This window comes from Schistocerca serialis, chromosome 9, assembly GCF_023864345.2.
Source record: "Schistocerca serialis cubense isolate TAMUIC-IGC-003099 chromosome 9, iqSchSeri2.2, whole genome shotgun sequence".
In the NCBI taxonomy this organism is placed as follows: Eukaryota; Metazoa; Arthropoda; class Insecta; order Orthoptera; family Acrididae; genus Schistocerca; species Schistocerca serialis.
Genome location: NC_064646.1, coordinates 144,288,499 through 144,865,214, shown reverse-complemented (window position 1 = coordinate 144,865,214; position 576,716 = coordinate 144,288,499). Strand labels below are relative to the sequence as shown.

Below are 576,716 nucleotides of genomic sequence, written 5' to 3'. Positions count from 1 at the left end.
AAAAAATTAATTTAACTGGACCTGCATTAACAATGACAGTCTGGACTTACATACCTGGTATATATTGTAAAGACATCTTGAGAAATACTTGGATATTTTTTGGTTATTAGTTTGGTCATGGTCTTTTAATTATATTTGTATATTTACAGAGACCACTGCCTCCAAAATTTGAAATTAACACATATGATTGCTTGAATACTTCAAACTATTCAACTGAAGAGGTAATTGAGCAATTATAAGATACTTGCCAATCTGCATAGAGATTATAGGGTCTTTTGACAATCTTTTATCTTGATGTCCAAGTGATTTGTCAATGGAGATGCATTTGGAAGCAATACATCTCATTACCTAATGAAGATCTAGGAATCACTCTGATGCTTCTATCAAAGATGACATAATTAAATTATCTGATGCAACATCTCATATTTCTTGTTGTTGTGGGTTGGCAGGAGAGCCAACACCGTATTACTAGTGAAGCCGAAAGGCACGCGTTTTAGCTCACGCAGGCTGGTGTGAGGTCTGAAACAGGACAAGGAAATTAGAATTTAGAAAAAATGGACATAGCTGGTGGAATACTTAACTTTAATTCATTAATGGTGAACGTCGCTTTTGACAGTACATTATTCATAATATCAATAGTAACTGGTAATGGCGCCTTGCTAGGTCGTAGGAAATGATGTAGCTGAAGGCTATGCTAACTATCGTCTCGGCAAATGAGAGCGTATTTTGTCAGTGAACCATTGCTAGCAAAGTCGGTTGTACAACTGGGGTGAGTGCTAGGAAGTCTCTCTAGACCTGCCGTGTGGCAGCGCTCGGTCTGCAATCACTGATAGTGGCGACACGCGGGTCCGACGTATACTAACGGACCGCGGCCGATTTAAAGGCTACCCCATAGCAAGTGTGGTGTCTGGCGGTGACACCACACTTGTCATCCCACCATTGACATTGATTCCTCAGTACCAGGAACTGTTATCAGTTTGGAAGTCAGATGCTGTTGTGACTGAAAAAGAACTGTGTAAATGCATATCAACAACACTTTTGTTCATAATTAAGATAGATAAATGGCTTTCAAATTACCCTGGTAAGGGATGGTCATAGTGTCTGTCAGCTGCTCTTGTAAGGGAAAATAGGTATTTAAGATAGTTTGGGTTGATCATTGAAGCCAACACATAGTACAAATCTTAACCATGTTTTAGATTAGAAAAGAAAACAACGTGACAGTCACTGTATCAAGGTGAGTCATCCCTTTCAGACAAGAAATAAAGTTACTCTTTCACCTACTATCATTTTTTCACAGATTCAAATCAGCAAAGAACTTCCTCTCATGTCTCCATACCCAACAATAAAGCAGTTGAAATAGGTTGTCCAGGAATTCTTATTTCAACAGTATTATTAGTGCTTTCTCCTCTATACATTGCAAACAAAATTGCTTCTGGTACAATTTGAAAAGGATGAAAGCACTGTCAGTTTCTTTTGGAGACTGCAAATAGTGAGCAGTATATTTAGAAAACAATTTGACTTCTCCACTATCTCTCAAAACAACTACTGAATTACTCATTTCAGACACAATACCATTGACAACAAGTCCTACATCCTGTGCCTGTTTGATGATACCATCCAGCAAATCCTAAGTCATTATAGTGCAAAGTTATACACTGAAACGCCAAAGAAACTAGTATAGGCACATGTACTCAAATACAGAGATATGTAAACAGGCAGAATATGGCATTGGAGTCGGTAACACCTATATAAGACAGCTAGTGTCTGGTGCAGTTGTTATATCAGTTAGTGTTGCTACAATGGCAGGTTCTTAAGATTTAAGTGAGTTTGAACATGGTGTTATAATGTGGCGCATGAGCAATGGGCCACAGCATCTCCAAGGTAGCAATGAAGTGGGGATTTTCTCATATGACCATTTCACAAGTGTACCATGAATATCAGGAGTCCTGTAAAACATCAAATCTCCAACATTGCTGCAGCCGGAAAAGGTCCTTCAAGAACAGGACCAATGACAACTGAAGAGAATCATTTAGCATGACAGAATTGCAACTGTTCTGCAGATTTCAATGCTGAGCAATCATCAAGTGTCAATGTGTGAACCATTCAATGAAACATCATTGATATTTGCTTTCTGAGCCAAAGGACCATTCATGTACCCTTCTTGAGTGCACAACACAAAGCTTTACTCCTCCCCTGGGCCCATCAACACTGACATTGGACTGTTGATGACTGGAAACTTGTTGCCTGGTCAGATGAGTCTCATTTCAAACTGTATTGAGCGGATGGACTTGTACGGGTATGAAGGCATCCTCATGAATCCATGGATCCTGCTTGTCAGCAGGGGTCTGTTCAAGCTGGTGGAGCCACTGTAATGGTTTAGGGCATGTGCAGTTGGATATATCTAGATATGATTCTGACAAATGACATGTACATAAGCATCCTGTCTGATCGCCTGCATCCATTTGTGTCCATTATGCATTCCAACAGACTTAGGAAATTCCAGCAGGACAATGCAACACGCCACATGTCCAGAATTGCCACAGAGTGGCTCCAGGAATTCTCTTTTGAGTTTAAACACTTCCACTGGCAATCAAACTCCCTGATACACAACATTATTGTGCATATCTGGGCTGCCTTGCAACAAGCTCTTCATGAGATCCCTACCCACTCGTACTCTTAAGAATTTATGGACAGTCCTCCAGGATTCATGGTGTCACTTCCCTCCAGCACTACTACAGACATTTGTTGAGACCATACCACATCATGCTGTGGCACATCAGCATGCTTGCAGGAGCCCTACATGATATTAGGCAGGTGTGCCAGTTTCTTTGGCTCTTCAGAGTAGTATACAAGCTACTTTCCAGTTTCTACATAAACATTGTGCCATAACAAACTGTGCCTGATTATGTGGTCTGTATATGGTGTTCATTGCTTGGTCATAGCATATATATAACTGTCCACACCCATTTAGTCAAATTTTAATGCATATAGCTTCTATGCTTCACTAAAACTTGATACATGCTCTGCTCATTAGGTGCAATTTCTCAGTTGAAATCCCATGATCTCAATGGAAAGACTTGTGTATGTCTTTTTAAAGCTGAAAATTCTGAAAACTCTATGCTTATTATGTTTCTTGCATAAATATATATGTTTTCCATGACAAAGACCAAAAAAGCAAGTATCTCAATGCCAATGGAAACTCTTCTTGGATTTGGCAGGACACTTCCACCAAGAACTTCTTGTAAAATCTTCCTTGGCAGGAAGTTAAATAATTCAGCATAGGGATCCTGTTGAGTAATTATTCTGTTTGAAATGTTATTGTCATCACTTCTTGTGCTCAGCTTCCACTCACCACTTCTCTGGAACTCCCAAAACTTATAATAGGTACATTTTTTTTTTTTTTTATGTAGTTTTCACACAAAGCCACAGCACAGTTTGGAATTATTAATGCCAAACAAGAAAAAGCTCTATAGAAGAAAAATAATGAGCTACAACATGAAACAGTCACTTCAGTAAGTATGAGTGTATGCAAAACCAAGCTGAGCACCTAGAAGTGATGTAAGTGCAGCACTAACAAAAATCTAGATTAAATGCATGCATATTAGGTCACCCTTGACAGAACTGCATCACATGATGGTCATTACTTAAATAAACATGTGGTACTGAGTGATACATTTAAGATATTTTACATTATACATATTCTTTCTGTTACATTCGGTTTACATGATATAACAAATGGTTCTGTATTTGCAGAATGTTTAGCTATACGTTTTGAAGATAAAGAATTTTGATTCATATTTTGGATAGAGCTGTGACTCTAAGAAAGGGTCACAACTTCATTTAGTAATGTTTATATTATGTTAACAAAATATAAAAATGGAAACTCATTGCTACATATTATCACCTCCTTGCCAGGGGACACTGCTCTATCATAGCACTGTATGTGCAGGCAGAGAGGCTGTGTGTTCATGAGAAGCTGAGGGCTATGCCAGTGATAGCATAGCTACTGACAGGGTCTTTCAAGCTGGACAGGTTTCAGCAGATGAGCCAAAATATGTCCCACAATACCCCATCTCTCTCCACATCCCTTTCCATAGTCCTTTTACTCAACATCCTTGTCCGCAGCTCGTGGTCGTGCGGTAGTGTTCTCGCTTCCCGCGCCCGGGTTCCCGGGTTCGATTCCCAGCAGGGTCAGGGATTTTCTCTGCCTCGTGATGACTGGGTGTTGTGTGCTGTCCTTAGGTTAGTTAGGTTTAAGTAGTTCTAAGTTCTAGGGGACTGATGACCATAGATGTTAAGTCTCATAGTGCTCAGAGCCATTTGAACCATTTTTCAACATTCTTGGCTCAGTGGCAAAACGGACGGAAGAGGAACATCTCACACCTGAGATTCCCGGTGGTCATTGAGGCAAACAATGTCATGGCAGATGAACTGGCTGTAAAGATGCTGCTCTACATTCCTTGAGCTCATGCCAGTTCATTTCCATTCTGGTGTCTGAAATCACATGTCTCATACCCATGAACCATGATGAATGGCTCCAGAATCATAGTGAGTGGGTAACTTCCTCACAAGTTGAGATCCACCTTAAACAGTCACATGAATGGCAATTTCTTCTGCCATTTTCCTTAAAGTTCAGTTGCAACGGGATAAGGGCAGTGGTAGCAAGCTTGAGTGAGGCTGGAAGCTACTAGTCTGGACTTGCACACGGGTGGCAGATGTGTGATGGTCACCTTCCTGAGAACTCATGTGACCTCCAGGGATCCAGAACTGCATCTGTGACTGAGTAATCCTATTTACGATAATCACTGCCCACCCTGAATGGAGAAGGCCCTACAAAAAGTGGGTTAAACATTGGTAGTCACACTTGCACCTGCCTGGGTATCTGCACCCAAAAGGTCACACCTAATTTGTGGACAAAAATCAAGAAAGAACAATATGACTATGACGCTCTACTCAGGACTCTTCTGGACTTAAATGGTAACAGACCAGAAAGAAGAACAGTTCTCATCACCCACAAGGCAGCTAGATTAGATTTAGATCTTGCTACCTTAAGTGAAACCAGACTATCAGGCAAATGACACATCAATGAGGCTAGCTCAGGGTTCATCATTTTTTGGAAAGGAAAGGATGCAGGAAAACCACATACTTATGGTGTATAATTTGCAATAAAAACTAAAATAGTGGAACAACACTGAGTAACACTTATTGCTGTCAGTGAAAGGATTTTGACTCCTTAAATTCCACTCACTGGAAATAGTTTTTCACTCTTGGCTCTCTCTAAGCACAGAATCAGTTCTACCATGAACTGAACAATGTTCTCACCAAGATACCAACTAAAAAAAGTGTTGTTACTAGGTGACCTCAATACTAGAGTGGGAAGAGAGAATCATTTTTGGGGAAACATCATTGGTAATCAAGGTGTTGGGAACTACGATGCAAATGGGCTGCTACTTCTAGGTCTCTGTGTTGAGCATGAGCTTTTTAACACCAACATGCATGCAGTTCTGCTCACCTAATCATTATAAGACCACATGGATACATCCAAGCTCCATACACTGGCATCTGATTGACTGTGTCATCATTCGACAGTGTGACAAAAAGATGTCCTGATCACAAAAACAGTTCAAAACATTGACAATAGCTGGACTGACCACAAACTGCTGATTAACCATATGAGGCTCCTTGGTTGTGAGCCATCACCCTACTTCCAAATCCTTCCAGGAAAAAAAGTCAACATCAATGGCCTGCAGAATGAAACTGTTCACTCTCTCTTGCAAGACACTCTTTTGGATCACTTTAGCAATACACCATTTAACATATGCAGTAGTTTGGTCCTCAGGTTTAAAAGAATGGAGCAAGTGCTGGAGTGTTAGTCAACTCAGCTCACTCTGAAGATGGCTGGATGGTATTCAGCTAAAATATTAGAAGAAGAAGCTGAATGTATGTGGCTGCATGCCCAAAATTTTATGGAACAGTGAAGTGATCTCATAAGTATCAAGCAGGAAGCTTACCTATCTCTTGCTCAAGATTCATCTTCTGTGGAAAGAAAAACACATTTTCAAGAGCTCAAGCTGAAATGTCAAACTTAAATGAATCTAGAACTGTCACAGCAGAATCAAATGGCTGGTAAAGACATCCAACAGTTAACTTGGTTTCACCTTGACCTGTTGTATATGACTATGTAACTTCACTGTCACACTCAGCTTTAACCTCAATAGTGATATTATTTTTGCCAATGCAATGAATGCTCCCTCTCCTATGGCATCTCATATGTCTTTTGATATACATTCCATGACTCACTAAATATCTCAGAGCTCTCTACTTCAGATTTCATCCAGCTCTCAGTTCCAATAATAATTTCAGCATAAGAACTTTCCTGGAGGGCAGTAAATTCAGGATCATTGTTACAAATACTTTGAAAACTTACTTAAAAAATTTTGACAGTCAGAGATTCTTTACTCTGAACATGGCTTGACTTCTCTTTCTGTGTATCAAATGGTGAGTGTTGAAGTATGGTATTCCGGCTGAGACACAAAGTTGAAATATGATCACTATTTTTATTTACTTAAATTTGGCATATTTTCGTTCTACCAACTTTATTTCTTCATTTGTTGTCCTCAGTGTTGACATACTGAGTTGCTACACTGGCTGAAAAATTGGGTTTGTAATTTGGACACTGACTACAGTAAATAATGTAGCCGACATATACTCAGTTGCGTTTCACTTCTATTACTTTCACTTTTCACAACCACCCCCATATACATACTTAATATGGCCAGTGCACTATTGTTTAACTTTCTATAAGCCTCATTAATAGTAAGCCAGTAAACCTCCACATACTGCTACAATAGTTTATTGTTCAACATCTACGAGCAGTAAAAACATAACCAAAAAGTTCACAATTCTTGAACATTAATCAGGTACTTATGGAGCAGACACTGTCACTGTTTTGACACACAGCCTAATTGTTCAACACTTATTACACTGTTAATTTGAAGCATTGTTGTTGTTATAACCAGCACAGGTTACTCGTCTGAAACTCAGCCATGGACTGACTGTCTCATGACCAAAAATAGGGCCGTTATATATCATCACAATAATAGGTACTGAAACTACACATTGTTTAAAGTTAAATTTACCGAAATTACAATTAAAACTTAACTCATTAAATTAACTGGATACATCAAAGCATTGTTTCTTTTTAACAGTTTCCTCTACTGCAAGAGTTGGGATGCATCATGAAATTAACAAATATAGTTATGTAAACAATACTTTGGACAAAACTGTTAATTACTTTGGAATTAATTAAGGGCTGGCTTTTCTAACATGTTTTCGAATAGAGCCAAATAGATACTTTAAGGTTACTAGCATTTCATCTTCCAAATTTTTATGATTAGTACAGAATATATATTTGTTTGTACATCAACAATATAATTTAAGTTATGAAACAATTACTGATTTTATCTTATAACAAAAGATACTAATTATGAATAGTTGAAATAAATTAGAAAATTAAGCACAAAATTAGATCTGGTGTTGTATTCTTTAAAACTGAGGGCCAATCTTTCTCTTTTATGAAAAAGCAGATTATATTCACATATTCTAATGGTAACTAGTTAAAAGTAACAAAACAAATTTAAGGAGGCAGGTGGAAAAACAAGAGGGGAATTAAAATTATCCCAGCTTCCTTTATCACATCACCCCCTCCTTGGACTGATCAGATAAATGTTGGAAATAGCCAACTGGGCGATTCACTGACCACAAGTAACACCAGAAATTGGGTTTAACAATGTACATACAAAAAAATTATTACTTAAAAAATCTTATAAAAAACTAAAGGAAATACATTTTTTAAAATTTATACTTATGTGAACTGGCCATACGAAAGTCGCCATACAAAGTAATTACATACAGTGTATTGTTGAACAACGTTATAAAATATCCTAACATTATACTTTTAACAAAAATTACACATCTGCATAATAAGTAACGTCCTTTTTTTACCAAGCAAAGATTACATTTTAAAATATGTATCACTTTGTATAAGTCTTGTCTTGCTAAACAAAATAAATCCTGATGGGTTGAAAAAAATACTAAATTATACTGTGCATTTCAGTTCACTTCATTTTTAGATAGAAAATTTCACTTACTCAATGTTCAGTATTTTTCACAGGCACTTTCACTTTTTCAATGAGCTTTAACACTCTTTCTCACCCAGATGTCCACGTCTTCAACAGGTCCAAGTGGCAGTTATCAAGAAAATGAACTGTGATTAGTTTTCTTGGAGGTGGTTCTCCTCCACCACAGTACATGAAAAAATGAGACTACGGAACTAAAAAGTAACAAAAGTCCTGATTTTGTTATCTATGTAAAAGATCACAAAAATATTTTTAAAAAAGTTGTAAAGATTGCCGAAGAACTGGCAAATAATAGATTTATATTGGATAGTGAAAACAAATCAAAGGCATTATGGTCAATGATCAAAGCTGAAACAGGTGTCCCAGGTAGAGGCCATGATATTTCTGAAATCAAGATAGAGGATAAACTATTCTAAATCCTGCTCAGATTTCTGAATTGTTTAATGGATTCTTTATAAATGTAAACAAATCCAATGTCAATGTAGCAGAGTATCCAGACATGGTAAATTTTTTTCAACAGTGAGCAACTTGATGTTGGATTTTTCAGTACATTTACAAAAACTACTGTAAAAGATATAGAAAATGTGACATTGTCACTAAAAAGTAAAACATTGACAGGATGGGATGGGATACCAACAAAAGTGTTAAAAACAGTCTCTAAAATAATAGCACAGCCACTAACTACAATAGTCAACAGTCCCTTCAAGAAGGGTATTTTCCAGGCACACTGATGTATGTGGTAGTTAAGCCACCATTCAAAGAATTCACAAAAGAACACATGGGAAACTATTGTCCAGTCTCTCTTCTTCCATCACTGTCAAAAATATTTGAGAAGGTAGTCACCATACAAATTCAAAATTTCATAGAAAAATTGAAAATAATCTCAAAAAATCAGTATGGATATCAAAAAGGCAAAACCACAATATCTGCTATAAATAATTTTGTTGATAAAATTAGTTTGTCTCTAGACAACTCACTACATCCCACAGGATTTTTTTTTTTTTTTTTTTTTTTTTTTTTTTTTTTTTTTGACCTATCAAAGGGCTTTGATAGTGTGAATCACTGCTTGCTACTCTGTAAACTGGAAAAGTATAGAATTAGGGGCACAATATTAGAATGCTGTGGTTTAAATCCTATCCAACCAACCAAAGACAAAGAGTGGCTATTACACCAGAGAAAGGAACTTATACTTCAAAATGGAAAACCATTTGACATGGAGTACCCCAAGGTTCTGTCTTAGGTCTCATTCTGTTTTTGTTTTACATAAATGATCTGCCACTTAATGTTTAGTGTCACTCAGTTTTATTTGCAGATGACAGATCTTTAATCATTGAAAGTAACATTACTGATCAGATTCCACAAACTGTATTAAATACTTTAGAAAACTTAGATATCTGGTTTGATTTGAATGGGTTAAAATTAAACACAGAAAAGACTCAGTTAATGCAATTTAAAGCAAAACAAGCAAAATTAAATGCTATTCAGGTCAGTCACAGAAACCAGGATTTGCAGTGCAAAATTCCTAGGAATGCAACTAGATAAAAATGTATCATGGGGTCACAAATATGGTACCTTGCAAAATAAATTAAATAGCCTAGCATATGCAATGAGAATATTGTACAATGCTACCAGTATGGGCATTAGAAAAGTAGTATATCACAGCTATTTTCAGTCAGTAATAAGATATGGAATTGTATTTTGGGGTAACTCAAACAAATTTATTGAATACTAAAACTTCAGAAAACTATCATCAGAAATATGTACAATGTACGGTGAAGAATTAATAGAGGTATATTAAGTGTTCCCTCACTATACATATATGAGCTGATTATCTTTATACACAGTAACCCTTGTTTATTTGTAGCAAATCATTTTTAACATGATTACAACACCAGAAATCAAAATAATTTTATGCTGCCCATTCACCATTTAAAACTTTATGCTCAAACTCCACACTATATGGGTATGAAAATTTATAACAAAGTAAAAGGAAGAGAACTGCTCAGTGTAAATTATGAAACACTGAAAAAATCCTTACATGAGAAACTAGTGCAGAAATGTTACTATTCAGTAGAAGAATTCATAAATGACAACCTGAAAATTTGGGCAGGAGATAGCGAGTACTTAGGACTGTTAATCTTAAAAGTTTGTTACTTCTGAAGAGAAATTATTAATCACTTAATTAAGTAATTATTGAGTATTGCATATTATGTTACTGGTATTATAAGGAAAACAGCTACCTTGACAACTAGACAGACAGAAGCCAGGTTGGGTAGTAGATCGAGAAATGCAAGATCGCCAAAGAACAGGAACACTTTTAGTGCCTGGATCCAGAACTTACGTAAGTGAACCAACTCAGTGCATTTTAAAGGAAGATAATCAGAGTGACCAGTTAAAAATACCACTAAGGCTCATGCACCTAAACATACAGTACCTTAGAAATAAGCTTAATATATTACAGGTTTTTGTAAGTGAACAGTCACCTCATATAGTAGTGTTAACTGAGCATGGATTAAAATCTGATGAAATTATTTACTGTAAACTAGAGGGCTACTCCTTAGCAAATAGTTATTGTAGACAGCAACATAAGGGTGGTGGTGTGGCAGTTTACATTAGTGAGAATCTCGAGTACAAGAAAATAAACTATCTAGACCAGTACAACAAAGAAGGCTTGACTGAAGTGACAGGCATTGAAGTCCACACCAAAGAGTGTAGAGAGGTTATGAGAAAACATAAAGTTATTGGGATTTACCATCCACCAAAGGCTGATGTAGTTAGCTTCATAGACATATTCAGTAGAGTAGTGGGACGTTGTGATCCCAGTGACCTAACTATACTTGGTGATTTGAATATTGAGGTTAATAGGTACTCTTAACTCAAATAATCTCATAAATGTAGTAAATAGTGATACCAGGGTAACAAAGTACACATCTACGTTATACTATGTAAATATATTAAAGACAGTGTTAGGTGCTGGAATATGGATTTTCACTACTCTGACCGCAAATGCCAGCTTGTAGAGTATGTAAACACAAGCATCCCAAAAATGACAAAAGTTAACGAAAATAAAAGAATCCTAAAAGAGGGTAACATCCTTGCCCTAAGAAATAAATTAGCTATAGAGGACTGGGATCTAGTTTACCAGACTGAAGGATCTGAAAACAAATGGGCCAAATTCTATGATACTATGCTAAGACACTTTGACAGATGCTACCCTGTTAAGAAAATACAAAGAGTGTTCACCCATAACCAAAGTGCAAAAACCAACAGACTGATACTTCCAGCAAATATGATAAAACTCAGGCAAAACATCCAGGACCTGGATGTGTTACACAAGTCAACAAACCTGCAGGTTTTTAAGGCCAAGTACAACGAAGCCAAGAAAATCTTTAAGAAAGAGCTTTCAAATCTAAGAAAACAGATATACAGCAGTGAAATAGCTCAATCAGACAATATAGCCAAGACCTCATGGAGAATTGTAAATCAATTTTGCAAAGCCACACCGAAGCCAGAAACTGAAATTTTAATTATAAGACATGAAGGAAACACAATTAAAGATCCTAATAAAGTCTGCAATGTTTTCAATAAATACTTTATATCTGCAGCTGTTAGTCCAATTAATAACACAGTTGTGAGTAGTGAGGTAAAGCTCTGCCCCTTTGAAGAGCCACCTTTTGAATTCAAACAAGTAAGTGAAAAAGAAATAGGCAGGATAATAAATAACCTAATGAATAAGTTCTCATCTGGATGGGATGGTTTGAGTAGTATCATGACTAAAAAATGTAATAAGGAATTAGTTAAAATAATCACCCACCTGGTAAACTGCAGTATCAGAGAACAGACATTTCCAAATGTATTGAAATGGAGCACAGTTAAACCAGTGCATAAAAAAGGATCCAAGGAAGAGGTTTCAAATTTCAGGCCCATATCATTAATACCTGTCTTCAGCAAAGTATTTGAAGTTGTGCTGCTGACACAACTTAGTGACTATTTCTTGAAAAATAAGTTCCTAACAGAGACACAACACGGATTCCGAAAAGATCATAGTACTATCACAGCAATTATGGAATTTCTTCACAAAACGTATGGTGCCCTTGATCAAGGAATGCAAACAGCTGGCATATTTCTAGACCTTACTAAAGCCTTTGACTCGGTAAACCATGAGTTACTTTTAAGTAAACTTGAGTCATACAATGTAAATGCTGCATCCATGCAATTGCTGGCTACATATTTATTTAACCGCATGCAGTGTACAAAGCTGATTTACAAAATCAATAATCAGATCATTAATTTCCAGTCCAAATATGAGACTGTCACACAAGGTGTACCCCAGGGCTCAATTTTGGGCCCTTTCCTTTTCCTAGTGTACATAAATGATATAGAGCAACCTTTCAACTCCCAATTGGTAACCTATGCAGACAATACCTCACTGTTATTTCTTGGTAAACAAAATGATGAGTTAACGTTGGTAACAACTGAGGAACTACAGCAAATAACTACTTATTTCCAAGATCAAGGTTTGAAAGTTAATATCAGTAAATCTCAGTTATTGCCATTTAAACTTACAAACTCACACCAAACCTCTATCAGTAACACAGGTGTAATTAAAGTAGTGGGCTCAGAAGGCTGCAGATTTCTAGGTATTCACCTAGATGAAAATCTAAGATGGGTAAACCATATCAAATTTTTATGCAATAAAATCAGCAGTTCATTACATCTAATCAGCCAGTTATCAAAAGTAGTTCCACATCAGACATTAAAAACAATTTATTATGAAACCATTTTTGCACAGATTAATTACGGGATAGAGATATGGGGTTGTGCTGCCGACATACATATGAACAGAATATTAACCCTACAGAAAAGAGCAATCAGAATTATCCATGGATTAGGGTATAGAGATACATGCAGGGAAATCTTTGTTCATCATAAATACCTCACAGTCTAGTCACTGTATCTTTACAAATTAATTATATTTTTTGTGACACATCAAAAGAATGAAACAAAGTGCTCTGATATGCATGCCTATAATACAAGAAATAAAGACTGCTACTACAGACAAAGAACAAAATTAAAAACAACAGACCATAGTCCATGCATTAGTGGTCAAATATGGTGCAACAGATTACCGAGCTCTATAAGGTGCCACAAAGGGAACTTATTCAAAGTGAAACTGAAACATTTCTTGATTGACAAGTGTTTATACTCTTTAAGGGAATATTAATATTAAACTAAAATAAATTATTGTATATGGCACATCGATAGACACACAAACAAACACAAATATACACACAAAATTCTAGCTTTTGCAACCAATGGTTACTTCATCAGGGAAGAGGGAAGGAGAGGGAAAGACGAAAGGATGTGGGTTTTAAAGGTGAGGGTAAGGAGTCATTCCAATCCCGGGAGCAGAAAGACTTACCTTAGGGGGAAAAAAGGATGGGTATACACTCGCACACACACACACACACACATATCCATCCACACATATACAGATACAAGCACAAAGATGATGTGACTTACCAAACCAAAGCGCTGGCAGGTCGATAGACACACAAACATACACACAAAATTCAAGCTTTTGCAACAAACTGTTGCCTCATCAGGAAAGAGGGAAGGAGAGGGAAAGACGAAAGGATGTGGGTTTTAAGGGAGAGGGTAAGGAGTCATTCCAATCCCGGAAGCGGAAAGACTTACCTTAGGGGGAAAAAAGGACGGGTATACGCTTGCACACACACACATATCCATCCACACACATACAGACACAAGCAGACATATTTAAAGACAAAAACTCTTTGTCTTTAAATATGTCTGCTTGTGTCTGTATATGTGTGGATGGATATGTGTGTGTGTGCGAGCGTATACCCATCCTTTTTTCCCCCTAAGGTAAGTCTTTCCACTCCCGGGATTGGAATGACTCCTTACCCTCTCCCTTAAAACCCACATCCTTTCGTCTTTCCCTCTCCTTCCCTCTTTCCTGACGAAGCAACCATTGGTTGTGAAAGCTAGAATTTTGTGTGTATGTATGTGTTTGTTTGTGTTTCTATATATATTGTACTAAACTTGTAAAAAATGCTATGATGTTTGCAAAAGACACCAGTTGGTGTCTCCATGCAAAAAAATACAATAAATAAATAAATAAAATAAATAAATTACCTTATGAATTATTCAAGCCAAATTAAGAGATGGAAGTTGTACAAAATCATTGCCTTATTTCTCTACTCAACTCCGAGCACTACTCTCATTCAACCAGAAAATTAAATCCTCAAAAAACCACTAAACGTTAGCAAGTAGTTGACCTGTCAGAATATACACATCAGTCTATCAATCATAGTTATCAGCTAATCAGCAAACTTATTGTTCTTACCACTTTGACTTCAAAATTCCTCAGAACACAAATATGATTTTTTCAGATAACTTACATATCCTATGATGCAGCATTATATGACTTGTACCTCACTAAAATATTGCTGTTTCTGTTAAGCTCTTATTCCCAGCAGCAGTGTCATGAATTGCACAATATATCCAGTACCCAATGTTGCCGAGTTCACAATTTTATATCATCGATGGAGTTACACAACATTAGTTTGTATGCAGTCAGCTTTTCCATTAATCATGTCTGTCAACACATTACTTACTTACATTTTTTTATCGTGTTCGCTAGTTGAGTGCATTCTCTAAAAATGTCCCTCCTGCAGAGACAGGCTCCCTGACCATTAAGACCCTAACATTATTCATTACTTTATTATTTCATTATTGTTTCATTATCTAATAAATAAACTCCTGCTCTGCTTATCTAATGCAAAATTAAGTCTACTGAAAAACACTCCACAGTAACAAATGCTAAAGCAAACTTAACTCTCATTACCGATCAGACAAAATCATCACCCAGAAAAACTAATACTTCACTGTATTCCATCAAATTGCTCAATATTCTAGCCTGAAGGGCTATATAAAAACAAACCATGCTTTTTCTTTCCACACACATTACTCCTGGCAACTAGGTCTAAAGTTGTAATTCCTTAATGTTAGAAAAGGCTACATCACAATTAATATTAAATTCTGGTATTCAAGGTGGTTTTTACTGTGTATTGCCTCTGCTGCTGCATCAATGAGCTGATTACTTCAGGTGTTAATTACCCTCCACATATGCTGACACCTTTCATTTTCTGTTTAACTCACCTCTTTGACAGAAATTCTTTAATCATGGTACCAATTTACTTTCTTCCATCCTCTTACTATTCATTACTTACAACTAACACAACATAATATAAATAGATATATAGATAACACTGAAGAAAACTTTTATAATATATTTCTATACTAAAGTATGCTATGGTACAAAATTACATGGAAGTCAAAGATAGAATTGTTCTGATTTACTTATGGACTACAGATAGGATAGGAGAAGAGTTTGACTGCCTCAGGAAACATGAAATATGAGACAGACAGCTGGGGTAAGCATTATTGCCACATAAGGAATCCAACACAGATTGTTGAACCCCCTACTTGCTATTTACACAAGAAATTGGTCCCAAATATTTCATCAATGCTGAGATTTTGAATCACCAACAAATTGTATTTCAACAGCTGTCCTGCCAATTCCACATTTAATAGTACCTCTTGTTTCACACTCTTTGACAGCTTACCAGTAGTATCAATAATTTTTATTTCAGAAACATGCATCACCACTATACCCTCAGTGTTCTTAATAGATTCATAAAATGCCTGTGAAATGCCATTCAAGTCACCACCACTGTCCAGTAAACACTTAACATGTATACCTTGTACACTTGCTATTATTGCAGGGTGACCCACTTCCTTTTTACTTACCATGTGATCTTGTCCATACAACAAATCCTCATTAATTTTTGCTTTACTTAACACATTGCCCTCATTATTAATTACAGATTCAAATACCCCATTCTCATCACTACTAGATTTGTCATTGCTACCATCATTACAACTACAGTCAGACTTCAACACACTTCCACTTACACTATGCTTTAGATTTTGTACCTCTTCCATGTTATCTCCATTTCTGTCAATTTTCCTTTACTTTTACTAGTTATTCCTCTACCACTACTGCACACTTGGTTTCTACTTCAGTTTCTGAATCATTTTTAATCCGATCAATTTGTTTCTCGAGTTTAGCCCTATGTTTAGCACATTGTTTCTCGAAAACTTCCACCTACATACTATTGTCACCATAAAGTTTCTCTCTTCTACACATTTACTACTCAATGTTAATTTCTCATTAGTATTATCACAATCTTTAATTACCACATCAAATGTCTTATTTAATTCTGAAAGATTAGCATGAACTACCTTAATTTCCTTTTTAATTTCTTGCTTCATTTCATCTTTTAAGGTAATCATGTCAGTTCTGTTGCTACCAGTTTTGTTTTCCACCCTGATAATGTCTTTTTTCGTACTACTAATGTTATTTTCCACCCTACTAATGTCTTCTTTCATACTCATATTACTCAAAATACTCATAATTTGCCTTAACATCACTTCCACTTTTCCATTACCACTATTGTCCTGCAACTCAGTCCCCATTAACTCTTTCTGTTTATTTAACAACTTAACCTCTACAGCTTTGTTCTCAGTTACACTGTTTTGTTTGTTAAGGTCACTCATTCATTATCATCATCATTATCATCTCAGTCTTTTCCCATGTCATGTGTTGTCAGTGTTGCTTTGCTGGATCTTTGCATAAATGCTATCCAGTGCTTCTTCTCTGAGCCATCCTTTCTCCCGTAGGTCCCCTGTTACCTTGTCTTTCCATCTCAGTTTTGGTCTTCCTCTTCTCCTTGATCCTTCAGTTTGTAGGTCTTTAACTCTTCTCCCTCCATAGTACTCCTCTCTTCTCTGCACATGTCCATGCTATCTTAGCCTACGTTCTTGGAACTTTCTTTCCTATGGGTCCCACTTTCACTGTTCCTCTGATGTACTCATTCCTTAGTCTATCCTTTCATGTCACCCCACTCGTCCACCTTAACATTCTCAGTTCTGCCATTTCCATCTTTTTCTCTTGGGCTTTTGTAATTGGCCAAGTTTCTGCACTATAAAGTATCACAGGCCTCACCACAGACAGGAAAAAAAATTGTTAACTGTATGATCAGGCTTGTAAAGCTTTCCTTTAATTCTGCAGCTAACCTCCTTATCACACAGTACTCTGCTCAGTTTCCTCCAGTTCACCCAACCACTATTTATCCTGTGCTGTATTTCAGCCTCCAGTCCTCCATCACTTTGCATCTAAGAGCATAAGTATTTAAATTTTTTGACCTACTTCAGTTGTTCTCCTTGCAGGCTAATATATAGATCTTTGGCATCCTTTGTACACATATACTCTGTTTTCACTCTATTAATGCTCACTCCCCTTTCCTCTAGAGCTTTTCTCCAGTGTTCAAGCTTGTCTTGACGTGCCTCCTGGGTGGGTTCACAGATTACAACATCATGGGCAAACATCATGCTCCAACGTACCTCTTTTTTCACACCTTTGACTAGTACATCTATGACAAGGTCAAAGAGATATGGGATGAGAGCAGATCCCTGATGTAGTCCTACTCTCACTGGAAATGCCTTTGTTGCACCAGCACTGCTCCTGAGTTGTGTCATTGCACTTTCATACATGTCTTCTACCACCATGATATTTGTCTCTGGCAGGCATTTACTTCTCAGACATCTCCATATCTCTTGGCTCAGCACTCTGTCGTATGCCTTCTCAAGATCGATAAAGGCCATATGCAGTTCGGCTTGTACTTCTCTGTGCCTCTCCATCAGTTGCCTTAGTGTGAATATTGCATTGGTCGTTCTTCTTCCCGGCATAAATCCAAATTGTTCTTCACGTACTTCAGTTTCTAGGTGCAATCTCTTCTCAATTATCCTTTCCCAGATCTTCACTGTGTGGGTCATCAGTTTCATTCTTCTATAATTGCCACAGTTTTGGATATTCCCTTTCCCCGTATATATGGGAACCAGTATACCGCTCCACACATGTTACATTCTTTCTCCTTTCCAGATCTTCTGCATTATATTCCAGAGAATATCAGTTTCCTGTTCTCACAACTTTTCCATGCTTCTGTTGGGATTTGGTCTGCCCCTAGGGCCTTCCCATTTTTTGTTAGTTAAGATGCCTTAGGGGTCAGTGCAGGAGCCACTACTGTTTCATATATAAATGATATGCCTTCTAATATGACAGGAGGTTCTAAAATTTTCTGTTTTCTGATGACATTAGCTTGGTAGTGAAAGATGTTGAATGCAAAATAGGCAGTGTATCAAATAATACAATTCAAGACATAAGATCTTGGCTTGTAGAAAATAAATTTATGCTAGATCACAGTAACATTTCTAACATAAAATTCAACTAAAACTGTAATTTTTATTACACAGGATAGGCATATGATTAGTGAGACTGAACATTCCAAATTCACTAATGTTCAGATAGATGGTAAGGTCACATGTAAGGCCCAAGTTCAGTAATTTGTTCAAAAACTTAATGATGCTATACTTACTGTTAGAACAGTATCTGTAATAAATGATACTCCAACACAAAATTTAGTTTGTTTTGCTTCTTTTCATTTTCTTATGATGTAAGGTGCAATATTCTGGGGCAACTACACCCATTCACCAAGGGTATTTCTGACTCAGAAATGGCAGTTTAAGCAATATGTGAAGTAAGTTCATGAGCCACTTCTTGATCCCTGTTCAGGAATCTGGGAATACTGACACTGGCCTCCCAATACATAATTTCTTTAATGTCATTTATTGTTAACAATATGAGCTTATTCCCAGGAATTAGCAGCTTTCATTCACTTAATACAAGACAGAAATCCAATCACTATTTGGATCACACCTCCTTGACTCTTGTGCAGGAAGGCATGAAGATTTCTGCTGCATCCATTTTCAATGAGCTACCAAAATAATTTTAAAAAATCTTAGTGTTAATCCTCACACTTTCAAGTCCAAACTGAAGAATTTCCTCATGGCTCACTCCTTCTAGTCTTTTCTATTTTATTTGGAGTTCCTGGGAAAAAATTAAGCTAATTATCATTTTATCAATTTTGCTATGATATACATTCAGCTTGTTGTCTGCATAGTATTCATGGAAATTTTAATTTTAACTATTATTAATTTACCTGTTGTCTATTTTATGTGCTGACTCATTCCTTGAACATGGAGATTTACTTCGCAGTTTGGTGCTACAGACCTTAAATTTAAAAAAAGGACCACTGATTGTGACAGACTCTCCTCCATGTATGGAGTTTATCTTCATAACAGAAAATAGATGATCATATTGATAGACTCTGTCACAGACATGGAACTAACTACAGAGTGAGAGGCATAGTATGTGGGTTTGCACAGAGATTGGTAGTATGTCTGCTTGTCTCTTTAACCTGCATGTTTGATGTTTCAACAATGTTAATAGACAGTTCATAAACTGTAATGTTTTCTGATGACACAGCATACTAATGAAGGGTCTTAACTCAGCCTTGATGGACAACAGATCATATTTCAGTTGAACAAGACTGTAACTGGGTCTGGGCTAAGAGTTTCAGTTTTAATCTCACAAATTCATGTTTTGCAGTTTCAAACAAGTAAATACGACCTGAGAACACCATATATGGACATTAATGGTCACACATTAAATGAAAAACTCACATGAAGTTCCTAAGGAGTCATGCAGATAGTAAGTTAAAGAAGGAGACCTTCTGTGAATCTGGGAGATGAGTTATTGGCAGAAATAAAGCTGTGAGGATGGGCTGTGAGTCATGCTTGGGGTAGCTCACTTGCCCATGAAAAGCAAAAGTCATTAGTTGGTGAGTTAGGAATCTTGATCTGGCACACAGTTTTAGTCTACCATGAAATTTCATGTCAGTGCACACTCAGCTGCAGAGTGAAAATTTCATTCTGGAAGTTAAGATGTTGTTAACACATAGAACAACTAAACAAAAAGCTCATTCCAGTAGGTTTTTCCTTAGAAGCGTCTATCACTGTGTCATCCTAAAGGCAAAAGAGTTGGTTTATTTTGCTAATTTTCACACCTTCTTCTTCCATGGAATTATTTTATATACACCTAAGGTAAATAAGAGCTATAAGAATACTTGGTAAAGTAGATAGCTATAAATCTTTCAGAAGTTTTTTTCAAATATCTTGGTATTCTTACACTCATTTCCCAATAGAGTTGCATCTTAATGCTTATCGTTGCTGACAATAAAAATCAGTTTCACATGAAATATAATCCATACAATCAGAACACAAGATATAAAATTAATTTTCATATAAACTTAGCTTCTTTCTCCAGATTTCAGAGTAAAGCTATGTTCTGCAGTTCAAAGGTTTTCATTAAGCTTCCATCTAATGTAAAACATGACATTTGAAATTCTGAAAAATTCAAAAGAAAATTAAAAATTGTCTCATTAGGCAATCTTTTAACAAATTATCTGAATAATCTGTATTCAGCATTTGGAAAGATCTGTAAGTTACATGGCACAGAGAAGTGTTTACCGTAAAACAATATAACTAATTGTAATGTAGCTCAACAGATCTTTGTATTTACACATGAAGATGATTATTACATTTAAAAATACCAATGTAATCAAGTAACTAGGAATCTAAAACAGTAGCTGTTTAATCAATTTATTTATTTAGCACCCGTATTATCACATTCATGATATTGGACTTATCAAAGTACAGAACAATATGAAATATTACATGTTTACATCATGTACAAAATCTTATCATTGGTATCAACACATCTTTATAACAAAAACATTATTCTGCTTACGTACATACAGATAGAATAAATGCTTGTGAAACCCATTTGTCCATTTTACTAAAACTATTATATACCAGGACTTCAGTTAACTAGGCGTAGAAACATACAGCACAAAAGCTAGGTGCATAATTACATACATACATTGATGGAAGAAGTTTGGTTTTATCTAGGAATGGTTGATAAATAAAAATTTTTGTTTAGAGAGTAATGGCTGGTTCAAATGGCTCTGAGCACTATGGGGCTTAACATCTTAGGTCATCAGTCCCCTAGAACTTAGAACTACTTAAACCTGACTAACCTAAGGACATCACACACATCCATGCCTGAGGCAGGATTCGAACCTGCAACCGTAGCAGTCCCGCGGTTCTGGACTGCAGCGCCTAGACTGCACGGCCACTGCGGCCGGCAGAGAGTAATGAAGCAGACCTACAGACCTGAGCAAAATTCGTTAATGCTGTAGAAGCTGTTGTTTATTAGTAGATATTTTAGTTCTTTTTTGAATGTATTACTGTTTGGTATTTTTTATGCTATCTGGCAATGCACTGTACAGAGTTTTTGGTTTGTAAACAGCACTTTCCTGATATATTGTTTTCTATGCACATCCCTATGACAGTCATCCCTGTTCCTTGTTTGATAATTGTGGATCTCACTATTCAAAACTGAAGTTTGATGGTTTTTACCTAAACATATGCTTTCAAATATAAATATGGATGGTAAAGTGATGATTTTTAGTTTCTTAAAGATACCTCTACATGGTGTTCTGTAAGCAACATCACTTATTAATCTTACAGCTTTCTTTTGGAGCTTAAAAGACTGTTTTGCAAAAGAGGTATTTACCCAGAACACTATTCCATACTTCAGTAGACTTATGCATGTATGTGTAATAAACACTTAACCCTGTTTCAGTATTGCAGCAATCTTTAAGCACTCTTAGTAACCGTACTTGCTTAATTTTTTGTTAAGCATGTCTACATGTTTTTCACATCTTAGATGATCATCCACTCATACTCCTAAAAGTTTTATGTGGCTATTTGAAAATGTGAATTTTACATTGGTCCTATTTTTGTTCCTTATATGGTTGGAGTTCATCTATACAGTTTACTTGTCATTGACAACCAGACAGTTATCTTTAAACCATTTTTCTGCCACTTTGCCTCTTTTGACAATTTTTTGGTGCACCTCATAATCATTCTCCCCTTTTATAATGAAGCTGGTATCATCAGCAAATAATATGGTATCAGCTGTTGAAAACTGCTGTGGTAGGTCATCAGTAAAAATCAAGAATAACAATGGTCCTAATACCAAGCTCTGAGGCACCCCATAATTAACTTTTTTATATTCAGAATGGTACACATTTTTCATCCTGAGAAATTTGTACTCTTTGTTTTGCATCAGTTAAATATGGTTTGAACCACTCATAGGAAATACCATGGACATCATAATTATACAGTTTTAACAGCAGTAGATTATGATTTATAAGATCAGATGCTTTGGAAAGCTCCAAAAACAACCCACAGACCAGTTCCTTGTTCTCAATAGCTTTGTAAACAATTTGTAGGAAACTGAAGAGAGCTGTTTGTGTAGATTTGACTTTTCTGAAACAAGCTGTAACTGACTGAGCATCAACTTTCTTCCAAATTTACTTGGTTAAATTTAGCTGCTGTAAGTGTAAATAGTATTAAGCAGAATAGTGATGGATTGCTATTAATGCAGTGAATAAATTTAGCTTCTAGAATCTACTTGTTTTCTGGTAACATATTCATTGACTTATATAATTGCATAGGCTTCAATAGCCAGAGTCAGTTGACATAACATGTTTCTGAGAATCATACCACATCATAATGTAAAAAATTTACTGGAGAAACCAAAGTTTCAACCACAATTCCAGTGGCCTTCTTCTTATTTTATTGACATGCTTGAGCTATAAGGAGTCTCTTATAGTTTTTCATTGCTGCTCACTGAGAATGACACTATGTCATAATTCGGAAAGCCTGTAGTTGTGATTGGTCACTTGAGGCAGATGGATCATGAACTTTATTACAAATGGTTGCTACAGTGGGTGGAGTGGGGACCTGCTGTTGTATATTGCTTCTTGCATTGTTTCTTATGATTAGTTCTCTTCAGCGAATGAAGTGTGGATCCTGTTTTACTTGTGCTGGAGATTATGACATGGTACGATGCTCAGAAAAATTTTATGTCAACTGTATACATTCACTTTCTCCACATCCCTGAACTTTGTCCTATTTGATGAGATGTATGACATATGATTAATGAATGAATGATCAAAGTATGGAATCTACAAATTGAGGTGAATGGGTGAATGAATATTTATATCTTATAACATATTACCATAATGTAAATACACCAAATATGTTATAAAGACCTCTACAATGTATCAAATTAATCACTCCACAGTTTATTATTATAGTAGTTATAACAGTATTTGTCCTTGAATTACTTACAAATATTAATATTACATTGGATTATGAACAGGGTACCTTCAAGATTAATTTTTGTTTTATTTAGTGATCAGTGTAATGAACTATGTGGACATTACTACCTAGAGTAACTCATCATTGCATCCACTCCACCTCTATCATCATAAAAATTTTACATTTGGTATGCCATTAATTTTCTGAACTATGATTCAAATTCAAGAGCTGAAGTCTTTTTTATGTGCCTAGAATAGCACAAGTTCATTTTTGTAGCGTCTGAACTACACATCTTTAGAACTAATACATTTATTTTGTTGTTATCTTGGTTCTTTCTCTTGCTGCAGCTCTGGAACCTCCAATAGCAATATTTACACCAGTCTCAAGACTGAATATTTTTGCGTGGATGGTTAACATCTTAAGACATCTTCAATATTGATGAAGACTAAGAAATTAAATGACAGTAAATACTACCATAAACTGGGGTCACTAGAAACTCAGGTGTGAATAGGGACAGCTTTTCAGGAAAAAGTGTTGTGTTACTAACGCAACGAAAAATCATTTGTCTATGGTGTGATATGATGTCCGAAACAACTTACGAGTTTGTTTCTCTGAAATACTTGGTTACTATCATCTTTGACGTATTTCATAAGTTGTCAGCCTTGTTCAAAATCATCATCTGTTTGTGTTTTTTTTGTTTTGGTAGTCAAACTTCAGCTGTACATGCTACATACTTTTGAGGAATCTTTTCAAAAATTTCCGGGTAAATATTATCACTATACACAAGGGAAATGCTCAGAGATTTATGATACAATCATGTTTTTGTAGAAACTGTAATATATTTTCTCTTATGTGGTAACTTTTTTTAACTTTCAGAAGTGAATAGGGACAGCATGGTTAGGAAATATCAGCATGATCCTAGAGGTCATCGCCTCAAACATGTTACACAAGAGGACCTGGAAAGGGCCATAGAAGCCATTAGAAAAGAGATCTCACTCCAAAATACTTCAGAAAATTTTAAAATTGTGAAATCTGTATTGCAAAGGTACAGCAAAATGTATGAGCAGGAAATTGAAAACAGAAATAAGAAGGGAGGACAAACAGCTCTTGGTGTGCCAACTGAAGTGAGGAGTGAAGATTGTGGAAAGTGTTGTTACTTGTAGAAAATGGGGTTATTCTCTAAGCATGTTTGCTGTATGATGTTTTGTGAAGTACTGTTTGGACAGAGAAGGAAGAATAATAAAGCAATTTAAAAACAATCTTCCACCGAGAGGCACAAAGTTATTTCTTCACGAATATGTCAAAATATATCCCAAAGCAGGGCTAAAGTTACCTCACAGGATATTGTTTGCTATTCTGAAGAGTTGAAAATAACTCTTAATGATGTTCCCCCAGAGCAAATATTAAATTATGATGAGACAAACCTGGCGGACAACCCTGGAAGGAAAAAACTTCTCTACAAAAGAGGCTGCAAATATCTTGACAGGGTTATGAATCAAACAAAATCCAATGTAAGCATGATGTTTGTTGCTACAGGCAATGGCACACTATTGCCACCTTACATGATATATAAAGCTAAACACGTATACGATCTGTGGAGTGAAGGTGGTCCTGCTGGGGCAATGTTTAACAGAAGTAAATCAGGTGGGATGGATGGCAGCTGTTTCTTAGTTTGGTTTAAATCTATAGTGATACCTTATTTTCATTGTTTTGAGGGAAGAAAAGTCATTATTGGTGACAACTTGAGCTCTCATCTCTCTCCAGCTGTTATTGATTTGTGCAAAAAACATGACATTGAGTGTGATTTCTTACCACCGAGCTCAGCTCATCTTACACAACCTCTAAATGTTGCAATGTTTAGGCCATTGAAACAGGCTTGGTGAAAGGTTCTGGAGAATTGAAAAGGCAGAACTAACAACAAGTGTTCAGAAATTGATAAGAAGTACTTTCCTCAACTATTGAAAGAAACCTTTGACATGTTATCACCAACCACAGAAAGAAATATTTGTTCAGGTTTCAAGAGGACTGGTATTTATCCTTTCAATGAAGACCAAGTTCTTGGAATGTTGCCATCTGAAGAAAGTCGAGAAGGCAGCAATGGCACTGTTAATGACAGCCTGGTTGAATTCTTAAAGCATCATAGGTGGCCTGATGATAATTTGCCAAAACCAGGTAGAAAAAGTAAACTGAACATACCACCTGGCAGGAGTGTTCATGCACATGACTTGTCGAATTCAGTGAATGAATCAGAAGAAGATAATGATGGTGACAACAGTGATCACAATTATGAAGGGAGAGAAGACTCCACACCTACTCAGAAACCAGGAGAACTGTCTACTGATAGGATGTCACACGTTGGGGATTGTGTGAAAATAAAATTTGAGAGCATGAAGGGGGCTGCAAAATAATTTATTGGTAGAAGTACTGAAGTTGTGCTTAAAGTAAAAACATATGTGATATCATTTTTGAGACAAAACTCCCAAGACAATAGTGTTTATGCTTTCCCAGTTGTAGAAGATGTATCTGAATTTGATTCTATTCAAGTCATGAAAGAACCATTAATAAGACTAGGCAGACATATGTTTAAATGATGTTTTAATTTCTAAAGTATTATAGGTTAATTTGTATTTTTAAAAACCATTTTTGTGTCCCTTTTGACCCCTGTGCCTGTTGCAATAGGGTTCTGTGAGTTATGTTTATCACTGTCCCTATTGACCCCTACCAAGGGGTAGATAGGGACACTTTATAATTGCTAATTACTACAAATTATATTAAGTAATACCAAATATACCTAGTTTCAAGGTTGAATGACTATCTGCTATACCATCTTCCACTTTAATGATTAAAAACTCATATTTGGATTGTACTTCTGGATTTATTATTTAAAAACCTGAAATTCTGTCCCTATTCACCCCAGTTTATGGTATTCATATAGCTCTCCATTATGATTTAAGCATTATATCAGCATCTTTTAGAGAAAACTGTATTTGTATTCGATGCACAAGCTTTTTCAGTTAAGTGTTATGGCTTCCTCAATCAAAAACTTTTGAATGAGAATAGAAAATTAGCTGTACTTCGCAGAATAGAAGACTGCTGGCATACCAGACTGCAGACACCTAATGCAGCAGTCAGAAGTGAGTGTCTGAGGGGAGGGAAGTGGAATGCAGGAATCAGTCCCACTATCTTGTCTCAGGGCTAGCAGTCTACATCCATGTTCGGTACTCCTGCAGAAGCAGAACTAACATGAAGGCCACAGGGATTGCATGAACCCTGTGTCCTTGTGACGATTCTACTCAAACACCATGATGGACCATAATTAGCTTCTTCATTCATTTAAAAATAAGGAAAGAAAACAGTGAGTGACACACAACACAAAACAAATTTTAATACACAAAGTGTTTAGTAATGGCTACACAGAAGTTGTTTACTGAGGTTGACAGTGTTGTAATCAATGTAGTTTAGGTCCCTCCTCCATTGGTATCTTAAATAACCAGAGATCAAAATGAGAACCCCCCCTGCCCCGCCCCTTCCTCACACACACACACACACACACACATACACACACACACACACACACACACACACACACACACACACACACACACATAAAACTGCAATGTTAAAGTGTCCATATAACACTTGTAGTTACTTTCTTACTAATTATTTTTTACCTTTCCCCTTTCATCTTTCTTTACTTGGTGTCATGAACTAAAGAGTGAGAGAAAAGCCTATGAATAAATAACACATACAAATCTGAATTTCATTTTTTGATTAATTTTCAGATGATATAATCTCATTACATTTACTCTGAAATGTTAAATTTTTTATTCAACTTTTCTCATTCAAATTATCAGAATATCTTAGCATAAATGTTTCACTTACTTCTGCCAAAACATCTTATACATTCCAGGTCTGGTTCTCAGTTGCTGGTTGCTACCTTTTTTCTGCAGTGTTCTGGTCATTACTGACATATAAAAGCCACTGTAGAAGCATTATACAAGAAACTCTAAAATTCATACTTGTTGGCTATGGAAATCTAGCACAGTCTTCATCACAGAAGTTCTTTGCTGCAGCATGTGCTATTTTCTCTCTTGTTATTGTCACCATTTTTCAGGTGAGTCACATACTAATAATGGAACAGTCTTTATAGCACCTTTACTTTAACATCTTGTTGTAATGAGAATCCAGTAGTGAAATTTATTTACTTATTTATTTTCAGTAAAGAAGAATATCTTATTCCATATGGAAGTTTTGTGATAATGTGCATCCTGAGTAGTCGTCCTTTGTAAATGTCAGCAAAAAATGCCCAACAGGATACTATTTGTACTTGGGTACTAATGCCATAGGTCTTGTAATGCAGAACTCATATCATGACCAAAGCACACTGCCAGCTTTTACACCACAAATGCAGCATCCAGTAAAAATGAAACTGGTGTCAAATGAACTATGTGCATGATATGCATATGAGTAGCTTTTCAGTGCAGTCACACAAATTAGATGGGAGTAACGCCACCTATATTCTTTATATAATGAAAGTGCTGGCAGGTCGACAGACACACAAACAAACAAAACGCAGAAAGAGAAAATAAGACGACAGGAAAGATTTCGAGATGCAACAGCGACAATAATAAACGTAATTGTTGGGTTCAAATTAATGATATGGTTATAATAGAGGGAAACATTCCACGTAGGAAATATATATCTAGTCACATCATCTTTGTTTTTAGATATATATTTCCTACGTGGAATGTTTCCCTCTATTATAACCATATCATTATATAATGAAAGATTATGCAGGGAGTTTCTCATTCAGAAATCACATTTGAATGTTGGCTATTTGGCAGCAGAAGGAGAAACATCTCCCAACATGAGTTGGGATTTGTCGCAGTAGGATCATAGGCTCTTGAAGCTGAGGTTTCTACAACATTATCAGATTTGATACCATGTGGAACAGATGTGCTCAGTGACTGAGCTCATTTAAAGTTGAGAAATATGCAGGAATCAGTCACTAATAATGTGTTTATTGCAGAAATATATTTAAACTACAGTGTGGCCATCGTTAGTGCTAAAATGTATAAGAATACATTACAATAAGACATAAACCATCAAACACTTGCTAATAATAGCTTGCATACACTGACTACTGACCTACTATTGATATAAACATGTCCAGGCAATAGTAGCATTGCCTGCCAAGAAATGACCGCTAATCAGACATACACACAGTGCATGAAGTCTCAGTGAGCATGCTGTCCTTTGTGTAGAATGGGGAAGGCAGGTAATCATCTGAGTTTTACCGAGGGCAGATTCTGATGGCCCAGAGGCTCGGAACAAACATTTTGGAAACTTCATGACTTATTGTATGTTTGAGGAGTGCTGTGGCGAGTGTCTTCAGCACTACCTACTGTGTGAATGATGGATGTATGGAAAGCAGATGGAAGTCTTAAGTCTGTAAATAGTGGAAGTTTAATTTTAAATCTTGTACATAATTTGACTGTTCTTAACTGAGGATCATTGAAATGAATAATTTACTTTAATTTTTGAGAATACTTTATTGTAATAGCCAAGTAACTAGCTATTGTGTGAATTATGGATTTAATGGAAGCAGATGTAAGTATTAAACCTGTAAATATTAGAAGTTTAATTTTAAATCCTGTACATAATTTAACTGTTTATTGACTGGGGATCATTACAATTAATGAAACTCAAGTTTTTCTAACTACATTTTTGTAATGTGTTTATCTGACATGTTCCACACGCAGGAGGATCCCCCCTATTGTGGGTCTATGGAATGAATAATTAATCTAATCTAATTTATTTAAGCAATACCATAGCAATTACTGCTGAAAAATTACAGAGCCATTAATTTTTTTAGTATGTCACTTTCTCCACATGATGAATGACATCATTATTCCACATGACAGATAATATAAATAACTGTCTGTGAAAACCTGCAATACTTTGTGGCAGAAGAAGGCAGCCCCTTGTGACACAGCAAGCTGCAGCAACTTCACTTGTAATGACTGCACTACTTATGATTAATAATTTTTCTTCCCAGTAATTATGCAAATTATTATACATTTGTAACATTCACCTAAATACTTGAAAACCCGAATTAGACTTTGCTCCACCTAAATTTATTAATTAGAAATTTACTTTCATTATGCTGACTACAGTAGTATAAATAGTGTTTGCTTAAGACATGTTAATTAGAAAATATGCTAATGAAACTTCTCACTATAATATGAATTTCCAACATTATTTGAGCTAATGTACACTTGTAAAAGCAGTAAGATCATTCATTATAAATACTGGCATCCCAGCTTCACAATAGCATATTTTATTTTTCAAGCAACTAGGTATATCACTCAAATTGAGGAAACTGCACCCAGTCCCAACTGAATTAACAAGCAGATAAAACCAATGCTCTCAGTTTTTACTCATGCTGTAGTTATGGACAGTTTGTTTGGGGAAATGCATACACTGCATGCACAAAAATTTAATAATACTGTTGTACAATAACTTTCAAGTTTTTTTCGCAATTCAAGTTAATAAATATTTTGAGTGAATTGTGTCATAATTGGTAGAAGGCATGGATTATCATTGTCACATGAATGAGGTACTGTTGAACTTTGTGACTCTTAATTAATGAGTGGAGTGAGTCATTGTATTGTGCTTTCATCCAATAGATTTCTACAACACAATACTCTCTGTCAACTCTTTGTGTAAATATGGACAGTGTTTTGTGCCACATTTAATTACTTTGTTCAGTGAGTTGTTGGTACTATATCTGATCATTTTTCAGTACTTCATTTATGTGTGTTTTAATAACTTTGGAATTCTTGTAAATAATTCTGTCACTGTACCTATTAGTTATTTGTGAGTACTGACCTGATAGTAGGTGCTAATACTCTCATGATTATCATGTCATTGTCCAAACAATATAGGATGCTTTTCAGTGTGGTGCCCATGCAGGTGAGGATCACAGTGTAGTAGAAGTCTTGTGTAATTAACATACATTGTGTGGAACAGTCGTAGGCTTTGTAGGCTGAGGGACAATAAAATTTCTGAATTTGTAGATAGGTAAAATGTGATATCAAAAAGTATGAACTGTAGGTTACAATGGCAGAATATAGCAAAATCATTTCCTGGGGCACAGGTGGAATGAACTATGGATGGGACAGTGATTTTATGTGGATGACAGAATTAGAATCAGTTATGACACAGTATTGATGAAAATTAATGTACACTGCAATGGGGAGAGAAATTCAGCCAATCAGGGACAAGAAGGATGGTGCCATTATGGAAAGCAGTCTATGAGAAACCAGCAGGATGGAGGTACAAAATGTAAATATTGCAGGTAATGACCTGATGTAGAAATTATGAGCAGAAGCAAGTGACAGATATGGGGTACAGCAGCAACTGATGCTCGAGTAATTTGAAAGCAAAATGTTTTCATTGTCAGTTTTAGTTAACTGTTTGCCAAAGTGAATGATGAGGGAAGAAAAGCAATGTTGTGGACAGTGAGGGCAGATAGTAAGCAATAGGAGTGAAATTAATGATGATAATGCATTTGAAGATAGGGAAGAAAATCTAAAATGTGTATAGCAGAAAAATTTAGTAATTTAAACAGAACTTTACATTGACAACTTTCAATGAAAAAGTAAGTGACTGTCAAATTATATAAATTGTCAAGGCTTCAGCCACTGAGTATTGCAATTGAAGGAGGAAGATAACATTTCTCAGTTGATGGGATAATTCAGTGTTGAAAAGGAATTTTTTGAGGAAAAACAAGGTGAGCTAGAAAAATATGGGCTCAATGACATTCGCTTAATACTGAGTGAAAATATGGTCAAAAATAGTAGCAACATTAAAAAATGCAACAGTAGTGTAAAACTAGAACTGAAAAATCATATTGGTAATTTAAAGTCAGATTTAGAAAAACAAACAGAATCAGTGAAAACTAGTTTTGAAAAAAATTAGAAAAAGCAGCTAAATATATGTATATATAAAAATGAAGACTGTTAGCAAGGATTATGAAGCTAAAACAGTTAGAATTATACAAAGTGTCAGACATCATGTTTGTGCTGTGTCTAATGGAGCTTCTTTTGTTAGTTGCTTAAAATTGTAATTTTAAACTATATGGCAGGGTACATCTACTTGATTTTATCAGAGGATTTAATGATTTGTCTGAGAATTGGAGCGATAGGGAGAAAATATCTTTTGTGAGGGGTTTCTTGAGAGTAGATTATTATGGTTGGGTAGCTGAAGTTATAGAGCCATGTAATTCATAAGGAGAGTTTGCAAAATTATTTTTGGATGTATGTTGGTCTAAAGATGGACAATAAAGGATTTAGAGTCAATTGTGGAGTGGTGGCTGATGTGATTCAAGGAGAAGTACTATTGAAAGTTTTTGCCAGTATTAAATTAACAGATGTATGTACTTGGACTAAGGGCTAGGCAGTGAATCTTAATCGTGGAACTGGAAAACAAAACTTTCACAGAGAATTAGGAAATTGCTGTTGTCCTGTTCCCTGGAGTAATATTAGTGTTTTTCTGAACTATGTTGGAAAAGCACTAAAGGTCAAAATCACAGTAAAAGACAATGTGAGAAATTTTTTGGATGGTAACAAAATGAGGGAGGCTTCCATGTGAATAGAAAGAATAGAGCACATTCTGGAAAGAGTAAAGGAGGTCCTAGGAATAACATGGTTGCAAATTGTGAATGGCCACTATGGACTCAATCCACAAAACTGAAATTTGCTCTAGTTGGGACTTGCACTTGAGCAAGACATAAAAAAGAGTCATGTGTAAATAAATTTGTATCAGTTTCCAGTAAAACTACTGTGAATAGATATATAGGGGAGAGTAGAAAACTTAAATCATGTCTAGTATTAAGTAAAACTGTTTCCAGTGTGGAGGATTCTAAAGTAGGCCTGATGACTGAGTAAATTGATGGAACTAAAAGTTTTTCTACTGTTTAGTGTAAAGAATACTATCAAAGAGGTTTCCAAGAAACTATGACATGTAACCAATTGTAAAAAACTAAACAGCATAAGTGTCTTGTGTCAGCCAAGGATTTGAAAATAATGACAATGACACCAACAGAATTTCACATAGACAGACCAGAGATTTCCTTGAGTGTAACTGGAACCTGAAGTGCCACAATTCACATCAAACACCACCATTCCATTTTACTAGTCATTGCTCTAGAGAATAGAAGGAATGCTGTGTCTTAATACTTTTTCTTTGTTGTTGAATGGATTCACATCTGTGTTCCGTATAGAGTGCTGATTCCATGTGATGTGTTTGATAGGTGTTTTTCATTAACACAAACATAAGATGATTCAACTTGGAGCAAAGGTGGACTTTCTCCTACATAAATTCAGCATTATGCACCACAATGTTCATCACAATTCTCTTTCAAGTGGGACAATGGCAGCTGTTCCTACTGAGGTACCAGTCTATGAGAGTTGCTTTACAATACACCAAATAGCCATTCAGAGTTTCTGGCTTCTAATCATTGAGAATACCTAAGATGGACATCCGGTTTGCATATGGTTCAAAGAGGATTCACATCTGTAGATTCTTGGAAACTCCTCAACAGAATTGTTTCCTGTTTCCCACATTCTCTCATTATTACACAACATAGCCTCCTCATATTGTTGTAACTGTTCACAGGGATCACTTGTCAATGTTTTGACAACATCAGTACATGATCATGGCATAAAAACAGTAGAAGACCTTCTTCAGTCTGGGATTCCTATTGTAGTAAACAGCACGAGCAGACTTCACGTATTCATGGTAAGTGTTGTTGTTGTCTATCCTGCACAAGTTTCTACATCTCTTCTTAACTATGCAACTTACATCCATCTGAACCTGCTTACTACAGTCCAGCTTTGGTTTCCCACTACAGTTTTTACCCCATACACTTCCCTCCAATTCCTTGTAGCTGCAGGATGTGTCCTATCAACTACTACTATTTTAAGGTGACATTGTGCCATAATTTTTTCCACAATTTGGTATATCACATCTTCATTTGTTATCTGGTCTAATCATCAAATCATCTGCATTTTTCTGTAGCACATTTCAAAAGCTTCTATTTTCTTCTCTGTTTATCAGCCATGTTTCACTTCTGTACAAGGCTGCACTCCAGGAAAGTACCTTCACAAATTACTTAAAAACACTTAAATTTATATTTGAGGTCAACAGGTATCTCTTTTCCTGATAAGCTTTCCTTGCTATTGGCAGTCTGTGTATCTTATCCTCTCTACTACACTCATTATCTCTCTCTCTCTCTCTCTCTCTCTCTCTCTCTCTCTCTCTCTCTCTCTCTCTCCCCCTCTCCCCCTCCCTTCCTCCCTCCCTCCATCTCTCCCTCCCACCCTTTCCCTCTCTAGCACCAATGGCAAAATTAATCTACTACTTTTAGTGCCTCATTTCTGAATCCAATTCCTTTACCATCAATTGACTTGATTTGACGAAGTTCCATTACACTTGTTTTACTTTTGTTAATATTTATCTTATAACCTCTTTTCAAAACCATCCATTCCATTTAACTTATCTCCCTAGTCCTTTGCTATCAATGACAGGACAACAATATCATCAGAAAACCTCAAGATTTTTATTTTTATTTTTTCATTTGAACTTTAATTCCCTTTCCAAAGTTCTCTTCAGTTTCCTTTACTACTTGCTCACTGTACAAATGGAATAACACTGAGGATAAGCTATTACCATGTGTCACACCCATCTTAACTAGAACTTCCCTTTTATGTCCGACTATTATGACTGCAGTCTGGTTTCTGTACAAGTAGAAGATAACCTATTGATTCCTATACTCCATTTGTGTTACCTTCAGAATTTCGAAGAGAACATTCCAATCAAAATTGTCTATAAATCCATAAATTATGTAAACAAGGTTTAACCTTTTTTCTTTCTATTTATTAACATAAGCTGTAGGATCAGTATTGCCTTATGCATTCCTTGTAATCTCCTCCCTCCTTCCTACTTCCATCTATTGTCCAAATTAAACAATTTGCAGTCCAAGCATGTAACAAGCAAAGTCTTTTATGAAGATTTGAGAGGAGCAAAGGTTACAATAAATTTTCCAGTTAGCTTGTCATGTTGAGTTGGCTCCAGTTCTTTTCGTCTAGGGGTATGATTCTTAAAGCTGAAAATGTCTCATGAGGTCCTCATGGTTGGTTTGAAGTAAATAAATCTGAAGATTGTTGTTGCAGCATTTTTTTACATAAATATATCTTCTCGCATTTTAGTATCTCGTATAGTATTTTGATTTTTCACATTAACAAAGCCAAAATCACATTGTTCACACAAAAATACAAAAATATGTCTTATCACATCAGATGCATGCTTACAAATCCTACTCGCTGCAGGAATAACAATATTCCAAAGAGTTTACAATTTTTCTTAGTATGTGAATTTCTACTAGTTTCTGTTACATTATCAATGTTGATTATTATTTCATAAGTGAATCCAGAAATAAATATAGTAAACAGTACAGGACTTTTTTCTAAAAAAATAATTTTAACTGTACTGAATGATTATAACTTTGAAATTAAAATATTTTATAAAGTAATTCCTTTTTATAAACTTTAGCTTGAAATATAACATACTATGTATAAAATTATAAGAAAGTTTTCAGGAAAGTGACTGAGATAATACTGACCTGTCCAAAATTCAAAAAATATTACTGGTTTTGACAACTACTGTCGAGGAAAGATACCTACAGAATGAAGTCCATGATGTACTGACATAAAAATTCTGTGTTTAATATACACATGTGTTCCGTGTGCACATATGACATTTCAAGATACTACTCCTAATATTTACAGTACACGTGAGTAAAACCAGCCTTCACTCAATTTACCACAACACACATGACTTGACCACAAAAGAGTTCCTGACAATTAAATTAAATCACTTTCTGCAGAGTACACAAGAATAATAACAATATTTAACACTAATAGCATTCTAAAATCGGAACTAATCACTGAGCAATGTGACGCAGTGGTTAGCACACTGGACTCGTATTCGGGAGGACGACAGTTCAAACCAGCGTCCAGCCATCCTGATTTAGGTTTTCCATGATTTTCCTAAATCACTTCAGGCAAATGCCGGGATGGTTTCTTTGAAAGGGCATGGCCGACTTCTTCCCTAATCCAATGGGACTGATGACCTCGCTGTATGGTTCTGTGATATTGCAAAATCCAAACAACTTCTTAGATTTAGGATACACAAGTCTGTATACATTAGGATGTGGTTTTTTAACAATTTCGAATGCTCTTAGATAAATATCAAGGAATTTCTTTATCTCAGATTCCAACACTTTAGACTTCTCTTTGCCTTTCACCAACACAGGATCTCCTACCTCAGATATAGAAAATCTGCCTTTACCACCATGTCTCTGCTTTCTCCTATCCCCTTGAGTTTTCATCTCCTGGACACTCTCTTCTGTCTTTGGGGTGACAGAATTTTGCTCAGTGGAAACTCAACATTCTCAGAAATAAAGTTAGCTAGTCTGCAATTAAACATGATTTCAAATGGTGAAAAACCTGTTGAAGAATGTTGTAAGTTGTTCATAACATCCTCAAAATCACTGACACAATGTATCCAACTAGTATGATTCTTAGTACAATATGTTCTAATCAGTCTTCCAATTTCTCTCATAAATTTTTCTGCAGGATTACTTGATAGATGGTGTACAGATGTTAGAATATGCTTTATTTATGCATGATCAACAAAATCTTACAAAGCTTGTGATTTAAACTGAGAACCATTGTCAGATAAAATTATTTTAGGTATGCCCACCTGATAAAATATGTGTTTTCAAACTTAGAAATGATTTGCTAACTAGTAGCTTTCTTATTTATGAACTTTTGAAAATATATCAGCCACCACAAAAATATAACAAAATCCATTCTTAGACTTGGGAAAGATCCAAAGTTGTCCACAGACATGAGGTCTAGGTTACTATTAGGCAGTATGTTTTGCATTTGACCTCTTCTTGTTTGCTTATTTACCTTCACCCTCTGATATCTGTCACAGCTTGCATTCTTCTTCTTGACTCTCCTTCCTATGTTATAAAAACAGATATTTTCCTGAATCTTTTGTGTACATTTTGTTGATCTACAATGATCAAAATTCTCTTGTGCATAAGTAATTAAAATTTCAATATGTGTTCTGGCCAACATAGTTCCCAGTCCTCTGAGCCAGTCTTAGGTCTCCTGAATAAAACACCCATGTATATCTTATAATATTGTTCATTCTTTTCTCTTCCTTAATTACCCAACATACTCTTAACCAATTTCCTATTTTGATCATGATTTTCATACCTGTGGATGTCTTTGCAAATTTTCAAGATCTCTTTTTCCTCTTTCACAGCTCTCAAGTACATAATTTTAAACTCTTTCTCTCCTTCTCCAAAGCTGTTAGATGATTCACTCCCTAAAGTCAGCCTAAACAAAGCACCAGCAACTACATTGTCGCCGTGCGGTTCTAGGCGCTGCAGTCTGGAACCACGAGACTCCTATGGTCACAGGTTCGAATCCTGCCTCGGGCATGGATGTGTGTGATGTCCTTAGGTTAGTTAGGTTTAACTAGTTCTAACTTCTAGGGGACTAATGACCTCAGAAGTTGAGTCCCATAGTGCTCAAAGCCATTTGAACCATATTTGAACTACATTGTCTCTGCCCTTCATGCATCTGATTTCATAATTGAACTGCTGCAAAACAAGGCCCAAGGAGTAATTCTGTTATGGTACAGCTTACACTACTGGAGATAGTGTAATGCTTTGTGATTGGTATAGATGATGACTTTGTGACCTATCAAATAATTTTTAAACTTCTTAAATGCCCAATGTAAAGCCAAAAGTTGTTTTCAGTTAAGTGTATGTCTTTTCATTTTCATGCTTCTGCAATACTCTACTAGCAAATGCAAGAGATTTATGTTCAATAACACCTTCAACTTCAACCTCCCAAAATAAATAAGCACCTCAAACCAACATCACTACTCTCTGTCATAATACAAGAAGGAAGAGACAAACCCAGTTTGAGCAGCATCTGACTTGACACAACTGTCCTTTGATCTCATCAAAAGCATCCTGACATTTTTGATTCCATTCCCAAACAGTATTCTTCTTCAAAAGTTCACACAAGCATGAAGCATTCAAAGCTTGGTTGTCAAAAAACTTTCTATAACGTCCACTTAACCCAAAAAATGTTTTAAGCTGTTTTTTGTTGCAAGGAGTAGGAAAATTAGCAATAGCATGAAGTTTCTCCTTATCAGGTGCAATTCTTTTCTCAGATATAATATGTCCTAAAATTATAACTTCTTCCACACCAAAGTTACACTTATCTATTTTCAAAGTCATGCCTCCTGATTCCAATTTTGAAAATACATCTCTTAACAGATCCAAATGTTGTTCCCAAGCCTTTTCAGTGACCAAAATGTCATCAATATACACAATTAATGTTTAACTCACTTCATTTCCCAAGATAGAATCCAGAGCTCTTATGAATTCAGCTACAGATACATTTAGCCCAAATGTCACAACACAGTACTGAAAGCACTTACTTCCATACAAAAATGCTTTACACTTTCTAGAATGAATTTAAAATGGAATCTGGTGAAATCCAGAGGTCAACTCCAAACTACTCATGTATTTTACATAGTCAAATTTGTGTAACAGCTCATCCATGTTCTGTGGATGGTCATTCTCTCTGATAAGAAATTTATTAAGATGTCTAGAGTCCAAAACAATTCTCACTTCACCATTTCTCTTGCTTACTACAACTAAAGGATCATTGTAAACACTCATGATTCTCTCAATTGCGCCCCACATTTCCATTCTCTGAGCTTCTCCCTCTACATTTATCCTTTATGAAAATGGCATATTATATGGCTTGAGAAAGAAAGTTTGATGACCTCTATGGTAAAGCATGCACTGATAGCCTTTCACTTTTCCTGGTTTTTCACTAAACACATTTCTAAACTCCAATAACAAATTCCTAAGTTGGTCCTTTTGTAGGTCATTGAGAGTCATAGCTTCCCTTGCTTTAGACTCTACTACACTTCCAAAATAATGATCCTCAGTCTCATCAAAATCTATATCATCATCAAACACCTGGTACTCATCTTGGATCACAATGTTTTGCAAGTAGTTACAACTTTTCCCACAGTTTAAAATACGGAAATTAGTTTTCACATGAGTATTACTTTTAGGTTCCCAAAATAAACAATTCTTTAGCATTCCATTCCATCTCGATCAAAATCACTTACCTCACCTACATTCATTTGCAATAAGCCACCAGTCTCATACTTACCACCCAAAGTTACTTCACAGCTCTTATTCACATCTACATCAAAAGTACCACCTAGTTCAGATCCAATAAAGTCATCACTTGATGAAGAAATCATTAGTAAATGCTACACCAGAATTCTCACTACTCTCACATTCTGGTTTGTGATTAGCACTTATATCACCAAATTTAAACATAGTGTCCCAAAACTTTTGACCAAAACATAAATGTGAAATCTGATATTCCTTCTGTTCAATTTGAGATACATGTGTTGTTTTCACTATAATTTATTCTCTCACATTTTTCTATATCACACTGTCTTTTGAATTTTCACATTAATAAAGCCGAAATTACATGTTCTTCCAAAATACAAAAACAAGTCTTGTGACATCAGAAGCATACTCTGCAGTAATAACAATATTCCAGAGGGTTTATAAAAGACCTCGTGTATAAAATTATATGAAATTTTTTTATAAAACTCCTGAGATAATGTTAACCTGCTCAAAACTTGAAAATATTCCTGTTATCTTCTACTTCTGTTGAGGAAAAGTAATACTAGAGGAGGGTGTCCCTTTACACCTTCCTTGTACTGCCCTATCCAGCCTGCCAACATATCGTAAAAACTGTTCAAGACAATCATCAAGTCCATGTACCAAATCCTACTGCAATCTTTCTGGTAATCTCCTTTTAAGTGCATCAATCAAGGTCATTTTGTTGAATGGTTTGACAAAATATGCTAATAATTTGCTATCATTGTCTGGTCTTATTTCACTAAATGTGCTATTTTTATCTGACTTCATTTCCTCTAGTTTTTCCAAAATTAACAGCAAAACATCAGTCTTTACTGTTGCTTTACTGTCTGTGATTTCACTCAGCTCAAACATGTCCTGACTGGATCCTGAAGCTTTCATTTCTACCTCACTTTTCCTTTTGTCCCTATTCATTTTATTAGCAAGTACACGAGTTCACAAACAAATTAACTTCTCAAATAATTTGTAGTTTTCTTTCCTTTTTTATGCCCCTGGTTATAGTTGTAAAGTCCTCTTCACTTTCATTCAGTCTGATCTATCATTATTGGTAGTACCCTGTCACTGTTGGTATAAAGATCCTTTGTTCGGCAGCCTTCAGTTTTGCTCCATGTGATCAAAAATTTATTTGTACGAAAATTTCAAACATCAATGAAATAAAACAATTTCTGCAACATACAAAACCTCATTGTTAGTCAATTAATCACAGGTGGTGCTCACACTTGTAATCTCCCCCCTCCACCACCTATTGTCCACATTAAACAATGTCTAATCCAAGTATTTAATAAGCAAAGTCTTTTATGAAGATCTGAGAGGAGTGAAGATTACAATAAACTCTTCAGTTTACCTAGCTTGTCATGTTCAGTTGATTCCAGTTCATCTTGTCTAGGGGTCTGATTCTTAAAGCTGAAAACATTGCATCAGGTCCTCATGGTTGGTTTGAACTAAATAAATCTGATGATTGTTGTTGCAGCATTTATTTTTTTTACATAAATATATTTTCTCATATTTTAGTATATCATACAGCATTTTGATTTTTCACATTAACGAAGCTAAAATTACATTGTTCACACAAAAATACAAAAATATGTCTGATCACATCAGAGGCATTCTTACGACTTCTAGTCACTGCGGGAATAACAATATTCCAAAAGTTTTACAGCTTTTCTTAACAAGTGCATTTCCACTAGTTTCTGTTACATTACCAATTTTTATTATTATTTCATAAATGAATCCAGAAATAAATATAACAAACAGTACAGGATTGCGTAATTAATAATAGAAAACTGAAGTGTGCCAATAATTCATAATTACAAATGCTTCTAAAAAAAATTAGGAACTAGTACCGAACAATTATAACATCAAAACTATAATATTTTACAATGACAAGGGAATGACAGGAAAAGAACAGGAATGAGTGGATCACATTTCAACAATGAACAACAAGCCACTGATTCATCCATTATAAGACCCTTATTTCACCTTTGCCTTCTCATTAAGAGAAGGCTATCATTCCTTAATTATGGACAGGCATGCAGCTATGTAGTGTTTCAAACGTTGACCAAGCAAAGAAAATATTGCAGCACGGACAACAGAGAGAATAGCTAAAGATGAACATGGCAATAGTCCCTAGGCATAATTAAGCATGCTACTAGTCTACTAAATCATAAGAAACCACCAAGAAAATTTCCAATGCCCAAAGAAGGCCACAAGTATTAGCAACAAGCTCACACAGAGACACTGTCATGGAACAGCTTTACGTCATCACTGAGAGCTGTCAGATAGAAGCAGTTGCGGTTTTAGTTCCAAAAACAAAAAGGAATGCATACTGGACACTGTGTTTAGTAGGAGTTTCTAGAAATAACTGCAACCAGATACCTTTTGTGATGCTTCAATTCTTATTTACCATGTTTCAGACCACCTAGTGATTCATCATCAGATGGTACTCACTTTCAATGAATGTTTAGAGCATATTGGGGAACATGTAGCTTGACAAAATTGCAAAATTAAAGAAGTAAGCACAGAAATTGCCAACAGGGTGATTTTCTTTGCTTGGTTCCAGCAGGGTGGAACTCGGTTGATCACATATTGCTTCCTCATTCGATAAGCCTTTATAACAGACAAACTGAGCTGTTGTTGAAAGGTTATTCCCAGAAAGGTAGTTCAATGTTCTTTTTTGGGCTACCTCCTAAATTACATTGAGAACATGGGAGGGACGGAGCTGTGTCAATAATTAGAGATCACTTTATCTCCAGATCTGGAAGTATTATAGGGCCACTGTTGTTTTCTACATACATAAATGATCTGGCAGACAGGGTAAGCAGCAGTCTGCTGCTGTTTGCTGAGGAGATTAAAGGAAGATATTGAAGCGATTCAGGGACGAGCTGCTAGATTTTTTACCAGCACATTCAAACAAAATGTAAGTATTACAGAGATGATGGGAACTCAAATGCAAATCACTGCAGTGAAATTTGATGATCATTTAGAGAAACACTATTCAGAAAATTTGGAGAACCAGTATTTGAAGACGACTGCAGAATAATTCTGCTGCTGCCAACATACATTTCACATAAAGACTACAAAGAAAAAATAGGAGAAATTATGGTGTATGGAGTTGTATAGACAGTCACTTTCCCTTGCTCTATTTGCAAGTGAAACAGGAAAGGAAATGACTAGTAGTGTTACAAGGTACCCTCCACCACCCACCATACAGTGGCTTGTGCAGTATGTATGTAGATGTAGATGTGCAAGTACAAATAATTTTATAAATGGCTGTTACTAAAGCATGTTTCAGTCTGTTAGAAAATTTATCTTGAATTGTCAACTGATAGCAAAGGTAACTTGGGGGAGCACACTCAAGTCATCACAAGAATTCAGCACTTCATTGAAAGGACATCATTACCATGTATGTATGTCAAGGGTTTTGTGTTTGTTATTGCAGTTTCAACAAATATGCTTTTGGAACCACAAATTATTAGTATTATGTCATAGCATAGTTGTTGTTGTTGTTGTGGTCTTCAGTCCAGAGATTGGTTTGATGCAGCTCTCCATGCTACTCTATTCTGTGCAAGCTTCTTCATCTCCCAGTACCTACTGCAGCCTACATCCTTCTGAATCTACTTAGTATATTCATTTCTTGGCCTCCCTTTATGATTTTTACCCTCCATGGTTCACTCCAATACTAAATTGGTGAGCCCTTGATGCCTCAAAATGTGTCCTACCAACTGATCCCTTCTTCTAGTCAAGATGTGCCACAAATTCTTCTTCTACCCAATTCTATTCATGCCCCCTCATTACTTATGTAATATAATCATCTAATCTTCAGCATTCTTCTGTAGCACCACATTTTGAAAGTTTCTATTCTCTTGTTGTCTAAACTATTTATTGTCCATGTTTCACTTCCATACATGCCTACACTCCATACAAATACTTTCAGAAAAGACTTCCTGACACTTCAACCTAAGCTCGATGTTAATAAATTTTTCTCCTTCAGAAACACTTTCCTTGTCATAGCCAGTCTATATTTTATATCCTATCTACTTTAACCATCATCAGTTATTTTGCTCCCCAAATAGCAAAACTCATCTTTGTTTCCTGACATAAGAAAAAATTTACTTTTTAATATTTTCTTTGCAGAATTTATGCTGTTGTGACCTCAAAGGATGGTAGGATTTTTTGTAAAATTTTATTTTATTTTTTACAACTTTTTTCACTCCTGGTACTCAGAAGTACCATCAGACTCCATGGTCAGAATCACAACATGCACAGAAAAATGCTCCAATTTTTATAACTTGTACTTTATTCCACATAAATATTAAATACTTTTACATTAGAAAATTAATTAACAAAATATATTTCTGATTTTTTTTTTTAATTTCACATAAATTTACCTTCTATAGCAACTTCACAATACATAGTAACTTAGCTATACATTTTTGACAGTATATGCATATCACATATTTAGTGATACCTCATGAAATTGTAGGAAACTTCTTTTTCTCTTTGCAGCACAAATATACTTTACATGTACTACATTATGAATGTGGTCTCGAATGAATTTTATTTTTCGCACACATTTCGCATCATCCTCTTTTATAACTGAACACTACAAAATGGTTTCCTCAGTTGCCAAGACGTACATCCTTAGGAACAGAAAAGCTATCTTTTCTTATCTTTGGGGGAGTTATTTCATCTTTACCAGAGTTTCTCTTTTTGAGATTTGGCACTTGCTGTTCATTCATTAGCCCTAGTGCCACAACACGCCTCAATTCCAGTAGTGGCAGTGCCCCATGTAGATCACTGAAAATGATGTAATCATTGACAAAAGCAATTTCTATTACTCCCCGGAAGTGACAGTGCTACCATTTCTTTGATCGCCTGTCAAGACCATAAGTTGAACATAATCTTTCTGCATGATCCACACCACCCTGTTTTTATTGGAATCACATACAATAACTTGACATGGTATAGTCATACTAGTTCCATCTTTCTGTTTTCTTGACACTATGCTCTGTTCAGTGCCATGGAAGTTTGATGCAAAATACACTACTTTATTGCCCCTCCATTGAAATACTGTTAGGTCTAAAGATGACACTCTGTGATTTGATTCCCCACGCTTTAGCCATTTTTCTTTAGGTAAATTTGCTGGCAAACCTTTCCTGCTTGTTCTAATTGTTCCACAGGCAAATGTATTTACGGATTTTAATTTCTCCAGAAGTGGAACAGAAGTAAAAAAATTGTCAAAGTACAATTTTCTGTACTGACCCCAATATGGTTTAGACAGTTTCAGTACTACTCTCTCCCCTAAACCGTACCCTTCAAAGTCCTTCTCCAGTGTCTCATTTCTACCTTGATACACTTCAAAATTGAGTGTGTATCCTTTTTGATCACAAATTGCCCATAGTTTCTAGCCTCTTTTGATTGGTTGTAATGGATTATATTGCTTTATGCTACTTCTTCCCTTGAAGACAATCATTGATTCATCAATACTGAGTTCTCTAGTGCCCCTATATATGGACATAAATTGCTTATTCAAAGCAGTCAGAAGCGGGCATATTTTATACAATTTATCAGTGTTTCTTTCTGGAATTTTTGTGTTATCATTAAGATGTAAATTACTCAAAATAAAATCAAACCTGTCCCTACTCATGCATCGCCCTACAGTAGAAATACCAAGATCACCACATGCAGACCAGTAGTTTTTCCATGATGGTAGCTTGTGGTAAACCATAAATAAATTAATTCCCAAAAAATCAGACAGCTCATGTTCCTTCAGATTTAAAATTTTTACCTTCTGTGTTGCGTAAAGATTGCTCTGGAAAATTGTCTTCTACAATTGGCTTCAAAATGAAAATAAAAAATCAGTAGCTGTGTGGCAATCCTGAAATAATTCTTCCATAGGCCCTGCAAAACGAATACACGAATGCAAATAGTACTGCAGTTGTCACAGACGGAACAGGATTCTACTGTAATTTGTGAAATGAAAAAGAAGAAATTGACTAGTGCTGAAAAAGAATTTATGATAATCTAAGTGAAAGAAGATACGTTCACTATATCTGTATTCACAGTTCCATGGCAAAGAACTCTCTGAGGCATTATTATCCAAACAAGTGGAGTTTGTTTCACAATCTGCCTCTTGCAAATTGCACGAAAAAGCTTTGTCAAAATTATTAACATTTTCGTCATAATCTCCAATGTCAGTATCCTCTGCAATATCCTCATACAAAATTACTTCAATCTCTGCATAACTCAAAGGTCGAAAGTAGCCACCAGTTTTATGATTTTCATCCATCTGTGTGAGAAAAAGTGGACAGAACAACTAGTGAGAGGTAACGCATTGTTGCTACAGTAAAGTGTTCGCACAACCTGACGGTACTAACAAGTCCGCTTTATATTTTCCACTTTATCTCATTCACTTGTAACGTAATGCTTCAAACTATTATAAAAAAATAAAGAAGGTAAGTACTTACAATGGAAAACTCAACGGAAGTTTCAATAAATTGCGCACAAATTCAGGCAACACCATGGAAACAAGCACATACAATATTCTGTTTTCACAGCAGCGCGCGAAAAACAATTTCAAGCTCTGACCGCCAGAGAGGTGTATGTATTGCACAATAACATATATGAAACAGTAGAGCAGAGTTACTGTTACGTACCGACAGACTCTCAGATCACGAAACTGTACTACGAGAAAATAATGAGAGTCAAAACTTACTGGTACTTTTAAGTACTGTCAGGCAACAAAGGGTTAAGTGTCTCATTTCCTTATATAATTCCCTCAGCATCACCTGATTTAATTTGACCACATACCATTATCCTTATTTTGCTTTTGATTATATTCATCTTATATCCTCCTTTCAAGACACTGTCCATTCCATTCAACTGCTCTTCCATGTCCTTTACTGTCTCTGACAGAATTACAATGTTGGCAGCAAACCTCAAAGTTTTTATTTCTTCTCCATGGATTTTAAATCCTACTCCAAATTTTCCTTTTGTTTCATTTACTGCTTGTTCAATATACAGATTGAATAACATCGGGGATAAGCTACAACCCTGTCTCACTCCCTTCTTAAACACTGCTTGCCTTTTGTGCCCCTCGACTCATATAACTGCCATCTGGTTTCTGTACAAATTGTAAATAGCCTTTCACACCCTGTATTTTACCCCTGCCACCTTCAGAATTTGAAAGAGAGTATTCCAGTCAACATTATCAAAAGTTTTCTCTAAGTCTACAAATACTAAAAATGTAGGTTTGCCTTTCCTTTTAAGGTAAGTCATGGTGTCAGTATTGCCCTGAGTGTTCCAACATTTCTGCAGAATGCAAACTGATCTTCCCCAAGGTCGGCTTCTACCAGTTTTTCCATTCATCTATAAGGAATTCATGTTAGTATTTTGCAACCATGACTTATTAAACTGATAGTTCGGTAATTTTCACAGCTGACAACACCTGCTTTCTTTGGGATTGGAATTATTATGTTCTTCTTGAAGTCTGAGGGTATTTTTTATGTCTCATACATTTGCTCACCAGATGGAAGAGTTTTGTCATGGCTGGCTCTCCCAAGGCTATCGGTAGCTCTAATGGAATGTTGTCTACTCCCAGGGTCTTGTTTCAACTTAGATCTTTCAGTGCTCTGTCAAATTCTTCATTCAGTATCATATCTCCCATTTCATCTTCATCTATGTCCTCTTTCATTTCTATAATATTGCCCTCAAGTACATCGCCCTTGTATAGGCCCTCTATATACTCTATCCACCTTTCTGCTTTACTGTCTTTGCTTAGGACTGGTTTTCCGTCTGAGCTCTTGATATTCATACAGTTGGTTCTCTTTTTTCCAAAGGTCTCTGTAATTTTCCTGTAGGCAGTATCTATCTTACCTCTAGTGATATATGCTTCAACATCCTTACATTTGTCCTCTAGCCATCCATCCTTAGCCATTTTGCTCTTCCTGTCGGTCTCATTTATTAGACATTTGTATTCCTTGTCTTCTGTTTCATTTACTGAATTTTTATATTTTCTCCTTTCATCAGTTACATTCAACATCTCTTTTGTTACCCAATGATTTCTACTAGCCCTTATCTTTTTACATACTTGAACCTCTGCTGCCTTCATATTTCATCTCTCAAAACTACCCATTCTTCTTCAACTGTATTTCTTTGCCCTGTTCTTGTCAATCATTCTCTAATGCTCTCTCTGAAAATCTCTACAACATCTGGTTCATTCAGTTTATTCAAGTTCAAATCAAATGTGTGTGAAATTTTATGGGACTTAACTGCTAAGGTCATCAGTCCCTAAGGTTACACACCACTTAACTTAAATTATCCTAAGGACAAACACACACACCCATGCCTGAGGGAGGACTCAAACCTCCGCCAGGACCAGCTGCACAGTCCATGACTGCAGCACCTTAGACTGCTCGGTTATCCAAATCCCATCTCCTTAAATTCCTATCTTTTTGTAGTTCCTTCAGTTTTTCTCTACAGTTTATAAACAACAAATTGTGGTCAGAGTTCGTATCTGACCCTGGAAATGTCTTACAATTTAAAACCTGATTCCTAAATCTCTGTCTTACCATTATTTAATCTATCTGAAACCTTCCAATGTCTCAAGGCCTCTTTCATGATTCTTAAATCAAGTGTTAGCTATGATTAAGTTATGCTCTGATAGCAGAGACATAAGCTATAAATAATGGTATCTTGTTGGGTTATGTCGCACTTATAACAATGGAAAAAAGTATCTTCACCACTGACATAAGCAACAAAATTACTTAATTTGTACTTTTCTCAAGCTGTGTTTCGACCTGCTACATTCACTTCAATATGTCATCAGCATACCCAGAACATTATAGCCAGGAAGATATTACGCTGAGAATCTCAGAGTTTTGAAATGCTAGTTCTATGCCAGTAATACTCTAATTTTGAAATTTCTTAATTGATATAATATGACATACTCTCTTTAGATTCATAAGAGAAGTGTGTGAATGTGCCATCTGTTTCTTAAGCAATGTAGGACAAATAATGTAAGATGAGGTAGGCCACAGAAAAAGCATGTCAGATTTTCCAAAATAAATCAAGAAATGTGTTCTTTCTCCACCAGATACCGTGATTTTTCTACAATATGTAAAAATTGCTACTGCATGTGGTACTTGTAAGTGTCATTGTTATTCCAGAAGTTTCTTTTCTGATGAGCCCTCAGCATGCATTAGATTAACGAAATATGTAGAAAATAGTTTTTCATGTTTCTGCTAAACATTGACTTTACTAATGCATTATGTATATACAATGAGTCACCTTTTTGCTACTGTGTCATTTTCACGTGATCTTGCATTATTAATGATGATAATATTTTTTGTATAAAACTTTATATACGGTTATATGTTGGATGGCATATGACTATATTGGTAATTATTTGCCATACACGTTAGATGTTGCTATATGGCATTCTGGAGTGATTTTCTGAGATTATTTTTCAGTTTTTGTGCTGTTGGAAATGCAAAAAAGAATTTGCCATTATTGCAGGATTATTTGAAAATGGCATAATAGACAAAGTTTTTGTGTGATGTCACGTGTGCTGGGCTACTGTCGAAACTGCTCGTAAATATTTTATAAAGTTTTAGTCCTCAGTTACTTATTTTAAATTTTATTTGTGTTAATATTTGCTGTAAAAGTAACTTATTAGTGGATTTTCATTAATCTCAGTCTTTCTTCCTGTGTTATTGACTCGAGTGGTCTGTTATTTGTGAGAGTGCTTATGTTGTTCGTCTAAGCCTCACGCTTCAGTCATGTGTTCACATTTTGTGGCATGCAGTGCAGCTGTAGCAGTGATAAAGCTAATTACTGACAAACTTATTTGTGCACTGTTATACAGTTATTAAATTTAATAGTTTTCAGCAATGTTTTGTGTTGTTTGTGGCGAAATAACAATTTAATAAACTTTTGGAAACATTTGCTTGCTGTTTTTTTTAGAATTTTCTGTGTGCTGAAGTCATTTAGTAAATTTTGTGCTGTAGTTTTCAGCTGACATTTCTTATTGTTTGTACTGAAATATTTGAGTAAAATTATCATTCAATCTTTTAACTTCATTGAGTGTTTCAGTGGCCATTTGAAATTTTGGGTTTAGCTAGTAATTTTGTGAAGTACTGTTGGTACTGGTATTAGCTGTGGTGTAGTAGTACTGATACTAGTAGTTGCTATCTTAGTAGACAGAGCATTTTGAGATTGCTATTGTTAGTTCTATAAATAGTTCCACTGATGTGACTAACTTTGGTAACGTAAACATATAGTTTTTTTCAGTAACTGCAAAATTTTACCATGAGTGAGAAGTGTGGGCTCTGTCATAGGTTTGTGAGTAGTGGGTTATGGTGTGGGATTTGTTTGAAGTATTTTCATTGGGGGGAATGTAGTGGGGAAGCCAGTGGGCATTCTAGCGAGATCCTCTCCTGGGAATGCAGAATCTGTAGTAGAAATAAGTTGATAGAGAAGCAGGAACGTAAGATCTGTGTCCTTCAGGTGCAGTTACCATGTGCAAAGGAGGAACTAGATAGGTTGAGGAGGGTGAAGGGTGGTGGGAATGGGAACTGGCAGTTGTCAAGAAGGCAGCTAGGAATAGGAGGTATTCAGATAGTTATACTTCACATATATGCGATAGATTTGACTAACTGTCAGAGTTGAGTGGAGAGGAGCCTTGTGTAGTTGTAGATGTAGGGAACATGCAGCAGTCCTCAGCAGTTAGGAGGCCTAGGTCAGTTGCAAAGTCTAACAGAAAGAAGAAGGTTCTTCTGCTAGGTAGTTTGCACAGTAGGTGTGTGGGCCAGCAGTTGCAGGAAGTGTTGGGGGGTGAGTACAAGGTCACCAGCATTGCGAAGCCTAGTGCAGGGTTCGCACAAGTTGCTGACAGCATAGGAGAGTCATGTAGGAACTTTACGATGGAAGATCAGGTAGTCATAGTGGGTTGAGCAGGGAACAGTATTGATAGGGATGGAGAATATGATGTAGGTGGTGACCTGGTAAAGATAGATATTCAAACTGGTGGCACTAACATGCATTTTGTGCAACTGTTTCAGTGTCTTGATATGGCTGTTAGGCGTGTTAAACATGGGACTGGGGAGGGCGCTGATGGCAGAGGGCATGGGTCACATCTCAGTGGTGCCAGTTGGGTCTATCAGTAGATCGGGATTCACTAGGCATGGCATGCACCTCAATAGGTATGAGAATGGGAAGCTGTCAAAGCTTATAGGTGACAGTGAATGTTGTGCATTGGTGGTGGTGGTAATGGTGGTGGTGGTGGTGGTGGTGGGGGTGGGGGTGGTGGTGGTGGTGGTGGTGGGATCACTCATGGAAAAATTCCAGTAGTAGTTGGTGTTAGAACTGCACCTTTTTTAAACTGAAGTCAGCTGATAGGTATACCTGCTTAAAGGAAGTCCCTCTAACTAAGGGCTCACCTTCCAAGGATGTAATGTTCCCAAGTAGTGAAGGAATTAGCCGGCCGGTGTGGCCGTGCTGTTCTAGGCGCTTCAGTCTGGAACCGCATGACCGCTACAGTCGCAGGTTCGAATCCTGCCTCGGGCATGGATGTGTGTGATGTCCTTAGGTTAGTTAGGTTTAAGTAGTTCTAAGTTCTAGGGAACTGATGGCCTCAGATGTTAAGTCCTATAGTGCTCAGAGCCATTTGAACCATTTTTGAAGGAATTAGCATATTTCATCAAAATATAAGAGGTATTACAGACAAAGTTAGTGAACTGCTTATAGATGTTGACTCTGAAATTATTGGTATATCAGAACACCACTTAAATAATTTGACAATTCAGAGGCTTCCTTTACTGGGATACAGATTAGCTGGCTGTTTTTCAAGGAGTTCCTTGCGGGGTGGGGAAGTAGCTATGTATGCAAAAAAACAGTATTCCATTTGAGCCCATAGATGTGTCACAGCACTGCACTGAACAGATATTTAAATGTTGAGCAGAGGCATTTGAATTTCACGAAACTAAACTTCTAACTGTTGTTGTTTATAGGTCTTCTAACTCTGACTTCAGAGCATTTCTGCTGAAGCTGGAGAGGGTTCTTGATTCACTTTGTAGGAAGTACCAGAAATTAATTATATGTGGTGACTTCAAAATAAATTTTGTATTGATGGTGCAAGAAAAAGAATGTTGGTAGGTCTCATAAATTCATATGATCTGATGCAGCCTGTGTTTTTCTGACTAGGGCGCAGGGGAACAGTAGCACAGCCACAGACAATATATTAATTCATTCTTCATTATTAGATGGGCATTCTGTTAGTAAAAGGGTGAATGGCCTTTCAGACCATGATGCACATATTTTAACATTAAAAGACTTAAGTACTCAAACAAATGTCACATCTAATTACAACCTATTTAGGAAAGTTAATCCAACAGCAGGTTTTTTTAAACCTTGTCAAGGAACAAGAGTGGCAGGATGTTAATAGTGCTGATAACATAGATGATAAATATAATGCTTTCCTTAGCACATTTCTCATGCTCTTTGGAACTTGCTTTCCATTAGAATGTTCTGAATGGGGTACTAAAGTGCGCGTCATATATGTTGGCGGCCGAGTTTACGTTTGTTCTGCACATCTGACATCACAAAACACAGTCAGCCAATGAACAGAGAACGACGTTGCCAGATCTCGACTGCAGTGCAGAGCATGGACGAGTGTATTCAGTTTTAGAACGTTCAGTCATAAAGAAAGTAATTGAACAAAAGCAATGTCTTGATAGCAGACTTTCTTTTATAGAAAGTTTGGAAAAAGCATTCTTTATACCAACTGCTTCATACTCTATTAATTAAGTAAACCAAACAAGCAATAAGTCTTCTAATTCAGGCGATAGCAAGGAAAGGTGTTTGTATCAATCTCACGAACCGCTTTTTCGCAATAAAGAACAGCGGTAATTGTTTTTGCTATTGTACTTCAACGAAGTATGAGTAATTCATAATCATACCAACAGTGTTTGTCAGTATTTTGCGTGACCTGTGAGATACCTTGTGGTGTTACATTGTAGGACGTGTTGCGGTAGCGTAACGGTTAAGGCGTTGGGTTGGCGATAGGTGTAGAGTTCAAACCTTGTGCAGTGCTTATTGTTTTCTTTATTTAAAAACAATATCGAAGTGTCTTACTTCATGAGTTTTATTCGTTTGAATGCAATTTTTTGAAATTTCTAGTGCTTTGTCTCTTCATTAAATCTTTTGCTGGTCCAGACACGTGCTCCCCGCATTCCGCGCTGTGCGCGATTTTGTCATCACTGCACTGCTCGCCTGTGCAGACACATGGTGTTCTCACTGCTTTGACACACTTATCATTCAATTTCACAAAAACTATTTGGCCCAAAAATTAGATTTTTACACATCTTCTTGACTGATACCTTCCCCCCATAAATGACTTAATTTTGTTTCGATGTTCAACCCAGTTATTGTGTAGCAATAAATATAGTAAACCATTGCACGAAATTTTGAAGAGTTTGCAGAGGTAAATGACCATAGAGTATACTTTCCGTATGGTCGATTTTAGTTGCCACAATGTTGAGAATGAAATGTGAACAAGATACCTAAATTTCATATAAAATTTACTGTGTAACAATATCTCATTTAATTTAAGTACCACATAGGTGTCGTATGTAATATTGAGAAATATTTCATCTTTCGCGACTGCAACAAAAGTGTGTCTGCACAGGCGAGCAGTGCAGTGACAAAATCGCGCACAGCGCGGAATGCGGGGAGCACGTCTCTGTAGCAGCGAAAGGCTTAATGCGGCCATGGTAGCATTACTTCATGAACTGCGTGCTCCCCCCTAAACGTAAGCTTGCGAACTATGCTATACTATGGTGCTGCTTCTCTTGGCGCGTGCGTCGTGTGCAACTGGCAACGCAGCAATCTCCCGCATCTGGGCGGGCATGCGTGAGCCGCCAAGATAAAAGAATTGAACTATAGCAGTAATAGGCAGCCTGGGTGGCTGACTAGTGGGATAAGGATATTATGTAGAACCAAGTGGGAATTATATCAAAATGTTAAAAGTAGTCACAATCAAGCTACAGTAGCCCATTACAGATAGTATTGTAAGATGCTTAAAAAAGTTATTAGGAAAGCAAAAAGTATGTGGTATGCAAATAGAATAGCTAATTCACAGGATAAAATTAAAACCGTATGGTCAGTTGTGAAGCGAGTGTCTGGTCAGCATCACAAGGTTGATGACATAAAGTCAATTCGTAGTAAAAATATTTCTGTTACTGATAAATCAGATACATGTACAGTATTTAACAGACATTTTCTGAGCATTGCTGGTGAACTAAATAAAAATTTAGTTTCTACAGGTAATCATATAACTTCCTTGACAAATGTCTTTCTGAGATTGATGTCTGAAATACTCCTCTGAGATGCAGGCAAGGGGGAGATTGAGTCAATAACTACATCACTGAAGAGTAAGGACTCTCATTGATATGATGGAGTGCTTAGCAAAATATGAAAGTACTGTGCTGCACATGTTAGCCTTGTACTTAGCCATATTTGTAATTTTTCCCTTAGGAATGGTCAGTTTCCTCATCGGTTAAAGTACTCAGTAGTAAAGCCTCTACATAAAAAGGGAGAAAGGGATAATGTAGATAACTTTAGACCTATTTCTATGCCATCAGTATTTCCTAAAGCTATTGAAAAGGCTGTGTATGTAAGGATAATTGATCATTCTGTATCACACAATTTGCTATCAAATGTACAGTTCAGCTTTAGAAGACGTTTGATTAAAAATGCTATATTCTCTTTTCTCTGTGAGGTACTGGATGGGTTAAACAAAAGGTTTCGAATGCTGGGCATATTTTTTGATTAACTATGGCATTTGATTGTGTTGATCACAAAATATTGCTCCAGAAGTTGGCCCATTACAGAATACAGGGAGTAGCTCACAATTGGTTCACCTCTGACTTTAGCAACAGACAGCAAAAGGTCATTATTCACAATGTTGAGAATGGCTGTGATGTGGGGACTGAATGGAGTATGGGCAAGTGGGGGGTGCCCCAGGGATCAGTGTTGGGGCCACTCCTGTTCCTTATTTATATAAATGATACATCCTCTAGTATTACGGGTAATTCTAAAATATTTCTGTTTGCTGATGACACTATTTTGGTAGTAAAAGATTTTGTGTGCAACATTGGCTCAGTTTCTAATAGTGCAGTTCATGACCTAAGTTCATGGCTTGTGGAAAATAAACTAACGCTAAATCACAGTAAGACTCAGTTTTTGCAGTTTCTGACACACAATTCAACAAAACCTGACATTTTAATTTCACAGAATGGGCATATGATTAGTGAAACTGAATAGATAGTAAGCTGTCATGGAAAGCCCACATTCAGGATCTTGTTCAGAGGCTTAATGGTGCCATTTTTACAATTCGAACATTATCTGAAGTGAGTGATCGTTTGACACTAAAATCTGTCTACTTTGCTTATTTTTATTTATGTCATATGGTGTTATATTTTGATGTAACTCTTCTCATTCTAAAAGAATATTTTTGGCTCAGATATGGGTGGTTCAGACAATAAGCGATGTAAGTACATGAACCTCTTGTCGAGCCCTGTTCACGAGTCTGGGTATTTTGACATGGGCCTCTCAATATATATAGTCCTTACTGTCATTTCTTGTTAACAATGTTAAGTTATCCCCAAGATTAAGCAGCTTTCACTCAGTTAATACTCAGCAGAAATCAAACCTGCATTTGCATCGGACTTCCTTAACTCTTGTGCAGAAAGGTGTGCAGTATACTGCTGCATCCATTTTCAACAAGCTACCACTTGAATTCAAAAATCTTAGCGGTAATTCACGCACTTTCAAATTGAAACTGAAGAGTTTCCTCATGGGGCACTCCTATTCTGTCAAGGAGTTTCTCGAAAAATTAAGCTCATTCTTGCTGTATTGTTATTGTGTTTACTTAAACTTATGGACTGACTTTCTTTGGGTTCATAAACATTTATTGTTATCTGTTATTACTTTTATGTTGTAATTTCATGTACTGACATGTTTCATGACTTGGAAATTTGCTCCTTAATTTGGTCCTACAGAACTTGACATGCAAATAAATAAAAAAAATAAACACAATTAATTAATAAAGTTGTTGTGCAGCAGAAACTTTTAAAACTATATACTCTGATTCACATAGAAAAAATTGCAATTTGGCTATTATTTTAAATAAAAATTGTTGTTAAACAGCATTTGAAACCATTATATGGTTATATTAGCAAGTTTATGTATTCTGATATACATTTTTCTCTTTTAGAGGACTGCAGAAGAATCACCAGTAATAGAAGAACTATATAAACGTATGAAGTTAGCAGATTCATTGAGTCTGACAAAGGGGCTCTTAGAAAGAACACAAGCAGTTATAATGTCTGATTCAAGTGTTAAAACATTAAAAAAATATAACCCACACAAGGCAAATAAACTGTATACAGTAAGGGGCATTCAGATTACTGTGCCTCTGGCATATGTGGTTCGCATTGATTGTCCAATAAAAGAGCAGGTAAAATCATATATGTTTTATTTCTTCTGTATAGCAGTGAATTTCATTGGCATGGTAATATACCTCTTTATATGTCTTTATTCAATGTAGTTTATATGCCTTCATTCTGACTCATGCCGCAACTTCTCATGTCTGTGCTCTGTAATTGGAGGCCTATATTGTCCCAACATGCAGGCCATTAGTGTTTTGGTTTTGTGGCCTACAGAACTTCCCCCAAAATGTTGAGGAAGTCCTCAAAAATTTGACTGTTCAGTTAATATTCCAAATTTTAAGGAGTAATTTGTGGAGCAATGAAGATTGAACAACCACTTAAAACTTACAGAAAATGGTCAGAGCAGGGCTCAATATGTGCACGTCCGTTTGAATTGTATCCCATATGGCCTCATTAGGTGTGAGATCAAGTGTATCCAGGAGCAATGTAATTAGTCCTACATTCACAAAGCGTTTATGATGCCATTATAAAACAATTACAGTGCAGTGGAGTGAGATACTCATATTTTATTGGTGTTTGCATAGGTTGCAGCAACACTTTTTATTTTTGCTCATTGCTTTCCTATCTCAGTAAGTTCAGCAAATCTGCTATCTAGTTTAGGACAACAAACAGTTTGACTCTTTCTAGGAAATCTAAAGAACTGGAATGTGTTGTGTATGTCCCAAAACTGCTCTTTGTTGTCTGTTAATCTGCTGTAAGCATGTTCTACACTTCAGGTCTAGACTTGCTAGCTAAATGAGGTAAGCTGTTTGATAAGTAACTGTTCTATGTTTTCATACTGAAGAGTCACAAATACTCCCACTAAGTCTATACTAAACAATGAGCACACTTTTTACTGCATATTTCTCAGTTCAAGTCAATGTTTATCAATTTCTTTCACTATCACTTAACTCAAACTACACACACTTATTAACAGTCAGCATCCATATTGAACCACAACCAAAATCAGTCTGCTAATAGTAAAATGTTCACACCGTATTTAATGATTGTGTTTGTTCACCAAAATATTGGGTTGGCACATAAGTTCATAGCATTTTGTAATAAGTTTAATAAACAGAACAGATACACATAACAGAGACTTTAGTCACCAATAATTATTCTGCTTCACTATTTACAACACTATGCCAACAACAGGTAACTTTTCAATTCCACAGCTGTAGAAATCATGTGATTTTTCAGGCAAAGAACTTGTCGAACCATGTTTGGAGTGCATCTTCACTCAGAAAGGAAGTTCCTTGAAGGTCATTCAGTAGAGAGCAGAAAAGGTGAAAAATCTGAGGGCACAAGAGCAGGTGAATAAGATGGATGCATAGTGACTTCCAGACACAACTTCTGTATAGTGCTTTTTGTCAGTCTAGCAGAAAGTAGGTGGGCATTATCATGGAATAGCATCACTTCACTCAGTCTTCCTAGTCACTGTTCTTCTACTGCATCTGCAAGACTTCTCAGTTGTTGACAATAATTGTCAGTACCATTGGTTAAATCTTGCAGAAGCAATTCATAGTACATCACATAATCACTGTTCCAACAGATGCGTTACATCATCTTTTCTAGATGCACACTGGTTTTTGTACAAGGAACTTGTACTGCTTTGAGGATTTCCACGTAAATTCTAGAACCACTTGACCTTCAGCCACCTCAAACACATGATGTTTCAAAGATAAGTTTGAGAGAGCCTATTTACTGTACAACACATGTCTGTGTGTGCAGGATTGATGTTTTTCATGGGAGGACAGGAGCTGCGTCAGATGAGCAGCACCGACAAGAGTTTGCCGGTCATGCCTTGGAAGGTGTATTAAAAGGACAAGGAGTGTTAGTATAAAATCCCATGGTGTATGGTACTGTGATAATTGTTAAAGAGACAGATGAAGCACGGATTGAATAGAGACTTGTACTTACTTCATGTATGGGACTCGCTAGAGGTGAGACATGTTAATAATTTGTGGTGGTTATTAAACCAACCATGATATAAATGTATATTATTAGAGTCTAATGTCTGATGACTATGTTGGCATAATAGAGTTTAAATGTTTATACAAGAAATGGCAAAGTGGTTTCCGGTTGAAGTGAAAACATAACATGATTGAACTGAAAGTTTTCTAAGAGTACCCAATTATTTCAAAAGTAGAGTCCTTTTATTTTCTATATCCAGTGATAGTCTTCGGAGAAGAAGCTTTTGCGAGATTGATGTAGCTGATTATCCAGAGAAGAGGATCGGCTAGACCTGTCACTTAAGTCAACTGATGAGAGAGAGGTGTAAATTGTGAACGCAATCCAGTTTCGCACTGCTCCTCGTGTTGTCAAAACATTAGAACGTGTCAACCTAAGTGACAGGACTTGAAGAAAACAGGAATTTTAAGATGGAATTGGAAAGAAGATATTTTGAATTGCCATAGCAACCAGGCATGACAAGATAAGAGAACTGTTTCAAGTAATTGGATTGGGTCCAAGAAATGGATGACAGTTGCAGATGCAACACAGTAAATGTCATAAGAAAGTAATAACATCAGAAAACAGATAGCAGACCTCAACATTTTAGACTAAGAAGAGTTACGCCGAGAATACTTCGACTAAGAAGATTCGGTGTGGAAAGTACACAGTTCTCACACACATCACAACTGATGACAACACAGTAACCAGCTTTACATCTGACAATGCCCGAGCCAGTGCTGCTCACCGGTGCTGACTCCACATCTGCTCGCCGATGCTGAAACCAACATTCTATGCTGCCAGCACCAGTGTTGTTCAGCGGCACTGAATACACATCCACTCACCAACGCAGCTAGATTCTACACCGGGTGAGCATAAAACAATAATTGTTTGAGTATAAAGTTGAAGGAACTGTTGAAATAGACTTTAATATTGTAGTCATTATAAGTAAGTAGAATTTTTTTAATGCTCACAAGGTCTAAAACATGTAAAGTTATCGATCAATAACAGCAACTAGGAGAAACTTCAGAACCAGCCACGGCTATTAAAGTGAGTAGGGAAATGCCAAACTGGTCTGAAGTAGTGAATTTAATCAAAGCTCAAAATGTCCAAATTATTACTTTAAGTAAAAATTAGGAGCACAGAGTGCAATTTTAAAAGCTCAAAGTCTTAAGTTGGACTCAGTAAATACTCAATTGAATGCAAAGTTGGATGACCAGATTCAGCAACTCTAACTGAAAAGCTCGATGCCCAGAGCACTAATTTAAGTAGAGAAATAGACACAGTGAATACTCAAGTAAATAATAAATTGGACATTCAGAATAAAACTTTAGGATTGTTAAGTGCAAAACTAGATGAACAAAATAAGGACTTTAGCCCATTGTGTGAAGGCATGGGAAATTTGAAGACTGAATTTGACATTTTAACCACTAAAGTGGAAAACTGTAAAATAGATTTGAAAGGTGAATTAACTATTTCTTTAAGTAATCATGGCCAGCCCGTGTGGCCGAGCGGTTCTAGGCACTTCAGTCTGGAACTGCGCGACCGCTACAGTCGCAGGTTCGAATGCTGACTCAGGCATGGATGTGTGTGTTGTCCTTAGGTTAGTTAGGTTTAAGTAGTTCTAAGTTCTAGGGAACTGATGACCTCAGAAGTTAAGTCCCATAGTGCTCAGAGCCATTTTAAGTAGTCGCGTCAATCAGCTGTTCACTGACTTTAATCAGACATAGAGTAACCAATTCCAAGATTTAGAAAAGAAGTTAGAATTCAATATTGAAAATAAATTTAATAGTGTAGAGTCTGAATTTAGCAAAAAATTAGGATCATTTCAGTGTGTATGTAATGTTACATTTGATGCTGTAAAACAAAGATTACACACTTTAAGAGTAACCTCCAGAAACGTTATGACTATTGCTTCTTCCAAACTTAATAACACCAGCAAGGTTATAGGCAAATTGCGGAAAGGATTCAAATTTATCCAGGACAGAGTATAGAACAGAATAACTTTACCTGATGTTGTGTTACCTAGTAAAGTGGTGCTTGTTTTGCCATGGGGAAACTTTCACACAAAATTTAACGAGAAGTACTGATCTGCACTTGCTCAAGTGAAGTTAGTATCAGATCCATGGGATCCGGGTGGGGTCACATATATCTCCCAGGAAAGTTAACATTCTTTGTTAATATACCAGTGAGGAACTGTGATTATGCCACCCAAAACTGCTCCTGGTATGTGACTGAGTCATCAGTTGTTATAGGATTGTGCCCACTAAGTATTTGGATCAAGTCATCTTCAGTGTTTGAGGGTATAGAGTTGTGCCCACTAGGAAATTTTATGTCATCCTTGGTTATTCCAGGGGTGCCCCTGCCTGTCTTCATGACTTGTCCCATGTTATCCCAACTTATTTTGACTTGCTAGGTGGTGACACGAGATGGGAATGGGTGCGCACATTATCCCTGAGGTAAGATAGACTAAATCTGCCTAGCTAGCCAGTCTCTCCTGCAATACACGTATAGCTAGGTCTTATTTTTGCCTAGCCAGGCAGTCTTCCCAGCCATCCATGTATAGTTAGGTCTTATTTTTGCCTAGCCAGCCAGACCCCCCGCCCTCCACCAGCCACATAAAGTTAGGTCTTATTTTTGCCTAAGCTATTCTTTGAAGGTAATCTCTTCTCCATCTTGCCCTGCAAATCTGTGTATAGAGATCTAAAGGGAATCGACATCATTAATGGAGTATGTTCTATCCATATGAGATGACGTTATAGAGACTAACAATGAATTTCTTGAAAGTTGTCTTGTAAACCCTTATTTTGCCACATGTTTCTGGGTGGATAAGGAGAACTATAGCTATCACATAACTTTTAAAATAATTTCAAAATTTATAAGATTACTAGTTTCATACTGAAGGTAATATGTTCAAGTAAAAATTAAAATTTATAATTTTTGGAGCACATTCATTTTGATAAACTGAAAAAGCTATTAAGTTAACATGAGATATAATATTGTGCAAATAATTAAATAATGCTGATAATATGATACATGATTTGGTACTAAATACAGAATATTTTTTACCTTTTATGAGATGTAATGTAGATGGGAGGGTTTGTTCGATTTTCAAAGGGGTGGGTAGTATAGGTACAAGCATTACTAACACAAAACAAACATCACACCTTTCAAACGACCCTTGCAAACAAGTGTGAATGATTCTTCATCATTTGCCATTCCATAGGGGTTGTTAAGATTTTTCTTCGGGGACCTCAAGGGTGAAGGTGAGAATGTTTATGCTGTAGGAGACGATTAACACCATACCTCCTCCGACTTCTTACTCAAGTATCGGTGAGATAGGGATCCTGGGGAAAGGGGGTGCAAAGGGTTTCCTGTCTTTGGGGCTATCTTCTTCCACTTCTTCAATCTTCACAACCATTTCTACTTTTTCCTTTCTTACTTCTCATTTGAGTAACTATCTTTCCCTCTTTCCATATTCAACTACTTCTATTGCAGAAGTCCTTCCTAATTTCCATGGTTTCCAATAACCTAAAACCTATTTCATATAAGTAGGCTGAAGAATCAAGCTACACAAACACACTTACATTTACACACGAAGAAATACAAGTACACAAACAATGAGGTTACACACCAAAAAGGGGAGAATCATCAGGTGTTGTAGGGGGAAAGGAATGTATACATCGGAAAAGGATGTTTAAATTGTTGTTTACTGTGATGGTTCTACATCGCACACATGGTTATATAGAAACACTTTAGGGAAATATGCACACATTGTCATTTACTGTAATGGTTCTATGTCTCATATTCCACGTGGGAAAAATATATCTAAAAACAAAGATGATGTGACTTACCAAACAAAAGTGCTGGCATGTTGATAGACACACAAACAAACACAAACATACACACAAAATTCAAGCTTTCACAACCAATGGTTGCTTCATCAGGAAAAAGGGAAGGAGAGGGAAAGACGAAAGAATGTGGGTTTTAAGGGAGAGGGTAAGGAGTCATTCCAATCCCGGGAGCGGAAAGACTTACCTTAGGGGGAAAAAAGGACAGGTATACACTCGCACACACACACATATCCATCTGCACATACACAGACACAAGCAGACATTTGTAAAGGCAAAGAGTTTGGGCAGTGTCAGTCGAGGCAAAAGTAAAGAGGCAAAGATGTTGTTGAATGACAGGTTAGGTATGAGTGGCGGCAACTTGAAATTAGTGGAGGTTGAGGCCTGGTGGGTAACGAGAAGAAAGGATATACTGAAGGGCAAGTTCCCATCTCCAGAGAACTGACAGGTTGGTGTTAGTGGGAAGTATCCAGATAACCCGGATGGTGTAACACTGTGCCAAGATGTGCTGGCCGTGCACCAAGGCATGTTTAGCCACAGGGTGATCCTCATTACCAACAAACACTGTCTGCCTGTGTCCATTCATGCGAATGGACAGTTTGTTGCTGGTCATTCCCACATAGAAAGCTTCACAGTGTAGGCAGGTCAGTTGGTAAATTATGTGGGTGCTTTCACACGTGGCTCTGCCTTTGATCGTGTACACTTTCCAGGTTACAGGACTGGAGTAGGTGGTGGTGGGAGGGTGCATGGGACACATTTTACACCGGGGGCAGTTACAAGGGTAGGAGCCAGAGGGTAGGGAAGGTGGTTTGGGGATTTCATAGGTATGAACCAAGAGGTTACGAAGGTTAGGTGGACGGCAGAAAGACACTCTTGGTGGATTGGGGAGGATTTCATGAAGGATGGATCTCATTTCAGGGCAGGATTTGAGGAAGTCATATCCCAGCTGGAGAGCCACATTCAGAGTCTGATCCAGTCCTGGAAAGTATCCTGTCACAAGTGGGACACTTTTGTGGTTCTGCTTATTTGCTTCTGTACTAGGTCGGGAGGGTAGTTGTGGGATGCGAAAGCTGTTTTCAGGTTGTTGGTGTAATGGTTCAGGGATTCCGGACTGGAGCAGATTCATTTGCCACAAAGACCTAGGCTGTAGGGAAGGGACTGTTTGATGTGGAATGGGTGGCAGCTGTCATAATGGAGGTACTGTTGCTTGTTGGTGGGTTTGATGTGGACGGACGTGTGAAGCTGGCCATTGGACAGATGGAGGTCAACGTCAAGGAAAGTGGCATGGGATTTGGAGTAGGACAAGGTGAATCTGATGGAACCAAAGGAGTTGAGGTTGGAGAGGAAATTCTGGAGTTCTTCTTCACAGTGAGTCCAGATCATGAAGATGTCATCAATAAATCTGTACCAAACTTTGGGTTGGCAGGCCTGGGTAACCAAGAAGGCTTCCTCTAAGCGACCCATGAATAGGTTGGCGTACGAGGGGGCCATCCTGGTACCCATGGCTGTTCCCTTTAATTGTTGGTATGTCTGGCCTTCAAAAGTGAAGAAGTTGTGGGTCAGGATGAAGCTGGCTAAGGTAATGAGGAAAGAGGTTTTAGGTAGGGTGGCAGGTGATCGGCATGAAAAGAAGTGCTCCATCGCAGCAAGGCCCTGGACATGCGGAATATTTGTGTATAAGGAAGTGGCATCAATGGTTACAAGGATGGTTTCCGGGGGTAACAGACTGGGTAAGGATTCCAGGCATTCGAGAAAGTGGTTGGTGTCTTTGATGAAGGATGGGAGACTGCATGTAATGGGTTGAAGGTGTTGATCTATGTAGGCAGAGATACGTTCTGTGGGGGCTTAGTAACCAGCTACAATGGGACGGCTGGGATGATTGGGTTTGTGAATTTTAGGAAGAAGGTAGAAGGTAGGGGTGCGGGGTGTCGGTGGGGTCAGGAGGTTGATGGAGTCAGGTGAAAGGTTTTGTAGGGGGCCTAAGGTTCTGAGGATTCCTTGAAGCTCCGCCTGGACATCAGGAATGGGATTACCTTGGCAAACTTTGTATGTGGTGTTGTCTGAAAGCTGACGCATTCCCTCAGTCACATACTCCAGACGATCAAGTACCACGGTCGTGGAACCCTTGTCCGCTGGAAGAATGCTGATGGAACGGTCAGCCTTCAGATCACGGATAGCTTGGGCTTCAGCAGTGGTGATGTTGGGACTAGGATTAAGGTTTATTAAGAAGGATTGAGAGGCAAGGCTGGAAGTCAGAAATTCCTGGAAGGTTTGGAGAGGGTGATTTTGAGGAAGAGGAGATGGGTGCCGCTGTGACGGAGGACGGAACTGTTCCAGGCAGGGTTAAATTTGGATAGTGTCTTGGGGAGTTGAACCACAAAAGTGCCCCACTTGTGACAGGATACTTTCCGGGACTGGATCAGACTCTGAATGTGGCTCTCCAGCAGGGATACGACTTCCTCAAATCCTGCCCTGAAATGAGATCCATCCTTCATCCTCCCCACTCCACTAAGAGTGTCTTTCCGCCATCCACCTAACCTTTGTAACCTCTTAGTTCATCCCTATGAAATCTCCAAACCAGCTTACCTACCCTCTGGCTCCTACCCTTGTAACCGCCCCCGGTGTAAAACCTGTCCCATGCACCCTCCCACCACCACATACTCCAGCCCTGTAACACGGAAGGTGTACACGATCAAAGGCATAGCCACGTGTGAAAGCACCCATGTGATTTACCAACTGACCTGCCTACACTGTGAAGCTTTCTATGTGGGAATGACCAGCAACAAACTGTCCATTCGCATGAATGGACACAGGCAGACAGTGTTTGTTGGTAATGAGGATCACCCTGTGGCTAAACATGCCTTGGTGCACGGCCAGCACATCTTGGCACAGTGTTACACCATCCGGGTTATCTGGATACTTCCCACTAACACCAACCTGTCAGAACTCCGGAGATGGGAACTTGCCCTTCAGTATATCCTCTCTTCTCGTTACCTGCCAGGCCTCAACCTCCACTAATTTCAAGTTGCCGCCACTCATGCCTCACCTGTCATTCAACAACATCTTTGCCTTTGTACTTCCGCCTCAACTGACATCTCTGCCCAAACTCTTTGCCTTTACAAATGTCTGCTTGTGTCTGTGTATTTGCGGATGGATATGTGTGTGTATGCGAGTGTATACCTGTCCTTTTTTCCCCCTGAGGTAAGTCTTTCCATTCCCGGGATTGGAATGACTCCTTACCCTCTCCCTTAAAATCCACATCCTTTCGTCTTTCCCTCTCCTTCCCTCTTTCCTGATGAAGCAACCATTGGTTGCGAAAGCTTGAATTTTGTGTGTATGTTTGTGTTTGTTTGTGTATCTATCAACCTGCCAGCACTTTCGTTTGGTAAGTCACATCTTATGATGATTCCATATCACATATGTGCAGAAGTGTAGAAGAACTTTGATAATTGCATAAGTATATAAGACTAGAATGATTCCAAATCAAGTATGCATATGAAGGATGTGTGAATAAGGAAAGAGGACATAAGCCAGAGAGGAAAGCATCGAAGAAGGTTAACCTAACAAGTAATCTGATGAGTGGTAGGATAGTGAGACTCTTATAGCTTAAGTAAAATATACTGAATAATGTATGAAGGCATGGTGTACGCTGGAAGCGTAGAAGTTGGTGAGTAAAGGAGGTCTCTAGGGTATGAAATGAAGTTTTTTTTTTTTATGTTCCAGAGAATATTTAATTATAGTGTACATAAAGATATATACTAGGGCAATGAACCATAAGACCTACTCAGGAAGAATAAGGGGGCACATCCAGCATTTATTGGATATAAAAGGCAGATAGGCAGACCTCAGAAAGGCTGACCTATGCTATGCAGACAGGGACACCAAGAAGGGGATTGACCTGTACCGTGGGAGAATAGGAATTAAAAGGGGCTTACCCACCAAAACGGAAGGAGAAAGTGCACTCATAGGGTCAACCCATATGTAAGGTATAGATACTGTTCCTAAAGAGAAAAGGGCAGTATCAAGACGGAAGTCACACATTTGGTAGGAATTATACTGGTAAGTTTGGATTCTATATACCACTAGCGTTATTAGGTTTTATGAACGTTGGAAAGAACTCGTTCATTTTTCCCAGAGTCCCTCCAGATTGCAGACAGCGATAAATAATGATACTAGTCAGTCCTGAGAAAAAAATAGTACAAAAAATTAGAATAAAGGATGAAATATATGTGTCCATGACACCTGGAATTTGTGATTGGAGCTGAAGAGAAAATCCTCACCATTCATAAGTAAGAGTATTTATTTATTTATTTGTCCATATAAATCTCCTTTAAGAACATATATTGTACACAAGATATTGGACAGAAAACCTTTTTAGCTATTGGATTTTCAAATGTCAAACATACATTTTATAAATTTTTATGACAAATTGGATCTATACAGTTAATAATTACAAAATTTTGAAATACTGTATATTTTTAACTTATTTCTACAATTAAAGATACAAATTACATTTTTTCTTGCATAAGATACTGTGAGATTGAATAGTAGCAGTTTTCCAGAAGGTAGGATGTCACAGACTTTTTAAAGCTTTGTAGTTCAGTAAGAGATTTTATATGTCTTGGTAATCTGTTGTCAAGTTTTGTTCTTGCATGATATACACCTTTTTGGCATAATGTCGTGTTACAATGATTAACATGTATGTCACTGTCTGACCTGGTACTGTAATCATGGACACTTTTGTTTTGAGGAAAAAGGTTTTCTTTTCTCAGTATGCTTTTTTTGACATGCGTGACTACTTCCAGTATATAAATGCAGGGAAGGGGTAGGATCTTTAGATCTTTAAAGAAAGGTTTGCATGATTTTCTGCTGCTCACTTGTTTCATTATTCTTATAATTGCCTTTTGTTTCCTGAAAACTGTTATGGCCTGATGCACATTTCCCCAGAAAATGATATCGTACTTCAGTATTGAATGTACACGAGCAAAGTATACAGCCCTAACTGTTTCTGCACTAGTACTGTAGCAGAGAATTCTTACCACATAGCTCATTTTTGCTAGTTTTGAATTTAGGGCTGTGATATGAGAGTTCCATTTAAGATTTTCCTGGATGTGGAATGATATCATAAGTAGAGGCTTACATTATAAGAAACAAAGTAGAGTAAAGAATTAGTGAAAAGACAAAAATCAGAAGCCTGCTCTATGGAGTACAAGGATTTATGAAAAAAATTGTGATTATAAACTTATGTAGTAAATGATTACTTTTAAAATGTGGATTGTTACTAGGTATGATAATAATGTACATAATGATTATGTATAAAATATCGCATGTTCAATCTAAAGAGGGGGATATGTAGTGATTCAAGAATTTCCACATAAATTCTGGAACCACTTGACCTTCTGCCACATCAAACATGTGATGTTTTATTAATAAGTGTGAGAGAACCTGTTTACTGCGAAACAAATGTCTGTGTGCAGGATTGACATTTGTCATGGGAGGACAGGAACTGCGTCAGATGAGCGGCACCAACAAGCGTTTGCCGGTCGTGCCTTGGAAGCTGTATTAAAAGGACAAGGAGTCTTTGTGTAATATTCCATGGTTTATGGTACTGTGATCATTGTTAAAGGGACAGATGAAGCATGAATTGAATAGAGACTTTTACTTACTTCATGTATAGGACTCGCTAGAGGCGAGACATGTTAATAATTTGTGGTGGTTATTAAACCAACCATGATATAAATACATGTCAATAGAATCTAATGTTTGATGACTCATTTGGCTTAATAGAGTTTAAATGTTTATACAAGAAATGGTAAAGCGGTTTCCTGTTGAAGAGAAAATACACCATGACTGAACTGAAAGTTTTCTATGAGTATCCAATTATTTCAAAAGTAGAGTCTTTTAAATTTCTATATCCAGTGATAGTCTTTGGAGAAGAAGCATTTGGGAGATCAATGTAGCTGATTACCCAGAGAAGAGGATTGGCTAGACCCATCACTTCAGTCAGCTGATGAGAGAGAGGTGTAAATTGTGCAATCCAGTATCGCACCGCTCCTCGTGTCGTCAAAATGTTAGAAGCTCCTGCTTTGTTTGGGCTCAGCCATTTCCTTCTTTTCTTTATATTCATATATAAAGACACCATTTCTCATCACCAGTAATGATACAGTATGGGAACTGTTAGTGTTGTTCAGAGCTGAGATGCACATATGGCCAGCAGCTGATTTTTGTGACTTTGGCTAAGAGTCTGTATAATCCATACATCTGATTTTTGAACCTTCCCCATTGCATGTAAATGTTGCATGCTTGTGGAATGATCCCAGTTAATCACTTTTGTAAGCTCTCAAGTACACCAACATGGATTATTTTGTATTAATGTGTTTAAACGATCTTCATCAAGCCCCGAAGGTCTTCCTGAATGTGGAGAGTTGCTATTGTCATAACAATCCTCCTTAAAATGAGAAAACCATTTTCTTACCATGCACTGTCCAATGACATTATCCTCATACATGGCAGAAATGTTCCTGGCTGCCTCCATTTCTATCACCCCTCTAGTGAGCTCAAACAGAAGAATATGTTGGAAATATTCTGATTTCTCCACTTGGTACTCTATTTTCCAGCACCCACAGCTCCACTCACTATCTCCAAAAGACAAAATGACAATATGTAAACTCAAACAGCATCTGTGAACTACAAATAAAAAATGACAAATGATAATAAACCCACATCAACCAGAATGCCAACATGCAAAACAAAACCGCTATGAACTTATGCACAAACCTAATATTGCACAGTTCCTAATTCTCAAGAAGCTAGTGTTGCTACGTAAAGACTATATAATATGTTATACTATATTCTGATTTGTTGTAAGAAAGCCAGTTTTCAATCTAGCCAACAAAACTCATCAAAAGATTATCCAAATCTGATATTAATTATATGTATGCTTATATTACCGTCTACAGCATTTTCACTCACCTAAATATAGGTTTAATCACTTTCCCAATCTGCTGCCTTCAGAATGAGGCACTACACTTGTAATGTAGCAGACTAGGGCAGTATTTAATGGAAAGTATGATTCCAGTGATAATATAGTATGTGATACTAGGTAGCAAAGTTTACTTGAATTTATGTAAATGAAAGAGGTTGTACTGTAACATTATTGGATTACTGTAGTAATGAAAGTAAGTCAACTTGAGACCACTTAAATTGAACTGCAGTTAATTTATAAGGATAATGAACTACAAACTGAAAGTACAAGGTCTGTTCAAAAATTCCACAACTTTGGTAATTTCACGCCAATGGTGTGTTGGAGTGAAATGTGGTGTGTACGGTGTAACTGCGAGAAGTTTCATTGTTATATGTCTGTTAGTTATTTTTCAATGCTGTATTAAGTAGAATGTTGCATCACACAGTTTGCGAATTGTGAGATGGCAGAGTTAGAGGAACAGTGCTTCTACATTAAATTTCACATCAAATTCAAGAAAACCTTCACAGAGACACATTAAATGATGCAGGAAGCCTACAGTACAAGATCTTAAGCCTTACTCATTGTTACAAATGGTTCACATGGTTTGAAAATGGCTGGACAGGAGTTAAAGATGAGCCTCGTTCAGGGCACCCTTTGACGTCTACTGACAACGCTCATGTCACAAACATCAACAAAATTCATGCCACGGAGACAAACTGTTAATTGATGGTACTATCAGGACATGTTGTGACATGTATGAAAAAATGTGAGAAGGAAATGGCCTGAAATGCGGTGAGACAATTCATGGCTCCTGCATCAGGAAAACATACCCACATGTTCATTCCTGTTGGTGCATGACTATTGCACAAAAAATGAAATCACTGTGATGCCTCATCCTCCATACTCTCCAGACATAGGCCCTGCAGACTTTTTATTATTTCCAAAGCTAAAAACAAAGATTTGTAAGGATAGAGGAGATGAAAGAAAATTCGCAGATGGTACTTCATGTGATCCAGCAAGAAGCGTACCAAGATTGGTTCTGGAAGTGGAAATGGCATTGGGAGCAGTGTATCAATTGTGGAGAGAGCATTTTGAAGGAGACCATGCACAATAAGTAAAAGGTACGCACAGACAAATTTTGTGGACAGTTGATTAATGGCTAAAAGCTGTTTCTATCTGGTTACACTAGATAAATTTCCATTGGCACTGTTCCTCATCTGCTCTTTGAAGAATCATCTTATTTAATACAATGACCATAGTACAATACAGCAATAGAACTTGGTAGTTTGATGCATAACATTGTGATCTACCACTTACTTTCAGGGCTGATAATGAAAATGAAATTATAAGTTGAAAATTAAAGAGGCAAATTTTTTACTGAAAATACTCATCCGCAGTTCACTGTCTGGAGTAATCTTATGTGTCAGTTGGTTCTCTAGATAATGTAGACAACATCAGGCTTATAACTAAATATTTGACATTTATTACACTTCACTTCTTTTGCACAAAATAGAGTGAAATGAAAATTGGCAAAATTTTGACAATATCACATGTAGTGGCACGAGCCCTAACTAAATTTTGATCCATGTAGTAGTACAGTTGACTCTACAATTCCATCTTTTATACATTTCAAAAATTGTAAAGATCTGTTCTTGAATAAGTTAACTTACAATTAACTAATCTTATTTTTCATTACTTTTCTAACATCATTTGATTACAGATACATCTGCAAGCATGTATATTGTTTTTTTATCATGAAATGGAAGTTTTATTTACATGAACATTGATCTTTACAATTCATTTCATAACATAAAAAAATATGATTAATCATCTTGTTGATTACAGTACACTTTTTGTTGCTAACATTTACACAGCTTACTGTTCTAGGGTAAATTAAACTGTATAGTTAATTTTTAATACAATTTGAAATCAAGGACAACTTGAGTATAGGAGTTTGATACAACTTAATTTTTGAACTTGGCTATGTTGACTATACATCCTACTGAGTTTTACAGTTATTGGTGATTTTATACTACACAGTATACTTTGGAAAAGAAATCATGTAATCTACATTCCAGGAAAATGCTAAATCTAGTATCATGACAGTTCTTAATAACCAGTTTTGCTCACTTCATAATGTCCATCTTGGTTCACTGTATAACAACATGAAGAATGGTCCCTTTATGTTAAATGTATGCACGTCTTTGACATTAATAAATGACTTCAGCTTGATAATGTAGGTAGCTCTGAACTGTTCAGAGTGCAAAGTAGAATGATTGTCTTTTTCTCTCTTTTTTTTCAATACAGTCATTGGCTGTCATCTACCCTTCAAGATCTCCTTCCACATAGTTATTGCAATTTTCTGATGTCAGCAGTAGTATTTAGCTCAGATGAGGAAAACATGGAGTTTCTGTAGCACAATATGAAGAACATTATAGGGCTTGTCTAGATATGTATGTGAAATGCATGAGGATTACATATGGTAAATATATTATGCAGTGGTGTACAAAACTTAAGGACAACAGTAGCTTTCACATGTTGTGTCACTACCAAGTAACACGGCTCAATGGAACTTGGACCATACATAGAAGAACTGTTACGGCATAGTACAAGAGGTAACTGAGAGAAATATGTAATGAGATGAACAGAAATGACACTTTTATTCAAAGACAATAATGACATTGAAGTCACCATTATTCGTCATAATGCCCTGGACATTACAAAAGCTGGGACATGATTCTTAATAGTGTGTGTGACCTCCATGGAAGGCAATACAAGCTCTGCAATGTGCTCCCATGCTGGCCACAAGGTTGAAAATGAGTTCTTGTGGCGGGGAATTCCATTCCTCTATCAGTGCATTAGACAATTGGTCATTGTTCATTGGTGCATCTTGATAGGCTGCAATAAATCTCCTCAATGCACCCATACAAGTGCTTGATAGGATTTTAAGTCAGCAGAATGGGCAGGTCAGTCCAGCTGCCAACTGTCCTCTGTTTCCAAGAGCTGCTCTACCTGTGCTGTCTGACATGATCAGGCATTTTTATCCATAAAAATGAAGTTGGACTGTGAATGTACCCTTGAAAATATGCATCTAAGGAAGGAGTACAGTGCCACAGAAACATTGACTGATGAGTGCACTGTATTCAAATATTTGGAGGCCAACTTTCTTATCCAACAATGTGCCTCCCCATACCATAACATCTAGACCACCAAAACAATTAAGATCAACAATGTTCCTGCTTGAATTACATGTTCCCACATATCACCATATTAATGTATATACAGAATGACTACACAGACTGAATCTGCTTTCATCCGAAAAGAGATCATGACCCCATTGCTTGTTGGTCCAATCTCTATGCCCTTGGTATCATCACAAATGGTGCAAATGACATGTGAGTGTCAACAGAACATTATACACTAGTCATCAGACAAAGAGACCCCCCTCCAGTCACTTTGGCACTGTAGAGTGTGAGATTGCAGTCCTATTAAATGTGGTTGCAACTGCACTCACTGTGTGATGCTGGTCCCTTCTTGCCGTTTGCACAATATAACAGTCATCTGCTGCTGTCGCTGACTATGGTCAACCTCCTCCTGTCTTTCTGGCAGCAGTTCCTGTAGTTCAGAATGCTCCACATACATGTGAAATAATGCTGTGAGCAATACCAAATTCCTGGGCTACATTCATCACACTCCATCCATCTTCTAGTTTTACGATGTTTCTTCCCCCTGTAAAGTCATCCAAATGTTATCTTCATGCCATTTTGTAATGATAAACACCACCACAGTGCACTATAACTGCTCATTGATTGACACACACTGTCTTTTCCCATTCCTTCAACTCCCTCATGTTGCAGGGTCGGCAATATTTGGTGCTACTGTCACAATGACCTTAACGTATGTGACATCCTGCTTTCCATGCACAACTGGGAGAACTTTAGCAACAAGCTCACACACTGTTATTCACTTCCACAAAGTAGTTAATGTTATAGTACTTTAACTATCTCCACTTCAAGTTCTGCTGAGCAGTGTCTATTTAATACAAAAATTAAGAAGTTAATCTAAAATCACTTACACCTTCATCACAGATTCAGGTGTAATCATGACCTTGCTGACAAACTTAATATGCTGGAAAGTTCTTAGTGGAGCACAAGATATGGAAGAACTAAATGTAACCTCTGACTGTATACTGTAACTTGACAGTTTCTGTGACTTCTCTCTTGTAAATTTGTGGAATGTAGTTGTTGGTCTGAAAGTGCAGTTTTTATGGGAGGAGAGGAAAGGGTTGTTCAAGCACTTGTAAGCAGGATGTAGACAGAACAATTTCCTTACTTTCATAATACATATTGACACTGCCAAAAGCTTCAAAGTTTTGGCAACTTGCAATTGCCACAATCACTTCGATTAAGAAAAGCATACCAGATCTATCAGATTATGCCATACTGCAAGACAGAGCTGCAAGGCATGCAAATAATTACACAGGTGGGAACAGTTAGAAGTGTGTGCAAAGCCTTATGGTGGTGGTGTCACAGTGGCAGGTAATAACATGACAATGGCCATGATTCGATGCAAGAAACAACCTGGTCAAAGGGTTAATCTGATTTTGGAGTGTAATATAAAAAGTTTTTTAACATAGAAATTTGCATTTGTCAGTTTTACTTGGTAGCTGTGCTGCCCTTTAACTGTTTTCCCTATGTTGCCTTGTACACAATAGATGACACCAGATGAGATTACAGGACTTGATGTGAGAGACTCCTAAACAGCAAGATTCTTAGAGCGCTTGAAGCATCAGGCAGTCAGTAGGCACATAGACAAAACTTAACATGTTGCTCAACATTCCAATAATGTTCTTCTTCAGAGTTAATTATATATATAATTATAAACTAGCTTAGTGCCCACTACTTCTCTCATGTTTGCATGGTCTTTTCCAAATGTACTTCTGAGCAAAAACTGATTCTCATAAGTGGTGTTAACAGTTTTTGTTAATCATACCTTTTGTATTCTTGTGGTGATATTTCTATAGAAACATTCCCCCTAACACAGATTTCTTTACATCTAAAAAGAAGAGAAATGCCAGTTTTCATGCATTTAATTAAAAAAAAATAACAAAATATTTTCTTAGAAATTTTCATTCCCTATTTCACCCCCTCTGGTGCTGAATTTCCAAAAACAGTGAAATATGTATTTTTTATTTCTAATTGAGAAGCCAAATTCCAATTTTCATAGATGTAGGTTTAAAATGGTTTAGTAATTTTTTAGTAATGATATATTTTCAAGAACACTTTCACCCACTACCTTAATTCTTATTGGTTGAATTTCCAAAACTGAAGAAACACATTTCTTTTAATTGTGACTGATAAACCAAATACCAATTTTCATAGTCCTTGCTTCATAATAGTCTTGGCAGCAATTTAGTTTCAAAAACACTTTCATCTCCTATTTCACCCCTTTATCAGAGAAATCTCAAACAATCCATTCTTAAATGACACATTCATTACAAGACCAACATCATCTCCAAATTGTAGTGAGTCAGGGTTTTGTGACAATAAATATTGAGCATCAGTGACAGAGGGGAGCAAAGATCATTATTTTGTCTGGATGACAGGAGGGTAATCAACACTTTGTGGGTGGTGGAATAGGTTCTTCCCTTGGCTTAGTGGGTGAGGTGTGAATGAAACATTGGTGGTTCCACTATCAGTCATTTATTCACATGTAAGACCATTAAACAAACAGAGTAATACATTGTGTTTAAACTCACTCAATTTCTCATGGCAGCAGTGCAGCACGGAGGCACAGCATGCAGATCCCAGTGACTGGCTTGTATTGCATCAGAGTGCCAGTTGGCATATTCTTCCATTCAGTACCGTACCCATGATTCACTGTGGTGGTGGAAGGGTCTTCTCCTTGTGAATTCACTCACTGCATTATAACAAGTGGGTACGGAGTGGCACAAAGTGCTCCATCCCAGAATGGAACCAGCGAACTCAGGTTCAGCATCTTCAGGTGGAACCTCTAGGTTCATGGGTGACCCATTTGATGAGGCCACAGTCCCTTCATCCTCACCAGCTATCTGAGTAAGTATCACACAAACTTCTTTCTGGTAACATCTGGGATGGCATCTTCTGCATTGACCTATTGGCCTGGTACCGACATCTTCTGTTGAGCAGCATAGTGGCTCAGTTGTTGCAGAAAAGTATGACATCCACTGACTAACTATCAGTTTGTCCATCCAGGTGAAGTTTCTTCATTTCTTCTCTGTCTCCTCAAAGGATCCCCTTATACACATTTGTCAGAAGTATTTATTCGGTGTTTTCACCAATGTTGTGAAGTTTCTAGGGTGCTGACTGACTCTTCGGTCATTGATCTGTGCTTTTCACATTGGGCAGCAATGTGACCAATGTCAGTTGACACATGTGCTGAATTTCCTTATTTTACTTCTATGGTGGTGTGGTCAGGCATTGCCTTGTCATTCTCCTCTGCATCATCAGATACATCACACATGTGAGTTCAGTATGATGACAGTTCCTGGAGCATTGACTGCTGATGTGCAAACTGCTCTGACCGTTGTTCTCCTTGGAAGCATTACCCCACTGCTCAGTCATTGGTCTATCTGTGCTGGCTGCTGTTGCACAAACTCTGCTGGTCATCGGCCTCCTTGTTTGACTGATGCCACTTCCAAATATTGTGGCTTAATGTGTCAGTCTCTAAAATGTTCACTTAACCTATTGTAAGTCTTTATGTATTTTTCTGTTGGATCTCTGCTTTGAACAATCATAAAGAACATACAATTAATATACTCAACTGTAAATAACATATAATTATTATACACCCTATATTCCTCCCACCATCTGGAAAAATTCATCCATGAATTTTCTCCATGTCCATCTATAAATGACTAATAAACAAGAAACAAAGACAACATGGAAATCTTAGTCTGTCAGGAAAATTATATAATACATTCATTCCATAATAGCTTGAAATACATCAGCATTAAGAAAACTTCTGAAAGTAGTGTTAGAAATATGGTAGAATGAACTAGCAAGCAACAATTATCTCTACACACATTTTAGTAGTACACGTGTATGCTCAGGATTTTTTGTAGCCATTCAACTGGAATTTGATGCAGTTATATGTTATTGTTTGTCTTGAGTTTTCATCTGATACACATGAAAGCAGTATAATTATGAACAAGAAGGTTCCAGAAATACTTGCACTCAATATCATAATTCACATTTTATGCTCCTCTTTCAACCGCCTTGTTCTGCAGTGATAAGAACATCTAATGACTGTAGGATGGAGGAATCAAGGGAGTTGTTTAGGTAAGGCAAATTTTGAGGAGCCAATAGTTGCATACGTGTTTTTGGCCAGTAAATTAGTGGATATGATGAGGTGACAGTGGTCAAACTGGTTATGATTGCAGGTAAGTGAAATTTCACACCTAAAAGAGAACATAATGTGCCATTAACTATCAGTCCACTAGCAAGGAGTTCAACACGCTTACTTGTAGTAGTGGCACCACGAATAATAGTTGTTTTTGTGGGTAACTGGAACTTGTCATTAACCAGTGATGTGATTTCAACTTGGTAAGGACCCTGGTAATTTGTCACAAAGTTTTTCATCTTTCCTTTAGCAACATTGGGAGTGGATAGAAATACCCATTGTTCAGTTTTGAAATCTGGATATTTAACATGTACATTGCTTATTTCTCTTGCCGTCCTAATGCTCTGGTATTTGCTTTCTGTACTTTTTTCCATGTGTCCTTAATGATTTGAGCAAATTTCCTAACTGCTTCTCCATTTTTCCTTCTTTGGGCTTAATAGCATTGAATGGTGATGGCATCTCCCTTCCATAAATAACTTCATAAGGTGAGGTGCTTATTCCTTTGTGTGTTTTGGTATTGTAAGCACTTACACAGTATTGAACAATGATATCCCAATTGTTGTGTTGGTCATTGATAAAATAACTAAGCATCTTCCCGATAGTGTTGTGAACCCTTTCTGTCTGTCTGTTTGCCTGTGAGTGTAATGGGGTGGTGTGTAATTTACGTACTTTCAGCAAACAACAGAGTTTTTTCATGAGGTCAGACATGAAGTTACTATCTTCGTTGGTTACAAGTGCTTCTCGTATGCCAAATTTTAAAATCAAATAATTGACCATAGCCTAGCAATGGTGTTTGTCTGTTGATCAGGGAACTTTTTCATCTGGTGTTTTATTGAAGGGACCATAAATGTCCATTCCTACTGTTTGAAATGGGTGTGATGCTTCCAGGAGGCTTTGTAACAGTGTATGTTAATGGCAATAGTCTGCTCGCTGAGTGCACTGTAAGCAATTGCGCACATATTGTGCTACATCATGCTTTCTTGTCTCCCACCACAAATGTTCCGCAATGCATCTTTCAGTAGTTCTTTGATCACCATGACCTGAAAGAATGTGATCATGGGCCTCTTGCATGACTTCCTGTCAGAGGTATTTGGGAGCCACAATTCTTGTTCTGAGTCTAGTTGTTTGACACAGGACCCATCCTGTATGCAAAACTGCTGATGTTTGCACATCTTCAGCAATTTGCATCTGAAGCCTGTGCTTTTTGCCGTTCTCCTGCATTGTGACCTACTGCTTCTAACACTGCTACCTTTCTATTTAGACAATCTGTATTGGAATGTTTCTTCCTTGGTTTATGAATGACTTTAAAGTCCATTTCAGAGAGGCATAGGGACCAGTGTGTCAAGCAACTTGATGGGTCTTTTAGCCCAAGTAACCACTTGAGAGCAGCGTGGTCCATAATCATATTGAATTTATTTCCATACAGTTAGCACCTGAAATGTTTTGTACCATAAATGGCACTCAGTAACTCCTTTTCCATTGTTGTGCAATTCTTTTCTCCTGTATTTAATCATCTGGACATGTAGGCTACTGGATTTTCTGCATCATTAATGTTTTGGCCCAAAACTGCTCCAATAGTATGTCCAGATGCATCGCAGGACTGCATGAATTCTTCATTGAAATCTGGATAGATTAATACAGGAGAGAGCTGCATCAAACCAGTTTCAGGACTGAAGACCACAACAACAACAACATGTGTTAATTTGTATTTCATTGTTTCAAATGCTGTGTTGCATTCTGTTGTCCAGTGAAATTTAGTGCTGTTTTTCAATAACTGCATGAGAGGTCACGCTATTTCTGCATAATCTTTTACAAATTTTCGAAAATAATTTGATAGGTCTAGAACTTGCTGCACTTCCTTGATAGAGTGCAGTGTTGAAATATCTTTAACTGTGGTTGTTAGCCATGGATAGGTTTTGATTCAGTGTTCACTGGCAACATGACCTAAATAAATTACTTCCTTCAGTGCAAAGTGACACTTTACAAATTTAATGTTAATTTAGCATCCCTGAGGCATTGGAAAACTTCTAGTAAGTGAATCGCATGTTCCTTGATGTCTTTTGAAAATACAATTATGTCAGTGAGATATATTCTGCATTGTCGAGGTTTTAACACACATAACATGCCATCTAGCAATCTTTGGAATTTTATGAGCACATTTTTCAGTCCAGAAGGCATCCTTAAGAATTGTCATTGACCTGAAGGGGTGATGAAAGGAGTTAGTTTTGAACTGTTGTGCAACTTCTATTTGATGGTACTCGCTCTTCAACTTAATTGTGGAGAAATATTTACTGTTGCCAAGATGGTCAATGGTATCTATGATATCCGGTAATGAATACACATCCAAAATTGTTTTGCTATTTAAATCCTTATAATCACAACAGAATCTAAAATGTTTTGCACAATCAACAGATTTCTTTGGCACAACTGCATTATTTGCACTGTATGGTGAGTACTAATTCTCTATTATACCACCCTCTAATTGTTCATCTATCATAACTGGTGAGGAACTCTGTATGGTCTCCTGCAAATTGAGGTGTTATCTCTAGTTAGAATACTGTGTTGTGTGATGTTTCTTTTAATAGCGATCCCTGTGAACTAAACAGATCCTGAAACTCATCAAACACTGTTTCTATATATTCTGTTTGTTTCTTTTTAAGTGTGATACCTTCTGGCACAATGCAGGTTTGCATGCAGCTGGTTTGTCACTATTACCTACGGCTGACCAATCAACATCATCTTCGTCTAAGGCACTTGAGTTAACTACTAACATTCCCTTTTGTAACTCCTTGTCTTCTGTCCCAAAATCATCTATATGCACCAGTACCTGCTGTACTCCATCAATTGTTGTAGCACAAACTATACCCCTGTGCACAAAACAATGTGCTGTGTCTGATTCATCATTTTCCACTAACGGTTCCACTATGCATAGTGTGTTTGTGGGTAAAACAGCATTAATGTCCACTCAAAGTAGCTTTCCTGTTCCGAATGGTATTTTATCCAGTGACTCTACCTTCAAGCACATTTCTCACAGTTTAGTTGATTCCTCTTTCCTGGGAGAGGGATCTTGCGGCAGAGCTTCCTTGACAGCTGTGCCACCTAATCGAAACAATACCCTGCTAAGCTCTACTGTTTGCTGCCCAAGGCTGATTATGGTGTGATGTTTATTCAAGAAATATAACCCTAGTATGACATCATATTCATTGCTTACCCTTGATATGACTTCCACAATCTCCTGGAATCTTACACCCTCAATGCAAAAGATCAGTGACATGCAGCTTACTGAACATATGTCATCTCCGCCTACATCACTTAACTTATATCTTGGAGGGCCATATCTCCTAATTTCAGTGCACTGCTTACTTATGACTGACATGTGAGCCCCTGTGTCAACTAAGAGTCTACATGCTTTACCCTTAATAGTGCCTGGTAACCAGCACTCTGCCTTTGCATGCACTCTAATAGCATAGAATTTTAATGGAACACTTGGCAGTGGTTCCAGGGTTCCCATTCTTGTTTAACAGACCCCTATTTGCAAATTTCCCTGTATTGCTACTCTCATGATATGTATGACCCACCCTTGGACAATTTGTATACTGTGGTTGCTGACAGTTTTTCGCAATGTGCCCTGCTGATTGCACCTGAAACAACAAAAACCTGTGGAAAATACATTTTTTCTTTCCTTGTACCTCATCATGGCATCTATTTCCTCTAGTGCTGTAGCAATGTTGACTGCATCAGTTAAATTCTTCGAAATTCTGCCCTAACAAAGTATGATGGTTCAGATGGCAGTCATCACAAAACAGTATCTAAGGTCCTATTCTCTACTTCTTGTGGAATAGACTTATTGGTTTCATCACTGGCTGACAATTGGCAAGTGTTACTATTAACATTTTGTATTCTATCCACAAAGCTTTCTATTGTTTCATTACATCTTTGGGACATGTCGTTCAACTGCTCTCCATAAAAGTGGCAACCATTCTGCTTTTTAAGCCTTTTGAGCAAACCTTGTTTCTATTCTTCAAAAGTTATTGCATTTCATAACTCCTTGTGATATAGTACATGTGCCTGAGCTTCCCCAATTAATCATAGCTCTGTTTTACCTCTATGCTGGTGCGGTCAGGCATTGCCATGTCACTCTCCTCTACATCGTCACAACGTGTCAGTCACATGAGTTCAGTATGATGACAGTTCCTGGAGCATTGACTGCTGATGTGCAAACTGCACTGGTTGTTGTTCTTCTTGGAAATATTGCCCTCTGCTCAGTTGATTTCTCAAAGGGCTAACTGTAGTTTCCCAAACTCCGCTGGTCATCAGCCTGATTGTTTGACTGCTGCTGCTTCCAAATATTGTGGCTTAACATGTCAAAGTCTCTAAAATGTACACTTGACCTATATTAAGTCTTTATGTATTTTTCTGCCAGATCTCTGCTTTTAATAACTATTAATAACACATTATTATTATACACAACCATAAATAACACATAATTATTATACATCCTCAAAATTTCAAGTTTCTATCCTCAGCAGTTTGGGCTAGGCAGTGATGAGCCAGTGAATCAGTCTGGCCTTGTTCTACCACATTAGAGGTTAAATTTCCAAAACCAGTGAAACACGTTTTCTAATTGAGAAGCTGAATTCAAATTTTAACAGATTTAGCTATAAAAATTCTTTCGAAATGAAAAAATTGAAACTCAGGGTAGGAATATCAACAATGTAGGAAAAGACAGATTGCTACTTAGTATAAAGAAGACACATTAAGTTGCAGGAAGGCACATTTAAAACACACTTACCTAAAGCTTTCAGCCACAGCTTTCATTAGCAAAAGAGAAACATACAGCATTCATATACATAAGCAAGCACACCTCATGCACATATGACCACTAGCTCTAGCATCTCAGGCTGGATTGCAACTATCACATGAGATTCAAATAGCAGTCTGGACATGGCAGGTAAGGGGAAGGGATAGTTAGTTAGTTAGTTACATGTTCCATTGATCAATAGCACAGAAGAACTGTTATGATGTGTGATGTGTTGGCAAATGTGCCAACACCTTGTAGATACAGGAGGCCGAAATGCACGCTATCTAACGCAGACGGGTGTGAATTCTGGAACAGGATAAGTAGTGAATTCTAATAAGAAAAGTATGCAGCTCCTCGAATACTTAACTTTTAATTCTTGTTGTATACATCGTTCTTCTTGCTGAGACATTTCATACGATAACTATCAAACTATGTAAGGCTAATGGCGCCTTGCTAGGTCGTAGCCATGGACTTAGCTGAAGGCTATTCTAACTGTCTCTCGGCAAATGAGAGAAAGGCTTCGTCAGTGTAGTCGCTAGCAAAGTCGTCGTACAACTGGGGCGAGTGCTAGTCAGTAACTCGAGACCTGCCTTGTGGTGGCGCTCGGTCTGCGATCAAACAGTGGCGACACGCGGGTCCGACATGTACTAAATGGACCGCGGCCGATTTAAGCTACCACCTAGCAAGTGTGGTGTCTGGCGGTGACACCACAATGTGGAACATGTCAAATGCACAGGAAATGCGCACAGGAAACAATTTTTTTTTACATTATAGTATTATACCTAAATATTTCTATTATCTATCTCATTCTGTTAAATGGCATAAAATGCATATATTATATCCCCAGATTTATTTACTCATATTCAAGAATTCTTCTATGGTATAGAAGGAGTTGTCAAGGAGGTATGATTTAAATTTGTTTTTGAAACTATTACTGCTGTCTGTCAGACATTTTGTTTCATCTGGTAATTTATCAAAAAGTCTGCATATTTTACCCCTTTCTGTGCCAAAGATAGGTTAAGTAAAGAATAGTGTAGGTCTTTCTTTTTTCTGGTATTGTAATCATGTATGTCGCTGTTGATTTTAAACAGGTCAATGCTGTTGAGAAAAAATTTCATTACAGAGTAAATGTACTGTGAAGCAGTTGTAAGACTTCCTAACCTTTTAAACAGACACCTACAAGATGTGCAACTATGAACCCCACACATTACTCTAACTACTTTCTTTTGAGCAGTGAATACCTTTTGCTTAAGTGTTGAGTGGCCCCAGAATCTTATTCCGTATGACATCAGAGAGTGGAAGTATGCAAAGTATGTTAGCTTACTAATTTGTACATCCGCAAAATTGGCAATTACTCTGATTGCAAAAGTTGCTGAACCCAGTTGCTTTAGGAGATAAAAAATATGACTTTTCCAATTAAGATTCTCATCTATATGTACACCCAAAAACTTAGTATGCTCTACCCTGGCTACTGACTTCTTTTGATGTGTTATATTTATTGAAGGAATTATACTTTTTGCAGCAGAAAATTGGATGTAATGTGTTTTTTCAAAGTTCGGAGCAAGTCCCTTCGCAGAAAACCAATTAATAACTTTTCCAAAGACCTTATTTGTATCATTTTCTATCAGACTTTCTTTTACTGGATTAATAATTATGCTTGCATCATCAGCAAACAGTATCAGTTCGGCATCTTGTTTTACATAAGAAGGGAGGTCATTCACATATATCAAAAACAGGAGGGGACCCATGATCGAACCTTGTGGAACACCTAATGTAATTTCACCCCAGTTAGATGAAGTGGCAAACTCCTTTCAATCACTTGAAACATATAAAGAGACTTTTTGCTTCCTGTTCTGTAGATATGATTTAAACAACTCATATGTTGTTCCATTTATACCATAAAACTGTAATTTCTCTAACATAATGTCATGGTTCATACACTCAAATGCTTTAGATAAGTCACAGAATATTCCTATTGGTGACATTTTACTACTTAAAGACTCTATTACGTGGACAGTGAAATTATATATTGCTGTTTCAGCAGAACAGCATTTCTGACATCCGAACTGCGATTTACTAAGTATCCCATTACTGTTGAGATGGCTAACCACTCTTGAGTACATTATTTTCTCAAAGATTTTTGAAAATGCTGTAACCAAGGATACTGGCCAGTAATTATTGACATCTGTGGTTTCCCCCTTTTTGTAGAGAGGCCTGACAATGGCATATTTTATTTAACCTGTCTGGAAAAATACCATGAGTCAGAGATGCATTACGCATGTGACTCAAAACATCAGCTGTAATTGTTCCACATTGTTTTAATAGCTTGTTAGACATGTAATCTACTCCAACAGAACATTTATTTTTCAAAGCTTTAATAATTTTCCTTATTTCACAAGAGGTTGTTAGATGAAACTTAATCTGACTAAAATTTTTCAAAACTGACTCTTCCATGTACTGCCTGGCTTTTTCTTTTGAACTATTCTCACCAATTTTTTCTCATACACTTAAGAAGTGATTATTAAATACATTGGATACCTGTGTACTGTTGTTTAAGATGGTCTCATTCTCTTTATCAGTAATACTACCTAGCCCAGTGGTTACTTTTCCTGTCTCCCTTCTAACAACATTCCATATTGATTTGATTTTATTGCTGGAGTTGTTAATTTCTTCTCTAACATACATATTTCTTGATTTCCTCACAACTTTTCTCAGTATGTTACAATAATTTTTATAGTGTAAAAATACTTCTGGATCTTTACTAGTTCTTGCTGTCTCAAACTGTTTTCTTTTTCTTTCTGAAGACACTTTAATACCTGTAGTAATCCAAGGTTTCTTTGAAAAGTTTGTGGGTGTTACATTTAGTAATTTTCTTTAGAAAACAATGTTCAAAAAGAGATATAAATTTATCAAGAAATATGCTGCATTTATCATTAGCATTTGGCTCATTATATACATCTTCCCAGTTTACATTTCCTAAACTTTCTCTGAAGTGATCTATAGGTACTGGGTTGAGCACCCTCACACTTTTACTTAATGGTTTCTGAAGTGTACACCCTGTTAGGTTTTGTAAGTTAATCAGTTGTGCATCATGGTCAGATAATCTACGAGGTGTGGGTAGAAAAAAAAACGGACTAGTACTGGTGAAACAATAAAACGAATGCAATAAGGCTGAAAGTCGCGTGGCCTGTCACGTGACTCTCGCTCCACCTACTGCTTGAGTTTCACCTGCCTCCTGCACTCAGTCTGCCCGTGGCGTCTGTTTTAAGTAGTTGACGTTTTGTCTGTGCGTCGGAAAATGTTGAGTGTACAGAAAGAACAGCGTGTTAACATCAAATTTTGTTTCAAACTAGGAAAATCTGCAAGTGAAACGTTTGTAATGTTACAACAAGTAGACGGTGATGATTGTTTATCGCGAACACAAGTGTTTGAGTGGTTTAAACGATTTAAAGATGGCCACGAAGACACCAGTGATGACACTCGCACTGGCAGACCATTGTCAGCAAAAACTGATGCAAACATTGAAAAAATCGGTAAACTTGTTCGACAAGATCGCCGTTTAGCAATCAGAGCAGTGTCTGAGTTAACAGGAGTTGACAAGGAAAGTGTTAGGCAGATTCTTCATGAAAGTTTCAACATGAACAAAGTGTGTTCAAAAATGGTTCCAAAGTGTCTCACAATTGAACAGAAGGAACGCCGAAGAATGATTTGTTCTGACATCCTGGAAAACATTGAAAGTGATCCCACCTTCTTACAAAATGTTATTACTTGCGATGAATTGTGGTTTTTTACTTACGATCCCGAAACTAAACGCCAATCGATGCATTGGAAAACTCCTGGTTCTCCACGACAAAAAAAAGCACGAATGTCAAAATCGAAATTCAAGGCAATGATGATTGTTTTTTTTTGACATCAAAGGGATTGTGCACATTGATTGGGTACCAGAGGGACAAACAGTGAATCAGCATTACTACATTAGCGTCCTGGCTACCCTACGTGAGCGAGTACGGAGAAAACGGAACGATTTGTGGAGAAAAAAGTCATGAATCCTTCACCAAGACAATGCCCCAGCTCACCTGATTTGGCCCCCTGTGACTTTTTTCTTTTCCCTAAAGTCAAGTCAGCTTTGAAAGGAACTAGATTTGAGACTGTTGAAGCAGTAAAAGAAAAAGCGACGGAAGTAATGTATGGACTTACCGAAAATGATCTGCAGCATTGCTATGAACAGTGGAAAATTCGTATGGAGCGGTGTAGAGACCGAGGAGGAGAGTACATTGAAGGAGATAACATGAAATTGTAAATAATTGTAAATAAATGTTTTTTACAGCATCAGTCCGGTTTTTTTCTAGCCGCACCTCGTATTTACCACAGGGAAAGCATGTGTTCGTTCTACATCCTCTTGCTGTACAAATACATTATCTATTATAGTACTACAGTCCTGAGCTATACATGTAGGGAAATTGATCACTGATTCTAAGTTATATGTTGTTAACAACACTTCTAGTTCACTTTTCCTATCAGAATTGCTTAGGAAGTTATCATTGAGATCACCATAGAAAATACTTCTTTTTGTCTGACAGACAGCATAATAGGGAGTCAAACTTTTTTATGAATAGCCCCCAATCTCCTAGTGGAGATCTGTACACTGTTGCTAATGTCAACACAACATTATCTAGCTGAAGTTCACATGCACAAACTTCAAAGTGCTGATCAACACAAAATTTGCTTACTCCAACATTTATACCATTGTTTTATGAAAATGGCAACACCTCCTTTATCCATACTAGATCTACAAGTGTAAGATGCTGAATTATACCCATTTATACTGGCATTTTCCATCCCCACAGTTACGTGGTGTTCAGACAGACAAAGTTTATCAAACTTATTCTTATTTTGAGATCATCTAAGCACATTATCAGCTCATCTACTTTATTGTACAGGTGGGGTGATAGAGATGAAAGCTATCTGGTGGAGTGTGCAGGGAAAAGAATGCCAACAGCTGCAGCATCAGGAGGTTGTGGGGCAGTGAGGTAGAGAAAATAGGAGCAAAAAAGGAAGAGAGCGGGAAAAGATGGACAGGTGCATTGGCAAAGGGTGGCAAATAAACAGGGTGGGTGATGAGAATTTAGGGAGGAGATGGTAGGACAAACAGGATGAAAACTGTTTGGTGTTGAGCGTGGAGAGAGTATGTTACTAAAGGTTCAGGCCAGGATAATTATGGGAGCCGAGAGTTCGGAAAAGCTGGTGGTGGAGAGAATGATTCAGGTGGTGTGAGTAGTGAAGTAGCCACATGTGGCCCACCCCTGATGGGGTAGGATAAACTTGTAACAGGTGTGAGATAGTAAGTACTGGGTGGATGTATTGGGCAAGTCTTACACCTGGGTCTTCCACAGGGATATGATCCTTGTGACAAGGGATTTGGTTTGGGAGTGACATACAGATGGAGTAGGATCTTGAGAAGGTTGGGTGGGCAATAGAACACCATTTTAGGAGGGGTGGAAGGTACCTTGAGTAGGATATTCCTCATTTCAGGGCATGATGATAGGTAATCAAAGCCCTGGTGAAGGATGTGGTTGACTTGTTCCAGTCTGGTGTGGTGCTGAGTGACAAAGGGGACACTCCTTTGTGGCTAGTTCTTGGGTGAGGAGGAAGGATTGGTAGTGTGAGGGGAAATGGCACAGGAGATATGTTTGTGGGCTAGGTTTATGGAATAGTGCCTGCCTGTGAAGGCCTTCATGAGACCTTCAGCATACTGAGCATGGGAGTTCTTGTCACTGCAGATATGCCATCCCAGGGTGGTCAGGCTGTGTGGGAGGGATTTTTTGGCACGAAAGGGATGAAAGCTGTTGAAATGCAGGTACTGTTGATGGTTGGTGGGTTTAGTGTGGACTGTGGTGAGGATGGAACCATCAGAGAGGATGAAGTCAACATCTAGGAAGGTATCACACTGGTTGAGCATGACATGAAGCAGATGGGAGAGGGTGTCTTGGCTCTGAGCAGCTCATGAAGATATCATCAATAAACCTGAACCGGATTAGGGTTTGGCATTTTGGATAAGAAGGTCTCATATAGGCGGCCCACAAAAAGGTTGGCATAGGAGGGTGCCACGTGGGGGCCCATCACTGTGCCACAGATTTGTTTACATTTGGTCTTCAAAGGAGAAGTTGTTGTGGGTTAGGATAAAGTTAGTAAAGTTTGTGAAGAATGAGGTAAGGATTTGGAGTTTTAAGGGTATTGGGAAAGGTAGTGTTCAATATTGGTAAGACCATGAGCATGACTGTGGCCTCAACAGTACGAGTAGAGATCCAGGATGTAAAAGGATGGGGAAGGTGGAGAGTTGGTGAAGGAAGTTGTTGGTGTCTTTGACATGGGAGGCTAGATTCTGGCCACCTGGTTGTAGGTGTTGGTCAATGAGGGCCAAAATTCTTTCAATTGGGGCACAATAACCAGTCACAATGGTGTATCCAGGATTGTTGGGTTTGTGGATTTTGGGGAGCATGTAGAAAGTGGGAGTGTGGGGTGTCATAGGGGTGAGGAGGGAAATTGATTCAGGTGAGAGGTTCTGAGAAGAGCCTAATGCTGTAAGTAGGTATTGGAGATTGTGCTGAACTTCTGGGATGAGATCACTCTGGCTCACTTTATAAGTGGAGGACTCAGATAATTGGCAGAGGCCTTCTGCCAGGTAGTCACTGTGATTCATAACCTTTGACTGCAGGTAGGATGATTAGGTCACGATTTGTTTTGAGATTGTGCATGGCTACTGAAAGGTTGGTGCTCTAAAGAAGGGACCTGGAAAGGATCGTGAGTCTAAGATGGAGGTAAGGAATTCCTAGAAGGTGACCATTAGGTGGTTGGTTGGCTGGGAGGGAGGCTACGAACTAGAAGAGGTGGGTTCAATGCTGGAATGAGGGTGGTTTTGGTTGGAGGGATTGGCAGCAAGAAAGTGGTTCCACTGCAGGAACTGGGAGAAGGAGAGTAGGTCTTTGACAAGTCCAGCATGGTTATATTTGGGTGTAGGGCTAAAGATGGGGCTTTTGGATAGGACTGAAACTTCTGTGGAGCTAATGGTTTCGATGCAAATGTTAACAGTGTTACAGAATGTTTGGCTCTGAATTTGGTGGAGAGCTGTTTGGGAGTTTTGGGGGATGTGGGCAGTTGAAAATGTCAGCTAGGCAGTGGTGGATGAGTAGGAACACTGTGGGTACAATAAGGGTCATATAATGGTGCACCAAGGTGGCAGTAGGATGTCAGCAGATTGGATAACTTATGGAGGTGGTGTCTGGAATGCTCCTCCAGGTGCTGGAAAGCAAAGGATTCATTTTCAGAGATGTGATTTATGGAGTATGTATTGCACAGTAGTAGTATCTAGTGAAGGGAGCAGCAGTGGTTCTGGGATGCCTGTGCCATGGGGATGTGTTTTGCAGTGCTTCTGCATCCTCCCTAAAATCCACAAACCCAAAAATCCTGAATGCCACATTGTGGCTGGTTATTGAACCACTACTGAAAGAGTTTCAGCACTCATTGACCAACACCTACAACCAATTGGCCAGAATCTAGCTTACTACATCAAAGACACTAACCAATTCCTTCCTCAACTCTCCACCATCTCCACCCCTTTACCTCCTGGATCCCTGGTTGTGACTGTTGACACCACTTCCCTATACAACAACATCCTTCATGCCCACAATCTTACCACTATTGAACATTACCTCATATAGTTTACTGACTTTATCCTAACCCACAACTATTTCTCCTTTGAAAGGAAGGTATATAAAAAACTCTGCAGCACAGCCATGGGCACCCACATGGCACCCTCCTATGCCAACCTTCCTATGGGCCATCTAGATGAGAACTTCCTCACCAAAATGCTAAACCCCTAACCTGGTTCAGGTTTATTGATGATATCTTCATGATCTGATCAGAGCCAAGACACCCTACCTTTGTTTCTTCAAAGCCTCAACACCTTCTCTCCCATCTGCTTCATGTCATCCTCAACCAATGTAATACCGTCCTAGATTTTGACCTCCTCCTCTCTGATGGCTCCATCCTCACCACTGTCCACATTAAACCCACCAATCGTCAACAGTACCAGCATTTCAACAGCTTTCATCCCTTTCATGTCAAAAAATCTCTCCCATACAGCCTGACCACCATGGGATGGCTTATCTGCAGTGACAAGAACTCCCATGCTCAGTATGCTGAAGGCCTCACCATAGCCTTCACAGGCAGTCACTATCCTCTAAACCTAGCCCACAAACATATCTCCTGTGCCATTTCCCTTCACACTCCCAATCCTCCCACCACACCCAAGAACCAGCCAAAAAGGAGTGTCCCCTTTTTCACTCAGTACCACACAGACTGGAACAAGTAAACCATATCCATCACCAGGGCTTTGATTACCTATCATCATGCCCTGAAATTAGGAATATCCTACCCAGGGTAATTCCCACCCCGCCTAGAATAGTGTCCCAGTGCCCACCCAACCTCCACAAGATCCTAGTCCACCTGTATGCCACTCCCAATCCAAATCCCTTATCACAAGGCCCATAGTCCTGTGGAAGACTCAGGTGCAAGACCTGCCCACTACATCCACCCAGCACTTTTTATTCCACTCCTGTCACAAGTTTATCCTACCCCATCAGGGGCCAGGCCACATGTGAAAGCAGCCAAGTTATTTACCAGCTCTGCTGCAATCATTGCACAGCTTTTTATATTGGCATGACTACCAACCAGCTGTCCACCAGGATGAATGTCCACAGCCAAACTGTGGCCAAGAGGAAAGTAGACCACACTGCAGCACAACATGCATTTGAACATAACATACTTGATTTGAATCGCTGCTTCACTATTCAAGCCATCTGGATCTTACCCTCCACCACCTGCTTATCTGAACAGTGCAGATGAGAGTTACACTGCCTCCGTAATTATCTCAGCCTCAACCTTCGATAAGACACTGTCCCCACACCCTTCACTCAACAATTTCCACCCCTTTGCACTATCAGCTCCTCCCCACTCTCATCTCCCACCCTGTTTATTTTCCACCTTTTGCCAATGCATGCCCATCTTTGCCCTCTCCTCTCCTTTTTTGCTCCTTTTTCCCCTACCTCCCTGACTCACAACCTCCTGATGCTATGTGTGTTGGCACTTTTGTCCCCACACACTGCAACATGTAATGATTCATGTTGAATGTTACTTAACTTAAGTTTCTTCTGTCTGGTCTACTGACGAATGAATGCGAAATTTTCATGCATCACAAAATTTATTCACAGTAATTGACATTCAAACTGCACACTCGTCATGTAAACAAAAGATGGACAGACTTCACTGATCTCTTTGACTTCCAAAAGTAGCTTCAAAACTGACCCCTCACAGCATCGCTTTATATAGAAGTTTAACAATAACTTCTAAAATAAAGCATTATTAATTTTGTACAATTTTGATGTTACAATTAAAATTTACAAAACATAAAGAAACTGATATTACAGCCAAATGAGGTATAAAATACAATTTTCAATGACAATCTTTTGTAGTAATATATTTAGTTTTCCATAAGAAAATCATTCTGAACTTTGATTACAATAATGTCTCTCATATATTTTAGTTACATAATTAATTACAGTTTGGATTTGGTTACTAATATTCACTGGTAGTACAGAGCTTGTGCTTTATCCAATTGCATACATAAAATGCACAAATATGGCCTCAAATTCTGGAAATTGGAAGACTTTGAGATGTAAACAACTGGAGAGTTAATTAGAAATGTAATTACAAAGAATATTAATTACAGATAAAGACATAAAAATAGATAACAAATGAAAATACATCGCTTGGTAATAACTTTTAAGCTGTTTCTCAAGATAGAGAGGTCTTCTGTTACTGGATTTTTTCGATTACCATTTTGTTAGTTAGAAGCATTGATTTTTCGTGCTAACATCTCTGCAGTCTCTAGTTATTTATTGCTAAGGACTTATTACTTCAATTTCTTGACTAGTTACTTAATTTAGTATATGTACATAAGTTTATCAGTGTCAACAATCCACCAATAATTATGACAACACACGTCCTTCCAGAACATCCCACATGCCTTCACAATGAATATCAAGTTTTTTATCAAATAAGACAGAATAATATGTATAAATACACACACACAAGGCCTTAGGAAGCATTGAATTGCCCAATAACTATCTGGATGCATATAAAAAAAGTGGTATGAGACATTTCATATGAACTTTAGGGAAGACTGTATTGTTATAACCAGAAAACATTTATGTTTCTCCCCACTCATACACTACTATCCCTTCCCCTTTTGCACCATCTCCAGATTGCTGTTTGCATCTCATGTGAGACTTACATTCCAGCCCAAGATGCTGGAGTTGGCGGTTATGCGTGCATTAGGTGTGCTTGCTTGTCTCTATGAATAGTATGTATGTATTTCTCTTTTGCTGATGAAGGCTGTGGCTGAAAGCTCTAGGTAAGGGTTCTTTAATTGTGCCTGCCTGCAGATTAACATGTCTTCTTTACAGCAAGTAGCAATCTTTCAAAATGAAATATTTTCCTAAAACATTTCATTCCTTATTTCACGCTGTTTGGGGTTTAATTTCCAAAAAATCATTGAAACATGTGCTTCTTTTTAGTCTTTAACTGATAAGTAAACACCAATTTTCATCAATGTAGCTTTAAAAATACTAGAGTAGTTCTTTAATAATAATTTATTCAAAAAAATTTAACTCACTATTTCACCCCCCATGAGGATAAATTCCCAAAACTCCTGAAACATGTATTTCTTTATTCTGGCAGAGAAACCAAATACCAATTTTCAAAGGACTAGCTTCAAAATTGTCTTAATAGTGACATACTTTCAAAAAACCATTCATTTGCTTTTTCACCATTTATACGTGGAATACAAAAAAAACCCTTCTTAAATAATGTGTACATTGTTTTGGTGCTACAGCCTGAGGAGTTAGCAGCATGTATGAGCAATGGATGAGTGGAAGAAGGATACAGGGAGGAGAAGAATGGGGTGGAGTGAGGGAAAGCTGATGGGAGGGAGGGAGAGACAGCAAAAGTACAGGACAGGAATGTAATACCAGTGAGCCTAGGATAGCATAAGCAGTGGGAGTCGCATGTAGTGTAGGATAAAGTGAGATGAGGAGGGCGACAGGAGAAGATAAAACAAAGGTACGTGGAAACTGCAGACTTAATAGTGGGAATGAAGAGAAAAGGGGCCTTGAGAAAAGAAATAGAAGTGGAAGTGGGTGTGGGACAGGGGCTAACGGAGATTGACAATATGAGCAATGTAGAATCCTGGGATATGTTGTAGGAACATTTTCCATCTACTCAATTCAAGAAGCTGGTTTTGAGAGAGAAAACTCAAGGATTCTGATGGCATAGGTTTTGAAGTGGACATTATGGTCAGGCATGTTATAGTCAACAGTATGTTCGACCACTGGGTGGTTAACTTGTTCTTGGACGTAGTTTGGTAGTGACCATTCATTCAGGTGGACAGTTTGTTGGTTGTCATGTCAACATAAAAGGCTGTGCAGCTTAACAGCTTTCATAGATGGCTCTGCCTGTGAAGGGGTAGGATACGTCTGTGACAAAACTGCAACAGGATGTGCTGGATGGGTGTATAGGACAATTCTTACACCTAGATCTTCCACATTGATAAGAGCCATGTAACATGGGATTAAGAGCAGGTGTTGCATAAGGATGAAAAAGAATATATCATAGATTGGGTGGGTATCAGAATACCATTTTGCAGGAAGTGGAAGGGACTGTAGGAAAGATGTTCCACATTTCAGGGTATGATGAAAGATAATTAAACTCCCAGTCAGAGTATGGTTAAGTTGTTATAGTCCAAAGTGATACTGAGTGACATAGTAAAACAGAACATGCTGGAACTCTGACTTTCACCATTAGAAATTATTGTTAATTAGTTGTGTACTTCCATGCCACAATAAATATATCATTGTGTGAACATGTTTTCTGTCAGTTACCATCACCCTGTCAGACACTCTGAGCACAGTGCATGGGTTCGGCAATAAAATCAGCCCGCTGCACCACTAACTTGTAAGCACTGATCCTACTAGTTCCCTGATTCACTCTTACTACAGTCTTCACAGTCTGGGATCAGCTTCCAAACCAACTTCTCAAACATATCTTCTGTGCCATTTTCACAAATCCTCTTAATTCTCCAGCTACCTGCAGGAAATAACTGTAAACAACTAACTCAACCCTCATCTTTTTGTTCTTGATAGCACACGAGTTTGTCATCTCACAGCTGAAGACTTTTTGGTTATTGAACAATGTTATACAATAATGGCTGCAATGTGATTGTTTTTGGTTTTACTTATTCATCTATCTATTAACTTTAAATCAACCTATATGATGAGAACCACTTTCTTAACTCTGTTGTTTACATAGCACAAAAACCAGGACAGCCACACATTCAGTGGCAGTTTCAGGAGAAATTTCAGTGACAACACTCATTATAAAACTCCTCATCTCAACATCACAGTTTATGAAGCACAGTCAGTTGATAATAGTTTGTTACTTGTGAGCTTAATGTATACAGACTGAGGGATTTTGAGTTGGAGGAGGTTTTTATAAAGGACACTATTATTCTGGAAAATATATATTTGTTTGTAGAATTGTGTGTCGAAATTTACTAGAATGGTTGAGCTATAGGTCAGGCAATAATCTGGTTTACATAATAAGTAGTTAGTAAATTAAGAAAGGTTATTAAATCTTTTTTTATGTTTACACTGGGGATTACCTATTTATGATCACAGGTGCCATATTTGGAAGTATGATCATAATTTATGCAAATTCCTAAATAGTGGCTAAACTGATTAATGATGGGAACCATTCAGTCCAGAAAAATTAGTGCAACCAAAGAATGATAGTAAACTTGGTAATTAAAGAGCTATAATGTCACAAACAGCATGGTAATCTTTAGTGTATCCAAACATCAATATTAATTATCTTTTAAGTTACTTAGTTTATTGAAAAGTCAAGTATGTTACTGTATGGTCTGGATTCATAGTTTTCCAATGGTCTCTGAAAATATTTCCAAAACTACTGATTAGCTTATGGTCTGATTGCATAACTGTGGGAAAAAACAATAGACAGATGAGCAGATGAAACTGATAACCTTCTTTAGACCTATGGGTTGCTGTGTACTTTGTGATCACAATGTAACAGGACCGATGAACAGACAGCATTGTCTAAATAATCCCATAAGTGTTGTCGGGAGTTCATGTTAAGCTCAACCCACATGGCCTGCTGCAAGCAGAATCATACACCTGGAAACACATCTTCACTGGTCTGATGCTCAGCTCACAGTAATCTCTACTTTTTCTTGTGTGTGCCCATGCATGTCGCACCATTGCCAAGAATTCTTCATAATGAATCTGTGGAGGCACCAGCAAATGCTGGGCACCACTAGCTTGTGCTGACTATAACTACAGCTCACCATTTCTTGGTGCAGCTGCCACACAGATCCTCCCTTGAAGAGTGGACCTTGGGAGCTGTGAGTGTGTGTCAGTGAGCTACTCGCAGCTAGCATGTTTGGAGTTCAGGCGCTTTACGATAATGCCAGTAGTAATGTAGCAGTGGGCTAGCCCGCGCTGATTTGGCAGCATTCACTAACATCAGCACATAGGTGTGTCCACACATAGCCAGTTACTGACAGCGGTGCCAGGATGCACACAGTCCATAGTCATATGTGGTTTGTCTCTGAGGATTCTGACACACAAGCAAAGTCTGATAGACAGTTACAATGATGAAACAAAGAGTTTATGAGTTGCACTTTTAATGCACATGGGTATAGAACATTCATAAAGTAGCACTGTTAACAATTCATTGAGTTCACTGACACAGTCTGACATGTAAGTGTGGCATGGGATTCAGCCAAGACACAACACACGAAACAGCAGAGGCAGGAGGATTGCATGAATCATGTTAACTTATGACATCTGTTCGACTCAAAAGTGGGGCCCAGAACTGCATCAGGCTAGCCTGGTGACAATGGTGGGTGAAGTCTGGAGTTTAATGGGGAATGGAAACCAGTTTGGAAGATAATGTGGCCTCAACACCTGACGCAGCGGAGGCAGAGAGACACAAATGTGGATCCAGGAACTGCAATGGATAAGATGATGGTGAGACAGGAGATGATGACCAGAACTCTGCTGGAATTCAGTTGATGACACAACCCACTGGAAGTTGAATCTCTACAGCAAGTGGTAGCTTGGAGAGTGAATTCTAACCCCGTATGATGGCTAGGGAGCATGCGGGCTGCATAACACAGCATGACTTATTATGCAGCAAGGGTATCTGAAGTGGATATGGTGGCCAACAGGTGTGATGTAATCTGCTAGTGGCTGGGGTAGGGATGGTTGATATGCCTGTGGTGAGCATGGTCCAGGCAGTTGCACAAGCTGCCTGGGTAAAGTGGGGTACGCCGAAAAGTACATGGTGGCACAGTGACAGTTGATGGCATCCGTGCATCAGTGACTGTTGCAGGTGGGAGTGTGGCTGGAGGGCCCCCCTGTTCAGAAGTTGGGCAAGCATTGTCTGTCAACAAATCATATTCCACAGAATCAAAGGAGTGGCCAGCTGCCAGAACAGACAAGATGTAAGCTGGCTTCACTCAGTCACTCAATACTTTAGTCAGCTTGCCATTCTACTCGATGTCGAATGTTTTCTCTCTGCAGGTGATCACACTGTTTGGCCCTGAGTAGGGCAGACAAAATGGTGGCTGTACCATGATGGTGTGCAATGTTACATGTGTATGACACTGCAGATTGGCATGTACAAATACTTTGCTGGTGCCTTGCTGTGTCAAAGTACATGATAGGAGGCCAGTCTCGTGTGTGTGTGTGTGTGTGTGTGTGTGTGTGTGTGTGTGTGTGTGTGTGTGTGTGTGTGTCCCGAGGTTCTGCCATTAGTGGGTTAGAGGCATCTTGTAGCAGTGGTACATCCTCCATGAAAACTCCGGGAATGGTAAGTTGTTGTCCATAGACCCGATTGGCAGGTGAAGCACCGATCTCTTCCTCCGATGACATTTGCAGGTCGAAGAGTATCAGCAGAAGTGCTTCCATCCAGGCAGTGTCATGGCAAATAAGGGTGGCTTTCTGCCTCCTATGAAACCACTCCACTATGCCAGTAGAAGCTGGATGGTAGCTAGTGGTTCTGTGCAACTACATGCCACACAGTCGGGCAATGTGAGTTAAAAACATGAAGTCCAATTGGTGACCTCAATCTGTTGTGACATGACTGGGGCATCCAAAATGTGCCACCCAGGTATCAACAAGGGTTATGGTGATGGTCTCAGTAGTGTATTCAGCTATGGGCATTGCTTCCAGCCAATAAGTGAAATGGGCCACCACCATTAGCAAGTACCATTTGTCACTGGATAGTGGAAACGAGCCCACGATATCCATGTGCACATGCACAGAGTGCTGTGTCATATCAGGAAAAGTGCCAACAGGCAGATAGATGTGCCTCCTGACTGTGCACAATGATGGCAGTCTTTCCAGAGTCCTGGCAAAATGAAACGTGTGGTTATGAGTGATGCGGTAGTGTTGGCACCATGGTGTGACAGTCCACAGAGGCAGTTGAGACCACTGTGCCAGAATTTCTCTGGGAGAAACAGGAAGTGTGTGGCTGTTGATATGTTGCACCAAATCATCTGCTTGAAGATGGGAATAGACACTAGTTTCAGTTGCAGGCCACTGGAGGTGTCATTGTGGCAGCTGTCCAGTTGTTCATCACTCTATTGTTCTTGGGGAATGTCCTCGAAGTTCACAAGAGGAGAGCCAATGGTGCAAGCACAGGACAAATAGTCAGTGACAATGTTGTGTATTCCAGAAATATGACAAATGTCTGTGGAGAATTGTTACACGTACTCCAACTCAAAGGAATAGCATGGCAAATATTTGGTGTTGTTGACTTGAAACACGTGAATGATGGGCTTGTCAGTATAAATAACGAAGGCAGGGGTTCTGTTGTCAGGCAGAAGTATTTTACACCACAAGTAACTCACGGTCATAGGCACTCAACGTTGATGGCTTCTGTGAGAAGAAACTGAGTGTCTGCCAGCTACCACCGACTGCTGCTGAAGCACTGCACTTATGGTGGTCTGGCTACTGTCAACAGCCGTGGCCATTTCAGCGTTGTACACCAAGTGCTCAGGCAGTGTCGCTTCTGCAAGGTTTCAGAGAAGCTGTTTTCTATTATGTCTGTCCAGTGCACAGGAGTCCTTCTCTTCACAGTGATGCTGCATAGAGCTGCTGTCAGTGGCTCAAACACAGCAGCAGCATCAGTGAGATTGCACTGATAAAAGTTTAGCATGCCCAAGTAGTGGCCTAACTCTTTATGCGTCAGTGGGTGTAGGATGTTTAACCTTGCCTGTACCTTGTCAGCTAGCAGTGTGGATCTGCTCAGCATGATTAAGTGTTCAAGAAACTTTATATCTGAGGCACATAATAGCCACTTCAAGGGGTTAATAATGATGGCAGCCTCATGCAGGTACTAAAAGATGGTCGTCAGGTGGTGACAGTGGAGCTCAGGTGACTTTGCGAAGACAAAGATGTCCTCAAGACATTCAAAACAACATGGTAAACCTCACAAGATACTATCCAGGAAATGCTACCAGGTCTGGGCAGCATTCTGAATTCCGAATATTATGTATATGCTCTTGAAGAGCCAAAATGACGTGATGATTGCTGCTTCTTTTGGAATCTGCATAAACGCCTTCGCACAGTCAATTTTACTGAAAATTACTGACCCCACCAGCATGTGATTAAAATCTTAAAGGTGTGGTGTGGGACATTGGTCCAGCACCTGTTTGTGAATTCAAACTGTGACAGTCTCAACATAGGCACCACGAATTGTCATTTTTGGGGCCTAAGTGGATGGCTGCTTGATGGTTGGACAATGCCCTGTTGCACCAAGGTCTAAACTCAGCCTTTGACAGTGAGCCTGCTTGGCATGAGTCAGTGTGGACGGCATGAAGTTGGAGAACCAGACGTAGTTATGATGTTGTGGACCACTGAATGTTTCACATCCCTAGTAACACCAGGTGGGCGAGTGAACTCCAGAAAATTGGCAAGGATGTTGATATATGGTCCAGGGTAGTTAACTTGTTTTACAGTAAAAAAAGCAACCTACTGTTGCTATTCTGCAATATTCAAACTTGCATTTATTAGTTGGGCATTTGCAATAATGGCAAGCAGTTTGTAGTGTCCAAGGAAATCCACACCCAGGATTAGCTCACTGAAGTCAATCACAGGAAAGATCCATATGAATGTGTGGCATGGTCTGAGATCCAAATTTTTTTGGTGTATACCATATTTTGATTGCTGAATTTTTTGCAGCCTTGAGAGATAACACCTTGGGGGTCCTGCGACCCCTCAGCATGGCTTGTGGTAATATTGACAGGTCATAACCTGTGTTTACAAAGTATGTGACATCACTGACCCATTCTGCCATGAGGAGTTGCTTTGACATAGCACTGCAATCGGGTGCACCTAAGTCTGGTTGCAGCTGGCATTTGGGTGCAAACAGGGTGGCTGGCACTTTGTCATGTCATTTCCGAAGTGGGTGTCGTACCAGCAAAAGTCATTTGGCAGATGATCCGACATCTACAGTGTGCCGCTAGAATGGCTAGTACTGCATTGCCTATTCCACGGGCCAGTTCAACAGTGGCTGGATTGGCTGCCACTACAGTGTCTGCTCCCCTTTGTTTGCAAGTGTGCCAACTAACTGACCTGTGAACTGAGAGCTGTCACCTGTGCAGCCAAGTTCTGGACTAGCTGGTACGGGTCAGCATCCGAGGCAGTGGGTGCAGGAGGCACATACCACCATGGAGGTGGGGGAACAGTGTCATAAGCAGCCCAGCTGTGACACAGGACACCATTCTCAACAGGCCAGGTCAGCAACAGTGTCCAGCTGCATGTTGGTCTGTATGGCTATCACTGCTTGCACCTGTGCTTGGAGGTGGCACACTCAGAAAGTGCCCAACAGAATGTTTGGGACCATGCCGAATTGTGCTAGGCTCCACAGACGGCACTGAAATTGAGATGTCCTCCTACTGCTGCATTCCTGTTGGAGCAGCAACTGATGCACTTGTTGCTCTTGCAACAGCAAAACCTGATGGATCAGCTCCTCCTTTAACTGTTTATACAACTATGAAGACTGCATCAGCAGGGCAGTAACAGTAGGCAGCAACAGTAGGAAGTGTCACGCAGAAATTTTCCTGAACTGTCTCTAGCTGCACAGTATCCATGCATGCACGGCATACCTGTAACTTGCGCTCAAGCCTCTGGTTGAATGCTAGCACTTCTTCTACAGTCTTTTGCAGTTCTTCAAAAGTTGCCAACTTGGCTTAGAATCAAGTCCTCACATAAGGGAAAAACACACAATAAAAATAACTCAACAATAAAAGTCACTAATTAAAAAGTAAATACTCAAAGTTCAAATGTTTTTCACGCACATCTACAGGCTAGCACAGAAGTGTTCATTTGCTAAAGTTACTGTTTGCTCATGAAGACACCGGCACTGCGCCACTCACAGTTCCATGTCGCACAAGGCGATTAGAGTTTTTCACCATGTGTTCAGCCTGCTGATCACGTCAGGGTCACCAGAGAAGTGGGAATGAGTAGGATCGCCACTTACAAGTTAATGGTGTAGTGGGCCAGTTTTGTGGCTGCACCCATGCACTATGGTCAGGGCATAGGAATTGGTGGTGGTAACTGACAGAAAACATGTCCGCACAATGATATATTTATTGTAGCAAGGAAACACACAACCAATTAACAATAATTTCTAATGCCAAAAGTCTGTGCTCTCACAATTGTGGGGTTGCTGTAGCCAGTGTTGCACAATAGATGTGCTCGAATACTGTTCCCAGAGGGTGTGCACTCCTCAGTGATTGAGCATGTGGTCCAATCACATAACTGCAGGAAAGATGACGGACATTTGAGCAGATGGAACCTACAACTGTCTTCCAACCCATGGGTCACTGTGTACTTCGTGGTCATGATGTAATGAGATGGACATATCAAAAGCACTGTCTAAATAATCTCATCACTTTAAGATAGAACCATGTGGCCTGTGGCAAGCAACAGACACATTGATTTGTTGCTCAGTTTGCACTGGTCTCTGCTCTGTCTTGTGCATGCCAATGTGTGTTGCACCATTGCCAAGACTTTGCCTGAAAGTAAATCTGTGCATACCACTATCTTATGCTGGCTGTTAGTATGGCTCACACATGTCTCGGTGTGGCTGCCACAAGACCTTCAGAATACTGTACAAGGGAGTGCTCATTATAGCCATTGGGCCATTCATGACTGGCTAGGCAGTATAGGAGAGACTCTTAGCCTCAAGAGAATGGCTGCTATTGAAGAGTACGTACTGTTGATTGTTGCATGCCTTCATGTGGGTGGTGCTTTTTAGGAAGCCATTAGAGAGATGAAGAACAGTGTCCAGGAAGGTGGTCCATTTAGTTAAAGAATACCATGTGAAATGAATGTCTGTATTGAGGCTGTAGAAGAATGAGAACAAAGTGCCTTGGCTGTGGAACTAGTCTGTGAAGATATAATCAATGAACAAAAAACAGACAAGGATTTAAGAACACTAGATGGCTAGAAAGATTTCCTCTAGATGGACCATGCACCAGGTAGTATATGAGGGTGCCCCGCTTATGCCAATGGCCATGTCAGTATTTGTTTTTATACCTTCCCCTCCAAGGAAAAGTAGTTCTGCATAAGCAAATGCTTGGTTAGGCACGTACAGAAGGAGTTGGTGTGTTTGGAGTCAGCAGGACACTGGGCAGTAGTGCTAAATAGTGGCAAGGTCACGGATAAATGGGATGGTGGTTTTTAGGGAGAGGGCATCACCACTGGCTTTCAGGGATTTTGGTTGTAGAGTGGTGTAAAGATGTGTGGATTGTGTTCCTAGTATAGGAAGTTAGATTGACATGGGAAGTTAGATTATTAGAGCATCGGATCAGGGATGTTGATCAATAATAGGGAAGAGTCTTTCTGTGGAGCACAGTAACAAGCTGCAATGGGGAATCCAGTGTCATTAGGTTCATAGATTTTGAGACTAGTCTAGAAATTGGATATGTGTGTGGATAGTTGGGGTGGAAAGGGAAATAGAGATGAATTCTGGGGCAGAGGTTCTGGAATAGACTAGAGTTTGAGCAGGTATTTGATATTATGCTGGGCTACTGGGATGAGATCACTTTGGCAGGCCTTGTAGATGGAACAGTCAGACTGTTAGTGGACATCTTCTGCCAGTTAATTACTATGGATAATTGTAACAGTGGTATAGTATGTAGGAAGGATTATCAGATCAGTGTTCATTTTAATGTTGTTGGTAGCTACTCTCTCCACTACAGAAAGGATTGTGTTCTTTGTAAGGGACTAATCAAAGGAAGTTGGCATCAGATTTGAAATAAGGAACTTGTGGGATGTAACTAAATATACTGCTGAGTATGAATGGGATGAGTCACAGTTGGGTAAAGGGCATGACTGAAAATGGCAATGTTCAGTGTTACCTTTCAGTCCATCTCCATTATCATTGGTTCTATCTTCCCCCTCTCCCTTCCAACCTACTCCACCCCTTCATCGCAAGCTACATGCTACTTCCACTGGTCCTGGTAAGCCAGACTCATTGATGCCATATTCTTGTCCCATTCCCTTGCTGCTTCTCTCCCCTAGCATTCATCCTGCATTTTGGCAACTGGTAAAACTTGTAGGTGGAATAATCCGACAGTTAGTAGATATATTCTGTCAGTTAATTACTTCGCTCCACTGCTCTCTTCCCCTCACCACATCCTTGCTTGCTTCTCTTACCCATTCTATATTTTGTGTTTATGTGTATGGGAGGGGGGGGGGGGGGGGGGCATGCACATGCTTTTGCCTCCATGCATCCCCTATATCTGAGCCACATATTTTGTTATTTGGTCAGCCCATTTGTCCTTCACGATGGATAAGCAGCACATTGACCTTCAGCTTCCACACTATCAGACCAGGCTGTTTCAACTTGAGTGCCCACCTGCAAGAATACAAATTCAACAGCCGACGTGCAGGCAGTCGGACCATAACACATGCGACCCTTCTACCCATCTGCACTGGTCAAGTACATGCAGGCAGGGGTCACTAAGAGATTCATATAAATGTGTATGCTCCAATAGTCCTGTGGGCCTACCCAATTTGACCATGCTACAAACATTGAAGCTCAACGGCAACGTGGAGTTACACCCATCTCAGACAAACTGGGGGAAAGAAGATTAAGATGGTATGGTCACATCATGCACAGTAAAGTGGACTTGATGGCAAGAACAGCTATGCACGTGGACAAAATGGCTGCTGACCTCATGGCATGCCCAAAATGTGATGGATGGACCGTATCAAGTAGGATCTGGAATTCATTAATGTCATCTATGAAGATGCCCTTGACAGACCCAAACAAAAACCAGACTCTGCTAGCTTGGTATAAAAACTAAGAAGAAGAAGAAGAAGAAGAAGAAGAAGATTGATCAACAAATAATAAATAAGTTTCACATGTTACTAATGATAAGCAGTCTTCTCAGTGAGTAAATTTAAAATAAAAAAAGGAACTGATAAGGCTTATAACTGTTTACTTAGGACTTCAGTAATTATGTTAAATGGTCTTCATTTCCCAAGGGGAATAACTTGAAAAGTAATTGGCCTTAATGTCTTGAATATCCAGTAAAACACATTAGATTATTTGTGGAGATCTATATTGCTTAGGTATAATATGCTTTTTGTATTGAGATTTTCAGAAAATTGAAAGTGCTATCCTTATTTTTTTAGGGTTTCTTTGCTTTTCATGTTTGCCCAGTATACGCAGCCAGACAAGAAAAGGTGAAGCACCCAGAAGAAGGGAAAGAGAAGAAATGAAATTTCATGGCCTGAGAAGATATGCAATATAATTTCAGTAATTAGAACATCGATCCAAATTTACAATCTGGGTCCACTTATCAGTATAACACTGCACCCCCTCCGGCCCACATGCTTGAGCTGATCTGCTTTGAAACAGTGTCATAAAGCCATTGTATCCCATTCTGAGACAAGCTGGCCCACAGCTATTGTAGCTGGTCATTGATAATCTGGATACCAGCACTGGTGTGGATTTGACATCCGAGCTGGTCCTACACAATCTGGCCGCAGCAGTACCTCAACACCATGCAGGCAGTTCATATAGAGACTTGCCATATGTGCAAGAGCATTGTCTTGTTCAAAGATGGCACCACAATATGCCATACTCCGTGATGAAGGTGACCCAGAGTAGCTCAGAATCATGAAATTTTGTACGAAGCAATTCATTTGCAGCCCATGCTTCCCAGTCACACCAATCCAAATGCAGTTGTTTATGTTGTGGTGTTAATGGTAGCCTACAGATTGGATGGTAATTCTCCAGTCCAGCTGCTCCAGTCTCCTACCAATGGTGCAGGATGACACAGAGTGGCAGACACAGATGTGAAGGAGTTACAGTGTCTTGGTGCACAATACAATGATCCTAACTTGAAGGTAGTCAGATACGAGTGACTGGAAGCTTGATGACCAGTATGCCTGCTCTCAGATTCTAATGTAGTCCGATATCGGACCACTGTAACATCTAAATGCCCCACAAATCTGTTATTGCACAATTTGACCTGTCAGGTCAATGAAGACTCACAATGAGGCTCCTTTCAAACTCTTTCAGGTGCTGATAATGCTGTCTCACAAGTGTGCAGAATCTCCATTTCATTAAGTGTGACTACTCAATGTCTAATGCTTAACACTCCCCTTATATATCCTACAAGGCTTGGCAACAATACTAGATGTGAACAACACCAACTCATTCAGGTTGTCATTCTGCCTGTCACAAACAATTGCAAGTCTAATAATTTACACACCTGCTGATTGTAGGTACAAATAAAAAATTACATTGAACCCAGCCATGTCTTCTGGATGCTTCACATATTTTCTTGAGCAGTGCATATGTCACATAGTGCATTTTGTCTGATGTTTTTATATCAAATATCGTGTGTCTTGTATACATCAAGAATAAACATTGTTGTTCCGAGAAGTTTCTCCTCAGGTGTTATCGTATCAGATAAATGTATACTACATTTGTCAGTTCCATTGATTAACTATTGAATGTTCTTTGTTGGTTCCCACATTGTGGCAAACATGGGGAGGGGGGGGGGGGGAGGGGGGGGGGGGAGACAAAAATAATGTTTGATAGTGTTTTTTGTAATATGTGTTACACATGCTTTTGAAGGTCTTAATTTTATGGATTGATGCTTGTAATTTGCCACTGTTGCCCGGTTTATTACTTCGTGCTGAGAGCTAATGGTTTGATTTTTCAATCATATACTTTTAGAAATGTTCTTCTCTTGTAGTTGTCTTTGAAGATTGCTGAAGTGAAAGAGTGCATTTAGCTTCCTTCCTCTCTAATCTTGACATTTCACCTATGAAGCAATGTTCTACATAACAAGAACATCAGTGGCTCCACAAATCTGTAATAGAGACTTCTTTAGTACTGCATCTAGTCCTAAATTAATGGATAACTTAAGTATTTAAAACCATTCTGGTACAGCATGCAAGTTAATTGTGTCATGTCTGACAGTCAGTATCATATTCATCCTATTATGGACTCTACTACAGCCACTGACTGTTACTGCTCCCCATTAAAACTGCACCTGAAAAGACAACAAACAGCAAAATTTTACTTATTGTCCACGTATTATATACCTTTAATGGTAGTAAGAATGCAACATGTTATCTTGGATGGAGACTTATTGGCAGACTTCACGGCACTCACATTTTTGTAATTTTTTTAATACATTGATGGAAAAAAAATTGTAGTGCCATAAATAGTTACTGTAGACTAATTAAATTTTGGGAATACATTTGTATCAATAATATATTTAAGTTATTAACATTGATAGATCACAGGTTAATGTAAGCACAGGTAAGCCATTGCAAATGTGAACTGCCGGTACATTAATAACTTGTGTACCCACTAGAATGTTCAACGCAAGCATGCAAATATGCATGCATTGTTTTGAACAGGTGCCAGATGTCAACTTGTGGGATGGAGTTCCACACCTGTTGCACTTAGTTAATTAGTATAGGGATGGCTAATGCTGCTTATGGCTGACACTAGAGTTGTCTTCTGATGATATCCAATATGTACTCATTTGGAGACAGATATGGTGAGGCCAAGGCAACATGTCAACACTTTGCAGAGCATGTTAGATGCAACAGCAGTATGTGGATGAGCATTACCTGTCTGAAAACATCCTCTGGAATGCTGTTCATGAATGGCAGCACAACAGGCTGAATCACCAGGTTGATGTACAGGGTGTATGGGGTAACTATGAGAGTGCTCCTGCTGTGATATGAAGCTGCACCCCAGACAATAACTTCAGCGTGTGTCCAGTGTGTCCAGCACACAGGCAAACTGGTTGCAGGCCTTCAACTGGCCTCCCCCTAATTAACACAGGCCATCACTGTCACCAAGGTAGAACCAGCTTTCATCACAAATCAAAACAGATGTCCAGTCTGCCTTCCAATGAGCTCTTGCTTGATACTACTGAAGTTGCAAACGGCGGTGGTTTGGTGTCAGTGAAATGCATGTTATAGGGTGTCATCTCATAGGTGTGCTTGAAGTACCCAATTTGTAACAGTTTGTTCTGTAACTATGGTGCTAATGGCTGCTCAAATTGCTGCTGCAGATGCAGTGTGATGTGCCACAGCCATATGTTGAACACTCTGGACTTCCCTCTCAGGAGTGCCATGTGGCTGTCCAGAGCCCAACCTTCTTGCAACCATACATTTTCATGACCACTGCTGCCAGCCATCATGTACAGTGGCTACATTCCTGTCAAGTCTTTCTGCAATATCACAGAAGGAACAACCAACTTCTTGTAGCCCTATTACATGAGGTCATTCAAACTCAGTGTGGTGTTGATAACAGCATCATAGTTGCCTTAAAGGCATTCTTGACTAACATCAACTCACCACATCCAGTCTCAAAGGTAACTAATGCTCTTAACCATTACAGCATGTATTTAAAGCAAATCTGATTTGCATTCTCATAATTGTGCAACTCATGCCACTTTTATGCAACCGGCATGAAATTTGGACAGATATCATCTTTCAGATATAAAAACATGGCTACCGACTTTATTTTATGTTGCACAAGTCCTCCTTGGTAAGTAGATTAATGACAGAAAAGACCCATTGTGGTTTGGCAACAAAATTCCTAATTTAAGACCAAAATTTGTTTGGTAATTTTGCTTTCCTGTATGTTCTTAGTTGGTACATAGTTCTTATGTATTAAATAGTTGCACATGAAATCTAGAATGTATTAGCAGTTTTAACAATGAAGGCTCTGATCAGCAGTTTTAACAATGAAGGCTCTGATCCGGGGGTGATGTCTGTCAAATAATATTGTAGTTCGTGCTTTTCTCTATCTATTTTCTCGTTTGGCAACAAGGGTATTGACCACGGGTTGCCAGTACCATGGCCTGCCAGGCCCCCCAACTTGAACTCACTGGATCTGTTTCTGAGGGGATATTTAAAAGCTTTGGTGTATTCCAGTCCAGTTGATAATGTTGATGAACTCATGGAACACATTGTGGATGGTTTTCAATGGGTTCAAAACATGCCTGGGTTACTGAATGTGTACAGTGTTTGTATAAAAAGTAATGAGACTGATTTTTTGCAGATGCGACTGTACTTCACAGCACGTGTTCACCTGGGGGATTGGTGGTGGGGGGTGTCTGGCCAAAAACATGCAGCATGCCAGTCGCCTGTGGGCTCTTGTCTTGGCAGCATTGTGCGTTGAGTGGACATGTCACAAAGTCATCGCTCGTGACACAACATGCAGAAAATGATCAAGTAATATTATGCCATCAGGTTTTGTGAGAAATTAGGAAAATCGGGTACGGAATCATTGTATATGCATCAGCAAGCCTTTGGCGATGATTGCCTGTCAAAAGCCCAGGTTTTCAGATGGGTGAAGATCTTTAAAGAAGGCCGGGACAGCGTTGAGGATAAGGACCACTCTGGACACCCGTCAACTAGCAAAACTGATGAAAACATTGACTGTGTTCATGTTTTGTTGAACACCAACTGTCAAATGAATGTCAGGATGATAGCAGACGCCCTCAGACTTGATGAAATGACAGTGCACAACATCATCACCAAAAATTGTCAATGAGGAAGATCTTCACCAAGATGGTTCAAAAGATTTTGTCAGACGTTCAACAGCAAGCATGTGTGGATGCCTGCCAAACAATCTGCAGGGCCTTGAAGCTGATCCTGAATCATAATGTTATCACTGGAGACGAAACCTGGGTGTTTCAGTATGACCCGGAGACAAAGCGCATGAGTGCCAAATGGCACACCACAGCATCCCCATGTTGAAAAAAGGCTCACATGAGCAAATCAAAGGTGAAAGCCATGCCGATCGTGGTTTTCAATTTCAGGGGCATGGTTCATCATGAGTTTGTGCCCCAGGGCCCAACTGTCAACAGTGCTTTTTATTGTGAAGTGCTTAAGAGACTGAAAACCAGGGTCCACTGTGTGAGGCCAGCCATCGCCAATGATTGGAAGCTGCATCATGACAATGTGCCGAGTCACACCTGCTTCATGGTGGCCAACTACCTGGCCAAGAAAGGGATTCTAATGATTTCCCAGCGCCCCTACAGCCCAATGTGGTCCTGACAGCCATCTTTTTTTTTTTTTTCCTCAAAAGTAAAAACTTCCCTGAAAGGACACCATCATGGGACCCTGGAGGAGGTCCAAGCTGCCATGACAAGGGCTTTGAAGGCTATCCTGGACTCAGCATTTGCGGCAGCATTAGAAGCATGGAAATCTCACTTGCAGTGGGTTGTTGACTCTCAAGTGTCATAAATTGAAGAGTACTAAGTGGTTGTAGCAATATCTACAATAAATTTTGATTCAAAAGCTCAGTCTCATTACGTTTTATACAAACCCTGTACAATAGTCAAGGAGGTGACTTGCTGAAGCCTGCCTTCATGTGAATGGTGACCATGTGGAACACTTGCCATGTGTTTGTCCTTAAGGGTGTATCTATAGTTTTATCCTCAGGAACTCTGTTATAAGGTGTTCACGTACTCAGACATATTAGGAAACCATGGATTTCCAGACCTACTTTTATTAGGGTTATATGTTTGTTTCATTCTTCTCTGCTCACTGCTCATTTGAACCTATAACACACACACACACACACACACACACACACACACACACACACACTCAGTGACCTGTCCTGACTTTGCATGGCTAGCACTACGTGTATACAGCCAGATGACTAAGCCTCGTGTGGTGGTGAGAAATTATATACACACACCTTCTTCATGAGATTACTCTTCACATACAAGTAGAAAAAGATGGTAAGGACTTGAATTTGTTTGTAATTAGCAATAAAAAATTAATTTCAGATGAACTTCAAGAGAAAACTGCAATAAACACACAGTAGTAATTTCCAAGCATCATAATATATATAAAGCAAAGAAAGTACCTTATATTGGCCTCCAAAAGACCACCTAAGCAACAGTGCATGCATGTCATGCTAGATTTTCATATTCTCTTACTCTATATGCACAAACTACTAGTCTTACATAAAAAATCAATAGGACCTTTTTGTAGAAAATTTAATGTAGTTTAATTTACTGCTGGGTTGCAGTTTTGCTAAAGACCATAGTTTTTTAATTATTCAAGAAAAACATACAAAAGTGGCTTCAAATGCACCCTCCCCACCCCCCTTTTCTCTGCCACCCACCATTTTTGTTATGTTGTTTATGTCACTCCCTTCTACCACAAAAAAATTGATGACTGCATGAATTATTTCCCATATACATCCTATTCTGGTCTTCGTTGAAATCTGCTTAGTCAGCTATTTTGTTACATTATTAATTAAATTTGCCTGTGAAGGTAAAAAAAGAAAAGACTTCTGTAAGCCTTATGCAGAAACTAATTAAGCTGATAATTTGATCCAAACTTATCCCTTTAAACTACAGTAGTTTTGTTGTCAGAAAGCCACACAAACAAAAAGATTTCATTGTTTATTTTATGCTGTTAAAATTTACAAAACTGTTAGATAAAATTCACACAAGTACAAGTTTTAAAATCTGTGAGTACATGATTAAGCTGGTAGTGCAATAAAGCTCAGTCAGTGAAGACTGTAAATAGTGGAAAATCTGAAACAATTCATATAGTCACAAATTTTTGTACATTACAAGGAGGGAGTGCCATGAACAACATATGAAAAATCCTGACTGGTGGGGTGTGAGTATGGTGTTGGGGCTGTGATGAAGGTCACTTTCATACATTTTTCTGGGATAACTTGAAAACTGTGGCCTCTACCGGAAATGTACCTCACAAGCGACCCCTTGAGTGTGAGGTCAGAAGTTCAGTTTTCAGTAAGCCTCATTTGAGAATGTTGTGTTAGCAATTATGACAGGAAAAAAGTAAGCTGCTAATGGCTCACCATGTGGATAACAAGGGCGACAGAATATCAGTGTCTGGGAAATGCAGAGATCAACCTTCTGAGGGATGTATGTGTTATACTTCACAAAATGGACATTGTTGACATTCAAGAAATGTTCAAAACAAACTATTAACTTGCACCATTAATGTCAAATGAAAAATGGTGCAGCACAGTGATCACAAAGGTTTGCACAGTCAAGCTCTAAAGCCATCTCCTTTGGAGTTACAAACCATGCAAGACATTCAGCTACATATCCGCTCATAAAGAATGCATATTGAATCATATTGGTGTAATGGAGTGATGATAACTGATGGACTGTGATAGCATGCAATCGAATAAAGAACAGTCTATCGTGAAACTTTCTATTCTTTAAGGCATCACTGCAGACAGTGCAATAATATGTCTTACAGGCATATATATAAAGACTGAATTTCTCCAGTGGTGTCAGATGGTATGACTTACAATGTCATGCACTTTTCAGGAGGGATAGTTTGCTCTAAGGGAGTACGATTTTTATACGCAGACCAGGCATCATGCAATAGTAAGATATTTTGAGCAGCTATTGGCCACAAGCGTAACTCATATTATAATTGTAGTTCTCTTACATCCATTACCCCACTCTTGCTTGCTGTAACATAAATATTCCCTACTGCCCTTGCAAGCTCATGCACATGAGAAAGAATCATAGGGAGCAGAGCACCTCAAACTTCTTGCAGCATAATAAATAACTTTCCAGACAACTCAATAATAAATTCAGTTGGGAAGGGCATAACACAGAATTGCTTAAGTGTCTAAACAAGTATGTATTTGCCATGAGAATGATGTCAGATATAGGAGATATAAATATAAAAAAAACTTGCATACTTTGCTTACTTTCATTCTGTTCTGTCATATGGGATCATATTCTGGGGCAACTCATCAAACCAAGCAAAAGTTTTTAGGGTGCAAAAGCATGTGGTAAGAATCATTTGTGGTGTAAATACAAGAACATCTTGTAGAAACCTGTTCAAGGAACTTAGTAATCTAACCACTGCTTCTCAGTATATTTATTCCTTAATGAAATTTTTTGCAAGTAATACATCTCTATTTCCAACCAATAGCACAATACATAGTATCAATACTAGGAACAAGGACAATCTACATAAAGACCTAAAATCACTTACCTTGGCACAAAAAGGGAAATTCAGGAACACACATTTACAATAAATTGCCAGCAACCATTAAAAATTTGGTTTCAGATAAAGCATGGTTTAAATAGAGTTTGAAAGACTTTTTGATACGCAATTCCTTCTACTCCATAGACGACTATCATAAAAGAGACTGTTGAGCCAGCTTAAGTACAGATATCTGTTAGATTTCAGTTTTGACAACACTTGGTCACAACAGTCAAGATTAGGTATTTTGTGTATGATAAATTTATTAATAGTACATAACAATGTTTCATTCTGACAGAGTGTTAATTCTTTAAATATTAGCTGTTCCAGTTTACTGCATTGTATTAACCTATTTTGACTATCTCCTGACAAATGACCAAGGTAGTAAGTATTATATTCAAATGTTTTACATTTTGGGTCTATGGAACGAAAACTGAATCTAATTTAATCTAATATTATCATCCAGAGTAACAGTTGACATAATTGTATACAAATGTGTTAAGGACATTTTTAAATGTAAAACACAGTGAACTAAATTTTTTGGCCAACTTATCAATGTTTATTGAATGTACTGTATGACTAAAGGTCAAGAAACTTCACACATGAGATTTAAACTAGTGTGGGATAATCAGTTTCTATTTCTAGTGTAAGTAAAAGTAAAGGTGCACAAATGTTTTACTGTTTTATTCAGAATAATAATAAGCTTTCCTTGCCAATTACAGAATATTTTAAATTCAAACAGGAGAAATTTATTTTTGATTTCTGCAAATAATAAACATTAAAATACACCAGAAAATAAAATGGGTCACTGTTGAATGATGATGCATGAGGGCATACTGAAAAGTAATGCCTCTAAATTTTTTTATGTGAAAACTCTTCAAGCTTTTTAAATGAAACAAACATTATTAACATTCTATATCTTTTTTCTTCATACCTATATATTTATTTCTTAACGTGGTCACCCTGGCAACAAATGCACATTGCCCAATGAGAGACCAGTTTGTTGATACCGTTACTGTAGAACATTTGATTTTGTTTACAGAACCACAACCTCACCTCTGCTTGCAAGGCCTCATCACTATCAAAGTGCAGTCTTCAAAGGTTTTCTTTACATTCTGCATTTTGGAAACAGATGAAAATTGGATGGGGTCAAGCTGGTGCTGTGTAGAGGATGATCAATGACAGTGAACCCAAGGTGCCAGTTTGCTGCAGATGTTGCAGCACATGTGTGTGGTCTGGTACTGTTATGCTGAAGGAAAGGGTGCTCCACGAGTACACGAAGTCTTCAAATTTAAAATTCGCTTTCAGCTGCTATTTCTCACATAATGTCATAGTTAGTTTACACACTGCCATGTTACATCTTACAACTTTGAGGCCCCTAGCGGTAGAGGGCTGCAAATGTGTAGACATGAAGAACAACAATTTAGAATATTCATAATGTTTGTTTTATATAAAAAGCTTTGAGAGTTTTTGCATAAAAATTCAGAGACATTAATTTCCAGCACCATCTCGCATATCTACTGCCAACTTGTACTGCTTAATTTATGAAAAATTGATGCGCAATATGTACATTCCATTTATTTAATGCTGAAAATTACAACCAAACAGCAAACTACAATGGCCCAAAATGAAATTTGTACTAAAATGTTTCTATGCCTCTTGATGCTCTTGATTTATGCAGCATCTTTTGCATAGGTGGAGACAATCATATGGCGCTTATGGGAGTCAGGAATAGGAGACCACAGTGACAGGGAAGTGGAGAGAAGAGAACTTAGATACTGTACTCTACCTGAAGATGTTCCCCAGCCGTTCACTCTCAGTCAGTTCAAAATGGCTTTTTATACTCTCTTCTTTGGACTCTGTTTGAGCAGTTTTGTGTTTTTGCTAGAAATAGTCAACTATAAAACACGTTTAATGACATGTCTTGAAGTAATATCAAAAAAATGATCACACTGTGTTTAGTAACAGCATTACAGACTTTTGTTGTTTTCTTGATGCTATTATATCACAAAAATTCACACTTTATTGGAAAATGTTATTAATATTGTAAAGTTTATGTATGTTCAAATTTTTAATTTAGTTTATGAGGATAGTGACGAAGTTTCAATTTTCATGTCAAAAAAATGAAGGTACATATTTTTTTGTTTATTTGCACAGACATGTTTGCAGTGCTGGTATATGGTGAAATCTTCAAATCATATTACTGTAGCTCACTGCTAACCCATTGATAAAGTGAAGACTGGCTGCATCACTCCCTTTCAACTAGAGGCCTGCTAAAGTATTGTGGCATAGCATGGCTTAGGATTTCATTGCGTACCAGGACTTCAGACATTTGCCTCCATTCTGAGGTGATAATTAATACTATATAACTACTCCTACTACCTTGCTTCTTCTATAATTTAAATGTACAACAATCTGGTATAACATACATTTCTGGTTGACCTAAATTGTACTCTGTCCATGAATTTGCTTAAAATAAACGACATGTAGGTGCACAAATTATTAAGAGTATTTGTTTCACATTCAAGGTTACCACAAATTTCCCCAAGTGAAATTCCCTGTTCTTTCCCTGATTTTCAGACAAGTTTTTGCGTTTTCCCTGACAAATTTTGATATCTCAAGTGTAAGTGTAAGTAAAGACATAAATTGACAAAAAATACAAGGACTTCTGTATTTCTCCACCGTTTTGTTTTGTTTTAGGGCACAAAAACAATTAGGGCCATTGCGCCGATGTCATAACTGTGAAACACAATGACAAAGAGAGGAGTTAAAAACAACTACATGTCAATCCCCAACGATGGAAGAGAAGACAGCTAAAAATGGGGACCTGGAGAAAGGTCTATAAAATATGCAATAGAGAAATGGAGATCCAGAACTAAAAATTAAATGGCCTTTGCCATATTGCTATGATGGATAAAAAGTGAAACACATTTGAAATTCCACATGTTGTTCACTAAAGCAGCTGATAACTCAGACATAAACGCAAACGAGAATGTAAAAGGTCAAAAAAAGAGCATTCAGTCAGGAAATGGCAGACAGTTAAAAGTTGAGTGCAACATGCACCAAGTGGTGGGGGAGCACCACCTAACAACAGGCCATGGCTAAAAAGGCAATGCCCAATACGCAATCTAGTTAAAATGACCACCTTGTGGCGGGAAAACCAAGAGGAGGTCATCCAAGCTGCTGGGAGAGGCTTAATAACCCGTAGCTTATGCCAATGAGGGGAGGACCAGTGGTGATACCGAAGTGACACCACCTACTGACATATGGCAACACAGAGATCATCAGAGGGAATGTAAGAACTAGTTAGCTGAGGTATGAGGACTGCAGCCTTGGCAGAAGTGTCAGCAACCTCATTTCGTGTCAGACCAACATGACCAGGAACCCACATAAACACTGCAGTGGCTCCATCAAGGGTGAGCAAGTGGAAGCTTTCCTGAACCCGTTGCACTACGGGATGGGTGGTGTACAGTGCACACAGGCTTTGAAGGGCACTGAGAGAGTATGAGCGGATGATACAAATGAAAAGCCTGTGTAACCGTATGTACTCCGTTGCTTGATACAGGGTGAAGAGCTCTACTATAAATACTGAGCAGTGTGCCGGAAGCCAATACTGAATAATGTCAGTGTCAATGATGAAGGCACACCTGACACAAAATCAGTCCAAGAGCCATCAGTGTACATAAAGGTACTATGGTGAAATTCCATGTGCAGGTCATGAAACTGAAGGTGATAGAGGAAGGCTGGTGTAGTGTCCTTAGGAAGCGAATGAAGGCCAAGATGAACACAAGCTGCCACACGAAGATAAGGTGGTGAAGGGTTGTTCACACTCACTGGGAAAGTTGCAGGGAGCGTGGAGTTGATTAACAAGGTCAGCCAACAGGGCACCTCTTGGACAGGTTCTAGGAGAACAACAGATGGGATGGGCTGCATTAAAGTCACTGAGCAGCAGAAATGGTTGAGGTAGCTGCCCAATAAGTTGCAGGAAGTCATCTCAGGTGACATTGAATAATTGAGGAATGTAAATGGTACAAAGGGAAAAGGTCAAGTGAGGAAAGAAAAGGCGAACTGCAATAGCTTGAAAATGGGTAGCCAGGGAGATAGGTTGACTATGAACATCATCCCGTATGAGCAGCATGACTCCCCCATGAGATGAAATGCCAAACTCAGGCAGAATGTCAAAACAGACCAGGAAGAAATGCGAAAGTTCAAAGTGGTCTTGGAGGACGTAATTTTGTTTCCTGAAGGCAGAGTATAAGTGGATGCTGTGGCAGGGCCACAGCAGAAGCGTCCACGTCGCGGCCCCGGGGAGGACTACTTGTAGTCCTGCTGATTCTGCTACCACCAAGCCATTATGGACACGATTAAATAAAGTGGATGCTGTAATTCTAAAAGCAGCCAAAATCCTCTTTGTTGGATCAAAGGCCATGAATGTTCAATCGGAGTAAAGTCATGATGAGGAAAAAACAAAAGGGGTGTCACCTCAGCGGCTGCCGAGTGCCAGTCTGTGAAGTCTCACTGCTATAGGGCACAGAGGCAGGAGGATCCTGCTCTATGAGGCCCACAGAAGCCACAGCTTTCTTCTGCAGTTGGCCTGTGGAGTCCAATGCAGAGAAACTGTGGGTGGTGCGCACTGACAACGTGGAGGCCAGCCAGGCGAAAGTATCACCTGTTGACATCATCAAAGAGGATCTTCGAGGCAGCGAAGGAGAAGACCATTTGCCTTTGTTGGACATCTTCGAGCCTTTCCGGTTAGCAGAGGAAGACTCAGGTGTAGGTCGGTTAGAGGGTCGTAGGAAATCTTCATGGGAGTATTCCTTCTGTCCTTTCCGACCTGATGGTTGTCTAAGTTGTGAGGCGAGAGTTTGATGGCTTGTTGCACAGCAGGACAAGGGGACTGTGATGCTACGATGACACTGTGCAATTTCACAACCTCAGAGCTGAATTTGAGGTCACCTGTCTGTTTGCCCATATCCTCCATGTAGCAAGGACAGTACTGTGACAGATGGTAGACACTAGGCAATAACTTGTGAGGGACGAAGTAAGGAACTTTTACCTTTACCCAGATCTCCTGGACAGCCTGCTCATTGGGATGCATGGGACAATCTAGAGTGGCGGCATGGACGGCATTGCAGTTGATACAGCAGGGAGAAGGAGGCAGACAATTGTACTCGTGTGCATCCCTACCACAGGTTACACATTTCGCCGGGCGTTGACAAGACATTTGAGTGTGGTTGAAACGATGACAATAGTAGCAGCGCATCAGGTTTGGAATGTACAGTCAGACTGTGAGAACCTCGTAACCTACTTTGATCTTGGATAGAAGCACCACTCTATCAAAGGTGAGAAAAGGAGTGCATATGGGCACTAAGGAGGCATCTACCTTTCTCAACACCCGATGGACAGCGATGACACTGATCAGAGAGGTATGTTTGGATTTTGGCCTCAGTCAGACTGTCAAGAAGCCTAGTGTAGATAACTACACGGGACGAACTTCAAAGTTCTATGGGTCTTGGCATGAACAGGAGAGCCGTGGAGAAGCGAAGCAGCAAGCAGTGGTTGTGCTTGGAAATCAGAAGTTGTCTCCAAAAGTAAAGTGTTATTCCGTAAACGAGTGCAGGATTTCACAGGACTGGCAATTGCATCAACAGCTTTCTGAATAATAATTGGATTTACCGTTGTGAAGGGCTGACTGCCTTCAGTATGCGAAACCATGAGGAACCATGGTGTAGCTGGGAGGGTCTATGAATCATATCATCATTCCATTTATGTTTTGTGGACGTTGATTGTGAAGATGATTGACTCATTGCGAGAAAATCCCCGATGATTGCCAGCATCTGAGAGCTTAAAGGTGGAAGACAGCTACCTTTTCTTCCACCTTTAAGCTCTCAGGTTTTCAAATCTCGTGCAATGCAGTATCCAGCAATCAGTCTTTCCTTCTCGTCCCGTACTGTAAGTCTCCCCTGACCTGTGGTTCTGGGTGACTTTCCCGAAATCTACCCCTTTTCCTAGACCTCTGCAGTCCTTCTCCTTCACCCTTCTTTCTTCCCCTTCAACCTTTATGCCTGAAGATGTAGCCACTGACTCTGAAAGCTTGCCAATTACAACAGCCTTTTATATGTGTGTTCTTGCTTGATGAGTTCATTTTTTATCCATCCAATTAAATAATTCCAGTTCCTTAAGTATCTCTGTGACACTCTCCCACAGATCAAATAAACCTATGACCATTCGTGCTGCCCTTCACTGTAGACATTCAGTGTCACCTGTCAGTCCTATTTGGTACAGGTCCCACACATCTCAGCAATGTTGTAGAATCTGACACACAACTCATTTTTAAACAGTCTCCTTTGTAGACTGATTGCACTCCCCCAGTATTCTACCAATAAACTTAAGTTACCACCTGCTTTACACACAACTGAGCCTATGTGATTATCCCACTTCTTATCCCTACAAAGTTTTACACTCAGGAATTTGTATGAGTTAGCCAATTCCAACAGTGACTCACTGATATTATAGTTATAAGATCCTATGCTTTTTCATTTGTGTAGTGCACAGTTTCACATTTCTGAACATTTAAAGCAATTGAAATCTTAACAAGATCTGACTGAATATTTATGCAGCTTCTTTCAAACAGTTCTTCATCATAGATAACTGCGTCATCTGCAAAAAGTCAGAGGTCACTATTAATATTGTTTGCCAGTCATTAATATACGACATTAACAGCAAGGGTCCCAACACACTTCCCTGGGGCACACCTGAAGTTACATCTATATTTGATGATGACCCTCCATCCAAGATAACATACTGCATCCTCCCTACCAAAATGTTGTCAGTCCAGTCACAAACTTCACCTGATACCCATATGATCGCATTTTTGACAATAAGTATAAGTGTGGTACTGGTCAAAAGCTTTTCAGAAACGCAGAAATACTGCATCTACCTGGCTGCCTTGATACCAAGCTTTCAGTATGCCATGTGAAAAAAGTGTGAGTTGGGTTTCACACGATTGATATTTTCAGAATGTACGCTGGATGGCATTGAGGAGATAATTCTATTTGAGATAACTCATTATATTTCACCTCAGAATATGTTCTAAGGGTCAAAAACAATCGATGTCAAGGATACTAGGCTGTAGTTTTATGGATTAGCTCTACTTCCCTTCTTATAGGCAGGTGTGACCAGTACCTCACCCAGGATGCTGAGGGGCTCACCAAGGCCTTCACAAACAGGCACTAGCCCCCAGACCAAGTGTGCAAACAGATCTCCCATGCCATTTCTCCACACACCCCCAATCCTCTCACCACCCCAAGAACCAGCTTCAAAGGAATGCTTCCTTTGTCAGCCAGTATCACCCCAGACTCGAACAAATGAATCACATCCTTTGTCAGGGCTTTGATTACCAATCACCTTGCCTGAAATAAGGGACATTCTACCATAGATCCTTTCCTGGTATGACTACCAATCAGCTGTCCACCAGGATGAGTAGCCACTACCGAAGTGCAGCCAAGAGCAAAGTAAGTGCAGCTGAACACAACATTCTTGATTTCAATGGCTGCTTCATTACCCGAGCCATCTGGATCCTTCCCTCCACCTCCATCTTTTCTGAACTGTGCAGATGGGAGTTATCCTTACAACACATTCTCCGCTCCCAAAATTTTCCTACACTCGACCTACAGTAATCAACTGGGCCCAAACCCCCACCAAATGGTTTCCACCCCCTCACCCAACAGTTTCCACCCTCTCTGTCCTATCATCTGCTCTCTATTCTCATCCCCTCACCTTCTTTATTTGCCAAGGTCTGCCAATGCACCTGCTTGTCTTTCCCCTCCCCCTCCAGATTGCTGCTTCTGTTCTAGGTGACAGTTGAATTCCGGTCCAAGCTGCTGTGCCACATGGGGTAGCCGTGCGGTCTATGGCATCTTGTCCCGGTTTGCGCGGGTTTCCCCGTCAGAGGTTCAAATCCACCTTTGGGCATGGGTGTGTGTGTGTGTGTGTGTTGTCATTAACATAAGTTATTTTAAGTAGTGTGTAACCTTAGGGACTGACGACCTCAGCAGCAGTTTTGTCCCATAAGAACTTACCACAAATTTCCAATTTATCTGAGCCGCTGGAGGTGGCGGTCATGTGCGCATGAAGTGTGCTTGCATGTGTGCATGAGTGTGTGTGTGTGTGTGTTCGTTCCCTTTTCTGATGAAGCATATGGCTAACAGCTAATGTGTAAGTGTCTTTTCGTTGTGCCTGTCTGCAACTCACCATGTCATCTTTATGGTGATTAGCAACCTGGAGTTTCCATTGTTTAAACAGAGACCAGTTATTCGTTTTGACATTGAAGGATTAGCAAATTCTTATTTTTCTTCTTTTTGGTAACTTCAAAGCATCTTTATGAACTATGTCAGAGAGATTGTCCATCACTTACACAAAGAGGTCTCTTTTCCCTTGCATGCAATTCTACTAAAATGTTGCAAAACTTTCAGTTCATCATAGCGTCTTGCAACGGCGCAGTTCCTTCCGTCCCTTTGCGACAAACCTGCACCTACCTGTGAACATTGTCTCAGTAGATCATCAGTAGAGAAGCTGAGCGAAACCTACTGTACTTCGACGTGAAACAGGCTGCAATTAAAGTCACTAATCTACGTTTTGGGAGAAAGTTTTTACATGAAATGAAAGGTTGGAAATTTTGTCCTTAATTAATATATTCTGAAACTTAGGCGAACAAGTATCACTGCCAAGTCCGTGCTAGTCTTAACACAGTCACTCACTATCCCTTTCACTCACGTTAGCAAGTTTATTGTGTTGCATTTCCCGAAAATGTAATAGCTACAAAAAATATGGATTGTTTTTGATTGAGAAAGCTCAACAAATATTAAGTCTGTCGGTACCTAATGCAGTCACCGACCTGCTCAATATACCACACGGAATTTATGTCTTTTCTCATCACAAAATTCACTTAAAAATTCCAAAATTTCTACACACCCACCGGAATAATTATGCCGTCACTTTACAACACTTTTGATGTATGAAACACTGCTAGATCTGGCAACTTATCATTTCCATCGGAACTACTACTACACACGTCCGAACTGTTTCATGGCTAGGCTCCGACACCTCTCTAGAATACTTTAAGTGTTCTCTACCAGCAGAGAAAGGCGCGCAAAGAACATTGCTTTACCATTGATCTGTTTACTCAACAGTCAACAGCAAAACAACATTCTCCCACATCAGTCCGCGCTTTTCATCAATAACCAATCGCAAAATAGTAAACCAAATGACTGCACTTTTTACCGATGTAATTATCTAATATGCTGAAGTTTTGTTTCTGCATAAAGTTATTTACTATTGTTATTTATACCTGAATTAACTTTCCCTTTACCATAAACTTACTTTACAAATCTATGCTACAAAAATCCCCTTTGTCCACATCCATACTTCTTCGAAATGTTCCCACACTAAATTCCACTACATAATTCGTTAAACAATTATCCTCATATTAACCTTAAACCACACTCACACATCATTCATACCGCTAAAATATATTTATAACATTTTACATACACAAAAAGACATAATAATACTTTATGAAAATGCTAGAGCAGTTTATGAAAAACATTCTATTACTTTAGTGCACTGTAGTGGGCACAATCGAAACTAAATCACAGTCCCCTATCCAATACTGTCCTCTATCGGCTGATACATAAACTATGTGCGCATCCAGTCTTGCGTCACCATCTGTCACTATTCAGCTCCGAGACATATCTCCCACTTAACCGCCTCCAAGGCAGGATCGGTATACGGCGCTACGCCTCAGTCTGAATTACTTATCACCACTGCAGTCAGTTCTGCTATTATGAATTTATACATTTTACCCCTATATCTACACTTTTTGAATAAAAAATGTTGCACTTTCCTCAGGTGTAAGCTATAAGACACTTAGGTTATAGACAAAATTGTTTAAAATTGGCCAGTTTGAGGAGAGTTTGCCTCCAAGAATGTAACTGGGAATGTAACCTACAAGAAACAGATGGAACTTTTTTTTTTTAATTTGTGTAAAGAGTTACTGGAAAAAGCTGATGCCATTTTATAAAACTATGACCCATGTCATTAAGATCCCTTAGCATCATCAACATAAATTGTCTGAAATAATAAATGAAAAATCATCCACAAAGGACAGCTTCATCATATGTTACCAAATAAGTAAACCAAGCAAATAATAATATAAAAATATGGATGTTATAAAATAAATTTATTAAATAATAATTGAGTTTCTTTTCAAATTAATTTAGTAATAGCAAATCACAAGCAACCGAAAATAAAGATAATATGTTAATTAAATTAATGACAACTAATTTTAATTTCCCTTACTGTGGTCTACCAGTGATTCCAAACAAAATAACTTTAAAAAGTCTGACGGAATGACCTTCCAGGAGAAATTTTCAGAACTTCATTATCATTGGCAGTCACAATGCAGTTGTTTGAATGAGCTAAAATTTTGCACGAACTGTTTCTTTGTTGATGGGAACAAGATAAGGGAATGTTATAGGAGCTTTCAGAAAGTTTAAATTAAGGGCCACATTTATCTACAACTGCACTTGTCCTCATAAACCCACTTTATGGTACATAGTGGAGGGTACTTTGTCTACTACTATCATTTCCTATCTTTGGGTGTGTGGCAAGTATACCTACAATTTTATCATCTGATCATTTTACCATCACGATCATTTTCTGATATGAATGTGGAGGAAGTAATATGTTGCTTCAGCAGCTCAGAATAAACAGTGAAACTTTTCATTTCGTAACATCTTCCACTGGATTTGGATGAGAACCTACATGGTGCTCTCACATTTATTTTATGAACTCACTACAAAACATGACAGTTCTTTGGATCTTCTCTGCTTCCAATATGAACTCTACATGGTAATGTACACAGGCTAATAATCAATACTGGTACTCCAGAATCAACAAAACAATGGTTTTGTGATTTATCTCCTTTGTGGCTGAGTGATATTTCCTCACAGTTCTACCAATGATTCTCAATCTGGCCTCTGTCTTGTGGTCATTCCACTTTACATCTCTTCAAACACATATTTCTGTAATACTAAACTGTTATTACTGTTTCTACTAATTGACTGCCCATCATCAAATCAAACAATATCAGTGTTTTCCACCTATTTATTCACAATACATTACACTTGTTAATGTTTACAGGCAAGTGCCGATCATCTGCAATACTCCCTGCACTCTGCGGCAGTTCTTCAACACTGTAACTCTCTCTTTGTTGGGTCTTATAACAAGACTTTTATTCTCAACTTTAAATGAATGAAGCATACAGAACAACATAAGTGATATCTATGGATACCAATAGTAACAAGGAAAAACATAGAATAAACAATGTTAGTGGTCAGGCAAACACCAAATAACATGAATTACACATCTCTGACTTTGAACACTTTGCATCCCAATCACTATGTCCACTTGCCACTACAGTATCACCTGATAAATCGACACCCCCCCTTCCCCCAGTGTGTTAATGATGATGTCAGCTGAATCACAAGTGCCATCACAACCGCACAACAACTTGCTTGGTTTTGGCCGATGAAGTGTCACTGGCATCATCGCTCGAAGGTGGTGATGGTGAACCTGCATTAGGAGGCAGTGTGGGGAGCAGGGTCGGCATATCCATGTTGAATTGTCCAGTTGTTTTGTCCCAGTGGATGTAGGAGGTGCAGTAAACTGGCTTTAAACAGTCAGCTCAAATTGTTGTCAGAATTCCATCAACATCTAATGTTTCAACTCTGCTGAGCATGTTGAAGGTCCATTATAACATAGCTCTAAAGGTTTTGGCATGGTAGTGTGTCGAACAAAAACTTACTTGCATTTTGACAACTCACTGAAAAAAAAATGGATGGCAAGACTGCTGTGTCCTCTTGCTACAAGACAAAGTTGCCATGTGTGTGACCACAGCTTAGTAATGAAGTTCGATGCTCCAATAACATCACTTGAAGTGGTGCCGATGAATTTGCTCGGTAGGCAGATTGGTTATCCATATAGGCTTCTAAATCATCCTTTATTGATGCACGGATGACCAGTAGAGCGATGGGTGGAGTTTGTGTCCAATGCTGAAACTGTGCCAACATAATGATGCCTTCACCTCTCGATGAAATCATTTGATCAGCTCTTTTACCACTGGGTGATACACTGTGGTTCTAATCCTGTTTGTGCCCAACAACACAGCAAGAGCCTTGAACAGGTCAAAGTCAAATTGTCTGTGCTGATCTGTAGTGATTCAAAAGGACACTCCAAAATGGGCAAATCCATCCATGGAAAAAGAGGGTACCCACTGTCTCTGTTGTGATATCTGCCACTGGGAAAGCCTCCATACAGTGTGTAAATCTATCAACCACAATAAGACAACAGGTAAACACCTCAGATGGTGGTAGAGGTCCAATTATGTCCAACTGTATGTGTTCAAAATGTTGATAAGGTGGCAGAAATGTACTGAGAAGCACACAGACATGCCGAGTAATTTTATTGCACTGACAGGCGGTGCACTGACACACATCAGTCTTTCAATCTGCACCTAAACTCGGCCACATATAGCTCATTTGATCAATTTGGTAGTGCTGCGGACCTCTGGATGTGACAGTTGATGTAGTGAAGTGATGGCTGGTTGGTAGAAACCAGTTGTCACAAAAGGGTGCACTCCTGGCACTGACACATCACACTATATCCATACATTTGTTGTTGGTAGCTGTACATGTCATAACTGTAGACTGGAAGGTTGTGCTAAATCTCCTGTAACTCCATCAGCCTCTTGTGCTGCTGTGAGTTCTTCGTAATCTGTGGTGTTCATGATCTCTTGGATTGAAGATAGGGCTCAGCCAGATTGTCCCTTTCCCTGTCAATGTTTATGATGCTGGTCATGAATAATCGTACTGAAGGAGCTGGAGTGGTGGACCTCTATCAAGTCTTTGTCGAAATGTGTAAGTGAGAAGCCTGTGGTCAGTGACCAGGGTGAATTGTTGCCTCTCTATCAAGTGTCAAAACTTACTGGCGGCATACAGTACATATAGTTCATGACTGTACGTAGACCAGTTTTGTTGTGCTGGAGAAAACTTCTTGCTAAAGAATGCTAATAGTTGCCAACATTGATTCGTTTGCTGTTGCAGCTTTGCACCCACTATTGTCGTGGAAGCATCCACCACAAGGGTAGGAGGTTTTTGTGGAAGTGGATGTGCCAACAGTGTGGTGCCTGCGATAGAGGATTTCAGTTTAGCAAAAGCTGATAGTGCTTCATCAGTCCACTGTACTTTGTCACCAGATTTTTGTACACCTCACAGGAACTTCTTTAGTGGTGCCGCTAAGAGAGCTTGGTACCGAATGAAGCTATGACAATAATTTGTGATGTTCAGAGACCAATGTAATTCACATATTGTTGCCTGCTACAGATAATTGACTACTGCCTCAAACCTCTCTTGTGAAGGCCGTTTTCTGCAACGTGAGTACAGTAGTCAGACACATTGCATTGAAGTCACCTCCATTCTGGAAACAGAATCTGGTGCTTCGGTTCGCACAGCCGGAGAGTCATCTCGTGTTGAGACATTGCTGCCAACAGGACCAAGTGTGGTTATGTCATCACAGCACTAAACAAAGAAATGGCCAGTGAAATGCAGGATATTCTAGCCATGACACCGGCTACAGGGCAGTATACAGCACTTAAAAATGCGCTGATTGAGTGTGTATTGCTGTCTGAAACTAAAAGATCAGAGAAGTTGCTGCAGATGGAGGAACTAGCTGATCACACACCATCTCAGTTGCTACATCATCAGCCGAACAGCACAGTCAGCAATGACATTCTGAGAAACATATGGTTCTCGCACCTGCCATCATACACACAAAAGATACTCAGAGTGTGTGTGAGAGGACTGGGAGCACTTGCACTGATGGCTGACCACTTTGTTTACCGTATTTACTTGAATCTAAGCCGCACCTGAAAAATGAGATTCAAAATGAAGGAAAAAAATTTTTCTCAAATCTAAGCCGCACCTGAAATTTGGGACTCAAAATTCAAGGGGAGGGAAAAGTTTTAGACTGCACTTCCAAATCGAAACAAAGTTGGTCCATTGTAACATGAGACACAATTTAGGTCCAATGGATGAAGATACAGCTACAGTAGTTTGATTCGAGTCGTAAGCTTAACAGTTGAGCTTTACCAAGTAGCCATTGCTATGTGTCAGGTGCTCCGTCCGGATTTTGAGGGGTACCCATCCCTTTTGACGTGCTTCATTCCCTTTTGACGTGCTTCGTCTGGCTTGAATTGATTGCTTATTTTGCTTTGATCTGATAAGTGCCATTCTCTTTTTTATAGGTGTTTACGTCACTCTAAGCTGAAAATGCATTATAGTACTGTGTCATGCATTGTTTGTTGCATTCTGATAATGAGTGTTTACGACCTGTTGCTACTCGCGGCTTACAATTAAAAAAACAGAGGAATTATCTCATAAGTGAAACAATGGCAAGAGACTGGTATTTGTTGTTACTTACACTGCTGATTTCTTTGATAATGATCAACAAGAACCAAGTAATAGACAGCATATGATAGAAGATGTTCTGAACGAGAGTTTAGCGAAAAATTTTCTCCGTTTGAAAATATTTGCAGTGGCTTCTTTAGTACATTACATTCTACACAGAAGTTAGAGTCATCTTAGATTTAAAAATCTAGTCAGTTGCTGTGCTTCATTTCTGACTGTATCACTATTCAGCATAAGAATAATACGAATATAAACATGACATGATATGTGTATTCTTACATGTTTGCTGTTGCCTCACTCTAGTTTCGTAGTTTATTAGGCAGACAGGATTTAAATGAGATAGCAGCAAACAAGAATACATGGCATAATGTTTACATTCTTCTACCTTTTCTTTTAATTTATTTACTGACACAGAGGTTTTGGCACCAGTATTTATCTTTGTGCCTGCAAAGCATGCCTGTGTAGCGCTACATATATTCGACGGCCTCACTCTAGTTTTGTAGTTTATTAGGCAGACAGGATTTGAATGAGATAGCAGCAAACAAGAATACATGGCATAATGTTTACACTCTTCTACCTGTTCTTTTAATTTATTTACTGACGAAGAGGTTGCCACAAGTATCCCCAAGTGAAATTCCCTGATATTTCGCAACAAGTTTTAGCAGTTTTCCCTGACATGTTTTACGATCTCAAGGGCAAGTAAAGACATAAGTTGACAATCCATGTTTGCAGCTATGGTACAAGAAACAATAGTGCCAAATGAGTAAATATCTACATAAAACTTGCAAGCAGATGGCATTTCCTAATGTGAACAAAAATCTTAAGTACTAACACCAACATCTTTTGTAATGAACTGTTTTTAGATGAAGAAAGCAAACCAAATGGCATGTATGTTTCATTAAGACCACTGTTATTTTATTTCAATAAAACAAAACACATTTGGTGACAAACATATGCATTTCCTTGGAGTCATAAGACAGATTTAAAGTACTTTCACTGATTTCAGAAATAACCTCACAAAAAAATAGACATCTTGAAAGAAGTGTATAAGGCAGGGAAAAGTTGTGTAAACCAACAATACTGGTGACCAACAATAAAATGTTGGTTCTACTATGTTCATTACTGTTGGTTATTACCAACTGTGTTACATCTATTATTTTACAGGTATTATGTGATTTTTCTTTTGAGAAATATTTGAGTACATAGCATAAAAACTGCCAATGACTGCCACAATTTTCTTCTTCTTACTGTCCATACTTTCTAATATATAAACTCCTTTCAAAGTGGCAAAATGTACTAGAATAAAAAAAAGTCTACAAAACACCACACCTTGCAACATACTTGTGATGAGACAGTCGCAGTTTCTGAAATCCATCACCCGTGGCCACTGGCCTCCCAAGGGGCACTGCAGTCCTAAGTCCATGGATAAACCACGAAAATCCACTGCATTATGCCACACACAAACAAACCTGGCCAGTGGGCATGTCAGTGAGACTAGATCTGGTGGGCAGGACGTGCATATTAGTGGGAAAGGAAGGGCCTCAGATCAGCAGCCCCAATCCATTAGAGATACCCGCAGAAATGACCTGCAGTTTTGGACTGTCATGGAAATCCACTAGTGTGGCCAGCTATTCGGGAATCACGGACAGCACGTTGATGAAATAGGACTGTGGAGATCAATCCATGTGACAGATAATTTGTGCAAATTCTCTAAGAATCAGTAATAATGATGGTAGATAGCAACCCATTGTAATGATTATCACTAAACTGTAGACAGGAAATGCAGAAAAGACAATCACACTTTCACAACTAAGTTTTCAGCCATAGCCTTTCTCTGAAAATGAGAGCACACACACATTCACACTCTCACTCAGACATGATTCATGCACACATGATCACCATCTCCAGCTGCTGCATCTACAGTTTCTGAGAATCAGATCTAAAAAAAAAAAAAAAAACACACACACACTCCTCACGCACCCCTGCCTCTCATCTGCAGCTCCTAGGCTAGGGAGCGACAAGTGGTGGCAACCTGACTGCAAGCTGAGGGGAGCGGTAGGAAGGATGAGAAGCAATAGTAATGAGGGAGTAGGGAAGTGGTTCATGCACTCAGCTGCAACCAATCAGTGATAATGCATGACATCTCAGTAAACAAACCATTTTATCTACTGAGACAAAAACAAGATTTTTCTAGTGCCTTTTTTTTTTTTTTTTTCTTCTTTTCAAATTTCCCTGACAGGTTTGAAATTCCCTGATATTCCTGATTTCCAGAACCTGTGGCAACTCTGGAAACTAATGGATGGCTCCTGTGGAAATTACAGTCATTTATACGAATGTGTGATGTCTGTTCTTTTGGACACGTCACACTAGGACAGGATAGGTAGGAATGGGGGTCAGCCAAGAGGCATGTTGAGATAATTCATGTAGTTGTGATAAACCACTGAGAATGGGTGGCCTAGTGGTTAACGTAACTGCCTTGTAGGCAAGAGATTCCAAGTTTGAATCCCGATCACACATTTTCGTCCCTGGTGATACCACACAAAGTCCTGATGCAGCGTGTCAATAGTCCCTTCCCTTTCCATTCCTTTCTCCTCCATCCTCCTTCAATTTACATAAGGTTACAGTCATGTTAACAGTAGGACTTTACCTGACCGATACTGTGTGTCACATGTTGAGGACTTCACACATAACGTGCGTGGTACATGTGTCTTCCAATTATAAATATAGTGCATGCATTCTACCAAATACCTATCATGCCAGAAGACATCCCAAAACAGCTGTGTATACACCACCTGTACCTTAAGAATTCACCAGGATGCCATTTGGTCTGTGTAAAGCCACACAGACTTTTCAAAGATCTATGGACGAAATTACTTGTGATTCTGCATTCTGCTTAATTAACATCAACGATGTGTTAATAATGTCCATTTCAGTGGCAGAACATCTAGAACATTTACAAAAGATTTTCGATCATCTTCATGTGGGCAGTTACTCATTAATCTAGAAAAGCTTGTCTTTGGAGTAAATGTGGTTGTTGGTGCTGCCATTGGTGAAGCCTAATATTTTATGTAAATCAAATAAGAATATGTGGCACGGCTTTTCATGTGCATGTTGCAGCACTGTTGAGCCTTGATCACATCGCATGGTTTTTCTCACTACTCACATTGCATCTGCTGCTATTGTCTTAACGATAATGTTGAGGTCATCAATAAATGTAGGGTCTTGTAACAAGATATTTACTATTAACATTTAATGCATGGAGCATATAGAAAAATGGAACAAAGAATAAACACAAATAATAAAATGCATTACACTTCACTGACTTGGAACACTTTGTGCCACAATAATTTTCACAATGTGCACATGGCACTGCACCTTCACACAATAGCATTACAGTATCTCTGCAGAGCCTCATGGAGCTTCCCTTGATACCCACCAGATCCTGGTCTGATAATTCTCCCTTGGGATACAGAGAATGCTATTTTGAATAACATGGTAAGATGTATTCAGTCTAATTAGAAAGTGGGGCCATGTCCTGTTAGCTCACATTTTGTTCAATAGGCGTTTAAACTACCAGACACTTTCCAGAAGTTAAGAAACAAGGGAACAACCTGGGCACCACTATATAATGCTTTCTGGATCTCATGAACAAGCAGATTTTCACAAAACTGTTGTTTGTTGAATCCATGCTGAGATTTTGTTATGTACAAATAGGATGTAATATCAGAGTATAAAATGTGTTTTATAGTTCCACACCAGACTGACATCATTGATATATGTGTATAGTTAAACAAATCTGTTTGATGATTCCTCTGTTAAAATTTTTAAATGATTTCCTATTTTGCACTTACTTATCTCAATACATGACGCTTCAGTGTTCAAGTAACAGTTGAAAGGAGGCACTATAGTATGCTGTCCCTCTGTCAAACAATTTCACAAGACTGACTTCAGTATTTCAGCCCTCATCTTCCTCTGTTTTAGTGGCAGTTACATCAATGAGTCTCTCTCTCTCTCTCTCTCTCTCTCTCTCTCACACACACACACACACACACACACACACACACACAAAATTTTAAACAAACATTGACCAAAAATCCCAATACAAAAAGCCACAGACAGTACGTCAACAAGTGGCCACAAAAGCCTCAACAATTCTGTACAAAATGTTATGTTGAAATTCATTTAATGCATCTTGTATTCCTCTACAAACACTCACATTAGTTTCGTTCAAATTTAATTATAGCAACAAGACTTTGTCTTCTTTTAATTCTGTGATTAAGCTTTATTTGCTTTCACAATAGATTCCTAATATTGCTATTGAATCACAGCATGTTTTTCCCATTCCTCACAATCCCACTCAATGTATACATGTTATGTTAACAAAGCACAATATTTGTCTACCATTCTTAACTGTACTTGGTGTTTAAAAACAATAGTGTGATTACATAAAACTCAACTGTATTATACATGCTATTTCATCAATGCTTGGAACTTAATCTCCAATTGCTGATGCACGATAAGCACTTCAGTATGGTATCAACAGTGCCATCTGTTCAACTACTAGTTGATAAAACAAAAATATCCATCCTGAGTCATTTATCCTATTGTTTAACCAGTGGAGGAAACTCACAAGCACTGTTCTTGTTTGTATCATTGCCCAACTCTTTTCCCACGGCATGTATTGCATTATGTGTAACTCGCCTGCAGTACTAAACAATGGAAACTCCAGGTTGGAATAACAACAATATAAGGAAAAGGACAGATTGGTACTCACCGTAAAGATGACATGTTGAGCTGCACACAGGCATAACAAAAAGACTGTTACACATTTACCTTTCAGTCAAAAGCTAAATGTGTCTCAGTCTTTTTGTTGTGCCTGTCTCCAACTCAACGTGTCACCTTTACGGTGAGTAGCAATCTATCCTTTTCCTTACAGTGTTGGTTCTTGCAGTATTATTTACACTAAACATATAGCATTACACATGGTACTTCCTTAAGTATTATTTACCTTGTTTGTTGCTTCTGAAACACACAAACAAACTGAAAATGATGTCTGTAAGTGACTGATATATCCTGTACGATATTATATTTATGCACCTTTGTAATTCAGATTTTTGTAAACAATAATAAGAAAACATATTATTTCTTAGTTTCTGGATGTATCTTTCCACCATATAAATGCTTGACACACATTAGAGTTGGAATACAGTTGAAAGGAACTTCAGCTTTCAGTTGTGTTACATTGATCTTTAAAAGTGAAGTGAAAAGAATTACAGCAAAAAGATCCAGTAGATACACTAATTTATTCCTCTCCCTTTGCTGCTACCATATGGATGAGTTGGGGGAACATAAAAATAGCAGTCTCTTCCCATTTCTTTAATTCCTAACAGATTCCAGTACTATAATAGATACACAGAACAATCCGGTTCCTTCTTGTGTAGTTTGGATCCTACAGAGAGATTTACAATAAAGTACATCATATTATTCCACATCTCTCACCGAAATCACCACTGTTTTCTTTCACTCAAATGGTTTGTTTACGAGTTTAGTCAATCCAGTGGTGTAACAATTGCTTAATGTTGCTCTAATAATGCAAAAGCAAACACATGAAATAACTAGTTTGTAATTCTTGAAATTTTTCTAATGGGTAGAATATTTCATGAGCTTCTGGGTTAGCATCTGGAATGGGTTAGCATCTGGAATGCATGCCCAGCAGATGATGAAATAATTAATCTGCACCTTGGTTTAAGCATATAAATCTCTTTTATGAAATAAAGGCTTTTGTGACATACTGAATACCTATACAGAATTTAAAACTACACTTAATTAATGCACTTTATGCATGACTGATACATCTGTTTCTCTGAAATAAATACTGTACAACAACAAACAAAAAGCCATTGAAAATGGCAGGAAATGTAGGTAACAAAAGCAATGTTGGTCATACATCATAAGGAAAACTCCCAGGGTAATTCACTTACTGCATGACTGATATCTGTATTTCTCTTAATTAAATATGGTACAAGAATGAAAGGAAAATTGTTACAAATTGTAATATCTATCAGCAACAATATCATTGTACATCACAAGGAACGCACACTTTCACTCAAGATAAATTAGTAATAAATAACTATATGTTAAGATGGAGGGAACAGAGAATGTAGTAGATGTCTATGTTATGTCTTTGTCTTTCCTTTCCTGGGTTTTGATACCGTTTGTTGGGCTGTCAGATCAATTCCCTGGGCAAGAGCCAATTGTTTCTTCAGTTCAAGGAGTCTAACAACTTCTGGCTGCCATTCTGCTTTGCTCTTGCCACTTGATTTCATTTCTCTCACCAAGTTACCCTGGAAATTGAACTGTCTTTTAACATGATGTTCTGAGGCAATTCAAAGGTCAAGGACCATTGTTATTACAGGTCACAAATTATGGCTTACATTTTTCTGTCTCATAGGCTTAAAAAATGGCAATTCATTCATTATCACAATGTCAGATAATTTTAAACACTAACGCAATATGCACGTGTAAATTCAAGAAGCTGTGAACCAGATGCCATACAGTACATCACTTTCAAACAATTAAAATATTCAGTTATCTACAATACAACGTAAATGGATCAGTTTCATTATCAATAAAAATAAATAGTTTAAAAACAGAACATGTAAAGGGTGGCAACTGTTGAAATGTAAGCACTGGTGGGTTTAATGTGGACGGAAGTGAGTAGCTAGCCTTTGTTGAGGATGAGATCAACATCAAGGGAAGTGGCATTCGGAATAGAACAATGTGGAATTTTATTGGGAGCAGGTATTCAGAGATACCAAGGAATTTTAACAAGTCCACATTAAACCCAGCAACAAACAACAATACTTACATTTTGACAGTTGCCATCCTTTCCATATGAAAAATTCCCTCCCATACAGTCTTGGCATGCGAGGCAAACATATTTGTTCGGATTACAGCAATACACCACCATTATCACCTCAGCCTTCGCTGCACGTAATTACCCCACCAACCTAGTTCAAAAGCAGATTACCCAGGCCATCACATCCAATTCTGGTACTGCTGATCCCTCCAAAAACCAAACTTTGGAGCACACCGCTAGTGACTCAGTATTATTCTCCTCTGGAACGTATTAATAAGCTACTTTGACAGGGCCACGACTTCCTAAAATCATGCCCTGAAATGAGTTCCATTCTGTCTGAAATTTTACCCAGCACACTTAGAATAGCTTTCTGTCGCCCTCCCAATCCCCACAATATTCTTGTCAGATACTATGCTCCTTCTGCACCCATCTCCCTACCCTAAGACCCCTGTGACCGTCCCCACAGTAAGACTTGTCCTATGCACCCTTCTACCACCACCTGTAGTAGCCCTGTAACTGGCAAAACATATACCACCAAAGGGAGAGCCACCCGTGAAATGACATGTCATATACCAGCTGTTATGGTAAACACTGTTCGGCCTTTTACATCGGCATGACTACCACCAAATTATAAATTAGGATGAATGGGCAATAGGCAGAGGGTGTATACTGGCAACATGCAATATCCTGTTGCAGAGCATGCTCCACAACATGATAATCATGACCTCGGTGCCTGTTTCACCACATGCGTCATCTGGATTCTTCCCCCAGAAACCAGTTTCTCAAAACTCCACACGTGGGAACTAGCGCTACATGTCCCTTGTTCTCGTCACCCACATGGCCTTAATTTATGTTAATTTCTTCCGTCTCAGAATTTCTTTACAGTAACTACTCTTTCTTCAGTATGTTTAAGTTTTTTTACATCTATCATTGTCTTACTCATCTATTTTTCACCAGCCCCCCTCCCACCTCTGTTAAATACAATGCACTTAGCTATTCACTTTTATTAACTCATGCACAGTGCTTAACCAGTAATCTCTGTCTTGCATATTACCCTGTCTTCCGCCTTTAAACCCTCAGGTTTTCAAATCTTGTTCGATGTAGTCCCCAGCAGTCTTTTCTTCTCATCCCATGTGGTAAGTCTCCCCTGATCCATGGTTCTAGGTGACTTTCCTGAAATCTACCCTTTTCCTAGACATCTTCAGTCCTTTCCCTCCACCCCTCTTCCTTCCCCTTCAACCCTTCTGCCTAAAGAAGGAGCCACTGGTTCCAAAACCTTGCCTAATTACTACCTTCTTTTATGTGTCTGTTGTACCGCCACTTGGTGAGTAAATTTTTTATCTATAAAATTAAATTATTTTGTGAAAAATTGATTGTTCCCACTGTTATAATACCTTATAATATGTTTACTAGTACTAGTATACAAGCAATTTACTATAGAAATGTCCTCGTACTTTCTCGAAAATTGTTATGTATGAGATATTTTGTTGCAAAATATGTTCAGTTAGCGATGGCCATCTTTTTAGTTCCCAATTTGAGTCTGGTCTCATAAGCACTCATGTCTTCCACTTTTCAAAACATTCTTGCATGTGATTTTATATTAGGCTGCCCAGGAGCTCCTTCCAGTAGAGTGCAAAAACACGTGGGCTGTACAATGCTCACACACTGCCACTGAGTTGATGGATTTCGACAAAGCCTGTTACGGCTTAAGGACATTGTACTAGGTCAAAAACACTTTTGCAGTAATATACTACGATAAATATCCTACTTTTGTGAGAACTCTCGCTTCTTATGTGACGAGGTAGTAGAGTGCAACTGTAGGTACACACTTTTGAATAATAATAAAGACACCGTCTAATATTAATTTGCTACACAAGAATAAGCAAAAGTATGACTAGATTAATAAGTTTGGAGCAATCTTTCCATTACAGTAAAATGGAAATGGTGTCGATATCAGCAAAGAAATTAAGAATCCATTGTTACTTATTTGAGTGTGAAATTTTTTTTTCAACATATGCAGTTTCATTAGGTTAACTTAAACTGGTGATGTTCTGAATGTTCATCTTACTAAAAAAATTTATTTTTGTGAGCAAATCAATACTACGGCACAGAGTTACACAAGTACAGCAGCTGTAAATGACATTATCATACAGGACAGTAAAATTAGAAATAGTAAGTACAGGTAATGGCACACCAGTCAATCAAAATGAATTTGGAAGCAATATGGCAATTACGTGTCACCATCCTCAGTTTTTAGCATCAACTTTTTGTCATGGTCTATCGTGTAATTACATGGAGCACATGACTGTGATGTAAATACCATAATGCAAATTTTATTTCAAACACAGGAAGAATGCCCATTTACCACTTGTTCAAAGAGGGACCATAGGAGAAGGGATCACTGAAATAAAATTATATAAGAAATACTGAAACCTGAAATATTGATGAGAAATTTGATTGTCAGAAACTATGCACTAAAATCTCTCTTCTGCTCATTATGTGCATTCCATTAGAATGATTGGGCACACAGTTAACACAACCTTCAAAGTTATTACAGAAAACTGAAGAAAGAGTCAAAGCTGGAAGTGCAGTAGTATATCCAGAAAGAAGCAAATAACAGTCAAACAACAAAAGCATTAGCTTTTAGTCACATAAGCTAATTTGGCCCTTACTGTTACATACGAGACAAAGACAAAGCAAAACACTAAAACACTTTAATGCTCCAGCACAGTTTAAAGATAATTAAAATGCACATCTTACCTGTTTATTAACTTCCGTCTCCAATCTAGCAATCTCCTCTGGAGAAGCAACAGCACCATTTACTTGAGGAGGAGAGACACAGGTAGCCGCCGCAGCTGCTGCCGCCGCTGCTGCTTGTGCTTGCTGTACTCTACTGACTGCAACCGCATGGGCTGCCTCCAATTGTTTCTTAAGGTCTAAAAGAACTGCCACATGTGGCTGCCATTCTTCTTTTGGAGCACCTCTGGCCTTCATTTCTCGTACTACATTACCCTGGCACAGAGAAGTATTGGTCACTTAATAGATAAATGAATATATTTTTCACTATTTGCATTTCTTTTTTTCCGATTATGCAACCATTTGCCAATGAACACACAGTATATTCTATCACATATTCTTTCTGTAATCTCTCTCTTCCATTTTTTATTACTGAACTTCCTTGACATAACTCATCTTCCTTGCACCTTGCTGCTGATTTATAGTTGTTTTTATTGTACTGCACTGTTTTAGTGTAGCATTATTTTGTATTTGTTATTTTTATGTTTTCTTCTAATCTATTCCTACAGCCCTCCCCTTCAATCTTTAAAATTTTCTTTGCCTCCATTTTAAATCCCCTTTAGTCATTCAAATACAGCACCCTTTTAAACCTTTTTTTCTCTGTAAGAACAACATTATTTCTTGATAATCATTATCTATTAATAGCACGCCGTACACCTTTTTGTTACTTACATATGACCTACGCACTTTGGCACAACATGTTTTACAGTTGGAACAATATTGAGATGATCAGCGCGGCCTCTGCACAAGGATGACACACAAAATTATGAAACATTCTGGGTTTTTTACTAGTAATTGGTTGGTAAGAAGAGGAGAGGTGGTAGCATAAAGTTCCTGAACACCACAGTTTGCAGCAATGTCCTGGATAAGATTTCAAACCTCTCCACAAGGCCTCATGGAGTGAGGACATGTGACTCTACTGCTGATGGTCCATCAGTTAGGGATGTTAAGCTCATCAGTCCCATTTGCTTTTTTAGTGTTTTCTGCAAAGATCAAGCTATTACTGGAACCAGGTTTCACTTACTCCCTTCATTTCAACCCTAACAATACAAACACTATGCCACACTGTGAAACCAATCAGAGCCACTCACACAACAAAGACACAAACTGTCACTTTAAAACAGGCCAGAGGAAGCACACAGCAAATACCACAGTCACGTCTTAGCAAAAGATCTGGCAGAGACCCTGGGGAAATTCTGGTCTTATGTAAAATTGCTAAGTGGGTCTAAGGCTTCCATTCAGTCCACTGTTGGCCAGTCTAGTATGGAAGTTGAAGATAGCATAATGGAAGGTGAAATTTTAAATTTCACCTTCAAGGAATCGTTCACACAGGAGAAGAGTACAAACATACCACATTTGACCATCAGACAGACTCCCATACGGGCAACACAGTAATAAGCAAACCTAGCAGATGTGGTGAAACAGGCACCAAGGTCACATGGTCATGTTGTACAGCATGCTCTGCAACAGCATATTGCGTGTTGCCAGTAGAGAAACAACTGAACAAGTTGAAAAGAAAATAAGTCACTAGGTCCAGATGGAATCCCAGTTTGATTTTATAAAGAGTGCTCTAAGGCATTGGCCCCTTACCTAGCTTACATTTATAACGAATCTCTCGCCCACCACAAATGCCAAGTGACTGGAAATAGGTGCTGGTAACTTCAACATATAAAAAGGGTAAAAGAAAGGACCCCCAAATTTACAGACCAATATCCATAGCTTCTATTTGATCCAGAATCCTTGAACATATCCTCAGTTCGAATACAATAAACTTTCTTGAGATTGAGAAGCCTATGTCCATGAGTCAGCATGGTTTTAGAAAGCATTGCTCATGCGAAACTCAGCTTGCCCTTTTCTCACATGATATACTATGAACTATGGATGAAGTGCAAGAAGAAGATTCCCTGTTTCTAGATTTCTTGAAAGCATTTGATATGGTGCCCCACTGCAAGCTGTTAATGAAGGTACGAGCATAGGGAATAGGTTCACAGACATGTGAGTGGCTTGAAGACTTCTAAAGCAATGGAAACCAGTATGCTGTCCTCGATGACGAGTGTTCACCAGAGACAAGGTTATCGTCAGGAGTACCCCAGGTAAGTGTGGTAGGACTACTGTTGTTCTTTTCATACATAAATGATTTGGTGGACAGGGTGAGATGCAATCTGCGGTTGTTTGATGAGGACGCCCGGTGTATGGTAAGGTGTCAAAGTTGATTGACTGTAGGAAGATATAAGATGACTTCGACAAAATTTCCAGTTGGTGTGATGAATGGCAGCTAGCCCTAAATATGGAAGAATATAAGTTAATGCAGATGAATAGGAAGAACAAATCTGTAATGTTCAGATAAAGTACTATTAGTGCCCTACTTGACACAGTCAAATCATTTAAATATCTGGGCGTAACGTTGCAAAGCAGTATGAGATGGAATGAGCATGCGAGAACTGTAGTAGGGAAGATGAATGGTCAACTTCAGTTTCTTGGGAGAAGTTTAGGAAACAGTGGTTCACCTGCAAAGGAGGCTGCATATAGGATGCTGGTGCGACTTACTCTTGAAAACTGCTTAATTGCCTGGGTTCTGTAACAGGTTTGACTGAAGGAAGGCATCAAAGCAATTCAGAGGCGGGCTGCTAGATTTGTTACCAGTAGATTTGAAAACATGTTAATGTTAGAGAGAGATGCTTTGAGATCTCAAATGAGAATCTCTGGTGGTAAGCTGACATTCTTTTCAAGGGACACTGCTGAGAAAATTTGGAGAATTGGCGTTTGAAGCTGACTGCTGAACAGTTCTTCTACTGCCTACAAATATTGCACAAAGGACCATGAAAATACGATATGAGAAATTAAGACTCATATGGAGGCATAATGTATGGAAGTGAAACGTGGATGATAGATAGTTTGGACAAAAAGAGAATAGAAGCTTTTGAAATGTGGTGCTACAGAAGAATGCTGAAGATTAGATGGGTAGATCACATAACTAATGAAGAGGTATTGAATAGAAATGGGGAGAAGAGGACCTTGCGGCACAACTTGACTAGAAGAAGGGATCGGTTGGTAGGACATGTTCTGAGACATCGAGGGATCACCAATTTAGTATTGGAGGGCAGTATGTAGGGTAAAAATCGTAGAGGGAGACCAAGAGATGAATACACTAAGCAGATTTAGAAGGATGTAGGCTGCAGTAGGTACTGGGAGATGAAGAAGCTTGCACAGGATAGAGTAGCATGGAGAGCTGCATCAAACCAGTCTCAGGACTGAAGACCACAACAACAACAATGGAGGCATATAGACAGTTATTTTTCCCTCGCTCTATTTGTGAGAGGAACAGGAAAGGAAATAATTAGTAGTGGTACAGGTTACCCTCCGCCATGCACCATACGGTGGTTTGCAAAGTATCTGTGTAGATCTAGATGTAGAATGCTTTGGTAAAGTGATATATTGCACAAGCATTTTTTGAACCAACAAATGATGACAGCCACTATAAAAAATTTATTTTTGTGATGAATTAGATAACCTTCTGTTTAAATGTATGTTTTATTTATGGACACGTATCATTAGATGGATGGATGTAGCATACCTGCAAGCCATATAAACATCATATCTGTTCACAGTACCTGCTGGCTGAGAAGTTTAATCCATGCTGTCAGTTCCTCCCTCTAAGATATGGTGCATGCCATAAAGGAATAAGAGCTGTGACAATGCCTATGGCATCAAGGAGACAAGAGAAAATTTGTTATATAGATATACTCAATCTGAATCTGTTAATTAAGATGGATTATTTTTGAACTTTGTCTTTATCGATGTTCTGTGATATTCCAAATAATGCAACAGCTTTATAACATACAGTTATTATAAACAAGAGTACAATATACAAGACATTGTCAATGAGAAGTCTCACATTCATTTTGAGAGGTGGGCATTGGACTTGTACTCTTACTCCTGACAGTAACAGCTGCACTTCAAGAAAAGAAGTTTGATCAAAAGAGTTAGGCAATTGTACTGAAATAACAAGGTGAGCAAGATTAAATAACAGGAAGTCTTAGCTACCAATCTGGCTTTACTCCACCACCCAATATCAAGGTTAAGAACCAGTGGAACACTGCAACACACAAGCCTCTGACACTCCTCTCCTTAGTATGAACTGACTTTACATGTACATCAGTTCCACAAACCAGTGAACTTCATAAAAGATCTGCCTTCTACCTGTAAGTTTTGTACCAAATTCCAACTAACGTTCTGCTTCCACTACGAACAAATTTTTCACATCTGTTCTTAATCCTTTCGCTGCTACAGATGTGTTCTCTACATTTTGTGCTGAGTGCAGCTTTGTTGTCACTGTACTACTCCCCAAATGCTGCTACACCTGTGCTGAAGATGGCATTCCAGCCACTGTGAAATACTTACCATCCAATAAAAACAAATAAAAAAAAAAGGAACATCTGGCTCACGGCCTGAGTTTGCAGAGGTAAAAATGCACTTCTTTAACTTTGTGTATGGTTGATGTTAGCTTGTATATTGCTATGAACGAGACATAGATAAGATAATGAAATTTTATTTAAAATTGGGAACAGAATGATATCTCATTTCATACTCAAGTTATTGGCCTTTGTATCTGGTGGAAACTCGCATGTGACATGCCCGTTTCCATCGCTGAGCAACAGGAATTATGGGTTCATAAGAATCATCATAATTTATAAAGGGTTCAAGATATCAAATGAGGATTTTTGCAAATCACTACATGAAAAGAGGCACATAGGTTGTATGATAAATGCTCAAAACTTTTTTATTCACAAAGATATGGAAGCAACTCATCTGCAGCAGAGAGATACTGACAAAACGAGACGCATAAACATGTCAGTAGTACTTAAAGGAAAAGCCAGGCGCCATATTTAAACAAAAGCTCAGTACCTGGAGAGTGGCAAAGCACGACGAGTTAACTCGTCCATAGCAGTCAAAGAGTTAACAGTACGTTTACGCATTTTACAGACTAAATATTGATAAGAAGTCTAAGGATGGCAGAGTTGTGGTTAAAGCACTGGGCTCACGGTAAGAGAAGTAGGACTCAAGTAATCCTTTAGCCATTCAGGTTCAGAGTTTCCATCATTTCTCAGAACCAATTCACGCAAAACACAAAGGAACTAATGACATTAGCTCTCTCTCTCTCTCTTGGCTGGTTCAAAAGAATAGACATCATTTTCATCCTGCAGTCACTATGAATTAAGATACAAAGCAATTAATGACACTGGCTGCCAGTGGGCACTGATTTAAATCAAGGGGGGAACATGAAAATTTTGTATCAAATCAGGATTTGAACTCAGGTCTCCAGCTTAGCAAGAACAGACACCACATATAAAATTCAAGAAAATAACAAAATGGTTTATCTAAATAGCACAAGGCAAATTTCTTTCCCCATCCCTGTCCAATCGCACTTTGTTCTCAATGTCTTCTAACCTAATGTGATGAGAAACTGTGTGTCCATCTATGTCAGGCACTGAAAATATTGAGATTCTCAAGTAATTTCTTCAAATGTTACTAGAAAACCAATGACACCTGTGATGCATCACTGCTTACAAAAAGTAGGTAACAAAATAAAATTAATCAGATTATTATCCAAAACCTAATGTGTCCTGCACCAAGTACTCTATGACTTAAGAAGTTAGTATTCAGTGTGTGCCACCAAAGTAGTTTGAACTGTTTAGTAATATATTCAGATGAATATCCAGTTCACACAGAAAAAAAGTGTTAATTATGTGGATATGTCCTCTGCAACAAATTGCTGCATTTTATGAGAAAAATTTGCTGCAACATCCTTCAAACACAAGAAGCAATAAACAGTTTCCTATAAGAACTTTGAGTGCATTATTCAGTACGGGGGAGATTGTTTTCTGTAATTTAAGTGTAAAACTTCCATAAGGTGTGAGATAAACATTTTAAACATATATTTAAAAACATATGGCAACTGAATACATAATCTGTGATTCTTTATAAAAGGAAATTATATTTAAACTTAATTCTTCTTTAACTGAAGGACCGTCAGAAAGTTTTTCAAGAATAAAATAAAACTGAAACTTTAAATCATTTCAGATTTTTAAAAAATTAAATTTTCTTATGTGGGAATATTTTTAATATTTTATCTGTTATTAAATTTCTACCTGCTTTGCAATGGCAGCTTCAAGATGGGCTACGATATCTTCTCCAGATAGCACTGGCACTGGTTTCTCCGCTGGGGGAGATCGTTGCCGGCCAGAGAACTGTTTCTTCAGTTTCTCTATCTGTGCTGTTTCTATCTTAGTAAAAAGTGGAGCTGGCTGCAATCAAGCAATACAGAACACAAAAATAAATAAATACAATCTTACAAATTACTAGAAACAAAATCAGTTGACATATTTTCATATCCTCTAAATGAGGTGAAACAAAAAAAGAACTTTGTAATGATGTTATAATAAAGTGCATATTTAAGCAATTGAGGGGGCCGATGTAAAAGCGATCTAACCCTCTCCAATATGGAAAATGAGATATTGGGTTGTATGAATAAAAATGAGAACATTCTCCAGAGTTGATACTCAGAGCAAAAGAACATTCTCAAAGGAAGTTCTGTTTCGTATGAATAAAAACTAGGAAGCATTATCTCTGACCCTCGAGTACTTTCTCTCTACCTCCCCTCCTTACTGAGTAAGTTCCCGGCAAAGAGATTAAAATCCAACATCTTTTGTTCTCAGTTTGTTTCGTTTGCATGTGTTTTGTGATACCGAAAGTTTTTCTCAAGTTATTTCTGTGCCGAATTGGAAGACTCAGAATTAGCCTTTGTCAACATTATTAAAGATTACCCCGCAATCATCAGTAAATCGCAAACTCCGGCCACAAGAAGAGAGAAGGCAGATTGTATTAAAGAAATACAACATCGTTATATGGTTAGTTTTGGAAAAGAAATTACGGACGGGCAGATAATGAAGAAACTGCACAACATGAAATCCCGTATCAAGGCCAAGACGGATGTTAATAAGATGGGAAACATTAAGATTTCCCTGAAAAATTGGGAGCAGCCATTTTTGAAGTTTTTGGACGGAGATGACTGCAACCCAACTATCCACAGAGTTCCTGGTAAATCCCATACTTTCCGATTTTTTTATTACGTGCTTAATGCTTTGAAATTGTGATTCAGAAAAATACGTATTTTAACATGTGAAAATGAAACAATGTTTGGTAAATTTCGTCTACTATATCACCACTTTTCAGTAAAAGTATCACAGTGTACTATGCATGAAATTGGACGAACCCCTCCCACATTTCTGCGTAAACCTGTTTGGTATATTTACTAACTAGAAACTGAATACTGACACACTACTATTACTTTTTTTAAAATTTTTATTAGGAGCTTGTGCAGTAGGTGGTGGTTCCACCTCTGTCATCACTTCACCACGGAATTCGGAGGTAGCTGACACAGACTGCACATTGTATGAACAAGAATCAATTTTGCAGCTACCACTAATCGTTGCAGCCGACCATATGGATCTCAGGGGCCCCGAAGTCGTCATATCTTCTCAATCGCCCGCTTCAGGGCATGAGAGAGTGCGTAAACGTCGGAGATTAAGTATGGAAACAGATGAGACACTTAATTTGTCTGCTTCAGAGCTGCAAAGGCTGATGCTATTGACCAATTGGACATATTGAAATGGAAGCAGCAGAAATTGATGCGTGATGAAGATAAACAATAAAACAAATTGAGTGGTGTCTTATTTACATACCAAATTTTATTAAAAAAAAACATCATTTTTAAGTGAATGTTCATTTACATTCCTCATTTACCAAATTCCATATCCTCTTACAAAAATTATTCAGTACAGATTTCTTTTCAATGAAACAATAAGAGTAATATAATCCAATTTGAAATATTAAAAAAGTGTATGCACTTATATTGTTGTGTCTGGCCAGTATCTTCACCACATCATTGAAACAATTTCTGGTAAAGTAAAGCAAAAAGAGTAACTTGTTTTACTGTAGCATCTGGCAAATACCTTCACCACTAATTTTTGGTACAGTAAAGCAAAAAGAGTAAGTTGTTTCTATTTTAAATGCTGCAGGTAAGACAGTTGTGCTCTTATTTACTGTAGCACCTGGCAAATATCTTCACCACATCCTTGAAACAATTTCTGATAAAGTAAAGCAAAAAGAGTAACTTGTTTGTATTTTAAATGCTGCAGGTTAGACAGTTGTGTACTTAATTACTGTAGCATCTGGCAAATACCTACACCACTAATTTTTGATATAGTAAAGCAAAAAAAGTGAGTTGTTTCTATTTTAAATGCTGCAGGTAAGACAGTTGTGCACTTATTTACTATAGCATCTAGCAAATACCTTCACCACTAATTTTTGGTACAGTAAAGCAAAAACAGTAACTTGTTTCTATTTTAAATGCTGCAGGTTAGACATTTGTGCACTTATTCACTGTAGCACCTGGCAAATACCTTCACCACATCCTTGGAACGTTTTTGGTAAAGTAAAATAAAAACTTAAGCCATCAATCTGCTGAAGTTACAGTACAGAAATTACATTAAGGTTCCAGCAGTTCATGTTAACCTGTTGTGTCCAAAGCTATTTACAGTAGTATCTGAAAATTCTGTTCCAGTTTGAATAGTTACATGTTAAACAATTTTTGTTGAGAGTAAAATCGATGATAGAGAATGAAAAAAAAAACACTAAACAGCATTTTATTATGTAACATCAGAGCCCTGTGCTTTATTTTCATGAGGGAATAATTATTTTAATTACAAAAAATATACAAATTGGGTTTAATTATTCAATGTTTGGACAGACTCCCATACATTACAGTTGTCGTATTACATTTACAATTTCCCATCTTCTATTTGTTCCACGTACACGTACGTTTGCTGCTTCCTCTTCTCCCAGTACTGGAAGATTGCTGTCGTCATCACTAGGTGCCTCAAAATCCTCACCCCCTACATGTTTTGCTACGTTGTGCAAAACAAAACAGGCTATTATCACACTGGGGATTTTTGTTTGGGCAAGCCTTATTTTATTTTGCAGAATTGGGAAACGGCTTTTTACCAGTCCAAAGCACCGTTCAATTATCACCCTTTCCTTAGAGTGAAGTCTGCTGTATGTCCTCTCATAAGGTGTTTCGGGATTTTGAAATGGTGTCATTAGCCACGCTGCAATGCCATGTCCTTCGTCTCCTAAAATTAGGGCGTTGCACTGGTTCTCACGCAATATACGATACACATCAGAGTTTCTCCATATTCTAGCGTCATGTACAGACCCTGGCCATAAAGCATCAACACTCGTAAACATTTCACTGTTATCACACGTCGCCTGCACGTTTATAGATGGAAAGCCCTTTCGATTAACGTATTCGTCTCCATGTGAAGAAGGTTTCATTATAGGTATGTGAGTGCAGTCTAGGACCCCTACCGCACATGGACTCTTGTATCTCGATTGCCATTTAACTTTCGCTGTTTCTAGTTTGTTAATATTTCTCGGAAATCTGATCCACAACGGTGCTTTCCTGTTGACCTGTTGCAGAACATACGAAAATGTTAGTGATACTGTAGTCTGGTGTACTCCCAAATCTTCTCCTACATCTATCTGAAAGCCTGGATCCACTAAATAGCGCAAAAATATTTTCATTTTGCATTCATTGGAAAGGGCGCCTACTCTTCTTCTGTGATTTTCCGGAAGAAAGTGATTCGCCAGCCAATTAATCTTTTGACCGTTAAATCTATACAAACTTCTACAGTTCCTTTCTTCTGTGTTCTTGCGTACTACGTATATCTTTTTTTGCCTTTCAAGAAACATAAATTCTGCCATTTTCGCTATAAACACTCGGTAACGCTTAATCACAACACAACTCACTCAGCTCGAAGTATGCTACGGAGCTCACTCACAAAAACAGAGAATGTTTTCCGCTTGTGAGAAACTTCTTTGGCGTTATTCATTCGAAATCGGAGAATATTCTTTGCTTTGAGCAACTTCCGCCACCCTTCAACCCACACCGAGAACATACTCGGGTGAAGTATATTCTCAGACTCGCTTTATTCATGCTAACCAGAGAACTTTCTCCGAACATCTGAGTATAAAGTATATTCTCTGTTTTATTCATATGACTCATTGGTGCCATCTGTTGTCTAGTGAGGTGAACTACCTTTCTATCATGTGCCATAGATCAATATCACCTCTTACATATTATTTAGAAGCCACTAATTTCTTCCCTCGAACAAACTTCCGTTTTGTTTGTGTGCAACATTGGTACAACCTCAAACAGCCAATGAGAGGTCAGTATCTGGATCACATGTAATAACATCAAGTATGGCTGACATTCAGGGAGAGAGTGATGTCTCAAGCAATGAAAATAACGAAGAAACAATGGAAAAGGGCAAGGTGTATACATTCCTGGAACAGGAATATAAAGAAGAGGGGAAAAAATGCAGGAGAAGAATATATAGGGAGAAGAGGCAAGAAAGTCCACAAACATAAACAAGGCCCACCGTGTGGTTATCAACATAAATGTTACGCATGTTTCAGTGAAGAACAACGTAAAACAGTGTGTGACTTTAGTTTACAAAAATGCGTATACTAGTGGGTGTGTGAAAGTAAACCTAGTGAAGAAAAGATGTGCTGCAAGTGGAAATGAGAGCAGGAGACAACACACCCGTGAGTATTATATTTCGTTAGATGGCAGTGATAAAAGAGTTTGCAAACAGGCATTCATATCTTTGATTGGAATCAGTAATGGTAGACTTTCGAGGGCAGTTTCACAGAAACTGAGGGAACAGCAGAACAAGATGGTCGCGGAAGATATAGAAATAGACCCAATAAAACTAGTGATCATCAGCCCAATTTAGTTATAAATCATATTAATAGTTTTCCACTGCGTGAAAGTCATTATTCATTATTCAAGAGCATCTGCGCCAAACAGAAAATATTTACCTGAAGCTCTCAAAGCAGCTATGATGTATAAACTTTATGTTACTTGGATGAAACAGGAACATAATCCTGAAGATATTGTTAGTGAGTATATTTACAGGGATATTTTAAATACAAAATTCAACCTTTCTTTTTCCTCGCCAGCTACTGAAACATGCAAGGTGTGTGATTCATTGCACATAAAACTTTCACATGCGGAGGAAGATGTTGAAAAAGCTATCGTCCAAAAAGAGTTAGATTTGCATCAATTAAAAGTGCAACAGGCATATACTAATCTAAAGACATAAAGCTTATTCTAAAACCACAGTTCTGTGAAAGTGATAGTATTAGATTTACAACACGCTCTGCCTACTCCCCATCTACACACTAGTGAAGTTTTCTTCAAGAGACAGTTGTGGACTTGTAACTTTTGTGTGCATGATTGTACTTCAGATGATGTGCACATGTATGTATGGCCAGAACAAATTGCATGACGGGGTGTTGATGAAATAATATCATGTTTAATTAAATATACTTTCAACATATTCAAAATATTGATAAATTAATCGTGTATTCTGATAACTGTTTTGCTCAAAATAACAATATATCCTTAGTATGTTTTTGGTTGCAACATATTCACAAACAATATGTTAAGGAAATAGTTCACAAGTATCTAGTATCAGGTCATAGCTACCTACCCTATAATAGGGACTTTGGACTCATAGAGAAGAAAAAGAGATATAAAAATATGTGTATACACCTGCTGGGTGGGTAGATCTTATAAAAAATACTGGGATGGGTAAAATAAAATTTAATGTAACTGAAATGCAACAGGTTGATTTCATAAGTTCAAAGCCTTCAACTGATAAAATAACTAATCGTAAATTTACTGAGGATAAAGAACCTGTTGCTTTCAGTCGCATTTCAATGCTGAAAGTCTCTGTTGAACAACCATGGAAATACTGTGTCAGGTATTGTTATTCAGATGGTATAGAGCAAGATGCATATGTGAATATCATTAAAGGACAAAGGAGAAAGAATAAACACACCCTTGAACTACAACATGTTCAGCTACGGATCAATTGGAATGAAAGTAAATCTAATCTAATCTAAAGTACCAAAATATTCCAACCCAAGGCCAATAAACCCAAAGAAACTTAAACAATCTTTTGAAATATGTTCCACCCATTCACCATTTATTTTACAATAGTCTGGTATCTCAAAATAGAGCTGAGGAAGATGAATATATACAACATATTGTGGAGGATGACAGTGAAGACATTTTTGATATTCCTGATTATGTATAGTAGGCCTACTGTGTAATCTTGCAAAACACACACTGAAAAAGTACACTGAAAAAGAAAGCTCTTGCTTGTAATGATAAGTTTATAATCTTCATATTTTACTGACAGAACCACTTTGTGTAATGTGTTGTTACTTTAAATTCATATTAAAACTTGTAAAGGAACTATTAGGGTGAACATATGATTAATTACATTACATTTATTCAAATAGCATTTTTCCTTCTTTCTCACGTATAAAAAAATCCCAGTGTAACAGTGGTCTAACCAAGAAAACGAGTTGCAAGTGCCTCATAAAAACTGCACCTTTTCTAAAACTAATTCACAAAAGACTTTATAACATTGTGGTTAAGTCAACCAATCATCATGGAATACACCACTACCAAAAACGTGGGATTTACAAATTCCAAGAAACACCGCAATTGTATAACTTTGACCTTCTGTTTCTCTTTTTCTTACAAAGTGGCCACTGTCAGGTGGCTTGCGGAGTATGGATGTAGATGTAGATGTAGATGTAGACCACTGTTGTGCTGACCCCTTCAATTGGTGGACACATTAACCCATCCTAAGGATGGAATACAAACGTGTCAAAAATGAGAGCGACAGGAAGTGCAAAATGGCTAAGCAGGGATGGCTAGAGGACAAATGTAAGGATGTAGAGGCGCATATCACTAGGTGTAAGATAGATACTGCCTACAGGAAAATTAAAGAGACTTTTGGAGAAAAGAGAGTCACTTATATGAATATCAAGAGCTCATATGGAAACCCAGTTCTAAGCAAAGAAGGGAAAGCAGAAAGGTGGAAGGGGTATATAAAGGGTCTATACAAGGGCAATGTACTTGAGGACAATATTATGGAAATGGAAGAGGATGTAGATGAAGATGAAATGGGAGATACGATACTGCGTGAAGAGTTTGACAGAGCACTGAAAGATCTAAGTCGAAACAAGGTCCCAGGAGTAGACAACACTCCATTGGAACAACTGACAGCCTTGGGAGAGACAGTCCTGACAAAACTCTACCATCTGGTGAGCAAGATGTATGAGACAGGCGAAATACCCTCAGACTTCAAGAAGAATGTAATAATTCCAATCCCAAAGAAAGCAGGTGTTGACATATGTGCAAATTACTGAACTATCAGTTTAATAAGTCACAGCTGCAAAATACTAACGTGAATTCTTTACAGACGAATGGAAAAACTGGTAGAAGCCGACCTCGGGGAAGATCAGTTTGGATTCCGTAGAAATGTTGGAACACGTGAGGCAATACTGCCCCTACAACTTATCTTAGAAGCTAGATTAAGGAAAGCAAAACCTACGTTTCTAGCAGTTGTAGACTTCGAGAAAGCTGGAATACTCTCTTTCAAATTCTGAATGTGGCAGGGGTAAAATACAGGGAGCGAAAGGCTATTTACAATTTGTACAGAAACCAGATGGCAGTTATAAGAGTCGAGGGACATGAAAGGGAAGCTGTGGTTGGGAAGGGAGTGAGACAGGGTTGTAGCCTCTCCCCGATGTTATTCAATCTGTATATTGAGCAAGCAGTGAAGGAAACAAAAGAAAAATTCGGAGTAGGTATTAAAATCCAAGGAGAAGAAATAAAAAGGTTCGCCAATGACATTGTAATTCTGTCAGAGACAGCAAAGGACTTGGAAGAGCAGTTGAATGGAATGGATAGTGTCTTGAAAGGAGGATATAAGATGAACATCAAAAAAATCAAAATGAGAATAATGGAATGTAGTTGAATTAAGTCGGGTGATGCTGAGGGAATTAGTTTAGGAAATGAGACACTTAAAGTAGTAAAGGAGTTTTGCTAATTGGGGAGCGAAATAACTGGTGATGGTCGAAGTAGAGAGGATATAAAATGTAGACTGGCAATGGCAAGGAAAGTGTTTCTAAAGAAGAGAAATTTGTTAATAGCGAGTATAGATTTAAGTGTCAGGAAGTGGTTTCTGAAAGTATTTGTATGGAGTGTAGGCATGTATGGAAGTGAAACATGGACGATAAATAGTTTGGACAATAAGAGAATAGAAGCTTTTGAAATGTGGTGCTAGAGAAGAATGCTGAAGATTAGATGGGTAGATCACATAACTAATGAGGAGGTATTGAATAGAATTGGGGAGAAGAGGAGTTTGTGGCACACGCTGACTAGAAGAAGGGATCGACTGGTAGGACATATTCTGAGACATCGAGGGATCACCAATTTAGTATTGGAGGGCAGTGTGGAGGGTAAAAATCGTAGAGGGAGACCAAGAGATGAATACACTAAGCAGATTCAGAGGGATGTAAGTTGCAGTAGGTACTGGGAGATGAAGAAGCTTGCACAGGATAGAGTAGCATGGAGAGCTGCATCAAACCAGTCTCAGGACTGAAGACCACAACAACAACAAGGATTTGAAAATTTATTTTGAAATTTTTGACTGCAAAATATAGATAGAAATTGAGAAAGGACAATGATATATTTAAGCATAGATAAAATCTTAGATAATAAATTTAACAACAGAAGTTACCCAAAAGCTCAGTTGAACATAAGAACTGATTCATACAATTTGTAGGTGCCGATTAGTTTCTGTATGTTATCTTCATAAGGTCAACTGGTCATCAAAAATTAGTTAGACTTCTACAGACCACACAAGCATACAGACTGGTTCTAATTTAAAGGGAAATATTACATAAAAATGAAAACAAAAAAATCAATCAGCAACAACTTTACATGAATGGCTCATTTTGCAGTGGCGCCTTGGATTACCTGAACAGGCTGACTTATCTTCATACCATACAGAAATAAAATACTTGTGCTACTAGGAAACATAGGCTATTCTCTATTACATATTAAAATATTATCTACTTTTCTCTACAAATTCTGAAGAGGTACATTGCTTACAGATCTATAAACATACTACACAAGATATAAATACAGTAAATTATTGCTTCTTCAACAGCTAACAATTTATCATCTCAACTGTAGTATTCCAAATATATTCATAGTTTTCAATCAAATGCAATCAAGTTATTGCATCACTATTTATGAATGATTACATTCTGTAGTCACATATGTACTATGAAGGATACAACATCTAACTTTCTTTTCAGTTTTCTGTTTACATTCTTTATGATGAATGCAAGAAAACTGTACATTTCATACTACAAATTGACACTTTTCAAGATTTCTCACTAACTGATAATTTAAGGGAATTGAGAAATAAGACATCAACTTTGATTCCACTATCTATGTACTATCTTTTGGATGCCTTGAATGAAAAGAATAGTTTGGCTTCCACCTACCTGGTGTTTTCAGGATTCCTGTTGGTATCTACAGAGGAGTTGTGTGGGTCACTAAAACTGTCTCTCTATGCAAGAGAATCACAGATCTCTTGTGAAGGAACAGCTCAGTGAGTAAGACTAATCTCTTTTGATTGCCTCTGTTTGTCAATTGAAAACGAACAAAGTTTACAACATCTTTAAATATTAAGCTGTAATTACACGCAGGTGGTCTGTGAGACCAAGGAGAATATTTTCACATTACTCTGATGTCTGACAATTGCTTCCAAGAAGCACTACCTGCAAGTAACCGAACAGGAGTCATTTGATATGGTGTACCCAGTATTTTAACAACATAATTCTGGTTAGCTTACAGCAAACAGTTCCGTGGTGTCACAGACCAGCCGACCTTCTGACACACACACACACACACACACACACACACACACACACACACACACACACAAAAGAATGGCTGATAACAATGGAGAAAAAGATGACCACCACACAAGTGTGCAAGTGGTGTATGCCAAACCATTTCGTCATGAGAAAGTGTAATTCACTACCACTACAAACTACAGTTACGAGAACTGCAATGAGGTAAGCAGCACATAGATTCATAAGAAAGAGAAAAGTTAAATGAGGTAGGGGAACGGCTTTAGACCAGAAACAAAAACAGTATTAGATGAGACAAAACGACAGCCAGAATGTCAGTTTAAATATAGTATGGAACTAATAAGTTTCCATACTGGAAATGTAAGCAGCACACAACCTGATGAGAGAAGGGATAGGGGGCAGAAATTGTGCAGTCATTTTTTTAAGATACGATCATGTGGATTTTTTTTTTTTTTTAATAAAATGTGCTCTTAGAAGACCCTGTTCACACACAGACAAAGGAGAAAAAACAATCATTAACTGAGATAAGATTATGAGAATTTCAACTTTAGCACCTGCATAGCCTGCACTTCACACACATGTTGATTTACAAGATCTGTAATACAGAATTTGTGGTATGCTCCTTGTCCATTAGTAGAATGGGAGTATTAGGATCAACAAGAGTGAAAACAAAGGTTGTGAACCTCCAAATTAGTTGTTTACTGAAGGACAGGATAATATGGCGTGTGATGACATCACCAGGAAAAACTTCCATGCTACCTGACAGAGCTGTAGAGGGTATGGGAAGACAGAAATTAGAATATATCTGAAACATAATTGAGGATGATTAATGCAAATGCTACTCTGAGGTGAAGAGGCTGGCACAGGAGAGGAAATTGTGGCAGGTTGCATTACAGCAGTTAAAAAACTGCTTAAAATGGGTGGCAAGCAGGTCCTGTCATTAAGTATACATTTTTTGTAGTATCAGAATTAGTTGTGGAATGTACACGAAGGACTGATGTGTTAGAGAACTACACAAAGGTAGACTTCTCAATAGATGATTTAGTGGTAGTGGTGCTGGTAGTGGTGGTGGTGGTGGTGGTGGTGGTTGTATGTGTAGGACACCAATAGCAAGTTCACCGGCACCCATACTCAACTAACAGAAGACAGGTTGGGTTATGATCGTTAAAAGCATGCAACAAAATGTAAACTAGAGAATGTAATCTGCAGTCATCCTGGGCTTCTCTCATTCACACTGGCACACAAAACAGCAAAAGTCATATGCCTCATGGCAGTGTATGAGTAAAACACATGGACTATAACCAGACACCATCCAAAATCGTCGAGCAAGGAAATGAGCCTACACGATCCATTGGAAAATAAATGATGAAGCAACCATCCTAGAAACACATTAAAACCATCTACTTAAGACACTACCGAGAAGACAAGAATCTTAAAACACGAACAACATTTGATTCATCACAGCCTAAAATAGGGGGATGCTTTAGTGATGAAGAGACAGGTGAAGTAATTATTAGGATTTTTTAAAACATAGAATTTCATTCTTTGCAAATAGTTTTGGGGAAGCATTCCCATTCTCAAAAGCTCCTGCATAAAAATGATACATAAAGACTGGGTCTTATCATAAATGTACAAATTTTGATAAATTATAATTGGCTATAGTTCATTATATGAATAGAACAGGTACAATGCAATCAAATGTAATGAAACTAGCAAGAAGGATTAATAATTATACACCTTCCAATCCAAAGAAATAAGCAATCAACATTTGTTGTTCATGGCAAAACTTATCTCAAGGATATCTATTTAATGCAACTGTACAAATTATGATGTTTTTGGAGAACAAAAAACTCCTCTAAAAAGCAGTAAGGATTCTGCAAATGGAGATCTTGTGAAACACAGCTCACTCTGTGCCACCATGAAATCCATAGTGCTGTAGAGAACAGCACTCAGGTTGACACACTGTTCCTGGACTTCAGAAAGGCATCTGAGACCACCCCACACTGCCACTTAGCGTAAAAATAGGAGCTTACTGATTAGCAGACGAGATTTGTGACTGGATCAGGATTTCATTACAGATAGAACTCAACAACTCACCCTTTACAATAAAAATTCAACAGATGCCAAGGAAGTGTGATAGAACCTTTGCTGTTTACAACGTATATAAATGGTCTAGTAGAAAATGTCGGAAGCTCCTTAAGACTGTTTGCAAACGATATGGTTGTCCATAAGAAAGTAGCAGACAGTATCGATTTGCAAAATGAGCTACAGAGGATTGATGAATGGTGCAGGCTCTGGCAGTTGACTGTGAACATAAATCCATGTAATGTACTTCACATACGCAGAAAATGAAATCCACTACTGTACAATTGTACTGCTGACGACAAATTGCCAGAAACCATATCTGCCATAAAATACCTAGGAGTAATCATCCAGAGTGAACTTAAATGGAATTACGACATAAAACAAGTGATAGAAAAATAAGATGTCAGGCTGAGACTCACAGGAAGAATCTTAAGGAAATGTAAATCATCTCCGAAGCGAATGCACTTGTTCGATCAATTTTTACATATTGTTCATCAGTTTAGGATCCTTACAATGTAGAACTGACACAACTGCTTAGTTGGTGCGAGAGCGTTACAGAGATGTCCAACAAACAACAGTGACAGACACTACAAGAGAGCTGTTGTGCATCATGAAGACGTTTATTAGTGAAATTTTGAGAGAGCAGTTTTCATGAAGAGTCAGATCACATATTACTTCTTAACACAGACTTCTTATGAAATGACCACAACACGAATACAGAGGCTTACCAAGAGTCGTTCTTCTGATGCCTTATTTGTCAGTGAAACAGGGAAGGGAGATCAGTTAGTGGAACCAGAATTATCCTCTGTCACACACCATTAGGTGGCTTGTGGAGTATGATGTAGATGTAAAAATCATAGAATGTATCTTATGTCTTCGTATTATCTCAGAGGAACAGTGGAGTTATAATGAAATTGCAGCAGTGAATAAAGACTTGAGGCAGAGTGGGATAAATGATAAGGATAAATGATAATGAAATTGTCAAATGAACCTGTCTTGAAAGAGCACATAAAAGCAATAGCATAATATATGAATTGTGCGGTAACTTCTACACAGGCTATTATGTGGCCAGGAACAATACCCAGATATACACCCACATGAATGGCCGTTGCCACACTGTGGCCAAGAGCATAGTTGACTATCTAGTGTCAGAAAATGCTGCTGAGCTTTACTTGATCAACCCAGTGACTGCTTCACACCCAATATGGCTTCACGGCCCCCATCCCTCACTCCCACACCAGTTTCGGTTGGGAACTGTCCATACAACATATAATTCAATCCTACTTTCCTCCTGGCCTCAATCTCTGCTAACTCCATACCTTGCCTACCTTCACTCCTGGCACCCATTTCACTCATTCCACAACACTCAACTTTCCTCCTTCCAGCTCACTCTATGCCACAATGAATCGCACAAAACTCTCCTTGCATGAAAGTTTCATCTTAACGTTTACTGTGAGAAAAATGCAAATATGATGTAAATGTCTTACCTGCCCAATTTTATGTCCTGGGGGAAGCAGAACACAAACCTCCTTTGAAATATATTGTATGTGCTCTGGTGCATTGAGCTGAGTATCCAATGTACGTGATGTCTCAGGCATATATGGTTTCAAAAGAACAGCCAGCAGTGCTGCAATGTTGGTGCAGAGGCCAACTACAGTGCCTGCTCGTACCCTGCAATAACAAATCAATAACAAATGGTAACATGTGCTGCGAGGCTCTAGTCATTAGTCTTCAGTTTGCAAGAAAATATTGCTCTAGAATATCAAATATATGTCCATTAAAGATGAATTGTGTGGCATGAAGAAGTTACTTATATTGTCAACGTGCAGTCTCATTCACAAGTGTATAAGCTGAAATGTGGATAGCGCCTTGCAATGTAGTAGGCTTGGCCAGCTAGCTGGTCAGTGGTATCTTACATGACTATTTTGATGTTGATGTATACTGACAAAACAGACCAACAATTAAACTATTTTTAATCAAGCTGACTTACTTTTCTGGTGTCTAGTGTACTAAATCCTAATATAATATCAAAACAGTTGTATTTCTATCCTTTTTTACAATTACCAGTTCATATTTTTAAATACATTTTTAGTTTTTTTGATTATATCACATATTATTTCAAGTAGCAATAATATGAACAGAAACCTTGGCAAAGTGAAATGTCTTGTGTACCTCAACAATACATATACCCATAGAGTAGATGTAATAATTTCAGAGGGGTATGTATCTATGGCACCAGCAGACTTTTCAGTAGTAGCACGCACAACAGTCTGGATAACTGACTGATCTGGCATTTTTTGAACATTATACAACATGGTCTTGCTGTGATGATACTGTGAAAGGCTGGAGGAAAGGAGAAACTACAGCTGTTATATTTCTGAGGACATGCACCTCCACTGCATGATGTGGCGAGCTATATTAAATCAGTCTTCAGACTAGAGAACATGACAGGAACACAATAATATGAAGCTAAACTTCCTATGGCAGTGGTGCTAATATTTATCAAATATTGTAACTATTATGATAAAGAACAAACAAAAAATTACCACCTGTGCATAGTAAGTTGGGCCTAATAAAATACTATGTGAAAACCTTACCTGAAAATGGACAATGTTTCCAGTATTTGTCAGAAAGATCCTCATGTACCACAAGCAGTTACAGGTAGGCCTCACGAAAGCTGAATATGTCTTGGAATGGCAGCCCTCTGGAACATAGCTTCACACCACAGTACCTAGGAATAACACTGGACCACTCCCTCAACTTCATCCAACACTGTTCCAGCATCAAACAGAAAACCACCATTTGGAATAACATCTCGAGAAAGTTAAGAGATACAAAATGGGGAGGTAATCCACTAGTTCTTAGAACCATTACTTTTGCCCTGTACTGTTCTGAAGTAGAATATGCCTTTTCTGGTTGGTATAAATTATCTCATGCCAAAACTGTGGAACCTGCTCCGAACAAAGCTTGCAGGCTAATTATGGGGTGCTTAAAACGTATCCCTGCTGAGAAGATTTACTGTGTTGCCAGTATTGTAACATCAAATACTCATGAACAACGGAAGGCCGTGAACTACCTCAGCCTGGCAAGAATAACTTTCCTTCTAACATGTGAACTTTTGATGCCCCCCCCTCACCGACAAGGAAATACACTCCTGGAAATTGAAATAAGAACACCGTGAATTCATTGTCCCAGGAAGGGGAAACTTTATTGACACATTCCTGGGGTCAGATACATCACCTGATCACACTGACAGAACCACAGGCACATAGACACAGGCAACAGAGCATGCACAATGTCGGCACTAGTACAGTGTATATCCACCTTTCGCAGCAATGCAGGCTGCTATTCTCCCATGGAGACGATCGTAGAGATGCTGGATGTAGTCCTGTGGAACGGCTTGCCATGCCATTTCCACCTGGCGCCTCAGTTGGACCAGCGTTCGTGCTGGACGTGCAGACCGCGTGAGACGACGCTTCATCCAGTCCCAAACTTGCTCAATGGGGGACAGATCCGGAGATCTTGCTGGCCAGGGTAGTTGACTTACACCTTCTAGAGCACGTTGGGTGGCACGGGATACATGCGGACGTGCATTGTCCTGTTGGAACAGCAAGTTCCCTTGCCGGTCTAGGAATGGTAGAACGATGGGTTCGATGACGGTTTGGATGTACCGTGCACTATTCAGTGTCCCCTCGACGATCACCAGTGGTGTACGGCCAGTGTAGGAGATCGCTCCCCACACCATGATGCCGGGTGTTGGCCCTGTGTGCCTCGGTCGTATGCAGTCCTGATTGTGGCGCTCACCTGCACGGCGCCAAACACGCATACGACTATCATTGGCACCAAGGCAGAAGCGACTCTCATCGCTGAAGACGACACGTCTCCATTCGTCCCTCCATTCACGCCTGTCGCGACACCACTGGAGGCGGGCTGCACGATGTTGGGGTGTGAGCGGAAGACGGCCTAACGGTGTGCGGGACCGTAGCCCAGCTTCATGGAGACGGTTGCGAATGGTCCTCGCCGATACCCCAGGAGCAACAGTGTCCCTAATTTGCTGGGAAGTGGCGGTGCGGTCCCCTACGGCACTGCGTAGGATCCTACGGTCTTGGCGCGCATCCGTGCGTCGCTGCGGTCCGGTCCCAGGTCGACGGGCACGTGCACCTTCCGCCGACCACTGGCGACAACATCGATGTACTGTGGAGACCTCACGCCCCACGTGTTGAGCAATTCGGCGGTACGTCCACCCGGCCTCCCGCATGCCCACTATACGCCCTCGCTCAAAGTCCGTCAACTGCACATCCGGTTCACGTCCACGCTGTCGCGGCATGCTACCAGTGTTAAAGACTGCGATGGAGCTCCGTATGCCACGGCAAACTGGCTGACACTGACGGCGGCGGTGCACAAATGCTGCGCAGCTAGCGCCATTCGACGGCCAACACCGCGGTTCCTGGTGTGTCCGCTGTGCCGTGCGTGTGATCATTGCTTGTACAGCCCTCTCGCAGTGTCCGGAGCAAGTATGGTGGGTCTGACACACCGGTGTCAATGTGTTCTTTTTTCCATTTCCAGGAGTGTACATTTTAGATACAAATCCTTACAACACAACTGGATGACACCATGAGAATATCTTCCATCCAGGTACAACAAGGGTTGGAGTATTTGAGGCTCCTTTAACCGATTAAGAACTGGTATCAGTAGGCTGAAGTCCTCCCTTGAACTACAGGGTTTCACATCAGAGGATAGCAAGTGTGAGTGCGGAGAATAACAAACTGTGGAACATCTGTGCTAGCACCCTCTTTGACCATTTACCTGTTCAATGTAGCATCTATGTGTGCAAACAATAGTGCCCTAGGTGTGGCTATATTTTGGACAAATGTCATATGACTTGCAAATTTGGTTGAGGATATTTTGAATTTTTTTTCTTTCTTTTTGAAACTGTAATCTCTGAAATGAACGCAAAGAAGAGTGCAGTAAAGAATCCGTATAAAGTCACTGACATGAAACTAGGGATTTTAAAAGCTTCCAAGATTAATCCAATTACAATGTTAGAAATGTGCCAGCAGATGCCAGAAAATGTCCATTAGGAAGACATCAGAGCTTCAATTTTCCAAATATGAGAGGGCAATTTATGTGAATTAAGGTACAAAAGAAGAAGAAAGTCTGCAAAAAGGGAATAAGGTCTTGTGCTGTACGATTCTTATTTCTCTGGTGAAATGCCTCAATTAAAAAAGTAAAACATATTTTAATATGTCTTTGACAAACTGCATACCTCCAATGTATCAGATGTTCTACAGAATGCTCAAAGCAGAAACTGAAGAACCTCTAACACTGAGGATACTTAACGATGGAAAGTCCAGGATGGAATAACAACAATATTGTGAAAAGGATAGATTGCTTCTCACCACACAGATGAGGCAGTGAATCATAGACAGGCAGAATGGAATGACTGCTAAACATTTAAGCTTTCAGACAAAAAGTTCTTCTTCAGAAGTAGAAAACACCCACATTCATAAAAGCACAACTCTTACCCAATTGGCCACTGTCTTCAGCTGCTGTAGCCAGATGAAGGAGATCATTTTGTCCAAAAGTTTAAAGGTTCAGCAGTCTTTCTATTGTGCCTATCTGTGACTCACCTATGTGGTGAGTAGTGATCTAGCCTTCACATGATACTTCAGATACTGATTGTGACACGATTCTTGAAGATGTTTAATAGACACACAAGCTTCTGTAATTTCATTATCCCCACTTTAAATCTTGTGTATCCTTTGTGTAACAAAATTAAAGAATTGCAGACTTAAGAAAGAACTTTTGGGTAACCAAAATTTGGAAAAACTTCTTTATTCTTGAAATTAACATCAACTGACATGGACCCATGTTGCACAGAGCCATTTCAGCGGAGATCATGGATGAAATGTGCCCACACAAAAGCATGCGAAAATAAAGGGGGCAAGTGTACAGACAACTGAAGGGATATGTATATTTAGTAAATATAATCAGAGTGGGCCAACAAAAGGTTGCTGGAAAGAGCATGGGAAAGAGTTTCACATAAGAGAAGAAAGTGGGTGTATCTGCTAGAAGCTGGCATGAAGACAATCACGTTGTGATAACCAGGATAGAACTCCAACAAGTAGTTTGGCACAGTAGGAGCAAGTGGAAGTCAGAAAGCTAGAAGCGATGACAGCCACAAAAAGTTTCGCACTTGTGTCTACAAAAAATCTAAATTGATTTCTAATTTTTTTCTGCGAGAGATATAATGTTCTGTTCATAATTTGAAAAATATTTCTCCGAATTAGTAAATTCTGAAATTAAAGAGAATCAATAATTTGTTACATGCAAAAACACTTTCATGGTGTAGAGAATTAGACAAATTGCGCATACAGTGTACTCCCAATTATTCGTGTGTGTGATTATATTCATTCATCTTCTCCCCCACATTACGCCGAATAATTGGGAGTATACTGTATATAACACAGATAATATGTTAATATACCTGTCAGTTTCAGATCCTTTCACCAACACCCAAGGCTGCTGACTCTGCATGAACTGGTTTCCATGTCGACTGATTGTAAGGATGTGACGAATACCATCTCTGAGTCGGGCAGACTCAAGAGAAGCAATGTACCCCTGCAATTCACGAGTGATATGTGCCAGCAATGTCAGCTCAACTTGCGTGATTTCTATACACGGTACTTCACCTCCAAAGAACTTTTCTACAAACGACAGTGCCCTTGAAAGTAAAAACAAAGTTTCTTAGTGAATGAATATAAATCTAAATCAAATTTGAGTTTTAATGATTGTTAGAATACATTTGAATAGTTTTCAGCAGCCAGTCAGTTGACATAAACATTTTATGGGTACAGCATTGAAGAACCAATTTAAAGGTTTCCTTCTATGCTCCCAAGGGGGCATGTATGTCTATAGAAGCACGGTAATTAATAGAAACAACAAGAAATAACAAGGCATCCTGAAACAGGTAAGCGCAGTGGTTTGAAGACATTATTTCTATAAGTTAACAAATACAATAACAAGATTTTAAACATGGCTGAAACAGCAACTGTTGATATTCTTCACGATAAAGGATGACAGCCAAAGCAGTTGCAGGATAAAAATTTATTAAAATTCTTGACCAAGGTTTCGGTATATAAAGTTGTGCTAATTCAAATCTTCTGTCTTAATAAATAAAACATATCAGACCATTTAACTTTTAATAATTTTGATGTGCTTATGTAGGTATCCATGGATTTTAATATGCGCGAGTGTCTGGCACATACCACAAGTGCCCTCTCTCGGCGAAACCATCTGCCCTAGTGCTTTCACATTCTTGTCTCGATAGTTCATAGCGAAGTACTGGTGCTAAACTGTTCGCATTGACCCTGTGCCCATAGTCATGCTGTACAAATGGAGAAGATGTCTTAATTACTGACGACGCCTTTGGCACATTTGTCTTATTAATCTCCATTGCATAATGTAATTTCAGTAAGTAACTAAAAGATTTTGTTCCTGTATTACTCTGGTAATTTCACTGTTACTTAAGCTTTAGTGTTTATTTCCAATGCTAAGGTTTTTCTAATGAAAGTGTCTTCCTGTTCAGGATTTTTTACTTCTGATGAAGGTATATTTATATATACCGAAACCTTGGTCAAGAATTTTAATAAATTTTTATCCTGCAACTGCTTTGGCTGTCATCCTTTATCGTGAAAAATACAATAACATTTAATGAGTTAATACCTGTTAATCAAGGGAGACCCTTGCTCATGGCAGAGTCTTTGAACAGAGTGGACTATGAATAGTTTACAGTACTTTGTTCAGCAGTGTCTGGGGGCACGAGAAGACATGCACCGAGAGGAGGGACATCAATGCAGGGTATCACTGGAACAATGTCTGTAAGAAAGTCTCATGAATCCACAGGAAAAGAAGAGAGGCAGTTTTAGAATGAGACAGACTCGCCTGCCAGTCAAGGGAACCAGTATGGTCACAGAGAAAATTCGTTGAACTGGGGGAAGAGACAGCTTGAGTGATGGATCGGCATGCATCGCAGTATAAGCTCTGCCTCTGGCGGAGGTGACCAGCAAAGGTACACGGAAGATGTGGTGGTACCAGGGCCGGCAGGCATTTCGCTGATCACTGGTTTTCAGTTACCACAGCTTGTTCTCTGCTACTACAAGTGGAGGCAAACGGAAGGAGTTGCAACAGCACTGTGTCATATTATAAAAAAAACCATTACTGGTGAAATCAACGTCCCAGTCACAGTCACAGTGACAGAAACATTGGTTTCCCCAGTAGTAGTTCTTATATGATGCAATACCCTATCCTCAAAACTTTAACATCTATTGTTAGTAAGATTGTAATTTATGACTATGAAAATTTTAATACACAGTAAAACAGTGCAGGACTGTTTCAAGTTTGAATGACAAATATATATACAGAAAGAGAACTATTTAATAAACACCAGGGAAAGCATGTTACAGTTAACATGCTATAATGAGTGCAAACTGAGAGAGTACATCAATCAATTTTTGAAACAGATATAAATAATAATACAAATACCAGTAAGGAATAAAATGAAATTTTGAAGACGGGAGTCAATAATAGCAGAGTTCACAGGTAGAAGAAAAATAGCTGGAAAGGAACAATATAAAAGAACTGAAAAGCTACAAGCAGGCCATCATATTTGCATCTGAGCTGTCACTAGAACTGAAAAAGCTCTGGGGATCAGTTGATACGTCCAAGATGAGAGTTAGCCACATGGTGAACATTGAAATCCCAAGTCCAACGGCAGACATAAGGATAGTAAAAGCACCTTGACCTAAATGCTGAACACAGTAAAAAAGTGGTCATGTAGGAATGATTACTGCCAGTACCCGCTGAGCTATATTAAAATAAAGTACACCACTGGAAATGAAATTTCAAGAAGGAAGTGATCTGATAAAAAACTGATATCTGCCCAATAAAAACAGACACAGAGTACAATGAAGTGTGTGCCAATAGACCGTATTTCTCAAGTGCTATCATATGGTATATGCTGTTGTGATCTTCAGTCCAAATGGTTTTCTCACTGCTGTCAGTTTGGACATCATCAGCTACTTTACTGTCCAAATATAAAAACTAATCTACTACTTTTAGTGTCTTATTTTCTTGTCTAATTCCTTCATAATCAGTTGATTTAACTGGGCTACATTCCATTACCCTTGTTTTGGTTTTGTTGATGTTGATCTTATAACTTCCTTTCAAGACACTATCCACTCCTTTCAACTGCTCTTCCAAGTCCTTTCCTGCCTCTGATAGAATTACAATGCCATCGGTAAACCTTGAAGTTTTTATTCTTTCTCCCTGAACATTAATTCACTTCGCAAATTTTTCCTTGTCTTCCTTTACTGTGCGCTCAATGTACAGATTGAATAACATTGTATTACACCCTTGTCTAACCCTCAACCACTGCTTCCCTTTCATGTCCTTTGACTCTTGTAATTGCCATCTGGTTTTCATACAAGCTGTAAACAAACTTTTCACTCCATGTATTTTATCCCTGAAACCTTCATAATCTCAGAGAATACAATCCGTCAACATTGACAAAAAGTTTTCCCCATATGAACAAATGCTACAAACATACATTTGCCTTTCTTTAAACTATCTTCTAAGGTAAGTTGTACTGTCAGTATAGCCTCTTGAGTTCCTACGTCTCTTCTGAACCAAAACTGAGCTTTCCTGAGGCCGGCATCTACCAGGTTTTACATTCTTTTGTATACAATTTTGTCTCAGTATTTTGCAATCATGACTTATGAGACTGACTGACTGGTAGTTTTCACAGCTGTCAGCACCTGCCTTCTTTGGAATTGGAATTACCACAGTCTTCTTGAAGTCTGAGGCTATTTCGCGTGTCTCATATACCTTACATACCAGGTGGTATCGTTATGTTATGGCTGGTTCTTCCAAAGATCTCAGTAATTCTGAGACAATGTTGTCTACTCCAGGTCCCTTTTTTGAGTGCGCTGTCAAACTCTTCTCCCTATATCATATCTCCCCTCTCATCTTCAGCCACTTTCTCTTCCCTCTATATAATATTGCCTTCAAGTTCATTCCACTTGTATAGGCTTTCTACATATTCCTTCCAATTTTCAGCTTTCAACTCTTTGCTTAGTACTGGCTTGTCATCCAAGCTCTTTACATTCATGTTGCTACTTCTCTTTCCTCCAAAGGTCTCTCTAATTTTCCTATAGGCAAGGCAGCATCTCTCTTTCCCCCAGTTACACATTCTTTTACAGCTTTGCATTTTTTGACTAACCATTCCTACTTTGACAGCTTGCACTTTCTGTCAATCTCATTTTTAGATATCTCTCTATACCCTTTTACCTACATCATTTACTGCAAATTGTGTGTGTGTGTGTGTGTGTGTGTGTGTGTGTGTGTGTGTGTACGAACTTTGATTGTGAGGAAGGTGTTTGGCAGGATTCAAGATAAGAACACAGTAAAATGGAGAATATTAACAAACAAAGTAGTACATGAACTATATATAAAACCAGACATCATATCCAAAATTAAGACTTTGTTGGAATGTAAACACACTTTGAGCCCCAGCAGAAAGGAAAATATATAAATATGTACAAAACTTTCTCAAAGGAGAACACGTGACAGAAGACAAAGTTTATGCTACTTCAACAACATCATAGAAGATATAAATATCTTACCTGTGATGAACTAGAAAATTCACTACCTGGAATAGCATTGTAATGTCAGCTGTGAAGGGCCTTCATAGCTTGTGAAGGCTAATTACAACAACAACAACAATAATAATAATAATAATAATTAACTTAATTAACATCAATAGCAGTATGCACACCATTACTAAACATTGGTCTTTAATTCACAAATAATTAACAGCATATGATAGGATTAACACACATAAAGTAATTACAATATAGCTTTGAATTTGGATATTATATGTGTGTAATGTAATTACTGACTCCAACAACTTTATGATGCTCTTTAGCTTAGTTACTGGCAATAGGTGCCACATAAGTAAATTCCGACAACATGAAAAAAATATATTAAAAATGTTTTTCGAGTATTACCTTGCATGCTTGTCAAGTAATGATATCAAACATTCTGATTTTTTCCCATAAAACTGTTATAGGTTGCAAACAAAGTCACATCGTGCAATGTTTCAGCCACCACTGCAAACGACCTTCACCAGGGTATGCAATACCATTCAGGCAATCCAACTTTTCTCTCTTATATGTCTTCACTATCGTCCTGATAATTACTTCAAAGGAGGAGGCAGGGGCAGGGAGGGGGAGGGATAGCAGGGTAGGGGTGGGTGACAGTAAAGTGCTGCCTGTTGGAGCATACAGGTACGAGGTGGAGAGAGGGTAGGGCAGCTAGGTGTAGTCACCCACCACTTCCCAAAGTCCATCCATCCGGCCACAGAGGAGCATTCCCCTCCTGACTCAGTACCACCCAGGACTGTAGTAGCTGAATCACATTCTTCTCCAGGGTTTCAATTACCTCTCGTCATGCACTGAAATGAGGAATATCCCATCCACTATCCTTCCCACCCCTTCCATAGTGGTATTCCACCACCCACCAAACTTACATAATATCCTCTTCCACCCCTACACAATACTCTTCTCCCAATCCCCTTACCTCATGGCTCAAATCCCTATAATAGAATTAGATGCAAAACCTGTCCTATACATCTTCCCACCACCACCTGCTCCAGTCCGGTCACTCCTGTCCCATCAAAAGCAGGGCTACCTGTGAGACCAGTTGAGACCAGCCACGTGATCTACAAGCTAAGCTGCAACCACGTGTTCCATTCTACATGGGTGTGACAAAAAACACGTTGTCTGTCCGGATGAATGGCAATGAACAAACTGTGACCAAGAAACAGCTAGACCACCTCATTGCTGAGCATGTACCCAACACAATGTTCTTCATTTCAATGTCTGCTTCACAGCTTGTGCCATCTGAATCCTTCCCACCAACACCAGCTTTTCTGAACTGTGCATGTGGCCTCAACCTTTATTGGTCATTGTCTTTACCCACTAGCCTCTTTCCTGTTTTCATTCCAGGACTACACGGCCCTCTATGCTAGCTCCACCCCTCACCCCCACCCTGCCGACCACCGCTCTCTGTCTAACCTCTACATTGCATCTAGTTGCCCTACCCTCTCTCTATCTCGTCCCTGTAATCTCCCATAGGTATAACTTTATTGTCCTCCAGTCCCACCCTGCCATCCCTCCCACTCCCTGTCCCAGCCTCCTCCTTACACCCCCACCACCCTGTTGCTTCTTCCATGATGCGCTGCTGCTCAGTCTGGCCTTGGCAGCCAGAAAATGTGGTGTGTGTGAGTTGTGTGTGTGTTGTGTGTGTGTGTGTGTGTGTGAGTTGCATTTGCATTTGTTGCACACGTGTGTGTGTGTGTGTGTGTGTGTGTGTGTGTGTGTGTGTGTGTGAGAGAGAGAGAGAGAGAGAGAGAGAGAGAGAGAGAGAGAGAGAGAGAGGGGGGGGGGGGCATATTTCCGACGAAGGCCTTGTTGACTGAAAATTCACTTCTTTTACAGTCTTTTTGTTGTGCTTATCTGTGACTCAGCATCTCTGCTATATGGTGAGCAGCAACTATCTCTTTCATAATATTGTTACATTTCATCCTGGATTTTCCATTGTTTGATTTCACATAACACTTTTTTTTTTTTTTTTCATTCCAGTTATGAAAGCATACAAATTTAGATACTGACTCTTGTTTGTCCCTGCGATGAATGATGTTATATACTTCTGCCTGCAACCAGTCACATTCAAATGTTTTTCTCTCTCACCTTGGCATAATGTAATTGACTTCGGTCTTTCATTTACCATCTAGTGGCCTACTTACTTAAGTCTAACACAAAGCACACGTATGTGCTATAAAATAAGACAAAACTTGTAATAACATAACATACTGTGTTAATGTCTGTTCCTTATTTCCAGCAGCTAGATGATTCAAATGGTGCTGCAAATTCAATACAACACTGAAGTCATAGTTGGCAGCAATTATTGTAAACGTCATCAGAAAAAGTTGAGCAGCAGAGACACATTTAAAAGTAGACAAAGTCCTTCTCCAGCTTTAAAAGAACACATACACGTTCAGAAATTCACTGTTATTGTCTTGCGGCATGATACTGTAGCACTACACACATGCACTTCTTAGAAACACTTCTACTGTTTTCAAATGCTTACTTAGAGGACACAGCTCGCAATTAGTAAACACTTCTTGAGTTTGCACGTCCACATTTTTCAGACCTCATCATTTATGTTTTGGTCCAAGGACATATACTTTGCTAAGCTACGATTATCAAATACGTAATGCCTACCTGTATGAATTCAGTCTTTTTCTTTTGTGTTCTCTCACAAACTAGTATTTATCAGGAACAGAAAAATGTATATACAGAACTTCCAGTCAAGATTTTGCACAGTGCATTAAAACTGATCTGGATTTATGTTTATATTGTAAGGCACTTAAATTTACAGAAGAAATTACTTCTACTGAGGAACACTATTCCATTAACTACTTGTTCTTTCTGAATATTAAGGGGTACACCTATTTCCATATCCTCTGCCAGATCTAATTTGTTTTCCGTTTTTGAATAATGTAGAGTAGCTGTTTTGAGTAAACAAACCAAGTTATTAACAATTAATTAACCATGTGTCACCTCAACTTAGTTTATCTTAAATAAGGCAAAAAGTAGTTAAGTTTTGGAATAATATCATAACAATATAAATAAACAATTAAAAATAAAATGCTTACCTATGAATGAAATTTCCCAAGTTGTTAAGAAGCTCTGAATTGTTTTTCATTGCTAAATCAGCCCAGCTAAAGCTAGAATCCTGAGATTCTGGTCTCACATAAAGGAGATAGAAACGCCAAATATCAGACGGAATGCCTGTCTCTTGAGCATCATTGCCAAAAACTCCCACTCCTCGGCTCTTCGAGAATTTGCCATCTTCATAATTTAAATATTCTGAAAAAAAAAAGCACAATTAATGTAATGATAAGTGCCCTGTAACTATGACACTAATTTTATACTGTTCTACAAGTAAGACAGAAAGCTTATGGGACTGATTTTTTGTTGCAAGTTATTGATAGGGACAGGAAAGATTTGTTTTATGTTAAGGCCAAATTTGGTGTTATTTTTTTATCTAATTCCTGTAATTTTGTACCAGATTCGTTATTTATTTTTGCCATATTTGAGACCTATCACTCCCAAACACACACACACACACACACACACACACACACACATTCAGTGTTTTTTTTCCCTTTCTTTCTTTATCACCACATTCGGTATTGTTTTTTGCCACATTTGTTTTTGTTTTTTGCCACATTCAATTTTTTCTTTCTTTTTGCCAGTTTTCATGTTGTTTTCATTGTCACATCAAAGTCCATTACATGGGACTTGAACTGTGATTTATACACAAACCTCGTCCTTGAGAAGATTAGAAGTCAAAATGCAACTTGAACATTCAATAACTATGTGTTACAAACATTAGTAAACTATCATCCCCAGATTTCCAATTATTTGTACAGAAAAATTGCAAATTTTACAATACCTCACAAAAATTGCCGATTTCAAGTTGTTTCACTAAAATCAACTTACTTCGAGGTATTTTGCATTATCATTTTCGTGAAATGAGCTATGATTTTAAATATCATATTGCAGGCTTCATTATGTCTTCTGTGCAAAAGATTTTGTTTGACACAAAAATTACTAACAGTGCATTGCTTCAAACTGACATCCAGTAACAATATTGCCTATCACTTTACCCATCCCATGCGAGCACTCTTCTGCTACATTTTTATCTCTGAAAGTTTCAACTTTACTGTAATTCAAGGCTTAACGTACTTAAACTTAACTACAGAAGACTGTGGAAGAACTTTACAATCTTACATCCAAAGCCAACAACCTAGGGTGAGAAACTACTCTGTCCAAAGAAGAATCTTCTTTGACCGCCTATCATAATGAATACTCTTTTCTGCCAAACAGAAAATGATTCATGAAGAATCATTCCTCTGCCAAACTATCGCCTAAAATGAGTTACAAACCTGTGGCCATTATGTTAGTAGGGACAGTGTAGCCTTGATTTGCTCCAAGCAAGATAGCTGGGAACAGAACAGCATGAAAAGGAACATTGTCCTTTGCCATAAATTGATAGAGGCTAACAGGCACTTCCCTTTTTGGTTGCCACCACTGTTTCCACTCTGATGTGTAGCAGCTTGTAATGCTAATATAGCCAAGTGGAGCATCAAACCAAACATAAAATACCTATAAACAGAGATTCATGAACATTACATTCAATGAAAATAAATTGGATAACATAAAATTTAAAGCATGAAAAACAATGGTAAAAAAAGTTTCTTTTATCCTATAGCAGTAAAATGAAAGTACTCTTAATAATCATAACTAAACCTTATGACTTGACCTTATGAGTGATAGCTACCTTATTTCTGTATCCATCTAGAGGCACAGGAATGCCCCATTTGAGATCCCGAGTGATGCAACGTGGCTTTAAGCCTTCCTTTAACCAGCTACGGGTAATAGTGCGTGCATTGTTTGACCATCCACCCCACACTTTCTCTCCCCAGTGCCTAATGAGTGGTTCAGTCTGTGGATACATAAACACTGTTTTTTATAGTAGAAACATAAAGTAACTAACAAGTGATTACTTTAGCATGAAAAATAATTTATGTTATGAGAAGTTACAAAAAAGTTATAATTTCTGTCAATTTATTACAACTTTAATGATATGAATTAATAGAGGGAAACATTCCACATGGGAAAAATATATCTAAAAACAAAGATGATGTGACTTACCAAACGAAAGCACTGGCACGTCGATACACACACAAACAAACACAAACATACACACAAAATTCAAGCTTTCGCAACAAACTGTTGCCTCATCAGGAAAGAGGGAAGGAGAGGGAAAGACGAAAGGAAGTGGGTTTTAAGGGAGAGGGTAAGGAGTCATTCCAATCCCGGGAGCGGAAAGACTTACCTTAGGGGAAAAAAGGACAGGTATACACTCGCGCACACACACACATATCCATCCACACATATATAGACACAAGCAGACATATTTAAAGACAAAGAGTTTGGGCAGAGATGTCAGTCGAGGCGGAAGTGCAGAGGCAAAGATGATGTTGAATGACAGGTGAAGTATGAGTGGCGGCAACTTCAAATTAGCGGAGATTGAGGCCTGGTGGGTAACGGGAAGAGAGGATATATTGAAGAGCAAGTTCCCATCTCCAGAGTTCGGATAGGTTGGTGTTGGTGGGAAGTATCCAGATAACCCGGACAGTGTAACACTGTGCCAAGATGTGCTGGCCGTGCACCAAGGCATGTTTAGCCACAGGGTGATCCTCATTACCAACAAACACTGTCTGCCTGTGTCCATTCATGCGAATGCACAGTTTGTTGCTGGTCATTCCCACATAGAAAGCTTCACAGTGTAGGCAGGTCAGTTGGTAAATCACGTGGGTGCTTTCACACGTGGCTCTGCCTTTGATCGTGTACACCTTCCGGGTTACAGGACTGGAGTAGGTGATGGTGGGTGGGTGCATGGGACAGGTTTTACACCGGGGGCGGTTAGAAGGATAGGAGCCAGAGGGTAGGGAAGGTGGTTTGGGGATTTCATAGGGAAGAACTAACAGGTTACGAAGGTTAGGTGGACGGCGGAAAGACACTCTTGGTGGAGTGGGGAGGATTTCATGAAGGATGGATCTCATTTCAGGGCAGGATCTGAGGAAGTCGTATCCAAACCCACCAACAAGCAACAGTACCTCCATTATGACAGCTGCCACCCATTCCACATCAAACGGTCCCTTCCCTACAGCCTAGGTCTTCGTGGCAAACGAATCTGCTCCAGTCCGGAATCCCTGAACCATTACACCAACAACCTGACAACAGCTTTCGCATCCCGCAACTACCCTTCCGACCTGGTACAGAAGCAAATAACCAGAGCCACTTCCTCATCCCCTCAAACCCCAGAAGAACCACAAAAGTGCCCCACTTGTGACAGGATACTTTCCGGGACTGGACCAGACTCTGAATGTGGCTCTCCAAATGGTTCAAATGGCTCTGAGCACTATGGGACTCAACTGCTGAGGTCATTAGTCCCCTAGAACTTAGAATTAGTTAAACCTAACTAACCTAAGGACATCACAAACATCCATGCCCGAGGCAGGATTCGAACCTGCGACTGTAGCGGGCTTGCGGTTCCAGACTGCAGCGCCTTTAACCGCACGGCCACTTCGGCCGGCTGTGGCTCTCCAGCAGGGATACAACTTCCTCAAATCCTGCCCTGAAATGAGATCCATCCTTCATGAAATCCTCCCCACTCCACCAAGAGTGTCTTTCCGCCGTCCACCTAACCTTCGTAACCTGTTAGTTCATCCCTATGAAATCCCCAAACCACCTTCCCTACCCTCTGGCTCCTATCCTTGTAACCGCCCCCGGTGTAAAACCTGTCCCATGCACCCTCCTACCACCACCTACTCCAGTCCTGTTACCCGGAAGGTGTACACGATCAAAGGCAGAGCCACGTGTGAAAGCACCCACGTGATTTACCAACTGACCTGCATACACTGTAATGCATTCTGTGTGGGAATGACCAGCAACAAACTGTCCATTCGCATGAATGGACACAGGCAGACAGTGTTTGTTGGTAATGAGGATCACCCTGTGGCTAAACATGCCTTGGTGCACGGCCAGCACATCTTGGCACAGTGTTACACCGTCGGGGTTATCTGGATACTTCCCACCAACACCAACCTATCCGAACTCCGGAGATGGGAACTTGCTCTTCAATATATCCTCTCTTCCCGTTACCCACCAGGCCTCAATCTCCACTAATTTCAAGTTGCCGCCACTCATACCTCACCTGTCATTCAACATCATCTTTGCCTCTGCACTTCCGCCTCGACTGACATCTCTGCCCAAACTCTTTGTCTTTAAAAATGTCTGCTTGTGTCTGTATATGTGTGGATGGATATGTGTGTGTGTGCGAGTGTATACCTGTCCTTTTTTCCCCCTAAGGTAAGTCTTTCCGCTCCCGGGATTGGAATGACTCCTTACGCTCTCCCTTAAAACGCACTTCCTTTCGTCTTTCCCTCTCCTTCCCTCTTTCCTGATGAGGCAACAGTTTGTTGCGAAAGCTTGAATTTTGTGTGTATGTTTGTATTTGTTTGTGTGTCTATCGACGTGCCAGCGCTTTCGTTTGGTAAGTCACATCATCTTTGTTTTTAGATATATTACAACTTTAAATATGATTACTTTAAACTACAAAGCATTTATGACAATCATCTTAAGGTTGTCTAAGACTTAGATAAGTGTTGCAGTCAGAAAATTCAAGAAGTAATGTGGAGAAGAGTTTATTCTAATGTTGTAACCAGCACAAATTATTAAATGAGCCAATTAGAAAGATAAACACCATAAACAGCAGGCTTAACATAAACTAAACATCACAAAAAATTACGAAGTTATAAGATAGTCCTACCTATGAACCCTGGGCCTTGCTGTTGGTGGGAAGGCTTGCGTGCCTCAGTGATATAGATAGCCATACTGTGGATGCAACCACAATGGAGTGGTATCTGTTGAGAGGCCAAACAAACATGTGCTTCCTGAGGAGGGGCAGCAACCTTTTAAGTAGTTGCAGGCGCAACTGTCTGGATGATTGACTTATCATCCAGTAAGTCTCCCCTGATATGTGAGTTTGGGTTATTTTTCCGAAATCTACCGTTTTTCTAGACCTCTCCAGTCCTTTTCCTTCACCCCTCTTTCTTTCCTTTAAGCCTTCTGCCGAAAGAAGGAGCCACTGGCTCTGAAAGTTTGCATAATTATAACATTTCTTTATGTGCATGTTCTGCTTGGTGAGTAGATTTTTTTATCTATCCGATTACACCGCATTGACTACTTACTTGGAAGACACACTAATGACCCAAAACATTATCACCACTGCCCACTGTGAAGAATTTTAGGATTGCAGACAAACTTCAATATGTGTACTTATCTCATTAACAAAGCATTTTCATTCCCAACATGTCACTGAAACAATTATATTCAGTTCCTCATTTGGAGTGTACAAGTGCATGTATCATTCATAAAAACCTAATGGCAAATTTCCTGATTAACCAATTCTCTTATTTGTAAAAATGGAGTAAAACATTGAGAAATGACCCTAAAGTGCTTCAAATATACAGTCCAATTAATAAAACTTTCAAACAATTATGGATTGTTTCTGTTGATAGAATGGTTTATTTATACAATTATTACTGAATACAAACAGACAGCACAACAAAATGAGTGCTAAACAAGTGAGTTTACACACACACACACACACACACACAAGCACAACTAACTCACATACACGACTAGACAGTAGTCGTGTGTGTGTGTGTGTGTGTGTGTTTTGCTTGCGTAAATCTCCCCCCCCCCCCCTCTCTCTCTCTCTGTGTGTGTGTGGGGGGGGGGGGGGGGCACATGCGCGTGCGTGCGTTTGCTGTCTACTTTAGACGAAGGCCTTTTGACCAAAAGCTCACTTGTTTAGCAGTCTTTTTGATGTGCCTGTCCATGATTCAACATCCTCATCACAGTGATTAGCACTCTATCCTTTTCATAATATTGTCATTATTCCATTCTAGATTTTCCATTGTTTTATTTCTTCACATATATCTTCCATTTGTGAGATAAGCGTTTTCTCATTAGAAACTATTATATATCCTGCAACTCGAGCCTGCAAGAGTGAGTGAGTGAGTGTGTGTGTGTGTGTGTGTGTGTGTGTGTGTGTGAATCGGAAATCAACTGCAGCCACGAGCCCGACGCTGAAGGCTGCCTGTGGAAGGCATGCGAAGTCTGCTGGTGACACACATATATATGCATGGAGCAGTGCTAAATGATCGTCTTGTATGTCCTTCCAGTGAGCTGTTCACATTGATATACTGAGTCTTGTTATGGGGGGATCCCATGGAGTCTGTTTTCCATTATTGTTGAGTGCTTCATGAATAAAGTCATATTTGAATTACATGGTCTGATCCCCTGTATTGTATGGTTACTACAAGATTGGCAATGAGTTTGGAACAATTTCTGTATGCGCAATCTTTATGTGAGGTTTCATAAGGTTTATTCACTATGGACGCCACACTACCGGCCCTGATTAAACAGCTACTTCAGTTGTGCCCACTTTGTAGGCTTCCATTAACAGGTTGGGTACTGTTCCACCGGTCCATCCACCTACATTCCCTCCATATGATGATTCTGTTGTGGATTGGGACACTTGTGAAAAAAGACTCAAGAGACCATTTTTCGGCTTTTGGTGTGACAGACTCAAATCTGTGAAAAGCCTTTTTTCTCTAGTGGATTCCATCTAAAGTGTATCATTTACTCTGTCAGCTTGTCCCTTTAAAAGAATCGCCAGCTCTTACTTTTGGTCACATGTGCAGTTTACTGTCCAATTTCTATCGCAAACAAACGCATGTCATAGCAGCCCGAACTTAATTCTACAAATGCCACCAGAAACCAAACCAGTCATACAGGGTTTGGGCAGCCAAACTTCGAGGGCTTAGCCATAAGTGCCAATTTGTTACTGATGCCTATAATGATTCTTCTGCAGACTTTATGGTGAGCAATGCAATTATCTGTTTAGCTCCGAATAAGGAAGTGGGCCAGAAGGCTTTTCTATGTGAAAACCCACGTTGACAGAAGTGCTGCAAATAGTACAATCTTTTGAAGTTTCTCGGACAGTGGGTGACCAAACTGAAGCACGGGGTGGTGTGGCAATAGTGTCACATGATGTCCCCACTAGGACAACAGATAGCTTGCATGAAGAAGTGGCAACTGCGGCAGCAAACACGTGGGCCCAGCACCCAGCAGACTAAACCAGGCCAAGTAGCTGGAACCACCACAGTGCCGGAGACAGCATGTTTTGTTTCCATCTTGTTCTCTATGTTTTGTACAGCCATGAACATTTGGTGTGCCCTACTGCTGGGCTACTTGTAATGCTTGCTGGAAGAAAAGCCACATCGCCTCTGTGTGTCGTTCATCGAAGGTTGCTCAGGACATGGACATGCACGTAAACTATGTGACGCCAATGCTTGAGACTTCTCCTAAGTTGTTTATGGAGTTAAATGTTTCTCACCAAGTGCTCCGGCTACAGGTGAACAAAGGTGCTGCAGTGACATTATTGTGAGTTTCGGCTTGCCACCATTGAAACCTGTCATGCAGAGAAGCTTGTCAATTACAACAAACAGAATACTGCACTGCTGGGACAATTTACGGCATATGCCTCTTACAATTCAGTGGTTCGCTCCATTACATATTTGGTGGATACTGATGCTGGTGTTGGTTGGCTGATTTGTGGAAGGGGACCAAACAGGGAGGTCATCGGTCCCATCGATTAGGAAAATATGGGGAAGGAAGTCGGCTGTGCCCTTTCAAAGGAACCATCCTGGCATTTGCCTGAAGTAATTTAGGGAAATCATGGAAAACCTAAATCAGGCTGGCCGGACGCAGGTTTAAACTGCTGTCCTCCCGAATGCAAGTCCAGTGTGCTAGCCACTGCACCACCCTGCTCAGTGATGCCGGTGTTGAGAACTTATTCGAGATGGATGCCTTTCTGGCATTTGGATTTTCTACCACCAACACAGTTCACATTGTGTCCAATCAGGTACTGTATACTCAGTTGGAAACACTGTGTGAGCAGTTTTCGGACTTGTTTTCGGAAGGTATAGGGTGTGTTACTGTCGTCATGGGCTCCTCCACAGCCAATCTCTTGCAAAATTTGTGCACTTTGTTTTATGTCTTACAGCCCGCAGGCTTACGGTGTAACCTCACAAAATCTCAGTTTGTTTAACCATCTACTGTCTATTTGGGGTTCAAGGTCTTGTGGGATCGAGTTCGCCCTCTGTCGGACCACATCTCCACTGTTATGTCTATACCTTGCCCCTTGTCCACGAAGAATCTTCAGGACTTCCTAGGGAAGATATAGCCTACCACCATAAATTCCTGCCAGGGACAGACACTTTGGTTCACTTGTTGCATGCATTGTTACATAAGAATGTACCTTTTTGCTGGAGCCTGGATTTCAAATGTTGAAATTCAAATTTCTCTCAGCCCTTTGTTTAGCTACGCTCTTCTGGACCAACACGTAGTTTTGGTGACCGATGCTTCACTGTACAGACTCATTGGGGTCCTAGCGCACCGATATGCCAATGGCACTGAATGGCCTTTTGCTTAGCCTCTAAATCTCTCACACCAGACCAGCAGCATTACTATCAGGTGGAAAAGGAAGTTATTACTACTGTCTATGCTCTCAAGAAATTTCATGTTTTTTTGAATGGCTCCAAGTTTCACCTTATTACTGACCATAACCCCTTGGTTTCCTTGTTCAACCCTCACACTTCCTTGCCTAACAAGGCAGCACACAGCCTCCAACATCAGGCACTGTTCTTGTCTCGCTAAGTTATGAAATCCATTTTTGACACACTTCTAAATGAGCCAATGTGGATGCCTTGTCCCATCTTCCTGTGGGTTCTCATCTCAATTTTGACAGTGAAGAATTGCTGTGCCTTCATCTTGATACTGAAATGTAGCCCACAGTCAACAGTTTCCCAATTATGAGCTCGCACACAGCAGCTGCCATCACTGCCAACCCAGTTCTCCACCAGGTGATTCAGTTTGTTAAACAGGACTGGCCAGATAAAGTACTGGGTTGGGCTCCGGACCCCCCTGAACAACTATTTTTACTTACAGTATTGCCTTTCTGTTTTGCACGGTGTGTTGCTGTTGTCCATGGAAGACCTCTCCCCTGGAGTAATCATTCCCGCTGTGTTATGGCGTCAAATTGTACACCTTCTCCACCAGGGCCATTGGAGAGTTTTGCGCACTAAACTGTTAGCTAGGAGACATGTTTTTTGGCTGGAGATTTATGGCAAAATTGTCCGTTTTATTGCAGCTTGTGAGCAGTGTGCCTGACAACAGGTCACTTCCAGGGCATCTCTGTCCCACTTGCCCACTCTACACCTACTGTGAGAACACATTCATGTCGACCTTGCAGATCCCTTCTCAAATTCCTGTTGGCTCTTGCCTGTGGATGCATTTTTCTGGTTTCCTTACATTCTCTGGTGTGCATCGATGTCGGCTGAGGTCACAACTCATATGCTTTTGAGGATTTTTTTTCTGTTGACAGGTTGCCTTGTACCTTAGTTTCTGATAATGAGCCCCAGTCATTTCTCAGGCCTTTCAGTTGTTTAGTTTCCGTCACGGCGTTTCTCACATTACAGTTCCGACAATACAACTTCGATCAAATGGCCGAGTGGAATGACTAGTGCGTGCATTCAAGGCCCAAATGAAAAAAATTACAATGGATTCTTCACCGGACAAACACCCTCCTCTGTTTTCCAAGCATCTATTTCTTCATGTCTATGGGCGAGCAGAGCCCAGCTGAGATCCTTCACAAGTTTATTCTGCCACTTCACGCTGGGATCACCAGTGTGGGCGTGAGTGTTTCCTCGCAGCCCCAAGTCGATACTGGCCACTGTTGTCCATCGCTGGGGATGCCACCTGTGTGACGTCCACGGTGCTGACAGGGTGGTCACACACCACTTTGGTCAGTTGCGATCCCACTCCCTGCCGGAAGCTACCAGTTCGTGGGTGCAATCCCTCTCATTGCAGCCCATCCCGTCGGCCTCTGTCCTCCACCCTCCGCCTCGAGCCCATTGCTGCCTGTTGTGGAGGCACACCCCATCCCACTGGCTGAAACCTGTATGTGCAACACCCTGGAGTTCCAACTTCCTGGTGGCTGGGTAACAGTCTGTCTCAAGCCACGGGTCCCTTGCCGCAGCCTGCTGTTCCATTCGGGCCACATCCAATGGCCCCTTCCCCATTGTCGCATCAGCCATCATCGCCAGTGGGCCCAGGGCTGTCACCACCACGTTGGGGCCTGCTTGCAGATGACAACATCTGATATGGCAATGACACACTTCCCTCCAGTGCCGTCATCGGGCATCACACGGGCCCACCAGCCCAGGGCATACCCACATCCCTGCTCGTTCCAGGCCTGTGCTCCAGTGCCCGCCCAGCACATCGTCCCGCCCTCTCTGTAGGCACTGCCTGCTGCTGCTACAGTTCTGATGGGTGTGTGTCTTGTAGGGTTGCTGGTATCTCCGTCACCTGGAAGCCCACTTTGCACAAGGGAGAGGTGTCTTACACCCTGTGACTAGTGTGAGTCAGTGTGGTTGCGCTGAGTGTAGTGTCACTGTGTGTGTGTGTGTGTGTGTGTGTGTGTGTGTGTGTGTGTGTGTTTGAATGAGCCACCATCCGTAACACCGCGGGCTGGCTGATGGAGACCGCCTGTGGGAGACAGCGTGCAATGGGGTGTGTGTGTGTTTGTTGTGCGTGGGTGGGTGGGTGTGTGTGTGGTGGGGGGGGGGGGGGGGGGGGGGGAGGGGGGCCCACATGCACCACCACCACCCCTCTTGTATGTCCTTCCAGTATGCCATTCTTGTCAGAGCACTGCGTCTTATTACAAGGGGATACACGGGAGTCTGTTTTCCATTATTGTTGAATGCTTCACGAGTACAGCCACATTTGTGTTACTTGGACCGCTTCAAGTATTGTGTGGTTACTATATGAATCAGGTTTATTAACTTTCAAAGACTGTAGACAAAGATGACAAAAAGAGATGTAATATTACATCACACTCACATCAGGCATTTTGAGGAAGAACTGCTCTGAAGGTTTAATGACTGGCGTATTTTGGCACAATTTGCAGCGTGGTTTAATCAACTCCGTTGCATTTATTAAGTGTCCACAACCATCACATTGATCTCCTCTTGCGTCCTCATAAGCACAGCGAGGACATGTGCCTTCCACAAAGCGGTCAGCAAGAAACCTGAAAGAGAAATACAATCCAGTCTTCCAACCTCACTACATCAAAAACAATTTGGCATAATTAGTAACCTACAACAGATCATTTTCCTTGTAGATAAATTGTAACCAAAGTACCAGGTAACATGTAAAAGGTGTAGCTGTTATCAACCTGAATGATGGTTTGAACACAATATGGCTTTACTTAGCATGGTCCTATTGGAGATGGTATGCTGTTTGCCTTCCTCTGACCTACGAACTGGCTTACCGTGACAGTTATAGGCAGACCCACCATTTAATGTGGACTCCAAATCATGGTGCAATTTCTCATTTTCACATTAAAAAACACTGACAGAGGTGAAAGAAATTATAAAGCGACAGACAAACACTACAGAAATAATAAAAACATGTCTCTATTAATCTTACACAATTCACATTGTTGTTGTAACACAACCTTTTCGTTTCTCAAGCATTACAATTGTGATAGAATTAAATTGGTTTAAAATTTATCCTTCTTCCTTTAATGTTTTTTTAAGGATTCTATGTTCTTTTTATGATAAAAGTCTTATGTTGAAATTGTGGATTTTTTTGAAAAAATACTGGAAGTGGAGTGTTCAAGAATACTTGAAGAAAAAACATGTTCACTAAAGATGAAGTAAACAACTCTTTAAGTCTCTGTTAAACTGCTTTGTAAGCATAATAAGTGTGGCTGCTAATCATCCTGAACATAAAGTCAGCGTAGATAAGATAGCATGATGACACGAGTTGAGTTGATAATTAACAGATGAAGAACCAATGTTGAAAGGCAGACTGTTGGATCGATTTAGGAAATGTGACAAATCCCTTGTATCTGCGATTATTCAGTGAAAAATATCAGATTACAAAGACCAGGCCATGGAAAGGGTTACAGTTCCTTTTTCTGTTTTAATTGGAAATCAGGTAATCTAGATGTTCCATGTCAGGCTCAGTGTAAGAGGGTTTCTCTTGAGTTAATCTGTGGACTTTCCATCCTTTATAGTATTGAGAGTAAACAGAATAATAACTGCTGACAGTTAAAAAAATATTTCTTTATTGTAAACATACTGAATACCGTAAGTGCTGTTGTACTTTATTGTGACAACAGGGTACAATAATGTTCTAAATCTGACATACATATTTCTTCTTCTCAAGTCTTCACTTATTAGATTTAGATTACTACATTAGACAAAGTGAAAGAAAAGTGAATCAGCCTATATTTAAGGACTAAATCACATACATGGAGAGGGGGAAAAAAAAAAAAGCAACAACACAGAATCAGAACACGTTATAATTTATTTTATTCAATTAACAAACAGTTTATTGTGTAAATAGCTCTTAGGAGTTGTTGCTTTAGAAAGTGAGAGAGTAATAAGAAAAAGAAAGAAGGAAAGAAAAAGAAAGAAAGAGAGAGAGAGAGAGAGAGAGAGAGAGAGAGAGAGAGAGAGAGAGAGAGAGAGCTCAAGCAATCACCAAAATTGAATGTGATTCATAAATATCTGCTGTCCTCACTTTGAAATCAAAAGGCTAATATAATTTGGCATTACCAAACACACACTCACCTATCACATTTTTCACAGAGTAATTGCTCCATAACTTCTGTACATATGAAGCCATTCCTGTTTAGCTGGAGAAATATCTCTTGGCAGACCCTGAAAAATAGTGAACAATATTGAAGAGCAATCTAAGTAAGAAACTGTGTGAAGAGGAATAACTATGGATGGGAAATGACATCAAGAGAAGAATCAGGCAAATGTATCTCTGCATCTTCTCTATAAAAAAATAATAAAAAATTAGTTTAAGACAGAAGAAAATGGTAACAAAATGTTAAAACATATCTGCACATTTTACTTCCATAGCTCATAAGTCATAACAGTAGAAACCAACATATCTAGATTAGTTATATTCTGAGAACCAAGGGAGCATGAGCAGATAATAGGGAAATATCAATTATGCAATACCAGAGTCACAGACATAACTTTTAAAATTATGTCACAATGTGACGAGCATTTTGAGTTACCTAAATGATATAAATTTCTAGCAGTTGATAATGTGTTGGCTGCTTCAGAACATGGTGCCATCAGCAGTACAAAAGCTTCATGATAAGACAGACTGCCTGGTCTCTCAAACGCAAAGTTTTAGGTAAGTATTTAGTTTACCGTTGAGATAATAAATTTTCTGTAACTCTTTATGGTGATGCCCATGTTTCTATTTGGCACCTCCTAAAATGTTAATGATGAAAGAGCTGGCTTTTGATCAGGTCATTTAAGGTATAAACAGCTAACAACCCTTGAATAAGATGTTTCTGGAAACTATTTGTAGTGTCACTTGTTGGCTTGTATGCTGGCACTGTAATGTACATGTCTTGATTTTATAACAAATGAGCATGAAACATAAAAACTAAACAAATCCAACAAGTCTTGTTTCAAGTCATGATAAGTTGCAGAAAATGGCAATCTTTATTTTCAACTGACTGAATGCTTCCTGTGGGATTTGTAATTTTGGTCAAACACAATAACTTTGCTTTAGAGAATGTTTTTATTTATGTTTTTGAGCATTTAAAAATTTAATTCACACTACACAGTATCATTAAAACATACTTAGAAAAATTTTCTGTTGTAGTTTATACCACAGTGATCATGACAAAAGTTAGAGAACTGTTACAACAACCACCAAAAAAACTTTTATTGTTAAATATTATGTCCCATAAATTAATCATATTCCAAAAAGAATCACACAAAAGTAGCTACAGCAGACATGTTATTCTTACTGAAAATCATACAGAGTACAATCCTAATACCTAACAACGTACTTCTCACTAAATGTAATAAAGTGAACCACAAGACACCAGTCAACAGCTACAAAAAAAACATCGACTTATGATAAGTAGTAGTGTGGGAGTTGCTAATTCATATGTTTAGTTAATGTTCGTCATTATAATTCTTTCCTGTCATGCAAATGATAATTATATTAATCAATGAAGCAATCAGTTGTAAGAAACCTTCCCCTTATCCTCACAAAACATGAGTCTGTCTCCTCATGAGGTCGGAGAGACCTGGTGCGCCTTTCTTACCTTCCCCAACACATTCCTCTTTCCTCCCTGAGGCGAAAACTAACAGTTCCAAAAGCTACGATAAGTCTTCTCATTTTTAAATATGTCACTCATCAATACTGATGTTTCACCTCTTGAAGCTAAGTACTGGCCAGCCGTTCTGTATCTTTGTAGTTTTATATTTAACAAAAGTAATCAAAAGGTAATTATAGTACTTACTTGGTCTGTTCAGGAGAAGTTGTTCGACCAAAGTAATCAAAATTAATATTAAACCATTTGTAGACGGCATCATGAATCTTAAAATACTTGTCACATATTTCTTTTGGAGTAAGACCTTCTTCAAGTGCTTTGGTTTCAGTTGCTGTACCATATTCATCAGTTCCACAGATATACAAGACATTATGATTGCACAGACGACTGAACCTGTCAATAACAAGTGAAGAGTTCTAACAAAAAGAATCATATTCAATATCCAGTCACATACACCCGAAATGTACAAATCTTAATGAATATGGAATAGAAACTTATCAGTGATACTGTTATCATAAAATAAAGTCAAAGAAGAAAAAATAAACTCAATGCAAACAACATTCTCATTTCTATCTTTCAGCACAAAGAATCACACATAAAAATTATGTGAATTATAAGAATTCATAACAAAATTAAGTTAAGATTCCAGTTATCATTGAAATGATGAGGGGACAGAAATCTAGCAAGTTTTGTAGTAAAATAATTTATCAGATTTGTAACAGTTATCCATATTGATCCCATAAGAAAATTACTGCTTTTACGGATGCCACACATGCAATGAAAAGCAGGAGATACATAAATATGCTAATGACCTCGCCCCAGCCATTATATGCAGAAAATATCCTAGCTAGCTTGACCAGAAATATATCCAAATCTTCCAAAGAAATCAACAAAACCCATTGTCACTGTGAACCACTTATTATGCAGTACATCTCTTACTGCCCTATCTCTGCCAGACCTAGAGGAACCACACCCATCAATAAGCCTTAGAGTACCTTTCGTTGTGTCCTGAGAAGAGAGACATTATACACAAAATACTGCCCTCATAATACAAGTTAGTACTCCACGGTTGTACCAATCAACATTATATCATGCCCAATCACTATATCACCACTGTTTCAAATTCTGCATAGCAACAATTACCCCACAGATTATCCAGGTGCAACACCTGTCTTGTACATCCATCCAGAAATACCCATGGCCGTTCATTTACAGAAATTTCCTAACCCTCAAAAATTCATTATTGTCTGAAAGCAGCCATTTCAGATGCCAGCTGTGCTATCATTGTTGTGCAGCATTCTACATTAATATGATAATAAATCTACCATTTACCAGGATGAAAGGCTACTACCAACCAATGGCTAACCACAAACTCAAGCATCTGTCTGAACATGTCGCTGCACAACACCAATGACCGCAGTAGCTTATACAAGACCCATTTGCAACTGGATCATTTGTGCACCAGTTCTGAGTTACAGATGCATAGACGACTACTATCCCTCAAGTACTTCATTCTCATAATATTTCTGGCCTGAAACTTCAAAACTCCCCATCTGCTGCTGCCACCTTCCCCCTACCCCTAATCTTTTCCCCTCCTGCCATTTACATTCAACTTTTCCCCTTCCCATTCATATTCCCCCCTCCCTCCCCCCCTCCCCCCCTTACAAACTCCACTCCTTCCTCCTTAGCTCTGTACATCATCTTTCACCCCTTAGTAGTCTACCCTCCTCCCATATCACTAGCAATTGACCTACTAAGTACATGCTAACTTGTTTAATGCTTAAGTATTCTCTCTGTAGAGAGCAAGACATTAATAAATTCAATAACTATTGACTTTTCTAATACCAGGAATAGCGCAAGTTTACAACTGTTATGCAGGAAAATTATGATCTGTGCTTGGTCTTGGCACTCATTCTGTTGAATGAACTTTGCACAGCAATTTGGAAAATTCTTTCCACTGCTGCTGCCATTGTTAAGCAGACAGTTACTCTTACAATTACTGCTTCTAGACTGAAAATGCAACCAACTTCATCATGGACACATGAGTTTACAAATATACCCACATATATGGAGTTTTAAAGCAGTTTCATTCACAAACAAAATCAAGCAACACACAAGTTTAAAAAGATCCTCAACCAGAGCTATTGAGTTTCACAGCTTTATTTTCTGCACATAAAAACAAGATCAACAGATGTAGGTTACCTTGCAAAGACATCAGCTGATAAGACGCAGCCAATAATATTTCCTAAATGGGGTACATTATTTACATAGGGCAAGGCAGAAGTAACCAATACATTTTTTTCACCCTCAACTGGAAGCCTAAAATAAAAGAAAACAATATTAAGTCATTTCAGTACTGGCGTACTTTTAACAATTTATACAAGAAATTGTGTAACATGAAAGAATGCATTACAATGAAACACAATAATCGTAATCACACTTTGAAACCTTACCCTTGCAAAAGGTAAATAGTCCTTTCCAGTAATCATGTTTGCAGTCACACTGACATTACTGCAATAGAATCATTACTTTCATAAGTTTATGCCCTTTCCCATTGGCATGTGATTCCCCCACCCACCCTCCGCCCTACACACACACACACACACACACACACACACACACACACAATTCACTGTAGAAATGTATAAGATTTTACAAAGAATATTGATCAGAGATGTTCATGATGAAGTTTTATGATGCTGATAAAATAATGAAGATGGGAATATACTCAACCAATTGTTCCGAAAACCATAAAATTACGGAGAGACAGAATAATTGCCCAGTACTTACCTTCAAGAGGTGACATTCTGGTAGTCCTGACAAGACACATTTAAAAGTGAAAAAAGGAACTCTTTGTTCCTCTTTTGGGGGAAAGGTGGGATGGAGGAGGAGGATATTAGTGTTTAACGTCCCGTCGACAACGAGGTCATTAGAGACGGAGCGCAAGCTCGGAAGGATGGGGAAGGAAATCGGCCGTGCCCTTTCAAAGGTACCATCCCGGCATTTGCCTGAAGCGATTTAGGGAAATCACGGAAAACCTAAATCAGGATGGCCAGAGACGGGATTGAACCGTCGTCCTCCTGAATGCGAGTCCAGTGTGCTAACCACTGCGCCACCTCGCTCGGTAGGTGGGATGGACTGGGGTAGGCTATAAAGGAGTGGCAGGTTACTCAACCTAACTGTTGTGAAGGAAAGTGAATACCAAGATTCATTCAAGAGTCATTCTCAATGGAAAGAAGTCTTCCGAAGTAAGAGTGATTTCAGGTGTGCTGCAGGGGAGTGTCATAGGACCGTTGCTATTCACGATATACATAAATAACCTTGTGGATGACATCGGAAGTTCACTGAGGCTTTTTGCGGATGATGTTGTGGTATATCGAGAGGTTGTAACAATGGAAAATTGTACTGAAATACAGGAGGATCTGCAGCGAACTGACACATGGTGCAGGGAAGAGCAATTGAATCTCAATGTAGACAAGTGTAATGTGCTGCGAATACATGGAAAGAAAGATCCCATATCATTTAGCTACAATATAGCAGGTCAGCAACTGGAAGCAGTTAATTCCATAAATTATCTGGGAGTACGCACTAGGAGTGATTTAAAATGGAATGATCATATAAAGTTGATCGTCGGTAAAGCACATGCCAGACTGAGATTCATTGGAAGAATCCAAAGGAAATGCAATCCGAAAACAAAGGAAGTAGGTTACAGTACGCTTGTTCGCCCACTTCTTGAATACCGCTCAGCAGTGTGGGATCCGTACCAGATAAGGTTGATAGAGAAGATCCAACGGAGAGCAGTGCGCTTCGTTACAGGATCATTTAGTAATCGCAAAAGCGTTACGGAGATGACAGATAAACTCCAGTGGAAGACTCTGCAAGAGAGACGCTCAGTAGCTTGATACGGGCTTTTGTTGAAGTTTCGAGAACATACCTTCACCGAGGAGTCTAGCAGTATACTGCTCCCTCCTACGTATATATCGCGAACAGACCATGAGGATAAAATCAGAGAGATTAGAGCCCACACAGAGGCATACCGACAATCCTTCTTTCCACGAACAATACGAGACTGGAATAGAAGGGAGAACCGATAGAGGTACTCAAGGTACCCTCCGCCACACACCGTCAGGTGGCTTGCGGAGTATGGATGTGGATGTAGATGTAGATGTAGATGAAGGGACATAGACCTTGGTAGCTCCACAGTCAGCATGATGGATTGCTAACCGGAGGGGACCAGGTTTGATTCCTAGCCATGTTGAAGATTTTCTCTGCTCATGGAGTGGGTGTTGTGTATTCTTAATGTTTGAATTGTCATAATTCACATTCCACACTTGAGACAGCTGTGTGGGCATGTCCCAAATGCCAATAAATTAAAAAATACATACAATAAAAAAACTGAAGGGGTGAGTAAAGAGGCAGCAGACTGACATCCTATTCTCTCCTTCCTCTTCATTTTTGTTTCCTCGCATCCTCACATCAGGGTGGTCCCTCTCATCCTTGGGTCTGAGTGGCCGGTTCCTCCTTCCTAACACTCCCCAACATATCTCCTTCTTTTTTCTAAGGGAGGAACTAATAGTTTTGATAGCCAGGACAGTTTTGAGTACTTTTATATGGGTTTATTGGTACAACTACGAAATATGCTTCCTGGAAATAACTTCAGAGCAGAAATTCTGTCTCATAATTAAATGCCTGTGCCTAAATAGATATTACTACACAAAAAAGCTAAAATGCAATTACATGTTGACTGGAGTGATTACTGTGTTCTTTCTACAAGGTACGAAGGATAAAGACACAATTTTTCTCAATCTGCACTATAAACTAACAGAAAATTGCAAAATAATACTGAAAATTTTGTTCAATGAAGTTAACAATCTTCAAACTGAAATTAACTGAAACACTCCAAAATATTGTTTACCTGATACATGAGCTGCAATTTTCCGCATGCATTATTTTATCTTTTAATATCAGTCTGGATGTATTTGAGCTGTGCCACACACAATGGAAATTAGTGGTGGTGTAATATTTGGCATGTTACTTTGTTACATTCATTGTTACTACCTTCTACAGTGCACAAAATGTAAACTGATATCTGAGAGGAGAATTAGTGTGCCACGCAACATTACAACAACAAAATCACTGGTTATTTCTCTGTACATGATCTGTGAAAGTAAACTGTCCACCCTTTTACTTGATTGGTGTCTTAATTAGTTCAATCAAAGTGAAAAGTTTCTGACTCTGTATTTCAGCCCGATTTGTTGATGTTTCAATAAGTACTAACTTATGAAGCTAAATATTGTTTTGTAGTAGTTTTGTCTTACACAGCCATTGCTATATGTAAGATAAACTAATCCCTATTTTCAAATAATGGAAAATCCAGGATGGAATATTGACAATATTATGAAAAGGATAGATTGCCACTCACCATATAGCGGAGATCCTGAATTGTAAATAGGCACAATAAAAAATGTGTCAAACAAGTAAGTTTTTGGCCATGAAGACCTTCCAAATTAGACAACATGCATACAACACACCCATGCATGACCTCTGTCTCTGGCTGCCAAGTCTGCCCTCGGCAGCCTATCTGCGACTCAACACCTCTGCTATGAAGTGAGTAGCAGTCCATCCTAATCAACATTTTGCTGATCTGCTACAATTCACTTATTGCCCAATTAGGATGATAATCATATTATTTATACATTATTTCTTTGACACTTCCTGCTTTGCCTCTTATATACAATCAGTTTCTAACTGCACTTGCAACTTCAACAAATCACATTCCTCCTCACCCACACTTAATTGGGTTGGAGCTGGGGCAGCTTAGCTGTGGTTTTTACATTCAGCAATTCAAGTTGCTGTTTGAGCTATTGTATTGCAAAGGTTTTAATCCACTTTTGGTATCACACACAATGGAAAATTTTTATCAGTTTCAGATACTGATGTAGATGTTTTGAAGATCTTGTCTATACTGCACAAGGAATGAATGGCAGTTTTATAAAACTGATGGAGTAGTTCAGCAGACATAAATACTGTCCACTAACAGGGGTGTAATGTTGTTGAACAGTAATGTGCATATGAATGTTGATGCAGTTTCAGCTGAGCACACAATGAGACAAGGGACAAGGCGACATAGCACCTCTAACATGCCAAGTGGCTCACAATAGTGTGCTCCCCCTTATTCCAAAACCTCAGAAGTAGTGTGGAAACACCCTTTTTTCTTAGAAGCGTTTAACACAGTGAAGTGTGTGGCAGATGGCCATCTGGCAGATCATGCTTCATCGACAGTTCGACAGTTCCCTCTGAGGCCCCCCCCCCCCCCTTCCAATTGAGATGACATAGCCTACGAATATACACATGGACGTGGATGATGCAGAACAGAATTACATCAATGTAGATGACCATCCTCCTGCCTCAACATGTAATTGCAAGTTCTCTGAGGAGTCATGGAAGAGAAGAGAGTGGCAGGCAGTGTTATTCTGCCTCAATCAAGAACAGAGAAGCCGCTTCAGGAGAGACAGCCCACGAACAAGACATCAACATATCCCTTGGTCAGGGTACACCAGAATCTGTGCCAATGTGGAAAGACATATACAGAACAAACAGTGCACACTATCGAAGATCGATGCTGAGAGCAGCGGTGGCACACTCGACTAATGCACCCCAACAAGTCAGTAACTGCAGGGCACTGTTTGTCACAGAACCATGTTATGGAACATGACCGTACCAGGATTTTAGTGCAGACTTCCAAATACTGAGACACGATCATTAGAGAAGCCATTTAAATATGCGCTATGGATAATCTTATCAATTGGGACTGCAGTTATAATCCCAGAAAGTCTCAGGAACCAGCACTGGGTCTAATTAAGAAGACAATTAGCAAATACAGCGATCTGCAACCAGGGCAGACAGAGCCACTACATCGACACTACCACAGACATCACCACAAACGTCTACCTGGCTGCCAACATTCGCCCTCAGGTGTGGACCGTGGAGAGAATGGCTTGTAATGGGAGACAATATACATCGGCCACATGCCTTCAGGAGCTTGGTTCGGCAGTGCCCCTGACGATGTTGACATGTCTGATCCCTGAAATATAGTGCCCTCTGGACGCTATGAACCGACAGTACACCTGTGGACTGTTCAGTTAATAAATATACCAGGAGAAACTGAAAAATCACACCTTTCTCATTGTCACATCCCATCAGCCTCAGCAACTTCTTACAAACAGTCAGTGTCGGTCTGGTGATGTGGGTGCCTCTAGACTTCTGTATGGTGGTGTGCATGGGAATGTGCATAACAATACAGAAACAGAAAAGCTAGCAAAACCTCTACGCTGTTATAGTTGTGACTCTATGCACTGACAATCCATCAATACAACCGAATGGTTGCCTTCCTTAACATCTGTTCAAAGTGTCCATCTTTGAATTTCCATTCTTTTTATATGCATAGTACCTCCCTCCTCCCTAGCATTTATCCCCTTGCAAGGGATACAATGATTTCATGATTTGGCAAATTTATTTTAACTTTTGGTTCAGAAGCTTTTCCTATCACTGCAATCACCAAGGTAATCTAAGGGAGATAAGTTCTATACGTTATCTGCCTGTATTGTGTACACTTTGTTCTACGTGTTATCGTATTTAGCTGTTCATATATCGTATTTTCTGAGGGAGAGATTGGGGGCAACCTCAATATTCATCTATATAAGCATGGAAAACTGCTTCAAAACCACACTCACAGTGACCAGAGTACTGGACCACCTGTCGTTTATCCAACATGCAGATTAGATCCAGGCTGACTCATTTCCTTGCCTCACGGTGCGATAAACTATGCAAGTAGGTATTATATACTAAGAATATCATGAAATAAAATATGAAGATAAAATATAAATTTTATAGTTAAGAAAATGAAGTGCTTCTTCATAGAATCATGTGGAGACAGGAAATGATACCCCACTCACACAGGTACTGTTTTTGGCTTTGGTTTCGGTCTTCTAGCTGCTCCATTCTTCCATGCATCTGCTGCTGCTTCAAGCTCAGCTTCAGAAATGGGAGGTTCCTTAGTTGATGACTGCAGAAAATAAAATTTTTTGTCAAGGAAAGTGTTGTATTTGAATGACCATTGCAAGTGTAGTGAAATATTCACATTACTTACCATTCCAAATCCATGAAATGCATAGGGAAAAAAAAGCAGTGGGTGTAAGAATTATTCATGTCAGTTTTCATCCAAAAGCAGCTAATTTAATTATGACATTAGTATAAAGCGATGAAACTACAAATGGAGAAGTGGAAATGGCAAAAGTTAGGCATCTCTTCATGCTATTTGGTACAAGCAGAAATTGATATGCATGCTGATAATCGAAACTGAGCAATTAGGCAATTAAGGATGAATATCAGTTTAGTTTCAGGAAGGGAGAAAGGTATAAGAGAAATGTTAAGAAGGATGCAAGGCAGAGTTGGAGTTTTCCACCACTGCAATTCAACTAGAAGATCAAAGAACCAAGAAATCCAGGGAAAGAAAATGTTGGAGGTAGAATAAACAAGTTAAAGGGGAACAGACATAAATGCTATGGTATGGACATGCCATAGCAATTCTGGTCAGATGTAAGGAAGACATAAAAAGAACTGTTGAAGGGAATGGACAGGAGAATATGCTTAACATCAAAATCAGGAACAACATGTAAATGGAAGTAGTGAAAGAATATTACTATTTATGAAACAAAATTATACAGAATGATAGCAGCAAAGAAGGTCTTACAGGCAAACAGGCACAGGCAAAGAAAGCTTCTTCAATAAAATATCTTTACCTATATCAGATATTGAAATGGAATTGAGGAAGAGATTTCTGAAAATGTAAATCTGAAACACAGCATTATATGGAATTGAAGTGCAGACCACTGAAAATCCAGAGAAAAAAACATTTGAAATGTGGTACTATCAAAGAATGTTAAAAATTAACAGGACAGATAAAGTACGAAACAAAAATTAACTAAAAAACTAGATGGGAAAAGAATTGTATAGAAAATCCTAGAAGAAGGAACAGGTTAATGACACATCTGTTAAGTAAGGCACAGTGGAATAGTTAACCTGGTGCTGAAAAGAACAGTAGAGGGGAAAACTTGTAGGGACATACCAATACTAGAGTATTGAAGGTGTAATAGTTATGTTGAGATGAAATAATGCACATGATAGGAAAAAAGAAGCTAATAGTGTCATAGCAGTCAAATGACTGAAAAAAAAAGTAATTCTGGAACAAACACAATTTAAATCTTTCATATATTAAAAGTAACAGCACAGCAGTGAAGATTCATATTCAAGGTATGGAATATGCAAACATCATCTGGCCATTCTGGTTTAAGTTCTACATTACACTTCCAAGGTAATTCTGGTTAATATCAAGCTAGCTCATACAATGGGGCCACTGTCATTCCAAATGACATCAATGTGAATGTGATGTTTAGTGTCAGTGCTATTTTTTTTCTATATTTTAAATACACAGTATTAAGGACCAGGTACAGATATCAAGTGAGTTCATTTAAGAGAAAGACTAGTGTTTTGACCGAAGATCACTTGCTCGTATATAGGTTAATTCACTAACTGTAAACTTCATTTACTTTACTGTTCTGACAATAATAGTTAAATATTCAATTTCTTTATTTCTCCTCTCTGCGATGTGAAGCAGCTCACAAAACGTAGGGAGGTTCAATTATGCAAAGCATATGCAGAGCAATAAAAGTAAAGCAGTAAACAGTAACAAAATACCTTCTTGTATATTGGGATAAAACTCAAATAAACAGTTTTCCATTTTGTGGGCACTCATGGTTAGTAGTGTACTGTTGAGTGGAGGTCTAAATCTTCATTATTTCTCTCCCACTTTTCCACATTATGGAAATAAATTACATAATTATTAACTATTAAGTGATCTCCTATGAAATTCCATATGTGATACATACAACATACACAGTATTGAAAATATTTCTGGCTGGCATGTTCTTTTCACAACTTATAACAAGGAGAAACTGAGTAATAGTGTACAGTTTCAGCAACTGCTTTACCTTCTTAACATTATTTACTGTTATTTGTAAAGTCATACTGTAGTGGGACAATAAGCTACAGGCAGAAAGGAGAGGAAGTGCAAGGGACAACATATCTCTTACTTCAGACATGCGTTCCCAGTGTAACGAACATTCAAAATAACAAAAGTAAATGATGTAGGTCAATCTTTCACATTAACACTGATAACACAGAGAGACAAAGTTTGAATCCAGATTGTGTTTAAATGACCTCGAACTGAATGAACTAAATATGCAGATACCTCTGTGCTGGAAGTTGAAATAAGTTCTGGTCTTGGTTGAACTTCACATTGAGTAGCTTGCAGTGGAAACCAGGAAGCATCATTTAGACTTTGAATCGCAGGCAAACCTGGTTTCAGCTTGAGCAAACCAACAGCTTCCTGTAATGGAAAAATAAGATACAAAAATTGACAATGATACAAGTACTGTCAAATAGAACTGAATCACATCAAAGAATATGAAGACTTGATCTGTACCTTCTTTCACTCCTTGGAGAAATTTAATTAATTTTTTCTATGATGATTATGAAGTCTTTGATCAAATATAGTCCACGGGCCTTATTAGGCATTGGGACTCCTCACACAAATGAAGTATAGTACATTCATTTGCAAACGGTGGTTCCTACCAAAGTGAAAAATAAAATTTGTTTAAATTCATTAATTGCTCAGCATCTCACAGTGAACAAGTAAGGCTTACAGAGTTATTAGGTTACTTTCATTTCTTGTACCAAAAGAAAAACTCAATTGAGAAAAGTGTTAAAATAGAAGGAGGCAGAATAGCTGGTCAGTAGTTACTTTCAGGAACACAATTCCACATTTTCAAGAACCAGAAAATGCTTTCCTAGCTTACACAACTTGCATTTTTTCTTTCTAAGAGAGGAAAGATGAATTGCTTGCAGAAGGAGAAACACATCACTCATATCATAGTAAGGTCATCCGAAGACCAGTATCAGTTGCAAAGCGATTTAGAAAAGATTGCTGTATGGTGTGGCAGGTGGTGCTAAATAACGAAAAGTGTGAGGTGATCCACATGAGTTCCAAAAGACATCCGTTGGAATTGAATTACTTGATAAATAGTACAATTCTCAAGGCTGTCAATTCAACTAAGTATCTGGGTGTTAAAATTACGAACAGCTTCAGTTTTGAAAGACCACATAGATAATATTGTGGGGAAGGCGAGCCAAAGGTTGTGTTTCATTGGCAGGACACTTATAAGATGCAACAAGTCCACTAAAGAGACAGCTTACACTACACTTGTTCGTCCTCTGTTAGAATATTGCTGCGCGGTGTGGGATCCTCACCAGGTGGGATTGATGGAAGACATTGAAAGGGTGCAAAAAAGGGCAGCTCGTTTTGTATTATCACGTAATAGGGGAGAGAGTGTGGCAGATATGATACGCAAGTTGGGATGGAAGTCATTAAAGTAAAGACGTTTTTCGTCGCGGCGAGATCTACTTACGAAATTTCAGTCACCAACTTTCTCTTCCGAATGCGAAAATATTTTGTTGAGCCCAACCTACATAGGTAGGAATGATCATCAAAATAAAATAAGAGAAATCAGAGCTCGAACAGAAAAGTTTAGGTGTTCGTTTTTCCACGTGCTGTTCGGGAGTGGAATGGTAGAGAGATAGTTCGATGAACCCTCTGCCAGGCACTTAAATGTGAATTGCAGAGTAATCATGTAGATGTAGATGTCATGTGCCAAAACATTATGACCACCAGCTTAACAGAATGTTGGCCAACCTTTGGAATACAATATAACAACGCTTCTGTGTCACATTTAATTGTGAATGTGCTTGGTTGGTTTCTGGAGATCTGTGGCGTCACATGTCTATGCATGTCATGCAATTCCCACAAATTACAGGCCAAGGGTTGGTGGACGCAGAGCTGCTGTGTGATAATGCCCAGATCGTGTTCCATTGGGTTCAGATTAGATGGATTCGGTCACCAACGCATCAACGTAAGCTCACTATCGTGCTTTTCAAATGGCTGTAACACAATTTGGACTTGTGTAATGGGCAATTATCCTGCTGGAAGATCCCATCACTGTTGGGACAGACATCGAGCATGAAGGGATGTGTAAGTAGCCTGCAGCAGTCTTGGTGCCTTCGATTACTACTACAGGTCCGGCAAAAGCCCACTGGCATTTGTCCACAGTGCTGTGCACGTTTCGAGCAGCCATTTGTCTGGCTGAAGCATATCAAGACACAAACAGTGACCTGGTGTAACAAGAATCAGGATTCATCAAACCAGGTGTTATTTTACCAATGATCCAAGATCCAATCTCAATTATTCTCTGCCAAATGCAATCATAATTGACAATGTTGGATCAACATGGAAAATAAAGTGGTCATCTGCTGCAGAGCTCCATGTTCATCACTGAGCTTTGAATGGTGTGCTCCGAAACACCTGTGCCAACATCAGCTTTGTACTCTGTCAGATCACCACCTACACTGCTTTAATACAATGGACAAGCCTCTGACCTCCACGTTCTGTTGTGGGGCATCCCTTGCACTAACTCCTCATTTCAACATATTTTGATCCTTTCAGAAAGATGCTCACGAAAGTAGCACGTGAATAGCTGACCAGCTTCACCTTATCCAAGCTGTCTGTTCCCAGTTACCAGCCTATAACAATCTGCCCTTTGTCAAAGTCGCTTATGTCAGTGGATTTTCCTATTTGTGGCTCATATTGTTACTGGAATCCTTCCTCATTCGTCACTGCTCAGCTTACATACTTTTCCTACTGCGTTATGTGCTCAGAATGCCACCAGGCAGCATTCAGTCTCACAGTGGGCAGTGATCATAAAGCTTAGGCTCATCAATGTAGGTTGATAGGTTGACAGTGGAATGTAGGTTGATAGGTTGACAGTGGACCCTTAATCTGTCCTCTCACGGGATGCGAAAATGCATGAGGATGTGGTACTGGTGACGTCAAAATGTGGAATTCTGTGTTCCATTACACTGCAGACCACGAAATGAAGAAATTGGGTTGTCAGATTTTTGCCTCATGAAGAGGAACATAGCCAATGAGATGCAACACTGTTTTCACGCCCAAAGCAAAACTTAGGAGTCACCACATTGTATTGAGTTTAACTACATACCTAGTTGGTTTTCTTTTTCATAGAGCATGTGGTATGAATCCAAGCTGTTTTGAAGCATCAAAAATTGAGGACTTCTCGAACATACATTGTTTTTTTAGCTATGATGACAAAATGACACGAAACTACAAATTGGTAGATAAAGCTTCCTGTATTTGATGTTTTTAGTGTTATAACTTGTGTGCTATGATGCATACCGCTTCTATGTTACAACAAGATGATGCTCCATCAAAAGTGTATAGTTCTGATGCAATTTGCCATATTAAATGTCAAATAACAAAAGTATATGGTTTCAATTCCATGACACAATGACAATCTATCAGAAGCTAGTAGTTCTGATGCCACTTGTCATAACTTAATATCAAATAACGACATTTGTAGATACGCAGTGAATACCATATACGGGGGCATGGCTGCCACATTGAAGCTGTAGCTTAGTTGATAGCATTGCAGAATGTGAAAACAAAGGTAGCAGGTTCACACCCACTTCCTTTCAATTTTTTTATTTCTTTTTCTTTTTTTTTTTTTTTTCACTCTCTGTTTTCTAAAAGATTCTAGGTCTTTCTTATTAATTTAATAGAAATATTACATGCAGTAGTCAATGTTATTTATCATTTGGTAAATAGTGTACTTGCAGAAATTGTTACAAAGGTAAATGACTGGAATGTTTCCACAGTGGGCATAAATCTTTACATAACTGCCTGTCTATGCTCGAAAGTAACACACAAGTTACGCAATGGAAGTTTTTGCTATTATGAAACTTTGCGTAAAATAATTGGTTTCATGGACTGGCTCATGTCTATGTCGAACTGATAACTATCTTTTTTAATGATGGTGAGCAGCTTTGAAACAAAAATCTCATCTCCCATTCAGATGAAACTACAAAACAAATTTCAATCCTGAAATCTATGTGAAGAAGTACATTACTTCAGAGTGAAGGAAGTCCATGCAACATTGAGAATGCAGATATAATTCATGCAGACACTGACATTAGGCACTATACTTCATTCAATTTAAACTGACAACAGGATGAAGATTCAATTGTTAATGAATAACTTTTACTAGTATGTATGTCAGAATGCTGTATAGTATTATTCGCTGTTCAGATCAGCGATGTGTCCAGAATCTTCTTTCTCCACTTTTCTTCAACAGTCCGGTAACAGAGTTGACGCAGTTATTTTAAGAGCATCTGCTTTTGCAAAGGAACTCTGTGATCTACAAGCCAGATGCCACAGACTGCCACTGGAAAGCACTGATCTCACAAATCACAACATGGAGCACATTCCATAAATGTAACAAGTCATTTCGGACCTTGCAGCAACAGCAGCAGCAGCAACAACAACAACAACAACGTACACCACATCTGGCATGCTTTGTGATGAGAAACACGTTATGCATGAGGACAGTTTTACCCCAATGCCCTTTTCCTCCATAAATAAGAAACAAACAATTTCCAAATCTAGAAATAGTTTTTCCCATTTGCTAGTGTTTCTATAAGCAGTACTTTGAATATTACCTGCTAAAGTTAAGCACCGTATAGCTGTTCTGGCTCCTTGTAATTTATCACTTACATTTATGTAAGGCATGGTAAACAATTCACTACAGATGAGTTTGGGGTAAATGACTTACAAAACACTAAAACATGAACTCTTACACATGATGTTCACTTCAAGACAACCTAATCTCTTTCTCCCTGTAAAGACGGAATACAACTTCACAGCCACTTTTTCAAGATACTTTATTGTTTCAAAATACTAAGATGTGAATATTTGCTGCAGTTATGGGGTTGTGTCAATCTGCAATAAAAACAAACCACATAAAGTACTGATATAGAAATGCACAGCATTTAAAGCTATTGTGACGAAGCAAGTTGGGATCTCTTTACTACCTCTCTCGTTTTGCCATCTGCCTCCTTAAATTCATATTTTCATTTTTGACTAATTACCTTTAACATGCATGAGTATAATCTGCATTTTCATAAAAGAGAAAGCTTGGCCCCCAGTCAAGAAATATAGTACAAAATATCATTTTGTGTTTAGTTTTGTGTATGTACTAAATTTCCTAATTTATTTTGACTATTGCTAGTTAATATCTATTGTTATAGGGTGAAATCAGTAACTGTATTGTAACTTAAATTCTATTGTTGACTTATAAACAAATATAAATTCTGTACTAATTATAAACATTTGGAAGAACCACCACTAACATTCTCTAAGTATTTATTTGGCTCCAATCGAAAACATGTTAGCAAGGCCAGCCCTTATTTAATTCCAAAATAATTACCAGGTTTATCTAAAGCATTGTTTGTGTAACTATATCTGGTAATTTCATTCTTTAAACAAATAATTTGGCCTAACCTTTGTGGTAGATGAAACTGTTAAAAAGGAGGAATTTTTCGATAGATTCAGTTAATTGAATGACTTATGTTTTAATTGTAATTTCTGTAACTCAAACATCAAACAATATATAGTTTCAGAGCCTATTATTGTGAGGATATATAAAGGTCTGATTTTTGGCCCTTAGACAGTCAGGCTGGATTTTCAGACAAGAAACCTGTACTGGTTAGATCAACAACAATGCCGTGTGTTAAAACAACAACAGTGTCTGTTCAGTCTATTAGAGATATAATGAACTGTGTGGTTAGGTATTTACTGCTCATAGATGTTCAGCAGCAAACTATTGTAGCAGTATATTGATGTTTGCCTGCAAACTATTAATGAGGCTTACCACAAGTTAACCAACAGTTGTTACACTGTAATATTGCGGGGTTGTGAACAGTGAAAGTAAAGAACTGTGAAAAGTAACTGTGCAACTGTCGACTACATCATTTACAGTAATGAGTGTTGAACTTCCACCTTCATTTTTCAGCCAGTATAAAAACGCAGTGCGTCGACACCGAGGATTATCAACACGGAAATACAGCAGGTGAAGGTCACACTATGTTAAAGCAATAGATCTGCAATGCAGTTATAAAGTTTTCTAGAAGATAGCTTGATTTGAATGCCAATTATTTTTAAAATAATCATTTGAAAATATTGTTTTAATGCTGCAAGCTACACATAAATCCTACAAACTTACACACACATAAACAGTTACGAAACTCTCATATAATGCTTGATCATCGTTATAGGGAAAAGAACCAGTTTTGCATATGAAATTTGAAAAACTGGGCTGTAACTGAATATCAAAATCATTGTGGACCCCGTAAATCAAAAGCCTGCAGCTCGTAAAAACATTGTGCTATACTATGTTAGTATTGAGGCCTCAAAAACATCTGCAGTCATTTTTGGTGGTTTGAGTTTGTATGTAGCTATGACACAGTATAAATGAACACTTCAACTGGCATTATTACAAAACAAGTGTAAACTTCTGTTTAAAAAAACAGTAAGTTTGTGATTAAATAATGCATGTTAGGGTCATTAAGTCACATATTTTTGCTTGAAAAATATTAAAGAAACTAGGGAGCCGAACTTATGAGAAATTTATATTTCATTATTTATTGTCAGATTTAAATTAGTGTATATTTCACATATTAAATCTGAATTCATGAAACGCTGAAAAGCTATAGTCTGTCATAGACATTAAAACAGAGGCGGAACATGTTTAGAACCAGCCACTGATCACTGATATGCACCACACAAATGCATTTTTTTTTTTTTTGTGCTTATATTTTCTGATTTTTTAAACTTTGATTAATAAATAATCCCTTTCAATACCATTTTTTAAAAAAATTGTCAACTTGTTAATAAATGTCAATTTGGCTCCTAACACTGAAATGAAAGCAGTTTAGTAGTATAGTAGCTTGTTTACATGGTTTGATATTATGAGCTGAATTATACTGACAGCTTTGATGTTCAGTGAAGACCTTCACAAGAAACTGTAGTGTTATCAGGTGTCAATGCAATTAGGCATCATTACATTTTCTTTGTATTCAAGCATATCTGGACTTAATAAAAAAATGAATATCATACTAAACAATGATTAAGCAATGATTGAATTTATTACATTTGTCAATGAAATTTTTGTAAGATTCTCAGTGGACACCCAGACAGCGAGTTCTGAAAGTTCTATATTTACACATTTACTGACAAGTAATTTTAGCCAGTATGGTAGTTGGAAGTGACAGAGCATTCAGAACTGAGGCACAATTATTTAGAGTGACATGATAAGAGGATTAAGATTTGTACATGGAAAATCATCTTCAATGATGAAATACATTGCCACAAGTCAAGCGAAGATCTGCAGCAAATGGATCACAATGTTCGAGAAAAGATATACAATTTCTGAATTAATAAATTACTTCCCAGAAATTTGAAGGTCATCTCTCTACAGTATTTTTACAGAGAATCTGAGATACCATACATTTTCTGCGCAGTGTATGATCAAAACATTGACTTATAACCACAAAACTTAGTAAGTGATACAAGCTGAACATTTCTCCTACAGTAAAAAAATGGTGAAAAATTCCTTAAGAAAATTGTGACAGACAATTAAACATTGTTTCCTTTCAACATACGGTTCTCTCTCTCTCTCAAAATAATGGGGGAGGGGGTTCCCACAAACATTCAGCAAAAAAAAAAAAAAAAGTTCATGGTTAAGGTATTTTGGCGCAATAGTGGTGTTCCTCTTGTTCACTTCAGTACATTCTGTACATCTCAACTATAAATTTCGGAGTAATTTTATCTCCTAGGTTTTACACAGCAAAAAAGATCATGTTTCAAAACACAAACACACACACACACACACACACACACACATACACACACACACACACACACACACACACACATAATTTCAAATATCAAATGAGTAGAGAAACTACAATATTTAATAATAAGTAGAAAAGGGAAGCAGTCCTTCAATCATTATAAACTCAATTCGTTCAATTTCCAGTGACAATTTTAGTTGCTCCTTTCTTATTTCACATCCACTCTTATTTATTTACATCTGAGAATATCTGTCTTTTTTATTATTATGATCAATTACTCTTTGTCCATCAATAGGGATACCCAGTACTTTATAACTGGTAATAAGCTGATACAAATTCGAAATGCACATGTACAAAAAACTATTAATTCTTAAGATTCTTCCTCCTCCTCCTCTTTCTCCTTCATCCACTTCTCCCTCCTCCTCCTCCTCCTCATTACCACCACCACCACCACCACCACCGCCACCGCCACCGCCACCATCACCATCACCATCACCAGCATCCATGCCACCAGACAGTTTTCCATGCATCATGATACTCAGCTATCTAAGCGCAGCAGATAATATATTAGTCGCCCTTAGGAGACATCATACTAATAATGTGCAAACATGGCCTCTATCCTCAATCATGGCCTTAATTCAGCAAGGAGGAGTGTCCAGAAGTTTCTTCAACTATCCCAAACCCAACTGATGCCACTCAATTATCATTGCTGGTGCTGTTATTGTGGAAGATAGGAAATTTCACAGCAACTCATCATGGAGACATAGAAGGAAGAGCAATTGTTAGTCAGTGACAATGTGGAAATAAACATGCTGGTTCATGTTCATGGTAACCTGAATGAGTGGTGTCAAGTCATGACAACAAACACACCTTTGGCATAAGCTGTGCGTCAAACATCTCACTGGCTGAGGGTGTAATCAGTGCCTTGCAACATTTGAGAATAAGCAAAATCACATCTTGCAGACCACACTACATGCTTCCAGTATGCTACTATCCAGTTTCTGCATTGTTTGGCCCCTTGAAGCTGTGCAGCTCCATGTGCCACTGTGAGAAATGGCCTTTTACAAGGTAGCCCACTCCAAACGTCCACTGCATGCAGTAAGCTTCACAATGTTCACTAGGAACTTGATTGTGATGGACTTGCAATCACTAACAGCAACTACTTTTGTCAGGTTTGAAAGCAACTGTCAGTGACAGTGTGACACATATGCCTATCTCCTGTTGATTAGGATCTTTTTATGACCACTCTCCTCTTGCCTGGACACTAACAAATCTCACAACTTCATTCACAGCATAGTCAGTGGCATGTTCAAACACAATAGCTCCTATCTGTGAGTCTGTCACATCTCCACATAGATTCATCTAACTGTGCTGATTCCATTAACATGTGATACATACACATACACCTCACTTCACTGCCATGACTTAGGATAGTGGTCCATGGTCATATGACCACCTGGTACCAGCTCTACACAATCTACATTGCTCCAACACAACCAGGGTGCACTTCTTAGTGGGTGGGTAATATTTTTGTCTGGTGAGCCTTCCTTGTCTCCTATTATGTGCATAAATACAAGTAGTAGTAGAATCTCTACTACAATAACAGATCCCTGGGCTAAGCTGAACTGCATATTATGACAGTTTATGTAACTTATATATTCTGCTGCTCTAGAAGTATACATAGATCAGAGATTAAGTACATCTCTGTATGACTGCATTGTCAAGTTGTTGAAGTGAAAGACTTCCGCTTCCCTTTCCTACGACTTAAATTTGTATTACCAGGTTCTTCTGTTCTATAAAATAATTACTTTGATGTGATCTTGCTCTTTTAGTTTCGCAAACCATTGTAGCAAGTGCTTCTTTCCATTGAGCCAGTCAGAGGATAACTTTGCATCGGCAGCCAGTGGAAAAATGGTGCTCCAAATACAAATATCTGCAACTGTGACGCTGGACTGAAACAAAAAAAGAGCAGCTTACTGTAATTAAAAAGTACAAAATATCATAACAGAAATGGAGACAACCAGTTTAAAAATATTTTCAGGCTACATATCCACAACAGTATCTCTACTGATGGCAAAGACAGATTCTACCAGAGAAAATGCAAGGAAAATATGAAACGGCTACTGGTAATGCATACATATCAATGTTTAATTTCAAGTATTTTGTCTTGAGTTAAAATGATATCAAAAGTTGCAGAGAAAATAGTACTCCCAGGATTTACATTATTTGCCTCCTCTGCAGCATTCATCACTCTTGACTCAGAATTAATAAATCTATACTCTGGGAGATGCCTTGAGGAGAGTGATGGATGGCACTTCCAATACTACCATATTAACCCCTCCCATTCCCCTGCTTCAGTTGCGAATGACGTGGGAAGAATAACTGTTGGTAAACATACATATGATCTCTCATTTCTCCCATTTTCTCACTTAAATCATGTCATGAGAGCTGCCTGGATGGCTGTGGGCATTAAAGCACCCAGTTATATGACAAAGGGAGACATGCAGACCCTGGGTCAAACCCATCTGACAGATCAATGGCAGGGGCCAGTGCGCCGGCAAACCTATATGTGGTTTTTAGGCAATTTTCCACAACCACTTTTGTAAATACTGGGTTGGTTCTCAGGTTCTGCTTCAATTATACGATGCACAAAAACACTCTGAAATGCAATGTCACATTTTTCCATGTGATATACACTAGAGGCACACAGAAGGGGTACACAGATTCCGTCCCAGGAGGAAGCTGGCAGTAAGTTTAAACTGTTTTTGAGAGTGGTGAACCCATTACAATAATAGCCTACAAACAGGTATGCTTCTCTGCAAGTACCGTATCAGTCCTGATCTGGTGTGACAAAGCAGACGGATTCTTTCCATCTGATACTTTTTCTACTCCCAAAAATAAGCAAGTTTTTTCACTAATTTTTATGATTTCCACTACATTTAATTGTTGATATGTGACACTGACTTGAAAATCTCAAGTTGTTGTTTATACCTCTAATTTCTCTGAAATTTATTATCTATGTGATTATTTCAAGTATTCCAATTAATTTTCATTAGGGCACTGTTAATTAAAATTTGCCATTAATTGGAGATAGTACTATTTCGGCACACGTAAAACTTGGTGAGCTACTCAGTATATTTGAGGAACATGACCAGCACTATTTGACAGTTAAGTGTTCCCACATTCCTGTAAAGTACTTAAAATTATCCAAGACTAATTACCTTCTGTAATAATTAAACTTGAAGTTATAGACCTATACCATTTTCCACTGCAGATTTTATCACAACTACTGTTAGGTCCTGGACTTTGACAACAGGCTTTTCTTGTCATAATTTTTCTGTACAGTTAAGACATATAGCATTGGATGATTAACTTGTTAATTAATAAGTTTACGTAATTTTCTTTGATTTGCAATACTGTGTTTATTCCCGTAACTGAGGAGAATGACAATGCTGAAGAGAAATAGTGTCCACATACTTTTATAATTTGGTAGCTAGCAACAGTTGCTGTAATCCAAAATTGTATTGGTTTTTGTACTTAATTAAAAACAATAAATTCCAACTGAACTATATTACAAAACTTTTTCAAAATAACAGTTTGTTCTTACAGCAATCTACAAGTAGTCGAGCACTACCCAATTGTGCACATGTGCTACTCTGCTCAGTTGCAGAAGTCTCTCCATACCAGCGGGGACATCTGCAACAGTCATATGCCTTTCTGTGGTTGTCTCCATTTGGTGCTTTGCATTTCACTGTTCAAAAAATATTTTTGACCCCACATTCAAATTTGTTCAAACACATGGAATTTCAACAGTATTATAATGCATTTATTTTTTCTGGTTGGTTAATTCTGTGGATTACAAAGACAACATGAAAGTAAGTAAATGTGTACAGTTCCTTTAAAGAAAAACAATCCAAAAACAACAACGGCAACTTTAAAAAGCCTTTGTTGTACTTCCAGTCAATGTGTGCTGAAGAAGTGGGGGTGGTTCTAGGACCACTGCTGTGCTGAACCCTTCCTGGTTCCTTTAGGAGCCATTTTGATTCACAAATAGTTTGCTCTGATAACAGCAAATAAAAGAACACTGAAATCCCTACCAGAAATGCTCATCACCAATAAAGTACTTTTTGATTTGCAAATGTAATAGGAAACAAGACATCTAATGCCTGCTATTTCTTTACCAACTGCCTGTCAGTCCCTGAATGTTGCGTATCCACATAGTGCATAAACTGCTCCTATCTATACTTCATATATTTCAACTCCAAACACATCCAGCTTAGACAGCAAATACAATTCATTAAAGCAACAGCAAAATGTCCAGACTTTTGAGACACTTTATGATGCCTGAGACTACAAGCTCTCAAAGTGAAGCAAAAATATGTATTTATGGTATAAACTGAAAGACAAGTTTGTTGATTTGGTGATGTTAAATTTTTTTCTTGACACAAAGTTTTCCCATGTTTAAAGTTCTTCATTATGATCATGTTTTGCAAGATAAATATGTACTAATATGTACTAATGTACTAATATGTACTAATAAAATACACATACTTGCATATTCTTGACTTGCTCATTATAAATGTTAAGAATCTAGCACATGTTTTGTTCCTCACAGTAATTAATGTTAGGCAGGCCTCAGCCTGCCTCAGAAATGCACGAAGATGGCAGTGTGTGTAGATATCCGTGATTTTACTCCAAAAATAAGTTACAGTGAAGCCTTTAAAAATTCGTGTGTAAAGTGCAAAAGTGAATTCTTAAAGTATAGTGAACGTATCACTAGTCTACAATGTGTAATCCGCAGTCGAAGAGTAGAAATCGACAGCCTGAAGTCCGAAAATATGGAGCTGAAGTCGAAGCAAAACATGGATCCACTGCTTCAAGACAGACAGAAGAACAAAAACTTTCGCCAGAACATGGCTACATTGCTGCAAAATTACGCAGATAAATCATCGAAATGGAAGATAGTACACAACAAGCGTCAAACATTCGGCGCTAAAACGTTGTCTATAGCAAATGTTTCGAGGTTTGAGAATGTAAACAATCTTGATGTACTTTGGTCTAGTAATAGTCTCACAGAAAGTGAAAACAATCGTAAGATGAGTGTACCGGTAAACTATCAGAAAAAAGTTAGGTTTGATCTTCCAAAGCCGCAATGTTCAGTTAATAGCAATTAAAGTGGCAGTGGTGTGATCCAGTCTGCTGTGAGTGAAACATCAACAAATCGTCTTCATATTTTTGCCGATAGTCATGGTAGAGGCATGGCTGATATAGTGAAAAGCAGTTTTAATGGTGCCGATGTCTGTGAAATCGTGAAACCAGGTGCTAAACTTCAAGAACTTGTAGCAGGGTGTGATCCTGAAAAAGTAAAAAACGAGTGTGTGATCTTACTAGGTGGCTCAAACAATGTTGCCTGCAACGAAGAGAAAGATGTCATACAGTCGCTCAGGAAGACAATATCTGTGCTTCAACAGTCTAAGGTATTTTTTGTGAACATTCCAAAGAGACATGACTTAGGCCCACAGTCCTGTGAAAATGAGGCTATCTCACAAACGAACTCTAAGTTAGCAAAGTTGTGTACGCATTTTAACAATAATTGTGTTGTAGATATAAGCAGTTTTAGATGAGAATTATTTACAAGACACCATATGCACCTGAACAGATCAGGGAAAAAAGCATTAAGTACCCTTTTAAAAACAAACATACTGGAAGAAGTCCACAAACGTACCCCAAAGTTGGAACCAATCACACTTAAATGACTCCAGCCATCAAGTCGGACTCAGTTTCAAACTCAAATATTTCAGGAAATTGTTAGTAATGAACGTACTGCTTCTGTAGCTTCAGATAATTTTTCAGGCAAAAGTTTACATATGCATCTAATTCCAAAGCAATCACAATTTTTCACCAAAATGAGGGAGGACTTGGTAATAAAGTAAATGACATTACTGTTCTGTTATAGGAACCACAAGGAATAAAAGATACTGATGTATTATGTTTTAGTGAACATCATGTGAAAGATATTGAAAGGTTGCAGTTAAGTGGTTACTGTCAGGCAGCGCATTACTCTAGAACCATCACGCAAAAAGGTGGAGTGGTAATTTATGTAAAAAACAACATATCTTACAAGGCATTAGATTTTAAGAGCCATTGTATAGAGCACCAAATTGAAGTATGTGGCATTGAGATTACTATAAATGACTTCACGGTTCTAGTGTTAGCACTGTATAGATCTCCTTCGCGGAATTTGAATGTATTTCTTAAGGACTTAGATTCTTTATTATCCAAACTGTACTCAAAGTCCAAGAACTTGATAATTACTGGTGACTTTAATGTTGATTTCCTAAATGAGAGCAATAGTAAAGCTTATTTAGTACATTTAATGGAGTCTTATAATCTGATGGCAATAGTAGATTTCCCAACTAGGGTTACCGTTAACAGTAAAAGTTCAATAGATAATATATTTATAGATAAGTCTAAATGCAATGAGATCACTGTACATCCAATCCTTGGCCTTTCTGATCATGGTGGTCAATTGCTTAGGCTCAATTACATCAGTGTGTGCAACAGTCCTGAGCATTCTTAGAAATGTTTTAGGATAATAAATGAAGAGGGCCTCAAAAAATTCAATGACAGCCTATAAGAGATAGATTGGAGCCCAGTTTATAGGGAAACAGATGTAAACAAAAAGTACAATTCATTTTTAAATGAATTCATGTCTTTATTTGAGTCCATCTTTCCCAAAAAAGTAGTTAGAAATAGTCATATAGGCAATGCCAAGAAGTCTTGGATCACTACAGGGATAATAACATCTTGTAGAACAAAGAGGATGTTATACAGTTCTCTCAGGACTTGTAATGATCCGAAGAAACAACAACACTACAAACTTTACTGTAGCATTCTCAAGAAGGTTATAAATAAATCTAATAAGTATGTGGATAAAATCAGAAATTGAAAGCTCGGAAAATAAAATTAAAACTATATGGAATGTAATAAAGAGGGAAACTGGCAGGAAAACAGGGAACATGTCTCAGGTAGAGATTAAAACAGGGGACAGTATCATAAAGAACCCTGAGTTGGTTGTAGAAATATTTAATAACCACTTTTTGAGAGCAGCGGAGAAGACAGGCTGTAATGGTTTTATGGAAGAATCATTGTCCCTCCTACACAAAGCTATTAGCAACAGAATCCCACAGTTATCTTTACCTCTAGTTACTGTAAGCGAAGTCATAAGAGTAATTAGATCATTAAAAAATAAAAATTCTGCTGGTGTGGACAATATTTCTAGTAAAATACCGAAACACTGTTATAAGTTTGTTAGTCCTGTCTTATGCAACATATACAAGCAGGGATTGTCCCTGACAGACTAAAATTGGCTGTAGTGATTCCTCTCTTTAAAAAAGGTGATAAAAACAATGTTACAAACTAACACCCAATATCCCTATTAACTACCTTCTTGAAAATTCTTGAAAAACTCATGCACAGGAGGATTGTAGATCAGCTCACCTTCCACAGTATCTTAAGCAAAAATCAGTTTGGTTTTCGTGCTGGTCTTTGTACTGAACAGGCAATATTCTCTCTCAGCAACAAAGCTTTGGAAGCCATTAACGAAAAAAGGTCTCCAGTGGGTATTTTTTTGTGATCTTATGAAAGCCTTTGACTGTCTAAACCACCAAATTCTTTTGAAAAAGGCAGAATACTGTGCTTTAGGTGGTACTGTTGGCTTGTGGCTACAATCATATCTAAAGGATCGGAAGCAGACTGTAATGCTAAATGGCTCTTCTGGAGAACCTGCCTCATCTGAGTGGGGCACGATAACATGTGGTGTGCCTCAAGGCTCCGTTTTGGGCCCACTGCTATTCCTCATCTTCATTAATGATCTTCCTCTTTGTTCTGAGACACAGCAAATTTACCCTGTTCGCTGATGATACCACAATTCTAATTGACGATTTGATAGATCACAATCTTGAACAAACTACAAATACTGTTTTTAATGACATCTTAAATTGGTTCTCCTCATTGCAAATAAAACTCATTATATGAGGTTCCATACATCACAAAGTAATCTCGATGAAATTAACATAAAAATGTAGAGATCAACAAATACAGAAAGTTGAAGATAAAAAATTCCTGGGTGCTTATATATACAGCAAATGTAATTGGTCAGTTCACATTCTTCATCTATGTAAAAAACTTAGCTCGACAACATTTGCATTACGGGTAATTTCTTCAGTGGCTGAAGTTGACGCCATTAAGGTTGCCTACTTTGGCTACTGCCACTCATTGATGTCATATGCTATCATATTCTGGGGGAACCAACCACTTGCAAAGAAAGTTTTCACCTTCCAAATAAAAGCAATCAGAATAATGTGTGGGGTCCATCAAAGACACTCTTGCAGGCACTTGTTTTGAAAGACAGGTAACCTAACAACTGCCGCACAGTATATTTTTTCCTTGCTGACCTTTGTGTGCAAAAATTATTCTATCTACCAAGACAACAGTAAATTCCACGGCTATAACACCAGAAACAAAAACAATCTACATGTCGAAATGAAACGTCTCACTCTGGTACAAAAAGGAGTTTACAAATCCAGCATTAAGATGTTCAATGCTCTCCCACTACATATCAAATGTGTTAATACAGAATTGCCAAAATTTAAACAAGTTCTGAAAGATTACCTGACAGAGAAATCTTTTTATACTGCAGATGAATATTTGAAAGAAAATGTATACCATCACTAAATTTATTGTGTCTAGAACTAGTTCAACTGAATTTATTGAGTATTTGAGCATTATCACACTTTTTGTAACAACAGATTGGCTGTACCTGTATTTATTCTTGTAGGCCTAATATCTGATTTAACTTTGTGCTCTTATTTATAACCTTTATTTGAAACTCCTTTTTCTGTTAAATGGTTGTTACGTTATCTAGCTGACATTGTATCTATTACTGTATTTATGGTATGTCTTACTTATAGTATGTACAATTTGGCCTGAGCAATTTGACATATTCCATATCATTGTGACTGACTCACTAACTGGATCTACAGAACATGAAATAAATAAATAAATAACTTGTATGCTGCAGCCTTGCTGGTTAGACATTGTCCACTGGCCAGATCATGGGAACAAAAAACCTGCAACCACAGCTTGATCTCTAGAGTAATGTGCATGGTTCCCTCTAGGTGTTCATACAATCACTCATGTGCACATGCTGAGAAAGATGCATGTGCCTCTACTTGGATGTGATGCAAGCACAGGCATATGGCAACCAGTTGCACACATGTAAATGCACTTTAACAACATGAGCTCTCAAAGATCAGAGGGATGTAAAGCCTGTAATTAGGTGAGGTTCATAAATATTCACAGTGTGGATCAGGACTTTGCAATCCAACTAATGGAAGAAAAAATCAGGGCCTATACTGTATATTTACCATGCATTTATGTTTATGTCTTAATTGTTTTATTTATGCTGATCAGATTAGTGTCATAAGGCCCTCCTACCACTTGACCATGAAATGCTCAATAACATTATTTTAGCACATCAGTTGAATACTGCTACAGACCACAGAATGGAAATTAGCAATGTTCCACACTATGTTGTGCAAACAGATTTGTCTGCTTATCATCAGCAACTGTAACTTCCAATGACCTCTGATTAGTGAAAATTCAAAAATATAAACACATAAAATTATGCATGATGTCATCTTTTCCATTTACAAAATTTTTGTGACTGCTTAACTGATGAAAAAGTCAATGATGATGTTGGTTAGGGTATTATTTGTGATCCTATCTTATATGAATTAACGAATTAACAGCCAGCATTTGGCACGAGATATGCCAAGTTGATAGCTTACGTCTGTTACTCACACTCTCCAGTAAAACCTATACAATTAGCAGATACCATTCCATTGTTACCTCCACCTTCCCTCACCATTACTATAGCAACAGAACAATGTTTACCAAAGTAAACAGGGAAACTAACACAAGCAGAAAGATATATGTGTTCATCAAACTAGATAAAGAAAGCAATAGTGTCACATCTCAATACAGAACTAGAAACTTTTAGCAAAAGACAGGATCATGTAGAGGAACTACAGATCAACATTAAAAGAATAGTTGACCATGCAGTGGATAGATATGTACCTACTAGAACAATCCATAATGGTATTCAGTCACTGTAAGGAGACTTCTAAAGAAAGAGAGACTACTATATAATAGATGTAAAACAAAGGATAGGGCTATAGGCAGAGAGATACTGAATGATACATGTTTGACTGTCAAGAGAGCAATGCGTGAAGCCTTCAATGATTACCAGGCAGAATATTCCCAAATTATCTTTCACAAAACCCAAAGAAATTATGGATGTATGTAAAGGCCGCAAGCAGCATGAAAGTTAGTGTCCGCTCACTTGCGGATGAGACGGTACCACTGAAAAGATGGGTGAAGCAAGTGTTTGTGTCAGTGGTGTTGAAAAACTGCTGAAATCATTAAAATCGAACAAGTTCCAAGGTCTGATGGAGTCCCTATCAGATTCTATAATGATTTGTGGCTGACTGAGCCCCCCCTCTGGTTAGCTCTAAACCATTGTAGATTCCTTGAACAAAAAAATGAGCTCAGTAATTTGAAGAAAGCACAGGTCACACCAACTTACAAGAAGGGTAGTAGAAGTGATCGAAAAAAATGGCTCTGAGCACTATGGGACTTAACAGCTATGGTCATCAGTCCCCTAGAACTTAGAACTACTTAAACCTAACTAACCTAAGGACATCACACAACACCCAGTCATCACGAGGCAGAGAAAATCCCTGACCCCGCCGGGAATCGAACCCGGGAACCTGGGCGCGGAAAGTGAGAACGCTAACGCAGAAGTGATCTACAAAACCACCATCCAATATACTTGATACTGATTCATTTTTGAATCTTGAGATGTATTCTGAGTGGCAAACATTATCAAACATATCTCAAACAGAATGCCCTCCTCCACACCAACCAGCATAGATTCCGAAAGCATCAATCATGTGAAATCGAACTTGCACTTTTCTCACGTGACATATTGAAAGCTTTGGCTCAAGGCAGACAAGTAGATGCAGTATTTCTTGCTTTCCGAAAAGCATTTGAGTCAGTATCACATCAATGTTTATTATCAAACTACTCATTAGCTGTGGCTGTACTTGTGTATCAGTAGTTTTGTTATGCTGAGTGATAGTAACTAAGCTATGGTATGTGCAGTAGCGTCAGTGCCCCCACATGTCTGCCTGTTCGGGTAGGCACAGCTTGTGATGGGTACCCTGTCTTTCCCCTTCCCATGCTGCCCCAACAAATGATGAAGCAGTATGTGCAGCATGGGCTGGAGTGTGCATCTATGCATCCTGGTATTGAAGTAGCTATACATTACACAATGCGTACATCATGCAACTAATTTTGTAATTTTTTAATATGGTTTGCATTCACTGATGTAAAAAAGAATAATCCAATCCCCTACTGCATCCTCTAAGGGGTCAATTTTTATTTTTATTTTTTACTTTCTGAAGTAGCCAATGTTCTTTCACAGGGTTCAAGCTATCTCCATTGCAAATTCCATTGAAATCAGTTGAGCAGTTTGGTCATGAAAACTTAACAGGCAGAGTTACTTTGACATTTATAATATTATTATGGATAAAACTTTAAATTATGACATCTTTTTTTCCCATGACCCAATTTTGATGAAATAAAGCTGATATGTTGTCCCAAGTTACCTGTGAAAATCCAACAAAAAGTTATCGAGTAATTTTGGAGATTAGCTTGCTGAAACACAGACAGACACGGCAGTTTTGCAGTTTTATGATTAGTATGAAAGTATGGACTGTATGGGGTATCAAGCAAAATGTGTCCCCAGATTGAGGATTTTTTTTGTTTTAATGACACAGCAAGTTATGGAGAGTCACAGCAGATGTAGAAGTAACTCCAAGTGTGCCCCAGAGAACCCCGATGTACATGTTGCGCGTTAATGACCTTGCAGGTAATATTAGTGGCATCCTCATACCTTCTGCAGATGAATTACTGCCTGAAAGAAGTTGCATACATATTCAGTCAGGTCTTGATAAGTTTTCATAGTAGCACAAAGGTTGGCAACTTGCTTTAAATGTTCATAAATGTAAATTTGTACACTTCACAGACTGAAAAAATGAAGTATTCTATGACTATAATATCAATAAGTCACAGTTGGAATCGGTTAACTCATATAATAACTGAGTGTATCACTTTACAGTGATATGCACTGGAATGAGCACATCGGCTCAGTCATGGATAAAACAGAAGATAAATTTTGGTTTATTGGTACAATACTGGGGAAATGCAATCAGTCTAAAAACGAGATTGCTCAGGTGTGTGGGACCCATATCAAATAGGATTAACAGGGGACAATGAACATATAGAGAGAAGAGCAGCACAGTCACAATTTTATTGGACTCATGGGACAATATCACGAAGATGTTGAGAAAACTGAGTTGGCAGACTCTTGAAGATTGTTGGAAAGTATCCTGAGTAAGCCTACTTGCAAAGTTTCAAGAACTGGATTTAAATGATGACTCTACGAGTATTTGGCAATCGTCTACGCTTAGTCACTGGTGGGGTACTGTGAAGACGAGATTGGGTTAATCACAGCATGTAAGGAGGCAATTAAGCAATCATTCCATCCACATTCTATAAGTGAACAGATCAGGAAAAAGTCCTAATAACTAGTACAATGGGACATACCCTATGCCACGCACTTCACAGTGGTTTGTACACTACAGATGTAGTATACAGACACCAGACGTGAACCAGCCACCTATCAACACTAAGTCTGGCAATCTCCACTAAAAGGCACAAACACTACATCGCCATCAAAATTGTGCTGCACAAAACCTCCACTAGTCATGCAGGATGTTTATCCTACTGTTACAAGGAGTGTTCAATTACAGTTACAATAAAATGACTTTACTCAAGATCTAGTTTTCGTCAATGGCTGTACACTTGGCCCAGTGAATCAATATTTTATTACACGGGAAAAGTAGGTTTTGGCAAGACCTGCAAAATACTGAATTAACTAGGCAATCAGTTCTTTGTATGATGAAAATCTCAGTTCTTGGTATGAGAACTTATTGGAAAAATGATACAAAGCAGGCTATTAACCACCTATGGAAGTACTAGAGGATCAGGGAATGCCAAAGAGGTATGGTTTCAATTAAGACATAATCATGATGTTCACTTCCAAGTGTCGGAGTTATATTTTCCAGGCAACCCGTTAACAAACAAAGTGACCAAACATCTCACAGGATACGGAGACGGTCTTTAACGAAGTCCTAATGGCATCCTTGGATGGCGGATGGTTGGGTTACAGGACAAAGTGGTCTGTGGTCTTCAAGTGTGAAATGATTATTAAAAGCTGATAAACCTATTGGTCACTCATTAAGGCAATAATGAGTCACCTGTTAAACATTACAGAACAGTCTCCCATTCGGTTCTCTAAGAAGGGATAACATGGCATTACAAAGGTGAATTTAGCTAGATACTGTGATGGAAAGTCCCATGTTTAATATAAATAATGGAAAGAGTGAAGGTAACAATTAACTGTATAGTTGAAGGACTGAGTGTCAAAAGACACATAAACAATATTTAAAAAATTCTAAGCTTTTGGATGACATCCTTCGGAGATAACTAGCTCAGGATACACGCATTGGATCAAAAGGAACATTCACCTGAGAAGACCTCAATATTATGAGACAGAATGGCTGGCCAGTTCCAAACTTTAGAAGGCAAGCGCATGACACTATCCCAGCCTTTGGAACTGTTAGTTCTTTCCCTGGGTGGAGAGAGGGAGAGGCTGGGGAAAGTTAAAAAGGAAGGGCAGGTCTCAGGCCCCAAGATGGGAGGGGGGTAGCTGTTGTGATGTCTAGCAGAGACAGATTCAACTCACGGCAGGACTTATGACTGGCCATGGGTACTTCAGGAAGCACCTACAAAGTACAGATATACAGAAACAATACCATCCATGTAAACTATATGGCGAGGAGGATGAAACTGCACCACATTTAATCTTCAATGTTAAGTACTGGAGGCCAAAAGACACACAATATTTGGGTCATTCATTCCTCAAGAAATTGTGTGTAATAAAGACATAGTACTGGGTCTCTTATTCTTCTTTAAGGATAGTGGCTGGCTTTGCTAAAATGATAGACAGACAAATCACACAATAAACTCAAATACTATGCGGACAACAGCAGGCTAAGACCACTGTTGTTCTGTCTCCCTGTGTAAATAAAATCTGACAGTACTTTTTGAATAAGACAATGTAAAACAAACTCGTGACTAATTGTTGATGTACACCATCAATTTGTATCACTTAACAGTTATGGTCTCCAATCATATCTTTGCATAATGAAATCGCAGTATGAAATGAATATTAAAAAGCTTTATATTGACAGTATGCTTGTATGGATCAAAAACTTGGAGAGTGAGGTAGGTGGAAAAGAAAGACAGATAGAAGGGAAGCGGTGCTGGAGGAGAATGTTGAAAGTACTGTGAACAGTTGGAATCTAAAATGAAGTACTGAAAAGGCAGGAAAGGCAAAGAGCCAATCAGAACAATGACTGATAAGAGAAACAAAATGGTTAGCTGTCTACTACATAATTCAACTGCTCATTACTCATACAGAGAATGGCCACAAGTGGAATTCACGAATGAGATTAAAGCTGATAGGAAGTACTAAAACAGACACTAGCAGACAGAACAGAGTATATAAAAATTAGTCCAACAGGCCTTCATATTGCAGAGGAGGAGGGGAAGGAGGGGGAAGAAAGTGGGGGGGGGGGGGGAGGGGGGGGCATGACACTGACAACTCTAGCTGTCCCTGACCAGCACAACCTGACAGAAAATTAGTATCACGGTCTCCACAAATGGTGAGACCATAGTGAAATCTGCACTACAGAATGACTTTATATAGCTTGATGAAACTGAAGATATTCTTATTATACCTCAATCAGAGTACCAAAGTGATTGACAATTGAGCATGGAAGGAAAGGATGTTGTCGGTTCGCTGCTATACAAAAGTGCAATATGGCTCCGACAGCAGCAACATGCAGTATTGTGTCAGTCTTATCACTTTCCCAAAAAATTTCACAGTTACTTTACCACATTCTGCAAAAGAAACATACCACACCAGAAAACAAATTGTATAAGAATATACCACAACAATTATATTTTACGCCACAATTGTCATCTGCAGCTGCCTGTTAGCTGGCAGCTGATTTAGCAGCGTAGTATGGCAGCATGTGAATGACAGACAGTGAAACCAAATTCACGCTCTGATTGGTTGTTGCTATGTAGTCACCTGTGCAGTGCTAGGTCTACAAGCTTTACATTTTCAGTCTTGCTATCTTGCTATCATGGCACAAAACTCAAATACACTGAAAGAAAAAAAAAAACCGCAACACCAAGAAGCAATTATGCAACATAAACGAAAGTTCGTAGATGTGTTTCTACATATGAAAGATGATGCCTATTGAAATTTTGCGCCAGTTGCATAAGCATGGCACTCGTAGCACCACTATGAGGATGCAAATCAGGTTTGCTTTAAAGACATGGAGTAACAGTCGTGAACATCAGTTTATCTTTGAGATTGGACATAGTGAGTTGATGTTAGTCAAGAATGCCTTTAAGGCAACAAAGATACCATTATTAACACCTCACTGGATTTGACAGAGCTGTGTCATAGGGCTATATGAAGCTGCATGTTCCTTCTGTGATACTGCAGAAAGACTTGGCAGGAATGTAGCAACTGTACATAATGCTGGCAGCAGTGGTCTTGATAATATACGGTGGCAAGAAGCCAAGTGGGATTACCAAGATGGAAGACCACTGTGTTCGGCATATGGCTCTGGTGCATTACACAGCATCTGCAGCAGCAATATGAGCAGCAGTTGCCATCACAGTGACACAATGAACTGTTACAACTTGGTTACTTTACGTACAGCCAGATGCCGTCTAGCGTGCACTCTACCGATCACAAAGCGCCACTGTTTGTGACTTCAATAGTGTCACACGAGAGCTCACTGGTGGTAAGATGGAGCTCTTCCATGTTTCCTGATGAAAGCTGGTTCTCCCTTGGTGCCATGGATGGCCGGGTGTTGGTTAGGCAGAGGCCATTTGAGGGCCTGCAACCAACTTGTCTGCGTGCTAGACACAATGGACCTACACCCGGAGTTACGGTCTAGGGTGCGATTTCGTATGAGAACAGGAGCACTCTCATGATTATACCATACACCCTGAGTGCAAAATCTGTACGTCAAACTGGTGATTTGATCTGTTGTCCTGCCACTCATGAACAGCATCCCACGAGGTGTTTTCCAACAGGATAACATTTGCGCATATACCATTCTATAACCCAACATGCTTAACCGGGTGTCAATATTTTGCCTTGGCCTGCTCAATCACCAGATCTGCCTCGAACTGAGTACATATGGAACATCATTAGACGACAACTCTTGTATCATCCACAAACAGCATTAACTGTGCCTGTATTGACCAACCAGGTGCTACAGCCGTGGAATTTCATCTCACTGGCACTGTAAAACACAATGCATGCACATTTGCAAGCTTGTATTCAACATACTGAAGGTTATACCAATTATTGATATACCAGCATTTCACGTTTGCAATGGCTTACCTCGTGCTTAAATTAACCCATGATCTCACAATGTTAATCACTTAAATACAGGGTGTTACAAAAAGGCACGGCCAAACTTTCAGGAAACATTCCGCACACACAAAGAAAGAAAATATGTTATGTGGACATGTGTCCGGAAACGCTTACTTTCCATGTTAGAGCTCATTTTATTACTTCTCTTCAAATCACATTAATCATGGAATGGAAACACACAGCAACAGAACATACCAGCATCACTTCAAACACTTTGTTACAGGAAATGTTCAAAATGTCCTCCGTTAGCGAGGATACATGCATCCACCTTCCGTCGTATGGAATCCCTGATGCGCTGATGCAGCCCTCGAGAACGGCGTATTGTATCACAGCCATCCACAATATGAGCACAAAGAGTCTCTACATTTGGTGCCGGGATTGCGTAGACAAGAGCTTTCAAAAGCCCCATAAATGAAAGTCAAGAGGGTTGAGATCAGGAGAGCGTGGAGGCCATGGAATTGGTCCACCTCTACCAATCCATCGGTCACTGAATCTGTTGTTGAGAAGCGTACGAACACTTCTGACTGAAATGTGCAGGAGCTCCATCGTGCATGAACCACATGTTGTGTCGTACTTGTAAAGGCACATGTTCTAGCAGCACAGGTAGAGTATCCCGTATGAAATCATGATAACGTGCTCCATTGAGCGTAGGTGGAAGAACATGGGGCCCAGTCAAGACATCACCAACAATGCCTGCCCAAATGTTCACAGAAAGTCTGTGTTGATGACATGATTGTACAATTGGGTATGGATTCTCGTCAGCCCACACATGTTGGTTGTGAAAATTTACAATTTGATCACGTTGGAATGAAGCCTCATCTGTAAAGAGAACATTTGCACTGAAATGAGGATTGACACATTGCTGGATGAACCATTCGCAGAAGTGTACCCGTGGAGGCCAATCAGCTGCTGATAGTGCCTGCACACACTATACATGGTACGGAAACAACCGGTTCTCCCGTAGCACTCTCCATACAGTGACGTGGTCAACGTTACCTTGCACAGTAACAACTTCTCTGACGCTGACTGACTGCAGTGTAATTAAAAAGAACTATACCAGTCAAGTTTTGTTTTTATTTACAAAGCATCTTCTGTGGTTTCTGTAAATTGGATACACATGTTTGAACATTTTTTTTATTTATTCTTTTAGCTTACAAACAGCATTTTCTTTATGAAGTTGGTCTGTAAGCTACTTACGGTGTTTCTTTACATAGTCTGCACGTTCCCTTTTGCTAGCAATGGTTGATGTCGACAGGCTTCATTTCACATCAGCAGTTTTTTGCATTTTGCGTTATTTCCTGCACTGCACTATTTATAATTGACTTTCTTAACTGTTTTTCATTCATCACTGCTACAGTGTTTATGCCTACTCATTTGTTTTCATTCATGTTGTGTGTGTTGCCAGCCTATGAAGCGATTGTGTGTGAGAGAGTGAGTGAAATTGTCTTGTATGTAGGTAGAGACGTGACAGGAGTTGTTATTTCTCCCCCCCCCCCCCTTCTCCTGGAGGGGGGAGGGATGACAGGGATGGTCTGGACGGTGATTATGGGACAGATCTGGGAGGAAATGGTAGTGGTAAATGAAGCCTGTGGTTATATTTGTACTTTTAATGATATATTAAGTGGCCAATCAGTTTAAAGAGTGGGTGGTTTGCCAAGTTGATCTGATCATTTATGAGTTGTTTCCTTTCTGTTGTGGTTGTTTGGATGTGGTACTTTTCTTGTCAGGTGAGGAGGTGTTTTTTGTTGTTGTTTATCCTTATGTTTTCCATGTCTGTGTCTCTGGTTGCAATTTTATGTTGGTGTTGGTGTAAATGTTCTGCAAAAGTTGAATGATTTGTCCTATACTTCCATGCTCTTCTTACATGTTCTTTGTATCTGGTGTCAAATGTCCTCCTGGTCTGACCTAAGTTTTCTCCATCACTTGTATTGCATTTCAGTTGGTATATTCCTGATTTCTGATACAGATCAGCTTTTTCTATTGTTTTTGGGAAGTATTTCTGAATTGAGTTGTTGTTTTGGTGTGTCATTTTTATGACTTGTTTTTTGAAAGTACTGGATATTCTGTGTGTGTATTTGTGGTGTACGATCTTTTACTTTCTGTTTCTTTCACTCTTTGTGTTGTTTCTGTTCTTGTATTTTGTGTATTTGTTTGTGTGTGATTTTGTCCTTGCGTTGGTGACAGTTGAGTGTTTTTTTTTTTTCTTTTCTGTTTCTCGATTTTCTTGTTCAACTTTGTTACTACGTTCTCTTTGTATCAATTGTTTGTGGTTGTTTATATTATAGTATTCATTTCTTTTTTGTAATTGTCTGTATCTAATGGTAGTGTGTTTATTCTGTGGCTGTGGAGCATGTATCTAAGTGCTGCCTGCTTTTGAGAATTGGGCGTAGTGATGTCTCAGGCATAATTTTGCCTGTTGTCTGTTTTCGATATATGGAAAATGTGTGTTTGTTGTTTTGAATCTTTATAGTGATGTCCAAGAAATTTAACTGTCTATTTTGCTCTTTCTCTAATGTAAAATGTATCTTATCATGAACAGAATTTATGTCTGTGTGTAACTGACCCACTTTATTGTATGGTTCATCTATCAGGCACAAGATATCCATATATCTAATCTAGTATAGGATGTTGTACCTAGTTGGCACTATTTTGTTACATATAATAATATAACTTCATAAAGAAAACACCGTTTTTAACCTAAAAGAATCAAAAAATAAATGTACAAACATGTGTATCCAATTTACAGAATACCACAGAAGATGCTTTGTAAATAAAAGCGAAACGCGTCTGGTGTAATTCTTTTTAATTATACAGCAGTCAGCTCAAGACAGATAACCTATAATAACAGACCATTAAATTACCTATAGACACCACATCACAAACAAAAGATGAACAAAAACACAGAACAACAAATGGCAATAGTATATATAGTAAACATACCAAAACAAAAGACAGAACAGTGAAAATGAAGTAGTAACGAGGAACCGTGCGAGGTCGCGAAAGCCCAATGATGTTTACAGCATTCAATGCGCCTCCACGCAACCACAATATTGGCTGCTAATCACAACAGGATGCAAGCCTGGAGGTATCCAATGATGAGCACAGCATGAGGCTACGGAACATAGTTGAACTGCTTAGTTGACAAATAACTTGCAACAGTGCTAGTGGTGCTGATACAAAGCAGAGCAATGGCAATGATAATCAAAGCAAACATTGCATTATATCTACATCAACAATTGCCAAAGTTGACATTTCGTCAGAAAGGAACCCACAGAATTTCGCAGAGTGAGAAAGAGGTGGCAGATGAAATATTAGCATTTCTGCAAGATGAGTCAGTGGAATGTGTGGAGTCACATATGCTCAACTGTGCAGACAACGTACATAAGGAGTACAATGATGGCAATACATGCTTACCAAGTGAAAGTGATACTGAAACATATGTCGACCTATGTAGTCCATCATCCCTGTCTGAGGGGGAGCCACAATTTCCATCTCCAGTGAAATGTAGTAAAGGTCAATCACTCTCCAAGGAGCGGATACTAAATATGATCACGTACATGGAAGATCATACGAAGCAAGTAAAAAAAAAACATTTACGAACAGATTTCCACAGCAATATGACCATGTAATGCATAAGAAAAATTATGAACAGGACAAGGCACACTTGTTTCAAAACTGGTGTTTACATGTTTCGAGGATGCTCGATACAATTTACAGGATGTGGATGATAGTGACCTACAACATTATACGCATCAAACTGCACACAACATAGTTTACAGTGATTTCAAGGGAAGCAGTGGATGGTTGTATAACTTCAAACACTACTACAGAAGTGGAAGACATAAAATAAAAAAAATAATGAAATTTCAAGCAAAGCATCCACTTGATGATGCACAACAAACTGTGGAATTGTAGATGAGATACACAAAATTATTCCATCATTCAGAAAGGAATTCATTTTGAACTCCAACCAAAAGGAATTTGAAAAAGAGATCAACTGATTCATTCATATACAATTATGCTGGTTGTTAATTTGGGTGGTAAATTGGCTGGGAAGTTATTTATTGTGCTGCGAGGAGTTGGAGGTGCTCTGCCCTCTATGATTCTTTCTTGTGTGTGTGATGTTGCTAGGGCACCAGGGAATATTTACGTCACAGCAAGCAAGAGTAGGAAAAATGGGCAAAAGAGAAATACAACTATGGCACGAGCACTGTTTATCGCCTATAGCTGCTCAAAATAACTTGATTTTGCTTGACTCCTGGTCTGCGTATAAAAATCATACTCCCTTAGAGCAAATTATTCCTCCAGAAATGTGTGTGACTTTGCAGTTCATACCACTTGGAACCACAGGACACATTCAGCCTTTGTAGGTTTTTTTTTTTTTTTCTGGACCTGCAAAACTTATTATTGCTCTATCTGCAGCTACACTTTAAATAATAGCCACTTTCAAGACAGGCTCCACGACAGATTGTTTTGCATTTGGTTGAATGCCATCACATACCATAAGTTCTCAACACCTCACACCAATATGACTGTATACGCATTCTTTGAGAGTGAATATCTAGCTGAGTGTCCTGCACAGTTTATAGCACCAAAGGAGTTCGCCTTCGATCTTGATGGTGTAAACCTTTGTGATCACTGTGGCACACCATTCATCATTCGGTGTTCAAGGTGCAAGTTAAAGATCTTGTTTTGATCATTTCTAGAATTTCAATTATGTCCATTTTTTGAAGTGTATCGTATTTACCAGATAATAAGATGAGGAGGTTTCTTCCCAAATTCATCATTCGAAAAATACAGGGTCATCTTGTTCTTGTAGATAAAACCATTGCTGCTGAGGTTAACATTTTTACATTGTTTAGTAGGGTATATAGGGGTAGTTTACATTTCAAGGGGTTGACTTACATTTAGAGGTGAAGCTTTGGGTACTGATGTCACCTGCTGGTGTATTATGAAAAATTTGGAAGGGCAGGGCTTGACAAACGATACAGGGTCGAGATTTCCCGATACACTGAAGCATTTGGTAACCGTGATAGCGTTACGGAGATGTTTAATAAACTCAAGTGGCAGACTCTGCAAGAGAGGCGCTCTGCATCGCGGTGTAGCTTGCTCGCCAGGTTTCGAGAGGGTGCGTTTCTGGATGAGGTATCGAATATATTGCTTCCCCCCTACTTATACTTCCCAAGGAGATCACAAATGTAAAATTAGAGAGATTAGAGCGCGCACGGAGGCTTTCAGACAGTCGTTCTTCCCGCGAACCATACGCGACTGGAACAGGAAAGGGAGGTAATGACAGTGGCACGTATAGTGCCCTCCGCCACACACCGTTGGGTGGCTTGCGGAGTATCAATGTAGATGTAGATGTAGACATTTGATACTGTTATCAACATTGCTCAAACAATCATGTAGCATGGACACGTGCGGAGCTAGTGCAGGCGATATACGAGAAACTATGAGCTACCCATTACAATAGTCTATCACTCTGATTAAAATTTGCCAATTTTGTGAAACATGGGAGGAAACAGCACTAAATTCTATCATCTTACAAACTGTTGTTATATTTGAACAGGTTTGCAATAAATATTCTCATACATGTGTGGATACAGTATACAAACATTAATGCCACTTTTTAAGTAAATGTGACATTCACAAATGGAAATGTTGTCCTTCAGAAAACCTTAGTTGATTCAGAATCCAGACCAATATTTTAACTGGTCATGAGAGACTGTAATGATTTACTGAGTGGACTGCAAATGATAAATTCAGTCACTGTTCACATATTAGGGTAGTGGGTAAAAACATTAGCAGCCTTTAATCAGCATTGGTGGTGACAATTAGTTGAAGCAAGAAAAAAAATTAATCCAGAATGAAATGCCTAACAAAGGAAATAAATCAGTTAAACAGACAGTATTTGTTATTGCGGATAAATTATAGTGGTAACACCCATATTGGATATAGTACCAGCAGACACAACTAAATCACAGGACGAGCAAAAGTTTGAGAGACTGAATCATACAAGGGTGCTTTGAAAAGTTCTCCGAACAGAATAGAAAAAAGTACTTGCATCACTGAAACTTTTTTATTTTTCAGTGTAGTCTCATTGCAGATTGATGCAATTAGTCCAACGATGTTCCAATGCCTTGATCCCATCTCAACAAATAGTTTCCTCCAGGCCTGGAAAATAGTTGTCAACTCCAGCTATCAATTATTCATTTGCAGTGAATCTTCGTCCACCAAGAAAAATTTTCAGTTTTCGGAAGAGATGGAAGTTTGATGGAGCCATATCGGGTGAATAAGGCGAGTGTGGCAACAATTCATACCTTAGTTCATGTAATTTTGCCATAGTGACGGCACATGTGTGCAGGCACGATTTGACTAGATGGAAGAGGGCTTTCTTCCTTGCTAACCCTGGTCTTTTTTCTCATATCTTTTGTTGCAATTTGATCCAACATCAAGAGTCGCAGCACCCACATTGCAAGTAATTTTTTCATTTCTAATTCTTCAGTTAAAATGTGATATACCTTTTCAGATGACATCTGGCAAGCATAAGCAATTTCATGCACTTTCAATCGGCAATCCTCCATGACCATTTTGTGCATTTTTGCAATGATTTCTGGAGTAGTGACACATCTTGGCCGACCACTGCACGGATCATCATCTAAGCTCTCTCAATCAAATTTAAATTCATTCGTCCACTTGGCAGCAGTTGAATATGAAGGAGCAGAGTCCCCCAGTGTATTCTGGAAATTGGCATGAACGTCCTTTGCTTTCATACCTTTCTTTACGAAGTACTTAATCACTACTCGAATCTCGATTTTTTCCATCTTTGCAAATCACTGTGCAGGAACAACAACAGAGCTATGTCATTGCCACAGCTCTCTTCCAAGAGCACTGATGTGGCACAGGTTTACAGGCAACCGCCCAATGAATATCACATGAACAACTTATTGCACTAGCACTGAGCTCTTCTCGTGGTGATTCCAAGAACTTTTCAAACCACCATCGTAATTGTGATCTTTTATTTATGTATTAGTTGGTATTATTACATATGACCTGCACACTAGAAGATATTGCAATCTGTTTTTCAATTGCCCCAACTCAGCATTACGGAAGAGTTACAGGGAGAACAGTGACACAAGCTTGGCTGAGAGCTAAGATGATGATGGTGAGTGGGAGCAAACAGCAAATTTCATTTTGTTGCCAAGCATAGGAACCTATACTGTGTACTTTAGTTTTTTAGGAACATCTACCATGTTTAAACTGCAGTTTACCTGAGTCCATTTATAGTCGTAACTGAACTGACATTAAAACTGGACAAATACTCAGCAGTTGTGTTCAGTTAAGCAAGAAATTGTAAAAGTCTAGACAGGAGACAATGGCATACTTACATGTTCCTTGCTGCAATGTTGTCAGTGTGACATATGACAGGAATGAGTCGGGTTGTGTTATCAGTTGGTTCTACACAGCCAATAAGAGAGCAGCGGGCATGCAACATGTTTGGAAGCAAGAGACATTCTAACATTGTCATGTCAGTATAGAAGCGAAATCTGATATGTATTCAGAGAAAAAAAACAGCTGTACTCCAAGGTTCTCCATCACAATGACAACCTACGAAATAGCAATATATTCCAAAGAAACAGCTAAATACTTGTGACAACTGTAATAAAACTGATTATGGTGAGATAAATGTGGCAACCGATCTTGGATCATATGAAATGACTGATTCGGTATAGAAGAAGAAGAAGAAGAAGAAGAAGAAGGAGGAGGAGGAGGAGGAGGAGGAGGAGGAGGAGGAGGGGGGGGGGGGAGGGGGAGGAGGAGGAGAAAGTCTACCAATGGTCACATGATTTCATAGGAGCAAGCCAAACATTCTCTAGATAATCACAAAACATTGGACCAAAGAAAGAGAATGGATAACAAGCCTTCAACTTACAACAAAGAAGAGAAATAAAAGATGACTATTAATTAATAAAACTGGCTATTCAAATTCTACTGTTCCTGTCTCTCGCTTAAAAGAGTCACTACCTCAGCGTGGCAAGTGCTGTGAAAATGTGATCAGCCACCATAATTAGTGAAATTCAAAAATTAGTAAATCAGCTTTGAGCTACAAGAAAGTGGTGACAGCCAGACAACAAAGATATAAATTTCACAGCTGTTCTATTAGAATGTGATGCTGCTGATGATGATGATGACGACAATGATGCTGATGATTAAAAAAAAGTGATACCATGGACTACAGGGTTCGTAAGCAAAAAATCTAGAAAAGAAAATGTTTCAAAAATTAATGTAAACCATTTCTTTTTGTTTATTTTATTTCTCCTCGTATCATTAAAATGTAGACAATCTATAAACGGCATCATTTAGAATAGGTACAAGGTTAACTTTCTGGCATATATTTTCTGTCAGTAAAAAATGTTTGTAATTTTGGACTGTCACAAAATGAGCTTTTGGCCAACAAGGTCTTTGTCAAAAATAGACCTCCCCCCCCCCCCCCCCCCACACACACACAGTAACACTCACGCAAACACAATTCGCACACACATGACCACAGTCTCTGGCAGCTGAAACCAGAATAAGAGCAGCATATATCATATATATGTGCGGGTCTGTGTGTGTGTGTGTGTGTGTGTGTGTGTGTGTGTGTGTGTGTACCTGTCCTTTTTTCCCCCTAAGGTAAGTCTTTCCACTCCCGGGATTGGAATGACTCCTTACCCTCTCCCTTAAAACCCACATCCTTTCGTCTTTCCCTTTCCTTCCCTCTTTCCTGATGAAGCAACCCTGGGTTGCGAAAGCTTGAAATTTGTGTGTGTGTTTGTGTGTTTTTTATTGTCTCTATCAACATACCAATGCTTTCTCGTTTGATAAGTTACAGCATCTTTGTTTTCATATATAACTCTTAAATTCGGTATTTAGCTTTTCATACCATTTCTTGTACTAATTTAGAAACTGAAATAATTGCCAAAATTCAGTTGAATTTGAAAGAGATTCAATTTATACTGGAAAGACAAAATATGACCACAAAGTTGAGTAATCAATTGAGTTTTGTCTTAAAATTGCGTATCTAACATCTTTAAGTGAGCAGTAATGTCAGTCACAAATGCTAAGTCACATAACCAGTCTCGATTTTTTAGTTCAGAGATATTTCTGTTCTCTTCATATACTAAAATTTTGATATCAGAAACTGTACCCATTTGACCATAACATTGCCATCTTATTTCTGCGTAAAAAAATCAAATCACCGCATTTTCAACATCAGTCTCTTCAAAAAACATTTTAATTAATTGTCGCTGAGATCATGAGATTTTTATGAAATCAACTGTTGAAATCTCAACTTTCATGGCATTTTCAAAAGCAAGTCTCTTCAGGCATAAAGAATTTTGGTGTGTCATATCATCATCACGCATTCCTAAATGCTGTTTCAGTAATGATACCAATTCAGAATTAATTCCTACTAAAGACAGCTCTCTCTTAGTCATAATATCTGCTGACTTGGTCCAATCTAAATCAATGTCTTTTGATCTTAGAACTCATTTTTACCAACTTCTCAAATAAAACGAACATGTACACTATCCCATAACAGTCAATGAAAATTAAGCAAATTTCTTTGAGTATGTTGGCAACTGGATCTTTGTAGTTGCGACAGTGCAGTAATTCTCCTTTGCTGCATTCATCCAGATTAATAAAATTTTCTCACAATGTTTCAGTCATTCCAGATAAATCTTACAGCAGCTACACTGAAATTTGATAAAATATCCACCCGTAAATAGCCAAAAATGTTTTCTTTAAGGTGAAATATTTAAAAATCTGAATCTCTCTACAGGTGTTTTGAAAAATCACATGCTGACTTGTCATTTCTAGTTTTGAGGACAAAATCTGTGTGTAAGTGCTTATTCTGCTAAGTCTGAAAATGTAGAATGCAGGTTTCTGTGGTGGCTCCTTATGCTGAATTCCTCTGGGACAGCCACAGCACTTTTCTAAATAAGTTACTGCATAAAAAAATAATTTTTGGAGTAGCTGTACTGAAGCTGCCACTTTCTGTCCTGTAATTGTGACTCATACTTCGCCCTGCTTTATCCATTCTCGGATTAATTTTATGCCTTCTCCAAATTAAAATAATGACTCTCCACAACTATGTTAATGGAGATAAGAAGAAAAAGGTTTGTATGCACAAACACATTTATAAAAGCTGTTTACATTATTACTGACCAATAATCATGAGGTAAATACTTACAGGCTCACAGAAATACATGAGGAAATTGTTGATATAATGGAAGGAAACATTCCACGTGGGAAAAATTATATATAAAAACAAAGATGAGGTGACTTACCGAACAAAAACGCTGGCAGGTCGATAGACACACAAACAAACACAAACATACACACAAAATTCAAGCTTTCGCAACAAATTGTTGCCTCATCAGGAAAGAGGGAAGGAGAGGGGAAGACGAAAGGAAGTGGGTTTTAAAGGAGAGGGTAAGGAGTCATTCCAATCCCGGGAGCGGAAAGACTTACCTTAGGGGGAAAAAAGGACAGGTATACACTAGGAAATTGTTGCTTACTTTTGCCAAAAAAATTTGAGCATGCTAATGAGTATGACAATGGAGTGCTTACTGGTAATTAAATAATGTTGTTGCCACAATCACACTGTTGTACAAGAGAGAAAGTTAAAAAAATATGTCCCATGAGACTACTGTAGCTACAAGAAAGAGCAGTGAGACATGCCACCAACAGGTCAACAGTAGGCTGCAATCTGTGCATACTTGCTTCAGGATATCGGCCAATACCATATGACAATCGTATATTCGATATGATAGGATACAAATATTCCTTGACTATTTTTGTAGATGTAGCTATTGGAAAGATAGCTGCCATGAAGTTAAATGTAAACATACGGTGGCTCAGGTGAACTGCAGATGTGCATGTCCATTGTACGCATAATACCTGTCTATTACGCAAATATGAATATAAGCTGCTGCACGTGGTGACAAGTGGCTGAAAAGAGAACTGTCAAGGGATATAAACGTAGATAGCTTATGTCTCAAAATTTTACTAATTTTTTTAGGAACCAATCTGTACTTTTATTCTACATCTGCATCTATACTCTGCAAACCACCATGAAGGGTATGGTGGAGTACGTCCCATTGTATCAGTTATTAGGGTTTTTTCCCATTCGATTCACTTACGGAAGGTGGGAAGAATGATTGATTGAATGCTTCGGTGCATGCTGTAATTATTGCCATCTTGTCCTCATGATCGCTATGCGAGCAATACATAGGGGGTTGTAGTATGTTCCTAGAGTCATCATTTAAAGCCGGTTCTGAAAACTTCGTTGTAAGCTTTCATGGGACAGTTTATGTCTGCCTTCAAGAGTCAGCCAGTTCAGTTTCTTCAGTATCTCTGTGACACTTTCCCACGGTTCAAACAAACCTGTGACCATTTGTGCTGTCCTTCTGTGTTTATGTTCAATATACCCTGTTATTCGTTGAGATTTTCTGGTTCTTGAGATGCTATGTGTCTGAGGAAGCTCGTTCTTTCAAAATGCATCAGTTTTAATATGACTAGCAGCACAAATGTGGTTGATCTGTAATATTCTGTTAAAGTGTTAAATTACAACAATGAATACACTTCCATCAAGCAATGAATAGAATTAAAGTTCATCAACTTACATGAACAAGATATCCTTTTGTGCTCAGTGCACCATCCAAAGTTGTCAAGAGATCATTCAGCTGTGTCGACAGAGCTGCAGACTTCATTGTTGTCAGGCAGTTCACAATAACTGGCTGAAAAGACAAGCAAATTTGGCGAAATACACTCTCACTTTGTTATTCAAAGATTATCTTAACTATATAAAATGGAAAATACCATTAAACAATTTGTCAAATTCACAAGGAGACAGATGATTAGGCTAGTACCATTCTCCACGGAAGAGAACTCTACTACAGCCAACACAAACACACTAAGTAAATATAAGCAACTTGCTTTTGTTTTTTACTGTGGTCTTCGAGCACAAGACTGGTTTTGCACAGCTCTATCCTCTGCAAGTCTCTTCATGTTTGCACAACTACTGAAACCTATATCCATTTGAATCTGCTTACTGTACACATACATCAGTTTCTCTCTACAATTTTTACCTCCTACACTTGCTTCCACTACAAAACTGACGATTCCTTGATGCCTCAGGATTTGTCCTATCATCTGGCCCATTCTTTTCATCAACTTGTGTCACAAATTTCTTGTTCCCCAGTTTGATTCAGTACCTCTTTTTTGTTATTCAGTCCACCCATTCAACTTTCAGCATTCTTCTGTAACATCACACTTTACAACATTCTATTATTTGCCCATATCTAAGTTGTTTATTGTACACTTTCACTTCTATAAGAAACAGCACTCCATGTAAATACCATCAGAAAAGACTACGTAACACTTAAATTTATGTACAATGTTAAGAAAGTCTCCTTTTTCAGAAATGCTTTTCTTGCTATTGGTAGTCTGCATTTTGTATCCTCTTTTATTAGTTGTTTTGCTGCCCAAATAGCAATATTCACTGACTACTTTTACTGTCTCATTTCCGAATCTTATTCTATCAGTATTGATTGATTTAATATGAGTTCACTCCAGTACCTTCACTATACTTTGATGATGTTCATCTTATAACCTATTTTCAAAACACTAACCATTCCAGTCTATGATCTTCTGAGTGATTTGCCAACTCTGGCAAAAATAGTCACTGGCAAATCTCAAAATTTTTATTTCTTCCCCATGACTTTGAATTCTTCTTCTTTCTTGGCTCTACAGCTCATGATGAGCCTTGGCCTCTTCAATTTCCTTCAATTTCCTTCCTTTGCCAATACTCTCCAGTTTCTATAGCCCATCATCCTAAGATCTTCGTTTACTCCATCTTTCCATCTGGCTCTTGGTTGACCATGTCCTCTCCGCCCTCCTGGCTTTCCTTATAATATTCTTTTTGGTACTTTTGTATCATTCATGCAAGCCACATGTCCCACCCACCTCAGTCTGGATACAACTCATGATTGTATCTCCTTCTCCATCTTCCACTTTCACAGATTGGGCCGATAATTCGTCTAAGCACATTTCTTTCAAATGCATCCAGTGTTTCAATATCTTCAGTTGCTAATGTCCAGGCTTCAGAGGCATATGTAAGCACTGGTTGTATAAATGATTTTTACATAGTTAATTTCGTGATACGAGTCAGGAGCCTTGAGAATAAATGTCTTGTTAAGGCAAAATAGGCTATAGTGGCTAGTATTAATCTCTGCTTAATTTCATAGGAGGTATGATTTGGATGCGTAACTGTCGAGCCCAGGTACTTGAAATGTTCAACTCTCTCAAACTTATAATTGCCCATTGTTATTGCATTTGGCATATTTTCTCTACGTGCTTTTCCAGCTGCCATATATTCTGTTTTTTGTTCATCGATAATTAACCCCATGTTGCTACTAGCCTGTTCGAGAGCTGTAAATGTCTCTTTCATTGTTTTTTTTGGGTTCTTGCTATTATATCTATGTCATCTGCATAGGCCAGTATCTGCACTGATTTATAGAACATTGTTCCCCTATTCAGAAGGTTTGCGTTTCTCAGCACCTTCTCCAGGATGGCATTAAAGAGAAGACATGCCAATGCATCCCCTTAACACACTCCGTTTTTAATACTCAATGTATTGGACGTCATTCCTCCTATTCTTACACTACCTTGTGTTTCGTTCATTGTCATTCTCACCAGCCTTACCAACTTTCTCGAGATTTCCAGTTCATCTAGAGCTTGATATAACTGCCCTCTATTTATGCTATCATCAGCTGCGTTGAAATCTATAAAGAGGTGATGCGTGCCAACCCCGTATTCGTTTTTTTTTCCAGGATTTGTCTTAAGGTCAATATGACTTTGAATTCCATTTCCAAATTTCCTCTTGGTTTCCTTTAATGCTCACCCAATGTGCAGATTATACAACATTAGGGAGATACTATAACCAGTATAAAGCCCTCCACAACCACTGCTTTCCTTTCATTTCCTTCAACTCTTACACAACTGTATAAGTTGTGGCTTACTTCACACTCTGTATTTTATTCCTGCTATCTTCACAATTTCAAACAATCTATTCCAGTCAACATATTCAAAAGCATTCTCTAAAACTACAAACTCTAAAATGTAAGTTTTCCTTCCTCCAGTCTATCTTTTTAAGACAAGCAATGTCCTTTTATTTCTCCAAAACACAAACTAATTTTCCATGAGTTCACCTTCTACAACTTTATCTATTCTTCTGTAAATAATGTGTGTCAGTATTTTGCAACCATTACTTACTAAACTGATGGTCTACTTTGGAATAGCAGTTATTACATTCTTCTTCAAATCTGTAAGTATTTGGTCTATCTCATCTGTTTTACATACCAGGTGGAATTGTTTTGTCATTCTGACTCTCCCAAGCAACTCAATAATTCTGAGAGAATGTCATCTACTGTGGGGGGCTTGTTTTCACTTAAGCTTTTCAGTACTATGTCAAGGTCTTCTCGCAGTGACATATCTATCATCTCATTTGATCTGGCTACTCTTGTCTTTCTATAATACTGTCTTCAAATATGTTTCCCTTGTGTAGAAACTTTACGTATTCCTTCCACCTTTCAGCCTTCCCTTCTTTGCTTAGTATAAGCTTGTAATCTGAGCTTTTAATTTTCATACAAATGCTTCTCTTTCCTAATGGCCTCTTTAATTTTCCTATAAGCTGTGTCAATGAATTTGTCCCCTAGACATTCCTGCTCTGCCATTTTGAACTTTCTGTCAACCTCATATTTTAGGCATCTGTATTCAGCTTTTACTGCTTGATTTGCTGCTTTTTTATATATTTTCTCCATTAGTCAGTAAATTCAATACAAATCGAGCCAGGGGCTGGAAACTGTAGGTGATGATGATGATCCGGTGTTATCTAAGGATTTCTGCTAGACCTTTTTTTTATTTTTGCCTATTTGATCCCCTCTGCCTTCACTATTTCCATTATCCATTAGTGTAAATTGAAGGGGGATCACTGCTGTCAGTTGCAGCAGGACATTAAGCAGAATCAGCAGTGACGAGTGAAAATGTGTACCAGACCGGAATTCAAACCTGGGATCTTCTGCTTCCTAGGAAGCTGCCCAGTAAGCAGGAGACCCCAGGTTTGAATCCCAGTCAGGTACAGATTTTCACTCGTCACTGCCTAGTAAGCAGGAGATCCTGGGTTCGAATCCTGGTCTGGTACACATTTTCACTCATCGCCGCTGATTCCACTTTATTTCCTGTTGCAGCTGACAGCAGTGATCCCCCTCCAATTTATATATAGTGTTCCACAGTTGCAGGATCTGCTTGGTGCCTGGTCTTTCAAAGGAATGGGCACCATGCATTCAAACTATCCATAGTCTTTTATTGTTTCCCTTTTCCTTGTTTCAGTCAATCATTTTCTGATGTATCCTTGAAAATCTCAACAATCACTGATTCTTGTAATTTTATATAGATTCCATTCTCTTAATTTCCTTTCTTTTTACAAGAAACTTAAACAAGAAACTAGATCGCAGTCCACATCTGCCCCTGAAACTGTTTTGCAGTTTAATATATGGTTTTTAAATCTTTGTCTCACCATTATACAAGCATAACATATCTGAAACGTTCCGGAGTCTACAGATCGCTTCTGTCTACACAACCTTCTTTCATGTTTTCTAGCTGTCATTATAACAAATCTATACCTCAGGAACGAATACAGAAAGTAGTTGCAGGGGATTGCGAGGCAGGAGGTGCTCATACAAGTTGAGTCTGTCTCATCATATTAGCAAAATGAGGATTAATTTGGGTACAATCACTTTTTTGGTAGAAGAAAGTAAAACAGTAAAAGATGAAAACAAGTAAGAGGAAAACACCTGGAATTAAATAAGAGCTCCGGTTGAAAGAGCACGAATTTGCAAAAATGGTAATTGATTGTTTGACTGGTCGTTACAACAGGCATTAAAACTGCACGACACAGGGCAACCAGTAAATATGTAGGAAGTACACATGACAGAGTGAGAAGAACTGAACTAAGAAAGCCACAAATGAGTTCTTGGCAAGAAAATAAAGGCAGCATCAAAGGGAGCACAAACTGGATGCTGGAATAAAACAGAACCAAATTGGGAAAAATAGGACTAAAAAGTCCACAATAGAAACAACAAACAAAACTGAGGAAAAAATACAAATCACCTGCAGATAGCTGATGGAAGGTATACAGACACAGCTAACACTTAGAAAATCACACTAGCTTTCTAGCCCATCTCTGCCTATTGCAGAATCACATGGCAAATTCCAAGTTCAAACACTATAATGCTGCTGGAGGAGAAGGAGTTTTTCTTGAAGAATCAGTGTGGGTATAAGCACTCAAACAAAAAACAGTTTACTTTGTTGATCACAATATCTTGCAAAAAATAAATGCAGATGAACTAGTAGATACTTTCTTTCCAGATTTCAAAAAAGTGCTGTACACTTTGCCATATTGTCGACTAATAATTGTCCATTTTGTTTTACCAAAATATCATCAATCTGATATCTTCTTTGATCTTCTGAAATACTCCATCTGCACTTCTTTTGCAAATGTTTCTCAATACGTGTATTCACAATGACTAACTCACACTCAGCACAAAGTTTTACTTATCTTTCTCTCTTTTCATTTTGCTTGTTCAGGGCGAAATTGCCCATTATTTTCTGATCCCTATCGTCACCAAGATCACATTTCAGTATCAAATTGTGATCAAATTCTTGTCCTCTTTGATATATTCTAGGCATTTATTAATACCGTCACATTGTTTTTCAATTTCATTGTCATTCGGATCTGTAGTTGTCATGTATACTCATCTGATTACATCTAACAATGGAAACTCCAAGTAGATATATCGACAATATAGGAGAAGATATCATAAAGATGAGTTAGGTTGCAGAGAAGCACAATTAAAAGACACTTACACATAAGCTTTCTACGACAACCTTCGTCAGTACAGCCCAAGCTGCCAGAGTTGACAGGTGTGTATGACATGTGCTTGTTCGTGTGAATGAATGGTGTGTGTGTGTGTGTGTCTTTTTCTGACAAAGGCTGTGGCCAAAACCTTGGGTGTAAGTGTCTTTTAATTACGCCTGTCTGCAACTTAATATGTCATCTTTATGGTAAGTAGCAATCTATCTTTTCCTACATTGTTGATTACCATGTCTGACTGATATCCATTCAATTCCATCACAAACATTCTTTCTATTTGGTGAACATAATTGTTTACTTTATTTCCAATGTCCACATTCATTATTAATATTATTATTATTATTATTACCCCTGCGCTCCCACCATAATCGTTTAATACACACAGTGCACTGTGTTTTGTTCACTGTAAGTGGTATTTCATGACCAATATTATAAATTGAGTGAGTGTGTGTGAGTGTGTGTGTGTGTGTGTGTGTGTGTGTGTGAGAGAGAGAGAGAGAGAGAGAGAGAGAGAGAGAGAGAGAGAGAGAGAGAGAGAGATAATTATTAAATTTTTCTTTTGCATAAGTGCTCTGCAGAATAAGTGCTACATTTCACAAGAGAGATCCAGCTTTGGTATCTCACCCTTCTGCTGTAAATGCAGACATGAAATTGAAAGTAGCACCTGGATGACCAGGGTTATCTTACCCAGTTTAAAATATCCTATGGGGGGGAGGTAGAGGAAGGAGGAGAGCAGGAGGGAGAAGGGAACAAACGAAGACGGCAGCTGTACAGAGGAAAATACGAAAATAAATGATTACATATTAATATCTGCATGCTTTTCATCTCCAATTTTAGATTGATTACACTGCCTTAGTGTTGATGTTGTTATTGATGATGATTATGATTTTTTTGGTGGGACTTGACATCTGGACCATTAGCAACCTTACAAAATTCTTGAAAAGATGAGTGTGATTAAAAGAACCCCATAAAAGTGTTAACATGAATTAAACAATGGAAAATCCAGGATGGAATGTAACAATATTCTTAGAAGGAAAGTTGCTACTCACCATATAGCGGAGATGCTGAGTCGCAGATAGGCACAACAAAAACAGATTTTCACACTTGAAGCTTTTGGCCAATGACCTTTGTCAACAATACACACACACACACACACACACACACACACACACACACACACACACACAAGCAACTGTTACTCATGACAGTCGTGTGTGAGTTGCGTTTGTATGAGTGTATGTACATATGTGTCTATTGTTGACAAAGGACACTCGTCGAAAGTTTTAAGTGTAAAAATCTTTTTGTTGTGCCTGTCTGTGGCTCAGCACCTCCGCTATATGGTGAGTAGCAACTTTCCTTCTCATAATATTGTTAACATGAATTAAAACATACCACAACCCTAAAAAAATCAAGATCATTCTCTCTCTCTCTCTCTCTCTCACACACACGCACGTGCACGCACACACCATAAACTTAATGCCACTGTCATTTCTAAAAGTATTTATCAAGAAAGAAAACTGCAATGAAAATGTAAAATACTAGAGCAGAAATCATGGCCAGTTGATAACTAAACTAATAAAGGCTGAGCCAGCCACTCTGCACTAAAGCCTCTATCCCATGAGTTTAGTGTTGAGTTTGGACAATTCACAAAAATTTTAAATGCAGCCCTGGCTCATCTCAGCATCTGCTAAAATTAAGGGCAAATTGTAACTTAAGTCTATTCCATCCTCTAATCAGAATACAGATGCACCATTAAAATATGGTGCATTGACACACGTAAGCCACAGCCATCACAAATGGATGGGTCCTCCTGCCATATCTAAAAACTATGTGTAAGGGAGCTATATCCAACATCATGTCAAGTGAAAAAGTCTCTCCCCCCCCCCCCCCCACTGCTTGTGTGACTGGAAGTAAGAGTGCCACAGACATATAGGTGGTTTCACGGCCTACAGCTTGTTGTCCTTCATTAACAGCCATTTTTCCTCCCACTGGTACATGATTTTCTAGCTCTACAGTGAATTCAAAGTCTGTAGGTGAATGGCACACATTGTTCAATTCTGTCTTTCGAAGAGGCATCCATGGCTGCATGTCAGCTTGCTCATTTCCCTTTATCCCTAAGTGTCCAGGTACCCTAGAGAATTCCACCAACCTGACAGATTAATGCAGCAAGAGAAAAGCTTCTGCAAAGCAGTGTTTGATAATTTCCTGACAAAATTCACTGATTTATGGTACTCTTGTTCACTATTAACCAAAAGTAGGCCTAAGCATAAACAGAAAAGCAAACAGCTAAAATGGTATACAGATGAGATGGCTCACATTAGGGAAGAGATTCTTAGACTGTACAGAATATATAAAAATTCTTGTAAATAAGGGCCTGAGCTGGATTTCACTTCTTACAGAGCTGATTTACAATTTAAAAAGTACTGCAAAGACAAACTGACACTGACCAAAAGCTTGCATGCAAACATTACATAGAAGGTGATCCCAACAAATGCGAAGCAACATGGGACATCATCAATCACGGGAACTGCCAACACGCAAGATGTGCTTTCTAACATCAGTGAGAGAGCTGAATGGCAAAATTAATCAAAATGGCACTTGAGCTTTAGATCTTCTTGGTGCTGAGTCACATAACAGGTATACCTGGAATGTTGTCACTCCAAGGATATTATAAAGCTGTGTCAAGGTTCTAAAACTACAGAAGACTGGACTGTTATTGGTTCTCTAAATATGTAATTAAAAAATAATACATCTCATCTGTCAACCTCTTTCTACCATCAGGGTTGCCACAAGTTTCCCCTAGTGAAATTCCCTTATTTCCAGACCACTTTTAGCATTTTTCCCAAACTAATTTTGAGATCTTAGGGGTAAGTTAAGACATAAGTCGACAATCTGTCTCTGCAGCTATGGTACAAGAAACACTAGCGCAAACGAGGAAATATCTATTTTAAAACAAAGCAAACTTGCAAGCAGATGGCGTTTTCTGATGTGAGCAGAAATCTTAAGAACTAACACCAACATCTTTTGTAATTAATTGCCTTTAGATGGAGAATGACCAGTAATGTTATTTTGTTTCAATAAAATGAAACACATTTAGTGACAAAAATACGCATTTCCTTGGAGTCGCAAGATGGATTTTAAATACCCGATTTCAGAAATAATGCCAGAAAAAAGTAGGCTTCTTGAAAGAAATGCCGAATTACAAGAGTTAATACAAAGGAGGGACATAGTAAAATTTGTGTAACAACAGCGAATACAATGGCTAGGACACTTGCAGAAAATGGCAGAGGACTAATTCAAAAGAAAATGATGAAAGGTGTGCCTATTCAGCTAGGCAAAAAGGGAGATCTAGAAGAAGATGGACTGATGATGTAATAGCAGATCCCTCCTGTATGGGAGTCCGGGGTTGGAAAAGAGCAGCAAATAACTGACAAGTGTGGAGGAAGATTGTTGAAGAAGCCAAGGCTCACCAAGGGCTGTAGCACTACGGAAGAAGAAGAAAAATCACAATAATGAACAAAGTTAAACCTAAGGAACCATGCGTCCTTCTTTTTTAAAGAGACTATACACCCTCATAATACCAGATGCAGACTGAACATTGGTATACTGATACACAGGCTCACAAAGACTCCAAATCCTCATAAAATAACATGATTAAACTTTTTAAAAAGCTTCCAATATCTGCTTGGGCTCTGTCTCATAATATTTTCAAAGTTATGATATATTACTGTTTACTCAAACTCCCATTTTACAAGATAGCTGAAGTACTTGAAATAAAATAATTGACATTAATACTTAAGGCTAAAGTCTTGATCAGGACCAGCAACAGTCACAGTGGTGCTCACCTACTGGTCATAGATTGCAAATGCGTTAGTTCATGTAGCCAGTGAGATGATTCTTTGACATAATCAATGAGTGGCGAGAAGAGAGGGAATGTACAGGGTGATTATAATTAAAGTTAAACTTTCAAACCCCTGTAGAAATGACACCACTCATCCGAATGACGTCAAATCGCAACGGAATATTATCAAAGTAGGGGAAAAACGTATGGCAGAAGAAAAATAAATAGCTACAAAATGTAACTATAGATAGCGCTGTAAGCATCATAATTTAATAGTGGTCTATGACAAATGAATCATACAACAATACCTAAGGTGTATGTTTGACGTTAAACAAAATGTACTACTCAGTGTGCATGGGTGTACAGGTGTGATACCGTTAATTGCGTAAGCCCATCCAGCATGGCAACTTCATATCACATTGGATGGTGGGAAAAATCAGTTTTTAATTGTCCTGAGGCCAAAAACCACACAAAAAGCATCACTCAAATCGGTTTTTAATTGTCCTGAGGCCAAAAACTCTATAAAAAACATCAATTACATCAGTTTTTAAATAACCTGAGACCATAAACTGCAGAAAAAGCATCAATACCATCAGTTTTTAATTGCCCTGAGGCCAAAAACCGCATAAAAAGCATCAATTAAAATCAAATCAGATTATTAATTTCCATGTGACTGGCACAAAACATGTTCAATATGCTCTCCACCATGTTCTGCAACAAGTTGAAATCGAGAAACAGCATGTTTCACAACTGATCGAAGTGTTTCCGGGGTCACATTCAGAATGTGTTGCCAGTGTGTGTCTTCAATACAGCAAAGTTTGCAGTCAGAACACTGAACACACCATCTTTCAGATAGTCCAACAGCCAGAAGTCACATGGATTAAGATCAGGTGATTGAGACGGACAGCCTGTATGGAAATGGTGGCTGATAATTCTAACATTTTCAAGATGGCGCTTCAGCAGCTGATTAACTGGATTTGCAATGTGCGGAGGTGCGTCATCTTGCATAAAAATGATACCATCCACACATCCCCACTGTTGGAGAGCTGGAATGACGTGGCTGTCCAAAAGACGCTCATAGTGCTTACCAGTGACGGTACAGGTAACAGGACCGGAAGCACCTGTCTCTTCGAAAAAATATGGCCCTATGACAAATGATGGTGTAAACCCACACCACACAGTGACCTTTTCAGGATGAAGTGGTACTGGTTAATTCATGTGTGGACTTTCCATTGCCCACATTCGACAATTCTGTGTATTGAGATGTCCTGTCAGATGGAAGTTGGCTTCGTCTGTCCACGATCAATCATTATCCACTGTGATGTGAGCAAGAAATTCTAAAGCAAAGGTCTCTCTTGCTGGCAGATCAACGGGAAGTAACTAGTGCACATGGGTAATTTTGAGTGATAGCAAAGAAAAATGTAGGATTTTACACACCATGCTCATGGGTATGTCCAATGTTCGGGCAATTCTCCATGCACCACACGTCTGCACGCCACCATTCGTCACCTCCTGCATTGCTGTGGCCACTGCTTCCACTAATGTCAAATCAATTCATTTCCTCCCTCCACCAGGTTACACACCACACCAAAAGAACCTATATTTCTGAATTTCCGAAACATTTTCTTCCGACCCATGGCAGGCATCAGAACAACACCTTTTTTCAAACCCTTCAGTGTCCGGAACCTCTGAAGAGTGATGTGTGCACAGTCACCAATCTTGTAATACAGCTTTACAAGCAGAGCACAATCCTGCATTAAGACAGTCGTAGCGAACGTCACAGACACGAAAGAAGGAAAAGCCTTGTACCCGACATGTTTATACCAACTTCAATGGGCCGTGTGCATGACAGGTGTTTTCACTTACATATACTGACACATACGGCACCATCTATTAGTCAATTTTCATACCATCTTTTTTTCTTCTGCCATGCGTTTTCCCTATTCTCCGATAATATTCCGTTGCAATTTGACGTCATTCTGACCAGTGGTGTTACTTCTACAGCATTTTGAAAGTTTAACTTTAATTACAATCACCCTGTACTTCTAGCACTGAATTTGAAAGCATCATCTTGTTTACTGTTTTTCAGTGTGTTAGTGAGGTTCGAGAGAAATATTTTGTGATCATGGCAGTGATTGCTATGAAGTGGAGTGATTTAGTGCTGCAGGTTGATATAATCCGTTGGTGCATGTCTCATGGATTAATTGCAGAGAGCCAGCTGCTGTAGCCAAGCGGTTCTAGGAGCTTCAGTCTGGAACCGCGCTGCTGCTCCGGTCGCAAGTTTGAATCCTGCCTCATGCATGGATGTGAGTGATGTCCTTAGGTTAGTTAGGTTTAAGTAGTTCTAAGTCTAGGGGACTGATGACAGATGTTAAGTCCCACAGTGCTTAGAGCCAGTTGAACCATTTGCATTGCAGAGACATGAAAATGTATCAAATGTGGTGGCGAAATGAATACTGAATCGATCTGCATGAGCACACTGAGTCTGGATCAATGTTTTTTAATTAAATCATGGGAGAAGGTAAGTGGATCAGTGTTTATTAATAATAGAGATACGTGTTACGTATATTAATTGATCCTCCTACCATCTCCCATGATGAATTTAAAAAACATTTATATACTTACTCAGTCTAGAGAAATAATTCACTGCTTTTTCAAATAAACCACAGGTTGTGTGACTATCCCTGGTTTTCAGATACTAGCGCAGTTTAAATAGATGCACCTCAAACAAGGATCAATTAAATTTATAATCCTCGCTCTTTCTTTTGAGTGTATTACTTGGAAACACATCACCTACTTACTGCTCTCCCACTGGCTGTATAACACAAACAGCTGACACACTTACCTTCCTTTGTTCCCATCATACCTCACAGCAAGCACTTATAACATTACTGCTCAAAACATGTAGGTATGCCAATGCCCCTATTCTATCTAGACTTTTACCTACTTAATGTTCAAACCTATTCCACTGTGCATGATCAATGGTGAATACAGAGCATTGTACTACTCCCTCCAAACACCATCACGCACGATCCCACCCCCATCACGCATGATCCCACCCCTATACACAACACAAATCTCAGCAGCATTGACTCCTTCTGCCTGAAAAATCTTAAACATGGCTGTGATTCAGTAACTGTATAAATGTGAAGAGGTTGAAAAAAAATCAGTTAACTGACATATGCTGAATGTAATCTGGCTGCAGTGATAAGCCACGGCATGTGATGTTTCTGGGATTTTATATCAATTTTACATATGACAAGAGCCATTCAGCTTCAGCTAATTTAATTTACTACCATGAACCATGGACCATGCCGTTGGTGGGGAGGCTTGCGTGCCTCAGCGATACAGATAGCCGTACCGTAGGTGCAACCACAACGGAGGGGTATCTGTTGAGAGGCCAGACAAACGTGTGGTTCCTGAAGAGGGGCAGCAGCCTTTTCAGTAGTTGCAAGGGCAACAGTCTGGATGATTGACTGATCTGGCCTTGTAACAATAACCAAAACGGCCTTGCTGTGCTGGTACTGCGAACGGCTGAAAGCAAGGGGAAACTACAGCCGTAATTTTTCCCGAGGGCATGCAGCTTTACTGTATGATTAAATGATGATGGCGTCCTCTTGGGTAAAATAGTCCCCCATTCGGATCTCCGGGCGGGGACTACTCAAGAGGATGTCGTTATCAGGAGAAAGAAAACTGGCGTTCTACGGATCGGAGCGTGGAATGTCAGATCCCTTAATCGGGCAGGTAGGTTAGAAAATGTAAAAAGGGAAATGGATAGGTTAAAGTTAGATATAGTGGGAATCAGTGAAGTTCGGTGGCAGGAGGAACAAGACTTCTGGTCAGGTGACTACAGGGTTATAAACACAAAATCAAATAGGGGTAATGCAGGAGTAGGTTTAATAATGAATAGGAAAATAGGAATGCGGGTAAGCTACTACAAACAGCATAGTGAACGCATTATTGTGGCCAAGAAATATACGAAGTCCACACCTACTACAGTACAAGTTTATATGCCAACTAGCTCTGCAGATGACGAAGAAATTGAAGAAATGTATGATGAAATAAAAGAAATTATTCAGATAGTGAAGGGAGATGAAAATTTAATAGTCATGGGTGACCGGAATTCGAGTGTAGGAAAAGGGAGAGAAGGAAACGTAGTAGGTGAATATGGATTGGGGGTAAGAAATGAAAGAGGAAGCCGCCTGGTAGAATTTTGCACAGAGCACAACATAATCATAGTTAACACTTGGTTTAAGAACCATGAAAGAAGGTTGTATACATGGAAGAACCCTGGAGATACTGAAAGGTATCAGATAGATTATATAATGGTAAGACAGAGATTTAGGAACCAGGTTTTAAATTGTAAGACATTTCCAGGGGCAGATGTGGACTCTGACCACAATCTATTGGTTATGACCTGTAGATTAAAACTGAAGAAACTGCAAAAAGGTGGGAATTTAAGGAGATGGGACCTGGATAAACTGAAAGAACCAGAGGTTGTACAGAGTTTCAGGGAGAGCATAAGGGAACAATTGACAGGAATGGCAGGAAAAATACAGTAGAAGAAGAATGGGTAGCTTTGAGGGATGAAGTAGTGAAGGCAGCAGAGGATCAAGTAGGTAAAAAGACGAGGACTAGTAGAAATCCTTGGGTAACAGAAGAAATATTGAATTTAATTGATGAAAGGAGAAAATATAAAAATGCAGTAAATGAAGCAGGCAAAAAGGAATACAAACGTCTCAAAAATGATATCGACAGGAAGTGCAAAATGGCTAAGCAGGGATGGCTAGCGGACAAATGTAAGGATGTAGAGACTTATCTCACTAGGGGTAAGATAGATACTGCCTACAGGAAAATTAAAGAGACCTTTGGAGATAAGAGAACGACTTGTATGAATATCAAGAGCTCAGATGGAAACCCAGTTCTAAGCAAAGAAGGGAAGGCAGAAAGGTGGAAGGAGTATATAGAGGGTCTATACAAGGGCGATGTACTTGAGGACAATATTATGGAAATGGAAGAGGATGTAGATGAAGATGAAATGGGAGATATGATACTGCGTGAAGAGTTTGACAGAGCACTGAAAGACCTGTGTCGAAACAAGGCCCCCGGAGTAGACAACATTCCATTGGAACTACTGACAGCCTTGGGAGAGCCAGTCCTGACAAAACTCTACCATCTGGTGAGCAAGATGTATGAAACATGTGAAATACCCTCAGACTTCAAGAAGAATATAATAATTCCAATTGCAAAGAAATCTGGTGTTGACAGATGTGAAAATTACCGAACAATCAGTTTAATAAGCCACAGCTGCAAAATACTAACACGAATTCTTTACAGACGAATGGAAAAACTAGTAGAAGCCGACCTCGGGGAAGATCAGTTAGGATTCCGTAGAAACACTGGAACATGTGAGGCAATACTGACCTTACGACTTATCTTAGAAGAAAGATTAAGAAAAGGCAAACCTACGTTTCTAGCATTTGTAGACTTAGAGAAAGCTTTTGACAATGTTGACTGGAATACTCTCTTTCAAACTCTAAAGGTGGCAGGGGTAAAATACAGGGAGCGGCAGGCTATTTACAATTTGTACAGAAACCAGATGGCAGTTATAAGAGTCGAGGGACATGAAAGGGAAGCTGTGGTTGGGAAGGGAGTAAGACAGATTGTAGTCTCTCCCCGATGTTATTCAATCTGTATATTGAGCAAGCAGTAAAGGAAACAAAAGAAAAATTCGGAGTAGGTATTAAAATCCATGGAGAAGAAATAAAAACTTTGAGGTTCGCCGATGACATTGTAATTCTGTCAGAGACAGCAAAGGACTTGGAAGAGCAGTTGAATGGAATGGACAGTGTCTTGAAAAGAGGATATAAGATGAACATCAACAAAAGCAAAACAAGGATAATGGAATGTAGTCTAATTAAGTCGGGTGATGCTGAGGGAATTAGATTAGGAAATGAGACACTTAAAGTAGTAAAGGAGTTTTGCTATTTGGGGAGCAAAATAACTGATGATGTTCGAAGTAGAGAGGATATAAAATGTAGGCTGGCAATGGCAAGGAAAGCGTTTCTGAAGAAGAGAAATTTGTTAACATCCAGTATTGATTTAAGTGTCAGGAAGTCATTTCTGAAAGTATTTGTATGGAGTGTAGCCATGTATGGAAGTGAAACATGGACAATAAATAGTTTGGACAAGAAGAGAATAGAAGCTTTCGAAATGTGGTGCTACAGAAGAATGCTGAAGATTAGATGGGTAGACCACATAACTAATGAGGAAGTATTGAATAGGATTGGGGAGAAGAGAAGTTTGTGGCACAACTTGACCAGAAGAAGGGATCGGTTGGTAGGACATGTTCTGAGGCATCAAGGGATCACCAATTTAGTATTGGAGGGCAGCGTGGAGGGTAAAAATCGTAGAGGGAGACCATGAGATGAATACACTAAGCAGATTCAGAAGGATGTAGGTTGCAGTAGGTACTGGGAGATGAAGAGGCTTGCACAGGATAGAGTAGCACGGAGAGCTGCATCAAACCAGTCTCAGGACTGAAGACCACAACAACAACAACCATGTGATGTAACAAAGAACCCTCCTCCTGAAGGAGATATTTTTGCTAACATCAAAACCTACGTCATGGGTTAATCGAACCTTTGGTTTGCAACTGGTTGGCTGATTATTATTTTTTTTATTTTTTTTTTTCAGTCTCCTCCCCCTGGTTGCATGAAGTGACTGACAGAACATACTTCATAACTGACAGGCGACATAGTAAAGCATTCAGTTTCAGTCAACTACTACTTACACACACTGATAAACAAAAGAGAGTGCCGAGTGATGCAACATGAGCTATGGAGTCTCCTTTCCAAGCAAACGAGCACAATAAGTCCCCAAGAAATGGATAATTTTTAGTGGTCTATCAGAAGTATATTTCATACATCTGGTAGAGTATCTCATCCTCAGAAGGGCATGTCATTTGGTAAAGCTACACTGCAAAACTGAGATGTGGTTTAGTCTCAGGCTAATGTTATTTGTTTCCTTATGCTGCGTTTTATAAATGCAACAGTGTGTTTGAAGCTACCAGTCCCTGCTATGCTAGTCTGCACAAAGCATGTAATCTTGAGCCATCAACTTCACCAACTGTCAACCTTTTGTAATTCTCATTCAGGTATAAAAAACACACGAAGACACATGAAGCTATTTTTTACACAGATATTAGCTGTTGACCCATTTTTTTGTGCCTTAGTTCATAATATTATACCTTAAATAGGGAAGTAAGAAGCACACAACTAGCAGATCAGGTAAATATGCGATTAAAAATTCAATATTATCTGTTAAATGACAGTAACAGTACAGTTCCAAGTACGTGAAATGTAAATGTTTACTTGCCAGCATCAAATTTGTGGAACACGTAAAATCATTACTCAGCCTTTTCTCTTACCTTTCCTACCCTCTTCTTCCATAGAGTTCTTCATTTCCTTGGTATTATGCAACATCTTCACAACTACAAAAATATAGGATTTATCATTTTAAGAGTCTTTCTCACCTGTAGCTTAGTTGCTTCCCACTCCAGCCACTGGTCAACCCACAACCCATCTTCGTTTTTTGGCGGCACCAGTAACCTTGCGGCCGAATTTGCAGAGAAAAGAGTCGTCCCTGATTCCAATTGGAAAGTTGGCAAACGACGTGTAGCTCCAACTTTTCGATCTGTTAACAGTGTTACAATACGGAAAATCTAATATGACAGAACGATATAAGTTCATGGATTTAGAAAGACAGGTGTAAACTATATACTAAAAACATCTCACATTCCATCCGCCAAACAGTCAGCCGTTAAGATTAACAATGTACCACGTCAGTTAGTGTACTATATGAACCATTTCAATTTAGTTCAAATTTTAGTTATATCCACAACTATATATGATGCAATAAGGAAGAACGTGGGCTTTCTGAGAACGAGGATTTTATAATGTAATGTAATTTCAGTTGGATGATAATAACTATATAAAGTGGTAAGTAGTGTTTGTTAATTAATATATTGATGTAAAAAACATACCTGCAGCAGGAATATTTTCCACGTGTATATTTTCTTTAGCAAAATTCGCGGCAACTGCAACTTTAAGGCAGGAAGGATCGGCGCCACTTGTGAAAATCCTCATCGCTTTTTAATTACAAAGACGTTTATACACTAAAAACTGTTAACACATGGGAAGATTGGAACTTTTACAAAACACAAACATTCGTTCAAACGTCAACACACGTGCCACATGGCTTACTAGCAATAGTAAATATTCCGATTTCCGAGATTGTGGTGAGCAAGCAATGTCGAATAATCGATATTGTGTCGACGATGTAGAGCAAATATCAATCGATCAAGTAATTCGAGTTAATGCAATGCATGCCATAGGTCGATCATAAAGAAATGTAAACAAGTTACAGTCGTTCTTGCACGGTATTGCACGTGGATAGGCTTCATTGTCAGTACTTGCTACTTAGGTTACTTGTGTGTGTTATGTTTGTTTCTCGAGTGACAATAATTGAAATTTCGATATGGGTAAGAATAAAAAAGGATTTAACTGGAAAGCACGCGAAGTTGTCAAAACACACATTGACAATACACCAACCTCAAAGGTGAGTTGAAATGGGTAATTAATATTTATTTATACCCATTTCGTTAGGTACAGAATGTATACTTGTAAATAGGTCAGGAGATATTAATCTAACATTTACCTTGCATATTGCAGTACAAAACGTCAAATTGACAGTATTGATAGGCATAATGTTGTGTACATGTTTCTCTCGATTTATGTTTATGCCTTAAAGTTATTTACATATCTTTTAACGAAGGTAACACACATACAAAAATTTATGACGCATTCAATGTATTCAAGTGATTTTTTTTGCATATATGCAGGAAATAATAACATTGCTGATATTTACTCGTATATTCCTCTACTTGATAAAATCTCGTCTACACCTGAATATTGAGGAACTTTTTTAAATAAAGCTACCTGTGTAACTGGCCTTTATTTCTTGTGTAATTGTATTTGTTCTACTAATCAGTTGCCTCTGAATTAACATAAATGACATTATTGTTCTGTATACGTACATTGATTAAATGTCAGTATTCTTAGAGTATGGAAGGCAGTTTTCCATGAGTCATTTTGAACAATGAAGGAACAACAGAACAGATGCTTAATGCACAATCTGTTATTGTGTACACAAACAATTTCAGAACCCTTATAGCTTCATCATCTGGTGTAAATTGTAATAATAAAAATATTCTATTACACGTGAATGGGAGCGATCCTCAAGTCTGAACAATCAGATAAGGAACTATGTGACAATTACTGAATTAAAACAAATTAAAAGAGATAATGAGATTTTACTCAACAAATAAAATCACCAAATCATCTGGTGTCATCCTCACTCCTATAATGTCATCAAAAGGGTAAAAGGGGCATCAGATTAGCAAATTAATTAAAGTGGGAAGTAACAGCAGAAAGGAGTTGAAACCATCACAACATAGAGGGGGAAGAGGGCCTGTACGTTTGAAAAACAAAGAAAAATAACATGTTATATGGACACTTTAATCTGCCTGGATGATGCCATAATTAGCTAAAATATTGGGGCAATGGAAGCATCCGATTCCGCCCATCTGCTTTGACCAATGACGTCACCAATATGACGGAAACGACCATTCACAACTACTCCCATACCGCTCCTATGATGTCATCACATAAACATAACAACAAACACGAAAATAGATCAAAAAACCAACAAACAGATATGCCTCCAAAAATATAATGAAACTTAACGGCCAAGCGGGGGAAATTGGGGGTTTTGGGTGGGGACAAACCAAATATAAACACACGTCAGTACACCAAACGATAAAAGACACTAAAATAACAAGCCCCCACAACCTTCCCAAATTCCACTACACACAAAAATCCACAGGAATCGATCATTTCCCTTGAAGTTCCAACAGAAACAACCAATACCACTCAAAAACTTCACCACCACCACACTCAATCCTGCCAAAAAAAAAAAAAAGGGCCTAGAAAAACAAAATTGGAATCGAACACTTCCCTTGACCTATATAGGTCAACTGGAGCAACCGATACCACACTATAAATCTCAAAACTTTCACCACCACCACACTTAATCCTACCACCAAAAAAACACATGGAAAATCAAAATTGGAATCGAACACTTCCTTTGACCTGTTATCCTTAAGATGTCTCCACACATAGCTGTCCCTGGTCCAAGATGCCAGAACTTTAGTAAGCCTCATTTCGTCACGACACACTGAACACTTCACGACTTCAGCCAACAGGCCGAATAGCCGAAGAAATTTTATTAGAGACAACGCACTGTCCCCCATCATTGCTGACAACCGAAAACTGTTGACCTTGTCAGTCATATCCATACATAACAAAGACCTAAACAAAGCAATTTACCAAAATTCACACATGACAAACAGAAAAAAAACTGCAATAACATCGACATAACAAAATCAAAATTGTTAACTCACTGAAAAATATTATGCTGAAAGCACGGTCACCACCGATACCACACATGTGCAATGCTACCATGTAAATGAGCCCCAAACGCCACATAACACGCTATACATAAACACACCACCAGAAAGAACCACCGACCGCAACAATACGCCACCTATAAATACGCCACACATGCAGACTAAACCGAAAGCATCACCTAACACACACACACACACACACACACACACACACACACACACGTGCCACCAGAGAGCACCACTGATCACATCAAAACAACACTTGCAAACATGCCACTCTCAGAAACTAAACTCCGCACCATCATGACATCACACAACACAACAGCCTTACATCACAGATCAAAGCTGACGGGTTGACCCAAAATATTTGTGTGGTACAGGTGTGTCTGTTCATTAATTATGTTTAGAGGATGGGAACGAAGACTTCTTAAGATTTCAATTTCTTCCAGAACATTGAGTATCTGACCTTTCTTTACAATCAGTTAAGTTATCACTAAGCTACTGCAGCTGGTGCTGGTCATCAGTTACATGCATTGTCAAAGTTTTCCTGGAATCGACCAGGTCTTTATGTTCTTTAAATATAGTAAAATTCCTGCCTGTTTGGCAAATGTATCTGCTCTTATACAACTGGCTTTTATTGCACTCAATATGATACACTGCAGGACAGGAAAAAGGATCCTTTTGGATTTCACAGTTCCTTAATCTACTTTCGATAATTAATTTTTTAAAAAAAAAAAAAAAAAAAAAAACCATGACAGAGTTATGTTGGCTGACATCAATTATGTTCCAATCCTCTCTGATTCATATCCATGATATGGAAACTTGTAAAATTTGTTCTTTCTCTTTTTATGTACTGCCTTCAGAGAGCTTCCCTTCCAGGATTTGCCCCCCCCCCCCTCCCCCCCCCCTTTTTTGCCAATGTTCCTTTATTTAATTTCTTGGTCACAGACCTTGGATATCCATTTCATATGCCTCTGATGTTAGGGGAACATTATATAATGTGTTTAGGAGAGTCTGAAAGGCAGCAGTTTTATATTTAAATCTGGTGGTTTGATGTTACATTTGGAACAAAATTGGCAGTAGATTCTTTTCTTTACTTGTCAAACTCTACCTTGCTGCCATTTAAGGTGATCTGTAAGTCTGAATATGGCAAGGTTCTGATGGTGAACAGAGAAAGAAAACTTTCCATGGAATGTATTAAGTTTGTTATGTAAATTGTCATACTCTTCCTTGCTACCTCCATAAAGAACAAAAATGTCACCAATATAATGTTACCAATATATAACCTAAGTGGCCTCCTCCAGATACTTCATAAAAAACTCTCACTCAAAATGAGACATAAAAATATTCACAAAAATGCAAGCTATGGGAGAAGCCGTCGCCATACCCTGTTGCTGCATATGCACTTAGTCTTTAAAATAATTGAAATGTAGCAGCAAAGTTAAAATGTTAACAACCTCTTTGGTTTTGTTTGATGGCCTAACGCTAAATCTGCTGAGGTTTTCAAGAATGAGCCACAGATTCCATCTGTAGGTACATTAGTATACATATTGCTGGCATCAAAGGTACCCATGTGAGTACTTACTGGAATGTTGGTATTTTTAAGAACTGTAATTAGATCTTCCCTGTTTTTATCACCCTAGACTTCCTGAAGTAGAAGTGTTTTTTAAGAAAACCCACAACAAATTTCTCAAGTTTGTAACTAGCTTTGTCAACTAACCCCATGCATTGACAATCGGTCTCACTGGATGGTGTGGTTTATCTGACTTAATCATCGCCCGGACTCTAGGTGCTTTAGGGTTCATCATTAAAAGTTGTTTCTTCCACTTCTCACCCAGAAAACTCTTAGTTGCTTTTAGGACCTTCCTGATTTCATCAGAATACTTTTTTGTCTGATCTCTGCACTTAACATTGTCATTAGTAGCAATAAATTGCTCAGCTTTTTCCTCATAGGTACTTCTGCTGATAAAGGACAACAGCCATTTTCCCTTTGTCAGCACAGACAACTATGACATTGAGATATGTTTTTTATTAAGTGACTTCAACATCGGTCATTCTCCTGTGTGATTAGTTCTAAACCCTCAGTTATCTTTTAAAATACTGTTTGTTTGCAAAGACAGCTCATTTTTAACAGGTACTGGGTCATTATCACTCTCTAAAGTGACAGTTATTTGAGCAGTTATCACAGATTCTTGTTCCTCGGATATATCCTCTTGTAGATTATGAGATAAACCCATATTTAGTAAACTCTCTCATCTTCATTAAAAGCAATAGCTGCCTAGGGTAAAATTCAAAGTCACATTTAGGAGGTGACACAGCTCTAATTGGCCTAGACCTATTACATAGTTTTGACAGGGATCTAGAATTAATGACCTCTTTGTAGTTATTGATGACATTCAGAATGTGACAGTACATTGTATCAAATTGGTTAGCACTTACGGCCTTGACAAAATTTAGGTAAGACAGGTACAAAGTCCTATTCAAAATTTCCTTCTTCTTATAGAGGGCCCTGATTTCACTGTTAATACACTCAGTGGTTTTCATGAACATCTTTTTCACATAATTAGTGATCACTTCATGTTGAAGACAATTTTTGTTGAATCTTATATGGACACAAGTGTGAGCTAACTTTACGTTACAATTATATAGTCCGTAAAAGGCCACTGTAGCCTTGCCAATTGTAAATGCACAAAGAGTTCTTCTTATTGGGCAGCTGTGACTGTACAAGTCCATTTTGAAAAATGAAGGAATCACCGAACAATTGCTTAATCCACAAATACTAGCAAAGAGGGGGAGGGGAAGGATCATGGAACGGAATCACTCTGAAGGCAGTAGACAAAAAGAGAAAGAACAAGTTTAATGACATCCCATGTCATGTGTTCATATCAGAGAGGGCTGGAAAGAAACTGACGCCAACCAACATAACTCTGTCATTTCTCATATAAAAAAATTTGGGCAGTAAGTTAAGCAACCGTGAAGACCAAAAGTATCCTTTCTCCTATCCCGGAGTGTATCATATTGAGTGCAGTAAAAACCAGCTGTGTAAGAACAGATACATTGGCCAGATAGGCGGGAATTTTTATATGGAGTTTAAAGAACATGAACACCTGGCCAATCCCAGGTCAACTCTGATGATGCATTTGATTGACAGCCAGCATCAACTCCAGTGGGTTAACGATAATTTAACTGTCTTACACACGACAGAGAAAGGTCAGATACTCAATGTTGTGGAAGAAATTGAAATCTTAAGAAGTCTTCATTCCCATTCTCTTGATACAATTAATCAACAAACAGACCTGTATCCCAAAAATATTTTAGTTAATCATGACATCGTCCAGCCAGATTAAGGTGTGAATATAAAATAATATTTTTCCTTGTTTTTTAGATGTGCAGGTCTTCTACCTCTTAATGTTGTGATAGTTCCATCTCCATTCTACTTTTATTTCTCACTTTTCCACTTCAAATAATTCACTAATCTAATGTATGTTTCATACATTGGGCCATGTGCGGCTTCAGTACCACAGCCATTATTTACTGTTATACAGTTTTCCTGTTTGTTTACCTGGTCACACAGCACAAGGGGCACAGTTGTTATGGAATTTTTGAAGTAATTCTACGCAATATGTGATCCCCCTCCCCTTATTTATTGCATTTTACATATATCGTTATTTTGGTAACTTTTGGTGTCAGGTCATGATGTCCATTTTTCAGATTTCTTAGGTCCCTTTCACCATTTGACATGGAACTTTTGGTTCCATGATAATATTTGGATGAGGACGATGTCACATGATTAGGTGATTTATTTAAGTAATGTTCTTTCCTCTCTTTTAATTTGTTCTTACTCAGAAATTTTAGTTGCAAAGTTCCTTATCTGTTGTTTCAGACTTGAGGATCCCCTTCCATTCACTTATAACAGAATATTTTTATTATTACAGTTTACACCAGATAATGAAACTTTAAGAATTCTGAAACTGGTCACATCCACAATAAAAGATGGTAGCTTAAGCAATTGTTCTGCAGTTTCTTCATTCTCCAAAATGGACTTGTAGAGTTGTGGCTGCCCCATGAGAAGAACTCTTTCTGCATGAGTCAGTTTCTTTTCTTCTTCTTCCCTTCTTCTTCTTTTTGTTTTTGAGAGGGGGGGGGGTGGTCTTAATTGCCTTTTTTCTCCTTCAATACAGAATTGTATTATCGTTGTTAGAAGTTCCCCAAACAGTAATTCCATACAGTGGTTCAACAAGATCATGCCACACTGTACGTAAAAATAGTTTGTTAGCTTAATGCGCACGCTGTTTGATGATGGAACATTACACCATCATTTATGATAGACATTATCTGTATGTTTCTAACATTGGTGCTTATTGTTACATCCGATCTTTTTTCTGTTTGTGATCACTATGAATGACTATTGTCATTTTTAGATTTATAATTAAATCATTCTGTATTTGCCACGGGGACTAGTGTAGCAGGGGATACAACCCGTCGGCTTTGGACATTGACGTCACAAGTCGCCAATCGAGAAGCGATTCTTCTTAGTGTTGTAGCTCCCTTCAGCGGCTGATAAGTGTTTTTTGGCTTTTTTAAAAAAAATCTCACGAGATAGAATAAACAGATCCACTTTATTAAGCAATCAGTAAAAAAAAACGAAACTGAAACATAACAGCAAAAGCGAAAATTGTAAACTGCTATCTGGCGACTTGTGACGTCATTGTCCAAAGCCGACGGGTTGTATCCCCTTGCCACGGTATTGTGTCATTTGTTGTAATATCTAAATGCCCTTCTTTCCATTGTTTCCAGAGTTTCTTCTACATTTACTCATGTCATGTCATCAGCATACAGTATTTTTTGACTGTTGTCTGTTGTGATCTGAGCTGTCAGAGATAACACTTGTGTGCATGTTTGTTTCTGTTTCTCTTTTTTTTTCTGACGAAGGCTGTGGCCAAAAGCTAATGTGTAAGTGTCTCTCATCAACTTCGTGTGTCATCTTGTGCCAAGTAACAATCTATCTTTTCCTTGCATTTTTGTTTGAGTAGGTTGAACAAAAGTGTGATTCTTGAGGTACATCATACATTGTACCCTTATCCAGATTCTGTAGTCACATACAGCTTTCTGTTAAATATTATGAAAAGGAAAGTTGCTGCTCACCATATAGCAGAGTTGCTGAGTTGCAGATAGGCACAACAAAAAGACTCTCACAATTAAAGCGTTCTGTAACAATAGACCACACACACACACACACACACACACACACACACACACACACACACACAAATTGCATATATGTGTGTGTCGTGTATTGTTGATGAAGGCCTTAAGGCCGAAAGCTTTAATTGTGACAGTCTTCTGTTGTGCCTGTGACTCAGTATCTCCACTATATGGTGAGTAGGAACTTTCCTTTTCATAACATTGTCATATTCCATCCTGGATTTTCCATTGTTTGATTTGTGCCGTGCAGCTTCCTGTTACTAACACATAATATTATCCATTCCACTGCGTGGCCATGTATGCCATAGCTTTAAAGTTTTTCAGTTAATGATATAGGGATGGTAGTGTCAAAAACTATAGACAGCTCCAGTAGGTTTCGGATAGCAATTTCTGTAGATTTCCCTGTTTGGAAATCATTTTGTGCTAGAATCAGAATACTCTTTGCACGTGTAGTGTTTTTGGGAAACCAGAGATTTAAGGTAGCCTACTGGTTTTTAATTATTTGAGTCGTCTTTGTTGCATTTCTTTTAAATTGGTATAACTTTGCTTATTTTTAATTTTTCTGGAAATACTAGAAGATGTACAACTTTGCTTCTGCCATTTGCCGATAGGCGGCGACACCAGTAAGTAGCGGTCAAAAGAAACAGATCACAGACGTCAAGCAGTTACTTAGCTTGGATCTCGGTCAACATAACCTCATTCAAACATTGGTCGATTTTTGTCTCCATCATAAAGCTGTTTTTGATTGAAAATGTCAGTTTATGAGCCTAATTCTCATCATTTGAGGGAGGTGTTACTGTTTTGTTTCAATATGAAGAAAACAGCAGCTGAGTCTCATCGAATGCTCTCAAGTGCATATGGTAAGGATGCTATTAGTGAAAGAACATGTCATGAGTGGTTTCAACGCTTCAAGAAAGGTGATTTTAACGTTGTGGACCGGCATGGTGGTGAAGAGAGAATGTTTTCGAAGATGCAAAATTGGAGACATTGCTGAGTGAAGACTCGTGTCAAACTCAAGAAGAATTGCCACGATTAGTGGAAGTAACACAGCAAGCCATTTCAAAAGGCTATGGGCATGATTCAGAAAGAAGGAACTCGTAGTCCCGTGTGAGCTGAAACCAAGAGACGTTGAAAAGGGTTTGTGTGTTTGTGAGCAGTTGCTTCAGAGGCAAAATTGTGAAGGATTTATGCATTGCATTGTGACCGGCTCGCATTCGGGAGGACGACAGTTCAATCCCGCGTCCAGCCATCCTGATTTAGGTTTTCCGTGATTTCCCTAAATCGCTCCAGGCAAATGCCGGGATGATTCCTTTGAAAGGGCATGGCCGACTTCCGTCCCGTCCTTCCCTAATCCAATGAGACCCATGACCTCGCTGTCTGGTCTCCTCCCCAAACAACCCAACCCATTGTGCCCGGGGACAAAAAATGGGTTCATTACAATAACCCTAAATGCAAAACATCATGGGGATATCCCTTCCATGCTTCCATATCAACGGCCAAACCGAATATTCACAGCTCCAAGATCATGCTCTGCATTTGGTGGGACTAGCTTTTCATCGTGTACTATGAGGTGTTAAAACCAAGTGAAACAATCACAGGTGCTCGTTATAGAACGCAATTAATGCATTTGAGCAGAACACTAAAAGACAAACGGCCGCAATACAGTGAGAGGCACAATAAAGTGATTTTGCAGCATGACAATGCTCGACCCCACATTGCAAAAGAGGTCAAAACATATTTGGAAATGTTAAAATGGGAAGTCCTACCCCACCCGCCATATTCTCCAGACATTGCTCCCTCTGACTATCACCTGTTTAGATCAATGGCATGTGGCCTGGCTGACCAACACTTTTGATCTCATGAAGAAGTCACAAATTTGATTGACAATGGATCGCTTCAAAAGATGAACAATTTTTTTGACACAGGATTTGTACACTGCCTGAAAGATAGGAAAAAGTAGTTGCCAACGATGGAAAATACTTTGAGTGATACAAGTGTAACCAATTTGTTTCACTAAAGCCTCAAATGGGAAAAAAAACGGCGGAAGCAAAGTTGTACACCTTGTGCTTCTCTGAATGAGCAGCTTGGTATATCCAAGAGATGTTTGGTTATCTCTTCATTCACATACCTTATTAGATAACTTGATATTTCATCTCCTGCAGACTCCTTGGATTATAGTTTCTGGATTAATTTTATGAGTTCGTTTTGTCGCTGGTTCCTGGAATGTTGAGAGAGGTAGTTGCCCAAGTGTTCTAGGATACGTATTTCTTTCACAATTCAAATTGTGTACAGGATCTATGAAATTGTTGTTACATATATTAGCAATTTCTGTTCCATGTGTTAACTATTAATCATACACTTTTACTTGGCTGCTGAGACAAGCCCTGTCTTCTCCTTCCAGAGCAATGAGTTTATAGATTATAAAAGAAATGAACATATATTAAATTAATGTGTTACAGATAGGTTGGTTTGGAGAGAAAAGGTCCAAACTACATGGTCATCAGCCTAATGTATCACAGAAGTGACACAAAAGTTGTTGACGTGTCGCTAGAAAGACCGGGTCCTCTTCGCTCATTTCTGTGCATGATATTAACAATCACTATGCACAACACCATACATGGATCAACTCTATATTCACAACAGCTGCTTATTGTTATGGCACACAATACTGTTACATAGCTAAGACTGGCAGTAAGCGTGAACATTCTGGAGTAACACGAAGTCGTCCAACTTCCACCGATCACAGAAGAGCCAAGTAACAGTGTGCTAGCAATATGGTGCCCTCAGGTTTCATTAAGTTGGTAAAATTTCCGTTACTGACACTCTTTTAACTCCATCTCTAATTGTTGATACACCCCATGTTGTTTTACTTGTAGGACCTGTAGCTATGTAAGAAATATTATTATATATTCATTTGTTTCATTTATTGTGTGACAGCTGTGTCACGTTTCTTGATGACCACTTACATGATGTCGTGTTTTCTATTGTTACACTCACGCAAATTTTTTTCCTTTCTGCTTTTAGATAAATGTCGATATAAAAGGTATCCGAGAAGATAATTATGATCAGTGCAATGCTTTGGTTATACCCTCCCAAAAGAGAAAGACGAGAAAAAAAAGAGAACATGTTACAATTACAAGGATACTTTCAAAAAAACAGAGGAAACGACTAGAAAAAATTGTAGAACAGAAGAAAAAGAAAGAAAATGTAAGTTGTGTTGTAGTATTTTATTTAAAACATAAATTTCTTAGTAATCCCAAGCAAAAATATGTAAATGTTCTTCTCATTTAATTTTTATTTCCCACTATTCAGTTTCTGGTGTGGAAAAATTCACAATAAAGCCCTCCATTTAAATTTAAAAACTTTATACAAAAGTTTGCAGCACATATTTCTTCAAGTTATTCGACAGATGTTAGCTATTAAAGTACTTTGAGAAAGAATTGTAATTACTGGATGGAAGATTGTTAGAGTCAGTGATCTGAGTATGATAGTGTTCCCTATCAAAATCTTGGTTGTGGTACCAGACTAATATTTACTTTAGCCTGGGGTGTATAAACAACCCCAACAATTACTTTGATGCATTTTATATACTTATGTTGTGCATAAACTATGAAAAATGCAGTGGGGTGGGCAGGAGAGGAAATCATTAGGCTTGTGTAACTTTCACTAAGTTGCAGAATTCTTTATGTACCTTGAAGAATCATCTACATTTATACCTGCCAAAAGGGTATTCATGTATCTTAATCATCGTCTCCATATCCCCTCCCCTTCGTATCTCTTGCATTACAGTCATGAATTATGGACAGAAAAGGGCAACTGTTGCTAAGCCCACATCACAGAAGTTGCTTGGCACTAGTAACACAATGGGACCGGTGGAATATACAGATGATATACTACCGGTATTTGTATTAAGTAGTGACACAAAAATTAATATCAAAGACAAGTACAGCATTGTAGTTCTTGAACTTCAAGGCTAATATCAAATTGTCTCCAGAACCTTTAAAAACAGCTTAAGTGTACTTATGGTATCGGCAGCCCATGTATTATGTGCAGATGTGGGAATTCATTGACATTGGTCATAGCCAATTGGATGATAGTATTAAAGAGCCAATGAGAATTACTGTCTCTGGTGTTTTCAGCAGAACGTAAAAACTGATTAAATGGTTTCCGAATGAGCCAGTGATGAAGTGTGCAGCATTTATTTGAACCTCCACCATTAATCCTACACTGTAAACGCCTGAAACTGATGAATAATATTAAAGAAGAGGAAATAATTTTGTAAGCTACCTTCTTCTAGATTAATTTAACTTCCTTATAGCAGAAAAGCTGAGTTGCAGACAGGCACAACAAAAAGGCTATTAAACGCATAAGCTTTTGGCCAGAAGGCCTATTTATGAAATAGACAACATACACAGATTCACGCAAATTAGGCTCTCGCACACATAGTCACTGTCTCTGCCTGCCGGAGCTGGGCTGCTCTGCAACTAATCAGGAGATTAGAGGGGCGAGGGGTGGGGGAGAAGTAAAGAAGGGGAAAATGACCTTCTCTTTTTTTTTTTTTTAGTGGATGTGTTGATGGAATAGAAGGCTATGTAGTGTTGGAGTGGGAACAGGGCAGTGGGTAGATAGGTGAAGGACAGGGACTAGCAAAGGTTGAGGCCAGGGGTGAGAGAAACACAGAATATATTGCAGGGAGAGTTCACCCCTGCGTAATTCGGAAGCTGCTGTCGGTAGGAAGGATTCAGGTTGCACGGGCTGTCAAGTAGTAATTGAAGTGAAGCACATTGCATCGGGCAGTATGTTCAGCAACTGGATGGTCCAGTTATCTCACGGCCACAGTTCGTTGGTGGCCATTCATGTGGAGAAACATCTTGTTAGTTGTCATGCTCGTGTAGAAATCAGCCCATTGGTTGCACCTTTTTTTATTGTCATGTGGCTGCTTTCACAGGTAGCCACACCTTTGATGAGATGGGAGAGGCCTGTGACTAGACTGTGGAGTAGGTGACAGTGAGAGGGTGTATGGGACAGGCCTTGCATCAAGGTCTGTTGCAAGGATATGAGCCCTGAGGCAAGGGATTTGGAGCAGGAGTGGGCCAAGGATATTGCATACATTCGGTGGGCAGTGGAATACCACTGTGTGAGGGGTGGGAACAATAGTGGGCAATAGTGGGCACAACAAAGCCCTCATGGAGAATATGATTTGGTTACTCCAGTTTTGATGGTACTGAGTCATGACAGGAGTGCTCCTGCATGGCCAGAAGGTGGTTATGTGGGAGGTGATTGGAGAGAAAATGCACAGGAGACGTATTTCTATACAAGGTTGGGAGGATAATTATGTTCTGTAGTGGCCTCAGTTATACCCTTGGTGTATTTAGAGAGGGCTGCTCGACACTACGGATGCGACGACTGTGAATGACTTGGTTTAAGGGGTGGGACTTCTTGGTATGGAATGGGTGGCTGCTGTCAAAGTGGAGGTAATGGGGCAGCTGGTAGGTTGGATACGGACAGAGGTACTGATGTAGCTACCCTGTGGAGGTCAACATTGAGGAAGGGAGCATGCTAGGTTGAGGAGGACCAGGTGAAACAAGTGTGGGAGAAGTTGTTGAGATTCTGTAGGAATGTGTATAGGGTGTCCTCAGCCTCAGTCCAGATCACAAAGATGTCATCAATGAATCTAAATCAGCTGAGGAGTTTGAGCTTGTGAGTGGTTAGGAAGGATTCCCCCAGCTGGCCCATGAATAGGCTGGTGTAGGATGGTGCCATGTGGGTGCCCATTGCTGCATCAAAGGTTTGTTTGTAAGTGATGCCTTCGAAGGAGAATAATTGTGGGTGAGAATATAATTGGTCTTGATGACTAAGGAGAATAATTGTGGGTGAGGATATAGTTGGTCATTATGATTGGAAGGAGCTTGTAGGTTTGGAGTCAGTCATGCATTTGAAAAGGTAATGTTCAATAGTGGCACGACCATGGGTATTAATGATGTTAGTTTAGAGGGATGTGTTGTCAGTGGTCTGCATCTACATTGGTACTCTGCAAATCACATTTAAGTGCCTGGCAGAGGTTCATTGAAACACCTTCACAATAATTCTCTATTATTCCAGTCTTGTGCAGCAAGCAGAAAGAACAAGCTCCTATGTCTTTTGGTGTGAGCTCTGATTTCCCTTATTTTATTATGGTGATCATTTCTCCCTATGTAGGTCGGCATCAACAAAATATTTTCGTATTCAGAGGAGAAAGTTGGTGATTGAAATTTTGTGAGAAGATTTCGCTGCAGTTAAAAATGCCTTTGTTTTAATGATGTTCTCCCCATATCCTGTATCATTTCAGTGACACTCCCTTCCCTATTTCACGATAATCTGAAATGTGCTGCCCTTCTTTGAACTGAAGTACTCTGACAATCTTAGCTGGTAAGGATCCCGCACTGCACAGCAGTATTGTAAAAGAGGACGGACAAGTGTAGTGTAGGCAGTCTCTCTATTAGATCTCTTGTACTTTCTAAGTGTCCTGCCAATAAAATATGGTCCTTGGTTAGCCTTCCTCACAACATTTTCTGTGTGTTCCTTCCATTTTAGGTTGTTCATGATTGTAATGCTTAGGTATTTAGTTGAATTTATGGTCCTTAGATTTAAGTGATTTATTGTGCAACTGAAGTTGAACGGATTTCTTTTGGCACTCGTGTGGATGACATCACATTTTTCGTTATTTGTGGTCAATTGCCAAGTTTTAACTATAAAGATATCTTCTCTAAATTCATTTCGATCTTCTGATGACTTTACTAGTCAATAAACAACAGCATTATCTGCAAATAACCTAAGATGTCTGCTCAGATTGTCCCCTAAATCAGTTATATGGATGAGTAACAGCAAAGGGCCCATAACACTAGCTGGGGGAACGCCAGAAATCACTTCTGTATTACTTGATGACACTCCCTCAATTACTACAAAGGGTGTGACCTCTCTGACAGGAAATCACAAATCCTGTCACATAACTGAGACAATGTTCCATAAGCAAGCAATTTCACTACAAGCCACTTGTGTGGTACAGTGTCAGAAGCCTTCTGGAAATCCAGAAATACGGAATCAATTTGAAATCCCTTGTCAATAGCTCTCTGTATTTCATGTGACTAAAGAACTAGTTGTGTTTCACAAGAACGATGTTTTCTAAATCCATGGTGACTGTGTGTTAGTAGACCATTTTCTTCAAGGTAATTCATAATGTGTCAACACAATATGTGTTCCAAAATCCTGTTACATTTTGACATCAATGATATGGGCCTGAAATTTAGTGGATTACTCCTACTACCTCTCTTGAATATTGGTGTGACTTGTGCAGCTTTCCAGTCCTTGGGTACGGGTCTTTCGTTTAGCAAATGTTTGTATATGATTGTTAAGTATGGAGCCATTGCATCAACATACTCTGAAAGGAACCTAATTGGTATAAAGTCTGGAACAGATGACTTGCTTTTATTAAGTAATTTAAGGTGCTTCACTACTCTGAGGCTATTTACTTCTACAGTGCTCATGTTGGGAGCTGTTCTTGATTCGAATTCTGGGATATTTACTTGGTCATTTTTTGTGAAGGCATTTCGGAAGGCTTTGTTTAGTAACTTTGCTTTGGCAGAGATTGCTTCCCCCATTAGGCACAGTTGCAGTCCTCAGTCTGCCCACAGCAGACAGAGACAGTGGTCATGTATACTTGTGTGTGTCTGTGTGTGTTTTCTGCTTCAGAAGAAGGCCATCTAACCAAAAGCTTAAATGTGTGGTAGTTTTTTAATTGTGCATCTCTGTGATTCAACGCTTCCTCCATACAATGATTAGCAATATATCCTCATAATACAGGGTGTCCCACTCGAACCTCCCTGATTTCACGGTCCCATGAGGAAAAAACCAAAGTAGATACAATAATGAAAAGTGCACCACATTGTAGAGAATCTTAAAGAATTTATATTCCCACATCAGAAGTGCCAAGTATCGTCGCCAGAGTGCAGCATGGTCGCATGAAGTGAAAATGGCACTCCGCAGCAGCGCGTGCAAGCAGTAGTGTGGTTTGCAGAAACAAAATCACTGAGTACTGTCAAAGAAATTATATTCATTTATATGAATGTGATCCACATGATGTGAAAACAATTAAGGAATGGTATAGGAAGTTTCTGGCCATAGGAAGTGTTCTGAAACATTCTGGCAATGCACGTTACAGAGTTTCAGAAGAGACAGTGGAGGACATCAGACAAATGTTTCTCAGAAGCCCATGTAAGTCAATTCATCAAGCATCTAGGCAACTTGTTGTACTTCAACCAACATTGGATCGTGTAGTTCGCCAGCGTCTGCGTATGTGTGCTTACAAAGTGCAAATTCTGCAACATCTGACACCGAATGCTAAACCGCGCCGACAACAATTTGCTGCAGATATGCTGCAGCGTATTGATATGGATGCCAGCTTCCTGGAAAGATGTTTATTCTCAGATGAGGCATCCTTTCATATATCAGGAAGGGTTAATAGGCATAATGTTCAGATTTGTGGTTCGCAAAATGCGCACATTGTCATTGAACATGTTCGTGATAACCCTAAAGTAAATGTCTGGTGCAGGCTACTGCATGACAGGATTGTTGGACAAGTCCTTTTTGCTGAACAAACAGTGAATGTGTTGGAGCATTTGTGTACCCTCGGATATGAGACTTGCAACCCAACATAGTTTCTCAACAAGATGGAGTTCCACTGCATTGTCCAACGGCTGTTCGCAAGTTTATGGATAGGAAATTTCCCAGTCGTTGGATAGGACACAGAGGACCCATCGCCTGGCCACCATGTTCACCCACATTACACCGCTTGATTTCTTCATGTGGGTATTCGTGAAGGACCGCGTGTATGCGACCAAAGTGGATGATATTCCTACGTTGCGACATCGTATCACTAATGCGATTGCAATAATACTAGAGGAAATGTTACAAAAAACTTGGCAAGAAATTGAATATAGACTCGATGTTCTTCATGCTTCTTTGAGAAGCTCTACAGTGTGGTGTATTTTTCATTGTCATATCTACTGTTTTTTCCCCCTTTTTTTCTTTCTTTTCCCTGGGTCTTGAAATCAGGGAGGTTTGAGTGGAACACCTTGTACTATTGACTCATATCCGTAGTTTGAGAGCACATACACTTGTAGCCATATGATGCTTTTCACTATTCACGTGATTATACAGTAGCATAATTTAGCTCCGTCACAAATATTTTTTAAGATCTTTTACATTCTGAAAGTCATGTGTAATATTTATTCTTTGCTCAGCAACTTAATTAGTAATGAACAGACTCCAGTGAATTTTTATTGAATCCTGGCAAATATAAGTTTGTTGTCTACAAATAGTGATGACCATTGCACAGTTTAACTCTGGTCAACATATTGTATATATGTACAGAAATTGAATCTTCTCTTTTTTTGTATTGCAAAAGCGCATGCTGCGCAAGACACGAGCTGACCAGATTTAATTGTACTGTCATGTAAGCATCATTTATGCAGCTTCTAGTGCCCAGCACCAGGTACAGACTTTCTACCTTCAAGGACAATTTTACCACAGAAAATAAAAAATCCAAGTAAAACTGGACAAAGTCATTTTAATAAGTTTTTATACAGGTACACTTCACAAATTGTATCATAAGTGATATGTAAGGTTCCAAAATGAATCTTCACCCAGCTGTGTGTTTGCACTGATGTCAAACTTCCTGGCAGATTAAAACATGTGCCAGACCGGGGCTCAAACCTGGGACCTTTGCCTTTCACAGGCAAGTTCTCTACCAACTGAATTACCTGAGCGTGACTCACGACCTGTCCTCACAGCTTTACTTTCACATGTATATCACCTCCTCAGTCATACTGGTACAACTACCCAGGCTGTGCCTAAGCCATGTCTGCACAGTATCCCTTCTGCCAGGAGTGCTAGTCCCACAAGTTCTTCAGGAGAACTTCTGCGAAGTTTGATAGGTAGGGGATGAGGTACTGGTGGAAATGAAGCAGTGAGGATGGGTTGTTAGTTGTGTTTGGGTAGCTCAGTCAGTACAGCACTTGCCCACACTTGCCCCATGTTCGAATCCCAGACCAGCACACAGTTTTAATCTGCCAGGAAGTTTTGATATATAAAGTTATTATTCCACTAATAAAATTTACCTGTTGCATTTTATCCACACTTTTATAGAATGTATAAAGCTTGTTAACAGTAAGTACCATGTAGACATTTTACCCTAGAATATGTTCATCATTTATTGCATAAGAGGACTCGTGGCAAAAGAACGCTTACAGTATACATGGTTTTCTTGTTGTGTGCTGCTGTTGGTAACTATTCAGCCACTGAATGATGGGAAGTGAACAGTACAAATCATGAGTCAGTTGCTGGTAGCCAGTCAGAATGCTCGTTTGTAATTACCTATGATTCATAAATAAAGTAAGCTGTTTTTTTATTTTAAATTGTAACCACATTGGTAGAACTTTCAGCAAAAATGGAAATAAGATCCATAAGTAGGTTGTCACAGTGATGAACATCTGTCTCATGCTACATTACATATCAGTCTGTGACAGCAGTCGTAGTTTCATGTTGAGATCTGTTGGCTTCCCATAATCAAATTGTCACATTCCAACCTAACCTGGACCTTAGGCTACACTACAGGTCAGTCTTCAGCATGACTAGTTTTTTTCTCACCCTCAGTATCAAAAACAAATGACTTTCCATTTCACCCAAAGAAATCATTAGGTTCAGCATTTCTCGTTGGCTACCACATGCTATCTCCCAGTTGGCTACAACAAATGGAAACAGAATAAACCTTCTGTCCATTTACGTGGACAGACAGCTTGTTGGTTGTCAGGCCCATCTAGAAAACAGCACAATGTATTTTTTTCATACAGAATGCCAACAGCAGCACGCTGCGGAAGAGCCTGGTTCACCATATGTGCACTTTAGTTGGTTAAAAGGTGACAATTTGGTTGAGAGCTAGTGAAGCCAGTGAATATGATTTCATGAGATCAGCTATAATTCTTCTTATGGCATGCGTTTTACACATATTGTATTTCAATGACTGATTTCTGTTTGCCGTTTTGATGTCATGGGTTAAAGGAGATAGGTGATACCAGTGGGTTCAATATTTCCATCTCATTTAGTAAAAGCACATGTAATGACAGCCATACAAAGAAAATCAGTATCTCGTTAATGGAATACTTTCATTCCATTATGAGAATTAGTATTAAATAATGTTAAAATACTTTCTTGATTAAGATGACATGCTATACACTGCGTGTTATGGCTTTTTATGGATTTTGCTGTAGTATATTAATATTTCTTTGTAGCGTGCCAACTTACTGGAAGCCTTATCTAAAGTACAAGCTTCACCTGAAGTTCTTAATCAGCTGACATCCATTACAAAAATACAGACAGAAGGTCTAAAACGTCACTTGTCAGAGTCTGGGAGCAGCACAAAGAAGAATACAGAGCGGCTGAATGTGGAAAATGGTACTGTTTTGAACAGCATTAGTGGCAGCGCAAAGAGGAGGCGACTTTTAGCAAGTGCTGAAGAGGAAAAAAGTAAAACGTGTAGCAACAACCCAAATGTTGTTGGTTTGGAAGTAAGTTTTAACCTTTGCACATTGCTATAATTAATGAAGACATTAGGAATGTGTACAACAGCCTTACAGTACATTTAAATTTTCATAAAATTTGGTATTAAAGTTGTATCTAGCTTGAGTATGTCAGAAGTTTTTGCTACAGCAATCCCAAAAAGCAAAATTGGATCCTTCCACAAGCAAGATCGCATAAATACTTCATTTTCAAGAACCAGTTTCGACACACTTTGCTTTCATTAACTGCTCGTTAAAAGTTTTTTCTTACAAAAAATGTTCATTGTGAATTGAAATCTCATACCAAGTTGTCATATTAGTTGATAAAATGTAGCACATTATGCAAAGGCTTGTCATAGATACAACATTTATAGTCAAGAAACAACTAATGCACATGGCCACGTCCATATATGTACCATTCACAGATGATTGTTAAGCCTTAAAAATTACAATATACAATGAAATATATAATAACACATCTGTTTATGTTAGCATGACATGTTCCATCCGATGATGATTCACCTTAGTGGGTGTAAATGGTATGATATACACCATCTAAGGTAAATCATCAAACAATGGAACATGTCAAGCTAATATTTGCAGATATGTGTATATGGCACCATGTACACTGTCTAAGGTGAATCATCAGCCAGTGGAACATGTCAAGCTATCATAAATAGATGTGCTGTGGTACATTTTACTGTATATTGTGATTTTTAAGACTTAACAATCATCTGTGAGCACTACGTATGTGAACATGGCCATGTGCACAGGGTGCTTTTTGATTGTTTGATTTATTTCTGACAGATCTTTACATAAAGTGCTACAACTTATCCGCTAATATGACAACTTGACATGAGGTGTCAACTCATGATGAACATGTTTTGTAACAAAAGTTTTTGAAAACCAGAAGATGACAGCCAAGTGTGTCAAAACCGGTTGTCAAAAATAAGGAAATATTTATACAATCTTGGCTGTAGAAGGGTTTTTACAAAGTAAAACTAAATTGCTCCTTCTCATTTCTCAACATGAGAAAATTCGATCAAAACTGGGTTGTAACCTTCAAAAATAACCAGCATCGCTCCGAGGATGGTTTCTTTAAGCTTCCTCAAAGAATTATGACTCAGACAGATTGAATCCTTCTGTCTTCTTAGGTTCAAAGTTTGTGCACTACAGGCCACACAGATATGCTTCATGTTGTTCCTGGTGAATAACCAACACAAGCAAGGACACTTCATGTTGCTTATCTTCCTTCTTTGTCAGTTCGGTAGCAGTAAGATGGCCCTGGAAATGCAACAGAGAACTAGTTTCTGAAAGTAGTTTCGTGTCACTGTATCAGAAACCAGATCACATGCCATATTTTTTTCCCAATAATAGTACACATCAGGTATTTTTGCCAAGCCATTTGAAAACACACACCTAAAAGCTGCCCTGGCTCAGTGGTGATAATGTCAATACTTGTGTCCAATTTCTGGGTACTGAATTACTGCAAGTGGGAGAGCACTTCTTGAGGGTTATCTGCCAGAAGTTGCACAAATGGATGAGTTTCTGGACTAAAGTAACCATCAGTGTAATGCAGCTCTGCATCTTCTAGCTAGAACATCATCATGTTTTACTGAACAGCTGACTCTTGCAACACCTCTGCACTAGAGGAAGTTTCTGTGCTGTTACAAAAATTGTTAACATTATTGTCATCAAGTTCAGAGAAACCAATGCATTGAGATCAATGAGAACATCAAGAATGTCATCAATCATTAACAGAAACTAAAAGAAATATCTAAATGTCACAGAGATCTGCATATTACAATTGTGTAATGTAGTTCATTTCTACATTTCATGTATATTTCAATAGACGGAACCAAAAGAAATCAAGTAATTTGCCCTCTGGTTCTTAATTATAGGGATAATATTTAATATGTACTGAATAAAAACACATTATCCACACAAACAAAGGATCTTGCATGCCCTGCATGGCATAAGGGCAACCAACTTCTGCACTGGTGTATCTAAGACATTACAAACATAGCCTAAGGTGATATTTTTACAGCAGTTCCAATTATTCCTCCTAGAATGTGATGCATGGCTTGTACAAGTGCATAGCAATGGGCATTGGAGCACTAGCACAGGTTGAATACCAATCGAATCCATAGAAACCTTATGTTACATACATGTAACGACATCTACTGTAGGGCGGAATTAACAAAATATTGTAAGAAATTTGTGGATATTAATGTATGCCATTAACATTGCTTTGTTAGAAAGCATAGTTGCATTGGACAAAGGAAAATCATCAATTTGGAGGAAATAGTGATAAGCAGCAACTTTTATATGAGAATGTAAAAGCGCCAAATGAATTTACAAGAGTCTTTAAATTAAAGAAAGTCTAACGTACAAGGGGAGATACAGGGTGCCAGTAAAGTCCCATTACCATTCAAAAAGTGCAGTTTAGAAACTGTTAGAGATAGTCCACCCTAGTTTGTTGTAAAACTTTTAGCAGCTCTCATAGTATTTTTCTGTTATGCCAAAATTTCAAAGTGTGTCTCATTCATCACTTGTATTACATCAAGGAGATATTCAAGTTCCGTCCATGTATGCATCAGCAATGAATCGTCAACAATGCTGGTTGCTTCATTAGTTCCTGTGCGAAAGGTAGCAGAGACATTGATTAGTGTTGTGCCCATACGATTTTTGGTGCAACGTCACAAAAAGAAGTGTAGTGGCATGGCATTGGGAGAGCATGGGGACCATGCAATGGGACTACCATGACCGATCCACCTTTTGGGAAATGTGTGTTTCAGTACATCCCACATTTTCAAAAAATCTGGATGTACACCATTATCCAGGAAGATGATGGATGACTGTAGCTCTTTGATCTGCAGTAGCATGTCCTGGTAAACATATTGTGTTATGGTTTTCTCTGTGAGGCAAGTATTCCTATCACTACACTGTGCATTAGGCCATGTCAAACATTAAGCTTTTGAATATTACAGATGTGTTCATGGGCAATATGTTGGTTTTCAGAGCACCAAATCCTGATGATGTGGTGATTAACATGTCCAGAAATGCGTTGCTTCATCTAAAAACAAGCTATTTTTCAGGTAATCATTGTTAGAGTCCATGCTGGTCAGCATGGAACATATAAATGCATTACACTAAAGGTGACTGTTTGGATGAAATGCTTGGACCATTTGCACTTTGTACACTAAAAGGCATAACTTTGATCTTGCTTCGTGCTATTCATGTGGGGACGATGAACTGACTTCTGGGGCCTGCATTGAAATGCACCTTGCAGTCTGTCAACATGTGGATGAGATACAGGGGCCATCCCTTTCAATGAAGGTCTTTGACACTGCCTGTCTCTTAAAACATTCTTGAACTACTTCATTATGCTTTTTTTCGCTGGTCGTGCCTTCCCGCACTGGTGTCAATAATTCTGCAACACTGTTGTAACAAATTTGGATTCGGCATACCAGATGACACATTGTGCCTTCTCCTCATCTGCCATTATTTTGATGTACTCAAGGTCAAATCAGCAACAAGCACAAAGCAAAAAATCTTCAAGAGCAATTCACAGGTGGGTGGCTAGATTTGTTGCTGGTAGGTTCGAACAACATGTCAGTGTTATGGAGATGCCACGGGAACCCAAATGAGAACCTCTGCAGTGGAGGCAATGTTCTTTTCGAGAAACACTATTGAGAAAATTTAGAGAACTGGTATTTGAAGCTGACTGCTGAATGATTTTACTGCCGCCAACATACATTGCATGTACTGACCATGAAGATAAGGTACTGTACTTCCGTACAGACGTGATGACTGGGTGTTGTGTGATGTCCTTAGGTTAGTTAGGTTTAAGTAGTTCTAAGTTCTAGGGGACTGATGATCATAGATGTTAAGTCCCATAGTGCTCAGAGCCATTTGAACCATTTTTTTTTTTTTTTTTTTCCGTACAGAAGTCGTTTTTCCCTCACTCTAGTTGCGAGTGGAACAGGAGGGGAAATAACAAGCAGTGGTACAGGATACCCTCCACCCCACACATGGTGGCCTGCCGAGTATCTGTGTAGATGTAGATGTAAACATTTTACAACCAAGCCAGATTCTCTAATATTTTCGAAGTTGTGATTTTTTTAAAATGTACCCTGTACAAGTGTTAAGGAAATTATGTACCTTAAACTGTCTTTTATTACAGTACATGATTAATAATGGTTTTAATATCTTGTACTAAATCATTTATTTACAAATATGGAACATCTTGCAAACAAGCATTGAAAAAGTGCCTTGGAGTAAATATAACTAATAATATAAAGTAATCAAAAAGGATGAAGACCATGAATCTGTCATTACTACTGTGTTGCATTCAGCTGGTACTAACTGTTCTACAATGCGTAAAATATATTTATATTGTGATAATCCTACTGATTTAATGTGTTTTATTCTTCAAAAATAATGTAATTAGATCTGGTGTTAACTTACTACTTAATGAAATGAACTTTAGCATCAAGCTCCTAATATTTGAATAGATAAATTAATGAATCAGAGCTGGAGATGTTTAAAGTTGTGTTACCAGTTGTTTACTATTTTGAAAGGCATCTTTGACAGATGTGAAACCTTAGAATTATTTTGTTGCTTTGGCAACCCCCAGTTAGGGGCAGTGTATTTGTCCAGTTATGTTTATCAATGTATGTCATGTGTGATCACATGTCAGAATGAAATGAGTCACAGGTAGCTCAAATGCCAATGAAAGAAAACTCTACTGTGTGTAGGCTACCAATGTGTCTGTACATGATGCCGAATATGAGACTGAAAGCTTCCTACCTTTCAGAGAGTTGAACTGAAAATATTCTGCAGATGGTTTCTTCTAACAAGGCACCTCCATTTCAACTAGAGACTAATATCTGCAAATTTTTTACAGCAAAAAGTACATACATTTTTATACTTCATGATCTTCAAACTGTCAATGCTAAAGGTTCTATCTACTTTATTTATTATGAATAGTTTTGTTCAATGTTATTACACACATCAAAAGAAGCTTTGCATCACCATTCTTCCAAGAGGTCTGGAACCTGTACAGAAAATTGGAATAGAGATCAACATAAACATCATTTCCGCCCTTTTTATTGCTCATGAAAACCACACATTGCATGTTGTACCACCATACAGTGAGACCTTCAGAGGTGGTGGACCAGATTTCTGTACACACCGGTACCTCTAATACCCAATAGCACGTCCTCTTGCATTGATGCATGCCTGTATTCGTCGTGGCATACTATCCACAAGTTCATCAAGGCAGTGTTGGTCCAGATTGTCCAACTCCTCAATGGCGATTCAGCATAGATCCCTCAGAGTGGTTTGCAGGCCACGTTATCCATAAACAACCCTTTTCAATCTATCCCAGGCATGTTTGATAGGGCTCATGTGTGGAGAACATGCTGGCCACTCTAGTTGAGCGATGTTGTTATCCTGAAGAAAGTCATTCACGAGATGTGCACGATGGGGGTGCGAATTGTCGTCCATGAAGATGAATACCTCAACAATATGCTGCTGACGTGGTTCCACTATTGGTCGGAGGATGGCATTCACATATTGTACAGCCATTACGGCACCTTCCATGACTACCAGCAGCATACGTCAGCCCTACATAATGCCACCCCAAAACAAAGGGAACCTCCACCTTGCTGCACTTGCTAAACGGTTTGTCTAAGGCATTCAGCCTGACCAGGTTGTCTCCAAACATGTCTCCGATGATTGTCTTGTTGAAGGCATGTGTGACACTTATCAGTGAAGAGGACATGGTGGCAATCCTGTGCAGTCCATTTCGCATGTTGTTGAGCCCTTCTGTACCATGCTGCATGGTGTCGTGGCTGCAAAGCTGGACCTCACTGTGGACGTTGGGAGTGAAGTTGCACATCATGCAGCCTATTGCGCACAGTTTGAGTCGTAACACGACGCCCTGTGGCTGCACAAAAATCATTATTCACCATGGTCGCATTGCTGTCAGAGTTCCTGCGAGCTGTAATCCATAGGTAGCGGTCATCCACTGCAGTAGTAGCCCTTGGGCGGCCTTAGTGAGGCATGTCATTGACAGTTCCTGTCTGTCTGTATCTCCTCCATGTCCAAACAACATCACTTCGGTTCGCTCTGAGACGCCTGGACGATTCCCTTGTTGAGAGCCCTTCCTGCCACAAAATAATGATGCGGACGCCATCGAACTGCGGTATTGACTGTCTAGGCATGGTTGAACTACAGACAACACGAGCCGTGTACCTCCTTCCTGGTTAAATCATTGGAACTGATTAGTTGTCAGACCCCCTCCGTCTAATAGGTGCTGCTCACACATGATTGTTTACATCTTTTGGCAGGTTTAGTGACATCTCTGAACAGTCAAAGGGACTGTGGCCTGTGATACAATATCCACAGTCAACACCTATCTTCAGGAGTTCTGAGAACCAGGCTGATGCAAAACTTTTTTTGATGTGTTTACATTCCATAGTTAGTACTTGTATTTTTCAAGTAGTACAACATAGAATGTATAATGTATTCAGTTTCCAGTTTGCACACATGAATGCTATTTACACTGTTAATTTTTCAGGGCTCGGATGGCAGTGATGATAGTGATAGTGAGGCTGAAAGTGTTAGCAGTAGTGGAAACGAGACTGAACACGAAGAGGCAGCCAGTAACTCTTCTTCAGGTGTTGCTGTAAAGTCAAAAGTAGATAATATATCTGTTGAAATGGATAACATGACTAAAACTGAGAATTTAAGGGATTGTGTGTTAAAGTCATCAGAAAATAGCCCCACAAAAAGTGTGACTAACAGAGTGCCGCCTGTTGATGCACCCCATAAATGTGAAAATGTTCCTACAGTTAACAGCCAATCTGATAGTGGTACTGTTGTGAAGAGTGCAGAACCGACCAGAAAGAAACCATGTCAGCCAGCTGTTTTTGTTCCTGTTCACAGAACTGCTGAAATGCAGGAAAGTAGACTTAAGCTTCCAATTCTAGCTGAGGAACAGGCAATAATGGAAGCTATTAATGAAAATCCTGTGGTTGTACTCGCAGGTGAAACTGGTAGTGGAAAAACAACTCAAGTGCCTCAGTTCCTGTATGAGGCAGGATATGCCAAGTAAGCCTTTAAAGTTAATGAACTTCACAAGTTGTACAATAACAGGTACACCAAAATGGAAACAAGATATAAAAATTAATTGAGATAATCATTCATATGCAGAAGAATGATGCGTGGCACATGGAATAATTTAACAGTAGAGAGGTGGCACTGGCTGTCAAGCTACTGTTCTTTTTCTAGTGTAAATATAAATAGGTGCACACACAATTCACAAACATGTCCACTCATAGCCACTCGTATATGCTTGCTGTAAAGTTTTTTTTCAGTTATTTTAATTAATTTTGTGGCTATCAGACTTAAGTATTGGAGCTTTACATAGAGAAGATAATTCATTATCAAATAAACCTGACTGTGTTCCTAATATGAACACATCTCTGTTATACTTTTCAGATATTAAAGTTATTCAGTTGCAAAATGGAAAATGTTTCTTTGAAATAACAACAGTGCTAGTCAAATTACTTTGTTTCATTGCCTCTTCAGCGTGTTGACACAAATCCCTAACAGTGCCTGGAGTGATGGAGTGTTGCATTAATAGGTAGGTCCATTTCGCGTTCATACTGAGGTAACCATTGGTATCTTGTGATTATTTGTTAATTAAACAGGTAATCACTGATCATAGAATCCTTTTAATTTATGTTCATTCAATATGTTCCTCCATAAGGGCTATTGATTAACAAAGATGGTACTGTTTCAACCACAAATTGCAGAACTAATCCTACGCACCTTTTTTGCAAAATGACTGAATTACTCATAACGTCAGATATAGCAGTACTCCTTACATTGGGGTCAGTTTATTGAGTACTTGGCTCTGCAAAAGTGTGTACTTATACTAGTAAAAGAGTGTTAGCTCGAAGATGATTTGTGTCTGTCTGCTGTTTTATGTTTGTGTGTGCTACGCATCATTCACCTGTGTGTGAATGCTTGCCTTTACTCATTATTTCATGATGTTGTGTGTGTGTGTGTGTGTGTGTGTGTGTGTGTGTGTGGCGGGGGGGGGGGGGGGGGGGACCAAAGGAATTTATTAATACAGTGCTCTACTGATGTGTGATGAAATAGACTCACGAATAGAAACACTCTTGTTTTAAATCATTTGTTAAATTATGAACTGGTCTCCAACAATCATGTTACATTGTATAAGTTAATCAGAACATCTCATTGAGTTTTAGTTCATTCAGCTGGCACCCAGTTATGTGATTGGAATGAGTTATGCTAAGAAACACTAAACAAGACTCAAGAAATTACATGTTATCTCTTGTGTAGGAATTAATCTTTCTGTATGAAGACATTTTCAATGTGTTTATAAGTATGTTGTACTTGTGTCTCAATTGGTGCATATCCAAGGCATTAAGATGAAAATCAGTCCACTGTATCAATGTATAAACCTTCAGGCAAGTGTCATTCTCATTAATTCATTTACATCTATTCTCTCCAAACCACTGTAAATTGCATGGTGGGCAATACTCCTGGTTCTACCAGTTATTAGGGCTTTTTCCTGTTCCACTGATGTATGGAGCACAGGAAGAATGATTGCCGTTTTACCTCTTTGTGTGCTGTCTTTAATCTAACTTTGTCATTTCAGTACCTATGGGAGAGACATATAGAGAGCAGTTTATTCCTATATTTGGCACTTAATAGTTGGTTCTAGAAACTTTCTGAGTAGGCTTTCACGGAATAGTTTGCATCTGTCTTCAAGCATCTGCCAGTTTAGTTGTTTTAACACTCACCGACAGGTCAGTCACACTTGCGACCATTTGTGCTGTCCTTCTACATCTGCATCTACAACTACATACATACCCTGCAAGCTACTGAATGGTGCATGGCGGAGAGCGCCTTGTACCACTAATAGTCATTTCCTTTCCCGTTCCACTCACAAATGCAGTGTTAGAAAAGCAACAGTGTATATGTCACTTTACGAGCCCTAATTTGTCTTGTCATATTTTTATGGTCCTTATGTGAAACGTACATTGTCAGCAGTAGAATCATTCCGCACTCAGCGCCAAATGCCATTGTATAAATTTTCTCAGTAGTGCCTTGTGAAAAGAACGTTGTCTTCCTTCCGGGGATTCCCATTTGAGTTCACAAAGCATCTCCGTAATATTTGTTGTTGATTGAACCTAATGGTAAGAAATCAAGCAGCATGCCTGTGAATTACTTCAATGTCTTCCTTTAATCCAAGATATTGAAGATCCCACACACTTGAGCAGTACTCGAGAATGGGTCATATTAGTGTTCTATATGCAATCTCCTGTATGGATGATATAAACTTTCCTAAAATTCTCCCAATAAAGTGAAGTCGACCATTCACCTTCCTTACTACCATCTTTAAGTGGTCATTTATTTCATATTGCTTTGCAGTATTACATGTAGATATTCAATTGATGTGACCGTGTCAAGCTGCTCGCTACTAATAATGTATTCAAATGTTACAGAATTGTTATTCCTACTCATCCACATTATCTTACATTTTTCTATATTTATAAAATTCTGATGTCCATCACATCAACTAGAAATCCTGTCAAATCATCACGTATCCTCCTACAGTTACTCAGTGATGACACTTTCCTGTACACCACAGTGTCATCAGCAAACAACTGTAAACTGGTAGTCACCCTTACCTATATAGAGAATAACTGTAGTCCTGTAACACTTGATAATGCCCTTGTCTCTGACAGACAGGTGCCATTGAAAACGACATACTGGGTTCTATTACTAAAAAAGTCTTCAAGCCACTTGCTTACCTGGGAACCTACTCCATATACTCATACCTTCATTAATAGTCTGTAGTGGGGTACCATGTCAAATACTTTCCGAAAACCTAGGAATGTAGAATCTGCCTGTTGCTCTCCGTCTGTGGTTTGCAGGATGTCGTGAGAAAAGGGCAAGCTGAGTTTTGCGTGAGTGATGCTTTCTAAATGTTTGCTGATTTGTGTACAGAAGCTTTTCCACCTCGAGGAAATTAATTATATTCAAACTCAGAATATGTTCAAGAATTATGCAGCAAACCAATGTTAAAGATATTGGCCTGTAATTATGTGGAGCCATTCTTTTACCTTTCTGATACGTGGGAGTAACCCGCACTTTTTTGCAGTCACTTGGGAGTTTGTGCTAGGTAAGAGGTTTGTGATAAACGCAAGCTAAGTAGTGGTCCAATGCTGTGGAGCACTCTGTGTAAAACTGAATTGGGATTACATCTAGAGTTGGTGACTTGTTTGTTTTCAGTACTCTCAGTTGCTTCTCTACACCAGGGATGCCTGTTACTATGTCTTTCATATGGGAGTCCGTGCAGTGGTCAAACAATGATTTATTTGTACGATCCTTCTCAGTTAATGACTTCTTAAATGCGAAATTTAAAACATCAGCTTTCCGTTTGCTGTGTTCTATGGTCACACAAGACTGCGTCAACAAGTTACTGTGTAGAATCCTTTCTAGCAATCTTATGTAGGACCAGAATTTTCACAGGTTCTTAGTAAGACCTTTCGCTAAGGTATGATGGTGGAATTTGAGGTAAAAATCTCAGATCAAACTTCTTACAGCCCTTATTTGCTCATATTAATGTAGCTTCAATGTTGCCTTGTAGTCTTATTTGGTAAAAGTCCCACAGTTTTGATCGGTATTCTAGGATGAGTTCCACAGCTGTTTTGTATGCAATGTGCGTTGTAGACTGATTGCATTTCCATAGTATTCTATGTATGAACTGCAGTCGCCACCTGCATTACCTACAACAGCCTATGTGATCAATCCATTTTGTGTTCCTGTAGATTTATACACACAGGTATTGGCATTAGTTACCCAATTGCAAATGTGACTCACTGGTATTGTAATCATAGGATTCTACTTTTTTTTTCATCTTGGAAGTGTAGAATTTTACATTTCAGAGCAGTTAAAGCAAATTGCCGATCTTGTCACCACACTGAAAACTTATCAGTTCATGGTTTCCTGACAGAAAAGTATATCTGCTGCAATGAATTTTTTACTTTCCCTGGTCTACAAAAACATTTGTGTTCCTTTGGTTGTTTTTTTTCCCCCAGCTGAGACAACTGGTTGTGAAAGACTTTATGTTTGTGTCATCTTAATGAATGCTAATTTTTTTTACAATAAATCATCCCCATCTACTAACTAGGATAGAACAAAAATGATCAATAAACTGGATTACTCGTATGAAAACATGAGAGATTCTCAGACACTCTATGCTTACATGATTAGCATTACTCTGTGCTCATTGATTAGGAAGATTGTTAGAATCATTGCGAACTCACTGCCACCACCTTGATTCTTGAAACATAAACACCCCTTACAGAATCATGCTTGGAATTACACTATGGCATTCTTTATGTAATCACCATCTAGAAATCTGTTGTTTGTTTGATTCTGTTTTCTTTCCTGTAGTACCTAGAACTGACGGTACACGCTCATAACAGTTCTACCAATCAGTGGTGACTTGGGAGCCATGTCCATGCACTATATGTTTCCAATACAGCTTTTACATATTTTTAAGAAATACTGCCTTTTCTTAAGTACAATTTGTATCGGACAGCATGTGTTCCACCAGAAACATCAATGATGTGAAATTCCACTCACACATTTTCTCACAAGATACCTAAAATATGTGGGCCAAAGCAGTTACGTAAGTGCAATATTTATTCTCTTCCAAAAAGCAATTTAATCAGATCTTGAAAAGATTTCAAAGTGGTGGAAAGATTGGCAACTTGCTTTAAATGCTCATATATGGAAAATGAAAAAAAAAAAAACAAAAAAAAACAAACCGTGTTCTATGGAGACAATATCGGTGAACTACACTTGGGATCAGTCAACTCTTACAAATACCTGGGCTTACCAGTTTGCAGGAATATGATAAGGGACAATCTCATACGCGGAGTTACAGGTAAAGTAGATTATTTCATTGGTAGAATACTAGAGAAATGGAATCAGTCTGCATAGCAGATTGCTACAAAACACTCATGGGACTCATGTTGCTCAAGTGTGCGGGACGCATACCAAATAGTACTAACATTCAATACTAAATGTCTACAAAGAAGAGAAGTACGAATGCCCACAAATTTGTTTGACCCACAGGAGAGCATCACAGACATGCTGAAAAAAGTTAATTGGCTAACACTTGAACGTAGACTCAAATTATCCTGTGAAAACCTGCTTAGTAACTTGCCAGAATCAACTTAAAGTGACAAAGCTAGGAATATGCAGTACTACAATACATTATCTGCAGATATCATGAAGATAAGGTTAGACTAATGTGAATGGAATAGGAAAATACCATGATAACTGGTACAATGTGAAGACACTTTGCCATGCACGTCATAGTGGTTTATAGAGTATGGATGTAAATGTGGATATCGCTGGCACCAACAAGAAAATGAAACAGATTTTTTTAAGGTTTGGAACCAAAAAATTTATTACTTCATAAATATTATTATACATTAGAAATTATCAATTCTCTTGGGCAGCTGTGTTACCAGGGAAAAAAGCCATTGCAATAATGGAAAGTACTATACCAAAAAAATTATGAGGCAGTACTGCTGGCCAGTGCTTACATTAAGGATCTAAAATGTATAGAACTGCTCGTAGACACATATAAAAGAATCCCAGCTTTCGTAACTTGGGAGAAGGTGATAGGGCAGAGAAGGTTAAAAGCAAAGAACAGATCTTTCAGACCACTGGACGAGAGAGGGATCTACTTGTTATGAGAATGAGAGGAGATGAAGGTGGACATGGCTATTGGCTGTACTAAAAATTTCGCCAACAATCCTGTCTCATAATTTTATAGTTTTCTCATGTGAGTTTCCTTTTCGATACAATTAATGTCCTTAAAAATAGTATACCCAATTTTTAACTTCCTCACATGTATTAACAACCAGTGCTTTACATTCTTCATTAATCAAATTGTTTATTCATATCATTCAACTTTTGGGCACATGGTTAACAAGTTGCACAAAAATGATACCAAGACCTTTCATTTATTGAAACATACGACGGCTATTCAGAAAGTAGGGAACGTTTCCGTCTGATGCCGCTAGACGCACGCCGATCACATATATTTTGGTATGTGTGTGCTTGGCAGCTCAGTCGACATCCATCCATGACAGTGAGAACGTCTCTGTGCATCTGGTGTTTTCAGTATTCAAATTTGAAATGTGCGCTGCAGTCAAATATCCTGCCAGTTGTGAGGTGCGGTTTGTGATATGGTTTTTGTTGACAAAAAACCGAAAACCTACAGAAATTTATCGTGAACTGTGCGAATTGTACGGAAACAACATAATGAGTGACTGTTCCATCCGGAAATGGTGCATTGGGTTTAAAAGTGGCTGAACCAACGTTCGTGAAGAAGAGAAGAGTGGACACCCAAGCATTGTGACTGACAATCTTTTCGCTAAAGTTGATGAAACGATTCATGAAAACCGTCACTTCACAATAATGGAGATTTTGCTTTATTTTCCACAAGTTTTGCGGGCTTTGTTGTTTGAAATTGTCACTCAAAAGCTAGGCTACCACAAATTTTGTGCACGATACAGAACACCATAAAGAACAGCGAATGGGGGCAACGTTGACATTTCTGGAGGCCTACCACAAACATGGTGATTCATTACTGGATCAAATCGTAACCGATGATGAGACTTGAGTGAAACAGGTCAATTGCGATACAAAATTATAGTCCGTGGAGTGGGGGCACACAAATTCCCTCCCAAAAACCAAGAAAATGTTTGCAAACCTTGTCAGCAAGGAAGTTGATGGCGACAGTGTTTTGGTATGGGCAAGGTATGCTTCTTATTGATGTTCTCGAATGTGGAGCAACCATAAACTCTTCCCGGTACTGTTAAACTTTGCACAGCCGTAGAAGAGCAGTTCAAAACAAACGCCGACGAAAGCTGCCGTCCTAAGTTTTGTTTTTGCATGACAATGCCTGACCTCGCTGCTGCCGTTGGATAAGCAGCTGCTAGCAACAAGTCGTATACTCTTAGCTCACTTATTTGTTACATAGTTTAATTCTTAATTTCTTTGTGGGTTTTTGGGTACTTGCATTGTTTAATTCATAAATTTCGGCCATATTATAGCATTTGAGAGTTGCAGCATCGCGTTTTAGTACCTGAATAGTGTAAAATCGCGTAGTCTCCTTCTGCCGCCGAACAGTGTGTTTGCAGTGCGCAAGTAGCAGCATTACTGCATTTACTAGGCAATCTTGTATTTTAATAACCATTTAAATTTTGTGTCGAATTGTTTGTGTTCTCTGTAGATTAGTTCAGACATTCTTTGCACAACAGTATTTAGCATGGATAGGGACTGCGACTGCTGTGTTCGGATGCAGGCTGAGTTGGCATCCCTTTGCTCCCAGCTTCAGGCAGTGTTGGCTTCGGTCACACAGCTTGAAGCTGTTGCCAATGGGCATCACTGTGAGGGTGCGGATGGAGGTTTGTCGGGGACGGCCAGCTTGTCCCACGCATCCCCTGATCGGACTACAGCTCTGGCTGCCCGGGATACTGCCCACATTGAGGCTGACCCCTCACCTGTGGTAGAATGGGAGGTCATCTCGAGGTGTGGCAGGGGGCGAAAGACATTCCGGAGGGCTGAACGGAAGGTCTCTCTAGTTTGTCTGACGAACCGGTTTCAGGCTCTGTCTCCAGCTGATACTGATCTTCGGCCGGACATGGCTGCTTGTCCTGTTCCAGAGGTTGTCCCTCAGTCTGCAAGATCCGGGCAGTCGCAGAGGGTGGGCTTACTGGTAGTTGGGAGCTCCAACTTCAAGCGCGTAATGGGGACCCTTAAGGATATGGCAGCAAGAGAGGGGAAGAAAACCAGTGTGCACTCCATGTGCATACCGGGGGGAGTCATTCCAGATGTGGAAAGGGTCCTTCCGGATGCCATGAAGGGTACAGTGTGCACCCATCTGCAGGTGGTCGCTCATGTCTGCACCAATGATGTGTGTCGCTATGGATCAGAGGAAATCCTCTCTGGCTTCCGGCAGCTATCTGATTTGGTGAAGACTGCCAGTCTCGCTAGCGGGATGAAAGCGGAGCTCACCATGTGCAGTATCGTCGACAGGACTGACTGCGGACCTTTGGTACAGAGCCGAGTGGAGGGTCTGAATCAGAGGCTGAGACGGTTCTGCGACTGTGTGGGCTGCAGATTCCTCGACTTGTGCCATAGGGTGGTGGGGTTTCAGGTTCCGCTGGATAGGTCAGGAGTCCACTGTACACACCAGGCGGCTACACGGGTAGCAGGGGTTGTGTGGCATGGACTGGGCGGTTTTTTAGGTTAGATGGCCTTGGGCAAGTACAGAAAGGGCAACAGCCTCAAAGGGTGCGGGGCAAAGTCAGGACATGTGGGGACCAAGCAGCAATCGGTATCGTAATTGTAAACTGTCGAAGCTGCGTTGGTAAATTACCGGAACTTCAAGCGTTGATAGAAAGCACCGAAGCTGAAATCGTTATAGGTACGGAAAGCTAGCTGAAGCCAGAGATAAATTCCGCCGAAATTTTTACAAAGGCACAGACGGTGTTTAGAAATGATAGATTGCATGCAACCGGTGGTGGCGTGTTTGTTGCTGTTAGTAGTAGTTTATCCTGTAGTGAAGTAGAAGTGGATAGTTCCTGTGAATTATTATGGGTGGAGGTTACACTCAACAACCGAGCTAGATTAATAATTGGCTCCTTTTACCGACCTCCCGACTCAGCAGCATTAGTGGCAGAACAACTGAGAGAAAATCTGGAATATATTTCACATAAATTTTCTCAGCATGTTATAGTCGTAGGTGGAGATTTCAATTTACCAGGTATGGACTGGGACACTCAGATGTTTAGGACAGGTGGTAGGAACAGAGCATCGAGTGACATTATACTGAGTGCACTACCCGAAAATTACCTCGAGCGATTAAACAGAGAACCGACTTGTGGTGATAACATCTTGGACCTACTGATAACAAACAGACCCGAACTTTTCGACTCTTTGAATGCAGAACAGGGAATCAGTGATCATAATGCTGTTGCAGCATCCCTGAATATGGAAGTAAATAGGAATATAAAAAAAGGGAGGAAGGTTTATCTGTTCAGCAAGAGTAATAGAAGACAGATTTCAGACTGCCTAACAGATCAAAATGAAAATTTCTGTTCCAACACTGACAATGTTGAGTGTTTATGGAAAAAGTTCAAGACAATCGTAAAATGCGTTTTAGACAGGTACGTTCGGAGGGACGGGAAAAACCCACCGTGGTTCAACAACAAAGTTAGGAAACTACTGCGAAAGCAAAGAGAGCTTCACTGGAAGTTTAAACGCAGCCAAAACCTTTCAGACAAACAGAAGCTAAACGATGTCAAAGTTAGCCCAAGGAGGGCTATGTGTGAACCGTTCAGTGAATTCGAAAGTAAAATTCTATGTACCCACTTGACAGAAAATCCTAGGAAGTTCTGCTCTTATGTTAAATCAGTAAGTGGCTCGAAACAGCATATCCAGACACTCTGGGATGATGATGCATTGAAACAGAGGATGACATGCGTAAAGCTGAAATACTAAATGCCTTTTTCCAAAGCTGTTTCACAGATGAAGACCCTACTGCAGTTCCTTCTCTAAATCCTCGCACGAACAAAAAAATGGCTGACATCGAAATAAGTGTCTAAGAAATAGAAAAGCAACTGAAATCACTCAACAGAAGAAAGTCCGCTGGACCTGACAGGATACCAATTTGATTCTACACAGAGTACGCGAAAGACCTTGCCCCCCTTCTAACAGCCCTGTACCGCAAGTCTCTAGAGGAACGGAAGGTTCCAAATGATTGGAAAAGAGCACAGGTAAGTTCAGTTTTCAAGAAGGGTCGTCAAGCAGATGCGCAAAACTATAGACCTATATCTCTGACATCAATCTGTTGTAGAATTTTAGAACATGTTTTTTGCTCGCATATCATGTCATTTCTGGAAACCCAGGATGAACTCTGTAGGAATCAACATGTATTCCAGAAACAGCAATCTTGTGAGACCCAACTCACTTTATTTGTTCATGAGACCCAGAAAATATTAGATACAGGCTCCCAGGTAGATGCATTTTCCTTTACTTACAGAAGGCATTTGATACAGTTCCGCACTGTCGCTTGATAAACAAAGTGAGAGCCTACGGAATACCAGACCAGCTATGTGGCTGGATTGAAGAGTTTTTAGCAAACAGAACACAGCATGTTGTTATCAATGGGGAGACGTCTACAGACGTTAAAGTAACCTCTGGCGTGCCACAGGGGAGTGTTATGGGACCATTGCTTTTCACAATATATATAAATGACCTAGTAGATAGTGTCAGAAGTTCCATGCGGCTTTTCGCGGATGATGCTGTAGTATACAGAGAAGTTGCAGCGTTAGAAAATTGCAGAGAAATGCAGGAAGATCTGCAGCGGATAGGTACTTGGTGCAGGGAGTGGCAACTGACACTTAACATAGGCAAACGTAATGTATTGTGAATGCATAGAAAGAAGGATCCTTTATTGTATGATTATATGATAGCAGAACAAACACTGATAGCAGTTACTTCTGTAAAATATCTGGGAGTATGCGCGCGGAACAGTTGGAAGTGGAATGATCATATAAAATTAATTGTTGGTAAGGCAGGTGCCAGGTTGAGATTCATTGGGAGAGTCCTTAGAAAATTTAGTCCATCAATAAAGGAGGTGGCTTACCAAACACTCGTTCGACCTATACTTGAGTATTGCTCATCAGTGTGGGATCCGTACCAGGTCGGGTTGACAGAGGAGATAGAGAAGATGCAAAGAAGAGTGGCGCGTTTCGTCACAGGGTTATTTGGTAAGCGTGATAGCGTTACGGAGATGTTTAGCAAACTCAAGTGACAGACTCTGCAAGAGAGGCACTCTGCATCGCGATGTAGCTTGCTGTCCAGGTTTCGAGAGGGTGCGTTTCTGGATGAGGTATCGAATATATTGCTTCCACCTACTTATACCTCCCGGGGAGATCACGAATGTAAAATTGGAGAGATCAGAGCGCGCACGGAGGCTTTCAGACAGTCGTCCTTCCCGCGAACTATACGCGAGTGGAACAGGAAAGTGCCCTCCGCCACACACCGTTGGGTGGCTTGCGGAGTGTAGATGTTGATGTAGATGTAGATATAGATGTAGATGTAGATTTAGATTAAACCTCACTAAAGAACTCCTTAATTCATTCAAATGGGAAATTTTCCCTCATCCACCCTACAGCCCCGATATTGCCCCAAGTGACTTCCACTTGTTTCCCAAGATGAAGAACTGCCTTGCAACGCAGCACTTTGATGACAACGCGGAACACCAGGCGGCTGAAGTCTCATGCGGCAGAATTTTACTATGAAGGTCTTTCAAAGCTTGTCCACTGCTATGATAAATCCCTCAATGTGTTTGGTGATTATGTGGAAAAGTAGTATGTCAGTCGCTCTTTCAGATGTATGTAATAAAATGTATTTCTTGTACTTAGTTTTTTTTAATGCCAAAACATTTCCTGCTTTCTGAATAGTTCTCATATTTCAGTGTGTATGTAAGGAAGTTCAGCTCCTTAGACTTAGAAAATGAAGAAGGAATGCATGTTGCACAATCAGTGCTTACGACATTTTATGGTTTCCCCCTGGAGCAAAAAACTTCAACAGCGAATGCAGAAATTTAGTGGAGGAAGTCAGCATTGTAGTAAGATTAAATAAATAGCTAAAGTTGTTGTTGTTGTTGTTGTTGTTGTGGTGGTGGTGGTGGTGGTGGTGGTGGTCTTCTGTCCTGAGACTGGTTTGATGCAGCTCTCCGTGGTACTCTATCCTGTGCAAGCTGCTTCATTTCCTAGCACGTACTGCAGCCTACATCCTTCTGAATCTGCTTAGTGTATTCATCTCTTGGTCTCCCTCTACGATTTTTACCCCCCATGCTACCCCCCAATACTAAATTGGCGATCCCTCGATGCCTCAGAACATGTCCTACCAACCGATCCCTTCTTCTAGTCAAGTTGTGCCATGAACTCCTCTTCTCCCCAGTTCTATTCAATACCTCCTCATTAGTTATGTGATCTACCTATCTAATCTTCAGCATTCTTCTGTAGCACCACATTTCGAAAGCTTCTATTCTCTTCTTGTCCAAACTATTTATCGTCCATGTTTCACTTCCATACACGGCTACACTCCATACAAATACTTTCAGAAACCACTTCCTGACACTTAAATACTTTCAGAAACCACTTCCTGACACTTAAATACTTTCAGAAACCACTTCCTGACAATTAATCTATACTCGATGTTAACAAATTTCTCTTCTTCAGAAACACTTTCCTTGCCATTGCCAGTCTACATTTTATATCCTCTCTACTTCGACCATCATCAGTATTTTGATCCCCAAATAGCAAAACTTCTTTACTACTTTAAGTGTCTCATTCCCTAATCTAATTCCCTCAGCATCACCCGAGTTAACTCGACTACATTCCATTATCGTCGTTTTGCTTTTGTTGATGTTCATCTTATGTCCTCCTTTCACGACACTGTCCATTCCATTCAACTGCTCTTCCAAGTCCTTTGCTAACTCTGACAGAATTACAATGTCATCGGCAAACCTCAAAGTTTTTATTTCTTCTCCATGGATTTTAATACCTACCTCAAATTTTTCTTTTGTTTCGTTTACTGCTTGCTCAATATACAGAGTGAATAACACCAGCGATAGGCTACAACCCTGTCTCACTCCCTTCCCGACCACTTCTTCCCTTTCATGCCCCTCGACTCTTGTAACTGCCATCTGGTTTCTGTACAAATTGTAAATAGCCTTTCGCTCCCTGTATTTTACCCCTGCCACCTTCAGAATTTGAAAGAGAGTATTCTAGTCAACATTGTCAAAAGCTTTCTCTAAGTCTACAAGTGCTAGAAATGTAGGTTTGCCTTTCCTTAATCTATCTTCTAAGATAAGTCGTAGGGTCAGTATTGCCTTATGTGTTCCAATATTTTTACAGGATCCAATACCAGTTTTTCCATTCGTCTGTAAAGAATTCGCGTTAGTATTTTGCAGCCGTGACTTGTTAAACTGATAGTTCAGTAATTTTCACATCTGTCAACACCTGCTTTCTTTGGGATTGGAATTATTATATTCTTCTTGAAGTCTGAGGGTATTTCGCCTGTCTCAAACATTTTACTCACCAGATGGTAGAGTTTTGTCAGGACTGGCTCTGCCAAGGCTGTCAGTAGTTCTAATGGAATCTTGTCTACTCCCAGGGCCTTCTTTCGACTTAGGTCTTTCAGTGCTCTGTCAAACTCTTCACGCAGTATCATATCTCCCATTTCATCTTCATCTACATCCTCTTCCATTTCCATAATATTGCCCTCAAGTACATCGCCCTTGTATAGACCCTCTATATACTACTTCCACCTTTCTGCTTTCCCTTCATTGCTTAGAACTGGGTTTCCATCTGAGCTCTTGATGATCATACAAGTGGTTCTCTTTTCTCCAAAGGTCTCTCTAATTTTCCGGTAGGCAGTGACATAAGCCTCTACATCCTTACATTTGTCCTCTAGCCATCCCTGCTTAGCCATTTTGCACTTCCTGTCGATCTCATTTTTGAGATGTTTGTATTCCTTTTTGCCTGCTTCATTTACTGCGTTTTTATATTTTCTCCTTTCATCAATTAAATTCAATATTTCTTCTGTTACCCAAGGATTTCTACTAGCCCTTGTCTGTTTACCTGCTCGATCCTCTGCTGCCTTCACTACTTCATCCCTCAAAGCTACCCATTCTTCTTCTACCATATTTCTTTCCCCCATTCTTATCAATTGTTCCCTTATGCTCTCCCCGAAACGCTGTACAACCTCTGGTTTAGTCAGTTTATACAGGTCCCATCTCCTTAAATTCCCACCTTTTTGCAGTTTCTTCAGTTTTAATCTACTGTTCATAACCAATAGATTGTGGTCAGAGTCCACATCTGCCCCTGGAAATGTCTTACAATTTAAAATCTGGTTCCTAAATCTCTGTCTGACCATTATATAATGTATCTGACACCTTCCAGTATCTCCAGGCTTCTTCCATGTATACAACCTTCTTTTCTGATTCTTGAACCAAGTCTTAGCTATGATTAAGTTATGCTCTTTGCAGAATTCTACCAGGTGGCTTCCTCTATGATTTCTTACCCCCAATCCATATTCACGTACTACGTTTCCTTCTCTTCCTTTTCCTACTATCGAATTCCAGTCACCCATGACTATTAAATTTTCGTCTCCCTTCACTATCTGAATAATTTCTTTTATCTCATCATGTATTTCTTCAATTTCTTCATCATCTGCAGAGCTAGTTGGCATATAAACTTGTATTACTGTAGTAAGCGTGGGCTCTGTGTCTATCTTGGCCACAATAAGGCATTCGCTATGCTGTTTGTAGTAGCTTACCCACACTCCTTTTTTTTATTCATTATTAAACCTACTCCTGCATTACCCCTATTTGATTTTGTATTTATAACCCTGTATTCACCTGACCGAAAGTCTTGTTCCTCCTGCCACCGAACTTTGCTAATTCCCACTATATCTGACTTCTCCCATTTTTTCAGCCAGGATCAAACTCAACAATGTCTGGCTTTTTGTTTTTGTCATCGTTCTGCCCTAATCCAAAGATTTATTGTCACTACCAGAGCAGTAGCTCCAAAAACAAGTGGGTCCTCCATGTGCAAAATGCTGTATAAATACTTATCCCTGTGTAACCAAGTGTCATAATATAAAACTAAATGTTGAATTTGTAATTCAGAACAGTAGTAACGTACATGAGAGAATAACAGTTACTTAATAAATAATGGTAAACATTTTCTTATGAAATAGGAACCTTGAGTCACATAAATAATTCAAACCGATGATGTTCCAATATGTCACATGGTCCCCCTTGTGTTTCGTGTGTAGAACAAATGACTTTACAAGAGATCAGACAGTTCTGTTTGCATTTCGCGCGTTATCACTGTCTACTGCGCATGCGTGCCAGGTATATCTCACGTCGATGGTGTAATAGGTCTACGTGAACCGACCTTGTAGTTACAGATATGCATGCTTGGGGAGCTGTTGCATAGGTCTACGGTTTAAGCGCATCTTGTAATACGGGCTTAATATTGTGTTGCTCCGCTCTGTGCATTGGGATATGCCTGGTTTCTTTTGGGGATGCTGTCCTTAAAGTGGTCAAAATGTTGCTGATCAAGCCAGACCCACTCTTCACTGTCAGCCATCCAGAGATCACACAGTGTGTGAGGAATGTTCCTGTGGTGACCAACTGCAAGTTTCAGCTGGTCCAAAACGTGCTCAGTTGGGTTTGTGACAGCAGCTACTACATGCCATTCGTATTCAGTACATATTTACATTGGAGTAATATGCACAATTTTTTGAAGATTTTAGTGAGGCAATCGATGAGTTGATGATTAGGGCATTGACAATACTGTCAACAGAAACAAAAGAAGAAGAAAATGAATTACACACTTCTCCCAATCCCCTTCTTTTATCTCATATCAGCATTTCATTTGCTTTAAGTTTATTTTAATTTTATTTTCATTGGGTTTCCTTCATACTCCTAGACAACACACTCATATTACTCAATTCATACCATCCAATAACGATTGCATGTTGACATTGGTGCTAGGAATTTACTCTCTCACACAAACTTAGCTGCTGGCATCTATATGTTAATAGTGTATATTAGTCAGCTTTTACTCATTTAGTGACTTCTGTTCCATAGTCTTCCTTAGTTTTGCATATCATGCACTCATCCTAATCTTTGTCCCACAAATATATTTTTTCAGTATAATTTTCATTTGGATTTTTTAGAACACATTGGCAGTCAGTCTTAGTCTTCATGTCTGGCGTGCAGGAAACATCATGTTTGATTTCCTCTCCCAGTTTGAGATTTTTTTCTCTCTGTGTGTCTATAATGACCTTATCATAAAAGGGACATTAAACCCTAATCTTCCTTCCTTTCACCATCATTTGTAGTTAATCATCAACTTTTTATTAGTATTAATTGTACTAGTACTGATGTAACAACCTTTCCTTCACTTCAGCAACTGTACATGTATCATTTCTTGTTAACCATTGCTCTGTCTTCTCTCTCTCTTTTTTGTCATTTGTGGACCATATAGGGATCAGCTTCTTTTCTTTTGATCTTTTACTTTGTCCAGTATTCATCCATTCTTACACTTAGTGACCTTATTTTCTCCTCTTGATTTTTTTATTTGAAAGCAGCCATGCTGTCTGTTTCCCGTACTCCCATTTCTTCTTTCAAATGAATTGTACCTCACAGATACGTTGGTTTCCTTGCTCATATTCATCATTGTTCATTAACACCGTTGGTTTTTATTCCAGATACTTCTCTTAATTGTGCAATTATAAGCTGTTCCTCTAACATGTGTTATGGCCCCACAGCACTTTGCATTAAAGTTCCATTCAGTTGGGGCCCCTTTCCCAGGCCTTCCATTTTCTTCTTTCTTATTGCCTTCCTTATCATTTATTTTTACTTATTTTATTGTCTTTTGTAGCCCAGACTGTCACTTGTCAGTTTTTCTGTAGCCTCAGTAATAAGCACACTTGTCAGGTGTTTATCGTTTACTGTGGGCTGCCTGTGCGTTGACTGGGTCATCTGTCATGTAGCTCCTCATTTAATCATTTTCATTCTACACTTCAGTCTGCATGTTTACTTCATAGACATTTGACATTTGAAAATGTCTCTGGAAGCATATAGTTTCATTTGATTGAAGGATCGATCCCCCATTTTGTTCAATGCTGAGGTGTTTTTCCAATACATTTGGAGAGCCTCTACAATACTGTATGAGTTTACAGTTTGGGAAATTGGGTTGAGGAAAGAGGCATATTAGGGAAGTCTGTGCAGTTGTGTAAAGCCACTGTAACAGGTTGGCATAGTCATTAGCACATCTGCCTAGTTAGCGGGATACCCAGGTTTAAATCCCTGTCTTGATACAAATTTTCATTTGTTGCTTCAGTCTGTGTATATACATTGTAGATACTTCAGACTTGAAAAAGTCTCAGAAACACTATAGTTTCATTTGATTAATAATGTAGCTCTTAAAGGGGAGGGGGGAAGAGCTTGCATTGACATAACTTGTGTCGTCACTCAGATGGCACCTCGTTTAATGATTTGAGTCTTGCAGAGGAGAGATGAGTAAATAAGACCTAATTTCTCAGAGTGTGAAATACAGTTTTAAAGGTCATTCATTCCTTTTGAAGTAATGACTAATTTCTTGTGATCTTTTAAGCCATTTGGTAGAGTTGATGATCAAATTTTGAAGTTTGCAAACAAGCTGATGTTATCTTGCCCCAAGAAGGTGTAGACAGCTTCTATACACAGCTTCTCTGTCTCTCTTCTTGATGTATGTTGAGTTCAGATTTCAGTTGCTTGCTTTGTGGGCTGAGCCAAACGATGAAGTAGACAGGTCACACGGCATATTGTTTCCTAGTTCTGACCATGGTGTTCCACTAGGAGCTGTTTGTCAAGGTGTTCCCAGATCTAATGATGTACTTGAGACTCTGTCTCCATTGAGTAAAGTATAGACAGGTGTTTGTAACTCTGGCTTGCAAAGAACTTGTTTGTCTGGACTCAAGAGTTCTGTTCTCTCATACTATAATACACTAGTACATTTTATTATTATCTATTTTATTTGTATTATAATAGACATTCAGAGATAAAATAAAATACTAAAGTGAATATTGATAATCTTTCACCTCAGCTGAATTTATTTCTGGATTCTAAATTAAATATTTTTGTTTACAGCAATGGAAAAATAATAGGTGTCACGGAGCCCAGGCGTGTTGCAGCTATTTCAATGTCAGTTCGTGTTGCTGAGGAAATGAATTTAACATCTAAAGAAGTTTCTTATCTCATAAGGTTTGAGGGGAACACTACCAAAGACACAAAAATAAAGTTCATGACTGACGGAGTTCTCCTGAAAGAAATACAAAGTGTATGTAATTTTTAGTGTGCAAGTCTCAAATATGAAATTATTCCAAAAATTGCTTGTTCATAATATTCAGTGTCCAGAAGATTTTCAAGCTTTAGCACAGCAACATCTTTTGTACAACATTTGGGACACCTTCTGAATTCCATCCGCATTAAACATTCTCAGCTAAGCAAAGTTCTACATAATTTGACTTTTAATTGCCAAGCTATTTGTGTTCAATTCTTAAAAGAAAAATGCTCATAACGGGGTGACGTAAATTCTGGGAACAATAACATCCACTATCTAAAAAGGGCTTCAGGTGGACACCCCAAGAGTCTCAGATCAGAATCTGTAAAGCAATCTCTTCTGCTTCCAAGAAAGCCTTCTTGATGGTTACAGTAATAGAAAGGCCATTATAAAAGGTGTTTAGGGTGGAACAGACATATAAGAAATGTGACACTGAAACTTCCTGGCAGATTAAAACTGTGTGCCGGACTGAGACTTGAACTCAGGACCTTTGCCTTTTGTGGGCAGGAAGTAAATCTGTGAGGACGGGGCATGAGTTGTGCTTGGGTAGCTCAGATGGTAGAGCACTTGTCCGCGAAAGGCAAAGGTCCCGAGTTCGAGTCTCGGTCCAGCACACAGTTTTAATCTGCCAGGAAGTTTCATATCAGCGCACACTCCGCTGCAGAGTGAAAATCTCATTCTGGAAACATCCCCCAGGCTGTGGCTAAGCCATGTCTCCGCAATATCCTTTCTTACAGGACTGCTAGTTCTGCAAGGTTCGCAGGAGAGCTTCTGTGAAATATGGAAAGTAGGAGACGAGGTACTGGCGGAAGTAAATCTGTGAAGACGGGGCATGAGTCGTGCTTGCGTAACTCAGATGGTAGAGCACTTGCCCGCGAAAGACAAAGGTCCCAGGAAGTTTCATATCAGCACACACTCCACTGCAGAGTGAAAATCTCATTCTGGAAATGTGATACTGTTAGTAAAAACACCAACCAACCAACACACTACACTAATTGAAAATGCTAAAGTCTTGTGAGAGTTCCAGTTTCATGAAATGCACAGCCATACCAAGTTCATTGTATTGTGCACAATCTGTTGTGCATTGATGTCATGGAACTAAGAGATCGATGGAAAGGGAAAGGCATCACTGATGTGAGGAGTATAAGAAAGGAGGTCAATAGCAGTATCAAGAAAATACTGTATTTATAATAGAGGGAAAGATTCCACGTAGGAAAAATATTTCTAAAAACAAAGATGATGTGACTTACCAAATGAAAGTGCTGGCAGGTCGATAGACACACAAACACAAACATACACACAAAATTCAAGCTTTCGCAACAAACTGTTGCCTCATCAGGAAAGAGGGAAGGAAAGGGAAAGACGAAAGGATGTGGGTTTTAAGGGAGAGGGTAAGGAGTCATTCCAATCCCGGGAGCAGAAAGACTTACCTTACGGGGAAAAAGGACGGGTATACACTCGCACACACACACACACACACACACACACACATATCCATCCACACGCTCTCCTGACCTCAACTCTCTTGACTTTCATTTATGGGGGCATTTGAAAGCTCTTGTCTACGCAGCCCCGGTACCAAATGTAGAGACTCTTCGTGCTTGTATTGTGGACGACTGTGATACAATACGCCACTCTCCAGGGCTGCATCAGGGATTCCATGCGGCGGATGGTGGATGCATGTCTCCTCGCTAACGGAGGACATTTTGAACGTTTCCTGTAACAAAGTGTTTGAAGTCACGCTGGTACGTTCTGTTGCTGTGTGTTTCCATTTGATGATTAATGTGATTTGAAGAGAAGTAATAAAATGATCTCTAACATGGAAAGTAAGCGTTTCCGGACACATGCCCACATAACATATTTTCTTTCTTTGTGTGTGAAGAATGTTTCCTGAAAGTTTGGCCTTACCTTTTTGTACCCTGTATAATTGATAGACTATTTCTGAATATCTTGTTGTACTATCCACCTTAAGCTGCGGCCTTATATCACAAATCAAATGCAGTAATTGTGCAAGGTGATGCAGTGGTAACACAAAAGACTAATATTCGAGAGGATTGTGATTCAGGTTCATATCTGGCCACCCAGATTGAAGTTTACTATGGTTTCTCTAAATCACTTAAAACAAGTCCTGTGCCAGTTGCTTTGAAAGGACAACACCAATATCGTTCCAGAACCAGAGCTTGTACTTTGTCCTTAATGATTTTGTAAGTGATGAAATCTTAAACCCTAATGTTCCTTTAAAGGAATTATGAAACATGGTTTTCGAAAATATCTTCACAAAACAAGATGTAAATATTTCAGAATTTCAGCCAATAACAGCTACCAACATGAATAATTTGTAAGTAGACACATTCATTGTAGTGAAGCAACTGTGGTCACGTAATAAAGGCAATTCTTCTGATTCAGATTGTATACCAAATACATTTCTTTCGAAATACACTGATGAAATATCTCCATATTTAGCATGCACATACAGTCACTTGCTCGACAAAAGATCCGTACCTAAAGACTGGAAAGTTGCGGAGGTCACACCAACAAACAAGAAAGGGAATAGAAGTAATCTGCTGAATTACAGATCCATATCTTTGACATCTGTTTCTAATAGGTTTTTGAAACGTGTACCATGTTCCAGCATTGTGAAGTACATTGAAGAAAACAATGTATTGACTCATTACCAGAATGGATTTGTAAAATATTGTCCTTGTGTAACACAACTGGCTCTTTATTCACACAAAGTGATATCAGTAGGAGACCTCATGTTGATTCCTATTTTCTAGATTTCTGGAAGGCTTTTGACACAGTTCCTCAAACAACTTCTAATAAAATTGTGTGTCTGTGAAGTATCATCACAGTTGTGCAACATGATTTCCTGTCAGAATGATCATAGTTCATAGCAACTCAGGGGAAATCTTCAAGTGAAACACAAGAGCTGTCTGGTGTTCCTCAATGAACTACTATAGTCCCTCTACTGTTCATAATCGATATAAACAATTTAGGAGTCAGTTTGGGCAGCCCTTGTAGTTTTCTTTCAGATTATGCCTTCATTTACCATCTAGTAAAGCTGTCAGAAAATCACAACAAATTGCAAATGGTTTAGGCAAGGTATCCATATACAGCAAAAAGTACAGATTGACCCTAAACAATAAAAGCTGTAAGGTTGTCCATATGCTTACTAAAACCTTCACTCAGTTTCGTTTATACATTCAGTCATCCAAATTTAAATGTTATCGATTCAACTAAATACATAGCAATTACACTTACAAAAAAACTTAAATTCATTTCGCAATTGCAAATATGGACAACTATCAACTGTATAATGGAACGATGACAATGAAAATTTTTGCTGGACCCGTACTTGGACCCAGATTTCCCACTCATCGCCGACAGTTGCCTTACCATTAGGCTACCTGAGCAAGACTCATAGCCGGACCCAAACTTCCATTCATTGTCTACCACATGTCTAGAACCTGTAATCGTACACCCATTATGTATATTCCCGTACATGCAAGACATTTCACTTGAAAAGTCACTGGCCCAGTATCAGCGGTTAAATACGATTTTGCAGTGCCTTTGTTATTCTGAAGTACAGTGCAACATTCATTTGGACATCCGCACAGGCGAGACATTTTACGTGAAAGTATCTTGCCAGGATAAGTACTATTGTGCAGTGCTTGTCTTATTCCAAATTGTGATGCAAAGTTCCTTTGGACATGTATGTAAGCATCACCCACGCTAACTGCTTTATCGTAATTATTTGTTTGCAAAACGGTACAGGCAGTGGTGGGACAAGATAACAAATCATGGTGGCTTTTAAAGGTAAATTGTAGGAGTATAAATTGTTAGAGCAAGTCTATTGAGATTGCCAGGATGTTAGGTGTACTGAGAAAATCAGGGTAGCAGGGAATAACACAATACATGACTTGTACAAAAAAATCATTGTTAACTAAGATGTATTCTGGAATATTATGTGTCTCCACATTTTTTATAACATGCACAAAAATGTCTGAAAAGTTAAATTGTTTATTGTTAAGGTTTAACACATAGTGAATTTCTTTGTTATGTGTCTTATTATTTTAGGTAAGTCTGATTTTAAATTAAGCCCAAAATTGTAGACCTGCTTGTAAATATCCACTTAAAAGACAAAAGAAAAGAAAATTTTTAATGTGTTATTGTTTCCTTTGTTTTTTCTTGAGTGTCACTGTAGATAGTTAATATGGGTATTAAAAACCTATGTATAACCTATCTAATTTTTCCTGTCTGTTTAGGATTTCCTGCTAACAAAATACTCTGTAATCATTCTGGATGAAGCCCATGAACGCAGTGTGTACACTGATATACTGATTGGTCTTTTGTCTCGAATTGTGCCTTTGAGGAACAAAAGAGGCAATTCTCTGAAATTGATAATCATGTCAGCAACATTACGTCTCGAGGACTTCACAGAAAATTCTCGTCTATTTAAAGTTCCTCCTCCAGTTATAAAGGTGAGTTCCTCATTACAACTCTGAAAACCCATGGTACATGTTATAGGCTAGATGGCAGTCTATAGACACACTGACATAACTATGTTAACTTGAACATGTTAGAACTAATGGTAACTAGCCAAATTGTTTGTATTATTTTTCTAATTATTACAAATATGCCTTATTGAGATTAAGCCAGGGTGCTTGATAGCCCATTTCTTAGACTTATTCAGTTTTATAAAAAGAGCAAGAGCTAATTTACATGCTTTTACATTACTTGAATACCAGAGAAATACAGTTTTATTTCTGTGGAAGTTCTGAAATGTGGCTGTTGAGAAGAATGCTTAAGGTGAAGTGGACTGGCAGACTTAGTAATGAAGAAAATATCAGAAGAAAGAAGATTATTGGACATGATCAGAAAGAGGAAAAAGTCTTGGCTGGGAAATATGCTGCGTGGGAATTAGTGTTATCACAGTTATGATGCTCTGTATAGCTAGAAAGACAAAAGACAGAAAAAGTAAAGTCTTTTCTGTACCTGAGAAGTTTAACCAGATGGAAATGGAAGCTGTACAGAACAAAGAGAGCTTTCAAAAAGTCGAAGCAGTTACTAACATCTAGAATAATTTCAGTGGAATGGAGAAAATAATTTTACTAAATGATATGTATGTATTGTAGTGGTATATAGCAGTGAATCACAGACAGTTAAAAAGGAAGAAGAAAGAGATTTAGAAAGTTCTGAAACATGGCCGTTGAGAAGAATACTTAAGGTGAAATGGACTGACAGACTTCGTAATGAAGAAAATAGTGGAAGAAATAAAATTATTGGATGTGGTCAGAAAGAGGAAAAAATCTTGAATGGGTCACATACTGCATAGAAATTGTCTGCAACAAAGAATTATAGAGGAAAAGTGGAAGCAGTGGGAGAAATAGGTAGGAAAAGAATTGGAATTAAGGATTACATTAGAAGAGGATGAAAATAAAGCGATGAAAGAAGATGCCCAGAATTGTACATGATTGAGAGCTCCAGTTGTGAAACCTAAAGAAGAAGAATAAGTGATGTTTGTATTGTCAACAAAGGAAAAGAAACCTATAGATCAGAAGATAAGCAAGAACAAAAATAAGTGCGCTGTTTGTAGGCAAAATCTATAAACTTAATGTGGGTTACAAAAGGACCTAATGTAATAGATACAACCCAAAAATCCTTGAAATTATAATAATATGGTGTTTGAAACTTTATGCTCCATTTAGGGTAAAGCATTAAATAAACAAATAAATCTAAGTAGTAACTGTTAATCAGAAGAAGCAAATAGAAAATTCAGACTGCTACATGTATTGGGCATGAATTTATGCCTGAGAGATGAATGCCAACTCCATTGCTGTTTTGTGTTTTTTAACAATTTATTATGATTGTTAGACTTTTGTGTGGTGAAGTTTGCCAGTGACAGTCATATTTATGGGAAAACTCTCTAATTATGACAAGTTGACACTACAGCAATTTTTCAGTGCCCTGCTCAGACCTTCTAGAAAATACAATGAAAATTAGTGGAAGAAAAAGAAAATTTGCTTAGTTCAGAAGGAAAATGCATATAGTAGTGTATGTGCTCTATTGGTGGTGAAAATATTCCCTCCAATATTATTGTCTGTGATATTTTTCCTTCTTTTCTTTACAGTTGAATTGTTTGGTAAGTTGAACATTGTATGATATCATTAGATAACATTTCAATTGGAACTAAAACAATAAATTTAAAAAATCTTCCAGAAGCTTCTCATAAAGTAGGAAATAATGGTAGGTTGCAGTGCTTGACATTATTAATGAGTTGTACTCTGGTAACTGACTGAGTAGGAAGCTGACAAAGATTCAGATTTCACAACACCCGTGGACATAAGAAATCCTTGATTGTTGAATAGAAGTAAATTATGACCCTTAAGCTTTCTTTTATTTTTTTCCTTTTATTAGCAGCATGTTGCAGATTAATCCATATAAATAACAGAAATGGTAATTTCACACTGTACAACTCAACATACAAGAACTGTAAAACTGTATCTTTGACTGTTAATTATATTAAAATTCAAGCAATGATGTTCATAAGACAAGACTGTTTAATAATTACATATCAAGCTTTCAATGGGAATAATTACAGCAATTCGTAAATAATTGAAGGAGAAAGTGTAACTCATTGTATGGTTGAGATACTGAATTGACTACAGGCAACAACACAGAACATTGCCAGCTTACAGACACATGCTTCTTTAGAGTTAATATATCAATTAAAGTGGAGCAGTGGTTAGAACATTTGGCTGACATTCAGGACAATTACGGTTCAAAGCTCCTTCTGGCCATCCATATTTAGGTTTTCTGTGAGTTTTCTAAATTGCCTAAGACAAATGCCAGTATGGTTCCTGTGGAAGGACATAGCCGGTTTCCTTCTCCATTCTTCCTTGTTTCAATTTTGTGCTCCACCCATAAGGACTAGTTGTCAGAGATATATTAAACTTCTCAATCTTCTCTCCTTCTATTTGAGCTAATAGAATGCATGTACAAACCTGCATGGCTAAATTGTCCCAGTTGACTACATTTCACTGTCGCTTAGTTCATTTGTGTGACCAAGTGGGGTGGCGCAGTAGTGAGAACACTGGGCTCGCATTGGGAAGGATAATGATGCAAATCACACCTGGCCATCCAGATGCAGGGTTTCCGTGATTTCCATGAATCGCTCCATTCAAATGCCGGGATGGTTCCTTTGAAAGAGCACAGCCAATTCTCTTCCCAGTCTTTGAGAAAATCCAAGCATATGCTCAGTCTCTAATGACCTTGATGTCTAAGGGACATTAAACCCTACTCATTCTTCCCTTCTTCCTTGTTCAGTTGGAGTAAGGATTGTGTTGTATGGACTGGGCAAGGGGAGAAAGAGACAGGGATTATTGGTAAAGGGTGGCTGATGGCCAAGAGGGAAAAGCAGCAGACATGCAGGATAGCAGTGTGACTCTGGTGAGCTCATTCTGGCTACAGGCAGCTCACGATAACATTCTCTATTGGCTCTGAAGAAGGGGCCAGCAGAAAGCTAACAGCATCATTAGTCTTGTTTGTGCACGTACCAATGACTCAACACCTCAGTTGCTCAGAGAATTGCCACCTTTCCATTATATATATTTCAGCAGAGGCATCTCGCTACCATATTTATGGCTACTTTTAAGCTTTTCATTTATTTTGTGGTAACCAGTTTCAGTCAGTATTTGACCATCTTCAGACCTCGTACCATGATGGTAGGCAGTGACAGTGAACAGAGCAGGTGTTATGACTCTATGAACATCAGACAGTTGACATTTGTGGAGCCATAACATCTGCTCCGTTCACCACCTATCATCATGGTACGTGATCTGAAGATAGTCAAAAACTCACCAAAACCTGTTGCCATAAAATAAATGTTTTTTTATGGTCAAGACTCTTTGTGTTTGTTTTTAAAATACTTTTGCCAGACCTCTGTTTCTATGAGAAATGTTCTCAAAAAGTACAATTTTAAGCTTGTTCTACTTATTATTTACCTGTCTGGGACATAGTTATCTAGGTCTGCCATGATTTGGAACATGTTGTGGCAGTGGTCAGTTCTAAATTGAGCAATGGGACACTAAAATGTGTAATTCTGTCTCTCATTGCATCCATAATAGATTTTGCCTTCTTCTAGGATATCCCACTTTGTGTTGAAAGGGACAGTCTGCTTTCAATGTTTGTACAATCTGGATATTGACAAATTTACAGTTTCTTACTTCAAATTCTGTTTTCTGAAAACTTTTCTGAAATGCCAGTGAGATGGTGGAGAATAATAAGACAGCAGGGGGCTATATGAGACTAAAATGTTTATCCTCTTTATATTTACAGCAATCTCACAACTTGATGTCAAATAGGTCTGTGCCTGAAAGGGAATATAATTTAGTTTCATGTATCAGCATTGGTTTCAGGCATCTTATGGTCAGTTTACGTGTTTTATTCAGAACAAGACTGATCATCCTGCCATGGACTGATGTGATTTATGTTGTATGAAACAGATGAAATTTTTCAGCTCAATAGAACTGTGCTGTGGCCATTGTCCTTGATGTTTGTGGTTGTACATCCAACCCCAGTTGTATTAATTTTTCAAACCGGTTTTACAAAAGGATAACTTCGCTTTAATGACAAGTAAATGGTTTTGATATGTTGCTGAGTAATCGAAGGTCATTATGAAATAATTTAATAAGTCATTATGCTTTAGATTTTTCCAGTGCATTTAAGTTGCATTTTCTGTAATTCTTTACTGTATTTCAAACAAAAAGCAATTGTGTAAATTTTCAGTGTATTTCGTTTTAGGTGGTTATCTTCATAATTGCTTAAATTCACAGATACTATGACATCACTATCCACAAATCTTTTAATATTTGGTGCATGGGTGTCTACAGGGTGGAGCAAGAGGGAAGAATGTGTTGTGAAGAAAGCCTTAGCCCAAGTCGCCATGCTCAGGTCTGTGAGTTGCCACCGAACTTCAGACAGCAGCCGCTCAAAATGCATCATGTGCATAAAACAATATCTGCAGCGGGCGTCTGTGCACTATAGCATTGCTTGCCTACTTATGTATAACAAGCAAGAATGTCTTTTGCAAATGCACAAAGAACTGTCATCAAAGAAGAATGTAGCTCATTTCGATGTTTTGTGCCAAGATAGGAGCAGCTCTCCAACAAGGCTTCTTCATAAGCCCATAATTATTTTAGATTTGACAAACTTTAAGAAAGAATGCACACAAAATTAAACTCTAATTTAGTACTTCTCCTAAAAAAAAATTATGTAAGCATTTTGATGTAATATAGTATAAACAACCACTTCAAAGCAAGAATCCCTTGGCTGTTGTTTTCCCCACCCTTGTCATTATGATTTGCCTTCTCAATAAGTATATTGTATACATTGTAGAGCTGCACACTGCCCTTAAGACAACAGAACAGTTGAGGCATAACTGAGCCAACAGCTTCTCATTTGTTTTGATTCCCTTAGTGTTCTGCAAGCATTGCAGCAAATATACCCAGCAAAGAAATGAGTCATACAGCACAGAGCCTACATATCCCTCTTCAGACTCGGGGAAAGGATGTATCTTCTCCAGTATACTGCTCCTGGGTCTGCCAACAGAGCTTTTTCTGTATATCCAAGATTTCCTTGAGCCAGCTACTTGACATTGTGAGGTGGTGGCTGTTTGTTACTGTTGGTAAGTAGCAACACCTCATTTGAATGTCACACATGAGTGATCGAATTGCTGCCAGACAAGTGATGGTAGCATCTCCATGTTTCGAGCCCATTACTGGGAACTGAGCTGTGGCCTGATGTCCATGTGCAAGGTAAACTAGTGCTGCCACCAAGTGTTGCTGTGGCTGAGAGCCAAACCGAAATTGATGCTAGTTCAGTTCTCCATTATGTTGCAGTTAACTGTTATCAAAAATGCTTAATTTTTGCTATATTGGGGCAAGCGAAGAATTCAAAGCTATGCTTAATTAGATACTTGAGTTGGTATTTAATTATCGACCATGCTAATATGTATGACCTCCTTTATCACATAGTCCTGGAAAGACAAAACTGAGAATATCAACTTTGTCTTTACACACACTTTGTGGTGTACTGCACTTAGAACATGCTCTGCTGTTGCAGTTTTATGTAGATGACCCACAGTTGTATGATGATGGTGTTTATCTCAATGGTCTTGCACAGTATGACAAATTTTGCCAATGTAAGCTACTTGCGTGGTGCCAAAGCGCACGGGGATCTGTGGAAGTTAGGAGTCAGACCAATCAGCCAATATATATATATATATATATATATATATATATATATATATATATATATAAGGTGACTTACCGAACAAAAGCGCTGGCAGGTCGATAGACCCACAAACAAACACAAACATACACACAAAATTCAAGCTTTCGCAACAAACTGTTGCCTCATCAGGAAAGAGGGAAGGAGAGGGAAAGACGAAAGGATGTGGGTTTTAAGGGAGAGGGTAAGGAGTCATTCCAATCCCGGGACCGGAAAGACTTACCTTAGGGGGAAAAAAGGACAGGTATACACTCGCACACACGCACATATCCATCCACACATACAGTATGTGGTGTCTGTATGTGTGGATGGATATGTGCGTGTGTGCGAGTGTATACCTGTCCTTTTTTCCCCCTAAGGTAAGTCTTTCCGCTCCCGGGATTGGAATGACTCCTTACCCTCTCCCTTAAAACCCACATCCTTTCGTCTTTCCCTCTCCTTCCCTCTTTCCTGATGAGGCAACAGTTTGTTGCGAAAGCTTGAATTTTGTGTGTATGTTTGTGTTTGTTTGTGTGTCTATCGACCTGCCAGTGCTTTTGTTCGGTAAGTCACCTCATCTTTGTTTTTATATATAATTTTTCCCACGTGGAATGTTTCCTTCCATTATATATATATATGGCAGCCCACAAGGAATGGCCGTTGTTTTCACTGTAGGCCTCCTTGGCTGATTGGTCTGACTCCTAACTTCCACAGATCCCTGTGCGCTTTGGCACCACGCAAGTAGCTTACATTGGCAAAATTTGTCATACTGTGCAAGACCATTGAGATAAACACCATCATCATACAACTGTGGGTCATCTACATAAAACTGCAATAGCAGAGCATGTTCTCAGTGCAGGACACCACAAAGTGTGTGTAAAGACAAAGTTGATATATAAAAACAAAGATGAGGTGACTTACCGAACGAAAGCGCTGGCAGGTCGATAGACACACAAACAAACACAAACATACACAAAAAATTCAAGCTTTCACAACAAACTGTTGCCTCATCAGGAAAGAGTGAAGGAGAGGGGAAGACGAAAGGAAGTGGGTTTTAAGGGAGAGGGTAAGGAGTCATTCCAATCCCGGGAGCGGAAAGACTTACCTTAGGGGGAAAAAAGGACAGGTATACACTCGCACTCACGCACATATCCATCCACACATACAGACACAAGCAGACATATTTAAAAGACAAAGAGTTTGGGCAGAGATGTCAGTCGAGGCAGAAGTGCAGAGGCAAAGATGTTGAATGACAGGTGAGGTATGAGTGGCGGCAACTTGAAATTAGCGGAGATTGAGGCTTGGTGGATAACGGGAGGAGAGGATATATTGAAAAGCAAGTTCCCATCTCCGGAGTTCTGACAGGTTGGTGTTAGTGGGAAGTATCCAGATAACCCGGACGGTGTAACACTGTGCCAAGATGTGCTGGCCGTGCACCAAGGCATGTTTAGCCACAGGGTGATCCTCATTACCAACAAACACTGTCTGCCTGTGTCCATTCATGCGAATGGACTGTTTGTTGCTGGTCATTCCCACATAGAAAGCTCCACAGTGTAGGCAGGTCAGTTGGTAGATCACGTGGGTGCTTTCACACGTGGCTCTGCCTTTGATCGTGTACACCTTCCGGGTTACAGGACTGGAGTAGGTGGTGGTGGGAGGGTGCATGGGACAGGTTTTACACTGGGGGCGGTTACAAGGGTAAGAGCCAGAGGGTAGGGAAGGTGGTTTGGGGATTTCATAGGGATGAACTAAGAGGTTACGAAGGTTAGGTGGACAGCGGAAAGACACTCTTGGTGGAGTGGGGAGGATTTCATGAAGGATGGATCTCATTTCAGGGCAGGATTTGAGGAAGTCGTATCCCTGCTGGAGAGCCACATTCAGAATCTGATCCAGTCCCGGAAAGTATCCTGTCACAAGTGGGGCACTTCTGTGGTTCTTCTGTGGGAGGTTCTGGGTTTGAGAGGATGAGGAAGTGGCTCTGGTTATTTGCTTCTGTACCAGGTCGGGAGGGTAGTTGCGGGATGCGAAAGCTGTTGTCAGGTTGTTGGTGTAATGCTTAAGGGATTCATGACTGGAGCAGATTCGTTTGCCACGAAGACCTAGGCTGTAGGGAAGGGACCGTTTGATGTGGAATGGGTGGCAGCTGTCGTAATGGAGGTACTGTTGCTTGTTGGTGGGTTTGATGTGGACGGACGTGTGAAGCTGGCCATTGGACAGGTGGAGGTCAACATCAAGGAAAGTGGCATGGGATTTGGAGTAGGACCAGGTGAATCTGATGGAACCAAAGGAGTTGAGGTTGGAGAGGAAATTCTGGAGTTCTTCTTCACTGTGAGTCCAGATCATTAAGATGTCATCAATAAATCTGTACCAAACTTTGGGTTGGCAGGCCTGGGTAACCAAGAAGGCTTCCTCTAAGCGACCCATGAATAGGTTGGCGTACGAAGGGGTCATCCTGGTACCCATGGCTGTTCCCTTTAATTGTTGGTATGTCTGGCCTTCAAAAGTGAAGAAGTTGTGGGTCAGGATGAAGCTGGCTTTCACGCCGATCACCTGCCACCCTACCTAAAACCTCTTTCCTCAAGGACCGGTATACACTCGCGCGCACACACACACACACACACACACACACACACACACACACACACACACACATCCATCCACACATATACAGACACAAGCAGACATATTTAAATATGTCTGCTTGTGTCTGTATATGTGTGGATGGATATGTGTGTGTGTGTGCGAGTGTATGCCCGTCCTTTTTTCCCCCTAAGGTAAGTCTTTCCGCTCCCGGGATTGGAATGACTCCTTACCCTCTCCCTTAAAACCCACATTCTTTCATCTTTCCCTCTCCTTCCCTCTTCCTGATGAGGCAACAGTTTGTTGCGAAAGCTTGAATTTTGTGTATATGTTTGTGTTTGTTTGTGTGTCTGTCGACCTGCCAGCACTTTCATTTGGTAAGCCACATCATCTTTGTTTTTGGATATATTTTTCCTACGTGGAATGTTTCCCTCTATTATAACCATATCATATATATATATTAATAGCCGGAGAGACATGCAACATGAGAGGGCAGGAGTGCCAGACAGTGGAGGAACAGTAAGCATCAGATGGTGAAACCAACTATCAGGCCATAGTGTACCTCCTACCGGTAACTGTGATGAGATGAAGCAACTCTAATCTACCTCAGAGTAGGACACTGTTGAACTTCATACACCAACAGGAGGACCCTCCAGTCTGCAATGCTGTGGTGTGTGAACCACTATATGTCACAGTTTAACATTTTGATGAGAGGGTAGAAGGCCATTTAAGTGAGAACCTGCCTTCTATTTTAGCTGATGGTAAGACGAGTGTTATAAAATTTTTGAAATTTTATGTAGTGCATCAACTCCAGTCCAAGCTTTTAGCCTTGAGGTTTTAGTGTGTTGCACAATGATTAGCTCATTTATGTGTTGCATTATTTTATATCTTTCCATTAAATTTGTTGGAGGGGGAGGGGAGGGGGGACAGCCATGGGTGAGTGTACGCATTTATCCCTCTTCCCTTCGAAGTTTGTGCACACTATTTTTTCATACAAAGATGTATCCTATGTACACCTATGTGTACCACTGGGCTTTAAGTCTCAGACACTACATATGTTTCCTTTCCGATCCATGAATTGTTGAGCTAATTATTCAGTGTGGGAGAAGATCCTGTCTGTTACTAGGAATAGGAAACTCATAAGCTGAAAATTACCGAGCAAATTCATAAACTGAAAATTACCAAGAATATTCACACATTATAAGCAAATAAAGGATCATAGTAAAATAGTCTCGGAGCTTTGTGGCTTCTTTTGCCACAGCCCTGAGGAAACTGTTAGGTGAAGTTAACCCAGCAATAGACACAAACGAACGAGTCTTGCACAAATACATTTAACTTCAAATCCATTTACAATGCAATACCTGTTACTGTGTTTGTGTCTGCTTTCAAATTAATGATAAGCACTGTAGTTTGGCAGTGAGATATAACCTGAATACAGCACTGAAGTACCCTCTTCTACAAGAAGGTATGTAAGATGCAATACCCAGGGGAAAAAGGGGAAAAATGCAAAGGCAAACCTAATCCAGATGTAAAGAAAAACAAAATAGTCTGCCTGTATTGGAAACTTCCGTATCAGATTAACTAGAAACAGAGTAATCATTAGTGACAGTCAAGTTCAACAGTACTGTGAATGTAAAATACACGTTTCCTTTTGCAATTCAGTATTTATGGTATTACTTCTAGTAATTAGTCTCTGCAGTGTTGCCACATTATGTACTTCATAAGCGGCTCTTGTGAATTTCTTCATTTCAATGACTGATTCACAGCCTGTGCCATCTTGATCCTTCCTACCAACATCAGCTTTTCTGAATTGTGCAGCCGAGAACTCTATCAGCAATTAATCCTACTTTCTCCTAACCCTCCTAGCCTCAACTTTTATTAGTCACTTCCCTTCACCCACCTATCCTTTTCCCTGTTCCCAATTCAACACTACAAGCCTTCTATTCCACCAACATACCCACAGCTTTTTACTTCTCTTCTCTTCTTTTCTGCTCCCTTCCCCTCCGTCTAGCCTCCAGATTTCACCTAGCTGCCCTACCTTCTCCTCACCTCATCCCTATATGCTCTCACACATCCCTATATGCTCCCACATGCAGCACTTTACTATCCCGCACCCCTACCCTGCTATCCCTTCCTCTTCCTGCCCCAGCCTTCTCCTCACTATCCACACCACCCAAATTGCGTCTCCCATGATGCACTGTTGCTCGCAGTCAGCCTCAGCAACCAGAGACAATGGTGTGTGTGTGTGTGTGTGTGTGTGTGTGTGTGTGTGTGTGTGTGTGCGCGCATGAGAGAGAGTTGTGTTTTTCGTGAATTTGTGTGTATGTTGTTTAATTCAGAAGAAAACCTTTGACTGAAAGCGTACTTGTTTAGCTGTCTTTTAGTTGGTCTGTCTGTGACTCATCATCATCTCCACAGGATGGTGAGTGGCAGTCTATCCGTTATCATAATATTGTCATTATTCCAAAACTTTTTTAACTGCATAGAATTGTCAGAGCACAGTACGTGCCACGCAAACATTATCAGTGCTGTATATTTTATGACTGATGTTTCGGTCTTTCTTTTCTCAGGTAGATTCCCGCCAGTTTCCTGTAACTGTCCATTTTAATAAACGAACATGGCCTGATTATGTGAGAGAAGCTTACAAGAAGGCATGTAAGATCCACACACAACTTCCAGAAGGTGGAATATTAGTTTTTGTGACAGGTTGGTTATTAAGTGTTGTTATTACAGATAAAACTGTCCATCACCTTTCTCCCTCATTCCTGACATTTTTTTATAGAATAAATGTGACCAAGTGAGCAAACAAAAATTATATCCATTTGGGGCAACACTATCTACTAAAGTCAGGAATATTTCAAAATACAGTAACTCAGTATTGTACTATAAATACACTGCAATAATTAAAAGGTAATAAAGCAGCAGCATAATGGGAATTGTTATTTAGTATTCCACTTTGACATCATACTATATCAGGTGCTAGAAAAAAAGTGATGGACATTTCATCATATACTCATTTAGTAAGAGCATCTTATTTGTTTCATTACCTATTTCAAATTCTGTAATAAAAAGTTCTTGAGACAGAGAGCAAAAATTTAATAAATGACATTTGCATAATGGGGTAATCTGTAATTTTTATTTGTTACAACCAACATTAAAAGGTGCTGCATATTGAACAATTATTTGATTTCTATTATCATTCAGTGAGTACTCCAGAGTTTCAGAAATTGTTTAGGAAATTAGTTGAACAAATATTGATGCGGGTAAGATTTCCAATTGTCGGCTGGTTGCATTAGGTCATCTCATACAAAGTGGGAGAAGAGAACAAGGGACTTGAATAAGTATTTTTAATTAATCACAGTGAATTTTTGAAAAGAGTGTAAGATTTGTTTTGGAAAAACACCTAGGTTGTGGCCAACACTTCCTGCATCACCCTTTCTCACTGGAGTGTTGGTTGAATGAGGTATGTAACAGAGCTTCTGTGGAGTTGCAAAAGTTGAAGAGATTTACTAACTGACTGCAGTTTTGAGGAAAAAAGAAGAAGAAGAAAGCAGTTGCCATTTGTGGCCCAGCCCAGAGCAGTATACACTTGACTGTAAAGTGAAAATTCACTCCAATGTACAAATTTTATTTTGGAGAATAAACAATTAATGGCTAACTTTTAAGTCAAATTACCTGCATTGGCAAAGTAGCATTCTAAAAATGCGTAGTTTAATTGCGTATACATTCTAAAGTTTTTTTGCTCGTAGTATGACCTTCACAACTAGCCTTATGTAGTGTATCTGAATAGCACAAAGTCATGTCATCCTTCTGGTTACATGTAAATGTCAATCTCTCGATAATTAGCTCAGTAAGCTTCTGACTTGGCTCAGATCATTAAACATCCCATATTTTTATTTATTCCATAAAATAATAATGATTAATAATGTATAATTCATATATATAGTTATGTAAAACAATTAGCTGTAATGGTTTTAGATTCTGAAAACTAATTTTTGAGTAACATACATTCCTTTAGTGTAATATTTAATAAAAGCTAGCTGATGATCAAGCACTGTCCAGTAATTTATCCATCTAAGTCTTTTGTTAGACAGTAAAAGTAATTTTATTTACAGGTTTTTTAGCCATAAGTACAAATTTTAAATAGTGTTTTACACATCCACACTAAAATTAATTTAACACAAATGCCATCAGGAGTCTTGACCATAAGCCTAGCAGCTCTGAAAACAGTGAATTTTCTCCTTCACTTCAGACTTCCGGGTTGACAGGCCTGGTTGTCATGTAAAACTTTCCTCTAATATTCACAACAGTCCATCACATGACAATGGCTACAAGACTCTCTGTTAGTACCAACATTCTTGATTGTAAGTAATCAATTGTCATTCTATCAGTGCAAAGTTGACATCCATATTTTATCTATTTTGACACCTTCCTATTTTCTTTTAAATTTATTGTGGTGTTTATAAATTTCAGCAGTCTCTCAATACATGTGTCCAGGATAGTGCATTATTTTTGATATGACACTCGTCTCACTGAATTGTATTTCATGATTACCCTCTTGGTACAAATGTTCTGCAGTGACTGATTTCTCCGTGTGTCCCTGACAGTAATTCCTCTTATGTTCAACTGAACAGGTGTTAACACTTTTTTATGTTACCAGTATGTAGTAGTCCACAAAAACAAGAAATTTTATATACATCTGGTGTATGCAAAGGATGCTGTATACCTTGTGCCAGTCTTAAATATTCTTTTATCTTCCTAGTGAGTCTGAAAATAGTTTCAACTCCACACTTGCCAAACACTTTTCCAATGCAGTCTGTAATCTTAATGGAAGAAAAACATTCCCATTTGGTGGCCATTGTCCCTGATTGACACTGATTCTCTCCATAAGACAAATAGCATGAGGTATCTCCTCCGAATAATTACTTCCAGTTAAGAATGTTAACACTACCAAAAATAGTCTTGAAGTCAGCTCCATGTGTTGGACTGTGGTACCCTCTTTACTGCCTATACATTCGATATTCCCTCGTGTTGTGATTGTAAGTCACTGCTTCACCTCTGACAGAAGTTTTAAGTGAAGTTAATACTCATCATGAAAGCCTACATTGTATGATCAGTGAACACTTGTTTCAATTATTTTTACTGTTCATCCTCTGCCCAATCCCAAAGCATATCACTCAACAATATTTTTGTTTTTTGCGTTCAGTAGGGCATAAATGTATCAAGTTGGTTGATGGAACATGAACTTATTTTTATACTCATCATCAAATGATTCATTTATGCCTGTATGTAAGTCATCTGCATTTAACAATTAAATATATTGTGCTGCAATTTTTTAATAGAAATGCAATTGTCTTGTGTAATAACTACATATATTTACTTTACTAGTACAAAATTTGAAAACAACATGATTTTTGATAAAGAATCACACATGTTGCAACAGTTGTTAAAATCATGATCTATCGGTCATTTATTTTGCTGTGCTGCATATTTCAGAACTTTTCTTGTTTCTGTCTTTTAGGTCAGAAGGAAGTGAAGACACTGGTGCAAAAACTGAGGAAAACATTTCCCTACCATAAGAACAAGAAGTCTGCACTTGTTAATGGCACCAAGGAAGAAAAGAAAACCAGAATTTCTAAGGCAGATGAGGAAGACGAAGAGTTAGAGTTAGATATGAAGCGTGCAATTTCTAGTGTCCGTAAAAATCGCTCAAGCAAGTCACAAACTGTTCCCTTACCTGAAATAGATCTTAGCAGCTACTCAGCAGTTCCTGTGGATGATACAGAAGGAGATCTCCTGGCAGAAGATGAAGGTGATATTGAAGATGAAGATGACTTGGAAACTGAATGGGAAAAGGAAGGGGAATTCAGGCAGGTGCTGGGCGGCCAGCCATTGTGGGTACTCCCACTATACTCATTACTCTCTACTCGTGAACAGTCTAAGGTTAGTATTATTAATTACGTAACAAAAGCCCAAAGTTTACATTGTAAGGAATTGAACGAAAATGTGTTGAAAAGAGAATCTGGTACAAATTTTTCTCTTCATGATTACAGACTGTTTTCACTATACCATGCTTATCACAAACTTTCAAAAGAGTTATTTAATCTAAATATGTGGATTATTTCTTAAACTCTTCTAAATACATAGGGGGAGACATTTTTAATGAAACATTAGTAGCAGAATGAATCGAGTTAATCATTCTCCATATAGTGTCTTTTGCTTTGTGTTGAAGGTCATTTGTAAATATGTGGGTCATTTCAAAAGTCCTGCACACTGGCATTATGGTGGTGTGATCAAGTTGTAATACATGGCAGTTGTGAACAAGACTAAAGATATGGTAGTCATATGTGAGTTTGCCGATTCCCTTGGCCATGTCATGAATAATTCAGTTTTAAAATGGAAAGTGAATCCAAGTCATGTCAGATTACACATAGTGACCAGTATTCCTACACCAAAATCAAATCCCTATATGGAAGGAATCCAACAGAAATTTACAGCACTTTGAGAGAGATGTGTGGGAATAGTGTAGTGGATTGTAGCAGAGTATCATGGTGGTATGCTTCTTTCTGTGAATGTTGTATAAGCACTGAGGACAACCCAAGAAGGGGAAGACCATCAACTGCAACTGACTACATCTCTCAGGTTATTGTTAATGACATTTTGAGAGAGGATTAATAAAAAATGTATGAGGAAATTGTATATGAAGCCAAAATGTCTGTCACATCAGTTTATAGAATCATAACAGATAAGTTAAAGATGAGAAAGGTTGGTGCGGGATGGGTTCTGCACGATCTGAGTGAAGGGCAGAAAACAGGCTGTAAAAGAGTTACAGAAGAATTGCTTCTATGTTACCGAACAGAGAGAGAACAGTTTATGAAAAGGATTGCTATACATAGTGGAGATGCTCGGTCACAGATAGGCACAACAAAAAGACTGTCACGGATATAGCTTTCGGCTAGTAATGTCTTCATCAAAATTAGATGACAAACACACACATACACACTCATGCAAACGCAACTCTCACATACATGACTGTGTTCTATGGCACCTGAGGCCGTGCTGCCTTGACAAACACCTTACTGGCCAAAAGCTATGTTTTGTTGTACCTATCTGCTACTCCACATTTCCACTGTATGGTGAGTAACAACTTTCCATTTCACAGTATTGTTACATTCCATCTTGAATCATAGCTGCAGATATGCCCCAGGAGATGTCTAACAGGCGCATATTGCAAGCTGTTTCTGCAAAATGCTTTGCACCCAAAAATGCATCAAAGAAGGCATGACATGCTTGCAGCTAGTGCCCTCACTTTGCGTGATAATACAAGACCACATATTGCCCTACCAGTGAGAGAAATGCCCAACACATATGGGCAGTAAATACTTCCCCGAATAATCTGAGAGCTCAACAATGAAGGTGCCATGTCTGAAATACAGAATTTGTCAAAAGCGGTGGGAAGCTATCATAAGCAAGAATGAAGAATGTATTGAAGGTCTGTAAAGGTATCTTGTAAAATAAATTATTTTCTTCAGTTCTGTTTTACAGTATGCAGAACTTTTGAAGTGACCTGCGTATATACCTGTGATACAGGTAATTTGTTTCTGTGGATTACCTATAAGCAGACACATTCACATTATATCTTTGACCCTATTGATGATCGAAAAAATACTTTTTGTCACTAGCATTTCTGAACTCAATTTACAGTAAGTGAACAGTATTTCAAAACTATTATCTCCCTATTGTATATGATGAAGATAGGAAAATGTTGAATGAAAATAATGTAACCAGCTGACAGACAATTAAAATATAATATAAGTAACTATAAGGGGATAGTTTATGACGCACTGAATACAAATTTTACATTTTGTCTTTTCTGTACTTCCAGTTCTGATCAAGACTCATAAAAGTTGAACAGGTACAGTGAAACCCCTTTTACACTTTTCAAGGGACTTCAAAATCTGGTGTAAAATGTGGGAAAATGTAAAATGTTGGAAAATGTAAAAGTTGGAAATAACACTTTAAGCTGTCAAAGTTATGTATAGGGTACCCTCCTTGCACTTTATGTATGATATATGCACATAACAGGATTCAAAAGACTTGTCAGGGACTTCTTTATTATCTAATGAAGGTTTATTATCTAATAAAAACTGCTGATGCAAGTGGAAGTGATAACTGTAAGGGGAAGTAGGAACGTTTGACTCAGTTTCTTCTGTCATAAGTGATGTTTTTGAAAGCCTGCAACTGTCATTCATTATTTACATAATGAAATACTGCACTAGTTACGTATTTTTTCGTGCTTAGCATGACGTGTTTCAAGAATTTTTTCTCATTGTCAAACGCAAATACATACATAAGTATTTTGTATGGTGTTTGAATATGTGTTATTCTGCGTATCTTGCACTGTAGCTGTCTTTTTGAGGTTATCAGGTACTGTGCCACATCAGTTATGCAAAAACCACTCACACACAAACTAGCACTCACATTGTTTGTTTGTGTAACATCACAAAAAATACATACATAAATAATGCACTTGACAACAAGAATAAATTCTCAAAACACATTTTGCTCAGCGTGAGTAAAATTGGTAACTGTGTTTAAACTAAAAACGTTTGAGCAACACAAAGTGAATGACGGTGTCAGCTAGGGCTCCAAGGGACCTTAAACCGAAACATGCTAAATATGGTTGAACAGAGGTGTCATGAAGATCACAACACTCTCAAAAATTGCATTTGGGCTGTAGAGGCAGTTTGGAAATACATGGTTATTACAAATGATTGAAGCGATTTCACAGCTCTACAATAACTTTATTGTTTGAGATATTTTCACAATGCTCTGCACACACATACAAAAACTCAAAAAGTTTTTTTAGGCATTCACAAATGTTCGATATGTGCCCCTTTAGTGATTCGGCAGACATCAAGCCGATAATCAAGTTATTCCCACACTCGGCGCAGCATGTACCCATCAATGAGTTCGAAAGCATCGTTGATGCAAGTTCGCAGTTCTGGCATGTTTCTTGGTAGAGGAGGTTTAAACACTGAATCTTTCACATAACCCCACAGAAAGAGATCGCATGGGGTTAAGTCGGGAGAGTGTGGAGGCCATGACATGAATTGCTGATCATGATCTCCACCACGACCGATCCATCGGTTTTCCAATCTCCTGTTTAAGAAATGCCGAACATCATGATGGAAGTGCGGTGGAGCACCATCCTGTTGAAAGATGAAGTCGGCGCTGTCGGTCTCCAGTTGTGGCATGAGCCAATTTTCCAGCATGACGCATGTCCTGTAACATTTTTTTCGCAGAAGAAAAAGGGGCCGTAAACTTTAAACCGTGAGATTGCACAAAACACGTTAACTTTTGGTGAATTGCGAATTTGCTGCACGAATGCTTGAGGATTCTCTACCGCCCAGATTCGCACATTGTGTCTGTTCATTTCACCATTAAGAAGAAATGTTGCTTCATCACTGAAAACAAGTTTCGCACTGAACACATCCTCTTCCATGAGCTGTTGCAACCGCGCCGAAAATTCAAAGCGTTTGACTTTGTCATCAGGTGTCAGGGCTTGTAGCAATTGTAAACGGTAAGGCTTCTGCTTTAGCCTTTTCCGTAAGATTTTCCAAACCGTCGGCTGTGGTACGTTTAGCTCCCTGCTTGCTTTATTCGTCGACTTCCGCGGGCTACGCGTGAAACTTGCCCGCACGCGTTCAACCATTTCTTCGCTCACTGCAGGCCGACCCGTTGATTTCCCCTTACAGAGGCATCCAGAAGCTTTAAACTACGCATACCATCGCCGAATGGAGTTAGCAGTTGGTGGATCTAGTTGAACTTCGTCCTGAAGTGAAGTGTCGTTGCACTGCCATGACTGACTGATGTGAGTGCATTTCAAGCACGATATACGCTTTCTCGGCTCCTGTCACCATTTTGTCTCACTGCGCTCTCGAGCGCTCTGGCGGCAGAAACCTGAAGTGTGGCTTCAGCCAAACAAAACTTTGAGTTTTTCTATGTATCTGTAGTGTGTCGTGACCATATGTCAATGAATGGAGCTACAGTGAATTTATGAAATCGCTTCAATCATTTGTAATAGCCCTGTAGTTGTGATTGGTCATGATATCTTCATTAGAACGAACCTAGTTACTCCCATCAGCCACCACGCCAAGTAGACTTGGCAGTGGTGGGAGATACGGCATGAATTGTTCCAACTTTTACATGTTTGCCAGTTCAAATCTGCTGAGTAGAGTGCCCTGGTGTCAAGAAACTTAACTGTGTAATATTTGTTAACACTACTGGACAGCCAACATCATGGCAGCGCCATTTTTCTCCACAAACATTTTTTCGTACTGTTTAAACTGGGAAAATCATAAATATATTGATGCAAAATCGGGTGCAAATTAACATTGTGGGCATAGGAAATTTGACGGGACCGATAAAAAATGTCATAAATGGCGGGAAAACGTTAATTCTGGGAACATAAAAGTGAGGTTATACTGTATATTGTTGTACATACATCCACTGTGATCATGACAGTTGTGAATAATAATGTATCATTGGATACAAATGATGTTGAGCAGTTGATTAGCTTGTGGAAAAGGGCGATGACGAGCTGACCTTTCAGTCAAAATTCCTTTTTAGTGACACACACACTCTCTCTCTCTCTCTCTCTCTCTCTCTCTCTCTCTCTCTCTCTCACACACACACACACACACACACACACACACACACACACACACACACACACACACACACACACAGAGAGAGAGAGAGAGAGAGAGAGAGAGAGAGAGAGAGAGAGAGAGAGGGGGGGGGGGGGGGATTTTCTCTTAAAGCTCAGTTAGTTTTCTTTCTTTTCTACGTGTCTTTTATCTAAAGAAATCAACAAACTTTTTGACACTTGCTCATTGATATGTAGATAATAAATTCATTTCATTGCATTCAAAACTTAATAAATTCTATTACATCAATAACTGGTCTGAAAAGAAAAAATATTGTCAATACGGTCGAAAAGAAAAAATATTGTCAATACTGAATATAGTAAGTTACCTACAACAGCATTGTTATATGAAAATATGAAATATTTAAAATGAATGGTGAGACATAAAAAGATTTTATTCACAAGAAGGAATGATAGTGTGGCAAGGCAGGAAGAAATATGCAAAAGAAAACTGATTATTCTTTGGGGCTGCTGATCCATCTTTTGAAGAAAGAAAAGAGGATTCATTAATCAGATAAGAGAGGACAGGTTGCTTACATACAGTAATCAGATCAAGAGAAACCTATAATAAGAACAGGAGGAAGTGAGTATGTGCAAAGAATATGGTAGAGCCGTTCCTCTATGTGTGTTTTCCTTTTCTCCGGTCTCTGAAAAAGCTTTCTGTTGAGCTATGTTATGATGTACGAGTGATATCTTATTTTCTCTTTCTATAGAAAAATCCAATGTTTTAAGCACTGCTACCTGCAGTCACACATTTAATTATTAATAGTGAGTCACACCTTTCTGTCCACCTTTACATTGTTCTTTTTTTTTCAGATTTCATTTCTTTCTTTCTTTTTTCTTTTAAAAACTGTTATATTGTTGTTAGGTATTTGAAACTCCTCCAGAGGGATGCCGTCTGTGTGTTGTGGCAACCAATGTGGCAGAAACGTCTTTGACAATACCAAACATCAAGTATGTGGTAGACAGTGGTCGTACCAAAACTCGACTGTATGATAAAGTGACAGGTGTTTCTGCATTTGCTGTTGTCTGGGCCAGCAAAGCTGCTGCCAATCAGAGGGCTGGTCGTGCAGGTCGTATGGGACCAGGACATTGTTACCGGTACGTTAATTGCAGAATGTACATTATTCTTAAAAATATGAACTAATAAAAAGCTATTGAGTTTCAAACAGTGAGTGTCAGATGGTTGAATACCCATAAGGTTTCGGACAAGTGTTTGATGTTCGTTGTCAGTTACTGCTTGACAATGTCAGAGGAGCACCTGTTCAAAAGCTCAAGGATATTTAATATTTAATCAGTTGATGTGACTAAAACCGCAGGAAATTTGATTAATTTAAAAGCTATTATAATCGTTTGCTAAGAATTTTTAAGGGAAAAGAATGGGTAAAATCGTTAAAAATTAATTAACTTTGGACAGATGTAGAACGTTCAGAGGAGTGATGCAAATTTAGGAATTAGAGGGCCCTGTACTCTTACTAATTGACTATGTCCCGTAACTCGCTGATGCTTTTGCAACTCCTCTGCCCTCTCCAGTTTTTACAGAACAATACTCTTGGTTCTGAAAGCATTGACTTTCTGTTTTCACCTAGACTGATCCAGAGCACCATTCTTCAGGCTTGGCTGTGCAGCTTTTTGCAATATTTCCATCAATCTGATGTTTTCAAGGTCAACTCTCATCTATAACAACTTCTACTGCCCAAGAGTACTGTTAAATAGAACAGTACTTTGGTTGTGACTTAATGCTTTTTTGTTATCCTAAATGCCAGGCAGATAATTTGATCTCACTGTGTTGCAAAAATTTTGTGCTCAGTTCTGTCAGAAACCTCCTAGTTTTATTGTTTGGAAAAAGTGGCATAACATTCAGCTGGTTCTACTATTTCATTGTTACTAAAGCAAATATCTATCCTGCTAAGATTATGTATTTCTTCTGTAACCTGCTTCTTTATTTGATGCCAGACTGCCTTCTTCAGCACAGTGCAAGGCTACCATTAGTTTTATAGAGAATATCTGGTTTAGCTATGTGAACAATAGATAATGACTAAAAAGGAAACTATTGTGTTATCTAGTGGTCATGCACTTTTTTAAATCCAGTCTTGTTTCAATTCTTATACATAATTCTTCCTCTCTACAAATTGTAATATTTGCTTTTTTAAATCGCCCCCACATACAGTGTCATCACTTGCTGAGTATTCACAGTGTTTCATTATAAGAACTGATTGTTTGGTATTTTCTCAAATATGCAAATGTCCAAGTGTCTTTTATTTGAGCCACAAACTCGAGTTTATAGTTTTCAGTACCATATTAGAACACTTTACTGTACAACGAGGTCAGAACTCTTGACTGGGCTTTCAAATTACAGTTCATAGCACATGTTAAGACCTACCAGTGCTGTTGTATTTTATGCCAATGTAATTAATATTTCTGAATTCATATTAGGCTTTGGCAGTAATGGTCGTCTTACTCGTCATATTTTAATAAGTATTTGTTATGAGCACCTTAAAGTTTCACTAACACTGTTGTGTTTCGTTCTTGAAATATTTCAGGCTGTATTCTTCAGCAGTTTTCAATGACCAGTTTGAGAATTTTTCTGTGCCAGAAATTCAACGCAAACCTGTAGACGACCTTGTATTGCAGATGAAAGCTATGGGTATTGACAAGGTAAGAGAGTTATTGAAATATCCAAACAGACCTCTCCTGCATATTACATATGCTCTGATCCAAGAATTTGGAATGTAGCTACCATCCACTCAGAGACAGTAAACATTCCTTATGGTACAGTGGCCTTGTGCAAGTCTTTCAGTTGGATACCACTTCAACAATTTGTATGTTACTGAGCCATCAGTACCCAGCATACCTAGGCGGTCATCCATCCAAGTACTAACAAGGCCCGGCATTGCTTAAAATTGTGTGTAATATTTGTGATATTGCACACTGCAATATCATATTTGTCTACCGATACTGGGCATGCAACTTTCAAGCACAACATCTGATCTGTACAGGAATGCACATAATGGATGTGCAAGTACAGATCGTAGACGTATGGTTGACGACATATGGAAGTTTGGGTCTGGTCATGAGCCTTGCACAGAAAGCCAAATAGTAAGGCGATCACGCACAATAAGTGGAAAATCCGGGTTCGAGTCCTGATCCAACACAAATTTTCAATGTTGTCATTCCATTCTACAGCCGATGGTAGTCATTATTCACAATTGTGAATTCACCCTATGTGTTGCTTAAAGTTGGTGGTTTCCAACGCAGCAAGGCTGTTGACCACTAAGAAATTATTGATTGATAATTTTGTTTTATTAATTAACAACAGAAACTAAGGTCTGATAGATGCTAGATGGTGATTATGGATGATGACTGAAGTGTTTCTCAAATATTGGTGGTTGCTTGCTCTTTCCAGGACAAACGTCTGTTAGGTTTCTTCTGCTAAGTTTTTTTGTGCCATTTGTTTTCTGCAAATAATAACAACAATCTGTTAAACATGTCTGGTGTATGTTACTAGATAATATTCAACCTGTTACTAGATAATATTCAACCTTATTGCTACCTGCCCTCTCAGTAACTGTGTGCTCCGCTTGACCAAATCAACATTCATTAAGATCTTTAGAATATAAAAACAAAGATGATGTGACTCACCAAACAAAAGCGCTGGCAGGTCGATAGACACACAAACAAACACAAACATACACACAAAATTCAAGCTTTCGCAACCCACGGTTGCTTCATCAGGAAAAGGGAAGGAGAGGGAAAGACGAAAGGATGTGGGTTTTAAGGGAGAGAGTAAGGAGTCATTCCAATCCCGAGAGCAGAAAGACTCCCCTTAGGGGGAAAAAAGGACAGGTATACGCGCTCGCGCGCGCACACACACACACACACACACACACACACACACACACACACACACACACACACACCCGCACATATACAGACACAAGCAGACATATGTAAAGGCAAAGAGTTTGGCCAGAGATGTCAGTCAAGGCGGAAGTACAGAGGCAAAGATGATGTTGAATGACAGGTGAGGTATGAGCGGCAGCAACTTGAAATTAACAGAGGTTGAGGCCTGGTGGGTAACGGGAAGAGAGGATCTACTGAAGGGCAAGTTCCCATCTCCGGAGTTCTGACAGGTTGGTGTTAGTGGGAAGTATCCAGATAACCCGGACGGTGTAACACTGTGCCAAGATGTGCTGGCCGTGCACCAAGGCATGTTTAGCCACAGGGTGATCCTCATTACCAACAAACACTGTCTGCCTGTGTCCATTCATGCAAATGGACAGTTTGTTGCTGGTCATTCCCACATAGAAAGCTCCACAGTGTAGGCAGGTCAGTTGGTAAATCACGTGGGTGCTTTCACACGTGGCTCTGCCTTTGATCATGTACGTCTTCCGGGTTACAGGACTGGAGTATGTGGCGGTGGGAGGGTGCATGGGATAGGTTTTACACTGGGGGCGGTTACAAGGGTAGGAGCCAGAGGGTAGGGAAGGGGGTTTGGGGATTTCATAGGGATGAACCAAGAGGTTCAGTGGGTAGGTGGACGGCGGAAAGACACTCTTGGTGGAGTGGGGAGGATTTCATGAAGGATGGATCTCATTTCAGGGCAGGATTTGAGGAAGTTGTATCCCTGCTGGAGAGCCACATTCAGAGTCTGATCCAGTCCCGGAAAGTATCCTGTCACAAGTGGGGCACTTTTGGGGTTCTTCTGTGGGAGGTTCTGGGTTTGAGGGGATGAGGAAGTGGCTCTGGTAATTTGCTTCTGTACCAGGTCGGTAGGGTAGTTGTAGGATGTGAAAGCTGTTTTCTGGTTATTGGTGTAATGGTTCAGGGATTCTGGACTGGAGCAGATTTGTTTGCCACGAAGACCTACGCTGTAGGGAAGGGACCGTTTGATATGGAATGGGTGGCAGCTCTCATGATGGAGGTACTGTTGCTTGGTGGGTTTGATGTGGACGGATGTGTGAAGCTGGCCATTGGACAGGTGGAGGTCAACGTCAAGGAAAGTGGCATGGGATTTGGAGTAGGACCATGTGAATCTGATGGAACCAAAGGAGTTGAGGTTGGAGAGGAAATTCTGGAGTTCTTCTTCACTGTGAGTCCAGATCATGAAGATGTCATCAATAAATCTGTACCAAACTTTGGGTTGGCAGGCCTGGGTAACCAAGAAGACTTCCTCTAAGCGACCCATAAATAGGTTGGCGCTCGAGGTGGCCATCCTGGTACCCATGGCTGTTCTCTTTAATTGTTGGTATGTCTGGCCTTCGAAAGTGGAGAAGTTGTGAGTTAGGATGAAGCTGGCTAAGGTAATGAGGAAAGAGGTTTTAGGTAGGGTGATAGGTGATCGGCGTGAAAGGAAGTGCTCCATCGCAGCAAGGCCCTGGACGTGCGAGATATTTGTGTATAAGGAAGTGGCATCAATGGTTACAAGGATGGTTTCCGGGGGTAACAGATTGGGTAAGGATTCTAGACGTTCGAGAAAGTGGTTGGTGTCTTATATGTATGTCATATATATATGAGGGAAACACGTCTGCCTGTGTCTGTATGTGTGCAGATGGTGGATGGATATGTGTGTGTGTGCGCGAGTGTATACCTGTCCTTTTTTCCCCCTAAGGTAAGTCTTTCCGCTCCTGGAAATGAAATGACTCCTTACCCTCTCCCTTAAAACCCACATCCTTTCGTCTTTCCCTCTCCTTCCCTCTTTCCTGATGAAGCAATCTTGGGTTGCGAAAGCTTGAAATTTGTGTGTGTGTTTGTGTGTTTTTTATTGTGTCTATCAACCAGCGCTTTCTTGTTTGGTAAGTTACATCATCTTTGTTTTTATATATTCCATCTCCATGATTGATATTTGTAACTTTAGTTTTAATTGCTATGAACTGAATGACTGTGGCCAGTGACAAAGGTACCAAACATTTAATATGCCTCCTAACAAGCTCCACCACTATCTATTGACTTTTCTAGTAAGTAACTAATCCATGCTATCATCACCTTCTCCTATCAATTTCTGACCTTTTTAAATCACTAAAGCTCTGCCAATCATTGACTGATAGAAACAGTCACCTTTCCATTTAATCAAGTATTATCGGGTACTGGACAGATTAAACATACATGTTTACAGAAAGTAGAGCATGAAAGAACATTACAATCCTATCTCCACAGGTTGTGAATTTTCCGTTCCCTTCAGCACCAGATGGATTGCAACTGCGAGCAGCAGAGAGACGCCTGAAGCTGCTGGGGATACTTGAAACAGTGGATGCGAAAACTGACAAAGAAGATAGTGAATGGTCATCAAAAGTAACAGAACTTGGTCGTGCTGTGGCTGTGCTGCCATTAGCTCCACGTTTTGGCAAGATGTTAGCTCTTGGTCACCAGCATGATCTGTTACCATATGCAGTCTGTATGGTGGCTGCCCTATCTGTTCAGGAGCTTTTATTAACAGATGAACATTCAGCAGGCTCCAAAATTTTACAAACACGTAGAGCGTGGGCTGGCTCTGGGAACTCCCTAATGCTGGGTAAGTGACATCTTGTTTGTAGTACAAATATTGCTTATCTTTCTGCCTGTTTATCAGAGATGACATAAAGAAGAATTGAGGAGCTTTTTGCCGAAGTCAATTAAATTGCTCAGTTTTTCAAAATTCAGATTCGTGTAGCTGCAAATCAAGTTGTTGCCGTGCACGACCTGTTGAAGCGGTTGGGTCAAAATCCAATATTTGCTGCTGTTAGAGGAGCTAAAAACACCAGTTTTAGCAAAAATCATTCAGGGTGTTTTCTGAAAAATAAAGAAAAAAGAAAATGTGAACTGAAGACAAGCACTAGCTGCCAAAACCAGCAATAGAACCAAACATACCAGTGAATCCAAAAGCCTAGGAAAACAAGAAAACAGAGCAGCTGATTTCATTTATGATGATCTCACAACTTTTCATCATCATGTAAATAGTGTAAACAAAGCTGTTCAGGATAAATTATTAATAAAATATGAGGTAATCACATCATGAAGAATGAAACAAAAAGAAAGAATACCGTTTCAATAAAGTACAACATGAGGAAAAAAGATGGCCGCAGGCTGCCTGTATGTACTACAAAATTTCAAGTACCATCAGGCTTCTCCAAAGACAGATTCTCAAATTTGGCCAATAAATTGAGTGTAGCAGGGTAGTTACTGGCTGAAAGCTTATGGGACGACTACAGTACAACCAAAGATAAGGAAGTTACACAAGCTATAGAGGATGATATTAAAACATGTAGGTGTAGACTGTGTCACTATTCAAGAAAAAGATGAAATTTAGCATCCAAGTGGAATACAAGCAAAATGTGGAAACCTTTCATTAAAAGAAAAAAGTAATTCTCAGGCCTTTTTACTTGCTCTTAATCGATGTACAAACACATTTTCTATCATTGCTTTAATTTTTCATTTAAAACTCCCCATACAGATACATGCTCAGCATGCAAGATTGGTCTATTGGATTTAGGGTACAATATCTGGGGAAAAAGAATCAATTAGTAGCAAATCACATGTTGCACACACCTCCTGCAAACAAGTCCTATGCCACGAGGAAGGAGGAAAATCCGAATATGGTTAAGGTTTGATTTGATATATAACAGAAGTTCTGTTTAGGTAAATTATACTATTCAAGACGGGTTTGGCTATATAATTTGTGCATTATGTTTCATTCATGAGCGGAGGCAGAGGAAAGGATTGTTTTTTTGACTTGATACAGAAGGATTGAACAGATGCAACCAAGTAGCCTTTGCTGTATTGGCTTTTCTCAGAAACCTTGAGGTGTTCTAGCCAGAAAATGTTCCAAATAAAATTAATTGGCTTTCTGACTGCAGTCAAAATAAAATTACAGTAATGATGTGCATACTAATGACCTTTATAGAAGAGACCAGGAAATTTAATGAGGGTACATTATTTCCCTGTTAATGGTCGCAGTTAGATCGTTTGTGACACACTGTTTGATAGAGTGGAAAAAGACTGCCAAAAAAGGAAGTTTGTGTTAAACCAGCTGGATATACAGTGCTGGAACAACATGGCATTGTCAGAATACTAAATGAAGATTGGGAAGCCCAGTGCATTAAAAACACTAAATCTAAGGTGTCACTTAAAATAATTGCTCAGTGAATGATGGCTTATGAAAAGTCTAAGAAGAAGGTATGTTGTCAGTGTCGGACACTTACAATGGAAGCTCTGTAGATGATGAGGTGTGGAAATCCAGAAAATGCAGCCAGAAATTGAGGAAAGCAGCCACCTTGCTAAAGAAAAACATGTCTGCAAGGAAAAGAAAAAGGATGTAGTAAATGAGACATTTTAACATACCAGAAGAGTTTTGTAAGGACATTGTTGAAAGTGATCAATAGATTACCAATGTAGTATTGTTGTAGCCAGTATTTTGTGTTGTTTGTGTATCAGTAGTGTTTGTTACTATTTTGCTCTTTTGCTTATCAAGCATTATGGAAAAATATGACACTAAAGTGTTGTATTGTAGTACAATATATTGTTTCTATCCAAAATGAGTAGCAAAGTAGCTGTCTTTTTAATTATAACAATGAAAACAATCTATTTTTGACAAAATAATTTAATTGGCTGGATAAAAACATCTACTCACCAAGCAGCCACAGAACACACACATAAAAGGAGGTTATAATTGTGCAAGCTTTTTGAGCCAGGTAGAAGGGTTGAAGGTGAAGGAAGAATGATGAAGGAAACGGACTGGAGAGGTCTAGGAAAAGTGTAAATTTCAGGAAAGTCTCTCAAAACTGCGGGTCAGGGAAGACTTACCAGACAGGATGTCCGGTATGTCTCCCATGATGCAAGGTTCTGAGTGGCTTTCCTGAAATCCATACCTTTTCCTAGACCTCTTCAGTCCTTCTCCATCACCCCTCTTCAAACTCTACCTGAAGGAGGAACCAATGGCTCCGAGAGCTTGCCTAGTTACAACCTTCTTTTATGTGTGTGTTCTGCTGTTGCTTGGTGAGTAGATGTTTTATCAATCCAGTTAAATTATTTATTTGTAATTAACATTAAAGATAAAAAAGAAACAAAAAAAATGTATGTAATAACAAAACTTGGACTCCCATCTTTTCATTTGTCAACTCCAGAAGAAACTTGGGAACTTTGTCCCTCTACTGTGGTATAAACAATGAAAATTTTAGGAAAGTCGAATGCTCACTCAGAATCATGACTACAAAAGCAGAGTAAATGTTACATTATTTATTTTACTTAATTAGTATTTTGGTATGGTATCTAAAAAATGATTCCCCGAAAATTTATGTTTGAAAAATGCTCCTCAGTTGTTGGTTATTATGTTGCCAGTAGGGAAAAATAACAGTAGTGTGTGTGTGTGTGTGTGTGTGTGTGAGAGAGAGAGAGAGAGAGAGAGAGAGAGAGAGAGAGAGAGAGAGAGAGAACGTGTGCACCAAACCAGGTACACCATCACACTAGTTTTCCTCTTGGTTGGTCCCAGAGCACGCTTGGGATAGAGTGCATGTCGATTCTGAGGGTCCGATTTTGGGCAGCATATGGTTGTTAGTGTTTGATGCCTTGTCAAATTTCCCGTATGTAGCCAAGCTCTCCTCCATGTCACTGACCACCACGGTATGTGCTTTGTCAGTCATTTCTGCTATTGAGGGATCACTCAGGACTCTTGTGCCCGATAACAGTCAGCAATTAGTGTCACAGACATTTGAAGACTTTTGCATTTGCAGTGGTATCCAGCATCTGACTAATTCCTCATTTCACCTGGCTTCTGGCTTAGAGTTGGAATCTTTTGTGCATATATTTCAGGCCCAGATGAAGAAGTCAGTATCTGCCTCTTTACACGGCAGCACGTTGTCATGTTTACTGGCTATGTACCTGGCAATGCCAGTGAACAGGTGCAGTCCAGCAAATCATTTGCATGGAAACCACCCGTCAGGGTTGCTTTGATTTGTTGCATGTGGCCTGCCGCCTTTTCCTCCCAGGGTCTGCATTTATAGCCTTGTGTTTCAATTGGCAGCAGGGCTGGTGACCAGGTCTCGTGGTAAGTTCCGAAGGTCAGCAGTTGTTAGTTGGGGGATGTCAGTTGGGAGCAGTTGACCCATGATGTCAGTTGGGAGCAGTTGACCCATGATGCAAATCATTTGCATCTGCATCCTGTTGGGTTTTACACTGGCACAGTCTACCAGTCAGCTGGGGAGCAGAGTTGCTTGCAATGTTGTTCCAGGGGCGGGCTTCCACTTGCAGCGGTGACTTCGCAACCATTAGCCCATGGCCTTGGGCCTCAGTGAGGCTCCACTCCTGATCCTATCATGTGGAGCCCATGGATTTTGACCCACCCTCCTCCTCCTCCTCCTCCTCCTCCTCCTCCTCCACCACCACCACCGCCACCTCCTCCTCCTCCTCCTCCTCCTCCTCCTCCTCCTCCTCCTCCTTTCCCCCCTGACCAGTGGATGTGGGCTTGCCTCTGATGCTGCCAGTGGACCATCTGTTGTCTTAGCCCCCACCCGCTCCCTCCCCTCTGGTGGAGCCAGAGGTGTTAGCATTGCCTCCTCCAGTAGCCTGAATCTCCAGTTTTCTCTCTGTTTCTGCACAGGATATAGGGCATTTCCGGCACTACGTTGCTCGTTTTTTTTTTTTATTTTTTTTTGGGAGGGGGGGAGATTTAGTATTTCCACCTGAAAACAATTTGCAGTTTGATGGTGGCAGATGAGGTAGTACAGTGGATTAGTGCAGATGACTGCTGAGGGAGGGACTGTGTGGAGGGGTCATATGACACTTTTTATGGGCAGACCCAGTGCCTGAAGTGTTTAGCTGTTGGTGACAGTAAGCCAGTCAGGACAGCTCTAACACAGAGTTGAACTACCATGGACCTTGCCATGCATCTCATGCCGTGTGCTTTTCTGTGCAGTTGCCGGCACCTGCCGAGTGTTGTAATCTTTTTCGTGTACATCTCTACACAGTTTCGGACTGTCTGCTTTCCGATAGATTGACTCAAATGGCAAGTTTTCGTTTTCTCCTGCGGGGTTCTGTTCCCTGGCTTGTTGTTGAGTCACTGTTGGCCCATACAGTACATTGTGCCGACAGTGTTATTTAGCAGCATTGTCATACCTGTGCCAGTTACTGAACGTAATGATATAAGTGTGTGTGTGTGTGGGGGGGGGGGGGGGGGGGGTGAGAGAGAGAGAGAGATAAGTATTAAGCAGCATATCTGACACTTAAGGTGGTCATGTAAATGGTCAGCAAGTTTCCAAAATTTTCAGTGATTTGTTTCACACTCGCAAAAGATTGCGATCGTGATCCTTAGGATGAGGAAATAACTAAACTATACTAGACTCCATTGTTTCTAGAATCGTGTTGTAGTCATCAGTCCAAAAACAGGATAATGCACCTATCCTCTCTTGTCTATCTTTTGCATTCCTCTTCATATTTGTTTAACCCTGCCCCTAAATCCATTTGACCCTACTTTCTGTATTCAAACCTTGGTCTTCCTCTACAATGTGTATCTCCCTCATTCCTCTCCATTACCAAAGAGGCTTTTGCTCAAAGCCTCAGGATATGTTTTGTCACCATATCCCTTCATTTAGTTAAATTGTGGCATAAAGCTATATTTTCCACAATTCATTTATGTGCTATAATGTGACAAGGAACTAATCTACAAAATGTTAAAAAATGAGCTCTTGACATAATATGATTAATTATTATCCACGTTTATTCTCCCATTTTACAAAAGAAGTATTTTGGGCATCTTTGGATCACAGTCTTGCAGTGCATGAGGAAGTTAAGCCAAGCAGTAACATTAAGTCAGTTAGTGGTAGACAGTAGGACATACACTTGCAGTTACATGTTATAGTGTTGGTACCATGGCTGATAGTGAAGAAGAGTATGTATCTAGTAGTTGTGAGAAATGTAGAAAACATGCTAGAAATGAAGATGACTAGAAGTAAAGAAAGGCAAAAGTATGAAGAAATTTGGGACTACACTACACGAGTGAAAAAACAGACAGAACTGTTCCATCAATGAAGCAGGATTACAGTTGTGATTGTGCTGTGAAAACTGAAAGCTTATCTCAGCTGTTGCAAATGTTACAAATGTAAGTGGTAAAGATAATCTTTTTACGGAGTTTTATAAACTAAGAAACTATGATCTGCAAAATGCTTTTTTATGTGGCCTTGCACATGGTGAAGCAAGCAACAGAGTGAATAGTAACAGTGCATATTTTTACAGTGGAAATGTGGATGGTGTTTCAGTAAGGGTTTATGGCTAAGCATTTTGTGAAACATCCATGATATTCAGGATGTGTTTATTTGCCGCGAGGGCAACCAAAGTACACAAATGTTTACATTCACCATAAAATGCATAAGACATTTAATAAAGTAGTGAGAAGTCTCACGATGGAAAAACATTAGAAAATGAAGCCTGTAAGCCTTCTTCTCTTCATCTTGACCAAAGATTAAAACATGACAAAAAAGTGTGTGTTGATTTAGAAAACAGAAGAGCTGATCATATAAAATGATTTGCTTTGTGCAAGAGTCATTATAGTAGGAAGAGATCAAGAAGGAAATATATACATTCTGTCACATCTGTAGCTGAAGTTCATTGACTTAAAAAGAAAGAAAGAAAAGAAAGGTTTGCAGAGTGTTGGATATAATACATACAAAATGTTACTCTCAGTACACAATTGGAAGAAAACTACTCTTCATTAATTTTTTGAGAGAGATAAGTTTTCGAACAGAAGGGCAACCTTGGTAACACAGAACACCAGTAGATTTCAGTGTCATCACAGCTTATTTGTTGTTGTTGTGGCCTTCAGTACAAAGACTGTTTGATGATACTCTATCCCTTGCAAGCCTCTTTATCTCTGAGTAACTACCACAACTTACATCTTTCTATATCTGCTTACTGTATTCATCTCTTGGTCTCCTATGATTTTTACCTCCTTCCTCCTCCACCCCCCCCCCCCCCCACCCCCCACACACACACCCTCACGAACACACTCTTCCCTCCAGTACTAAACTGGTGATCCCTTGATGCCTCAGAATATGTCCTGCCAACCAATCCCTTTTAATCAGATTATGTCCCAAATTTCTCTTCTCCCCAATTCTATTCAGAACCTCATTAGCTACGTGACCTACCCATCTAATCTTCAGCATACTTCTGTAGCATCACATTTCAAAAGCTTCTATTCTCTTCCTGTCTAAACTGTTTGTCATCCATATTTCACACCTATACATGGCTATGCTCCATACAAATACTTTCAGAAAAGGTTTCCTGACACTTAAATCTATAATCAGTGTTAACAAATCTCTCTTCTTCAGAAATGTGTTTCTTGCCATTGCCAGTCTACATTTTATATCCTTTCTACTTCGACTATCATCATTTACTTTGCTGCCCAAATAGCAAAACTCATCTACTTCTTTAAGTCACATTTCCTAATGTAATTCCTTCAGCATCACCTGATTAAATTTGACCACATTCCATGATCCTCATTTTGTTTTTATTGATGGAAGTCTACAAATGCTATATACATAGCTTTGCCTTTCCTGAATGTGTCTGATATGAGAAGTCATAGGGTCAGTATTACCTTGAGTATTCCTTAATTTCTCCAGAATTCAAACTGATCTTCCCCAATGTTGTCTTCTACAAGTTCACCCATTCTTCTGTAAAGAATTTGTGTTAGCATTTTGGAGCTATGACTTATTAAACTGATAGTTCAGTAGTTTTCACACCTGTCAGTACCTGTGATTTTTTTAAAAATTGGAATTATTATATTCTTGTTGAAATCTGAAAGTATTTCAGCTGTCATACATCTTGCTCACCAGAAGGCAAAATATTGTTATGGCTGGCTCTCCCAAGGCTATCAGTAGTTCTAACACAATTTTGTCTACTCCCAGGGCCTTATTTTGACTTAGGTCTTTCAGTGCTCTATCAAATTCTTCACACAGTATCATATCTCCCACCTCATCTTCATCTGCATCCTCTTCCATTTCCATAATATTGCTCTCAGGTACATCTCACATGTATAGACCCTCTGTATACTCTTCCACCTTTCTGCTTTCCCTTCTTTGTTTAGGGTTGATTTTCCATCTGAGCTCTTGATTTCCATACTGCTGGTTCTCTATTCTCTAAGGGTTTCTTTAATGTTCCTGTAGGCAGCATCTATTTTTTCCGTAGTGATATATGCCCATTCCCATGAACAATAGACCCCCCCCCCCCCCCCCTCCATGAACCACCATAGACCCTGTCGTTGGTGGGGAGGCTTGCATGCCTCAGTGATACAGATAGCCGTACCATCGGTGCAACCACAACGGAGGGGTATCTGTTGAGAGGCCAGACAAACGTGTGGTTCCTGAAGAGGGGCAGCAGCCTTTTCAGTAGTTGCAGGGGCAACAGTCTGGATGATTGACTGATCTGGCCTTGTAACACTAACCAAAACAGCCTTGCTGTGCTGGTACCGCGAACGGCTGAAAGCAAGGGGAAACTACAGCCGTAATTTTTCCCGAAGGCATGCAGCTTTACTGTATGGTTAAATGATGATGGCGTCCTCTCGGGTAAAGTATTCCAGAGGTAAAATAGTCCCTCATTCGGATCTGCAGGCGAGGACTACTCAAGAGGACGCTGTTATCAGGAGAAAGAAAACTGGCATTCTACGGATCGGAGCATGGAATGTCAGATCCCTTAATCGGGCAGGTAGGTTAGAAAATTTAAAAAGGGAAATGGATAGGTTAAAGTTAGATATAGTGGGAATTAGCGAAGTTCGGTGGCAGGAGGAACAAGACTTTTGGTCAGGTGAATACAGGGTTATAAATACAAAATCAAATAGAGGTAGTGCAGGAGTAGGTTTAATAATAAATAAAAAAATAGGAGTGCGGGTAAGCTACTACAAACAGCATAGTGAACGCATTATTGTGGCCAAGATAGACACAAAGCCCACGGCTACTACAGTATTACAAGTTTATGTGCCAACTAGCTCTGCAGATGACGAATAAATTGAAGAAATGTATGATGAGATAAAAGAAATTGTTCAGATAGTGAAGGGAGACGAAAATTTAATAGTCATGGGTGACTGGAATTCAACAGTAGGAAAAGGAAGAGAAGGAAACTTAGTAAGTGAATATGGATTGGGGGTAAGAAATGAAGGAGGAAGCTACCTGGTAGAATTTTGCACAGAGCATAACTTAATTGTAGCTAACACTTGGTTCAAGAATCATGAAAGAAGGTTGTATACATGGAAGAAGCCTGGAGGTACTGACAGGTTTCAGATAGATTATATAATGGTAAGACAGAGATTTAGGAACCAGGTTTTAAATTGCAAGACATTTCCAGGGGCAGTTGTGGACTCTAACCACAATCTATTGGTTATGAACTGCAGATTGAAACTGAAGAAACTGCAAAAAGGTGGGAATTTAAGGAGATGGGACCTGGATAAACTGACTAAACCAGAGGTTGTACAGAGTTTCAGGGAGAGCATAAGGGAACAATTGACAAGAATGGGGGAAAGAAATACAGTAGAAGAAGAAAGGGTAGCTTTGAGGGATGAAGTAGTAAAGGCAGCAGAGGATAAAGTAGGTAAAAAGACCAGGGCTAGTAGAAATTCTTGGGTGATAGAAGAAATATTGAATTTAATTGATGAAAGAAGAAAATATAAAAATGCTGTAAATGAAGCAGGCAAAAAGGAATACAAACATCTCAAAAATGAGATCGACAGGAAGGGCAAAATGGCTAAGCAGGCATTGCTAGAGGACAAATGTAAGAATGTAGCGGCTTATCTCACTAGGGGTAAGATAGATACTGCCTACAGGATAATTAAAGAGACCTTTGGAGAAAAGAGAACCACTTGTATGAATATCAAGAGCTCAGACGGAAATCCAGTTCTAAGCTAAGAAGGGAAAGCAGAAAGGTGGAAGGAGTGTATAGAGGGTCTATACAAGGGCGATGTACTTGAGGGCAATATTATGGAAATGGAAGAGGATGTAGATGAAGATGAAATGGGAGATATGAGACTGCGTGAAGAGTTTGACAGAGCACTGAAAGACCTGAGTCAAAACAGGCCCCGGAAGTAGACAACATTCCATTACAACTACTGACAGCCTTGGGAGAGCCAGTCCTTACAAAACTCTACCATCTGGTGAGCAAAATGTGTGAGACAGGCGAAATACCCTCAGACTTCAAGAAGAATATAATAATTCCCATCCCAAAGAAAGCAGATGTTGACAAATGTGAAAATTACCGAACTATCAGTTTAATAAGTCACGGCTGCAAAATACTAACGCGAATTCTTTACAGACAAATGTAAAAACTGGTAGAAGCCGACCTCGGGGAAAATCAGTTTGGATTCTGTAGAAATATTGGAAGACGTGAGGCAATACTGACCCTACGACTTAGAAGCTAGATTAAGAAAAGGCAAACCTACATTTCTAGCATTTGTAGACTTAGAGAAAGCTTTTGACAATGTTGACTGGAATACTCTCTTTCGAATTCTGAAGGTGGCAGGGGTAAAATACAGGGAGCGAAAGGCTATTTACAATTTGTACAGAAACCAAATGGCAGTTATAAGACTCGAGGGACATGAAAGGGAAGCAGTGGTTGGGAAGGGAGTGAGACAGGGTTGTAGCCTCTCCCCAATGTTATTCAATCTGTATATTGAGCAAGCAATAAAGGAAACAAAAGAAAAATTCGGAGTAGGTATTAAAATCCATGGAGAAGAAATAAAAACTTTGAGGTTCGCCGATGACATTGTAATTCTGTCAGAGACAGCAAAGGACTTGGAAGAGCAGTTGAACGGAATGGACAGTGTCCTGAAAGGAGGATATAAGATGAACACCAACAAAAGCAAAATGAGGATAATGGAATGTAGTCGAGTTAACTCGAGTGATGCTGAGGGAATTAGATTAGGAATTGAGACGCTTAAAGTAGTAAAGGAGTTTTGCTATTTGGGGAGGAAAATACTGATGATGGTCGAAGTCGAGGGGATATAAAATGTAGACTGGCAATGGCGAGGAAATCGTTTCTGAAGAAGAGAAATTTGTTAACATCGAGTATAGATTTAAGTGTCAGGAAGTCATTTCTGAAAGTATTTGTATGGAGTGTAGCCATGTATGGAAGTGAAACACGGACGATAAATAGTTTAGACAAGAAGGAATAGAAGCTTTCGAAATGTGGTGCAACAGAACAATGCTGAAGATTAGATGGGTAGATCACATAACTAATGAGGAGGTGTTGAATAGAATTGTGGAGAAGAGGAGTTTGTGGCACAACTTGACTAGAAGAAGGGATCGGTTGGTACGAAATGTTCTGAGGCATCAAGGGATCACCAATTTAGTATTGGAGGGTAGCATGGAGAGTAAAAATCGTAGAGGGAGACCAAGAGATGAATACACTAAGCAGATTCAGAAGGATGTAGGTTGCAGTAGGTACTGGGAGAGGAAGAAGCTTTCACAGGATAGAGTAGCATGGAGAGCTGCATCAAACCAGTCTCTGGACTGAAGACCATAACAACAAGAAGAAGAACAACAACATATGCTTCTAAATCCTCTAGCCATTCCTGCTTAGCCATTTTGCACTTCCTATTGACCTCATTTTATTGACGTTTGTATTCTCTTTTGGCAGCTTCTTTTGTTGCAAGACAAAATTACACAAATTAGGGTATGAATTGTTGCCACACACACACACACACACACGTACCTTATTCACCTGATATGGCTCCATCAGACGTCCATCTCTTCCCAAAACTGAGAATTTTTCTTGATGAATGAAGATTCACTTCAAACGAAGAATTGATAGCTGGAGCTGACAACTACTTTGCAGGCCTGGAGGAAACTCATTTTCGAGATGGGATCAAGCCACTGGAACGTTGTTGGACCAAGTGCATTAATTTACAAGGAGACAACTTTGAAAAATAAAAAGTTTCAGTAATGTAAGTACTTTTTTCCTATTCCATTCTGAGAACTTTTCAAACTAGCCTTGTAGCAAGAGAAGTCAAAACTTCTACAGGCATATCGAAAAAGAATAGCAAGGAAATTATGAATGTGAAAGTGATCCAGAATGTGGAATTGAATTCAAATCATTATCTCTCTAAGGTTAAACTATAATTTCTTCCATCTAAAACAAAAAAATAAAATCACAGAAAGTAATCAGATACTCCACCAGTAGAGCCAACAATACAACAGAATTTATAGACAAATTTAGAAAAGAAATAGAAACAAACAAAAAAGGTGATTAGCATGAACGTGAGGTACAAATGACTAAAGTGGCATGAAAACATTAGAATCAGCCAAGAATAAAAAAAGACATGGTGGGACAAGGACTGAGAAGAAGCACTAGAATAAAGAGCTCAAAAATGGGGAAAATTTGTATGTTTAAGTGAAGAATCCTTAGAACAATTCAGACAACAAACAAGAGAAACACCAAAAATAATCTAGAAAATCAAAAGAACTTTGAAAAATCTCAGCTTATAATTTTTAGCAAACTTTTGAACATGTACTTTAAGGGTATCAGGCAGCAAGTATTTATTTCAAAGTTGAAAATGGTAAAATAGGATTAAATAACAAGGAAGCCTGTGAAGCATCAGCAAAATTTTTCGACAAGCTCTTAAACTGTCCAGTCTCAACTGATAAACTAGTTTCAGCAATACCAAAAAATACCGAGGAAGATTTACCACCAACATAGCTAGAAATTCATGAAGCCATCAAAACACTCAAAATCAGCAAAGCAACGCTCAATTACAGAGAATTACTGAAATGGTCAGAAGCAAATATTATAACTGATCTACAGTTGTTTTTTTGAAAACATTTTGGAAACAGAAAAGATTCCAGAAGCATGAAAAATAGCAGTCATCCATCCACTAGATGAAAAAAGGTAACAAACAAAATTACAGCAATTACAGAGGAGTATGGTTTCTGCCAGTTACATTCGAAATATTAAAAATTCTCCTGAACAGAGTTGAAGAATCTTTAGACAAACGACTAGGAGAAAATCAGGGCGCTTTTTGAAAGAGAAGCAGCTGCACTGAACAGGTTTTAATATAAAATCGATAATTCAGCGCAGAATCTTAATCAGCAAACCATTAATAATACCATTATTGATTTCAAGAAAGCATTTGATTCACCAGGCAGAGCAACAATAGATAAATATCATTAGGGTATTTTGTTTTAAAGTAAAATTGTTAACCTCTAAAAATATGGTACTTAAGAATAGATTGCTACTCACCACACAGCGAAGATGCTGAGCTGCACACAGGCACAACGAAAAGATTGGTAAACAAATAGTAAGCTTTTGGCCAAAAAGGCATTTTTCTGATTTAGGGACACACACACACACACACACACACACACACACACACACACACACACACACACACATTCATACAAGCAACTCATTCACATATTACCACTGTCTCTGGTTGCCAAGGCCAGGCTGTGAGCAACAGAGCATGAAGGGAGAAGCAATTTATGTGGTGAGGGTAAGGAGGCTGGGGCAGGGTGTGGCAGAAGTAGCAGGGTAGGGTTGGGGTACAAAGTGCTGCTTGTGGGAACATGCAGGGATGAGGTGGGGGAGGGTATATCAGCTAGGTGCAGTCAAGAGGTTGAGGAGGGGGTGGGGGTGTGGAAAAGGAGAGAAGTAAAAAGACTGTAGGTGCCCACATCACCCAGACTGCTGCTCTCGTCATGCTGTGCAGTCTGGCCTCAGCAGCCAGAGGCAGTGGACATGTGCATATGAGATATGAGGTGCGTTTGCATAAATGTGTGTGTGTGTGTGTGTGTGTGTGTGTGTGTGTGTGTGTGTGTGTTTTGTCTGCCTGTGACTCAGCTTCTCTACTGTATGGTGAGAAGCGATCTGTCCTTTCAATCAAATTGTCATTATTCCATCCTGGACTTTTCATTGATTAAGTATAATATATAAAATAGTTAAGGAAAAAGTATCTCATACATTTAAAATAAAAGGGGACAGCTTATCACATGTGTAGTTTAACCGAGATTTAGAAAACAGTTATAGGAGTCTGGAATTTGGAGTTAAAAATCGTGAAATTTTTGGGAAGGATTATTTTCAGGAAATCTGACGGAAGCAGTTACTCAAATAAATCTGCTGGACAAAAAACAGCAATAGCACTGGACTCAAAATTCATGATAAATGTAAAAAACACACACACATAGAAACACCAATACGTAAAATAGAGTGGCTTCAAAATACATTTAAATATCTTGGAGAAAACATAACAGCAGAAGTGACTAGAAAAATTTGCAATAGATGTTAAACATAATAAAACAGAGAGAGTATTTGGTGTGGCAGAAAAAAATCTACACCAAGAACTGCAGAATTAAAACATTACTGGTATACCACTGTGGTACAACTAAAATGTTTACATGCATGTGAATCCTTGGCAATGATCTATAAGTTGGATAGACTAGATTGACTTGAAAGTGCAATAGAAACTACAGATGGTTGGAAAATGAGGAGATCAACAAAAAGTAGAGAAAATATCAGAAGTAATATTAAAAGAAAGATCAATTTTCTATGCACACGTCTACTAAATGAATAATAGACTAACAAAATGAACATTTGTGTATTTCAGGAAAGAGAAATCTACGATAGCATGGATTACAGAATTAAGAAAAGGACTGGAAAGAGACTTGGAGAAGTGAAATGAGAATATAGAAAGGAATGTACATAATGGCAGAAAGATAACTAACAAGGAGAGGTCCCTAGTGGTGCATTTGGCTTTTTAAAACTATCAATATGGTGATGTAAATTAAGATTCCATGTATCACCCACTGCAGTCATTCACACTGGTTGACCCTTGTTTGCGAGTAATTGAAAAAAAGAAAAAAAAAATCATAATTTTGAGTGTCAAAAGTGTTAAAAAAGTTATGTTACGTAGTGTGGTTGTGTGGTGTTACGAATAGGGTAACGGTTTCACGTGCAGGAGGTTATGGGTTTGAATCTCATCAGGTGCACAAGGTTTCTTTTTTATTTTTAAATCATTATCGAAATTACTCTGATAATTATTTTTATTCAGTTAGTTGGGTTAAATGTAACTTTTTATTACACATCCTTTGCCACATCATTTTAAACAGCATATGAACTTCTTCATTTCTTTCACTTTTTCTTTATATTATTATTTTCCCAATCAGAATTTTTGTGAGTTTGAATTTAATTATATTTATCCATTATGATATTCTATTATTTGAAAATTCTGATCTATCAGGTGAAAAACGAAAGACAAATTAATCTACTTATATTTGGGCAATGATATGAAAAGTGTATTTTTTTAGCAGATGTGCAATTTTTTGCATGTTAATTGCAAGCTTCTTTTGATGCAATTTGTCCAGGAGGTTAGCATAGTATTCTTCAGTAATTGTTTGCCCAGTGGGGAGATAATCCACAAACAGAATCCGCTTTGCATCCCAGAACACTGATGCCATGACCTTTCCCGCTGAAGGAATTTTCTTTGGTGGTGGAGAATCAGATGTTTACACTGCTTTGGCTGTTGTTTTGTCTCTGGTGTATAGTAGTGCATCGAAGTTTCATCTGTGGTCGCAAACAGGCACAAAAACTCTTGTTCGTTTCTCCTAATTCTTGAGTTAAAATGTGATATACCCCTTGAGGTGACATCTGGCAAGCTTGAGAAATTTCACGTACTTTCAATTAGCGATCCTCCATTACCATTTCGTGTACTTTTGCAATGATTTCTGGAGTAGTGACATGTCTTGGCCGACCACTGTGCGGATCATTATCTAAGCCCTCTCGGCCAAATTTAAATTCATTTGTCCACTTGACAACAGTTGAATATGAAGGAGCAGAGTCCCCCAGTTTATTCTGGAAATTGGCATGAATGTTCTTTGCTTTCATACCTTTCTTTACAATGTACTTAATCACTGCTCAAATCTCGATTTCCCCCCCCCCCCCCCCCATCTTCGCAAATCACTACGCGGGAACAACAATAGAACCACATCACTGCCACAGCTCTCATCCAAGAGCACTGATGTGGCGTGCATTTACAGGCAACAATCCAATATCCAATGAATATCATGTGAACAACCCATTGCACTAGCACTGGCCTCTCGTGGTGATTCTGAAAACTTTTCAATCCACCCTCCTAGTTTGCAAAAATGTGTGGACATCAGTTTTAACTAGAACATCTTACGCACTTTGACAAGTGTGATGGATATGTGGCTACAATATTCTGAAATTTTGTCTCCTTCTCAAATTGCTCATAAAAGCGGAGACTGTTAAAACATTGTTTTTAGGGATGTTGGAGATATCGGATTCTGCCATATCCCAAAATTGATTTACTTTCTGTGAATTTGTTCTGTTGTTCATAGCAATATATAATGGTATAGTTTTTATTATTTCACTTTATTATTAATTTGAGAAATGTTTCTGATTTTTACTTAAAATCTGTTATACTGCCTACAATTTTCTTGTTTGCATAAAATTCTGTTTCAGATATTGGCGTGTTTTCCATTATTCTTACTATTGATTTATCTTCATAAATTCTGCAATGTTCTGTATCACCTAAATTCTCATCAAAGAATCTTGTTTCCTGCACTGCTAAAATTTGTACGTGACTCTTCTGTAGAAATAATCCCAGTTACTTATGTTTTCCAATTTTCAGCTAAATCAGCTGCTTTTTTAGTGTGTATGATCAGATTTTTGAGGTTATTGTTACTTAATGTGGGTTTTACATTTTGTTTTAGCCCTTTCCTGAGTAGATGTTGTTCCTTTTCAATGAAGGGTATGTCAGTTTGGTTAATGACTCTTTTATAAAATTGTGTTTTGTTGGATGTTTGGTTATTCTGTTGCTGATGCAGTTTTAGTTGCATGGCTTCTAATTTTTCGCTGCATTTAGGTCCATGCTACACTGAGTACACTCCCTCGATTTAGAAGAAAACACTGTCAAAAATGAGATAGATACAATAAAGAGCATTGCCATAAACAATGGCTACACAGCCAAAACAAATGACAATTTAAACAGACAAATACACAAAAGCAACACAACGAATGAACACACTGTGAAAGAAGAGGAAATATTCGCCAGTATCCCATACCTGGGCCCCATATCACAAAAAATGTCAACCTTTTTCAGACAAACAAATGTAACAGTTGCATTCTCAAACAATAAGAAGTTAGGAAACCTACTCATCCATAACCTAAAATCAAATACACAAACATACAACAGCGGAGTGTACAAAGTATCGTGCCCCAGTTGTTCTGCCTATTATGTAGGGTAAACAGGCAGAAACTTCAAGACCCATTTTCAAGAACATGGAAATGCTTTCAGGCTCAAGAATTTCGAAAAATCAGTCATTGCACAACATATGTTGGAAACAAAACATGTCATCAACAGTCTAGAAAACAATTTGGTAATACTACATAATGAAGCCAATGGTAAGACTCTAAGTCTGTTAGAACAACTGGAGATATACATCCACAAAATCAAAAAACCAGAATCTATGTTAAATGAACAAACAGATTTTGCAAGCCTTAGTTATTTCAGTAATTTTAAAGACCTATTCTAAAGTTAATTCTTGCATATGTCAATTGTTTAATAGTTATATCTTTAGCACTACAAATAAATTCATCTTTGGCAACACCATGTACAAAAACATTTGTGAAGTGTTTATAAAGTGTTTGCAAGCGTACATCTTGAATGAAGTGACATGTACTAAAACAATGGAGAAAAGAATGTTTGCCGTTGCTAAAATGTTAAAAATGCTTTCCTTGGACTGTTCATTTTGCACACATTTTCCACGTTCGACTTTCGAAATTCATAACTTAACATTAAATCTTTTCGTGACAGGCATATGCATTTCATCTCATTCAGGAGAATAAATAAAACATGTACTAAGACAATTACACCTGACGATGGACCCACAGGGTCCGAAACGCATCGTGTAGTTAATAAAACACGAAAAAGTTGTGACTGAAGGCATTGTTTAATTCATACCTCCAGTGCTTCATAATTTATTCTTGTTCATTTTACATTCTTACTGCCAAGTTTCTTGTTGAAGACATTATACTGTATCAGAAGGAATACTTTATCATTGAATTTTTGTACCAGCCCATTTACAAGAAGCTATAACGTTATTGTATGTAATATAATTTAGGTGATCCTATGGTACTCTTGCGTGCTGTTGGTGCTGCCGAGTATGCTGCTTCTCACAGTGGTCGAGATCTAGAGTCATTCTGCTCTGAACATGGACTTCGACACAAGGCTATGCTAGAGGTACGAAGACTTCGTGTGCAGTTAGCATCACAGTTGCAGCTTGCTGTACCTGAACTGGAGTTAGCTGTTGATCCAAGTATGCCTCCGCCTTCTGATACCCAGGCCCGACATCTTCGACAGCTGCTGCTTTCTGGCCTCGTGGATCAGGTTGCTCACCGTGTGGACCTGGATGAGATCAAGGATGCAGCAGATAGACCACGATGGAAGCATGCTTATAGGTATTATGTTTGAAAGTTCATGGATTTTATTAAGATATTTTATTGTCTGTATTCGCTTTACACACTCTGTAATTATCTCGTCCATGTCTTCCAAAATCTGCACAAGCATACAAAGCAGCAATTTTTGGTACCACCCCCCACCCCCACCCCCACTTCCTCACCGCCCTCCTTGCCCTCTCCTCCCCCTTCTGCATTTTGTATGACTTGGTTTGTGACGCTGGGAACTTTAGGACTTTGATGAGTAATGAAACTGGTAAAGATATGATATTTTCATGTCGTATCACTGTTTTAAGTATCCTGTGAATGGTGTTCACTGGTGACTTCATTTGTGTAATGGTTCCATAAATATAGTGGCAGTAAGTGAGGCAAGGACAGCACAGGAAATGAGGTCAATAGAGTGTATATTCGTTTCTGCAAATAAGCAACTTAATGCAGGGGGATCATTAACAGGGAATCATTATTGTCATTTCTGCTCCAGCAAGCCAAATGTGGGTGTATATGAGCTGCCTCGATAATATTTTTCCCTTGCACATTTCTCCTTAATATGTTTTATGCCAGTCAACATCTCCAATTTTGAGCTTCTTGATTTGCTTGCACCAGCCATCACAGAATATCTGATTTGCTCTTCTTCCAAAAAAATTTTGGTAAATGTACCCAAAGGATGCTGTGGAGAGCTGTTTTCACCTTATGACTGTACTACTGCAGTCATTTCACTTTGTCAATCTCTTGCATGCTTCTTTCCAGTCTTAAGTGTAGTTTGATACCCCACTAGAGTGGGGGTAATTCATTTCTGTTGAATGGAGGCAACACTCTCTGTTCCAGTAATTACCACTGCTGCCCATCTGTACATCGATATAGGCAACAAAAAATGTTTTGCGCCAAACAATCTTGATCAAAATTGGAAGCTTCTTATGTTCTGTTGGCAGTCTCTTGGTGTGTAGTGTATGGTGTTATGCGCTGAGACAATGCTATCTCATCATTGTAAGATGCTGACAACCTATTCTCTTCATTTCAAATTCTTAGATAGACTGTTTGTGAATTTCTATTCGATAAAAAACTTATTGTCTTGGTTTTGCTGATTACAGGCCCATTCCTTTAAATTCTTCATACCAGATATAAAATTTGTCGTCCACATCTGTCTCGACCCATACAATTACGTAATTATTAATGAACTATGTATGGATTCCTATTGTCTAACTGCTTTTAAAACTTTATTCATTATGATGATGAATAGAAGTAGTGGCTGACAACACCCATTTTGTACCCCACTCTTCATTATGACATGATGTAATCTTGAATTTTGCACCTGTACATAGCAATTGACTTCATCATATAATTGCAGCATGCATGCAGCAATGTTTTCAGCCACTTTCTCACACCTCAAACATTCTATTAGGTTGATGCATAAGTTTGTAGTGCTTTACAATAAATTAAATAAATACAAGAGATAAACAGAGACGTTAGTAATCATTAATATATTCTCTTTCACTATTTACATCAGTCAACCAAAACTGGGGTAATTTTTTTATTCTGTTGCTGCTTTGTTTGGGCTCAACCATTCCTTTCCTTTCCTTTCCTTTCCTTTATTTTAGCATAGAGACACCATTTCACATCACCAATAATGATATAGGAAGAAATGGCGGGTGTTATTCACAAGCTAGTTGATGAGAAGCAAGTAGAGATGCATATATGGTCACCCACTGATTTTTATGATTTTGGCATAGAACATGTGCCACACATACACCTGATATTTGAACCTTCCCCATTGCATGCAAATGTCACACAATAGTGGTGGTATCACAGTTCATCCCATTTGCCATTTCTCGAGCGCACTGATGTGTATCATTATCCATGCAAATGTCACACAATGTTGAAATTATCACTGTTTATCACTTTTGCCAGTTCTCAAGCACACTGATGTGAATCATTGTTGATTAATATGTTCAAACAATCTTCATCAAACCTCGAAGTTCTTCCTGAAATTGGAGGGTCACTAATGACAAAACTATCCTCCTTAAAACAAGAAAACCATTTTCTTGCCATGCTCTGTCGAGTGCTATTATCCCCAAACATGGTGATAATGTTTCTGGATATCTCTGCTGCTGTTGCCCATCTATTGAACTCAAACAGAAGATTATGTTGGAAATGTTGCAATTTCTCTACTTGGTACTTCATATTCTAGCATCCACAGTTCCACTCAGTATCTCCAAAAGACAATATTTAACTTCAAACAGCGATAGTAAACTACAAATAAAAAATTACAATCAGTAAATAAACCCATAGCAACTAAAATACCAACATAAAAAACAAAAATGCTCTGATCTTATGCACCAACCAAATAATATTAGCTGTCATGGGCAGTATTTATATACAGGGTTATTTGTGAGTACCTCTGGGGGTGTCAATAGACGAATGCACAAAAACTACAAAACATACAGAAAATAGACACATATCAGTGACTAGAACATCTCTCCTTGTTACAATTGCTTAATAATGGCTCTGTTAGTGACATAAAAAATGTCAATGTGGGTGGACAAGTATTTGTATGCAATTCATTGAAGTCACTGCTGCTGCACTGGAAGGTGAAATAAGAGCAGCCCACTTTGGAAGTGTTGCTTGTCTACAGATGTGAACTAGTTTGATGGAACAATACAGAGTGGATGATTTGTGTACATATTCTGACACACCTGACCCCTGGTGGTATGCTCTACAACAATGCATAGTACAAATTAAAAACTTGGAGAGGTGCTTTATCCACTGTCATGTCAGTTTTCTGTGTTTCTTCTAGTTTTCAAGCAGTCCTCTTCAGATATCTCAAAGATGCTATAACCAGACATTTTCTCTTTGTGTAGATAGACATAAGTTTCTATTTTTTCTCAGTACTTCTCATAAAACATCCTTAAGGCAAAGACAAGATCAGTAGTTCACTAATGTGGTTTACTGCCATTTTGTTCCTTTTCTGAGGTTTATGGCCATTTTCTTTTCAAGTGTAGGTTCAGCAGATTTTTGTAGTCTTTAATCCAAAATGGAATACTCGAATTGCTAGATTATGCAACAGCAAGGTTACAGTTCTGTAATTGATGCATGTTTTACTGTTTCCGTTTGTAGATCATAGGGTGACAGCTCCCTGTTCTCCTGCACTACAGTTACATCTTCTTACCACACTCTTGGTTACCCTGTACAGCCATTGTTGACTTATCCCTCCTAGAGCTTTGATTGTGTCTGCATTGAATTTGCATGACCCAGTCTTAATACAGATATACATGGTTGACTTTTAGTTGCATACAGAAATGTCATCTGCAGAGAGTACATATAATTTGCCGATGGTCACCCATCCAACTGCCAGCCAAGCCCAACAGCACTTAACTTTGTGGATCTGACAGGAACTGCTGGAAAGCCATTGACAATTAACATCAAAGTCTTTTGTTTATGGGAATGTTGTTCAGAAAAGCCACTGTCCGCAGTAGGCAGCCATTAACAATATGTGGTGGATATTTAAAAGGGAAAATAGCCAATTTGGGAATGACACTCACCAAATAGCCAAATCTGGAGAAAGGACAGTGTTTCCTAAGCTATAAACACTTTCACTTTGTTCACTGCTGAAACCTTTCATACATTTTCTGGCCAATGTGCTTTGTTTAGATGAAGCAGCTCCATTAAATCTTTACAATATGATCAATATTGTGAAAAGGAAAGTTGCTACTCACCATATAGCGGAGATGCTGAGTCACAGATATGAACAACGAAAAGACTGTCACAATATAAGCTTTCGGTCAACAAGGCCGTTGTCGAAAATAGATATGACACAAGACTGCAGCTTCTGACACCTGAGGCTCCACTGCGAGCAACAGCAGCAGTGCATAATGAGAGCGGCGACTGGGTGGGCGTAAGGAGGAGGCTTGGACAGTGAGGAGGAGGGATAGCATGGTAGGGGGAGGAGGCTTGGACAGTGAGGAGGAGGGATAGCATGGTAGGGGCAGAGGACAGTGAAGTGCTGCTGGGGAGCGCGCAAGGATGAGGTGGGGAGAGGGTAGGGCAGCTAAGTACAGTTGGGTAGGAGGTTAGATGGCGGGCAGGGGGAGAGATGAGAGGGGGGGGGGGGGGTAGTGGAAAAGGAGAGAAGTAAAAGGACTGCGTGAATTGGTGGAATGAGGGCTATGTATTGCTGGATTGGAAACGTTGAAGGGGCTGGATGGGTGTCACGGGGAGGATCAATATGGCACAGGCTGTGAAGCAGTCTTTGAAATAAAGGATGTGGTGTCAGGCAGTGTGCTCAGCAACAGGGTGGTCTACTTGTTTCTTGGCCACAGTTTGTTAGTGGTTATTCATACAGACAGATAGCTTGTTGTTGTCGTGCCGACATAAAATGCAGCACGGTGGTTACCGCCATTACGTGACTGGTTTCACAGGTAGCCCTGCCTTTGATGGGCTAGGTGATGTTTGTGACCGGACTGGAGTAGGTGGTGGTGGGACGATGTATGGGACAGGTCCTGCATCTAGGTCTGTTACAGGGATATGTGACCTGAGGTAAGGGCTTGGGAGCAGGGGTTCTGTAGGGACGGACGAGTATATTGTGGTCCGATGGATGTTGGAATACCACTGTGGGTGGGGTGGGAAGGATAGTGGTTATTGCTACATTCCATCCTGGATTTTCCATTGTGTGATTTTTACAATATAATTATATCTAAAAACAAAGATGATGTGACTTACCAAATGAAAGCGCTGGCATGTCGATAGACACACAAACAAACACATACACACAAAATTCAAGCTTTCGCAACCAACGGTTGCTTCGTCAGGAAAGAGGGAAGGAGAGGGAAAGACGAAAGTATGTGGGTTTTAAGGGAGAGGGTAAGGAGTCATTCCAATCCCAGGAGCAGAAAGACTTACTGTAGGGGGAAAAAAGGACAGGTATACACTCGCGCGCGCACACCCACATATCCATCAGCACATACACAGACACAAGCAGACATTTGTAAAGGCAAAGAGTTTGGGCAGAGATGTCAGTCGAGGCAGAAGTACAGAGGCAAAGATGTTGTTGAATGACAGGTGAGGTATGAGCGGCAGCAACTTGAAATTAACAGAGGTTGAGGCCTGGTGGGTAACGGGAAGAGAGGATCTACTGAAGGGCAAGTTCCCATCTCCGGAGTTCTGACAGGTTGGTGTTAGTGGGAAGTATCCAGATAACCCGGACGGTGTAACACTGTGCCAAGATGTGCTGGCCGTGCACCAAGGCATTTTTAGCCACAGGGTGATCCTCATTACCAACAAACACTGTCTGCCTGTGTCCATTCATGCGAATGGACAGTTTGTTGCTGGTCATTCCCACATAGAAAGCTTCACAGTGTAGGCAGGTCAGTTGGTAAATCACGTGAGTGCTTTCACACGTGGCTCTGCCTTTGATCGTGTACACCTTCCGGGTTACAGGACTGGAGTAGGTGGTGGTGGGGGGGTGCATGGGGCAGGTTTTACACCAGGGGCGGTTACAAGGGTAGGAGCCAGAGGGTAGGGAAGGTGGTTTGTGGATTTCATAGGGATGAACCAAGAGGTTACGAAGGTTAGGTGGACGGGGGAAAGACACTTTTGGTGGAGTGGGGAGGATTTCATGAAGGATGGATCTCATTTCAGGGCAGGATTTGAGGAAGTCGTATCCCTGCTGGAGAGCCACATTCAGAGTCTGGTCAAGTCCCAGAAAGTATCCTGTCACAAGTGGGGCACTTTTGGGGTTCTCCTGTGGGAGGTTCTGGGTTTGAGGGGATGACGAAGCAACCATTGGTTGTGAAAGCTTGAATTTTGTGTGTATGTTTGTGTTTGTTTGTGTGTCTATTGATATGCCAGCGCTTTCGTTTGGTAAGTCACCTCATCTTTGTTTTTAGATATATTTTTCCCACGTGGAATGTTTCCCTCTGTTATATTACAATATGATCATTTATATATGAATTAGACATGTTGATGTCCTTTCAACTTATCATTTGTAAGCTACAGAAAAGCAACAATAGCTCCAAAAATATTGAATATAAAAATCTGTTCTTCCATTCATTTGCTTTTTGGCTGCTGAGCTATCTGCAGGTACTTCTCAGTTTGTGTCCAGTCATTACGATTGCTATTAGACGTGATATAAAGAAATACACTTCTTTCTTTTGTTAATGACAAATAAAAATGATTCAGTAACAGGTATATATTTTGCCCAAATATGTGCTATTTAAATTGCAAAAGATGTTAACAAAAAATAATAAATAAATGTGCAGCACTACTTTTAGAACCACAAAACTAAATGGATTGCTTTGTCACACTCCGGAGAGGTGTCATGTTACACGGTTTGCATGGAAAATGATACATAACTTCCTGATTGCTTTCAGCATTTTCTGTTCACCGTTTGATTCTCTGTACACGTTGAACAGTCACTGTTTAAGCTACTGTCCCATCTGCTAGCCAGGTAAAATTATAGTCAGCAGACTCATGCAATGCATCAAAGAAGTGCACATTACAATAGTGTCCCATAGCATAGACAATAAAAAAACTAAAAATCTATATACAGTACTCAGTTAATGAAACAATGAAGGTACATTGACAACTTTCCTTTTTTCTCATGCATAAGTTCAAATGCAAGGGAATAAAAATCCATCCCACCAAACTGATAGAGCACACACAGTTAACGCATATTGTCTATAGTGTTAACATTTTTCCTCCATTTTCATACAATCCAAATTGAATGAAGGAACAGGATGATTATATTAAAAAATGAAGGTTTTACTGTCATATATTAAAGGGGTAATTAATTAAGAAACCACTTGAGTTGTAGTGCAGATTCATTGTAACTCTTTGTAAGTATTTGTGTGTTGTTAGTATGCTATCTCCAAAGAAAGACATTATTCAAAGGTTAGTTACATGTTTGGTATTGTTTTTATACCTGTTGACTGGCCAAAACCTCAGTAATACAGTGACTGGTTACCTTTTCTCCAGTTGTTTATAAAGAAATAAAACAGACACATATGTTGAACAGAGACCACATTTTATTGTTTATGACAGCAGATGGTAAAGAAACTAACAACAGGTACAATCTGAAACAATACTGTTGTTGTTGTTGTGGTCTTCAGTCCTGAGACTGGTTTGACGCAGCTCTCCATGCTACTCTATCCTGTGCAAGCTTCTTCATCTCCCAGTACCTACTGCAACCTACATCCTTCTGAATCTGCTTAGTGTATTCGTCTATTGGCCTCCCCCTACGATTTTTACCCTCCACGCTGCCCTCCAATACTAAACTGGTGATCCCTTGATGCCTCAGAACATGTCCTACCAACCGATCCCTTCTTCTGGTCAAGTTGTGCCACAAACTTCTCTTCTCCCCAATCCTATTCAATACTTCCTCATTAGTTATGTGATCTACCCATCTAACCTTCAGCATTCTTCTGTAGCACCACATTTCGAAAGCTTGTATTCTCTTCTTGTCCAAACTATTTACCGTCCATGTTTCACTTCCATACATGGCTACACTCCATACAAATACTTTCAGAAATAACTTCCTGACACTTAAATCTATACTCAATGTTAACAAACAATACTATCATTGTTCTATTTCAACAAAAATAAATAAATGTAGATCTAGCAGTCTCCTTTCTGTAATGTACTAAATATTAGCTAAAATAATCTCCAATCGCATAGAAATAAAACAAGGTGGTTTTTGAAGTAGATAAAGAGCAAGAGACCATTTGCAAGTGAAAAGTAAGTGTAAGAATGCCAATACCTTTAACGAGGTTATTGCAAGATGTCCAGTTTTCTACTTCACTCAGAATTCTTGCTGTTGTTTTATGCGGGATAAGTACTTGCTTTAGTTTATCTGCATTCCCCCGAAAGTAAGTTTGTAAAACAGCATGGTAAAAGTCGTGTAAAATAGACCACCAATCTGCACTTCAAATCTATTCAATGAAAAGTACTTCTAAGTGCAGAACAAAGTGAACTGAAATTCTTGATATTCTTTATTTTTGTTGTCATGGTTTGTAATTTTTATCCACCTGGATCCCAAGAAAAGTTTTGTTTTTAAACTGCATAATATGAGTCTGTGGGACATTTAGACTTAAACTGATTTTGTGAGCCAGTTGCAAGAATCTCCAGTCTTCATTTGAACAGTGTTTAGTATGTTTTAGTTAGCGTCCTTTATTAGCGTGTCTGTGTCATCAGCAAATATCACCAATTTTCAGTCCTTTATTAGCATGTTTGTGTCATCAGCAAATATCACCAATTTTGAACAATTTTGGAAAGCCATCTAAAAGTTATTTATGAGGGATAGTAACACTAGCAGATCACATTCCAAACCTTATGGAGCCCACATTGTGTCTGTATCATTTTGAGTTTAGTTCTATCCTACAATGAAGGGAGGTCTCAATAAATCCTAAGAGCACTTGATCAAATTTTAGTTGCCCGTGTCAAATTTTGTGGTCCACAGGATCAAATGCCATAGTAAGTTCATTTGTCAGAATTTTATTTGCGAGATCATGATTTTCTATAATGAACCATTTATGGCATCCAGACTGAAAGTTAGTTGGCATGCTGTGGTAATTGAGTCAATATTCTACTTAAGACCACTTCCTCCTCCTCCCTCTCTACCAAAAAGTGGGGGGGGGGGGGGGGGTGATGTAGGCCTGTAGTTAGGGTGATTTTCTTCTCTCTGTTTTTATTAATCCACTGTAGATATAAGTAAGCTGTGGAGGAAGGCAGTAAAATGTACCATTTATAATTATATGAAAGCTATGAACTAACAAGCTTCAACCAAATAATGTGGGTTGATTCTTACAAAGGAGAAGACAGCAACTAGCCACTATTAATAATGCTATTTATTTAAGTAAATATCTGGTTTCGAACTGACAAGTTCATCATCAGACAGCTGTTCACAAGATGCACTTTACATAATCTCAGTTTTTTATTTTTATTCTCCCACTGTAGCGAAATATTCTTGGTGTGTTGGTGCCCTAAGGTAGAAAACAATGTTACAAGCGCCCTATGTGAACGTAACTAATCTCCAAACAATGTAATACAGAGTAAACAAGTATGTGAGGTTAAGTAGTTATAGTACTTACATGGAAAATTCCTCAAAATTTTCTTGCAAAGTTGCAGGATTGTATTTTTGAAATATTGCAAAGTATATGCAGCACTTATATGATTTGCATATCACCATATTGTCCAAAGCACAAAACACACACATACACATACACCAAAAAGTATTTGCCACATGTGAAGTTGACACAAAGATTGCTGTTTCACAAATACAACAGTGCCAGAGATGTTCTCTCTTACAGATATTACGATATATAGATTACTTTGATTTCACAGTATGGATGATTATAAAGAATAAACATAACATCAAGAACAAATAAAGCACAAAGATAAACTTTACATTATGAGCATATAATGTTACAGATGAAGTTGACAGATGTAGTAACCGGTTTGTGTGAATGCTACTTACATGGTATTATGTAAATGCTATGCTATATACAGGGAACAACATAGAGGTGAGATAATATTACTTAAAATCCGTCTCGATTGCAAAAATGTTTATTGACATTACCAGTTTCGGTTCCTCTAGTACCATCTTCAGATCTGTAATTTCAGTTACAGGAGTAACCCGTCCACACTCAGCAACCTTCACATGCAATCAAGACGGATTATAAGTAACATTATATAAAAAGTGATTGCGGTATCCCTGCAGACATTATGTCTGTTTTTGCAAAATAGAGGTGAGATAAACTGAATAATATGACACTAGTAATTATATTAACATAGTATGGCGCACTGAAATTTTGAATCAATTTTACAGTTGCACTAATGCGTGACCGAACAGGCAGCTATATTTAGGTGTAAAGCAGTGCCAAAAAAGTTCGTGTATTATAATGTACACATTGCTTTGATTTGACAGTAGCTTTTTAATTTTTTTATTTTTTTACAAAGAATTAAGGTAACATTACAAGCATTTACATTATAAAGAATAAACGTTACATTGTGAGCAAACTGTATTCAGTGAGCATTAATTTCAAATAAATTCGGGGAACGTAGTAACCAGTTTGTGTGAATGTTACTTATATATATGGTATTGTGTAAACACTATGCCATAAACAGGCAACAACATAGAGATGAGTTAAAATGAATAATGTGACAGTAGAAATTATATTAATGTAGTATGGCTCACCAATTTTTTTTTTTTTTTTTTTTTTTTTTTTTTTTTTTTTTTTGAGATCAGTTTTACAGTTGCATTAATGTGTGATTGAGCAGGCAGCCATATTATGATGTAATATTTTGTTTGGATTATTGAGTCCATGTTGTTGTTAAAAGGAGTTGTTTGTTTATGTTTTAAACTGGAAAGTAAGTGAGTGAAATTTTGTAGAAAGGTTGCATTGGCTAGCACTGTCTGTTCATTGAGGATATGGCGTGGTGATTTGCTTTTATGTATATATATTTCTGTCTCTTCAAGCAGATTCTTGAGGCTACCTTTCTCAGCATGGTGCAATATTTGGATGTGGTCTTCGATGTTTTTTACTCCATATTTACTGAGAGTTGTGTGCATTTCAAATGCAGATTTTGAAGGATTGTTCAAACATGTGGCATCTAAATGTTCTTTGAATCGAGTCTCAAAGTTTCTCCCAGTCTGCCTAATACAGAAGAAGGGGCAATTCTGGCATCTGAGAATTTATATACCTGATCTTTTGCATGGGGGGTTGTTATTCTTTATATTATGAATGGTTAGCTGCTGAAGTTTATGGTTTGTGTGGAAGCTTATATTTATGTTTGTGTTTTTGAAAAGATTACTTATTTTATGGGATATGCTGCCTAGAAAAGGAAGTGAGACATATTTTCTGCCACTTTTTACTGGTTTTTGTCTTTGACTGCATAGGTGTCTGGTGTGGGGCTTTGTTGTCTGCTGTTTTTTGGATTTTTTGTGATAATTTATCAATCGTGTGAGGGTTATATCCATTGTTTAGAGCTATGGCTTTGATGATATTCTTTTCTTTATGTTGTTCAACTGGTTCAAGTGGAATTTTATGCAGACGATTCAGCATGGGCCTGAAGTATGCCATCTTATGTTTGTTTGGATGACAAGATGAGCTGTTGATGCACACACATATGTGGCTGTTTGCTTTCTATAAATTTCAAAGTGATGTTTCTGGTTTTTGCTGGAAATTTTTAAATCTAAGAAATTGATGCTGTTATTGGATTTATGTTTGACAGTGAATTTGATGTTATTGTGCATGTTGCACAGCTCGGTTGCTAATGTGTCAATTGCCTGCATAAAAGCAAATCACCACACCATATTTGCAATGAACAGACGGAGCTAGCTAATGCAACCTTTCTACAAAATTTCACTTACTTACTTTCCAGTTTAAAACATAAACAAACACTACTCCTTTTAACAACATGCAATCAATAATCCAAACAAAATATCACATCATAATATTGCTACCTACTTAGTCACACATTACTGCAACTATAAAACTGATTTATTTAAAAAAGTGATCCATATTACATTGATATAATTTCTATTGTAACATCATTCATTTTATCTCATCTCTATGTTGTTGCCTGTTTATGTCACAGTATTTACACCATACCATATAAGTAACATTCACACAAACTGGTTACTGCATTCTACGAATTTATTTGAAATTAATGCTCACTGAATATTGTATGCTCACAATTTAATGTTTATTCTTTATAATATAAATGCTTATAATGTTACCTTAATTCTTCGTAAAAAAAAAAAAAAAAAATACACTGCCAAATCAAAGCAATGTATACATTGTAATACATTAACTACTTCAGTGCTGCTTTACCTCAAAATATAGTTCCCTGCTCAGTCACACTTTATTGCAACTGTAAAATTGATTCAAAATCTCAGTGCGTCATACTATGTTAATATAATTGCTAGTGTCATTCTATTCATTTTATCTCACATCCATGTTGTTCCCTGTATACAGCATAGTATTTACCATGTAAGTAGCATTCACACAAACCAGTTACTACATCTGTCAACTTCATCTTTTATATTATATGCTCATAATGTAAGGTTTATCTTTGTGTTTTATTTGTTCTTGATGTTACATTTATTCTTTATAAACTTGCATACTGTGAAATCAAAGTAATCTGTATATCGTAATATCTGTGAGGGAGAACATCTCTGGCAGTGTTGTATTTGTGAAACTTCAATCTTTGTGTCAACTTCACATGTGGCAAATACTTTTTGGTGTGTGTGTATGTGTATGTGTATGTGTGTGTTTTGTGCTTGCACAATATGGTGATATGCAAATCATGTAAGTGCTGCACGTACTTTGCAATATTTCAGAAATACAATCCTGTAACTTTGCAAGAAAATTTTGTGGAATTTTCCATGTAAGTACTCTAACTACTTAACCTCACATATTTGTTTACTCTGTATTACATCATTTGGAGATTAGTTATGTTCACATAGGGTGTTTCTAACATTGTTTTCTACCTTAGGGCACCAACACACCAAGAATATTTCGCTACAGTGGGAGAGTAAAAATCAAAAACTGATGATTATGTAAAGTGAATCTTGTGAACAGCCATCTGATGATGAACTTGTTAGTTCGAAACCGTTTACGGTGCTGTTTACTTAAATAAATAGCATTATTAATAGTGTCTGGTTGCTGTCTTCTTCTTTGTAAGAATCAACCTACATTAATTATACACAGCCACAGTCTCACCATGTCAGTTTTAGACAAAATAGCATTAAGCTTCAACCAGTCACACTTTGTTTTTAGCAAAGTAGTTTAGTTAGTCAGTCTTTCTCGTGTGTACTGGTCATCTGTGAAAGGAATCAATAATCATGGACCAGAATTATGGACACATAATGAGAAATGTGATATTAGGGTATAAGAAGACTGTTGGGAAAAAATGAGAAAGTTGGCTATCTAGCTGACGCAAATCCATTCAGTAGAGAGAAAATGACGATCATGGTAACACCGTTTGAAAGGATTACCTTTAAAATTAAGTGTGTTGTAAAGGACTTGGAATTGGATGCACCAAATGAGTTTGAGAGTTATTAAGTTGTGGAAACTCACTAAAATTCAATTTTATTTGATCTAGGATTTCTTTCTTCCTCGCACTCTCACTTTGTCTTCCTTCTCCCCAACTCCTTACCCTCACCACTTTCCCAATAGACTGCTGCCCATACTCATAGGACATCATTTTTAGTATTATAAATAATTTTACTTTGTTATCACTACATTATGAGCAGCTTGAAAATGATCACAAATACTACCTACAATTTCTGATGGAAAACTTTTTGTTTCTTTTAACTGCATGATTGCAGGTGCCTAGAGATGGAAGACCCAGTATTCATACATGCACACTCAGTTCTAAAACGACAACGCCCAGAGTGGGTAGTCTATCAGGAAGTGTATGAAACAAATGGAAAGTTATACATGCGAGGAATTACAGCAATAGAGCCTGAGTGGTTACCTGTGTATGCTCCAGCCTTGTGCAACTTTTCGGAACCACAGACTGATCCACCTCCTCACTTTTGCCAGGAAACTGGTGTAGTAAAATGTCACATTACAGGAACATTTGGTATGTTAAAGTTAAGTCGTATGCTCTTGCCTGGTAATTATAGTTTCCTATAATTACTGCCAAGTATTGTGTTGCATAATATTGCTAAGCATTGTCTTGTCATTTCATATTTCCGCAGGACGAGCAGGTTGGCAGTTACCGGTGGTGGAATTGGAGTATCCCACTGGAAGACAACGGTATCAGTGGTTTGCAAGATTCTTACTTGAGGGAGAAGTTTTCCCCAAACTAAAAAGATTTACCAACTCTCTCCTGTCAGCACCAGCAACAATGAATAAGACATGGGCAAAGTGAGTTTATAGTAGCTCATATGTGAAAAAATTTAAATAGAAACAATATATGTAGTAGCGGCATTTCACAATAGTTTGGACAAGATGTGTATTTCAAGATTCTAATTCTAATGAATGCAGCATATGAAATTAAAGGTAATTATATTCGTTTTCCAAATAACAAAATTAATCAGAAGAAAACCATGCACCGAGGCTGGTGTTTCAGTAAAGATGAATACTAAAATTCTTGTAAGGCATGTGACCTGCCCCTCCCCTTTCCCCTCGTACAAGGAAATAAGTATTTTCCAAAGTTCGTGAATCCTATCTGGCAACATTGCCCAAATTATTGAAAATGCCTGCCAACAGTCTTTTTTGACATGTGATTCTAGTAATGTCCTCAACAATTTATGCTCTCTAGGCCAATCAGTTTATTGTAAACTCGCTCATGCTGATTTGTATTTGCAAGTGTCAAGTTGTCATTACCCTTTGCAAACTATGAGCATGCTTAAAACACTCGTACACAGAGCTCACGCTGTCTAAGATCTAGGTACTTTACTGAAAAAGCTCACCCGTCTAAAGACAGCATTTAGAAAGAATGGATATTCCACTCAGCACATTAACCGGGCACTGTCAGTTAAAATCAAGAATCAGGAAATGGATAAAAAGGAGAATACGTCAGTAAAATCTATAGCTTTTCTTCTTTTTGTAGGAAACATTCCATTTAAAGTAGCAAGAACCCTCTGGAAATTTCAAGTGAAAGTGATTTTTCATCTGCCATCTAAAATTACAGAGCTCCTGGGATCGGTGAAGAAGGATTTGTTATTGCCGGGGTTGCCACAAGTTCTGGGAATCAGGGAATTTCAAATGTATCAGGAAGATATCAGGGAAATTTGAAAGGAGCACTGGAAAAATCTCTTTTTTGCCTCAGTAGATGAAATTGTTTATTTACTGAGATGTCATGCATTGCCAGTGGCTGGGTGCAGCTGAATACGTGTGTTGCTTCCCTACTCCCTCATTTTTACTGCTTCTCCCCTTTCTACCACTCTCCTCAGCTTGCAATCAGTGCTGTCACCACTTCTTGCCACTAGCCTAGCAGCTGCCGATGGCAGGGAGGGAGGCGTGAGGAGTGGTTTGTTTGGATCTGATTCTCAGAGACTTTTGATGCAGTGGCCGGAGACAGCAGTTATGTGTGCATCAGTTGTGTCTGAGTGATTGTGTGAATGTGTGTGTGCTCTCGTTTTCTGACAAAGGCTATGGCCAAAAATTTAATTATGAGAGTGTGATTGTCTTTTCTGTGTTTCTGTCTGCAGCTCAGTGATCATCTTTACAGTGAGCTGCTACCTATCCTTATTATTATTGATTCTCAGAGTATTCACACAAGCTATCTGTTGCATTGATTTATCACTGCTGTCTCATTTCATCAACATGGTGTCTGTGACGTGTGAATAGTTGGCCACATGAGTAGATTTCCATGACAGGCCAAAACTGCAGGTCATTTCTGTCGGTACATCTAAAGGTTCAGGCCTGCCGATCTGAAGCCCATCATTTCCCACTGATGTGCAGGCCCCGCCTGTCAGAACTAGTGTCACTGACCTGCCTGCAGGCCAGGTCTGTTTGTGTGTGGCGTAATGGGGCAGATTTTCGTGGTGCTCCTCGGCAGGCCAGAGCCCATGGGCGATGAATTTCAGGAATTGTGACTGACTCACCACAAGTACGTTGCAAGGTGTGGCATTTTATAGACATTTTATTTTTTTCTAGTACATTTTGGCACTTTGAAAGTAGTTTATTTATTAGAAAATATGGGATGATAAGAAGATGAAATTGCAAATTTGTGGTAAGGTCTTGTGGGACCAAAGTGCTGGGGTCACCAGACCCTAAGCTTTCACACTAATTAATCTAACTTAAACTAACTTACACTAAGGACAACACATACAGCCATGCCCAAGAGAGGTCTTGAACCTCCAACGGAGGCTGCCGCGCGGACCGTGACAAGGCGCCTCAGATCGTGTGGCGATAAGAAGAGGAAAATTGTGGCATTCTCAGGCAGCTTGAGGCTGCGTACTCGTGTATTTCTTGAAAGAAAAACTTCTCAATACCTGTAAAATAATAGACGTAACACAGGGGGGGGGGGTAATAACCAACAATAACAAACATAATAGAACCAACATTTTATTGCCAGTCAACTATAGTGTGCTTTACGCTACTATTCCATGCCCCTCTTTCGAGAGGCCTACTTTTTTTTTGAGCTTATTTCCGAAATTAGTGAAGGAATTTTAAATCTGTCCTGTGATTCCATCGAAGTGCGTATTTTGGTCACCAAGCGTGTTTCATTTTATTGAAGTAAAATAATGTCACTGGTCTTTATAAAACATACAGGGTGTACATAAAGACCGGGAGCACTCTCAATTATTTATTGCACAAGAACTAAACATTGTACAGATATCATACATATTGGATTTTGAAGACAATATCTGAATTTTCTTTTTACAAACATTCTATACGCGAACCATGAGTGACCCAGCAGACATCAATACGGTAATTGAATTCTTGCCATACCTGTCCCAGCATGCCATCGTCGACTGTGGCAGTCGCTTCCCGTATTCTCTCCTGGAGCTATGCTACATCACATGATAAAGGCAGTACATACACCAGATCTTTAATGTGTCCCCACAGAAAAAAGTCACACGGAGTGAGATCTGGTAATCGAGGAGCCCATTTTCAACTCCACCACACAGTAAGCTCACTCCACACGTGGACTCGGCCTTTTTGTGACTAACGCTATCGGCAAATTTCCAAACTATTCTGTAGCAGTATACATGGAAAAAAACTTTCAGGTTTTCTCTTCAAAATGACATGTGTATGATATCTGTGCGATGTTTGGTTCTTGTGCAATAAATAATTGAAATGTTGCTGGACTTTATGTACACGCTGTATATCCGTTTGGCTTGCTGTCTCCATCTAAAAACAGTTCATTGCAAAAGATGTTGATGTTAGTACTAAGATTTTTGCTCACATGGTTAGAAATACCGAAGTCCTTACTTTTTTTTGCCTTTACTTACCCTTGAGCTCTCAAAATTTGTCAGGGAAAAATGCTAAAATTTGTCTGGAAATCAGGGTATTTCACTTGAGGAGATTTGTGGCAACCCTGTATTGCAGAAGCCCAGAATTTACCAAATACGCTTGTCAGTGTGGTGTGGCTAACATAGGACGGACCACACGCACCATGAAGAATGTTGCACTGAACGTCAGTGTTGCACATGCCTTTTTGCTACCAAACAAGTCTGCTATTGCCACTAGACATTCAATTGAGTATTATAAAACTGTGACTCTGACCACGACTACATCTTTTTGGGACTCCAGTATTAAAAAATCCATGGAAATACACCTGGCAGAAAATCTGATGAACTGTGATGGGAGCTGCCAGTTGGACAGTGCATGGAACCCCATAATCTCCACAATTTGGTCTAATCAAAGACAACAAAGTTTACCAATGGCCGCAGTGAGCTGTTACACAGAGGACACCTGAGTTCCACCAGTGAAGGTGCTGCTGCTTTGAAGTGTGGTCCATCTGTCAACTTGAATTTTGACACATGCACGGAATACTCACAGCGTGCTTTGTGGGGCAGAATGGAGCAAGTCTTTGTCAGTCTTCAGTTTCTCATCTGAAGATGACAGACAGGTGCCAGGTTGAAAATCGTGCAATGAATTAAATTACAACTGGCTACAAACCCAAAATTTGTTTGAACATATAATTCATCAGGAAGATTTTAAAATTACCATAGGCCTACATGATATCTCAGTTGTTATATCAAATGTGGGTCATGAGATTGAGGAGACTATTTTTGTAAAAGCTAACAAAGCTGCTTTTGTGTGACCAGATGACAAGGATGAATATGTTCTGTCTTATGACTTCAACAAACTGTCTGTTTTACCTGACCTGACACCTTATAGGAGGGATGAACTGATTTTTGCTATTGGGTTTTCTGGGTACTATATGTGTAAAGTACTTGGTTTAAGTGTACTGTTGCCCATTTGATAATTTATGCCTGTTTATAAATGTAGTCTCATTATGATGTGTTATTTGATATTTAATGTCTTTTTATAAATGTAGCCTCATAGAGTGATTGTGGACCTCATGCTGGTGTCCTTTTTTGTGAGGTGTAGATACCATCATGGGGTTGCCTAATAAATTCATGGAATAAATAAGCTTTTATTGTTGTTTTATAGTGTTCTTCGGGTATATTTCAATCATTTTTTGAGCTCTGTAGCAATTACACTTCTTACAGACCAAGTGCTCAGCACCATGTGCCTAACATGCATTAATATTTATAATAGTATGCAGCACAGAATTATAGAAATAATGTCTCATTACCATACAAGCATAATGAAAGCTACCTCCAAAATATTATACCGGGTGGTTGTAGTTAAAATTTCTGTATTTAACACGTTATAACGTGGTAACTAATTACCATACAAGTACCAAACATGCTAGCATTAATGTACAGAGTATGGGATGCATGATTTCTGTGCGTCACAGTGCCACCATCCAGTTCCAACTATGGCCACCAGGTGCTGTGATCAGTCTTAAACACCTGACCAGTCACATTGAACTTGTTGACGTGTCAACATGAGCTTGGACAAAAGAAACAGGGCATTATTGGTGAAGTTCTGTTATCAAAACAACAGTAACACTGCAGCTGCATTTCGAGAATATCACCAGCTGAAAAGATTGCAAATAGGTCCTCTTTCTCCACCTGCTGTACGGAGTATGATGAAGTTCAAATCAGCTGGAGAAGTGGACATCACTCCGGGAAGAGGTCAACGACCAGTTGCACCACAGGTGGCTGACGAAATCACTGTTGCTATGGCAGACAACGCTGCATGCAATTCACGATTGTCAGGCAGTGAGCATGCAGTGTCGCGACAGACGAACATCCTGTGGTTCACTGTACAGAAGGTTCTTTTAATCATTCTCAAATGGTATCCATATCATACAGCAGCTTGCAGCTCAGGACGCACAATGACATGTTGACTTCACTCTCCACTTCCTCGCAATGATTGAATTGGACGAGGGCTGGCCCTGGACTATCCTATGGACAGACAAAGCCCATTTTTCTTTGACGGGTGGGGTGAACAGATGGAACTGTCAAGTGTGGGGATCTTTCTTTTTTGAAGAGGTTGGCACTCATGGACCAAAGACGTGCAGTGTGACTGGCAAGCGTCACTGCGGTATGCTTCGCCTGCATGTCATACTCGCCCTACAGAAGAGAGACGCAATGAAATCGACAGTTTTCATGCAAGATGGGGCCCCACTGCACATCACTCGTGGAGTTTACCTCCTTATCCTATATACATTTGGAAATGACCAAATTATCATCTGATCATTTCCAATTACTTGGCCGGCACAATCACCTGACCTCGCTCCCTGTGATTTTTGGTTGTGGGGCTACCTGAAGGACAGGACATACCAGGGGAACATTCACACATGTACTGATCTGAAGTGCAGCATATCAAGAGAGGTAGCCAGCATACCTACGGACATGCTCCGTTCTGCTGTGCAGAATGCCATCCTGTGCTTTCAGACTCTTTAAGAGACTGGTGGGCATCATATTGAGCCCCTTTTGTAGCGGTAATGGTACTAGCAAGTAGTGGTATGATGTACCGTAGCAGCGTATTAAAAGTGTTTCAATTGAATTGATTTTGCATTATATTTCTTCCCCATGTCCTTGACATTAATACTACCAAGTTTGGTACTCTTATGGTAGTTAGTTTCCATGTTATAATGTGTTAAGTAGGGAACATTTAATTATAACTACCCGGTATATCAAATTGGTAACAAAACTTCAGAAGATTTTCTCAAACTAGCAAAACAGTTTTCTTCCATGTCTCTTCTCTGTCACATGCTGAACAGAGTTAAACTGATTTATTTTGTGTGGAAAAATAAAATTTTAGATTGTCATTAGTAGTTATCCTAGCTGTATTAGTTACTATAATGATTTGTACGTGACAGCTGGTAAATAGCAGAAGCAGTGGTAAGTTTAACTTTTAAATGTCGCAGCCAAAAAAAAAAAAAAAAAAACACTGTGAAATGAAATGTCTCAGTAGTAAAGTTTTCACAGCATAGTAGATAAATGGCGACAGAGTCTCAAAGCAACATTTCAGCAATTTTACTACTCATCAATGTTTGGCTGGTAACTGGAGATGATTTCATCAGTGCAGTTCACTAAGCAAGCTTATGTTCTCAGTTATATTTAGTACATCTCAATTTGGGCTTCAGGAGGGATGCTTCAATGGTAATCCCATTAATACCTTCATTCACCAAATTTAAAAAGTCTTAAATAACGTAGTGTTGACTGTAAATGCCAATCGGGAACTCCAAACAGAAGAAATATGGGAATTGAGCGAGGTGGCACAGTGGTTAACATACTGGACCGGCATTCAGAAGGATGATAGTACAAACCTGCATCTAACCATCTTGATTTAGGTTTACCGTGATTTCCCTAAATTGCTTCAGGCAAATGCCAGGATGGTTCATTTGAAAAGGGCATGGCCAACTTCCTTTCCCATCCTTCTCTAATCTGATGGAATAAATGACCTCGCTGTTTGGTCCCCTTTCCCAAATTGACCAAGAAATATGGGAAATATATGCACAGCAGTGAGTGTTTATGATTTTAGGAAATTTGAGTTTCTGTTTTTAAACCATATTGCCAGATGAGTTACTGCATATATGAGCTCACTGATTGGGTGTTAAAAGAGCAATAATTATATGTATAATATAGAGCATATAAAAATCATCTGTTTTTCGTAAAGAATAGTTCTGATATCAGTAAAATCAAACAATGGGAACTCCAGATAGGAATATCAACAACATAGGAAAACAGATTGCAACTTACCATAAAGAAGACACATCAAGTTACATACAGGTATGATTAAAAGACACTCATATGAAGCTTTGGACCACAGCCTTCACCAGTAAAGAGAGACACACACAACATTCATGCACACACAAGCAAGCATGCCTCATGCACACATGACCACCAACTCCAGCATCTCAGGCCGAGATGCTGGAGTTGGCAGTCCTGTGTGCATGAGGTGTGCTTGTGGCCGAAAGCTACATGTGAGTGTCTTTTAATCATGCATGTCTGCAACTTGACATGTCTTCTTTACAGTAAGTAGTAATCTATGTTTTCCTATATTGTTGATATCAGTAAAAGGTATTCACACACATTAACCTAATGGTTTTGGCACAACCTGTTGTACTGATGTGCATAAAGTGTACATTTCCAATACCTGATTTGACACATAGCTGCTGTGGCTTTGAAGATTGTTCATGTATGAATTATTGTGGTAGTAGATGAAAAAGAAAGATTGGAAATTTTTGGTTCTACAGTGTTTATTTTGTAAATTTTCTGAAACATAGCAAGAGCAGGCATTCCCTGTAGGGCAGCGTCTCGTAAAACTAAGTTTTTGAAAACAGCAACAAGTCGCACTTTGTATTTTTTTATTTACAGGTTTTGCTCTTCAAATGAACAAGAGACTCATCAGAATATACAGTTTAAAGTTGGCTGTCAGCATTCAAGATTGCGTTTAAAGTTGGCTGAGTGCTCTACAGACTGAACTGACTATAGTGTAGTACTTAAACTTACATTTAAAGTACAATTAAACTTCAGTAGTAAATGATGATATTGACAGTGCCAATGATGCAAGATCACCTGCAGCAGCAGAGAGTTAAAAAAATCATTATAAGCCCTTATGATAGTTAGAGAGATTCAGGAACAATGTTCCAAGGTGTTATATGAAAGCAATATTTACAGTGTCCAGTAAATAAATGCATGATTATAGATGAGAAAATTGACAGACCAATAGTTAGGGACAGGTAAAAATCATTCTATTTTATGGGTGGTGTTGATGTTTCATTATACCAACTTTGATTTTATTTTTTCCATTTTTGGAAGAAAATGATGACTTGTCTTTTTAGTGCCAGATTTGTCTCATTTTTGTCTTCTTTCATTGTATAAAATGACAGTTCAAGAAAACATAACCCTGCAGCCGCACACTGTTGACAGTGAAGAAAACAGTCTCTTCTAAGACATTATCCTGTGGATCAACAACACATCACTGTAATATCAAAACAGCCGCTAAGAGTCTAAATTTGAATATGGAAGACAAATTGCCTTCAGCACAACACAGATATTTGACAAGGTCCATATACTCTGCTTTATGAGAAGTTTTTCCATTAAATTATGAAACTACTTGTATCCAAGGGCAAGGAGGGTCATGAACCCCCCTAGCTCTCAGGGAAAGGAAAATGATTTAAAAGTCAGTATTGTGCAGGGTTTTAACAGGGTTGGAACTGGAAATTTGTTGTGACTATTTACAAGTCACCATTCATCTTCCAAAATACACTCTAAGATGGGCGGCGAGGGGGGGGGGGGGCTTAAGGAATTGTCCAAATAGGACAAATAGTGGTACATGTGATGTACATGTACACACGAACAGATCATTACAATTTCAGAACATTTGGATGATTTATTCAAGAAAAAGGGCTTCACAAAGTGAACAAGTCAATAATTTGGTCCACCTCTGGCTCTTATGCAAACAGTTATTCAACTTGGAATTGACTGATAGAGTTGTTGGATGTCCTCCTGAGGGATATCATGCCAAATTCTGTCCATTTGGCACATAATACCATTAAAACCTCAAGCTGGTTGCAGGAACTTGCTCATAATGCTCCAAATGTTCTCAACTGGGTAGAAATCTGGTGACCTTGCTGGCCAAGATAGGGTTTGGCAGGCAGAAAGATAAACAGTTGAAACTCTCTCCCTGTATCTTGCTGAAATGTAAGCCCAGGATGGCTCGCAATGCAGGGCAACAAAATGGGGTGTAGAATGTCATCACGGTACAGATGTATTGTAAGGCTGCTGCTGTGAAATGCAATGTCACTCTTTCCCTCCTGGTTGTGGGGCCGTATGATGGGCAAAATTGAGTTTGGTATCCCATCACTGTCTGGGGCATCTGCAGGCATGTCTTTACTTGTCACTGCAACCCACTTTCCAACAGGACTCATAACTGAAACAATTCTGCTCCAGTCAGTGAGATTCCAGGCCAAACTACTTTTTTTGTCTGTCCCCATTCTAGTGATGTAAAACAAATGCCACATTGCTCCAGTTTTGGAGAATTTCATTACTGTATGTTATTAGTATTGATAAAGTGTGTAGAAATTTAATCAGATGACATAGTGAATTGAGGCATCTCAGCTGAAAATAATGGTGTTCTTGAAATTATTATATTTAGTCCCTTAATTAAATGACCATTTGTAATATTACAGTCTTCCTAACTGAAATCAGTTTATTGCAGAAATATAGTGAATAACCAACCATTATTGCTAAGCACAAGTGTATCAGGAGGTACTGACTGATATTTATTGAAGTTCCCTAATATGAAACTGAGAGTATGAAATGCATTGAGAGAGATAAGAAAGAACATGAATTCATAAAGTATGTTCCACAACAGACAGTAATCATAAGGAAGCTGAAATGATTGTTTATTCATAATAATAATATGGATCTGTTGTTTTAAGGAATAAATTGAAAGAAAAAGTACATATGCAACTCAGAAATATTCTGTAAAAATACACAAAAATTGTATTATTTTGTACTTCGATTTTATAGATTCTCAAGAGAAGTAAATTTTGATTACAACTAGCAATTTGATTACAGCTTACAGCCAAGAACAGAAATTTTGCTGAGGGTTCTTGCATCTGAAGGAGCAGACTCGCGCAGAAAACTTCTTGATGTGTGGAAAGACAACCCAAAGTGTAAGTCATAATTATTAGTGCTACCTACAATGAGAAATAAGTATGATGATTTAGTAACTGTATTTACAATGTAAGACACCATGGATGTTTTTAAGTGTATTTTCAAAGAGGAGGCATTGAGTGGCAGACAGATTATGTAGAAATAAGACTTTTGATATTATAAGCTATCAGACGAGAGTCCTCCTTCAGATGTAGGAGGAAACATGCACTTTCATACACACATGGTTGCTGTTGTCTCCAGGCACTAAGACTATTCTACATCTAAAGGAGGACTCTGTCCAGTAGCTTATAATATCACACATTCTTCTTTCAATGTGCCTGTCTGCCGCTCGGTGCCTCTGCTGTGTGGTGCGTAGCAATCTATTTCATATTGTTCTGATTCCAGCACCAATTTTCCATTGTTTGAAAAATTTTCAAAGTTTATTCATGAAATATTTGTTCAAGTATTTAGTATGTTTAATTAAAGGCATTTTATATACACTATCAGCTGCAATATAAACATTATTGTAATGTACTATTAGTTTATGATTATGTGGACCATGTTTGGCACTGGGCTAAAAGTCGTTATAACATGTTGCTTTCTCATGTATTAAACACAGTTGCCTTAATATTGACTTAAATGAGAAAACTTTACACAATAATAAGGCAACTATTGTTTAATAAATATGAAAGCAAGGTGCTAAAATGAATTTTTGTTCAGTGCCAGAAGATGGTCCACATATACCAAAATTAGTATTGCATTTCAATAAAGTTTACACAGCAGCTGATGGTATTATAAACATGTCTCTCATTAAAGTTTATTTAGATGAGACTCTCACAATTATTCTAATTTCAGTTGGTTAGTTTCCACATGTGACTGAACTGCTAAACCATACAGTACGTGCTTGCTCTAAATTTTATTGTAAACAACATTAATATATTTTTCATTTAAATGATCATTTCAGAGAAAAACTTTTCACTATTTCCCAAGGAGATCAGTGGTAAATTTCTAAAAGTGATAATCCTCTGGTTAACAATGTATCAAAGACTATCATAGGGATAATGGAAATAAAAGTGTATGCTGACGTTTGCTTTTAAAACCAGAGGTTCCTTTATCCTATTTAGGTAAATACTGACAGAAAAGTCATTCCTTGTCAGTTCAACCAGGGGCTCCAGCTCGTAGTCTCAGATTTGGCTGAAGTTGAGCACATGAATGCTACCATGTGTGGAATGCTCCCCTGAAAATTAGTTCTGAATTATCGCTTGTGAAAAAAGGTGGTGTGATCCGGAAAATACAACCTGCACTGGGCAATCTATCTTCAGAGCAAACCTCAGGGCTTAATATCTTAGGAACTATTCCTCACAATCAAATGAAATTTTTATCACCGAGTAACATCCACTGAAGGAACACACACAATGTATCAAAACACCCAACATCTTTCTGGGAAAAAGTAAAAAATGCAATAAAAAATGTAACATGTTAAAAAATATACATATATTTAGGTACCTGCCATGCCAAATGTAATTCACTCAGGAAGGGGATAGCATTTTTCTAGTAAGCCTGATGTGGGCTAAATACATCATTACCATACTTTCCACACATACTGAGTTACATGCTCAGGAAAATACAAAAACTAAAAAATCACCAGAAAAATGTAGGCTTTCAAAGTGTGGTAGCACAAAAGGGACAAGTGCTATCCAACCCAAATTTTGTACACTGCGTAAGTAGATCATAATGTAACATCTCTCAAAATTTCACTGTATTATTGCAAGGCATTTGTGGATCACAGAAGTTGACAGAGATACAATTGGTGATATGACCATTGTTGCAGAACACAATTTGGAAAAAAAAGTCTTAAACTCTTCTTATTCCCCCACCCCCACCCAAATTGTTTAATCACTAAGCAACAACATATAGGTAGAAATCAAGCAATGGAAAATCCAGGATGGAACATAACCTATATTAGAGAGGAAAGTACCTTCTCACTACAGAGTGGTTTCATTTTTCTGAGACTGCAGATGTGTGTGTGTGTGTGTGTGTGTGTGTGTGTGTAAGTAATTGTGTGAATCTTTTTGTTACGCCTATTGCGACTCAACATCTCTGCTATATGGTGAGTAGCAATTTTCCTCTCTAATATTGTAACATAGTCCTGGGTGTTGTGTGGTGTCAACTATAAAGGAATTGCAGTACGGCGGCCGAAAGCCCCCGCATGGGGCCTCCCGGCCAACAATGCCATACACTCATTTCCATATTTTTTTTTTTTTTTTTTTTTTTTTTTTTTTTTTTTTTTTTATGTAGATTGATCAACACAACCTATCATTAAGTGTTTAATGCGCCTTAACTGCCAATAACCAGTTGCTTGTGCTTTCAGCAGAAGTTTTCCTATGCTGTAGCTACTGTATTCTGTATATTGAATGTAAAATTGTACTGCCTTCCTAACACACTGGTAGGAACTGTAACTGCCATAAGAATATGTTACAAAGGAATCCAACACATCTGTCAAATGTGTCCATTGAAATGATCTTGCTGGTCCTACTGGTGCCATGAAGTTCACTAGTACATCACCTTCTACTTCACAACCATGCAAAGTACCATTTGTTGTCATAAATAGCAACAACATAGCAACTTGGTTGTATGTTGTTACATTTGCTTCTGAATCCATGATCGGACATGTTGAAGACACATGGTGTGCAAGAACTTATAATTATAACCAGACAGTCTGCTCAACTGCACATTATCAGTGTCTGCTGGAGAAAAGTGATGGTGGCTCCTTGTGCCTGCAATAGCTTTAACATGTTCCATTCTGCTTTTTAGCAACTCTTCGATAGATTTCACCTCAACCTCCAAAACATGAAATGATCGTATGGCGGAGGTATTTTTCTGTACCCAGGTAGATAATTGCAGACGTGATAGAATGTTGTGTTCTGGGCGATGCTGCAGACTAGGTCATGGAGCCATATGCTTAATTACATCACCAATACCATCACAAACATTTTTACCGTGACTTGTGAAGAAATTCCACTTTGCATTAAAATGAAAATCATGATACGCATGGTACGCACATTGAAATTTGAACTTTTATCTTTCAGGAACATTGGAATTGTTTCTATCTTTTGTAGTTTGGAAGCAATAAATGTTTGAAATCTGTTGCCTCTTTTTGAATACCCCTGTATTTATCATTTTCTGTTGCAAAAAGCCCTTGACAATTTTTTACAATTTTACAATAGTTTTGTTAATACACACTGCTGAAAGAAATATGACACTATAGAAGATGCTAAACCCCAGAATTCAAACAAAATCAAAATGTTGTTCATTTTAATTACTACTCTTCATAATGTTTCCTGGATGGCCACAACATTCAGCTTCCATTTGATTCAGCTTTCAGCTTTAATTACTTGTTCAGTTTGGTTACTTTGACTTTCAACACTACAGTCCAGCTAATGAAAGCACTTGGCAATATGTCCCATGAATGACATTACCTGTTAAAATGAAGTTGTTATTCAATTTTAATTACTGTTCAATAATTTTACTTTAGACGGACATTGCCATTTACACTTTACAATTCTTGACTTTAATGTTAATGAATGAACCTTTCCTGTAATTAAGATTTCACTCGCCTGCAATTATCTTTGCTCAGTGCCCAGTATGATTCCAAAATATATATTTGGTGGTTGTGTGAATGCTATTTATTTACATTTTAAGGGTCCGTTGACATTATTTATAAACTATGACATTTTTCTTTGTCATATATGTGATGCAACTGCGAGGGACGTCGAGCATGTCCCACGTGTCCTCCGATCGATCCACTGCTGTGGCCGCCCTGGATACTGCCTGCACTGAGGTTGACCCCTCACCCCTGGTGGAGTTGGAGATCATTCCAAAGTCTGGCAGGCAGCGAAAAACTTTCCAAGGGGCCTATCGTAGGGCCTCCCCGATTCGTTTGACGAACGGGTTTCGGGCATTATTTGTGGCTGACAATGTCTCTGAGCCGGATGCAGTTGTCTACTCTGTTCCAGAGGAAGCTTCTTGGCCCTCAAGGTCTGGGCATTCACAGAGCGTGGGTTTGCTGGTAGTTGGGAGCTCCAACGTTAGGCGTGTAATGGGGCCCCTTAGGAACATGGTTGCCAAGGAGGGGAAGGAAGCCAGTGTGCACTCTGTGCGCATTCCGGGGGGTGGGAGTCATTCCGGATGTGGAAAGGGTGCTTCCGGATGCCATGAAGAGTACAGGGTGCAGCCAACTGCAGATGGTGGCTCATGTTGGTACCAATGATGTGTGTCGCTTTTGATCAGAACAGATTCTGTCTGGTTTCGGGCGGCTAGCAGAAATGGTAAAGACTGCCAGTCTTGCTTCCAAGATTAAGGCAGAGCTCACCATCTGCAGCATTGTCATTAGAACCGACTGTGGTCTTTTGATGCAGAGCCAAGTGGAGGGTCTGAATCAGAGGTCAGGCGTTTCTGTGATCGTGTAGGCTGCAGATTCCTTGACTTGCGCCATTGGGTGGTGGGTTTACGGGTTCTGCTTAATAGGTCAGGAGTCCACTACACACAGGAGGCAGCTACACGGATAGTGGGGGCTGTGTGGAAGGGACTGGGATGTTTTTTAGGTTAGAGGGTCTCAGGGAACCACAGAAGGGGCGTCCGTTTAAAAGTGGGCAGGTAAAACAGAGTAAAGTAGTTGTAGAAATGATTGGTTTTGTAGTTGTAAATTGTCATAGCTGTGTTGGGAAAGAACCAGAGCTCCAAGCTCTAATAGAAAGCACTGAAGCTCAAATAGTTGTAGGTACAGAGAGCTGGCTAAAGCCAGAAATAAGTTCATCTGAAATTTTTTCAAACGATCTAATAGTGTTCAGAAAGGAAAGATTAAATACAGTTGGTGGTGGAGTATTTATTGCTGTCAGGGGTAGTTTGCCTTGTAGCGAAATTGAAGTAGATAGTTCATGTGAAATAGTATGGGTAGAGGTTATATCTGACAATCGGACTAAACTGTTAATTGGCTCGTTTTACCAACCCCCAAACTCAGAAGATATAGTTGCTGAACAGTTCAAAGAAAACTTGACTCTCATTTCAAATAAGTACCCCGCTCATACAATTATAGTCAGTGGTGACTTCAATCTACCCTTGATATGCTGGAAATATTACACATTTAAAGCCGGTGAAAGGCATAAAAGTCATCTAAAATTGTACTGAATGCTATCTCAGAAAATTATTTTGAACAATTAGTTCATGAGCCCACTCGAAGCGTAAATGGTTGCGAAAGCATACTTGACCTTTTAGCAACAAATAATCCTGGACAAATAGTGAGTGCTGTGACGAATACAGGGATTAGCGACCACAAGCCAGTTGCTGCTAGGCTGAATACCGTAACACCTACAACCATAAAAAAGAAATGCGAAGTATATCTATTTACAAAAGCTGATAAAAATGCTCTTAACACCTTTTTAAGAGACAGTCGTCACTCCTTCCGATCTGATCATGTAAGTGTAGAAAAGTTGTGGAATTTTTTCAAAGAGATAGTATCAGCAGCAATTGAGAGATATATACCACATAAAGTAATAAGTGATGGTACTGATTCCCCATGGTACACGAAACAGGTCAGATTGTTGTTGCAGAAGCAACAAAAAAAAGCATACCAAATTTAAAAGAACGCAAAATCCCCAAGATTGGCAAAGTTTTACAGAAGTTTAAAATATAGTGCGTACTTCAATGCTAGATGCTTTTAATAACTTCCACAACAGAAATTCTGTCTCGAAATCTGGCAGAAAACCCAAAGAGATTCTGGTCATACATAAAGCACACCAGTGGCAAGAGGCAATCAATACCTTCACTGCACGATGACAACGGTGCCACTAAAGTATAGTTATTAAACATGGTTTTCCAAAGCTCCTTCACCAAAGAAGACAAAGTAAATATTCCTGGATTCCAGTCAAGAACAACTGTCAAGATGAGAAATATAGAAGTAGATATCCTCGGTGTACCAAAGCAGCTTAAATCACTTAATAAAGGCAAGGCCTCCGGTCCAGATTGTATACCAGTCAGGTTCCTCTCAGAATATGCTCATAAAATAGCTCCATATTTAGCAATTATATGCAACCACTTGCTTACAGGAAGATCTGTACCTAAAGACTGGGAAATTGCTCAAGTCACACCAATACCCAAAAAGGGAAGTAGGAGTAATCCGCTGAATTACTGGCCTATATCAGTAATGTCAATTTGCAGTAGGGTTTTAGAACATATACCGTATTCAAACATTGTGAAGTACCTCGAAAGTATACTGTATTCGAACATTATGATGTCCTTCAAAGAAAATGATTTATTGACATGTAGTCAGCACGGATTCAGAAAATATCATTCTTGTGAAACAAAACTAGCTCTTTACACTCCTGAAGTAATAAATGCTATTGACAGGGGATGTCAAATTGATTCCATATTTTTACATTTCCAGAAGGCTTTCGACACCTTTCCCCACAAGCGTGTTCTAACCAAATTACGTGCCTACAGAGTATCGCCTCAGTTGTGCGACTGGATTCATGATTTCCTGTCAGAAAGGTCACAGTTCGTAGTAATAGACGGAAAGTCATCAAGTAAAACAGAAGTAATATCTGGTGTTCCCCAAGGAAGTGTTATAGGCCCTCTATTATTCCTGATCAATATTTTCCAGCTCAGGTGCTTTTGGCTCACCTCAGATGGTCACAGCACAGCACTTAAGCTCTTATTTATCTTTGGCCAAAATTCATAACGAATGATGGTGACCACGTGGAATATGAGTAGCCGTGTTAGGTTGTTTGCAGATGATGCTGTCATTTACTGTCGTGTAAAGTCATCAGATGATCAAAACGACTTGCAAAATGATTTAGATAAGATATCTGTATGGTACGAAAAGTGGCAATTGACCCTGAATAAAGAAAAGTGTTAAGTTGTTCACATGAGTACTAAAAGAAATCAGCTAAATTTCGATTACCTGATAAGTCACACAAATCTGAAGGCTGTAAATTCAGCTAAATACTTAGGGATTACAATTACAAATAACCTAAATTGGTATGATCACATAGATAATATTGTGGGTAGAGCAAACCAAAGACTGTGATTCATTGGCAGAACACTTAAAAGGTGCAACAGGTCTACTAAATAGACTGCTTACACTACGCTTGTCTGCCCTATTCTGGAGTATTGCTGTGCAGTGTGGGATCCGCATCAGGTGGGACTGATGGATGACATCAAAAAAAATACAAAAAAGGGCAGCTCATTTTGTATTATTGTGAAATAGGGGAGATAGCGTCACAGACATAATACGTGAATTGGATTGGCAATCATTAAAACAAAGGCGTTTTTTGTTGCGGCGGGATTTTCTCATGAAATTTCAATCACCAGTTTTCTCCTCCGATTGTGAAAACATTCTGTTGGCACCCACCTACATAGGGAGAAATGATCAGCACGATAAAATAAGGGAAATCAGGGCTTGCACAGAAAAATTTAAGTGCTTGCTTTTCCTGCGTGCCATTCGAGAGTGGAACAGTAGAGAGATAGCTGGAAGGTGGTTCATTGAACCCTCTCCCAGGCACTTTGTTGTGAATAGCAGAGTAATCGCGTAGATGTAGATGCTCAACTGTCATGTTATCATTCTAATTGTATGTCAGAGATGGTGTTTATGATTAAATTTCTATCATCATCAATAAAAGGAAATTTTATCCAATGTAAAAGTTAGGGCTGTCTTTTGTTCTGGATTATCTATGTGCTGAGAAAAAATTTGTCTTACTTTTAAATATAATTTGTTCATTTTTATGATTTTAGAGATTTATGTTTTTCTCCTCCCACCCACACATCTACATCTATGTTCCTCTTGGCCCAAGAGTCCTTCAAAACAGTGCCACTCATCTTATCTCTGTTTTGACATAACTAAAATACAAAAATTATTTTCCAGTTACAAATGTAATATTGTTCTCGGATAAAGCACTGTTCCAAAAAGAATTCATGAATCAATGTAAGCCTTTCAACATATCTGATTCACTGTAAGATACGTAAAGCATATCAGAATATGAAGTGTCGATGTCTGTCTGCTATCTTTAAGCCAAGGGTTATCTACAGCTCTAACTAAAAGAAGTCAAATGAAAATCTTATATATATTTAAAAACTTTTTCTTTTTTTTTGTGAACAAAACTGGAAACATAGTCTCTCTGGTGTTCAACACGCTTCCGTCAGCACATAGGAAATGCACAGATTCCTCTGAAAAAAATCCTTTTGGTTATGTGCACACCACTCGTGCATCTCCTGCTGCACCTCATCATCAGAACAAAATTTCTTTCCTCCGATGTCCTCTCTGAATGGTCGAGATATGGGGTAATCACTAGGTGCAATTACCTTCTGCTTCAAAGTACTGCAGTAGTTGTTCACAGATGTCAGTGTGGCCTTCTTTCAATAGCATCCATCTTGCAGATACTTTGTGAAACTTACGCTAATGTGAAGTGCTGAGCCATGACTAATGTTCAGATTTGTCACTGTTTCATCCGTCATCACAAGATCATTTCCCATCACAATCGCTTCAACGGCTGCAGTGGACTCTGGTGTCACATCATGGTGTGCCTGACCTAGGTGTCTGTCATGGAATTCAAGCAATTTCTGAACTTAAATATTCCATTCGTACATTTTCCGCAGTGATAGACATGCATCACCATACTAGACCTTCATTTGCTGATGGATTTAAATACATTTTGTACCATCATTGCTATCCCAGAGAGCTCATGATTCTTTCGTGAGTTCATACATGGTGCCTATGGGTCCCCGAGCTATTACTGCCCAGTCTTCATTCCCAAACTGCATTTCCTTCACTGTGCCCCTCCCTCCCCATCCTTGCTCTTTCCCTGCTGCCCCTCATTCCCCACTGCCCCCTCTTTTCCCACTCTTTGTTCTCTCTTATGCCGACCTGGCTATCCGCCTGGTTTCCTGTATTCCTTGCATTTTGTTCCCCTTGCCTTTTCTCTTTCATCCTTACTTTTGGTGTTTTTGATCTTCTTTTGGAGTTTGACCTCCACTTTTACATTTTCTGCCTGTAGTGTGAGCCATTTGGGAAAAAACTCCCTCCCTAGTGTCTATAGTGTGTATTCCTCTCCCTCCTTCCTTTCCCACTGTAGCCCCCCTCTGCACCATTAGATCATCAGCATATGTAGCCAGTCTGTCTGGTGGGGCTGTCTTGTACCCATCCGAGCACCCTTACAACACAGGGATCACACTTCTGATACTTGAGCTATTGCCTCCCCATTTATGCCTAGGATTACAGAGCATTGGCACTCCCAGCAACAGCCACCATGCTGTAAGGCCCATGCTGTTTCCAGGTGGCACCCATGGGGAGAGACCCTGACGAGTGGTGGTATCAGGGCAGATGCTTTGTGTGCAAAACGACCCTGTGGCCAGCCCTTCCCTGGCCACACCCTGGGAGGAGAGCCAAACTTGCCAGCTTGGAGTGAAACAATTTCCACGGTATCTGGTCTGTAGTAGGACGGATGGGGATACATTCACCACCACAAAGCCGTAATTTTTTGCAGAAAATATCAAAGACAAGTTTGGTGAAGCGGAGAGTCTCAGGAAGATGCGGTCGGGTTCATTTTGATCAAAACCTCTTCTGCTACCCAGTTTGCAGCTCTTCGTGCTTGTGATCGTCTTGATGATGCCCCATTGTACATTACACCTCACTATTCATTGAATAGGGTCCAGGGAGTCATTTTTCACAGGGATCTCATCCTTCAAACTGATGAGGAATTCCGGGTCAATCTGAAATGATGGAGCATTCATTTTGTTTGGTGCATGCAGAAAAGTTGTTAAGACAACCGCACCGATGTAGGCGCCCTTATTCTGGCTTTTCAGGGAGATACTCTCCCAGAGAAGGTAAAGGCTGTGTGTTATTGGTGTGACATGAAACAATATGTCCCACCACCCATGAGGTGCTTTCGGTGCTTGTGTTTCGTGCACATCTTCCCGATGTATGGCGGACCCTCTATGTGGTGACTATGGACATCCACTCCAGGAGGGGAACCCCTGCATTCCGCCACCTGTGTGTGTAAATTGTCACTCTCCACGCTCATCATATTGCCCGGTGTATAAGAAAGAAAAGAAGATACAAGAGTATAAGTCCCTGGATTGTTTATTTTATACTAAGGCTTGTCAGAAATTTAACTGACTTCATCATGTATCAATGACTTCTGCTTTTGCCTCTGTTATGTCCTTTCCCCCTCCTCCCTCTTTCTTACCCCACTCCCATCCCTTTTTCTCTCCCCCTGCCATGCAGTTCCCCCACCCTCCCCTCCATGTGCCGCTCCCCTACCTGGCTGAAGAAGTGCCCTCCTCCGTCAGCACCCACTAGTGCTAGGGCTCCCTCCCAGGACTTCTTCCTCTGGCTGGAGGCTACCACAACTCAGCCACATGACACACAGTCTATGCACTCCAAAGTTGCCCACTTTCATTTGATTTCAGATCTTGCAGAAGCTTACTGACCCTCTGTGCCCTGTCCTCCTCAACCTATGAAAGAGGAGGAGGAGGACAAGCCCCCATCCCCTTCCCCCGGTTGTTCTATCTCCTCCTCTGAGTCATCATATTTATGGATGTCATTCCATCGTCTATGGTGACGTGGTGACCCAGCGGCATGTTTGTCTCCAGCCACATCGCCTCTCATGTGGATACCCACTCCTTGATTATTCAGTGGAACTGTAATGGATACTACCGTAACCTCCCAGAGCTGCAATCACTTATTGTCTTTTACTCAGCAGCTTGTGTCATTCTTCAGGAATCTCATTTTAATGACTCTTCGTGGGTTCTGTGCTTTCTATGTGAAACAGGTCAGCCGCACGACAGCTCCGGTGGCTTCTGCACATTGGTCCATACAGATATTGTTAGTACATGGATCCCTCTTCATACTCAGTTTAAAGTGGTTGCCATTCAGGTCTGCTTGGACTCTGCTGTCACAGTTTGCAATCTCTGTATCCCTCCTGACAAGCCACCTACATCTGCTGCCCTAACTCCCCCTCTCCCTTCCTTGGAGATTTTGATGCCTATCACTCTTCGTGGGACGGAACTCCGTCATCTAGCCAGGGGTTCGTCATTGACCAATTTCTTGTGGACCATCACCTGTGCCTTCTTAATGGTGGGTCTCCTACTCACTTCAGTGCTGCAAATGGCACTTTCTCTGCCATTGATCTTTCACTCTCTTCCCCTTCCCTTCCCTTCTTCCTTCCTTACACTGGCTGCCACACAATGACCTCTGTGACATGACCACTTCCCATTGATTCTTTGGTTCCCTTTCCACCCTCTGATGACCAGTTTACCTCACATGGTCTTGCCATCATGCTGATTGGCCTCTATATATCTCCCAGATCACATTTCCACACTCTTTGTCAGGTTGTATTGATGAAGTCATCCATAATCTGTCAGAAAAAGATAATCCACATTGCTGGCATTGCCATTCCCTGCTTGATGGGCTTCGTTCGTCTACAGCCAGTTCAGTGGTGGAGCATGGTTATTGCCACTGCTATCTGTGATCATCACTTCCACGCGGTGAACCTTTTACTGAATGGGAACTTCCGGCTTTTGCTTCTTCTGGCTCTCCCTTCTTCCCACGATTCAGCTTTTGGCCCTGATTCCACCCATAACCAGTAGGTTCAACACCTCAGTCCTCCTCAATGCCAGTATCTCCTCCAGATGTTTAAATGTATTTGACTCCAAGGCATTTTCCCCTCTCAATTGATAACAGCATTGTGGTTCATATCCTTAAGCATGGCAAGGTTCCATCATCCCTGGATTGTTACTGACCCGTCAGCCTGACTAATGTCTCCTGCAAAGCACAAGAATGGATGGTGGCTCATCAGCTCAATTGGGTCTTTGAATCTCAGGACCTTTTATCTCCTTACCAGTGTGGCCTTTGGGAGATATGACCTCGGATCAGTCATCTGCTTCAATTGAAAACTGCAGTTCAGCATGCATTTTCTCAATGCTGCCATCTTATCACAATTTTCTTTGATCTTTGTAAGACTTATGGCACAGCTTAGCACCATCACATCCTCCTTATGCTCCATGAATGGGGTCTTCAAGGCCCCCTCCCCATTATTACTCACCAGTTCCTCTCCCATTGATTGTTCAGAGTCCTGTTTGGTGCAATTCTCAGTTCTCAGTGGACCCAGGAGAACGGTGTTCCACAGGACTCTAATCACTATTAATGGACTTGTGTCCTCTTCCAGATTGTTGGTCACCTTGTTCTCTACGTGGATTATTTCTGTATTTGGGCTAGCTATGACTCGGTGGCCTCTGCAGAATGAGAGCTCCAGAGTGTCATCCAGCATGCTTCCATGTGGACACTTTCACACGGTTTTCAGTTCCCTCCCCTTAAGTTGATGGTGGTGCATTTCTGTTGCTTTACTATGGTCCATCCTAATCCAGAACTTTAAGTTGATGCCCAACACCAGACCGTGGCCCCCCAGCTCCCTTTCTTGGGTCTTCTTTATGACAACAAGCTTACTTGATTGCCCCATATCCGTCCGTCATCTGAAGGTTGGCTGTTTGTCTAACCTCAATGTTCTATGCTTCCTTGCCCACACCTCTTGGGAGGCGGATCATTCCAACCATCTCCGACTTTACCAGGCTGTCTCATCTGGATTATGGTTGTCAAGTTTATGGATCAGCTGCCCCTTCCACACTGCTCCTCTGGGACCCAATTCACCATACTGATATCCTTTTAGCGCTGGGTACCTTTCACACTAGTCCTGTCAATAGTCTTCTGGTTGATGCTGGGATCCTGTATGCTGGATCAGCTGCCCCTTCCACACTGCTCCTCTGGGACCCAATTCACCATACTGATATCCTTTTACCGCTGGGTACCTTTCACACTAGTCCTGTCAATAGTCTTCTGGTTGATGCTGGGATCCATCCCCTTTCAATTTTCCAGTCCCAACTCCTGGTTTCCTGTCTGCTCTTCCCCTACTCTCCACTCCTATTCTATTATTTTTGCTGCTTTGGATCATCGCCTGCCTGTTGCCTCAATTGCTCCAATGGTGTTCCGTTGTTTTTTCCATACACTCTTACAGGAGTTTCAGGATATCATTGTTTTTTACATTGATGGTTCTAAATCTGCTGATCATGTGGGATGTGCCGACACATCTTCTGTTAGCACAGAACACCATCTGTTGTCTGCCTTGAGAGAAGTGTTTACTGCGGAATTGATGGCCATCTATTGGGCCCTGTTGTGCTTTATTAAATGGTCCTCCGTCACCTGAGTTTTGTTAAGTACAGACTCAATGAGTGGCTTTCAGTCTATTGCTCAGCGTTTTTCCCTCCATCCTCTGGTCTCTGCCAACCATGACCTAGCAGATGCTGCTCGGTTGGTCAACTTCCTTTGGGTCCCTGGCCACATACGTATCTCGGGCAATGAACTTGCTGATCGTCTGGTTGGGGGTTGGCCACCTACCACCACCCCTCTCCCTCCCCCCGTTCTCTGTACCCTACATAAAATTCATTTTTGCTCAATTGTAGGCTGACTGTTGGGAGACTAACCCCCCCCCCCCCCCCCCCGCCCCATCTAATAAACTTCACACGCCACCAAGGAGACATCCACAATGGGTGTTATTCCCTCTGTCTCTCCCAATGGGAATCTGTCATCCTCTGCCATCCTCTTGTTGACCATACTAGGTTGACCTATAGGCTTTTACTCCACAAAATGACCCCCTCCCCCCTTTCCACCTTTGGAGTTGTGGTGGTGTGCCCACGGTGATCCATATTTTGTTGGACTGCCCATGCCTTTTGGGCCTTCACACTAAATATGGCATCCCATCTTCCTTGTCTTGGGTATTAGTGGATGACTCTCACATGGTTACATCTGTCCTCAGTTTTATTCATAAAAGTGGTTTGTACTTTCAGGTATGAGTCCTTGAATTTTCCTCTGGAATTTGAGTCCCTCAATTAGCGTAGGCATTGATTATGGAGTCCTTTACCTTGCCTCCGCACTGGCCAGATACTCCCCACCTTTTCTGTACATTCTGTCTGATCTGTTGTGCTGTTTTTTTCCCCCGTTTCTTGTGTATTGTCCCCATTGTATCATAATAATGGTGTGGTACTGTGCGTGTGTCGGGGGGACAATTGGGTGGTGGTGCTGGTGCCCCACCGTGCATAGCATTTCTAGGGCACCCCTGCTCTCCCTATTTCTGCCCACCCCCCTCATGTTCTTTCTTCATCCTGCTGCCCTGATGTTCCTTTTCTGTCTTTGTTTGCACATTATCCCTTCCCCTTCGCTGGACTATGCTGTTTGTGTTATTCCTCCCTTGATTTCTGCCATCCTAGTTCATGGTACTGATGGCCTCGCTGTTTGGTTCCCTCCCCCAAAATTAACCGACCAACCCAGCATACCTTCACTGCTTAGAAAACATATGACAGAATGCTGTTATTCCTTCATGAATGTCGCAAGCAGGGCAGCCATTTTGAGCTGGTATTATGGCCGCGTTTCACAAGTTTGTTGTGTGCTGCTACCCGTAGGGCATTCCGTACTGTGAACTTGCAGAACTTTGGTGTGAAATGTCGATTAACTACACTTTTAAGAGGTTTCTATTTGACTCCTTCTCATAGCTACATTGGTAGTCAAGTCACTGCCCCTTCATTTATTCCAGCCAGCCTCCAATTGCTCATTGGCTTCTGTAGTGGCACGAGAGAGAACTAGAGGCAGCACACAACTCAGATATGTGACATACTAGCCGGTTAACCAGATCAGATGACCAGTTTTATTAGTAATTCATATACTACAGAGCAATTTCACTTTTTAATTCATGTATAATAATGAGTAATGTTTCAATGAAAATAAATTATATCTTTCATTATGTAAATAATTTTAATTTATGTTTCAGATTTATTGGAAGCTTATCAAAAATGGCTGCCAGAATCTGCTTATAATGAAGCTGCATTGCTGTGGCCACCTGTATAGAGATATATTGTGATGAGTGTAAAGATAATTGTATGTTATTTTTGTAATATTTGTTAAATAAATATTATTTATATTTGTTAATTAATGTAGTGTGTCAGTAACTTCATTTTTCTTGTACCATATTAAAAATAAATTGCAGATTGGTTGCATTGAAATCATCAAGTCTGGCTGTCAAGCTGGAACCTGGATGGTAGGTACTCAGAGAGCACACAGGATAAGGTTACAATTATGGATGGGGCCGTAAACAGTTACTGTGAGTCACACAATCACACACAACTTTATTTTTCTAAGAACCACTGATTTACACATTGCTTTAAAACATCACAACTAGACAATATGGCTGAAGGCCTAGTTAAAGAAAACTTGAGATGCTTTCTGGGCTGAAGGCCCAAAACCACACCAAAAACAAGAACGGCTGAAGGCTTGGCTTAGAAATCAAAAGCAATTAAAAATAGAAGGTAAATTTTTTAAAAAAGAGAGAAAAAAACATGTAATTGAGTTGAAGTTAAATAATCGGATGGCAACCCAAACTAGGGATGGCCCAAGGACCGACCAACAATTTAACCAATTCCCTTCCGTCCGACCAATGGCACAACGATGGAAAATATCAGCTGAGTACAAGGATACAAACAGCACTACGTCTTCAGAAATTGGCGTCTAAAAACAGCCAAGGGAACAATAACCACTCTAAAGAAAACATGAACCAAACAACTTAAAAGGCTGTCAAACTGCATACCGTTCTGGACAGCACCAACATGACGAGGAAAGGCACACTGTCAGGAAACTACGCTAACAACCAGGGCAGGTAACTGGGATGTTAACAGCCGCAGGGCAGAAAATACCACTGGTGCACTTCACTGGCAAGTAACAGTCAATTTGATAATTAATCACAATATAGGAAGACAGCTGCAAGATTTTGCCGACTCCCAACACATCATACGTTGCTCTAGTCCGAACAGCCCAGGGAGCAACAACCCGCAAATGAACGAAGAGATGTCATAATAGTTGAGGTTTCATAACAGGTTAACTGATCATTCAACTTCAGCATCCAGGTTCAGTGGGCAACGAACTTTGTCGCTCTCGCAGCTAGCACCTCACAATCCAACAGCGCGTGCACGCTGCTAGCAGTCCTGACCTGGCCCTCACACTGTGGAGACTTCCTGGCTGCTCCGTCCCAACCGACTGACTACCACACACACCATTACCACCCGGAAATACTAGCGGTCCCACCAAAGATAGTATGACAGTACTAGTCTCGATAAGCGCTGCTGCTGCTGCCACTCAAGGAGGCAAGCCAGCAACTTCGTTACACCAGTAAGTAAGGAAGAATCAAGATGCCACTCGATGTGACAAAATGCCAAAGAACAAATGGCACAAGCAAAACCAGAAATATATCATTACATAATGTCATTGTATCATAGATATCTCATGATGTGTGGTATAACAGAGTAGTTTATAAGTTTTCGTAATTAATGAGTTCTGATTATGTGTTTCAGCTGGTGTCGCATGCACAAACTTTGTACGAAATGATGGCCCAGGAAAGAGGTTGGTTGATCAGAAAATAAGTAACTAATGTGTCTGATAGAAGCAGATCATATTGTTGAGGTCTCGTGTCCTCTAATTAGGATGGTGTACATCAATATTGTGTTCAAATCAAAGAGAAATCACATCAGAATTCAAGTCTTCGTGGAAGCCACCGAACCATCGTCTTCCCAAAGGACTCTTTAAGAACTAGCAACCCCAGCAGGAGATAATTCAGCAGGTGACAAATACGTACATATGCCACCATGGTGCTGCGTGGGGCTTTATACTCCAAATGCCAGATACTGCAGAGCACCATTCACTATAAGCTCCTCCATGAGTATTATGTTTACCCCCTTAGTTGCAAACTTAAGTTCATCCACAACTATCTACCACAACACTATTATACACAGCAAGATAGTGAGCACAACCCTAATTTCCAGGGTGGTGTAAGCTTTGTTCACCTGATCTAACCATAACTAGAAACCAACTACTACTTTCTTAATCAATATAGGTCTTTAAAATGTCCACACATCTTTCCTCTCAAAGAAATTCTTCAAACAATAAAGGAGTTTTTGCATTTTGCATTCTTCCATAATCTAAAATTATCCAGTACCTTCACAGATCAGATGAGATAACACCCTATTTCTGTTCATGAACAAATCAAATACCATGCTCAAGTTGTCAGCACCAGAAAAATTAAATAAGAAAACAATCAGACCACAAAAAAATTTAACAATACTTCTGTATTTTCATTCCATCATCTGCACTATCACACTCTAAAGGCATCCACAGAAGTTGCTGTGTGGTTGATGCTGATGGTTGGTGGATTATGGGCAGTTGGGGATGGTTATGTTCTCTCCAGCACTGACTCTACCTCCAAGAGTAAGACTTGCCAAATAGAGGCGGTGGTGAATGTGAGGTGGGCAGGCAAGAGGTTTCTGCTTGCTGCAGCTGGTTACCACCACTGCCTCCTCCTCCAATTGACCCCCCACCCTCCCTGAGAAATTCATGTCTATTTGTATATAATGTTGAAACTCAAAATAATTTATATTATCATCTGGGTTGGTGTTACGTAACAACTAATAAGCTTGTAGTGTCTTAAAAAACTCTGCTGGCAGCCGCTGTTCAGAATGTTGGGAATCAACAGTGGACAAGTTGAGATAACTCTGCACGTATTGATACATGCAAATAAGGGTCTATCTAAATACAAAGGCTGCCACCCGCTAGACACTATGACAACAATAAGCTTCCATTGTTTTAATAAATTTCAACTTTTTGTATGCAGCTATATTAATGGTTAGTCAGCTAATGTGATAATGCAATATGTTTGCAGTCTTTGTCAATTTGTGGTATAAAAAGAAGTGTTAATGCTGAAATACAATGCCAAAACAAGAAACTTTGCTTTCTTTTCTAATGAAAGACAGCATGTTGCAGAAAACACAAATGAGTAGGAGTTGGTTGGTTGTTTGATTGATTTAGGGAAGGGGACTAAACAGAGAGGTCATCGGTCCCGTCGGATTATGGAAGAATGGGGAAGGAAGTTGACCGTGCCCTTTCCAAGGAACCATCCCAGCATTTTCCTGAAGCCATTTAAGGAAATCACAGAAAACCTAAATCACGATGGCTGGACACAGGTTTGAATCGTCGTCCTCCCGAATGAGTGGACGTTTTTTGAAAGAAATGCTAGTGAATGTGACAGTGAATTGCTTACTGACTATTCAGTTACTCTTCCTCAGACTGCAAGCAGAAAATGTACTATTTCTGACCCAGCCTTCAGTCATTGTAAACAAAATCTTGAACGCGAAATTAATTATCAGCCAAAAAGGGGGGGGGGGGGGGGTGTAAGTATGATTGATTGTGATTTGACGGTGATCAGGTTAGGGCTCTACAAAAGGTAGAGGGTGTTTTCATTTCCATACTGCTCACTAAATTTAGGAAAGCTACTGGAATTCTGGAAAACTAGAAAAGCACACCAAGTTAGAAAAACGTGCAAATGAAATGATCGAAAGGCATTACTGACCGGCAGACCCCATCTGCGGTTGTTCGGCCACCTAGTGGAAGTCTTTATTTGATGACACTTTGGCAACTTGCGCATTGATGATGATGAAATGGTAATGAGGACAACAAGCAAAAGCTTCTGCACTCCAAAATGGTAAACTTCAGGGATTAAACACTCCATTTCGTGTGCAGATAACTAAACAAAAGAAACTGAAGCTGTTGTTAGATTGCCCAGCACAGTCTTCTTTAATTTGAAGTACGTGTTTCTTTAGTGAGGAAGAAATTCATCACACAACAAAATATAAACCTGTAATTTGTAAGGTAGTACCTAAAAGCAACATTAATCTTGCAAAGTGGGTTAAATTTCAGAATGAAAGGTCTACATATTTTTGCAAAAATATTCCTTCACAGTTATTAAATTGCATTGCTGAGGTTTTGAAAATTAAGATGAAAAAATTCTCCATGATAAAAAATGAATCTAAAAGCGTTTCTAAGCATTGCTAGTTCATTGTGCGGTACCATCTCCATCTTTTAAAGCGAAGGAAAGGTTGAACTGAAGAGCACTACAGCTCGGTTTATATTTACAGCAATTGATAGTGAACTTAAATAACTGAAAACTTTGTAGTGGCAAATTAGTATTATGCTGTTATGGTATGGTATAAGTTCTACTTTTGGACTGTCTAATTACAACTGAATGAAACACAGTTCTCATGCCATATGCATTTTGCTTTATTCTTTGCAAGGTGTCTTCAGTGCTCTGGGTTATGTGAACATATTCTGTATACATAGGTAAACTAAATAGTAGAAACAAAAATATGTTCATTTTCCAGGCCACCTGAAGATGCCATGCAAAGAACAAAGGTGAAACGTGTGTGGCACAAAAATTGTTTCATTCAGTTGTAATTAGATGGTCCAAAAGTAAAAATTATCAACATACTGTAATACTATGTGCAACTGAGGATGACAGGACTACAAAAGTCAAATATATTAGTAATGTGCTTGTTCAATGGTGCTTCTAATTTTAGTGGTTCTGTCGCCTGGGATCTGTGCTCGAGGAAAAGTGGCATGAGTTGTCACACATGCACAGTAACTGTAGGAATAAACACAATATAATAAAACACACATTACATAATTTTGAGGACATTAGCAGAAGCATGAAAAAGTTTATTAAACGAAAAGTGTATTGTATGAAATTCAGTATGCTGTGGAACAGCCTGTTTTAAAAATACCTGAAGCTTCTGGTTGAGTGAGTACCTATTGCAAAGTTCATGCTGTGTTCCTATGCTACTAGTCCACTGAGATGGCATGTTGTTGTTGTTGTTGTTGTTGTTGTTGTTGTGGTCTTCAGTCCTGAGACTGTTTTCATGCAGCTCTCCATGCTACTCTATCCTGTGCAAGCTTCTTCATCTCTCAGTACCTACTGCAGCCTACATCCTCCTGAATCTGCTTAGTGTATTCATCTCTTGGCCTCCCTCTACGATTTTTACCCTCCACGCTGCCCTCCAATACTAAATTGGTGATCCCTCGATGTCTCAGAACATGTCCAACCAACCGATCCCTACTTCTAGTCAAGTTGTGCCACAAGCTCCTCTTCTCCCCAATTCTATTCAATACCTCCACATTAGTTATGTGATCTACCCATCTAATCTTCAGCATTCTTCTGTAGCACCACATTTCGAAAGCTTCTATTCTCTTCTTGTCTAAACTATTTATCGTCCATGTTTCACTTCCATACATGGCTACACTCCATACAAATACTTTCAGAAACGACTTCCTGACACTTAAATCCATACTCGATGTTAACAAATTTCTCTTCTTCAGAAACGCTTTCCTTGCCACTGCCAGTCTACAATTTATATCTTCTCTACTTCGACCATCATCAGTTATTTTGCTCCCCAAATAGCAAAACTCCTTTACTACTTTAAGTGTCTCATTTCCTAATCTAATTCCCTCAGCATCACCCGACTTAATTCGACTACATTCAGTTATCCGCGTTTTGCTTTTGTTGATGTCCATCTTATATCCTCCTTTCAAGACACTGTCCATTCCGTTCAACTGCTCTTCCAAGTCCTTTGCTGTCTCTGACAGAATTACAATGTCAGGGAGAAAAATGCAGATGGCATGCGAACATACATACAAGGACAATACGAATTTAGCAAGTTTGCCAGGAGGAACCTTGCTAAAAATTATGGGTTAGAATTTCCTTTAATTTTAGCAATTATGAATAATACAATGAGTGTCATCTCAAACTTAAGTAAAACTTTAAAAACCCAATCACTCAAAGCTACAGAACTCCCTGTACTTGCTTCTCGAACTCTGGAACATTTAAGACACATCAAACTGTCTTTGCGAATATGATGAAGATGTGCAGAAAATTAAACACAAAAGTAAAATCTGTAAGTGGCTGCAGCTTAAGTTAAAAGTGTGCTATTCAAGGAGGACAAGAAATAAACTATGAAAAATATAAGAAAATTGGGAATAGTATGATAATGAAATGGAAATGTTTCAGTGACAGGGCTATGAAAGCAATAAAATGAAGTATTTAGAAAGTTTTAAAACATTCCAAGAATTTAGTGATGATAAATGTAAAAATCTGTAGATCAGAAGATTCATCTTCTGATATTGCTTCTTTTTATCTTAAGAGCTGACATCGGCTATGAGGCACTAAGTACACTCGTTGAATGTGTGCTGTACATTTCCATTTCCACTTCCAGTGTGGATAGGTCATTCAGTACAATGTATGGGGTGATGAAAAAATTGGATGGGTCATGACAGTGTGTGAGGGTGTCAACACAAGTGGATGAGGAACCCATAGAAACTTTCTTTGATGGTGTCATCAACAGATATCCCATAAAAAATAGCCCCAACGGATTAGTTTGCTGTCAATGTGAGTTATTTCTTGCAATAATATTTTTTATTGATTCTCATAATTTTATTCTTTAAGGTAATTAATTGACTTAGGCTATACCTACTTAGTACTTAAACATAATTTAATTAAATATCAGATATTAAGGAAAATATTGCTACCATTGCTATTTCTTTTAGTATGGCATCACGAAGTTTGAAGCCTATAGCACTCCAACCCCCCACCCAGCCACCCAAAGTGGCTGTGTTCATCACTGACAGGATCATCTTCATGCAACAAATGTTCAGTAATAGCTTGGTGATCAAATCTCTGTTACCGGGAGACTTTTCATTTTGTGATCTTACCAAGGGCAAACACTGAAACTGCTTAAGCAGCCTGTTATGAAGCAACAGGTCAGATAGACACTGTGCTTTGCATCACACGCTGCTATAAGAAGAATAGCATTATAATCTAGCCTTAATGGCAGCTCACATCTGGATTTCCATTGAATACTTCTTTCATTATCTAGGACTTCTGAGCATTTCAACAGTTTTGCTTTGTCACATGCCAAGCTGTTTCCCTCGGGCACGTTCTCTATTGCGTCTTGTTCTAAGGAGTTTCCCAAACCCCAAAGATCCCACACCTGACAACTAAATGTTTCACTGTTACCTTCCTGTCCTACCATGTTTGGGACCCATTCACTAAACAGCATTGCGGTACTGAAAATATCATCCACTTTAGTTTTGTCGAAAATGCCACGGTTGCTGGATCTGCCCTCTTGGGGGTACTCTATGCTGAACACTTCTCACTCACATTGTGACTTACCCACATCCACAATTCAAGGTGAAACATAGTATTGCCAGGATCAGGGTTGCTGTAACTGCCACCAAGATAGTCACCCTAAGCTGAGCGTATGTCATGAGGATTGCTGCGTGCCCACCTTCATACTCCAAGGTTAAAACTTGGTGTCACAATTTTGCTGTACCTTTTTCTGTGCATGTAGACATTGTTTTTCCTCCTTGAAATTTAAACTAAACCTTGAGACCACAGAAGTTGTTGCTTCTAGTCAATCACATACTGCACACTATTTAATTTAACACCTCAGGGAATAAGCTGACTGCCATATTCAGACACCCCATTATGTTGTGCGCCACCTGAGTTTGGACACCTACTACAGTCGCACATTAGATGCACTGGCTGCCATTTTGCTTCGGTTGCATGTTCTTACTGCCACCATCATGTCCCTGCAATCATTATACCCATCCCAAAAATCTAATGTATGGTTCCTAATTATCTCTGGGGGCTGTTATTAACTCTTGACATGTACAAAGGCATCGTTCTCCCAATACCTGTGTCCAGTCACATGTCAATGCATTTCATACAATTAAAATGTCTTTCATTGCGCCCAAATTTTACTGCTGTCATTCTTCACTCCAAAAATAAATCAATAATTCCCATTGAATTTCCAAAGACCGACCTTCATTCAGAAACTTACCCCAAAACTTTTTAATAGCCACACAAGCATTTGAGATTTCATTCACACAACGAACTGCATCCCCTTTTAGATGTCCCAAAATAAAATGAATCTGTTCCTGCAGGTGTGAAGATACCAAAACACATTCATAAACTCTTGTATAAACCACTTTGGGTGCACAGTCCCTTGTGTAGCAAAATAATCCAACATATAATAAACGCAGCTTCTGCTGAGGCAAACAGCGATTGCTGTACCCCCTTTGTGACAACTGTTGAATTTCTTGATTAGTTTTAACCAATTTCTTATCTACAACAGTATTATGTGCCACGCGGGATTAGCCGAGCGGCCTAAGGTGCTGCAGTCATGGACTGTGCGGCTGGTCCCGGCGGAGGTTCGAGTCCTCCTTCGGGCATGGGTGTGTGTGTTTGTCCTTAGGATAATTTAGGTTAAGTAGTGTGTAAGCTTAGGGACTGATGACCTTAGCAGTTAAGTCCCATAAGATTTCACACACACACACACACACACACACAGTATTATGTGCCAGCTGTACACTTTGATATGAGTCACGCATTTTTCATTCAGCTTCAAGCATATGACTCATTTTGTCCACATGAGTACTAAAATTAGTATGCAGCCCTTGCATAATATTAAGTTTTGTACTCTTTTACATACATTGTTCTCATGTGATGCTTGTTTTACCTTGGCCAGTTCAGTGAAGGTGTGATAGGGGTTTTCATTTGCTTCCCACTTTTTCTCGTTTTAGCTCAGATTCTTGTGCAATTGTTTCACAGAGTTTGAACATCACATTCAGTTCCAAGTTGGCATTAGCAGTAATAACTCTCAATTTCAAAATGACATGTTCATCCAGTTGTATTTGGCACTACCCAAAATGATTTTCAATATCATGTTTCACTTCCAATTTTAAATTAAGATATCCCAGTAGAAATGTGTTCACACATTGTTTATCTCTGTTTTTACATTTGCATTCACATTATTAATGTTGGCATTTACATTGTTAATCTCAGTTTTTACATATGTACATAAAAGCATCATTGTCCTTTTCCAGTTCACATTTGAAGCCATTGAATACCTCTGTTAAAGACAATATCAAAACATTTTGCCCGTAAGTTTTGACATCTGGACTCAGTCTCTCCATTATTGATTCCATCATTTTGTGAGTATCGTTGGTGAATTGCTCACCTTGGGTTCAGTTGTTTCCATTTTCACTGGAGCTATTGACATCATACTAGGTGATTCTTCAGCATTTTCTTCATTATCTGGAATGTATGTGGAATACAAATCAGGTCTAAAAACTTCCATACTAATGACCTCAGCATCATTATGTGATGCAGAACTTACTTGAATACAACCCTCAGCTTCTGTTCTATAATTTTTACAAGTGTACCCAGCAGGTGCAAATATACTTTTATACCTAGCTGTTGTCGCTCGAAGCAAGTCACAATGCAGTGCCAGTCACTGTGGATTGGATACGCAGCAGAGGGGCATGCTCACTTTGAAAGGGCCGATCTCCAGGTCTGATGAGTGCAGAACATCCTGTTGGTCACACACACCAACAACAGATTAAGGAGCGTCAGCCAGTGTGGGCCAGCTGACTGCCTGCTACGTGTATTTCTGTCTTGCTAATCAGCCTTCAACTATGGACTGGTGATCGGTCGTAAAACACTGACTACTGCCTGTTATAGGGCCAGTTGCTACCTTACTGTTCTGTTTTCAGTCTCTCTCTAACAATCCCATTTATGTGGGAAATGTTACCAAACTGTTAACATAGGTGCTGCTTGTTGCAGTATAAATACTATTTCCCAGCCGATACACCACTTCATAACTTGTTCACCTAGCTCTGAATATTGCACCAATGTTGGCAAGTTAGGTGTAAAGCACAACCCTCACTATGTCTCTTCTAAAAAGAACCTGCTGCAGTGGCAACTGGCTGAGTTCCAGGTGCACGCACATCCTCCACTAAAGTGGACCTACCTGCTTATTCCTATCAGTCTGTATTGGCTATCTCGTAGCCTACAAATTCACCTGCCTTACCTTAATGGACAAGTTCCGATGTTGTGATCCTGCTGATTTCACAACCACAACCTTTGTGTGAAAATATGGACCAGGGAGAGGTTGGTTGGCCAGAAAATAAGTAACCAGTGTCTACGGTAAAAACAGACCATATTGTTGAGGCCCTGCATCCTTTACTTTAGTTGGTTTACATCAGTATCATATTCAAATCAATGACAGATGTCATCATACCAGAAGTCAAGGAGTCTTCATGGAAGCCACCAGTTCTGAATATTGTCATCCTGGCACACTCTTTATAATCCAGCAACCCCAGTGGGCTATAACAACACAGCTATACCATGATGCCTGTACAAAATATGCTGTCACAAGTGACTTTTTACCAGAAATGCCAGCTTATTTAAGATGCTGTGAATCACTGTAGCTTTTACTTACCAATGCCATTGTCAGACATAACAATGGTACAGCACAAGCCTTGTTCATCTGATCTGACCATGTCTAAATACAATGTGTAGTTATTGTCACCATTCACAATAAAACTTCTGAGCACAAATCAAAGTCACTTCCTACACAGTCCTACATGGTATCAGATAAACTAACACTAAAGCTTATTTTGCTGCCGCACACCACCCTGAAATCTAATGCTATGCTTGATTCACAATCAAATAACCCATGAACTGAATGTCAGATTTAGATGGAGTATCATCAATAACTTGCAGCATTCCAGTCATATTTTTATGACCTATTATACAATGAATTATACTTTTCCTCAAATGGAGATATTTAGTAGGAAATGGACACAGACAGGGAAATAACACTGCCCCATCTCAGGCACATCTGTTTCTTTCTGAATCCACACACACTGGTGGACACATGAAGGTAACAGGCATTGGAAGTTCAATTTAATCTAATTGAGTTTTCATTAAATGGTTAGCTGCCAAAATTTTTGGTACCTGAAATGTTTGTATGACTCCCTTGCCCTCAAGCCTGGCTCTTATTCATCCAAAAAAAGGGCGGGGGGGGGGGGGGGGGGGGGGGGGGGGAGGGAGGAGGAGGAGAGAAAATAGGTGTTAATAAACATATGCAAGGCATGTTCAAAAAGTAAGTGTACTAGATTTTTGTAAATTTAAAAAGGAAGTGTACTTGAAAAAAGTCCAGGATATTGTTGATACACTTTTTGACTATTTTACCATACAATTGCCATCCCAATCAATGCATATGGTGAGCAATGGCACAAGTTTCCTTATGACCTCCTCGAAGAACTCTGCTGCCGGCTCCTTAACCTGCTTCAGTACCTCTTCCTGCACCTGGATAATCTGAAGGTGCCACGTCGGGAAGAGTGGTTCAAAACATTGCAACCAAATGGGTCCAAGAGCACCTTAGTGGCTAAGGCTGTTTGAGGATGAGCACTGTCGTGCAACAAGCACGCCCTTCTCATCAGCAGTCCCCTCTTTTTTTTCTTTTAAGGCCTCACAATACTGTTGTGTATTGATGGTCTGCCATTTTGGTTCGAGAACACTGAGGGCATAATTTTTTGCCCTAAATTGTGATTCTAAATTTTTTGGTAGATTGGTAATTGATGCGACACCACTGTGGCAACTGCCCCCCCCCCCTTTTTTTTCCAGGCATGTAATAAGCCACCATTTCATTTCCAGTCATAATAGAGCTCAGAAAAATCCTCACCTTCCAAATCAAGTTGCTCAAGAAACTCGCGTGTGCTATTGACTCAATTTTTCTTGCGTTGCTGTGTCAGCTGTTTTGGGGCCCATCATCTGCACAGTTTCCAGTACACCAGCGTTTAAGTGAGAAAAGAGAGTTGTTGAAATCATGCAGAAATTTCATCCATTGTCAACTGGCGGTCTTCATGAACAATTTCTTCGATTTTTTTCACCAACTCATCGGTCAAAATGGAAGGTCTTCCACTCCTGTGTTCATCATGAACATTTTTCTGTCTCCACTGAACTCCGTACTCTCATTAAATACAATAATTCTATTCATAATACCTTTGCCATAACACATTTTGATTTACAAAAAAAAAAAAAGGTAGCTGTTATTCCTTCTGCGAGTAGGAAGTGGGTCACAACACGTGGCAAGATTTCTTAGCTTACAGCTTTCACATAACTGGACACTACAGTGTGTGTTTATGTACTAGTATGTTCCTGTGCTCTGGTCAGGGACCACACAGTGTTGCCAACAAAACAAAACAAAAAACCACAGCTCATTATGGTCACAATACACTTACTTCCTGACAAGCCCTTCATTCAAAAGGCCTAACACATTAATGTATCTTGATACAATTCCACATGGTGGATGCTTGGATTAGAGCTCTATAATCCATTTTTTAGTGAAGATGATCCAACACACTGTTAAAATTTTTCCGCAAACTTTATTCATCTTGTAATAAATATAAAAAACTGAATACAGTTGAAAGAAAAATTTGAGCTGTTCAGTGGATCTTCTACCCCCACACAACGCTGATATATACTGATAGGTTCTAAGAAGAATTAGTAGTGTACTGATCTATATGATAACGTTTTCTGCGAATCATAACCAACTCTCAATGGTCTATTTGTACTGAGACTGATCAGATGCCACAAAAGAGCACAGTTCTTATTTCTTATGGAGTCTTCAGCTACCATCTTTCTCCCTGGGGTTGCTATGACATGACATTGCATCTCTTTCTCACACATTAAATACATCAGTTTCCTCAATATAATAATAATAATAACAATAATAAAAAGAAAGACAGTTCATAATATTAAGGGCTCATTTTGATTTAATAAATGTGTGTTTCAAGTAACTACTGTGTTATGTCCTGCTGTTGACTTAACATCTAAATGAACATATTGATTTTTACCATAGAACAACAGTCAATATGCTATAAGAATAGAGGGCATATAATCATAGCCACTTGGTTTCTGGCACCTGTTCCACTCAAATCGAGCAAGAGAAAAACAGCTGTCTATATGCCTCCTACAAGTCCTAATTCCTTTTATTTTGTTTTCATCATTCTTATGCAAAATATATGTTGGCTTAGTAGAATTGTGCTGCAGTGCTTCAATACCAGTTCTCTAAATTTTCTCAAGTTTTTGAATTTGTGAAGCATCTCCATAATACTTGCATGTTGATTGAAGGTCTGGTGACAAATCTAGCAGGCTGCCTCTGAATTATTTGAATGTTTTCCTTTAATCTGAACTGGTGGGGATCCCAAACACTTCGGCAGTACTCAAGAATGGGTCACTCTAGTGTATCATACGCGATCTCATTTACAGGTCAACCACATTGCCTAAAATTCTTGCAATAAATCAAAGTCAACCATTCACCTTCCCTACTACAATCCTTATATACTCATTCTATTTCGCACTGCTTTGCAACATTATGCCACAACACTCAATCAATATGACTGTGTCAAGCAGCACACTACTAATGCTGTATTAGAAAATTACAAGATTGTTTTTCCTACTCACATAGATTAACTTACATTTTTCAACATTTAGAGTTAGTTGCCATTCATCACACCAACTAGGAGTTTTATCTAAGTCACCTTGTATCCTCCTATGGTTACTCAACAATGACAACATCCCAAACATCAATGCTGTATTAGAAAATTACAAGATTGTTTTTCCTACTCACATAGATTAACTTATATTTTTCAACATTTAGAGTTAGTTGCCATTCATCACACCAACTAGGAGTTTTATCTAAGTCACCTTGTATCCTCCTATGGTTACTCAAGAATGACAACATCCCAAACATCAATGCTGTATTAGAAAATTACAAGATTGTTTTTCCTACTCACATAGATTAACTTATATTTTTCAACATTTAGAGTTAGTTGCCATTCATCACACCAACTAGGAGTTTTATCTAAGTCACCTTGTATCCTCCTATGGTTACTCAACAATGACAACATCCCAAACATCAAAGCATCATTAGCAAACCGCTGCAGATTGCTGCTCAACCTGTGCATCACATCATTTATGTATACAGAGAATAATTGCATTCTTGTTACATTTCCTGCACACTCTTAATGATACCACAGTTTCTGGCAAATACTTGCCATCAAGGACATAGTACTGGGTACGCAAGAAGTCTCTGGGCTACTCACATACCTGGGAACCTATTTCATGTGCTCATAACAGTTGAAAGTCTGCAGTGGGGCACCATGTCAAACAATTTAAGAAATGTAGAAATACAGAATCTGCCTGTTGCTCTTGATCCATGGTTCACAGAATATCACATGAGAAAAGGATAAGTCGAGTTTCACAACAATGCTTTATAAAACCATGCTGTTTTGTGCGCAGAAGTTTTTCCGCCTCAAGAAAATTAATTATACTCACATTAAGAATACATTAAAAAATTCTGCAGCAAATCGGTATTGAGAATATCGGCCTGTAATTTTGGGTCCATTGTTTTTACTCTTCTTACATACAGGAATCACCTGCCTTTTTTTCACTTGCTTGAGACTTTGCACTACAAGCTAAGTAGGGACCAGAGCCGCACAGTACCCTTTGTAAAAACAAATTCAGATTCCACCCAAACCTGACAACATTCACATTCAGTTGTTTCTGTTACATCTTTACCACCGGGGATGCTTGTTACTGTGTCTTCCATACGGGAGTCTGTGTGATGATCAAATGATGCTATATTTTTAGCACCCTCCTGTGTGAATAACTGTTAAACATGAAATTTAAAACTTCAGCTTTCCTATTATGATCTTTTATTGCCGCATCAGACTGGTCAACTAGTGACTAGGTAGAAGCCTTCAACCTGCTTTGTGATTTTACATAGGACCAGAATATTTTTTGGCAAGATCTTTTCCCAAGTTACAATGGTGTTAGTAGTTGTAGGCATTCGCATTGATCTATGTACAGATGCACAAATTGCAACTAAATTTTGTGTGTCATCTTTTGAACATTCTCTTTTGAACCAGGAGTTCTACATAATGCAGTAGCAATTTTGAAATAGTAATCACTTTGTGAAAAATTCATGGTTCACATTATGTGGTCACTTCCGAGCCTCCTACAGTCTTTGACAGCACAGATATCATTGAGCAAAAGTTATTGACTGTGTGTTCTGATATATTAGTCACTGACTAATGAGTTGTACTTACATCTGTCAATGATCAATTAATGAAAGTAACAATATGTGGCATAAAGAAAATAAAATTTACAGTTCTTGCCCGGGTACAAATCCAGTTTTTATCATGTGGTAGTTATTAATAAATCTGGGAAATATGTGGAGTACAAGAGAGGTTGCCAGCATTTGCAAAGAACAATCATAATTCCTTTTATGTGCCTGAGGTACAATAATACCTCTGGTACTCATCCACACTGATGTTTGTTGTTTTATCTCACCCGAGAATTGGGAAGAACTGTGACTGTTGTATGGTATATAAAATTTTTACTTGTGCAGTCATACCTAGCAGCTTTGGGAGGGAGAATGAAACTGCTGGCCCACCTATTTGTATCTTGGCTGTTATGGTCATAATGCTGTGCTGTCGGGTATACTACTAGAACTTCCACCAGTCAGCATGCCATTACTTGTTGCCATAAAATCCACAAGCAAGAATTATAAAAGCTAATTCATAAATGTTTTAATTCATTCCAGTGTAGTATTTCATGCATTTGACAGCAATAATGTAAGTTAAATTTTTCAGGTGATACTTTAAACTTTTGACTACCTGGCTCACATATTTCAGATTAAATTGTAACACCTCTGTCTTTGGACTCCATTTTTATGTGTTTATGTTGCATGGCACCACAAACTCAAGAGAATGAAGCTATTTTGAAGAAACAGTCTTGTGATCTTGAAGATTTCTTCTATAGGTTTGGAAACTGGAAGCATTAAAGGGCAAAGGAAAAGGGCATATTGCATCTCGAGTCTTTGAGTTAAGAGTCCTATAGGCTGTCTCCTTGTCAACAAACATAAAATCTCCAATAAACAGAACAAAGTCTGCACAGGAAATATGTTTGACAGTCATAATCAGCTGATTTCTTGGTGGAATAATCAATTCTGAAAGAAAAACCAGCAAAAAGATTGAAAATTGTGCTAAGTGAGAGAGAATTTTCTCTCTTCAGATAGACAGCCACAGCAAAATCCTAATCTGGTGATTTTCTCGCAATGTCATGTCCTAGCTAACAATTTCTATTGTTATTACATTGCAACAACAACAATTTAAAGCCTCTTCCTGTGAGGATTTTTCATATGCCTGAGGTTACAGCACAGTGATGTGGCATGGCACGGAATGATAATGCACAACAAAAACAACAGAATTTCTAGGAATAGCAAGAGCTTATAAAAGTGACTGATGCACTGCTCATAAAAACAGTCTGGAGAGACCTTCTGGGAGAACAATTTGCAAACTTCATGTACGTAGTTAAAATAGCAATGTGAATGCAGAGTGAGCTTCTATGTGAATGCATAAGAAAAAAAAAGTTGAATCACTCATCACGTGTCAAGTCCCAGTGAGGGATAGATTATGCTGCCCTAATAAAATTTCTTCTATTCAGTGTTAGGCTAGTGCAACGGATACTACTCAAAGTAACAGAGTTGGAGGCAAAATGTATCAAACACCGCCCAAGAGGCAGAAATAGTCTACGCAAAAATCAAATATGTGAGTCAGCGTATGAAACTGAATAACTAAAAATTCTAACAAGGCATTTTATAATACATTTACTGTTTTCTTTAGAATTTTCAGTCAAAGCTAAGTCACTTTCAAAAAAGTTATGCAATGTGGTTTGTGTCTGCTCAGAATTTCGACATTATAGAAATTATTTTTACATTCATTGACTATTGTAAGTATTGTGAGTACCTCAAGGTAGAATCTCATGATTGTATTTACAGAGTCATGCATAAAATGACATTATGCACTTCGTTCTGTATTGTATTAATCTGAACAAGCCTAAATGATAGAATACTGTAGATTCCATATCTAGTATGAGTTTCCTCAACATAAATGAAGTTTATAGTGAAATATTTTAAATTTGTCTGCAGTAATAGTATCACAAAGTATTGTGTCTGAAGATTACTTCTTGAACAAAAACAGAATCCTCATTTTTATACGCATTTCCAATCCTAGGTGAACTTGGAATAATCACTAATAAATAATGTGGCAGCTCAAAGTAATTCATTTTTGAAAACTATAATAATAATATTACAATTTTATAAGAAGGAAAATTGCTAGTCACCATATAATGGAGATGCTGAGTCGCAGATAGGCACAACAAAAAGACTCTCACAATTATAGCTTTCGGACATTAAGGCTTCCGTCAACATCAGACACACATACGCACATGCATGCAAATGCAACTTACACACACGACTGCAGTCTCAGGCAACAGAAACCACAATGCGAGCAGCAGCACCAGTGCATGATGGGAGTGGCAACTGGGCGGGGGTAAGGAGGAAGCTGAGGCAGGGAGGGGGAAGCATAATATGGTGGGGCTAAGGAGGAGGTTGGGGCAGGGAGGGGGAGGGATAGTATGGTGGGGGTGGACAGTGAAGTGTTGCAGGTTAGATGGAGGGCAGGGGATAAGAGAAATAGAGAGACTGGGTATGGTGGTGGAATGACGGCTGCATAGTGCTGGAATGGGAACAAGGAAGGGGCTACTGGATGGGTGGGGACAGTGACTAACTAAGGTTGAGGCCAGGAGGGTTATGGTAATGTAGGATGTTTGGCAGGGAAAGTTCCCACCTGTGCAATTCAGAAAAGCTGGTATTGGTGGGAAGGATCCATATGGCACAGGCTGTGAAACAGTCATTGAAATAAAGGATATTATGTTTGGCAACGTGTTAAGTAACAAGGTGGTCCACTTGTTTCTTGGCCACAGTTTGTTGGTGGCCATTCATGCAGACATACAGCTTCTTGGTTGTCAGGCACAGGAGATTTGTCTTTTTATAAGGTTGGGAGGATAGTTACAGTCAGTGAAGGCTTCAGTGAGACTCTTGGTATATTTCGAGAAGGACTGCTCATGACTGCAGATGCGATGACCACTGTTGTTTTGAACCGCAATGATTACCTGGTGGTAGGACTCTGCCAGCTGTCAGATACTTCCACCAACATACCTTGCCAAATCCAACAGGATCTCCAGTCACTTAATCAAATCCCTTGGCCCATCCCAGAACTTCTCCCCGGAGTCCATCTCTCTACTCACCTCTACCACTCCATGCATTCCTTCATTCTACATATTTCCTAAAGTTCATAAACTTAACCATCCAGGATGCCCCATTGTGGCCTGTTACTGTTTCCACTGACAGAATCTCTGCTCTCGTAGACCAACACCTTCAACCTATTACCCGGAATCTACCCTTCTATATAAAAGATACCAACCATTTCCTCCACCAACTCTCCACAGTTCCTGTCCCTTTACCACACAGTGCCCTGCTCACCACTATTGATGCCACCTCCCTGTACACTAACACTCCTAATGCAAATGGCCTTACCGCTATTGAACATACCTTTCCCAATGCCCGACAGATTCCAAACCAACAACCTCCTTCCTAGTCACCATGACCAATTATATCCTCATCCACAATTACTTCTCCTTTGAAGGCATTACCTACAAACAAATCCAGGGTACAGCTATGGGAATCCACACGGCACCATCCTATGTCAACCTATTCACGGCCCATCTAGAAGAATCCTTCCTAAGAACCCAGGATCCTAAACCCCTCACCTGGTTCATATTCACTGATGGCATCTTTGCTATCTGGAATGAAGGTAAGGACACACTATCCACATTCCTCCAGAACCTCAACAACTCCCCCCCCCCCCCTCCCCCATTTGCTTCACCTGTTCCTACTCAACCCAACAAGCCACCTTCCTACATGTTGACCTCCACCGTAAAGATGGCTACATCAGTACCTCCGTCCATATCAAACCTACTAACCACCAGCAATTACCTCCACTTCAACAGCTGCCACCTGTTCCATACCAAGAAGTCCCTTCCATACAGCTTAGCCACCCATGGTCGTCGCATCTGCAATGATGAGCAGTCCCTCTTGAAATATACTGAGGATTTCACTGAAGCCTTCACTGATTGTAATTACCAACTGGTAAGAGCGAAAATAAACATTAATACTCAACAAGAACTAAGAAAACTAATATCACAGAAAAAAGAAATTATAGGTATGGATAAATTAAACAAAAGGAAAAAGGATTTTCAGTATGCTCAGTCAATAGAAGAACATCTAGCTTAAACGATAATGGAAACTGCAAAGAAAAAAAAGATGGTAGATTGACAACAACTACTAAACAACCGGGAAAGTTAAGGGTGGAAAGCAAAGCTTTCTTGTAAAAAGATGAGAGATGAAAATTAAAATTTCTTGTGACAAGATAGAATATTCAGAACTGTGTACATGTATAAGGAAGAATATGAAAGCTGACATACAAAAATAAAATGAAACACCATAAAATTAGCATTAGAGAATAAAAAGAGCTGCAAGAAAGCTAAACAAAAGCTTATGATTGGTAAAAATGAAAATCATAGCAATTGACACTGATAATGGGCGCATAACAGAAAAGGAAGAAATTCTAAACCATATAAAGAATTTCCGTAGTAAATTATATGAAAGAACACATGAACCACTAGGAAAACCTTATGCAGATGATGATGAAGTCCCCAAAATCCTCCCAGAATAAATAAGAAAAGGTATAAACGAGATGCAGAATGGCAAAGCAGGGGATCATGATGGTCTGACAATTGACATACTCAAGCTTACAGGGGAGGAAACAGACAGACAGCTGGCTAAAGTCTTTAGTTTGTGTATACAGAATGGCAGCATCCCAACCTGCTGGAACAAAGCAAACATAACCTTACTACATAAGAAGGGAAGTATTCACAATCTGAAAAACTACCGCCAGTTAGCTTACTTTCTGTTATATATAAAGTGTTCACTAAAGTCCTGATAAATCACATTAAAATGGTAGTGGAGACAGCAGAGCCCATAGAACAAGATGGATTCCACAGTGGTTTCAGCACAATTGACCATATAAACACACTGCATGAGGTAATTAATAGAGAAAAAGCCTTTGATCCTGTCAGCCACACTACAGTCATACAAGCATTGGCCGAGCAAAGAGTGGAAACAAAATATACAAACATATTGTGCAACATTTATGAGACGTCTGTAGCACCTATCAACATAGGAAAAAAGAAGTGCGAATTTCCCATTGGAAAAGGATCCTATATCCCTGAAGTTATTTATAACAGTTCTCGAGATGACTATGTCCAAAATTATTTGGAACAACAGAGGAAAAAGTATAAATGGTAAAAGGCTTACCAACCTGAGATTTGCTGATGATATAGTGGTCCTAGCTAACAGTAAGACAGAAACACAGTCCTCTATAAGAGACTTAACAGATCGTTGTCAGGAAGTTGGACTTAAAATGAATCACTTTAAAACTAAGGTTATGCATAGTAAATGGGTAGCTGCAAGGCAAGTAATGCTGAACGGCAACATCCTAAACAATGTTGCAGAATACGTTTATGTGGGGCAATTAGACACAAAAGGGGATTTGAAACCTGAAATTTTTCGTCGAGTTAAACTGGGTTGGAGGACTTACGGAAGTTTTCAAATCTAACATGCCAGTCTACTTAAAGAAGACAGTTTTTGGTCACTGTGTCCTACAGGTTTTAATGTATGGGTGTGAAACTTGGACTTTAAATGAATTTTTCAAAAGGAAATTTAGAACTGCTCAGAGAGTTATGGGAAGGTCAATGTTAGGTTTCACTAAGAAATATCGACAGGAAAGTGAAGACATACAAGCAATAACAGGAGTAAAAGATATTATAGAACAGTTTAACACTCTAAAATGGCAGTGGGCAGGACATGTTGCACGAATGAAGGATGGAAGATGGACAAATCAGTTTTAGAGTGGAGTCCCAGAGAAAAACAAAGACTAGCAGGGAGACCACCTGATCGCTGGGATAAGAAACTCAGGAAAGTTACTGGCTTCAACTGGCAGAAGACAGCAGTGGACAAAGATGCGTGGAAACACCTCTTAAAAATGTATCTAATAACTTAAAGAGGCTACATCTGGTGTAGACTGAATTAGCTGAACAATAAATAAATGAATATTTCTTGAATTTTTTCTTGCCAGTAGGATGGACAGTTGCTATTTCAAATGGGCAGCATTTGGGCAGTTTGTATATATTTCTAGAGAAGGACAAGGAGACCATGCTCCATGAGCATCTTTCCCACAAATTCCACAAGTTTTTTGCATTACACATCATCATTGACCGACCATGCCTTGGATGTTTACAGCAACAGATTACGTTTGGTGTTTATGGTCTTCTCTTCAGGTAGATAAATTCAGCCCTTATGGATTCTTGGAGTATCGGTGAACTTAATGTTAAAACAAAAGTGGCAGTTTTCAGAAGTTCACGACTGACTTTTGTCATTATATTGTTCACTTCTGTGACTCCTTCAATTTTCCATTTATTCTGTAATTCAGATGTATCCATTATGCCCCTGCAGCTTATGATACTCATAACTTCAGCAAGGGCATTGTGTTTCATTGCTGATATAGGATATTGACACAGATTCATTGGCCTCTTGGCATGGCATAGCACTTTTGTCCAAGAGGATGCCATTTCACACTGTTTGATGGATTTGAGATTACTCACATTTTTTCCCAAATACTTATGCATATTGAATGAGGAAACTTGTTTCAAATGATTCCTCTTCTCTTTTTTCACATTATTAATACTCTGGAAGTGTTGTGCCCTACTCAGTGTCAGTGAAATGTACTCGCATTACATCATTCTCCAAAGCACTGTTCTGTTGCACCCTTTTTTTGATTTTTTGGTGTTAGTGCTCTCAGTCAATACAACAAAGCAGCCACAGACAGTCTCATGAGTTGCTAGTCGGATTAAATTAGAAAACATAATAAATTAGCTGAATTTCGGCCCTCACTGACCAACACCTATAACCAATTGCTCACAATCTAGCCTCCCACATCAAAGATACCAACCATCCCCACCCATTTACCTCCTGGATCCCCACTCGTCACTGTTTATACCAACTCCCTATACACAAACATCCCTCATGCCTATGATCTTACAGTTGCTACTGAACACTACCATTTCCAACGTCCCTCAGACTCCAGACTCACTACCTCATTCCTCATACACCTTCCTAACTTTATCCTAACCCACGACTACTTCTCCTTTGAAGGGAAGGTATACAAAACCACACCCAACACAGTCATGGGCAACACCCCCCTCCCCGTGCCAACTTGTTTATTGTTTATTTATGGGTCACCTAGCTGAGAACTTCCTAGCCTCCCAAAATAGCAAACCCTTAGTCTGTTTCAGGTTCACCGATGATATTTTCATGATCCGGACCCAGTGCCAGGACACCCTACCTTCATTCCTTCACGACCTCAGTGCCTTCTCTCCCATCAACTTCACCAACTCCTCCTCAACCCAGCACACCACCTTCCAAGATGTTGACCTCCTCCTCACTGATGTCTCAATCTGCACCTCTGTCCACATTAACCTACCAACCACCAACAGTACCTGCATTCTGACAGCTATCATCCCTTTCACACCAAAAAATCTCTCTGCATATAGAATGGCCACCTGGGAACAGCATATCTGTAGCGACAAGAACTCTCTTGCTCAGTATGCTGAGGGTCTCACCAAGGCATTCACAAACAGGCACTATCCTCCAGACCTTGTCTGCAAACAGATCTCCCATGACATTTTCACACCTACAATTCTCCCACCACCCCAAGAACTGGCCACAAGGGAATGCCCCCTTCTTCACCCAGTACCAACCTGAACTGGAAAAACTGAACCACATCCTTTTGCCAGGGCTTTGACTTCCTATCATCATGCCCTGAAATACGGGACATCCTAACTGAGATTTTTCCCAGCCCTCCGAAAGTGGTGTTCTGTTGCCCAGCCAACTTCCACAATATCCTAATTCATCCCTGTGCCACTCCCAATCCCAATCCCTCACCACAAGTATCATATCCCTGAGGAAGACCTACGTGCAAGACCTGCCAAATCCACCCACCCAGCACTTCCTAGTCCTGTCCTGTCACAGGTTTATCCTACCCCTTCAGGGGTTAGGCCACCTGTGAAAGCAACCATGTGACTTACCAGCTCTGCTGCAACCATTGCATAGCTTTTTATATTGGTATTACTGCCAACCAGTTGTTCAACAGGATGAACACTCACCGTGGCCATGAGAAAATTAGACTCCTCTGTGGCACTGCATGGTTGATTTAAATGGCTGGTTCACTATCTGAGCCATCTGGATCCTTCCCTCCACCATCAACTTTTCTGAACTGCACGGATGGGAGTTATTCTCACAACACATTCTCTGCTCCCGTAATTATCCCGGCCTCAACGTATGGTAATATACTGTCCCCACACCCTCCATCCAACAGTTTCCACCCCTTCTGTGCCATAATTTCCTCCCCATCCTTGCCTCCCAGCCTCTTTGTTTGCCACCCCCTGCTAAAGCATTCACCCATCTTTCCCAGCTCCTCTCCTTTTTCGCCCTTTCACCCAACATTCCTCTTCCACAATCTCTTGACACTACACCTGTTGGCATTCTAGTCCCGGTGCACTCTACTAGAAAGTGTTGCTCTGTCCCTCTGACCTCCACCCCACCTGTCCACTACTACCGTATTTACTCAAATCTAAGCCGCACTTTTTTTCCGGTTTTTGTAATCCAAAAAACCGCCTGTGGCTTAGAATCGAGTGCAAAGTAAGCGGAAATTCTGAAAAATGTTGGTAGGTGCCGCCACAACTAACTTCTGCCGTCGAATATATGTAGCGCTACACAGCATGCTTTGCAGGCACAAAGATAAATACTGGCGCCAAAATCTCTGCGTCAGTAAAAAAAAAAAACACCCTGAGTTTCGACCACTGCATTTTCATGCATTACCCAACGAAGTAAATACAAATTCCGTATTTTTCATCATCGAATGTAGCAGCATTTCAATGTACTATGAAACTTCGACTGGCGAGACAGTTTGGGATGTTTGTCAATATGGCCAACTCTGTGTTCTGAATTTTTTCCTACCTGTGAGAAAAGATGGTTGCTAATAGGAACTTTTATGAATTGTGAATCACATGCAGTATTCTTTTCACCATAAGAATAATACAAATATAAACATTTTGCCATGTATTGTTTCGTGTTTGCTGCTATTTCATTTAAATCTTGTCTGCCTAATAAACTACAAAACTAGAGTGAGACAACAGCAAACGCAGAAGAATATACATATCATATCATGTTTATATTCGTATTATTCTTATGTTGAATAGTGATACAGTCAGAAATGAAGCATGGCAACTGATTAGATTTTTAAATCTAAGATGACTCTAATTTCTGTGCAGAAAGAGGCGTCTGCAAAGATTTTCAAATGGAGAAAAAATTTCGCTAAACTCTCGTTCAGAATATCTATCATACGCAGTCTATTATTTGGTTCTTGTTGATCATTATCAAAGTAAGCAGCAGTGTAAGTAACAACAAATAGCAGTCTCTTGCCATTGGGTTTGCTAATGAGACGATTCCTCTCTCTTTCCTTTTTTTTTTTAGTTGTAAGCGGCGGTACCGTGCACAAAGGCAAGCCATGCTGCGAGCGGCGACAAGCCGTAAACACTCATTATCAGTATGCGACAAACAATGTATGACACAGAACAGTTATGCATTTTCAGCTTAGAGTGACGTAAACACCTATAACAAAGAGAACAGCACTTACCAGATCAATGAAAAATAAGCAATCAATTCAAACCAGACGAGGCACATGAGAAAGGAAGGGTACCCTTATAAACACGGACGGAGCGCCTGACACATAGCAATGGCTACCTGGTAAAGCTTAACTGCTAAGCTTACGACTCGAAGCAAACTACTGTAGCTGTATCGTCATTCATTGGACCTAAATTGTGTCTCATATTACAGTGGACCAACTTTGTTTCGATTTGGAGGTGCTGCCTAAAACTTTTCTCTCCCCTTGAATTTCAAGTCTCAAATTTAGGGTGCTGCTTAGATTCGGGAAAACTTTTTTTCCTTGATTTCGAGTCTCGTTTTTCAGGTGCGGCTTAGATTCGAGTAAATACGGTATACCCTTCCCCTCTCCAACCCCTCCAGATTGCTGCTGCCATCCCATATGATAGCTGCATTCTGGCCTCAGCTGCCAGAGCTGACAGTTATGAGAGTGTGAGTTGTGCGTGCTTGTGGATGAATGGTGTGTGTTTTTCTTTTGCTGATGGAGGCTGTGACTGAAAGCTTTGTGTAAGTATTTTATAATTTTGCCTGTCTGCAATTTAATGTGTCTTCTTTACAGTAAGTGGTAATCTATTTTTTCCTACATTGTTGATATTCCAATGTGGGGCTTCCATTGTTTGCTTTAGCTAAAATAATTATCTTTTAACACAAAAAAATCATTTATACCACTTCTACATTGCAGAGCAAACATGCTGCCTTCATGTGGATGAACAAAACTGGAAAACAATAAATCATTGGCTAGATTGATTTTGCTTCACAGTTGCCACCGGAAGAATAATACATAGTGGGGCAACATTGGCATAAATGTGGAGTAAACAAAAGTGCAGAAACCAGAACTGGAATGTATCCCTTACTATAATGGCAAGCCAGTATAAGCATATGAGCTGCAAGTGGGAACTGATGACAGAAATCAGGCATGGTTGTTCCTCCCTTGGCCACAACAATAATACTTCAGTAGAATACTAGTCTGAAAGCAAAACTCCTAACCATACAAATGAACAAAAATTTTTGTTTGCTATTATTTGGTGCCCAGAAAATTTTAGCACCTAAAGAAGCTGCCTATTTTGCTTACACTATGTTATAGCTAGACCTTGTCTCTTACCTGTTGTCTTCTTTACATTTTGCGAGTTTGCTGCAATCAAAAGCTTTGTTGCTACTCAGATAGCAGTAATCATGTATGTAAATGGAAAAGTAAAATAATCCACAAAATAGAAGTCACAATTCTCTTCTTATGATACTGCAATGGTTCACAATGTTACATGTTCAGCAGCATCAGCTTATTATGACATAAAACATTCAGTTTTAATATATTTATGGTACTGAAACTGACAATATTTCAGTCAGTGAAGAGAACTTCCGAGAGACTGAAACAATTAATCTAGAAAAATGCACTGCTCTTTCACATGTATACACTCAGAACTTAATACTCGGCCGATATTTTGTAAGAATCTTTGGTTTAGAGCTACATTCTATATAATACCTGTGTATAGCAAATTAAGCAAACAGTTTCATTTTTGGCTTAAAAAAAGTCCATGGACCACTGTGTGCGCTTGCTCATAGCATAAACCTTTTGCGGTTGTGGCTCTTGTTCTCTTGTATGAATCACTAGTGTGACAATAAAACACTTAAAGCACAGCCAATTGCAAAAGAAAAAGAGAAAAAATACTAACAGACGCTAGCCTTAATACACATTCAGCACTATTCAGATTTGACATGATTATTCACAGTTTCTGTCATTTCAGTCCTTTGAGTGAGAGGTTTCTTCTTTTTCAAAGGGTTTGATTTACACTCATTATACAAGTTATTCAGATCAAATGATGCTTTAACGTTATCCTGAAAACAAAGAAAAAAATACAAATGAAACATTAAGGAAAAGAAAGACAGTAAAGTAATCAACATTAAGAGAATAATTTCAAGCACATAATGTCACTCCCATTATTTATTAGAAAGGTAGACTGAGAATGCAGATTACACTTCATAATGTAGTTTCTGATCTACTTTTCCTTGCTCATAAACTCATATAGTACACGAAAATTGTTAGAGAAGTAGAGCTAATGTATTTATAACGGAATTATGATGATTATTTTCATTTAGGGCATTCAGCACAAGAAATTTTGTAGTCAGTACAGGTGGTTAGCTGTAGGAGCTGATTTTTGTGAACACAACATAGACTGGTATGCCATTAGTGGTGGTGGTGGTTAGTGTTTAACGTCCCGTCGACAACGAGGTCATTAGAGACGGAGCGCAAGCTCGGGTTAGGGAAGGAAATCGGCTGTGCCCTTTCAAAGGAACCATCCCGGCATTTGCCTGAAACGATTTAGGGAAATCACGGAAAACCTAAATCAGGATGGCTGGAGACGGGATTGAACCGTTGTCCTCCCGAATGCGAGTCCAGTGTGGTATGCCATTAGTAACAGTGGACATGTTGCATACATTGCCATGTACAGCAGGGTGGATAACAAGAGCATTGACTATGTACTGTCCCAAGAGGCAACAAGTTTTGAAAGAAAAGTGAATGTTAACAACAAGAAAAGCTGTTACCCAGGAAAACAAGGAAAACTGGAATTTAACATCCTGTTCATGATGAAGTCATTAGAACAGAGTGCTAGCTTGGATTGGTGACTGACAGTGAAGGAAATTGGCTGTGTCCATTTCAAAGGAAACAACCAGACATTTGCCTGAAGACTTCAGTAAAACATGGGAAAACTTATATCTGGATTGCCTGATGGTGATATGAACCACTGTCCTCCCATAAACATGTCACAATTCCTATTCTTCAGTTACAATAACTTTGTGATTAATGTGTCAGCAAGTTGAGTAGCAGGGGTCAGCCACCAAATAATCACTGCTCTTTTTCGAGCATAACATGCTCACTTACACTAACATTTAAAGGGTAAAAGGAATTCATTCATTTATCATGTTATGCAAATCCTATCAGGAAAGAGAACCTTCCAGGATGTGGAACTAGTCAAGATTAAGTTAATAAAAGACAAGTAAATCACACAAACAAAATGTGTATACTGTATTAATAGTAATCTATCACTATACTGCTAAATGTTAATCATGTTTATGCCAGTTGAAGCATATGCAAGCTTAAAGTAAATTAGAAAGAAAGCTCCTCCTTTGAAAAACACTGCTGCATCCTCAGATATACTAAACAAGTGATGTTTATTTCACATCTATATCTTTATATTTGCATGATTACACCGGTATTTTTCAAAGAAAACTAGTACCTATACCTGCAAAGCCTAGGTCTCACCTACATTACATTACTATTTGTCATACAGCTTCACAACAAACACTGCCATTTTCCATGTAGGTATTAGAATTTTTCAATCCTTGAGTCCAGATAATTTGTAGAAAGAGTAGCTAATAAATTACATTTCTAATTTTCTTTTAAAGTGGTTGAGATTCCCAACTTCTTGGTTCATGTTAGATGGAAGATTATAGGATTTCTTAACAGGATATACAACTTGTGTCCAAACCCCCACATATGGCGACAAAGTCTACTTGAAAATTATGACTCTACTTTCTGCACTGAGGTGACGAAAGTCGAGGGATACCTCCTAACATCATGTTGGACCTCCTTTTGCCCAGCGTAGTGCAGCAATTCGAAGCAGAAATACTGAGCCACACTGCGGCTATAGCTGGTCCACAATTGTGAAAGTGTTGCTAGTGCAGGATTTTGTGCACGAACTGTCCTCTCAGTTATGTCACACAAATGTTCAATGATATTAGTGTGCAGTACTGTGGGTGGCCAAATCATTCGCTCAAATTGTCCAATTGTCATCCATAAAAATTGCATCAATGTTTGGGAATATTAAGTCCATGAATAGCTGCAAATGGTCTCCTCATATCCAAACATAACCACTTCTAGTCAATGATCAGTTCAGTTGGACCAGAGGACCCAGTACATTTCATGTAAACACAGCCCACACCATTATGGAGCCACCACCAGCTTGCTCTATGTCTTGTTGACACTTGGGTCCGTGAATTCATGTGGTCTGCACCACACTCAAACCCTACCATCAGTTTTTACCAATTGGAATTGGGACTCAACTGATCAGGCCACAGTTTTCCAATTGTCTAGGGTCCAACCAACGTTGTCATGAGCCCAGGAGAGTCATTGCAGGTGATGTCGTGCTACTAGCAAAGGCACTCGTGTCAGTCGCTGCTGCCGCCAAATTTCACCACACTCTCCTAACAGCATTTGTCACACATCTGACATTGATACCTGTGGTTATTTCACACAGTGTTGCTCGTCTGTTAGCACTGACAAATCTACGCCAAAACTGCTCTTCTGGGTTGTTACCTTAAGGTTGTTGGCCACTGAGTTGTCCGTAGTGAAAGGTAAAGCCTGAAATTTGATATCCTCAGTACACTCTCGACACGGTGGATCTCAGAATATTGCATTCCCTAATGATTTCCTAAATGGAATATCTCATGTGTCTTACTTCCAACAACCATTCTGCTTTCAAAGTCTGTTAATTCCTATCATGTGGCCATAATCCCAACAGAAACCTTTTCACACACATCACCTGAGAACAAATGTAGCACTGCCAATGCACTGCCATTTTGTACCTTGTGTACATTATACTACCACCGTCTGTATATGTGCATATTGCTATCCCATAACTTCTGTCACCTCAGTGTATTGTGATTGTGTACAATTACCTAGTTTACACAGCATCCTTACTGCTTGCTTCTGATAAATAAACAGTTAAAGTGTACTGCCCCGCAAGATAATCTTATAATACTAGGAATGAAAATATCCTAAAAAGGCAACACACTTGTCTTTAGGTAAACACAATTAGAGATTTTCACTACAGCCGGCATATTCTTTGTGAGAGAATTCAACAACTGTGCTGATACTTAAAAAAGATATTTCTCCACTTCAGTTACACATTTTTTATGGTATGACTAGTTTCAATCACACTTGCTCATCTCAGACCTAAAAAAAAACTAAATATGTATTTTCCATTATTACACAATAAATAGAGACATACTGTATACAACTGTTGAATACACAAATAGCTAGGTAAATTCAACAGCTGCCTACAATACTTTTGTAATTACAGTAAAATAATGGAACGCACATACATTTTTCCTTTTTTTTTTTTTTTTTTTTTTTTTTTTTCCAGATGATAAAGTGTGACCAGAAACTAGCCATACTATAACAAAATATGCAGCTAAGAGAGAAAAATAAATTACATAAATAATTTTTAAACATTGAGGGTTGTAGTAAATAGTCTTCACAGGTTTGAATCCAGATCAGGTTGTGCAAATTCCACAATATTTCCTTGGACCAACTGTCCAACATCTTCAGGTGGTTCAACCTTGCTGGTGGCTAGGTATGCCTAATGGTATCCGCATGTCGGCACCCCATATCTAGAACATGTGCATGAAGAATGCGCAGGTGCAGAAATCGCGCATGAGCAAATGATTTGCAGATATATGGTGCCATATTCAAACGTCCTCTGCTGAAAATCGCAGAACGGCTCTCCTGCGTGTGCACTGTATGCAACATTTACTAACAGTGTGGCCAGACGTTACTCACCAAAGACCGTACTAGACCAATGTTATGATGGGTCAGTTACAAAAAATCCTGAGTTTTACCTCATGATTAATAGCAAGCAATGCAGAGTTCCAGGTTGTGCTCAGTTGAAATCCCACATCAGTGTTGATGAGATTATCGACTGTATGGATATGTACTGCTTCCTTAATGACACAGCCCCAGAAAGATGATGTTGGGGATAAAACTTCCATCTTTTCATAAATCATGCAATGTCCTATATTCAGACTGTTCTGCAATTGCCCACTTTTCTGGTTGACGAAGGCATGTATGACACTTATGTTCATCGCAGCGTTCTTGCACTGTGCGACATGTCTGGTCTATATATGCTGCCTCACATTGAAAAGAAATCTTGTACATACCATGTTTCCTCAGGCCAAGATCATCCTTAACCAAACCCAACAGGTTTCTCAGTTTTACAGATGGTTGAAAAACACACTTAATGTAACATCTTCCGAGGACTCTTCCGATTCTTGACGACATGGCACCAAAATATGGCAAAAAGGCCAAAGTGGTGTGTGTCTTCGTACCCTCATTTTGCTCCATAGCTTGAACTCACCTGGGCCTGAATGCATTGTGTATCTGTCTCTTAGAATAACCGTTTTGTCGGAACACTGTCTTCGAATGTTGTATTTCACTCGACAGGCTTTCAGGATCAGATACCACATGTGTTGTATGAACTAGCGTACGTAATGCACTACCGCAATGTGCAGGATGTTGGCAGCTGGTAGACTGCAGAAATAGATCTGTATGCATTGGCTTGCAGTAGTCACTATGTTCCCAAGATTCCACCTGCTTTCTTTTGTACCAAACATCAACAAAAGGTAAAGTACCATCTTTTTCCACTTCCATTGTGAAGATTATATTCGGATGGGGTGGATTCAGATGCTGAAGAAATGTAGGTAGAGTGTCAAGTCCATGTGGACATACCACAAATGTATCATCCACATACCGCAGAAAACAAGAGGATTTGAGAGTAGCTGACTGTAGTGCTTTTTCTTCAAAGTCCTCCATAAAATAATTGGCCACCACAGGAAACACAGAGCTTCCCATGGTGACACCGTCCACTTGTTCAAAATATTGGTCATGATATAAGAAGTATGTTGAAGTAAGCACATGTTTAAATAATGCTACTATGTCCTCCTCAAACTTGTTGCTAATGAGCTCCAAAGAGTCCCACAAGGGCGTCTTTGTAAATGAAGATACAACATCGAAACTTACTAAGAAATCCAATTATTGCAATCTAAGAGTTTTCAGGTGACCTATGAAATCTTCAGTTTCGAATATGATGGTCGCACTTGCCTACGAGAGGACCCAATAGTGATGTCAGATATTTGGAAACAAAATAAGTAGGTGCTCGTATGTTACTTACAATGGGATGGAGATGCACCCCATTCTTATGGATCTTCGGTAGGCCATAGAGTCTAGGAGGAACTGCAGCCTGTTGATGCAAACCCTTAGCAACTCACGCTAGAATCAAGCTCTTCTTGATGAGTTACACAGTCTACCCATCAGATCACTTTTTAATTTACTGTATGCAGGATTGTCGAGCAGTTTGTATATCTTGCTGTTATATTCTGTGCGTAAGAGAAGCACTGTAGTATTTCTTTTGTCAGCAGGTAAGATGACGATGTCTTGGTCTTCTCTCAATGCTTGTAGCACATTTCTTTCAGCTGAAGTGATGTTAAAGTTGGACCTCTTAGGTGAAGCTTGAGTCAAGATGCGGCATGTGTCACGTCTAATCTCTACAGCAGCATCCATAGGGAGTTTCAAAACAGCTTGCTCTATTCCACTAATCACATCTTTCAAAACAGCTTGCTCTATTCCACTAATCACATCTCGGACGGGAATGGTCCCTGGTGTAATTCAGACCCTTCTGTACCACCAAAACTGCAGTGTTGTCCAAATTCTCCTCTGTGAGATAAAACACAGTACATCATCTTGGCATTTCTTCTTGGCATGTGTCCTTGCGTTCTGGCTTCGAGTCGGTTGTATTTAGTCATCTGAAGAACCTTAGCTTGTCGTTCAGTCAGCTAGTGCCCAAGCTGTACTGTCTACCCAGTTCCAGGATACCACTGAAAGGATCGCTGAAAACTTCAGATGGGGTAATAGTGATTGTCTGGATACTATGCACAATTCCTTATGCATATAGCGCAACCTTTCTCTCACAAGTGCCGCACTCGCTCTTCGTGTAATTCTAATGGCAGCCACAGAATTTATACAATGTTTAAATTTAGCAAACGTAGGGATGGTTTGCTTGTCACGGTATCTCAGTCAAAATGCAAGGCTGCTTAACAATCTACCTCTCTTACAGCATAACTTGTCAAACTGACATATGTTCTTCGCCACCTCCTCCCCCTAAAGGTACCAGATGTGACTCTTCAAGCTTTCCCAGCAGATATGATGCAAACAGTCGTCACGGGTTTGACGCCAGATCACGTGCAAATCTATGCAGCATCTGTGTGATCCTTATACCACGCACACTCCCAACATTGCTACATGAGTCATCTCTATGGAAGATCCAGGTGCAATACCTGTCCAATGCACTCACCCAATGCATCATACTCCTGTCCCAGCACAATATTATTCCATCCTATCAGAGCCAGGGTCTCTTGTAAAAGCAGCCATGTCACACACAAAGTCTGCTGCAATTTCCACACAGCATTTTTTTTTTTTTTTTTTTTTTTTTTTAGCATGACCACCAAAACCACCTGCCTACTTTAATGAATGTCCACCAATGGACTGTGGCTAAGAACCTAGATGACCACGCACTGTCAGAATGTGTTTCTGAGCTCAACATGCCTGATTTTAACAGCTGCTTCACAATCCATGCCATCTGGCTCCGCCTCTCCAACACCTACTACTCTGAACAATGTAGATGGGAGTTGTCCTCACAACATAACCTTTGTTCTTGTAATACCCCTGGCATCAATCTCTGCTGGCCTCCTGCCCTGTACCCGTACCCTCCTGCACAAAAACCCCAAATTTACCATTCAGCATCTGCACCCTCTTCATTGTCTTTCTCTGTTCTGTACCCTTCCCCTCCCCTTACAATCCATTCCTCTATATCATTATCACTGTGCACATCATAAACATAAACTCATCACTGCCAGTGCCTGTGTTGCATTGCTACCCACAGCACAAGCTGTCTCCCTCCAAGCTATCAGCTACTTTTCCCCAACCTTCCCTCTCACTCATCACCTCCTCACTCAACCCACCCAACACAACCTCTTGCCCCAGTCAAGCTGCGGAACTGCTGCAGTCAAGCATGTTATAGCCATATGTGAGTGAGAGAGAGAGAGAGAGAGAGAGAGAGAGAGAGAGAGAGAGAGAGAGAGAGAGAGAGTACCCTAGTTTGAAAAAAGATTCTTTCGAAAGCTAGCAAAATTTTCAGTCTTATTTATGTGCCTGTTGAGGACTCATTGGCTTTACAATTTGGTGAGTTGTTATCTTTATTCCTACATTATTTCCATTCTACTAGAACTTCCCCATATTAATGCAGCATATCTTCTGTAACACAGCGATGGGTTTAGAATACAATCTCAAAACTATTTATTCAGGTAAAAAAACTGGTTTATGCCCCTTTTAATGCATACTATTGCTACAGTCGATCTGTTCTGAGCTGTACTTAATTAGTGTTTGGCTGCTAAATGAGTTGTTGTTATGAGCTGTAGGCATCAGTAAAACTTCCTGAGTGTTTGCTTTGGGGAACTATTTGATATGATACGCTATTTATAAACTGTGTTGTGAATTTGTAACAGTGTATACTACGTTTTCCTTGGTGAATTCTGGTTATTTCACTGCCGTGGCTTACAACATCTGTTTAATATACACATCAAAAAAAGTTTTGCATCACCCCCAGTTCCCAGAACACCTGCAGATAGACATTGACTGTGGATATTGTATCACTGACAAAGGCCCTTTGACTGTTCAGAGATGTCACTAGACCTGTCCAAAGATGTAAATAACCAAGCATGAGCAGCGCCTACTAGACGGAGGGGGTCTGACAGCCAATCAGTTCCAGTTATTCCACCAGAAGGGAGGTACACGGTTCGTCTTGTCTATAGTTAAACAATGCCTAGAGGGTCAATACCGCGGTTCAATTGGGTCCACATTTTTACTTTGTGCCAGGAAGGGGTCTCAACAAGTGAAGTGTTCAGGTGTCTCGAAGTCAACCAAAGCGATGTTGTTCGGACATGGAGGAGATACAGAAGGACAGGAATTATTTAATTAATTATTTAACTAAAATTCACTACCTTCTCCCACGATCTAATTAAAAAACACTCCATTTACTCAGTGTGCTTGCACAGGCTGATAGCCTTTCAACACAGAGCAGAGAAATATTTCACTGCTTTTCTCAATGTATCATGTGTTGTTACACTGTCCTTGGTGTGCAGATACCAGCACAGCATAAATATCTGTGACTCAAACAAGGAGCAATTAAATTTATAATCCTTGTTTACAGCAATGTTTCACCCTTTCTTACAAATGTATTACTTGGAAATACGTTGCCCGCCTACTCATTGGCTGCGTAACACAAACAGCTGACACACCTTCTTCTGTTCCCAAGATACATCACGGCACGTGGTGACAACATTCCTGCATGAAACACATTAAATATGCCACTGGCCCCATTGTAGGCTTTTACCTCTGTATTATCATCTGGCTACAGATACGCTAATATTTCTACAGCAGTATTATCAAACTTTTGTATCTCTGAAACTGTAAACAGTACTATCCACACTATTAATTCAGCTAATTTGAGTAACAATTCAATAATGTGTGTTTCTTTACGCTCTGTAGATTAGAGTTTCAAATAAGCATTCTGGCCAGATTGTGTATGTAATGGGTGTGTGTGTGTGTGTGTGTGTGTGTGTGTGTGTGTGTTTTACTGAAGAAGCCTTTGGCCACAAGCTCAATGTGCAACAGTCATTCAGTTGTGCCTGTCTGCAACTCAATGTGTCATCTTAATGATGAGTAGTAATCTATTCTTTTCATTATATTGCAGTAATTCATTTTCAAGTAATGTTTGTACTCTGGCAGCAGTCTCCTTAAGTTCATGTCAATCTTTATGTGTTGCTCAGAATGTATAAGCCTTTTCATTTATTCTAGCTTCTGTGAATCTGTAAAGCCAATGTGCATAATAATGGTGCCCACTGAAATAGTCTTAAAATGATGGCTAGTTTAATTGTAAATAATTTTATAACAAAAAACTTATCTAAGACGATGACTCCTCCCAGATTTTTACCTTTCAGGTTTTGAAGCAAACCTAAAAAGACATTCCTCACAAAACTGAACTACTGCAGAGAACAATTAATATACTTAATCTGCAATTAACCTATTACTTCCTTGTACTTTGCACTTCTGAGATAGATAATCACTACAGTTTGTTAAATGATGGAGAAGGAAGAAAACATGGTAACATTACACCCAATTGATAACATAAAGGCATCATTTCTGAGCAAGGTATCTATCTCCATGCCAACTGCTGTCTTTCTCAGACTAGTTTCTTCCTGTGGGTTTTAATATTCCATCAACAGTGTTGCTTTCATTTACAATTACTGAATTATTTAGGAATAAAGGAGATAATTCGCCTAACAGCAGAAGAGATGCGTAGTCGACAGATGCACACCAAAAAGGTACAGAGCTTTACTTTGCTACCTTTTGGGGTGGAATTCCTTTCTCAAGCTGTACAAGAAACACACACACACACACACACACACACACACACACACAATTTGGTGAAGGTGGGGGGACAGTGAGTTAACTTGGGTTTAGGCCAGGGAGTTTACGGGAGTGAAGGATGTGCTGTAAGGATAGCTCCCACCTGCACAGCTCGCTCGCATGTTGCGCTCTGCTGCATGTTGTGAGTGGTCCACCTTGTTTTTGGCAACAGTCGACAGTGGCTGTTCATTCTGGCTGACAGTTGGTTGCTTGTCATACTAATGTAAAACGCTGTGCAGTCGATCACCTAGCCCGCCTCCACCCATCATGCCACCATCCTAGATGTTGATCTCCTCCTCTCAAATGGCTCCATCCACACCTCAGTCCACATCAAACTCAGCAATCACCAAGAGTACCTGCACTTTGACAGCTGCCACCCCTTCCAAGCCAAATAATCCCTCCCATAAAGCCTGGCCAGTCATGGCAGATGCACCTGCAGTGATGAGAGCTCCCTCGCCCAGTATGCTGAAGGCCTCACAAAGGCCTTCGCAGACGGCCTATACCCTCCCTCACCCAACAAAAAGCAGATCCCCTGTGCCATATCCTCGCACACAACTGATCCTCACATCCATTCCAAGTACCAGCCACACAGAAGCACCCCTTTTGTCACCCAATACCACCTGGGACTGGGACGACTGAACCATGTCCTTCATCAGGGCTTTGATTATCTATCATCATCCCCTGAAATGAGGGATATCCTACCCAAGATACTTCCAACCTCTCCTAAAGTGCTCTGCCACCCATCCAACCACCACAACATCCTAGTCCATCTCTCTGCCACTCCCACCCCCAGTCCTCTACCACAGGGATCGTACCTTGTGGAAAACCCAGATGCAAGACCTGCCCTATCCACCCACTTAGCACTTCCTACTCCAATCCTGTCATAGGCTTATCCTACCCTGTAAGAGGCTGTGAAAGCAGCCATGTTATATACCAGCTCTGTCACAACCACTGCACACACATGACAACCAACCAGCTGTCAACCAGAATGAAGAGCCACCGTCAAACTGTTGCATAAACCAAGGTGGACCAACCACAACATGCAAAATTTCAATGCTCGCTTCACAACCCACGCCATCTGGATCCTCCCCAATACCACAAGCTTTTCTGAACTGCGCAGATGGGAGCTATGCTTACAGAACATCCTTCACTCTCATAACCTCTCCGGCCTAACACCTAAAGTAACTCGCTGTCTCCCCAGCCAAACCAAATAGCGTGTGTGTGTACACACATCATCCTCTCTCATTACCAATGCCCAATATGTGGCAGCTAGTTGTGTGTTACCATCTCACGCCCTAGTCTGTGAAATCGAGTGCTCATCTGCCCCTCTACCTGTACCCTAGCTAGCGCACAGACGACTCCCAAGTCTCCCATGAGCCGCTAGACGCTTCCCCCCAACCTGCTTCCTGCCTGTCACCTCTCTCAATCCCTTACCCACCCCGCACTTCAATCCCACCTCACACCAGTACACTCACCAGGGGCCAGGAACGAGCTGCCAGTCGAATGAGCACAACATTGGGTGACAGACAGGTGCATGTGAGTGAGTGAGTGAGAGAGAGAGAGATATAGACAGATGATGATTATGATTGGTTTGTGGGGTGCTCAACTGCGTGGTCATCAGCACCCCTACAAAATCCCAATTTTTACACCGTCCAATCTAGCCACTGACACAAATGATGATGATGACGAAATTATAAGGACAACACAAACAACCAGTCCTCGAAAAAGAAAGAGAGAGAGAGAGAGAGAGAGAGAGAGAGAGAGAGAGAGTGCGCGGACATGTGCATCCTAGTGTGTCCTACAGCTTGAGAAAGGAACTGCATTCCGAAAGCTACCGAAGTAAAGCTCTGTGCCATTTGTGTGCGTCTCTGTCAATGATGCAGCACTTCTGTCTTAAAGTGAGTTGACTCCTTTGTTCCTAAATAATTCATTATTCTCAACCAGAACTTTCTGTACATTATTATTTACAATTAATACAGATCACATAGTACATATAGAGCACTTATTAGTGTTGTGCTACTTACACCAGAGAAAAAGAACTTGATAACTTTCCCCTTGTTATCAAATCCAGGGCGTCTTGTAACTTCCTTTCCATCCTTAAAAAGTATCAGTGTAGGCAACTGGCGACTCATAGATGAGTCATTAACATTATACTTTTTGGCTGCATCGGGATAGCGGCCAACATCAATCTTTCCAAATTTCAAATTTTCAAGACCATATCTGCAGCAGCAAAGTAATGCATATGTTTAAATCATTAACAGAAAATTATTTGATTATTTAACTTACTGTGACACAGGGTATGATATCAATGTAGTCAAGTGATATGAATATTACTAGCACTCTAATACACAAATAAAATGAGAAATGTAACTGGCAGAACAAAATGTTCTAAAGTGACATCATGTATGTACAGCAGGTGGAAAGAATGAGGTATTTTCCTCTTTAGTTTCTAAGTTGAGTAACTTAATACGAGTACTGTACTCATATAACTAAAGAGCGCACTGCGTGGAAAAGTCTGGAGGAGGCCTTCATGCGGCAATGAATGTCAAATGGCTGAAGATTACAACTGCACTTTGTTCTTTGTAGTGAACGATAACACATGTCAATTACATGGTTGACATTTCAGGTTTTAGATATTCAGTGACAGTTCTCATGCAGTTACAGTTGTCGGCAGACCATTAAGTCTCAATCAGCTCCACTTTCTATGCTCGATTTGCTGAGTTTGAAGGACGAAAAAAAAAATAAATAAATAAATAAAATAAATAAATAAGTGAATCACAAATGAATTGACCAAGAAGAGTTTTGAACATTGTGCACATCCGAGAACATGTGCAGGCTTAGATTCAATGAGGGCAAGAAACAAATGAATAAGCATGATGAAAAAATAACTTCACTGTGAGGTAAAAACAAAACACAAGCAAAAATAAAGGCTGCCTGTTAGAAAGTGTGCACCTTTGAATTTCTGTGATATCAAAATCTGTTGCTGGGTAACATTTAATATTGGGTTGTTTCACCCTATGCCATACATAAGGTGGCTCAAGCCTGTTCCACTCTTCAACAGCAGCCCTTCTGTGATCATCCAGTGTGCGAGGAAGGTTTTCCTACAATTACACGCTGCAAGTTTTACCTGGTCCCAAGCATGTTAGCAGATACCATAGGACATTTGGCTCTTTTCCCTTCTTGAGCGGGGCTGTGTTACCATGTTGAGGCAAAGCATGTTCATGCATTATCATCTTGAAACACAAATCAATCTTGCCGACTATTGGGCTGGACAATAGACTTGGTGATCTTGTCCCAATATTGTGCAGACCTCCAATTATCATCAATGGTAACGAGAGCTGTCAGATAGCTACATATGATATTAGTCCACTTCCCTGTTTAACTCTTGACAATGGATGCCCGAGAGGGGCATTGGTAACTGGATGTCTCCACATACTTTTATGATGATCATCAGGCATCACATGAATCCCGCACTTGTCAGTGAAGAAAACCCACACCATTGGTCCTGGTACAATTCCAGGTGTTCTCTTGCCCATCATCTTCACTCCCCATGGTGTTGGGATAGCTTGTGCTGTTGTTTGTAATGTGTGCCAAGAAGACAAACTGATTACATGAAGGCAGGCGCTTACAGCCTAGGTTGACACAATACTCCCAGCTGCCTCCAATAAAGTAGGCCTAGTACATTGTTCTGTTGAATTCTCCTCAGAGTGCCCAGGAGTCAGAACATGTATGCAGCATATATGCTATATATCAGCTGGTGCAGTGCTGCAGGTGACCACTACAATGCAGATTTTCAATGTTCTATGTTTCACAGAAGGGGTTTATTGTTCACATGAGATTGCCAAGAGGCATGCACATTTTATATGCAGATTCTCATACTAAGAGTCCTATTTATCATAAAATGACTATCTGGGCATGGTTTTATTTTGAAATGACACTTTGAGATACTGTGACAGATGTGTACACAAGCCACACTGTCCAATTCATAATAGCAGACACAACACACACTACTAAACTGCACTGAGAATTACTTTTACCTTTACACAGGTGACTGTATGTAGTGAACTCTTCTGGTCAAAAGAGTCTTCTGAAGGAGGTCTCCAATCAGACAAACACAGAATACGTAACTCAAGAGAGTTGTAGAGAACCTTATACAAGCAGTAAATTTAAGCAAAATTATACTTACTCAGCAGACAATTCGGCAAATATTGGTGCAAAAGTAACACAGGCAGGATTCCATGCAGTATAGAACACAACCAGCCACGTAACTCTCCTGTCTCTCTCGAGTTGTTCTTCCAAGCCTGCAGCAGTTCTGAAGTAGACAACTTTATCCGGGCCGCTGTACGTTGGCTCAGGAAACACCATGGCAAAGACTGTGAAACCAGCAACATGTATAAAATATGGCTCCATCCATGAATATTAAATCTTGTATGTCAAATGTGCATAACATTTATTCACCTACGATTTTCATTATTAGAGGTAGCGAAAAGTTCTACTTACATATACAAATTACGCTAAATATTATTCCCATGCGTACGTCAGCATAAAACCATAATATCATGTTTGCTACTTTATTGTAAATGAAGCTGGAAGTCAGATAGTTTATCATAGTGACGCTTCCAGATTTCTTGGTTTTCATCATTACTACTATTATGAGAAAAAATAGGATCTCCGATTCCCTCTGAAATATGTAACGCAATATGTGAAAGTGCGACGAATATACAAGTTGTCAAATTCTGTGACCTATTTGTGTTGAGTACGTACGGTATCTAATTCACATTGTGGATAGCTGCCTGGAAACAAAATCCCACACACAAAAGGAACTTTCTTACATAGTATATAAGACAAACTTAACAAAATGTTTATGCTGTAATAAGGTTTTAAAAGTAAAATCAAATCTTTCTTAAACGACATGCTTTTTCCTAAATAAACAACCCAATGTTAATAAACAAAGTATACGTTATCATCTCTGACACTGTACCACTCTTGACAACTCAACAAACATAACTGCTACTCATGTGTTGAAATAATTTCTCCACAAATAAAACATTTTATACAGCTCGTTTTATGCAAAAAAATCTGAATGTTTTTCACATATATCATAGTACTTAAAAAGGTCTTCCTTTAGATAAGGCGGTTTGTCTTTGTTTAACAAAAGCTTTTTGTTGGTTCTACTGTATTTTTGGCGGTAAACTGGATTGTTTGGATCTGGCGTACAGTCAGTTGTGTACATTACATGTTAAGATGTTATACGTATACTATTGATAATTGACGGGGTCAGGGCTGTATACACGAGTTTTTACGACAGTTATTCATATTGTGAAAACATTAAACCGATTTTGTTAGTTTCCATCGAAACTTAAGTTGAAGAACGTACGATGGAGGATTCCGAAACTCTTGACATGACACCTCCAATTTCCCCGCTAGTCGGCAGCGAATTCAGTGTTTTACGGCCCAAAATCTCTGAAAACGGTAATGTTCACTCATAACAGCTGATTTCAACCAGAATTATATTGAGTGCAATGTTGAATCTCAACTCTTGTCAAATCTTATCATAGAAATTTAATTTTCAGGCTGCTCGTTTTGGCGTTTTAAATGCTTTAACTGTTTGGGGGAAGTGAATTTGAAAGACAATGTAGTACATCCGTCTGGATATCTTGCTAATGGAGAAATAGAATTCATCACCTATCAGCCTAATCCATATGTTGTAGATTCAAACTCGACGCTACATCTTTTTGGATTTTCCTTCAGTGAAGGAACCGCATTGCTAAATTATGCTGATATGCTGTTCCAACTTGTCAGGTACAGCACAGGCTTTTATAGGCATATATGTTATATATTGGAATAATTTCCAGACGTCTAATTCATGTTGTTTTCACACAGAAAAGAAATTATGTTATTAGATTCAGCATCGAAACTACAGTCCAATGTAATGAGTGCCTTCTCTGTAGCACCAGCAACCGACGTAGATTATGATTTGAAAAGGAAAGAAATCTGTACATTTTTTATGTACGTCCGGAAATACATCTCGTGGTAAGTGCCCCTGGATTCTGATAGTTGTATTTAGCCTAGTGCACTGATAAAGTTTTAATCCTCAAAGTACTGATAAAAATAATACTTTCCATTCAGTATGTTTTCAGATGAAGAATATTCTTGGATTGTGGAGAAGATATTGCGACCTCTTCAGGAACATTTGAAGTCTATGAGATTATTCATGAAGCAAATAACTGATCTTCCTGATTACATTATCCACCATTCTGCATCATCACATGGCAATAAGGTAATCAACTTATTCTGCTGTGAATTAAATATTTCATTTCTTGGATGAAGACCCATTGTTTTAGCAGTGTACTTGTTTATTAAAAATTTGCTGAGGGTATCATGATTAATCACAGGGATGTGGAACAAGTCAGGTTTGAGCAAATGTGCAGTAACGAAAATTGTAGCAAATTGACGAATAAACATAAGAGCTGAAGTAAAATTAATAGGATACAGTTAAAGTAAACACGACGTAAGTTACTGCGAATAATTTAAGGTACAGAAAGAAAGGATGTTTATACACTGACCGTCTTAAACGAGGTAGATGAATTATAGTTAACATGCTACAAATAGGAAGTCTCAAAACGTGAATACAAATGTACAGAAACAATCATTGTTTAATCTGCAGGTGCTCATAAAGCGAATAGAATAACTTATCCATAATGTATTTTCTTAATTTAGATTTGGTTAAATGTAGGTATGGCATTAATGTGAACTTTCATATCTGGTCACAGTGAATTGAAAACTTGTATGGTAGAATAGTGAGCACCTTTTTGGACAAGACTTAATGCTTTAGTTCCCTATGTACATCATTCTTAGCCCTTGTATTGTGATAATGGTGTGCACTATAAGTTTTATAAGAGAATGGTTATTGGAGACAAAAATCATCAAAGAACCTAGATATTGAGACATGGTGGTCAGTATTTGGAGCTTTGGAATAGGTTTCTGCAAGAATGTCTTGGATAAACGTGGCTTACTACTCTTATTTGCTCTCCTACCCCCACTCCCCCTCACCCCATCCCCTACATTGGACCACTTTAGTCAATATTCTGAAATAGGTTCTTCTGTTTTTTGTTGGCCCAATACTTTTTCATTCTTTCAGACTGGGTCTAACTTCTCACCTGAAATCACCCTTCCCATTCACTTTTTGTTAATTTTTATTGGTAGTTTGAAGTGTTTGGTTTAAATGGCTCCGAGCACTATGGGACTTAACGTCTGTGGTCATCAGTCCCCAAGAACTTAGAACTACTTAAACCTAACTAACCTAAGGACATCACACACATCCATGCTCGAGGCAGGATTCGAACCTGCAAGGCGGTCACGCGGTTCCAGACTGAAGCGCCTAGAATCGCACGGCCACACCGGCCGGCTGTGATGTGTTTGTCCTGAAGTATCTTGAGTGCGTCTGTCTTGCCTTTCAAATCCTCTATCGTAATCCGTAATTTCATCATGTCCTCCTTGATCTCTGCAGTCCATCTAATGCTCTCTGTGTCAATTGAAGCATCCGTTTCCACCCGTCGGCTTTGACCCGTGACGTAAAGCTGTTGTGGTGTGTGACGTCACGATGGCACCGAGTTTAGTTTTTGAGAGTGGCGTGTTTGTAGGTGTCATCTTGATGTGCTCGGTGGTGCTGTCTGGTGGTGTGTTTATGGATAGCGTGTTATGTGGCGTATGGGGTTCATTTGCATGGTAGTATTACACGTGTGTGGCATTGGTGGTGACTGTGCTTTCAGTGGAATATTTTTCAGTGAGTTAATGTTTTTGGTTTTGTTATGTCGACGTTATTGTAGTTTTTTTTTTTTCCCCCGTGTGAATTTTGTTAAATCGCTTTGTTCATGTCTTTGGTAGGTATGCATATGACTGACCAGGTCAGTTGCTTTTTCCAGCATACTTTCGCGTTTCCACAAACAATAGATTTTCACCACATGCTTTGTAGTTCCTCATTATTTAAGTGCAGTTTATATTCTTGAAATGTAGGTGGGATTATATTTTCTGGTCTGGTTTTTATAGGGGTGCTTGTGTCTGTTGTTAAAAGCTTTTAAGGTTCATCACAGTTCAGGAGCTTGTTGAATGCTTGTGCCATGATATCTGCATTATCCTTGTTATTATGGGCTATTCTTCATCTTTATTTCTCAGCAATAGTATGTGGGTTCTAAGTACATAATTTTTTATCAGAGGCTTTGAGATACACTCTGGGGATTATGGAAGCGTCTGATTCCACCCGTCTGCTTTGACCCATGACGTCATCAATATAGTGGAAATGGCTAGTCTAAGTGTCTCCAATATGTGGCGCCTATGATGTCACTACATACACATGGCAACAAACACAAAAATACATATAAATAAGACAATAGTACTCCCTCCAAAAATACAATCAAACTAACGGGACAACTCTGGGAAATGGGGATTTTAGGGAGGAGTCAAGCTAAATATAATAGTTAAAAAAGGTACTCTAATCTCTAATTGGACGCCTCCGTTGACCCACTCTCTGGAATTGGTTTGTAGTAGTTTACTTCAGTGGAACTGAGTAGATCCTTTAGGTATTGCCTCTTCCTTTTTCTGATAATTTGAGAGGGTTTTTTTCTAGTGTTTTTGAGGTTAGTTGCATTTTCTTTTGTGTTCGTTTGAGTTTTTGTTGGTTGGTTCATTTGGGGAGGGGGGGGGGGGACCTTGAGATTTTGTTCAAGCTTAATGTCTTTTGTTATGAATTTCATCACATTCTGTAGTCCACCGTACATGTTTTTTTTTTTTTAGTTGATTTACTGGGGCCAATTCTTCAGCATGTTGTTTTAAAATTGGCGTTACTTCCTCAATATTATCCATTTCTAAGGTATTTTCTGTGTTTTTCTGATGTTTGTCATTTTCGTTTAATTTATGTGGGTCATACTCTCTTTTATCTCCAATTGGGCTCTGTTCTTTTTTCCTTAATGGGGTGATTTTGATTTTGACCAAATAATGCTTTAAACCTGTGTCTGTTCTTCTCAGCACTTTAACATTTCAAGTTTCTTTATGAAAGAATTTGTTCATGCAGACATGGTCCTGCTGCCACTCTCCCCTTGCCCAATAAGGATGTTTCCAATTCATAATTTTGCTTGGTTTTCTTTTGAAATATGTAGATTTAGAGATGAGCCCAAGTGTTCTGCAAATTTCAACGAGTCTTTGTTCGGTTCTGTTTGTTTATGTGTGAGCCCATTTTCCAGTTATATCTCTGTATTGTCTGATCCAAAAGACCCCGGAATTTTCTACTTCTACCATAGTTCTTGGTAGAAAATTTTCTCATTGGTAGGGGCAAGGGAATATATGATAGTATGGATCTTGTTTATGGTTTTCAGAATTTAAGTTGCAATTCGTGGAGAAATAACTTTAAAATCAGTCATTGTATCGTGTCATTTTCAGATTTGCTATAACTCTTGTTCCGAATTGTGGGCACTGTTCCATGGCTCGTTGACCTGGTTTTCCATAGTGAATTCTATAACCTTGAGATTCATGTGGATCTTCTGTCATATTTCTCATTTCTTGTATTCCTGCTATTACGCTGTTTTGTCTGTCCAATTCATTTGTGAAGTTTTTGAGCTTCCCAGATTTCAGTAAAGAGTTTGTTATGTGTTGTGATTAAGTTAATGTGCTTATGTTTTATTTTACCATTATGTGCTTGATGAGACTTGGGTGGTTTCAAATGCTCCTATTCATTTGAGCCTTCCAGTTGGCTACGCCCCAAATCTGATGTAGCCTTCTCCTCCCCTACTGGTTTGGGTGTTGGAAATTTTTCTCTAAAACACCTTTTCATGTTTGTCAGAGCCTACCAACCTTGAGTGGAGCAAGCTCTGTATTACAACTATGATTGTTAGCCCCAGAGGATGTTAATTACCCACCACTAACATGTGGAACAGACACTGTTTGGGAACCGCCACTGACATATGCAACTGTCATCCCCTTGGTACTAATTTGGTACATCGGGAGTGTTTTATTTCCCCAGTGCTCACACCATGTCTGGTGAGCATTCCCCTCTCTGCCACCTGGGGAGGTGCTTGGTTGGAGATTAGCAAGTCCCCTGAAGTTGCTCTCTTTTATGAAATAGTGTCTTTTTTTCTGAAGGTTGGTTAACCCCCTCCCCCCCCCCCCCCCAAAAAAATTATACCATAAGAGTAAAAATGGACCAAATAAGAGGGTTTGAAAGTATTGGCAGCACCAGTAGGGCGTAAGTTGCCACACAGTTTTTTTGAAGGTCTAAAATATGCCCAGACCAATTTAAGCCGCTGTGAATGAGAATACCCAGAAACTTTGAAGATTCACAGTGTAATATATGTTGCTTATCACTGTTCAAGTGGATTACATCATTTTCTCACTGAGATGAATGCAGTTGTAGGTACTGAGTTTTTTCATTATGTAGTGTTAATCCATGATACTTAAAGCAATGTAAGATGTCTATAAGTACAGCATTACACGTATTTTGTAGTTCACTGGCTTACAAGCAGAATAGTAGTGTCATCAGCAAAAAGAGTACATTTGCTCTCAGTGTTTGTAGAAAGTGGGAGATTGCTTATGAAGATAAAACATTGTAAGGCCCCAAAGTGGATCCTTGTGGCACTCCACACATTGTGTCTCAGTCAGATGAAACAGAACAGCCATTGGTACCATTTTAAGTATCACCTTCTGCTTTCTATTTTGCAGATATGATTCAATGCATGTACCATTGCTACAATTCAAATCATAAAAATCAGCCTTCCTTAAGAGAAGGTGGTGGCCTACTCAGTCAATGGCCATTGGCAAGTCACAGAAAGTTACCATGGGTGACATTGTGTTATTTATTGGTTAAAGAATTGCATTTATGAGAGAGAAAATAACCTGCTCTGTTGGTCTTTTTCTATTTTACTTATTTTTTTAACCAAATTGGCTTTTTTGAGGATGTCCTGAATGTTGAGGTAGTCTGCAATTCTTGTATACATCGGTATCTCTAACATTTTCAAGGAGCAATTTCGCAGAGATATTGGATGATAATTGGATAAATTAGTTTTGTAACCCTTCTTAAAAAGTGGTTTCAAAACAGCAACTTTATCCGCTCTGGGACAGCGCCTTCTTGCAATGATTCATTGAAAATGTGACACAAGACTTGACATACACAATTACTACAGTGCCTTATATTGTTGTTGTGGTGGTCTTCAGTCCTGAGACTGGTTTGATGCAGCTCTCCATGCTACTCTATCCTGTGCAAGTTGCTTCATTTCCCAGCATGTACTGCAGCCTACATTGTTCTGAATCTGCTTAGTGTATTCATCTCTTGGTCTCCCTCTACGATTTTTACCCTCCACACTGCCCTCCAATACTAAATTGGTAATCCCTTGATGCCTTAGAACATGTCCTACCAACCGATCCCTTCTTCTAGTCAAGTTGTGCCACAAACTTCTCTTCTCCCCAATCCTATTCAGTACTTCCTCATTAGTTATGTGATCTACCCATCTAACCTTCAGCATTCTTCTGTAGCACCACATTTCGAAAGCTTATATTCTCTTCTTGTCTAAACTATTTATCGTCCATGTTTCACCTCCATACATGGCTACACTCCATACAAATACTTTCAGAAACATCTTCCTGACACTTAAATCTATACTCGATGTTAACAAATTTCTCTTCTTCAGAAACGCTTTCCTTGCCATTGCCAGTCTACATTTTATATCCTCCCTACTTTGACCATCATCAGTTATTTTGCTCCCCAAATAGCAAAACTCCTTTACTACTTTTAAGTGTCTCATTTCCTAATCTAATACACTCAACATCACCCGACTTAATTCGACTACATTCCATTATCCTCGTTTTGCTTTTGTTGATGTTCATCTTATATCCTCGTTTCAAGACACTGTCCATTCTGTTCAACTGCTCTTCTAAGTCCTTTGCTGTCTCTGACAGAATTATAATGTCATCGGCGAACCTCAAATTTTTATTACTTCTCCATGGATTTTAATACCTACTCCGAATTTTTCTTTTGTTTCCTTCACTGCTTCCTCATTATACAGATTGAATAACATCGGGGAAAGGCTACAACCCTGTCTCACTCCCTTCCCAACCACTGCTTCCCTTTCATGCCCCTCAACTCTTATAACTGCCATTTGGCTTCTATACAAATTGTAAATAGCCTTTCACTCCCTACATTTTACCCCCGACACCTTCAGAATTTGTGGTCACCTCTGTGTAATAAATTTGTGGCCGTATTTAACGAGCTCCTACAACTTACATGTTCTGCTGCACTTAAGAAGTGATTGTTAAAGCAAGCACTTATCTGTAGTGGACTGATGTTTTATTTATTTTATTTATTCGTATGGCTCACAAGCAGTTTAAAGTACAGGTATATAACCTAGAAATGAAATGAAATGTCATGTCGTTTGGCTAGGGCCTCCAGTCGAGTAGACTGGTCACTTCGTGCAAGTCTTTTGAGTTGACGCCATTTCGGCAAGTTGCGCGTTAATGGGGATGAGATGATGATGATGACAACACAACACCCAGTCCCTGAGCAGAGAAAATCTCCGACCCAGCCTGGAATCGAACCTGGGCTCAATTGCACGGTATTCCAGCACACTGACCACACAGCTATCGTGGCGCACCTATATAACATTAGTAATACTATATTTAACAGGAGTATGAAAATGCAAAACTACATATAAAACTAACTAAATGTCAATATCTAAGCTCCTAATCCACAGAAGAGCTGTATCATCAGCTTTCATGAGGTCTTTTCAACTCCCCTGACAGGAACGCAAGGGGCATTCATCTCTAATGTTCTTGATTGTCTGGTTTGGAGCCCCACAGTCACAAATTGGAGACTGTGTAGCAAACCATCTGTAAAGAGAGTCTGCACATCATCCACACCCAGTACGAGCTCTGTTAAATTTTACCCATGGTTTCCTGTCTAGTTCTGTGCCAGCAGTATCACAATCATACTTTCGGAACCACTTGAGCTATTCAGGATTTTCACTAAGTTGACAGCTCTGGTCCCATAGGTCTCTCACCCCAGTATTACTGGCATATAGCTGCTCTGCTTCCTGTAATGGTGGGTTTCTTGAACAGAGTCTATTTAGTCGTAGACTTTGTATGTCTTCCTGTGTAGGGAATTCCAGGTTGTCCTGTAGCTCGTGGTATTCCCTAAGCAAGGCCCGGTTTCTGCAGATCGCAGGAGGATAGATGTTGCTCAGCAGAGAAAGCCAATAAATCGGTGTTGTTCGGATCTCCACAGTTATTAATCGCATAGTGTGGCTCAACTGGACATGGATCAAGTTGGTGTGGCAGCTGTTGAGCCACACTGGGGCACAATACCCAGCTGCCAAGAAGACCAGAGCAATGGATGATGTATGCAAGGCACCTGCTGAAGCTCCCCATGTCATTCCACACAATTTTTGAATAATATTGTTACGAGTTTTTATCTTGGTAGCAGTATTTTCAAGATGTTTTCTATATGAAAGGTTGTGGTCAAGGGTAACACCAAAGTACTTAGGGTACTTCTTATATCAAAGAATGTTTCCTTTAAGTTTCACTCTGAGCTCCACATTAGATTGTTTGTTAGTCAGATGGAATGTACATACTTCAGTTTTACTTGTACTGGATTTAAGCTGCCACTTTGTAAAATAGGTGCTCATAATGGCTAAATCTTCTGTGATAATTTTCTCCGCTCGTTCGAGATTCGTGGTTCTACAAGCAAGAGCAATATCATCTGTGTAGCAGAATTTTGTTGACCTGGTATTGGGGCAGAGATAGAAATGTTGAATAATAGGGGGGCTAAGACGGAGCCCTGTGGTAGACCAATTTCATCTCCTTGTTCACGTTTTCTCCCAAGTAAACATGGAAATATCTATTGTTTATCATGGTTTTGATGAAAGTAACAATTTTTCGGCATTGGACTGTTTTCATGACAGATGTCTTTACGTTTTCTTGGAAACCAGCTTGTATGAATGTTGTTAGGGCCAGTACCTGGTTGCAGCAACTTCACTATGACCTGAAACCTGCTTGCTCAGCTGGGATATGTTCCAGAATGAAGCCGCTAATTCTTATGTAGATGAGCCTCTCAAAGAGTTTGAGTACAGCTCAAAAGGGAAACTGGTCTGAAACTTTGAGGATGGTCAGCTTGTTTACCTGGTTTCAAAATTGCATCTTTTTTTGTTCTGTTTAGCTCAAAGGTCAGTGATCCACTATCCAGGATGTTGGAGAAAAAGTGGACCAGCCATTTTTTTCCACCATTACCGATTTTTATCAGAAATTCCGGGTGTATGTTATCCAGACCAGATGCTCTACCATGTTTAGTTTGTTTCAAGGCCTCATCCAATTCAGTCATTGTAAAAGAGGAAGAGAAACAGGATTCATTTGGGCACTGAGCTTTTAGGGAGGTGAGTTCTCATTTTATTTTGGAAGTATTTTGTTTGTCACAGGATGATGTAGATGTTTCAACTATGTGATTAGCGATTTGATTATGTAAAATACCAGGTTTCTGCCCGGGTTTATTGGCGGCTCCACCAAGCTTACGCAGAAGACTGCATGCCTTTCTACTTGAATGTCTGAAGTTTACATTTTCTGTCATCTCACACCATTGTAGTCTTCTACCAGTGTCAAGACTTTAGAGGAGGTCGTGTGCAATATCGCTGTTGCAAGTTTCGCTGTACTGTTCATTAAGTTGTTCAAAATGTTTGTTCCAGCATGTTATGTATTCCTTTCTGCATCCATGAGAGATAAACGCCTTAGCAGCAGTAATAACAGCCCCAACGAATCAAGGGCAGTTTTTAGGTCCTGGTAGAATAAAACAGATATATGTATCAAGATGGTCAACAAAACTCCGCCCATCAGCCCTGCAGAAATTCCATCTGGGTTGTGGTACAGATCTCATTATTGGGACAGAGAGCCCCATATCGAGGATTAATGAATGGCCTGTGCCGGCTGTGTGGGAAATTAGGTATGACTTTTCTGGATATTGGCACTGGGTGCCCTGTGCAGTCCCTGGACACGAAGCAGAGATCTGAGTTGTAATCTCTTCACCAAGCAGCTGATCAGAAAGTTCCCAAATCCTTGGCATTATAAACAAGGTACAGATTTTCATTTCGATGAGTGCAATACCACTATCATTGTCGCGTGCATAGTTCCAGTGACGATGCTGTATAATAAAATCTCCAGCATAAAGCAATGGGTGAGCAGTAATTGACAGGATATCCAGTGGCACAGCACATTTGGTGGCTTGTATATATTATTTATAATGGCCTCCTCCATTTGCATAGTGACATATTGGATTTCATTTTCTATACTTGTCAAAATGAGAGGAGCATGTTTGATATTGCTCCTTACATAGGTGGCTACACCATACACACTGTAATATATAGTACCAATAAGATTGTAGCCATGGATCCTACCTCTTTTACGCTGGTCCTCCATAGTTGGAGCATGTGTTTCCTGGGTTAGAACTACATCAATATCATTATCTACAAGGGGTTTAGATAGGTAGTCGCTTTTAGCTTGATTGATGCCTTCTATGTTTAAATGGCATACTTGGATTGAAGGGCCAAGTCTTTTAACTAGTTGGTCCTGAAAAGGTCAATTTTTAAAACATTTTTGATTTTGATTTGTCAGCATGTTTGTAGCCAGGAAATCTAATATCTGGTCTGGCTGCCAATTCGTTCTAGCTCATTTACCGCTACCGGGGGTGCACGTGTGGTATTCCACTACGGACGCGAGCTGGTTTACATCCCAGACTGCGCGCGCGTGCCCATACACACATTCTACCGTGGCAATGGAATGATTAATATTGACATTTGGTTCTTGAAAGCTATGGCATGGTGTGATGGAGGTGGGAGCACGAGAGGTAGTGGGAGAGAGGCTGGTCTTTGGGTGTATGACTTGGCAACTGTACACAAGACAAAAAGAGTACAGATGGCATGACAAGATGTAAGATGAGGGAGAGGGGGAAAATGTAGGGAAATGAGAGAAGTTTAAAGATGAAGAGGGAGAAAGGGAGGGCAGAAAGGTGGGAGAGTGGTTGAAAAGGGAGGTGGGGAGAGGGAGAAGGCAGAGCATGATCTAGATGGAGAGGGAGTGGTGTGGACAGATTAGAGTAGGGAGAAAGTAAGGTGAGGCAGTGGGAACAAGCGAGCAAAGATTTAGGCCAGGGGGATTGCAGGAGTGCAGGATGTGTGGCAAATACAATTTGTTTCACTGAACTACCCAAATGGGAATTGTCTATTCAACACTTCCTGCTGGCTTAAATCTACTGTTCCCAATGCCTCAGCTTGCCTTTTTCATACTCTCTTCTGTCCACACCACTCCTCTTCCTCCCAGATCATGCACTGTCTTCTCCTCCTTCCCCCCCCCCCCCCCCCCCTCCCCCTCCCCCCTTTTTCCATGCAGACAGACAGTTTTATTTTTATTTTACTTGTCCAGTTCCGTAACCAAATTGAGGAGAAAATCTCCAATGTCATGGAACATGTCAGTACGTGAAAATAAAACATAAAAGTAATAACAGATGAAATAAGATGTTTATGAACTCAAAAAAGTCAAACCATTAAGTTTAAGTAAATGCAATCAACAATGTAACATAGGAATCAGCTTAAATTGTCAAGGAACTCCTCGACAGAATAAAAGGAGTGACCCATGAGGTATCTCTTCAGTTTCGATTTGATATTGCGTGGATTGCTGCTAAGATTTTTTAATATTTGTGGTAGCTTATTGAAAATAGATGCAGCAGTATACTGCACACCTTTCTGCCAAGAGTTAAGGAAGTGCAATCCAAATGCAGATTGGATTTCTGCCTAGTAATAACTGGGTGAAAGCTACTAATTCTTGGGAATAAGCTGATATTGTTAACAAGAAACAACAGTAAACAGAAGCCAGTGTCAAAATACCCAGACTAGTGAACAGGGATCGACAAGAGGTTTGCGAACTTACACCACTTATTGCCCGAACTGCCTGTTTCTGACCCAAAAATATCCTTTGAGAATGGGAAGAGTTACGCCAAAATATAATATCATGTGACATAAGCGAGTGAAAATAAGCAAAGTAGACTAATTTTTGTGGCGAATGATCACTTACTTCAGATACCATTTGAATAGTAACAATGGCACTATAAGTTTTTGAACAAGATCTCGAATGTCGGCTTTCCATGACAGTTTACTATCTATCTGAACACCTAAAATTTTGAACTGTTCAGTTTCACTAATCATATGCCTATTCTGTGAAATTAAAATATCAGGTTTTGTTGAATTGCGTGTTAGAAACTGTGAAAACTGAGTCTTACTGTGATGTAGCATTATTTTATTTTCGACAAGCCATGAACTTATGTCGTGGACTGCACTATTTGAAACAGAGCCAAGTAACACTAGAGGGCATATCATTCATATAAACGAGGAAGAGGAGTGGCTCCAACATTGACGGTGCCTCACTCAGACCCTACATCACAGCCATCTTCAGTTCTGTGAGTAATGACATTTTGCTGTCTGTTGTTCAAGTAAGAGGTGAACCAATTGTGAGCTACTTCCCGTATTCCATAATGGTCCACCTTCTGGAGCAATATTTTGTTATGAACACACTCAAACGTGATAGTTAATAAAATAATGTGCCTAACGTATGAAAATTTGGTATCTTTATCTCTAATATGTATTACATTTTGATGAAATATGCTAATTCCTTCTTTACTTGGAAACACGACGTCCTCTGAATGTGAGCCCATAGTTAGAGGGACTTCCTTTAAGCAGCTATATAGATCAGCTGACTTCAGTTTAAAAAAGGTGCAGATCTAACACCAACTACTACAGGAATTTTTCCCCCACCCAGTACACTGTCACCTATAAGCTTTGCCAGCCTCCCCTTCCCATACCTATTGAGGCGCAGGCCATGCCTAGTGAATCCCAATCTACTGATGAACCCAAGTGGCACCACTGCAATGTGAGCCATGCCCTGCCATCAGCACCTTCTAGAGTCTCATGTTAACACGCCTAACAGCAGCAGTAAGGTGAGGCCGATAATGGCACTGAAACAGTTGCGTGAAGTGCACATTAGTGCTAGCAGTTTGAGTAGCTATCTTTACCAGGTCACCACCCCGGTCATATTCCCCGTCCCTATCTAGACTATTCTCTGCTCCACCCACAATCACTACCTGATGCTCTTTCATAAAATTCCTACATAACTCCCCTAAGATGTCAGACACCTCAGCCACCCCCCCTCTGTCCCCCCCTCTGCCACCCCCACCCCCTCTCATCACCCCTTTTTCAACCCTCTCCTCACCCCTTTTTCAATCCTCTCCTCACCTCTTTTTCAACCTGCTCCCTTATCTCTCCCCCTCCCTCTCTCCCTCTTCAACTTAACCTTTCTCTAATTTTTCCTCTGCACGCCTCCCCCTTTTCCTCCTCTTCCTCTTGCTAAAGCTCTTTTTGTTGTACCCTCTGTAATCTTTTCATCCTTGTGTGCGGCCACAAAGTCATCCATCCAAAGACGTGCCTCTTTCCGGCTACCCCTTCCTGGCATCCTTCCGTACCCCCTCCCCACCTCTGTCACCCATCACCTCGGGCAACTGATTTCAGTTTTCAGTAATTGAGCGTCAATAATTAGTATTGCCGTGGCCACTGGAGTGTGTATTCGGGTGGTTTTTTTTTGTGTGTGTGTGTGTGTGTGTGTGTGTGTGTGTGTGTGTGTGTGTGTGTGTGTGTACTATTCTAAGAAAAAGAGCTAGTGGTCAAAAAGCTAGTGTGAATGTTTTCTGTTAAGTGTTTCTGTGCTCCACGCATCAATCTGCTATAGGTGAGTAGTGGCCTTCCTCTTGCTTTATGTGTTGTTGCACCCAGGAATTTTGATATTAGTGTGATTTTTAAATATGTTAGAAATTGTTACAGCAGTATTTGTCACCTTTTAATAGCTTATCTTTATAGTATCATCATTTGTACTGATCGTGTCCCATGCTCTCTTCATGATATTGTCATGTAGAAGAAGGTGAATGACGAACACTAACTTCACTAAATGAAGGTTTATTCAGCACTTACACATACAAGAGTGCGGAGTGAATTGCCTCTGGCCAGAACACATACAGTATATATACAGCTACAGAACATTCCATTAGAATGATTCTTGATATTTGTGGATACTTCTAGAATGCATTCGAACTGAATATAAAAATTAAAATTGTACAGTCCAGATGAGTTTTGAACTCACAACCCTCCATGCAACAGTTTAGTACCATAACCACTACACCACGGTGCTACTCAGCTTCTTCTGTGACATTGCTCCCTCCATAAGAGAACAGCATAGAAGTGTTACGTCCTCCTAGTCTGGGAATGTGTCATCGGTCCTGCATACTCAGACTCCTGGTGACTGATTCTCATCCTGGTGGTGATCTTCTTAGAACTTCTTTTGCTGCTGCGCTCTTAGTCACCTTTCCGCTTGTTGCCTGTTGCTGGAGCTTTGAATTTGCCCTGGGTTGCAGGATCCTTATAGGGCTTCATTTGACGGATGTGGACCGTATCTCTGATCTTTCGCTGTCTTGTGTCGGTGTCAAAATCTTCTACTTCATAAGTAATATCAGACAACTGTCTTAAAATCTTATAAGGTCCAAAGTAGCACTTGAGGAGCTTCTCAGAGAGATCAACCTTCCGAACAGGAGTGAAGATCCAGACGAGGTCACCAGGCTGGTTGACAACAGGGCGGTGGCTCACATCATACCTTGTGCAGTCGTTTTGTTGAGCCTGTAGCATGCAGAGTCGAGCTAACTGCCAGAGCTTCCTCAGCTCTGGTTAACACCTGGCCAATGTAGTTGTTGTCCACATCATCAGGATTTAACAGGAACACAGTGTCCATCGTCGTCATCGCCACACGCCCATGCACCAGGAAAAATGGTGTCTTGCTTGGCAGTGTTCTAGGCAAACTTCACGAAAGGTAGCACCTCATCCCAGTTGCTCTGCTCAACATTGTCGAACAGTGATAGCATGTTGGCCAAGATCTTATTAAGGCTTCCAGTAAGACCGTTAGTTTGCAGATGGTAGGCAGTCCTCATGTGATGAGCAATGTTGCACTGACGGTTTAACTCTGTCACTCGATGCAATTGAAAAATTTCCCTCAATCCGTAATTAACGACATTAGGGCACTGTGTTTTAATAAATGTCTTCCACAGTGAATTCGGCTACCTCGGATGCTTCAGCTACTTTCACAGCTTTTGTAATGGCAAAGCGTATCAGATAATCAGGGCAAACAATAATCCATCTATTGCCACTAGTAGACATCGGAAATCATGCAAACAGGTCAATCCCAACACACTGGAAATGCCTTTCAACTGGTGGAATTGGTATGAGTCGGCCAGGTGGTTTCTGAGGTACTGCCTTTCTCCTCTGGCATTCTAGACAATGCAACACATAGTGACAGATACTCCAAAATAAACTTGGCCAGAAAAATCTCTTAATAAATCTTAAAAGTCTGCCCTCAGGTGTGTCATGGAATTTCTGTAGAACATCTAAGCGCATGTGTTTAGGATTCCCTGGTAGCCACCTCTTTCCATACAGATCAAAGTTTTTCTTGCAAAGCAATCCATTAACTACCTTTAACTGTCCTTTCACATTCTCTGACCGATGTAAGGCAAGCATAATTTGAGATGTCTTGGCGTCCTTCTTCTGCTCAACAGAGAGATCCTGGAGTGCAGCGAGACAGTCACTATCTTTGTCAAAGTCTTGATGGTCTTGCACAGGGTTTCTTGGGAGACAGTCGGCATCTTGGTGTTTTCTTCCACTTTTGTGCACTATGGTAAAGTTATAATCTAGAAGACGTAGTGCCCACCTTGTCAGTCGTCCTGTTGGATCCTTAAGACCTGTCAACCAACAAAGTCTGTAACAATTGTGAATGGCCTTCCATAGAGATACTGTTGAAATTTGTGTATGGCCTAGATCACAGCAAGACGTTCTCTTTCTGTAGTGGAGTAGTTTCTCTCGGCTTTTGTAAGTGTCCTAGAAGCATAGGCTATAACCTTCTCTTTTCCATCTGAAATTTGCACCAGAACAGCACCAATCCCATACCCATTGGCATATGTGTGTAGTTCTGTAGGTGCTCTCTCATCATACAGACCAAGTACAGGATCAGTCGTCAGCGATTTTTGCAGCACATCGAAAGAATCTTCTTGAGTACAACCCCAGATAAATTTAGCATCAGCTTTTAACAACTCTTGGAGTGGCCTGCCTTTGATACAAAAGTCTTTGATAAAACAATGGTAATAAGAACATAACCCGAGGAATCTTCTCACATCTCTAATACTTTTAGGAATAGGAAATTCCGTTATAGGTCACACCTTTTCTTGGTCTGGCCGCACACCTTCATTTGACGCAAGGTGTCCAAGTATTTTGATTTCTTTTGCTCCAAAGAGACACTTTCTTGGATTAAGTTTCAGTCTGCCTTGTTGTAGATTTTTCAATACAGCCCCTCAGTCTTTTTATATGTTCATCAAATGTCTCTGAGAACTCTACAATGCCGTCTAAATAACAAAGACACATCGTCCACTTCAGGTGCCTTAGATGATTATCCATCATTCATTCAAAAATTGCTGGTTCACATACCAAACGGCATTACCTTAAATTCATACAGGCCCTCAGGGCTGATGAATGCAGTTTTCTCATGATCAGCCTCATCTACTTCGATTTGCCAGTTTCCTGAGTACATGTCCATGGTTGACAAAAACTTAGCCCCCTTCAGACAATCTAGTGTATCGTCAATTCGTAGAAGAGGGTAGACTTTTTTTTAGTTATCTTATTAAGCTTCATATAATCAACACAAAAGCGCCAACTGCCATCCTTCTTCCTGACGAGGACCACTGGTGACAACCATGGGCTCTGCAAAGGCTGAATTATGTCATTCTTCGTCATTTTCTCTGCCTCAACATGAATTATTCGATGTTCCGCCTGGAATACTTCCCAGCTTGTGAACTTCTCCTCGTTGTTCTCATACCATTGCTTGGCATTGCCCTCCAAATAGAAAAATACGTTAGCCAAGCACATGGTGTCATCCCATTTGTTAAATTTGGCTATATGCTCATATACCTTCAACCATTTGTTTGGATCTTGGCCATCATCACCAGAGAACCTGGAAGGATGTCTCATGTGGTGGCACCCAGTTGCTGTCATCGTAACGTCCTTTTCTTCTTCTGTCTCTGGTAGGTTGCGATCTGTTGAATATGGCTCGAACTCTGGTTTCTCACCACATAAATGGCGGCTCTCATGGCCTGATGGGAGCCCCTATGTCATGGATAATGTGCGCTATCACAAGTTCCACTACCCAGCGCCTCCACCAGAATAATGTCACATAGAAGAAGGTGTAATTAGATGAATGACAAACACTAACTTCACTTAACGAAAGTTTATTCAGCACTTGCACTCACAAGAGTGCAGAGTGAACTGCCTCCGGCCAAAACACTTACAGTATATATATACAGCTACAGAACATTCCAGTAGAATGATTCTTGACATTTCTGGATACTTCTAGAATGTACTCGAACCAATTATAGAAATTAAAATTGTTCGGTCCAGATGAGTTTTGAACTCGCGACCCTCCATGCAACAGTTTAGTATCATAACCACTACACCACGGTGCTACTCAGCTTCTTCTGCGACAATATTCCAAATTGATTTTATTTAGTCTGTAAAGTTGTCAATTTCACATTTAATATATAACTTCTGGATTTATTTATTTTCCATCTTAAAATTTTACAGTACAATTGATAACAAGCTCTTTCAAGGGGATAGTTTGATACTGTTAATGCGGAATGTGATTCTCTCTTAGTCCTGCAAGAAATTTTAATAACTTCCGTAATCCATGGAAGAACTCTCAGTGCTCTTCCTGACTTTTCTTTTTGGAAAAGTCATTTCAGATAGAGAGATGAATTCATTTAAGAAAAAAAATTAAATTTATCATTACATAGGTTATACTCTGTACTGGATCCCAATCAGCCTGTGGCAAATAGTAATTAAAAGCAGAATGAGTTTCAGTGTTTTTTCATCTAAAGGACTGATAGGTGTGGGAAACTTTGTTACACAAATATATGTTGTTGACTGTAAACAGTTGGCCATCATAATCAGAAAGGCCATTTATGACTTGGCTTATAATGCACTGTTGATTCTACTCTTGTTAATGAAAATATTTTCTCCAAGCTTTTCACAATTTTCTGCAACTGTAGTGGAGAAGATAACCATAGCAGTCAAGTTGTAAGAATTCATTACATGTTCTAAGTCAGTCTTGCAATTGTTATTGGTTAAGAAGTTAACATAGAAGTATCCTGTAACTATTAAATATCTGGTTTTGAGAAAAAAAAGTTCAGCTGAGAGAGAGATTCGAACTTATCCAGAAAAATATGAAACTTTTGTGCTGGAGCTCTCTAAATTGTAAGCACTGTAACTGTTTTGCCTTTTGCAGTAATTTCAATCCCACAGACATCAAATTTTTGTTGTACAATAGTTATTTAAATTTAAAGGTTTATAAATAATTGTTTTATCAGTATGAATTATAACACCACTTTCTCTCTGTTCTGCAATAATGAGTAGGTATGATGAAAGTCAACATGTGGCACAGGTTCACAGTATTTCTACAGGCAAGAAATGCAAGAAGGCCAGTTTTACCTCTTCACAAATTATACAGAATTGTGTGCTAGAGATGGCAAGAAGTGGATGTGTATAGTATTGGTTAAACTTTATTTTGTTCTCGTGCTGCATGAGATCATTCTGAGGAGTATACTTTTTAGTTAAAATTGTTGAGCAATTCTAAATGGAATGAACAGGATTTTTGTTGTAGTTTGATGGTTTGTAAGCAACATCACAGTACAATTCTTTATATGTGTATGATTGTGTATTTTGATGCAGGGTATTATTGTTTTTTATGAAAAAATTTAAAGAATGAACAAATAGAGGAGACACATATAATCCAAAGAAGAGTAGCATGTTTTATGCCTATTTCATTTAGTAAATACCAGACTGTCACACAAATTAAGATCAGATGTTGCAACAGACAAGCTTTGCTTCAAGGAGATATTTACAGGTACCAAAAGATAGTCATATGACATTATTGACGTTGAGACCGAGAGGGGCTGTTCAACTGCACAATTGGAAAGGGTTTTCACCCTCCACACATAAGTCCTTCACCTCGAGGACAGCTACGTATCAATGAGCTGGAGAGATCACCAGTTTGGAGAGATCTGCCACATCCCAGTTGTACAAGGGAAAATCGGAAAGTAACTCACAATAATTTCATTACCGAAAAGGTCAGTAGGTAACAAAACAAAGAAATCACAAATGAACTTACATCTTTTACCTACTTTTCTACATAGACACAAACACTCTCAACACATTTTCCAATCATGGTAGCAGTTTCAATATTCCCTGTTTGTAAAAGTTCATTTGGTTGGAGTAGAGCCACCTGGATGGAGACTATTGATTTAACTTTTGCATCTGTGGCAAAGCATTGGCCAACCAGAAATTTCCTCTTTGAACCAGTCAGATGTAAGTATGATGTTGCAAGGTCTGGCCTGTATAGTGGATGCTGGAGCACCTCCCACCCAACTCGGGCAATTTTCTCATGAACTGAAGCAGCAACGTGAGGGTGAGTATTGTCATAAAGATGTGTGACACCATCAACATTAATGTTGCAGTGTTTGTCATGAAGGGCAGGACATAATTTATCCAAAGTTTCGATGTAGGCTGCAGCATTCACAGTGGTCCCATGTTCATCAAATTCTACCAGTAACACACCATATATATTCCAGAACACTATTAGAACACTTTCGTAGATTAAGTCACTTTGAATTTTTTTCATACTGTGGAACCAGCATGTTTCAACTCCATAGAGGCCTGCTCAGTTTTGGGTATGTAGTGATACACCCACATCTCACCGCCAATGATGATTCCTTTCAGAAAGTCGTGCCCTTTTGCAACATAACACATTAAGTGATCCAATCATGTCATCATTTGCTGGCCCTTGTTGTCTGTCAGGTTCTTAGGCACCCACCAAGCACTACATTTATGAAATTTCAATGTTTCCTGAACAATATCATACACTGCACTGTAGAAAATGTAGAACTGCTGTAATAAGGTTTGCAGTTGCTTATACCAGTTGTTCAGTGGTTCTGACATTCTTTGGGATTGCAGCTGTTACTGGCTGCCTGAAGTGTGGTGTATCACTAAGGTTAACACAGCTCTATAAAACATGCTCTTGTCTTGCTGGCCTATGCTTGGCTTCACCAAGATCTACCAAGCTTCTTGTGAGGTCAAAGTGCATTCCACTCATTATTGTAAGGTGTTTCACTTATTGGATTCCTGACACAATGCGATCTCCGTCAGATCCTGTTCCAGACCAAATGCTCCATAGTGTGGTATCTTCCTCTTGTCCTTTCATCTGGAATTATTCTTCCTCAGTAGCTTTGATAGCTGTTGTCAGACTACCTTTTCCTCACAATATATGTCGTGCACTGCCTGCTTTCTTTTATTTACCTGGTTTGCTCCTTTAACCTTTCCAGCACTTCACACTACTTCAATGTACTCTCTCTATTCAACTCCAAACATACATCTTGAATGGCTTCAATTCTCTCTCTTCTTCAATGTCCAACTTTCACAGCTGTACAGAAAAACTTCACACAAGGCATTTAGGCGACCTCTTTCTTTACACCGACCACAATTTTCCATGTAATGAATGTTTATGTGTGTGGGGGAGAGGGGGGGGGGGGGGGGCAAAAAAAAGAAGCTTGCTTTGCCATTGGAATTCTTGATCTCATTTCTCTCACTCGTCAGGTTACCAGTTAGAATGTTCCTCAAATATCTGTACTGCACAAACTGTCCAATTTAACCTTTCATTGTTTTTACTTTCATTTCTTATTTGTGATGAAATCTCATCTCTTTAGTTTTCTTTGTGTTGATTGTCATTCTGTACTCTTGCAGTCCTCCGTCAGGTTTGGATAATGTTCTTGGAAGAGATACTGTTTTTACAATGTTGTTTTATCTGCAACCACCATCGTGCCATCGGCTGGTCTGATGTAGTTGAGTTCCTGGCCTCCTATGCTTACTTCTTCATTCTCTCCTTCTAGTGTCTTCATTATCAAGTCTTTAATATGTAGAATAAACAGAGCTAGTGAAAGATAACAATCCGATTTCAACCCAGTTTGTCATACCATTTCTTACCTTCATGGTTGCTTTCTGCCTTGTATTCTTAATTAGTCTCCTGTCTTTCTAGTTCACCTCCTTCAGTTTTAGAATTACTCTGGCCTTTCTTATTTCCTAGATCAAAAGCCATTTCTAGATCTGTGAATCACATACCTTTTCTTTTCCCTGTTTCTACATACCTGTCACATCCCACCAATCCCGTTATAATAAGTAAACATCAAGAGAACTTTATAGAGATGTGTCTTCTGATCAATCAACAAATAACATTAAATCTTTAAATTGTGGCTAAACACAATGATATCAAAATTAGTTTATTGTTACTAGCAGAACTGAGGATAGTTTTTACAAAAGTAGCTGGTATCCTCAAATCCCGATGTTGTGATCTTAAGTCCAGAAATTGATTTGATGTAGCTCTCCATGCTTGTCTAGCCTGTCCCAGTTGTTCGTGTCTGTATAGCTGTAACAATTTACATCATTTTTAACCTTTTTACTGTATTAATCCCCAATAGAGCTGTGTAATGGTGCCCTTGTAATCAAGGTTGCTACAGCCCAAGAAGCAGCTAAATTTCTGTGTCCCACTGTCTATTCTGCATTGATGTTAAAACTGAATAATATCCTTTGTTGACTGACTTTGTGTGTGTGCATCCACTCTCCGTAGATTGCACACTAGAACTGTACTTGAGATTCTGCATCTACATCCTTCTAATCTTATCCTCACAATGCCTATTTGAGCAATACATAGGAGATTGTAGTATATTCCTAGAGTCATCATTTAAAGTCAATTCTTGGAACTTTGTTAATAGATTTTCTTGGGATAGTTTACATCTGTCTTCAGTATCTCTGTGACACGCTCCCATAGATTGAACAAACCCGTGATTATTCATGCTGCCCTTCTGTGTATACATTCAATATCCTTTGTCAGTCATATTTGGTGTCGATCCGACACATTTGAGGAATACTCTAGGATGGGTTGCATGAGTGATTTATAAGTAATCTCCTATGTAGACTGATTGCACTTCCCCAGTATTCTACCAGTAAACAGAAGGCTACCACCTGCTTTACCCATGACTGGGCCTATGTGACCATTCCATCTCATATTCCTATAAAGTGTTACACCCAGGTATTTGTATGAGTTAACTGATTCCAGCAGTGACTCATTGATATTATAGTCATAGGATACTATGTTTTTCTCCTTTTGTAAAGTGCACAATTTTGCATTCTGAACATTGGGAGCAAGTTGCCCATCTTTGCACCACTTTGAAATCTTATCCAGATCTCTCAATATTTATACAGCTTCAGCATCATCTGCAAAAAGTCTAATGTTACTATTAATTTGTGTGCAAAATCATTAATATACAACATCAACAGCAAGGGTCCCAATACACTTCCCTGGGGCTAACCTGAAGTTAGTGATGACTTTCTATCCAAGATAACATGCTGCATCCTCCCTACCAAAAAGTCCTCAATCCAGTCACAAATTTCACTTGATACCTCATATGCTTATACTTTTGACAATAAGCATAGATGTGGTATTGAATCTAATGCTCTTCGGAAGTCAATAAATACTGCATTGACCTGATTGCCTTGATCCAAAGCTTTCAGTATGTCATGCGAGAAAAGTGCAAGTTGGGTTCCACGTGATCAAAGTTTTTGTAATCCATGCTGGTTGGCATTGAGGACGTCGTTCTGTGCAAGATACTTCATTATGTTGGAGCTCAGAATATCGTCGAAGAGTCTACAACAAATCGATGTCAGGTATATTGGATGGTAATTTCGTGGATCACTTCTGCTACACTTCTTGTTGACAGGTACGACCTGCACCTTTTACCAAGAACTGGGCACTGCTTTTTATTCAAGGATCGAGGATAGATTATAGTCAGAAGAGGGGCCAACCCAGCCTCCGATTCAGTGTAGAATCTGGCAGGGTTTTCTTCAATTGTAATGATTTCAGCTGTTTCTCAACAGTAATACTTATTTCATCCATCTTTTTGTGGTATGGGCATTAAATTGGGGCAATGCTCGTGGGTTTACCTTTGTAAAGGAACATTTGAAAATAGACTTAAGCTTTTGTTTTGCTACCCTCAGTTTCAGTTCCTGTGTCATTTACTAGGGCTGGACACTAACCTTGGTGCCACTAATGGCCTTTACATAAGACCAGAATTTATTCGAGTTCCATGGAACATCGTTTGACAGTATTCTGCTACAGTAGTCATTGAATGTATCATAAATTGCTCTCTACACAGCCAAACACTATTCACTTAGTATTTCTCTATCTATAACCCTATGCTTTGGTTTACACCTATTATGCAATAATCTGTTTCCTTAGAAGTTTCTTTACAGTGACGTATACCGTGGAGGTGCCCACTATGGGCTGTTCTATCAGATACACATCTATCCGGTGTGTGGTTAACTATTCTTTTAAACACTCCAGCCATAGTTTCTCTACATGCTCCTGCCCTGTGATGAAAGTTTCAAGTTCCTCATTGAGATATGACACTACTGATTTTTTATCCTCTTTATTGAAGATATATATATGTTTCTTGTTGTCTTAATTGTCCTTTGTACTTTGGAAGTCATTGTTGCCACAACTGCATCATGGTCACTGATACCATTTTCATTGTGGACATCCTCAAAGAGTTCAGAATACTGTAATTAAAAGTGCAGTTTGCTGGAAATTCTTTTCTCCTGTTCGTTGGCATTGCTCTTGTATCTCTTTCATTTCTTCAAAGTTGTCTCTATAGATAAGCCAGAGTCTGCCTATGTGCAATGACAGATCACTCAACAAAAACTAGTTGCTAGGTCGAGGAAAAATAATAAAATGCAGTTCTGTCGAGAGTAATAATTTTCCTTCGATGAAATAGGACCGTGACTGCAGTTCCACGGTATTGAACCAATTTTCGTCGATACCAACCTTCTGCAGTGCATCATATTACATAGAAATAGGAAAGCATATATTGTTGAATTAATAAAATCAATGTACCTTTCAAACAAAACTTAAGCATGTGTTCTAACAGTAGTTAATTCTCTCAACAAATTCAATTGAGTCTGATGATACTTCTGCTGTAACAGTAAGTTAAACTTTCCATCTAACAGAATTTTCATAATGACTGACTTCAGCAATATGAAAGACATGTGTTGTAGAAACTAGTCTATTCTTCATGAATACTCCAGGGTCATCCAGATTTGACATATTCAGGAATTGAAAGACAATTGTGAAATGTCATGAGATATTACAATGTAAAAGAGCTGTTAGAAGAGACAGCTAACACCAGCCTTTGCATTGAGGACAGCTTTGCCTTCCCCTTTTAGAGGATATGACCCATGTTAGAGTCAGCGTGTTCTACCCAACCTAACTGTGCTAGACACTCAGAATCATATAGTGTGGATCTGTGGTTGTACGTCATATGGAGGAGAAAGGAAATCCAGTAACGTGATCAGAAATATTCCTAACAGTGAAATAAGCACTCAAGACAATAGCACCACCAAGCGTCACTGCTTTTTTGGCATGACAGTGAAAAAATTGACATATAACTATAATGTTTTTCTCAAAGGTGTTGGAAGTGGAACAAACTTCCTTGTGTGTAGCTCCACTCTCGTCCATGTATTTGCATTTAAATTCTCAACGATCCAATAAGTTATTCAATATGATACTCCTGTGACAACAGAATCTTAGTACAGAAAATACTGAACAGAAATTTACTGTGCTGTCAGTTGCAAAACTGTCGGTGACCCACTGAAAGAGAATGGTATCAAGAAGCAGAAAGTCACTGATACCCCTGTACTGAAGTGTGTAACCTACACATAAAGACTTATCTCAGTACGGAGATAGTTAAAGATGAGGTGGCCGTATTTATCAACAATGAATACCACTATTCATTTCGCCTCCTCACCCCATTGCAAGCAATTGTATGTTTATGTGCACATGTCATATGTGGTAATCATATGTCCACTGTACTTGCTTTTGATGGAGATTTAGATCTTTTTGACTTGTAAACCTACTCTCTCATATGCTCCTTTATGGGATTTTAATGTACATAACATGCTGTGGGGTCCTTCCAGTACCATCTTTCCTCGAGATCAAGCTGTTGAGAGCCTCGCATGTACAGCAGTTTTAAATCGTCTTATCAGGTGGCAGATCACAAACTTAAGCACTGCTATGGATTCATTCTTTCCATTTGACCTCTGAATAAGTTCTTGTACCCTCAGTGATATTGCTGAATGAAAAGTGGTTAATGATTTGTACTCCAATAGCAACAACTGCATAATCAAATGAAGCAACTTATTGAAGGACTTGAAGCTTTTCATGCACACTTTCGTAATTTGCTTTATTTGTGTCTCTTTATTTCTTGAAGTTCTCTGCTAGATTTTCCGAGTGCTCCCATTTTCCCACAAAAACATAGCGAACACTTCTTTGCTCTTTACAAGTGGATGACAGTACCAAGGACCAAGCTGCCCGAGATGGCAGTCATGTGTGCATGAGGTGTGCTTGCTTGTTTGAATGAATGTGTGTGTGTTTCCTTTCCTGGAGAAGGCTTTGGCCAAAAGCTAATGTGTAAGTGTCTTTTTGTTGTGCCTGTCTGCAATTCATTGTCTCATCTTTACGGTGAGTAGCAATCTATCTTTCCCTGTATTGCTGATACTTATGAGTGTTATTAATTTATTTAGTCTCACAATTATTGAACATATAAATCTAGCAACAGTCAGACCTGAATCAGTTTTGCTTCTTCTCTACATCTCTGCAGTGTATTTGTGTTCTCCAGAATACCTCCATTTTTAAATGGAGTCTCTACTTACATCTTAAGTACAATAACCTTTTTGCTTATAGTCATAATATTTTATATCTGATCAGCTTTTTTTGTGTGTCATTGCTGATTTTCATTCTTTTTTAAGTGTCCACAGGCATCTTATCATCTGTTCCACTTGCATCTAGATCTGCGATGGCATCATCTTATTTTAAGTGTACAGATAGACAGCTATAAATGTGGAACAGACATGCTGCTTGATTCTTTGACACCCAGCTTCAGTGAAACAAGATGCAGTAACTTTAGCAGTGAAACAGAGAGCAACATTTTGTTGGTGATAACAGACCTTGTGATGCTTGCAGTTGCCAGATTTGGAAAGGTATGTTGCATTGCCCTCTGTAATCAATATATTGCCTGCAGTTCACATTCAGTAGCAAATTCCAAGTTGTGTAAACCTAGAATGAAATTCTGTCCTGTATTGTAGTATCCTTGTTCTCTGCATCCATGTTTTGCCAGAAAATGTGTGCAGCAGAGCCATTAAGATACCGTATTTACTCGAATGTCAGCCACACTCGAATCTAATCCGCACCTGAAAAATGAGACTAGAAATCAAGGGAAAAAAAAATTTCCCCGAATCTAAGCCACACCTGAAATTTAAGGCTTGAAATTCAAGGGGAAAGAAAAGTTTTAGACCGCACCTCCAAATCGAAACAAAGTTGGTCCATTGTAACATGAGGCACAATTGAGGTTGAATGGATGAAGATGCAGTTACAGTAGTTTGGTTCGAATTGTAAGCTTAGCAGTTAAGCTTTACCAGGTAGCCACTGCTGTGTGTCAGGCGCTCCATCCGTATTTACACGGGTACCCTTCCTTTTTGAGGTGCTTCGCCTGGTTTGAATCAGTTGCTTATTTTGCTTTGATCTGATAAGTGCCATTCTCTTTGATATAGGTGTTTACGTCACTCTAAGCCGAAAATGCATTATTGTACTGTGTCATGATAATGAGTGCTTACGACCTGTCGCCGCTCGTGGCATGGCTTGCTTTTGTGCGTGCAACCGCTTCTTACAATAAAAAAAAAAAAAAAAGAGAGGAATTGTCTCATAAGCGAAACAATGGCAAGAGACTGTTGTTGTTACTTACACTGCTTGATTTCTTTGATAATGATCAACAAGAAACAAATAATAGAGTGCGTCTGATAGATGATGTTCTGAACGAGAGTCTAGCGAAAAAAAATTTCCGTTTGAAAATCTTTGCAGACACCTCTTTAGTACATTACATTCTGCACAGAAATTAGTAACCTGAGATTTAAAAATCTAGTCACTTGCCGTGCTTCATTTATGACTGTATCACTATTCAGTAAAAGAATAATACAAATATAAACATGACATTATATGTATAATCTTCCGCGTTTGCTGTTGTCTCGCTCTAGTTTCGTAGTTTATTGGGCAGACAGGATTTAAATTAGTAGCAAACACAAAAAAAATACATGGTATAATGTTTACATTCTTCTACCTTTTCATTTAATTTATTTTCTGACACAGAGGTTTTGGTGCCAGTATTTATCTTTGTGCCTGCAAAGCATGCCTGTGTAGCACTACATATATTCGACGGTAGAAGTTAGTTGTGGCGGGACCTACCAACATTTTTCAGAACTTCTGCTTATTTTGCACTCGATTCTAAGTCGCAGGCAGGTTTTTGGATTACAAAAACTGGAAAAAAGTGCGGCTTAGATTTGAGAAAATACGGTAAGCTTCTGTAGGGCACTATGTATGCAATACAAGTTTAACTTTGGTAAACGTATTCAAAAGTGAAAGCTGTGTGTTACTTTTTTGTTTTACCATTGTATTTCTTATCCAGCCTCACAAATTTACATGCCAACAGTTTGCCTGAGGCACATGTAACTATCCAATGTTGGTCACCTTGACCATCTCAGCAAAGTGTGCAGCTTGTCGCATTAAGTTTGAATAGTGTATTTTCCGACAGCCTCATGAAGAGGAGGTGTCAGCATGTAATTATGTTGGTTCCGTGTTTAAGTATTTGAGGACTGTAAATAATCTGAAAGTTAAGATAAGGGGGACTAGGGTATTATTTTTAATAAATGCATGGATCTGTAATTATGTGTCTTTTCTGCCACATTGGATCTCGTATTAAAACTGTAATTTTACAAAGAGAGAGAATGGCTGGCCAATACTTACCTTGAAGAGGTGAAATTCCAGCACTGTTGATAGACTTGTTTAAAATTGAACAACTATTCTTATCTTTCAGAACTATTAGCTCCTTCGCCAAAAAGGAAGGAAGGATTGGTAGGGGAAGGTTAGAAAGGAGAGGCATGTCACTTGGGGTAAGAGTGGCCAAACTGACATATTAAAGTATACAAGGGAGGGAGATGGAGGAGGGCAAATCATACGTTGCTTGTGTGGAAAAATGTGCTCAAACCGGCCCTGGCTGTAGATAATGTCCTTATGGAAATTGCCTAGCATTATATCACGCCACAGAAAGGCACTGAATTTCTCTCCACACATAAAGTAGAAAACTGCAGAAATTGTGATTATCACGGTTCAACAATAAGCTTAGGCTGCTGTGTCTTGCATTCTGGCACGAGTCATTCTCCAACAACGACTGTGTGTGATTGACTCTGCAGTCACCATCCGCATCAGGTGACCTGCAAGTCACAAGGCCGAACTAGGTGACCTATGTGGTGCATATAAAACTGGAGCAAACAGATCGCTGCCAAGCTCGGAACATAGTTGACATCTTACTTTGACATTGCATCACATCCTCAGACTTTGGATACTGGATGTTTGGCCTATTCTCTAGCCAGGAATATTTAATACTGGTGACTGTTCAGAGCTTTACCTAGATTTTCTAGAGCTGTCTTTGGCAGTTTATTACTCTAATTATTTATTACTTGGCTGTAACTAATTTTGTTCAAAGTACTGCATAATGTTTGTGCCTTTGTGTGTTGTCAGTAAGTGCTGTGTGCTGCTGAATATAAGAAATGGATTAGCCCATTCTACAAGGTGAATAAGGATTCAAGTCACAAGTGATTGCATTGGGCTCGAAGTTGGCACGTTAAAGAATGTACATTCAGCAAAATTGGTCTTGAGTTTCTCAAGATGTGACAACAGCAAATGCAGCTTCAAAATCAAATGAGGTGCTGCAGACATAACAACAAGTACTGCAGAAGCAGAGGATGGGTCTGCAAGAAGCACTATTCCAACAGAGGATAGGTTTGCAAGAGTCTATACTTCAACAATTGCTTCACCAGAGCATAAACCACCACTTATGCCAACATTCCCATCAGAAGAAGAAGTGTGGTTTTAATTTTGAGAAGAGTGACTGTTTAAAATTATATGTTGATTCTACAGAAAAAATGATAATCCCTATTGCACAAGACAAAGAAATGCGTTTACATTAAAGACACATACCCACCTGCTCAGGTGTGAGGGTAGTCCAAATTCAGGTTGTATGTTCTCATCAAGTAGTGACAGTAATGTTATGAAAAGCAGTCACTAAACATATGGACAACCGTCTGCATTGTCACAAAGTCCAATACAAAAGACACTTCACCTCTTTGCATGCCAGTATGCCAGTCAGTCACTGAAAATCCAGTAGTAGACACTAGTCTATGTCATCTTCATCATAACAAAGTTCAATGTAAGAAATAACTCTGTCCCATCCAATGTGAAGACTGTTTTCGCAGACATAATAGTTCCCAAAGCCGATATTGGGAATTCATTCCCCAAATTGTGGAAGACGAGATCACTTGCTGTAGTCTGCTGTAGCTCATGACTTAATGCCGCTGAAAACTACACTATTACAGCTTTTGGACCATTAATCAATGAGAAGACCTATGAAGAAATAAGCTCACTCCCTCTCAAAGGAGTAAATCAATAGCTGTTGTGTTATAGTAAACAACAGACCCAATTATGGGGTTATGACAAGTCTCCAAAATCTACAAACAAGTCTGTTGACAACTACAATTTTTCATTGTCACTTTCCATCTAGTGCAAAATATATTAAGTCTGCATGGTTTCCAAACTTTTGCCTTTCACATGCATGGCAACATGAATATCATTTCACATATAGCACCTTTTACAAATCTGTATACCTCATCTCAAACCTTTTGACCTCTCTTTTTAATAAGGATTAGGCTGTGCCAACAACTAAAATAATTAGCCACTCTGAAATTTTGATGTGCATGACTTATTCCAGTCACTTTGCATTTCAACCTGAAGAAAGAATTGTATTATCTCAAAAGGCAGCAGATTTTGTTACTTTTATCATTTATATCTTGCCTTTGGCTGTCATTCATGAACCAAATGGCAAACTAGGTATTTTTTGTAATTTCAAGTCTACTATAAATGCTTAATGTGTGATTGACTCTTATCTTATTCCTTGCAATGAGAAATTGATGCAAAAACTGATGTGTTGCCCATACTTTTCCAAAATTGATCTCGTGAATGGATATGTACAACTTCCAGTGGATGTGCAATCGCAAGCTACTGTGGTCGTTAACACACCATTTCTCTCTGTCAAAATAATAAACTTACATGATCAGGGCAAACTCAGGATGTTACACCCATCCCCTAACAAACAAATTCAAGGTGCCGCCTTCAACTAAAAGTCAATACTGAGCCATTGAAGTAAGTTTACTTCACCTCTTGGGAAACTTATTGTGTCCCGTGTCGAAGGGAGATGGACACAAGGGGGTAGGGGTCTATTAATCGTCGCCAGACCAAACGTATGGCGAATAATGGTACTCCTTAGGTAAATTGCAGCAATGAATAGGGAGTAATACCAGGTGCACTCGCAAGGAACCCCTTGAGTGTGAGGTTGCAAAAATCTAATGATATTTACAGCATTTGATGCCCCACACATTGTCTACCAGGCTATTCCAACCACCATTTAGGGAACAATGTGTTATCAACTTCAGGCTGTGGCACACACTGAGACTAACAATATCTGTCATCTTGACTCTGAGGTCATAATTGGATCATTCCAATGTCTGGCAGAGAAGGTTGGGAATATCAGGCTTGCTCGCCAAGTTTCAACAAAGCTCAAAACCTGCAGCATTTTCTTAAAATAGATTGTGGCCACCTAGTTCTGTGACTAGTGGAAGACTTGAACCAGCAACTGGAAAGGTTTTGTGTCAGGCTAGGCTATGATTTCCTCGAGTTGTACCATAGGGGTGATAACTATAAGGTCCTGTTAAGTGGTTCAGGTATATGCTACACCTGAAGAGGCTGCTAGCAGGTAGCTGACTGTGTGTGGAGTCTACACAATGGTTTCTTAGATTAAGCAACTCCTCATCCAGTCCATATAAGATATCTGTAAGAAACCGAGAACTATCAGTGTAAGATCCAAAGAAATGCCCCCCCCCCCCCAACCACAGGTGAGAGCATTAAAACCCTAGTATTTAAATCTTAGTGGTTAGTTGCTGAAGCATTTGCAACAAAGTGGTCCTCTTAAAAAGCAGTGAAGCTCACATAATACTAGATACAGAAAACTTGTTAAAATCTGAAGTTGTCAACAGAGAAATTTTTGGGGGAACATTTAGGCATGTATCAAAAGGATACAATAATGGAAAAATGAAGGCAGTTTATTTGTTGCAGGAGACAAGAAACTTAAATTCAGTGTAATAGAAACTGAAGTTGTATGCGCGATTGTTTGGCACCACTCAGTATCAGGCATGGACATAAAATTATTATTGGATCCTTCTATTGACCACCAGACTCACAAAATTGGGGGATGAAGTCAAATTATGTAAAATGCAAATTTGTGTGTAAATATATGCTTAACAGTAAACCAAGTGCTGTGACTATTTAAATAACTTAAGAGAACTCCTCAGTTTGCTTGTACGTAAGTTCCCCAATCACTCTGTAATCATTGGAGGAAACTTAAATCATCAATCAGTTGGGATAATTATAGGTTTTTTAGTGGTGGCATGACCAGATATCATGTGAAATATTACTAAATGTCTTCTCTGAAAACTATCTAGAACAGACAGTTTGGAACACTGTTCACGACAGAAATAGATCTGATGGCAACAAGCAGACCTGACCACTTTGAGGATTTCCACATCAAAACTGGTATCAGTGACCATGAGGCAGTTGTAGCAACATGATTACAGAAGTACAAAGGGCAATTAAAACAAGAAGAAAAAATTATGTGTTCAGTAAACTAGGTGAAGAAGCAGTGGTGTCATTTCTAATGTAGAACGTGAAACTTTCAGGCCAGGACAGGAGCACGTACAGGAACCATGGCTCAAGTTTAAAAGAATAGTTGACCATGCGCTGTATATATATATAGGTACCAAGTAGAATGGTTTGTGATGGGAGGGGCTCTGCAGAGTATACAGTAACTGTAAAATCTTCCAAAGAAACAGAGGCTACTGCATAATAGGTGTAAAATACAGTGTAGCATTGTAGATAGAGAGATGCTGAATTAAATGTACTTGGCTATCATGAAATCAGTGCATGAAATCTTCAGTGACTACCATAGCAGACTATTATTGGAAGATCTGTCACAAAGCCTAAAGAAATCCTGGTCATATATAAAGGCTGTTAGTGACACCAGAGTTAGTGTACAGTAATGCACAGATGAGAAGAACTGAAATCTAAGGTAGCAAAGCAAGAATTTCTCAATTTAATTCCTGTACTCCTGAAAAGATTAAGGACATCGATATTCATGTCATTGGCATTGAGAAACAGCTGAAATTGTTAAAAGGGAACAAAGCTCCATGGCCTAATAGAATCCCTGAATTTGCAGCTGAGTTAACCCCTCTGTTAACTATAATCTATTAGAACATACCTCTGACAAAAAACTGTGCCCAGTAGTTGGAAGTAAGCACAATCACACCTGTCTGCAAGAGGGGTAGCACAAATGATCCATGAAACTACCATCCAGTATCCAAGATATCAATTTGTTGTAGATTTGTAGAACATGATTTGAGCTCAACCTTAATGAGGTATTGTGAACAGAATGACCTCATCCATGCCAACCAGCATGGATTCTGAAAACTCCACTTTTCTCACATGACACACTGAGAGCCATGGATCAAGGAAGTCAGGTAGATGCAGCATTTCCCAATTTCCAAAAAGCATTTGAACTGATACCACATTTACACATATTATCAAAAGTATTATCATATGGGATGTCAAGTGAAATTTGTTAGTGGACTGAAGATTATTTTAGTAGGGAGGACTCTATAACTTATATTCGATGGAGCGTCATTGACAGATGTAGAAGTAACTTCGGCAGTGCACCGGGGAAGTGTTGGGATCGTCGCTATTCATGTTTTATGTTAATGATCTTGCAGACAATACAGATAGTAACCTCACACTTTCTGCAGTTAATGCAGCATTAACTATAATGACATACTGTCTGAGACAAACTTCACAAATATTAAGTCAGATTTTGATAAGCTTTCAAAGTGATGCAGAGATTGGCAACTTGTGTTAAATGATCTGAAATGAAAAGTTGTGCACCTCACAAAATGAAAAAAGCATAGTGCCATATGACTGTAAGATCAGCGAGCAACAGCTGGAATTGGTCAATTCATACAAATACATGGATATAAAACTTTGTAAGGATATGAAATGGAATGATCATATAGCTCAGCCATAGGTAAAGTAGGTGGCAGACTTCAGTTTATTGGTAGAATACTGGGGAAATCCAATCACTCTACAAAGGAGATTGATTACCAGTTACTTACGAGGCCCATTCTAGACTATTTCTCAAGTGTATGGGACACTTACCAGAAGGAATTAACAGTGGATATACAGAGAAGGGCAGCACCAATGGTCACATGTTTGTTTGACCCATAAGAGTGTGTCATGAAGGTGCTGAAAGAACTGAATAGGTCAACTCCCTAAGAAAGCTTGCTTACAAATATTCAAGAACTGACTTTGAATGATGACTGTATTGCTACCATAGAGTTTGTGAGGACAAGATTACATTAGTTACAGTGCGTACAGACGCATTGAAACAGTCATTCTTCCCTCACCCCACATGGTAATGAAATGCAAAAGCCCAAATAACTGGTACAATGGGGTGTTCCCTCTGCCATGCACTTCACAGTGGTTTGTATAGAGTATAGCTGTAGATATAGATTGCCAGTGCATATGCCCTTTTCCAGGGATATGTGGAATACATCCTGCATGACATTCCTTGCAGTGATAATTGCCTTGACAGCATCATCGTATGAAGTCCCATCAAGTAAGAACACGTGAAAATCTCTGACTGCTGTTTTCTATGAAATCCAATATTGTGGCCTCAAGTGTAACTTGCAGAAATGTGAATTTTTTTCAGCAGTACATTGAGTATTTTGGACATACATTACACGCTGATGGCTGATATCCCCCTTGACAACAAAGCAAAGCCATCACCCAGCTACCACTACCTACCAATTTGAGGGAAGAAATTAAACTATTATGAGAAATTTATAACTATGGCATCAAATTTGCAAAATCACTAGATCACATATGCAAGAAAAGCTTGCAGTAATTTAAATGGACACATGAATGCCAACTTCATTTGAATAACTTAAAAAAAGCCTTTAGCAAGCCTGTTCTTAGCACTTTTTGATCCAAGCAAAAGTCTAATTCCTGCCACTAATGCATCCTAACATGGGACTGCTAGGGTTGTCTCCCACAAAAATGCTAGTGGTGTGGAATAGCTCATCACCTCTGTATTAAACACATTGATGGCACTACATGAAAACTACAGCCAAATTGAGAAAGAAGCAATGATTATACTTTATGAGAACTAGCTTTTCTCACTTTCCTTTATCAGGTTGCATACGACCCGGGACAACCGAGAGCTCTGGGAAAACCCCGGGAATCTAGTGTTGCCCCAGTTCAGAAATATCGTAGATCGTAGATCTGGGGCTGATGTGCAGAGCAGTCTGAGTTACAGTGGTGAGGTGGGTAGTCTTCACGTGACCCATGTTTACATTTAGTGATTTTGCTGTTTCCTCTTTGTTTGCTGCTCTCATGTCGAATGAAAAAAAAGAAAAAAAAACAGATTTCTGTGGCCAGGAGCTCTCAAATGAATTAAAATACCTTCACATAATTATGGCAGTCTAAACTATGTCCATGAACCATGGACCTTGCCGTTGGTGGGGAGGCTTGCGTGCCTCAGCGATACAGATGGCCGTACCGTAGGTGCAACCACAATGGAGGGGTATCTGTTGAGAGGCCAGACAAACATGTGGTTCCTGAAGAGGGGCAGCAGCCTTTTCAGTAGTTCCGGGGCAACAGTCTGGATGATTGACTGATCTGGCCTTGTAACATTAACCAAAGCGGCCTTGCTGTGCTGGTACTGCGAACGGCTGAAAGCAAGGGGAAACTACAGCCATAATTTCTCCCGAGGACATGCAGCTTTACTGTATGATTAAATGATGATGGCGTCCTCTTGGGTAAAATAGTCCCCCATTCGGATCTCCGGGCGGGGACTACTCAAGAGGACGTCGTTATCAGGAGAAAGAAAACTGGCATTCTACGGATCAGAGCGTGGAATGTCAGATCCCTTAATCGGGCAGGTAGGTTAGAAAATTTAAAAAGGGAAATGGATAGGTTAAAGTTAGATATAGTGGGAATTAGTGAAGTTCGGTGGCAGGAGGAACAAGACTTTTGGTCCGGTGATTACAGGGTTATAAATACAAAATCAAATAGGGGTAATGCAGGAGTAGGTTTAATAATGAATAAAAAAATAGGAGTGCGGGTTAGCTACTACAAACAGCATAGTGAACGCATTATTGTGGCCAAGATAGACACAAAGCCCATGCCTACTACAGTGGTACAAGTTTATATGCCAACTAGCTCTGCAGATGATGAAGAAATTGATGACATGTATGATGAGATAAAAGAAATTATTCAGGTAGTGAAGGGAGACGAAAATTTAATAGTCATGGGTGACTGGAATTCGTCAGTAGGAAAAGGGAGAGAAGGAAACATAGTAGGTGAATATGGATTGGGGGGAAGAAATGAAAGAGGAAGCCGCCTTGTAGAATTTTGCACAGACCATGACTTAATCATAGCTAACACTTGGTTCAAGAATCATGAAAGAAGGTTGTATACCTGGAAGAATCCTGGAGATACTAAAAGGTATCAGATAGATTACATAATGGTAAGACAGAGATTTAGGAACCAGGTTTTAAATTGTAAGACATTTCCAGGGGCACATGTGGATTCTGACCACAATCTATTGGTTATGAGCTGCAGATTGAAACTGAAGAAACTGCAAAAAGGTGGGAATTTAAGGAGATGGGACCTGGATAAACTGAAAGAACCAGAGGTTGTACAGAGTTCCAGGGAGAGCATAAGGGAACAATTGCCAGGAATGGGGGAAAGAAATACAGTAGAAGAAGAATGGGTAGCTCTGAGGGATGAAGTAGTGAAGGCAGCAGAGGATCAAGTAGGTAAAAAGATGAGGGCTAATAGAAATCCTTGGGTAACAGAAGAAATATTGAATTTAATTGATGAAAGGAGAAAATATAAAAATGCAGTAAATGAAGCAGGCAAAAAGGAATACAAACGTCTCAAAAATGATATCGACAGGAAGTGCAAAATGGCTAAGCAGGGATGGCTAGAGGACAAATGTAAGGATGTAGAGGCTTGTCTCACTAGGGGTAAGATAGATACTGCCTACAGGAGAATTAAAGAGACCTTTGGAGAGAAGAGAACCACTTGTATGAATATCAAGAGCTCAGATTGCATCCCAGTTCTAAGCAAAGAAGGGAAGGCAGAAAGGTGGAAGGAGTATATAGAGGGTTTATACAAGGGCGATGTACTTGAGGACAATATTATGGAAATGGAAGAGGATGTAGATGAAGATGAAATGGGAGATAAGATACTGCGTGAAGAGTTTGACAGAGCACTGAAAGACCTGAGTCGAAACAAGGCCCCAGGAGTAGACAACATTCCATTAGAACTACTGACGCCCTTGGGAGAGCCAGTCATGACAAAACTCTACCATCTGGTGAGCAAGATGTATGAGACAGGCGAAATACCCACAGACTTCAAGAAGAATATAATAATTCCAATCCCAAAGAAAGCAGGTGTTGACAGATGTGAAAATTACCGAACTATCAGTTTAATAAGTCACAGCTGCAAAATACTAACGCAAATTCTTCACAGACGAATGGAAAAACTGGTAGAAGCGGACCTCGGGGAAGATCAGTTTGGATTCCGTAGAAATGTTGGAACACGTGAGGCAATACTAACCTTACGACTTATCTTAGAAGAAAGATTAAGAAAAGGCAAACCTACATTTCTAGCATTTGTAGACTTAGAGAAAGCTTTTGACAACGTTAACTGGAATAGTCTCTTTCAAATTCTGAAGGTGGCAGGGGTAAAATACAGGGAGCGAAAGGCTATTTACAATTTGTACAGAAACCAGATGGCAGTTATAAGAGTCGAGGGGCATGAAAGGGAAGCAGCGGTTGGGAAAGGAGTGAGACAGGGTTGTAGCCTCTCCCCGATGTTATTCAATCTGTATATTGAGCAAGCAGTAAAGGAAACAAAAGAAAAATTCGGAGTAGGTATTAAAATTCATGGAGAAGAAGTAAAAACTTTGAGGTTCGCCGATGACATTGTAATTCTGTCGGAGACAGCAAAGGACTTGGAAGAGCAGTTGAACGGAATGGACAGTGTCTTGAAAGGAGGATATAAGATCAACAAAAGCAAAACGAGGATAATGGAATGTAGTCAAATTAAATCGGGTGATGCTGAGGGGATTAGATTAGGAAATGAGACACTTAAGGTAGTAAAGGAGTTTTGCTATTTAGGGAGTAAAATAACTGATGATGGTCGAAGTAGAGAGGATATAAAATGTAGACTGGCAATGGCCAGGAAATCGTTTCTGAAGAAGAGAAATTTGTTAACATCGAGTATAGATTTAAGTGTCAGGAAGTCGTTTCTGAAAGTATTTGTATGGAGTGTAGCCATGTATGGAAGTGAAACATGGACGATAACCAGTTTGGACAAGAAGAGAATAGAAGCTTTTGAAATGTGGTGCTACAGAAGAATGCTGAAAATAAGGTGGGTAGATCACGTAACTAATGAGGAGGTATTGAATAGGATTGGGGAGAAGAGAAGTTTGTGGCACAACTTGACTAGAAGAAGGGATCGGTTGGTAGGACATGTTTTGAGGCATCAAGGGATCACAAATTTAGCATTGGAGGGCAGCGTGGAGGGTAAAAATCGTAGAGGGAGACCAAGAGATGAATACACTAAGCAGATTCAGAAGGATGTAGGTTGCAGTAGGTACTGGGAGATGAAGAAGCTTGCACAGGATAGAGTAGCATGGAGAGCTGCATCAAACCAGTCTCAGGACTGAAGACCACAACAACAACAACAAACTATGTTATTAGTTTCAGATTTTATTTTCTTTCCACCTTTCTGACACTCAAGCATTAATCACCTTGCAGAACAATGGAGTTATTTTTGTCAATTTGCTAAAGAAATTTTACTTTTATTTATCTTTTCCGTTGAGGCAGTCAATGTATTTGAAACGAAGTGTTTAATTCCACACAGTTGGCTAGTTTCAGCTGTTCGCTGCATTTCACGTACACGTTTTCATCTTCTAGCACATACATATATTCCATAATAAAGAACCAAACATAATACAATACTGGTACTCCGCAAGAAAATTTACATCCCGAAAACCACACTGAAAAGCTTAAAATGAGTTCGAGGCCTACTTCATTGGGAATCTGGAGATACGAATGAACACTTAAAGTATGCGCTTTAAATGTGCACATTTTAGTAGGGTTACGAAATTCCGATGCTCTTTGATTATTCTCTGATGTCTTTTTTCTTTTGACATAACATAAGATCTTATAATGTTTTACGTGTATGGACATACAAGCCTCCTCCATCGTTGTAGCTGCACAAGTGTGGTGGCGCCTGTTATCTGGTGCTCTCTGGCAACTGCAGAAACAAACCTATTTCTAACAGGTCGTGGGTAAATATTGCAAATGGTGGTTTGAAAAGTGTTACTTTCAAAGTAAACTTCTTGTACATAAGTTGTACTGTGTGCAAGAATGTACGATGAATTTCTTAAATCACAGAGCATTTGACTCTCATTTAAAAATCAACTCTTTGATGACGAGCCATTTAGAAGAATTTTGAGCCCAGAAGATCAGACATTTATGTCCTTATTAAAAATTTTGCTGACACATTTGTGTGATATATCTTCAGGTGTAATATGCACAAAAAAGATCAAAATTATATGTGAAAGCTTAGCTTCTCTTGCAGCGTGTTAACCTTAGAGACCAATATCATATGTGAAAGCTTTGCTTTTCTTGTAGCGACACTACATATATTAATTTAAACCATTAAATTTTCCTGTTTGTGTGTTCGCACTACTTAACATCAATATTGCTATTGGCTGACCACATCACGTGTCCTATGCTCTGAATATCTGCTCTCGTCGGCTGGCGAGATCACGTGAAATGAGCTATGACTGGCTTACAAAAGCGCGTCACAATCGCGATTTCAATGCTTCGGAAAGTAACATGCGGTTTTTGGTGGAATTTGAATTTATACTTTGGTAATATGAAAATATGCAGTGTACATGTTGCTGCACATCAAAGATCTTTCCAAAATGTGTTTTTTCTCCTTGAGTTTTGTTTTCTAAAGTGCCGGCAAATTCTAGCCCATGTATAAAACCATAACCATTCAAAGGATTGATAAGTTTTACAGTTCCGAGGGAAAATATACCGTCACTTAACACCCAGGAGAAAGTGTATTTTTAACCAAGAAACCTGGGAATGTTTTTTCCTTGTCCGCGCATACAACCTGTTTATGAAACTAAATGCCTTTAATAACTGACCACAAAACTCTCATCATGCTTTTTTGGTCAAAAACTCAGTGCCTAATAAACAGATAACAGCTGCTGTCTCTCAGTAGCTGCCAACATCCGTCATTGCCCCACCACTCAGTAAGCAAATGCTGATGCACTCTCCTGGCTCCCTAAGAGTCCCAACCCAGCTTTTGATGTCATGAACATTTGTTTATACAAACTCATGATGCCCTCTTGAGGATATTGGAAGGATTCGCAGTTACCTTGGAGGTCATTGCCAAAGCCAAAGGCAACAACCCTCTGACCTAAGTAGTCTCATATTTCATCACTAATGAGTGGCGAGACCGCATTCTTGATCACCCCATTTTGACTCCATATCTACATTTCCATATAAAGAGAGCTCAGCACTATTAACAAGAGTTCTGATGAGGAACACTGAGTATGAAGTCATGTCTGAGTGCCCTTTGTCCGTGCGTACTTCACTTTTGCCATAAGGATTAGTGGGGCATATAAATATTGATTTTGCTGGTCCATTCAGTGGGCAAGTGTGGTTAGTCATAATGTCCAAACACTCCAGATTCCCCTACACCTCTCAGATGATATCCATCACATCACAATCTTCAAATTGATTTTCTCCATTGAGGACTCATGTTTTGTGTTGGTGTCTGACAGCAGACCACAATTTTGTTCCAAGGATTTTCCCAACTTCTGCTCAGCAAACAGGATAGACCATATTTTTCACCCTGCATCCATTGGGAAGGCAGACCTCATTGTGTGACCATTAAAATTAAAATAATTACTAAAACAGGCCATGTTCTGTGGGTTTCTGTTTCTCGTTAGATGACAACCCTGTCCCCCAATGGCTATTTCCCAAAAATATCCTCCATGGGTGAATACTATAAACAGTGTGGAACCTTCTGTGCCCTGAGCCTGCCACATGGCTGGCTACGATATGTTTTGGGCAGCTACAGAAGTACGGATGAGTAGGCTTCCAGCAGCATTACAGTGTCAAGGGCTCGTTAGACCTGCCATGCAAACCAGCTCCACCCACACATCAGATGTTGGACACCAGGTATGAACAAACTACCCACATCACTGTCACAGGTGTGTCACAGTTTTTACCCCTGGCAGGAACACCTTCAGCAACTTCTGGAGCTCCACTATCACCTCATGTGGTCTGTGTCTGTGGAGTAGGAGCCTCTTCCACCACCAATTGAGGTCTCACCCTCCCTTTGTGACAAGGAACCCATGGACTCAGATGTAAGCCCACCTATTACAAAGAACCAGCTCCAACCATGCACACCAACTACATCACATTCTTTGTCTGGGATGCCAGTCTTCTCACCATTCATTAATAGTGAGTGATCAACTAAGGAGTAATCCCCGCAACAGGCTGTGTTACTGGCAGTTCCCATGGACTAACTAACTAACTGAGCTGTGTAATCTACATTTAAGGCTGCAACACTGCTGAAATAGACAGATAAGCTGCCATGTTAGGATCACTGCTGATCTCTTGCAGTGACACCACATCACATTCTCAAATTTTGGTCTCTGGATGTCTGAAGTTCTCTCTGTACTGAATATTCAATACTCCTGACAAAACAAAAGTTAACCTGGTTTTTCTGACTCCTTCTTAGGCAGCGTAGCTAGAACTGGTTTAGTTCATAGTGAAGTTTGTCTCTCTATTTGTTTTGTTTTGCTTTAGTGCACAAAAAGCAACTGGGGCATACGTGCCCAAGTCAAAACTATAGAATACGAACACAGAGATGAGTTAAACGACTATATGTTGGTACCAATGGACAGATTAGGAGACAGCTAAAAACATGCACATGGAAAAAGGGCTAAAAAACACCATAGAGAAATGGAGGTCCAAAACTAAAAATTAAATGGCCTTCGACAGCCTGCACGTCATTCACTAAAATGGCTGATAAATCAGACAGCAAACCCAGGCTGGAATGTAAAATGTTAAAAAAGGAGCATTCCAGCAGGAAGTGCCGGACATTAAAATTGTGGTATTGGCTCTGAGCACTATGGGACTTAACATCTATGGTCATCAGTCCCCTAGAACTTAGAACTACCTAAACCTAACTAACCTAAAGACATCACACAACACCCAGTCATCACGAGGCAGAGAAAATCCCTGACCCCGCCGGGAATCGAACCCGGGCGCGGGAAGCGAGAACGCTACCACACGACCACGAGCTGCGGACAGACATTAAAATTTGGGCGCAATGTATACAAAGTGGTGGGATAACACCACTTAGCAAATGATGGTGGCTAAAAAGGCAGTGCCCAAAACACAGCCAAGTAAAAATAATCTCCTCCCGGTGGGAGGGCTAAGAGGAGGTCATCCAAGGCCCTGGGAGAGGCTTAATAAGCCGAAGCTCCTTCCTGTGAAGGGAGGACCATTGGCGAAACCAAAGGGACACCATCTCCTGACAGACGGCAACGCAGAGATCATCGGAGGAAATATAGGTACTCGTGGGCTGAGGTAAGAGGACTGCAGCCTTGGCAGCAGTGTCAGCAGCCTCATTTCCTGGCAGACCGACATGACCTAGAACTCACAGAAACCTGACACTGGCCTCACGAAGAGTGAGCAAATGACAGTTTTCCTGGTCCTGCTGCACTAAGAGATGAGCAGTGTACAGCGCACATAAGACTTTGGAGGGCACGGAGTGAGTCTAAGCAGAGGACACAATGCTGTAAGCTGCTGAGCATAGGGACCAATTTAGCAAATTCTATTGTCTCTACAGGTGACATCTTAACACACTAAGCTGTCTGTTCCCATATATTCTTCAGGGAGTGTTTGTCAATTCAGTTCCAAACTTGGTCGTGTTCTCAATGATTTTTATCTTTATTACATCAGAATGAATTTCTGTCTAGTTAACATTGTCACAATGGTGAGGTGCAGATAGGATAGCTGTTACACATTGATTCCAAGTCCAGGAGGCAGATGTCTGCGACACAGAGAACTAGATTTGATCTTATTGTACAACATTTGTCTTAGTATCTTGAGAAATAGCTTGGCAGTGTTACTTTGTTATAACCTTTGATGTGCAAAAGGAGCAGAGCGACTCCATGCTGGGTACTAAGACAATGAAAGAATGTAACAATAGCCATGTTTTTTTTAATTACCGTTTGCTACATAAATTACTAATTACTTAGGCTCAATTTGTCTGTGTAGACACAGCTCAGTAATTGAACATGTAGGTAGGGAGGAGGGATTAACCATTTTATCTCACCACATGATGGAATCAGCAGTGCATGTAGAAGTAGCTGGCTGATGTGGTGTTGACACCCCACTTCGATCTCCAGACTAGCCAGCATGGTATCTCATGGTTGTTGATTGATGGACAGCAGTTTATATCTCTGTGTACCCATGGCTGTACAGATGACAGTCAGATCAGCTTAACCTGCATCGTGTCCACTGCTTCTTCCTCAATCATTCTCCAGGCAAAACCACCACCCTGTAGTCAGGACAGTGCTAGTGTCCTGACCACAGTGGCAGCTCTCTGTCTCCTGATGATCAGATGATGTCTTTTGTTTGCAGTAATTAGACTGTGGAGGCGGCATTCCAAGTTATATTTCAATGTGTCAGGCAGCAAGAACACAGTTGAACTTTTATGGATCCTAACACTGGACTGAAAGAAAAGCTACCCTGCACAGAATGGAAATTGAGGATACCACAGAATGACAGTAGACATCAGGATGGATACAAGAATCAGACTCAAAGTCTGAGAACCAAGTAGAAAACAGACTGGCATGCCTCCAGTATTCAAAGTCAGAATGCTCTTATGTGAAACAGAGTCACCTCATGGCTTAGAAAGGCTTCAATTGAAAATCTGCTGAAAGAGTCCCAGAGTGCCTCACTGAATGTGCCTACTGGAGACTTTTGTTCTTCTTCCCCCACTCTTGTCCTGCTGGGCACTGAGATGATTCTCATTGTACTGTCTTGTCATTCGTGGGTTTAATTTGGAGAGTCCCCCAATAATTGTTCGAAGCTGAGTAGCTCGATTCTTTCGATCTTCATTGTAGGGTGCAAATATTTTTGATCTTGTTTTGGAAAATCCCTAGCAGGTGCAAAGCATGTGAATGTAGGTGCCATTCCCATTGCAGCCTTACACAATCTTGAATACTGGTGTGATACAAGACCCACATAAAGTTCGTTAACAGCCTACATGCCTGTGAATGACTGCATCCATGTGTGTGTTCTATGCATTCCTGAGTCGGCAGGAAGGCCCTTAAGCCTTCCAGCTCAAGTGCATCAGGTCCTCAGCCATGACTTTAAATGGGACACCCCTTGTAAAGTGAAGCACAGCACTTGTAAACCACTTCTACCCATCTTGTAGAGCTTTGTGGAAAGTCATGTGATGGTAAAATGCAACTTAATGGGAGTGCTTCATATTGTGAGGTATTACGACTTTCTGGATAATCCACCCATCACAAATTTACTTGTTAGTTGAATAAGAGATACATTTCTGTTTTTTCTACAATTTAAATTGCTACATTCTTTCTATTCTAAACTATGTTTCAGATTTCGGTAACTGATCTACAAAAGAAGTCTCCATTTAGTTGTACATGTGTTAGAGAACTGTGGTTACTGCTGCTGTTCTTACTTGATGACCAATATGAGAAAGGCCACGGAAAAGTAAGTGCCTACAAATCTGATACTTATCTGTGTATATGATCTGTTAGTAATTGTAAACAACAAATGTGGTCCTTAAACAGTTGAAACAATTAATATTTTGGTCTGCTTCAGTTGTTAAATCTGAACTGTCAACTGTATCATAACAGGCACTTACAGAAGGAAAGCGATGAAAACATTACAAATTTTTCTCTATCCTGGAGCAAGAAACTACTAACAAAACAGAATCATGCACCCGAGACTGAGGCATTGGTACTAGCTGATAGCGAGCCTTGCAGCTGCCCCTTCTCTCTCTCTCTCTCTCTCTCTCTCTCTCTATCTATCTCTCTATCTATCTATCTATCTCTATCTCCCCCCCCACACACACACACTTCCTTACTGTACCTCCACATATTCCCAACCACTGACTCTTGTCTTTCACTTTCCTACCTTCCTTTGCTTCCTTTCCTCCACTTGGTCCCACGTCTTCCTCCCTCCTAACTGCCCAAATTTCCACTAAGTCCTTCTGCCTGGGCAGTCATTGTTTGTTTGTGTGAATGTCAGTAAAAAGTGTGTGATGAGAATGATATAGTGAAGACTAACCTGTAAAATGAGTCCATTGTTCTCAATCCTTGTGAAGTACCAAATGAACCAAAAATCACATCATTTTGATATACCAGGTGGTATAGATAAAAGTAGTCCATGGAAATATGAAGAAAATGCAGTGCAATTACAGAAACAAAGAGCTGAAATGAAGTTACCATTTATTTGCAATGAAAAATCATAGAAGATACTTAAATGACCCCTTGCAATATCAACACATAGCTGTGCACATATAAGCATATTCACATATATCTGGCATGAAGTTTGGATACTGGTGGCAGCAACTTCATTGTTGGTGTTGTCTTTCATTGCCTGTTGTACTGTATATTATCAGGGAAGGGGGGAGAAGGTTGTTACATATGCCTCGTGACTACAGTTTGCAAGAGGTCAAGCGGTCAGGACTTGAGAGTGGACATCTAGGGCCACTGTTAAATAACAGAACAGGAAATTAGGAAAAATAAAGAGAATATATTTCAGTGTATGGCATACAAGGGGTGTGCGTAGGGTCGGAAGTTACCAGGTTCAGGCCAGTCCAGGAGGTCAAACAATTAATTGAAATGGGCAGTGGAATGGGAAGTGGTTCATGTTAACTTATGTTGGTGACCGGTTGTGGAAAGCAGAGCCAGAGGCTCTGCCTTCCGAAAAGACGTCTGTTCTGTTTGAGGTCTGGATTACAAGAGAGAGAGGCAACTGTGTTCCGCACTGCAGAACACTCCAGCCTCCACACACGTGACCTGTATCCCACACACGATATTGGCTAATACCAATGGTGTGAATTCACTAGCAGTTTCAGCAGAGGTCTCAGGGCATCTCTTGTCGGGAGCTTTAACTGGACAGAACTGCCTCGGTTTTGAAAGACAGGCAAGTTGTGTCACATAGGCACAGCATAAGTTGCTCTAGGAGTAAACTTGTAAAGATCTGATGAGTAAACTTATAAAGATTTTGCTGGCCCTATGAAATAAATTTTTTAAACCAATTCCCTAAAATATTCCTTGACTGGCTGTCACCATGTGCACTGTATTGTATATGGATTTGTTCCATTGACCTTTCTGTTCACGTGTCCCCACAGGAAAAACTCACATGTTGTTAGATCTGGCAAACTTGGTGGCCATAAATGTTTGGTGACAGTTCGTTTCTCAGTGAAGACATCATGGATTTGTTCCACGGACATGAAGTGTGTTATGTTGCTCCATCTTGCTGGCAGAAGCAGTATTTTCTTTCATATTCAGTGAGTTGAGCACAAACTGTATGAGAAATTTCCATACATGCAATTGTGTTGAGGGTAGTGTCAAAAAATATTGGTCCAGTGATGCGCATTCCTGCTACAGTACACCAAATACTGATTTTTTTCATCATGGAGTGGTTGCTGACACACAATGTTTGGATTCTCCATTGCCCTGTACCTTGTGTTCTGTGAATTCACATGACTGAAAAGATGAAACCCTGCTTAATCACTCATGATGTAATGGAAAGAGTGTAGCGAACCATCGATGATGTTATTCAGAAACCACATGCAGTCATTTAAACATTTCTGACTGTCATTCTCCCATAATTGCTGCAGAACCATTACACAATGTGGCTTCAAGTTAAGACTTATCAACATCCGCTAGTAACTCTTCCTATTTACATGGACCTGTACCTTTTGGGCCAATTTAGATGTAGACTTCTTTGGGCTCTGAATAATTCTTCAACAAATGTCTACAATAACTTCTGGTTTGTCAACCGTAGGAACTCTTTGTTGTTTTACATTTCGCACAGATCAGTAGGTGAGCCAGCTTTTATACAGTCTCTATATTGCTCTCTTTGCTGGCAGTCCTCTATTTGGATACTTGACGCCAAAAATTTAGCGAGGTCCCTTAATCAAATCTATTTTCACATAAGTTTCCACAATTTCAATTCTTTCTTCTATTGAGAAAGTTATTTTGCAGACCGCAAAGTGAAACGTCTAACTTCACTGATGAAATAAACTGAAATGCTGACAACTGTTTGCTGCATAAAAATGTCCATTGTTGTAGCTGTTTACTCTACTTCAGGATTAAAAATATTCCATTTGCATTCAAAGAGTTACTTTTAAACTGTGCCATTCTGTGTTATTGTAAGTAGAAAAGGTTTGTCTTTAATGTTTCTTATTTAGGATTGTACATACACTCCTGGAAATTGAAATAAGAACACCGTGAATTCATTGTCCCAGGAAGGGGAAACTTTATTGACACATTCCTGGGGTCAGATACATCACATGATCACACTGACAGAACCACAGGCACATAGACACAGGCAACAGAGCATGCACAATGTCGGCACTAGTACAGTGTATATCCACCTTTCGCAGCAATGCAGGCTGCTATTCTCCCATGGAGACGATCGTAGAGATGCTGTATGTAGTCCTGTGGAACGGCTTGCCATGCCATTTCCACCTGGCGCCTCAGTTGGACCAGCGTTCGTGTTGGACGTGCAGACCGCGTGAGACGACGCTTCATCCAGTCCCAAACATGCTCAATGGGGGACAGATCCGGAGATCTTGCTGGCCAGGGTAGTTGACTTACACCTTCTAGAGCACGTTGGGTGGCACGGGATACATGCGGACGTGCATTGTCCTGTTGGAACAGCAAGTTCCCTTGCCGGTCTAGGAATGGTAGAATGATGGGTTCGATGAAGGTTTGGATGTACCGTGCGCTATTCAGTGTCCCCTCGACGATCACCAGTGGTGTACAGCCAGTGTAGGAGATCGCTCCCCACACCATGATGCCGGGTGTTGGTCCTGTGTGCCTCGGTCGTATGCAGTCCTGATTGTGGCGCTCACCTGCACGGCGCCAAACACGCATACGACCGTCATTGGCACCAAGGCAGAAGCGACTCTCATCGCTGAAGACGACACGTCTCCATTCGTCCCTCCATTCACGCCTGTCGCGACACCGCTGGAGGCGGGCTGCACGATGTTGGGGCGTGAGCGGAAGACGGCCTAACGGTGTGCGGGACCGTAGCCCAGCTTCATGGAGACGGTTGCGAATGGTCCTCGCCGATACCCCAGGAGCAACAGTGTCCCTAATTTGCTGGGAAGTGGCGGTGCGGTCCCCTACGGCACTGCGTAGGATCCTACGGTCTTGGCGTGCATCCGTGCGTCGCTGCGGTCCGGTCCCAGGTCGACGGGCACGTGCACCTTCCGCCGACCACTGGCGACAACATCGATGTACTGTGGAGACCTCACGCCCCACGCGTTGAGCAATTCGGCGGTACGTCCACCCGGCCTCCCGCATGCCCACTATACGCCCTCGCTCAAAGTCCGTCAACTGCACATACGGTTCACGTCCACGCTGTCGCGGCATGCTACCAGAGTTAAAGACTGCGATGGAGCTCCGTATGCCACGGCAAACTGGCTGACACTGACGGCAGCGGTGCACAAATGCTGCGCAGCTAGCGCCATTCGACGGCCAACACCGCGGTTCCTGGTGTGTCCGCTGTGCCGTGCGTGTGATCATTGCTTGTACAGCCCTCTCGCAGTGTCCGGAGCAAGTATGGTGGGTCTGACACACCGGTGTCAATGTGTTCTTTTTTCCATTTCCAGGAGTGTATATTAAAGTAGATCTTTAAATGGAGTGAGAATGTCTAGTGGAATAAATCCATTCCAAAGCAGACTGGAAAGAATTGATACTTAATAGATGAACACATATTTATTCAGAACAAGTTTCATATCTTTCTTTTTGCTACCTATGAACTTTGTTGACAGAGCAAAAATGTGTATTGTCGCACAGCTGTAGAGAAGAGGCTGGTGACACCAGCATCTTGTATGCAGTTGTTATTCAGTTCTTTTTCTCTATATTGCCACTTTTTGTTCTCTTGTATGTGGTATATATGAAGCATATTTAACCTTTTCCTTGTATTTGTTCAACCGAGGGAAAGAAAATACATAATGTTATAACTGAAAAATTTGTTGTGAGGTGTAGAAGCCCTTGGCAACAGGAAACAGTAAGTGTTACGTATCAAACAATAAATAAACAGTTTTACAGTTGCTTCATGTTATTGCAGACAGACACAAAGTGAAGACTTAAGGATGTTAAATGTGTGGAACAAGCATATTAAACATTTGGAATGAGTAAATTTATCTGCAACCTGAAGAGTGAAAGGGACCAAAAAGTGGTCATCGTGACAGTGAGAACTGTTTGTTAGTACTTTCTTTAGTTTTATGTAAAAATACAGGTTATTTAATGTAGAACTTCATTCCCCCCCCCCCCCCCCCCTCTCTCTCTCTCTCTCTCTCTCTCTCTCTCTCTCTCTCTCTCTCTCTCTCTCTCTCTCTCTCTCTCTCTCGTGCGCGCGCGTTTGTGCGTGCGCGCGCATGCTTGCATGGGGGGGGGGGGGGGGGGTGCATGTTCATTTGTAAATGCATGTGGCATGTGTTTTTTCACTACAGTTAAAGTTTAACGTGATTTGCATTTTTAATACAGAATTTTTGGATGCATTTGGGCCAGATATTAAATAATGTACTGTCAGACAAGACTGCAGAGAGCAAAACCACCACTACCTGTGCATCTTTAGCTGTTCCAAAGAGTGTCAGTTGTTCCAATCGTGGAATTTTTGTTTTGTGGTTGTTGCTGCATCTGACACAGTTGTATGGATACAAGAGAGATGGTACTTACCAGAAACAAAATCTTCATAAGGTCTGTACTACTACTGCTGCTGCTGCTAATACTTGTTTGACATTAAATTTAGTATTACTTTATCAGAATGTTATAAATTATTGTTTATTTCCTGTTTTGTTTGTACAAAGAAGTATACATACGTAAGAGGTGATAATACTGTAGGTGGGGAGGAATATAATTGCTTCTCACAAAGGATTTTATGGAATTATACCATTACAGTATTGTGTCAGGCAACTTGATATTATATGTATCGGACAAAAAATTGTCACCATCATAATAGCACGCAAAAGCTCCACAAGCCTTGACAACAGCTGTGTCTTGCTGTGTGTGGAATGATGTCACTGACATTTAACAAATTGCTCTAAGTGGCTTCAGAGCTTTTCTGGCCCCTTCAGACCCTTAATTGCTCCTGAGTGTTCCTGATGCAAATCAGTCACGGGTTTAGTCTAAAGAATGCAAGAATTTTTGTTGTGGAAGACGGGGCTGATGATTCTATGACTTAGAGCATAAGCAAATTGCCATGTCTGGTTCTGTGTCATCTCAGTATATCCATCCTGTTGGATGTCCTATGGACCCATTATCGTATAATTAATACCTTCTCAGAACTTCGCAGATCGTCTTGAAGCTTGCACTACCTCTTGCTCATAATAATCCCAGATGAATTTCTGTTGCCAGCAGTGATAATGATACTGCTCATCCTGATCTGGTAACATATTTCCAGTTCTTCACAGTACATTTGTGGAATCACTCTACTGCTGAGACCAGTACATGTTGAGTGCAGTATTGAGCAAGGCACGCAAATTTGCTCAGCGTATCCCTGTGATGCAATTTCTATTGGATTGCATATTTGCGTATGAATCATAGAGGACCAACATTTTTTTATGCAGAAATTCCTAACTCAAATGGAGCACTTTAGCCACAGTACATCATGATCATCTTTGGGCTATATTGATGAAATTGTTCAGCTGTAGAGATGATGATGTTACAATCCCTTATACTCATAGGGCAATATAGGCAGATGTGTCCACTAACACTACCTTTAGGAGCTGCAAACTTATGGAAGAGAACTAAATTGTTTGGACTAACAGTTAACACTAATGAAGGAACATATTTATTTCAAAAATAAAGAAACATTGATTTTTTTATCTTAAAACTAATGTCACTGAACACTGTTTCATTACAAATCAGGACAAAAAAAGTTACTTTTGTGCTGTGCTGTTTTGAGTGTTATATTTTGCTGTGAGCTGTTTACAGTCCAGCTGACAACTGGCAAGGGCAGATCACATTAAGTTCATTAAAATGTTCTTCAGCTAGCTTAGATCAAAATTTAGATTTAATGAACCTTAGTGTTGAGCACACACACAAGTGGTCCCAAAAATGAGATCTCTTGGCAAAATCTTTCATTAGGTGGTATTTTTCTTCTGGAACCTTCTTCCAGATCTTTCACTTGCAGTTCCAGTGGCTCCAAGTCTTCAGCTGCTGAATCCTTTTGATGTAATTTGACAGCCATCCCTTCACAACAACAACAGCTGACTGACTTTCCAGGAATTATTATGAAGGTTTAAGTGTCTTCAGGTCACTAAATCTACCCTTTATTTCTTCAAAATGAAAAAAGAAAAGAAAAGAAAAACATTGTTGTCTGTGACTTCAATATCAGTGTGACAGTTGCAACCAGTCGACTAATACAGTTTGTAGTGGTATGAAATTGAATGTTCACAAGGCTCTGTCATAGTCAAAGAAGCAAGTAACAGACTTCAGGTCGCTAGTAAGATACTGGAAAAATTTAGTGTACAAAGGAAACTGCTTCAGAACATTCATGAAACCCAACCTAAAATATTGTTCAAGTGTGAAAGACCAATACCCAATAGGACTAGCAGGAGACATTTCACATATACAAAGGAGGACAGCATGTATGTTCACAGGTTCATTTAACTCGAGAGAAAGCGTCATGGTGATAATGAAAAACTTGAATAGGCAGATACTTGAAGATGACATAACTATCCCACAAAAGCCTACTTATGACGTTTCAAGAACCAGAATTATGTGAAGGATCTAGGAACATACTGCAATGTACAACATAATTAAAGGATCACTTTTTCAAAACCCCATGATAGCCTACCATTGTGATGCAGAAGCTTAAAATTTAGCTCAAAGGTGCCTACAACCTTCCTTTGTAATGGTGCGAAAGCATGGGGCCCTGGAATGTCATCCTTGGGCTCCATAACATTTCAAACAGCAAGATGTTGACACTTGAGGAAAAAAAGTTAATGTGGGCACATTGGCACCAAATTGTACCACAATTCTGCCCAATGCCATAGTGGATGTTTCACACGATGGGAAGGTCATCACAGCCCCTCTTGCTCAAATTTCAGCCCTGCTTTTGATGCCTCTGTGATGGAAATTGAACCGTGAAACCCAGCTTTGAAATTACATGTTTTTCTTATGAGTGGCTGGGGAAAATATGCTAGACATACCGCCACTCTCAGTGCAGTACACCAGAGCTCAGATTTGACACAAAAATGTGTTGCATTTTTTTTGGGGGGGGGGGGTTAGTATAAAGGGTGTCAATTAGATCAACCCTTTCCTAGGGGCATTGATGCCCTCGCATTTCACAGTCAAAAATGATAGTTCACAGAGTTCACAGTGCAGTGAGTAACAGGATGGATGATCTTTTCAACCTTTGAAACAGCTGACACCTTGGCGATTCAACCCTTCTCGACAGACTCAAGGGGTTGAAATATCCTCCTGTGGCATGACTGTGGGGGTGAAGAATTGACACTTGCTCGAATAAAATGCCAAAGGGTCCCTCTAAAATTCCCCAGTGTAGCAAAACCTTCAGTGGCACCCACCCACCTTTCTCAAGAATTTTTAACGTGGCTTCACATAGAGAGCCTGCAAAATAGTTCTAGATGCTTGCAGGCAAGCAACAGAAATTAGAGGGGTGTCAAGAGGTAGCTTGCCTGCAGGTGCCTAAGACTACTTTGCAGGTTGTCTGTGTAAAACCACATTTTTAAAATTCTCAGTTAAGGTGGGCAGGTGCCACCAGGGGTGTAGCTGAAATGACGGGGGGTGGGGGGGGGGGGGCAGCTTTGCCATTGAATTCACATTTTTTGTCAATTTCGCACCCCCCTGTGATCATGACATGGCACAGGAGAGCACAAAACAGGAGGCTGAAAAAGCGCACACACACCCTTTGCTGCTTTGGATATGTTCAGATTTGGTCGAATGGTTCTGAATGGTGCCCAGTGGTTCCAGCCTGTACATAAGAGCAAAAATTGTGGTCACGCTGCACTCCAAAGGGGCGGGATCATATTCAATAGGGCTGCCGCACTCCAGTGTCCATAGAGAAGGATTGAAACTTCCAGTGTTTTCGGCTGTGTCAAATATTGTGGAGAACATCTTCGTGTTGATTATTACTTTGCAATCTGCCATTTTCGACTGATAAATGTGTGGTAATCAGAGACCCAAGAAAGGAAGTGGCTTCATTAATGCCCTACTTGCCAGGCCCGCCTCTCCCCACCTAGGCCTTCTAATGTCAATTCTCAGCAGCAGCCTGTCTGAAATGCTCCCCAAGGCCACTGATAAGAAAACAGCATGATTTCAATACTGTTTGTAGCAGCTCTGACCTCCATTGCAGAGGCATCAAAAGAAGGGCTGAAGTGGGGGAACGTGGGGCTTTGATGACCTTCCCATCGTGGGATAGTTCCTTGGTGGCATTGAACAGAATTGTTCTGACATTTAGTGTAAATATAGCATCATTAACCCATCTTACACATCACATCTACTTCTGACATCTGGCATTTTTTTTTTTTTTTTTTTGCATGTTCCGGCATGTTGCTCAGAACTCCATAGTTTTTCACCATTACTGAGAAAGATTGTTGGCACTGTTTAGCCAACAACCCCTACATCACAGTGGGAGATAATTATGGGTTTTCTAAAATATGATCCTTTAATTCTGTTCCACTGTATATAACCCCCTATGTACTACTCCCATAGGGGCTGCAAAGATGAGATTAAACTAATTACAGCATGCACAGTGTCATGTAATAAATCATTCTTCTCACCCCTACATGCAAGTGAAGTGGGAAGAAGCCTCACAGAAATTTTTTGATTCAATCCAGTAATTCAAAGTCTGCCCAGAACATTGCCTACTGATAGTAATTTCGACAAACAATGCCAAGGTAGCTCAGGAAGCTTGCATTATTCATGTCTTCTATGAAGGATTTGAATTATCATTGTGTTTTGGGATTTGAACAGATACAGTTGGCAAATTGTAGAACTGTCTCCATAATGTGTTGGTATTAGAAATATATTCCATGTACAGTGTGTAAGACAACAAAAAGGTTGCTCATGCACAGCATTGTTAAGTTGACAAGAGCTGAATTATAGTGATGTGCACATAAGAAGGAAGGTGTTGGGGTGATGCACAGAGGCAAGGAGCAGAATACCCCATGATGCTCCAGCCAGTAGCAGCACTCTGCCTGCAGCTTCCAATTTGAAGTGTGTGTTGAACATTTAGTGTTGATTTTCAGAATATTTCAGTGTTGTGAGATTACTTAGTCATTGTTGTTTTCATTCTGGGTGGCATAAAGCAAACACAACAACTATTACATTAAGAAATCACAGTGATAGTTTTCCAAGCATATAAACTCTACTATTGAGAGTCAATGGCCTGGTGTAATGTGCTCACCCCAGTGTTGCCAGTTGCCAGGGCAGGCAACAGTTAGAACATGAAGCATGGGGCAGAGACGGAGAGCACACTGGTGGCGCCGCAAAGTATTCTCCATCTTTCTGTGCAGATAGTGTTACACAGCTACTTTCTTATGTTCCCTCAACTATAGGCTGAGAAAAGAGCTACACGTAGCTTAAAAACCACATATTGTCCATCCCTGATACATGGTGATATGTGTTTCACCCCTTCCATCGCACTATAATCTTTAGTATGTGCAGAGGATGTTACTTTAGAATGAGATTTTCACTCTGCAGCGGAGTGTGCGCTGACATGAAACTTCCTGGCAGATTAAAACTGTGTGCCGGACCGAGACTTGAACTCGGGACCTTTGCATTTCACGGGCAAGTGCTCTACCAACTGAGCTACCCAAGCATGACTCACGCTCCGTCCTCACAGCTTTACTTATGAGACAAGGTACTGGCAGAAGTAAAACTGTGAGGACGGGGCGTGAGCTGTGCTTGGTTAGCTCAGTTGGTAGAGCACTTGCCCGCGAAAGGCAAAGGTCCCGAGTTTCAGTCTCGGTCCGGTACACAGTTTTAATCTGCCAGGAAGTTTCATATCAGCGCACACTCTGCTGCAGAGTGATAATCTCATTCTGGAAACATCCCCCAGGCTATGGCTAAGCCATGTCTCCACAATATCCTTTCTTTCAGGAGTGCTAGTTCTGCAAGGTTCGTAGGAGAGCTCCTGTAAAGTTTGGAAGGTAGGAGACGAGGTACTGCCAGAAGTAAAACTGTGAGGATGGGGTGCGAGTCGTGCTTGGGTAGCTCAGTTGGTAGAGCACTTGTCCGCGAAAGGCAAAGGTCCCGAGTTCGAGTCTCAGTCCGGCACACAGTTTTAATCTGCCAGGAAGTTTCAGATGTTACTTTATTTTGCCGGTCTGTCACTCCAGTCAAGTACCCTATTTTACACAGTTCCACATCAGTCAGTACCATACACAGATATCTGAAAATCAATAATTTGCTTCATTATGCAACGTGGCCAATCCTTTTAAGTGGGAAACTTATTTTGAGCTTTACGAACAAGCAGTAGAACACACTAGGGTGCCTAAAACACTGCTTGTCATTTTTTTGGGGGGGGGTTTGCACAGAAATTTTTAGCTTTCCTGAAAGACCTTTGTGTTCACATTGTAGTTAGGAAACCTTGATGTCACTCCTTCAGTGCGTTGAAGTGATTGTTACACAGATTTAACAGGTTCGTCTCCATTATACTTCTGGCAATGGTTGGTACTGTTAGCTTCCACGTATCTCTTATATAGTTGCTACCCCAGCAAGCACCTGAGCATTCAATCCCCTCATTAAATCAATGAGACCAAGTGAGGTAATGTAGTAGTAAGACACCGGACTTACATTTTGGAGGATAGGTGTTCAAATCCACTTCCAGGCATAATCTTTCTGTGATTTTCCTAAGTAGCTTAACGAAATTCCTGGGACAGTTCCTTTGAAAAGAGCGTGGCTGATTTCCTTCTCCAACGCAGTCTTGTGCTCCATCTCTAATGATCAAATTCTTAATGACCCAAACCCTTCTTGCACATGTTTGCAATTATTTTACAAATTTAAACAATACGAGCTACATAATACACCAAATTGACCATGCAAGTTTGTCTAGATGAAAATGGTATCACTAACAAGATTTTTATCACGTAAGGTATTCTACTAGAAGGTAATTAAATGTTCTCACTTATTGCCATTTTCGCACAAGAAAAGAGATTTATTTATAATTAACAATAAATATAATTTTATCGATGGATTTTTCACCGACTCTATCAGAGTGCTTAGAGTTTTTCATGTCTCGGATCATTTCACTGTAATTAAGATAAATAGCAAACAAAGTTTTCAGGGTCTGTAAGTATATTAAACATATACATCTATGATTGTAAAATTGTGTTGTTGTCATTGTCGCTGTCGTCGTTACTGTGCATTAATCCGACAACCTTTTGTTGTGTGTGTAGTGTTTCTATCTTCAATTATATAAGGATTAATGACAAAATTTGTGTACTGCGTCTGATGGCCAATTATGTTAGCGTGTAACATATATATCTACACTCTTCAACAGCACTTTAAAAGCGGTCATCGAGTGACACTTTACATACCACTATATATTTTTGTGTGGCAGATTTTAAGTCTCTTTTAAAGTACCTAATCAGGCATCCATAAGTTTTTGTCTGATTAAGTAGCACTTTACACCAACAACATTTGCTAGAAGTTTCCTTTTTGAGGGCATGATTGATTTTATTCTAGTTCAACTGGTACTGATAGTGATCATTCAAAGAAATTCTGCATATTGTCATTCTCAGCATTTAACAGGGTGTGCCAACCCCAGTAATCAATGAAATGGGTTCTTCCAAATCAGGATTTTAACTCTGAAGTATGTATACATTTGATGAAACTATTGCAACACTTTCCTTATTGGGTGCTTCACTTTTGCCTGTAGAAGAGCTGATATTTGGTGTGGTATGCATCATATTTAATCATATCTTTGCTGTCTCCACCTACTTATCCAATTTCCTTGCCCTGAGAGTTGATATGAATTAATGAGTTTAACCTCAAAATACCATTGTCTGTTGAAGTTAAACTGCTGTGTATTTCTCTCTAATTTTTTATCAAACTTGCTATTGATCATTCATATGTTCCAAATCAACCCTTTTTCCCTAATTTCTACTCTTCCATACACAGTCATCATGAAGTCATTGAAGGTGGTACAATAACTCAGTGCTACCAACCTAGAGTGGCCATAGTTATATTCTGTTGCGGGGTGTCAATGGTCGAACCCAGGACTCCAGATGGCCGAGCTGAAGTCAGGACCCACCACCCGTATTTCGTCAGGAGGCCGAGCAAGTTCAGTAGTGTCAAGCGGCAGTGCAGAGTGATACAGCAGTATTCGGAAGTATTCCTTTATTCACATAATTAACAGTACTACGATGGGTGCAGCGTAGTGTTGACGTTCCGCCTGCAGCACTGTTCCACGAGTCCAGCCGGCTCAGCATCTCCTGGCATGCTGACGCCGCTGCTCCGTCATCAAGGCCACTCAGCTGGGAGTCAGTCCAGGTCACTGCTCGCCGAGGCAACGCGTCTCACTCAGCGTAGCTGCCCGAGATTCTGGAGACTTTTACAGTCCCTAGTCCCCGCTGCCCCCCACCCCGTTTGGCCTGCTCTGTCCGACCATGGAACGAAGGTGGATGTAATGGTCAGGACAGGACCGAACTCGAACGCGTGCCCACCTGGATGCTATGCCGCAACTTGCTGCTAGTGGTGCTTGCTGGATGGCAACACCCGGCACTGCTCCAGTGCTGCTGCGCCTCTCGCAGCGTACGCCTCGCCCGGACCCCGGTACGCCTGCTGTGAAGCAACCGTGGCCCATCCTGGACATGCTGCAGACCGCTATCACTGCTCTTCTTCAGGCAGACCATGCAATCTCTAAGTACCTGGCTGCCGTTCCGTCCTGCCCTGGTGTTGTGTCCCCGGAGGCTGAATACAGTCCGAACAAGTACATGGAAACAAAGTACAGGTTACACAGAATATTAACAACATCGCTGCCAGACTGGCCCCTCCAAGCGTAGACCAGCACAGGTCCGACCCCTTTATCGTCTGACCTGGCACACCCCCTCAAGCTAAAAGTGGCTGACTATTTGTACTGCTTTTCCCCTTGCTTCTGACGTAGTGTCAGAGAGAGATAGAAACTATGGCAGGCGTAAATTCCCATACGTCAGCCACTTACACATTGCCTCTCCCGGCTCTGGCCTACTGCCTCGCCTCATACATCACAATAACTTAAAGCAACGCTGCAGTTCCCTGCCTCGCTGTTGCTTCATTCCAAACAAATCGTATGTGCAATATGCTGCTGCAGCTCCGTGCCATGTTTACTCTGCCTGGCCTGCTCCCTGCCAATTATTACCACACATTGCCAGCAGCCCCAGACTTCATCACCCAACTGCGCCTTTACTGAATTTTTAACAAAATTCCCCTTTTCTATGACTAAGACTAATACTAGTGCAGCAGTTCTCATAAAGTGATTCAGAGGAACCTAAATTCAATTGGCTGATCAGAAGATTTAAATCCTTTCTGTGTGGGTAACAAGTAAATAGAGTTACTGTTGCATTATGTCATTTGATCTTTTCAGTATTTTATTTCAGTTTTTGTTCCTATCAGGTTCACAGTTGCCATGATCAGCTCAACACTACACTTAAATCCATTCTGTCAATGGATTCTGTGAGTGAGGTGCAGCTTCGAGTTGTCCTTTCATTGCTAAGGAAGCTCTTGTCAATGTGGGAAGCATGCAATGATCCATTACTCCTGCTGTGGGAATACTTCCAACGTAGACTCAATTCAACTTTCTATGTGCCAGGATCTTCTCCAGAGACAATGGCTGTTGTGAGGTCAGTTGAAAGCAACATTTCAAGAAGGTGGAAAGGTATCATTTCTGCTATGACTATTAAATAACTGAAGGATTTTTCACTTACGTGACATATTTTTTAAGATTTCATCATCATCAGTAGAAAGTTTTGTGGCAACATTGAAGTTTTCCACTGATAATAAAACCGAGCGAGGTGGCGCAGTGGTAGCACACTGGACTCGCATTCAGGAGGACGACGGTTCAATCCCGTCTCCAGCCATCCTGATTTAGGTTTTCCGTGATTTTCCTAAATCGTTTCAGGCAAATGCCGGGATGATTCCTTTGAAAGGGCACGGCCGATTTCCTTCCCAATCCTTCCCTAACCCGAGCTTGCGCTCCGTCTCTAATGACCTCGTTGTCGACGGGACGTTAAACACTAACCTAACCTAACCACTGATAATAAAACAGTTAAATTAAAACAAATGACAGTTGAAAAAAAATAGCTATTTCAAAAGCATGTATACTAAAATGTTTGCATTGAATTCCCCACTAGTTTTTTTGTCCCTTTTTAATAGCACTTTGAAAAAAATATTTATTGTGTACTTTTTTTCAACCATCATTTTATCATTAGCCATTTCCTTCCCCAATAGATTTACATTTTTATCTTTGCATTGACAAATGTCAAAATTTGAAGACAGTTGACAGAAAAGAAAGGATTATAAATGATTTACAGATTTGAATTCTGTTTTAAAGTCCATGTGCGTTACGCCCCTTTTCCTAAACAAATTGGTAAAGACATACAGGTAAGTAAAGTAAAAGAGAGTACACTATAACTACAAGTAAGCAATATATATTAAAATTTACTTGATGGAATTTCCCACTAAAACAATCTATAAGTATTTAGAACTCAAAAATTTTCCTTTTAGTGGTTTGGTGTACCAGTTAATAGCTATTAATTATGTTGTAAAGGATGTTTTCAATTGTTCCATTTAGTGTGCAATATGCAGTTCATTAGAGTTATTTCTATATGAAATCTAAAAATGAAAGCCAAAAATGAAAGCTCACAATATGTTACTGAATAGGAAAGCTCAGTGATTATGACACTCAACTCATTTTTTCCAAATCAAAATTACACTAACCTTGGGAGCAATGTAAAAAGGTGTACAACTTTGAACATGGCTGGTGTTTGCAGCAACCATATACACAAATTTGAAAAATATGTAAAAATCTGCCAACCGGTTGCATAGATTTTCTATATACCTTGACCCGGTTTCGTCACCTCTAAGAGTGACTTCATCAGAAGGTAAGGTGGTTACATGAAGAACGATTCGTCAAAGATGTACAGTGATTTAAGAGCTGAGTTGCTCAAGTCATACATTAAAATATAAGACATAATGTTCTTCAAAAAGTCAAACATTAATACATAAGTAACACCGGTGTGGTGTGAGGAGACTGACTTCTATATATATTTCTATAGAAAATCTATGCAACTGATTGGCAGATTTTTACATATTTTTCAATGTAAAAAGGAATCAGAATCAAGCTTTTAACCTCCTACATTTCTCCCATAAATTCAAAGGAAAAAAGAAAAACCAGGTAGTGAAAACAATGGTACAAAGGCTAAATACGTGACCAAATAACATACACCAATTTTTGACTAAGCAGAGTTACAAAAACACAGACTGTAAGAACATGTTGCAATAAAATGTTGGGTTTGTATTCCATTCACCTTGATGTTGTTCCTTGTCTAACTTCAGGATGTGCTTTCATCATATGTAACTGTCTTTATTAAATATAACAATATTATGAAAAGGGTAGTTGCTACTCGCCGTATGATGGAGATGATGAGTTGGAGATGGGCGCAACAAAAAGTGTGTCAGAAAATAAGCTTACGGCCAACAAGCCCTTTGTCAAAAATAAACACACACACACACACACACACACACACACACCTGCAAATGCAACTTGCACGCACATGAATACAGTCTCTGGCAGCTGATGCCTACTATAAGTGGCAGCATCAGTGTTTGATGGGAGAGGCAACTGGGGGTGGGGGTAAGGAGGAGGCTGAGGTGGCGAGGGGAAGGAATAGCAGGGAAGGGGTAGGGGACAGTGAAGTACTTCTGGAGAGCGTGCAGAGATGAGGTGGAGAGAGGGTAGGGCAGCTAGGTGCAGTTGGGAGGTTAGGTGGAGTTGGGGAGAGGTGAGTGGGGATAGCAAAGAGATAAGGGAAAAGACTGGGTGCATTGGTGGAATAGAGGGCTGTGTAGTGCTGGAATTGGATCATGGAAGGGGCTAGATGACTATCATAGGTTGAGGCCAGGATGGTTATGAGAACATATGATATATTGCTGGGAGAGTTCCCTCCTGTGCAATTCATAAAAGCTGGTGTTTATAAAATATTAAACATATAATTAATCTTTCCTTCTCATGTTGTCTGGTAAGTCACCCCTGACCTAGGGTTCTGGATGGCTTCCGAACTATACATCTTTTCCTAAACCTCTCCAGTTCCTTTCCCTTCATCCCTCCTCTCCCTTCAACCCTTCTGCCAGAAGCAGGCGCCACTGGCTCCAAATGCTTGCATAAGTAATACTTTTTTTTTTTTATATTTGTGTTCTCCTGCCGGTGCTTGATGATTGGATTTGTTATCTATCCAGTTAAATTATAAACATATAATTAGGTATGTGTGACCTAAATTTCTGTTGTTTTGACTGGTACATGATAGGGTGACATTTTCTCTATCAATCAGTTTGTGAGCAAGTGGTGTTCTTGTTAATAAAATTGAAAGTATAAATTACAATTAAAATGAACTTCTGTGGGTAACTAGTCATAAAGCAGCAGTACAGTTCGGTAATATTATGTCTGCTGTTAAAAGTGTGAATAGTGAATGTGAAGAACTGAGTCAAAAAGTTCATGTTCCATGTATCAATATATATATGGTAAATTGTAATGGTGTGGGTCATTTTACATTCACACCGCAAATTAATTTTTCCTACCCACCAACTTTTACACATTACGATAATAGAAATTCTTTTACAGTTGGTGACTGTCGTAGCACTCAGAACACTGCAAGAATCCAATTTTGCAGTTTTGTACAAAGGCATAGCAGAGGTTCCTTGCCATTTCCTGTTTATTTTCTCTTAGAAAATCAAATATATATGTGTGTCATTTTGTGATGTGTAATATTATGGTGATGTTATTGTGAATGAGTTTCAAATCAAAAGATGGAATAAGGTGCAACTACGACAACAAATTGACGGCCACTTTCAATAGCAATAAATATGTTGATGGCTCTAAGTATTATTAATGTCACTGAATAATATAGCCCAATACCAGACTCAAAGTAAAGTTAGTATATTAAATACATGGGTTAGCTTATCAAGAAGCTGAATGCTCGACTTAGCTTACCAAGAAGGGGTTTATCTATAATAAATCCTAGTTTGGAGGGCAACATAGAGATTAATGAAGGTTTTGGATTGTTCTGCGTGTAGATAAAAAGTCTAGGAATTAACAACTGGAGCAATATTAGCTACTTGAATCCATGATAGTGTCATGCAATTAAAGAATATTAAGACTGTTAATAGTTTGGAGAAAATTGATACTTTACGGCCATTACCTGCATTCACTTTCCATAATCCATTTCTGTCTTTCCTGTTGATGTCTGCACTTTACTGTCTATTTTGCATATTTGCGTCCACCTTCTATTATCCTTTTCTCAGTCTATGTCGTATCCTCCACATGTTTATTCATGTAATATAATTGTGTTTTTTTGTTAATATTGGTCTTAGACATAGAAATTTGCTGCTTTATCTATCAATCTTCGATTTCTGCTTTTCTTGCGAATCAAGAAACCTTGAATTTGGACACAGTGGTTGCTATAACACTGGAATGAATGCATAGTGCACTTTTAGACATTTTGGCTGCATTTATTTTATGATATTGTATATTTTATACTGAAATATATTAATAGAGTACAAATTGTACTGTGCAACTGAACATTTGTTCCACTTGCAGCAAAACTGGTCAAGGACTATTGGAACAGGTTCGAAAATTATTGGGTAGGGGAGCAACACGTACACTCGCAGCTCCAGTTGTAGAAAACAGCTGGGGTCTGTTTTTGTCTGTATTGGGGAACCACTTGCAACAGTCTCCAGAACTGTGGCCACAGGTGCGTGGCCGTATATACTCAAAGCTGTCACCGGCGAAACTGCAGTCTCTTACAGAGACTGGCCTTTACCATTTTGGGTGTCTGTTTATGACATTAGCCATTGCAACACCTAACCTACAGGAAGTGGTGAGTAATCCTTAGTGCTGTACATTGTTACCACATCATTAGTGTACACAGAATTAATGCACACATTTTGACTATATAAATTACAATGTTTTAGAGCAAGAAGCTTCTAGATCTTCTGAAGTTACTGAACATGGAGAAGCTGGAGGTGCAGAGACATCTGACTGTGTGGAAGATACAACTGGCTTTGATACAGCTACATGTTGAGCAAGGTAATTATACTGTCATAAACATATATCCCAGTCAAACTATTTATATTGTGTCATTTGTCTAACTTGATGTAATTTATTTATATAAGACTTTGAATGAATAAGGGGGAAAAGCAGTGAAAATGTTACACTGGTAACACAAACATACAAAAAACATTTTTTTGGAGGTGAAATGATATAGAAAGGTGCAGACAATCTCTCAGCTTTCTCATTGTATTGGCTGCTTCTTTTTCTTTCTTTCTTTCTTTTCTTTTTTTTTTTTTTTTTTTTTTTTTTTTAAAAAAAAAAGAAAGCATGGTTGGCACATCGCTTTCAGTTCCTATCTACTTAGGATGGACTCCTGTTTTATATGCATGTCTTGATTAGCCTAGCTGTTTCCTTGCCATCATTCAGATTTTTCCCCTTAGTATGCCACAGATGTGTAAAGTTTTATCTTTGAAGTGATTTATCATTTATCTCTCATTCCTCTCATAAAAATTAACAAGCATTCTGTGAATATCCGCAGTAGTTGAGAGACAGGAAGTTATTAACATACTACAATACTTGGATTTTTTCCACTTTTGTGGCTTGGTCGATCCAAGTTGTTTTGCTTTAATTTTCGTAGAAACAAAATATAAAGAGCAGCAACAAATTAAAATAAATGCAGAGGAACATGTCACTGCAAATGCTTCATCCTGACTGGATCGCACAAAGAACCTGTGTGCAGCTCCAGGTTAAGAGAAGTGAAGCAGGGATAGTATTAACTTCTGTAATCTGTGTGTCTGAGAATTCAGTTGAAATATTGATGTTTTAATTTGCCTTCATCTCCTTTAATCATTCATCTCTCCTTTGTGGACAATACCAGAGGAAAAAAATCAGACCACATTTTTTTATCAATCTGATATGTTTAATACATCATCATATATTATGTCAACCCTTCATTTATGAGTTTGTCATGGAGAGAATCTGTTTTAAGTCAAAATTCTACTGTACTTGCCATTATTAGGGAAAGCAGGAATCAGCTTTTGAGGTAACAAACATTACCATTTGTGGTGTGGTATATAGTAATTTCACTACTGTCTATTAAAATTGCAACACAAGAAAGAATGACAATAATGAAATTTTCCTTATTGTGTTGTAAAAGGTGTATTAGAATGAATCTTCTTTCTTCCTTTCCTTGTGCCTTTGTCTAACAGTTTTACAGGGTCGGCATGGTTATGGTCAGATTCAGCAGGGTTAATTTAAGGGTGGCCAGATGCTCTTCCTGTCACCACCCCATTACACAAATGATGATGAGGATGATTAAATGATGAGGACAACACAAACACCCAGTTCCCGGGCAGAGAAAATCCCCAACCCGCCCGGGAATCGAACCCGGGACCCCTTGATCCAGAGGCAGCAAAGCTAGCCACTAGACCACAAGCTGCGGACGTGTAGTAGAATGAATAAATGAATACATCACTAAATTTGTAGGTAATTTTGTAGAGGGGACAGGGGGAAGGTCGTACAGGGTACAAAATTTAGTGTACAGATCTGCCAGTTGTGGTAGCAACAACCCAACTTGGCATAAAGTGAAACTGAGCTTGGATGACAGGTGAAGGTATGTCATTCCATGTTGCTTCAGTTCTGTGTCAGAACCTTTCAGTTGTAATGACTGGTGAGTGATGATGAGACAGTCTCTTGGCAATCCATGATCAGATATTTTCAATGGGTTAGAGATCTGTAGAGTGGAATGGTCAGAGCAACAGTCACACTCAGGGTATCGGGATAATTCAGGACAGAACAGGCATAATGTAGTCTTGCATTATCTTGCTGAGAGATACCATCACAATGACCCCAGAACTGAGACAGAGCCACCAGCCTTAATACCTCGTAAATATATCAGCTGCTGTCCAGACTAATGGCTATGTGAACTGAAGGTGCATGTAGTGGCATCCGATACCTTCACACCAAGTTTTGGCCCCAGGTGATGATGACAAATGTCACCTGGCATAATTTGTTCTTTTTGCAGCTTCCACATTGGTGAACAGTAAGTTGAAAGGGACTCCTATGAAAAGATGATGTAGTGCCACTCCTAAGCCCAGTGTTGTTGATGGGCACATCACTATTGTCACACCTCTCTTTGCTGCCTCGTCAAGGGAAGCTGCATAAATGGTCATTGCGCTAACAGCCTACAGTGTTCCATATCTCATCACTTGGTCTGTGTGCAACATGGCTGTACCTTCCTGTACGGACAAGTGAACAATGATCTAGTTGCCTGATCCATTGAGTTCCCACGTGGTGCTGAGTACGGCCCTCCTGAAACCATTGATTCCGTATTCACATGATAGCTGGGGGATCCTGACCAATGTAGAACCATAAACCACAGTGTCAGTACTCCACAATCCTGTCACAGTCAAATTCTGACACTTGCTGGTGGATGTTTCTCCTCATATGAGGTACAACACGATCTTCTCCCAAACAACAAATAAAATTTCTGAACGATAAACCCTTGGAGTAGCCTTTCCATACATACAAAATGTAGAAGGCGTTACTCTTACCTACTTTTTGTGCAGTTTGAGTGATATGGGATCACTGATACGTCTAGATATAACTGACAGGTGGCACATACATAAGCAACCTGCCTGACGACCTGCATCCTTTCATGTCAATTTGTCATTCCGACAGACTTGGGCAATTCTAGCAGGACAATGCGACACCCCACACATTCAGAATTGCTATAGAGTGGCTCCAGGAACATTCTTCTGAGTTTAAACTCTTGTACTGGCCACCAAACTCCCCAGACATGAACACTATTAAGCATAACTGGGATGCCTTGCAACGAGCTGATCTTCACCTCCTCTTACTCTTACGGATTTATGGACAGCTCTGTAGGATTCATGGTGCAAATTCCCTCCAGCACTACTTCAGACATTAGTCAAGTCTGTGCCTCGTTGTGTTATGGCACTTCTGCTTGCTCGCGGCAGCCCTGCACAATATTAGGCATGTGCCAGTTCCTTTGCCTCTTCAGTGTATAAAAGATCATAAATATCATTCGTTAGAGCAGGCTTGTTTTCTACAAACACATTCTCATATAGATTCTATAAGTTTGGCCAACTGAATCATCTGCTAAACACTCAACAAGGAAGCTAAGGCGGAGAGTTTCACCAAGATAGAAAAGACTTGCAAGAAGTGAGGGGAACACAGAAGGATATCCAAAAACACATTCTGCTCCAGAAAAAACTCCAAGAGTACATTGGTTTCCAAGGGAAGCAAAAACTAAAAATTCGAAAAATATGAATGGAAGAGAGGACAGGAAATGAAAGAGGGTTACTAGGCCAAAGTTAAAGCCCACAGGCAAGAAAAAGGTACTGTACAGTTGAAACAGCACGGTCTGTAGACAGCTGATACAACAAGAAAAAGAAGAATGGTGCAGTATAATGATTTCATTATTATTATTGTACATCAGATATTTAATTAATGTAATTTTTTCTATTATGATGGCAGAAATTCCCGGATGGAATCAACGAAAAAAAAATATGTCGCTAAATATGTACCTTCGTTCACTACTGGTGGCTTCCTCTCATCCTTAGGTGTGAGTGACCTACACTTTCAACCTCCCCCAACGTATCCCTCCCTCTCTTCCATGATCAAAGAACTATTAGTTTCAAAATCTAGTATGATGACATCACTTCTAATTTTCTATTTTGTAAGCTTAGTTTCAAAAGCTAAGATAACTGTCACTTTTACGTTTATGAGTGTATATCAGCAGTATTTAGCCTTGTGAAGAATTTTCTCAAATAAAAATTACGAAAGACAGCCATTCACCTTTGAAGTAATGCGCGCATGCTTGAAACCCCCATGCATAGCAGTGTGTTGTCATCCACGAGAGTGCACCACCAAAGAGCAATACTGGGAGCTTCCTGTAGAGCCCGCCACAGGTGCCTGTTTAAACCCTGTCACACTATTCTCACATTCAATTATCCTGTTATTATTACTTGTAAACATTTGCCTTATCGTATTGTGTTCAGTGTATGTTATGGTGACTGGCATACGTGCCATAGTCTAATAAAGTTGTACTGACATTCTTGGTTGTGTTTTATGTCCAAGTTACAACACAAGTGGCGACGAGGATAGGATTGTTGTCTGTGTGGATTTCAGTTTCTGCATCTATAATGTCAGACGGTGCTACAGATGAGTTTTTATGCCGGAAGGTTGATCAACAAAGGGCTCTTTCTGCAGCGTTGCATCACCTTAGTCAACAGCAGGAAGTGTTCACCACATTGCAGCACAATCAATCCCAGCTATTGCAAATGCTTGTTTCTGTTGTGGCCAGTTCGAGCCCATCTCAATCCGCGTCACCTCTTGCACCTCCTGCTTTGCCTGTCCCTACCAATGTTGTTTAGCCCCCACTGTTTCCAGCTTACAATGAGCCTGTCGAAGAATGGGAAGCCTCAAAAACAGTTGCAGCAGCAGTTTCGTGCATTTGGACTGGCTGATGTTACCTTATACTGTGCTTTCTTTTTGTCTTGGTTATTGCCTGGCATATATAAACTCCTTTGTCAGTGGCCCCCCTGCAGGATCCATCTTCTCTCTCTTCTGGTAACATGTGCGACCTTCTTTCGAAATACCTTAAAATGGAGTAAAGCAGATCAAAAATTGATTTTTTTTTTTTTTTTTTTAAAGGAAAAGAGGACTTAAATGATTAATGAGAATCTGACAAAAAATTGTCAGGTACTTCACATTTATCATCTTTCAGATTCCACTAACATTATATTTTTACAGAACATGGTTACCACGTAGTGGGGTAAAGTAGATCACCTACATATTTTCATAGTTAAACCACTTTACCCCATCAATGTGGAAAGTGGACCACTGTATGTCTTTTTAGATGAAATAATGGTGTACGGTAGTATATGTTTTTAAAAAAGACATTTAACATCAAAATTACGATTGAAAATACAGTTAAATGAGTACTACTTTTAAGAACTTGAGAACACAAAACCAACATCATAAAAATGTTATCATGTCACATATGGCAATTCTATCTATTCCACATTGTTCACATTAATGTCTGAGATTGCATACCGACTCCTCCATAGATCTTTCACCTTTACCTTACACATAATGTTTGATAAGGAAACTGTTTGAATGTCAGCAACATCAGGATACACTAAATGTGTCCCTTTTTTGCCACCTTTCTTCCTTAAAAAATTGACCATAGCAGTGTCTCTATCTGCTTCCATAATTTTTCCTACATAACATGTATCTCTTTCTTCAGTATTGAAGGGAATGAGGACATGATCACCTTTGTCATAATGCATTTCAGAAAATTGGCGCCCTTCTGCTTCCATGACATCCCCCGTATCAGCATCATTAACTACTCTCTCTGCCACATCTGTAACAATCAAATCTTTGCATTGGACACTTTTTCCGGGCAAAACGCTGAGTCGTTTCCCAACTTTATGAGAGCTTGCTTGTATTTCACTTTCACGAGTTTTCTTTAAGTGCTTAATAAGTGAGTCTGTCCAAGACTTTTCCACGCCTGCAGACGATGTTCTACATGTTTGCTCAGAACTTTCTGTGAATCTAGAGGGACTATGCCACAAGCTTTAAAACCCGATTTCACATTCTCTGCTGAAGTAGAATTTATGGCTTCGAATGGGAATTTCAGCAATCTAGGAAATTCTGTTTTAGGAAGTGGTCCCCTGTTTTTCATCTTTGACACACCAAGAACTTTTCGCCATGCTCTCTTTAAAGGACAAAAAATATGCCACGTCCAAAGGCTGGCATATGAGTTGAGTTAGGTGGAAGTAAGACAAAACGAATGTTGTTTGCTTCACAATCTTGAATAACTTGTAATGTTAAATGACTTGAGAGATGGTCACCAATAAGCACTTTAGGACCATCAAGTGTCCTGCAATATTGCATATTTATTTTGGAAAACCACTCACAGAAAATGTCTGCATCAAACCATCCACTGGAGTTTTGGTTGTATGCAGCACCACTAATTCCACCTTCAGTCCATCCTGAGTAAATGTGTTTTGTCTTATATACCACATAAGGGGGAAGAACGTGTACATCTGCTGCTGCAGCAACCATGACACTGGTGTTACTTTTGCTCCAGTCTACAATTTTCTCAGGATGTTTTACACCCCTCTTCCCAACTATTTTGACTGCTCCTGGGTCATCTGTAAAATTTGTCTCATCATAATTTATGCTGTGAAACAATGGAACTGCTCTTAAAGAGTTCTCCAGGTTTCTAAAATAAGATACAATAACTTCCTGTGATATCCCAGATGTTGCTCTCTTTATGTTCTCTGAACACTTCACAGTCAGTTCACAGTTCCGTGACATAAATGACTGAAACCAGTCCACACCTGGCATATTGTCTGTAAATTGTGGCTCTGTTACTCTCTCCCTGTTTAGATACTGCTGTACTACAATTCTAATGTCTGTACTTCCAAGTGGAAACCCCCAATGTGCACATAGAAGAAGACCTTCCACAATACATTTCTCCTCATTTTCACTCAACACAGTCGGCCTTCCATATTTCATTAATTTATCACCTCCTTTCACCCATCTTTGAAGTTTAGTTTAAGGCACAGCATAAATTTCAGAAGCTTTTCGCAAAGTAATTTCATTGTTCTTTACTTTTTTCACTGCTTCACTGAAATAAGCTTCATTATAATTCCTTTTTCCTTTTGCTCCAAGCTGCTTTATCTATTTGTGCAGCATGATCCACTTTACCCCCGGAATCACAAAAAAGCCATGTTTGGCACAATAACTAAAAGATAACCTATGCTAAGAAAGTGAGTTTCACATACATTGTAGATGTAGATTTGCTCTAATAGAATTCAGCTGAAAAATAGATGTAGTTACTAACCTGTGGTCACTGCAAAAATTTGTTTTCATTGAAATGACAAATCTTTAAATGTACACTAAGATAATAATTGCTGATGGTTGTCAAAATCTTCATTTCTCACCTTGCTTATGACACAGGTAACAAACATACAGGTCACAGCCTTCTATGTGTCTCAAAGTTGGTGTTGCTCTCTCCTGTCACCTAGATGGCAGTGATTTAGTACAGTAATGTGTCTTTGATCAGCTTTACCCCATTTGATCCGCTTTACCCCATTCTACAGTACTACTGTAAATGGATTATTGCCGCTCCAGTTGAGTTCTACCAGTGTCGCAAGAAATTGGAACATTCCTATAAGACTTTAGCAGCTGAGCTACATGGTTTAATCTACCATTGTCACTGATGTACATAAGGAGTATGTCGACCAAATGGTTTGCGAAGCAATCATTCGAATGGCCCCCGATCGCGAGGTTTGTGAATGGGCCCTTCAGTGTGAAAACCTCTCCATCTCCAACATTCTGACTATCTGATAATCGTGAGGTTTCAAGGGCTGTGCATACTCAAATTGAATCAGGGTGTGAGGATGCAGAAGTTCAGCTCGCTTCCCCCTGCCATTTGTCGGATGTATCACAGGGGAGCAGTGGTCTGCACAAACAAAACATTACAGCGGCTGACCCACTTCACTGCATCAGCCATGGCTGTAGCAGCAGCACAGCAAGTCCAGTAATGAACAACAGTGCAAACCTTCCACTCTTCCATCTTGTCCATCATGTTTTGTCAGTCGCGATAGGCCAGATTGTCCTAGCAATGGGCCATTTGCTGCCAGTGCAATATAACAGGCCACATTGGTTCTGTTTGTAACGCAAAATTCCAACCGCCTATTGCAGATGCTGACCTGGATGTCTACATCTACACATCTACATATATACTCCGCTAGCCACCAAGCGGTGTGTGGCGGAGGGCACAATTCGTGCCAAAGTCATATTTCCCCCCTTCTGTTCCACTTGCGGATCGCACGAGGGAAAAAAAAGACTTTTCTGAACGCCTCAGTACGAGCTCTTATTTCCATTATCTTTGAATGGTGATCATTGCATGATTTGAAAGTTAGTGGTAATAATATATCCCCTACATCCTTGGTGAAGATCAGATTTCGGAATTTAGTGAGCAGCTCCCTCTGTTTAGCGCGCCGTCCATCTGCAAGTGTGTCCCACTTCAAACTTTCTATGAGATTTGTAATGCTCTTGCGTTGGCTAAATGTACCAGTCACGAATCTTGCCGCTCTTTTTTGGACCTTCTCAATCTCTTGAATCAGACTCAGCTGGTAAGGGCCCCATACAGACGAACAATGCTCAAAGACTGGACGAACAAAGGTATTGTAAGCTATTTCCTTTGTTGAAGGACTGCATCGCTTCAGGATTCTACCAATAAGCCACAATCTAAAGTTCACCTTACCCGTTGCTTGTGTAATCTGATCATTCCATTTGAGATCATTTCGAATAGTCACACCCAGATACTTGACGGACGTTACTGCTTCCAAAGACTGGGCATTTATTTCGTACTCATACATTAATGGGGGTTTTCGCCTTGTTATATGCAGTAGTTTACACTTACTAATATTGGGAAATAACTGCCAGTCATTACACCACGCATTTATTTTCTGCAAATCCTCATTGATTTGTTCACAATCAGTTGTGTATCGGTAATTTCCCTTGCACCCAGTAAGTATTTTATTGATGTCAAGGTTTATCTCCTCCCCAGGAACCGTGGACCTTGCCGTTGGTGGGGAGGCTTGCGTGCCTCAGCGATACAGATGGCCGTACCGTAGGTGCAACCACAACGGAGGGGTATCTGTTGAGAGGCCAGACAAACGTGTGGTTCCTGAAGAGGGGCAGCAGCCTTTTCAGTAGTTGCAGGGACAACAGTCTGGATGATTGACTGATCTGGCCTTGTGACTATAACCAAAACAGCCTTGCTGTGCTGGTACTGCGAATGGCTGAAAGCAAGGGGAAACTACAGCTGTAATTTTTCCCGAGGGCATGCAGCTTTACTGTATGGTTAAATGATGATGGCGTCCTCTTGGGTAAAATATTCCGGAGGTAAAATAGTCCCCCATTCGGATCTCCGGGTGGGGACTACTCAAGAGGACGTTGTTATCAGGAGAAAGAAAACTGGTGTTCTACGGATCGGAGCGTGGAATGTCAGATCCCGTAATCGAGCAGGTAGGTTAGAAAATTTAAAAAGGGAAATGGATAGGTGAAAGTTAGATATAGTGGGAATTAGTGAAGTTCGGTGGCAGGAGGAACAAGACTTTTGGTCAGGAGAATACAGGGTTATAAATACAAAATCAAATAGAGGTAATGCAGGAGTAGGTTTAATAATGAATAAAAAAATAAGCATGCGGGTAAGCTACTACAAACAGCATAGTGAACACATTATTGTGGCCAAGATAGACACGAAGCCCACGCCTACTACAGTAGTACAAGTTTATATGCCAACTAGCTCTGCAGATGATGAAGAAATTGATGAAACGTATGATGAGACGAAAGAAATTATTCAGATAGTGAAGGGAGACGAAAATTTAATAGTCATGGGTGACTGGAATTCGAGTGTAGGAAAAGGGAGAGAAGGAAACATTGTAGGTGAATATGGATTGGGGCTAAAAAATGAAAGAGGAAGCTGTCTGGCAGAATTTTGCACAGAGCATAACTTAATCATAGCTAACACTTGGTTCAAGAATCATAAAAGAAAGTTGTATACATGGAAGAATCCTGGAGATACTAAAAGGCATCAGATAGATTACATAATGGTAAGACAGAGATTTAGGAACCAGGTTTTAAATTGTAAGACATTTCCAGGGGCAGATGTGGATTCTGACCACAATCTATTGGTTATGAGCTACAGATTGAAACTGAAGAAACTGGAAAAAGGCGGGAATTTAAGGAGATGGGACCTGGATAAACTGAAAGAACCAGAGGTTGTACAGAGTTTCAGGGAGAGCATAAGGGAACAATTGACAGGAATGGGGGAAAGAAATTCAGTAGAAGAAGAAGAATGGGTAGCTTTGAGGAATGAAATAGTGAAGGCAGCAGTGGATCAAGTAGGTAAAAAGACGAGGGCTAGTAGAAATCCTTGGGTAACAGAAGAAATATTGTATTTAATTGATGAAAGGAGAAAATATAAAAATGCAGTAAATGAAGCAGGCAAAAAGGAATACAAACGTCTCAAAAATGAGATCGACAGGAAGTGCAAAATGGCTAAGCAGGGATGGCTAGAGGACAAATGTAAGGATGTAGAGGCATATCTCACTAGGGGTAAGATAGATACAGCCTACAGGAAAATTAAAGAGACCTTTGGAGAAAAGAGAACCACTTGTATGAATATCAAGAGCTCAGATGGAAACCCAGTTCTAACCAAAGAAGGGAAAGCAGAAAGATGGAAGGAGTATATAGAGGGTCTATACAAGGGTGATGTATTTGAGGACAATATTATAGAAATGGAAGAGAATGCAGATGAAGATGAAATGGGAGATACGATACTGCGTGAAGAGTTTGACAGAGCACTGGAAGACCTGAGTCGAAACAAGGCCCCGGGAGTAGACAACATTCCATTAGAACTACTGACGGCCTTGGGAGAGCCAGTCCTGACAAAACTCTACCATCTGGTGAGGAAGATGTATGAGACAGGTGAAGTACCCTCAGACTTCAAGAAGAAAATAATAATTCCAATCCCAAAGAAAGCAGGTGTTGATAGATGTGAAAATTACCGAACTATCAGTTTAATAAGCCACAACTGCAAAATACTAACGCGAATTCTTTACAGACGAATGGAAAAACTGGTAGAAGCCGACATCGGGGAAGATCAGTTTGGATTCCGTAGAAATATTGGAACACGTGAGGCAATACTGACGTTACGACTTATCTTAGAAGAAAGATTAAGAAAAGGCAAACCTACGTTTCTAGCATTTGTAGACTTAGAGAAAGCTTTTGACAATGTTGACTGGAATACTCTCTTCCAAATTCTAAAGGTGGTAGCGGTAAAATACAGGGACCGAAAGGCTATTTACAATTTGTACAGAAACCAGATGGCAGTTATAAGAGTCGAGGGACATGAAAGGGAAGCTGTGGTTGGGAAGGAAGTGAGACAGGGTTGTAGCCTCTCCCCGATGTTATTCAATCTGTATATTGAGCAAGCAGTAAAGGAAACAAAAGAAAAATTTGGAGTAGGTATTAAAACCCATGGAAAAGAAATAAAAACTTTGAGGTTCGCCGACGACATTGTAATTCTGTCAGAGACAGCAAAGAACTTGGAAGAGCAGTTGAACGGAATGGACAGTGTCTTGGAAGGAGGATATATGATGAACATCAACAAAAGCAAAACGAGGATAATGGAATGTAGTCGCATTAAGTCGGGTGATGTAGAGGGAATTAGATTAGGAAATGAGACACTTAAAGTAGTAAAGGAGTTTTGCTATTTGGGGAGCAAAATAACTGATGATGGTTGAAGTAGGGAAGATATAAATTGTAGACTGGCAGTGGCAAGGAAAGCGTTTCTGAAGAAGAGAAATTTGTTAACACCGAGTATAGATTTAAGTGTCAGGAAGTCATTTCTGAAAGTATTTGTATGGAGTGTAGCCGTGTATGGAAGTGAAACATGGACGATAAATAGTTCGGACAGGAGGAGAATAGAAGCTTCCGAAATGTGGTGCTACAGAAGAATGCTGAAGATTAGATGGGTAGATCAAATAACTAATGAGGAGGTATTGAATATAATTGGGGAGGAGAGGAGTTTGTGGCACAACTTGACGAGAAGAAGGGACCGGTTGGTAGGACATGTTCTTAGGCATCAAGGGATCACAAATTTAGCATTGCAGGGCAGCGTGGATGGTAAAAATTGTAGAGGGAGACCAAGAGATGAATACACTAAGCAGATTCAGAGGGATGTAGGTACTGGGAGATGAAGAAACTTGCACAGGATAGGGTAGCATGGAGAGCTGCATCAAACCAGTCTCAGGACTGAAGACCACAACAACAACAACAAGGTTTATGTGAAAGGTTTATCTGAAGGTTTTGCAAATGCAAGTCAACACTGGTACTACTGTGACCTTACTCAACTTGCAAATAACGTACATGGACTTGGGTTCTCCCCCTTTAGCACCAGTGTCACTACATTAGTCACCTACTCTAAACAAAGCATTCTGATATTAGGTAGTTTCTCGGGCTCAGTCACATATAAATCTGTGGTTCGTCTGCTGAATTTTTTGTAGTGAACAAGGCACGCACCAAAAATTTGTATGGTTTTGGATGCCTTTAACCTTTTCGGGTTTACTGTTTCCAATAAAGCTAATCTCATCTCTGGTCAATTGCCTTACACACAACTTGACTCTTTATGATATGAGTATCAGCCTTGTTTTCTGCTGGGTTGAATTGTGCCAATAATTTCAAAGCCTATGTTACAATGAAATCTTTGTCCAGACCACGTTTCTTTCAGGCTTGCCCAGTGCCGATGGTTTTCTGTGATCAAGTTAAGGCATAGCTCGACCACCTCACAGCCTCTGGGACCATCCAACCGATCACATCCAGCAAATGGGTTACACCCTTAGTCATTATCAAGAAGCCGTCGGGACAGTTACGCCTTTACACCAATATCAAAGTTTCTGTCCATGCTCAGTCTATCATTGACATATATCCCTTGCCATGCCTTGACGAAATTTTTGCTAAACTCGCTGCTGGTCAGTATTTTCCAAGAGTGACCTCTCCATTGCATATTGGCAGCTTCCCATTGATTCTGATTCTCAACGGCTCGTGGTTGTTAACACGTCTTTGAAATTGTATCAATACTTGCAGTTGCCATTTGGCGTGGCCAGACCCCTGGTGATTTTTCAATGATTTCTTGAACAGCACGTATGGTCCGTACCTGGCAGTGCAAACTATCTTGATGATATTGTGTTCTCCAGCTCTTCCACCACTGAACATCTCAACAAGTTATGTAGGTTCTTTTCAGTGTTACAGGGCACTGTGTTCAAACGAAATTTGGAAAAGTGCTGCTTCTTTCTGCCTTCTATTGTTTAACTTGCGTTCTATGTCTTGGGTGCAGGTGTCATACCCCTTCATCACAATGTCTGTCGTTCTGGCTCTTTCACGTCCTATTTTAGTGAAGGATCTCCTGGTTTTTTTTAGGTAAGATTGCTTATTATCATCAGTTTTTGCTGGGGGTGGTGTTGGTTGTACAACCATTACATACCTTTCTGCATAAGGGAACGTCTTTTCACTGTTCACTAGTTGCAGGTGTGTGAAACAGTGTTTTCCAAACTGATGTCTATGTTACGATCTGCACATCGCCTCATTACCTACCAACAAGGTCAACATTTAATGTTAGCAACAGATGCATCCCAGCATGGGCTGGGGGCAGTGTCAGCTCATAAACATTCTGATGGCTCCTAGTGGCCTATTGCATACACATCAAAGACACTTAATTTGACTCGGACTAGATATTTACAAATAAAACAATGCCTTCTGCAACACCCTCAGGATTCACCACGTTCCACCTGCAGTCAATTATGAGGTTGAAATGGTAGAACATTCAAAATGAAATGGAAAAAGTATGTGTCTTGGTTCCCGTCTGACATTGTTTTTGATCAGTTTCTGTTTTCCTATTGGTCATACATTCGGCAACAACAATCCTTCTGAATTGCTCCATGGGCATCAACCCTGGTCTCTCCTGCATCTCTTGCGGCCCTGCCAGAGGCACCAACCTGTGCAGCCATTGTCACTTTCCAGCCTGGGGTACCTATCTGGGCACAAGGGTTTGGTGGTCACCCAAAATGGATTCCGGCTGTCATCTCCCAATTCCCGTACAGAGGGGCACCTCAGTGCTTGTCATTACAACCAGTTGCACATGCGCACATGGACAACCGGACAACCTCGGCCAGGACACTGACGATGCCATGCCAATCTTCATTGCTCGATGGCTCAGCTGTTGCAGATGGGTCCCTGCCACAACATACTGGGGATACCCCATCGCTGTTGGACGAAACTTGCGCAGCTTCTCTAATACCGTTACCAGTACCAGTGCGCCTGTATCCATACCAGAGCCATTTCCTCCCCCTCAGCTGCCAACTGCGGGGGCACCACCACCACCACCACCACCACCACCACCACCAGGCCTTGACCTGATGTGGATATGGAGCCGATGTCCCCCATCCTACCGTATGGGTTGACAGGAGAAGACAGACTGTGACACTGCCTGCGCCCCAAGTACTTCCAATCATACGCCCCATTATCAGTACATCATCTCAGCCATAGCCTTGCAAAAGGAAGACGCCATGGGCATTTGGCGAATCTGAGCTGTTCCCCAAGGGAAGAGGAATGAAGTAATGTATGCACACTTGGAATCCGTGTGCATTAGTGATGCATTGTCATCCACAAGAATGTGATGTGAAAGAGCAATGCTGTGAACATCCAATAGAACCTACCACAGGCGAGTGCCTATTTAAACCACGCTTGCGTTCAGTTATATTATTACTGCTTGCATACATTTGCCTTATCTTATTGTGTTCAGTTTATGTTATGGTGATTGGCGTACATGCCACAGTCTAATAAACTTGTACTAACATTCATGGTTTTGTTGTGTGTCCAAGTTACAACCACCTTGTCTATAGGTTATAGGTAGGTGGCACATAGATAATTATTTCATCCATAAAGGATGGCATACTGAGGCCTACGATTGATAATTAAATACATATAAAACAATTTTCTTTGTCAGTCACTTGTTTATCATACTTCCGTGTGCTTTTTTCATCTTCACCATCTTGTAGAAATGGTTCTTGGGTGGAACATTGGATATCATCATGAAGTTCTCACAAAGTTCATTGGCACAACTCTGTCCTTTTCATGCACAGATGTGAAGGCGCCAAATTCAGTGACCAATAGCAAAGATTTCCTGATCGGCAGTGGAGAAATATAGCAATGCTACTTGTCGAACAATGAACCAAGAGCTTCAGCGCATGTGCAAGGGCTATTGTTCTTACTGTGCACTGTTGTTGGCCACCCAAGCACCCACTGTTGGGAATCACATGCTGTTATATGCATCCGTGGTCGCATGTGACCATCTTTGCTGTGGTCATCCAAACATCCATATCGCCACCGAAACATCATCCCTTGTTTGACTATCAGTTTCCCTTTGTGGTTGCTGTGATAAGACAGTGGCACCTGGGGTCACACTGTGCACCATAAACCTGCACACGCAAACTTAGGCTCACGGGTCACCAACTGTCACCATCTTTCACAGTGAACCAGTGTGCCTAGGATGTTGGTACATAAAGAAAGAGTCATATTGTATTCAGACAGCTTATCTGATGAGTTGCACCATACCCATACCATATTCATTCAGAATGGATATTCTGAAAGGAAGATTCGATGTGCCATACACCCAGCGTGTGTTACACAAAGTGAGGACCTGGAAGAAAGTGAAGAACAAAGAGGAGTGGTTGTCTTGCCACATGTCAGTAGTGTTTCTTCGAAAATAGGAACATAAAGTTAAATCCATCTTCTGCTTACCAACAAACCTCAGAGCTCTTCTAAGTAAAGGGAAAGACAATCTTGTTTTGAGAAGGTCTGGTATGTAAGATTCTTCGTAGCTGCAGGATATCATACATTGAAAAAACTTGTTGCACTGCAGAAGACCGATGCATCAAACTTCAACGACACACACATTAGGACAAGCCAGAGAAATCTGCAGTGCTTGTACACTGTCTGTGTATGGGGCACAATACGGACTACAAAATACCAAAAATCTCTTGTCCATGTTTTTTTACGGAGACAGCTTTATTAAAGAACTGGTGGAAATTCATAGCTCGACAAATCTGCTGATCAGAAGAGGCACAAATACCAACAACTTAGTGATGTGGGATCCAGCAGCATCGGATCTATCCGGATTTATCCGAACCAGGGCAGAAACTTTATAGTGGTTCTCGAGCATTTAAAATATATTATTTAAACAAAAAAAAAAAACCATATACTGGATGGGATTTTATTTGACCCGAAGGATAAAACCCCTTCAGTAAATTTGCATTCTTTATTATCTATTAGCTAATAACTTTCTCTTTTGTCTGACATAAAATTAAATATAGGAAACATATAACCAGTAAAGACAACAGACAAGCTAGTCACTATGCAGCTCTTCAATCTTTAAGACCCAGCAGTTTTCTCTGTACAATCTTGCTACAGCTTTACGCGACTTTCTACAAAAGAGTCTATTAGCTCATCAAAGTTCATCTCAAAGGCGGTTTTATTTTCAGTCCTATGATCGCAATGCCGGATAGGCATTCCTGACTCATTGTTGAATGCACATAGCTTTTAATTATTTTCAGTTTGCCGATGCTTCACTCACAGCTTGCAGATTTCATAGGCAATGTGTGGTATATCCTTAACTAACACTACGGAACGCTTCTTGAAAGTCATATTTGCACAGATGTTGTAGCAGGTGAAGTGCACTTGATCTTTCATTAATTTTAGTTATTAGCTTTTTGAATCCAGTGAGTTCCTGGCAAAAATCAACTGTGCTCAAGTCTTTCAAATATTTTTATGCTATATCTGCTCCATTTTTCTGCAGATTCTCAGTCGACATATTTAAAAACGCGTCGCCACAGAGGAAGGCGAAATCAATGTGGCAAATTGAAATTAGCGGAGATTGAGGCCTGGCGGATAACGAGAAGAGAGGATATACTGAAGGGCAAGTCCCCATCTCCGGAGTTCTGACAGGTTGGTGTTAGTGGGAAGTATCCAGATAACCCGGACGGTGTAACACTGTACCAAGATGTGCTGGCCATGCACCAAGGCATGTTTAGCCACAGGGTGATCCTCATTACCAACAAACACTGTCTGCCTGTGTCCATTCATGCGAATGGACTGTTTGTTGCTGGTCATTCCCACATAGAAAGCTTCACAGTGTTGACGTTGACCTCCACCTGTCCAATGGCCAGCTTCACACGTCCGTCCACATCAAACCCACCAACAAGCAACAGTACCTCCATTATGACAGCTGCCACCCCTTCCACATCAAACGGTCCCTTCCCTACAGCCTAGGTCTTCGTGGCAAACGAATCTGCTCCAGTCCGGAATCCCTGAACCATTACACCAATAACCTGAAAACAGCTTTCGCATCCCGCAACTACCCTCCCGACCTGGTACAGAAGCAAATAACCAGAGCCACTTCCTCATCTCCTCAAACCCAGAACCTCCCACAGAACCACCCCAAAAGTGCCCCACTTGTGACAGGATACTTTCCGGGACTGGATCAGACTCTGAATGTGGCTCTCCAGCAGGGATACGACGTCCTCAAATCCTGCCCTGAAATGAGATCCATCCTTCATGAAATTCTCCCCACTCCACCAAGAGTATCTTTCCTCCATCCACCTAACCTTTGTAACCTTCTAGTTCATCCCTATGAAATCTGCAAACCACCTTCCCTACCCTCTGGCTCCTACCCTTGTAACAGCCCCCGGTGTAAAACCTGTCCCATGCACCCTCCCACCACCACCTACTCCAGTCCTGTAACTCGGAAGGTGTACACGATCAAAGGCAGAGCCACGTGTGAAAGCACCCACGTGATTTACCAACTGACCTGCCTACACTGTGAAGCTTTATATGTGGGAATGACCAGCAACAAACTGTCCATTCGCATGAATGGACACAGGCAGATAGTGTTTGTTGGTAATGAGGATCACCCTGTGGCTAAACATGCCTTGGTGCACGGCCAGCACATCTTGGCACAGTGTTACACCGTCCGGGTTATCTGGATACTTCCCACTAACACCAACCTGTCAGAACTCCGGAGATGGGAACTTCCCCTTCAGTATATCCTCTCTTCTCGTTACCCGCCAGTCCTCAATCTTCGCTAATTTCAATTTGCCGCCGCTCATACCTCACCTGTCTTTCAACAACATCTTTGCCTCTGTACTTCCGCCTCGACTGACATCTCTGCCCAAACTCTTTGCCTTTACAAATGTCTGCTTGTGTCTGTGTATGTGCGGATGGATATGTGTGTGTGTGTGTGCGCGAGTGTATACCTATCCTTTTTTCCCCCTAAGGTAAGTCTTTCCGCTCCCGGGATTGGAATGACTCCTTACCCTCCCCCTTAAAACCCAACATTCTTTCGTCTTTCCCTCTCCTTCCCTCTTTCCTGATGAAGCAACCATTTGTTGCGAAAGCTTGAATTTTGTGTGTATGTTTGTGTTTGTTTGTGTGTCTATCAACCTGCCAGCACTTTCATTTGGTATGTCACATCATCTTTGTTTATATATGCTAGAATGAAGCTAAAAATTTTGTTTATTTTGCAGGAGAAGATGTTGGAAGCATTGCAGTTCCTCTCATGAGTGATGTTTCAACAGTATGCAAATCAAAAAGTACTGATTCTGTACTCCTTATGAGAACATTTGTTGAAGGACTACAAGATATTATTAATGCAAGTGCAAACTTGGAACTATCACAGGAGAAACTATTAGGTAATGTTGCTACATTGTTTTCTAAAGTAGTGGTTGATTAAATATATGTAATATGCAACCTCAAAGAAGTTTAAATTTCAATTAGGAAGTACCAGAACAATTAAAATGCAAATATGTGACAATAAATTAACATTGAGCTAGGTCAGTGGCAGAAATAATTCATATTGATTATTCGATCCCTACTTCCCTTCATTGCTGCTGGCAAAGTCATTGCTTCATTTATTGGTGTTTATGTTCCATTTGTTTGTCTAAATTTTTTGTAATGTTATTGATTTTTCCTGAATTCTTTGCATACAGAAATTACACAGGCTGAAAAAATTTTCCTTTTTCTGTGTAATTTGCATGAAAATATGAATTTTTGACTAAATCGATTGTGTTGATCATGAATCTGAAACCTATTTCTCTACAAAATGTCAGATTTTATGCCACATCATCATCAAACTCTGTACCCTATGAGATCAGAAAACAATTACAGGAAGGTAGTTGAAGCAGAACAATAAAATCATTAAAAACTAATGTGAGAGACATATAAATTAGAAAAAGCAAATACAGTGATTTGGACACTTACCAGGTGGAGTGGAGGTATTATTTCCATTTACATTTTCCTGTGACTTAGTGCTTGATGTCCTTCCTTTGGTGTATCACTTCTCCTTCATGTGTGGTAGACCAGAAGTAGTCACACATCATGTTTATTCCCTAAAAACCTGGATAATGATGTTGCAGACATTGAAGTTCCTGATGGAACCATTCAGCATTTTCCTCTGATGCGGTAGCCAGATTGTGCTGAAAATTGTCTTGGTGTGACATTAAAAAATGTAGTTTTGGGGAGACCTTGGATTCTGACTATTTAAATGGCTGCAACATATCTTCCACTATTTTCTTGTAATCAGTTTCTTTAGTCTGGGCAGGGAAACGATACACTGGATTTGTTAAGGATTTTTTTTTAATACTTCTCTGATCTTATTGTTCTGTTTCCATCATTGTGATTTTAAAGTGTTCATCAGACATCAACTTACACATATCTGGTCCAGCAAATATCTCTTCTTCCAGCTTTGCAGGTAATAGATTTGGGATCTGACTCAGGTTGTATACGACCCAGTACAACTGGGAGTTCCGGGAAAAATCCGGGAATTTTTTCATCCGGGAGAAAACCAGGAAAAATCCGGGAATTTTTTAGAATTCTGGGAATTTTTCATTGTTTTAGTTTTCTGTTAAATTTTTGTAATTTTGACTGATAAGAACCGATACTCTAACAAAGGATATTACTGTATCCAGCTACTGCAGAATAATATTTCAACACTAAAACATAAACGAGAGATAAAATGAAAATAACTTAAATTGCAAAGGAAATGTGCCATATACAACAATGACACACAGTGCTCATACAAGCATCTGCCAACAGAAAAATGTGTCAAAGGCTTTAGGAAGACTATGCAATGCTTCTTAACAACAAATTGCCTCTGATGAGCGTGAAGTCACAACTGTTCACATTGGATTCGTTTTGGCAGTTATGAGCGGGCTCATGCACGTGCGCATTTGAGTTGCATTTGAGTAATAGATTCTCCCGCTTCTGGCTACAGGAATGTGGCTGTTGGGTGTGCAAGTAGTCGCAGCAAGCAGCTAGATGCTTGTTTCCCAAAGTGCCTAGCATCCAGCGCACGTTGGTCTATCGATTATTCATATTATTTTGAAATGCATCCCTGTTGTTTTTTGAACATTTTTGAACACATTTTAAGTTGATTTCTGAATGAATCATAAGTTGAGTTTTGAATGTGTGCATAGTGTATGTGATGTCTATGTCAGGAGAATCCTTGTCACATCTATAGATAAACTTTCTGCAGACAAAAGGGGATGGGGCTATACAAGCTGAGCAGAGTAAACCCGAATGAATGAATGCCAATCGCTGTCTGATTATGTGGTTGATTGGGTTTGCGAATGATCAGCATTGTTATAATTACAAGCGAAATTCATAGATTCAGACTACCAGAATTGAAATAAATGACTAACAGGAATAACAGGTGAGAAAGATTACATATTATCTTCTCGGTGTATCCAAGAAAATGAAATTTTGACAGAAAATTTTTGGCCAGATCACTACACTAGTAAGGACCAGTTGTACAGTCCCCGGCTAGAAGCCGTTTATGTTCTATTCTGGAAGTAATGTGGAGAACATTTTGTACAAACATGTAACAATGCTTAACTGGAGAATAATTGCAGGATAACTAAACCTGTGATTCTGGCAGGGTTAGTGAAGTTAATCGGCGAACAAATTTTGACAATGGCAGGAATAGCTACAGAATTGGTGATGACAAGATTGTTTGTTAGAACTAGGAAGGAGAAGAAGAGAGGACATCATAAAAATTGTGGAAGAAAAGATGATTCCAAATTTATATGAAAATTTCGTAATACTACTTTTCAATCTCGTGCTTGAGAAACTGATGCGTATGTATGAATGCAGTGTGAAACTATTTCTAAACATAAAGCTTTCTGCTTGTAGTAGACCTAATAGGCATTTGATATTTGTACTCCATGAATTATCTTCTGTCCTGTTCTAAAAGTGACCATTTGTGACAAAACAGTCTCGTTTATACAAAATCTTTAGCATGATTTCTGCACACTGAATGAGATGTACCATATACAGGTAAATTATTTTCACTGGGCCATGATCTCAGAAATTGTACTGCGTCTTTTGAGGATCTCAAGTCTTTCACAAAATTGTTAGGTCCTGTTTGAGTAAGAGGTTTTGGGTTACTATCAGTACCATGCTCAGAATAGTCAGATTCACTGCTTTCGTGAGTCACCTCCAGTTCAGAGAATTCAAATGCATAGACTGATTTTGGTGAAGAGGGGATCAGCAATTCTGGACCAAGGTTAAATCGACGAATTTAAGTTCAGATACAAGATATTCCTTCTTCTTCCTCTTCCTCACCTCTCTCTCTCTCTCTCTCTCTCTCTCTCTCTCTCTCTCTCTCTCTCTCTCTCTCTCTCTCCATCTCCCCCTCCATCTCCCCCTCCCTCCTATTTTTTTACTCCATTAATTTTATACAGAAGTAACAATCATTGATGTGATTCTTTTTATTTTTTTTTACATCATTCTGTGGGAATTTTAAGTTCATACACTTCATTTTATCTACACATCACTTCCTTAATTGCTCCATGCTAGTATGAAATGATCTCCGATCATCGTACCAAAATAAGCAAAACACGATTTGCACACACACACTCTCTCTTATTTGTCAGTGTCTTCTGCTTATCATATAAGTTCCACATACGCAAAAAAATTTATCTGGGCTATTCACACAATGCCTCTCCAACATTTTGAACATGGCTTCGATGAAATAACACCACTCACAACAATGCTCATAAGTACCGTCTCCTAGCTCTTACAGTCACGCAGCTGTTGATTTCTGCAGCAGTAACAGAAAATTAGCTTTGAAATTTGTTCTTCTACTCGACCATCCTAAAAACAAGAAATGTTGCCACGTTTATGTAAACAACACTACATAAACTGGATTTCACAACCAGTAGTAAATAGCTTTCAGTAGGTTAGGAGAGTCATAGTTGTGCAGTGAAAACTGGGGGTTCAGGTGTTTCAAATTAGTAAAGAACACCATTAGTTTCCAAACCCTAGAACACATGTCCACATGTTTTATTGAATGATTTTTTTCTGTCGTTACAGTTTGCTAATTAATAAAAAAATTAAAAGTAATTCATCAAGTATTACTTTTAACTGTAATCTTATAGCTTCAATCAAGGTTACATCACCAAAAAACCTGTTTATTGTTTTCTGAAGAACTAAATAATGAAAATTACGCCAGTTTTTGCAGTCTTGCTGAAGCCAGTATGTGTGTGTTACATTCAGATTTTATTTTAAGTAACTTCGGTGAATGGCAGATGGTTTCATTGACAAAACCACAGCAGATTTTCCCCTTCCATCCTATCAAGCTGGTCTCTCTCTCTCTCTCTCTCTCTCTCTCTCTCTCTCTCTCTCTCTCTCTCTAATAGCCTTAATGTTAATTACCCATAAAAATTCAAGCATTTCTATAATTCTTGCTTTTGTATGAATTTATTATATGGTCTTATTTCAAATGAAGGTAAAAGTCAGATTACCATGTAAGAGTGACTGTGTATAGACGAAAGAGGATAAGAACAAACTAGCTTCTGAAATCAAAGGTTTCTTCACATTGTAATTTGGTGACTGTTAATTTTTACACATCATATTCATTTTATCTCCATTGGATTAGGGAGTCGACTTTGTGCATATGATCTTACAATAATGCAATTTTGAAATCCTCCCTTCTTATGGGAATCGAGACCAAACTACATTCTCTGGTGGAGTTTCGATTACCTCTCACCAAGCCCTGAAATGAGAAATGCCCTGCCCACTATCCTTGCCACCCCTCCCTCAGTGGATTTCGGCCGTCCACCGAACCTACACAACGTACTCATCCATCCTAACACAACCCCTGCTCCCAATTCCTTACCTCATGGCTCATACCCCTGTGTAGACGTATATACAAAACCTGTCCCATACATCTTCCCACCACCAACTATTCGGTCACTAACATCACCTATCTCATCAAAGGCAGGGCCACCTGTGAAACCAGTCACGTGGTCTGCAAGCTAAGTTGCAACCACTGTGCTGCATTCTATGTAGGCATAACAACCAACAAAAGCTGTCTTTTCCAATGGCCACCGACAAACTGTGACCAGGAAACAAGTGGACCACCCTGTTGATGAACACTCTGCCAAACATGATATCCTTCATTTCAATGACTGCTTCACAGCCTGTGCCATATAGTTCCTTCCCACCAACACCAGCTTTTCTGAATTGTGCAGGTGGGAACGTTCCCTGCAATACATCCTGCGTTCCCATAACCCTCCTGGCCTCGACCTTCATTAGTCGCTGTCCTCAACCATCCAGCCCCTTCCCTGTTCCCATTCCAGCACTACTCAACCGCCATTCCACCACCACACACAGTCTTTTTTTATTTATTTTATTTTTTATTTATTTCTCTCTGTTTCTTGTTTCTCTCCTTTTCTATTACTCCCCCCCCCCCCCCTCCCCGTCTCACCTCTCCCCTGACTGCCACCAAACTTGCAGCACTTCATTGTCTGCCATACCCCCCTTCCCACCTCTCCCCTACCCACCGCCCAACTTGCCGCACTTCGTTGTCCCATCCCCACCATACTATCCCTCCCCCTCCCTGCCCCAGCCTCCTCCTTTCCCCTACCCAGTCGCCACTCCCATCATGCACTTGTGCTGCTGCTCACAGTGTGCTTTCAGTTGCCTTAGACTGCAGTCTTGTGTGAGTTGTGTGTGTGTGTGTGTGTGTGTGTGTGTATGTGCGTGTGTGTGTGTGTGTGCGTGTGTGTGTGTGTGTGAGGGTGGGTAGGTGGGTTGGTATGTGTGTCTGTTGTTGACAAAGGCCATTGGCCGAAAGCTTTAAGTGTGAAAATCTTTTTGTTGTGCCTATCTGCGACTCAGCATCTCCGCTATATGGTGATTAGCAACTTATCTTCACATAATATTGTTACACCCAGGTATTTGTATGACTTGGCCGATTCCAACTGTGTTACAGAATTATTTTGCCTGAGTTGTTAAGAGATACTATGTTAATAATGATTACACAAATAGGAAATAATTTTTCTTAGTATTATCAATATTTGGTTCAAAACAATAGTCATAATGAACATCTATTTTATCATTGTCTCCATCCTCATTATCTACTCATACACCATTATCCTCTGCCAGATTTTTGTCAAAAGGTATTTGGTTCAGTTTGTAGCCCACTGCAGAAAATGTGTGTACCATATCATGTTTCTTTGCCTGTTGTGAATGACTACTATTCTACAAGTCTTTTACTTGAGGCAAAATACAATCATACCTTACCCCACTTCTGATCATTTTGTGTTTGCTCACTGGTATCATTGCATATACACCATCCAGACCAACCAATGCTCATGCATGACATCTAGCTTCACAAGTTTTGAAGTTTTTTTCTTCTCTCTCTCTCTCTCTCTCTCTCTCTCTCTCTCTCTCTCTTTCATCTTCTTCTTTTTCCTAATATTTGAATGGGTTCTTACCAACTGACCCAGGAAAAATCAGAAATTTAGGTAGTCAAGTATTCCTACTGTCTCAAATACACTGTCAGACCTCTGGGAGCATTAGAGTTTCAAGTTTTTTGTAGTTTCTTTCCTGTAATGCCAAAAGACCTATCTGCAGACATGTATGAATCACCATGTACAGGGAAAAACCAGTCAACGTGAAGTCCGCATTGTCATGCAGTCACACAGACCAGAAATAAAATACGTTAAGTTTTGTTTTGAGCTGCACAGTTATCACTAAACAATTGAATACATTTAATATTATTTGCATCACTGTATGGTTTTAAGACTAACTCAAAAAAATGCCATAGACATGAACTGATTTCCTTTGGATCCCCTGCCATCTTCGTTCTTCAGCCACCTATAAAAATGTGTCATTTTTGGTGAAGTAATTTTCTTTCCTCATGAATGATTATTCCTAACACATGTACCATAATTAATGTGAATAATATGCTCTGTTAATTTGTCTTTGATAAAGGCTGATTCTGCATCAAATCAAAGTTCACTGTTAAACTGCCATCTGGGCGTTTATTAAGGTTCTGGATAAAAAGAATTTGCTTTTAGTTTATACACAAGCCTTTCCACTACAGCTGTTTCTTGATATTCTAATCAGTAGTAGCTTTAAAACAAACTTTGAATGCTAGTGTAACATTGCAAGTGTCCTGTTTTATGTTGCCAAACCCCAGAAATTGGTGACAAAAATCTGAAAGAAAAAAAAGTAATTAGAAATTGCCTTTTAGTACGCAGTAATCATAACATATATTTTACACATAATCTGAATCTAAATGTTTACTGTCAATTTATCATACTGTATCTACTAGATAGTTAATTTGGTGCTCACTTTATAGATTTGTTGAAGTTTTATTGCCAGCTGCTGTCTTCTCATAAAATAAATTCCACATATGTATGGTTAATTCTGGAGCAAATATTTTCTTAATGATGTCTTTTTTCTCCCCCAGTACTGTCCTCTGCATTTAAACCTTGTTATGTGAGCTATAATTTCAGCCTTCAGTTTCTATATACCATCACCAAGCTTGCACTACCTATTATTTCAGAAACTGCAGCCTCACAATTCATTTTCTCATCAGTTGCATACTCAGCCTTCCTTCTCCCAACATTAAAAATACTTAGAGATATAGCTCTACAAACAGAGGCCTTTCCCTGAAGAGAAATTTGTATGCTGTAGCTTATAGTTTTATTTGGTGCTTGAATATTCTTTCTTACCTATATTAGGCCTTCATCTTTTAGGATAGTTCACACCAATATACCCCATTAAAAAGTTTCTTTGATTCACAGCATCTGTAATGTACCAGTATCTGTTATTTTCATGTATCATGACATCTTCTGATATGCATAATGCACTTGAAAGTTATGATTATGTTTACATGTGATTGGAGGTTTTCCACTTGCAGCAGCATTATGTTTTTCGAGTTTCAAAACATTCTGCTTCCACATATTCACAGATGTTTTACGTTTCCTTGGCTTTTCTGTAAATTCTCTCAAATCAGCAAATTCATTTGACATATCAGAATTCATTAATTGTTCACAGTAAACAAACACAACAGAAAACACAAGAACATTTCGTGAAATAACACACTAACAAATTGCAGGCAGCCATTACTTAGACAGTAATTACATGATCACACAAACACTTTATATTGGCTCACAGTGTTTGTGATGTCACAATACTCAGTCAGATCAGTGCAAGAGTATTTGGTGCTTCTTGCTATGAAAGTTCAAAGAGTTTTGGCATGTTTTGGAGTAAAATTCTGGATTTGACAACCTGTGTATAATAGATTTGGTACTTTTTGCAAGAAAATATTTACTCTATGGGATCAAAAGTATCCGGACACCCCCAAAAGGCAACCTCAGTAGACATTAGACATCGTGAGAGAGCAGAATGGGGTGCTCCACGGAAGTCACAGACTTCTAACGTGGTCAAGTAATTGGGTGTCACTTGTCATACATCTGTACATGAGATTTCCACATTCCTAAACATCCTTAGGTCCAGTGTTACTGTTGTGATAGTGAAGTGGAAACATGAAGGGACACATACAGCACAAAAATGTGCAGGCCAACCTCGTCTGTTGACTGATGGAGACTGCCGACAGGTGAAGAGGGTCGTAATGTGTAATGTGCAGACATCTATCCAGAACATCACACAGGAATTCCAAACTGCATCAGGACCCACTGCAAATACTATGACAGTTGGGTGGAAGGTGAGAAAACTTGGATTTCATGGTTGAATGGCTGCTCATAAGCCACAAATCACACCGGTAAATGCCAAACAATGCCTCGCTTGGTGTAAGGAGCATAAACATTGGACGATTGAACAGTGGAAAAATGTTGTGTGGAGTGACAAATCACAGTACACATTGTGACGATTCGATGGCAGGGTGTGGGTGTGTGGAATGCCCGGTGAACGTCATCTGCCAGTATATGTAGTGCCAACAGTAAAATTCGGGGTGGTCGAATTTTTTCATGGAGGGGGCTTGCACCCCTTGTTGTTTTGTGTGGCACTATCACAGCACAGGCCTACATTGATGTTTTAAGCACCTTCCTGCTTCCCACTGTTGAAGAGCAATTCGGGGATGGTGATTGTATCTTTCAACACTATCAAGCACCTGTTCATAATGCACAGCCTGTGGTGGAGGGGTTACATGACAATAACGTATGCCTGCTAGAGTAGGAGCTTTCATCGAGGCTAAGGGTGGACCAACATCATAGTGAATTCCACCATTACCAATGGAGAGTCCCACAAACTTGTAAGTCATTTTCAACCAAGTGTCCAGATACTTTTGATCACATAGTGTACTTGTTAGAGCCAGCAAGTTATTAGGTAAGGACAGTCATCTCTGACGCATTTTTTCGATTTAGTACCTCTTGGAATAAAGCAATACATATATGTTGACACATTAAATATTCACTCATGATAATTTTATTTTAAATAAGTAACTATATTTGTATCATTCTTACACATTGATATGTGACTGATGTAAGTACCATATGTTGATGTTATATAGGTGGCTGGATACAGGTGTACCTTAGCTACTGCCAGTCATCTGATATGTGCCGCCTACTTGATACTCTGTTGTCTATTGCCACAAGAGTGGAGAGCGACAGCCGTGCCCTTGGCAGCCACTGTTGGGATGAAACCGTGCCGCAGCTTGCTTATGCATTGTGGGAACATGCTTGGCCATCTGTTAAAATATATTTTCAGCAACAGCCTAAGGCTACTTCATCTGGATCGGTTGCAGAGCCACCCATGCAAGCTGCAGATCTGGCTGCAGCATTAGCTCTTCTCACACTTGGAAAGGTATTCATTGTTATACTGGTAAATGTGATGGCTGTTACTTATTTGTTGCATGAACACAGTACTTTATTGCATGGTTTTGTAGCATAGCAAGATGTCAGAAACATATTGCATATGCAGTGAAACAATTGTTAATAATTGTTAAACACCACAAAAATTTGCAGCACTGGGTAATTAGGGACTGTGGGTCACTCAGATAATTTTGAATCATAAGATATAAAAATGTCATTGTGTTCAATATCCTGTGAATCTTAACTGAGAGAGTAGCGGTATATTTGAAATCGTGTTGAAAGATGGCGTGTGCAGAGACAGAGAGAGGGATGGAGAGGAGGTGTAGATAGATTCAAAAGTGTGGATGGGATGGAGTCGGCTTACATATAGTGACAGAAAGGGAGCAGACACTTTCTATGTTCAAAAATATTGCAAAATGTTGCTGTGGACAACAACAAAGAAAATTACGTCACCAAGAAGTGTTATGAAACTGGCCAATCAACTTAAATTACTGCTAGGGAAGGCAAATGAAAGATTTTTAGCCAAAGAGCTCTGGGAAAGGGCAGTATATCTGCAAAGGAAATTGCATACAGTAGTCCAGTGAGATCAATTTTACAATCTCGTTGCGGTGTTTGAAGTCTTTATCACGTAGGCATGACAACAGATATTGAACAAATTCAGAGGGAAGTACTATGGAACTTAAGTCGAAATCCTTGGAAGAAATACAATGTACAAGGGTCATTCAATATGTAATGCCCAGTTCCCCCCCTCCCCCCCCCCCCCCCCCCCAACAAGTGTCAGAATTTGGTGACAATATACATCAACATGTCTTGTTCATGCCGTATTTTTCTATGTAGACTCTATCACATTCTATGGCCGTACACCAGTTTGTGAAAGAGCATGTATTCCCTGCTGGTAAAAGCTCTTGTCCTGTAGGCATAGCCATATTTTCACTGCATGACTGACACTACCGTCATCTTCAATGCATGTTCCCCGTAGAGATTCTTTAAGCGGCCCAAAAAGATGGAAGTCTGAGGGTGCCAGGTCTGGACTGTAGGGTGGATGAGGCAGGGATGTCCAACCCAATTTGGCAATGTGTTCCGTGCTTTCAGACTTGTGGGTGGGCTTGCATTAACGTGTTGGAGCAAGATTTCTCCTGGATTCTTTTGTAATCGAACACATCGGAAACAGTTCTTCAGTTTATTCAAAGTCTTCACGTATGCCTCTGAACTGATGGTTGACGCTCTTGGCATCACATCTACAAGAATGATGTCATCACAATCCCCGAAAGCTGTCACCATGACTTTCCTGGCAGAGGAGTTGTCTCGAATTTCTTCTTTAGTGGTGAATGAGGATGATGCCACACCATGGACTGACTTTTTGTTTTTGGTGGTGCACTAAGCTTTCGTCCTCTGTAATGACCGTGACAGAGAGGCCTCTTTGTCAGTCTCAAAAAGCTCCAACAATTCAGATGAAGTGGCCTTTCTTTGAATCTTGTGATCTGCTGTGAGCATTCGTTGAACCCGTCATGAGTACCTCTTTCAATATCCGAAAGTCTCGATCATTGCAGGCGCACTTCAAATGTTGACTGACAACTGTAGAGCCAATTGTCAAGTTGTGATGTGCCGGTCGGCTCAAATAATGGCATCTGCATTGGTTCAGCATGCCTGGAGCAGTGCCTGTGACAGGCTGTCCTAAGTATGGCTGATAATGGAGCTCTGTTTCTGCATTTACTGAGGCTGTAACTTTCTTTACCCTTCGCCCAACTGTACTCCTATCAACTACAGCATTGCCATATACTGCATACAGATGTTCATGGATGTTCACCATGGTTTCTTTTTCTGCACTCGAGAATTCAATAATAGCACACTGCTTGTAACATGAGTCGTATGTAGATGCCATTTTGACACTGTACGATGTCTCTGCCATCTGCCAGAACAGTTCGAAACTTCGCCAGCGCACGGTGATAACATCAAATTTGAAGCATCAACAAGAACGTTTGTCTATTTATATTAATGGCTTTTTATAAAAAATGTCGGGCATCACTTATGGAATGACCCTCGTAGTTCTTGTAAAACGTTGTTGAATAAATTTGGAGAATCTTTATTCAAAGATGACTCTGTGACTATTATGTTGACACTAACGTATCTCTCTCATAGAGGATCATGAGAAGAATCTAATAGAGGTTAGTGCACATGCAGAGGTACCGAAAGAGTCATTCCCCCTTTGCTCAATACGCAAAAGGAGTAGGAAAGAAAGTTAATAATATTGGTATGATGTTCCCAACACCGTGCATTGTAGGGTGGTTTTTAGACTATTTAAATAGGTATTGATGCCCACTTCATATTTTGGAGAACAGTTACCACTGTTCAGCACAACTCGTGGCAAGATGTCATGAGGGAAACTAAATTTCATTGACTGCTGACAGTCAGTGTAGGTGGATGTGCAGAATGCTTCAAAACTGGGCTGTGTTCGGATGTGGCTGCACTACAATTATGACACTTTTCACTTTTAATAAAACAGCTGTGGTGGTGTAACATAGGTAAGCATTATTGCAGATTTTGTATGAAGTAAAAGGAAAGTAGCTGCGCAGCACCAGTGATCACTGCTGTTGAAATGGCAGACATGTTAAAGAGAATATCTGTCATAATGAATGATATTCCATAGCAGTAGTATTGTGAGAAAATATGGAATAAAAAGAAAAAAAATCAATAAATAATTCAGAACAGATTTTGAAACATTACTAATCATGCAGTTGCTCATTAAAGGACATATTTTTTCACTGTTTACCAAATGCAATATCATATTGCCATTGGATTTCATAGGAGCCTTTCAGTTTCAAAGCCAGTCAAAAGGTTTATAGTGGACAGCACACTTAGTTTGCACTGTGCATTTAAATATGTTGCTAAAGTTTTTGTTCGGTATTCTCTTTTAGAAAGAACAGTTAAAACTATTTCCTCTTCAGCAGCTGCTATACCTTCTTGCCCTGATATCCTTCACCACGTATGCTATGAATGGTGTAAACCACATATTACACTTTTCTTAGTTAATATAATGGAAGGAAACATTCCACGTGGGAAAAATTATATATAAAAAAACAAAGATGAGGTGACTTACCGAACAAAAGCGCTGGCAGGTCGATAGACACACAAACAAACACAAACACAAACACAAACATACACACAAAATCTTTGTTTTTTTATATATAACTTTTCTTAGTTAGTTACATATTCCATTGGTCAATCCACAGTAACCTTTACAATGTGGAATGTGTGAAGTGCATAAGAAACGCATACATGAATGAATATATTATACCTATACATTTATTTATTCCTATTCAAGAATTCATCTATGGTGTAGAAGGAGTTGTCAAGGAGATATGATTTCAGTTTATTTTTAAAACTGTTACTGCTATCTTTCAGACATTTTATTTCATCTGGTAATTTATCAAAAAACAATTTTCTGCAGCATATTTTACTCGTTTCTGTGCCAAAGATAGTTTAAGTGGAGGATAGCGCAAGTCTTTCTCTTTCTTCTGACATTATAATCATGACTGTTACTTGTTTTTAAACTGGTCCGTGTTGTTGAGGACAAATTTCATTATCGAGTAAATGTACTGTGAGGCTGTTTCAAGAATTCCTAACCTTTTAAAGAGATGCCTAGAAGATGTGTGACGATGAGCCACACAATTATTTTTACCACTTTCCTTTGAGCAGTGAATACGTTTTGCCTAAATGTTCAGTTACCCCAAAATATTATTCCATGTGACATCAGAGAGTGAAAGTATGTAAAGTATGTTAGCTTGCTAATTTCTATATTCTCAAAATCAGCAATTATTCTGGTTGCAAAAGTTGCTGAAGCTAGTTGCTTTAGGAGACCCAAAAGTTTACAATTAAGATTCTCATCTATATGTACATCCAAAAACTTAGTATGCTCTATCCTGGCTACTGAATTCTTTTGATGTGTTCTATTTATTGAAGGGACTGTAGTCCTTGGAGTAGAAAACTGGATGTACTGTGTGTGGTTTCTTTTTCTTTTCTTTTCTTTTCTTTTCTTTTCTTTTCTTTTCTCCAAAGCCCAGAGCTAGCTCATTTGCAAAAAACGACCAATAACATTATTTGTATAAATTTCTATTAGTTTCTTTTACTGGATCAATAATGATGCTTGTATCATCAGTGTAATAACACTGTTCACGTTTACGTCGCACTTCACTTAGCGTAGACCGGGACTGTGTCCTAGGCATGCCCGATGTTAACTGACTGCCCTCTGGTGGACGGGACTCTACTTGCGCCAACTACCGTCCGTGACGCGCCGTGCCAATGTGCGCCTCCCACGATCTTTCTGGTGGCTACTACACTCCTCCTCCTTCGGGGGGTGAAGCCACTGTGATCCACTGCGTCGGAAGGTGGAGCGTCGGGCAGGAGCGATGACCTCCACATCCATTGGATGGCCGGAGTCGAGGGGATCTGCCAACCCTCGAGCCGGAACCTTCGAATGCAGCTGGAAGTGACCCACACGAAGAGGCCCCCGTCGTCCCACAACCGGAGCCCGGGACAGAACGGGCGACAAGCTGTCAAACGCCGGATCCTGTTCCACCCCGGGATGGGCAAGACCCAGTGGCGGGGACGAAGGGGAAGGGACGACCACAGGTGAACCAACCTCCTGAGAAACCGGGCCTGCTAGGGGGGCCGGCTCTCGCTAGGGCATCTCGAACAATGGCGATGTCGGTGCTGGAGCTACTGGAGGCTGCCAAGGCTGAGAACCATCGCAGTGCGGCAGAGGCACAGCGGGGAGAGGAGGCAACGTCCCCTGTGAAACCAACACAGGTGCTGGCAATGGGGAAGCCGGTGTCCTAGAGGGTGGAGGGCGGGTGCCCGAACGTGGACGTAGCTGATTTTGGTGACGACGTACCACCCGCTCCCCCGCCTGCAAGGTATAGAGCCGGCGGCCATTTCGGCGCAGGACCACCACTGGTATCCAACGTGGATTGCGACAAACGGCCCAACGCTGGGGGCACTCTGACCGATCATGATGTATATATCACGACGCACAGGATGGCAACGGGCCGGCGGCCAGAATTCTGTTTACGCGCCGTGCGGGAGCGGCCGTAACGGCCGGATTGTACCGCTCGCACGTCGTCCACCCCTGACACAGTGGAAGCGGCCGCGCCGCCCTGAACCTCCGCGACGTCGCACCACACTTCCAGCTGTTGACCTGCTGCGTGAGAGACTTCATACGATTGAGCAATGGACAGGACTTCCTCGAGGGAAGGGTTTTCTAACTGCAGGGCCCGTTGCCGGACCTCCCTATCAGGGGCCGAACGAACAATGACGTCGCGTACCATAACGTGGGCGTACGACTCTCGCGACTGCTCCGTGACAAAATGACATTTGCGACTAAGACCGTGCAGGGTAGCGGCCCACGCCCGGTAAGAGTGATGGGGCTGTTTCTTGCATTGATAGAACTCGACCCTAGCCGCCACAACATGCGTGCGGCGGCGATAATATGAAGACAGCAATGAACACAATGCGTCAAAAGACAAGGACGAGGGTCCCTGCAACGGCGCTAGCTGCCGCAAAACTTGATACAGCGAGGGAGATATCCAAGACAAGAAGAGAGCACGACATACCTCCGCATCGGCAACATGAAACGCCTGGAAATGCTGCCGAAGGCGATGTTCATATGCGTCCCAATCCTCCGCCGTCTCGTCATACGGGGGAAAGGGAGGAGGGAACGGCGCCGGAGCAGACGGCGTGGAGAGCAACGCCGGAAGCACTTGTTTCATGGTGGCCATGAGTTCCGTCTGCTGCGCAACCAAAACTCACACCAAATCCTCCATGCTGTGGAGAAGCTGCGAAACCAGAACAACGACGCAACACGCGAAAGAACGACCCTACTCGTCGCCAATTGTGTAATAACACTGTTCACGTTTACGTCGCACTTCACTTAGCGTAGACCGGGACTGTGGACTAGGCATGCCCGATGTTAACTGACTGAGCACGGTCCGTGCTGCCGGAGTTGTTGTTGTTGTTGTTGTTGTTGTTGCTGTCATGCCGGCAGAGGTCGCATCCGAATTCTTGCGTGCCCTATGGTGGACAGGACTCTACTTGCGGCAACTACCGTCCGTGACGCGCCGTGCCAATGTGCGCCTCCCGCGATCTTCCTGGTGGCTACTACAATCAGCAAACAGTGTCAGTTTACCTTCTTGTTTCAGATTTATAATGGATCTCGTTCACATGTATCAAGAACAGAAGGGGACCCATGATCGAACCCTGTGGAACACCTAATGCAATTTCAGCCCAGTTAAATGAAGTGGGAAACTTCCTTAAATCACTTAATCCATACAAAGAAACTTTTTGCTTCCTGTTCTGTAGGTATGACCTAAACCACTCATATTCTGTTCCACTTATATCATGCAATTGTAATTTCTGTAACATAATGCCATGGTTTACACAATCAAATACTTTTGTCACAGAAAATTCCTATTGGTGACATTTTATTATTTAAAGACTCTATTGCGTGGGCAATAAAATTGTATATTGCTGTCTCAGTGGAACAGCACTTTTGAAATCCAAACTGTCATTTACTAAGTATCTCATTACTGCTAAGTGGCTAGCCACTCTTTGAGTACATTACTTTCTCAACAATTTTAAAAAATGCTTTGAGCAAGGATACTGGACGGTAATTATTGACATCTGTGGTGTCCCCTCTTTTTTTTAGAGAGGCTTGACAATGGCATATTTTAACCTGTCTGGTAAAATACCTTGAGTTAGTGATGCATTGGAGATGTGACTCAGAACATCAGATGTAACTGCTCCACATTGTTTTAATATCTCGTTAAAGATGTCATCTGCTCCAACAGAACATTTGTTTTTCAAAGATTTAATGATTTTTCGTATTTCACAAGAGGTTGTTACATGAAAATTAATCTGACTAGGACTTCTCAAAACTGACTCTTCCATGTACTGCTTGGCTTTTTCTTTTGAACTGTTGTCTCCAGTTTTTTCACCGACAGTAAAAAAATGATTGTTAAATACATTAGCTACTTGTGTACTGTTGGTTAAGATGGTCTCATTCTCTTTAATAGCGATACTACCTACCCCAGTGGTTACTTTCCCTGTCTCTCTTCTAACAACATTCCATACTGATTTGATTTTGTTGTCCGAATTGTTAATTTCATCTCTAGTATACATATTTTTTGATTTTCTGACAACTTTTCTCAGTATGTTACAGTAATTTTTATAGTGTAAAATTACTTATGGGTCTTTACTAATTCTTGCTGCCTCATAAAATTTTCTTTTCCTTTCTGTTTCTTTGAAAACTGTTTGGCATTTGACTCAATATATACATATCCCCAATTAACATTTTTTAAACTTTCTCTGAAATGCTATACAGATACCGGATTGACCAGCCTTACACTTTTACTTAATGGTTTTGGAACTACACGCTGCTAAGTTTTGTAAGTTAATCATTGTACATCATGGTCTGATAATCCATATATCACAGGGAAAGTATGTGTCAATTTTACATCCTCTTGCTGCACAAATACATTATCTATTAGAGTGCTACTGTCTTGAGCTGTACGTGTAGGGAAATTGATTACCGTTTCTAAGTTTTATGTCATTAATAACACTTCTAGTTCACTTTGTCTATAAGAATTGCTTAGAAAGTTTACATTGAAATCACCACAAATTAATAACTTCTTCTTTTTGTCTGACAGACAGCTTGATAAGGAGTCAAACTTTAGCTGTAGCTCACATGCACTAACTTCAAAAGTGCTGATCGACACGAAATTTGCTTACTTCTACAGTTTTGTACTTATAACCTTGTTTTGTGTAAATGGCAACTCCTCCTTAATCCGTGCTAGATCTGCAAGTGTAAGATGCTAAATTATACCCATTTATACTGACACTTTCCATCCCCACAGTTACATGGTTTTCAGACAGACAAAGTTTGTCAATTTCATTCTCATTTTGGAAATCATCTAAACACACTAACAGCTCATCTGTTTTGTTTTTTATTTCTCTGATATTTTGAAGAAGTAAATTGATACTACCCTAATCTTTGTCCCTATTTACTGTACAGGAAGCTTCTTTTATTCTATTTTTCTTGGTTATTGACTGTCCGGACTTTGGCTTTAACCTAAAACACCTGTCTGCCTGTTCCCATCAACCACAGGGATCATCCCTTGTGTGACTGTGGACCCCCTTACAGTATCTGCTAATAGAGAAGCTAACTTATATTTCCGCTTCCTGTTTAGGTGCAGGCCATGTGTAGTGTATCTCCACCTAAAAATAGTGTCAACTGGAACAACACGCATGTGAGATTTTGTTGGTGTCTGGAGCATCCTCTTCAGCTCATTGTTAACATGCCTTACAGCAGTGTTTAACCAGGGTCAATCGTGGCACTGAAAGACCTCCACAAACCCCACATTAGTGTGCTCAGTTTCTGCTCTTATTTTGTCCAGGTCACTCCTAATACTACAGGGTAATTATAATTTAACTTTAAACTTTCAAACACTGTAGAAATAACACCACTGGTCAGAATGACGTCAAATTGCAAATTAGAGAAGAGGGAAAATGTATGACAGAAGAAAAAAAATAGTGTGAAAATTGGTCAGTAGATGGTGCTGTATGTGTCAGAATACGTAAATGAAAACATGTGTTATGCGCACGACCCATTGAAGTTGATATAAACAAGTTGGGTACACGACTTTTCCTCCTTTCGCATCTGCAACGTTCACTGTGACTGTCTCAATGCAGGATCATGTTGTGCTTGTAAAACTGTATTACAAGAATGATGACTGTGCACACATAGCTCCACAGAAGTTTTAGACACTGAAGTGTTTGAAAAAAGGCATTGGTCCAATGACTTTAGGGGATCTGGAGAAAATGATTAGGAAATTCAAAAAGACTGGTTCTTTTGGTGTGAAACCTGGTAGAGGGAGGAAATGAATTGAGTCGACGTCTGTGGAAACAGTAGCCACAGCAATGCAGGAGGAGACAAGTGGTCGTGTGCAAATGTTTAGTGCACGGAGAATTGCCCGAACATCGGACATACCTGTGAGCACATTGCTATCCATTCAAAATTACCCATTTTCACGAGTTGCTTCCTGTTGACCTGGCAGCAAGAGAGACCTTTGCTTTAGAATTTCTTGTATGCATAGAAGTGGACAATGATTGGCAGTGGAAGATTTTGTGGACAGACAAAGCCCATTGAGTGGTTGCTCCACCAGTGAGCAGAAATGTCATGGGCATGCCCAGAGTTCTGAGGAGCGGCGAGTAGAGCGATGGGTGTGGCGAATTGCTGTTCGGCCAAGCCTGCCTGGTCGACGGCCCATCCGGCCCCCCACTTATGATGATTGGAGATGTTGGTGTGGCAGACCGCCGTTCGGAGGAGCTTGCCTCCCCAGTGGCCCTGTCTGACCCGCCGCCTAGAATGACTCGGCCACCATCCGTGGTCCTCAACTTAGATGACAATTCTGGCAAAGATGACATCATTGTGCATGACACACTCCTGGCCGACGAGAGGGCACAAAGGATGACGGCCAGCATGATGCAGCGCCCAGATGGTGAGCGGCACAAACAGCCATTCTCCTTGGCACCAAATGCGCCAAAAAGGCATCCAAGAAGAAGCGGCAGCTTGCTGTCTCAACCAAGGGTGGCAGAAGACGTGCCATACCAGGTGACAGCATGGCAGGTGCAACCTGGACTACTGTCACATGTCGGCGGGTGGCCGGACCCAGGACGACGCCTTCCCCGCCGCCCACATCGACTACAAACCGCTACGGCACACTTGCAGACGAGGAGATGACAGAGCAGCCAACAACCGAGCAAACGGTACCCACGACCGCTGCCCAAGCTGGCCACTCGGAAGGAGGAGGAGAAGAAGAAGAAGAAGAAGAAGAAGATCTCAGGGATGGATGCCACCCATAGTCTCCTAGGTGGCCAAAGACTACAAAGGTTTCCTGCAGCTTGTGAAGCAGTGGACGACTGCAGACTTCACATTGCGAGCTGCAGCAGGGAACCTCGTGCAGATGCAAGTCTGTAACACCGACGACTTCATGAAGGTGGCGAGCGAGGTGTCGAACCAGGGCTTCCACTGGTACATGCACGCCACCGTCCTTGAGAGGTTACTGAAGCTCGTCGTCAAGGGCTTTCCCTACTGAGGAAAGAACTGGTGCAGCTTGATTTTAGCGTGCGCAATGTGACGTGAGTCAAGTCCCACATCACGCACAATGAGTCACTGGCACTGGAGAACAGGCGGCTCTATCAGCTGAAACGGGTGGCCAATACCATGGTCACTATCGAAAACCTCAAGCAGGAGAGGGGCTTAGTACAGTACTTCCGCTGCCAGGGAATGGGCCACGTGGCTCGCTACTGCTCTCTCCCCGAGGCATGGGTGAAGTTCACTGGCACCCATGCAAGCAGACTTCATCTGCTACCAAGGATGCACGCACCAAAGTGTGCAAACTGTGGTGGGCAACACGTGGCGAGTTACTGTGGTTGTGAAGTCATTAAAGCTGCGGTTGCTCGCCAACACGGGCAGCAGGCGCAGAAGACTGCCAACTGCTCCCTCCCTTGGCCGCACCCTGGCGTGAAGCTGATGAGGTGGCCGGCAACTGCAAGGATGATGCTGGCAGCCGATGCTGCCACCACTGTCCCCACTGAAGGGGCAACAGACGAAGACACACCCGCACTGGAAAATGTGCCCATGAGGGCACTCCTGAAAACTAGCATGTCAATCCCCTCCGGGGAAAAATGCACAAAGAAGAGGCCACATCACTGGAAGGCGGCAGGAGTGGCAACACATCAGCTGCCACTCGCAAACCAGCTGCATCCAGCCAAGGCAATGCACCCACAGTGCATGAAGGAGAGCGGCGGCAGCTGTCTCCACACTCTTTGTGGTGATTGACAAGGTCGCGCACCTGGCCGACACGCTGTTGAGTTGCTGGGACAGTGCTGTCCACCACACTGGTGGCCGCCCATGAGCCATCGCAGTAAGGCACTCCCTATGCCATCCGCACTGGGAGCAGTGAAGTAGGCCTGTCACGGGCCCTCGTAGCTGTCTGAAAAGCAGCAAACATTGAGGAGAAGAATACCTGAGAAGGGCAACGAGCTGACAGGAAGAAAAAAGAAGAATACACCACATGACATTACAGAAGACCTGGAGGCAAAGCAGGGGTAGCCTACTAGGACTCCACCTACCCAGGGGTCAGGGGTCGGGGTGCCCCTGTTGAAGCCCGGACGTCAACGTCAATGTCAAATCCCACTTCCATCTGACAGAATATATCAATACACAGATTGTCGAATATGGGCAACAGAAAATCCACATGCAAGTCAACCAGTAACACTTCATCCTGAAAAGTTCACTGTGTGATGTGGGTTTAGGGCATCATTCATCATTATCATAGGGCCACATTTTTTCAAAGAGACACATACTTCCAGTTCTGTCACCTGTACCATCACTGGTAAGTGGCGCTATGAGTGTCTTTTCTGCAACCACGTCATTCCAGCTCTCCGACAGTGTGGATATGTGGATAGTATCATTTTTATGCAAGGTGGCCCACCTCCCCGCATTGCAAATCCAGTTAAGTAGCTGCTGAAGTGCCATTTCGGAAATGTGAATGTGATCATTTTTATGCAAGAGGGCACATCTCCAAGTGTTGCAAATCCAATTAAGTAGCTGCTGAAGTGCCATTTCAGAGATGCTAGAACTATCAGCCGGCATTTCCCTACAGCCTGGTCATCCCGATCACCTGATCTTAATTTGTGTGACTTCTGGCTGTAGGGCTATCTGAAAGATGTTGTGTTCAATGTTCCGATTGCAAACTTAGCTGCATTGAAGGCACGCATTGCGCAACATATTCCGAATGTAACCCTGGAAACACTTCGATCAGTTGTGGAACATACTGTTTCTCGATTTCAACTTGTTGCGGCGTCAGTCACACAGAAATTAATAATCTGATTTGATTTTGAGTGATGCTCTTTATGCGGTTTTTGGCCTCGGGACAATTAAAAACCAATTTTTCCCATTCGAGGTAATATGACCTTGCTGTAGTGGATGGGAGTATCGCACCTGAACACCGATGCACACTGAGTAGTACAGTTTGTTTAACGTCAAATGTACACCTTAGGCGCTGTTGTATGTTTCATTTGCCATTTGTAGCCGACCACTATTAAATTATGATGCTTACAGCGCCATCTATTGCTATATTTTGTAACTATTTATTATTGTTCTGCCACACGTTTTGCCCCTTCTCCGATAATATTCTGTTGCAATTTGACATCATTCTGACCAGTAGTGTTACTTCTGCAGCGATTTGAAAGTGTAATTGTAATCACACTGTATATCTTGGATTCGTAGGTGGGCTGTTTCCTCCTCCCCCAACTATAATTACCTGAGCTTCCTTCTCAAAATTCCTGCATAGCTGACCTAAGTTTTCTGTCACCTTGGTAAGGCTAGCACATGGTTTCACAGAACTTGTGACCTGATACCTTTCACCTAATTTTTCCTGAAACTGCTGGCTTACACCACTCCCATGACTCTACCTAGAAGCAGAATTCTTTTCCTATTTTGATTTGATCCGGACTGGTCTTTTTTCTTTAAGCTAATATTCTGCTTCAACCTACATTCAGCTGCACCTGGATGAGGCCCTTCCTCCACAACTTCAGATAGCAAGCCAAACTGATTTACTAACAGAATTTCTAAAGTTTTTTCAACAGTTTCCCTTTCCCACCCTTTGCTTGCTACCTTTTTCCAGCATGCGCCATCTATTTTTCCTCCCTTAGCCAACATAATACCAAATTCACATTTTCTAATTCAACTTTAAGGGCACAAATCTTTGCCTCCTGTTGAGCGATTTTTCTGTCCTATTCATTAAAAGAGTCAGAAATATTAGTAGAGTGCAGAAAACCACCTTGTGATGTTGCAGTATTTATGTCCGAGCATTTGGACTGAAGTTTATGCTGAACTATGAAAGATTGCAGTAAGTCACAACATTGTAGAGAAAGCTGAGACACTGTAGCATGACATCAACAGTCATTCAAATGTTATTTAAGGAAATCACAAACAGAAGCTGTTCTGAATGAAGGTTATATTAGGTTGGTGCTCAAGTTCATAATGTTTTTCCACGAGTTTAATGAGCACAACAGATATACATAACACAGACTTCAGCCATCAATAGTATATTCTGCATCAATATTTACAACAGCCTGCCAGTGCTGGGGCAATGTTTCGATTCTGGGACTGTAGAAATCACTTGGTTTTGAGGCAAAGAATTTGTCAAGCCATATCTGGAGCGCATTTTCATCCAGAAAGGAAGTTCCTTGAAGAGTGTTCGGTACAGAGAGGAAAGGTGAAAATCTGAGAGCACAAGATCAGATGAATAAGGTGGATGCGGAATGACAATGCGGGTAGGCATTATCATGGAGTAGCATCACTTGATGCAGTCTTCCTGGTCATTGTTCTTGGATTGCGTCTGCAAGACATCTCAGTTGTTGACAATAAACATCAGCAGTGATAGTTACAGCTCAAGGAAGCAATTTGTAGTACACCACACTGTCACTGTTCCACCAGATGCATAACATTATCTTTTGTGGTTGCAAGCACGTCTTTGTATGGGGAGTTGCTGCTTTGTTTGGGCTCAACCGTTCTTTTCCTTTCCTTATGTTAACCCAAAGAAACCATTTCTCATCACCAGTAACAATACAGGATAGGAATGATCAGTGTTGTTCATGTGCCAATTGAAGACAAGCAAGCAGAGATGCACATATGGCCACACGCTGAATTTTGTGTTTTTGGCTTGAAGCATGTGGTACCCATACTCCTAATTTTTGAACCTGATGCAAAATTTGCACGATGATGGAATGAACACAGTTCACATTTTCCAGTCCTCAAGTACACTGGCATGGATCATTGTGGTTCAATGCATTTAAACGACCTTCATCAAACCCCAAAAGTCTTCCTAAATGTGGAGAGTTTCTAATATCAGAATGATCCTCCTTAATATGAAAGCTGTGCTCCGTCCAGTGGCATTACCCCCATGCAAGGTGAAAATGTTCCTACCTGCTTCTGGGGCTGCACCACTCTATTGAACTTAAACCGAAGAATATGTCAGAAATGTTCAGATTTCTCCACTTTGCACTCAATTTTCTACTGTCCACAGCTGCATTCGCTATATCTAGATGACAAAATTACAATATGTAAACTCAAATAGCAATGGTGAACTACAAACAGAAAAAGACAAGCAATAAATAAACCCATAGCAACTGGAATACTAACATTAAAGAAAGATGCTGCAGACTTATGCACCAACCTAATATAATGGGTCAAAGAAATTGCTTGGAACAAGAGACTACTCATGAAGTGCTAATAAACCATTTATCACCCTTATTATACTCCAATTTTGACTTGTAAATGCACAAAACAGAATGGAAGATGAGAAAAGAACTTTTATCAGCTAAATGAATGGTAAGACTAGAAAAAGCCTGATTCAGAGCAAAACAGTGAAGGACTTTGCTAAAGTCAACAATCTTCAAGGTGTAATATTTGTACTTGGGCTCTTATTGTGTGAATGTTTTAGGTAAATGAATGCCGATCAACTGGTTGTAAAATTTTATGAGATGCAGCTGGACAATCATAAACCCATTGGACAACAATGACATCGATGTAGGTATATCAGTATTATGAAAAGGAAAGTTGCTACTCACCATATAGCGGAGATGCTGAGTTGCAGATGGGCACAACAAAAAGACTGTCAGAAATAAAGCTTTCGACCATTAAGGCCTTCGTCAACAATAGATGAGAGAGAGAGAGAGAGAGAGGCGCCCACGCACACACACACACACACACACACACACACACACACACACACACACACACACAACTCTCACACACTACTGCAGTCTCAGGCAACTGAAACCTCACTGTGAGCAGCAGCACCAGTGCATGATGGGAGTGGCAACTGTGGGGGGAGGGGGGGGGGTAGTATGGTAGGGGTGGCAGATAGTGAAGTGCTGCAGGTTAGATGGATGGCGGGGGGGTGGGGGGGGTGCAGGTAAGTAGCAGAAAAGGACAGAAGTAAACAGACAGATGTGATGGTGGAATGATGGCTCTGTAGTGCTGGAATGGAAACAAGGAAGGGTTTGCATGGGTGAGGACAGTGACTAATGAAGGTTGAGGCCAGGAGGGTTATGGGAACATTCTCATAACACTCCTGGTCCCAACCTTCGTTAATCACTGTCCTCACCTTTCCAGCCTCTTACCTGTTCCCATTCCAGCATTACACAGCCGTCATTCCCCCACCACGCGTGCCTTTTTACTTCTTTCCTTTTGTGCTACCTACCTACTGCCCCCCCTCTTGTCCCCACCTGTCACCTGCCCTCCATCTGACCTGCACTTCTTCACTGTCTGCCACCCCCACCATACTATCTCTCCTCTCCCCTTCCCTGCCCCAGTCTCCTCCTTCCCCCCACCTAGTCGCCACTCCCATCGTGCACTGGTGCTGCTGCTCACAGTGTGGTTTCAGTTGCCTGGGATTACAGTTGTGTGTGTGTGTGTGTGTGTGTGTGTGTGTGTGTGTGTGACGTCTATTGTTGACGATAGCCTTAATGGCTGAAAGCTTTGTGACAGTCTTCTTGTGGTGCCTATCTGTGACAGCATTTTAGCTATATGGTGAGTAGCAACTCCGCTTTTCATAATAGTGTTACATTCCATCCTGGATTTTCCATTGTTTGTTTTAGATGTATGTTGCAGAACGATATACTGAGTGGAGGGAAGAACTGGGGCAGCATAAAAGTGAAGGGAAAATATAAAGAGGAAAGCTGGACGATACTATCTGCTAAAATAAAAATAAAAGTGTTCGATTTGTATGTGGTATGAGTGGGGTGCAACAAAAACATTTGCTTTTTGCCTAGTAGATAACTGTAGTGGTGTATATTTCCTATCTTTATAGATAGGTGTTCCATGATGAACCTAAATATGTCCAGATGCTTCCTTTGAGAGGGTACAGCCAGTTTTATTCCCCCTACTCCTCAATCCAAGCTTGTGCTCCAGCTCCAAGCGGCCAGTTGCAGTATTTTTTCAAGCAATTGAATCCACAGCCACAGAGCTCAACCACCATTAATATGGATAAATTAAATTCTGATGGTTCCCTTGTTGACAGGGCATAAAACCATCCTTTGTTCCTTATGTGTGACCTGAAATGTCAGCATTACACTCATTCAGTGAAGAATCGTCATAATAATTGGAAGCATGAAACTAGCTGCCGTTATATTTTGCCAAATTAAAGAGCACAGCATGCAATGTGACTTAGAAATGGGCCAAACGACTGGGTAGGTTCAGTGCATGATGGCTTTTCTGGTTCATACAAGGGAATGCACATACAATAGTGATGAATATATTGGAATCAGTGGATATGAGAAAGTCGTACATGTTGACAATCAGGTGCTGGACCATGCAATGTGACAACAGCGTGGGATGACCACTATCTTTTCTGCATGACCTATAGGATCTTACTACTTCATCCACAGCATTTGTTCAGTGTGTCAGAATTACAGCTGATGTGGAATTGTTTGTGTTGGTGGTTTGACAGCGAGTACTGTGTGGCATACATACCTTGATATCAGCAAACGTTCAGTTAGAACAGCTTCCATTGTCAAGAAACCACAAATGTTTCAGATTGAACTGTGTACATGAATGATGTCACTGGTGTGCTGAATTTCAAATGTGCCCTTATGAGGTTATAGCATGGTGCCTGTCTGTACTGTAGTGGAATGCTGTACTCGTCCAAAGTGTGATGGTTTGTAGTACCCTTGGATACAAAATATTAACTCTGTTTCTATGTATTGAACAGCAAGTGCTACAACAGAGCAGGGTATAAAGTCTTTATCCACCCCCACCCCTCTTTCCTGACAAGTAAATATGCCAGATTTCATCAGGATGATGTCCAGCCACATGTGGCAAGGAACGTGTACACTTTACTCTGAAAAGACCTGATCTGTCACCCATTAAACATGTCTAGATTATGGTTTGTCAGCAACTTGTTCTTTGTCATCACCCGGTAACTACTATTGGTACTCTGTCTCTCACATTTAAACTACATGGAAGGAGATTCCTCAGGAATATATATCTGGCTGGACTGATTGTTTGCCAAAATGTTTAAAGTGGAACACACAGGACTCTACACAGTAGTGAAAATTAAAGTGAGAGATTGTGTGACAGTTAGTTAACCGGGCCATTTGTGTAAAATCATGTACCTAATTTGTGGTAAATGGATCATTTCAGTCAAGTGTATCCTCCTTGATGCTGCAATTTTCACAAACATTAGCTTATTGCAAATTAATATTTTTGTCATTATATTTGATGAGAAACATTTGTAACAAAAATTTGAGAAGTGTTTCACTCTAAAATTTCTGTTGCCACAGCAAAACATCACACTTCCTGGCTCCCAGCCGTTACCACAATTGCAGACACTGCTATGTTCTCTCATTGGGTCTGATGCTCATTTGTGGGGCAATGTGTGTCTCATACAGAGATTCCTCTGCCACATACTTCAAGAACAGAGAGTGCTTGATGTGCTTGCTGAACAACTCCCTTCTTACCAAACTGTATTAGTGCAGGCATGGATCAAGTAAGTTGTACCTTGCTTTTTCTTACTTTATTCTGAAATGTATTTACCACCATTCCTCTCTAAATATCAGTGAAGGCAGAAGTGAACCATATTACACTTTGCTTAGATATGAATGCATGTTTTCTGTTGATTTGCTCTCTGATACATGGTAGGTTTGTATGACAGTGAATTTCACCCTTCATAAATACTGATAGCATATACAGAAACCGGTCAAAATAATAAAATCAGCCACCTAACATGTATAGGGCCACCTTCAGCATGTAGAACTACATGAATCATTCTGATAATTAGTGAATATACATCTTGAATGATACTCCATGAGATTTAATACAATTTCTTGCAAGCAGACTGATCCAATACCAAAGAAGAGTAATGGGTATATTGATAACATGTAACTTCTTGTGACAATGTGCTACTCTTGTGCAGTAGTTGCAGCATGTGACAACATATGTAATTTAATTTCTGAAGTCCTGACATAATACACACTTTATTAACTCAGAGCACAAAGCAGTAAGTAAATACAATGATACTGTAAAATAAGCAAATGTAGCAATGTAACAACTGAACACTAAACTGAAAATCATGCAACTTTTGTATATTCATAGAAATTCTTTTAGAATGTAGAACAGTTTCAGTAGCTTTTAAGGTACAACAATTGTGTTTCCAGTGCAAATAGTTGTTTGATAATATTCAAATCTGGAGGCCAGAAAAGATATACTGTTTCATCTTCAGGTTTATCAAATTGATATTAAACATTTGCAGCCATGCGATTTGCAGCATTATCAAATAGGAGGGTCAACACTTACCAAAAAAAATGCTCCATTGAATGAAAATGGTCCCTTATGCCTTAATGGTTAATTTTGATTTTGGTGTCATCTTAAGATTGCGCAAACAATTAAGAAGCTTTACCATCCTTCATAGTTCATAAAAGATTGGCTCGATTGTGTGCTTCCCCAATGTTGCCTATATGTAGACAAGTTCTGCAGTTGGAAAAAGCAGAAAAGTGCACTCATATAGACATATTATGTATTTCTCTTAGTTGATCATCCATGTTTTACTCTTGAATTACTGAAGTTGATTCTTTGCATTTACCAGGTTTACAAGAGGTATGGCACTGGAGGTATTTGTAATTACCATCAACTATTTTGTCGACTCTGTTCTTTTGGCATATGTGACATTCAGTAAGCTTGCGTGCCTCACCGATACAGATAGCCGTACCGTAGGTGCAACCACAATGGAGGGGTATCTGTTGAGAGGCCAGACAAACGTGTGGTTGCTGAAGAGGGGCAGCAGCCTTTTCAGTAGTTGCAGGGGGCAACAATCTGGATGATTGACTGATCTGACCTTGTAACACTAACCAAAACGGCCTTGCTGTGCTGGTACTGTGAACAGCTGAAAGCAAGGGGAAACTACAGCCGTAATTTTTCCCGAGGGCAATTCAGCTTTACTGTATGGTTAAATGATGATGGCGTCCTCTTGGGTAAAATATTCCGGAGGTAAAATAGTCCCCCATTCGGATCTGTGGGCGGGGACTGCTCAAGAGGACGTCGTTATCAAGAGAAAGAAAACTGGCGTTCTACGGATTGGAGTGTGGAATGTAAGATCCCTTAATCGGGCAGGTAGGTTAGAAAATTTAAAAAGGGAAATGGATAGGTTTAAGTCAGATATAGTGGGAATTAGCAAAGTTCGATGGCAGGAGGAACAAGACTTTTGGTCAGGTGAATACAGGGTTATAAATACAGAATCAAATAGGGGTAATGCAGGAGTAGGTTTAATAATGAATAGGAAAATAGGAATGCGGGTAAGCTACTACAAACAGCATAGTGAACACATTATTGCGGCCAAGATAGATACGAAGCCCATGCCTACCACACTAGTACAATTTTACGTGCCAACTAGCTCCACAGATGATGAAGAGCTTGATGAAATGTATGATGAGATAAAAGAAATTATTCGGACAGTGAAGGTAGATGAAAATTTAATAGTCATGGGTGACTAGATCTCGATTGAAGGAAAAGAAAGAGAAGGAAACGTAGTAGGTGAATATTGGGATAACAATGATTCAGATCCCTGTTTGCCCATTATAGACGTATTAAATCTTAGTCTTTCCTCCTTTTTCAAGTACCTCAGTGATCTGTTCATGTTTTATAAACCTAATAGAGGCTAAAAATTAACCATGATTGAAGTAGACAACAAACCCATTTTGCACTTGGACAATTACTGACTGTAAACTTCTTTAAAAGGACAGGTAAGATCAAAATGTATGAAACTGTAATCCAAAAAGTGATTTCTAAATTAAGCCAGGAGTGAACAATCGGCCAAAAAATGGGGAGGAAAGTTACTACCTATGAAAGCCAGTCATCAAAAGCAGAGAACTGCAGAAAAAGAGCAGATCACTTCACATAGTATACTAAGTTAAACAAATACTGGTAACTTGATATAGGCATGTAATGTGAAATGATGGAAAAATTGCATGAGAAATGCTGAAAGGGGATGTGGCTGAGATAAGAACAACACAAAGAGGATTCGATAACATCAGGAAAGGCATCAAAAGGCTGTGATTATATGAGGGAGACTACACTGACAGGAAAAAGTGGTGTACGATTATGGGTGACACAAGGGACAAACTTCAAGTTAGTGCCATAAATATAGTAGTGCTGCATCATTCCATGGTAGTTTAATGAAACAAAATGTTACACTTCCAGCTCATTAATCTTGAACTTAACATGTTTTTTATGTCCAGTAAAATGTAATGTATTATATTTTCCAGCACTGGCAACCAGCTGCTTGGTGGTATCATACTGATGATATGCCTCTCTGTAGTAATGCAACCTGACATAGATAGTAGCATTACTTCAGTAAAATATGTTACCATGAGTGATTCTGTCATGTGATATACAAAAAAAATTGGTGCTTTTTGAAAGAACTAGTTGTCATTAAGTTCCACTTACATAGTAATGAAACCAGACTCATAAAAGGGTGAACCTCATGTTTCTACAGAGTCAAGTATCTGATAACATACAATTTCTTCATTGTGTATCAAGCTATTGAAGCACCAGAATCACTTGAGTGAAAGTAAGATATTAATAACTATTCTTAGTTAAGATGTTGTAATTCACCTGTTGAAAAAAAAGAAACTTGGCATTTGAAAATTACCAAAGATCATTTCTTTGGAAATGTTTCCAAGATGTACACAAATACTTTGTTCTTGACTACTTAAATTTCACTTATCAAGATGTACTGCATTTAGCATATAAGAGCACCAACAATAATAACTTTAATTTCTGTCTGTTATAAAAAAAAAATAATAATCATCAAGAAACAGTCGTTTGTGATGATTTAAAGACATCTGTGAGTGGAGTGGGCATTTTTGACAGTTCTTCTTGAATACTTGTGTACACACACACACACACACACACACACACACACACACACACACACACACACACACACTTACCCAGCCATTTGTAGGGGACATAAAGATGAAAATGAACTCTGAACCAAGTTTTTGCAAAATTGTTGCCAGAGGTGAAAGAAGTGATAAGTGGCAGAAAACAATCCAAAAATCAATCACAGATTAAACCGTGATTGTAATGTATAGTTTTCTTAGCCTTTTTTGTACTGGTTTTGTGTATTTTGACAGATGCTCTCTGCTTTCATCAGAAGAACATTCAGAGGAGCTGCACAACCTAACAACAGTAGTCGCCCAGTTACCAGAAGTGTCTACTCTCTGTGCAGCTAGTGGAGGGACATTAGGTTTGGTTGGTGAAGAACCATTATACTCATTTATCATGATACTAGGACGGGCATATGAGCAAACAACCACAGTAGCAGAGAAAAGCAGCATGAGAGAAAGGTAACAGTATCCACTCATTTTCACTTGTTTCCCATACCCAGCTTTATACAGGTAAAAACACTGTCATTGTGTGAACAGTAAGAATTCAGAGTAATATGCACTATTGTATTTATGTATCATTCATGTGTTATTTTTTGTTATAAAAATTGTGTCTATCAGAAACAGAGGTTCTTTAGAGACAGAGCCATTTCTCATCCATGCTTTAATGTGGCTGCTTGTTGTTTGATTCTTTGAATGGTCAGAAGAGTACAGTTCATAAAAAAATCTGTTATCTGTTATTGACTTTGTTGCTCTGGAATTATTCACAAGGCATAGAAAGTCTTACCATAGTTTTCCAATGTCATTCATTTGGTGTGTTCCCTTCAGTTTCCAGTTTATTTCATCTGTTACCCCATTTTTGAACATGAGTGTGAAGGCAATGTTCAAGACTGACACAATACATTTTGTCTCCACCCACTGTTATATAGTATTCAATGAATTTGACAAAAAAATTATACAGTTATAAAGGTAAGTCATGACTAGGGAGCAGTCCTAAGGAATCAGTAAGATAACTTCAAACCCATTGTTATCACTGGAGACAGAGGAAATGAAAAGTTATACAACACTATGTCCAAAAGTCATGTATACGTAGACACAATACTATTTTTTCCAAGAAGCATTGTTATGCTGAAAAATACATGGTTGGAGTGAATGAAAGAACAATTTAAAAAATATAAGTTTTAAAAATCAATGAAAGTAATCAACTTTTGAATGTGTAATGTCTTTTATTCTCATCCCGTCCAGTAAGTCTCTCCTGACCCTCTGTTCTGGGTGTGACTTTCCTGATCTCCACCCATTTTCCTAAACCTCGTAAGTCCCTTTCTTTCAAGCCTCTTCCTTCACATTCAACCCTTCTGCCAGAAGAAGGAGATACTGGCTCCAAAATCTTGCAAACTTTAATACCTATTATATGTGTGTTCTGCCACCACTTGATGAGTAGACGTATTTTAAAAAGGCAGTTGATGTCTGTATACCAAGAGTAAGCTTTTGAAAGTGTAAAATGTAATAAGATATTGCAATTCCAAAGAGAATGGGGATAAAGTGTGGATACAGACGAGTAAGCTACAATATGTACAAAAAATTAAATGAGAATATTAAAAGTCGAAAATCAAGAAATACAAACACGTTTTAAAAAAAGAATACAGCAATTTGTAATTTGTTACTACTGTCATTTTAACTTGTATGAGTAGTAGTCATACTGTTATAGTTATTGCCTCAGAAGAGGGAGAAGAAAAGATTACTGGTGCATCCTCAGCTGTTGCCTACGTCACAGCTGCCAACTACACAGCAAGATGGCTTCACCATCTCCATAGCAAAGAGGGATGTAGTATCGATGACCGGCTCCTTACAATCCATCCACCAGCCATACAGCAAACCACCCTGTAATGTGCCTGCTACTCAACTGCAGCTCATATTGTCTAAAACATCCACTGCAGTATTTGGGAGTGCAGCAGTGCCTCTGTTACCAACACTAGCTCACCTGTCCGGGCCACATGATACAAGCTTGATTTCACCGTATCCCTCCACTGGCTGACTTTATGAGGTGCTGCCCAGCAGTCCTCCAGTCAGTCCACGATTATGCGAGTTCCAACTCCATTTCACTGTATCAACATTGACTTTCATCGAGTGTCATTTGTCAAACCACAGTGCATGACAGGTGGAAACAAGATGTTGGTAGTGTAACAGATGCGGACTTTGCCTGCAGAAGTGTTTTCTTACAGTGACAGATTGGGTACCCAAATTTTACATTCAAGAACTGTTGTTGAGCATACATTTCTCGTTAGATCAGGGTGATCTTTCAGTTGCATTCATTCAGAAGTTGTTCTGTTTTGACTATAACATTAGCATTATTCTTTATGTCAGTGATAAAGTTCTATTGTTCTTGATTGCCTGGGCACATCTCCCTTCTTGCATGCAACACCCACATGACGGGATACTAAAGTTAGGTAACTAATTTTGTGTTTGTTTGCAGATACATGTCCACAGTCCTGGTATATACTAAAATTTTTGCAGACAAACAAGCAAAAACTAATTGCATAACTTTTATTCTTTTGACATGACAATTAAAACTTTTATGACTACCTTTCTTACATCAAACAAATAGTGAAAGAACATGAAACAAATGGGTGGACAAGTAAACAATCTCACACCGCATGCTTACACAGAGTATCTTGAACCTCATTTGGTTGCTTCATTGAAAAATTCTGTGCCTTCTGGCAGTCATATTAAAGTATCAGGCATTAAATTGTTCCTGCCAGGAAGTATTTAATTTTAAAATTGAATTCCTTTAATGTGGGGGTCCATCTATTCAGCCACTTGCACATTAATTTCTAGTGAGTCAAGAGAGTACAGTGTTGTAGTCTGTCATGGAGATTGTACATTTACCCAGCAAATAATATCTAAATTTCTCTCAGCTGTGGTATATTTCCTTTCCCACACCACTGACAAATGACTTTGAAGGCTATTTTAAGAGGTTTAACAGTTCCATTAACTTTATGTAGCTGATGGAGATCTGCTCCAGTCTCTTATTTGCTGCCACTTTGTTACTATCCAGGTAAAAGTCTGCTGACAAATCCAGATGGTGCATAATTTTGGCCTTATGTAATCTTGATATTATTTGTTCAAATGCATCATTTTTCTCTGTATTCCATGGCCATGGTGCATCTCAGTGTAATATAATTTAAACTTTATCATTCAGAAATCTTCTGTAAAATACTTGATGCTTTCATGGATTCACACCAGGGGAAGCAGTTGAGATGAAAAAAATATCAATGCAGAGAATATATATCACAGTTTATCAAGGCGTACAGAGCTGCAATCTTTGTCATTGAATCACGAGACTTGTAGGATAGCATGAAATCAACTTTAAGATTTCTGTTATAAAGAAAGTTTTTGTTGTTACCTGTAACTTTTGCCACTCTTAATTCTTTTTGTATCCCCATATTGTTTATCTGTTCAATACTATGATTGTCTCTCCAATTTTTGGATCTAAATACTGCAGAATATTAATTCAGAAATTTTCTGGTTCACAGGTGTAACCGCTACTTGGCACCTATTGAGAAGTGTTCTGCAGCAGTGCTAAAAAACCCAGCTATCATATCTGGTGCAGCTCTTTTAAGGCTCTACAAAGTATCAGCCAGTCTTGTTCTGCACTGTGGGGGTCTCTTGTACCTGAGAGTGAGTACTGTAAATGTACATAATTTGCTATGACATTACACTCAACACAACACAAACATTTCAAATCTTGAAGGGGGGGAAAAATCAGGCTGTAGATACTTAAATGGCAATTCAGTTGCAAATTCTGTATTCAAATTTAATGAGCTGTTAGAAGCCAGTTGAGAGATCTGAGAAGTTATCACAATTAGTTCGTATTTACACTGAACTTAATGTAAGTAAATTATGGTTAGTGCCTTCATCTTCATAACAGCCAGGTGCCTCTTATCCTGGAGTTTGAGTGATCTGCCCTCCCTTTTACACTTGCCAAACCATTCCTCTCTCCTTTCCAAGGAGGAAACTATACCCGGGCCGGTGAAACATGTCACTTGACAGCTCGCATGTGGTTGGCTACACTGCGACTGCGAGGTTGCAACAGCTGCCACCACACACGCCCACAACTCCAAAGTACGTTTTGCAAATGTAAGCTACAATCAACGTTTATACTTAAGTGCAACAAAGTACGTTTTTCTAACAATAGAGAGAACGACGAAGGAGACTAAGCGTTCGATAGTATATTAAACCGGGAAATAAAAACACCCGAAGCTAATGACAATATCTACAAAAAAACGTTCCAGATTGTTACAGTAATAGCTGCATGTAAAACTTCATATAATAATGTAATCTAAGCATACCAAATAACACGCTATCCACACTCATAGAAAGAAATAAAGCAAAACATGCATAGCTTACACGATTGCAGAGAGAAAAAGAATTAATTCTGTATACATTTACACTCACCAATTTACGATGTCAATGGCACAATTCCATCCAGTTCTCCTTCACTGTCATCGGAATTGGTGCCAAGAACGTTGTCTTCATTGTCATCATCATCAAGATGTAACCTCCCCCTCACTTGTCGACCTTAATGACAGTGAAAAATTAAACCGCGTGTACTGAATGGAAATTTGGGAAAAGCAATCGTCACCGAAGTTAATCTGTCGGTAAAGAGGGAGGAAAGGGTTACATCTAAATGAAAGGAAAAATGCAAATGAAACTGGTGGAAATTAATTTTGAAAAAAGGTAAAGTTAATAAAGAAAGTAAATGTGCGGTCGTTACGTTAACAATTAACTAGCGGTAATTAGATATTTGAGATTTGGGGAAATTACGGTCGCCAGTCCTGTGGACAATTACTATAGTAACTGAAAAAGAAAGGTTATTGCACATATAATTAGCACTAAAAGCGTGGCAACTGAAGGTTGACACGTGTAGTGTGAAAACTGAAAGTTTGTCAGAAATAATAAATTTTGCTACACTCTGACTTAATTTAGCAAAAGAATTAATAAAACCGGAAAATCGAAAGTTAATTTAGTGACTGAAATTAATAGTGAGCTTTGTTTCTGAAGCACATCGAAATTCAGTAAAATACGGTTAGTCTTGGGCTACCTCAACAATCATTTCAAAAGCTACTCGAATCTATGCAATTTAGAAATAAGAGATTTAACTTTCTGAACTATTAACAATAGTTAAATTTAGTACGTACCAAGCCGAGCTTCAGTCACAGGTAAGCTAAAATATGGTAACAAAACTCGCACTCTTAATTTGTGCTTGCGTAATTTAAATACTGTAGCCAGCTATGAATACCTTAACTGAACTTTGAAATTAAAGCAGTGGAATCGAATGATGCTGGCGTTTGAATTTCAACAATTGGTACTGCAATTGGGACAATGAGCAACAAAGGTTCATGCTACGTTGCTGTCATTTAGTTATGAAAATGGATCAGTTTAAAAAGCTGAGGTCTGCCATACAGTTCTAAAACTTTACGTGCTTCCAGTCTTCCTTGTTGCTTGATTGAAGGTTTGAAGCTGTCGATCGAGGAGGTGGCGACAGTCACTCATTGTCGGCCGTCGCTGTTGCAGAAGCTGGATGTTGGCACGCCTTGTTCTCGACACGGTCACCAGGCGAAACGGGCTCTTGATGTGCGCCAGCTAATGCTTCCCGTCCGCGACACCGTGTCAGAAACTATAATAGCAAGTCGTGCGCAATTACATGCTGCCCAACCCCGAAAGCGCGGCAACTCGCGGGAGCGGCGCACAACACACCTGCTCCACTGCACCACCCCAGCCAAACTCCCCTCCCCTCTGCTCTGCGCGCGCTCCATGCGGCAGAGTTAACACTACCAAAGATCCTAAACACTTTGGTTCTCCACACGACCTATCGATGTATTCGTTCGATAGCATAGTTTTCCCTAGGCCAGACCCAGCGTATAAATACAAATAACATTCACAAAACAAACCAATTATACATCGACATAAATTCATATATATACAAATAATAAAACAATTACAATATACAAAGACACAGAAATGTTATATCTTCAGGTAACAAAATAAGGAAAAAAATTTGCAGTGCAATAGATGGAAATAGGAGGATATGCATTTCCGGCGTTACAAAGAGAAATCCTTAATTGTTCATTTTTATTTATAATGCCATCTATTGTCTGTGCTTCTCTTATTAGTTTAGCAGCATGGGTTACTTTTTTCCTCCATGATGCAGCATCTACAGTAGCAAGACCTTCACGTAGCAGTCTTTCCACTTCTGTTATAGTAAAAGTCTTGTTGTAACTTGCAATGTACACCTTGACTTCACTCCAAACCAATTCAATTGGATTAAAATGACAGTGATAAGGCGGTAGCCTAATTACCAAGTGACCCTGTTCACTTGCAATTTCATCTACAACGTATTTAGGCGTCACAGGCTTATTTTGTTTCATGAGCGAGTATAACAGCAGCTTTGTCATGCTCATGTCCGCAGTAATGTCTCTCGCCTGCAACCACAGCACCATAGTTTCTTTACGGTCACTAGTGGTGGGAGTTTTATCTAAAATCACGGAATGTTTCGGTGCATTGTCCATCACAAAAACTGTCAGAACACTAAACTGGAGCAACAAATTTTTAAACCACTGTAGAAACCATAGGTGGTCCATATCCTCATGAAAGTCACTTTTTTTAAAAAAAAAAAACTAAAAGTCCTCCAGGTACAAAGCCGTTTGAAGATCCAGCATGGGCCACAATTAAACGGGATCCTCTTCCTGTTGGCTGATGACCATTGCTATTCAGAGTCTCGTCTGTCCAGCATTTCTCAAATGATTCTCCAGCATGACCCAGGTTTTGTCTAACCATATGATTGAGTGTATGTCCTTTCCTACAATTTTGTGTAAGAAAATGGTACAAGCTGCAACGACATGAGCTTTTTCTAGTAACAGTTTTTGTCCATCTAACTTTTTAAAACGGAAGCCCATACTTTTTAATATCATCTTAAGTGACGTTTTCCCCCCTGAGAAAAGTTCACTTTCTTTTAAAGAAATTAGCAACTTCGCTATTGTGGGATATTCTTTCCTTTTATAGTATCCGTATATGTGCCGACGAATTGCATCGGATTGGAAAGAAGCAATATCTGTAACAGACGAGGCTGCTTTTCTTTCTTGCTCGGAGTACTGAAAACCTCACTGTTTCTTCCACATGGGCTTTCTTCTGCACTGTTTACTTCACTGTCTTGTAAGTCTTGAAGTAGCACCCCTTTCCTTATAACTTTCTGTTCACTGAGTCCTAGAGTTTTCAAGGTACGCTCTAAAACTTTATCAGCAGGAATTGACGCTTGCCCATGAACAGAAACAAATTCTTTTTCTTGCTTGTAAAACTCACGCTTCCTCCGCAGCAATTCCAAAGCCTGACTATTTAATGGCACTCCACGGTGCAACGGATTGTCGCTTGGTGAACGACATCTTTTTAGTGACATTATTTAACAAACAAAAACTGTAGTCGAGGCAGTAACACAACACAACGGCAGGCGTTTGCACACTAACATACAAAGTTTACATGGAAGCCGGCAATATGGTAGCGTCGACCCCAGAACCGGCTTTTGTTCGGTGCTGTTATTGGTTCAGAAGATGCGGCACCTCCCATTCTTCACTTGTTTGTTATTTATACTACCAACTCTACGGCGCTTGGGGAGTGACCTCGAAGTGACATGTTTCAGCGACCCGGGTATAATAGTTCTGAAAGCAAGGGTATGTCATCATTTTTACTTTTAATTTTGTCTGTCAGTAGCACTAAACATTTCACCTCCTGCAGGCAAGTAGTGTGTCTCACAAGTATTAGTTTTATCTTTTGAATTTTCCTTTGATACATTACTATCAGCTGTGCTGTTCCAGTTTACTGATGTGTCCCACTCTATGGAATAGGATATTTAACATAACAGCCAATGATGACTGTGCTTTCAGTTCTCTCCATTAACATACAGTTCCATAATTTTGAAAGAAAGCATACCTGAATTTAAATTGCTATGCTATAGTGCTCTTGCACAATTATTTGAACCGCTTGGCTTCATTGCTGCCACTTGGTACCACAGTGGCTAATTCCTTAGTATAAGAGTGATGTTGCATTGCTGTTTTGATCCGTGTCAATGATGATGAAGATGTTGAAAGAATGTGGAATGAAGTAAAGGAAATTATTCAGATGGTCAAGGGAGACAGAAATGTAATTACGATGAGTAGCGGGAATTTGGTGGTAGGAAGAAGAAGAGAAAGAAATAGTTGGAGAATGTGGACTGGGGGAAGGAATGAAAGAGGAAACCACCTGGTTAAATTTTACACAGGGCATAATTTAATCATCGCTAATGCCAAAATTGTGAAAGAAAGTTGTTTACATGGAAGAGACCTGGAGACACAGGGAGATTTCAAACAGATTAGATAATACTAAGACAGAGATTTCAAAACCAGATTTTAATCTGCAGAACATTTTCAGGGGCAGATGTTGTTGTTGTTGTTGTTGTGGTCTTCAGTCCTGAGACTGGTTTGATGCAGCTCTCCATGCTACTCTATCCTGTGCAAGCTTCTTCATCTCCCAGTACCTACTGCAACCTACATCCTTCTGAATCTGCTTAGTGTACTGATCTCTTGGTCTCCCTCTACGATTTTTACCCTCCACACTGCCCTCCAATGCTAAATTTGTGATCCCTTGATGCCTCAAAACATGTCCTACCAACCGATCCCTTCTTCTAGTCAAGTTGTGCCACAAACTTCTCTTCTCCCCAATCCTGTTCAATACCTCCTCATTAGTTACGTGATCTACCCACCTTATCTTCAGCATTCTTCTGTAGCACCACATTTCGAAAGCTTCTATTCTCTTCTTGTCCAAACTGGTTATCGTCCATGTTTCACTTCCATACATGGCTACACTCCATACAAATACTTTCAGAAACGACTTCCTGACACTTAAATCTATACTCGATGTTAACAAATTTCTCTTCTTCAGAAACGATTTCCTTGCCATTGCCAGTCTACATTTTATATCCTCTCTACTTCGACCATCATCAGTTATTTTACTCCCTAAATAGCAAAACTCCTTTACCACTTTAAGTGTCTCATTTCCTAATCTAATCCCCTCAGCATCACCCGATTTAATTTGACTACATTCCATTATCCTCGTTTTGCTTTTGTTGATGTTCATCTTATATCCTCCTTTCAAGACACTGTCCATTCCGTTCAACTGCTCTTCCAAGTCCTTTGCTGTCTCTGACAGAATTACAATGTCATCGGCGAACCTCAAAGTTTTTATTTCTTCTCCATGAATTTTAATACCTACTCCGAATTTTTCTTTTGTTTCCTTTACTGCTTGCTCAATATACAGATTGAATAACATAACCTATCCATTTCCCTTTTTAAATTTTCTAACCTACCTGCCCGATTAAGGGATCTGACATTCCACGCTCCGATCCGTAGAATGCCAGTTTTCTTTCTCCTGATAACGACGTCCTCTTGAGTAGTCCCCGCCCGGAGATCCGAATGGGGGACTATTTTACCTCCGGAATATTTTACCCAAGAGGACGCCATCATCATTTAATCATACAGTAAAGCTGCATGTCCTCGGGAAAAATTACGGCTGTAGTTTCCCCTTGCTTTCAGCCGTTCGCAGTACCAGCACAGCAAGGCCGTTTTGGTTACTACTGAAAAGGCTGCTGCCCCTCTTCAGGAACCACATGTTTGTCTGGCCTCTCAACAGATACCCCTCAGACAAAGGGAAGAGGAAGCAGGTGAATATAAGTTGGAAGATACAATTCTGTGAGAAGAATTTGACTTAGCACTGAAAGACCTAAGTTGAAACAGTGCTCCTGAAGTAGATCACATCCTGTCAGAATTATTGAGGTCCTTGGGAGAGCCAGCCACAACAAAACTATTCCACACGGTGTGCGAGAAATAATGTGATAGGTGAAGTACCCTCATATTTCAAAACGAATCTAATTCCAATTCCAAAGGAGGCAGATGCTAAAAGATATGAATATTACCATATCATAAGTTCAGAGAATGTTGACTGGAATACACTCTATGAAATTCTGAAGGTTGCAGGAATAAAATGCAGGGACTGTTTACAACTTCTACAAAAACCAAACAGCAGGTATAAGGGTTGAAGAGCATGAAAAGGAAGCAGCGGTTGAGAAGGGAGTGAGACAGGGTTGTAGCCTATCACCAATGTTATTCAAGATAGATTGCTACTTACCGTAAAGAAGACATGTCAAGTTGTAGACAGACATGATTAAAAGGCACTCACAAGTAGCTTTCGGCCACAGTCTTCGTTAGTGAATACACACACACACACGCACACGCGCACACACACACACACACACACACACACACACACACACACACACACACACACACCAACTCTAGCATCTGGGGCCAGAACACTTTTGGAATTCTGGTGCAAGATGCTGGAGTGGTGGTCGTGTGAGTGTGAGGTGTGCGTGCTTTTGTGTGTGCGTGTGTGTGTGTGTGTGTGTGTGTGTGTGTGTGTGTGTGTGTGTGTCTTTACTAATGAAAACTGTGGCCAAAAGCTACATTTAATGTCTTTTAATTGTGCCCGCCTGCAACTTGATGTGCCTCCTTTATGGTAAATACCACTCTGTCTTTTCCTACATCGTTAAAGTTGAGGAAGAATAAATAAAAACTTTGTGGTTTTCTGATAATTGTAATTCTGTCAGAGACAGGTAAGGAGTTAGAAGAGCAGTTGAATGGAATTGGTAGTGTCTTGAAAAGAGATTATAAGGTGAACATCAACAAAAGTAAAATAAGGGTAATGGAATGTAGTCGAATTAAATCATGGGCTGCAGAAGGAATTAAATTAGGAAATGAGCCACTAAAAGTAGTAAATGAATTTTGCCATTTGGGTAGTGCAATAACTGATATATCAAATACAGACTGGCTAGCATAAAAAGTATTTTTGTGAAAGGAGAATTTGTTTACATTTAATGTAAATTTAAGTGTTAGGAAGTCTATTCCAAACGTATTTGTTTGGAGTGTGATCTTCTATGGAAGTGAAACAAGGACTTATTAGCAGTTCAGAAAAGAAGTTTTTGAACTGTGGCACTACAAAAGAGTGCTGAAGATTTGATGAGCAAATAACTAATGAGGAGGTACTGAATTGACTTAGGTAAAAACGAAATTTATGATACAACTTGACTAAAAGAATGGACGTAAGTTTTTGGGATAAAAATTGTGGAGGGGGACCAAAGGATGAATAATGAATACAGTAAGAAGGTTCAAATTGATGTAGTTATTCGAAGAGGCTTGTATCAAACTAGTCTTTGGACTCAAGACCACAACAGCAATTATAGCAACACACAAATGTTTATTTTAGCAAAATCAGTCTTATTTCCATTCAGTAAACACTTTTGTCTACCATCCAATGGTATCAAATGTAGATGTGTTTTGTACTGCAGTTTCTACCATAGACACAGTAAGTGATGCCTACAATATAACAGTAAGCCAAACACATTAAATGAAAAGTACATAATTAATACATTGCTATTCCAGTTATCAAAATCAAAACTTGTCCCATTACGTGTTATTCTTGACATTTGATATGTTTTCTTCAGTTCTGTTCATGTTATGTATTACAACATATTTTTTTAATTCTTACAATATTTTAACTTCTTTTTTTTTCCAGTCAACACCCAATTGCCTCCTACCTATGCTAGTCTCCCATCTGCTGCTCCCTCATGCAGTATACAGACCAGAGTCACAGCTGCATCCAAATGTAGCTAATGCTTTGCGGCGTACAATTGCTGCATTTGTAAGAGGCATAGCTCGTTTGTACCAGAATGGTGATCCTTATGTGAACCGCACTCTGAGAGATATAGTGTTACTGTATGTTCCACGACTGGCACCCCCAGTTTCAGCATCTTCTGGAGGTGTTTTTGCCAGAGTAACAAGTGCTGCACAGATGCAGCATCCACTATTGGGTTGCTTTGTTGAAGACAGCATTATGGGTAAGGAAGCAGAAGTTATTTTGGACCTGGTGGCTGAAGTCCATCTCAAAGTCAGAGGAGCCACTCCCACAAGTCAGCATGCACAAGTGGTGTGTATTTTTTTCCACGATACTGTTAATTACATAAGTATTTACTCTAATTATTATTTTTACCTCATTAGTATTATTCACAACTCTTTGTTTCAGAAAATGAAATAAATTACAGCAAGTTTTTCAAATTACCGCACACATTCTGTGTGTTCTGGTGATCCCATCAAACAGGAAACCTTCAGAGTTGTGGAATGATTCATGGTGTACATATATAAAAAAAAGAGGCGGGGGGGGGGGGGGGGGGGGTGAATCACAGCAATAAAAATTGTATAATGCATTAACTGTAAACTATCATAACTCTGATAAATTTGTTCATACTTATATCAGCTAAATTTAATAAAGAAAATGGGAAAGACAGCTGCTATTATGAAAAAAGCTGCTGCCTCCTGACTTGGCAGTGTGATACTTACTTGATTACAACAGTATCTTTCAAAGAGAATACTTGCCTACATCAGTAAATTTTGAGTCCTATTGACTGTACATTATTGCTTTCAGAACAGCTTTACAATAAACACCGTTACTTTCCGTGAAGCCACCAGAATTTTTCAATCCTTGGTTGTAAATATTCAAATAGCTTGTGGGACGAGTGGCAACTTTTTAATTTTCATTTTTCCTGGTTGTGAGCCAAATTTCTTGCTTTACATTAGACAAGAGCATGTTGAATGCTCCTGCACTGGTCTGTCCAGCTCCACTTTCAGCCACAGACAAGAAAGCAAAGTCTCTTTGTAAATGGTGTCTTATACAATGATTACATTAACTGCATTTAAACTGAAGCTGATTTTTTACTGCTGGAAACAAAAACCTCTTAAGGACTAAATTTATAGGGAACTGACTATAAGGATTCAGAGAGTCTTACAGAGGTTCCTGCAAGCTGTACAGTCATTTTCTTTACACAGTACTTGTACTGCTGGCTTCTGCTCACCTTTGTTCCTGAATCTTACAATACTGTAGTTCTTATTTCAGTACTCTTGTCATGTATTTTAATGTATATTTTTTGTCTGTAAGGCTCTATCTCTTGTCATGGACCTGCTTCAAACAAAGAACTTGAGCGATACAGTCCTTCACCTAGTTATCAGCCGCACCCTTACAAATCTTCTGGAAATTGCAATGTTTGTGGAGGAGAAAAATCCTTGTAAGAAACAAGCTGCAGATATTATACGAGTGATTGTCACATCAGCTGTATTCCAGAATACATCTGAGTTACAGTAAGTGTGAAGAAATAGTCAGAGCCATGTTGCTTGCTGTTTTGTGAAACAATTGTAAATTACGAATTGTGTAGCTGAATGTTCATATTTAACAGAGTGCACTGGTTTTAAAATAAATTTTTATGAAAAATAGTTTGGAAGTAATTCAAAAACATTTTCTTCACATAATGAGACGAATGCCATGAAGTAAGAAGAGAGTTTAGTAATAACAACTCTTTTTTTGTCTGTTAAGGTCACACAAAATACATTTTCATGTACGTACTGTATAGGACTTACTCTCGGAACACAATGTTTCTGATCTCTCTTTCTCTCTCTCTTTCTCTGTCCAGATTTCTGAAGATCTCTTGAAAAGTTTTTTTCTCCTTGTTTCTATTTCAGTTACTCTAACTGCACTGATACAATTATATACTGTTAAAAAACAAAAATGTAATTCAGTTTTCCTGACTAAGTGTATGTAATAACACTATTAAAGGCTCATTCAGTTCGTTTTGCTTGATACCACAGATTTCAACTACTCCGTATTCTTATCAGTCACACAGCTTTCTTCCATTGCAGATACCTTGTCTCAAACACTACAATCTTTTTAAACTATGACATAAAAAGTTTGTAAAACACATCATGTTTAGTGAGTTAGCATATTAGCTACTATGTATAGGATACACTTTCCTCCAGAACAAGTGACTCATTAGTGTTACATTAAACATTATAGTAAGTTCAAAATAATGGAATTTATTAAAGTTTCTGTGCTTTTATCTCTTCCAGATCACAGTTTGTTGCAATTGTGGCACGAATTTGTCAGCACCACTTAGCCTTCAATACCCAACCTTTCACACGCCTCATGATAACATTGAGCAGTGTGTCACCAGTAATAGTTACCAGTTGTCTTCCTCATATCAAAGAGGCAGTTACACATGTGGAAAGGCTGCGTGGTGTCGGTTATGATGCTGGTCTCAGGTAAGCCAAACTTTTATGTACTCTTTTATAAGCTGAGTTTCTGAGTAGGCAATATATCTCTGTGGTAGTGTTACATTTACTAAGTAGAGTAATACAATTAACAATTTCATTATGAAGTGATCAGCACCTAGCCATTTTTCACTGATAAATTGTTTAAGATGTTCGTGATGATCTACTGGTGATTTATTTCCACCAAACCTAAATAACTCAACAATATGGCTTATACTACGGAAAAAAAATACCACCATATCAATATAATTTTGACGTTGCGCCACAGAGGCGTGCACAGCCCACCAGGATAAACAGTGATGTTTTGGTAGTCAAACCCACATGAGAAACAACCAGCCAGGAACCTCTGTCTATACTGAAAATCATTGTTTCCCAATTTTCATTCATATTTTGAATGGTATATATCATATTTTGATCTGGTTTATAACTTTATTAATTTTTATTGGCATTTTTAGATATTTTATAAAAATGTCAAAACAAATATTTATTTTTTATGGGTTCAGATTGAGATGTAAGAGTTTTAGAAAATTGGAGACAAATAATAATAGATAGAACAAATCTATTTACTATGTTGTTGTTGTGGTCTTCAGTTCAGAGACTGGTTTGATGCAGCTCTCCATGCTACTCTATTCTGTGCAAGCTGCTTCATCTCAAAGTGCCTACTGCAACCTACATCTTTCTGTATCTGCTTGGTGTATTCATCTCTTGGTCCCTCTCTACAATTTTTACCCACAGCACTTCCCTCCAATACTAAATTGGTGATTCTTTGGTGCCTCAGAGTGTGTCCTACCAACCGATCCCTTCTTCTAGTCAAGTTGTGCCACAAAATCCTCTTCTCCCCAATTCTATTCAATACCTCCTCATTAGTTACATGATCTACCCATCTGATCTTCAACATTCTTCTGTAGCTAAACTATTTATCATCCATGTTTGACTTCCATACATGACTACATTCTATACAATTACTTTCAGAAAAGACTTCCTGACACTTAAATCTATTCTCAATGTCAACAAACTTCTCTTCTTCAGAAACGCTTTCCTTGCCATTGCCAGCTAGTCTACATTTTATTTCCTCTCTGCTTCGACTATCATCAGTTATTTTGCTCCCCAAATAGCAAAACTCCTTTACTACTTTAAGTGTCTCATTTCCTAATCCAATTCCCTCAGCATTAGTTTGTCTACATTCCATTATCCTCATTTTCCTTTTGTTGATGTTCATCTTATGTCTCTCTCTCTCTCAAGACACTGTCCATTCCATTCAGCTGCTCTTCCAGGTTCTTTGCAGTCTCTGACAGAAATACAATGTCATCGGCGAACGTCGAAGTTTTTATTTCTTCTCCATGGATTATAATTCCTACTCCGAATTTTTCTTTTGTTTCCTTTACTGTTTGCTCAATATACAGATTGAATAACATTGGGGATAGGCTACAACCCTGTCTCACTCCCTTCCCAACCATTGCTTCCCTTTCATGCCCTTCGACTCTTTATAACTGCTATCTGGTTTCAGTACAAATTGTAAATAGCCTTTTGCTCCCTGTATTTTACCTCTGCCACCTTCAGAATTTGGAAGAGAGTATTCCAATCAACATTGTCAAAGCTTTCTCTAAGTCTGCAAATGCTAGAAATGCGGTTTGCCTTTCCTTAATCTATTTTCCAAGGTAAGTCATAGGGTCAGTATTGCCTCACATGTTCCAACATTTCTACAGAATCCAAACTGATCTTCCCCGAGGTCAGCTTCTACCACTTTTTCCATTCGTCTGTAAAGAATTCATATTAGTATTTTGCAGCTGTGACTTATTAAACTGATAGTTCGGTAATTTTCACATCTGTCAACACCTGCTTTTTTGGGATTGGAATAATTATATTCTTCTTGAAGTCTGAGGGTATTTCGGCTGTCTCATACATATTGCTCACCAGATGGTAGAGTTTTGTCAGGGCTGGCTCTCCCAAGGCTATCAGTAGTTCTAATGGAATGTTGTTTTTTTTTTGCTATCCTGAAGTTTCAATAATAAAAAATAACACACATCTGATATCCCTAAAATAGGGAGAAAAACAAAACCTTGGTTGTTCTGGACACTGTTGGGAAAAAAGTCCACTCTTTCGTTCTTGCTGTCCATGCAGTTTATACACCTCCTACAATGCGGTCTTCCACCTTAAGCGTTTTTCATCTGCTCTGGAAGGTGAATCTGCATGGTTGGTCTGTTTGCTGCAGGGTGTTCTTGTTGCCATCTCACTGTCTTGTAGCAAATGGGTTTATGAGTGAGCAGCATTTGATCACTACTGTCAACACTTTTCATGTATTTATTGTGCTGAGCAATCGTGTTTGGCTTCTCAATGGAGAATCCACGGCAAGTTCTAGTGTCCACCATTGTGCCTCCGAATTCACTGGACGAAATCAGAAACTGGCTCTCATATTTTTTTCCCAATTTTATCACAACAATTTCTTGAGGATTACCCTTCTTATTGGAGTGAAGAGTACCAGTGCAAAAGCATTTTTGCAAGTAATTTATTGGTGAAGCAAACACTATTATGATAGTTGTCCATAAGAAAACTGTTTTAATCTGTTTGATTTTCCATACTGCTTTTGAAGCGTGATCCTTCCCTCCTACTATAGGGTCCTCAGCACCACTGCATAAGTGGAGTTTATTTGCAAACTCACTAAGATCAGCTAACACACATACAGTTTCATCCTAAATTTGTGGCACTTCCTCTGTATGTATTAGTGACACTTCAGCCTTCCCCTCCAACTGACCAATTGAAGGGTTTTTATTTCTTTGATAGTGGTTTCTTTCCAAAAAGTTATATCGCCAAGGTCATTTTCACTGTCAAAAAAACACTTCCAGGGCAAAATCATGTGTCTCTTCCACTATTAGTTGCAAGAAGTTTTGAGTAAATAACCAGAAGAAAAATTATATTGGTGTAGTAGGAGAGGGAATTTCCAAAAGTCCTGGAGAACCAGTAAAAGGTATTGCCTCCATATTATCTGATGGTTCCTCACTCTACTTGTCTTCAGAAAGAAAAATGGGAGACATGGGGTGCTGATCGGGTTGAGGAATTGTGTTGGGTTCTGAAGCTGCATTGCTGGGCCCTGCCATAGCTACAACAGATGTAGCATGTGGTACTTCTGTAGCACTGGGTACATCTGTAGCACCGGGTGTTCATCTTGAAAGTTAGCAGACTTCTCTTCATCCTCATCCAAACTCGATTCATCTGACAAAAATTCTAACTTGCTGTCCATCCGTATTCCACATTCTAAGTGGCTAAGGTATTTGCCTACAGTGTAGGTTTTTCTCTTTCTACTTCCAAATGGCTTGATGAATGGACTCTTTGACATCTAAAAAACACAAAAGAAGAAAAACATTAAATTTTGTCCCTGGAAAATATTAGTTATAGAATAATTAGTATACAGTTATTATTTAGTTGCAGAGGAAAGAGGAATTGCATTAGTGGACATTTGTCAGCTAATGGGAGAAATAATGGTTTTATTAATTTTTGACAAATTTTTGTTCAGATGATAGACCATGCCCAAAGAACACATTTATTTTCTGTTGGAAAACACCCATAAAAATGAAAAGATGGACACGAAATGACAAAAACAGACAATAACGTAGCCAGAGACATTTTGACACCCCCTCCCCCCCTTTTCCCCAATTTCATTGAAAGATCCAGGATATCTCTGAGAAAAGTCTTGGATATGTCTGTAAGAAATTGATTTTATGAAATAAATTAAATAGTAACTTCCCTTGGAGAACAAACAGAAAAATATCCAAATGCTGGAGTAATAAAGATGAATATTCGATGAGCTGGATCAGTTCACTTCACACTGCAACTCACAGACGAACCAGCCTAAATGACAGCGAAAGGTCTACTGAGGTCCTGGCCAGTATGTCCCTTTTAATGTGCAGGTTGGGCCAAGCGTAGAAACCTTGGCATCATTAGGAGTCAGTGACACCATACAGGCATGCACTGTCCAGTAGGCCAGGAAAGCCTCAAACCTCAGTGGTGTGAGCTGTCTTGAACATGTTAATATTTGAATCCACTGACACGTTCCACACCGAATAACAAGTTGGCTCCAGTACGAGTCATGGAGCACACAAATAACTAAACATGCAGCTGAAAAAGGGAGACACTCATTCATTAACAAATTTTGACTCATAATTTTCATAGGTACATAAAAAGACCACAATCCTGAAATAATTATATTTACTAAGTAGACGGTATTGATGAATATTGTAACTGTTTCTTAAACATGTACCCCCTGCACTTGGATTCCAGTTTTTCTCTAAAAGAAAATAGGTTGTAATTAAATAATAGTAAGAATTGGATGAATAACACACTGAAGTAAAGTAACTTGTGCCGGGAAGGGAAACCACTACCTATTTCAGAAAGCAAATTGGAAACCCAATTAGTGCAAGTATTGTAAAATCCTATAGTCTCTCATGAAAAAAAGCATGTATGGTAGTGCACAAAAAATAAACAGTTCATAATAAAAGTGAAAAAAAGTTGGAAGGCAGGCAAATGAAGCACAGAAATTACTAGCCACCAATTTCAATGTTTACTTCCTGACATTGGCAGCCAACATTGAAACCATCAAGAAATATTGAGAAAATAAAGAACTGTCTGTAAGTGAATAAGATTAACACTAGCAACACTGTGAACACCACTGACAGATATTAATTTTAATAATAGGGCGATATCAAAAATCATTGTCACTAAAAGCCAGTAATTTTTCTGCCTGTAAGACGGTGTTTCTAGCAGAGTATTGCTTTCAGATTGTCAAACTACCTGCAAGCTATCATTAACAGTCAATGATTCAAGATATGTTTCCTAAGTAATTTAAACAATCTGGCCTTCTAGAATAGTGGAAATTAGTAGATCACGTCTAATTGCAGACATATTTTGCTTCTCTCAGTTCCTTCACACATTTTTGAGAAAGTTTTCTACCGATTGTTCACAGCATAACTGTTAACTGCCTTTAAGTTCGCCGTTAACAGGGGGGGGGGGGGGGGGGGATGGGAACAATATGTGACCTCATAAATGATGTACTGCTAGAGCTAAACAACCAAACTCATTCTGCTTCCATGTTTTGTGGTCTTAAACAAGACCTTCCATTGTTTGAACCAGTACTAAATCTTTTTAAGTTCCCTTTTTGCGTGAATAGGCATACATTTATAACAGAAATCAGAGGTTGGCATTGATTACCTGTACCAGAGAAATATTAATCCAAACTCAATGTGGGGAACATAAACATGGAGTCCCATATGGTTTAGTATCCCATGATCTCATGTTCCTGACCCACATAAAAGACTTTCCAGTGACTTTTAAGTGATACTAGTGTATTGACCAAGGGCCTAATCTCAATCATGTTACACTCAGTGCACATGAATGAACAGGCCTGCAAATGGTTCACTTCAAACAGCTTAAGCCTTAATCTCACAAACATAAAAAAAGTTCACATCATTTGTGTCACAAATATAGTTATGACAAAATATTCTCAAAAGAATTTGTTCTACAAAGGGCTGTCCTCTACTTTTTTTCTATATTTTGAACTCAATTTCAACGTTTTTTTTTATTTACATGGACCTTGTGAAATTTTACACACAATGTTTTGTTTAATGCAGATATCACAAACCATGGCCCATATGCAGCTTATCATTGACCTGATGGCACCCTCAACACCACCACTTGTTGTAAATATTTTTCATTCTCAATGAAAAATATTTACAACAAGTGGTGGTGTTCAGGGTGCCATCAAGTCAATGATAAGCTGCATATGGGCCATGATTTATGATATCTGCATTAAACATTGAGAATGAAAAATATTTACAACAACAAGTGGTGGTGTTCAGGGTGCCGTCAGGTCAATGATAAGCTGCATATGGGCCACGGTTTGTGATATCTGCATTAAACAAAACATTGTGTGTAAAATTTCACAAGGTCCATGTAAATAAAAAAGTTGAAATTGAGTTCAAAATATAGAAAAAAAACTAATCAAGAAGCTCATTTGATCACATTTGTGGCTAAGAAGTCTCTGTCAGTCTACTGGCTTATTTTTCATACTTTTGCTCCATGTTGTCTTGCAGACATATGTTCAGGAGCAATTCAGCCAAAGTAAATTAAGAATTTATTCAGCCAACATGAACAGTAAAAATACAGTGTTCAGTGAATAAATATGTTGCAGAGACATCTACAAAGATCTTGGAGTTGATCTCAGTAGCATTTGTTTATAATAAAATAAGTCCTATTTTTAATTGTGACTGACACAACCGAGGTTCAGGAGGGGGGGACAATATTATCTGTCGTTTCTTCATATAGGGCTTAGAGTGGGGTTCTGTATTGTGGTGAGGTGATCATCAACAGTCTCTACAAGATTAAGAATTAACGATTCCTGTTAGCTGCATCACTAAGATTATGCTAATTGTAAGTGGCCTCTATTCCTACAAGACTGTTTTATTATAAATAACAGTGTGATCTCATTTGGGTATAAAATTAGCAGTAGGATAAAAACATCAGCTATTTAATGTAATTGTACAGTGTAATCTTACCCTTCCACCATCACTATTAAAATTCTCTGTCTTTGCACAAATTTTGAAAGCTCCGAGAGGCGTAAGATATACAAAAGAAAAAGTTTTCACTTATCTTCATTATCTCATTGTTGTTGTTGGCTCTAATTCTTGTTTTGTCTAGGGTACTTTCTTGAGGCTGTAATTTTATAATGTTCTGGGTTTCTGAAGACGAGATAACCGATGAAGATTTGCCTGTTGCTATGAATATCTTTTTATTTTATCCCATTCTTCTAAATCACACCAACTTTACAATTTTCACTTTGTTCATGCCAGAAATTACATTATTTAGACAATCAAAAAACACGTCTGCTCCCATCAGAGGCATGCCCACTACTACTAACATTCTGCTGTCTGACAATATTCCAAAGAGTTTACAAAGCAAAAGAGTTTACACGCTTCCTTTACCAAAGAAGAATCTTCGCTAAAATATATCATTATTTTGTAAATCAGTCCAGAAATAAATTTAATAATTAGCATTAAATTGTGCCATTAGTAATATGAATTTTAAGTATACCAGAAATTTCGTAATTTCAAATATTTTTAAAAGAGGAGTAATTTTAACTGTATATACAGAGTACTAACAAATTAATTTCTTTTTAGATACTATAGCCCGAAACATAACATATTGTATACAAAATCATATGAATTCTTTTAGTGAAACGGTTGAGATAATTTTAACCTATACAAGAATTGATAATATACATGGTATTGGTTATTTCTAAAAAAAAAAAAAAAAAAAAAGAGCGTAATGCTAGAGGAGGGTGACCCAATTTAACACCCCTGAAGTTTTTTCAAAAGCAGCAACATATTAAGACACAGAATAAAAGACTGGAAATATTGGTGATCTTATGAACAATTATGTCAAAGGAATTGTCATTACAACATATCCTTCAGTCCTGCAGCCTTCTTGGCCTCAGTCTTCGCTACCCCCTGTCCCTTACCCACCTTCACCACACACACACACACACACACACACACACACACACACACACCTCCATTTCATTGTGTATCACATCACAACTCCCTAACCTGCAGTGGGGCAACCTCATCGGTGCCACATTCCTGTCCCTTGCTGTCAGCCTCCCTTTCCCCTGCTGCCCAGCTGCTCCTCCCCACCTCTCTTTTTTTTTATCTTATCTGTGGCATCTATCAGAACCCCCCCACCCCACTTGAGCTCCACGCCAGCAAAATGTAGTTGCTCAGGACGATAAGTGTGTGTGATGTGCTCTAGGAAAGGAGTTATCTTAAACCTTAATAATGTTATCAGTCTTGTTCTCTCCACTATTTATAACTAGAGGCACCTGTTTTTTGCAAAGCGTGAAATCGTAAAATTTTCATGAAATTTTACACATTTTGCTGAAAACTCAAAACTATTTACTTTTAAGGCAAATCGCGAAATAATTGACTAAACTTTGCAAAATCTCGTCATTTGAACTTAACTGCAGAAATTCGATTGGAGTTATGGTAATACAATCCGGATATCAATTGTGTACCATTTCGATATATATATATATATAATATATCAAGTATTCCAAAGACATTCTACAATGTTCTGGCGGTGTATTCAGTATTGCGTATTGGAAATCGTGTATCGCCGGTGCATTGAGTGTGGTACTTTGTGTTTTGTTTTCGTGCTACAGATGATTAATATGGTGGTGACAGTTTTCGACCAAGAAAAGGAATTTTCGTCAGAAGGATTTTTTGTTTTAGACAAAAGTAGGAAGGTACTTACGTGCAAATACTGTAATGTGTGTGTTGAGTGGCGGAGGAAGGACACGTGCTTGAAACACATTAATAACAGTTCTTCCATAAGAAGAACAAGGAGAAGGTGCTAACAACTACTGGTATAAAAAGACAAGCTACGCACACGGAAATCACTGCAGCGGCAAAACGAGCGAAAAATGGTAAAGAAGAATTCATTTTATTGACTACTCGACCTTTCATTGAGGCTAATCGCAGCAAAGATTAGGTTATCTCGATAACCAAAAATTTTTGTTGGTCAGAATAGGCCTACATTAAAAATAATTTTTCCTCGAGCACCCTTTTAAAAAAGTCTTATAATTGGGTAATGAGGTAATTTAATTCGTTACATAGTACTCTAATAGCAGTTCTATTGACATTTTTAAGGTGCTGGAGACTTACCCTCAGCTGGAAGACTACGGGAAGGTTACATACCTCGAATCGTCAAAGAAGCAGAGGAAAGATTAAAAGGAGCCATGAAAGACAAAAGAGTTTCAATTCTTTGTGATGGAACGACAGACAGAAAAGGGCAGTGTGTGTTCGTGGTTCTGATAAAAGTACTTAGTTGCGGCGATGGTGCACTTCAGAAATTATTTGTTGGGAGAGTGAAAGTTATTGCAAATGTAAATGTCACAGAATGTGTGCAAGCAATTATGAGTGTAATACCGAAACTTGAAATTCAGTACAGAAATGTAGTTTCTATAACTTCAGATTCAGCCCGTTATATGGGCAAGTGTATAAATGCAGTTAGGGTTTTAGTTTCAGAATGGTTAGTACACACACAATGCTGGGCTCATAAATTAAATTTGGTTGGCAATGTGTGGGCTGTGGAACTTTGTGATTTGAACCATTGTGTTTTGCAGACAAAACACATCTTCCTTAATACCCGAAAGAGATAGCATGCGTACATTAAGTTCTTAGCTCAGAAATATGTAGGTGTATCCACAAAAGCTAAACTTTTCCCTATTCCTGTCATCACCAGGTGGAACTCGTGGTTTGAAAGTGTTGAGTACTTGGAGAATATCTCTGTGATATAGTAGAATTTGTTGAAACTGTTGAAGATGAGAGTGTAGCTGTCAATTATTTTAAAGCTTTGAATTCTGCTGAAGGGGGGGGAAAAAAAAAATCAACGCCTAGCTATTTTTCTTGTTGAGCACTGCTCAGAATGTTGCGATTTGCTGCTGACGTTAGAGGGCTTCAAGATACTGTTAATTCATCTTCTGCAGTCTAAGCTTGGTGACCTTGCAAAGAGCTTTAAGTTACTAGAGGATGCAAATTTATTTATTTATTTTCCGAAACAATCTCAGAAAAACTTCTTAAACTGCCAGAGCATATGCAAGTACAGTTAACATCACTCTTCCAGTCTGTAGGTTGACAAGTCTTACAAAACTGAACCACTTGATGGAGTGTGGTACAGGAAAAATTGTCATTTCTTGTATAGGTAAATTGTTTGATCCGAGAAACATAATAAAAGGCAATTTAGACAGTGCTGAAATCTCTCAGCTGATAAAAAAAAAAAATCCCATTCTAGAAGTAGTTCCAACATCAAAATTTCTTGTACCATACATATTGTTTAGGGATTTAGTAGCTAGTTCTTGTAGAGAAGGTAAAGATGTTGATGTGATTGGTATTCTTCTTTCCCTGAAAGCAAAGTAATGACTTTTTGTGGAAGCTGCAGTGAAGGCTTTGTGGATCCCAGTCAGTAATGTTGATGAGTGAGAGATCATTTTCTAGATATTGCAATATAATGTCTGACAGGAAACAGCTCTGACTCCCAGTAATATGGAAGTCATGGTATCCTTGTCTTTCTCAGACTGACTTGTGTATTGTGTACATAGACTGGGAAAGGATAAATGTTTTCCAGACTTTCATGATTTGGTATTTGTGTTTTAATAAGATTTATAATTTTTATGCTTCTACAATTCATGTAAAATAAAAGATTTTTCACTCCAAATGTGCCATACATGTATTTCCTTTACCTTTTACTGCTGTAAAGTGGAAATAAAATTTAGCGAAATTATTGACAAAATGGAAAAAAAACTAGTGAGAAATATACCGAAATAAGTTTTTAAAAATGACGAAATCAGGCAAAGATTTTCACCACAAACAGGTGCCTCTATTTATAACCCATCCATGGCTTTCTAGTACTGTTAGCTCAAGTAAAAATGGATACCTTGTTTTAGCTTAGCTGTAGTTAATTATAAATATGGTCCCTAACAGCTGCTTCAGTTTCTTAATGTGAGCCTTATTTAATCCTATGTCCTTGAAGATTTTCCTCTATTATGGAATTCATGAAACTAAATGAACGAGTAAACAAAAGCTGGCCAAAGCCTGAGTGCCAGTGGCCATACTGATAACCAGGCCTGAACTAAACTGTGCTGGCGTACCAGTCGTTTTAACTGAACGTATTTAAGTTTCATTTTAATAAAAATTTTGTGTTAATTTTTTATTCAGGAGAAGTTTAGAGAAGATAGAAGAAGCCGCAGCTTCCTCAAGTCATGGGACCATGTAATGGGCCACATTGCTGCATCAGCGTTAGTATCTTCACTTGCATCATTCTGCCAATTTACATGGTGTATAAAACTTAGCTTTTTGTACATGTTTATTTATTTATTGTTGAAAAGCAATGTTACAACGATCTTAGTGTGGTTTATAGTTTTATATGTGTATATTTGTAAAAAAAAAAAATAATAACCTTTTGTATCTCCTGCTTTGTGAAAAATATATATGAAAAAAATTGTGATGAATTAGAAATGAGCTCTCAGTAAAATATTGAATTGTTCTGAAATGTAATGTTTAGCAAATTGAAAGGAATAGGTAAGTGATCTTCTGGACATCCAACATCCAAAAATAGAGAATAGTTCTACAGCCAAGGCATAATCCAAAACAGTACAAGCTTTTGTCATGAGTGCATTTGTTTCCCAAAGTCTGTTGCTTTCACATAGCTAAAAATGCCAATATTACATGAAGGACTACACCACTACTAAAATATTCACAGAGAAGTGATCAGTTGGTACCTTTCTCATAGCTGAGTTGTTATAAGCCTCAGCATACAACAGACATTAAATATAGTGTAAAAAATGATAACTGTTTACAACATACCACAGTGGTGGAGGTGGTCAAGGTGAAGAATTTGATATGGAACACATCTTGCAGCGTGTTACACCAGGAGATAACCTCAAATTGGTCTACAGAAGCCACCTAAGCTAGAGCACATGCACAATCGAGATTTTCAATATCCTCTCGCTCTTTTATGCCACTGGTTTAGTCAGCTATTACATTAACATTATAAATTTAAACTCTTCTATGACAATAATGAAAGAAAAAAAAACTTTCTTAAATATTATGCAGAAACTAACTCTTACAAGCACAGCCATTTCATAGTAAGAGGGCTGGAGAAACAACATTAGTTAATTGTTAATTTTATGTTGTTAAAATCATACTTTTTGAAGTAAAATTTGTACAGATGTCAATTTTACACTTTGTAAGTGCAAGAACAAGGGGTTTTTAATATTAAAGGATGATTTTAGACAAAATCTTGTACATTGTGCATGCACTGTAGCATAGATGGACTCTTGTAGGTCAGTTTGAGGCTATTTCCCGACTTGATAGACACCAAGTGTCCTGTATAAATTTGATCACCTCAACTTCACCTATGCCTCTGTGGTATGTTGTAAATAGTTATCATTTAGTAAGTTTCACAAGGCTATGAACAGAAAGAAAACACAGTTTAATGGAAAGGTTTATTGCAACAGATACATTAAGTGTTGGGCTATTTTTCAACACATTCACCACCGATATTCAGACATTAATCATACAATGGGACCAACTTTTGTATTCATTTGTAACAGAAGTCTGGCACCTAAGCATCCCATGCCATTTTTTCTGACGAGCTCATTGCAGTTTTCACTTTGTTTCACAATAATGCTCAGCATTCATTTCTCACCTCTGATTAGGAATTTGATAAGGAGAACTCCCCAGGTGTCCCAGAACTCTGAACACAGTACTCTCTTCACCAGTGTAGTCTGCTTGAATTTTGTCTTATTGGGGGAGCCACTGGGACATCAAAGCAGTGACTGCTGCTTGGTTTCTGGAGCATTGCTTGCAAATCATGTGTGCTGATCCAGTTCAGAAACTCATTGCCGTCATTATGGTACCTCTCCAGGAAAGTTGAAACTACCCCATCCGTTAGGCTTTGTGTTCAGGAGTCAGTCGCTTCGGGGCCTATGTGGTGCACAACCTCCCATACAATATTTTTTCCATAACAGTCCAGTGCATTAATGAGTGGCACTTCTGTTGAAACTGACTACTAAGTGTGTGACTGTGAAGTGACTATTCTCCTAATGCATTCTTGCACCACGTTGCCTGTAATTATGGATGGCCTCCCAATGGGCTCCACATCATGAACATTTTGGTGACATGATGTGATGCCTATATGTTTTTTAGCTATGGGATGAGTGGAAAACTTATTTGATGGACCTGTCTCATAGTTAGCTGCCAAGGAAAGCAAGTTATTAGGTTAATAATCACAATTCTGTGCACTTGTAAAATCCTTAACCTTTCCACAGTATCTCATAAAGTTAGGTCTCTGAGCCTGTTTTATAACAGCTTCTACATCAACCTAGGGTGTTAGCCTTGGTACTGTTCAACAGTTGGCTTTGTGCCAGTACTAAATTTTACTGTTTCCCTTCCTTTCATTCTGTAATCCCTCATAACACAAACACAACATTCCACTGTGCAAGCCTTCATCACAGTCATCAATGTGAAACAGGCATTCATTCACACATTGTGTTCCATGAATCCCACATGCAGGGAAGTCTTCATGGATTCACAGTGAATCAAGTTATGCATTAATAGGCAGAAGCAGCCACAGCAGGCTACCTGTGTACTGTATGAATTATGACTAGTGCTTATCTGTCCATGCTGATAATTATGGAAATTACTTCATATTTGTTACTGTCAGGAATTTGCAAGTGGCCACTTTATATTTGTTTGGTATATTTGGAGAAAAACAGCTTTATTGTAGAAGGAAAAAGGGTCCCTGCTTCTCTTCTTACACTGCTAGCTACTGTTTTTATATAGGTCCTTTACACAGATTATTATCAGCTCTCCATATATTTGTGAAGTCAAGCTCTGTTTAAATTAAACATTGGGTTGTGAATCTACATATTTGAGTCTAAATATTCTGATAAATTGGAAGAAGTGTGGCTAATGAGGTGTTCTTTTACTTTATTTTTGAGTATTGGGTTATTTTCAATTTCCTGCTTTGTGTCTGTCGATCATCTGTTATAAAATCTTGCACTAATATGTAAAAACATCTTAAATCATGATCAAAGATGTATAATCTATATGGAAATTACTTTTTCTTCTAGTATTGTTGTTGTAAATTGTATAGTTCCTCTTAAATTTACTCATATTACTAAACACTCATAACATGAGTGAGTGTGAGCATTGGCGTGTAAATGTAAGAATCCCTAGGTTCCTGAAAATACTTCTGCAGAATTTTGGCTGTCAAGTTACGCAGTATTTTTACTGTATGCTTCTGCAGAGTAAATACTGTATTGACCTTACCTGCATTGCCCTCAGAATATTATGGAGCAAAGGTATTCTTAACGATCCCTTCTGTGGGTCACAACAATGAAATGTTTCTAGATGCAAGCACACAAAATTAAGTTTTTTGATTAACCAGGTCATGTGCTGGTGCCACCTCAGTTTATTTCGATTTATTTGGAGTAGGCTGTTTTCCTATGTTAAAAATATGGTTTTCGATAGTTTTTGTTCAGAGTGATTATGGCATTCAAATCGCATTTACGGTCAATATTCTTACAAAATATCTTATTTTTATGTAATTAAAGTTTAAAAATCATTAAATATCAAGATTTGGCAACTTGATTGAAAACACACTGTTCTTGGCTGAAGCTCTGATGGTCTCACAGACTGCAAGAAGGTGAAGCTATACGTATGTCACAGGAGTGTTAGCCAAAGTGACTAGGCTTTTACTTACTTTTTCTGCAAATAGTTTAGCTATTTACTGATAGAAAATGCATTTACAGCTTAAAAGTAACAAAAGAAAAGAATTTTGTGAACGATGATAGTGGAAACATTACGAAAATTAATTTGTTTATGCTCCACTTATTTAGAGCAGTGATATGTACAAGGATGGACATTCTTTTCCCTGCTCCCTGCAACATAATTAAACCCTTTGAGAGGAATTATGGAACTTTTGCAAATGAGTCCATGTCTTATATCTAGATTATAATCTATTAGTCATGAAACACAATCTAAAACACAATAAAATTATTCTTGGCAAATCTTAGTGCTGGTTTATGCTGTACAGGATACTGAGCAGAGACACTGCTAGAAGTGCAACGGATAGCGCTTGTCACTATGGTTATAAAGAACACAGGTTCGAATCCAGGAAGGGTCTTGAATTTTTAAAAGCATTAGCAAGAACAAATTGTAACAGATATTTTGATGGTGGAATGTATTGTATATAGCTTCATAGCAGTCTTAGTTGGAGAAACGGACAAATAAAGATAAATGCGTCTACTTTGCTTACAAACAATTGCCTCTTTTTGTTTTAAAGGTTTGCTAGTAGTGATGATTCACCATTTTCCCACAGTACAATGAGGTATGGGGTGATGAGGTTATCTATGCAGAGAGATGTAAAGCACATGCGACATGCAGGTAACACAGGCGCAAGGTCTGTGCTGTTTGTGAGTGTAAACTAACGCCACTGTCTGAAGCAGACTTAACTTCATCTTACACTATGTGATCAAAAGTATCCGGACACCCCTCAAAACATTCATTTTTCATATTAGGTTCATTGTGCCACCACCTACAGCCAGGTACTCCAGATCAACGATCTCAGTAGTCATTAGACATCATGAGAGAGCAGAATGGAGCACTCCACAGAACTCACAGACTTCGAACGTGGCCAGGTGATTTGGTGTCACTTGTGTCATACATCTGTACACGAGATTCCCACACTCTTAAACATTCCTGGGTCCACTGTTTCCGATGTGATAGTGAAGTGGAAATGTGAAGTGACACGTACAGCACAAAAGTGTACAGGCCGACCTTGTCTATTGACTGTCAGAGACCGCCGAAAGTTGAAGAGGGTCGTAATGTGTAATAGGCAGACGTCTATCCAAACCATCACACAGGAATTTCCAAATTGCTTCAGGATCCACTGCAAGTACTGTGACAGTTAGGCGGGGAGTAAGAAAACTTGGATTTCGTGGTCGAGCAGCTGCTCATAAGCCACTCATCACTCCGGTAAATGCCAAACGACACCGTGCTTGGTGTAAGGAGCGTAAACGTTGGACAATTGAACAGTGGAATGACAAATCACGGTACACAATGTGGCAATCTGATGGCAGGGTGTGGGCATGGCGAATACACAGTGAATGTCCTCTACCAGCATATGTAGTGCCAACAGTAAAATTCAGAGGCTGTGGTGTTATGATGTGGTCCTTATTTTCATGGAGGGGGGCTTGCAGCCCTTGCTGTTTTGCATGGCACTATCATAGCACAGGCCTACATTGATGTTTTAAGCACCTTTTGCTTTCCTCTGTTGAAGATCAATTCAGGGATGGTGATTGCATCTGTCAACAGGATCGAACACCTGTTCATAAGGCACGACCTATGGCGGAATGGTTACGTGACACAATAACATCCCTGTAATGGACTGGCCTGCACAGAGTCCTGACCTGAATCCTGTAGAACACCTTTGGGATGTTTTGGAACACCTCATTGACCGACATCGATACCTTTCCTCAGTGCAGCACTCCGTGAAGAATAGGCTGCCATTCCACAAGAAACCTTCCAAAACCTGAACGTATGGCTGCAAGAGTGGAAGATATCAACAAGGCTAAGGGTGGACCAACACCATATTGAATTCCAGCATTACCGATGGAGATCGCCACGAACTTGTAAGTCATTTTCAGCCAGATGTCTGGATACTTTTGATCACATAGTGTATGTAAGATGATGAAACTTCAAAAGCTTAAACAATAAGGGTCCTAGTTGGACAGTATTAAGATTTTTTATTTTTTTTTTTTGTTTGTTTTGTTTTTAATGTTGTTTCTAATAAAGTACAAGTGTGTGGTCACATTAACTAGATAATATCTTTTCGAACATGACGTGTATGAACAGCTATTGCAAACATAAGCGCTTGTAAATGCCAAGTAAAACACATTAATACCCTTTTTCTAATTTGTGTGGTGAAGTTTTGTAATTGTGATTTGATTTTCATATGGCAGGACTGTCAATTTGTTTTATAAATAAGTTAAAATATTGATGCAGGCTTGATTAGAACCAGTGACCTGGCCATACCAATATTTTATAGCCCACTGCCCTACCAACCAAGCTACCAATGATATACGTGGAAGTGTATATAACAATAATTTCTACTAAGAGTTTAATTTTGTCAACTGATGGTATAGTTATGTGTAATAGTGGGAAATATATCTTGGAGATAAATTAATGTTAACTTCAGAGTGCAAGACATTTTTAATTAAGGGGTACTTGGGCATCAATGTGGTGGCATTTTGCCATCACAGTGAAAAAATATCATCCATGCAATATGCAATCTTGAAGGTAACAAGGGCAGAGAATTGTGAGAATTATTGCGCAATCAGCTGAATGGCTCATGCATAAAGGTTGCTGGCAAGAATAATACACCAAAAAAATGGAAAAGAAAATTGAAGATCTGTTAGATAATGATCGGTTTGGCATTTGGAGAGGTAAGCCATAAAGAAACAGTTCTGTTGTTGCAATTGATAATGGAAGCAAAACACAAGAGAAATCAAAACAATTCATCCGATCTGTTGACCAGGGAAAAGTGTTCAGCAATGTAAAATGATGCAACATGGAAATCCTGAAAAAATATGAGTGTGATATTGGGAAAGACATATAATGTTCAATAAGTACAGGAATCAAGAGAGAATAGTTAGAATGGAAGACCAAGAACAAAATGATTGGATTAAAAAGGGTATAAGACAATGATATAGTATTTCATTCCTGCCCTTCCTATACATCAAAGAAGTAATGTCAGAAATGAAAGAGAGGTTAACAATGGTATTGAAATTCAGGGCAAAAGGATATAAATTATAAGATTCACTGATGACATTGGTTTTCTCAGTGAAAGTTAAGAATTGCAAGATTTGCTGAATAGTATGAACAATCTCATGAGAACACAATGTAGAATTAGAGTAAACACAAGAAAGATGGAATTAATGATGAAATGAGATTATTGATAAACTTAACATCAATATGGGGAACCACAAAGTTAAGGAATTCTGCCATCTTGGAAGAAAAATAACCCATGACAGATGAAGGAAGGATGACTTAAAAAAAAAGGGCAGATTATCATAGTCAAAGAGGGCATTCCTGGTCAATAGAAGTCTGCTGGTATCAAAAATTGGTCTTAGTCTGAGGAACAAATTTATAATCTACATTTGGAACACAGCACTGTATGATAATGAATCATGGACTGTGGGGAAACAGGAAAAGAAGAGAATCGAAGTGTTTCAGATATGGTGCTAAAGAAGGACATTGAAAATTACATGGTCTGATAAGATAAGGAATGAGGTGGTTCCCCGCAGAACTGATGAAGAAAGGAACATGTGGAAACACTTGACAAGAAGAAGGAACAGTATGGATATGACATGGAATAACTACCCATGGTATTAGTGGGAGGTGTAGAGGGTAAATACTGTAGTGGAATACCTCCAACAAATAACTGAAGACTTCCGGTGTGAGTGCTGCTCTGAGAGAAGAGTTTGGCACAAGAAAGGGATTCATGGTGAGCCACATCGAACCAGTCGAAAGAGTGATGACCCCCTCCCCCAATTCGTCTCTGCTCTTCTTATATATTTTCCTTACCGTAGCATGTCAAGTGACATCCAGTCCTGCGGTGGGACCTGGCCATCATATGAGGTTTTGGGTCATCAGTGTACATGACTTAGTGAATGCACTGTTCAAAAATCACCAGAGGAGGAGGTATATTTGGAAGATTCCAGCTGTTGGATAACTCCAGGCTGAGATTCTGAAATTAGGCATTGGACTACTCAGGAACAGATATAGACTTGGATCACAGTTCAGTAATGATGAAGAGTAGACTGAAACAGGCTCCATCCGTAACATGTGTCACTTCACCAGCAGATTAGCCAGTAGGATTGCAGAAGTACATGGAATTCTGGCAACTGCATCTGTTGTGACATTAGGACAAAACGGGCTGGACAAAAAACATGGAAGCATCACACAAAATATGTGCTTGAACATAAATGCAATGTTAGCTAAGCCTGCAGGTGGCACTGGTGTACTTGTGTATGAACAGCATCTGTCCAATGTCCTCAACATGTTGCAAGTGTCAGTTGTGATTAGAAGAGTGTTTTGTGTAGTTGCGACTGCATTATGTCGGAGCTAAGTGAATTCAAACTGTTGGTGCTTGCATAGTGGGTGCTTCCATAACTGAAGTAACCAAAGAGCTTGGTATTTCGCGAGGCACCGTACTAAGGGAGGGGGAGGAGATTAGTGTTTAATATCCCTTCAATAACAGTATCATTAGAGACAGAACACAAGCTCAGATTAGGAAGGATGGAGAAAGAATGCATATCCTGCATGACAACTGCTACTATTCCTATCACCTGCAATCAGTGCAAGGATTATCAGCAGCAGACCTCCCTCTACTGGAAGGATTTTGTCAATGGTATTTGTACCAGGCCAACACAATTATGAGATTTCTGTCATCGGTCCTCTTTACAAACAAAGAACCCTGATGAATCTGCGTAATCGTCATCTGTGGGCTACAGACAATCCTTGAGGAATGGTTGAGGTGTCTCATCAACATCTGTTCAGCATCAGTGTGTTGGCAGGCACTCTTGGTGACCACATACTTAGACCAGGTATTATTTCACAAAGGCTCGATGGAGGCTTTCTGCGAAGTACTGTGCCTGGACTGCTTGAGAATGTGCCTTTGGCAATATGACAGGTTATGTGGTTTCTGCATAATGGACAACCACCCCACTTCCGCATTACAATTTTTCGACACCCCAGCAACATCTTCCCCAAATGTTGAATAACACGCAGATGCCCTTAGCATGGCCTGCTAGATCCATGGACATAAACCATTTGGATTTTTATCTTTGGAAGCCTCTGAAAAGTGTTGTGTAAGCTGAACCAGTTCCCAATGTGCAGATCCTTCAACAGCATGTTCACAATGCCTGTGATGCTATTTGGAGAGAGGCCGTAACTTGCGAAAGAGTGTGAAAATCTATGATGTGACCTCTGAGTATGTGCAACGCATCCCATAGAGACCACTTCGAACATCTGTTGTGACGTGGATGCGATGCAGCTCTGTACTGTGTTCCAGAACAATTTATCATTGCACACAACTGTTCATTTCTGGGCACATGTTCATAGGACTTTTTTCCTCAATTTCCAGACAGGAATCAGTCCCCAAAAGTGGTCAACTCACAGACAACACAACACAACACCTCTGCTGCTGTACAATTAAATGCTTCCAGTTTGCCATCTGCTGATAAGCCATTGAAAAAACTTCGGATGAGGTGCTGCATGTCTCCCTGCTGCCCTGGGAATACTGGCCAATTACTACTGTCCAACACGTCTCAGTATATGCGACTGCTAACCCAGGGGAGTACCACTGTCCAAGTAATCCTAGGAAAACATGATGCAAAAAATGCTAAATGGGGGGAGGGGGGAATCACTGATTTGTGTGTCCATCTAGTTAATGGTCCAGAATTCCCTTCAGTGGCTTGAAACATGAGTAGCTGCTTTCATTAGATAATTCACACAGCCTTTTAAGATGGCCTCCAGATAGGGGAACTCCAGCAGTTAGAGATGGTTGTGGGCTCTCCAAATGCTGTATGAAGATGACCATAAAACATTGTAAAATTATTTTTATTACATATCTCATGTCATTGAACATGTTTGTGAGCGGCTGGACCTACCCATATACTCTCATTAACAAAAATGCATTATTTAGTAACGAAACATCCGTACATGTACTCAACACAGTAATATCATCGATATTGGACATTAAGATTTTATCATGAATCCATCTCTCTCCTGGTTCTCACATGTTGTTAAAGCTCTGAGCTCTACAACATTGTCATTGATGATGGAGCATAAATCAGCTAATACAAAGGCAAGTTCAGAGCCTGATGCTTCTGAGAGAAATCTGTAGATAGGCTATTACTGAATCTTTTCTTTCTTCTCCATTCTCTTGGAAGGCTGTAAACACAACAACTCATTTGGAAAATGTCTGTAATCCTTGCATGTGATGTTTTCCTCTTGTGTAATTCTACTGGGTAATTTGTTTAGTGACCATACAGTTAAGGTAAGATGCACAATAATTATATCTCACATTTATTAATCAAAACAGGTATGAGTACTGACTGATGAGCAATTCCCATAAACTGGTTTTGTTGGGTTGATAGCCATACTTCATAGCAGTAATTCTTTTGTTGCTTGCAGAAATATTGTAACACACTCCCTTTACTAAGCAGAAAACTTCTCTCAGTACCAATGATGAACTGCTGGACTTGTTTCTGGTAGGTGTAGTAAACATGCTATTTTCATGAAAATACTATTGAGGACTGACATTTGTGATGAACAAAAGATAAGAGCAATTAGGACTCTTACTGGTAGATGCAGATGCTTCTACACCCCCCCCCCCCCCCCCCCCCCACACACACACACACACACCTCCTCTCTCTCTCTCTCTCTCTCTCTCTCTCTCTCTCTCTCTCTCTCTCTCTCCACTATTTAAACGCATATGGTGTACCCTCTCTTATATCTACTTGTTACAGCTCCTCTCTTCTAATTACCCTATCCATATGATAGTTTTTATTTCAAAATATATATATGACTCCATGTCTCCCCCTCATTCTGTATAAATAAAAAAAACTATATATATTTCTTCCAAGGGGTCTGCAAGCTCCCTCTCAACCTTTACCACAAATCTCTGTCAATTTGGCAGCAGATGATGATGAAATTAGAACAGTTTCCTCTTCCTTGTAGCTTTCTTGGAAAATATTCAAGAAATCTCCAATGCTTCTGTCACAAAAAATTATGGCTACTTTCTAAGTAGAAGTACAGATGTCCTATATATGCCCATGTCATATCCAGATTTTATCAAATTTTTGACATTTTCCACATTTTTCTGTTTTTTAATATTTTTCTTTGTTTTCCAAATTTCTCCATATTCCATAGGTAACTAACTCTACAATTGTGTATAATATGCTCTTATTGCTTACATAACCACATGTGGCTTACTACTTTTTTTACTGTTCCAGTGTGATAGAGTTCCAAACCATGCAGGTATCTACAAACTATACTTCTTCCTCCAAATGTCAACACTAAGTGCCAAAGCCAACGCTAAAACACAGACATATGTACAGTGGTAGGTGACAGTGGCTGCAACGTCGTAGGGTGGGTTTGGAGTTGCATCTGAAAGGTGGATCTAGATGCATTAATGGGGGATCTACAATGCATTACACCAGGGAATATTATTACCTGTGGATCCACCATGAGTTACATCTGAGGAAATTATTCCTGTACAAGGTCTGGGGTAATGCTCAGGGTGAATCCACTGCTGCAAAAAAGTTGTGGAAAAATTTTTGGTATAGATCCACCCATATATGCTCCGGGGTGGCATCTAAAAGGGGATACACCCATGATGTGTTTAGGAATAATGTTCTGATGGATCCAGCATGTGCTATATCGAGGGATATTGTTTAGGGGCGTATCCTCTTGCACAAAGTCCAGGGTAACGGTTGGAGTAGATTTATCTGTGCAATAACTTGCAAATAATGTTTGGTAAGAATTCTACGATGTGTGATCTGTGGTAACGTTTGCAATGGAGCCATCTGCACAATAATTTCCAGATAGTGTTTTGTATGGATGCACCAGCGTATGATCCATCATAGCTAGGTACAGCACTGCAACCACTGTCTGCTTCCAGCTTGTCTCGTCATCCGTACCAGCACATTTGCTATCAGTGGAGACACAGAGAGAGAGAGAGAGAGAGTTTACAATAGAATAATGTCAATACTCTACCTCCACAGCGAAATGGTACTAGTTGTTGGAAATTATATATTTGTACACTGCTTTGTGTGTGTGTGTGTGTGTGTGTGTGTGTGTGTGTGTGTGTGTGTGTGTGTGAGTGAGAGAGAGAGAGAGAGAGAGAGAGAGAGAGAGAGAGAGAGAGGGGGGGGGGGGGGGGGGGTAGCCAAATTTACAGTCATTGCAAATACTGTTTCATATTTCAACACCAACTTTGTTGTGTTAGGTAAGTTTCACATGCAGCTGAATCACCCAGCATTGCCAATAGCTCTATGTATCTGCCAGCCTACAACCTGTCAGCAGCATCTGTTTAACATTTTACAGTCATACATTATTATTATTGTTTAAATATCCACTTCCTCTCTTGCATATGGTGGTCTGCGTGTCTTAAAGTGAATTTTCTCCATTGGTGTGGATTTTGGGTGATGCCGTGCATACAGAAAAAAAATCACATCCACTTTATCTCAGATCTTGGACTATCTACGTTGCAGCACACTGGTAAAAGAGTGTAATTACAGCCACACTTAGTGGATATGTTCGAGAGGGCTGCCATCTTGAGTGCATATTGCATGTCATTGCTGGACCCACGTCCAGCTCCATGGCCCGAGAGTATCCGCATTGCAGTGCACTAAAAGAAACAGTGTAATTGGATTTCAAGTCTAGACACGTTTAGAAGGTATGACCAGAACAACATGTGACTGGTAGTGTTATCATCATTTGAAGGTATTTTTATGCTAGACTGAATAACTATCATTAGTGGAAAACATTTGCTGTTTGGTGATCATACTACTGTGTTAAGGTGCATTCCAGTGTTTGTGCTATACTTTTACGGTTATTAAGACAGCCCGATGTGAGGTCTAAACCAGCATTTTTCAGAGAATTAAAGTAAATACTGTTCACTTGTGTCAATATATGAGGGCTGTTCAAAAAGTATGTGATGTTATTTTTTATTGTTGAAACGCGCAACGGTATTCGGGTGTGCACACTCTCTATGCTCATAGGCATACGTATGAAGTGTGCATGCCCAAACCTTTTCGTGATTGCAGAAATAACCAGTTGCTTGCAAGTCATTGACAGTGAATATGTATAAGTGGTAGCCGTCGGATTTTGGGTTGTGGTCAAAATGAAAAAATGTAACAGCCTTATTGCATCAAATTTTGTTTAAGCTTGACTGTTCTCAAGTGGAAAGAATCCCCAAGATTTAACAAGTGCTCTGGGAAAAAGGAATGGTTACCATACAGATAATGACGTGGTGATACAACAGCTTCAAACATGGCAGCTCATCAGTGACGAGTAAAGCACAGTCAGTTAGGCCCTGAACATTCACAAATGAGGTTGTTATTGATCACATAAGGACACTGGTGACACATGATAGACAAATCAGCATCAGACAGCTTACAGACGGGGTTAAAATTAGTTTTGGATCCCTTCATTCCATTTTAAGCGCATTTGGACCTCAGGAGGATTCTCACCAAAATATTTGCTGAAGTTGCTAACAACTTAGCAAAAACAGCTTTGTTTGGAGGTTACACAGGACATTCTGGATACTGTGGACTGCAATCGTAACTTTCTTAACACAGTGATCACTAATGATGAGTCCTGGGTTTATGGGTATGATCCAGAATGCAAGCTCAAGTCTTCGCAGTGGAAGCATTCAACATCCTCGAGACCCAAAAAAAAAGGGCAGGTGCACAGTAATGTAAAAGTCGTACTGACCATCTTTTTTGACTTCAATGACGTGGTCCATCACAAGAACGCCCCAGAAGGTACTAATGCCAATAAGGTGTGCTACCAAGAGTCTCTGTGTCATCTTCGCAAAGCAGAGAGGCGCAAACTGCCAGATTTGTAGGCAATGGGCAGTTTGCACGTTCATCACGATAATGTACCCTCACTGTTGTCAATTAATTCACAGTTCTTTGGCTAAATGCAACATGACTTTGGTTTTTCAGCCTCCCTATTTCCTGACCTAGCACGGAATGACTTCTGGCTTTTACCTAAACTGAAAAAGACTCTGAAAGGGACCAGATTTCAGAACAGGGAAGACGCAATGCATAGTCAATGAAGCAACTGCGTACCATACCAGAAGAGGCTTTCCAACAATGCCTCCAGCAGTGGCAGCAGCGTTGGGAGAGGTGCACAGTAGGTGGCTCATGTCAAACAATTTTATCCGAATAAAAATTGACTTTATAAATAAGTCAGATACTTATTGAATAGCCCTTGTAAATATATTCTGGGTAATCAGGACTGATAGCTGGTTATAAAGCCATGCTCTGTATGTCTATAATTGTAATTATTTAAATGGGAAATCGATTACACAAACACGTACTGTTGTATGTGGCCATTGCTGGGTTGGAGCAGTGTTCGTAGCTGTGCACCACACATCAGTGTTACAAGGGAGGGCTACCCTGCAAGCACTGGTGAGCTCTAGGTGTGTATGTTTCCACTATTATGCTAACACACACATTTGAACACACCCTGGTACTGTAGGTAAAATGCCACCCTTAAATGTGTGAGAAGAGGGAAGCTTTTTAGTCACCACTGACACTGAGTGAGAATAAAATATTCAGTTTTTGTAGTTCTGTATGTAATTGGACAGTAGTAATAGTGAATTCACAATCATACCAATAGTTTGGGCCTCCACCATTCACAAGTACGATGATGAGTGAAAACTAGAAAATTTCAATCACAGTTAATAAAAGTTCTGATAATAACTTAGCTGCTCCATATGATGAGATACTCAACTTTGATATCCTCGGGGTTGCTGTTTCAGAAACTCCCAGTGTTTGATGTTGCTGATGTACTAAATAAATAAAACACACTTTTCTTGTTTTGTATTATGATCGATTTCGATGTACATTGATGATATATACATTTCTTGGCAGACAGCTTCCGAAAGACAATAATGCAGACTAATCATACAGTGTAGGCTTTCACGGCTGGTGATGTCTTCAGTTGGAACTTCTGGGCTGAGAGGCTATTGTCGATGTATAAAATTTCCAGCTAACGTTTCATATCCATCTGCAGGAGAGATCTTCTGAGGTTGTCCAGCTACCGCCACTGAGGCTCTTTTTTTCGGGCTGTTCTAGGGCGTGCATTTTGCCCTTTTCAGCCATGGTGTGTAGTTTTATACTATTTTGGCACAATTTATTTTGACCGCTGGGGGTGCATGGGGGGGGGGTCTCCCAATTGGGAATTTATTTGCAGGAGTATGTTGGGGACAGTTCCAGTATTCACCTTAGCGGCCAAGGAAAACCTGCAAAACCCAGCCAGAGCTGCTTGTTTTGCCTTCTCTTACTTTATTTGCCGTCCTGCCAGCGTTGGCGCTGGCGTTCATGGCGGGCAAGAGCGGCTTCGCGCCTTCTGTTGCGGTCTTCCTCTTGCCTTCTTTCTCGCTCTTCTCGTTCTCTTCTGAACTGCTCTTCACGGGCTTCCGCCTTCCTTCTTATGAGCTCCCGACTTTGCAGGAAGTTCATTTGATGCTCATCACGCTCGGCCACGTTCGGGATCGCGTCGTCCAGTATTTCGCTATTGGTGAGGCTCCAGGTACTCTCGCATTTTTAGAGCGCATAGAGGGCACCACCATTCGTCACGTGTTGCCTACGGTATGCCTATCCTTGGAAGGTGTCGTCATTCTCGATAAGAATAATCGATTGTCATTCTCGATAAGAATAATCGATTGTCATTCTCGATAAGAATAATCGATTGTCATTCTCGATAAGAATAATCGATTGTCATTCTGCTGGCGCAATGTCGACATCCATGTTTTGTTCAACTTTAAAACTTCCTCTTTTCTATTAAAATTATTATGGTGTTTGTGAATCTCTATTGATTCTCTGTACATGCGCGCATGATAATGGGATGTTTGTGCTAGTACGCTTGTCTCATTAATTTCGTGATTCCCATCTTGAAAAATTTGCTCAGCTACGGCCGATTTTTCGATGTGTCTAAAGTGACAGTTTCTTTTATGTTCAGCTAAGTGAGTGTTTACACTTCTTTTCGTTGTTCCAATATATACTTGTCCACAACTGCATGGAAGTTTGTATACCCCAGGTGTTGCTAGAGGGTGTCAGGCATCTTTCGCAGTTCATAAATATCCCTTAATTTTCTTGGTGGGTCTTAAGATTGTTTTGATCCAATACTTGGCCAGAACTTCCCCGATATGGTCCGTGACTTTATTAATGAATGATAGGAAAATAGCGAAAATATCTGAAGTAATGGCCAAACGAATATTAACCTTTATCAGACATCTCTACCGAATGGATGGAAATAGACTAACAAAACCAATAATCCTATATTCCTGGAAGAAGAAATCGACAATAGTATGGATTACAGGAGTAAGGAAAGATCTAGAATGAAACAACATCAAAGAATCGGAAATAGCAGAAAGAAACAGTTTTAAAAATATAATACTAAATCTGGAAGGATTTCAAAGCATAAGAAATAAAAAAATCGGGAATAACATGGACAGAAGAAAGGAAGAGACTTAATGGAGAGAAAATGAGGGAATACCGGAAAAATAGAAAACAACAACAAAGGAAGAAGAGGAACTGAAGTACGGGCATGTGACCTTGACGTTGTGGTGAGCCTTGTGTGCTCTGAGGAGGACACAATAAGCTATACTGAACAGGTTCAGCCACATCAGACAGTTAACCATCGAGGAGCCAGACTAATGATGCCCAACTCAAGCAGCATGGTTCAAAAAACAATAAAAAATACCTATACCGGATCAATTGTCACCAAGTCCACAAAAATCTGCATTGCTTCCCAGACTATGGCGGTCTAATTTAAAAATTATGGGAGAGTAAATGTTGGGAACCAGAATGAAGCACAAAAGAGGTGAATATGTCTTTGGCAGAGTTAGGGTTGTAAAAGGAGGGACTTACATTTTAAACTTATCTGGCAGCTTCAGAGACATGAAAATCAAAACTTCTCGACATATCTGTGCTTCTTTCATAGTTAAACCTACTTCCCCAGTGCAGTGAGCGCTCTCAGTTGCAAGACATTGGCACGCCTGCATCTTGCAATTAATAGGCTAAAGTCACTGATGTTGTGGCGAAAATCCAGAAGATTTTCTAGCCGTAGTAAACAATATGAGCATGATTGCGGAAGGGCATACGTGTAATAGCTAAAAAAAAAAAAATTCTGTAGGTGGATTTGTTCCTGGGAACACGCTAAAACAATGTCTATATCTCTGGGTGGGGAAGTTTGATTTTTTCCCCAAGGGGACCATTTCTTCTGGAAACCCACTCTTGGTACATGTATGGTGAGGGGCGTAAGAACAAATAGTCACAAATTTATGTGCTTCAAGAGAGTGAGATGCATCTACAATAGGAAGTATCCCAGAGTGGGTGTGCATCTATAATAATCTGCGTTGTATTACATGAAATGAGGACTGCCATGTTGGATGCCATTGTGGCATGTGCCATGTTATACAACATAACATGTTTCATGTTACTTGACATGATTCATTATAGTACATGGCCTGTGTACTAATACTAACCAGTGAAGAAGTGTGAATATGTCAAAATGTTTTGATTCAAATATATTTGAAGCTTCTAGATAAGTCAAAAAGCTAGTTTCCTTTTTTTACATCCTGACTCTGCCCAGGACATATTCGCCTTTTTATGCTATTATAGGAGCATTTATCATTCTGGTACAACAAGAATATATAAATTCTCCAAATCTAGCTTTGGATATTTTGGATATTTCATTGCAAATGCAATCTACCCTCTGAGTCCAAGGTTAGTTCATGTGTAAGTTAGATGCTGGATGTGTGTATCAAAAGGTGGTGTTTGGTATTAGAAGGCACTAAAAGCTGGTTGGGAGTGTTTAACAGTTGTATGATCATTAGAAAACATTCAAAAACTAATCACTAGGCGTGACTGCAAGGGGTGATAAAAGTTCGAGAAAGAATCTTATCTGCACGAAAAGGGATATTTTAGTTGAGGTGACAGGCAATGTGAGTGGCTACATCGACCCCGGGCTAGTTTATGGCATACATAAGAATTTTTATCGCATTTATCAATTTTCAGCAGCTTTCAGGCAAATTTTCTAAAATTTGACTATTTGCCAGTTATTTTCTTCACACATTAAATCTCGCGCAGTTAACACATTAAGTGTCACACACATAGTGATAGGTGTTTAATAGCCAGGCCAGGCTAGCTAGACCCAAGGTGCTAGGGGTGACGCCATGCGGTGGCTGCCAGTGCCCATGCGGCAATCAACATGCTGAACAGTACATTATGTTTAACATGTCAATATAAAATTAACTTTTTTTTTATTTCTGTCCCACTTTTTCCAATGCAAAGTGATATAATTTCGTAATTTACAAGTTGCAGAACCGACAAGTTGTATTATTGAACCACACACACACACACACACACCTTCTACCACGCAAACATTTGGGTTTACACTCGTCTGTTGTGAGACATTTCCGGGAGGGTCCACTGGGGGCCGAACCGCACAATAACCCTGGGTTCGGTGTGGGGTGGCAGCGGGGTGAGTGGACTGCTGTAGCCTGCTGTGGGATTGTGAACCACTGAGGGCTATGACGGGGACGAAGCCTTTCCCTCGTGTCTAGGTCCCCAGTTCAGTACAATACAATACAATTATTAAACTAAAAAAGGTAATATATTTTATATTTTCATTGTTTGTAGGCAGTTTGATAGCACATCCGTGTTGAACATTACAGCAAGTCTAGTTCTTTCTGTTGTCACTAAAAGATGTTAAAAATCTCATGAATTACCTGAAATGGAAACGAATTGCTTCTCCTTCTAGTACTTAGCATTGGACTCAGACTCTGAATTGTATTTCTATTTCAGAGGAATCTCTGTGTACTCGTTATTTTATAGGAGAAAACAACCCATTTACATGATTGCTAGATTGAGATTCACTTTGAGGGACCAACAAAAGACAAAGTCTGAGGATATTGGGAGGAATGGGAAGGAGGGGGAGGGGGCAATTGATATGTGGCTTGTGTGTAAAAATATTCTCCAACCGGCCATCCATCAACCCCATAGACGAATTGGCTACTTAGTTTGCCCTCCATCTTAATGAAGACCCAGAGCGACAAGTTTCACATTCATTGGACTTAAACTGTAAATAACTACCAAGAGAAATCTTTAGAAGCTAACTCGCATCTGATCCCTTTACAGGCCCAGGCCCCATATTGGGACATGACTGAAACTCCCTGTGGTTGCCTGCAAGAAACACCTATGTGATTTGGCCAACCTGTGGGACTTGTGAAGGCAGGTGCGCCTGCACATTGAAATCTTTGATATTTAAATCCTTTTTTTGTACATTTCACAGTGAAACGCAATTGTTTAAATGTTTCTTTTATGTTTTGAAAGGCCATTTACCAGAGCTAACCGTAATACTTTATTATGTCGAAAAACATTATGTAATTAAGTATTTGTTTGTGTGCAGGTACATGTCAACAGTCCTTGTAAACATTGAAATTCCAGTGCCAGAGTACCATAGCACACAGCTTGCACCTGTGTCAAGTCAATCCAGGCTGCTAAAGAAGTCAGAATCCTTAAGAAACGGCTGAAATCACTAAAATGCAACAAAGCTTCAGTGCTCGGAGGAATCCCTATCAGATTCTATAACAAATTCCGATTCCTTTTTAACTATATTATACCCAGATACATCGAATAAAAAACTGGGACCACAAATTGGAAGAAAGCGCAGGTCACACCGGTTTATAAGAATGTCAGCAAAACTGATCCACAAAACTACCATGCAATACACTTGACATTCTCTTGTTGTACAATCTTATAACATACCCTGAGATCAAATGTAACAAGGTATCTATAACTAAATGACCTGCTCCGGACCAGCCAGTAATGACTCAAAAAATATCAGTCATGGGGCATCCATCTCGTGCTTTTACCACATGGCATTCTGAAAAACCAAAATGAAGACAGTCAGGCTGAGGCATTATTTCTTTATTTCCAAAAAACCTTCATCTCAGTCTTACGCCAACACTTATTATTGAAACACTGATCATGTGAAGTATCATGCAAAATTTGTGACTTGGTTGGCAATTTTTTGGAATGGAAAGTCATTAACAGGTGTATTACTAATTTCAGGTGTGCTTGAGGGAAGTGTATTGGGTTCCTTTCTGCTCATATTTAATATTAATAACTTTGCAGACTATATTAATAGCGGCCTGAGACCTTTCGCAGATGATGCATTCATAGAATTGAGTAATGTCTGTTAGAACAGTAAAAAAATTCAAGTAGATCTCGGCATAGCGACTCGCTATGATCTCGGTAACATTTAAAAGTGGTCCAAAGATTGGCAACTTGTTTTAAATGTTCAGAAATGTAAAGTTGTGAACTTCACAAAACAAATAAAATTTGTGTCCTATGACTACAACATCAGTGAGTCACAACTGTAATTGGGAAATTCGTATAAATTATCTAGGTGTAGTAATTTGTAGGTTATAAAAGGGAATGATTGAATAGGCTCAGCCACACGTGAAGCAGGTCGCAGGCTTTGGTTCATAGGTTAGGATACAAGGAAAATTCAATCCATTCACAAAGGAGATCGCTTATAAAACACTTGTGCGACCCATCATAAAATATTTTTCAAGTAGGAAGGTCTCGTGCCAAACAGAACTAACACAGGTTACCACACGGGATGCAAAACGAGCAGCACGAATAGTCACAAGTTTGTACGGCCCAAGGAAGAATGTCACAGGGAAGTTGGAAAATCCAAATTGTGATGGAGGCATAAATAATGTCTCCGACTCTTTTAGTTTAAAATGAAATTTAGGAAGTTTTAGCTTTTCTTAATGGTCCTGCATATTATTCAGCGTCGGTTTATGTAGGCAGACAATATTATGAGTTTATGATAATTCAGTTTTCTCCCCTTGAAACAACTAGAATATGTCTGGAGCAAAAACTAGTGGCTGAAGATTAAATGTAAAATTTTGGGGTCAGTTTCCACTTGGACTTCCCCATGAACCATGGACCTTGCCATTGGTGGGCAGGCTTGCATGCCTCAGCGACACAGATGGCCGTACCGAAGGTGCAACCACAACGGAGGGGTATCTGTTGGGAGGCCAGACAAACGTATGGTTCCTGAAGAAAGACAGCAGCCTTTTCAGTAGTTGCAGGGGCAACAGTCTGGATGATTGACTGACCTGGTCTTGCAACATTAACCAAAACGGCCTTGCTGTGCTGGTACTGCGAACTGCTGAAAGCAAGGGGTAACTACGGCCGTAATTTTTCCCGAGGTCATGCAGCTTTACTGTATGGATAAATGATGATGGCGTCCTTTTGGGTAAAATATTCCGGAGGTAAAATAGTCCCCCATTCGGATCCCCGGGCGGGGACTACTCAAGAGGACGTCGTTATCAGGAAAAAGAAAACTGGCGTTCTACGGATCGGAACGCGGAATGTCAGATCCTTTAACCGGGCAGGTAGATTAGAAAATTTAAAAAGGGAAATGGATAGGTTAAAGTTAGATATAGTGGGAATTACTGAAGTTCGGTGGCAGGAGGAACAAGACGTTTGGTCAGGTGAATACAGGGTTATAAACACAAAATCAGTTAGGGGTAATGCAGGAGTAGGTTTAATAATGAATAGGAAAATAGGAATGCGGGTAAGCTACTACAAACAGCATAGTGAATGCATTATTGTGGCCAAGATAGACACGAAGCCCACGCCTACTACAGTAGTACAAGTTTACATGCCAACTAGCTCTGCAGATGATGAAGAAATTGAAGAAATATAAGGTGAGATAAAAGAAATTATTCAGGTAGTGAAGGGAGATGAAAATTTAATAGTCATGGGTGACTGGAATTCGAGAGTAGGAAAAGGGAGAGAAGGAAACATAGTGGGTGAATATGGATTAGGGCTAAGAAATGAAAGAGGAAGCCGCCTGGTAGAGTTTTGCACAGAGCATTACTTAATCATAGCTAACACTTCGTTCAAGAATCATGACAGAAGGTTGTATACATGGAAGAGTACTGGAGATACTAGAAGGTATCAGATAGATTATATAATAGTAAGACAGAGGTTTAGGAACCAGGTTTTAAATTGTAAGACATTACCAGGGGCAGATGTAGACTCTGACCACAATCTATTGGTTATGAACTGTAGATTAAAACTGAAGAAACTGCAAAACGTTGGGAATTTAAGGAGATGGGACCTGGATAAACTGATTAAACCAGAGGTTGTACAGAGTTTCAGGGACAGCATAAGGGAACAATTGACAGGAATGCGGGAAAGAAGTACAGTAGAAGAAGAACGGGTAGCTCTGAGGGATGAAGTAGAGAAGGCAGCAGAGGATCAAGTAGGTAAAAAGATGAGGGCTAGTAGAACTCCTTGGGTAACAGAAGAAATATTGAATTTAATTGATGAAAGGAGAAAACATAAAAATGCAGTAAATGAAGCAGGCAAAAAGGAATACAGACATCTCAAAAATGAGATCGATAGGAAGTGCAAAATGGCTATGGCTAGAGGACAAATGTAAGGATGTCGAGGCTTATCTCACGAGGGGTAAGATAGATACTGCTTACAGGAAAATTAGACACCTTTGGAGAAAAGAGAATCACTTGCATTAATATCAACAGCTCAGGTGGAAACCCAGTTCTAAGCAAGGAAGGGAAAGCAGAAAGGTGGAAGGAGTATATAGAGGGTCTATACAGGGGCGATGTTCTTGGGGACAATATTATGGAAATGGAAGAGGATGTAGATGAAGATGAAATGGGAGATACGATACTGTGTGAAGAGTTTGACAGAGCACTGAAAGACCTGAATCGAAACAAGGCCCCGGGAGTAGACAACATTCCATTAGAACTACTGACGGCCTTGGGAGAGCCAGTCCTGACAAAACTCTATCATCTGGTGAGCAAGATGTAGGAGACAGGTGAAATACCCTCAGACTTCAAGAAGAATATAATAATTCCAATCCCAAAGAAAGCAAGTGTTGACGAATGTGAAAATTACCGAACTATCAGTTTAATAAGTCACAGCTGCAAAATACTAACGCGAAATCTTTACAGATGAATGGAAAAACTGGTAGAAGCCTACCTCGGGGAAGATCAGTTTGGATTCCGTAGAAATGTTGGAACACGTGAGGCAATTCTGACCTTACGACTTATTTTAGAAGAAAGATTAAGGAAAGGCAAACCTACGTTTCTAGCATTTGTAGACTTAGAGAAAGCTTTTGACAATATTGACTAGAATACTCTCTTTCAAATTCTAAAGGTGCAGGGGTAAAATACAGGGAGTGAAAGGCTATTTACAATTTCAGTTTACAGACTATATTCCACACTAGCTCATCTGTACAGAAACCAGATGGTAGTTATAAGAGTCGAGGGGTACGAATGGGAAGCAGTGGTTGGGAAGGGAGTGAGACAGGGTTGTAGCCTGTCCCCGATGTTATTCAATCTGTATATTGAGCAAGCAGTAAAGGAAACAAAAGAAAAATTCGGAGTAGGTATTAAAATCCATGGAGAAGAAGTAAAAACTTTGAGGTTCGCCGATGACATTGTAATTCTATCAGACACAGCAAAGGACTTAGAAGAACAGTTGAACGGAATGGACAGTGTCTTGAAAGGAGGATATAAGATGAACATCAACTATAGTAAAACGAGGATAATGGAATGTGGTTGAATTAAGTCGGGTGATGCTGAGGGAATTAGATTAGGAAATGAGACACTTAAAGTAGTAAAGGAGTTTTGCTATTTGGGGAGCAAAATAACTGATGATGGTCGAAGTAGAGAAGATATAAAATGTAGACTGGCAATGGCAAGGAAAGCGTTTCTGAAGAAGAGAAATTTGTTAACATCGAGTATAGATTTAAGTGTCAGGAAGTCATTTCTGAAAGTATTAGTATGGAGTGTAGCCATGCATGGAAGTGAAACATGGACGATAAATAGTTTGGACAAGAAGAGAATAGAAGCTTTCTAAATGTGGTTCTACAGAAGGATGCTGAAGATTAGATTGGTAGATCACATAACTAATGATGAAGTATTGAATAGAATTGGGCAGAAGAGGAGTATGTGGCACAATTTTAAAAAGAGAAGGGACCGGTTAGTAGGACATGTTCTGAGGCATCAAGGGATCACAAATTTAGCATTGGAGGGCAGCGTGGAGGGTAAAAATCGTAGAGGGGGCCAAGAGATGAATACACTAAGCAGATTCAGAGGGATGTGGGTTGCAGTAAGTACTGGGAGATGAAGAAGCTTGCACAGGATAGAGTAGCATGGAGAAGACTGAAAACCGCAACATTTCACTTGGGAATGTTAGAATACTAAGCAGCTGCCGAGGCACCGCTTATTAAGGAATGGCGAAGATAATTTTAATTAAATATAGATCAAACAGAGGTGAATAACCAACAGTTTTCCTCTGTAGTTCTTCCATGAATGGAAAGTTGAACGAGAGAATTTGTCAGTAGGTACAATGCCGCGCGGGATTAGCCATGCGGTCTAGGGCGCTGCAGTCATGAACTGTGCGGCTGATCCCGGCGGAGGTTCGAGTCCTCCCTCGGGCGTGTGTGTGTGTGTGTGTGTGTGTGTGTGTGTGTGTGTGTGTGTGTGTGTGTGTGTTTGTCCTTAGGATAATTTAGGTTAAGTAGTGTGTAAGCTTAGGGACTGATGACCTTAGCAGTTAAGTCCCATAAGATTTCACACACATTTGAACATTGTACAATGGGGTGCATTTCGCACTGGCAAGTAATTTATACTTGTAGATTTGTAACTTGTAAGCCGGTCGAGCGGTTCTAGGTGCTACAGTCTGGAACCACGCGACCGCTACGGTCGCAAGTTCGAATCCTGCCTCGGGCATGGATGTGTGTGATGTCCTTAGGTTAGTTATGTTTAAGTAGTTCTAAGTTCTAGGGCACTGATGACCTCAGAAGTTAAGTCCCATAGTGCTCAGAGCCATTTTTTGTAACTTGCAACGAAACTTAGCATCAATAAGGCAAACTGCTGCGACGTATCAGATGAGCTAGTGTGGAATATA

General features: G+C 39.4%; 5 protein-coding genes and 1 non-coding gene across 8 annotated transcripts; 4 read left to right on the top strand and 2 right to left on the bottom strand.

Annotated features, from left to right (window-relative positions):
• The first annotated feature begins 45,168 nt into the window (after nucleotides 1-45,168).
• LOC126419428 (uncharacterized) lies at nucleotides 45,169-111,817 on the top strand. The gene is made up of 3 exons (XM_050086616.1): nucleotides 45,169-45,300; nucleotides 54,974-55,216; nucleotides 111,525-111,817. The coding sequence occupies exons 1-3, from the start codon at nucleotides 45,169-45,171 to the stop codon at nucleotides 111,774-111,776; spliced, it is 627 nt and encodes a 208-aa protein (XP_049942573.1). The 3' UTR covers nucleotides 111,777-111,817.
• Nucleotides 111,818-130,326: 18,509 nt separating this feature from the next.
• LOC126419275 (methionine--tRNA ligase, cytoplasmic) lies at nucleotides 130,327-243,661 on the bottom strand. Of its 2 annotated transcripts, none has more exons than XM_050086442.1 (18): nucleotides 243,403-243,661; nucleotides 242,893-243,053; nucleotides 226,209-226,322; nucleotides 199,637-199,780; nucleotides 190,264-190,401; nucleotides 187,910-188,019; nucleotides 182,157-182,273; nucleotides 180,144-180,347; nucleotides 178,435-178,524; nucleotides 176,696-176,882; nucleotides 167,436-167,600; nucleotides 167,041-167,260; nucleotides 165,745-165,958; nucleotides 158,455-158,691; nucleotides 153,455-153,638; nucleotides 140,159-140,314; nucleotides 133,974-134,225; nucleotides 130,327-130,698 (listed from the first exon to the last, which is right to left on the bottom strand). In XM_050086442.1, exons 1-18 carry the CDS (start codon nucleotides 243,503-243,505, stop codon nucleotides 130,531-130,533), a joined length of 2,964 nt encoding a protein of 987 aa, XP_049942399.1. In that variant the 5' UTR covers nucleotides 243,506-243,661; the 3' UTR covers nucleotides 130,327-130,530. The 2 variants fall into 2 exon arrangements, with proteins under 2 accessions (XP_049942399.1, XP_049942400.1); XM_050086443.1 differs by having other exon boundaries at nucleotides 187,910-188,007.
• On the top strand, nucleotides 134,693-134,795 carry LOC126420178 (U6 spliceosomal RNA). Its single transcript, XR_007576040.1, has one exon. It is a non-coding gene; the product is annotated as a U6 spliceosomal RNA (small nuclear RNA).
• Nucleotides 243,662-243,757: 96 nt separating the features above from the next.
• On the top strand, nucleotides 243,758-374,371 carry LOC126419274 (probable ATP-dependent RNA helicase kurz). Its single transcript, XM_050086441.1, has 16 exons — nucleotides 243,758-243,977; nucleotides 254,116-254,298; nucleotides 262,416-262,691; nucleotides 269,269-269,801; nucleotides 287,539-287,728; nucleotides 291,997-292,212; nucleotides 303,151-303,286; nucleotides 306,102-306,523; nucleotides 312,160-312,392; nucleotides 313,835-313,949; nucleotides 317,448-317,802; nucleotides 335,372-335,708; nucleotides 349,027-349,283; nucleotides 349,402-349,570; nucleotides 359,269-359,366; nucleotides 374,214-374,371. Exons 1-16 carry the CDS (start codon nucleotides 243,897-243,899, stop codon nucleotides 374,288-374,290), a joined length of 3,678 nt encoding a protein of 1,225 aa, XP_049942398.1. The 5' UTR covers nucleotides 243,758-243,896; the 3' UTR covers nucleotides 374,291-374,371.
• Nucleotides 374,372-400,116: 25,745 nt separating this feature from the next.
• Nucleotides 400,117-415,162, bottom strand: LOC126418859 (thioredoxin-related transmembrane protein 2 homolog). Its single transcript, XM_050085851.1, has 5 exons — nucleotides 414,968-415,162; nucleotides 414,704-414,884; nucleotides 414,390-414,576; nucleotides 412,228-412,423; nucleotides 400,117-400,740 (listed from the first exon to the last, which is right to left on the bottom strand). Exons 1-5 carry the CDS (start codon nucleotides 415,115-415,117, stop codon nucleotides 400,606-400,608), a joined length of 849 nt encoding a protein of 282 aa, XP_049941808.1. The 5' UTR covers nucleotides 415,118-415,162; the 3' UTR covers nucleotides 400,117-400,605.
• Nucleotides 415,163-415,429: 267 nt separating this feature from the next.
• LOC126418858 (protein MMS22-like) lies at nucleotides 415,430-552,295 on the top strand. 2 transcript variants are annotated; one of them, XM_050085848.1, is made up of 19 exons: nucleotides 415,430-415,675; nucleotides 415,777-416,005; nucleotides 416,087-416,236; nucleotides 416,333-416,483; nucleotides 441,259-441,489; nucleotides 459,454-459,567; nucleotides 464,589-464,801; nucleotides 473,664-473,890; nucleotides 477,862-478,141; nucleotides 478,236-478,350; nucleotides 496,503-496,667; nucleotides 505,799-506,091; nucleotides 523,506-523,711; nucleotides 527,355-527,567; nucleotides 530,639-530,783; nucleotides 538,764-539,174; nucleotides 540,180-540,379; nucleotides 541,142-541,333; nucleotides 552,103-552,295. In XM_050085848.1, exons 1-19 carry the CDS (start codon nucleotides 415,582-415,584, stop codon nucleotides 552,158-552,160), a joined length of 3,687 nt encoding a protein of 1,228 aa, XP_049941805.1. In that variant the 5' UTR covers nucleotides 415,430-415,581; the 3' UTR covers nucleotides 552,161-552,295. The 2 variants fall into 2 exon arrangements, with proteins under 2 accessions (XP_049941805.1, XP_049941806.1); XM_050085849.1 differs by lacking the exons at nucleotides 415,430-415,675; nucleotides 415,777-416,005 and having other exon boundaries at nucleotides 416,134-416,236; nucleotides 416,344-416,483; nucleotides 552,103-552,294.
• Nucleotides 552,296-576,716: the final 24,421 nt, after the last annotated feature.

Coding starts and splice junctions, on each gene's coding strand:
- LOC126419428 (XM_050086616.1), top strand. CDS start 45,169: ATGGAAAACTCAACGGAAGTTTCAATAAATTGCGCACAAATTCAGGCA. Junction 45,301..54,973: donor GCTCTGACCGCCAGAGAGGT/GTATGTATTGCA, acceptor TTTCTCTTTTAG/AGGACTGCAGAAGAATCACC. Junction 55,217..111,524: donor ATTGTCCAATAAAAGAGCAG/GTAAAATCATAT, acceptor TCTTTTGCATAG/GTGGAGACAATCATATGGCG.
- LOC126419275 (XM_050086442.1), bottom strand. CDS start 243,505: ATGAGGATTTTCACAAGTGGCGCCGATCCTTCCTGCCTTAAAGTTGCA. Junction 140,315..153,454: donor CAGGACATAAAATTGGGCAG/GTAAGACATTTA, acceptor GCTTGATTGCAG/CCAGCTCCACTTTTTACTAA. Junction 130,699..133,973: donor AGACGGAAGTTAATAAACAG/GTAAGATGTGCA, acceptor TTCAATTTCCAG/GGTAACTTGGTGAGAGAAAT.
- LOC126419274 (XM_050086441.1), top strand. CDS start 243,897: ATGGGTAAGAATAAAAAAGGATTTAACTGGAAAGCACGCGAAGTTGTC. Junction 243,978..254,115: donor ACAATACACCAACCTCAAAG/GTGAGTTGAAAT, acceptor TTCTGCTTTTAG/ATAAATGTCGATATAAAAGG. Junction 303,287..306,101: donor AATATTAGTTTTTGTGACAG/GTTGGTTATTAA, acceptor TCTGTCTTTTAG/GTCAGAAGGAAGTGAAGACA.
- LOC126418859 (XM_050085851.1), bottom strand. CDS start 415,117: ATGTCGTTTAAGAAAGATTTGATTTTACTTTTAAAACCTTATTACAGC. Junction 414,577..414,703: donor ATTTAGCGTAATTTGTATAT/GTAAGTAGAACT, acceptor CTGGTTTCACAG/TCTTTGCCATGGTGTTTCCT. Junction 412,424..414,389: donor TTTGCCGAATTGTCTGCTGA/GTAAGTATAATT, acceptor TTGCTGCTGCAG/ATATGGTCTTGAAAATTTGA.
- LOC126418858 (XM_050085848.1), top strand. CDS start 415,582: ATGGAGGATTCCGAAACTCTTGACATGACACCTCCAATTTCCCCGCTA. Junction 530,784..538,763: donor GGGGTCTCTTGTACCTGAGA/GTGAGTACTGTA, acceptor TTTTTTTTCCAG/TCAACACCCAATTGCCTCCT. Junction 540,380..541,141: donor CAGAATACATCTGAGTTACA/GTAAGTGTGAAG, acceptor TATCTCTTCCAG/ATCACAGTTTGTTGCAATTG.